This window comes from Motacilla alba, chromosome 7 (genome assembly GCF_015832195.1).
Source record: "Motacilla alba alba isolate MOTALB_02 chromosome 7, Motacilla_alba_V1.0_pri, whole genome shotgun sequence".
In the NCBI taxonomy this organism is placed as follows: Eukaryota; Metazoa; Chordata; class Aves; order Passeriformes; family Motacillidae; genus Motacilla; species Motacilla alba.
Genome location: NC_052022.1, coordinates 25,562,371 through 26,132,308, shown reverse-complemented (window position 1 = coordinate 26,132,308; position 569,938 = coordinate 25,562,371). Strand labels below are relative to the sequence as shown.

The window sequence follows — 569,938 nt, the reverse complement described above, 5'->3', positions numbered from 1 at the left end:
ACCTCCCTGGGCAGCCCATTTCAATATCTAGTCACTCTCTGTGAAGAACTACTCCCTGATGTCCAACCTAAACGACCCCAGGCTCAGCTTAAGACTGTGTCCTCTTGTCCTGTTGCTGGTTGCTTGGGAGAGAAACCGACCCTGATGTGGCTACACCTTCCATTCAGGCTGTGCTGAGAGTGAGAAGGTCCCCCCGAGCCTCCTTTTCTCCAGGCTAGACCCCCCCTCCCTCAGCCACTCCTCACAGGACTTGTGCTCCAGCCTCTTCACCAGCTCCATTGCCCTTCTCTGGACACGCTCCAGCACCTCAAAGCCTTTCCTGAATAGACAGGCCCAGAACTGGACACAGCATTCAAGGAGTGGCCTTATCTGCGCCCAGTACAGGGGGACAATCACTGTCCTGCTCCTGCTGGCCACACAATTCCAGATACAGGTCAGGATGCCACTGGCCTCCCTGGCCACCTGGGGACACTCCGGCTCATGCTCAGCAGCTATCGACCAGAGCCCCAGGTACTTTTCTGCTGAGCTGCTTTCCAGCCACTGTGCTGCAAAGAGTGGTGCTATATGGGTTTCTTGTGACCCAAGTGCAGGACCTGGCAGCACTTGGTCTTGTTGAACCTCATGCCACTTGTCTCACCATTGGTCCACCCTGCCCAGATTACTCTGCATAGCCTTCCAGCACTTCAGCAGATCAGCACTCTCACCTAGCTTGGTGTTGTCTGCTAATTTGCTAATGGTAGATTCAAGCCCTCACCCAGATCATCAATAGGGATATTGCATCAAACCGGGCCCTATGCTGTCCTTGGGGGACACCACTGGTGACTGGATCCCAGCTGGATGCAGCACCGTTCACCACCGCTTTCTGGGCCCACCCATCCAGCCAGTTGTTTGCCCAGTGAGGAGTGCACCTATCCACATCATGGGCTGCCAGCTCTTCCAGGAGTATGCCATGGGAGATGGTATCAAAGAACCAGGCATGTCCCCACAAACACATTGGTGCCATGGGGGGACCTGCTACCCCCAGCTTTGCAAGGCTGTATCCCTCCACAGGCACCCACTCCCTGTGTGCCCCTCTGTCGGGACCGCTGCCCAGGCCCCCTTCCTCAGCCCTCAATGTCACCCTAAGGCCCAACTACCTCTTCCCTTTGCAGGCGCCATATGGCAGGTGAGGTGCCATAGCCAAGCCATGCTGCCCTTCAATGCGCCTCGGCTTCCTGGTGTCCCTGCTGTGCCCGCCCCATGTGGTTCAGGTAATTCCTCTAAACTTTCCTCTGCTGCCTTGTTTTTACTCCAGCCTGAGACTCCCATCCTGCTGCCTGCCCTCTCTGGCCCTGTGGCCTGCCCTTGCAGCCCAAAACCAGGCACAGAGTGACTGCTGCTCCATCATGACACAATAGCCCCATGGGAAAACCCAGCCCTGAGCCACTGGCCCCACTGGTGCTGGAGGTGGCAGAGGTGAGGCCACCAGGCACCTAAGCTATCAAACCACTATATTTAGAGTAGCTGGGGGCAAGGTGGGGGTTTGCACACATGGCACCAACTCCCCGCCTTGCCACTTCTCAGAAGGGACAGAAGTTGGCAGCACAGGGCAGAGGACCAGCTATGTGTTTGTGCCTTGCCAAAGAGGAGCAGCCATGTGCTGTGGTCCTCAATCTCATCTGCAGCGCCAGTGTGATGTCTGTCGCTGGGGGTTTTAAATGCTGGATAGGTGAAATGTTTCTGGGAAAGATGTTTCAAACAGCTGCTGCCACCAGGGAGCAGGGAAAGAGCCAGTGATGCTCCAGCCAGGTGAGTCCATCCCTGTCTTCGGTTCACAAATCCAGCTGAATGCACTTAATCATACACTCTGAAGAATGGACTGGTCCAACTACAACCAGGTAAAAACTGTCTGTACTCAGAAAAGCTGCTTTTCATTTCCCAAGACCTCAAGATGGCACTACATAACAAGATTTGAAGATCCAAAGCCAATTCATTTTTGCAGCTGGTCTGGCACGACACTGCTTGCCAGGTACACTGCATGACATGGCACTGGTGTGCCATTTAGTTCAGTTCATTTCTTGTTTTCTCAAAAAGGTTGAACTAATTTTACTTATGCTGAGTTTCATCTAATTCCCCCCAAAATTGCAAGAGATGGTGCAAGGAGTGATAACAGCTGTACTTTGCCTTAGATTTTGTTGATTACAGTTATTCTAAAATAACCTGTTGATATTTAAAAACAAAAAAGGCATCTCAGGTTAAACAGCTAAAACATTGTTTCATTGCCTACACAAGCTATTGCTTGCGCCACAGGTCATTTTCTGCTTCTGCTGCACTTTTTCCCTCTGTCCTGCCTGCAGACAGGAGCTCCAAGGCTGCAGGACAGCATAGCCCTGGCTGCCACCAGTTTTTGCTCCAGCTGTTGTGGACCTCTGCTGTGCCTTTGGCTGATACCTGTTCCTGTCTGCAGTGTATGGCTGACATAACTTTTGGAAATTATTTTTCCTTTTCAGAGTCTGCTAGGATATGAAAATCTCCATGCACTAAATAGGTCTTTTACAACTCCTTTTGGAGCAGAATGTTTCTTCCACTTAAAGCTTTTAAAACAAGCTAGAAATCTAAACTCAGTGTTCTTGATTTGGTCCATTCATTGGCAGTGAATGAAAATGCTTCTCACTCCGAATCACCATTAGAAGTGAAAAAGGCTTGTCTTACTATCACATCCTTCTCATTTCACAGGATACTGAGGTAGAGGGTTCTTTTTGATAGTGTTCTGACATTTGAACTCTAGCCCATTGCTCAGTTTTAATATTTTAATGTGTGTTAAATAAAGTATCTTCTCTGCATTTTGTTAATCATATACAGATGCCAATTAAACTAGGTAATTAAAAATATGTTTTAATTCGTCTAAAACATGAACATTTTTACATTTTGCTAGAACTTCTGCATTTCCAGAAGTGATTCCAAGATCAAAGTATAAGGATTCAGCCTTTGTGCTCTTTTCAGTGGTAAAGTACATTGTGTGAGAAATTATTTATTATGAGCAGAAAAAATGTAGCCATCTGAGTGTCTCTTGTTTGACTCATGGATTTCTTTAACTGCTTTCTCATCCTTCTCTTTGCCCTTTATGTTAATGTTTGTATTTTATCAGCTTTTTTTGCTCACATAAGTTACAAAAATCACATACATTTTTCACCCATACATGTTTCCCAGAAACTGAATTGCTTGCCCCTGTGCAGCAAGCCTAAATAATCACAGCAACCAGAATTTAGGTGAATAAATTGGTAGTTGAAAGTAGAATAAAGTGTAATATCTCAGCGTAAGGCTCCCACCAGAAACCTGGGCAACACTCCTGAGCGATGAGAGTGCCGCTGGTGTTCCTCCAGACTAGGCAGAGCTGCCTTCATGCAGCTGCACAGCTCCTTGTGTGCCTCTGATCCCGCTGCCCCTTGGGGCAGATGGCACCCGGCTGACTCTGCCAGTCCTGCTCTCGCTCACAGCCCCTGGCAGCTCCTCAGCGCTTTTCTGAGAGTCTGTCAGCTCACTGAGGAGTTTGCACAGGGCATCTTGAGCAGTGGCTACTTCTCTGCCAGCCAGTGCAGGCTCCCCATGTAACAGCTCAAGAGAGCAATTGATGTCAAACAAATGCCTCCAATAGGCCAGATACCTGAAGGGTGTTAAGATTACACCCAGTGTTGTGTGTCTCCATCTCTTGCACCGTCACAGAGGCTTAAACCGTGGATGGATGTGAGCTGGATTCATGCTTGCTTCATACTGGCTCAGTGGCGGGGCTGTGTGGAGATCTCATGCACAGCTGCTCTGGAACCTTCTCACAGCTGTTTTGCACATTCCTCCTTCCCTTCTGAGCAAAACTGGGGCACTAAGCAAACTTGGAACTTCTTTGGGAGAGGGAACAAAAGTCTGAGTTGCAAAACCCCCTTCTCTCACTGACACTGACACCTTTCTTTCACGGATGCCTCTTGGGGAATCTGTAGAAAATAGGATAGGAACGATGTGCCAATTACCTACCAAGTCCAACAGGGAAAGGCTGACTTGGAGAGTGAATTGGAATGCTCAGCAGTTTTCTTCTTCATCAGCAAAAGTTTGCTTGACTATGAGTGAAACCCAGCAAGATTAATTACTTTTCTTTCAATTAAGCCTCAGAGGCAAATTCATTAGTTTTCAGCTTCCAGGTTGGTTACCCTGGGCAGCAGACTCCTTGCACGCAGCCTTGCAAGTGAGGGCACATGGCCCAGGGTGCATAGAGGCTAACGAGTGACATGGAGATCAAGAAAGGTTTGTGCTTGGCTGTGTGGTGTGGCAGAGTCACATTGCACACGATGTCGTCTGGAGCAGTCAGTGCTGCTGCACTGGTAGCATGACAGACAATAATTATTGTGGAAACACAGAAGCACATCCGTTTTTAGTCTACATACAGCTGTAAAGACAGCAACACAAAAGTATTTTTTGCAGGGGATCTTTGAGAGTGATTTATAACAAAATTATCTTTCGGTATCAGACACTCACTGACAATTGCTAGAGGTCCACTGTGCTCTGCCAGTGCAGAAACACAGAGTGTTTTGTACAAATATGACATTAAGCACAAGTAGTGCTGGCGAGGAAAGAAGGCAGAGAAGGTGAGGTGTGCTCTGGGGCTTTGCAGCTGCATACACTAATGGATATTCACCCAAGGAAATTGAGAGTATTTGCAAAAAATGAATGTGGAGGGTAACAGATACTACCTTAGACGGTAAAGCTTCCAGCACTTTTCATTATACAGAGTATTGCATTGCAATTTCCAGCCCATACAAACGGACCAACTGATTTTGAAACAGATGTAAGAGAAGGCAGGGTTGCATCCACACCCCTGTGATGGACATGGCCATTCAGTAGCACAGACAAAGCTCTGAACTGGTGCTGACTTTCTGAGGATGATGAAGATAATAAAGAGGTGTTCTGAAATCCAATGACAAAGGCATGCCAGTCCTTCCTTTCGGCCTCTGCTTCTGAGATAGATGGAGGCTTTACTCCAAGCTCTCCTACAGAGCAGTCTTCTATCATTTCATAGCCTCTCAGGATGAGCTAGAACTGCTTACTCATCAGGATATGGACAAAACCCTACAGGTTTAGTATCTGCCACAGAGAACAAGATTCACTGGACTCCCTGAGCACTTTATTACAGAACTAGGTCTAAATTCACAGTTAACTCAGGACAAAGTAACCGATAATAGAAATGGTTTTTCAACATCATACCACTTAAAGTTAACGATCTGCAGCTCAGGTCTGCCCTTACTGCTCTCGGACATTCATCATTACTAATGGTAATAAATCTTCCTGGCCAAATACAGGCTTTACAAGCAGGCAGATTGCATGCTCAATTAGCCCGAGGAAATTGGTCACTTTGCTTAACCTCTGCTGTTTGAAATATGGAGTCCCACTGCTGCACCCTCCTGCTGGAGCAGCATCACGTCTCTTCCACTGATGGAGCAGCTGGGGAGGGGAAGTCCTCTGCCCTGAGTGGGGGATTCAGCTGTTCCCCACCACACGTCTCCTTGTGTGGAGCAGAGGACCTGCCCAGCTCACAGGCTGCTGCAGCAGGGTTTGCCCGCTCTGACCAGCACAGCCATTACTCAGGGAGCTCTGAGTGCTTTGGTTACATTCTGTGCTAAATAACAGACCATTTCTGAATTACCAAATATCACCTCTCCCAGAAGCAGAGGCAATGTTTCAAGGGCAGGAGTGTGGGAACAGATAAGCACAAGCATCTTTTTGACACTTTGACAGTGTGCTGTGTTTTCTAAGGGTAGCTAGAAAAAGAAATGTGTCTTTCTGAGCACACTGCAGAAAGCCCAGCCCACTGTCGGAACTCTGTGCAGACTAGGAAAAAGTCTAGGCTCTCCAATCCATGAAAAATGCTGCCTGAATATTTTCTTCCCATTATAACTTCACTTTTCTCTGTCTTCCTCATTAAGCTGAATTTCTTCTCACTTTGCTTGAGGCCTGTTTAACGATTCCTCATTTTGGTTACTTTGTTCTGAGAATTTAGACCAGATTCTTCACACAATGTCTTCTCATTGCAGAGACATCCTAGCTTGTGTAACCCAGGCTTCTGAGGACCCCCACTCCTTATCCAAAGATAAATCATGATGTGTGTTCTCACTAAACCCCCTTATCACCAGGCTGCCTCCTTTGCCCTTATCTCTGTCCCCTCTGACTTAGCGAAGGCGTGACTTAGGCTCAGCACTGCAGGGCCAGCTTAGGTACAACCTGTTGGCCTCCCTCTTCTGCGCTGCTTTCCCTGCCTTAGGATCGACAGATGCTGGCCCTGCAGAAACGCGGTTGTTGTTGTTGTTGTTCTCCCATCTTATGGCAAGTCCCTCATGCGCCAGATGTCAGCAAAACTGCTTTGGGCTGAACCTCCAAAGGTCACATAAGCTTTAAAGAGCATCTTGTGTTTTCATGTGACAGATTGTCACACAGAAGGGAGAATTGCAATGAATTGGTGGCCAGGGAGGGGCTTAGACATGCTGTAAATACCTGGTACTTCTCCAAACAATGGTGACTGTTTTCTTGTCTGTTCAGCCCTTTTATCACATACTTCATGGCTTGTGGGCCTGGGTATGCTCAAAAAGTTTCTGTGGCTTCAAGAGCAAGCAAAAGCTATGGTTGGTATAATTAGCACTCAATAAGGTACCAGGCATGGCAAATATAATATGAATGGGTTACTGACCTGGCACTGCAGTGTACCTGGGACCCTGCATGCCATGCAGCAATTGCTCTCAGGAGGCCACATTGGCCCTACACACGAGGGAGAAGGAGTTGGGGCTTCTCAGTAACACACCAGTTGGAGAGCTTTTCCTTTCAAAGAAGAATGGGATCTCATCTGCTGCACATGGAGGAAAAGCTGCTGGTATGAGACACAGTGGAAGTGAAAGCCAAAAGAGAAACCAAACCAAACACAGTAAATTCTGGCAGGGTGAAAAGGGAACAGAAGGGGAAATTACGGAATAATTCCTGGAAATGCCCTCGGCTTTGGCCCTAAGTGCCTACATTTTAACTCAGAGATGGATGTTGAGACTAGTATATTCTATATCACTCTGATGTTAAATACCCCATTTCTATCTGCACAGCCTGCTGGTTTTGAACCTGTTCCTGCCATATAGAAAATATTACTTAGGCTAACGGCACAATTTGAAAAAAAATAAATCTTACCCCTCAAGAAGCTATCAAACACTAATTTGGTGAATAGTTGTAGTTCTGGAAGAAAGAGAAGAGCTGGTGTGTAGTGTTTGGTTTCAGTATCACTATCTCACAGTCTTGGTTAAACAAAAGTCCATGTACATTCAGGCAGCTCCATTTCTTAGCATGTCCACTTAGTATAAACTCAGGCTGCAGGATTTAGGAAAAGGAGGGAGAGGTTGTTTAAAAAAGAAAAAATATAGTGAAAACATTAAAAAAATAGTGCAGGTTGATCTGAAACAAAATGCAGGCAAAAAAGAGAGTGGGTGGAAAAAATAATGATTACCATTAGCCCTCTTTGGTCTCCATAACAGACGTGTGCTATTACTAATTTAGCTGACGAGAGAGCCACAATTTCTTTAAAACATGCCAGGACTCCAGTCTGTCTCTCAGCCTGTAATGTCCAAACAACAAATTGGGTCCCAGCTGGGATGTGTTTATCAGCTTAAAAAGAACTGATTTTCTCTTCCACAGTCAGAAGGAAAGCGTTGTCTGACAACATGAACCAAGATCAATGCTCTCCCCAAACACCCTGCAAATGGGGCAGTTTGGGCTATTGGATTGTCCAGATACTGATTCTGGCTCTGCAGCTTTAACTCTGCCCTGTTTCCTTCAGCCCATCACCATTGTCCATCCCCATCATCCATCCCACCAGCAGGGTCCATCATCACCTTTTATCCACCTCCCACATCTTCTGCAGAACTAATTATGCTTCAACCTCTCTGCCCAGAGGCACTGGCTTAAGTGAAAATGAGTCTAAGCTGCTTTGAATCAGAAACAGGCAAGCAGGAAGTCTTGGTCCAGATAACTGGGTTTAGCCTTTTTGTGTGTGTGTGCTTATTCTTGCCTTGATATTCTTGATTTTTATGGACTGCTAACTATTAAAGCACAGTGATTTGTACAATACTTCCATTAGCCTTGCTATTATGTGTGGGTGAGAATGAGATACTGTATCTAATCACAAGTATTTATTTATCCAATGATATAACATATTTACTTGTGTGGCTATATAACATACAATTTAATTTACTCTATGAAAATAGTGAGCCTTTCTTACTAGATTTGTGTCAAAGCATCTGAACATAAATTGGAATTCAAATAAAAAATCACATTACTTTAAAGTATTCTTATTTAACTATTGATAAAATAGCTCAGATGGGCACAGTGTAAATGACAGTAAAATTGGCATTTACAACAGCCCTATTAGACAAAAGGGAATTGGACTGAGAGAAGCAAATCGATTTTTTTTCTACTCTGTGCTTGAAGCAAAAACTGTGTAGAGAGGAATCTACTAATTTAGAAAATCTTAGTCAGTTAATTGGGGTACAAATGTTTGCTTTCTCCCTCTGTCTGTCCCTCTGGGGGTGATCTCCCTGGGGCGTAAGTGAGGGCTGTGGTGGGAAGTGGTCTCTAGCCCTCCCCAAGGACCCTGTCTGACCTGGTGTCCCCTCTTTGAGATGATGACCCTCAGTCCCACTGAAGTGACCCTCACATGCCACTGCTGGGAACACACTCAGCAGCATTTTCAGCACTGCCTGGGGGCTCCTGGTGCTGCACCTGCCTTGTCTGCTGCTCCCTGGCAGCCCCAGTGAGCTGCTGCTGAGAGCTGGGGAACAGCCCTGGGATATCTGCATTAAAATCTGCACCAGAAATCAGCACCCGAAAATCTCGAAAATCTCACCTCAATTTATATGCAAAGTATCTTTTTTTTTTTTTTTTTTTTTTTTTTTTTTTTTTTTTTTTTTGGATAGCCTCTGCTCATATCATACAGCTGTGGAAATGCTTGTTTTCTTCCCATTCTGCAGTTCCCCCAGACCCCAAGGGTACAAAGGTTTTGTGTTTCCAAGCCCCCAGCCACAACCAATGGCTTGCTGTGAGGTGCTCCATGGGTGTCCCCATGGGTTGTACCTGCTGCCTGACTGTGGGTGTGGAGCCATGGGATTCACAGCACCAGCCTGGCTGGGGAGCAGCGAGTGGGAGCTGGCTCTGCGTGCAGGAAAAGTGGAGGCTACTGACTGCAGATCCCCTTGGCAAGATAACTATTGATTGCCCCCATTTCCTCCTGCCTTAACTGGTAAGGTTTGATATAAATGAGTTGCCATGCAGAGCTATATACAAAAGGATATTATACAATGGGGAAAAGGCAGAGCCAAGCATTTGGCTGAGTTTAGGCTGTTCTGTGCCTTTCCAAGCACGATAAAATTAACAGAATTATCTCTGTGTGTGCTAGTGCTTGTAGAAGGCTAATGGTGTCAAAATGGCAAAAGAAAATGAGAACAGGTTTGGGAAGGCAGCAGAGTGTTATCTCTAGATGAGAAGATTTGTGGTTTAATTTGAATAGCTTCACCTTGTAAAGATTCTGCTCTGAATGGAGAGTAAGTCATTCTGGGAGAGGAGCTCTCCTGTCCATTTCTATCAGTAGGAAGAGAGTAAGAAGAACAGTGGGAAGGATGCTGCTGTATCTGGATGCAGTGCATGGAGAGCTGATGTTCCTTAGCAGGGAATATTTCCTCACTTTTATTTAGCTCTGGGGCATGGGTGATTTCTAGCCCTATGCCCATCATACCTGTCTCAATCTGCCAAAACATTTAGCTCTTTTGGGAACATAAGTACACAAGCAAAACCAATTTAAAGATCCAGTTTGTTTTAATTCATGGATGCTTTTAGCAGAGGAAGAACAAACTGGACACAACCTATTCAGGTTTCTTGCCTCAATTTGGAGTTTCTGCTGAACCGCATCTGGATGAGTCTTGATTTCTGCAAAATGGAAATGCAGTAGGATCTTTGTAGTTTGCAAAGCTGTAGTCAGGTCTGACCTTGCTCCTGATGTCTCCCACCACTGATTCCCATGGCGGACATAAGACCTGCCCTGAGTTACAGCAGTTTTTGTGTTTCTAAGCTCTGAATTTCATCCTCCTCTCATTCTCTGGGCTTGCCGCCACTGTCACTTTGGTCGTGGCTACATCAACTACCTGTCCAAGAAGAAGGTAGGATAAACATCCCAAAGATGCTTTTGTCTTCGAGGCTTGGCCACACTTATTGTAACTGTGATTTGAGAGGAATGGGAGGGATCATGAACTGCAGAGTGAGAAAACAATGCAACACTGTACCATTTCAGTGCCAAATTTCCATGAGTTGGCTGACACAAACATCTCAGCAAGGCAGAAGTGTGGGAGCCATGGGAACCTGAAAATGCAAGAGAAAGCATCTAACTACAGCACTGACTCCTAGTGAACAGAAACGAGCTGTTTCTGTAAGCACAGTGCCAAAGCTCTATTAGAGTGTGCCAACCACAGTCCACAAGGAATAACCTCAGGTTAAACAGCTGCACAGGCCAGATAACCTGGGGTTGGCTTCATCTGCAGAGAGCAGTGGGCTGGGTGCCAGTTACTTAAACAAGTTAAAATTTGGGTGATGGTGTCTGCTCTGTTAGGCAAGCCCACATGAACTACTCCAGGTCAGGCATCTCTAGGGAGGAAGTCTGTTTTTTCCCAGCACTGATTTCTTTGTGCAGGATTCCTGCTTGTTAAGGACATCTCACCTAGCATGGACTGCTATGGAGCCATGGGCCAATCAGTGCTCCAGAGAAGTATCTGCCATGCCTTCATTTGGAACAATAGCAAGCTGCCAAAAATCCTGATAACAACGTTCTTTGATTATTCCTTTTCCCATAATTTCTGTCATGTCATCTCTGTGGGGAGGTATCCCAGGTGATGGAAGGTTTGTAGGAAGAGGTGGTCTTTCTGATCTGAACAAAGAATACTTGGGCAGATTTTGGTGAAGCCTTCCTCCTGTGAAGGCTTTGGTGAAGCTGCTGTCCAGGGGTGGCTGCCAAGTAGTCTATGGGATACCAGCAGTTCCAAAACTCCTCCATCAGCTTTTGCCACAGCAGAGGGTCTAACAGAGGATATCACCTTTCCCTGCAGATCTAGTGTTGCTTTTGGGATGGAAGACTGGATTTGTGTGGCAAAGTCTTGGAAATGAGGGGCTACAAGGGTGACTTCTCTGAGAAGCTGCCAGAAGCTTCCCTTATGTCCAATGGAGACAATACCAGTTGGTTTACGATGGACGTACCTCTGGCCAAAGCTGTGCCCATCAGCAAAGCTGATGGTAGTGCCTCTGGGATTACATATTTAGTAGCTACAGAGACACAGGTGTTACTGCTACAGGGAAGAAAAACTACTACAGAAAAAGATTTGGTCAATTATTAGATTTTCCTGTGACTACCTGTAAGTAAAATCAAACTCTTGGAGTCCTGTTTAAGATGGGCTTAATGCAAGAAGTATTGGAGTGCCATGCCCAGAAGTATGTAGGATGACATAAGTATCTGGGGTTTGGAACACTACCATGAGAAGCTATATGTGTACCTTGAGTTATTCTGATAATTCTCTTTGAGTGTGCCACCCTGCTGGGACAACAGCATGATTTCTCTACCCAGCCTGAGACAGCTTCTGGGAGATCAAGATTGTTATTTTTTTTTCTCCTTTTAAATCTTTCTGAACAAGAACTTATGTGCAGCCTGAGCAAAAAGTCCTGAGGCTGCAAATAGCAGAGAAAGGAGCTATAATGACCATATATGTTTAATGGCAGGTTGTAAATGACTGCTGATGTTTCAGCTGGAGGTCTTCAGCAGTGGAAGACTTGATCTCAGAGTGGTAGCTGCCACCCATTATCTGCAATGAAACAAATAGGAAGACTTCTGTGTCCTTGCTTGATGCCTTTTTTATGTCCCAGGTTTGGAGATTTCCCTTGTTTCCGTGAAGCAGACTGTGCTGACAAAAAGGAGAATGGCTGGCAGCCGTCTTCAGTGTGGGAGTCATGCTGCTAGTGCAGCCTGCACGTTCTCAGACTGCTCTCTGGGGCCTGGATTCTGCTACCCTGCTCCCATTGCTGTCGGGAAAGACAGAGCCAAGCTCCTTCACCCTGTGGTCCTTCTTAATTCCTTGTGTGGACAGTCCTGTCCCAAGGGGATCACACTGGCCAACTGCTTCAACCGAACGTGGGTGCTGGTGATAGCATCTGCTGTAACCTTGGTCAGACCAGGTCATATCTGCTCCCTTTATCTGCCTTCCTATCTTTGACCTTCTCCACCTGGATTTGTGCTCATAAAGAAAACAGTAATTTCTCACTGTGTGTTTTTTTCCATGCACTCTGGGGAGTCACACAATTTCTAACCAAGTCAGGAAAAAGATGTAGTTCAGATCAGTCTAGATTGTTTAGCTGGTACAGACTCTCATGGAGTTATTTCACCCTTTCTAAAAATTCCATTTCTGTGCAATGCAACAGCAAAAAATTCTGTTTTGAAGAAAAAGCAAAATATTTTGATGCCTTGCTTTGTCACTGTGAATGCTTTATGAGAGTCACTCTTCTTGGGATTTCAGATTATTTATGTGTGGAGTGTTGATTTTGGGGTGGTGTGCATCCAGTGCAGCTCCCTGGCTGGGCAGCCAGTAACCACTCCTGTCAGCATCAAGTGCTGTTCCCGTGAGCAATCAGGAGAGGGGTCTGCCTGTGGGAGTTTTGGGGGGTGTGGGTTACCCAGCATGCTGCCCCTGCACAGCCCTGCTGCAATGCATTATCAGGGCAGAGCTGAAGATGGCAGCAGGAATTTGGTTTCTCTGCCTGTGTTTTGTCTCCTTGGGAAGCACAGCGCAGAGCTGCTGCAAATGGGGCTGTGATATAGGTTTAATGACATTGTTCCTGGGGTCACTGCAGAGAACCACGTGGGTTTGCAGTACACAGCTAGAAAAAGAAGAAAAAAAATTCAAGACAAATCTGCATGTGCCTGCAAGATGCCTTGCACACCCACAGGGCTGCTGGCCGAGGGGCTGGAGGCTGGTGGCTGGGGAGGGGGCATTGCCAGGGGAACTGGGGATTGGGGCTTTGCTTTCTCAACCAAGGGGAAATCACAGCATAAGATCTGTTTATATTATAGCAGTAGGCAAAGGAGGGATGCCTGGTGCTCTGCCAAGTTTGCAGTTGTGAGCACTTGACTGTCAAGCCAGCAAGAGAGAGGCCAAGGAAAACAGCAGGAACTTTATTCTACATCTTAATTTATTGATGCTTCCTTAATCCTCTCACAGACCTCATCTGTTTGAGAAATCAGGTTCATATGTCACCTGTAATGTCTCCTTCCAGACAAATAGCACCACAGCATCTGCAATTTTCATAAGTGTGTTGCACTTTGAAGACGAAGATACATGGGACACTTCAGCACAGATTGCTTTTAAGTGCTGCAGCATTTGCCTCATCAACATGAAGGTCTATTCACTGTACAGTGCATGCTGGTATTAGTTTCAAGTTGCTCAGATGCATCAAAAGCAGAAGAGCCCATTGCTCCAGGCAGGCACTGTCAGCTGATGCATTGCCCAAATCCTCACTTAGAAGGCAGAAATTGAGAGGAGGCCTCAAAAAAGGAAGGGGGAAAAAAAAGAAAAAAAGAAAAAAGAAAAATAAATAGCAACCCTGTAAACTTTACATAATTTCCTGGGTTTCATTCATTTTACTGTAATTTTACACATGTCTTCACATTAAGAGCTTATATTGTCAGAGGAGCACTCAGGATAAGTAATGTCACTCAACGAGTCACAAATGGAAGCCATGTCGGCTGGCATAGCAAAATGGATCTATAACTGGCTTTTTGTCCCTCAATTTGACATGATTTAATTCGATTTCTGTGATTTACGGCTGGGAGGAGGATGCTTGCTGTTCCCCCATTCCCTCCATGCACCCAGGCTTGATGTCTTCTCCTCTTCTGAATATCCTGGCTTTTGGAGGTAATGAGTGTCTGAAAGGGCAGTGCATGTGTTTCCAGCCTGAACCGATTTTTAAAGCAGAAACTGGGAGAGAGAATTTTTCTACCTGTCCTCGTTGACATCCCAGGATAACACGTATCACTCATGCCAGCCCTGAATTTGGAGATTATGGCAAAACTGCATTTGTAAGAAAAATGAATGAGGCATTTGGGGTGAGTTATGGACACCTGCAAGAATTTACCGCCACAGCACGGAGCTGCCGGTGACAGCAGTGGCACCCGGTGCCACTCCAGGCCACTGCTGCTTGGGAGCCTCCTCTGCGTGTTTATTTACTCACTTAGCTCTGACACAAAACCTGCCATGTTGGTGAGTTTCCATGGGCTTCAGTGGGATCAAAGCTGTCACATATAACAATAAACCCTCTGTAAAATCTCACAAGCTGCTACTTGGGCGAAGAAAGAACCATCGCTGATTTAGCAAGAGGTGTTGCATCCCAGCATCAAATACAATTAAATTCAAGATAATCATGCACATATAGCAGAGGGCCAACACATTCACCTTTGTGGACGCAGTGTGTTAAGGTCCCTGCAGCCAGCTGAGGCACTCCTGTTCTTGCTGCCGGTGCAGAAGCAACACCTTCGATAGACCACATGCATCTGAAAGCTGAGGCTCTTTGCAGCTCACCTCAGCTAGAGGCCACAGCATCAATGGATAAAATCCATTTGCTTTATCATCACCTCTTTCCCTGTGCCCCTGCTGGCCACTGCAATTTCCCGCCCCCTGGAGAGCAGCAGCGAGCTCCTGGCTCCAGGTCAGCACCAGCTGTGCCACAGCTGCTTGCAGGCTGTGTGTTGGTGTGGTGTGCAGGGCAGGGGCCAACCATGGGCACACAGGGGCTCTGCACTCACCTGGGCCCTGCGGTGTGCCACACACCCCTACACGTGTGCACACAGGTGCTCGCAAGCACTGCTGCTCCAAACTGACCCAAACTGACAGCACTGGCACGGTAAATCCCCGCTGCCAATCGAAAACCTCTCTTCCTGCTCACCACATGCAGTGCTCTCCCTCTCTTGTGCTGTGACAGGTGTGAGTATGAGCTACTGACCACCCGTGGGTCCCAGCAATGATGATTTTGGCACACAAGGAGGTCCTGGAGCTAATGGGGTGGAAAGCACCCCATGAAAGGAGAGGTGATTATCCCTCATCTTGCTCATCCCGCAGACACTCATGTCACTAGCTCTGTGAACAGCCCCAGGTAAGCTCCGTCCTGACCTTGCCAGTCAGGATTTTTGGAAGAAAACATGCAAAGCTACTGTTGTGCACCCTGTGCCCCGGCCACCCTCCAGGGCCCCACACTACACACCTGTAAAATCTGGGCAAAATTTACTGCTGGCTGTGCAGTAGTAGGACAGACAGACTCCTGCGATGACCCTGGTGGGTCATTCACGGCTTCCTGGTACCCTCTCTCCTTGCTGCATTATGCTTGAGTCATGAATATATGTATTAACTACAGAATAGTCTTAGGCAAACATTTATCTTGCAGAGCAATGGCTGTTGTTAAAGACACTGGGGATGGATGTCTAGGAAAACAAGCCCATTCAAGCATAGCTCTGGAAATGAGGACGTCCTCACAATAATTTTTTCCTTGGGTTAACAGTTTCCAAATAAGCAGGTGAAATGGTCTGAGGTGATTAAAGCAATAGAGAAGATTAGTTTTGTTATATGTAATCACCTTTGCTTCTCTTTTATGTGTGGAGTGATTTTCTCAGCAGGATGTGTTATCTATTTTAGGGAATGCTGGTCTTTTTGTTAAACCTTTTTTTTTTAATGTAAATCAGCTTTTTAATCTTTTTGTGTCAATTTGATAGACTGTAATAGCAAGTCTGTTTGGTAGTAGATTCCCCCCTTCCCCAAGCACTTCTTTGCCTTTAATTGCCTTAATTGTTCTAATTTGAATAAATCTGGGATCACACCTTGGCTTGTGGAAATTTCCTGCAGATCTATGGTGTTCTGCATGGAGCCACTCCTTCATATTTCTCTGTCAGTTCTCTTGAGTGGGATGGCAGGGGATGGGGGGAAGGTGGAAAATTCAGGTGATGCCTGATCTTGGCAATGAAAGGGTACAAGTGCTCCTCTAGGCTGGGCTACATCTTCATCTCAACCCTATTTCACTCCTTCTCCTACAGCGAGTGGAGACCTCATCCTACTCCCTGGCTGCCCCCATCTTCTCAAAGAGATGAAGTTTTGGGTTAAATTAGGCAAACCTCAAAACACATGGGCTTTTTTACTGTTGCAACTTCTTTCAGCAATATACGCAGTGCTGGGGCACTCATTTCTGCAGGATTTCCTCTCCCTGTGCCTCGGAGGAAGGCATGGATTTAAAGTGCTTATTTTAAGTGACACAAAGCAGGAGTGGCCTTTTTCAACACTGCTTAGCTCTGTTGCCCCCAACACTCTCCTCATTTTGGAGTGAGGATGCTCCTAGGGGACATGTTCCTGTCTGAACCCTGTGCTGCTCATTGCCTCAGGAAGCTGCAGACCTTGAGCTGTCGCTCCACTTTGGATCGCAGACAAAAAGAAGGGAAAGGTGTAACCTGGCATCCTTGTGCATTTCATCAGTGAGCTGAGATAATTTTACCCTGACAAAAATACATATGTCCATCAATCCCTAGACCTTGGTGGGGTATCCTCACTGAAAGATGCAACAAGGAGATAATGCCTCCATCAGTACGGGATCTGATCATGGTGGCGTGTGAGCTGATACAGCCTGTCAGGTACATGACAGGGTGGAGAAGAGCCTGAGAAATTATTTCTTATAGATCACTTGGAAAACAGTCCCCGGAGCAGCCCAGATGAGAAGCGCTCCCTTGGGAGCACTGGGAAATGAGTGTTCATCTGTCAGGGATGTCTTCAGGAGGTGGAGATGGCTCTGGGCCTCCTCCTGTGCTCCCTGGCCCAGACACGGGGACCTGGGGATGGCAATGGGTCCCTGCATGTGGGCTGTTGCCTGCACGGGAAGCTCCAAAATCAGTGAGGAGGTAGAGGGGCTTTATTTCCAGAGGAATTGTGCCCAGAAGGCACAGGGCAGCACAGAGGAGTCAGTCCTCCTTGCTCAGTCTGTCCCCATGACATCCAACCCGAAAGTTACCGGGACTGGGGGGAAGTGCTCTTTTGATTAAGCTGAAACAGGAGCACTCGCCAGCTGTGGGGTCACTGCCTGCTTGCATAGAGTAGTTGCATGTTATTGGGAAGTAAAGAAGGAAAATGCTCGATGATTACTGTGGAGAAAAAAAGGTTACAGTGAAAAAAGGAATTAAGGGAAAAGTAACAAGTTGACCATTATTAGGGAGGGAGATGCAAAGAGATAACGGGGGGAACAAACATCTAGTGCAGTATATTAGACTTGGGTGCGGATGTAAGTATAAAATGCTCCACAAGTCCTGTAATTGAGAAAATCCATCAAATGTCCTGACAGCTGTTCCAGCATTTCCACAAGCGATAAAACTTGAATTTATTTCACTTCTGGAAAGGGGGCAGTATCACCTTCTGGCGGCTCTAATGAAATGCCATAAAATTTGAGGAAAAACTGTGCTGTAAAGTAATAAAAAAGGGCAGTCGGCAGCGAGTTGTTTGCTGAAACACTGTCGTAGGGGATGTGGCGGGGCAGACCTGCTCCCACTGGTCACAGCACCCAGGCTGGGGGGATGCTCTGGGCCCTGGCCCCGTTCTCTGCAGCCACAGCGCTGGCAAGTGGCCATAGCAGAGCTGAGCATGGCTGGATCTTGGCCCTGGTCGGGAGGCACAGAGGTTACAAAATGAGCCTTAACTTGTGCCAAGCTCAGGCAGGGCTGCAGAGGAGCTGGGAGAGGCTTGTGTGGCACCCACCCACCTGGCCGGCCCCAACACCTGGGCCGATTCGGAGCAGAGGAGGGCTGCAGAGTGCAAGCACTGAGGAAATTGTCTTAATTTGTGTTTTTTATTAACTGAGTCATTTGGTGACAGGAGAGAAGGTCATTGCTGTTTACCTCCTATGGTAGCTGCTAGGCAATAATCTCGTTTTCCTATTTAATTCATTAATTGAAACAAAATTTGTAATACAATGTTTAAGTTATTTGAAGGCTCTTGAACTCTGTAATTTAACCCTAATTTGTTGGCAGGAGAACACACCTTTTGCATACATTTTTCTTTTTGGCTCACCATCATCTCTCACGTAATTGCTGAGATGGTTTTCTTCCATTGCCTAATTTCATGTAAATGCCGCAGGGACCTTGGGAGCCACTGTTACTACCCCCAGCTGGAAAATATTAGGGATCTAGGTGATATATTTAAACAAGAGTGGGAGGAGACATCTAAAAATAGAAGGGAAGGAAGAGAAGTGCTGGTTGTGCAGGGGGACCCATCTCCTCCTCACCACTGTCAGGGGTTGGGCACAGGGGTGACTGGTCACACCTTGTCTTCCCTGGGTGACACAAGGGAAAAGTGGCCAGGAAAGCAGAACAAGAGCCACCAGTTATGCTCCCACTTTAAGGTTAGTAATGTCAAGTCCTCCATGCAAGATGAAAAGCTTTGGATGAGGCCATAAGGATGACCTGGCTAACGCATCCTGGTCATTACGAGCAGTAAAGCACTGTCTACCACTGGTTTGTGTTCTGTGGAACCCTGTGCCCAGGCACCGTGCCATGGCCAATGCTGGGTTTCCACCAGCATCTCCCACTCTTGGACTACTCCTGTGGCTGATGGACCTTTTGGGGGGTAACTGGGACAACTGCATGGGATGAGAAGTCAGTACTTTGGTCAGACTGTGGTTCCCAGTAGCTCGGCTGGAGGATGAACTGTGGGAGTCGTGTGGGAGCAGGAGTCTGCTGGAGGGGGCCCAAGTTGAGGGAAGCATCTCATTGCCATTGTGCAGGAGGTGCAGCTGCTTGTGCTGTGCAGCACGCTGAGCACTTCACACCACAAACCCGAACATAAAGACAAAAAGGTGATCTGTGAAAGGATTATGAAATTCCTAAGCGGGCTTGTCCTTTCACACACACTGGTGTATATTGGCCAAATTGGAGAGGCTGAGCTCTGCTGATAACCTGTGTGCTTTATTCTGTGTCCTCAGCCCAAGTCCCTGCTTCTTACAGAGGTGTTGAAATGAGCAAGGGAATGATTGTCTTCAGCTCATCATAAGAATTCAGAGCCCTTTTCTCCCAGCAGGCTGCTCATGGTCTCTGTTCTCTTGCTTGGCACTGTGTGCAGTGGGAACCACAGGTGTCCTGTGGTGTCTGACCAGGTGGCACAGACATTTCCTAGACTGCTTGTTGAAAAGAGCTTTCTCCACCATGAGTACTCTGGGGCAGCCCAGGACTTCCAGTAGCAATTACCTGAGTGCTAGGGAGAGGATTTCCCAAAGCTTAGGTGGCTTAGAGGCAGATACTAAAATACCCTCTAGCGGGGCAGAGCGAACGCCTTTGAAGGGAACGGTGCTGGCACTGCACGGCGGGGAAACCCGGCTCCTGCCCAGCCGTGGGAAGGATCCTTCTGATTAACCCAAAGTCCAGATTTCTACATGAGAGTTCCCATGGCAACCAGGCTGCATAGATTAAATATTTAAAAATATGGAAGTGATTCTGGTGTGTGAGGCGCATGCAAGAGGTGTTTCTCTGTTCCATCCATGTGGATGAGTTGTGGCCCACACCGTTGTCCTGCAGCCCAGCCACTGCCATCTCACCTGGCAAGGCTTCTCCAGGCTGGGAGCAGCCATTCTGCCCATCATCCAGCCCATAAGCATCGCTGCCCACAGCCTCTGTGGGACAACCCCTCTCTCCAAATGATTTTCCACACCAAAAACTTCAGGACACGAAGCCGGCCCCTTTTGGCAGTTGCTCCCTCTGCTACCAGTGCTCTTTAGAAAAGAAAGATGAAAAATGCAATTTAAGTGCTGAACAAACCTTCCAGGCTTCTGCCCAGTGAGACATTATTTGTGGAGAACTTAAAAGTGGTTGCCAATAATTTGGGGTGGGAGGGGAGCAAAGCAAAGAGCACTGCTGATTTGCCTTCATTGTACAGCTGTTGGAAAGCACTTGCTAATAAAAAGCAAATCCTCTGTGGGAAGTGATCAGCTCAATGATATTTTGATGGAAGATTTCTAATCCACTAGAAAGGAGTAATCTGCTTTGACCTTGTTTTGTTTGTGACATACTGTTTCACACAAAGTGCATGGCTCAGGTGGCACTGGCCCTGCTCACTGCGCTAAGATTATTCTTCCAGCTCCAGCAGCACCCATCCTGTGTAAAACCAAAAAATACCAATCACAGCAACGCAGGATCTTCTCTGGGAGTTGCACATTTCAAGCTCTGTGTAGTCACGTCTTTTCCCACTAGTCAATGCTAATTTATTGATCCAGCAATTGAGTAATAGTGGCAATACTGCAGGAGGGCGGTGCCAGCATCGGGGCATCCGCAGGGAGGTACAGATGGCATCTCCAGAAACAGCAGAGGTTTAACGGCACCGCAATTCCAGCTCCCGTCTTTGGAAAAGAGATATCTCATCTCTGAAATGGCTGGAAAGTTAGGGAAGTTGAGTTTTTAATGGCACCCACCATACCTATATCCACTTTTAACATTTCAGCCTTGTCTCTAAGGTAAAGAAGAGTGAGGCTCATTAGAGCCCTTTTCCTAATTAGCTGCTGCAAACAGATTTTATTTTATAAATGCCTGAATGTAAAGTTATTTGTGTACCTAATTTCTTTTTTATGTTACATTTATTTTTAAGTGTTATTCACAAAGGCTTCACATTTATAATTCTTTCAGGGGCATTACAAACAGTGATGCACATTTATTACAACCCCTTAATTTGCTGCATTTTATTTCCATATGCTTTTGAATTGCTATTGAGCTTGTTTCATGCTCTTCCCATCGTTAAATTGTATTTTTTTATTGTACATAAATGGTAAATAATTGATACCTGCCATCTGGTGCTAATCATCCTGCCAGCCCTATGTCTCCACCCTGTCCTTTCATTCCTTGCTAGCCCTCCCCATCAGTTCTTCCCTTTCTTTCCCAATTTTCTCTGCATCTTCACCCCTTTGCTCCCTGGAGGTGCTTGAAGTGATGTGGTGCCAAGAAATGTGTTGCCCTTCATCTCTGCACAGTCTGAATACTCCTGACACCTTTCAGGGGAGGCAGTTTCCCTAGGGATACTCAATCTGCCATCCCTGCTTAAGCTCCCCTCATCCTCATGGTCTGTCCAGTCCCATCACCCAGGGATCACTGCAGACCCCTCAGCTGGAGCCACTCTGCCCCAGCAGCGCTGGGCTTTGCAGCGTACCTCCTGTGGTGCCCGTGTGCCTCCTTGCTTCCTTGCCAGCATTTCCTGCTGCATTAGACCCCCGAGAGATGAATGCTGAACTGCTGGGCTGGGTTTCTCTCAGTACAGACTGGGCTGGAAAAAAAGCAGCCAGACATTAGAGATTAATGGCAGCAAACCTCCAGTGCTGGTGGCTTCACAGAGAAGCAGCAAGCCAGAAGCCACGATGCTGTGACTACCTCCTGCCCTGTCACAAAGTTCCTCTGGCTCCTGAGATTGCTCAGCAGTGTTACATGGGCTATGTACTCCAAAAATCACATTTGCGAGTATCCAGTTGCCAAAGTAGGGAAAGCCCAGAGCTGCCTAAAACTAGAGAGTGCTTTCCATGAGCAAAGCCATTTCTTTGTCTTAGCCTGTATCTTTCTAGACATAAATAAAACCTCCTTGTAGGCAGATTCTTGGGATGGAGAATGTCTGTCTAAACCAAAAGCAAGGCTTCAAAATGGGGAATACTTGGGAAAATTAGGAGCCAGCATTACTACCAGCCCAGCCAATAACAACAGCTGGCGCTGTGCAGATATGTGACCATCCGTGCTGAGCTAATTGTTGATAAAATCCTAGGAGTTATAATTAGCCCCTGTGGGACTCCTCGTGCCACTAAAATGAAGCACATGCCTCCCTGTTTGCAGGGCAGAGCTGCAGGGCAGGGGGTGGCCCAGCACCCTCAGGGTACGGGGCGCAGCCTGGTGGTGCAGACTCTGCCGGGCAGGGCTGCCCCAGGAGAGGGAAGGCTGGGGCTGTGGGAGGGAATTGGGAATAAATAAACCCGCGCCTCCCACCTTTCCACATGATGGCCAAAACGGGCTGTTATAGGACAATCTCTCCCTTGCCAGAGCACAAGCCCTCCCGCGGCATCTACTGCTGCAGGACAAAGATTTTGGGGTGCTGTACCTGTGCGTCCTTCTGTCCATCCGCCTGTCCTGAGCACTGTGTGTCGGGCACAGGTGTGCAATGCTCCTCTGCTCTGTGCAGCATCCTGAGTGCAGGCGTGTAGCTCGCAGCCTCGGCACAGCCTCGGCCGTGTCGCCAGGGGCAGGGCAGAGGTGGCCTCGGTGCCCTGTTGGGGCAGGTACCCCTGGCGCTTCCGCCGGCCACGGGCTTTTTGCCTCTTCCTCTGCGCACCCGTGTGGAGCGGCCGGGATGATCCCCGCAGCCCCAAGCCCGTGTGTTGCCAGGGCTGCGGCAGCGCCAGCCCCGGGCACCGCGGGGGACGGGGCTCCGTGGCGGCACAGAGGGGCGGCAGAGGGGCCCTGGGCGGCGGGCAGGAGGTGCCAGGAGAGCAGCGGGAGGCGGCAGAAGGAAGGGAGCCACGCGGGGAAGTCTGTGCGAGCTCTCCGAAGGGGAGGGCGCTGCCAGCCGTGGGTCAGCGGCAGCAGCCTCTGTCATGATGGAAAACCGGCTGAAGGCTAAAGGCATCGCTCCTGAGGGACTGACGCCTGCAGTGTATTTAGTAAAGAACCAGGCTCCTTCCATACTGCCCGTATTTTAGTGCACAGGGAACAGCCCTACTCAATGTGCCTCGAGCAGCTAACACCCAGAGAGACACAGATGGGCTTTACTCTGTCCTGAAGCCTCCTTTTTGGCAATCTCACTTCACTGGGGGACCGATCAATCAATAATTAAAACATGGGGTAATTAAAATCTCATAAAAACCTTTTCTGAGTCTTCAAAGTGAAATATATTGGTTTTCCACTAGCTACACTGCTTGTCCTGATTTTGTGACATCCCCCACACGTGGTGATCAGACCGCAGTTTCTTGCTGCTATGGAAAGCAGGAGCTGACAGCCTCCAGGAGCACCAGTCACCCGTGGCTCCCCGCGGGGCCCTGATGCATTTCCAGCAGTGGTTGCATCATTTGCAGCGTGGCTTCGTGCAGTGCGGGGATGTGCTCATGTGTGTGGCATGCCAGCTTTTGTGTGGGAAACAGGGCTGTTTTAACTGCTCACATTTACTAGAAACTGCAAGCTCTGGGTCCCCATGCAGCTGAGTAAAGCCCCCACCAGACCTGAACAGAGTCACTGTGGGAGCACAAAGTGAAATCCCACCATGACAGAGGAAGACTGAAGACATTTTACTGCCAGGTAGAAGGTGACCATTCTAAGAGCTGAACTTGTAACATGGGTCTTTTTTTATGTGTTCATAAAGCTAGTGATGGCAGTTTTCCCACAGAAGACACAGACCTTTTCCAGGCATCTAAGGGTTAAAACACATCAAGCAGACTTTGAACCCTGAAAGAAAGCCCCTCTGCCCAGGGAGCTTTCCTGGGCGAATTCAGGCCTCTGACACACTCTGGCTAAATGGCATTCATTAGTTCAGAGGAATTTCTTTAGAGTAAAAAACCCTGTACTGGAGCCAGGTGCTACCAACGTGTGATTAATAGCAGTGGTGGGGTCTGTGCTCGTCAGCCGAGCAGGTGGGCATGGGGGGATAGAAAGCTCTTCCCAAATGTCTTTGGCACAAGCCTCAGCAGCTCTTTCTAAGCTTTTCCTGAAATGTAGCTCACTTGTGGGATTAAAAAATGCTGCTGCATCAATAGCTCTGCTCATGGGAGCAGGTGAGACGCGGCACTGACATTTCGAGGTTATCCAAGCGGGACAGCTCCTGACCGTAGCTTTGCCTGGATGCTGACGCTGGCTGCCAGGCCGCGTCCCCTGGATCCCCCAGGCACGCAGGGGAAGGAGCCGCAGGCTGGGGAATTGTCACCCCCCTCCAGCCAGCCGGCCACAAGGTCACTCCTGCGGGTCCGCCGGGAGAGGGTCCCTGGGGCCGCGTCCGTGCGCCCCGCAGCCTCCGCATCCCTGGGCCGCGGGAATCTGAAGAAATGGCTGTCATTGCCAGAGCTGCTGGTGCCCAGAGCTGGCACTGAGGCTGCTGCCGCGTCCAAATCCTCCCACGCCCCCGGCGAGGCTGCGAGGCTGGCACGGTACCCGGCGGCTTCGCGGCGCGCTCGCGGGGAGGGGGGACGTGCCGGCTCACGGGCCTGAATTTTCTCACTTGTGTCTGATGGGCTAATTATTATTGATTGACATTTTTGGAGTTTTTGGGGCACTTTGGGAAAGCGTAGAGTGTGGGAAGAGGAATATGTTGACAACTTTTTCACATAATCCTTTCCAGCCCCCTCATTTTTCAGTCAGCCATGGAACGCGTCCAAATATCTGGGATTTTAATGAAATTAAAAGCAAGCGGACCCAAAATCCCTTGAAAAATGCAACAAACCATACACAAATTTCTGTTTCCTTCCTCTCCAGCCCCCATACCACAAGGCTGGGATGGATATCCGAGGAGGTTTGGTGGTGATCTAGGGAGGCTGCCCTGGCCCTTTCTCCCAGCCCCACACCAGGGCAGCTGTCCTGGAGCCATGGCACTGCATGGCCACCCTACTCGGGTGATCTTGTGTGTTTGGTGAGAGCAGCTTCCCCTCCCTCCATGGTCTGCCACCGGGTCCTGTGATAAGGACTATACTATATTTATGTGACAGTCCTGCCCACACCAAGAACTGCATGGCATCCTCGATCATGTTCCAAGGGAAGGTCCAGCACCCCTGTGTGCTGAGCTGGCTTAAGCAACGTTTCAGGAGTTATAGCTGCTGGTGTGTATTTATCCTAAGCCCCGAGTGAAACCCCACCGGGAGCTGCACCTCGGCGCACACTGCTCAGGATCCCCAGAGGGCTTCGAGCGTGTTTGTCACAGGAAAAAAATATAGCTCTTGATATTAATAAGTAACAGTCTAGCTTAACTGAACTGAAGCAAGCAATTTGTACGGCATGTGCTGTAACAAAGCAGTTAAAGGTGGTTACAAGGGACGAGCAATCCCACACTGCGTGGCACGTGCAGCCTCCACCTCAGCTGCTGGAAGTGCGTCCGCACAGGTTCGGCCACCGCTGCGGGAGGCAACTCTCGTGTTGCACTGTGAACAATGAAAACAGTTGTGCAGTAAATACCTAACTGGCAAGCTGGATTTTAAACAAATTTTCCTCAGAAATGGCAACCCAAACTGCCTGCACGGCTGGGAGCATTGCTGCTTCCTCACTGCCGTGGCTGCTGGCGCCAGGCAGAGCCAGCATGGCGACGTCTCCAAAAGATGCTCCCGTTGCGTGCTAATACTGTGAAGGTACAATCCAGACACAGCTGGAGCTCTGGCTCCTACAAGATATTCAAACCTCAGCCTGCAAACACATACTCTTTCTATTTTCCCCGGGCAGCTTGCTTAGCCTTTAGGCTTCCTGGGTTTTGAATTGACTCTGCCTTTTGAGTGGGAGTTTTAAGAAAAAAACCCCAGCAGGTTGAAAGCAAAGGAGCTGGCTGTGCTGACTAACCTTTTTGATTTAAGGCAAATTTGGGGAATACTGAGGGGAGAAGCAAAGCCTGTGCTTTGTGAGCAGTGCAACAGCAGTGCAGCACGCGCTTAAAATGGATCCCGATACCTGCCGTCCTCAGCTCAACATTATTAATGTTATTTAACCTAAACAAGACCGGACAGGAGGATTTTCCCCCAGCATGGATTAGTGAGTCAGGAGAAAATCGAAATTCAGCAGAAATCCTCTTAGTCATTTTTATCGGGGGTAGAATTTCACATCTGAATCTCAGCTGCCAATTTGCATGGATAATCTCAGATTAGCTTTAGTCCATGGTTCATTTTTTTGTTTCTCCCCTAAATAAGCCCACTTTTGCAGTGACAAAGGAGGCAAGCAATTCTTTAGGAGAACGGCTGTGACATCTAAATAACAATGATAAAAAAGTCCATCTAAAACCGAGCAGCTCGGCACTTTTGGCTCCCCCCTCTTCGCTATGCATTATTCATGGTAGACAACAGGACCAAATGTGTATGCTCCCTGTGCAATTACCAGGAGAACATATTCAAAGACATATGCTAGTGCCTCTTAGTGAAAGGAGATGTGCAAGTACCCATTATTTACTAGGCACTGTTATAAAATCTGCAAGTTTGACTCCAAGGTTGCAGCTTAATTGACTCCCCCTGGTAGCTCTTGTCATCCATCTAATTCAAGCCATGTGAAAGCCTGGTTGTTGTTTTGTGTGTGTACAATACACTGGCTGCTTTGGCACATGCTGGTGGAAAAAATGTGGTTTGCATCAATTAACCTTTTTTATAGCAAGGAGAGTGGCTGAATGACAGGGCTTCTGAGAAGCGTGTAAAACTTCAGCGTGTCACTCACAGCAAATCGTCACCGAGGTCATCCATGTTATCATCATGGCTGCCTTTGGCCCCGCTCCCCCCAAGCACAGAAGCCTCGATAAGGATCATCTGCTTAGTTTATTGCCTTCTTGATCCAATAAATATATTTCCTGTGAGAAAACCCTTCTGTGGGATTTATTTAAATCAGCCTCCCCAAATTCATCTCTGCAAACTTCCTTCCTCTTCCTCCCACACTGTTTCTCTCTGTGTGCCGTAAGCTTTAAGGATCTCTGCACTGATTCCTTTCCATACCCCCTTCCCAGGCAAGCAGTAACCTCTGAGCGCATGGAAATAATTTTCCTCTAATCAGACATAGCAGTCCAGCTCCTTTTCATCCCACAGTGCATCCCCCGAAGATGCATGCCCCTTTAGAAATGGTGCGCTGAGGGCAGCAGGAATGCCCCAAAAAGGAAGGACAGCAGCTGAATAAAGTTTTGGGAAGGGACTACAATACTGTTCCTCACCCAGTCAATCAAACAGGAGAATCTGTATGGAAACCTTCGTCTTAATTCTGAATAGGAACAAATGCAAATAAATAGGTGTATTTTGGAGAATATGTGTGGAGTATGCACACTTTTTTTTAAGCAGTCCCGCTCTCTGCAGTGCTTTGGGAGGTGAAGCATCACTCGAGACCAGGAGGAGTGACACAGAGGTGATCTGGTGTTCTTTCCACACTAACCCTTCATGTAGACATGCTGCAGCACCACAAAAGGGAATTGACTTCACTGCAAATGAAGCAAGGCCTTAAGTGCTTTGTTGAACAGCAGCCGAGCTCTTTGGTAATGAACAACAGTGACAAAAGAAATAGAGAAGCAAGCCGTGATAGCCCAGTGTGGTTGCAGTGGAGTAGCTGTTCTGATGGCTGCTAGCGTGAGATGACATGTGAACACAATCTATCTCCACACGCTGCTGCAGCCTTTCACCAGAGGCTAGTTTAAAGACCTTGAAGACTTGGCAATTAATAGGACCTCTAATTGAAACAGAACAACGGTAGCATTTTAATTGCCATGCAGCTCCCCTCCAGAGCATCTTGGTCTAGTAGAAATTCAAGGTTTCCACAAGCAGGTTTAAAAGCAGGTTTTAAAAATCATACAGAAACCATGTCATGTGTGCTTTGCCTCAAGAGCCATTTGACTCCTTGGGGAAGGGATTAGTTACTCCACAACACCAGAGCCAGACACTGGGGTAGAAAAGACAAGTTGCTTCAGTGGGTGACATGTGCCCTGGAAACCTTCTTGCTGGAGGACACAGACACCAGCTGCAAGTACCAGACAATTTAAAATGCATTAAACCATGCGTTGGAGCACAAATTGGAGCTTCCTTTAAAAAAAAAACACTGGCTGATAGTGATTATCAGCTGGACAGGGAAAACTCATTGGTGTCAGTGTCATGCAAACTGGGATGGTGGTATTCTGATGGGGGAGCTGCAGAAGTTCAAGTCACATTAAAAAAAAACAAAAACAAAAACAAAACAACAGAACCAGAAGTCTGGATATTCCTTCTCATTACCTGGATCATCCTGTTGTTTGCTGGCATTGACACAGGGCTCTTCAAGGAAGGGACATTCATTCCTCCTATAGCTGGGAAGAGAAAACACTCCAGGTAGCACTTAGAATGGTAATAAACGGGATTGCAGCAGCAATCTCACCCCAGGGCAGAGTGTGGACAGGGAATCTTCAGAGAAGGAGGGAGATGCTGGAAGTGCTGGGAGCTCTGCCAGCTTCTCCTGTGGTGGGTGCCAGGGCCCGTGCTGGGCAGGAGCCACTGGCAAGTAGATGTTGTAATATATTAATATACTTTTATAATTCCTTTCATTTCCAAGAGCCCCGAGACACGCCACAGCAGATAATCCTGCTGATTAGCCAAATCAAAGCTTTGTGAGCAAACCCTGCACACTCTTTAGGGAGCTGTGCAACACGAAATCAATGTATTGAAAGAGCACTCTCCACAGCAAGTGCTGCTGATTCACAGCCCTCGTGTGCTTCCCACGTCAGGGTAAGTGACAGCCAAGGAATGGTCATGGTGTTGTTTTCCATTATTAATTGTATGCTGGTCCTGATCTGTTGAGACGTGAAAGACACCATCCCTTTCCCAGGGAGATGAGAACCAGTGCAGAGGGAAAATCAAGGCTAGGAGTGGAGGTTTCTACTGTGCATCTGTGGGAGACACCCGACCTAGGCTGAAGCAGCAAATGCATGTTAGGAACAAGTCTGCAAAAAATGGTGAGCAGGTGTCTGGCACGATGAGGAGAGGAAACACAGAACAACAGATGAAGAATAAAGGTCTTTCCTCTATCCAAAAGGTGTATGAGGACTCTAAAACCAGTCAAAGCCAAACCCCTTGCTGGGAGCTGGGCATTTGCCACTTGTTTTTCAGGAAACCCCAGTGTCAGGTGCTCCCGCCTTCAGCTGGTTCCCAGTGCTCGCTTCAAAACTTGATCTGGGTCCTCCCGGAGGGAAACAACTGTACTGGGGGGACCAGCACGCTGCAGGACCCCCAGCACAGGCCCCCTTTTCATCACACCTGGGGAGGCTACGCCAGAACCCTGTTTTCATCCCCCCCAGCCCTGGCAGCACGGAGGCAACCTGACGCTCCACTGCGGGAAGGACCTATTAGATAATTGACTGCCTCCCCTGCCAAGGCAGCAGGTAGTCTCCTGACAGAGGCTGTAACAGATATTAAACATACTGCTCTTGATCTCAGCAAAAAAAGGCCACTGGAGTAATTTTTTCTTTAACCCACTAAGTAAAAGCTTTCTAGCTCATCTTAATAGGTTTTATCTGATGAAAACTGTACATTCATCATGGAAAGGCTTTTCTTTTTTTTTCTTCCCCATTAAACTTTCGAAGAAATGTTTTAATTTTTTAAAGCTGTCATTGATTTTTTGTAAGCAAAAATGGACATGTTGAGACAGAAAAAAAAATCCATTCCATTGTAAGCCAATTTTCATTTAGAGGAGCATTTCAACATACAATTTCCAATTTGGTCTCGTCACATCCTCCTTGTCCTGCTGTTACACAGGTCAAAACACTACCAGAGATTGATAAAAGTGCAAAAATGTGAGCTTGTTTTAGCAGTAATTGGTACTTTTATACTTATTTCCTGACAGTTTTGTCTAGCTGCTTTCTTCTTTTTATTGTCAGCCCAAGAGAATAACACCCTCAGGTAGCTGCGTGTCCATGCCAGGCCCATGATGGGGAGATTCGTTTCTCTCCCATTTCTAAACAACCTCCTCAACCAGACAATGGAGTGTGACCTGCATTCAGGTGAGCAGACACCAGCACCACAGCACACCAGCACATGTGATGACCAGAAAGTAATTAATTTCTCTGTTAAAATCAATGCCCTTGCTGAAACACCGCCTGTCCCACACTCCCAAAAGCCTTGGTGCCTTTGGAAGCCTTGCTCTGCTCTCATTTCCCATCTGGGGCTGTGGAGGATGAAGAGTGGGGTGGGGGGCTTTGGGGTAGATGCCTGTTAGGGTCCTGCCCCCACTGTCTCAGAAGCACGAGGTCATGAGCATGGTGAACCTGGATAACATCTTCTGCTGGGCTTCCGAATATTGCAGCAGCCCCTTGGTGCGGGCGGTGCTGCCAGCGCTGTACCTTGGAGCCCTGTGCACCTTGTGGCCTCATTAGCCCCAAATTTATGTCCAGCCAGGGCTGTGAACAAGCCAATCTCCAGCAGCCAGGGCTTCCTGTTGCCAGCTCAGCACCTCTGCCTGCAGCCTCTGACATATTCGGCAGTCGCGCCCGTTTGGTACCAACTGAAGGCAAAGAGGGAAAAGGTGAAAGGCAAGGAAACGGCTCCCGCATTGTTCATCTCCAAAGGAGGGAGGGAAGCTGCTGCTACAGCCCGCAGGGGCACCATCTGTCGTGAGTCAGCAACCAGCCAGATTTACTGCCAATTGATTAAATTAACATTTGTTATAAGCCAGGGAAGGGAGGAAGGGGGGAAGAAATCCTCTTCACTGCTCTTGAATTATTTATGCCCTGGAAGCCTCCGTGCCATGCTCGGGGCAGGCAGCAGCGACATGAGCTGCAAGTCCCTGTGCAGAGGGACAGGCTGGGCTACTGCAGGTCCTCCTGACCTCTGACAAATTATAGCAACCCAGGGTGGTACGAGCTGTTCAGGAGGTGCCATTCCAGAGGGCGTTTTCCTCCCGTTGTTTTGGGCACAAGCTCTGTTTTCCCAGTAAGGGTGTGAGGGATAGTTGTCAGCGCTGCCACGCTCCTCATGCCTGCGCTGTCTTTGTGCACTGCTGCAAGAGCGAGGGCAGGTTTGTTCGGGCAGGACAGGCTGGGTGGCTTCACTCCACACCCCTTATCCTGGTAGGTGTGGGAGAAAAAAAAACAAGCTGAATTCCCACCAATTTGATGTGGTATTTTTTTTTCCTAGGTGCTGAGAGTGAATCTGGATAGAGTCAGCTGGGTGCTCTTGGGTCTCGCTGAAACAGAAACACATTGCCTGCGTGTGCAGCGCGTGGCTGGATTCAGGATAGGCTCCTGCTGCTCTGCAGGGGCTGTCTGGGCTTGCCATGTGCCTGGCCAGGAGGGGCAGAAAACGTGGCGGAACTGCTGAGAGATGAGTTACAGGAGCCGTGCCTGAGCGGTGGGACCTGCCAGGAGAAAACATCTGTGCAAACCTGGGCACACAGGCTGCCAAGCCAGCGAGGAGCAGGGACTGCAGCTCTTCTGTTCTTGCGGCTCACGGTGGGTTTCAGAGCCAGCCAGCCCCAACACAAGGCCATAGCCCTGACCATCCCTCTGCAGAGCTGGCAGCCAGCCTGAGTGAGAAATAAGGCAACTCCTGCCTTCCTCCCACAGACGAATATCCTCTGTGCAAACATAGCAAGGATGCGTTTTCTTTCTGTCAGCTGACCGTTGTACAGGGATGAAGGCCCTCGTGCCCCCACAGGGTGATGGGTGAGAAGTATGCTCCCCACAGGGACTGGGACACAGTGAGGACAGGGGAGCTGAGGAAGGAAAGGAAGAGTTGCCAAGGGGTGAAGGCAGCAACAGGGATGACCGTGGGAGCAGTGCCACCTCCTGTCCTCACCCAGCCTTCCTAAAGCCCAGTCACTGCCCGAGCCTTTGCAAGGTCTCACCCGACAGCCCATGCTGGCATGTGAGTTCTCCTTGATCCCCCAAGGTCCTGCACAGCCTCCCCAGATCTCCCAAGTCCCAGGCTGCCACACAACTCCCTGGCAGCAGCAGGGCAGCCAGTGTGCCTGTACCAGAGAATGAATTTAGGTATTTAAACTTCTTTTTACAGTCAGCCATCAAATATTCATAGTAACAAATAAACGAGGAGAGGAGGGGCAAGCCTATTGTAAAAGGGCTGAAAAGGGAAATAACTTTTTACAGCCAGCCCATTAAGTTATAAATCTGGATATGTCCAGGATTTATTTACGGCGCTCTCTGGATGGGAGCACGCCGAAGCCGCAGCTGCAAGTGAGGGCAGGAGGTGTGTGGTTTGTCCAGCCCTAGGATGAGACTCAGAGAGGGTGGTAGGAGGAGGGGAGGCCAAGGAGGAGAGGAGGCTGGTGTTGGGGGTACAGGCAGAAAGCAGTGAGGAAATAAGGAAAGGCATCCCTGCACAGCCTGCAAGGGGACATGGGGGTGCATGGCAGTGGAGGGGGTGGCTAAAGGGCAGATGTCCACTGATCTGGGGCTCCAGGCAGGTCCCTCCTCTCTCAGTGCCCTGCTTTCTCCAACTTCAGGACGGTACAGTCCTACCTGCTGGGATTTAAGCTGAGGGCTCTGGTTGCTACTGCAGCACAGATGAAGAAGGTAGAAAAAGCTGAGACGGGAGTGCAGGCCACCAAACGCTTTCCCACAGGTTCCTAAAGAGCCATTGCCCACGGACCATTTCCCACCACTGTCACCTGGGAGGGAAAAGACCTTTTTTCCCAATTCCTGCTGCAAGAAACAGCCCTTCTATCCTGGTTTGTAATGATGCATCTTGAAATATTGCAGGGAAAAAGCCATGCCCCCACCATGGGGGCACCAGTCGGTGCAGGAACCTTGCAACGAAGTGGGGGCTTTGCAAAGCTTATTTGTGCACAAGGACTTTCCCTCAGCCAGGCCACAGTTTCCCAACCCTCCAAGGCCCATGGCTGTAAAGGTCAGGGCATATCTCAGCGGTGCAGCGCATCCGGCACGGTGAGCAGCTGCCTGGACCCTGCTCCCCGTGGCCGCTGTGCGTTCCTGGACAATGTTGCTTCGTGAAGCTCCAGGTCCCAGGGAGCAGAGCCGGCAGGGAGAGTCGGAGGCATGCCAGGGGGAGGTCAATCCCTGATGAAGTTTCCAGTTATATTCTATTTTAATGTTGAGATCCTCCATTTGTTCAATTCTTAAAGGTGACCCACAAAGGAAACTACAATTTGGGCCTGTGCCCAGTGTTTGCTTGCCTGTGCTGAATAAAAAGACCTGGAAGTAGGTATTTTTATAAAGCTACTTTTTGGCATTAGCAATGTGGATCTTTGCTTTACCTCAATACCCTGGGGAGGCAAAAAGGCTCACCTATGGTGTGGTTACAGAAATGATAATGATGTGAGCTGAGCTGCTGTGACGTGACTGGAGCAGGCTGTTTGCTGTCCAGTGTTTCTGTTTGTTTTGTTATTAACATCACTTAATTTCAATGATCAGATGACATTTTGGAAAAAAATGTTGAAGCCTTTGTTGAAGCCTTAGCATCCTGTCTTCTCCTACAGTGCACTTTCCATGGGCTCATCCTCCATCTGTTTCAGCAAAATTTATCAACTGTCAGTTCCATCAGCTAAACCAGCAAATGGGAAACATCTTTAATAGCTTTTTCCCTCCAGGACTTTTGTCATACAGAGAAGATACCTACAAGACAGAAACCCAAATAAGAAAAACCCAGTCTCAGGCTCCAGGGCCCCTAGGGCTGTCCTGGTTGTGCAGGGCTCTTTGCTCTTCCATGAGCCACAGGCAAAGGAACGCACTGTCCTTCCATGAGCACAGCACAGCCACCTCCTGCACCTCATTTTGAGGCAGAATTTATGGCTGTTTTGCCATTGGAGACTGCTCATATGAAGCCTGTAGAACTTCAGGCTTTTGTCTTGATCTGTGTGTGTGTGTCCTCAGGAGCTGTATCCCTGTCACTCCTGCATGGACACCCCCAGTGCTCTCCTCTCACCTTTCTCTTATTTCCAGAGCCACTCTTAAGGGCTGGGATCACTTCTAGCCCGGGTATGTGCCTATACAGTTTACAGCAAAAGCACTTAGGGAATCTAATCACTCACAGAAACCCAGTTCCCATGGGGCTGACACCGCTCTTTGATGCATTGAGGTTTTCCTTGCCTTGGCCCCACCTTTTCCAGTCCTTGCCTCCGGGCCAAGGCTGCTGCCAGCCCCCGAGTGCCTGCCCTGGGCGGAGCATGCCAGGCTCGCTGGCAGGCGGGATGGGGGCACTGGTGCAGGGCTGGGGACGCGGCTGGGGACGCTGCTGCAGCCCTGCCTGTGCTGAGTCACACCCACCGGATGCTCCTGCGTATCCCTGCTGGAAAGGTACCAAGAGCATTAGCATTGCAAGCCCAATCTCTGCAAAATAAGACAGCCTGATCGTTGCAGTAGCTCCTGTTACAGCCCGTGGCTCCCTGCCCTGTGTCCTCCAGCCATCCGTCCTGGCCGGGTCAGGCAGCCTCCCTTTGGTGTGTGCTGCGTGCCTGATGTTCAAAGCAACATGCTTGGGTCTTCTCCAAAGAAAGCCTACAGACTTGCTCAGCTGCTGCCATAGCTTATTTACAGACTGCTGTTCTCCCTCCCATGCTCCAGCCCCCCAGCACGGTGATGGCTCCTGCCTGACTGCTCCATCCCGTGGTTCCGCCTGACTGCGGGCATCTCTACATCTGTGCAAGCACCAGACAGACACCAAAGAGGCTTCAGCAACACCAGAGAATGGGAGGTTGGCCTTTTGTCAGCCCATGCAAGCACAGGGGAGGCGGGGAGGGACTGGCCTGCGCCCCAGAAGGCTCACGGCCCACGAGCTCTCCTTTCCTTCAGCCACAGGCAAGTGATTTATGGCTCTGTGTCTCCGTTTCCTTGCCTGGGACCCAGACAAGCATCCCTCCCTCTCAAGGCTGCCGTGACGATGGCTGTGTTTAAAACCCGAGGTTCCCGGGCACTATAGCAACGTGGCCATACAAACACTTCGCGCTGAGCCACCCTTTGTTTGGCGTTTCTGGAGCTCTGCTGTGACTGATGAGCTCTCATCAGACCAAAACCATCTCGAGCAGGCTCTGCCGGGGCCAGGCTGCTCTTGACGTCAGTAGGTTTTGGACCCAGGCCCGTCTTTCAGAGGAGGAGCAGCCAAAGCTGCTTTTACATGGTGCTGCTTCTGCCGGCGGCAGAGAGGACGGAGCGGGCCGCAGGCCCACGCGGTCGCCATGGCAGATCCTCCAGGGATGGAGCTTGACCAAATCCTCTCACTTTAGCTGGCTGACCCTTCCCACCACCTTGCCCCCAAGACCCTGGGGCTCCTGGTGCGGGCAGCAGACCCGGCACAATCCCTGCCCCAAGAGCCCCAGCTGTTTCGTAGGCAGACACAGCTTTCTCTGCCCAGTTCCTCAAGCATCACCCATCAACCCTCTATGTTTTCCTTTCCAGCAATGTTTCCTGAGGGGACAAGGTTACTGCCACCAAACTCTGCTGACAGCTGGGGGACTGAAAAAATACAGGACGAGCTCTGCTTGGCATTCACACTGTGGGAGACAATGAAGAGACAAATTGCAAGGTGCCACGATCCCAAAGATGTCTCTAAGGCAATACTGCAAATGCCAAATAACCAGCAGTTCAGGCTGTTCCAGAGGGTCTTCCCTTCCTGTTGGGTACCTAAGCGTCTCCTTCTCAGTCTGAGTCCTTATTACAGCGTCAGAGACAAGGAGAAGGTCTGCAGACAGAAAGGGAAGCAATCTATTGCCCGTGGTGTCTCCTCCCCAGCTTGCCCTTCCCATGCCCTGGGGCTCCTGGCTCTGGCTCCTGCTCTCCAGTTTTTGGATCTACAAGGGGCCCTCTCTGGGCTCTCCACACCCCAAGGCTCCTGGGGCTACCAAGCCACCAGCAGCCACCATTTCTCTGGCTGCCAGAGAGACAGTGGGTGTCTAAGGGGGGTCCTGACTTACATGGCACAAAGGAAAGGGAAGGCAGGGGTGCCATGGAACACCTGCCAGGATTCATCCCAGACAGACGCACAGAGCTAGGCTTCAGGCTCCACATGTCCAGGACAGACGCACAGAGCCTTTGCTGATGCTCCAACCCCACTGCTCCAGGTGCTCTGGATGAACTGGTGTTTGCCAATGGTGGTGCTCCTCTGGGCACTGCTTCCTAGCACCTGCTGCCCAGGCTGCTGCCTTTGGCTCTGGGCCTGCCACGTGCCTGGGGTCCTGCTCCAGGCTGGGGTTGCTGGGCAGGATGGAGTGTAATTAACTGAAAATCTTCCTCCTCCCCGGATTTGTTCAGCTCCACTAGGTCTCCCTGCTGCTGTTTCCAGGCACTCCGTTTTCTCCTGGCTTCTGCCTGCTCACCTTCTACCATCCCAGGGCTGCTCTTTGAATCCACCAAAGCTGCTACATAGGTCTTACACTAATTTTAACAAAGGCTCTTGTTTACCCTGGGGATTTTGTTAGTGTCTCTGTCAAAGCTGCCTTTGAAAGCTTTGCTACTCATGCTCACTAATAATTTAGTGTTTGGCTTCTGCATGGCTTCCTACTGTTCTTCTGGCTCCACCAGTCTCCCTCCTGCTTCACTCATCTTTTTCCTCATGCAGGTTGGGAGCAGGAACCAGTTAATATTTGATTTCCCCTCTTGACTGCCATGTCTGGGAGGCATCAGGGGATCAGCACAGCCGTCGGAGGAGGGAGCAGCAGCCCCCCAGAGCTATTTTCAGCCCTCCCAGATGTCTGACTTTGCTGCCTTTGTGCCCCTTGATGCCTCCCTTGTCCCTCCCCACACCCACCCTCCCAAGGTCTGTTCTCCCTGTTGATAATCCATTATCTACATTTAATGCCTCACTAAAGTCCTCCCCTTTGTCTGATGGTGAAACCCTGACCAGATGTGAAGCCTCTTCTGTTACTAATGGCAAATCCTTTTGCAATAGCTGGTTAGAAAATGGGAAACCTTTTAACCAAAATAAAAATTGAATCACCAGGCTAATTTTCATTCTGTGGGTCTCATCAAGGAGCAGCGGTTTTTTTTGCATTATTTTTATCTTTTTACAGAAAATCACTTTTTAGAGCTGTGGCTCAGAAGATGGGCTTGTGTTTTCAGTGTGCACACCACTAGACTTTTCCTTTGTTGTGCTGGTGTAGATATTATTGCTCTCATGATCCACTCAGCTCTGGAAAAAAAACAAGAAAGGAAACGAGGTGAAAGAAAAAAAAAAAAGCCAATATGGGTTCAGACTTCAGAAAACTGAGGCTACCGGTAGCATTTCTAGAAACAAGACTGCCCTCTGTGCCTGCTGAGCACACCCAGATGGATGCACAGACAGGCTCAAGGAAGGGGGTGAAATGGGACTTAAAGGAAGGTCTCCAGTTAACCCTCAAACTGCGTTTTTATTTGGCATAATTTCCAGAGTCCTTCTGCAAAGCTGCTTGCTGCTATAAGGTGTTAGGCTGTGTCCCAGTGCCATGCAAATGGCCATTAGAATGCAGCAGTGGCAGGTGCTGCGCAGCGGCGGAGCTTTGCAGCACCAGCAGCAGAGCTGCAGGACCCACACAGCCCCCAAGAGCCCACGGACACAGCCCCACACAGAGGGCCAGCATCTGAATGGAGACCCCCAGGCTGGGGGGATTGCAGATAAAATGTCAGCACGTGACCCTTCCTGGCAGCCAGCACTAGCACGGCATTTTGGCCTTGCATTTGGGCCGCATGTGCTGGGACCTGCATTGGTTTTTGCTGAGACACGTGGTGAGAGGAGATCCTGGACCACGGAAAGCACGAGCACTGCCAGCAAGCTGGGAGAGAATTGTCCTCCTGACAAATGCTGATTCCCTTTACTGCACATGTGCCTAGCTATGATTTTCCTTCAGATGCAAGCACTCATTTTTGCATCTAGTTAGAAATGCACTGAGAAATGCCAGCCTGAAATCCTGGAATGTTTCATCTCTTGCTCAATGAACTGTCACCGAACAAAAAAAAAAAAAAAAAAAAAAAGTCACAAGGACATGCCTGCACTCCTCTGCACTCTTGTGGGTCTGCCCAGAGCCCAGAGCCAGGATTAGAGAGCTTCCCAAACTCACTTACAACATTGTTCCAGTTAAGAATTTTTGCTTTTAATTTCTGGATACAGTGGCACATCCTGTGAATTGTAAAGCTTGTGTACCAACAAAACTGTGTGTTAGATCTGTGGATCTGTTAGATCTGTGTCCTGTCACTTGGGATAAAGAAGTTGATGAACTCATCTGATGCCCCAAAGAGCTGAAACAATAAGCAAAATATGCACAGCATAGACACACAAGGAAAACCCACGCTGCCTGAGAGATTCAGTGGGAGCTGGTGCAACAAACATGCTTGGCTGTGACTGTGAAGATGTCCTGGGGCAAGAAGAGCAGGTACTAGGGAAAGCTGTGAGGAATGGTGAGAACAAGCTGGCAAAGGAGTCTGAAGAGAGAAGAGAAGGAGAGGTGCAGGACCACACACACCAGTAAAACCAGCCCTGGAGTTGTGAGTGAAGACATTTTTCCCCATGTGATTTTTCCCTGGCGCAAAGAAATATTTTTTTGTGAAGGTAGAGGTTGGCAGAAGAAGTGTTTCCTCCCACCATTGTTTGCCCTTTCCAAGGCCCAGAGCTTGCCAGCCACTGTCTCTTCTGTTCCCCACCATCACCAAGGAAAGACAGGCATACATAAAATGACTGACTTCAGTGAAGCCATGGTTCACTGAACCACCCAGCTAAAGGTGGTTTTGGCCCAGAAGGAAAAAAAACCCTGTAAGGAAAAAATCCTTGGTACTGGTGACAGCATCTTTGCTTGGCTTTTACCCTGAAGGTGAAAGCAGTGGCAGTGATAGGAACAACAGGACAGCCCTTCCCTGGCCTGCCATCCTTCAGTCCCCTCAGCACGGCCCGCAGCTGGCTGTGTTTTGCCTTTAACATCAGGGCTGGGGGATCCCAAAGGGTGAGATGGGCACTGCTGGCTGCAGGGTGTCAGCAGGAGAAGTTCTTTGTTCCCATTGCTTTTTGCATTCCCATGTTTGTTTTTTTTCTTTTTCCTGGAAACTTTTGCTGTTGAGATGCCCTCTCAGCGGGCAGGAGCAGAGCTATCCTGCACGCAACAGTGCCACCAGCACAAGGCACACACTGGGCATTGCTCCACCACTGCAGAGCGAAGAAAAGTAGGTCAGAAAAGTAGGTTCGACAGAGCCAAGGACCGGACTTGTCACCTCAGTTGCCATTGGGGTGGGAATTGAGAAGTGCGGGTGCCGGCCAGCGGGTGGAACAGGCAGCACCTGGGATGCCGGGCGGAGCGGGGAGCCCCTGCCCCTCCCGAAGCAGGGCACCGCACGCCGCCCCACTGCTGACCTGCCTCCAGCAAAGGCTGAACACCTCTGTGCTGCACTTGCCTGACTGATAATTGAAGCAAACTCCTGAGCCCGGAGAGAAGGTGCTAATTGCAAATACCTACCGCTTCCCTGGGAAGGAGTAGCAGGACAGCACTCTGCAGGCTGGTATGTCACTCCTCAAGGGAAGGGACTGCCACTGGTCACTGTCAGGGCCCCCAGTACTGAAGTGTGCCCCATTAGTGAGTCAGAAAATCACCCACCATGCTGCTGCCTGCTGCTTTAGAAGGTGTGCCCCTTTGTTTAACACACTTGCTAATGGATGTGCCGCAGTCACCACGTGTGTCTCTGTGACGCCCACTCCAAAGGTCCTCGGAACATTTGGGGACCCCAGTACACTGGGCTCTGGGATGGGACTGGGCCGTGCGGGTCAGGACAGCAGAGATGATTTCTTATCACCGGGACAGATGGGATGGTGCTAGCATACGGCAACTTCCTGAGAACAGAAGTTACCTGTGATAAACCCCACAAAAGGCAGAGAAGAATCAGGCCTTGTGATCTCCAAAGCAACTCAGCGCAGACACAAGGGTTGTATTTTGGCGAGCAGGGCCCTCCTGCCTGAGGTGGGGTGGGAGCAGCAGGCAGCCCAAGAAAGGCAGGTGCAGTCAGTGCCTACAGAAACCCCCGTCACACGCTGCCCCGCTCCCTGCAGCTGCCTGTGCAGCTTTTGGGGGTTCAACCCAGTGTGGCTCCCCCCTCGCTGCTGGCTGCTTGCTTTAGTGCCGGTCAGAGCGGCCGCCCTGCCTCGCTCCCAGCCGCGGCTCATCATTTATTGACAGGCTGGAGCCCCAGCAGCGTCCCGCTGGCCGTCACGCCGCAGGCGGCTGATGTGGGGTGGCTGGCCGGCCACCGAGAAGGATGACATCACTTTTGTGTTGGGAGCCAGGCACGCGGGGCCGGGGAAAAGGCTTAGCCCACTTATCTTCCGATGTACACCTACAATTTTCCCTTTCAATCTCCTTCCAATCTGGCTACTCCCACGTGAGTTACTAATATAGGACACGCAACGGGGCTTCTCCCTGCCTGGCCTATCCTCATCTATTTGACTAATTAGCTTGGTTTCGCTTGGGGGGGGGGGGGGGGGGTAGAGAGGGGGAGAAGAGATGAAAGGGAAGTCTTGTCCAAAATCCACCCTTCTGCTCCATCTTCCCCAACCCCTACACTGGTCAAGCTGAGCACAGCTCTGCTAATACTGTCCATCAGGACCCACTGCGGTGCTCAGTAGCTCTAATGCCATATATCCAGTGCCCTGCAAAACTGGGGGGGTACACTGGTCCCTTTGCACTCACCCTGCCAAAATACCTGCCCGCAGCAGCCCTGCAGGTGCTGGGGCGATACTGCCTCTGCTCTGGGGAAATTACAGCTCCCAGCTGGCCATCAAGGCAGGGTGGAAGGAGAGAGGGGCAAAGAACAGATGGGTAGCAATTTGTTTTCCTCCTACCCCTCCTGCAGCTTGTTCCTGAAGCAGGTCTGGGACAAACAAGAGGTCTCAGGGACATGTCCCCCTGGGAGGGTGTCCCTGACCTCCCAGCACTGCGTCTCATCAGCACCAAAACTACCTGGAGCTGGACCTGTGGCATCTGAGAAGCTTTATGAATTGTTCGGCAGGGAACGAGTGGTTAATTACCATGTGCCACTGCTGTTAACCTCTGCAAATAAGTCTAATTATCACAGATTAATGAACAGAGCGCAGGCACATCCGAGGAGCTGTCGCTGAGGGTCTTTCTGGGGCCACATTTCATTATTTTTCCGAATGCTGCTATCCTGTCTCCCACACTGCCCCCCCAGCCATGCATCCTACTGATGCTCCAGCTGGTCCCTGAGAGATGTGGCCCCACAACTCCTGCACTGCCACAGCACTGGAGAGATCCCAGGGGGTGTGCCAGGGGAGGCACAAAATCAGGGTCTGGGACAGCTGCCAGGGCTCATCTCACGGACATCAGCGTGGCCCTACAAGGGTGCATCAGGGCCATCTCCTTGCATGGTGTTATGGGGAGCCCCATGATGTTTGGGTTGTGCCTAGCCCCGAGGCCCTAGCTTTTGTGAGTAAATAATCAGATGAGATCCTCCTGTCGCATCTGGGAAAGAAAAAAAAAAACAAACAAACCAAAACAAAACCTAAAGCATGTCATTAGCTCTTGTGGTTGCAGGGAAGAGCTCAAGTGAATCTCCCAGGCTGAGAAAGCAGACAAAGGGAAAACAGATCGTGGTCATTGATTTTTGTTTCTAAAAGTCCACTCTGTCCCCACCGCTGCCTTACGAGAGCCTGTGGTTGGGAAGAGTGGGATCCTGGCACCTGCTGAGGGATGGGCAGCAGCGTGGGTAGAAGGCAGGGCACAGCTGTGGGACCAGGCTGAAGACGCCAGGAATGGCAGAAGGCTGGGGATGGTACATGATGTAGCCTCAAAGCGAGGAGCATTAATAAATGATCAGATTTTACGATCATGACAGGAAAGCTTACACTTCCAGCATTAAAATAAATAATGAAACATTTTTTTTTTTAGCTATTCTGGCTTATTTTCAGCACTTGCTGAATGGCTGATGCTTTCTTATGGTTGCTTACCCAGCACTCAGGAGCATCCTTTCAGATTTGGACCAATTAGCCCACACTCACTTTGACAAGCACTGCTACAACACAGGCACACGACTGCTGTACTGAGGCTCCCGTGCCAGCAAATCGATGGAGCCTTTTTTTGTTACCCTTGGGAAGTTGATAGCTCCATCTTTATGTGTCTGACACCAGGAAGCGTTTGCCAGTGGAGAAAGAGATCCACACCTGGGCACGTGCTGCCTTTGCAAGCAGCATCTTGCTGCCCCTGCAGAGGAGCCCCGCTGGCCTCGACCGTGTTGGGCTCAAACGTGTTCCATCACATCCCTCATGGCAGCTTCGCAGCTGAGCAGCACAAATGTGTCCCAGCTTCGACATACTGTCACGGGGAGGAAACCAGCAGATGCAAAGGAAGCTGAATGGGCAAATGAATGTTAAAATAATTGGAGCCACCATTTCAGACTTGATGAATATGTTGCTCAAATTACAGCTCTGCCTTGAAAACAAAACAAAACAGAAGCCCTGATGAATGTAACATTAATTTAATAATAGTGAAACTTGTAAATAATGTAACGCTCATTTAAATGGTTGCTCTTGCAATATCTCTTGAGAGGAGAGTAAGAGACTTTATAATGTTGGGGCTGGGATGACACATGTTCTGTAAAATGTGATGGTTTATTCATCAGCTCCCCCAAGAGCTGGCGGGGCAGTGGGGTCAAGAGGCACTCGCAGGCAGCCCCCAGCCCTGCCACTGGCCACGTTGGTGCCCCCTTCCTCCTTGCCAGTCCCTTGGGTTTCCCCAGCACTGTCCTTCCTTGTGCCTGGGCACTGGAGGCTTCTCCAGGGCTCCCTCATCCTGCTGCCTGTCTGCCCCCTCCCACAGACATCTGCGACGCCCGCACGTCTCAGACTTCTCTCCTCCCTTTGCCGAAGCATTTATTTAAATGTTTCTCTTATCCATCACCTTCAACTATGAGGCAGAACTAAATTCACAGAAAAGCAAAATATGCAGTTCACGGCCAAGTCAATAAACACCATCAAACCCAGAGAAAATCAAAGCAGAGATACCCAGTTCCACTCTTTGTCCCTTCAATTTTTTTTTAGTTGCCCTTTTTATTTCTCTTTTACTGCTGTAAGAGCCTATTACCAGCATCTACAACTTCCTTTCACCAAGGACCTCTGGGTTTTTCCTTGCCTGCTTCCTCTGCTTTATTTATTGACATATTCAATAATTTAGAGAAATCTTATTTTAAATGCACGGGGCAGAACTCACCCCCAGGTTTAAAAAACAAATCCTGTCACATTTGGCAAACAGCTGCACACAGAAGGCAGACATCAAACATAAATATATCCAAATATGTAAATTCAAAGAATCAATAGATATGGCATATTCTTTATTTTAATTTTTCATCCAGAAATAAAAGCTTATTGCTGTATTGATTTCCTTGCGGTAAGGATCATCCTACAAGACGTGATAAGCTTTCCTCCTGGATTGAAGGTCAGCCTGCTGCCATGAGGACTATTCTTACACGACCAAAAATGCTTGATCAAGAGCTGATTTGCAAGGCTGGGCTCTAACCTAGTGTGACCCAGTCTTCCTCCTCCTCCCCAGTGCAGGGGGCACCTCAGTGCCAGACAGGGGAAGCTCTTAGACATGGGGCCCTCAGTGTGAGCCCCATGGCACTCAGTGATCCCCCAGCAAACACCTGGGGCCTGAGCTGGTCACACAGGGGCTGAGCCTGCAGACTGGCACCACCATTCATGTGTCCCCCAGTCTATACTGATGCCACACACTAAATTTATTCTGCTCCAGTATGCTGCTTGGAAGGCTCCCTCTCCTCTTTTACAGCCTGTAGTACACTTTTTTTTCACCTCCCTGGTGCCCACCGTGTTACACAACCTCACAGCTGATCAGCGCTCTCCAGTCAACACCTGCCATCAAACTGCCCAGGTTTGTTTGTACGTAATTGAGAAATAAACATAAATGCGGCAGGATGATGAAGATATACACAGGTGGTGTCACCAGAAACAGGAAAAAAGAGCGAGCATTCAGTGCATTTGAGAGAGCAGCCCATGCTGCTTCGCACTGACTCACCCAGCATCCAGACCATGCCAAAGGCAAAGAGGCTGCCTTGCAAAACCACTGGGCTGTGCCTCTGGGATTTCTCTATGCATTATCATTTTCATCTTGCTGCTGTTGGCTATAAAATAAATGTGTACATCAATACAGCAGTGGAAAGCGAGCGTCTGTTTTGAAGAGATGTTGGCATTGTTTTATAAATGTCAGCAGCTGAACAGCAGTGGGCTCTGTCACCTGCTACTGCTTCTATCACTTCCCTTCTATTAAAAATACATATTGACAATAAAAGCTCTGGCTAAAAAAAAAGGGCCCTCCCTCTCCAGAAGAAAGACCTTACTCTGCTCTTCTTGGAAAATCTTTAAACATGTGCCCTGTGAAATGACCTTACACATCTTCTCCCCTCCTGTAATGCCATTGAAGTATCTCTTCTAAACCAGGCAGTAAAATGTGGGGCTCCTGTCAGTGGTTTAATAGCAGCGCTTCTCACAGCCGCAGCAGCAGCAAATGCCTGAGCTTTCTCCAATACTGTATTTTGTCCAGCCCGCCCTGCTCCTGGCCAGGCTGTGCCGTACCTGTCGGTGCACGCAGCCCCTGACCCTCCCCACAGGTGCTCTGTGCCACCGGGCACACACGGGGCTTGTGCCACAGGCAGCAGGGATGGACACGGCCTGGAGATGAATTATCACATGTGACCAAGGCACTGTGGATGGCATTGTTATTGTTTTACAATGATACTGGTTTAAATTTTTTTTTTCCTTTTTGATAGGTAGGTTAAGTTTTAATTGAAAATTATTTTCAAAAGCATTTATTTCCTTTCTAGTTAATACAGGAGAGGGAATTTAGAAAAGCACCCCATGAAAGCCACCGGGTTTCATTTCAGCAGTCCCTGCCTAAAATCTCACTATTTGAGTTTCTGTCCCTTCTTTACTATTTTCCTTCACCGGGAGTCTTGAGGAAAGAAGGCCAGCAATGTTCATAGCACACTGCCCACTGGGAAATCCAGACTGTCACACATCTCTCAGGTTCACAGTGGACACGCTGTAAAACACAATGGTCATGCCTGCAGTTTGCATCCCCTTACATCTCTGCATAGGGAACTGGAAAGCAGCAAGTCCCAATACCTTCACAGAAATCCCAAAGACAGTACTTTGTTCAGGAACTCGAGCACATGAACACTGCCATATAAATGTCAATCACCATGAATCCTACACACTGGCCATTTGTAAACTATCCGACTGCAAGTCAAATTGTTTTATGGTTAGAGGAGCGTTTAATATACTATCAACAGTTTAAAGTTAGCATTTCATACTCAGAGTGATTAATGGCACCATATTGTATTTCAATTACTACGAGATACTTGCCCGTAATAAACGATGACAATAATATTCACATTAAGTCAATAAAAAGCATCTCCAAAGTGTGATGTATACGTGCCGTTACCACAGCCCAGTGTGAAAGCATCATACAAGTCGCAACACTGATAACAGAAACCCCAGCACCCAAAGCCAGATGTCTGTGCCAGGCAGAGGCACTGCCCTCTCCCTCAGCAATCTGCACCACCCCCTCCATTGCTTCTGGGCACAACCTCATAAGCTCCAGCCTGGGAGCTGCTCAGATGGTTACTGCAAGCATGGACATCCTACAGTCACTTCCTAAGCACTGCTGCTGCTACACAACAGGTCACACCAAAGCCTTTCATCCTCTCTTTCTTCTTCCACGTGAAGCCTCATTAACTGAAGAGGGAAATGATTTTTTTTCTCTTTTTAACCTGCTTGCTTGCTTTTTAATTGCCAGCTCTGATTTGAGTGCCCAAGAGCACACTGACTGAAAACAGGCGATTTCCACAACCTCACACGAAGAATATAGCTCCCCATCATGAAGTGGAAAACTTAAAAAAAACCCCAAACTAAAACTAAAAAACCCCCACATTAACAAAAAACAAAAATAAAAAACCAACCAAACACTTCTCCCAAAAAAACCACCACCAACAAAAACCCCAAACCTCCCCAAAACCAAAGAAAATATTTAGTTTCAATAAACATTGAACTGTTTTGCCTTGGCATTTAAACTTAATTTTGTTTCATTTGACTAAAATAAAAAGACACTTGGCTTAGATGTCAAAACATGACAGCACATATAAAAGAATAGATATGATATTAAATAATAGCTAGAAAAAGATAACGATAAATTACTAACTGTTTTGTACAGTGTGTTTATAGTTAGCAAAAAATGTAGTAAAATGAGAAGGTGGGAGTAAAAATTTTTTTTCATCATGGAAATCAAAACAAGATATTTCACCAGTATCAAAACAAGAGAGAAACCCAAATAATTCACTTTGACTTTCCTGTGGAAAATTATGTCCAGACTGGCACATTCTCACAAAATGCTTCAATTAGAAAAAGCCCTGCCTGTTCTTCAGATGAAAATTTCCTTCTGCTGGGGACCTTTGCAGCCACTGCTGGTGAAGGGCTCGGGAGAACAGGTATCTGTCATCACACCTGGCACCTTTGTCCCTCCAATTAAGGGTTTGCATCCCCTGCCTGAGACCCACACAGTCTTTCCGCTCAGTGGAGACTTACCTCAACAGTCCCCCTGTTTCTAAGGTAAAATATCAGCAAGTTTGTCTCCCGCTCTGTAAAAAGCAAGGCTCACCCTTTGGTGTAACCCTAAGAAGCAGTGAGCAATGCACCAATAACAGTAGCATTTTGTAAAACTCTACAAGGAATTTAAAAAAAATAATAAAAAAAGACAAAGGCAAGTGACAAAGAGAAAAAAATTTTTTCTTTGTAGGTCAGCTTTAATGCACCTGGTATGAGGATTGCAGGAGTGAGAAAATCTCAGAGGGAGTCATTATCTGTAGATCACTGCCCGGGCAGACCCTAATGGCCTCTCCCAAGCTGTTAGAGGCAATTATTTCAATAAGCATTTGTCCTGCAATGAATGGCAAGACACATGGCAATGCCTGTCCAGCCTCCCTGCTGGTCTAGAGGGGAGGACACGGCCGCCGGCCGCGGGTCCCGAGGGCAGAGGAGCCCCTGGCCTCCTCAGGATGCCCTGGCCAGCGAGGACTGGGCCGGTGCCTGTTGCACAGGGGGGATCTCGCCTTGTGGGGCTTCCCCTGCAGCTGGACCCGGGGTGGCCGGTGTCCTTGTGAGACTGGGCAGCCGTAGCAGCCAGCCATGGGCACGTCCCTTCCGCAGGCCTGCTCTCCACCAACATGCTCTGCAAAGCACGGCTGAGCTGCCCCACACCCTGCACAGCCACAGCCCCACTCCACCGACTGTGCTGTTTTATTAATCCCTGACCTGAGGCTTTTACTGAGAAGGCCTGGCTAGAGCTCCCAGCACCGCCTCCTCGCGCTGCAGCAGCCAAGGTCTGCCCAGTCCTGCAAAGACACACGGGGTGACCATGTGGGCTAGGCTGGGGACCACAATTGCACTGAAACCCTCCCCCAGTGCCAGCTTCTCTGGGGGCTCGGGGAATCTTCACCCACTTTCCTACAGCCAGCAAGAGCTGAGTCTGGGGACAAGCACCGTGTCAGCCCTAAGGATCTACTCATCACAGCAACAGCAACGTCATTTTATTAACTGTTTACTCTGCTCTGAAGAAGAAAATAGCAGCTGCTTCAACAAGCCTCTATTAAGGGATTTCTTTCCAAAGACCTTCTTTATTTGTACTCCTAGACTTTTCTACCAGCTTGTCTAAAGCAGGAACAAAACATGCATGACAAATACACGGGCCATAAGCCCTGACACACACTCTGTCCAAGTCCAGTTTAAAGTGGAAATTACCGGTGGAAAACAAAGAAACCTCCATAGTTTATCAGTCCTAATCCCATTAATGCTAATAATACAGGTTACTAATAATAGTATGTAGCTCTCTTTGACACAAATCCAACTTGTACAGGTTACTGTACGGCTGAGAGAGATGGAAGCAGACAGAGCAGTAAAACACAAGTTGAGTCTCTAGGTCAAACCAGGCCGTGTCCTGATCACACCACCCCTTGCTTTTCAAGTTTCACATTATTAATTTCTTGAAACACATGTTCCTACTTAAGCCAATGGGAATTTTGCCATTGACTTCAAACAGACCCAGAGCAAGCTCCTGCAGCAGTTGCCCTTCTTAAGGAGAAGGGCTGTGCATCCCCAGTTTTGGCAAGGCATGAGCAATCCTGCTGGCTTATAAAATCCCACTTAACACCACAAGTGCTGGGTGAAAGTTTTTTCAGTAATACTCTGCTAACCTTCATCATGGCAACTTAATGAAAACCACTCCTGAATTTGGGCAGAATTCAGCAAACAGGTTAATAAAAATAATTTTAAAATGTATATAAGCATGTTGTAGTGACTCTGCCCAGAAAGGGATTTGCCAAGGCTTCTAAGGCCACTCTCTGCAGCAGAATTACATGCTTGAAAAACGCAAGAGGGCAGAGGTTCAGCCCCCACAGTTGGTCTCCCTGGGTGGCCCCTGGTGAACTGGAGGGTAGAGGAGCCAAAGAGTGGAAAGTTTGCAGCCAGTGCTTTTCCTTCTTACCCGAACAGGAGAGGGGTCATTTGCCACCAGAGTGGTGCTGACAGCAAGGGCATGGCAGCTTTGTATGTCACCCATCCAGGCCATGAAAGCCCTTGAGACACCCCTATCAAAAATTCAGTGATGTCTTTGTGTGTTAGCACAGAGAAAAAATGATGTCAGAGACTGAGGCAGCCACTGAGCTGGCTCACCTGCTTCCAAGAATCTGTAAGAGTTTCTGGAGAGACATGTCTCCCTCACCCGTTGCTCCTCCAAAGCTCTGTATCTCTGTCTCTCAACTCCTGGTTTTGGAAATCAGCAGGGATCCATCTGGCATGAAAGGCACCTGTCTTCTGCTTGGCAAAGCTCTGGAGGGAATGATGAGACCCAGCATCTCTATGCTTGGCCACCCACAAACCAGCTCTCAAGGCAGAGTGTTACAGAACAAGACTCAGATTTTCTTGGATACCACTTTATCACCTGTATAAACTCTTAATTTCTTTCCTCAGAACAAGTTCTCAGCTCAGCTTCTGCAGGCAACTTCCACTTTATAAAATAATTTCCCCCACTCCTTATAAAATCATCTCATAACATTCCCTGTGGCTTTACCAGTAAGAACAGTTACACACTGCCAGCCAGAATTGCTATGGGTACAAAGGGCAGGGATGACAAACTGCTGGACCCCTGCTGAGCACTGTCCCTGAAGAAAGGACAGGCCAACAGAGCTTCCTCAACTACCAAATCATGTCGGGCAGCCAGAAATGTTCTCCAGCCAGAGAGAGCTCAGAGGGAATCAGGTATGACAGTCACTGTGCATTAACCTGCAATTTGAGCGGATATGGGCTTCTTTCTGGGTTCTGACGATTGGTCACTCTGGACTCAGCTTCGTCTCGCTCATGTTTAACCTGCAAACTCTTGTGTTCTCCAACCAATGCCCCAGGAATACTGGAGTGCTCTTGGAGTTACTGCCTTTTTTCCAGCAGACAGGTATCTGTCTCATACAGCAATGCAGTATTCCACAGGCTGAATCAGTGTGAGATGATCTGTTAAGTGCTGCTCATGCTAAAGACAGAGCCATGTAGACCCTCAAGGGAAATCAAAGCCGAGAAACAAAGATTGTAATGGGAGAGAAGCCCAAAGACTGACTCTCCCTCTTGAACAATATCTGTTTTCCTTTCAGCAGTTCACAGTTGCCCAGCAGACAAGGACTGAGCCCCCAGGAGAGTTCATTTGTGAGGAAATTTTTTTTACAGGTTATGTGTTGCAAGACCCTGTTCAAAGGTCCCTCTTCAAGCAGGATGGGAGTGCAGAGAGGGAGAAGCCCTGAAGATGCAGCTGCTGTTGGGATGGGAAGAGGCTGCCCAAGGGAAAAGATGTTTCCGTCTTTTTTCACAATAGGAGTCTCCAGTGAGATGCTCTTTAGAGGGGGAAATGCTGTGGTAGCCAGGTGATGGTCCTGTGGCAGCAACTCATAAAGCAGAGCAGAGTTTGACTGCAGTGTCTTTGTGTGAATCCTGGCCACTGCTGTGCCAAGCTAGGTACTTTACTCTTCATGCACCTGTGTTGGGGAGCATGACAAGCTGGCCAGCAGGCGAGCAGCATGGGCTTGCTTCCCTGCCCGCCACCATTTCCTTATTAACGCACATATCCGCACTTGACTGTGAGAGCCACACCTTCAGCAGCTTCTCGTAGGAACAGGACTCAAGGGAAACCCCAAGAGGATGTGAAAACAGAACTGTGAGTCTTGCAGCTTCCAGCCAAAGACAGGCTTTGCTCTTAATGCATTGCATCTCCTTCCTCTGCAAAAAGTCTAGGGAGAAACCCCCAGTGATGCTGCTCTAAGCTTGTTTCCAGAGAACCTTCTTCTTCCCACAGGCCCCACATGTTGTGGGTGTTTTCTTCAGTGCCACAGGAGAGCTGTACACAGCAGGCCTCCTCTTGCTGTGTCTGCTACCTCTGCTGTGATTGCAGCTCTTTTTAACAGGGCTCTTGCTGGCTAAAGCCGAGTCAAACCAACATTGGTCCAGAGTAATATGTGTAATAACACAAGCCAGTCCCCAGTTACCATCTACCGAACCATGCCAACGTTTTCATGTATTATGGTAAGATTTCCTATAAACTACCAAAGTGTGACGCCCCCCATTCACTAGAAGGGCACCACTCAGAGATGCAGCACACAAGTGTGTCTGCTGACAGCTGCACAGCATCTCCCAAGGCTGCTCGGACCCCCAGCCCAGGCCACTCTCCAGCAGCACCGCTGCATGGCAACAGCAGCTCAGAAGGTCTGCAGAGTAGACATCCCACGTGGAAGCTGTAGGAGTCCAGCCTGAACTTGAGACTCAGAGGGCTTCTTTGCAGCTCATTATTATTTATTATTTGTACTGTAGAAGCACCTGAGATCTTACTAATATGATCAGAGACTGTTTATGTCAAGTGCTGAACACCAACAGAATAGCAATGATAACTGCCCTTGCCAAGAGGTTCAGAAACATACAGATCACTTTGGGCAGAAGGGAGGACTTGGAAGACAGCAGAGAAAATTGTTAGGTACAGTTGGGTTCTGAGCTCTTGGTGGGACACAAAGGAAATTGCATTTCCCACTGGTTCCACTGGGGTTGCACCTCTGCCTCTGGAAGCTTTTCTCCACCATCATACATACACAACCACAGTGCTCTTCTTCAGCATGGCTTTCTGTCCTGGATTTGAAAACTGGGAAACAGAGACTGATCCTAATTCAAACAGCCACAGCCATAAGGTAAAAATTATTACAAGAAATACAAAAACCCTAGAGCATGTGAACAAACCACAGCAGATGAAGACTCCTTCCCCACAGTGGAAACTCAATCCTGTTACATGCTGAGCATACTCATTGTCTTTTCAGGATAGGGAGTCAAAAAATCCATGACAGATCTGGATCAGACCTATTCAGCTATGATTTCTAAATTTCCCTTTAAGCATCAGGCAATTTTTTTTTTTTTGGGGGGGGGTGTATTTGTTTGTTTGTTTTGTTTTTTCTCAGCCCAGAGAACTCAGCTGGATAATGTTTCTGCTTCAGGATGGCATGTTGTGTTTTCCCATCAAGCATCTTCTGTGTCTGGTGAGTGATCAACTTGCAAAGTCCACTAAGACTTTTGGGTACCCCAAGCTATGATTTTGGGTTAGACCCATCCCATCTCTAATCCTGGAGAGTGCTCGTTAGCCACCCTGCAATTAAGCCCATAGCAATGTCCACAGCGCACTGATTTGAAAGAGAAGGTGCATGTTTTCCAGAAGGAGCAGAGGCACAGGAACCTGCTGTGTCATACTCTCGTGTCCCCTTTTGTTGCTGAACATCTGGGGAACAGCTTGTGACTCACTGGAAACCAGGAGGCACCTCCACCCACTCATGCCCAGCACAGAGATGCCACCACCCTGCTTCAGTGTGTCCCATCCAGGCAGAGTCAAGTGGCACTGACGGCTGCAAGCTACAGCCATGCTGCTCCTCAGCATGGAGACAGGAAGGGCAACAACCTCTGCTCCCTGTGTCTTGGGCTGCACCTGCCAGAAGAAACAATGAAATACTGAACAGCCCTCCACGTCACTGAGATGTTGCTGTGCAGGCATGGGGCCAACAGCACTGACCTTTCTCCAGGAATATGAGGTCTGAAGGAGATGAGAAGTTTGGAAGGAATGTGATATCCAGCTGGAGGAGGAACCGGGGATTTCTGGGGCCTACACAGACCAGTTTCACTGTAGGAATGGAAGTTGTCTCCCTTTTTGCTGCTTCATGCTTGTTTGGATTTTCTTTCTCATCAGATGTTGACATGGATACAGAGGCACAGACACACTGGAGTATCAGGAAGGGGTAATGCTGAACAGCAGGGTCACTTTGAGCTCTTCCACTGTGCCTCTGACAGCCACCTGGACATAAACCACCACCACAAACCCTCCGCTTCCCCGGTAGCAGCTTTCTGCATCTACTTCTGGAGAGGCTGAACTGCAAATCCAAGCATGCTCTGGTGCATTTGTCAGTACTTTTCCCCCTCTTTGATCTTTGCAAGGCTTTACAACCAGTGGCAACCTCAACCCTACCAACTTGCAGGCACAACCTCTTCCTCTCCAGGAGGGACACAGCCTGAAGAATCAATACCTCTGAACGACGCTGTCACAGGCTCTCAGCACAGCAAAGCTGTATATCATCTGAGATGAAGGAAAGGAAGAGATGCAGCTGGCAGCCTAAAGGCAAATGTGATGGTAGAAGAAACTGGTAGCCCTGACACCTGGGCCAATCTGTCCCTGAAGGAGGAAGTGCTTTAGCACTTCTGTTAACCATGCAGAAGGCCATAGGGTTTACAACTGCATCATGAGCTGTGTAGAGAGTAATTCAGTGTAGCTGTTGAAACATCATTGGTACCAAAGGAGGTGTATTCAGTGAAATGTTTACAGAATAAATTGATATATTCCCTGATTGCTTTATGGTGTCTTGTCTCTGCCCAAGCCAAAGCAAAGAAACACAAAATCAGCATCTGAAAGTCACCTGCAAATCAGCTTTCTCTGGTGGGTTCCCACTAAGCATCCCTCGCCATTGCTTCTGGGGCAGTGGGGACACAAATATCACAAGGGAAAGCAATCAGAGCAACCAAAATTGTGCTTCTGTGCACACCAGTGCCTTGCAGGGACACAGCAAAGTGCTGGGAGTGATTTTGCACTCCTTACTTGGAGAGGATAGAAAATGTTGCCAGAGGACCTATGGCAGACTGTGATAAATTCAAGCTTCTCAGAGAAAACAGTTAAGATACCTTTCCTCTTTCTCTTGAAGAGCAGAAGGAGCAGGGAAATATTTTCTTTCTTTCTTTTCTCTATGACTAACTGCTCTCATTGCCCCTTAATGTAAAAAATATAACCACTTCCCCTTTCCAGGTGCCAAAGAGCACCGGTGCTATAGCACAAACAGCCATACCACTTCCCTGCATCTTCCTGACATCTCAGCAAGTCACAGGAATGATGAAGTCTTCTCCTTGTGCAAGTTATTTTCTTTACCTGTTATGGGACAGATCTGTGCTCTGGCTGAAATGCCCGTCCTCACTCCCTGCAGGTCCAGCCTGCTACCTTTGCCTGAATTTTTGTGTAGTCCTCTATGCCCTTGAGCCCAGCTGTGTAGCAGTGGGGAGATATGGCTCCTCCTCCACATCTGATTGCGTTGCTCTCCGTGATGGGTGGCGTGGTGGGCCAGAGCAGGGAAAGTGGCGATCTGCCAGGAGAAAGGTCAGTACAGCCTGGGAAACCAGAGCTTGGCAGAAATCGCCCTCTGTTACCTCTGGGTTAGCACAGGTAGATGCCACCTCCGGTGCTGTGCTAACGGTTTTATACCCAGCGTACCACCTCATTCTTTTTTTGTCTAGGCATTTCTGCTTCTGCCAAGTGACAACCCCATTCTGCTTTCTCGACTGACCTCCAAAGCAGAGTATCTGAGACAATAAAAATGCAATGTCTGCCTGGAAACCACCCAGGCAAGCGGCCAGATCTGTAGCCCAGCTCTTCACCTCAAGGCTCACAGCCAAAATCCTGCCCTCAGACACAATTCCTCCTGAAGCCAGCCAGAGAAGCAGAGCATCATCTGCTCATCAGATCTGGCCACCAGTTACAGTGCAGCCTGGGCACAGTCTGGGCACTTTGCTGGTGTAAAGCAGCTGAGCTCCACAACCTCCTCCATGAGGGTGGAAAGCTGGCAGTTCCTACAGGGCATGCTTTCAGCAGAAAGTTCAGGACAAGACAGACAACTAGAAATATTTTAATTGATTGAAACGAGAGCTTCTCAGTGGCAAGCAGAGGTGACTATCAAGCAGAGAGGATTCCCGGGCTGCCTGTACATCAAGCTTTGCAGTAAACCAAAGCATGAGCAACCCATAGCTTCCAAAGGCCAAGCTAGAGGGGAGCTTGGATATCAGACCACTAACATTTCTACATATTAAATTTGTAGTTATGCTAAACAAGGTCAGAAATAAAGCACCAAAATGTTTTTCAGCTATGGGAATCACCAAATTCAAAGACAAAAAAGCTTAAGACATTTAGATATATAAGTAGCTGAGAGCACAAACCTTCACTGCTTTTGTCCTTTATTTCTCTGCATAGGTCAGAAAAGCCTCTGCATATGCATTCGGCCTTGTTCCGACAAGCTGTTAAGGATAAATGCTTACAGACAGCTTTTTCTGAAACAGGTATTTCTTGTGTAACCCTCTCAGTACAGGAGGGCGTTATGACACCCAAGTGCTGCTTCCTTCCACAGCTGACCACCTTTGTCAAGTTCTCTCCTCTACAGTCTCTAAAAGTTTTCCCTTCCCAAGGTGCCCAGGGAAGGTGTTGCTTTGCCAGATTGAGGCGTGCTTGGAATGGGTAACGATGGTCTGCAAGACCTCTCCAGCAGTGCTCACTGCACTAACCTTCCCTCTCATCTTCCCACTAACACATACATTTACACATTTATGGGTATATTTATGAGAAAGAGTAGTTTATTATTCATGTCCAGCCTCACACACAGCTCCTCTGCTGAGCTAAAGATTCCAGGAATGGTCCTGTTTGAGACAACCTATGGCTCCCCAGGTGAAGGCTGGGGATGGCATCATTTTCACAAGCAGCTCGCAGGAGACATTCAACTTCAAGGGAGCTGCCCCTGGACCATCCAGACCCGCAGCCTTAGGTCAGCACCTGAGCAACAGCTCCTGCAAGTCATCCTGCTGTTTCTTCAATGCAACCACAGAGTGTTTTTGTAGTGGCGAGACCATTTACTTGAGAAAATTGCCTATGTCCAGTTCTTTCCTGATTACTGCAGTTCTTCACCAAGGAAGGAAGCTTCATTTCCCCTTTTCCCCCTACATTTTGTCTCCCCACACTAGAGAGGTGCTTACTCTGCCTCATTCTTCACAGCACCTACAGGAACTTGGCATTGGTGCAGCCATTATCTGGGCTTTCTGTAGAGGTTTATTCTTACAAGCCTTCTTCAAATACAGTTTTCAAAATTGTTGACACGGACCCAGTTTTAGAAAATGCAATTTGTCTTCATTGCCAAGAAACAAAAACATACTATGAACTAGTCAGCACTGATGAATTCTGCGGCCTCATACTTTCACATCAGTCTGACTGGGACACCTGGGAAGAGCTGTGTCTGTGCTAGTGGCATTGCACCAATGAATACCAGCCGAGGCCTGGCCCTGGCACGCTCATCCAGGTGCAAAGGGAAAAGCGAGAAGAGGTATCTTAATCATGGCAAGGCAAGTGTGATGCAACTGCTGCACAAAGAGAGAGTTTAGCAATCCCTGGCAGCACTTGCTCGCCCTGGTACCCAGTCCAACTTACAGTGCTGACAACCCACCATCAAAGGGCACCAGAGGGACTTTCATCCTGCAGCCTGGTGGCCAGATACAACCCTGGCAATGCAACCCATGGGACCATAGGGCCCTGTGAATTTGAGAGCAACAAAGAGAACGTTTCTTCTATTACTGGAAGCCCCTCCCCACCCCCATCATCTTCAAATGAGCACTCAGTTCTGCAATCCTTCCAAAAGCAGAAATGCAACTGTGCCCGGTGCCAGAGTGATTTTGGGGAAGCTCTGCGCCACACTAACCATTTAAGGTCAAACAACTCATTAGCCAACCCAAACTAGCACTCAGAGAGGGCCCAGCTCACATCTGAGCCTGATTAAATGCCATGACAGATGCCTTAGTAAGCACACGTGCATTTCTGGGGACGGCCTGGCTGGATCAGCACTCAGAGGGCCAGGCTCCTGTGGACTGCCCACACAGGCACCGTGCACATGCTCCTGGTGCTGGCGGCTCCTGCTCGGGGTGTATCCCCACTCCTACTCCTTCCAACACCCTCATAAGCCGCACATCTTTCCCCGGCCACATCTGCGAGTGCTCCGGCCATCCTCAGCCCCACGAACTCGAGCACTGGAGGCTGGGGAGATGCAGAGGGGTGCACATGGTGCGGGAAAGACGGCGATGGGGGTGGAGTGGGGAAGAAAGAGACCGGCAGGCACCGCCTGCGGGACAGCCCCAGGCCGGGCCGCGGCTCGCCCGGCGACCGCAGCCTGAGCGCCAGCGCCCCACGCCACCCCTCAGCGCGCCGCGCACTGCCGCGCACTGCCACCACCACGCGCCTCGCCGCCCTCTTATATAGCGCCCTAAAAATAGCTCGCCGCGCGCCGCCTCGCGAGCCTCGGGGAAGGGGCGGGAGCAGCGCTCCCGGCCAATCGCCGCCGGTCCCGGCGCTCTGGCCCCGCCCCCCGCGCCCCTCGCGGCTCTGCCATTGGGCCACAGCGTCTTCAGGCGCGCGGCGGGCCCGCCCCTCCCGCCCCGGCGTTTACCCTACATGGTCACGCGCTGCCCGAGCGGGGCCGCGCGGCTGCGCGCGCGGGGGGGCCGGGCCCGGCAGGGCTCGCTGAGGGAGGGTGAGAGGGAAGCGGGGAGGGAAGCGGCGTGAGGGGGGGCGGGATGTGGGATGTGGTGTCCCGAAAATAAAGAGGGGAGGGGGCGGCGGGGAAGGCGGTCGCGAACGCGCATGGCCGCGGCGCGGGGCTGCGCGGAGCGCGGCGGGGACGTGCCCCGGTGCGGCGGCCGCGGGGTGCTCCGTGCGCGCCGGCGCCGCTCGTCCTCCTCGGCCCGGCCCCCGAACCTCGCCGTCCCTCTGCGCTGATCCTCTTTCTCTCTCTCTCTCTTTTTTTAAAGTGTGACTGAAACAAAACAAAGCCAAAGGGACGCTGGATCTATCATTGGTTGATTTTCCTCCTCCTTTTTTTTTTTATGACCAAAAACAACCCCCCACCCGAGCAAACAAACACACACAAAAGCAGAAAGAAAGGGTCTTGCTCAACAGCAGCATGGATGTCTTGGCTAGTTATAGTATATTCCAGGAACTCCAGCTTGTCCACGACACCGGCTACTTCTCAGCTTTGCCATCCTTGGAGGAAAACTGGCAGCAGGTGAATCATTTAAATTACTCCTGTAAATCTCTTAAGCGCAGACAGTCGATGCATTGAGGCTGCATTTCTGACTTTATTTTATTTTTGTTCTTTAATTCAGGGTTGGGTTTTTTTGGTGGTTATTTTTTTTTCTTTTTTTTTTTTTTTTTTTTCTTTTGCCGCGTGGGTAGACCTTTAAATCTCTGTATTTTTTACCGTGACAAACTGAGCAGTCCATTCAAATCTGTCTGCCTTCAGTCCTTTCTGAGCACACCCGACAGTACCTGAGATCCGGTGGCATTCTTTAGGGTTTTTGGTTTTTATGATGACTACTATTTATTTTATTTTTGACCTTAGATTTTTTTTTTTAAATTTTGCTTTGTTTTGTTCTTTTAAACAAGCCTACTCACTTCTAGCCAGTGCTGACAACTGGCAGCTGGTGAAAATGGAATAGATCATTCTTATTTTCAGGTAATTAGTATATGTCAATAAAAATCGTAGCTTAAGTCAGAGGTGGAGGGTGGGCAGGTGTGTGGAAGCACTAGTAAAAGCTTTAAGGCTAAGTTCAGTAACTAGGAATGTGACTTATTTTTCTTTTTTTTTTTTTTTTCCCTTTTTTTTTTTCCCTTGGAAGATGAGTAGAAACGCACACTTCTTGCTATCTTGAAACAATGACGCCTTAGGCTGGTTCCAGTAAACCAGTGTGTTTTGAGGCACTGTAGGGTTAATGTGCAGACAGAATAAAGAGAAAGATGGAAATCAATTATTATGAATGCATTAAAATGATGACTGGCAGCATGAATACAAGTAAGACCAAGGGGAAGAGTAGGTTACAGAGAAGAGCTGTATAAAACACACGATGAACCCAGTTGTTAACTGTAAATAGTTATCAGCTGGGATATTGAGGGTAAAGGAAAGACAGCATTTCTATTTACGACCAAATGTTGCGAGGTAGTCCTGTTTCTTGATGTGATTTTCTGGCAGAGGAGATAGACCAGGTGAAATTCTGGAAACCGGTGTCTCTTTAAAAGAAAAAAAAAAAATCTGCTGGTGGGTAGAAATAGTGGAGTGTGGCTGGGATGACATGTGGTGCTATTGCAGCGCACAGACCCGTGGCACTATCAGTGTGAGAATAATGAGCCACAGCATTTCACCTTGCCAGCCTTCACCTGAGTCTTGGCTAGTGTGAGGGTAGCCTGTCCGTTTTGGGATGTTCGTTTAATTTTTCCTTAGAAGTGTGTATGGGTGGAAATGTGGATGGCAGAGCTTCTGGGGAGTACTCGGGCTGTAGCATTGTCAGCCAGCTGGACCGGGGCTGGGTCTTCAGAGCTTTACCCGTAGTAAAATCATTTTGGCTTCAGCTTTGTATGTGTGTGCACACAAAGCAGAGGTTCATTGTCAGCTACAGGGTGAATACATTCGGGGTTTATTTTGCAAAATGACCGAACCAACTTTGCTTTATCCTCCAGGGGGGAGGGGATGCTTTTTGTTGTTAATATTCAGCGCACACATCCATGATGGTCACATCTGCTTTCCTTTTATATTTTTAACATGCTAATTAAACTGAAGAGGTTAATATAATTTAATTGAAAAATATTTCATAGGATCGTTGTTGGATCAGTTGCATATTACTAACAGTCCAAACAGTCCAAAGCGACATAGTGTGTTGACATAGCCAGCATGCTTCAGGCAGTGCTGAGAGTGATACTCTGTCTCCTTCTGCCTTCTTTTATGTGTGGAAGAGCAGCAGTTTGTTTTATACAGTAGCATGTACCTACCTACCCAATCCCAGTGTTACCATTGCAGAATTTAAAGTCATGCTCCTGGTTAAACCCCATTGATTCTCCACGTATGTTAAAAAGAGAAGCTGAAAATAATTTGCTACGCTTTCCCTTATTTCCTCTGAAATCCTGCAACCAGTGCCCAATGTTTCATAATGCATCCTGTATTTACGTTTGTTCCCCTGTTGCTGCCTGGGCTCCCCTTGCAAACAACAGGCAGCAAAACTGATGTGTCAGTGGTGGGAGCAGCTGAAGCTGGCTGTGCAGACACCGTGCTGTTACACAAGCTTGGCAGACCCACTGACACAGAGACCCCAATTTAATTCTTCTGAATCACTTGCAATGTAAGAAGTATTGGGGATTTACTTATTTTAGGCAAACTGTAGCAACTCTGAGATAAAGAATGTGTGTGTTTCTAAAGTGTCCTTTAAAACTACAGGCTATAGTTGAGACTCCGGGGAAGAGAGCTGACAAGGTAGTGACTGATTCCTATGGGATGTGTCAGAAGTGAGAAACAGCAGCTTTAATTTTGAGTAAAAACACTTGAACAAGTCCTGCCTCTGCTCCAATGGTGCTGCAGAAGCTCCAGGGCAGTGCTCCCAGCAGCAGAGCAGTGCCCCAGGAGATTACTTCGTTCTCTTAAAAAGACACGGGTTGAGGGGGAAAAATAGATGTGTGGGTTAAAAGCAAGCTTCTTTATCACATTGTGAGCTCCGTTTTTTGTGATTAGCAGCTACTAGTTTTTGACGTGCAGAGGTTAGTCAGTGCCAGGTCCTGCTCTGACAAGCTGTGCTTACTGTGATACCATGAAAGATACACCTGCCCCACTGAAAATCAGAGCACACCCTGGGGTGAAAGCGTTGACACAGTCCTGTGTTCCTTTTCTCCTGAGCCTGGAGAACAGTCTGGTGGCTGCTGGCTGAGGAATATACAGCTGGGCCAGCTGCTCGTATTTCGGATTGTGAAACACCCATTACTCACAGAGGGCACTGGCAGCACAGGCAGGTTGGTAAATGCTTGCACACAGTCAGCTGATCACCCGTTTCCCCTTCCCACTGCTAGAGGAACGTGAGCAAGTTTGGTATCTGTGCTTTTGACAATTAGTGTTGCAGTTGAATGAGTGCAACCCAGCAATATGTACAAAACAAACAGATTTTGTGTAGGAACAAATTGTCTCCTTTTGTGTAGGTTTCTGTTTTAGAAGGCAAAAATGCAAACAAAGAAACCCTTATTCCACCCTGGACATAGTTTGCATTGTGGAAGTAGAAATACCTGAAGTGAAAGCTGGAAATGAACCTGTGATGTGTTTGATGTTTTTTTTAAAACACATATTGGGAAGGGAGAGCTTGGTTTTTAGGCAACAAAAGCTGAGCTCCTCTCTGAGCTTTGGGTGTACTCCTTCAGGCAAAACACTTTTGAGGTGAGGAGGATTTTTCTTGGAGTGGGGTTGTCAGAATCTAACAAGTAATCAATAGCACAATTTCATCAGGAGAGAGAACTTTGTTTAGCTTTTCCAGCAGTGTTGAGCCTCCACGGCACTGAGGAGGGATTAAAGGAAGAGGTGGGCTGTGTGCATTGAGAAATGAGTCGTTTGCTCTAAGTCAGCTGGCTGGTACCTCGTGTTTCTGCCTGGTGCTTCATCCTGACTCTGACTGAACCGTCCTAGTTCTCTCTGTCCCTGCGAGCTGACTCTGCAGTTCAGGACCAGGGCGGGGGGAGATGTCAGCACCTGCGTGGCTGCTGCGCTGCTGCAGGAGGACCTCTGGCCACATATGCCATTGCTCTGGGGTGGCTGTCTCATGTGGCATCCCTGAGATTGGAACCAGACTGCTGGGAGAGGCAGCACGAGGCTGAAGAGCACCTCATTACTCTGCAGAGGAAGGAAGTGGGTAGGAGGCTGTTTTTGAAGGAGATAACTCTGAGGAGCATAGCCTGTGCAGCTGCACATGGTCCCACTTTGCGTGCCAGGCTGCAGAGAGGGGGAGAGCGGGGCTGAGAATTTGGAAGGGGTGGACATGGGGCTTCCCTCTGTTCTTCCTGCTGGGCCTTCACAATGTCATTTAGGGGATCATTGAAAGATCAGGGTGCAGAAGGCATCTTTTGTAATCACATACGCCTCTTCCTAGGGGTGACATTTTAGACATCCCTATTGTCCTTCTCCATAGGCCCCTTGGTGGACTCAGAACTCACTGTCCTATTGTGAAACAGGGGTCTGATCAGGACATTTTGGGGCTGTCTTCATATTCATGGGGAGCGTAGGGCAGTGTCTAGCATGACAGTTCCCATAATGTCAGAATATGGGAGCACAAAGAGCAGGTGGATGCACAGAGTCATCCCGTGTAGCTGATGCAGCTGTATAAAACCAGCAGGGCTTAGGTGCCAAACCCTGGTTTATTCTGGAGGAGATAGCCTTTCCCACGTGTCAGCAGGCAGCACGGGTCTAATTGGCTGGCAGAAGTGGAAATGGCATTATATTGTTTGCTGATAACCATTGCCTGATAACATTTCCTTTTGCCTTGGCTGACCCAGCTGCTCTCAGCTGCAGCAAACAATGATCCTTTCAAGAAAGATGCACATTTCCTGTAAAGCATAGGATCGAGGAAGCCTTTGTTTTTCTGTTGATCCTTTCATATAGCCTTCTTTGCCTGTTTCTAATCAGTTCTTCAAGCCTCAGTTTCCCTCTTTCTGAAGGGACTGACAACAGCAGTGCTAAGGCCTAGTGGTTTTTGTGGAGCTCAGAAGGCTGAGTTTTGACTCATCCTGGAAGAGGGCTTTGAGATCCCTGTGCTGTGTGAAAGCAGAATATCCCAGAGTGACTAATCTAGTAGAATTCTTATATCTTAATGCTGACTTTTGCGTGGCAGACGGGGTCATTTTCAGGCCTATAGGAAAAATTTCCACTCCTACTGGAAAGGAATAAATCACACTGAAGAACATTCCTGCCTCCCCATCGTCTCCATTGTTCCAGTTTAATGGCATAGTTGGCCACTATATAAACTAAACCATCTCTTTTAATATTGCTATTTCATCTTGGTTCCAGTCACAGTGTAACACATTTCTTAAGTGCTTATAGTACATCATGCCTCTTGGGAATAACTTTCAGAAATGGTTGACTTCCAAGAACAGCCACATGTGTAATGCAGTGTATTTCAGACTCTGAACGCCGCTCCATTTATACCTGCAGTCCCTCTGCTTGCTCCATGTGCTGAAAGCATGCTCCTGTCACCTTACAGAAAGAGATGAACAAAGAGAGGGAAGACAAACTTGAAACTGCTCTCTCTGTTGTTACGTGATTTCTTAATTATAGAATCTGTTGTCAAAAGTGATTATTTTTTGGCATTCTGAAAGCATAGAGTCCCGCCATCCACGTTACAGGTCTTAAAATAGCAGATTATGTGAATGACTTGTATCAAGTGATTTTGAAATGGGGTAAATACTTTTAAGCAATGCACAGTCATAATGTGGGTACTCAGCTAGAAAATATTTTTTCTTGCTTGTTTGGGATGCTTAAATCTATCCTTCCCCAAGCCTGTACATTTCTGTATGTCCTACTGAAGAGGCAGTGCATAAATTAGAAAAGGCTACATGAAAATCATGATGCATAGCTAGTCTGCAGTGTGGTACTTCCATGTAGAAATGGCAGAAGGTTTTCAGTTCCAGATAGTAATTTCATACTTAAGCTTTGCAGGGTTGAGGCAAATGGTACCTTCTGGATATTTTTGGGGGATTTTTTGAGGCTTTGTCAAATGATTCTCCACTGAGAAACATCCAGTGTGTCGTTTCTCCATTCTGAGTTAGGAAACATTATAGGGAAGCAAGAAGGAAGCTGCTTCTCTTTGATTGTAGCTGCATGGGAACGACCTTGATTGCAGTTGTCTTAATGAAACAAAGGGATTTTGCTCACTGACTGAGCAGTACTGCTGTTTAGTACATTAAGCAGTGAGTTAGTAGTACACCTCATCTCTTATCAAGTTTGTCACATTTTGCAGAGGGGAAGAAAAATTGTAGACTTTTGATCATCATGCTCAAAACCTCACTAAAAGTTACACCCAGGCATTGGTAATTGATGGTGGGTTTTTTTTGATGCTAAACCTGAATTTTTGTAGAATTTTTTTTAAATAAAGGTGTTTTCAAGAGTAGTGCTGAGTTCCTCTTTCTGCTTCCCTGGACTCTCAAGTGCCTCCTGTCCATTCCCTACATTTACAATGTCCCAACAGTTTCCAAACTCCTGGCAGCGCTCAGGAGCTGGGAGTGCTATTTTTTGGTGTCTTTTAGACTGACGTTGCAGGAATCGCTCACCTGAATTACTGAATTTCTTCTCCTCACATGTCCTTTTTTTGTACTATGGGTGCTTCTGCCTTGGTCAAAATTAGTGTGGATTCACTCAAACTGCAGAGTTAAGTGGATTCTGTAGCAAGCAAACAAAACAAACCTGCCAGGAAAAGAGCTTCCTCCCAACATTGCCACTGTGAGTTAAAAAATTGTGCCTGGTTCCCAAGACACTGAGATGGTCTTCAAAGTCACAGACCTTTTATTTTTTAATTTCATATTCTTTATACTTTTCTTTGCATTTGGGCCACTGAAGATTGGTTTTGTTGTCTTTTGTTATTAAAAAAATAAATCCCAAACAACCTGGGATTTCTGACTCTTACTTGATTCTGGCAACACTGAGAAAATGAAAGTAAGTGGCACTTATAGGTGTGTACATCAGAAAAAGCTTTGGTCACCAGGCTGTGTTTACCATTCCTGCTCTGGCAGCAGCTGGTGGGAAGAACTGCTTGGCTGCTCAGGTTGTTAGGCTGCCTGTGAGAGTAAGCTGCCTGTGAGTTCATGTTTCAGCCTTTATGCTCAAAGATAGTTAGACATCTTGGATTTAATCAGGACACCAAGCCTTTGCTTCTCAGTTCTTCAGTTACAAGATACGTTGGCTGCTCTTGTGTTCTGATCTGCTGCTCTGGGGATTCCTGTTTGGGTGTTTGGCGCTTAGGCACAGCAGCTGGGGCAGGGGAGGGTTGTGTGAGGCCATGGGGACGTGGGCTCCAGCCCCTCTGGAGCTGCGGGCCCAGATGCTGCCACACCAGCCGCAAGGACAGCTCCTGTGCAGAGAAGCCGTCGGTGGGCTGGAGTGTCACCTCTATGGAAAAATCAAAAGAAGATTCTGAAAGGTAAGCTTAAATGCCCCTTCCCAGAGGTCTGGGTTGTCTTTGTGACAACCTGTGCATGGCACTGATTTGATCCTTCTCAGGTCTTTAGTAGGGGTTGGAGTTGAGTGTAGGATGGTTGGGCAGAAGGCATTTAATTTTTTTTTCTTTTAAAGGTTTACTAGATCAGCTCTGATTTAGTACGCTGCTCTGAAGCTGATAATCCTTTTGAAGTAGGTACCTATCCACTCCCTGTTCCTTGCATGTGAAGGATCCTTTCCCATCCAAAGCATTTCCACTCAATGCAACTGTGTATTCATTACATGGGTTGCTTTTTGGAGAAGTGTTAAGAGCTGTGTAGTGTACTGAACAGTACACACCAAAGAGTCCCAGTTGTTTGTGCAGGGATGTTTATGTCATTCATGCTTGCTGAAGGCCCACCGACCATACTTAAATAAGTGTCATACTAGTTTTGAACGTGATGCTTACAGGCAGTGTGTCACGTGTCCTAATCCTCTTGTTATTTCCCAACATTGTGGACCTGAGTGCGAAGCTGGAGTTTAAATCATACATGGGGTCAACAGCTCATACTCTGCAAGGGATAGAGAAGTAGACAGTGACACAGGCAAGCTTGGGAGACGGTGTGATTTACGGGAAAGGATGCAAAGGAGAAGGACACTGGCTTGTGAGAGGCTCTTCTGAGACATTCCAATTAGAGTCTTGATTTACAAATCCTGCCCTTTAAACCTGTAGCCTCAGAAGGTCAGTTTTAAAGGGATGCTGACATAGGGTTGATGTTTGACCATGAAGGACCTTTGTAAGGTAGCATATTCTGACAGAAGCTGCAATCAATGGAAGTATCTCCACCTAGATAATCCAAAAAGCCCTGGAAACAGGGTTTGTGGTTTTTGGACAGGATAATCTGGCCCACCTTCTGCCTTTGCAGCTCTGTCACTGCAGCCTTCTGGTACCACTGAAGTGATTGGGAATCACAATGAAAATAAATGTTTATTTAGATTGTGCAGTGAGAAAAAAGGCATGTGGCAGGACAAGTAAATTAAATTAAAAAATGCTTTCACTACTAATAGGCTACTATGGTGTTAGGCATTTGGTTTTAATCCTGACTCTCAAGTGGGCAAAGTCCACTTCCATGCATAAGGAAAGTTCTTGGGTTTTGAACATTTGCAATTTCTGCTGACTTGCCTTGCTCCAGCCCAGGAGGGGAATCAGCATTGTGCTGAATTGCTTTGTGCTGGTGGGGGTGAAGTAGCGACTGCCTTTAATCGCCTGCCTTTGTTTTCCACCAGGATGGAAAACAAAGGTTCTAGTGATCAAAGGCCACGGTGAAAATTGTTCATTGGGTGGCAGAGTAGAAGGGGGTGAGAGGTACTCCTGTCTGCTTGCTTTTTACACCCAAAACACACATCACAGCACTTAGGTGTGAGACCCAGATTTGAGTCACTGCCTTGCTTGATTCAAGTGTGCTCTTACAGATTACATCTTGGATGTGTGACATTTCAGTGGATAACATGTTGACTCCAAAATTAATATATATTCCAATAAAAGATTGGGCAAAAATGTATTTCTTTTTTGAGAACGTTTGGTAGAAATCTTTCAATGAGTTGTACTTCCTAGAATTTCCTGAGGGCCTGGCACTTTTCAGTGTGAGAGACTATGTTTGGGTGACACCTTCCACTTTGTTGTCAATTTTAGCTTTTCATTTCAGGTCTTGCACCCCTAAAAGTTGACTAATTTTTCCCAGCTATTAGCAATTTGGTCAGTCAAAGGTATCCAGACTCTGTATCCTGTGACCGTTGCATCTTTGGAGGACTGCATCCCAGCATTATGTGATGCCGCGAGCAGTGTCTGGTTACTCGTGGTCTCTTACCTGGGTGCGCACCCTCTCTTCCTCAGGGCAAGGCGTGGCAAGGCCTGTTGATACACAAGATGCACAAAAGCAGTGCAGTCACACATGTTCCTTGTCTCCTGGCAGCCGCTGGTCCCTCCTCTCTCCTTTGCTCAGCTGCTGCTGGTGAGGTGCTGTGCCGGTTTGGAGTCAGTGCAGTCATCCTGCCTTGGCACCTCAGGCTCACTGCTGGATTCTGGATCTGAGGTGTCCCGCATCCCTGGGCGCAGGGTGGGCTGAGTGGCTCAGGGGCTTTGTTCTTTTCCTGTGGCTGTGCAGCGGTTTGAAGTGTGCCATGCCTTCAGAGCTTGCTGCCTGCTTCAAGCTGGTGAAAAGTACGAAATAATCTTGTTGGGGTTTTGTTTTTTCTTTTCTTTCTTTTGGCATTCCCTGTCAGCCTGGAAAATTTGTGCTGCTTTGAAGAAAACATTTTGCTCATCTGCAACCTACTACAGCTGCTGTGTGAGTAATTAAGTTTGGAAAGGGAGGAAGGCAGAGAGGAGAAGAAAGATGGGATCTAGTGTTTCATATGGAAAGCATCAGGCCAGAAGTGGCTTTGTTTCTGACACGTGGACGGTGGAGAGGCTGCATTTGCTGCACAGTGGAAAATCAGTGCCAGTGGAAAAAGCCTCCCTCATTAGTGTCTAGATCAGATGGGAATGAACTTCGGTGTATCTTGTTTTTATTTTAAAATTTGTCTACATTTTAAGATAATAAGGGAAAAGCAAAGAGCACTGGACTGATTTGAGAATACAGTCAGTTTGGGTAAAATACCTCTTTTCTGGCTCCACCTGATGCTGCTGTCCCAGTTCATTCTGATGGTGTCACAGTCCTCCCCTAATTGTTCATAAGCTATGCCAGCACCTCAGAGTGGTTGTGATCATCTGAAGGTTGCTGTACATCAGATCCTTACCAAGGTCCGTGATTCTTTTATTTGTTTTTGCATTTTGATCTCTCAGAGAAATGTTCAGTTTTGTTCATAGGCTTTCCTAGACAATAGAGGAAACTGGGAGCTTGGCTTTGGTGCTGAGAAAGGTGGTTCTGATATAAGCAGAAGTCTCTTGAGAGTTGAGGCTCTAAGAAACCTGTGAAAGAGCAGGGGTGTTCAAGTCAAACAGGGAGAGTAAGGCATGTTTCTGTCTGGTCAGACCAGAGGAAGAAAGCATTTAGAGTTTTGGAGGTCTCCAGTATCTTGGAGGACAAGGCAGACTGCTTTAAGTGGAAGAGCTTGTAAGGTTCTTTTCTTTCAGAATTGAGAATTTCAGGGTAAGTGGATGTCACCTGGAGAAGTTTCCTACTTTGGACTGCAGGGAAACAGTGTAGACTTCTCTTACTGGTACTTCTCTTACCTCTGCTGTGTTTTTAAAGCACAAAGAAAGATTCTTGTAGGCAGTGTTTGAAAACAGAAGGACCTGGTTTCACCTGAGGGGTTTTTTTAGAGTGAACAAGTTAGTTAAGGTCAGTGGGAGCTTTGGTGCTTGTTACATTGGTTACAGATTGAAACCTTCCAGACACAGGCTAAAATACCTGTCACCAGTGCCTCCTGGACGAAGTTGTGTGCTTAAACCCCCTCAGAATCTGGGGGTTTAAAAGGTAGTACGAGGGCCTTGGCACCACACTGCACTTCTAAGCTGGCTGCAAAGCTCATGCTTTCTCTTCAGGCAGCCTTGCTGTCTTGCTCACTCAAGACAGTTTTCTGTTTTCTGGGAGTGATTCCTTTATTAATCTTTCTTGGATGCCGGCAAATAAGTTTCAGGGTGCCCAGTTTAAATACTCTTTACTGACTGTGCTAGCTTGTCTTGGGCTTTCTGAGTTCTGGGGGTTTGTTTAAAACATGAATAAACCCCAGTGGTTTGAGGGAGTACGGAAGAATTCCAGTGTGGAGTTGCTTTCTGGTGTGAGAGACTTGGTAGACAGGTGACTGTCTGGGTGACTTCCCAGCATTGTTTCTGAGGGCTGAGAAGAATGCCAGTAGGTGCAGAGAGCTCTACAAAGGCTGCACTGGGATTTCTTTTTCTCGCATGAGAAGTGCACTTCTTACAAGAATACATTTGAGGGAGAGCATCTGAAGCAAGGCGTGGGTAGCCTCTTACTCCCAAATATCTCTAGTGTATGTGGTTCCAAGGCCTGAGTGCCTTAGCTGCACACTGAGTGGATGCTCTAAGTTGAAGGCTTCTCCTCACTGGGACTGTCTCATGTGAATTATTTCCTGCAGCGAGTGCTGCCATATACCATTCAGTCAGTTTTGTTTGAGCAAGCTGCATCTCTGGTCAGGTGATGTTCCAGTATGGTGTAAGATGGGAATTTCTGTCTCATTTCCATTTCTTTAAGTAGAAAAGGTCAAGAAGACCTTTGGCATTCAGTTGTGAATAGTTTTTCTCTTTGTAAATGGCAAGAATAGTATCCACATCACATTGGGGATTTCAGATCAGTCAGTGAGTACTGATCTGCCAAAGTTACAGTGAATTTACACTGGCCCAGTGTTCACAAAGTCACTTGACACCTTGCAGGAGAATAGATTATACAGATCCCAGATCTTGTCAGGATATGGACTGAATATCAGGATGTGGGCAGAAAACAGCACACCCATGTTAATGATTTGATTAAAACAATCTTGCTGCTCCATAGCTCTCATAAATGTATTTTCACTGGTGTTGGGGAGGAGATATTCTCAAGTGCTGTAATAAGAGAGTACATTTTTTAAAATATTGCACAACAGGCCACTAAGTTGTGCTGTAGCTATATTGACTTACTCTGTTTTATAGTGAGCATGGCCTTAGGCATCCTATAAATACCGTTTCTCCCCTGACCTTCAGCTAATAAATAATGGAAACTGTACAGAAAGAAATTTTCTTTCCATGAAGGAATGAGAGGTCCTGAGCTGCCCTCTATAAAACTGAAGGTGAAGCATGATTTGTGAAGAAAATGTGGGTGTGGGAGGGAACTAGAAAATGTCTCTAAGAGCTAAATGTGGCCTCCCCAGCAATGCAAGGTAGGATAATGTCTGGTGTAGGCACAGCTTCCCCCAAGACAGTCATACCCATCTGTGAAATGATGACAGGTGAGAGAAGTCACTTGAAAGTCTCAATGCATGGATAGAAGGAAGGTTCCCATTCTGATTTTTTCCCATCTGAAGGTTCCCAGACTTTCATATTTAACAGTAGAAACCAACCTGAAAGTGGTTATAAATGAGTGTTCAAGGGAGCTTTGTGCACTTCAGTGAACTATGTCATCCAGAGGTGAGACTAAATTACTTTTTTGACATTTAAATCCACTTCTGTACACTAGTCCTTTTTGAGGCCTTTTTGCTCTGTTTTAATGATGTCGAAATGCTGTAGTATAAAGGTGAGTCATGAAGGGTCCCTCTGTGTGCACACATGGGTGGCCAGACACGCTTCATTTTGAGAATCCATAATGTGTACTGTGTGTCAGGTTGGAAATGTGTCTTGGAGGAGAGACCAGGTTGGTGGAAGTGGAGTCTTCCTCCTCCTCTGGCTGGAATCCAGCGTGAGTCTGTGTCATGTTGTGTCATGTTATGTTATGTCATGTCATGGGGAAAAGGAAACATTCGCACTGCAGCTTGATCTCTAAGGTTAGAGAAGGGTCAGAGAAGACCATGTGCTCAGCAAGTGGGTTTTACTGGTGTATTTTGAAGGCAAATAAGATTCAAGAGCAGGGTGCACATGACGAAAAGCATTTTTGGTCTCTGTCTTCATCCAGCAGCAATAAACTGCATTTAAGCAGATCTCGCCCGCAAAAAACCAAGCAAATTCTGGAAATTGGCACTGTTAGATCATTAAATTCTGCCCAGGTAGCATTTCTTAATATATATGCCTCAGTGGTGTTTTCCAATGTCCTTTGAAATCCACCTGGTGTGAAGCCTTGTATTCCTTGGAAGCCTGTGCTTAAACCAAATTTATGGGAGGAATATCTAACAGACTGTTGTCCAAGTCCTCTCCCTGCCATATTCTCTCTGTTCTCCATGAGCAAGTCTGTTGCTTTGTTTGGATTCACTGTGTTTATAGTTGCACAAAGCTGTGATGCTTTTCACCATCTTCATCTACATCACCAATTTCATGGAATTTTTATCTAAATGTGAAATGAGACCCCGGCTCCTTGACTGGAGATTACAACTCTGACTGCAGAACAGATGTGATAAATAGTAATAAAGCTGCATGTCCCCTTGAGTTTTGTCATACTTTCCATCTCTCTGTTCCCTCCAGTTTTCCTGTGTATCAGATGCTTAGAATGTGTCCTCGAAGCTATATTGGTCTTCTCTGTGTCTTATCTGTTCTAGGACTCTTGTCAGCCTTACTGAATCTCTGCTTTGTGTTAGGTGTTCGTGTTGTGTTGCTGTTTCTTCCATAAATGCATTAATTTGTGTTTTTCCAAATTCAGTCTCAAGGATTTATTTCCCGCCACTATGTGGTTTTCTTTATAAACTGCCTGTTTCTGCTGGCATCACAGAAAAATGTAGCATTTCCTCCTTAAGCCCTTTTCCCTGCTTTTCTTCACAATCAGAACGTTTTATGAGTTTCCTTAGTTTTCCAATTTGTTTTTATTAATCATGTTTTCATAACAAGGACTGTGATCCATCAGAGTAAAGGCAAACAAAAAATTGATGCCAAATTTGTGTTTGTTTGTTTAATGAAACAGACTTTAAATGGGATGAAGTCAAATTGGTGTTGATGACTTGACTTGATGGTAGCTGGTTCTAAGTGCTGGCTTTTGAGAGTGAGTCGTGAAAGATCTCAGCATTTCAAAGAGCCTAAAAGCACAAATATAACTGTGGGGTGGTATTAGTATTGGGAAAAGCTGTTAGGGCTGCTGTGCATTGTTGACCTTTGTTTGGGAAAAAGTATCTGTGCTGGTTAGTTAGTTAAACACCACTGGCTTTGTGGTTGATGGATGTGAAACAGTGTTTAACCTGGACAGTAAAGGCCTCTTGAATTTGGGTGCCCACCCAGCACACCTCTACCCTTCTCTTCACAGAACGACAGGGTGGGTAAGGTTGGAAGGGACCACAGTCTGTCATCTGGTTTAATCCAGGGTCATCCTGGAGCCCACAGCACAGTGTCCAGGTGGCTCTTGAATATCTACAGTGAGGGAGACTCCACAACCTTGAGCTCCCTCAGCCTTTCCTCATAAGAGAGTTGCTCCAGTTCCTTGATCATCTTTGTTGCCATCCTCTGGACTGGCTCCAGGAGCTCTGTGTCTCTCTTGTGCTGAGGAGCCCAGAACTGGACCCAGCACTCCAGATGTGCCTCACCAGGGCTGAGCAGCGGGGCAGGATCACCTCCTGTGACCTGCTGGCAATGCTCTTCCTAATGCACCCCAGGATCCCACTGGCCTTCCTGGCCACAGGGGCTTCACTCAGGGGCTCAGGAACAGCTCATTGTCCACCAGGACCCCCAGGTCCTTTCCCACAGAGCTGCTCCAGCAGGCAGTCCCCAGCCTGTGTTGGTGCATGGGGTTGTTTCTCCCCAGATCCAGGACCTTGCCTTTGCTGAACTTCTGATTGTTCTTCACTGCCCACTTCTCCAGCCTGTCCAGGTCCTTCCAAGGGCTGCACAGCTCTTCAGAAAGGGAGTTACTCCAATGTGGGCAGGGAGAAGCCTGCCTGAAATGCTGTGTGGTCAATAGTGGGGTCCCACAGTTGTCCCTCTGGAGGGTCCCCTGACTCTGCCACTGTCCACTGTAGTGGCCTTGAGCAGTGTGGCTCCCTGCACTCTGGCCATGCACCTTAAAAGAGGGTTTGCCAAAGCCCCTCACATGAGGCAGAGGAGCCTTCCTGAGCCAGGGGAGGGATAGAAAGGGGACACATGAAGCTCAGCTGCTCTGGGCTGTGAAATGCTCTCTATTTGTTTGTCGGGACACCCTGGACTCTGGGCCTTCCTGCTGTGGTTGTCCACTGTGCTGCTTAACCATCCTTTGAATCAGCTTGGGCTGCTTACATGACAAAGAAATATTTTGCTGGTGTTTCAGAAGATGGGTGATTCCCTTTCTTCCCTGTGTGGAGGGAAGCTGCTGGCTCCATGCAGGGTATGCTAGGGTTATAACAAAACAGTGGGGCCTCGTCAAATAGCTGTGAGGCACACAGCTGGCTGCAGGCACCAGGGCTCTCTGGGTTCTTGCTTGGTTCTGCCTCTGTGAAAACTTTTCTCGGAAACTGTAGTCTACCTCCCCTTTTTTCTAAAAGCTGTGGGTATCTGTGAGGGATTTTTGTGTGGAACATAAGGACTGTAAAAAAACAGGTCCTAGGCCATGTGCCATTGCTAATGATTCTGCAGGCTAGTAAAAAGCCAAATATTTTAACAGAAATTGAGGCGTGAAAACAAAGGACCTGCTACAATGAGACATCACGTGGCACCATCCTTATGACTTGATCATGTGATTGCACTGGTCTGCATCCTGGGTGTATTTTTTCATCTAATGACTTCCTGAAAGAGTTGAATATACAGAACACTCACTGTCCTCCCAGATGCTAATCAGAACAAAAGTGGAAGTTCAGAAATACGAATGACAAAACTATGGGAAAGCAGTACTCTCTACCTAACTCTTACTTCAGTACCAGAACTGTGCTGGCAAGTTTGAGCAGTCTGTAGCAGCAAAAATCCGTAGCAGTACCCCAATAAGTCGGAGAACCTGACACCTACAGTCTTGGAAGTAAAACTTGCAAGTTGACTTTTTAAAGATCAAATTTTCCAAGAGCAATGACAGAGTTGTTTCAGCAGAGAAAAATACATGCCCTTTCATCCAAGACCTGGAGGTTTAGAGCATTCAGCTATCTGTTTGATTTGATGGTTGGGCTTTGAACAGATAGGATGCTTCACAGCCATTGTCCTCAGAAAGCAGAGAAGCTGTAGCATGCTGATTTTACAGGCTGGGAAACTGGGACACCCAAGCTCTCAGTTGTTGGAGAGACGAAGTCAAGAGCAGAGCTTGAAAAGGATACCAGCTCCCTGATCTCCATTTTAATTAAATTATTTCTGCAATTGTCTTCCCTGGCAGTTTGACTGGTGGAATGTGGTCTAGCAGAGGAATTTTTGGCTGCAAAGTTTACAGGAATATTTTTCTGGGCCAGATCCTTGCCCAGTGTAAATTAAGATGACTCCACTAGCTACGATTATGGCACCAGCTATTTACTCCTCCCTCTGAGAATCTGTCCCTGCTGTGCAGACAGTGGGCAGTGTCATATAAGTTGTTCTTTTTAATTTTAGTCTGTCTAGACACTTCTGCAGCACCCCTTTCTGGAAGAACTTTGTGCCAGTAGCTCTAAGCAGCACCACACTTCTCTGGTGAGAAACACTTACCAGACACAATGTGGAGGTGGTCTGGTGTGCTCAAACTCAGCATTTTTAACCTTCATGGTATAGAGTTTGGATTTGATGGTGTCAGTGTTTTTTGGTGGAGAGGTGGCAGAGGGAAAGAAAGGCAGGATTTCTTCCCAGTGAAGAGGGAGCGAGTCTGTTGTTTTCTGGTTTTGACAATGTGTTGTCCCAGATGAGTGCTGGAGAAAGGTGGCTGGTCCAGAGGCACCATTCCTGTGGTAGGGTTTTTTCCCCAGCAGTGGGTGACCCCTCTCTTTGTCGGTAGGAAGGTCTTTTTCATGGTTTTAAAGGCTATTTGCTGGCCTTTTGTTTATTATTAGTCAGTTCTTCCTCCCATGCCATTTCCTACCACTTAGCCTTTAGCTTCTCTGATACAGTTTGAGTCACCTGGCATATAGGGGTGGTACTTCTCTAGCTTTCTGCAGACTTGTCACCAGGCACACACAGGACCTAGTTTTTACAAAATTCTCAAATTTGTTGGCTGTGGTTAAGCAGGTGATAGGCTAGGACTGTTTTTCTTTGCCTTCTCATTCTCTTGTAATTCCCAAATTACCAGAATTGTGTTTCTCAAGAGCCAAACACAGAAAGGCCATGACTCTGGCTTGGGCTCAGGAGCAGCAGCAAGATATATGTGTATGTATCTATATATAGAGAGATATGCTTTTTTGCTACTAATACTTCTGGCTTGAATCCAAATGCACTGAATTGCTAATTCTCATAATAATTTAAAAATATTTGCTAACCATTAAGTCCTACCTTCTGTTGTTAACCACCTACATTTGTGTCTGTACCCAGCCCCCACAATGGAGGGTATTCATGGCTGCAGAAACAAAAGCCTGAAGATAGAGATCCTAAGTTGTTAAAAACAAAATTTCTTTTTGAGAAAACCATAAAGCACATACTACTTCTAGGATTCCACCCGAGCTTGATCAATACTAGTGAAGCAGAAAAGCAAAAAAAGCAGCTCCCAAAAAAGCAGCTTCCATGAAAATGGGTAAGAGATTCTTTGTGCAGGCTTAATGATTTTGAGAGAGACGTTTCCCCTGTGAATTGTTGTAGGAGTTTGCACCCCTTCCCCCACTCTCAGCAGAGGCAAGAACATATGACTGTCCTCATGTAAGGCAGTGCAGTGTTAATAATGCTGCTGTATTGATCAAATTGGGCTGCTTTGTCACCAGGGACATCTGGGAGGATTTATTCTGGCTCCTAAGGCTGTGCCTCTTAAAGTGCATTTTCCAGGCCTTTCACTAGGAAAAGAGTGTGCTGTGCTTGTTGTCTAAGCCTGCAGGAGCAACATTTTCAAAAGATTTCATGGTGTCCCATCATCCACTGCCTCTATCATTGCTTCTCACAGGGCTCCCACCTCACTCCCACTCACAGCTGGATGTGGCTCAAGTTCAAAATTGCATTGTGGCAAGATCCAGTTGTTTGCCCTTGGAGAGCCCCTGGAGGAGCAGCCACTGATTGCTGGAATGTGGATAAACATGGATGATGGGAACAGGAGAGGCTTCCTCTTTGCTTAGAAAGTGAGCAAAACCTCAGTAAAAAACAGCACAGAAGGGAAAACATGTGCAGGATGGTTTTATTTTCTCCTCCTGTGCCCTCAGCTGATATTCATGACCTTGTTAAAAAGATCAGACTGCTTCAGAGACTGCATGTGGTCATTTTTAAGTGTAGGGAGAAACCGAATGTGGCTTTTATTTTTCCATCTGATAAATTGCCAATTGCAGGTTTTACTTACAGAACACTCTTGAGTAGTCTGAGAAGAACACGATCACCTTGATATTATATTTATGAGTAAAAATGGTATGAGATAAAGAAAGCTCTTAGCTCACATGTAAAGAGGACTTTTAATGCAGTTTTTGCTTCCAGGAATGCATCATTACTCGTGGCAGAGAAGGGACACATTAGCCAGCTTGACAGGAGGACTGAAATGCCATGGGGTACTCAGGGGCTTGGAGGAGCAATTTGATATCATGCTTCTTTGACAAGTGTCGGGAGCTTGATGCTGGGTAGTGACGGGACATCTGCAGAGCAGGGAAGGGTTAGAGACACTTGAAATGGAGGAAATCCCTTGAAGCTGTAGTGACGGTCAGAGCGCCTCCAAGGTACTCTGAGCAGAGCCCATGTGTTCAGAATTGCTGCCATGGGTCCTGCAGGGGCTCAGAGTGACAACAGGTCACAAGGCGTGCCTGGAAAATTATCCTGAATGCATAGGCTGCCAGTAGTTCTGGCTATAGCTAAAGAAACACAGTTTGAGTGTGTTTCTCTCTCTCTCTCTCTGAGTTCCAGTTCCTGGACTGCAGGATCTGAAGCTGATCACTCCAGCAGCCTAGGCCACCACAAGGCTTTACCTGGAGCTCTAATATAATGCAGCAGCTTGGGAAGTGCAACTGCTTGGGAAACAGAGCTGTTTGGAGGTGAAGCAGCAGAGTACTCCCAGCAATGTTCCTGTGAAGCAAAGACTAAGCCTGTGGTCTCACATGTGGCTCCTCTCCCACCATAAAGGCTACCTTTGTATGTTTATAACCAAAATAAAATTGCAGTTCCTGAAAACTGTAATTTGTACTCGGAGGAACATAATGTTTATGTTTGCAATGGCAGGGATTGTACCAAAGCATGGGGACAGAGTTCTGCAGTGTTTGGGATGACAGGAGCTGGCTGCAGACTCCACCTGTGAGGGCTACTAAAAAACAGCTTTAATTAAACAGTGTTAATGATAAACAAAAAGCCAGGAAGCATTGGCTGTACCATTAGAGGACCCCTCTCCTGCAGCTGGAGAGAGGCTGTCCTTCCTCAGTTCCCACCCATCCCCTTCCTGCAAACCATGCCAAGGAACCTGGCTGTAGTCTTCCAAGCTGTGACATTGGAGACTTCCATCACATCTCAGAAAGACAATAGAGGGAAGGAGTGATATAAAGCCAACCCACAAAGGCAGGCTTATCTTGGGAGATGCTCTATGGACTTAAGTAGACTAGAAAAGGGAAACTGGGGAAAATAGGACACTTAAGGTAAACTTGCTACATTTTTTAAATGTCCAAGTTGGAAATATGCCAGATAACATGTCCACTGCTGGGCTTATAATGACTACAATATGTTTCCTCTTTTCCTTGTTGGTAAGTGGGTTTTGTTTGTTTCCTTTTTGGAGTGTGATGGGGGACTGCAGTTCTCTGCAATGCATTTTCAGTAGTGAGCTGGAGCTCTCTATGGTGGTTTAGTGGGTAATGCTGTAGTGCTGTGAACACAACATCTTCCAATTCCTGTCATCATCGTCTGGTCCTTTTCCTCTTAGGGAAAGATGCAATGCTGAGTTTCATTTGGTTTGCTCAAGGAGGATACTTAAGGATGGGGCTGGAAAGCTGAAAGCCATACAGGGAGCCTCTCAGCTGTGTGGGTGCGGGCAGAAGGGATGCCAAGAGCCTTGCCAGTGGAGAGATGCCTTCCTGTGGTATCATATCTGCAAGGTGTGCTGAGTGTTGTGCTCAGTGATGCGCCTGGAATTAATTTGGACCCTCCCATTTAATTTTAGGGGGAAAGTTGCCAACACAAACGAGTCAGGGTCTGGTGTCTTCCACAGTATTCTCCAATACATTTCCAAGGATATTTTTCTAGGAGAAACAGAAGATTTGAAAGAGAATCTGAAAAGGGACAGTGACTTGCCTTGACTATGAAGCTCCTGCCCAAGTAAAGAGTGTTGCTGAGGAAAGGCAGTATAAATAAAAAAGGAAAGAGTGCTGATAGGGGAAGAGAGGTTGAAAATTAGAGCCTCTCTGAGGTCCTGGAGGCAGACGGGTTTCTGAGAAGGGCTTAAACAGATCCTGTTCCATCCTTGTCTTTCCGGAAGAGTAGAGCTTTTCCTAACCTGTTCCTACTGATGCTTTGTCACAGCACCCAGCAGTGACAAAGGCTTTTGGGCCTTTCTGCATTGTAGTCTCTGTGGACTGCTGCAGCATGCAGGTCCTCTGAAATTATGTCATGATGGCTTATCATGCAGTGACAAAAGACAGGCTTGTGCATAGGAATATCTTGAATTAACCCTCGTGGTTTCTTGGATGCTGGGAAGTCATCCTATCTTCCAGGAATGCCAAAACATTGCATTCCTTCTAGACTATTTTTCTGCCTGCTTTGCTATTAATAACTTTGTCCTGAAATAGCACTTTCATATTGCAGCATATTAAAATCATAACAACTGGGTGGGTGTCCACAGTCAACAGACTGAAGCAAGTGAGCCAGTGTGCGAGCTGTGGTTGTGTCAATTGGCTCAGAGGTGAGCTGACTCTGAGCAGCTGGGGTCTGACCAGCTGAGCTTCCTCAAGTCAGCAAATGGCAGGGCCCTTGACAGGATCTCCAGGCTTCCCGGGCCATGTGCAGCCAGCACCGTCTGGCCTGCTGGGAGCTGACATGAGGCTGAGCTGTGATCCTTTCACGGGGAGTGAGCAGTGCCTCGTACAGTTCTGACAGCACACCTTGTGCTGGTAGTGATATCCACAAAAGGCTGTGCCAGATCCCCTCTCTTTTTTTGGATCTAATGCATTTTGGGGAGACAGATCTCAGAGGCCTGTGAGCAGCTGCCTGGGTTGCTGCTGAGCATTTGAGGCAATACTGGCAGGTTCCTAACCAGTGTGCTCTCACAGATTGCTGTTAAAGAGAACCATGCTGATTGTATCAGGGTGTGTAACAGCCTGAGTCCACTGCTTGTGAGATTTTGAGGCTGATCAAAATCCCTGGTGGCTAAGGGTTTTGCAATAAGAGCCTTGGCAGAGCAGCGTAGAAATGAAAAGCAATGGAAAAACACCTTTGACTGTAATGTAGTATCCTTTGGAAGGCACCAGGCTTTAAAGTGAGATGCACATTTACCTGCAATGGGACATTCAAGCATGGAGGCTGTTGTTTCTATGCACAGATATGAAAACTCTGGCCTAGAAGTGGCAGAAACTAGTTTGTGAATACCTCTTATAGAGGACCCAAACTTTAAAAAAGAGAGACAGAGACAAGAAACAAATCCAAGCATCAGGATGTCTGAGAGTTGTTGTTTTTAAATTCTTCCTATTTTTCCATTTAGGTCACACTGTCCCTAATAAAGTAGACAAGATTTGTAATAGAAAATAACCATCTCCAGCCATCAAAAAACATGTTAAATTCTTTTTAATGTAAGCCTCAGAGTTAAGTGGTGCTAATCAAGAGCAGCATTTCATGGATTTTGAGTGTTGGCAAGGTCCCAAGCTGATGTAAACAGGAACCATGAAATCGGGGCTGCTCTGTGCTGATTTACCCCAACTGAGAATCCGGTTGTGCTTCCCATCACTTTGTTTCTAGTCTGAATTTTTTTTTTTTTCTTGGTGCAACAGCAAAACTCAAGACTGTTGTCTTCTCTTTTCCTTGCCCAGATTGGCGTATTTATCACAGTAGCACACGCATCTTCTTGCTCTTGTAAGATAACAAATTGCCCAAATGATTAAAAGGAAATCAAAGAAAAAAAGCAGCAAATGGCTTTTTGTAAATGCACTTGGACAGATACTGTGCTCCCAATAAAGTCTTCAGGCAAACAGCCCACTGCTCCCCACATGGCTGGAGGCAGGCTTTGGTCCTATATGTTTATTATCATTTAGAAATGGTATAAATGCTCTTTTATTCTTTTTTGTTCTGCCCTTATTCTCCAACGCATTCCCCTTCTGCTTCCTGTTTCCCAGACAGGTCCCCACCTCTTCCTCCCCGCAGCCAAAAATAATACAAAAGGGAACATACAAAAGATTTTTTGAGCCCTGAGATGTGATAATGAATGGGCAGGGTAGACACAGTAGTCCCAGCACAAAAATGTTGATCACGCAAACTCAGTATGAGGAATTGCACGTTTGGGGTTAGGAATTCAGTGTTATGCATCCTCTTGTTAAATATATTTTTAGGTCAGAGCAGACGAGATGATTCACAACCCAGGACTCTTAGGAAATGTGTGTACACTGAGTGTATTGATCACATCTCTTCTGCAGGTTTGGTTTAATAAGCTCGTTGTGACAGACTGTGCTTATGAATATGCTGTTGCCTGAGAGTGCGTGAACGCAACTGCTGTGTGCGTTTGTGTCAGCTGTTGAGAAAGAAATGTTAAGATACCTCTGGATGTTAATAAAATGTCTCTAAAGAGTACATTTTTTCATTCATGAACCTGACCAGAGTAATTACAAGGAATCCAATTCTGCTGTGTAACCCCCTTGCAATACTTTCTAAGGATGAATCTTAATTGAGGATTGAGACCTAAAATATTGCTGTGCTTCGTACATTCCACAGTCGTCAGCATTTGCTCTTGCGTATCCATTTCCTGTGAGAAGTTTACCACACTCTGGGGCATGCTTTGAACCTGATCCTTTGATTTCAGTGGGAGCTAGGATTGACAATTCAAGGAACTAATTGTGCTTTTTTGCTGTTTATAATGCTGAACCAAAGCTGCTTCCAAACTGGATGACAACAGGTTAAATACAGGGTTGATGAAGTTTGGGGAAAAGTTTTGCAGTAAGGGCCACTAGCCAGCTCACTGAAAGCCATCCAAGGTTGTTATATAAATAAATGCTCTCTTCAGAAACATTTTGAAACATTCTTTATATATAATTTTTCAAATGGTCATTGTATGGCTACTTGCTGTCTTGACTGTATGGCAGCATGCAGGGTATGTGGTGGTGTGCCAGCACACATGGCTTTTATCATATTTTGATACTAGCACAATGGATTGCTCGCACTTTTGAATTCTTGATTTGGCTATCCTTAAACCTTTGCTGACATTGATGCTATTTTTTGTTGTTGTGACTGGTCGCTGATATTTTTTCTGTCTTTTTTAAACGGTCAAAAAAAACCCAACAAAAGCCCTCCAAAGCCCTGGTTCAGTGTTTGCAGATTTCTTTCATCCTTTTTTTTTTTCCTATCTAGATGCCTATCAAATTCAGCCATGCTTAGCTGCAGTCCTTTGTTCAGTATCTCATAACCAGTGCACTGGCATTCTCTATGCTTAAGGCCCAAATACCACAGATTTTTATTGAAAAAATTCAGCTTGTCTGTTCAAAAGCATATTAGTTAGATAAAAATGCATTTCATTATCACCAAGTTAGGGAACAAAGCCTCATTTTTACTCCTTGGTTAGAGTTATGGGTTCAGACTTTTTTCCTATTTGAGACATTTGTTACCTCCCATTTCTGCTGGTGAAAATTGGTAATTTCTGGTAAAGTTGATTTTGATATTTTGGTCTATAGAGTCTGATTAAAATCTTTTATAACCCTGGTTACATCATGCCCCAGAGCAACAGGAAAATGAGTCATGTTTATATGAAAGTAGTGATTCTGTCCTTTATATCCACATTTTTACTTTAAAATTATCTTTGCTGAATGCAGTTGAGGCTTCTGATTTCAGGATTTCTAACACTCTGAAGAAGTATAAGAGGAGAAGATCCAGGGACAAAGCCATCTGGGTCATGGTAGGAGAGTTTATTGAGAGTGCTGTTGTGCATGAATAGCAGTGAATGGGCTGGTTTGGCTACATACACTTCCTTAACGGTTCATTCTTTGGGCTGAGACCAAGAGGGAAAATGGGCACAGGCCATTATTGTGTTGAAGAAATTAGCAAACAGAGACTTCAGTCCTGTGTAGGCGAGTCAAGAATTAATAGACTTGTCCATTTCAGACTGGTGGCTGGTGTGACCCATTCAGACCGTGTTAGGGAGGACTGGCCTGATGCCTCAGGCGTATGTTGAAGTTATCACAGGAAAACAAGTCTTTGCATGTCATATGATCTTTCTTTGCTGGCTGTGCCTGGGCCTGCTTTTTGCACTTGGCAAAAGCCTGTTTGTTGAGCATCCAGTTAACTTGATTTCCTTAGTATATACAAGGGATTAGGAACATGCTTACAAATATGTACCGCAAGTTAGCTGTCAATAAGTATCTTATTGTTGTACCTGAAAAGTGGTTTTAGCTCTCTTTTTTTTCAATGAACTATACAACACGTAGGCAAGATGTGCTGACATGTGACTAGTTTTGTCTTAAAACCTTTGCAATAGAAATTATTTGCTATCGCCTGAAACTTTCTTACGTACTTTCATTTCAGGCTGCCGTTTTCCATTTTTCCCAAGTGTATTTTGCAAAACTACTTATTTTAATACTAAAACTATGTTTATTTTATTCTGTCCCCAATGTTAAGCTTCTGACGTGCTGCAGCTTTTTCATGACTAGCAACTGCCCAGTAAAAGTTGCCAAGAGGAAAAGCTGGAGGTTTTGGCAGCTGGGTGGGAACAGATGACAATCTTGGAATAGATGGGCAAGACTATTGGGCTTTGTTGTTGTTGTTCAGGAAGTAATGAAGTCCTTTGGCAGCAGGAAGAAGATCCATTGTTCAAATCTTGTGTTAGGGTTAAGGATAAAAAATAGCATGGCATTTCAGGGGAGGCAGGTAAGTTTTGAATCTTTTATTCCTCTTAACTTCAGGGCTGCCCCACAACATCCAGTTCAATTTCTGCCTGTGGTGTCAGCAATGCAAGTGTCGGTGTCGCTCAGAGCTTTTGCTGTTTTGGTACACAATGAAACACTGATACTGGTGCCCCTGGTGCCACTCTTTGCTCTGAGTGTGAGTGAACAGCGATGGCACTGACCTTACTGTTACTGTTTTGGGTTGTCTTCACTTGGAGACAGTTTCTCCTCCAGTGCAGTCTTGATATTTTCACTGTTTTTTACAGACAAGGCCCCCTTCTTTACATGCCAGTGGAAAGCAGTGGGGTCATGATGGAAGTTGAAATTTGACTTTCACTATTGCATGTCTAACTCTGTTTTGCTTGTGTAAATTACAAAGAGAATCCTTTCAAGTATTGTAAACAGACCTGGTAGATCAGACCTGCTTGTCAGCCACATTAGACATTTTCATTTTCTGTCACAGCCTGATCTAAGTATCCAACTTCCTAATTAGGTTTTGGATAGCTTCCAAGTTCAGTGCTTGATGTCCAATTATATCTGCAGTAAAATGGCACTTAGGAGTAACTAGCACTTCCAGATAGGAACTTCTGATGATCTGCTAGAAAAATTCAGAATCAAGACATTATAAAATACTTCAGCATCAATAAAACAGAGGAAGCCAATGAACATATTGATACAGTGCCTTCCCTGATGTTCTGTCCTCAAATTATTGTAAGTGTTTGGACTTTTTTTTTTTTACCCTTGACAGAACTTTAATGTTGCCATGTTGTCCTATCTTTACCTGTGAAAAGCACCCAGAAGTTTGAGTGCTTTAAAGACTTCACAACATGGGCAGGTGCTTCCCAAGTGACCTGTTATTTTTCAAAAGTGTGTATGTATGGGTGAAATTCCAATACATAACATGGCTGTCAGGCAAGACTAGTTTTTTGCATTTCATTGGAGCAAGTTTAGATTTATACCCTGAGAACTAGGAGTATATTTTGGTTCATCAGGTGGAATTAGGTTTTCCAGAGCCTAGATGCCAAACTTGTGTCCCTGTAAAGGCTCCTGGCCTGTCATTCTCCAAAGGGGAGATACATTGCCTTGAGGCTTGGCACATTGAGGATGGTGGCGATTCCAGCTAGAACCTTCCTTCTGGTTCCTCTCTGGAGGAACCAGATGAAATCAAACATCAGCATCATGAGTGGTGACTCCAGCTCCTTCATGTCTGGATTTTGAATGTTCTGGGTCAACTTTAACCTGGATAGCTGATAGACACCTTAAAATACAGACTCTGAACCAAATCAAGTATTTTTCTCAATTGACAAACGTACTGAGCACTGAATTTTCCTGGACCAGTGCACTGCAAACTCTGAAAGGACTAACAAGAAGTAGGTCCTTAGCAGGCATAGGACAGCTCTACAGTGGCTGTCTTGTACTGTGTGAAGGATCTGGTACTGCACATAGAAGTGTCATGGTGTGCAGTTTACATGTATTCTGCCACTACATGTGCCCCAGAGGACTTGGATGATAGTGTAATATGGGGAGCAAAGAGATGTTTTGAGGGAGGAAACACACAGCATTTCTTGCAGGTGATGGAAATGATCCTCTGCTGGGGAAGTGAGACTTTTTGCAGTTGTATCTGAAACTGAAAAATCAGACGAAGGCCTTGACAGGATTGTCCACATGCCAAACTGTTGTCCTTTTCCGTCTGGCTTACTTCAAGTATGTGGGGTCTCACAAAGTCACATCCTATTATTTGTCAGCCATGAATCATCATTTCTTTTAACTGGTTAAATTGAGGAGCAAGGTGTAAGGAGAATGACCCTCATTAATCAGGGTAGATGGGTTGAATTAGTGGGTCACACTTTTTTATCCCTAGCCAGTGGAACTGGCTTGACAGCCAACAGCAGTCTTATGGCTGTTCTTATTTTGTTCCTGAAGGGAGCCATTTTCTTCTTCCCTTTGCAATTTTTAAAGTCTTTATTGCTGTGCATTGTACAGGCACTGGATAACAAAGTTTAATACCCACCATGTTGCCTGCAGTGTAGCAACTAAAGGGTAGTGGGACTTCCTGGCACGTGTGGCATACTCCATCTGTTACACAAAGCTCCTTCTCTTGCACGAGTGCTGAGGAGAAGCTGGACGTCCAGCAGAACTTTGGTAAGAGCATGACAAGAGCAGCTCACTTCTGTCTGAGATATTCTTGAACTATTTTCCTACCAGGCTGGTAGTGGAAGTGGAGATCATAGGGATTTACCATCATCTGAACTCAGAGGTTCGGGTTTGTGTCTTTGTAGATAGTGGTCCTGCTCCACCCACAAAAAAAATCCAAAACAAAAAAACAACAAAAACCCCAGTAGTTTTTTATGTGTTCAGTGGTAAATAGCTTTGTAGGAATGAAGACCAAAGAACTTTTCTGCCCCTCCTGGTGGTCCCCCAGCCTGGAGTGGGGACCTTGGTGGCCTCAGCCTGACTGGTTTCTCTAGGTCAGTGTTCAAGACAAAGTGGTGGGCTCAGTTGGCCTAAAAATTGTCATGCCAGGGCAAGGAATGCAGAAAGCAGGCTGGTTTCTAAACCCTTCCTCAGCACTCCCTGGGAGATGGGGACCACAAGAAGAGAAGGTCGCATAAGGTACTTGGAATAAGCTGGGAAGTGCATATGGGTAAAGATTCTTTGTTTCTGCCACCAAAAAAAAGGTGCAGCAGCAGGTAGGGCCCTGGCAGGAGGTAAGGGAAGGGCTGTGGCCATAACCTCTCGCCAGGCTTTGTCTGCCATGCAGATTAGGTTCAGGGCTTTTCTGGCTCAGCAGTTGCTAGGCTCTTCCCTGCTATTGACTTGGTGGAGAGGCTGAGGGGGGGTGGGTGGGAGGGACTGCATTACATTGTTTCTTTGAGTTGTTTTTCTCCCCCCTTCTATGGGGAGATGGGCTTGATCCTCTGGTTTTGGATTTCAGAGGCAGAAGGCAAGACATGACCAGCTGGTGTCTTGAAATGGCACAGGTGCAGTGGCTGCGGGAGGGGGGAGCCAGGAATAATTACAGGTTTGTGAAGCATCAGGCTCTGCCTGAAAAGGGCTCATCGAGAAACTGCTCTTTATGGAAAATTAATGGTGAAGCTGGAAAAACTGTCAGGCCCACTATTGTTGTCATGGGGTAGTGATGCCTTAAAGGAGCAGCACCTCCTGCTCGCCTCCCCTCCATGGGCAGCCCAGAGCTGGCATGCAGCTTTCTGATCCCACAGCAATTGAAATTTCATGTCACTGTCATCAGATTTAATGGCCTTGAGTCCTTGTCTCTTCTCCCTGCTGCTGCCCTCCCCCTTTCCATCCCTAATTTGTGATTATGCTTGCTCTTTCCTTTGGAAGCCTTTTATTTATTTGGCCCCTAAACCTGTTTCTGCCCCATTGGATGAAGGCTAAGTGGACCAGAAAGCCCAAATTACATGATGTGAAGAATTCAAAAGCATTGCCTCTCCTGGTGGTGGGGGTTATTACTGAAAGACTATGTGGCATGTTGGAAAGCTTCTCCCAAAACCCATTAGGATTTATCTGGGGAGAGACCAGACTCCCAGCTAAAGCTGTTTCTAATAGTCCCAGAAATGCACCTTATAAAGAAAACAGAAAGGTCGCTAAGGCAAGTGCAATTGACTGTGTGTCCCATGCCCAGGCCTGTGTACAGACAGTCTCATACCTCTGAATATAACATACACGCTAAAGTATAGCATGTCTCACCTGCATATATTCTGTTCTGTTGCGTTTTGTCCATTCTTTACAGCTCAGATCTATAATCAGCTGTTATTTAAAAATGAAACAACAGTGTGGCAGATTTTGTGGTAAACTTGAAAATCATCCCACTACATTGTCTCTGCAACCAACATTGCTATTTTGTGGAAACTTTGAAAATAATAATCTCAAATTACCTGCCAGTTCCTAGAGAGCCATCAGTGGGGCCTCCTTACATTCCTGTTGAGGGACCTTTGTACTCAGAAGGCAGAAGTCTCTGACTATCCTCTGGTCATGTGAAGCTTTTATTTCTTGATCAGATGCTGGACTCTCCAGATTGAGATGTAGTTGGGTCATGAGCTCCCATAGATTAAATATTTTTTACTAAAACCCCTTTCTTAATATTGGTAGAAGTGTTCTCTGAGGAGTAATCTTTAGAGGTTTCTAAAATGTATTAGTTACAATGTCTCTTTCTCAAAGCCATATGAAATCACAGTGGTGGTATTAAACCAGCTATGCTTTCAAGCTGCAAGAAATGAAGAACAGTGCTAATAAACTCCATTAAAAGCTCCTGAAACTACAGCAAATGGTTCTCTATAAACAATAAAAGTTTTTAATGTTGGCTGTGGAGGACACTGGGGCAGTGCTTTGGTGGCTGAAGGCTTTATTGGGGCAAGCTCAGGACACTTCATAATAAGGCACATTCACGTAGGAGGTTTATCCCATCCTTGTGCTGATGATCACTGCTGTGAAGGTGCAGGAGCACATTTTTATGTGACAGCCTCTTTGACTGAAACTTCACCTACTTTTTAATAAAGGGGTGAGTGTGTGTTTGTGTGCAAGTCTGGCGTCCTGTACACAGGAAGCTCCATTTGACCAGGTGTGCTAAAACTCCCACTAAAACTGACAGTAGATAGTTGTTTTTTTTTCTGTCACCTTTCTTTCTCTCAGGCCCTTTAAACAAGCTGTGGTCTCACTGGAAGCTTTCCTACCTCCCATCTTAAAATGTCACACTTCAGAATTGTGTTGTTTAAGGAAGATTAGGCCCCAGCCAACTACACTGAGTTAAATTTGGAGAGAAAGTTAATGTTTGTGAAGGAAGAGGAAGCAGTTATTTTGAGAGGTGACTTTTTTGTTTGTACGTGCCAAATGATGAGTCTATTAGGATAATTTCATATGGAAGTGACAGATTATACTTTAAGCTGGGAAGTCCCTGGTGCCCATGGAACTTATGTACATACTTTAATGAAAATGTAGTGGATACTTTCTGGTTGTTGTATCTTCACTTCTAGTATAATACCTGCTACCATATGTGGGTATTCCCAGGCTATCTCTGAGCAGCCTCAAACAAGTGCCAAATCTTCACATCTCCCAGTGTGTGACTGTCTCACCAGAAGATGTTGGTGTTGATGAGTGCTGTCTTGGAATGTCTCTGGACCATGTTCTGCCCTCGGTGGCAGCTATGCTGTCATCTCTCTCTAACAGCAATTTCTCTCCCCCCGTCTCCCTTTCCCTTCTGCAGACATGCCTGGAGTTGGAGCGATACCTTCAGACTGAACCACGGAAGATCTCTGAGACCTTTGGTGAGGATTTGGACTGCTTCCTTCATGCCTCCTCAGCCCCAGATGCGGAGGACAATATACGACGGCTGGACCCCATCCTTTTACCGGTGGAGACGAGTACATGTGACAAAAGCGCCAACATGGACATTATCCTCTCCCATGACAAACTGCTGTCTGAGACGTGCCTCAGCTCGCAGTCCACCAGCTCTTCCACAGAAGGCTACACAGCCGTCAACCAGGCGCAGCTCAATGCAGTAACCTCATTAACCCCCCCTTCCTCTCCGGAGCTCAGCCGCCACCTCGTAAAAACCCCACAGACTCTCTCAGCGGTGGATGGCACAGTGACGTTGAAACTGGTAGCCAAGAAAACTTCACTCAGCTCTGTGAAAGTGGGTGTAGCAACAGCGACTGCGGGGACAATAAAAAGTGGGCAAAGTGACAGTGAGCAAGGAGGTACAGGGACAGAAGCATCCCCAGAAAACAAGAAGAGGGTTCATCGCTGTCAATTTAATGGGTGCCGGAAAGTTTATACAAAGAGCTCCCACTTAAAGGCTCACCAGAGGACTCATACAGGTACTTATGTAGGGTGCTTCTCTCATCTTGTCCTGCCACCTACCCGTAACCATCTCTTTTTATTCTCATTTAGAAAAGAAAAAAAAAAATCTCTTCTGAAAGTCCAAGCTTCTGTCTATGAAACAGAACAGTGGAAAATATGGTAGTCCAGCAAATGTACCATTGTTCAATAGAACAGAGGAGTTCACCATCTACCATTAAGCTGTTGGGGTTTCACATGTCTTATGGGGCTTGATGTAATTTTAGGATACCTAAGGGATGTAGATTCATGTTAAAACTATATGCATGTCACTTTGGGCACTCACTTCCCCAAGACAACTTTAAAAATGTAAAGTTTAATCAAGTGTTATTTTCTTCAAATAGAAAATAGCCTGGGTAGGTTTTTGGTGCCTTTTGTATTGGAGAAAGAGAAATGTGCTTCAGATCTTAAATATGTGGTTTAGGAATAATCTGTGCATGAGGCTGCGTGTGTATATGCAGACGTGTAGGCATGCAGAGGCACATACCCTTCAGATACTCATGATCTTGGGCTTCTCCAGTGCTAAAATATAGTGAGAACAAATAAAAGAATGACATGGAGTTTGAATGAAATAATGTGGGTAGAGAGGGAATAGGATGTATGGATAGATGTGAGGCTGTTATTTTGGGTAATATTTACAAACATTATATATCTATATCTATATATCTGTGTGTAAGCTGGTTGAAGCATACCAAATTGGCTTAGGCTGGCTGTTCAGGTTCCCTCCTGTCATTTCTTCATAGTCCCCAGCAGCTCTTCAGCTGGTATTCATTGGCATTAATAGCTATGCAGTTCACACACGTTGCTGCTTTGTTCTAAGCTTCACACGTGATGAGAGATGATAAATTCCCATTAGCACTGTCTTATCATGTGATTATTCTTGTTTCCAGAGGGATTGCTATAATCAGTTTTCTCAATTTTACTGTGAAATGTGTGGTCTCTTACAATAACTGCACATTTAGTTCACGATCTTATCATGCAGGCAGATTCCTAGAAGCAAGGTTGTTCTTGCAAGGTAGAAAATAACACGTTGGACCAACACAGTAAATCAGATAAATATGTGGGTTGTTAAGAGAGCTGCATCCATCACATACTAGGCAGCACTGTAAAAGTTACATGGTCTGAAGTATAAATCATATTAAGACATAAAAGGCATTGATCTTTTTATATGGGCTTTCTAGTGCTTTTACTGAGCATAGCTGCCTTGCCAGGAGTGACCTCACCTGTGATTCAGTGATTTGAAATCCAGTGAAAGTAGTACAATAATTTTAAAATCAGCATCAACATGGTCAGAATGTTGGTTCCTTGTAGCACTGATGCTGCTGTGAGGGCTTCTCCCTGCTGGGGCTGGCCAGTGGGACATTCCAGCCAGGGCCTTCCAGCAGATGATGGAGCTTCCATGAAAGCACAAATGAAGAGTGTGAGAGCTGTTGACCCAGTAATCTTGTCTGTTCAGATATGACCCCCGTGTTTGTTCTCAAGCTGGAAGTGATGGGTCTTACCCGGTTTTCCTGAGGTTAGTCAGGGATATGATAGTGTGGAAAGGGTGAACTTGTGAAGTTTTCCTGGTGTTGTCATGCAAATGGGGATATGGACAAGGAATCATGAGGAGCACTTACAAAAACTTCTAATCTCTCAGCACCTTTACCCTTTGGTGTCAAAATCTTGTAAGAGTTTGCATGCTTTTGAACCCCGCCTTAGGCCTGGTTGAATTTTCTGAGGCCAAAACCTTTCCCCACTAACATTACCATATGAAATCTTACATTTTACAATTAATTCACTATGAGAGACGTTTCTCACTGGCCCTGTGATCTTTCTGTTGAATAGCCTTGGATTGTACATGGTGCCATGACGTGCTGAGCCTGCCCGTCCACAGCAGTGCTTGATGTGGTGAGAAAGGCACGCCTGCCTTCACTGGCAGATAGGGAAGAACTTTATCAGATGATGAGACTGCAGCTGCCTGGGTGCAGAGCCCAGACCTCCCATTCCCAGCACTTCACCTGGTGGGATCAACTACTCCTCTGATCTTGCCAGTTAAACCATCAGTGGTTTAAACAGCCCCAAATTATGGGAGTGTTTCTGTTTCCATTCACCATGTCCTGAGCAGATAGCTTAGGTTAGAAAAGCAGGAAGGCAAAAAACAAGAGGGAATTCCAGCTTGGAATGATGATCTCTCCTGTGTTAACAGCTGTAAAACCACCCTGCCCCTTCCCATGTCCTAGCTGTGCACAGCTTTGTATAAAGCGTGATGAAAGACATGCAGCCTTGTTGTTAAAACACATCTTTGATGCAGAACCTGGGAGCAGGAAACCTGTCTCTCATTTTGTCTGTGGAAAGCAGGTGTCTAAATACCTATGAACATTTACATCCTGCGAGCAACCTGAGTAAATCAGGAAGCAGTGGCTTACCTAAACAGCTTATTTGAGTCTGGAGCACAAAGTCATTCAGACTACTTCATTCTGCTTGCATGCTCTGTTCCCTAAAAACACACTGACCGCTGGATGCCTTAAATGAGAGCTGGTACAATCAAGACATCTAATGTGTTCACACTCACCTCCTCAGTAGGGTTCCCCACAGGCAGCTCCTGCCTCTGGTAAAAACGTGGGACAGAGAGGAGTAGCTATGGATATTTAGGACTGAATTATAAATGTCAGGGCTGTGTCCTTTCCCATGCAGCCTTCAGGGCATGGGACAAGGAGCCCTTTTTTCCATGGGTGCTTTGTTTTTTTCATGCCTGAACTGAGTGTGCTGTGGGTTGCATATGCACCCAGCAGTGCCAATGGCTAGTAGCCACTTGGCTTAGTCAGTGGCTGAGCCAGAGGGTCTGAAATGATTGCAAGATATTTTCCTTTGGCTGGTGGCTGGTTAGTGTGTCATGCGAGAGCAGCCTGCCAGTGTGGGCTCCGTAGCACGGGTGTGAGCACCCGGCACACAAAGAGCTCCCAGTGCGGGGTTCACGGGCAGAGAGGCAGATGCGGGCTGGTCACTCAGCTTGCACGTGCAAAGTCCACTTGCTGGATCAAAGGGATTTACTGCAGTGCATGAAAACAAGAAGCCATGGGCTGGGGAGCGGGTGGGGGGGGAAGGCAGCGGAAGGAGGCTGCATTCCTTTCATTCATATGTAAGGCTGACCAGACAGACGCTGGCTGCTGTTCCTTGCTGCGTGATGAGCCAGGCTGGGCTGCAGGCAGTGCAGGCTGATAGCAGCTTGCTAGATTGGGAACAGTCCTCTCTTGGGGTTTTACTTTGCTGGGAAGCCCAGGGACCATCAAACCCCACATTTCATATTTCACTTGGTGCATCTTCTACGTTACTGTCCCACATCTCATCTGCAAGAGAATCAGGACAGCGCTATAAGGCCCATCAGTGGTTGAACTGGTTATAAAACCACCTTCTGGATGACCTTTGAAGAGGGAAAAACAATCATCTGTGTGGGAGAGAATTTAATCTGGAAGGGAAAGGGAAAAACATTGTCTGTATGGAAAGGGAAATGAAAATATTTGACTGAACTCAAAGCAAGCTAGGGCATCTAAAGTTAAGGGTGTGTAAAGGAGCTAAGAGCAGTGGTGGGACTGACTGTCAGAGTGCAGCAAAGAAGCCCCTTGGGGAAGAAATAGCAGCTGGGCCTGTGAACAGGAGGAAAAGGTGAGCTAGTGATTTGGGAAAACCACACTGCCAGTGGTGAGGGTGCAGTAAAAACATCTAAAGAAGGAGCAACCAGGACTGGCACGGTAATTCAACCCTAGCACATTCTCTCACAGTTATTCGTGGAGCAGACATCAGTGCAAACAATGGCATTTTCTCTCTTTTGAGAGAGGAAAAATTTCATCCTGCCTTCACACATGCATGGAGATGAATTGTCAATGTAATGGAGAGTGGAAAGGAAAGGAATTCCAATGAGCCAAACCCCATGTATAATCATCAGTACTTCCTAAATTAGAAAACAGGATATTGCTGTAGAGTGTCTGAATGCAAATAAGTCTAAGGGTGAGCTGGCCTGTGACCTATGGAAAGATTAGTCATGGGATGTGACTGTCTCCCAGATCAGAGACTGCTGGAGATTTCTATCTGCTGACAAAACCATTCATATCAGCCTTCCTTGCCGTAATTTGCAGGGAAAGGTATAAGATTGCGTGGATACTTTCTGACCGGGGATGATGCAGCACATAAAAACTGCCCAGGAAATTCTTAAGATTGGGACAGTGATAAAAAAAATTACCCTTGTAGGGTTCTGCTAGGATTTGCATTTTACAAGTATCAGAAGGTTTGCTTTTTTTTTTAATTTTTTTTCCCTTTATCCATCCAAAACCAGGATTGGAGACAACTGAAGCTCAAGCCTGAGAAACAACAGTTGGGCACCTCACATCTGTATTTAGGTTTCTAAGGGCTAAACAAGTGGGAAGTACCCATGTAAATAGATGTTACTATTCTACATGTGATCTTAAGATAGCACTTCTTCAAGTGGGGTTTGTTTCACATTGTCAGGACATCTTATTTTAAATTATACAGTTCTTTGATCCAAAATGCTGGGTGAGAGTAACTAAAACAAACAAATCCACCCTGCAGGAAAACAAAGTACTACGTTTGCAAGAAAAAGATGAGACATGAGATTAGAAAGAGCATTTACCAACAGAAGGTTTTTGAGATGGTGTATCAAATAATAGAGAAGAACTTTCACCAAGTGTTGGAGATGAAAGAGAAAATATGTGGAATCTGAAAATTATTGGAAGGGACAAAGTTGAGGAGAGTAGGCTGGATGATAGGAAAAGAGGATTAATACAAAGTAGAGGAATAACAGAAAAAATAAAGATCTGTGTCAGTGATAGCACATGAATTGTGCTGCATTGCTGTATTGTTTTAGGGTGGTAGCATCTGTGAACACAAAGCCAGTGAAGAGAAGGAAAAAGCAAGTAGCCAAGCACAGCACCAATTCTGCAGGATTCAAGACTGAATAATGACTTAGGGAAAAGCATTTGGGAGAACAGTATTGGTGACATAGGAGAAATTAAAGCCAAAGCCCAAGATGTTTTGTTGTACACAGACCCATGGCTTTGTGGTGAGTCTCCAGCTCTGTGTGCAGGACTGAAACCTGCCAAGGGGACATGGAGGGACATGGAGGATCCCGAAGGTCCAATGGCAGCAGCTGAAGCAACAGATGAACACACTGCTGGAAGTGAGAGCCAGGGAATTGGAGGAAGGGTATGTGAAAGACCTTCATTCAGGGCTGCATTTCTTGGGGAGTACAGTTGCTTAGCCAATTTGGAAAGATGTGGTTTTGTTGTGATGTTGGACTTTTAAAAAGGTTTTTTTTTTTGTGTAAAAACATAATAAGTCTTTATCAAAGCTGATTTAAAATAAGCCCAGCTTGATCCTGAACTCCCTATAACTTTCTGATCTTGATGCCTTTTAGCCATTTGGCAAGTTTGGAGGGGAGTGTTGTGATTTTGTTGTGGAGAGTCAGAGCCTCACTTCATTATTACAGCAAGAGCTTAGACTTAGGAAATTATCTTTGAGAACCACCCAGGCAGCAGGAGGATGGCTCCTGCCAAAAGCAGCCCTTGCCATTTAAAACACCAGTGGTGTTCATCCATAGCTTAGTTGTCAATACCTGATTTCTCAGTCCTGTGTTTCTGCTCCATCATTTGCCAAATCAATAGCATGGGACAGTCTTAGTGTTTGGGTTTAAAAGGTAAATAGGTGTTATTTGTTTGTTTGTTTGCCATGTGAGAAGACTTCTGGCACAAGGTAGACCTAGAAATTGGTATTTTCTGTCTGTTCAGTAGCTGCAGGAGGGCAAGTGCAGGTGCCTAGAAGTGTTATGGCAGTCTACCTTGGTAAGGCACAGGGAGCCTTCTTGAATTTGTAATTTGGTGTTTTCTTTATACCCATCCACCCACTCCTGAGCCCCTGTGACACCCAGCCAATGGGCAAATGATAGAGATCACAAAAAGAGACTCAAAGAAAAACCCACCAATTTGACTTCTGCTAATTTCCCTTTGTGTTGCTGCTGTCCCACACTGGATAGAATTGGCAAGTTAACAACGAGAAGCTATGATTTTCTTGTCCATTTGTCCAAAAGCACTGTCATTTCTAAAGTATTTGAGGTCACGCCAGGGATGAATTGGAGATGTGTCCTCAGAAATGCTGCTTTATGCTGAGGTGGACATGACTGGGAGACCTGAAGTGGTCTGGGCAGGAAAAGCCAAGTGTGCTACCTCTCATCTTAAAAGCAGGTGCTGGGTTAGAGGCTTTTCCTAAGCGCAGTGTGGGTGTTTGAGTCTGGGTCATATCTGGGCAGACAGTAGCAGCAGCCTGGACGGACCTCTCCTAATCCAGAGCCTGTCTTTCCTGTCTTTTCCATGTGGACGCAGTCCCACATACCAGCTGCAGCAGCTTGAAAGCAGGAGCAGATGAACTACAAGGCTTCATGGAAGCTGACCTAGGCACAGCAGAGGTGTCCATGTTTTTGCCAAGGGTGGTGGGGTCGCAAATAAAACCATGGGCACAATGGCATAAGCAGTGCCCACCTCATAGCAAAAACCAGCTGCAGGTAGGGAGACCAGCCTGATAGGGATAGGGAATATGGGATACCCATTCAGTCCCATTCATACCTCTGCGCTGCCAGTTGGTCTAGCCAGTCCCACAGAACATTTGACAGGAACAAGGCATTAATATTCCTTGGCTACAAGACATAGTTCATATTATTAGTTAATTAATTATTATTCAATCTTCTTTTGGTTAAATTATTTGTTCCTTTTGCACAGTCATCTTCTTTTGAGTTCTTCAATCAGTGCACCGTGAGTCGATGGTCATAATCTTCCTCTGCCAAAATTACCCTTTCCCTAATTTGATGAGTTGGCATTGGTTTTTTCCTTGTAACCTGGTCTTATCTTGTATTGTCAATTGTCTTTGGTTCCTTGATTTAGAAGAGCTCTTTCAAGTGGAGGTGGTAGAAAAGCCTCGTGGCCCTGCGTGGCAGGCTGGTTTTGGCCTGCACCCTGTAGAACAATTTGGACCACCTCAAGATGCTCTTTTCCCAGCAGTAGGTCCATACTGAAGATGAGGACATCCATCACCTTCCCTGTCCCTGAGGTTTCTTCACATTTCTCCAGATGTAGAAGGCAATACAAGCCATGCTGAGCAGCCCCACAGGTTGCCAGGCTGTACAGAGCAACCAGCTCATGTCAAGGGGCAAGGTGGTTCCAAAACTGGCACAAAGGATAGGGCAGGCTGGAGGCTGCACTCTCTGGGATAATGGGCGATTGCTTCAGTCACTCAGGGGCAATGTCCAGCCTCTCCCTGACCTGGTCCTGGCATTTGCAGAGGCCAGTGGTGCTGGTCCATTCAGCAGTCATGCTCTTGGCAACAACAGGCGGTTTCTTTGGACCCTCGGGAATGATGCTCATCCTGAACCTCACCCAGTCTTTGGGATTGCAAGGGTCTAGGCTGCTGGTCCGTTCTTTGACCGTACACGTGGTGGCAATGAATGACAGAGACAGCCTGTGGAGCAGCATGGTCAGGAAGACCACCAGGATGAGCCTCATTCTGGTCCTTTGCAAGGATGACATCTTGACACGTGAGCTGCTTTGGCGTGCCATGTTGGTCGGAGTTCAGGCTGTGATGTTCCGGCCTGCCCAGCCTCTATGTGCTTGCACGTGTTGGCAATGTGACATCATGGGCTGCTGTCACACAGGGCTCCGTGATGTCACAACGTGTTTTCTGCCTGGCTGGCAGGCAATGAAAGCCAAAATGGAGTTGGGAAGCACCTGGGTAGATGGACTTTGAAGCCTGTCCCACTGCTATGACTGCTGGCAGGCACTGAGCCCAGCAGGGGAGTGGCACTGTGTCCCACAGGATTTGCACTGTGAGCTGTGCTCATACTCCATCCAAGCTGCATTCAGTGCTGTGCCCCAGCTGGGCAGCCATGATATGTTTCCACACAAAATCTTCTTGAGGGCAAAGTGTCAACCCATGTTAAGAAAAAAGCCAAAATTTCATGCATTTTGACAAAAAAATCTTAAGCTCTTTTGAGCAGGGTCTTGGACAGACTGACCTGTAAGAGGAATAATAGATCATTCTCAACATACCATTACCTTTCACATGTGTTTAATCACCTTTTGCCACCACAATGTCAATTGGATACAGTCTACCATATAAAATTTCAAAGGGGCTTACTCCCTTCATAACACATGTAGTGATTCAGATTCTCACTAAAGCAATAGGTAACACATCTACACTCACCTTTGTGGCTTTGCCACCCAGCACCCCTTTCTGCACAGAACTGTAAATAAGTACCTCAACTCTGTGTGGATCAACTTCTTGCACAGTGGGTGAAGCCACCTGTTTCAGGACAATGACTGCAGAACCAAAATCTTTCCACTGCTCAGCTTTAGACACAATAAGAAGGCTTAATAAGAATCAAAGTCTTTAAAACACTGCAGGCCAGTTTGCAATCCCAGAAGTCCCCATTTGCAGATAAGCACACCAATGTTGTGTTAGGTAGATTTGTTCCTGAAGATGTCTGGCTTTCAAGACTCAGAACTGAAAATTGTGGCTGCAAAAACTGAATGCTGAAAAAACATTTGCAAGCATGCTAGCTAAGCTAATGATGATAAACATGAGTTTCAAGATTAAAGCTGATGCCCAGCTGAGTTCTGAAAGAAAGGTGTACTCAACTGTATGGCCGTGCACATTCAGAGGCTTAGTGGGGATTTATTCCTTCCTCCTGTACATCTGGACTCTCACCACACACAGAGAAGTCTTAATAGCTTAGTTAATATAAACTTCCATTTGTACATCTTGTTGGGTCACCTGTAAAGTTTGCAAAGCCTTTCCTTCTTCAGAGCGAAATTTTCCACATTTGGGTTTTTGCCAGTGCGGTTGTTGTTTGTTATTTTAGAAATCGGAGCATGCGTGCTGGAGAGAGACAGGGAGAAAAGAACTGTGCACAGTGTAACAAGTTTAGCTAAAAACTTGGCCCATGTAGTTGAAAATAATAGAAGACTTCTATCTGTGAATATCTGGGTAAAAATTAACTTGAATTGATTAATCTATGATCCGTTGTAAACTGACTTCCATATGAGTGATATTTTATCGTTAATTCTTTGTGAGACCAGTTGAAAAGGTGATTTTTTCCCTGGGCTTTATTTGGCTTTGAATGTGTGTTAGTAAACATGTTTCATACAGAAAACCTCTTTATTTTTTTATTTTTCTCCCTGAAGACACAGTGTCACCCAGCAGTGGAATGTTGTAATACATTTGTGTTCTCCTTTGGTTACTTACACTCATCTGGCAGCATGATACTCACTGCCTTGTGCTCTTGAGATTAGTCTGCTTGGTTCACCAAGGGCTGCCCAGCTGCACTGCCAAGGCCCTTCTACTGAGCCCTGCTCAGTGTGGAGCAGCTGGGTGCCCCCTTCGAGCTGTGCCCAAGGACAGAGAAAGCACCAGAAAGGGAGGCAGCTCCTTCAGCCCGTGCCTGCAAGCATGTAGGTAGCTCTGCTTTGGCACCAGGGCTGCCTTTAGTTAGAGAACTTGCCAGTGTATTCTTTAAACCCAAGCACATTATTTCCCATTTGCATCCATCCCCAAATCAGATTCAGTATCTGAGTGATTCAGATCCTGGATCTTTTTCCATTTTTGCTGTTGACAAAGGTGGGAAATCAGAAGGAATGTATGTTCTTTTCCCTTTGTGTTTTATTCCTGTGCTGTCTCTGCCAGTCTGCATCATTTTTTTTGGTCATCTTTTCTCCGATTTTCTAGTGACTAAAAGGAGAAGATGGTGAATGCTGAAAAACATCGGCACTGCAAAAGTTTGAACAAGCAAACTTCACATTCATTAGCAAAAATATGGAGCAAAACCATAAAAAATGTTAGCATCTGGAAAAGGGGAGTCTCTTCCTCCTAATTTTTTTTGGTCATTTCTCAACACAGTCCATGATACATGCATCTCATATTTTTCCTGGTCTGTTTGCCTTTACCTATAGTCTGGAATTTCTCAGAAACTCTTGACCTAAACTACATTTCCAAGGAACACATCTTTGATACACTGCTCTGGTTTATGTAAATATGCACCATGTCCCTAAAAGGCTATCTCATTGTCCATCCTCTAAGATACCTTACAAAAGGCAAAGGGAAGAGAACATGTTTCAGAATGCTGGGAAAATCTGATCCAGTGAGCTGCTGAATTTTTTTCCTTTTTCATCTGTTCCTTTTGCTGCTGCTACCTTGCTTTGCATCTTTGAGCTTGCAGAGCTCCGCAGAATCTGAAACTAGAAGCCCTTATTAGAGGACATTTTTAAAAATTTCTTGCTGCTCCTCTGGGGACCGAAGTAATGGCAGCTTGAAGCAGCAGAGAATGTGTAATTAGGGCAAACAGCGATGCCTCGCGTGATCGGGAGAAACAGGAGGAGAGGAGGGGAAGCGCAACAGCGCGGCGTGCACAGGCTGTTACTAGGAGACCCCGGCGCGAAATGCATGAGGTGCGGGGCGCTAATGGGCCGGCCCCGCCGCCTGGGTACCAGCCCGACCTGCTGCCCCGCTGCTTCTGCCCGCCCGTTGCCAAGCAACTCTTTTCCTTTTCCTTTTCCTTTTCCTTTTCCTTTTCCTTTTCCTTTTCCTTTTCCTTTTCCTTTTCCTTTTCCTTTTCCTTTTCCTTTTCCTTTTCCTTCTCCCCTTTCCTCTTCCCTTCCTTGTTTTTTCTTTTTTAAAATTGTCCTCCCCTTTCCCTTTCCCTTTCCCTTTCCCTTTACCCTTTACCCTTTACCCTTTCCCCTTTACCCTTTCCCTTTTCCCCTTTCCCCTTTCCCCTTCCCTTCCTTGTTTTTTCTTTTTTAAAATTGTCCTCCCCCTCCACACTCTCTTACTCTGGAGGTTTGATTGGGTAGTTTTGCCGCTGGTGTTGCTGCCGGGTGCTCCGGTGTCCCTGTCGTTCTGCTCCTGTCCCCAGGGCCCTGCCCAGGGGAGGATATGCTGGCAATTAATGGGGCACAAGCTGGGCTTGAGTGCTCAGGCTGGCACCAGCATCTGTGCCTCAGCCCTGCTCCCCACCATGGAGGAGCTTCCTTCAAAGGGGAGCTGTGGAGAGGGGTTTGAACGGGGAGCACATTGCAAAGGCTTTATCACTCTCAATGGGAGTCCTGCAGAGACCCAAAGAGATAAAGCCGGGCGTCCCTCCCCTCCTTCAGGGCTCAGTATGGAGGGCGAAGTGCGCTTGTTAAACACAGCCTCTTGAGTAGAAAATGGAATATTTCCATTTCTTTGAATGTTGCTACATGCTTTGCTTTTCTCTGCTTTTCAGCTAGGCAAGCGGGCTTTGTGGATGTGTGTTAGGTGCTTGTGTGTGTGTAAGACATAATGCTGCAAAAATTGGTTTCCTTTTGTGTCCTGAATGGCTACATGCTGAAGACTGCTGCTGGCTTGGTAGACGAGCCTTGGCAAGGCCCTTAGGAACTAATCCGGAGCTTTGAAGTTTGTAGAAAGACTGATTGGAGATTGCGTCTCCTTCTTAACCTCTTTTCCCCCATCTCTAATACAAATATGATCAGAGTCACCTCTCTATAAGGGCATTTCTGACCTTTTTGGATGAAAGGAGCTAGCTGTACATCATTCATGGAAATGTACTGCTTTTACACTTGATCATCCCTGCCCTTCTAAAAATAGGTACAACCTTCTCACATTGTGTATTTCACAATCCTGTCACATTCCTCCTCTGCCCCATACTGTCTTCTGCCAGCTTTTCTCTTGTGCTTTGTCACCCTTTCAAAGGCTTTTCCATTTTTCCAGCAGGTGGCAAAACTGAATAAAATGCCAATTTTAATTCTTCTTTCTCTTTTTTTTTGTGTAGAAAACATTGGCGGACCAGTTAAGCACTCACCATTGCCCCCTCCTTTGCATTCCTTTTAAATAATAAAAATATTAATTAGGCTTTCTATTCTCCAACAAAAATCAATTAGAAGTATATTGAGGAATGAAAGGCTCAGAAAAGTATCTGAAATTGATTTTTGTAATTAGTTTTACTGGTTGATGGGTTGCATGCACATACGCTTAGATATTAGCATTGATCTCCAGAGGATGTGTGTATTAAATAGCCTGCTCTTCCTTTTTGCTAAAGAAATGAACTTATTAATCTTAAAAAGAGGCTGATGTTGTTGTGCTCTGAACTGCGGCCGCTCACCAGCTTTTTTGTAACCTCACCAGCAGAGCAGCTGCCTGAGCCATGTGAAGGTAGAGTGCTGAATGTGGTGTGAAAGTGGGGAGCGAGTCTGGGGCAGCTCCTCTTCTGTGTCTCATATTTGACAAAGTGTGTATATGTAATGAGGGAAGACAGGCACTGGTGTTGAGGAGACCTGTCTTGTTAGATTTCATTTTTCAGTGGTCCTTAAACCCAAATGTCCTTCTGAGATATGTTTCTATTAAATCTCAGATAGCACTTTACATAGGAAGAGAGGGGTGACCAGTAACATTTTCTGTTGTGCCACGTGCTGTGTGCTGATGTTCAGCTAATTAGAAGAATTATGGCTTGGCTTCATTGGTATGCCATGTATGCAGCTTGTAAAGCTCTCAGGGACCCTTGGAGATGAAGAGTGCTACATAAATATAAAATATTGGTAAAGTGAAGTTCCACATTAGGCTTCTCATTGTGCTGAGGCAGACTTTCATCATAAACTGCAGAGCAGCTAGGAATGCCTGCCTGGCATTTCTCTGCAAGGTGCTCTGGGGGCTGCTTCTCCCCCAAAACCACACCAGCTTCTGGCACTTCTGAGCGACTCCTGTCTGCAGCAGCAGCGTCCCCACAGGCACTGGCCTCTGAAGGTTGCCTGGGTTCATCCTGCAGTGACACTGCCACTCCTGCAACAGCATGGTCTCACTCACCAGCCCAGGAGCAGTAGGTCCCAAAAGGATTTCTCAGGAAGGGTAGCAAGAAAAATCATTAAAACACTCTTAGGGTAGCAAGGAAAGTTATTAAAGCACTCTTAAAAAGCACTACTTGATTCTTCACACATATCAGACCCCCAGAGCTTCCTTATAGGAAAAATAATGCAAGAAATCTTGCATTTAATTCCTTTTTTCAATTGTAATTTTTCAGTTTGTCTAGTTCTCTGGGAACATCAATCTTGAAACAAGTGTAGCTGAAAGTGTTTTTCAAGACATACTTTTAGAAATTGAGACTTTTAGAAATAGTTTCATTTTAAATGGTTTTTAAATTACAGATTAGAAAAAGGAAGGAAATATTTGTGTTTCTTTCAGACAACTTTTTCTTGGATTTCGAAACTATATGTGAAAAATTCTCAGTGGATTATAACACATGCTAGTTTTCTCCTGTTGTGTTCTTAAACACACTTTCACATGCTAGCTTTGTGTAGCTGTGTAATATTAAGGAACTCTTCAAACATAGTGCAACTAATGTTTGCTTTGAATAGCCTTCAAAATATGCATATAGATAGAATTTGGGGGTTTCCCCTCAGTTTCTTTAAATATTTTTGGCTGAATCAAAAAGGAGTGTCAAGGGACAAAAGGAGTCCCATGACACTACCACATTTTAGCACGGAGAAGTACCAGCAAGGATTTTGACTATGATTCTCCTCTGAAGCTCACTGCAGGACTGGGAGCTTAAACTACTTGATTGTTTTACTAAGTGCCCTGCAGGAGAGTGCTGGGGAGAGTAAGGAAATAGATATAGATGGATAATCATAATATCTTTGCTTTCAATTCCATAAAGATACAGGGTGAAACTTGAGCCTAGTGAACATTTTTCCAATGACTTGGATGGAGCCAGGGTTTCACCCCATCACACTGGAACTCTGTGATCTTATTGTGCACATCCCTGAATCTGGAGAGTTTTCTTCTTAAAGTCCCTGCTGTTGAAATTCGAGGAATAGAGAGCGAATTTCTTCCTGTGCATTTCAAAATAAGTGTTCCTAGCCTGCAGGGCTGCAAAGAGAGGTTTAAAACCATGGCTCTAGGTTATCTACAAAGCAGAAGGCAAATGATGTCCGAATATTATTGTTTTCTTCTTTAAAATCTCATTATTTCTGTAGAAGAGCGTACTCACAACTTTTTAACCCTTGGGATTGGCAATAAATAATGCAGCTATAAGAAGTATATTGTGCCCATTATGTCCTGTAGTTTTGTGATTATGTCCTTAGCTGATCTTCAGTAGGTACCTCTGTGTCCTGTAACCTAATGTTTCTACTAATCACTCTGCTGAGACAGCCTCTCTGAGATGTCTTAGCAAACACTGCCTTACTTCTTGCACAAGAGAAATATGTCTGGGACCTAGAGGGTGCCTGTGGGATGTAGGTGGCAAGGACAGGGGGTCTCTGGATCTTGAGAAGAGACAAAGTCTCCATTGCTGTGTTTTGTGAGGAAATATTTGTTGTGAAGTTTTGTACAGGGTTTATAATTTAAATATGCGTTGGAGCAAAAACCTGATGTTCTCTGGTTTGTGGCTGGAGAGCAAAGATACAGGAGTGTGCAGCTGAGCTGCTTGCTTGGCCCCCTGCACCATCAAAGCAGAGAAATTCACCTCCAATTCCAGGCTGCCTGGGTATGATGTGTCACAGTCCACCCATGCCTTTGCCTCCCCATTAACTTGAAAAAGAATGCCATAGGTGGCAGTGTCAGATGTTGGCTTTCAATATCTAAAGCTGCATGAGACGAAACTCACCAAGAATTCCCGAGGCTGGAAAATGGAGGGAGAAGTTCTAAATTCTGGTGTGGTGGTCATTACAGAACCAGCCCAGCTATATCCATCATGTTTTGCTGGAAACCTAGCATGCGTTTGCCACAGGAGTGTAAATGGGATTATGTGCTTGGTTTTTCATACTTCCAAATGATGAATTTTTGGCTTTCAAGAGAAAGCTGTACCAATAATTTGTTTATTTTTGTAACTAGATGCCTAATATTTAGTCTTGCATTCATCTTAGTCACAAAAGGAATAGTGACCCGATTTCAGGGCTGCCAAAGTCTGATGGATTTTTTGTTATGACTTATGATTTTAGCTTCACTATTGCATGTTTCCCATAAATTTTCAAAGGTCTTTGTCCTCCAGTTACCAGATTGGACCAGGCTGGACGAAATAGAGGATGGAGGGCCAGACTGTACTGAAATGTGCTATGGGGGTACTTTAGAAGAGGAGCTCAGTTGGGTGAGGTGCCACAAACAGAAGTGGAACAGAGAGCCTACTCCCCAAGCATCCTAGTCTCAGAGTATAAAATGTGCTCTGGGAACGTGAAAAGGTTAAAATGAGGTATGGACCTCAGGACACAGCCACAGTGAAGAGAGGCTGCTTTACAGAAGTGTGCCATCATGATGGACTGAAACCCTAAAGTATATCTGAAGGGCTAATAGCATTTCTGTGGGACTGTTTGGTGATACAGCCCTCCCAGACCATTAGGTTTCAGGACATGGCTCAGTGCACAAGCAGGCATGTGCCGGCTGCTTCTCCAGGATCCTCACCAGGCAACTCAGATGTGTCTGATGTGAGTATTGCCTGGTGATCAAGTGACCTCTTTTGAGATGAGGCTTTGGTTCAGCATGGCCAGAGTGTAGATGTGGGGTTTTTTTCTGTCCCAGGAGCTGCTGTGTGAGTGCACAGCTGGCACGCTTCACCTGCGGCCTGGCTCCAGCCACAGGATGAGGCTGTGGCCAGCCAGAAATAACACCCTTCCAATGCACACAGTGTGGTGTTGGGTCCTGTGCACCCCCTGTCTCACTGCAGTTCTCCTTCACTGTGCTGCACTGCTCTCTGATGCACATGCTTCCCATGGAATCGACAAGTCTGTAAGCTTGGAATCACTGGGTAGTGTCTCTGACTACCAAGGGAAAAAGTAGAAACAACTGAAAGCCAGTATTCTATGTTGCTTACAGATTGTCCCTAAGCAAATGATGCATTTTTTTAACACAAGTGCTCATCTAGGAAAATTGCATAATTCACTGCTTGAATATATCTGCACTGCTTCCCAGGTACGTTTATGGATGTGTGGAATCTGAGCCAGCCCCATGGTGTGCAGTAAGTTCTGAACTGAAAGAACTGAGTATTTAACATGTTCCTAGCTATTGGCTTCTTTTTGGATGAGGATTGGCTCCTCCGTTGAGTGTGTTTGTATAAATGTGGATTTATGGATTTGTTCAGGGACTGCATAGATCCTTGTGTTAAATAAAGGTGACTTAAGGAGTAGAGCCTCCTTCCTGGGAGTGGCTTGCAGACACAAGTTTTGAATGCGGTTTTTAATTTGAAAAATTAGAAAAAAAGTCAGTGTGGCACAACTCCGTGATGTTCCTATTTTTAATTGGATTTGCAGCTCATAATTAATTTCTAAAAAAGAGGGAGATCCTGGCCCTGTAGAAGTGAGTAGGAGTTTTGCCATTGCCTTCAGCAGAAGAAGATTTCATCATCTATCTTTTTAGTCTCATTAATCCTTGAACAAGAGAAGAGCAGCCTAACACATGGAAAGGATCCTTCCCATTTTTCTTCTCTGCTATTGCCAGTAGTGAGGTAGGAGGACCCTCCCCCCTTTTTCATTCCCATGCTTTCTACATATGTGCACCTTGGCAAGATACACTTCCATTTCATCTTCTTGTAAGGTGAAAGCAGCCATTAAAGGAGCAGTTTGTTTTTAGTCTTCACATGCAGAGACAGGCAGGTCTCTGTTCTCCTTCCCTCTTGTGTTTTTGAGTAGCTGCAGGAGGGCAGGAAATCCAACTTATTGAGGTCTCTGGGTCAAGGAGCCGTCTGACATGGCTTTAAAGGTCACCGTGCTCCTTTGCATTTACCTTGTGCACTGGGAGCCTGGTATGGCAATGTGCAGTCTGGAGCACTGAGAGGTACTGTCTGACATTTTGCTGAACAGGGCTTGGGTTACAAAGGAAAAACAAAACTCAGCTCAGGGCTGTGCAAGGCCAAAGCTGGAACACTTGGGAGAGGAGCCCCTGCAGCAAGTAACAGGGATATGTGTCATTCTGTGGGTTCACCAGTAATCGTGCTTGGCTTTTCTGTCTCTTGTAACCTATATATAGCACTGTCTATTTTCAAAGCTCTTAACAAATTTTAACAAGGCAAACTCCACTTCAGTCCTAGTAGCCTGTATAGTTTCACAGAAAGCCCGGGATGCTTTTTCTTCACCCTTCTGCTCTGTAGATTACTGTATCCTTCAGACTGGCTGTACCTGCCAGATTTGGCTGAGCAGTCATCTTCTGCATTTGCTTTGCAGCGTGTGTGGCAAATGTGCTGCAAGGCAGTTTCCCTGTCTGGCTGTCTCCACTCTAAGGTAGGCACTAGAGAGCGTCAGAGAACCGAGGAACTGCATTATCATCCAGGCTTGTTTACTGACAGCTTTTTAAAATAATGCATGAAATGTTCAGACAAACTGGTGCTCCATCACAGGCAGAGGACTAGGCCTGAGAAATCCCTTTTTTTCTGAGGAGAGCAGATGTTGTTTGACAGGTAGGGTGAAAAGGGCCGGGGGAGACTGCTGCAACTGCAGCTCCAGTGCATGGGGCCAGCACTGGTGACAGTGTTTGAGGTACAGTTGAGTAACCGGCCCAGAAACATGACACCAACACCTTGCTCACTAAGAAGATTCTAACTTCTTATTTTCCTGAAGAAATCCTGTCCAAAGAATAAAGGAGCAAGAGGTGAGTCTGCAGAAATGACCACGCAGGCGCATTCCAAGTGAGATAGAGTTATTGTTGGCTCAGTCCCTTGTCCTGTTGGGCATTTTCCCATGGGGGACTGTGACTCACAGCAGGGACATCCAGGATGGCCTTTCTTCATTCAGGGACTGTGGGATAAATGGATAATTTGGTGTAGTCTTGCCAGTTGCTGCCCCTTTTTCACAGCTTCATCCCAATGAACCCTTTAATTGAACTACTGAGCCAAATAAACTTCTCAAAGGCCAATAAAATGGCTCAGCTACCATTGAGGTCTCAGCCCATTCTGCTGTTCTGTCTGGGGCAGATGACCACTGTGCAGCAGAGCTGCCAGTGCAACAAGAAGTCTGCAGAAACTCACAAACCAGAGAACAGCATTTTTTTCATGTTTTTTGCTGCCATTTTCTTTCCCTTTTCACTTTTCTTGCTCTTTTTGCCTCTCCAGTTCATCATCATGGTATACATAGGTCTCCCATATCCAGATCTCACTCTTCTACTTGCTGAATAGACACACCAAATATAGCAGTCTGTGTGTCTGCATTTCTGCTGTGGTCAGGTGATTGTTTCATGTGACCGGCCTAGAGGGGTCTTACAGATTGCAGCCTCAGTGTGGCCCATGGTGGGTTTTTTAAGATTACCTTCTTAGCAATTTTAAGAACAAATAAATAAGTAATAATCCACTTAGAAGCTTGGTAGAGAAAGTGATTTCGTGTCTGACTTTTATCTCGACTGCGTGGGGAAGAGTGGCATGGAGTTTCTGTAGGAGGAGATGCACTGGAGCATTTGTTGTGGTGGGGTTTGAATGCACACCAATGCACGTGCACTGAAAAGGAAAAGGGAGTCATGACTTGGGGTTCTTCATCGGAAGGTGTTAATGACTCCATAGATGTTACACCATGGCAGACTTTGATCTGCAGAGACTGAAGTGCATTAGAAGATAGTTAGATATGAGCATAGAATCATACAATATCCTGAGTTGGAAGGGACCCACAAGAATCATTGAGTCCAACTCCTACCAGCAGACTAGAATCTCTCCTGTCTTACCACTACACCATTTCACTGCCTGCAGTGGTTTTGTTAATATTTTGGGGCAGAATAACACCTGATGAAGGTGTAGTGCAAGAAGCCTGAAGGACCAGCCAATTCAAAGAAGTAAAAATGTATCCTCTCACGCTCGATGACCTGACAATTTCTTGGTCCCAGAAGTAGATTTTGTTGTCAGAAGCAAGTAAAAAAGGTGCAGTCCTTTGGGGCAGCAGGCATGAATGCTTAAGGGGGGGGAGCAGATGTGGGGCTGGCCACACAAGGGGTAAATAGAATTGGGGTAAAGCGTGTGATGCAGTAGTGGTGGTCACTCAGGAGTGGTGCACACCTGTACAGTGTTCAGCTGTTAGTACAGTCACTCAAGTGCCGCAGTCATCCATCTGGCAAGGTTAGAGTGAGCTGAAAAGCTGTTTGAAACTCAAGCTTCAGCTGCACAGCTGCTTAGACATTTGAGGACATTCTTAAGGCTTCTTCAAAGGCCAGTTGGCTGGTTTTATTAGAAACAAGATACAAGGTTGTGCGAGAATTTTAGCTGTGGGAAAATCTGGACTGGAGCTATCCCCAGTATACAAGCCCTGAGTTATTTGCATCTGCCGCTGACCATGAATTGTGTGAAGGGCTAACCGACTCGAATGGGTTAGAGGCAGGGTGGGAGGACACGGGGCTCTCAGGTTGAGTGCTCAGTAATGCTGCTGCCACGCTGACTGTTCTCTCCTCCCCTCTGCAGGTGAGAAGCCTTACAAGTGCTCGTGGGAAGGGTGCGAGTGGCGTTTTGCACGGAGCGACGAGCTCACGAGGCATTACAGAAAGCACACGGGTGCAAAGCCCTTTAAATGCAACCATTGTGACAGGTAATGCAGCTCCTAACGTGGTGTTCAAGAAACCTGTGGACTTTTGTGACTGGCATGGAGCTGCCAGCTCCCAGAGACGAGAGACCTGGCTCCCAGCAGAGGGGCCCCTTCTGTCCCACTGCCTGGATCCCTGTACCATGGATGGACCTTCTGCTCAGCTCCTGTCTTCTCTGCTTAGTGGCCTGGCAGGCTGGCAGATGGGGAATTCTTCCTAAGCAGTCTAATCTCACAGCACAGAACAAAATGTGGGACCAGGTGTAGGTCTGACTGAACCCTGCTGGTGTCTGTTGTGGGCACAGGATTCAGTTCATAGGGCAGGTCTTGTTAATACTCTTAAAGCAGAGAAGACGTCCAGAGGGCCTCAGACCATTTCAGTGATGGACCTCTCCACAAAGCATCTCCCCAGCTTTCTGTCTCCTGATCCTGTAAGCCTTCTGTGCTCACAAAGCTCCCTCTATTTGCTCTGCCTCAAGGACTACCCCAAGCACTACTGCTGGCTACCCACATTTTGGCAGGGTGGGCCTCACAAAAACATTGGACTATGGCAGGAGGAATGGGGAGCTGTGGCTGTTGTGCCTCAAGTGACCCAAATCTATAAGAAACCTCTAGGGATAAAGCATTCAATTTCTGTATGATCGTTGTCTTCTCTTAGCACTGACTCCAGAGCTCCTGAAGAAAAGACAACAAAGGGCACCATTCTCAAAAGCTCGGGAGTGATTTAGACACATATTTCTGTTCAAGTTCATGGGGTTGTTTTGTGTAAGATCCGTGATCTCTGCACATTCCTGCTAATTAGTGAATCTTTTCCTACAGTTTTAAATCTCGCTGTTGACATCTGTTTGAAGTGGGAGATACTCTGCACCTTCATTCTGTGAGGGCCCAGATTTGAAAGCCTGACAGGTGCGCAGGGCCGAGGTTCCTGAGGAGCCTGTCAGCAGCAGTGCTCTGCCACTCGGAAATGAGGTGTGAGCTGAGCAGCCAGCAGCTCCCTGGGAGAGCCGCCCTTCCAGCTCTCAACGCCGTTCGTTTCTGCAGCCCTCGCTGCTGTAGCTGCTTCAGTAAATACCGAGCTTCTCTGAAAAATCTGGTCATCCTTGCTCGGTGCTGAGTGTTTTTGAAAGCTGGGTTCTTTCAATTTAGAAACAAAACCAAAAGAACACCCTTCTCCACATCCCCAATCCCAATTGATAAGAAATCAGGGTGGAGCAAAAGCAATTACCCCTGTAATGACTCTTGACAGCACTGACAGGATCGAACAATGAGCACTTCTCCCCCACTCACCCCCCCGGCTGAAGATTGGCAGTGCCCTGGGTGAAACCTGGATCCACTATTGAGTAATCAAATAATGCGCTTGCATCTGAACATGTTATCCAGCTAATCCTATTTATATATATTTTTAAAAGAGGCTTAAGAAAATTACCCATCTTTTTAATGCAGCACTAAGGTTCTCGACTGTGATAAGGAAACGTTTTGTAATACAATAAAGCCTCTAGGAAGCCTGTGGGTACACCAGACCAACAGAGAATATGCGTGGAGAGAGGATGTGTGGGACATAAACAAGGGACCCCATCCTTTTATGGGAAGGAAATTTGATCATTTTCACATCCTGCCTTTCCAAGAGCTTCATCTCCTTAAGTGCTCTTCTGCCCTTGTCTCCCCTCTTCCCGTCCCCCTTCCCCCACGGAGGGCTTCCTCTTGGATTATCTTTTGTTTTATCCCTGGATCATCTTTTGTTTGCTCAGAATGAGGGACAGGATAAGCCAAGTAGGGACCTCTGCAGTTCTGCTTTTGTTTAAGCACTTCTGTGAATGAGAACAATTATATCCTCTGTTTTAAATGTAAGGCATTGCCTTTCTCTTTTCTTTCCTCGAGTGGCCCCACAAACACACACACGAATACACACATACACACAGCCCTAGGGTTTCTTTGTCAGGACAAACAATATTTTTAGCAGAGATCTAGAGAAATACAGCTGGTATTTTCGACTCCTTGGTCTTTTTCAGCCCTTTGTTAAGTGTTCGTTATTCTCCCTCCACATATCCCTTTCTACCTAGCTTTTCTCTTTGGCAACAATCTCAGTCACTGCAGCCAAGAGATGTATTCCTGTAATCATCTAATGCATTTTCTGCTCTTCTGCTGTAGATGAAGGAAAAACATTATTAATAAAATTCAGAGTGCTGAGGATTGTGTACTGTTAAACTCTATGCCCATACTGTGTGTGGTGATAGGAGGCAGATTTTCCCTTATTCCCCTAGTTAATTGTTGCAAGCCTTTAGAGTGACAGTGCCTGTTCTTTTGCCCCCCTCTGCCATATTACCGTCTTTCATTTTTTTTCTCATTCTCAGGCCTCTCTGCTACCACCTACTGCAGAGGTCACCTCAAGCAAGCACTGAAACATGAGCCTAAAACTGCCTTTAGCCATTTAGGCAGACTTTTAAAGATGAGCCAGGGTTCCAGCTGGAGAGCAGTTTCTCTGTATTTGAACTGCTACCCCTTATTGCACTCCATTATCGAGCTGTGGCCACTCTCAGGCATGCTGCCTTGTTAGGTTTTAAGGAGCTGATTGGAACTGTTTTAACAACACTGATGTAGCACAAATCCTATGCCTGTTGTTGGTCAGAGCTGAAGGCTGTATCCTGGCAAACAGAGCATGGAAGGGGTGATTCAGATAGCAGAGGGGGATGATATTCACACAGTCTGGCTGCAGTTCCCTTCCAAGACTGTTTTTAGATGTGCTTGTGTCTCTCACCTTCTGACCGATGTCAAAGGAGTATTCATGTCCTCTGTGTATAAGTAAATTTTATAACAAAAGAGATAAGATGAGATTTTCTTCTTCTGCTGTCCCTATCCCAACAACATGCAGCCCACAGATCACATTGCTAGTCATAGCTGGCAAGCTACCCCTGCTTTGAGTAACATCATATGTACTGCAAATGGTGTGTGGCTTTGTGGCAGCAGGAGAGAAAGGAGAATCGGCTAAAGTGGTGTGGAAAGCACCCCAGGAAAGTCTTTAGTGCCTTCCAGATGCCAGGGTTGTGCTGGTTGTTAGCATTCCCAGGAATTTTGCTCTTCAGAAATGCAGGCTAGGGTTGTTCCTCACACAATGCAAGCCCTCAGCACTTCAAGTGGAAGAGTTTGACAGGGTAGTGGCACTTGCTGATTCTGGATAAATAGGTGTTTAGGAGACAGCAGCTTAGTGCCAGACTGTTGGGATGCTTATTCCTTATCTGCATATGTGCACACGTACTCATGGTTTCCTTGTTGATAGCAAGCTAAGAGCGCACTTAGCTGGAATGAATACATCCCACAGTGGAAGATCCGCAGCTGGTAGGAAAGATGGCTGAGCAATAAATTCTCTCTCATTGTACTTACCTTCCCTTTTTCTCCTTCAGAGGCTTCAGTGCCAAGCAGCATTGTGTTGCTAAGGAGATACAGCAAAAAGAGAAAGGAAAGAATCATGTCTGGGAGCAGGGAATTTGTGTATCACACATCCCTGTATGAGTTTTATAATTAGAGTGTCTTATTCTAGCATAAACTGTTCTTTCTAGGAAGAGCTAGACTGAGGGGGGGATGATGGAGAAGGCTGTGATGGGCCCACCTCTGATGTGCAGAGCTGGTCTGGAACTGAAGGAGGTGTAGAGCCAGAGGTGCAGGGCAAAGTCTCGTGTCATGGGCAGGACTAGAGACTAGCAAGCCCCTGTTCCTTGATTTTTGAAGAGTAGTTTCCTTGGACAGCTTATCCTGTGGAGCCTCTTGCACTGCTGCCTCTAGTCCCAGAAAGAAAAAAACCAGAAGTGTGTTCGGTAATCAATAGGCTTTTTGACAGGGTGATTTAGCTGCAAAAATTTTGTACGGATTGTTTTACAGTTGAAAATAAATATCCACATCCACCAGCCTTACCAAGAGATAGAACTAAACAAATTAGTCAGCAGGAGAATGTGAAGAATAAGTATTGTACCACTTTATTAGCTATAAACTAGCAAATATGGCTCCATTTTATTACCTATAAAAATATTATGGGTGCTAATACGGTACTTACTGATGTGAAGCAATGTACTGAATCTATAATTTTAACAGATCTGGCTATGGTGTGACTCATCACACACTTTCCTGGGTTGCATCTGTAAAAGAGACAACTGGAGAGGAAAAGCTGTGCTTGGGTGGGGGTCTTATGACTAGTCCTAGACTGAAGTGCCAGCTGGTGCATGTCTTTTTGGCAGCCACTCAAGCTGTTGTTTTGTTTTGGCAGCTCTTGTAGCCAGAGCATACTGCTTTCTCAGTTTAAGACTGGTGAGAGAGACATTGGTCCAAGGAGGTATTTTGTCACTCTAGGGCTAGAAAATTCTAGCTGTGCAGAGCCTGCTGTTGCAAGCCCAGTGCCCATTGTCAGATTCACGTGTGCCTTGCTGTACCTGATGTAGGACCTTGGAGGAATGCCTCCTCCATCCTACTTTGAAGTCTCATTTTTGCCATTCTGAAGGTATTAAGTCCCTTGTAAGCCCTGCAAGTAGAGAAGAGATGACTTGAGCAGAGCTATGCTCATTGCTCGTTCACAGAAGATGAGTAAATGACTTTTCTTGTGGAAGTTGTCTTCTTTTAAGGTTTCTTTGTCTTAAAAATGTACCTCTTGATCACTCATCTCTGTGTGTAGATGCTGATTGATCACATGTGCAGTGGAATACTTCAGCAGGACAGAAAAGATCTAACTATTTAAAATAGTTTCATTTTATAGTTCTGCTCTTTCTCAGCCTTTCTCTGCTTAGAGTGTTAATTCTTTGGGTATTTAGATTGACTTTTTTTTAATCCATCATTATTGGCTTTTTGGGGGGCTTGTTCAGTTTGTTCTTCTGCTTCTTTCTGAAAACTACAAAACACTCAAATACTGCTTTTTTTAAAAATACACTCAGTGCCCATATATGAGCTGTCTTGATTCTTACAATAAGCCATTTGGATATTCTTCAGACCATTATTGGTGGCTGCTTTACACTCTAGTTCTGTGGAGCACTGAAAAGACATGCCAGGCAAATCAGTTCTGTAAGTAGCTTTTCCTAGTGTTCTTGGAGCCCACAGAACCAGTTCACTCTAAAGCCACAGGTATATGGGGGTTGGTGTGATATTTGTGGTAAATGTTTTTAAAATAAATAAGCCAGTGTCTTGTGGCTTAAAGTGGAAAGAAGGTAAGCCAGAATTTGCAAGGAACTTGAAAACCTCCTGGTTTTAAATGCTCAACTGAAGTTTCTAGTAGAAGTTTAATTTCTGAGTGTGTCTGAGTCCTGCCACTGTGACAGGCTCCATTTTAGAGCTGTGGGGTAGGCAGCCAGGACCACTGCCTGCTTCTCCTGTGGTTTGCTTTCCAGTGCCATACGTATCTTAAATGGCACTGTGATGGAGGGTATCATGGATTGGTGCTTTCAATCCCGAATCTAATGGGTATGGAGTCTATCTCATCAGGATCCAGCTACATGTTCAGAATGCCCAAACATTATGTTTTCTTATGAGACAGAAAAGTCTTTGTGGATAAAGAATAGAAGTTGAAAGCTCAAGTCCTGGCTTTCTGTTTTTTCCCCCTGGTTTTACCAACCACACCTGTGTGATTTACAGCTTCCTTGTCTTCTCTGTCTTTCAATTGTCACTCTTACAAAATAGGCATAATATCTTCTGTCAATATCCTTCAGGGAGATAATATTCATCAGAATCCACGTATTACCACCCAGATTCCCAGCTGAGAGGAAGGGAGAGATATGAAGCCCTATGGATTGTCAGCCTCCAAACTCTGAGCCAGAGTTCCTTCCAGTTTGGAGTTAGAAATGAGAATTCAGCTTTCAAAACTAGCATCATTCTTTGGTGCTTTTTGCAAGGAGTGGGCACTTGAGAAAGCTAGTATTTTTTTTAATGATGTTGCTGAATAAAACTGATTTGTTTTATTTATTTTTTTAATATGCAAACATATGCATACTAAATATTTGGTTTTATAGTACAGCTGCATAGATGAGCACTTTTCCCTGATACCTGACTCAGTGAAAGAAGTGAGAGGGAGAGGAACAGGGAGAGGATAAAAGCCATCTCTTTAGGTGCTGAAGAGCCAGGGTAGTTGCCTATCTGTGGTCACAGAGGTTGATCACACAGGCTTTGGTGGCGATCCATGGATAGCTCAAGGAATGTCTCTAAACTGGAATATGTATTTTCTCCTGTGCATAACAAGGAAGGAGCAGAAACCCTGTTTTCCAAAATCCTATACTTATTTCCTGCTTGCTTTATGTTACAGGTGTTTTTCCAGGTCGGATCACCTCGCCCTCCACATGAAGAGACATATCTAAATATCAGTCAGCTTGGTATGGATGCCATCTGGGTTAAGTGTTGTGAGATGAAAGTGGAACTCGAGTTACAACGTGCTACCTTACAGGAGAAGAGAACTTGATCCCGTGTAATCCTCTGTACAGGGACCACACGCTCACAGTGTCATGCTCCCAGTTACACTTCAATACCTACATCGGTTCTTTTATGCCTTGCCCCAGCTGGATGGGAGAAGATGCAGGCGAGGAAATGGTATAGAGGTGAAGTCAGTGAAAAAGAACAATTACTTACAGTACTTCAGCCCTCTTGGATTTGTTTCCTATTTTTGCCAGTGGAAATCAAAGGAGGCTTCCCTGCAGGTGGACGGCAGTAAGAGGGGCTTATCTAACTTGCTTCTGAGTGCAACTCAGTAGAAGAACATGTCGTCTTGAAGTTGCATATTTGTAGCACTAACTTTCTTTTTAAATCGATGGGGGGAAAACAATGACCTAGAAAACCAAATCCCAGTTTGGTAGCCAAAATTAACCTCTTGGTTTTTTTTGTTCTTTCTCTGAGAATTCCTAATTTTCAGTGCATCAGACTTCTCACAGACACTTTGACCTGTCTTGGTTTTGGTTCTTCTTCCCAGAACTGAGCTATTGAGATCCTTTTAAGTCAATACCAGTGGCCTTAATGGCAGTAGACTGTGGAGTGACACTTGTGACACAAACATCCTCTTTTTGGCCTGAGTTTATGTAGACTTCATGGAGGATTATATTTTTGTTGGTTGTTTTTATTTTAATTTTTTTTTTTTTTGGCTATTGCACAACATATGCACTAGGGACTCTGGAAGCTGCTGCCACGATGGCTAAGTAGCCAAGGGATAAACCCCTGAGATACAGCACCTAATATCTCTGTAAGCCTCACCTTATTGCCATAGCTAGGACTTCTTGTTTATTTTTGAACAAAAAACTTTAAAAGCTTGTTTGGAAGCTTAAACCTTTTTTCTCTTTTCTCCACAAACAAGTGATCTTCAGAACTCCTTGTCTTCACTTGGATATCAGTCTGGGACTGGCCACACAGGCATGACTACAGGATTCCTTCCACATCATGTGAGCAGATCAGCCACAACCCACAGTGATTTAGTGGTGAATTATGTTGCTTTTTCTTGCAGTTCTTCTATTAACCTATTTAAAACATTAGCCTTTTGTTTCTGTAAAGAGCACCTGCAGACGTTTTAATTTAAACCTGTTTGTTGAGCATCTTACACACACAAAAAAAAAAAAAAAAAACCCAAGCCAAAAATCCTACTCCAGTCTCTGAGTAGGAAATCAAGAACCTCTTCCAAGTACAATGGCTTCATTCAGCATTAGCCCGTTAAAGAAAATATCAAAGTCCTGCATTTCTGTTCATCAAGTTGATGCTGTAGGCCACTGCTATATGAAAAAATGTAACCATGTGAGCGGTGAAGGAAGGGATTGGATTTTACATACAGCAGTGAGGCATTTCCACATGATTGGTCCAAAGTATTACTAACCTAGAGGTCCATTTTGGCCCACGGTGTGAATCATCAAGGAGAAGTGGAGGTCTCATGCTCACCCTTCCGTCATATTGATAATTTGATTTCTTTGGCTCAAAGTGGATTAAAGTCTTCATTACAAAAGGAAAAAAAAAACCCTAAAAAATGTATTGCCATAACTTGTATTTGAACCTATTTGGCACTGGCCCTGACTCCAAAGACTGCATTTAGGACCATGAAAATGGCCTATGCAAGCAGGCAGGCGGTCATTAGGTTGTATATTTTGTATATTCTCGGACCATCCCTACAAGATGTGTCTAGAAATGAAACAAAATAGCGCGTGGTCCACAAATGGTTGCTGCTCTTTTATAATGTATTAGCCAGCTGCCCTTCTTTGACTGTTTTGACTCATTGACTGTTAAATATTTCCCTTAATTTATGTTTTGGGAGGTAAAATTGTACTATAAGGGGAAAAAAGAGCAAACAAGAAATCAATAGATGTTTTTAAGAGCCGTCACCGGGATCCTTGGCACTTGAATTCTCAGCATTTTGCAACCTTTGGTTCCAGTGAGAGATTGAATTTATTCAGAAGATGCTGGTTTTCCTCACAGTTTTCACAAAACACTGTGACTGTCAACTGAACACTTTGGGGACAGGGGGGAAATACGATGTCTGGCCCATATGGCATGAAATATGGACCAAAATCTAACCATCTTTTAGGGGCAATGATGTAATATTCATGATAAGAGCATGAGAGAGAGTGAAAGAAAGAAAGAAAGAGAGAGAGAAGAAAAAATTGAATTTATTCCAAAGATTTAAAACTAACTATACTCTATATGTGTATATATATATGCTTATATATATATATATGTATACATTTAAAAATTGCAGAGCACTGCTTGCTGACAATCTCGTATTTCTCTACTTCTGTATTTGCATACTTCTTATGGCCATTCCACCCAGCTGTTTCACTGGGACTGAGGGCCCTAGAATCCAATTTGTGTTGGAACAAATAGAGCATCCTGCCAGATCACAGAATCACAGAGTGTTCTGAGTTGTAAGGGACCCATAAGGATCATCAAGTCCAACTTCTGGCCCGGTGCAGGACATCCCAAGAATCCCACCATGTGCCTGAGAGTGTTGTCCAAATACTCCTTGAGCTCTGGCTGGCTTGGGGCTGTGACCACTTCCCTGGGGAGCCTTTTCCAGTGTCTGACCACCTTCTGGGTGAAGAACTTTTTCCTAATGTCCAGCCTGAATCTCCCCTGACACAGCTTCATCCCCTTCCCTTGGATCCTGTCACTGGTCACCAGAGAGCAGAGATTGGTGCTGCCCCTCTGCTGCCCCTCAGGAAGATGTCTAATGGGAACTGAAACCTCAGCTGTGTGAAACTGTAGAGCATCCAGTGAGTGCATTAGATAAAAAAAAGTGTAAGAGAATCCTAGAATTTCTTTACTGTAGTGTCCTAAAATTTATGCTCTCAAATTCTCCACTACAATATTCATTGGCTGTGAACCTGCATAAATATCCTCCTTTGCTGTCTGAACACACCTGCCTTTAGGCATGCTATCAGTAGTATACAAACCTTAATTGTTAAGTGATGGTTTAAACACCAGACTCTATTTAAATTGGAAAAAGTCAAGCAAGACTGTTTTTTAGTTCCAGTCGTCATTTACAGTCTTGTTGGCATCTTATTTAAATATACCAGAACAAGGGCCCCAAGGGAAAAAATGCTGAAATATGTCTTTACTTTGTTCAGAAGGCAGGCCTACATCTAAATCCTGGATTCAAATAGCCTAAAGAACATAGAAAAAAGGGGGGTAAAAGGCAGATTTCAAATTTCTCAGGCTTTGTAGCAGGTCTTGAACTCTGAAGCCAAAATTTGAGCTTTGAAACCACCTCTTATGTTTGAAAAGGGTGATATTTTTCGGCTGTGTATATGGTGTACCCAGTCAATCTCTTGACTTCAGTTTTTGGGTACTCATATGCAAGTGTCATAGTCATTACTAAAATTTTGAATCATAACTTTGGTGTTTTATAGAAGGAGTCTCCATTTTGGAAAGGCATAATTAGTGACACATTCCAGGATTGGTTTTTTTACAATGACAAGTTTTGTTTCTTTGCGGATATTTTAAGCTGTACACTTCAAACTTGTGTAGTCTGTTATAGTTAGTTCCTTTTTGGGCCTGTGTCTCCTTACTAAAGTTGTACAGTTGTTCTCTCTCTGTAACTTATGAGTAGACTCAGACTAAGGAGGAAAGGCTCTGTGTAAGGCTTCTTGAAAGCAAACCCATAAATTTGGTGACAGTTGAGGACAGTTATCCAGCTATAGAAAGGAGAAGCTTTACCTTGTTTCCTTCAATGTGAATTTTGTGCCTATTTGCAGAAGAGAAGCCATTATAAGAAAATCAGATAGTGGTTTCCAAGGTTATGGGACTATAGAATGAAAACAGATTGGCCTGAAAGTCTCACAAAATAGTGTACACAGAGGAAGCAACTAAAATAAATGTGAGTTTTTGTGATTAGCTAAATAATATTTTGGATCAGAACAGTCAGTCATAGAATCCTGCATGTGGAAAGGGGCCTTCAGAGGCCATCTTAGCCAACCTCCAACTTGAGCTGGTTGTTCATGGCAGTATCCAGCTGAGTTTTAAATATCCTCAAGAATGGAAATTCTGCAATCTCTCCATCCGAGCTGTTCCAATATTTAACCACTTTCATTGTAACAAAAAAAAAATAAAATCCAAAAATCTCTGTGTCAAGTAGGAATTTTTCATGTTCAAACCTGTTTTCAGGCCTCTTCCACTGTGCACCTCTAAGAAGAGTCTGGCTTCTTCTCTACAGTCTTGGTTAGGTATTTGGAGATAGCAATAAGATCTACACTTACCCTTCTCTTCCTAAGGCTGAATCATGTCTCTCAGCCCGTCTTCATCCATCGTGTGTTCCACTACCTTCGTGGTGAATCTCTGCTAGACTTGCTCCCATATGTCAATCATTTTCGTGACTGGGGAGACCAAGACAGAATATTCCAGGTCAAGATGTGCTTTGTATGTGACAGTATTGATAAAATATATTTATTCTGGATTTTTCCATTATCTGAGACAACTTAAAGTCAAGCTTCTATTTTGAAAACTGACTAATAAAAAATAATTTAGGAAGCACTGTTATAAATAGTTTTCTAATCAGATTTGCCAAATCCGTGCATAAAAATACGCTTATACAAATATACTTCTGTACCACCAGCTTGAGCCTTGGCTGGCAAAATTCGGTTTTTCTCGACATAATCATTGATGGTTCACTTTGAACTAAAAACTATGTTGTTTCATTTGTACTGTATCAAATATGAAGACACATGATGCTGTATTTTGGTCACTTCTTACACTAAAACAGTACTTCAGTACATCTTTGTTCTGTTTGGTTTTCCCCTTAGGAGATGAAGAGAAACATAAACTATCAGATATATTTTATAGAGACTGGTCTAAATGTGGATTGCAGAATCGAGAGTATTTTTCATTATCTCTGAGTTGTTCTTTTTCAGTAGCTAGTACTCAGTCTAGACAATTACATTACCTGGCTAAACCAGCAACTGAAGTAAAATTCTAGATTCTTTCAATGTCTTGGATGAGGCCCTGAGCAGTCTGATCTCACTAAACAAAGGGTTGAATGTTGGATTAGGTGACCTCCAGAAGTACCTTCCAATATTAATTTTTCTGTGTTTCTATGATTCATTTCATAGCTTTTACTTATTAAATATTTTTGGTTCTGTTTCTTGATAGGCTTGTGCTGATGAAACAGACTGTAGGGCAGATCTGTAGGTTTTTTCTCAAATTCTGAGAGTTTCATCCTTGTTAAACTTTATAAGGTTTCTCCATGAGGGAGACCTAGAGAGGAAGTAATCCTAAAAGAACCCAAACCCTTAGCAAACCAGTTCGAAGCAATATCATACCTTGATATGTCACAGCTGCAGGGACTAGCCAGATATTATTGAAACAAGTTTGCTCGACTGGAAGACCCATGTGATAGGTGAACATTTTTTTTCATTCATTCTTATTTTCCTCAGACTTTTTGAAATTGCTGTTTTTCTTGGGGTAGCACATTTTCACTTAATGCTTGGGAAGCACTGACCAAACACAGATGAGGAAGAAGAATCTGAATACAAGAGGATCCCTCATTCCTTGCTTTTGGAATTGTTTTAACTTCAGGCATAAAAAAGTAACTAATCACTAGGGTGTATAGCTCAAATGGAGTTGATCAATATGATTGTTGCAGTGACTGAGTATATCTTAGTTGTGACCTTTCTCATATCTACAGAATCAGGCTTTTCCCCTCATTTTTATCTGACCCTAGACAATTTGGGGTATCTAATATAAAGGTTTCTTCTCCTATTTAACACACTTTATTTGTCTGTATACAAAAGAGGTGGTAATTTGTACTTTTGGCAAAGCTGATGAAGTCCAACTTCCTTAAGTGTTTCCCTTCCTCTTCTCTTAATGTATGTCAAAATCTTTAAATTAAAAAAAAAGATGAAAATTTTGTAAATAATTTAATGTTACAAGGCCAGCACTCAGTGGATCAAGGGCTTTTACTCTTGATTTCATTCAGGACTTGGCACATTCTGTCATTCCATCCAGTAAGACTGTTTCTGAGCTTTCATATCCTGGGTAATGCTCTAACCCAGAACTTCTAAACTACTTTTTGCTGATTTCAGATAGAATTGCACTTGTAAACATATCTACATACTAAGAAAAAAAACCCAGTGCTTGACAATAACTATTTAACTTTGTCTTGAAAAAATAGAAATATTTTTCTCCCAACATTGACAAATCTTGCCTGTCTTTCATTAGCATTTAAACTACACCTTCATGAATGATCTTTTCCAGATCAAACTTGGATATTTTTCTTCCTTTTGTCACACTTGAGTCTCTATTTATTAATAGTTTAGGGATGACTACTGCAGTCTTTCTCCTCCACAGCTCTGCACAGGTTTCAGTGGCAAAATTTAGCATTGTAAGGAGTGTAGGATCTGGCCTACCAGGTATTAAAATCTGTGTTGTAAAGCTGAGAATTTCCTCCTCCCTTAGAAGAAGAAGTCTTGGGAATACTTGTGCTATATAAGTTATATATATAATGATATAGTTGTATATATAAATTATATACATAAAAATGTCGAGATGGGGAGTAGACTGCCTTTATCACCTCAAGAATGAGTTTCCCTTCCTGAAAACTTTCAAATGCAGGCGTCATTTTAGAAACAGGGTTTTATAGTTTTCCTTAATGCTTGTTGATGGCATTTTTGGTGTAATAATTGAAGTTGGAATCTGCAATTTTCAAAATGAAAGCTTTGATGACTTTTTTTTTTAAAGTGCTTTGGTCCTAACTTCTATATACTGCCAGAAAACAGGTTCTCCACCCTGTCTCTGTGTGGGTGTGGATGTACAGCAGTATACTGTATATACCTACACAGAAGAGCAAACTGAGCTACTGACTTACAGTTTGTAGTAGCCAACTGTGCCTATTGCTTTCATTTAAGGAGGGCACTTGCTGTTGCCACTGCATTTTAGGAATCATGTCAGCTTCTGTAGGAAAGTTTTCAACAGTGCTGGGAAATACATGTTGCTGTGTACTGTGAATGAGTAGGCTGCAAATTTGGGGATTGGGAGGGGAGGTGGGAAGGGAGGGGGATGAGGGTTTCGCATGTACACACTAAAGGGAACTAGAATGGACAGAAACATGGGAATTTTAGCCTTTATTGTTGGGCTCTCGGGGAAATGAAAAGCTAACATGCAGTCCCTGGAAGGCCTGGTGGCTGAAGGGCTGATCTTTATGTTTTGCAACGTATGTTTTACCCATCACTCTGTATTTAAATCCCCAGACCTGTCAGATTGTGGAAGTAGATCAAAACACTGGTTTAAACACTACTTTGTTACCAAGGCCATGTCTCTACCAGGGAAGCTGTCCTACATTCAAATCAATCTAGCTAAATCACTTTGTAGCTGCACCTGTTACGTGATTGCCTGGATCAAGCTTGCATTGGCATCCTATGCAGTTAAGCTGAAGTGTAAGAAATGCTTCAACTAGTTAAGATACCTCTCCAGGAAGGTTCTTGCACCAATTTAAGTACCTGGTTTTGAAATCACTGCATATAAACTGTAAGAGCTTTTCTCTTAGAAACAAGGCCTTAGTTTGGCATGTCTGCTCATCTAGTTGAAAAAATAATAATGCAGGCTGAGATTTTTTTTTTTTTTTTTTGCTTTTCAAAGTGACTTGTTTTCCGTTTTGTTCTTTGAAACTTTTCTTGCTCTCTACCACACATTAGATTTTTCTTTAGGGAATTTTTGTTTAACAACAAAAACAACAACAACAAAATGTATGAATGCTCCCTATTAAAAAAAAAAAAAAACCAAAAAAAAAAACAAAAACAAAAAAACAACATTGCTTGAAGGACTTTCATTTTGCACTATAATTTTTCTTTTACCAGATGTGTCTGACAAGTGCATTTCGGAGATGCCCTCGGTCACGTTCTCTCAGGCCTACTCTGGTATTTCTAATATATCACAGAAGTACCCAATCTTGTAGCCCTCAGTTCTGCCTTTTTTTGACATTTTATTTTTTTTAAGCTTTTTATATATATATATATATATATAAATATATTACTTTGTCAGTTTTTTTGCTGTACAAAAAGTCTTAAGATTTAAAAATATTATTTGTATTATATGATGGTGGTATGTTAATGTTACAAAATTATTAATGAAGAAAAAATTTATTTTTGTTACTGGTCTGTTTCATAATTCTTTTTTAAATTGGTATATTGTAAGATATCTATGCAAAAATGTTATGTGACGCATTTTTATTTAAGAATGTAATATGTGTAATAAACTGTAGAATGTGTTTGGCCCAACAGTGTTTAGTGTGCCTTGTGTATTATTTCTTTATGAAAACTTCTGTGAAGAGTGAAAGGGCTTTTGGAGTTAAGGCTATGGTCCTGTAAAAAGTTATTGACATAAAAATACAACTTCTAAGTGTGCTTTAGCCCATCAGAATAATATTTCTGGATTTAAGTAATTTATTTTTAATGTATTTTGTTACATTTCAAGTGTTGCTTATGTTCATGCTGTTTCACATGTTGCTTTTGGAAAAGATGCTCAGGAAGGAAGTTCTTGTTCTTAAAAGCTGACCGAATTTGGCTTGTAATCCTGCTTCTTTTGGAATCAGTGATTTCTGTTATTTGATAGTTTACACTTGTTGAAGATTTCAGCCAGTATTATTTTTGTAAAAGACACAGAGAACAGTTGTGTTTTATTTTCCATGCTTAGCTTTACAACATATGTCAGTCAGTGGTCAAAACAGGTCTAGACTGTGAGGCTCCTGCGAGCTTGTGCTGTGCTCTAGTCCGTGTGTCAGGCTGTCTCACAGGAGCGCAGCATTGTTCTCTTTCCCCGCCTCAGTCATTTAGTCTCCCTCGTTAATGTCTGCAAATTGCAAGCACAATTGAATCCACCTGGATGCTCAAGTACTAAAAACGTATTTAGGCAGTAAGACCAGTTATTTTGAGCGCAATTACTTTGCAGTGTCATGACATAAAATGAAATTACTTTTTCAAGACAGGCCAATATCCCTTTAGGTTTGTGCTGCCTTGTGCTCACACACTGCAGCAGCCTCAGTGGGCGTTGCGGCAGGACATTCTGTAGGGCCCATCTGATGCCAGCTGGCTGAGTTTCATTTCTCGGACAACATGCCTCACTTGCCCTGTTGGGGAACCTGCTAGGATTGTTTATGTCAGACAGACAGAGGGTAGGAGTCCCCTCCTGACATCTGCATTTAGAAGTCAGATGATCACTCTAGCCTGCCCATTTATACTCCCTCTGTAGCTAATGAAGAGAGACATATCCAGAAGTAACTCACTCCAGGGGATGAGTTGAAGGGGAAAGGAACTGGGGTGCTGTTAAACATTTCTGAAAAACCATATGGTCAAGTTGGAGCAGAGTGAAGAAGTGATGCCCATGGCTGCTTTGGTTGCTCAGGTTGTACCAGGTGTTTAATGATGGATGTAATTTGTAGTGTTTGGGTGTATGTTAAGAAAAAGCTCTTGAGCACTGAAAAAGGGCTCAGCACAGGTCCAAATTTTGGGCTTGTGTTACAAATGGTCAAAACTGGATCATGTTCTGTCTGCTTCAGTGTGACAGTGGCATCCTGGTGTCACAGAGTTTGAGTGATTGAGAAGTTGTCATATCTGAAAAAAATGGTCTCTGTTGTGCATCAATTCCTATGATGTAGGTATGAATGGCGTTGTGTTTGACAGAATTATTTCTGCAAATAGAATTTTCACATTATAACTTTTTTCCTTGTAAAGGCAAGGTCTAGGTTCCTTTACTTTCTCTCTTCCTTGAAAAATTCTGGAAGCTTTTAGCATCTCACCTACCTTGATCTGTCTGACAGTTGCATATGTCTGTACATCTAGACAAAAATACTTCTAGTGTAATTTAGTCCTTTGCTCTCCACCTGTGAGAGGAACATCCAAAGACCTTTTGAAGGGCAGCACAGCATGAAACCCAACTGGAGGGATGATTATCAATTACAGGTAAGCATTTAACCTGGTTGTGTTCCAGGAGGTTTCAGAAAATACGATGCTTTGCTACCAAACATGTCCTCTTTGAAGCAAATAAGTTATTAGTCTGGAGGAGTAGTTGTCAGACACTTCCCTGGGCTGGAGGCCAGGGAAAGGACTTAAAGTGAACGAACTCCTCCTCTCTGAAATTTTTCAGTCACACACCTTGGGCAATTCCTGCTGTTGGGTACAGAGTTTTCTGAGGAAAGAAAAATTCATTTACTTCTAGGGTTAAACTGTGTACGAGCCTTCTGTTGAGCTCATCTGATGCAAACTCACCATGTGCAAACCTAGCACGACTTTTCAGACATAGAGTCATAGAATAGGTCGGGCTGAAAGGGACCTTAAAGATCACCTGGTTCCAATCCCCCTGCCATGGGAGAAGATGTCACCCACTAGGTCATCTTACTCAGAGCCCCATCCAGCCTGTCTTGATCACTGCCAGGGATGGAGCATCCAGACCTCCCAGGGCAACCCGTTCAGTGCTTTACCACCTGCTGAGTAAAGATTTTCTTCCTAATACCTAATCTAAGTCTGCTCAATATTAGTTTAAACCATTACTGCTTGACCTGTCACTATCTGCCCATATGAAAAGTCCCACCATGCTTTTTATGAGCCCTGTTAAGGTACTAAAAGGCTGAAGTAGGGTCTCCCCCAAAGCCTTTGCTTTTCCATGCTGAACAACCCCAGCTCTCTCAGGTTTTTCTCCCTCTTTTTAAAACTTTTTTTTAATTATGATTTTTTTTATTTTTGGCTTTATTCACTTTTTTCTAATGAGTGTAAACAAGGAGAGAAGCCTTAAATATGAATGAAAGCAAAAGTTTGCCACCAGAATAATGTTGTTTTACCTCTTTTTACAAATATTTGTAATACTTCTGAGTTTAATTGGTTTTTTAAGAAGTCAGTTTTGATATGTAATGAACAGTTTTTCATTAACAGTTACTGACCACCTGGCTGGAAATCTTTCCAAAGGCCTAGTCACTGACTGAGAGCTCGAGCTCATCATGTGCCTCTGTGGTACTGAGAGCTAACAAAGGTCATTGGAACAATTACTTCCAAGGACCTTATGTGTCCATGGCTTGTCCATGGACTTCACTTTTCTGGAAATCTCTTGTCTGAAATCATAACAGCCGCATCTTCTTTTCACAGAGCCTTTCTCCTGTACCCCTGTGCATGGTTTCAATTTCATTACCTGCTTCTGTTCTGTCAGTTTAATGTTCGCTGATGAGAGGCAATAAAACTGAAGAAGACAAAGATGCTATAGCTAATTAGTCTTGAGGTTAAAATTCTTCAGGGCTTTGAATACTCTTCCAAACTCATTCAAATTTACCTTTATCTGCTGAATTTCTGCTGGGCTTTTTGGAGGTGCAGATTGAACAAAAGTACCTCAAAAAGGTAGAACAAGAACTCAGCTTGAGATTCCCAAGTAACATAGAGTGTGGGAACTGGGAAGCAGAGTCTCACTCCAAGCAAAAGTTTGCCTTCTGGTTTGAAGAGCTTATCTAGTGTTTCTAATTTACTGAGGTAATCAGGAGGCCCTTCTCCTCTCAGGATTTAGTCTAGCTGATGTCATGAAACCTAGGACTAGTACTAAGCCCACAAGTAAAGAGAAGTGTAGTTGAGTGACGATACCATTTTAAAAGTGTTTTGGAATATTAAGGAAATATCTTTGAGTAATGGGAACTTTTCCGCCCTTCAACAAAACCTTCTTACCCTTGCAAAATAAATACCTAAAATTCAGCAATGATAACCTTGGCCTTCTCCGGTGAATATTTTGGTCCCAAAAATAAATGTTACTTTCCTCCTCTTTCCTGTGACCCTGAAATAGTGTGGCTTGCTTATGGTGCAGGAGGAGCTGCTAGAAAGAAGATAATTTGGAATAGGAAGGAGGGCACAGCCCTCGCAATCAAAGAACAACACCCGATGCTCTGGGAAACAGTGAAAGCTGTAACCTAAATACGGTTCATGAGCTGTGGCACAGAACGGAAGGACTCAGCTACAGATCTTTGTCTCCGTGTAAAGTCACGTAAGGAGCACCCAGGCATCACCTCAAATACCCTGCAATCCCAAGTAATGGTAATTAATAAACCTTAACTGTCTCCATTCTGATTTTATTTTCTGATGCTTATCTTGCAAGCATTTCCCCAAATCGTCTCAGCCCACTCCTCATTTCCCTCCTTTTCCATGTGTTCATGCTGCCAGAGGACAGTTTCCCTTCCTAGCCCTGTGGAGAGCAGGGCGCACAGCAGGGCCCCTCAGGCGCCTCACAGCCGGGCCCCGCAGGGAGCCCTCAGAATGGCGCCTTTCTCCCCTCGGGTGTCCTGGCACAGCCGGCCTGTCCTGTCGGGCACCTTTTGGCATCGACTGCGGGGACCGGCCCTGCTTAGGACCTCAGCAAGTGGAAGTGGTGCCATCAGCAGCAGGAGCGCTGAGGTGGAAGGGAAGCACAGGATGACACGTCCTCCCATCAGGTGGGTCCTTTCCCGGTACATGGAAGCCATGCTACCCTCTGCACAGTGGTAGTCACCCCTGCACAGTGATTCTGTCACCCCTCTTCTGCCACCCCCTCCCTCACTCTTTTGGGGTCCCCCATTGCAAAGCTGTCCAGGCTTTCTGTAGAGCTGTGAGGGGGGTTATTTTCACCAAAGAATTATAAAATGCTGCTATGTTCTTCGTGGTGGGCGTTGCTATTACCTCCTTGTCTGCTTTTCTATCAGCATTCCTGATGCTGGGTGCCTGATCTCCTGAGCCATGGTATGGATTGAACTCAGCCACCTAGGCATCCACGAGTCACATTTTCATTAGTAAACTCAACACAGAGCCATAGTCTGGTTGTCACTACTGTTAAATTGTTGGTAAGGCCCTGTCAGACACCCCCCGCAGCCCTGCCTGGGTGGGACTGAGGGCCAGTGGGTGCTCAAAGGCAGAGACATGGGGCTGTTTTAGGAGATTGTGTGGGGAAAGATAAGAGATTTCAGTGGTGTGAGCTGTAAGCTGTGCTGAGCAGGCAGCCTCAGGAGGTTCCAGGAGTGTTTCTGTGTGCAATGAGCACACTCTGCCACGTGGCGCCATTTCCTCCAGCCGCTGCTCTCAGGCTCTCCTGATGGCCACAGCAGTCTGTGAGGGGAGCGCCAGGAGATCACAGGAACTGTGTCACTGTGACCAGGTATTGTACAGTATTGTGCAAAATTAACTGATCTGCAGTGTGAGAAGTAGCTGCCCTGCTTTCTGAATGCAGCCCCAACAGCTGGGCCACCTCAGCTTGGTGCCTCAGATGTCCAACATGGCACTTCCAGATTGCAGCTGTGCCGGCAGCAGCCGGGATGGCCGCCAGGCTGGGCAGGCCTCCTCCTTCCCCTGCCACTGCCTGCACTGAGTGTTACTGGCAGCAAGAACTAGTCACATGCTCCAGGAGGAAGCTGACCTGCAGCAGTGGGCAGCTGAAAGAAACATCCAGAGGCTGAGCAATTCTATTCAGCCCCTGAGCAAAAGACCAGTCCCTGGGGAAGTGCTGCCTGACAAACATAAGGAGGGCAGCTTTCTCTTTCACGTTAGTGGAGTCATGTTATAGAGGGATCAAGAGGAGAATGGGTCCCTAATTAATCAGAAATCACTGTCAGTGAATCACTGTGTCAAAAGGGTTTTGGCCAATTATCCTTCCCTCTTCAGAAGTACCCTACTTCCACATAAGGAAGAACTTTCTTGGAAGCTGCTTAAACAGATGAAAAGTAGTCAATAGCTCTGAGAAAATTGCTTATATTGTTTGTTTGGTGGTGTTTTTTGGTGTTTGTTGTTTTTTGTTTGTTTGTTTGGTTGGTTTGTTTGGTTTTTTGTTTTGTTTGTTTGGTAGAGAGCAGATATTTTTGGCTGTGTCTTTGAATCTCTATTGCCAGAAAAGACAAAAAGGTACCATGGTTATGTAACAGACTGTGAGTTAATACACTATGACCCACTTAAGAAAAAAAAGAGGGTATGTATGGAAGAGACTGTATGTGATGAATCTTTGGGAGTGCTTAAGGACATCAGTGCAAAATCCAAAGTCTCTTCTTTTGTTGAAGAATTGTAAGGGTGCAGGTGTTAAAGTTTGTGGTCCGTATATATTTAAGGAAAGAAAAAGGACATTAGGGTATTTAGGTAGTAGTTATCCAATCTGATTCCTATGGAAAGAGGGATTGTTTTCAAAGAGATGAAGATGTTAAGTTCTAATGTGGCTGAGTAGATAGATTTTTATGGATCATTCTTCAGGGCTGAATACAGAAAGAAATTTATTTTTCTGAAAAGTCCTCCCCAGCTTGTTGTCTGAGCTAAAGACTACTAAAGCTACTAGGCAGGTTCTTAACTTAAGTAGCACCTAAACTGCAGCCTTAATTCTCAGTGCTGAGTATGGAGCTCTTTTGATTCATACAGAACTTTTTGTATTTTGCCATAAACAAAAAAAAAGTTTGGTGTTTTTTTTAAAGACACCAACAGAACTGCTAAAATACAGCCAATGTAGTTTTAATACTTCTGTTGGCACTCATTCTTTTTGCCCCATAAGTAGCAGGCTCCTGCTGTGGTTCTGCTCTTCCACATAGTTCTGATTTTAATAACAGGAGGAGGTAAATAGAGAACATAACATTTTCTGAAGGGGACCAGTCCATGCCTCAGCATTACAAATGTAGCAAATTAACAGCCTTCTCCAAAAACTGCTCCCTTGTCTGATGGCAGCCCAAAGTGCTTTATTTGCTACAAAACCATAGTTTATGAGCAATGTGCTGGTCAGATGTTACATGTACATTCATTTCAGTGATGGTAGTAGCAATGGAGACATTTTCCAAGCTCTACACAGACTTTTTATTTCCTTTTCTTTTTTTTTTTAATGGATTATCAGTTCATCTCAAGTACTTATTTTTTCTTCATCTAGCTGTCCCCTGCCCCCTCCACACCCATTAAGCTGTGTGAAGTCTTTCCAAGGAGACCTAAAAGCATGTGATATCCTCTTGGATTCAGGTTTCATGAGGAATCTCAAGCTGAGAGAGGCCTCAGGATAGAGCCCTTACTGACAGGGGGATGGCAAGGCAGTCAGGATTGTGTAGGCGTGCAGAAGGAACCAGGCTTGCCCAATATGTTTTAAATGAAACTAATAAATACAGCCATTGAATGAACAGAGCTGATTGACATGGGGAGTTCCTGGTTCTCCCCTTCCATCTGCAGCCTTTTCAGTAGCAGAACAGAATAAAGAAGTTTAAAAGGAAATTGGGACATATATTTTCAAAGAAACGTTATACAGAACTGAAGCAAAATCCTGGATAAAAGAAAAATTGTTCTTTTGCTACAAAAAGCCCAGTACGGTTTGTTCCACGTTCTTTCCACAGAAAAGAGTCAAACCCTCTCTTGCAGTTTCCAGTGAGCCAATGGAAGGTTCAGTAATGGAATAACTGAAAAAAACTCAAAGTAGAAATTGTTTTTCATTATCATTTTCCCGACACGGAAAAAAAATGCTAGGAAAAATCAGCTGTCCCATTGCTTTAAAAAAAATTAAAAAAGGGGAAGAAAAGAAAATGAGCTTTTGAGCTTTGAAACGTCTTGATGATAAATAGGGGCATTTCCAAGGGAAAATGCAGCCCTTGTCTAATTATGGAAAGGGGTTTGTGGCCACACAGCTCTGATCTCATTGCAGCATGCAGGAGCAGGCAGCGAATTGTGTGCACTGAGTAGGATGTGGGTACTCATGTCTTTGGGTAAGAGAGTGCCTCCATTTCCACATATCTTCCCCCCATTAGCATCTTAACTGTGTATCCAGTTCTAAAAGGTGGGAACAGGGATGATGGATGACATGGAGGATAACTAAACTGAAATCACAGTGGTATGTTCTGAAGCAGGGAGCTAAGAAGAGGAGTTGTTTAAAAATAGGTAGATGGCCAAAAATAAGCAATATCAATGTCTGCATACCACAGGCTTAAAAATAATAGCAAGTGAAGGCAGAGTGTATGACCATGCAAGAACTTGATGTAATAGGTGTTCCTGAAGAACCAGGGAGTGGGAAAATACAAGGGAATGTTGTAACACTATAATCTCTGGAGTGAGGACATGTTAGGTCATGGAGTAGGAAGAAAGGTAGGAAGAGGACTCTGCAGGACTCCTATCTTCTACACAGATAAGATTTTTAGTAGATGAATAAAACCAGATAGTAGAATATTTATGTATTGATGGCTGACCAGAAACAACTGAAGTTAGTAGTAAATAAAAGGGACCACAGCATTACTGAGCAGCCTCCTCTGTGTAAGCAGCATGCCAAAGAGTAGCTTTCAAATATTCAAGTTCATAAAGGATTTTTTAATGAGAAGTACAAAATCAAATGGAGAAGCTAGTGAATAAGCTATAAAACTGCAAATAAGGATAGTCAGAGCCTTAGGCTGAGCAAGGAAGTTTTTCCTGAGTAACTTATAGTGGTCACAAATAACATTCAGTAGGTTTTAAACTCTAGATGAAACTCTAATGAGGGCTTCTCTACTTTCCCATGACGTACCCTCACTTTACATGGAAATTTTTTCTATGATATTCTTGTTTCTGCTAGTTCTCTTTTTATCTTCCTCACACAAAACTATTATGACAACAATCCAGCTGTTTTCTTGCTGCTGTGGGTATCTACAGAAGACTCCCACCTCACTCCTTGGGTGATAGACCAGAATGCCTTGATTAAACATCCTTGAGCTGCTTAATCTTATACCTTGCACATCCTGAAATGCATGGATTAGGTCTGGGAGGTGTAGAAGGCTACTTCACAAAGTATAAGGTCAAATATTGGACCAGTTCTTTGTAGGAACAGATGTCCAAATGTAATGCAAAAATTAAAAAAAAAAGGTCAAGCAAGACCCCAACTCTACTTATTCATAGTCCCAACAGCAATTATTTGTATTTGAAAAATTGTGGCCAGGGCCTGATGGACAATCTTATTCCATAACTAGGTTAATCTTGCTGGCTCTCCACTGAATCCCACAAATATCCAAATTAAACTGCAGTAGTTCAGAACAGATTTTCTGCAACTCTCACTTCTCATTCTGGATCCTAAATAAATAGGTGCATGGTGTGCATCACATCAAGTGGACAGCAAAGCTGATCTCTGAACAGTCAACAAGAAAAGTGTATTTCAGGGTCAAACTCACTGATGTTAATGTAAGATTTGTCTTAACAGTGAAAGTGGATCAGTGTCCACTCTGTTGTAATGCTGGTGCTATTGATTGACTAATCTAGCATGATGAAGTTTTTTTTAAAGTGCAAGAAAAGGAGTCAGGAAGAAAAGAATAGTAGTAGCTTGAAAGAACACTTGATTCATTAACCTCCCTTCCCCAGTTCTTACTTCTTCTCTTTGTTCTAGTGAACCATCTATTTAATCAGGGAGTGCTCATCAGATGAGTGGCTTTTGCAACACAGGCACTTAGTTCACTGCTTGTCAGAAATTTGGCTATCAAATCTTGATAGTCTTCAAGATTTATTCCTCCTATGGACAAACAAGCTGGAAACCTTGTGATAAAATGAATCTTCATGAGTAACCCTTATAAAAACATGAGATTATCTTTAAGGAAGTGACTAGATTCCTTTCAAGTACTGCAAGTGAAATACACCCAAACTGAATCATCCAGTTCATGAATTACATTTCTAGAATTTTGTTCCCTAGAAATCAGATCCAAAAAGCACCACTACAGCCAATGCTAGGGCTGGATCGTGTTTTTGTGGAGATCAGAATAATTGCATTGGCTTTACATGCAGGCTCTAAATGTCTGATTAAAAGATGAGAGTTTTCTATTCAAATATTTTAAAGGTATTGGCAGTATTTTCCACATTTGCAACATGTGGCAGCATTTTTGCCATGATCACAAACATTTGCAATTAGATGGGTATTCAAAAGACGTCCTAGAGACTTGGTAAGAATAAAGTTTTTAATGGCAGTTTTATTTCTTCTTTTCTTTTGTTTTACTTGCAGTTTTGGCAGCTTCTTGTTGCTAATTTGTGGTTTTCAGAAAGTTATGTATTTAATTTATAGAAGATAAGCAATCAATTAAAAAGCTGGGTTCAGTCTTATGTGTACTTAGTCCTCTGGCCTCCAGAGAATTTTTAATGTTTCAGAAATAAAAATTCCTGTTAAAAAGTTAGGAATATGCTGCTATTTTTATAACTTATTCCCCCACCATATAATTTAAATAATTTTCTCCTCCCCCACCCACCATGTTTTGGAAAGAAAACTTTGCACAGTTGCATTACATATGACAGGGAAAAAAAAAAGAAAAGAGGAAATGTTAATTGAAAAAAAAAAAGAAAAAAAGGAAAAAGAAAAAGAATGTACAACCACACAAGTATGGAACTGCAGAAGAGAAGATGTAATCTTCAGTTCCAGAAAAACTTTGTGGTGCTAAAGAGGTGATTAATTGTGCTTGAAGATAAGCACACACTTACATGCCTTGCAAAGTTGGGTTTTAGGAGGAAATTGTGTGCTGAGTAAAACATCCTGATCTTATTTCTTGAAATGTCTTTTTTTTTTTGAGATCGACTGTTCTGTCTGATGGGTGAATTGATAATCACAGGGCAAAATCGATCTAGGCTCTGGAGCAACTGATTACCAGCAAGTCAGCTGAAGTATATCCTGCACTGAGGACTAATTGATGGAGTTTTCCAGTTGCTAAGGGAACTGCTGGAGAAGACTGAAACCCAGTATGTGTATTTCAGACTATACTAGTACTGGGGCAGAAATTGGGAAGAGATTCTCATTCTTTATGTCCATCCATACTTGCAAATGTCGGGGTGCTAGAAAAAATATGTATGGATAGATTCTTATTTACATTCTAGCACCTTTGTATAGCTGGGTAGTGGAACCTTATGTAGAATTAAGGGAAAAAAGGGCACTGAATTAAAAAGAGGTAGAAGTAGCTTTTCTGTAAATGTGAATCTGACTGTAAGTATTAGGGGCTCCAGAGTGGAAGAATAGCATTGTTAGAAGATGACAGGGTGGAGAGGCTTAAATTGAGATACCTAATTGCTTTGCAGACATTAAGCATGCAAAAAAACAAGGCAAAAACTTGTTAGGATGGGTAAGACAGTCTGATACATAAAGACATTTACCTCTAGGTAAATCAGTAGTTCTCCTGTAATCAAGACATGGGTGTAAATTTGATCCTTGAGCAAGGTAGGACTCTGAGATAAGACTTCTCAAATAACTTCTCTTAGTATTGGAAGGATCGTGAGCTGCACCACTGCAGCACAAGAGGATAAAAGGAGAATACTTGGAAACTAATTAACAAGTTACCAGCTGAGAGGGTCTCATTATTTTGAAATGTAAATACTTTTGTTGATTAAATCTGGATCATTAGCTCTGGTCTTTCATAGAGGAAGTTTCATCAGAAGTGAAAAACAAGGACGCAAGGAACTTTGTGGTGTTATTTCAATATCTGTTCCTTTGGGAAATGTCCCAAGAATGTACAGAGCTGAACATACAGGCTTTAATATTTGAACTATCCTGTGTAACTGGAGCTGTGAGAGGCTCCTGCTCTCTTCACACTATGCACAAAGAAAAACATGACTTACACTGACCAGCAGCTACCAAACAGTTTAATGACAAGACAAATTCTTGTTTGGCAGGATCTTGGTAATGTTTCATATAAATGTAAGCTTTTGCAGAGCATACACAAAAGTTTCTGATCAGATCCTTACCATAGACTTTTGTCTACTTCAGGTGCTTGAAGTTCCTGTTCATGAAACCAAATTTCTGCACATGTAAAAAGACATATTGTGGATTTAAACACCTTCCCAGCTGACTTTCATGATAAAATTAATTTAAACACCTACTGAAAGGCATGATTTTTGTATGCAAGGTCAAACTATCCTGATTATAGAGCAGAGTAGAGGAAAAACATTGAAGTGAGCAAAACAACCATGAGTACCGAAGCTGTCTTTTCAAAACTTCTGGTGCTGTGCTGTGCATTTCTAGATCTATGTGTTCAACTTCTAAACAGCATATTCTCATCCTGTGTCAGGGAGCCAAGACCACAGTATTAGATTTTGCAATCCAGTTTTCCTCTGTCTTCCTTCTGAGTGCAGCAGGAGACCCCAGACATATTATTACCAAAAATGATAGTGAACTTCCATCTGCCTTGGGGCACTGTTTATATGAAATAGAGTTACCTATATATGGGGCAAAGTGAAGTATTATTGCACAGCTCTGCAGCTCAGTCACCCCATCAAATTACCATACTCTGGGTACTGCAACTTCATGCAAATAGTGAGCACTGTTTTTCATGAAGTTTGTGGTGAAGGCTTTGGGTAAGCTGACCAAACTTGCAATTACGGGCTTATCTCCAGCTCCACTATCACTAATTATTGCTCAGGTTCTGGATTTATCACATGACTAGCAGTTGTTTTCACTACAAAGTAAAATGTAATGAAAATAGCACAAAGTAGGCATACAAGGTGATTTTCGTCTGTGAGTTATTTAATACATCTCAAGTAGAGCATTATCCAAAATGTCTTATACCCTCTCAAGCAATGATAGCTCTAGAAAAAAAGCAAATATTGACGCTCCCATAATGTTTGCCCAGCAATCAGTGAGTGGTATATACATCATTCAGGATATCTTTGTTGCAGGCATCTATTAGGAAAATGGAGAACTGAATTTCTCCAATTAAGAGTGTATAATAAATGCTGACATAGAAGTTGTCACCCTGTGAATCTTTCTTCAGTTATGCATTTATCTTATTCTCAGTCAGTACTACTACCTCCTAGTATCCATACCTTCCATTTTAATGTTATCTCCCACACATGAGAGTAGATGTTTGTCACCCTAGGTCCACAAAGCATCTGCTGCTTCTGCCTCCAAAAATGATCAGAACCAGTTTTATCACAGGACATAGTCCTGCATCTGGGAAGATATTGAAAATATGCTGCCATGGAATGTTTCATCCTATTCCTTTTAATTGCATGGTGTCCTGATATAGACTTCATACACTTTGATTACATTACATCCATCTTCCTGAAAACATTTGTTTCCTTCTCGCTGCTTGACTGAGAGTAAGATTTGTCTTCTTGTGTACCAAAATGTTGAGATTTGAAAATAAAGGGCTGGAGTCTTGAGTAAATTCTCCTTTACCACTTTATGCTGCTGGGGAGGCAAGGGAGTCAGCAGCACTCTTCAGACAGTGAGGGGCTGGGTTTCCAGTTCTTTTGTGTCACTGGAGAACTCCAAGCAGTTACAGATGAGGGCTGTGAGCCCGTCATGTTCAGTGAATGAAAGCTGGTTCCAGTTGTTTGTATTTGCAGTGCACGGGGTTTAGAACCTCCCACAGGAGAGATTCAGCAACCACTCTAAGCAACTCCATCAAGGGCAGATTGTTAGCCTATTTCCTGTATGCTATTTTCTGATTTTGTTAGCATCCATAAATGTCTCAATACCCAGCATTTTTCCATTAAAACCTCTATAATTTTCCACTGCTTCTCCCAGGACAAATACTTGCTGTGGAAAGATGAATCTGACTGGCTTTTCTTTTAAGATTGTAGCCTTTTCCTTTCCTTCTTTTCTTACAGCTTCATTATTGTTTTTGGTATCTGAGTCACAAAAAGATGTTACACAAAGGGTATTTACAGCATAATGAGGTTCAATGGTATTGAGGTTCATTACCCTCACATTTAAGACTATTAGAGCAGAGAGGCTGTAGTGAAGCATTGTGTTTGCCATTTGCACAATGTTTCTGAAAAGCAAACAGCAGATTCTCTGGACACTTACTGGCTTCCTTTCTATCCTTGGAGCTCATCCTCATTGGCAATAGCGTCCAGTACTGCAGAATGGAGATTGATGGAATCACTCAGCACAGTGTCAAAAGTGCACGTCACCTCTGCTCTGACCATCGCCAAAGTTACCGAGAGAATGAGTCAGAAAGGAATTGAGCAAAAGATGTTGTCGGTACCATAGTGACCATGCAGTTGCTAAGGATGTGATTAGCACTCCGATTGCAGGAATGGGAGAGTTAATTGCTGTGTCCTCATTCCATTTCTCATGGGGAATACCTGTTTGCCAGTTCTACAAGACAAAAAAACCCTGCCTCTTGATTTTACAGCATCTGAAGCCAGCACCTGGTTGACCCTCAGCATTGCCATTATGAAACTGGAATATATGACTGTTATCCTCTGAGTACAGCACATGCCATGCTAACAATTGTCCTTTTACTCCATTTTTATTTGCTGTATTTCCCCCTCTCATGTGCAACATTCACTTACGTTCATTCCCCTCTGGAAGTTTGATAGCTTCTTTTCCTCCAAGTCTGAAATGCAGCTATTAAGCTGAAGAAGGTTCAGGGAAATGAACCAAAATGTCTAGTGGGAAGAAAAATGGCACAGTAAGGAAGGGATAAAAAAAATAAAAAGCTCAGTGTAATAGAGATTGATCACTCAATCTGTCCATGCCCTCAAATAAAACCGAGTGAATTTAACATGTTAGGTTACAGTTAAGAAGCTGAGTTGTTTATGTGGATAAAATATAGTTTCAGATTATCATGGGGCTCCATTCATTTTTTTTTTTGCATATGTGAGTCATTTAGGCAGTCCCTTTATGTGAGTGAAAATATGTTTATTTTCCCACTCCCTGCTGGTGTGTGTTCTATTAATATCAGACTAGTTGCAATAGATGGATACACTAGAAACTATTTGGTGTTGAGTTTTTCATGTCTCTTTTTCTCTTCTTTTCTCCTTCAGGAAGCTATTTTTATAGAACAGTTCAAAAACCTCCAGGCACTTTTCATACAAGTTTTCCTTAATTTTAAAATCAGGGCTTAAGCCCACAATAATAATCCACAAGGAAGCAGTAGCCTGTGTAAGGTCTGAGATGTTTTCCATCCCTTACAGACAAGGTGGAAGTGACACTGTATTTCCCCAGCTTCCTAAAACAAAGCAAAACTCAGAAGCGGCCACACTTCCAACTGCTTCTATTTGATTAAAATAAAGGGTAAAAAAGGTAGAAGCTGTCAAAAGAGATGCTAAAATTAATTTTAAAAGGAATGGTGTTGTGAGATACACAGCACATGTCCTCACTAAGGACATTTCTGGTAGCTGCTGCCATAGCTGTTGCCCTTTTCCTCATGGCAGAAGATAATGGAACACTGATCATTTATTTTCCTTTTTATGTTCCCCATAGCCTCTTGGAGTTGTTTTTCTTTCCTCTGCCCTTCCTATAGCTCTGTTTGGGTTTTTGTAAACTATGGACAGTCCAAGAAGGAATCTAGTGCCATGTCATGCTTGGTGCTGTACGTACAGACTACAATGAGGATGCTGAAGAACGTATTATCTAATGAACTGAGGCACAACAGGTTTACAAAGGAAATCAGGGAAGAAAATGGACGTGAAGTGTTCTCAGCTGAGGGAGGTAACTGACAGATAAGAGCTCAAAGTCCAGGAGCTGGAGCCAGAAGATCTGACTTTCAAATCTGACTCAGCTGTTCTTGCTTACATTAAAATGAGGGGGGAATTAAGGCAACCATACTTGAGGAAAACTCCCTCCCTGTGATGGGGGCAAGGGGGTTGTACTGTCAGTTCCAGGCAGTCATCTGTGGGCTCCTGAAGTCACATTGTGCTATTCCTGCTGCCTGTAGCGAAGCAGGATGGCAATGAAAATGAAATCTGCTTCACACCCTCCACCAGCATGACCTAGTTAGCTTGCAGCAGACATCAATCAGGATGTTTACCTCTGCCTGTGACTGAGCAATAAACCTGCTCTAGTGGCCCTGGCTCAGCTCTTGCTTTGCCCCCCATATGTCTCCCATTTGCAATGTGTCACACTCCTTGCGCTGCATACTGTCTAGGTTGCAAGGTATGTGCTATCTATAGGGAAGAGGAACTGTCTTTGTTTTAGAAGTCACTATACCTTTTATAGCACGGCCCTGACCTCTTGGTATTGGTCTTAAGAGCTACAGAAATAGAAATTAATACATAAATTCTCCCACCTAACAATAAAGGAAGGGAAGGCTGGTCATGACCCTATGGCTCCAACTGTAGGTTGTCACTCCACGATGGAGCACCTATTTTGAATGTAACCTCATCTGCTTTCTTCTTTTGGGAAAGTGCTTTTGCCTCTGTTTTCTCTTGATAATATATTTTGGTTCACATACAACCCATCTATGTCCTTGCCCCTGCCAATGGGAGGACAGTAATTTTGAAAGGGCATTAACAGTCTTATCATTTTGTCCATGCTTCAGATAGATCACTGGAAGTGCCAGCTCTTCCAAAGATACCACTGGATCATAAGCAAATGTTGTATAAAGGAGAAGAGTTACACTGGCTTAGGCAAACAGATAGGAAGACATGAACAAGCTTCCTGGAGAGGGAATCTCAAAAGACGAGTCACAGGGGGCTACAGATAGGAAGAATGCATTAGAAAAGAAATCAGGAAATTAAGAACAGCTATATTGGTGTCAGTCCTACTTTCCTGAAGTCCAAGGGAGATGTGTCAGCATCTACAAATAAGAGCAAGATCAAGGCATAAGAACTTCTCCCCTCATTGCCTGCCGCTTGCATTGGATATGCTGATATTATCTGCTTTCTCAGTCACTTCATTCAGCTAAGGAAATAATCATGGTAAAATGTGTCATATGCCTTCCCCAGGAACAAGTTCACAACATCTGAGTGTTTTTGATCTAGGACATAATTTTCCTCTGGTGTTACTAGTGAAATTGGTGGTATAACCTTATGAGTCATCTTGTACAGCAGAAGTTTTTGAACGTGTTCTGCTTCCTAATGCTGCATAACTTTTAATAAGTCTTTTTCCAAAGTCCTCAGGCCCTAGGAAGCCAATTTATAATACATCCTTTTTTAAATGCATGTGCCAGAAACCCACATTTTCAGCATGTCAAGAACAGGAGCCTGATGTTGAATTCTTAAACCTAAAATTAGAACCAGAGTTTTTAAGGGATTTTAAATCTAAAGAGCTTCAACCCATTATCAAGACATTACATATTTGGTCCTTTTAAAAAATGAGAAAATAACAAAAGACAGGGCTTGTAATGCAGGATTCATATTTTACCATGTGTGAAGTGTTATACAGCATTTTACACTGATTTCTCTTTAGAGCAATAGTCATGACTCTAGTCATCAGAAGCCTGGACCAGAATCCAGGAATTTTCAGGATCTCTTTTTGTTGACCAGAGCTCATGGCTGCAGTTTCACCTTCTATAAAGTGAGAAGGGAGGATAAAAAATGTAAGGAGAAAAAGGAAATTTATGACCAGTCTTAGAAAGCAGGTTGAGATCTCCTGATAAAAACATGGCAGAAAAGTTATTGTGGGGCTTTATAATCATACTGAACTAGAATATGTACTAAACAACCTCCCTGGGAAAAGAATTTGTTCTCATATTTATGTAGGGAAGTAAGTATAATTATTATAGAACTTCACAGTCCTAATGCATTGACAGGGAAATTGCTACTCCGTTTTATGACTGTCTTCCAACCAACCCTCTGCCACAGAAGTCAGTGCCCAGTTACATGATTCAGTTGGAGAAACTTCTATTACTTCTCCAAAGACACAAAAAATAAATATATACCTGACTTTTGGAGAGCAAACTGTATTTGTGCCTGAAAAATTACTTCCTTGGCAACTATTTATGCTAATACAGCATGTTCCTTCTGTGCAGGCAGATCCTAGAAGGCAAAAGCTTTCAGCATTTTTTGAGTTAGGATAGCAGTGGCAGGAGTGAACCTTGCTGGCTTTTGGTTTGTTTGGGTTTTGTTATGTTTTGGGTTTTTGTTTTGGTGTTTGTTTGTTTATTTTTGGTGGAGTTTTTTTGTGGTTTTGGTTTAAAATTTTGTTTTCTTGGTGGAGTTTTTTCATGACTAGCAGTCTCCTAAGCAACAAAATGGGTAGGAGGAAAAATAGCAACTAGGCTAATAACGAAAAGGGAAATCCTCGCCTGAGTCATTGTAGGAAAGGGAATCAGTTGTCCCCTTGAGTCTTGTGACACAGAAAAAGTCATTCAAATTATCATCCTGTCATCTGATGAAGATACTGCGTATGTGCTTAACAGATCTTCCTTATTGTAATATTCCCTCCCTGCCTTGCCTTCTGTTTGCTTTTTAAAAAGCTGTAGTTTAACAATCGAAGAGTGAGACAGTCTTTTCAGCAGGAGCTAAACTTGTAAAAACTGGGTTTTATTTCCAGATTGCCTTTACATTGGAAAAAAGCCCATCATTTCTACAGGCTTGCTTTTTCTTTTCAAACCACAAATGGGAGCAGAATCTGACTCTTCAGTCCTTTCCATACGGGCTGCTCCTGCATAGCTGATAGCTTCCTCATTTCTCACAGGCCTCATCTCAGATCTATCTAAAGGATGTGGTTTTTTAGGGCTGATACTTGCTTTATCTCTAAGCATTTATCCTCATGCTCTAAGCATATTCCTGCAAAACTGATACTTGTTACAGCGCTTTTCTACAGCACGCAATGGTCAGCTCTGAGCTAACACTTCCACAGGAAGCCACAGGGCAATGCATAAGGTCTTTCAGTTTGTCCATCTTCCCAAGGGATCAAAGAACTCTCAGAACAACCTTTGGCTGAACTCAGGTATGTCCAAAAACACACACCAATTTATGAAGGTGCCACCCTTACTCCAAATGCCCTGCAGGCTCTTTCCTATTTTTGAGGGCTTTCAGCACATACATTACTTTAATCAACATGCACTGTAAGTCATATGTTGATCTTGGCTCCTCTTCTGTATGACATTTTGCACAGTTTCTCAGTATTGGAGCTTCTTTTCTCATCATCCCCTTGTGGCTTTGTTAAGGCCTTTTCATGTTGGTAATGCAATTACCAGCTATGTCTAATAATCCTCATCATTTTTACAGAAAACAATAATACAACCAAGCAGAATTAATGAAGTCTAGTCTTCTCAGAAATTGTGTCCCTGCCCACACACAGTCTGTAACCCACTTCTCTTCAATTTCCATCAGAAGTGTGCCAAAAGGCACCCGCAATTTCCTCTGCTCTTCTCTTTAAGAGCGCCTCCCCAGCTCTTTTGAAACAAGTCCTAATTACCGACCTCAGTGTGCGCCCCCTTCCCTCTTAAAGGCACAAACATGGGGTTTGGGCTTCATGCAGCCACCTTTTCTTATGCAGCTTGCAAGAACTTCTTGCTTTTGTGACCTCTTTCACATTGCCAGTTTGGCTGAAAGCAGCCAGCTGGTTCACGAGTTATTAAGGAGAGGCTGAGAGATAGACAGTATGATCTCTCAGGCCTTATTTCTTGAGGAAAAGAGGATAAAAACAGAAGGTGATTAGAGTCTAAGTGTTATGTCTATGGCCCTGGGCTTTTAGAGGCATCTTTATACCACAGACCTGGTGATTTTGTCGAGTAGCTATTATGTGTACTCCTGCATATTATCTAATCATTACATTTTATCATCATCCACTAAGGACAATGGAAATGTTTTGGTATAATGGTTGATTTGTCTAGTTGGCTGTGAGAGACTGGGAATTGCACTAACCAAGGCAACAATTCTCTTCTTTTTAAAATGGCTTGGAAGTTTCCAGGGACCTTGTCTGACTCCTGATTCCCCTCCCTTACTGTTCCCTATCCTCTAAATTGGCACACATTGCCAAAAGTGTCTGCTGCCCAAGAAGTGGATGGCATGGCTTCCTGTAGGGCTGTCAACATAGCTCTTTTAATCAGTCAGGGATTTGTTGCTGAATGAAAGAAATCTCCCCCGGACATCTTTCAAGTGAATGGTTTCCACAGAATTCCCTTCCCAATTTGCCGTGGGAAAGTGGGTAAAAAAAGTTTTAGAAATCAAGCTGTGGACTCAAGTATGTTAGGGTTTACAGGGTCAGATCCAGCATTGCTAAGGCCAGGAGAAGTCTGGCTATGGACTCAATGAGTGCAGGATTAAGCCCATTGCCACTCAGCTACCATGGTGACAGAAACCTTAGAAATTTCTTAGACACTGTTAGTGTGCTGGACTAATTTCAAGCTTAAATTTGGAATAGTCAGTACAGCAAGTTTAGGATTGCCTTTTAAATAATAGTCAGCTATCTTTTTTTCTTGAACATATTAAACAATACTTATTTACAATATTTACATATTGGAGGTACATTGTGGTTTTACAAATTCTTGTCCTTTTCATCTAGAAAGAATGACTACTCAACAAAGAGGATGATTTCTTCTTAAGCAGCTTCTGTTTCCACTCCTGGTATAGAAAATGCTGTTGTTCTTTAGTGAAGAGTCCTCTGAGACACTCTGGCTTTCTGTGAGGTCAAAACTCCTCACCAGCTCACTGCAGCCTCCTCCTGACACAGCATCATAGTAATGCTCCTGGCGGGTTTCTCTCAAGTATTTGTGTGTTTTAAGCTGAGAAAGAGGTGGAATCAGTAATTCAAAGAATAGTATGGCATCATGTCAATGTTTGGGTTTAGTCCTGTAAGTAAAATCTGCTGCACTGCACATAGAAATCTAAAGCCTCTCCAAAAACAAGTGATCTTTAAGTAGGGTGTATTTCACTGGAATACCTGTTAAACATTCTATTAAATACTTTTAATGTTTTTTCTTTAGAAAAGCAGGATGAGAAATTTGCACTACAATACTGAAAATACTTTGTGGAAGAAATGGGATAGGCAGAAAATATTGATTAGCTCTAGGATGCTATGTATTTTCAGAGTAGATTTGAGTTTGGAAACAATTTATTTTCATTTGAAACCCTTTTTAATTTTAAAATTTGTGTCTCAGTGTCTCGGTTTGAATACAGGGCTGTGAGTAGGGCCCATTCTGTGCTCTGTGGTCCATCTTGCCAGACACCTTATGCACGTGGGATCTCTTTCCCTTCAGTTCACGTGTGCTTTGTTGAGTAGTCTCACTTTTTCTACTAAGAGTAACACTTCCAGTAGCTGTGTGGGCTTCACTGTATTGGAGGTACCAAAGTCCCATAAAAACAAAATTTTTGCTGTTTAAATAGAACCCAAAAATAGAACCTGCAGTAGGTGTTGTTATATTTGATGTACAGGATGGTAAAATAAGTGGTGTCTATCCCTGAAAGTTTACACCATGGGAAAGTGCCATGTTAGCTGATTCAGAAAATAAATAACTTGTTCTTTTCTGGTCACTTTTGCATCAACATAGATCCTCTAAGAAAACCTTCACCTGGACTGAAGAATAACATCAGTGGGACTGACAAGACTGCCCAATTTGAGTGATCCTACACCAGTAGGTGTAAAGTTAGAATAATCATTGTCTCAACAGCTAGCTTTGTTAGAGAACTCAAATGGAGTTCCTGATTTTCCTTGGCAGATAGTTGAATAACTCAATCTTCTGCTGATATTATAAAGAAAGCCTACAGTAGATAAATATCAGATTGCTAGGAGGCTGGACAAAACCCAGGTATTACTACTGAAAAAATCTTCATGATCCATCTTATCCATGCAGTCTAATGGAAGTGACAATTCCTGGAACTTACTCATTTTTAATCCATGGGACACTGTGTGTCACAAGATAATCAGTAGGTGAAGCCAGTGGCTGTCCTGGATCTTTGGAAGTCCATGAAATCCACAGAAGTAACTAAGACAAGCAAACCTTGCTGAATTAACAAAACAAGTATATAGATGAAAACGGTGTCTGCTGAACAGTCAGACACATTGGAAAAGGTTGAAAACTGAAGGGCAAGTGTACAACTCCACAGTTTAAGGAGAACACAGAGGAGGAAAGCTTGAGACTTTATTGACTCAAGTAGACAACCACACCCAGGAATGCATCCCAAAGAGCAATCTTGGGAGATAGTCTTCAATTTTCCATTTCTAACTTCTTTGATTCCACACATTTCCGTGTCCTTTAAATGGAATGGGACTCCTATCAATCTCTTGATCTGTTCTGCTGGCACACACAGTGACAGTCCTATTTGCAGATGATGCCATAAGGGTTTTACTGACTTTTTTCCCCTAAAGAAATGTATCCAAACTGCTTTTGGATTCACTGCTTCTCCACCTCATCATTCTGCTACTTCTTCTCGTTTCTTTGCTGATTACCTTGTGTGACTTCTCTCCCACTTGCAAGATATATGTTTTACTTTATAAAGTTTCTTATGCACTAAAAAAAACAAAACTAAGTCAAGCAGTTACCAGTGCTGGATGGTCTTGCCTTCCTCCAACTGGCATAGCCATCATGTAGTAGCCATCATGTTAACTTTCAGTATGGATTACTGTTATGGAATTTGTATTACCTGGGCTGTTTGCCCAGCATGTCCTTGATAACTCAAAAAGTCACAAGAAGTGAGTAATACTCTGGTCCTACTCAATAAGACACAGGATCATCATGATGGAGATGGCCTTAATGTTCAAGAATCCTTTAAATTTGGCACTCTATGTGAAAAAATGGTTTAGATTGCTTTCCATGAATAACTGCTAGTAAACTTTATTCTTCGTCTTGCTCTTCAAGACTGGTATTGATTGTCAGTTGCTTGGATGCTAAGAATATCCTTGGATAATATTTTGAGAGTTTAAGACACGAACAAGTTTCTGAAATGAATGGGGTTTTCTGGATAGCAGACAAAATACATCAGGATAGATTTTTCCATGCACAAGTAGCTTAATACCTGTCTCTGAGATGAGAGCAATGCCAAGTAATGGATTTTGGCTGTGCCGTCTTCTGCAATCATGTCCCCAGTCGAATTATAATCTTCTAGTGTGGGATGGTTTGTTATCTCTGTGTATGACCCTTTAATAATATTTCCTAGTCAACTGTTTGACACAGAGCTGGCTTTCCCAGATTTCCACATCTAGATAATGATGTGTTTTCACAATCACACTGTGACTGGTTCAGAACAATGTCACAAGTAACTGGTGAAGCAAACACCAACAAATTCACAAGCAATTCCGGTATCACAAGTGGTCAACCACAAGGGACATTGTTAATCCAAGTGAAGACTCATTTTTCAAGTGGAAGCTAAAACATAAGCTCCCACAAAACCTGAGTAAAAAAACCAATCTCTTTAATTTGTTATTAACTGGGTAGTTGAGGGGGAAAAAAAAAGTCCCAAGATGCAAATCTAAAGACTTTGCAGAAACAGTGACTAAAATAAGAAGATAAAATTTGGAGTAAAGCGGCCTTTTCATAGATTCATGCATTTATCTTTTGTGTTTAGAAACTAGGAACACAGACATAAACCACAAACATTTATTTTGCTAGGTGATGGCAGTGGATGGGGAATACTTGCTGCAGTCAGTTGATTGACCTGCCCTGGCACAAGCAGTAAATGACATAAAGGCCTGCACTGCAGTCTCAGGATGGGAACTTCTGTTATCTGTCTCTGGCAAATAGACTTCTACACCTAATTATCACAGAGTATGTTACCTATTTGTGTGTTCCTTGCTGTCTGGTTATTGCCTGTGCTCAGTATCTCCTTCATTAATTTTATCCTTCTTCCGCCCTGTGCCTCACTAATCAGAGATAAGTAACAATCATCAGTAATCCTTTTCCTCTTCAGAACTCTCCCAGGTAAAGCCGTATGGGTGTTTGAGAACAGGAAGTGTTTGCATTTTAAAAACAAGGACTGTCTTTTCTAGACACTCATGCAGAAGAAGCTGAAGCTAGGAAAATGGCATGATTAGTCTGTCTGTGACCTATCAATTTCCTCATTCCCACAGCTAAAGCCAGTGTACTTACATCTTTGTCATCACAATAAATATCCAACATTTCCACAAATGCTATCCCTCTTCTAGGGATTTTCTGTTGCAGTTGATACTACACAATCTTAACACCTCTCCCTAAATTATATTGGCTTCATTTGAGGCGTTCCCACACAACAGAGTTCAGCGGTGATGGGATATGCCTTAGGTCAGAGTACTGAGGTGAATGAAAAGGTGGGATGTTGACATTGCACTTACTCTTTCCGCTGGCCACTTCTGAGTAGTGCACTCATATTGTTTGCCAGCTTGCAGAAAGTAAGTGGGTTTTATGAATGCCTACCATGCACATAAACAGACCCTGTGAGATTTGGCAGGCAGGAGCAAGTGATGACAAGTTGTTATCAAATTATTCCTTTATATTTTATACCAACAAGAATCATACGGATTTGTTGGAAGACAGATACAAGAAATATAAAATGCATTCTAGACAACATCTTCATTAAGAATACTCAAGTTTACTAATCCTGATGCCCAATCATAACCCCTGGTAATTTTATCTTATTATTTGTCCCCTCTCAGCTTAGTAGTAATGAAAACAAAGCAGCCTTGGCCAGCCATTTATGAGGAAGGAATGGTTAAAACAGCATATGTCAATAAAGCAATGGGCTCTGCTGTTTTTGTGTATGATACAAGTGGACATCCCAGACATTCCCAGTCAAGGAAACCCAGCTCTAGATGAAGCCAAAAGAAGACATGGGCAATGAGATGAAGCTTATCAGGACCATGTGTGCATACAGCTTGTTGGCTAAAGGGAGCCCCAAACCAGCTCAGTATACTTTAATTTTCAGTCAGACCCAGACCTTTCTGTGTGAAGTAGGCCCCCAGACTATGTTTGGAAAATCGTCTGGAACATACTGAGAACATTCTGTGTTTCTGAGCAGGTTTGTTCTGGTTAAGACTCCTCCCAATTTTCATACGCAGTGTAAGATATTTAAGTCTAGGAGTTCTTCGCTTGGAATAGAATCTGCACGAAAGAATGATATTTGGAACATAAGCAGCTTATCAGGAAATAACAACTTGAATTGCAAATGCTTCCCCAGAAGGTGATTTTCCAGAGGTGTTTTCTGCCATCCTCTCAAAACTGTAGGTTTTTGCTCTTCTATCATGTGATGCTCTAAGAAATGAGGCTACACACATTCATTTAATAATATAGTTCCCTTGCGATATGTTCACTTTCCTTAATGAGGGCAGTGTTGCTAACTTGTTAGAGCCTGAGGACTGTATCAAATTAACATAGCATGGAGGAAAAATTAGTAGAGAGAGGAGCTCCTTGTGTGAAATGGAATGAGAGCACTGATGGTCCTTTTGTCAATCTTTATTTTTGTACTACAGACAAAATGTTAACAAGGATAATATAGAACACTATTACTCCTAACTGGGATGCCCTTGTTTTTTTTCAATAACCTGAATGACCAAAGGTAATTAAACCTTCGCAGCACAGATTATATAATAAAGCAGGCACAATAGAGGTGTTTAACTGTGAGAAAGAAAGGGAAGGAACATGGATCTTGGTAAAGTCACTGGGGAGAAATGACAATGAATAGATGGATTTTCTAGTTTTTCATGAAAAACACAGCTTTTTGTTTTGCATGTGGTTACATGAGTGAATCTAAAGTCCCACTACAGTCTCAGTAAAATAATGCTGTGCTTTTGCTAATATACAAGAAAGCATAATGCAGCTCTTTCCATAGTTCATCATAAACCAAAACATTCAAGGGCTGGAGAAGGCAACAAAGGAATGCAGGAGAGAGAAAGCCAGGATTAATGAAATATGAGGAGTTTCAGAAGAAACATCCACACTACATTTTTCTTTAAAATTTTCCTTTCAAAAACGTGGTTGGTAAAATACACTGTCACTGCAGTGATTTTTATCAGCCATACCTGTCACTCTTGTACAAGCTCAACAGATACACAGAGAAGTCAGCAGATTGGGAGGGTATGTAAAATATAGAGCCTGTATAAAATTTTAAACATCAGTTTGCTGCAGTTTTGGCCTTTTAGTGATTGTGCCTTGCTTGTGCAATGATAGCTCCTAAGAGCGGCTGTGAGCTCTCCTGCAGGATGTCTGTTCTGCAGTGGCACTGGGGGCAAGATACTGCTTCCACACTGTGTTCATTTGTGGCTTCCCTGTGCAAAGGGGATGGACAGCCAGGCATAATCAGCAGACATTCTTTTAGGTAATGATTATTGCCAATTTTTTTTTCTTTTCTGGCAAAGGCTTCCCTCTGCTTCTATAATTATTGAATGCTGGCGATGCTGGAGGTAAAATCCCCTCATATCCTTTTGCCTCAGTGCATGTTCAGGGGTATCTTCCCATGCCCGATGGATGTTATTACAGCAAGAAGAGCAAGTGAGGGACTGAGCCATTCCACAAAAGCCTGCTAATTAACTTTAGGACACATCTGGTTGTATCTTTTAGTGATAAACATTTCAATCAAAAGATGACACCCACAATCAGCAAAACTAGCTCACTTCATCTCTGGATCTAGGCATAGAAGCTGTGCAATGTCTCTGAAACCAGAAAAGAAGCCCTGATTGGCAGCATTTTTCTACCAGTGTAATCATGTGTTAGGTTTGGAAAGCATTTGGTGGCAACCCAGGCTTGGGTTGGCTTTGGCAAGGTCAGCATGTGGGCATTGTTTACCAGAGGGCACTGCCATCTGCTGCTGGTGGCAGCGGGGAGCTTCACTGCAGCTCGCCAGCAAATGGCTACAGAATGCTTGTGGTCAAACCTCACTTGCTTAAAGATAGCTCACAGTCATAGGCCAGATGGACTTGTTTGCTTTCTTACAGTTCCAAAGACAGAATATACAAATATAAAGACTTACAAGTCACATCCTAAACTAAACAGAAGTTTAGGGAATGCAGCTTCTGTGGGGAGAGGTGCTAATTAGTGACACCTGCTCCAGCACTCAGCAGCAGACAGGTCTTACTGTAAATGAGTGGTGGGTCTGGAAGGACAATGCTCTGGGGAACCTGCAGGAGTTAGGCAGATTTAGTTACACCAATTGGTAATAATCTGTGGATGATGAACACAGGAGCTAAGACTTGTCAACTAATAATACACACAAAATGACAATAGGATGTGCTTTGGAGAAATGACTGCAAGATTGTATCTTTTTTTTTTTTTTTTTTTAATGGTACCATAGTGAAGTGATACACGTCTTTCTCTTGGCAACATTGGAAGAGAAGTGGACAGGATTCTCTTCCCCAAAGCTGGAAATATTTTGTTGAAAAATCTCTGGATAGCACACTTTCAATTTTTAAACACAATCTTGACATTTGCTAAAAAAATCAGATGTTTCTTTTTTTTTTTCCTATTCCCTGGATTCTTCATTTTCTATCATGACAAAACCCCCCATCTGTTATCTGTAGTAGCCAAGCCTGGTGGATGTATTTCTGGAATGTGGGACTCCTGGATTCAAAAGCAGAGTACAGGTTAAAATAGGCCTTCGCTATTTCAGTGAATGCCCTGCACCCTCTGGTGTTGGCTGTAACAACACAGAAGCTCTTACCTTGGCATTCCCTTTTGACTGGCTCAATTGGAGAGTCCCTATTCAATGGGCTGAAATATTTCCTTTCCTCTGGCACTCCGCTGAGCTTCCAGTTTTGCATGAGGATCCCAGGCAAATCCCTGAAGGTTGCAGGCTCTCCCAAATGATGGAGAGCAGACAAGAGAACCTCCTTCTGTAGAGCCAGCCCCAAAAGATTAAGGTGGTTGGTAAGAGAGAAACCTCTTTGTAAATAGACTTTCTTTATGTACAATCTTTAATGAAATCCCTTTGGAGTCTAAATTAAGGGGGATAATTGTCACCACCAGTCAATTTTGGAAGTTGAGAATGCAAAAAACAAAAAAAATTCTCTGCTCTGCTCTGTAGGAATAGCACCCCATCCTTATCTTTTCCATTTTGCTTTCAAATTTTTGGAGCATCTGGGCACCTTCTATCTTCATTAATCTGACTGCATCTAAGTGACAGGGCCACACCTGTTCTCTGTCCCTACGTGCTTGCACCAATTCAGCTCTCCCGCTTGCTTCAGAGTGTTGTAGATGGTTTCCTGATCATGACCTTTCACCAGCTCTTGAGGCCCTGTATTTTCTAGCGAATCCCAATGTGGCAGATTAGGGAAGAAAAGTGGAGGACAAGGAAGCCATCCAATTTTCTGCAGTGGGATTTGTGGACTTTTAAGTCTCACAGGTATCCTGCTAAGGCCGGCAACACACAGAAGTCAGAGGGTTCAGGCAGTAAGGAATATTGTGACAGATCAGGACTGTGGCTGACAGAAGGGCTACACAGGCCCAGGTGAGCCCCTAAAAACATGCTATATAGAACCAGGTAGTAATAGTGCTCTGTCCCCATGGGCAGTTGTCATGACTTGATGTTTTAAGGTTGTTTAAAGACTAAGCAGAGCCAGCAAGTGAAGCTTGGGAAATTGCCACAGCTCTTTATATTTTCCTTCTTCCCAAAAACATAGCTATCAAACCACAAGTCCTCTTATTCTATGGGATGAGCCTTTATTGAAATACTTGACGTTTAATTCCTTTGCTGATGTAACTTTTTATTTTTGAGGGGACATTATATTTTTCATGTGAGTCTCTTACTGAGTTCTCTAAGCTGTTTTTAAGAAACAGACCATGTGAGTACAATACTCAGACAAAGGCTCAGGCCCCAGCTGCTGGAGGTCAGCACCACATCTCCATTTGTGAAGTACTTCTTATCAACATAGCCTATGATCGTTGTCACAGCCAACATAGTCTCCTCACACGTGGGCTGGATTTGATCAGCGGGGAGAAGGAATCCATGAGTGCCCGTGTCTCGCAGTTCAAATGTGTAGGAGAGCGGAATGCCAATCGTGTGGGCCCAGTCCCGTGAGGAGCCTGAGTTACTGTCTGTGAATTTAAAAATAGAGAGGAGATATTTGTATTAAGCATGGTTCTTTAAAATACTTCCTGTTAGAGTTAATACAAGTTTATACCAGTATCCCTGAACTAAGCGGTAACCATATATCACTGTGACATGGAGAACAGTTTCTAGGTGCTGTAATTCGTAGCTATACTAAAAGTATATGGAGTTTCCTAAGTGACACTGTTCTTCATAAGGTGGCACTGTACAATAACAAGAGATGAGTTTCAGGGATTCTGTGTTTTTAGCATTTTACTGTGACTAGTATGGGGTACAAGATGGATTGGACATCTATCTGTTCTTGTACTTCATTTCCTATGTGGATACTGACTAGAATTAATATATATATTTTTAAAAGCATAATTTGGGTCAAATCTGAAAATTTTCTGGCTTCCTTGCATCTTTGTTCATCTTCCTCATGGATTGTTTTTCTTACCTATTCAGTGTAAGTACAAACCCTGGCAAAATGCAGCCCTAGGCACAGGCAAGTTGCATTACACTTACACTGCATTGCTCATGCAGTCTGTGCCTCTGGGACTGGCACTTGGGGACTGGCAAAGACAGCCACTGGAATATGCAAACCACATGGGGTCTGGAGCCAACTGCTGAGTGTTCTCACTGACTAGCGTGACTTATTGCTTACTGGGAGAATATTGGGTTTACTAGGCAGTCTCTAGGGCCCTCAATCCTCTTTGTAAAGGCTGTCAACTCATATTAGCTATGATGTGTTTGTGATGCGGCCATCCAGTCTACTAGGAACAGGGATGAAACTGATATATTTCACACAGAATTGCAAGCAGCTGCCATATGATAATGTCTGATGAAGTAACTGTAGACCTGATTGGGATTTTAATTTTTGTTTGATTCCAGTGAAGACAAATAGGAGTTTTGCTGCTGACTTCAGCAGGGTCAGGATGATCTATCACCAATCTCTTTCTGTCTGCTGTGATGGATCTGTGAGGAATCCATGTAGGAACTAGCTTCTGATCAATGCTTTGCCCGTTCCTGCAGTCAGCTTTATAAAACTTACAGAGTTATCTTATATTCAAATGACTGCTGCTGACATGTTGCACCAAACCGGCCCTTTAAATATTACACAAAGTAGAAACTCAGCAAAACAGTACTTGCTGATGCGTGTGACACAACTCTTAGAAACACAGAGCAGTCAAAGGGAAACATTAAAAAACTTACATAAAATTAAAGCAGTTGATCCTACTTTGTAGCTGGTCCCATACTTTCCTGTCAATGTAGCAGCTGCTTCCTTTGCAACTTGCATCTGGAAATTCAAAATAGGAACAGCCTTGGCATCAGTGGCAGTACATTTGGCAATTATTTTGAGTGGACCAAAATTTTTTTCTCTTTCAGCTTTTCATTTACATATGATCAGCTTTAAGTTTTGATATTACTTCAGGTCTTTAGAGGAACCCATTAGAAACATTTGAACAAATTGTTCTTGATTCTTTTTAATGCATATTGTGTTAAAATTTTAAAGATTACTCTGCTACTAGGTAGAGATTCTATTTGCTCTACTGCAAAGCTACAGCCTGTATTTTGGAGAATTTAGAGTCTATGCTATATAACACACTGGTACTGACTACAGCAGTGATTGACCTCTTACTTATTTTATTTAGACTCTGTATCCCACCATCCTTAGAAACTGATCCATAGACAATATAAATGACTTCTTCAATGACTCATAAGAAATCCAAACCCAAATCCCTCATGCTCTCGACTAGTGCTTCATCTACTGGAATCTTCATAAATACGCACATAAGTGAACTTAAATCAGAACTCTCACAAACTGAGGGAAGAAATAACTAAGAAATAGGTACTTACTTTGCTCCTATTTTTCTGAGCATGTTTGGAATACCTTTTTTGGACACAATCACGATAACCATATGTGTATAATGTGCTGGCATCCTAAAGTTAAATTCATTCTTGTATGCAGTGAAAGTTGGTGCTCTTCTCCACTTACCTTGCTTTGCATTAACCCTATCTGTAGTAGTTCCGTTTTCCTGATTTAAGATGAAGAACTAGGGTTTCTGAGGCAAATAAACCTTACTGATGCTGAACAGAGAAGCAGTAACTCTGTTCAAGCCAAGTCCCTGAACAAACCCAGCTCCTCTGAAGGAAAGGCAAGAGTGCAAGTAAAGTTGCACCACGTGCTACTGCCTGTGTTTGCTCTCTACAAAGGTAGAAGATAAATGTTTTGCCCTACCAGTTCTTCATTGTTACTTGGAGGCTTAGTTGTGGAACCATATGGGGTGAGGATGAGCTGTCCGTAGGAGTGAATTGTTAAATAGCACAAAATGTCACTCTTCTTGCTTTTGATAAACTGAGCCACAGCTCTTGTCTCAGGCTCTGATTCCGGCCCAGATCCACAGAAGACATCACTGCTGCAGTTAAAGGATACACCAACACCTGGGGAGGAATACAAACACTGAATCGATGGAGAAATACAGAACACCAGTTCAGAAATTTACCTTGGAGTGTTAAGGCATGTGTTTATGTGGGCAGGGGACTAGACAGCTCAGTGGGACTTTAGCATTACACTCAGTAGGTAGCAACTAAAATTTGATGCAAGACTAAAATATTTATTGCACATTTACAGGATGGCTGCGACACTCTGACACCAGCACAGTGTACCACATGCCAGGGAAGCTTTGGAGGCTCCTTGAAATTCATGGCAAATGTAAACACTGGCTGTTAAGTGACTAACTCTTAACATTCCTGCCTAGAGCTGATGCTTGCTCCTGCAGTGAGTTAGAGGTATAGTTACATAAGAGAAATTTTCTGCTCACAAAAATAAGTGCTGGTTGAAAGTCAATGAGTTAATATTTTGACAAACCAGGATTTTATTTTTATATATGCCTTGATGACAAGGTGAATATTCCTTTCTTATAGGACTATATTTTATTTCAGAAACTAGTTATTACTCTTGCTTTACTTTTGTGTTCATGATCTAAAATACTTCAAACTTACTGCCCCAGGATGAATTGAAGTTTCGGTTCAGATCTGTGCCATAGCAGCTGCCATTCTTATATGGAGAACGGCTTTTCCTCCACAAACGATCCTGAAGAAAAGTAACTTCTGTTACACAATAAAAACTCAATGATCCATATGGCCCAGTGATTATATGGTGTAAATATCCCTTTTTATTTGACCTCCGCAGTCTAACTAACCCTGTTATTGCAAGAGTACAACTCGGTGTGCAAGGGTGATAAAGCTCAGTGACAGAACAATTCATTGACGACAGCCAGGCTGTCATAAGCCACAAATCTGTGTGCACCCTGAAATAAGCCTCCTGAACTTTTTTTTTTTTTAAAAGTATGCTTTTTCTGTAGTACTCAACTGCTTCTGTGCACTGTGGCCCTCCTAACCAAGGCATTGTGAGGGATAAGAGAGTACATTTCAGATTCAGGAAGATTGATTCTTTTTTGTCAGCTAATCTTGTTACTGCTCCCTGGTTCCCTGCTATACTCATGGCTATACAGGTTCTGTGCAGACCTCACTGCACTACCTGCATGAGCTTCCCAGCTGAATTACCTGTGCATCCATGTGCAGGGTTTGGTATGCCCCACACCTGCCAGGGAGCAAGGTGGGAGACAGCCCGATCCACATGGTGGTAGCCAAGGGCCATCCAAAGGTCCTGCATTAAAAGGTGCTTCAACAGGGCACTGGGGCCTAAAAGCATGGTGAGAGTGGCTGAAGACCAACATTTTGCATTATTCTCCCTATCAGAAAAGGAAGATTATTTGGGAGGGCACACCTCTTTCATAACCGAATAGTCTAATATTTGACCAATTCTCCTCCTGTGCCGTGCAAAGGTTCTAAGACCCATCTGCTACTTGACATCTTTTATGAAGAATGAATAACTCTTCCAGACATACTTAAATCCATCAACCAAGCCTTGAGCTGTTATCAAAGAAGTAATCCCATCCCCAGAAACCCAAAACCAATTGATCCTGTGGTTTTGTCTTCCCAAGTCTTGTGATGTTTGCTAGCAATATTTAGCTCATTATAAGTGATCACTGATTTACAAGAAGAAACTAAATCTCTCTGCCATGAGAGGATTTATATGAGTATCACTGTTTTCTGTTTAAGCATAATTGCTATGACCCTATCTAAAAGTAACAAAACATGCTGGGCACATCTAACTTTCAGTCTAGTTCCTGGATTTTCACTGCTTACTTCTTCCCAGGAATAGATGTAGCCATCAATATTGAGGACTGGCAAGACATAGAGATCCAAATTCTGCAGAAATCTGCTTATCTTTGGGTCAGTTTTGTAATTTTGAAGAATCTGAAAAGAAAACATACAGAGCACTGAGCAGAGAATTTGGTGGTAATCACTGCAAAGAGTGAGTTTAGAACTATCATCAGGTGATTACTCACTCCTGGATATCACCATGGTACCCAACTTCTACTTGATCCCCAGTGTGCCAGGTACTTTTTCTATACACATGGAACATTGCTACATCATAGATTATGATTTCTTTATTTCAGAAGGACTGTGACTCTTTGATAGAGAGAGGCTTGATCTAACAGCCATTGTGAGAAAAGGAGAGGTTGATGCCAAGTTTTGGAAAGCTTTGGGAACATTCAGGTGGAGGAACTGGCGCACTAATTAATACCGTCCCATATCTCAAACCGTGGTTTGGACTTTGGTCTCCCCTACCATGCATGAATTTTGCAAATCATATTTTAAGAGAAAAGCATAATACTTGGTACCACAATAGAAAAGATAACTGTAGCATCCAAAGTGATATGGTTTGCTTATTATATAAATGGAAGAGTAAGAACTCACTTCTTTCACAAACCACTGACAGAAGGCTGGAGAGATCCATTCTCTGGCATGAATTCCACAGTCCATCCAAATTATCTTTTTGGTTTTATTTGATGGTTGGCTGATCTAAGAGAATGTAAATGTGATAATTTTAAAACTGTTACATTACAATAAAATAGCTTAATGTAATACAGGAAAGTAAAAGCTGTGCCATGATATGCTGTTGAGCCATCTGAGATTATTATTATTATTATTACAGACATTTTTATGACAAGCTCTTTTTCCTTATAGCCCCATCCTTATAGCATTACAAGGCATGAGTTTTAAAGTGTCTGTTGAGCAAAAGTGTCAATAGAACAGTTAATAGAACCGTTTCCTTTTTTCCTTTTTCATTTGTATTCATCATTCACAAGAGTGGTTGCTCTTAGTTGAAGATTTTAAATTTTTTTGTTTTTAGGAGGGAAGTAACAAAAAGACAGGGTGTCTAATACTACTCAGTGATAGGAATAGATTAGGCAATAACTAACCCAGATATTAAGACTATGTTTTTTGCTAGTGTGTCCAATTAAAAAGTCATGGAATACTGCTAGCAGAAAGGCTGTCTGCTGTAAAAAGTAATAAAAAACAAAGACTAAAAGTCTTTATCCTCACACACAGCTGTTGCCAAGCTAGTTTCAGCTTGATTTGTATTTCTAAACAAGGCTTCAGTTAAATTTGTTGTTTTCAGTACATAATAGCAATAGCAAACTCATAATGATAGTGTCTGTTAAATGTGGCAAATCTTACCATAATGTAGAGGAGTAAAACCATCTCCTGTTACTTCAGTGGATTGGGATGAACCCTATCTTAGGAAACATCTGAATCCTGTCTTCTCCTGAGTACTTTTCTTTTTTTGTTAAGATATGTTTTATTATTGAGGGAAATTTCCTCCCTTACCTGTAGGTAATACATTGTTCGATTCTCAAATGTCTTCCCCAGGATGTGCTGAGTCACCAGCTCACTGTTGTTCTTCTGGATCTGAGTCATCCATTGGTAAATCTGAAATAGTTGCAAAGAATTCTTGTCCAAAGTGGGAGTTTCCTTCTCTTTCCCACTTCCGTTTCCAGATTAAAGCATTTTCTTTTGTTTAGACAAGGAACATTTTCCTCAGAGTTTATTTCAGCCTGTGGTGTCACTTACAGGCATGGAAGGTGTTTCACGTGCCTCTGTGCAAAGGCATGGCTGTATCTCACTGGGTGTTAAAAGGGAACATTGCTGCAATGCGACACAGATACTCCATTCTGGATCCCATTCCACATGCCCATCCTACTGGGCATCTTCCTGTGGAGTTCACCAGACATGAATCCACACCAATAACTCTTCAAAACACTATTACAGTCTCTTCCCTATCAGCCCTGATTCTCCACATCTGAGTCAACAGTAGTCATCCTCAATGGGTAGCTCAAGAAAACCTACGTGATGGTTGACTTGGTTCTCTCATTTTTATTATGCAGCTAGGAGAAAGAACTGCCACCATGAGCTGCTTTTGTCCAGGTTTGCCAACTGGTGTGTGAAACATGGCACTGAGGGGTCATCACTGCCCACCCCTAGGACATTGTTTTCTCCTGAAGTGCCAAAACCCTGCCCTTAAATCACTTCTTTCCACAGATCTCCCACTGTTCACCTCTTCTTCCCCACTGGGATTCCAGACACCACAATAGTCATTGCACTGCACAATTGCCTCAGCACCAAACAATCTGGGACTTAAATGAATAAATACTAAATAATAAAGAATGACAGGGTAGAAAGGTAGCAAACCAGCCAAATGAAACACAGAATATTATCTGCAAAACAGTGCAGCTGCTTCACACAGATAATTTATATTTTGTTCAGTGAAGAATTGCAGATTTAATAAAAATCAATGGCAAATCCATATTCAATTCAACCAAGCTAGGATTCTAGTCAAAGAGTAAGGACTAATTCTTTAAAGAAGAAAGTCAGAATGAGGTCCACTGACTTTAGCTAAGCTTCCTGCAAACACAGAATTGCCTTCTGTGGCATTTACAGAACAGAAAACAACAAAGTACACAAGCAGACTTAGGTTTTTCTTTACCTCTTCCATTGGATGGTATTCAGTGTAGACATAACCTCCTGAGACCTCTCTGTGGCTGCTCCTCTCCCTTGGCATGCTCTGATCCACAAGTTTCTGCACATCAGGTATTAGGACTCTGAAGTATGGGGAAAGGGAAGATAGAAGGAAAAATAATTCTGAACAGTTGCTGCAGAACTGTCATGGTGGGTTCATTGCTTACAAAAGGATTTAACCTCTTCCGTTGTGATTTGCCTGGCAAGATCATCCCCATCAGCATTATAGCTACTTTCATGTAAAGCAAAGTTCAACGTAATGAGATTTTCACAGGGTTTTAACAATACTAATTTTTACCAGATTTTTTAAGTTGTCAATTTTCTACCAAGAAAAAAAAAAGCTCAAGATTTTATTTTTTTCACCACTACTTTTTTTGAGCAAAATTCAAAAAATAACACCTTTGGGAAAAGGAAGGAAAAGAGAAAAATTTAAGATTAGATTTTAATGTATTTTATTGAGACATTTTGAATTTGCAACGATTTCACAGAAATATTCATTGCAATTTGCAAAAATCAGAACAATCTCCTTATTTCCTTCAAAGAGCCTTTTTTTTTTTTTTTGCTTTTTAGCTACAAAAATAGCTCAGAAACTAGTATAAGACAGGCATGATTCCATAATCCAGGGAGTCAATAAATCCTTTCCCTTGGCTCCAGTGGACTTTGGATGAGAGGCTGCTCTTTCTCACTGCAATCAGCCCCTTGTAAATGCTGCAAATCTGTGCTCATTGTAAACACTTGCGATAAGACAATTGCAAAGGTAGCTTCAACACTGTTGAACTCACATGCTGGAAGTGCTAACAGGCTTTTCTGCTGACAGTGGCACTTAGAAGCATTTCTGGGAACTGCATGTAAGGAACTTTTTAAACTTTCAGTCTGAGCTTTGATGTTTATTCAGATCTAAACTTCAAACTAAAATTCAGGCAGTGAAAATTTCCATGAAGTGAAACCACACACACACAAAATATCTTATCAGTGCTCTGGAAAATTCAAACCACAGAGTCTGACACAGTTGGAATATTGATGTCCTTATTATAGTTTGTCATTTATGTCTCTATCATTATATACCTGACTGCCATGTTACCTTTCCTGCATGCCAGCTGCCTTCTAAAGGGTGGTTCCTGCTTTGAATCTGTTACAGGAACTTTGACTCTATTACTGTTGTACTCATCTCAGCCTCTTTGCAATACATACCCAAAATTTTCATCATGACTAATAATTGCTCCTCTTTCTTTAGAACCCTATATAAGGTAGATACAGTTCTGGCCAAGGGAAAACAAAGTTGAGAGGCTAATTTCAGTTTAGTATTTAAATTTCCACTAGAATCAGTTGAAACCATTAAAAAATGAAGAGTCTTGACATAAAAAAGTGATTAAATATCTTCTAGAATGTTGTCTAAGTACTGAATATCTAAACCTCATACTAGATAATTTGTATTAGCTCCAACCTTGTATCTCTTCATCTTTGGTTGTCAGGGCATCACACTTACTAAAGGAACTTGTCACGCAAGATGCAAGATGTCAAGATCAGCTTTAACTCAAAACAACTTTGAAGTGACACCAATCCTCCTTAAACTCATCTTTGATTGGTAAATGTCAGTGTATGTCCATCTATAGGCCATTTGTCATCGGCCCTGAATGACTATAGAGTTTTTGATATTAAATACCACTAGATTAAATTGGCTACTGGTTACCTGAAAAAGCCAGTTCCAAAAGGGAACAGCTCTGTGTGAGGAATAGCTTTTATTTAATCCCATTTTCCTTTATAAACACTCTTTGTATCCGGATTAGGTCTTCTGGCTGTAAGCAAGGGAAGATGTGGCTGCATAGGTGTGATAAGACATTGTGGGGCATTTGCAGGTTGTGGCTCCCAGTTGTGTGCATAGTGCCCACCTGCCACTGGGATCTTTGTCCCAAGCTGGGATGTCTCTCTTTAGCTGGATGGTCCCAGGGAATTTTCACCAGCCTGGTGAAGGGGATGGGGGTAGAAAAATTAAGCTTTTGAAGAAAGTGGCTGAATATTCACTTTGAAAGATCTCCAAACCAGAGGGGTAACAAGAGACAGGAAAGGGAAGAGGAGAGCTAGACACTGTTTCCCAGAAGTGACACAAATTAAACCTTTGGGCTCTCCAGAAGTGGAAGGACCCTCCATTCAGATATCCATGCTTTCCAAGAGCAAAGCATGCTCTTGTAAGTAGTGGTTACACCAAGTTTGGCCTCTTGAGTTCAGACTGAAAAATTGAGTCATATAGCCAAGTGCCATCCTCTCAGTGACCACTGAGAAGGCCACAGCAGGAAACGAGACAGATTGGGCTGTCTCAGGTTCCTGCTCCAGATTCACAGTCCAGGCTAGGTGGAAGGTAAATGCATAGGGCAGAGGGAATGGGCTTTTAAAGGTTCATACAGCATCTCTTTGTTTGGCTGGTCAAGGTAAGTTGGAGGCATTTGGAACAAAGGTTGGGTCCTATTGCCAGTACTATCTGACTTTTTATCAGATAGGGCTTGGTCCTGTTCTGATAGCAAGGAAGATTATTAGAGCTGGCCTTCCCCATCAAGGTATTAGAGATTGTACCTGTAAGAGATCATATGCTGAGCTAAGCTGTCTTTCGCCTCCTGCACCAGAGGGGCTGGGATCCTTATGTGCAGGTCTTCCCCAGCCCTGATGTCTTCAGGCAGCAGGGGTTTCCACAAGTCCAGCTGCGCAGAGAAAAAAGAAATGCACAAATGAAGCTCTGTTTTCAGAATGAGAACTGTATTAGAGTAGTTGCATATCAACAAATGAAAGATTTCCTTCAAATTGTCCTGGTAACTCTCCAGTCATCTGTTCATAGAGCACACAGCACAGGCTTAGCGCTTTTATTGACTCAGGCACCACTGGTAAGGAGCACCGTTTTCACACAGCCATCCAAAGAAATGAACATTTTCATATAAATTCCTTCAGGCAGTAGAAGGGCAATTCCATACTACATTAAAACAAAAAAAAAAAAGTTAAATAAAGCTTTTTCTACTTTACTTTAACCTTCACTCCTATCATAAGCTACATGCATATCTGTTTCACAGCCCAAGACCGCACTCTGCTTGTTGGGCACATGTAGTTATTTTTACTTACCATGAAAGTACTGCAAAGAAGTTGAAGATGCTGAACTTGTTGAATTGTTTCTGGTACAACATGCAGAACCTGATCCCTGGAAATTCAGTAGAGAAACAAGACCAGTTTTAAGGTCTGTTAAAGTATCCATTATTTCAGAAGTCAAAAGGACATATTTTGTTATGTAGAAGGAAGACAGCATGTAACAGTGCTGTTCCAACAAAAACACCTCTAAATTATGAATTTGTGAAATGTCTTGGCTGCAAACAGGACTAAGTGACGTGACTTTCCTATTGCTAGAGCATTAGCCACTCTGCTTCCTCTCCAGTGGCAGTGTTGTATTCACCATACCAGCTTTGCAGAAGCCAACTGCTTGCATGAGGCCTCGTGTGTTTCTGCCTTTGCAGGACCAGAGCCAGAATGAGGGCATTGGTAATACATGAGAAACTGTTTATTTGATAAGGTGTCTCTTTTTCTCCCTCACATTCGGGATTTGTTCAATTATTCCAGATTAACTTTGTGCTTGGCCGGTCTATTTCAGCATGCAGAACCTTTTGATAGTCATGATGAATGAACATTGCTAAGAACTTAAGCTGTCCACAAACTGCTTTTCATGAGAATAGCCAATTTATTCCAAAACAGCAAACAATGTGGTCTCCAGAACTGCATATTCTTACTCAATTCACAAGAAATAAAAATTTCCAGTACAGAATCTATAATTTTATATTTCTAGAGAAGACTCACAGAATCCAGTGTCTTAGTATATGTTTTCATGAGATCCCATGAAACTTTTATATACTACAGGCTTCATCTGATAAAAATATTTAAAGTTTACAAAGAACAAATTAAAATGGATGGAAATGCAGAAAAAGAAAATCAGTACATTCTGTTAAAAATGCCCTGGCAAGTTTTTTGTATTTTTTTTTTTAGTGTTCATTCAGATAGCTTTCCAGGATTGACAGCAAGTGTGATGTTTCTAGTGGAAGGGTTTCAGAATGAGGGGTGGATGTTGATGACTACATTGCATTACTCAAAGGTGGGAGACCAGTTATCCACTACTGATGAGAACACAATAGAATGGGCAATACTAGAAACTTTCCTAGTTGCTAGCAACCAAAAACTGCTTCACAGTCTCTTGTGGTGACTTCAATGGAGTCTTTACCTGACAAGTATAAAAATCGAACATTTTACATTTTAAAGCTTTTGTAGCAGAAATTCTTGTTGCAAAAGTAAGCCATGGTCATTATAGTCACCAACATAATATGCTCTCATCATCTGAACTGCAACTGCCATCTTTGGTGCTTCCATGCAGGAATGTACAATTATCAGCATAATATACATACAAATAGAATTCACTACTCATTCACTTTACCCCCAGAGGAATAGAGGCATTTGTGGATTTTTTACATCTCTCTTGAACATATCACCTTTTCTGAGTGAGAACTTGATAGTTAAAACAGGCAGTTCACTACTGGTTTATGAGATGCCAATAGCCCCATATCTGTGGGGGAAAATGAGTACACTTGTATTGCTCGTAGGAATGGTATAACACTCATGTTATACAGATTGGTACAACAGTCATGATGTCTTTAATAAACCTTGTAGATGCAGGACAAACATCTTTGCTAGCAGAATAAACATCTCAGCTGCAGTTCAGAGTTTATTCTCTCTAAATGCCTAGGCTTGCTATGTTCTTTGTCTGTCAGGAAGGGAAACAATATCCTGTAATATCTTTCTATCCTCATTGACATTATGTCTTAATTACACCAAATCAGAGAAATTCCAGACAGTCAGATTGCTGCCAGATGGCCAGCTCTTATTTACTGATAAACCTTTCACAATAGCCAGTGTGGAGACAAACCATTTTTAATAGTAAATTAAGATTAGAAAGCATACATTTGTTTATGATTATGGACTAAGTTTCTCAGTAGAGAAGTGCAAAGTCAGCCCATGTGACCCCATGAGAATGACAGTTTTTAAAATTCTACAGTTAAGCTTGTTTAACAAATAAAGGAACTTTTCTCAGCACAAACTATGTCCTTGGATGCTCATAGATTAGATATTTCATTTCATTGTTAAACAGAGCAGAGGACAATGAAAATGGGCTTTACTAATAATTTGGTATTTGTGCAGGTGCTGCCCACCCAAAGTCACAATGACCATTCAATACCTGTTTTTAAATTCCATGCAAGTACTAGACCGGTTCAATTCTGGACAATAATTAGAAACAAAAATGAAAAATACATTACCAGGGATCTGCTGAATTCCATTCACTGAAATCAGGCTCTAACTGCATCTCTGATACAAATCTAAAGACTAAATATTATCCAGGGAAATAATACATTTGAAGTAGTGACTCTGTATGCTCTGCTAGGAGATTTTCCAGGAGAGCTGCTGAATGGGTACACTATGAGGGAACTTACTTGCTGTAGGTATTGCTTGATTCTCTGTCCTTTTCATGACTATATTCTAGGAATATAATTCATCTAGAGGTATTCAGCCCCTGGCTACTTTCTCAGTTTTCTTTAGAAAACTCCATGTATAAACTTACGTGTGAATAGGTGACCTCCACACTATGCTCATGCCCACCCTGCAAATCCCAGCTGCCACAATGGCAGCTACCAAGCTCCTTGAAAGTTGAGGGTGAATGAAACAAAAACAGTTTAGACAGGCAAAGAGAACAATTTTACATCACTCATTTTCTGAAGTGCAACTGAGAATGGAAAATAAAGCATAACTAGAGGTTTCATACTTTTCAAAACATTAATCAGTAGTAAAAAATGTGATAATCTCTTTCTCTGAACACCTTGGAGTGAAGATTGTCTGGAATAACTCCCTTAGCTTTTTTTTTTTTTTTTTTTTTTTTTTTTTTTTTTTTTTTTTTTTTTTTTTTTTTTGTAGTAGTAGTAGTAGTAGTAGTAGTAGTAGTAATTGTTACAGATTTCCAACAGGTCTTCACTGTCTTTTTCATATAACCTAATCTGTCTTTTATTAATAGATATAATTTTGCTCAGTCATACCCCTTGCTTTATACTCAGAAAAGGCATTTTACTGCTGCAGCATCTGGTTTCAAGTTCATTAAGAAAGAGGCTAAGCCAAATACATTTCAACTAATGGAAACAGGGCATCCTGAGATGCATTTGAGGGCTATTCTGTGGCTCCTACAGCTGTAGCTATGTCTTTTTTGGTTTGGATTAGATTCACTCATTCTTCATTTCCCATCTTCATGATTTCTTTCCCAATCTTACAAAGCTTACAGCTTAGTAACCCTGTGTGCAGTTTTCCAGCTCATAATTGTTATTATTATTCTTACACAGTTTCTGGGTCTTTCGCTGCATGCACAATTCTTCATGAAACCTGTTCACACTCACCTCTCATATTGCAATTTCAAGCTGAATTTTCCAGGAATTAGCATCCCCAGAGAAAAGATGATCCCAAGAGAAAGCCACATCTTTCTGCAAAGAAACCAGCACTGACAGTGCTGCACTAAAAAGGAGGAAGATAGATCTGGACTGAACACATGATTTATACAATTATAATATACAACTAGACTTATCCTGGGAATCAACCTGCCCTTTATGAATCATTAGCTTCACTTGTAGATGGTTCTAGATGAATAATTAACTTCATTTGTAAATAGTTCTACTTTTTCCTAATTTGTAAATGTCTCTTCCACACCCCAAAACACAAACACAATTAGCAAAATTCTTACTGAAACACTTTTTCTAAGAACTAAGAACATTTTACTTCATGTCACCTTTCTATCTCTGAGAGTGTTTTGTGACAGAATTAGTAGAATTTCGAGAAAGTGTTATCTGCAAGATCTACAGCACATCATGATGGTTAGCTTATAAAAATCATAGAGATGGGGAAGAACAGGTAGTAAAACAAGCTCTATCCTTACTCTCTTTCTTTTTGTGTTTGTGCCTTTATGGAACACTTCTGTGACCTCTTAAGTGCAGCTCTATCACTTACCTAACTTAAAAGAGGACATGAAAGAGCAACCGATGCTCCATAAAAGGAAATACTGGGACATCAGAGCCTCATCTAAAACACTTTCAGTTGGCCCAGATCAGTCTCTAGCCACAGACTTACAACTCTACACTGTCATAAAAAAGTGGTTTTGTTATATATTTTTTAAAAGTGGGTTGGTTACTATCAGAAATATTTAATTTCTTGTTTAGTTCACATGGCAAGTGTTAACATTTGTAGACTGCAGTTAGACATACAGCACAGTTCTTCATAAAGGATTTGTTTCCCTCATTCTCTCTCTTGGGTTAAAACTATCTTATGGTGATTTGATGAAGAAAACTGCATGGATTTGAGATACAGAGACTCCAGCAAGTCAGTTTGTGTACATATATAATGGACATGATACCATGCTGTAACTGTGGGATATTTATAGATTCTTCTCATCAAAGTAGGCATCCTCTTACATTTTTACAAATGCTGTTATCAAGGAAACAAGCAGCAGAACTGTCCCAGTACAAAAGAGGAACAGCTTAGCTCAAAAGTGTTTTTTCATAAAACCAGGCTGCAGGCAAGAAAAGAATATGCTCTTCTTCATAAATCACACCAGACCCTTTCTGTTTTATTGCAACCTTCTCAACAGCCTGAGCCTGAAAATGCTGAGTATTCTCTCCATGTAGATATCCAGCCCACAATGACTTCCAGAAGGGCTGAAAGTAGTCAAGTTTACAGCATTTGATGCAGCTTCATTTGAGGAGTCAGCAAAACAAATTCATGTTGGAATTTGAAATTCATATTAACACTCAGGACATCTGATTAGATAACCTTTGCTTTCGTTTCCTTTGTCTCCATCACTGCTATGAGGCAGACTAATGATTTTAAGACTTTTGCAGTGTTGTCTGTGCCCTTTTAACAGACCTGGCTTTGAACTGGGGTTCAGTCCCTTGACAGGGACTCAGAATCTAGGGGGAAAAAAATTATGGTAAGTGCTAAAATTCAACTCCAGCCCAAAGTTTCCACCTTCATGTTGAAAGCAGAAGCTATTTATTCTGTGGTGAAAACATCACTCCTATGATGCCAAATAGTTATGAGGATAGACAGAGATAGATAGATAGATAGATAGACAGATAGATAGATAGATAGATAGATAGATAGATAGATAGATAGATAGATATAGATGGATGATAGAGCCATCTCACTCAATGAATATAGAATTCTGAAGAAATGACAGTTGCTTGCTAGGTCTTTGATTCGGATTCTTTTGAAGTCTAGTTGATGTTCATGGGCTTTAGATGAAAGTCCTGTGCAAATAATTATGGACATTTCTCCAATTTAAGAAATGGACTTATTTTAGGGATTTCAGTAGATTTGTTTGCAAAAGACAATAGTTCATTTTCTGCTTGCGTTCAGCTGGCAAGCAGCACTTCTGAATTTAGAATAAAAGCCATTAGAGACATTATTCTGCCACCAATGCAAAAAAATATCTTGGGATGAACAGTAAACTTCAACAAGCCTATTGCCCTCTTGGGCATAAATAATGTGTCTCTCAGTAATAAAGTCTGTTCTTTGGTCAGGTTCTTACTGGCAGCTGCTTATCTTTCTAGCAAATGTGGGAGGCAGCTTAATCCATTCATTCCCTCCTTGAAAATAGTGGGTAAAAAGGCATGAGACTTTCTGGGGAGAGGAAGGGTCATGAATATGTGTCACAAACATGCCACATGTGGTGTCCTTTTTTCCAAACAAGTTTACTTTGCACATCTTCCATACATTCTTCTCAGAGCTTCAGAGCATTTTTTTTCAGAATCAGTTTAGCCTCTCAACTGCCCTGTTAGACAAGCAAATATTATTTCCAGTACTTAAAAGATTAAGAAAAAAGGGGGAAAAAAGTGACTCCCCAAGGTGACATAGGAACATTGCTGCAGAGCCAGGAATAGAATTCAGATCTCCTGACTCCCTGTCTGGTGCTTCCTTAAAAATATATGACCATCTGCTCTACTGCTGGAAGTATAGATACTATATGCTGACTCCAACAAGCTGGCTGCTAAGCCTGTTAGTTTATCCTCTTTTTATCCCATACTGATATCATCTCCAGCTAAGCTTTTGGCCTGAAGTCAAAGTGATTTCCAGTGTTTGAATGATTCGACCTGCTTGTTATTGTTTTAACCTTGCACCACACATATGCTCAGCTATTTGTGACTTATCTGCATACAGCCTGTGTAGCAACAGCCACAAGCTAGAACTGTTTTGTTTAAAGATTGCATACTGAAGCATACCACATGTTTTAAACAACTATCATATAGCAGGGATTTTGACCCTGGTAGCTTCCTGCACCCAGATTTCCTACTGACCTGCATGGTACTTTCAAGGACAAAGAGCTTGCTGAAAAGACAACAAAATGTACACACGTGTGTCTCCACAAACATCAGTTCATCATATTTAGCTTTCCCACTTCACAGTTAAATCCCACACTGAAACTAAAGACCTAACTAAACTAGATGGAATTCAACATCATCAACATTTTTTTTTAAATCATCGTTGGGATTCAGAGAAAATCATGCTCCATTTAATTTTCTTCTCTCTCTCATTGCTGCAGAAAACTCACTCTGTGTGTCCAAAAAAGAATCATCACTCAGTGGGGTCAAAACAGTAGCAGACTAGCATGCCTTAAATCCTAGACTTGTGCTCCACTGAAGAGGGGGGTAGATAATTCAGCTGTTTTACTGAAATATCCTCTGGTTATCACTGTAATTTTACTTGGGGGAAGCACACAATGAATTGACAGTTCTGTTTCCCATTGTATTGTCAGAGAAGATAGGATGTTCTATAGGTATTGTCTTTTTCTATGAGCATCAAAAGATTTCTGGTTTTATGGGAGCAATGTTCAAATAATTCCAATTCATTCTACAATTATATATATATATGTATATATATAATCTTTATATATATATATATTTTTTTTTTTTAAATTCTGTAGCATTTATGTATTCAGCAATATGTTGTGTGGTCTGCAATGGGAATCATTGTTCCCCTCAGTATTCCAAGCCTTCAGCTTCCACAGCTCTGTTATAGAAAGGTTTTACTGAAATTCTCTATTGTGATTAGACAGTGCTAAGTGTTCTCAAACCTCATTAGTTTCAGCAACAATCTTAGGATAAATGAGACTATACTGTAAACTACGCTTAGTTGCAACAATTTTGTTCCAGTCATCTTGCTGATATTTCCTTGTTCTCTCTCTGTCTCTGGTATTACAGTGAAAACACCCCATTAACCTTACATTTGGGACTTTAAAATAATCACAAACCAGGAAGAATTCCAGCCAACGTACACTAGATTAGAATGACATCACTAGTAAACCTTAAAATTAGTTCCATTAAGCCAACCTTCAATGTCCTGCAGATCATCAAGCCACATAGGATGCATAAGCTTTATGTTAGTGGAACTAATTTGACTATTGGCACATGATGTAGCAATTTCAAGAAATACACATTTACAGACGCTTTCGAGGATGTCACAATAGATTGTCCAGCATTTGTGTACATGCATACTCACATATTGGAGCACAACCATGAAAACCAGTGTGTTGTGTCAATGTGGGAAATTACACCTGCCTTTTCTCCACAAGTCCTGTGGTGCAGCTTTTAGACAGCTCTCCTATCAGAGAGGAGCTCCAAGTACCCATTAAGCAAGCAGCTCCTTACTGAAATGGATGACACCAAGCTGACAAAGCTTGTACTGCTCTAATTAGCCTGGCAGACCAAATTCCTTAGACACCATTTTCTTTGACCAGGAAAGAAAAATGTTAGTACTGAATTGTCTTTCCTTAACAATAGGTGGTCTGAATGGTTATTTTTACTTCATCCTTTAGACAGCAAAATATCACTGCTCTAAGGATCTTGACCTCTCACATACAGTCTGAATTCAAGATGATATTTACCATGTGTTACTCAAAGGTAAAAAACTCTTCCAGTTCTGATCTAGGGGTTAAGGGTGATCACGTTCACAAGGAGTTGTGCACAGAACCCTATAATCCTTATGTAAACATAATTCCTTTGGGAAATTATTCTGCATAAGGACCATGCAATTAAACTTTAAGAAGTATTAGCAGTGTTTTTCAGGTGCAATGGTAAATCGCTAAATCCCAAGTCCACACATACAAGGCTGGCTGCAGAATATTGTTCTTGCAGTTTGATCAAAGATTCAGTTTGCTCAAAGATTTTAATGTGCTTGGATCAACTGTCAGGAAAAATAGTTTGTTTTTTTTGTTTTTTACTCATCTTTTCCAGTCCTAAAATCTTTACTTTATAAGAATACCTTCTGATGACATGATTAGAACTCATGATTTCAAAGGTATTGCTCTAGGGGGAAAGAATTTGCTGAAGTGTTTGATCCTGTGTTGTTGTTCTGAGTGGGCAAGAATTAGGCAAAGATCCTCTATTTTGTGAAGAAACAAAACTTATTGTAAAGCTTTAGCTGTCAAAGTAATGCACTGTTTGTTTTAATTAGGCCTTTTTACAAAAGATATCATGTAACATTAAAAACCTGGCTTGTATTTTTAAATAAAATAATTATCTTTGTAGGTAAATAAATTAGTATTATATTATTTCTATTAGCAGAACTGTAAAGGACAGCACATAAGTCTCCATTATTGCTTAATGGTTAAGCAACAAGCTGACTGCACTGTATCCTAGAATAGCCAGGATTATTTTTAATGAGTTCTGCTACAAGCACTAAAATACTTTATGATTAGATGCGAATATGCTTGCATATGATTTCTTAAACACAAACAATACACAGTGTATAGTAAGTAATTAGCTTTTGCAGCTATAAAACATATTCATATTAACCTTTGTCCTTCATTCTATAAACAATGACAGACACTGAGCTTTCTGTGCAATGCCAGCACCACTGAGTGTAAATGTATTTTTCGTGTGCATGTAGCTATGTATGTGTGCCCATGCAAAGGGAGTAATGCTCCAGACCCTTCAACCACTGTGAGAAACTGTTAAAATGCCTATGATATCCTTGAAGAACCTCAGAGATCATTAATGAGGTCAATAGTGACAGAAGACCTCAAAGTGGATCTTGCCTGAGTGAAAGAAGTCCATTCTGCATAACTTACGGTCAGTAGAATTTTCAGCATAGTTTTGCAAGTGGGCCTTAAAGAATTCGTAAGCCACGTTTGAGGTGTGTATGGATGGGTGTGACATGCAGTAGAAACAGCTTGTATTTTGGTGAGTTACATTGTTAAAAATAGTTGCTGCTAATAGTATTGGAGTAAGGGACTGAGTAGTGCAGCTTTGAAGTGCTTGTGTGACACAACTGGGTAGATTTGGAGTAAGGCTGTTGACATGGCTTGCATTGGTCACAAGCTTTGGGGTTCTTCAGCAAAGGCAGCCAAGACTTTCTCCACTCTCAAGTCTGGACTGTTCTTTCTCTTTGTACGAGGAGTAGATCGGAAACATCAGCCAATTCTGCCTGGGAGAGCTTATAAATTCAAGCAACTAAACATGGGGGCATCCCCAATATACAGACATGGAACACAGACACCTGGTTGTGCTGGAACTGTGCCTCTGCTGCAAAACAAGGCATTCCTTACACTAACGAGATGGGTGCAGAACAGCAGGAATCTGGGTGTGCCCCAAGGACCTTCTGAGGGCCTTTCCTGTGAGAAGACAGAGAAGCAGCGGCAAGCAGGGAGCTGAAGTCAGATTCCCTAGGTCTCTGACTACTACCTTAGTGTCAGATAATTTTATCCCTGTTCAGAGAGAGTGGTTTTGATACCTTCATTGTTCTCTTTTCCCCCTTCAAATACTGAGTTATTAGGCTCAGCAAATGAATGTCAAACGTACAGTAGAAATTTTGGAAAGTTTTTCTTTATTCTGCATCAGCAGAAACCAAACCCACCTTCATCCTCCCCAGTACTATCTTTTGGGGGGATTACTGCCTCCTGAGAAGAAAGTCTTCTTGCTGACATCAGGGAGGCATTCACCATTTTGTACTGCTCCTTGAGTACAGACTGATACAGAGCAAATCTCCAAACACAATTTTTTTTTTTTTTGGTCTGCTTTACTTTTCATATCTCCATCATGTTCCTTACATTTATACAGAAGTGACCCAGACTGAAGATTTGTTTAGAAGTTGGCATGTCCCTGGGACAAATCATTTATTGGCACAATGAAGCATATTCTAAAGCAAGAAGTAGAAATGCATCATCTTTGCCCTCTTTCTGCCCCATACAATGCAGTGTGTGAGAGATGTAGGTTTCTTTTGTATTTTCTGGAGAGTTCTCTGTGTTGAGGAACTGCTGTTCCGATAAAGCTGGTTTCTAACTGCTGGGTAATCACAAAGGGAGCACCCAGTATTGGTCTTCAATATATGTATTTTTAAAGATTAAATAGTCTTTTATTATGTGAATGGCATTTCAAATGTGGGTTCCTCCACAACAGGCCATTGAATATTTCCTGAATCGTATCTCAACTGTGTCAGAACAAATCAAGACTCAGTGACAATTGTTGCTATTTACACCACTGTCTGTGCGGTCAGAGGCCAATTCACCAGCTGCTCCCTGCTGCAGAACCAGGAAATTGTGCTCACTTAACACTTGAAGTTTTTTGCTTTGAAGTTGTAGACCCACTCCCTCAGCTGGTGTATATTTGCTGTAGCACCCTGACTTTATTCAAACCAGCTGAGGAGCAACTCCCCCTTTTCCCACAGTCCCCACATACTTCCTCACCTTTCTAAACTGAGATTGAGTACAGGTGACATGTGCAGCAGAATCTGTACCATGAAAATCTAACAGAGTAATACAGAAGATTTCAGAAGTGCCCTTTGTGGATTGAACTGATAAGGATAAACTATGGCACCCACTCAAGAATCAGGAATGTTCAGTAAAAAATGCCCCTGTCTGTAAGCATGGATAGAGTCCTTTACCTATAGCAGTGAAAAGTGAAAAGAAATTCTCCTGTTTATAAAAAAAAATAAAAATCATCTTGCTTCATAAGGCAAGAGTTTATCTAGGTTTTAATAGGTGCCATGGCAACAATGTTACCGAGTGCTCATAGGAGCACTTTTGGAGAGAGGAAATAGGATGAAACAAAAACCTCATTGGTTATCTGTGGACACAATGACTTACTGCAGACAAATACAAATTCTCCTTCTTATTATTTCTGGGGGGCTATTTACAATTGCTACCACATTAATATATTGTCACTTTATACTGTTGTTGCCTAGAAATACTGAAAAAAGGGGGAAAACCTGCTACAACTAGAAGGACTGATTTTAAACACAGTTCAGAATCCATTGTATTTGCATCAGTTAAAAGAGATGAAGAACTACTAAAGCTGCTGTAGTTACTAGAGCAAAAAAACCCCAGTACCACAAGATTTACATGTTCAGTAAAACCTGCACTTAAATACCATAGTCCCTTTGAAATCATGCATGTCACAACCATCAGATAACTGTGGCTCTGGTTTTGTTCTGTAATAACTAATTTCAGTACATTTCACCTAGGAGTGAATGTTCCACCTTTTTTTGAGCTCTGCAAAACACCTGTAGTTCCATTTTAATTCCAATATTCTAGTGTCAGTGAAGGGATACTGAAACTGGAACCTTGTTCATGCAAGCTTACATGCACCAATATGTGTGTACAAAGACAATAGCTCAATATTGACAAATGGCAATATACAATAATACTGCAATGACCAGAAAAGGGGAGGGGGGAGGGGAGGAACCAATTAGAGGGAAGTCTTAGTACTTTCTTCACTTTTCCAATTAACCAGAGCCACATCTTTAGCTCTCTGCCTATACTCAACCTCTTGTCTATGCAGCAACTGTTGCAATACCTGAGAAACAGTCTTTAAATCAAGATTCAGTTTATTTAGATTCTGATTTCTTAACAAAAATCACACTCTTGCAATGAACTTTTAGTTCCTCTTTCCCAGTCACTTATGAATATCTTTATCATTTTGAGGCCAAGGTGGAAATTTTAAAGAGAGTTCCTGTATGTTTCTTGTGAAATACGTAGCCAGAATATTTAATACCCTGAGAAGGCTGGAGTTAGGGTTCAAAAGTAGTTTTAAACATGAAGAAATCCAAACTGGAGAGAACTACAGATCATCGGGGTCTGCAAATCCAGCTGTTTATGGAGAAAATTTGCTTTTCCAAACACTCACTGTTCTCATTTTGCATTACTTCATAAAATTAGTTTTATTTTTGCTCAGATCATACAAGTTTATTTTTTGTTAATGCAAGAACCTTCCTGACCTTTGCAGCCCACATTTTCTGCCTGTTTCTTGCTTTCATTTTAGATCTGTTCACACATCCTGCAATGCTTAACATGGATCCTTGGGCCTATGAAATTTGCTATATAACTTGCATTTGTAAATTTTTCTCTCAATGTTTTCTTATTGATTGTGTGATATATGACAATGATCTAACCTCGTCACCCTTTTGCACATATAGCCTTCTGATGACGTGAAGATTTCACAGGATGAACAGTATATGCATTATTCTCAAGGAAAAAAAACCAAACAGATAATCCAGGTTTATCATGGCATTTTACTGTTTTGTAATAAGACAAGATTTATGAATGAAACCATGTCTGACAGCAAGCAGCATGTAAAAACCAGGAATCATAGAAGGCAGCGTCTGTTTCTTTGAGATTGGCAAGACAAATACTGAAGTCCAGTATTTCATAGCTCAGAATGAAGGAAAGACATGCTTCTACTTCTCTGACTTCTTTGTGGCCCAGGAATAAAATACAGTGCCTTCCTATGAGAGTCTGGTAAAATAGATGGTTGCTTAGTGCAGCCGAGTCTCCCGTCTGTAAGTCATAGATATATAATTCCTCTAAGCCCTATACTTTCTTTAACAAGCTTTCAATTCATTGAACATCCTCCCCAGCTTCAGCAATTTAATTTACTTAATGAATTACTTATTTTTATTTCACATGGATTTGAGAACCTTGCCTTGCTGCAGATTCTCAAAATACCTTTAGTCAGTCAAACATCACAGCAAATGTCTGTGTTCCATCCATTCATAAGATACACCCATGGGCTGTATGAAATAAAGCCATATAGAGCTTCCTTGTTTCTCACTCCTCATTGAGAAACAATTCCCAGCCATTGCACTTACAAAGTGTTCCAAGTGCGAATAAAAGTTAGAAACACACATTCCTGAATCTGCAGGCAGACTGTAAAAATGGTACAGAAAAATGCAGCTTACATCTCCAGTTAGCCTCACTGGCAGGTCAGCTAAAATCATCCATTTTGTACCTGTTTGGCTTAAAAAGGGGATTTTGCACCTTTCACACCAAGCACTCCATGCAGTGACAAACCCTATAATTACAAACACAAAATAATTATTGTTGACCTTCATTGTGAGTTTCACACTAATTTTAATACTAATTCAGGAGAGGAGAATGGTATTCTAAATATAGACTGTAATGCACAGAACAGGGGATTAGATCTTCCTTACTACAGGAATTGGACACCTGAAAAACCTGGATTTATTTTCAGCAGACAAGCTTTTGAGCTTATGTAAAGAACCAAGAAACCCATAGCTCTGAAGTCTCTCACAGCAGCTACATACAGCTTGGAACTCTGAATCAGTGTAGATGACATAAATTATTGAGAAAGCATAGAGCAAGAAACTTAAGTACACAAGGTGATCCATATGGAACACTACTACACTTCCACACTGCTTGTATAAGTTTCTACCTACTCACAGGGAGTTTAAGAAAGAATATATAGTAATTAGCTAATTTAAGAACATGCTGTGCCATTTTGTGCCCACTGGTGGTTAGTTCTGTCCAAGCTGCTGGCACCCCTGCCTGTGTTCTGTCCCTGAATTTACACACCTGTGACTGAGGACCTGACTGAAAAGCTCAGAGCAGCTGAAGGAAGCAGCTCCCCAGCCCACCCAAGAGCCACGGCTGACACCACAGCATTGGTGTGCAGGTTTCCAGCTTGAACAGCACCAAGTACTGTCTCAAACACAGCTCTGTGTGCTACCTGGCCCTACAGCACAGAATATTTTAGACATACGGCAGTGCAGGCTGGGACCATGAGTCCAGCTCAGAACAACAGAATGGCACTGACCAGCCTGTTTCACAGACAGTGCTTCCTTAAAGCAGAAAATGACCTCTGCTCTGGCTGTTAAGTTTTACAATTGCCTCAAATCTGGTTTTCTGCATGTGCTGCATTTCAGAGACTGAAATGCTGAACAGCTCTCTGCTTTTTATGCCAGAGAGAGGGGACCATGCTGCTTTGGTTACACTGCTTCCTTCATAAATATGCACTATATTCTATCTACATGTTCCACAAGTTGGGCAGTGAAGTTTTCTAAGCGTATTGCTTCTTTCCACATTATCTCATTACTGTAATGCCTTTTGAATATAATCAATGTAGTACCTTACCCATGTGTCCACACTACTTCAGAAAGACAAAGAACAGTGCTTGTAGCTGAGCAAGTGAAGCAAGGGCTCCACGATTAGGTAGCACACAGTCACTGTAGCAAGGATGGCTGTTTCCCTGCTTCCCTTCATGCCCATGGGCCCATGACTGTGCTACAGCAAAACAGAGAATGAAGATCCCTGATTACAGGACAGAAACAAGCAAGCTGTTAGCAACTCGAGCAACCCCAGCAGAACAAAATGTGTTTTATCAGTTACATGTTATCAAGAACAGTAAAGATGTATCAGTTCTCTCTGCTCCTTCCTATCAAAGGTCCAAAGCTGCTTTGTGGTTCCCGAACTGCCGACATCATCAATTGCACCAATACATAGGTCTGTGGAGATGCATCACAGGATGTAACGAACAAATGTGAGTATTGCAACACCTCTATAAATAGTTGTGGAGATACTTATACCAGAAACAAAGAGAAGGAGTCAGCTTATAAAGACACAGCAGATCTATGTTCTTGCAGTGAAAAGCATCAAAATCTATTATGGTAGCAGTGAAGCAAAAAGCACACAGCAAACAGGACCATTACTGGCCTAAAGTTCTGAAAACTGAGCAAGAATGATTTGTTCAGAAAGTTTCCACATGACTGGATCTTTTAATATTCCACTTAGACTTAGTTATTTACTGATTCACTATGCATAGTTCTGCATAAAGATCTACATAGTTGAGAGGAAATCCTCTTGGTGCATAGTTGTAGGGCAGGTTGCAACAGCACTTGAAACAGTTAAAGTTACATCTTTTCCCAGGCCCAGCTCTAGAAAAGAGAGAAATTTTACTAGGGGCATGCAGCAGGGGAAGCAAAGTACAGATTAATCTAAGACACTGTAACAGCAATAGATGTCAGGGTGCTTTCTGGATCAATTATTTCCTTCCATTAAAGAAAATCAGCTCCCACCTCACAAAAGAAAGGCCCTACTATCAGCAGGCAGTGATCATTTCACAAACATTTCTTACTCAGTAATATGGTGGAGCAGGTAGTTGTATATAAAACTATTTATCTCTTCTGTTAAAATCCTTACAGAAATTACACAAGAAAAACAGAAATCAGGAGACCCAAAATTCTTAGTTTATTTTAATTATTATCCTGCACAGTTGTTTTAGGAAAAGAGAAAGCATCTTCTGAATAAATTTTTCTTTTCAAAAACTCAACTGCATCTTCATTTTTCATTTCCTGAAACTTCTTGTTCTGGACCTGTAATAAAGAAAAGGACAGGGTACATTATTTCTATTATCCAAACTACCCTGTCCTACAAACCAAGCGCTCAGCAATGAGAAGGCCACAGGAAGTTGTATTCTGAAAACAAGTCCACTTGAATAATCAAGTCTATAAAAATCAGGGAAATAAGCCAAAGACACATAGGTTTCTCAGGTACAAAGCATTCATGGCTCGATTTTTTTTTCCCCTCAACTAATAATTTACTGATAATGGTAAGTAGTAGCTTGTCTTTTGGAGTTCCTCTCTCTTTTCTCCCTAGTGACAGCACCACTACCCTCTGAAATTACTCACTAACTAGAAATGATACACAATTACCACTCTGGAGAAAGCCCACCATTCCTGGTGAACCTTCATGCCTTGTAGAACGAGGCCTGATCTAGCAAACACACTCATCAGTGTGCTGCTAACAGAAACAGAGACAGTAGCGGGGCTCTTCTCACCAGAATCACATGATAGCCCAGTTTATTTAGATGGCGCTTCTTCATTGCCAGCTTTCCCTGGGGGTGTGTTGTACCCAGACAGAAGGCAGACACAGGAGCAAACAGAAAAGCCAACCTGCAACCAAGGAAAGTAGGGAAGACTTCACTATACAAATGCAAAATAATAATTTATAAGACAATGATTCAATTATGTCTGTTAGCACAGTAGAATGTGTCATTCTGGTAGGCAAAAGCATCAGGACTGCACAAATTTCATTATCTTCTTCTTTCTTCAGGTTTAAGTAATTTAGACTCTTTTCTTTCATGAGCTTCACACAAGCACCAGCATCTACCCAAATACCTACAGCAGAATTAGGTACTTAGGTCTCCACTTCTCCCACAATGAGAAGGAAACAGATCATTCAACATTCTCCATTAATTTGACGGGTTCTGCATTTACTTTGATCCTTTGCTAATGATATTCATAATCAGTCACTTCCTGCCATAATAAACTGTTTGGAAGGGTGAGGAAAGCTGAATGCCTTGGAACACTGAGTTTCTGTTACACAATTCACTAGCTCTCCTTTTATCAAAAAGCAAACTGTACAAAATACATTGCTGTGCAGTGATCCAGCACATAATGTTAAGCATTACCCAATTCTGCTTAAGCATTACTTAAATTATATATGTCCTGCTTCAGTTACTGAGAGGTCAGTCTTCTAAACAAGACTAAATTAATCACCTAAAATGTGGATATCATGATCCTTTTTATTCAAATTATATTTCAGTAGCTGAATTAACTGACATATCACTGAGATGCAAATTTTTGAGACTTGAGAGAATAACTGAATGTTTAATTGGACAAATACTTTTAAAAATTGCTAAATTGCTACCTGCATTCATTACAAGAGTATCAGATCACTGTGATGTTTCTTGCCTCTTTCTCTGAAATGTTAAATGTTAGCCTCTGTTAGAAGGAGGTACTGAGCTGTATGAATTGTTGCTCTGCTCCAGCATGGCAACTTTTGGATATTCCAGTAAGCACAAATAACAACTGAGTCACCTACTTTGCTTTTGCAAATCAGTGAACCAAAGAAGTAACTGGACGGGATACATGCAAATAAAACTAGCATGCTAGAAAAAATATGCGGTAAAAAAAAAAACCACCTCTGAACACGTGAATCAGGATGATCATCTACTGCAGTTATGGGGAGCACCTTCCTTCTGTCTGAATCCATTGTGATTTCAAAATCTGAAAACAAAACAACAAAACATTTAACTCTGCAACAGGTTAAAATTAATGTTGTCGTTTGACCCCATTAATTGTTCAAATTGTTCTCAAATGAACAGCTCATTTGAAAAAGTTAATAGACAGCATCACTGGTCTGTTTCTAACTGCTGTTCTCTAATAATTGAATTATTACTGATAGCTTTCCCTGCTTGCAATGAATATGAAGCTTTAGCTTGCTCATCTCAAGAAAAAAATTAATTTGTTTCTGGAAACTGCAGATTTAAGCTTATGGAGGGAAATCATCATTTAAAGAAACTGCTCTTGATCACAGTCTGTCATGCCTACTTAATTTTCCCACAATCCAATTCCTCATTAGAAATATTTAGGAATACAATTATTACTGGTACAGAACTAGTAACTGGTAAGTACAGAACTAGTAACTGGTAAGCTGGGTGGCTGGAAAAAAAAAAAAAGGCAATATCAAGATGTAAAAGAAACCAAAAGAAGTCATATCCCATTTCATAAATGAAAGTAGAGCCTAAATCTTAGCCAGAACTCCAGACAAGAAAAAAGAGAACAAAAGAGAAGAAAAGAGAAAAAAAGACAGCTGCTGTTTGGCTCTGTTTCTAACATGATTTGGTACCAACATGTCAACCCTGTCAAAGCTGGACACATTGGATTTATGTACAATTAACATCTGCTTGCTGATGCCTGAAAAATAGTCCAAAGCAGCTTTGTAAACAAGAGAAATCATAAAAGTTTTAGTAAATTGACTTAAAAACTTTATTGGAATCATCATTAAAAGTAGATTCACCAATCAGTGACATCATTTGTTAAATTACTGTATCTTCAAAGTGTTAAACTTTTAATCACTTGCACCCTATTCAAATTTATTTCCAGCTCATCATTTTGGGGATAATAAATCCGTATTTAAAACGACAGTAATATAACTTCATACCAATATGATATCTGTATGGCAGCTGAACATTTTGCCGAAACATGTTCTCATCTCCCAGAAGTTCTATCAGTGCCTCCCGAGCCTTTCTGATATTAAGAGATACTAATGAGGACAAATTCTCAGTCAGCACAAAGGCAGGCTTTGTGAAAGAAGGGCTGTCAAGTTCCATACACGTTTTCACACAGCGAAGCATCACTGTATTTTGTTCCTTAAGATCATCTGAAAAAGGATACAAAAAACATTACATGCAGTATATTATCCCACAGAATTTTTCATTTCATTTATAGTCTGTTCTAGCACAGCAAAATCCACTTGACTACTCTTACTAGCTGTACAAAATTGTAACATGGAAACTAAATTCTCCTACAAACCATTCCAAGGACCTCATTGTAGCTCAGAGCACTCCAAATCCCACTTTTACTCATGACTCCAGGTCCTAAAGCCGGTTTGCAATGGTTAAGAATGCCTATATGTAAGTGCACACCTGCTGTTAAACTGTTGCCACCATGGGGCCACAGAAAATAAGCCTGATTCCCTAGAGCAGACCCAGATCACTCACATCACCATCACTACATTAGCTTTGTCTTGAGAACTTCAAATTTAATATTAATCATGCTTGTGTTCTTTAATTCCTAATCTGCTAACAGAATTACAACAATTACATACACAGGCAGACATCCTGTTTAAAAGAAGAACATGACAAAGTAAGGTCTGACCTGGCAGTATAAGCTCATCCTTGCTGTCCTTTTGCAGCAGTTCATCAAGCGCACGGTGGGGAAGATATCCTAAGATGCCAAGTGAATACACTGCCTTCAGCAGCTCTGTGTTGGAAATCTGAGGCAGGCACTTATTCAAGCAGCTATGAAGAGTCTCAAAAAACCTTTTCCAAAAGGACAAGAAAAGTATTTAAGTACACAAATAAGGCTACGTGAAGTACATATTTCTAACAAAAATACAACTTTGAAATCTTTATTATCTTGTATAATTGTATTTTGCCTTATCTAACATTAGTGTTTTATTCTTACTTTGAGGATACAGCTACCTATCAACAGATTTAGTAGCCTGGTCAGTCTAGAACCTGTTTAGTCTTCCAGTTAGAGAAAAAAAAATCATATTTAGAAAAAATTTGAAAAGACACAGCAATTTACCTTACAGATGAATGAAACAGGATTATGAGCTTTTTCACAAATAAAATTATATACTAGATGCCATACATTACTCTGTAATGAGCATGTAACATATTATCAGGCACTCTAAATGAAAACTTACAGATGCTTTTGGACTCTGGGAACATGGTTGAGTCGTGAATACACTCGAAGAACAATCAAAAGGTTTTTCAAGTTAAGGAAATCAGGGTCTTCTGTCACCTTCTCAGCAAAAATATCCAGCAACTCAGTAGGCTGAAAGCCTAGTGTCTCGCAGGCAGAGAGAAAATGGATAATCTAAAAGAAAAGATTTTATAAGTAAAAAAAACCCAGTGAAGTTGATCCTATCTGTTGATTTCATAGAAGATGTTTTTAATGAAAGCAAATTTTTCAAAACTTTTGTTTCTTTACTTATCAATAAATAGAACAGCATTTTTAAAATGTAACAGCTTCATCAGATTTGTATTCATAAAAATTTGTTCTCCAAAGATCAAGCACAAACATGAAGAAAGGTAAGACGGAAGCATGAATACTCTATTAGTACTGCTATAAATTATTTGGTCTCAAAAAATTTACCTGTCTTTTGTCATAGAGGTAGGCAGTAGAATTAACATAGTCTGCTAATGCTGAAAACAGTTTCACATTACGGTACTGGAGAGTGTGACAAGCTTCCAGAATGAGAATTAACTGCCGAAATGGAACATCATGGACATTTTCTGTAACAGAAGATCACTTGATGGACAAATGATAAAAAGCAACAGGAGCTTTTTAGGTTGGAGACATTGAGACATTGTAGGAACAGTTTGGTTAAGGGATGGAGGAGGATGAGAAAAATATGATAAGAAACTGTGGAAGACTGTGACTAGCTAGGCAAAGCTCAAGTGAGTTAAAACACATTAAGAAACTGAGAGACACAAGAAACCAAACTGAGCCAGAATCAAGGTACAATACATTAACCAGCAAAAGGGGATAAATTAACAAAAGTAAGAAGACTGTGTTCCCAGGATGTCTTCTGTTCCGGGATTTTTGATTTTCAGCATGCACCAAAAAAATGCTGAAGAAAGTCACTGCTCCCTCTGTGTATGCCACCTGGCCTGTGTGCTGAGTGTGGTGAAAGTCCTAGGGGAGAAGGCAGGATGTGCAATTAAACACTGTGTCCTAACATATATGAATGACCAGGACAAATAGAGACTGTACAAGCAGCCTCAATGCTTCTGGGTCATTTCTATTAAGAATGCTATTTTGCTACCTTCGTGCTTTTTGAGACACAAATTCTTATGTATTTTAAGCATGAATCAACACATCCTGACCACATACACTTAAGCAATGTATTGGAAAGGTATAGAGAGAGGTGAAAGCATTAGCTTTCATTTAAAATTTTTCTGGGATGCAGCGTGAGGCTATTAAGCAGTATTCAATAATTAAATCCAGAGATCAAGGAAATGCTATTTTCCCTTTAGTTTACCAACTAATCACACTAAGTCACCAATCCATCCTGTAAATTGCCAATTTCCAATTCAGATTTGTTAAAAAATTTCATTTGAAATCTCTTTTCCTTGCTAAAATTAAATTCTTTTTCTTAAATCCTGTGCACAGAAAAATTTAAATAAAAATATGTAATTCAGATAAATGTTAAGAAGGGCAGAGATGACAAGAGCTATTTGCTTTTATTATTGATCAGTAATTTTCTGTCCTGCTGCTTGTCAAATGGCTCCACATAACTATAATATCCTGCAAAACAAAGATGTTTCCTGAGTTTTAAAGGAAATCAGAAAAGGGAGATGAGACAATAATTAGGAAGAATTTGGTATAAGGAAGGGAAATTTAATTAACATATTTTTTTCTTACCCTGGATCTTTTTACTGCAGGAATTCAGGATTGGAAGGGAGCAATAATTCATTGCAGCAAGAGCGAAAAACATACGCAGCGCATTCAGAAAAGTCAAACCGTCTATTTCTCTCACAACTGCCATCTAAAGTGAACCACAGTTTATTAAATCCTTCATTCTTCAGGTACATTATCATTGCTTTCTGGTGAAGGCATTATCACCAAAACTTTCCCAAAGTCCTTAGTTCAGATTTATATGAAAGAAAAAGAAGCAAAAAACAGTAAAAGCATATAATAACTACTGTCAATTTCTTAATCCTCAATTATAGCAGGTCAAGTGCTCTAGAAATGTATCACTACACAAGTTTCCAGCAATTTGCCTTTATATGGTTATTTTAAAAGAAAAAAGCCTCAGTAAAGGTCATTTCCAATAGATTCCAATACAATGTGTGAATACACATTTTCTACCAACGCTTAAGAAAGAAGCAGAAATAAAACAGATACAGTTAACTTGAAAGTTCATAGTAGTCCAATTATGTGCACATGCACATTTTGCATGTGCGTGAAAACTCTAAGCCTCCAAAGTGATTCAACAGTATGTGAGTGGCCTCTATTTTATACAAACACCCAGCTACAAATGTGGACTGAGGCAGAGAGAGTCAGCTCTGATGCCAGAAAGGAGATTTCATTTATCAAAGTCATCATTAGCTTGATATAAATGACAGTAAAAATGAAACTACAAATTATAGTGACTATTGAAATACACTATTTTTACTGTATACATGTCACAGGTTAAATATAAAATGCATCTATAAGAAATTGCCCTGTAAAAAAATAGCATCCTGTGGGCTCAGAAAATTAAATGCTCCCTTTAGTTAACAAGTGCAAATGTTATTTTCCTTTCAGTTTTATGATGTTTCATGAATGCTATTAAAACCTCTGATGTCAGAGCCCTATAGTTATGTGATGAAAACACTAGCAGGCCCTGTTTGAAAGAAGGTTTCCAAAAGGGTTCTTTAATCAGGGGACAAAACCCAGTACACCCTGCCATAATACCTAGAGCCTGCCCCCAGCCATTGTACTTCCCAGGGGACCTACCACAGACACAGAAAAGCAAGACCATGAGCTTGGGGAGTTCTGGCATCTCACTCCACCAGTCCTCCTGCCCTGTACAGTTACTGGATGCAGCCCCATCACAGACCAGTTTTCTGTCACCTCATCTTCAGCCATAGGCTGGGCAAGGGAACCAGGAAACAGCCTGTAAGCACTTCTATGAAACACCATGTGGCCAACCCAAAGAGGTGAGGGCAATGCTGTTTTACTGCTTCAATTAGTTTTGTTACCAGCCTCCAAATATAAGTTCTTCCCAAGATATAGCTGGACTCTGATGCATATAGCAAATACAGTTACCTTTCTATTACATTTTCTCTTTCAGTGTCTGCAAAGAACCATACACAATTTATAAGCATGCAAGAGCACAGGCTTTATTGGAATAAAAATGAGCCTCAAACTAACTTTACCTCTAATTTCTTTTTCAGAAAAACTGGAGCATCTTTTCCCAGGCATTTCATCAGGTTTTGCAGAATAAAGATGTCTCTGATACTTGAAATGCGCTGCTCCACTAGTAACCTGATGGAGAAACACACACAAGAGCTCTCCTCATTTCAGCAGAAACAGGTAAGTACCCCCATTCTTCTTCACTGATGTAGCCCTCAAGTGAAAGCTTAATTCCTTGCTCCTCTCCCATCTTCCTTCTTTTGAAATGCTGACATAAGTCTCCATGACAGAGCTGCAGCACAGATATTTTACACATGGAAACAATTATAAATGTGTTCTTAGTGTTAATCCTGACAGATGAATTGCTGTTCCTAATACACTTAACAGCAGGGGCACCTGAGCAGACTGCACAAGTGACAGTGCAAATACGAGTGCTGTTAAGCCTCAAGGAATTAACAACGTTCTGCAGAAAAAAAAAATTGCATATTTTTATCTTAAAATCATCGATGTGCAGGCAAGCTCTGAAAATGACAGGAAACTCAGGAATGGACACAGACATCAACTGGATGCAAGTGAGGAATAAAACCCAACAAACAGTGCTGTGGGCTGAACAGGAGATAACATGGAGATCATCTGCTCAGGATGAAGGTGCACTCCTAGCACCTCCTCTTCTGGCTCAGTGGGTGGCATTGTAATTGTTAGGTCTGAACCACCCTTAAATATACCTGCACAGGTAAACATACCTACAAAAACATTAAGTGTCACTTTCTAAGGCAGTGCACTGGTCTGAAACTCACTCCTGCAAATGGGCCAGAGCTCCAGACATCTGGACAGAAAAGTGTAGACAGGACTCCTGCTTTCCACCAACTTTCAAGAACTGTGTACCTGCGCTTCCAGGAAAACCTGGTTTTTGGGTATCACACCCACTTTCTCAAAGCAGAACGTGATACAGGGTCAAAAGTACTAATCCATGACAAGTTTTGTGATAGCCCCAGTAAAATCAATCTCATGGGCATGAGCTGATTGGTTATACACACACATAAATCGCATGGGCCCAGAAAAAAAGCCAAAGAAGTTATTCTGATAAATCACTACACAGAGGGCTTGTTGGACACAACTAGTCTTCATCTGAATTTTCAGTTACTTAAACCACAAGAAAATATTTCCAGGCTGTTAAACAATGCTTTTCATCATGAAAAAATGAGACAGGTCCCTAAGTAAGATAGTCTCATTACCTCCTGTCTGCATATAGATGAAAAAGGGATAGATACATGAAGGGACTTGATCAAAATCACAAAAAAACTGCACTGGTGGAGCTGCAGTCAGAACACAACCCCCTGCTGACCAATCTAGCACCCTTTACCACTGGAAGCCCTCCTCCTTGAAACTGCAAAGACAGTGCCAAAATTCACTGTCTAACACAGCTCTTATCTCATGTGATCATTTAAATCCTAAAACCACAGAATGTACTTTATGTGCAGACATACCCTTGACGATTTCTAACAGACAAGCATTTCAACAACATTTAAATATGAAGGACACGTGAAAGATATATTTTTCTCACTGTAATCCAGCTTGAAGAGCGCTCACATTCTTGTCTTTATCCATCCCTGCTAAGGTAGTTGCCAAAACTGAGATACATCGGTTATCAAGTTGATTGAGCTTCTCCTGTTAAAAGTTTTGACAATGTCAGATTACTTCAAACCAGTAAAAGTTTCAGAAAAGAAAAACTGACCACTTTTAATCTGTAACTGCCATTTTCTTTTTCCCCTCGAAAGTCAATTTATATGCTTTATTTGTGCAGAACCCACAAGGTCTCACATCAGTCAAACTAAGTTGAGTTGAAAGAGGTAATGATTTTTGAGATTTCTCCTCTTTTAAATCTGAAATCAGGCAGTGGTTTCAAAAGTTAAGGAACTTAGAAGCACACACAAATGAATGATGGAAACTGTTTCCATGGAACATCAGACTAAACCAGGGATGTAATCCAGTTCTCTGTGATGGCGCACAGCTTCCACTGGTCATTCAGCCCAAATTTAGGAGAAGGATTTTCACACTTACTTGGCACACCCTGACCAAGGTCTGGACCAGGAGCGTGTTCTGTGGCACGCCGAGGCTCACCAGGGCGTGCAGGCTGAACACCAGGTCCCTGCGCGTCATCCTGCGCGCGTCACGCAGCAGCTGCTGGCACAGCCTCACGAAAGCCGGGTGCTCAAAGATCAGCTGCTTCTCGTAGCGCTGCTGCTCTTCCGACAGGTTCTTGAAGAGCCTCCAGGCCGTGGTTAGAGAGTTTGTGTAGTGCTTAATGGTAACAGCCGCCTCTGCAGCCAGGTCCAGCGCATCGCAAGGACAGGAGCATTTCTGGAGGCTGCTAAAGAACGGGTCACTATGATCCACTACATGCTTCGCTCCAAAGCTCCCAGAATGATGCGACTTTTCAACTTCCAAGGAGCTCTGGGAAGCCTTCTCACCCACCAAAGCTTCTGCACCTGTGCTATAAACATCAGTCTTTTGAGATACAAATCGAAGAGACGATCCATGCAGAGATGGCAAAATATTTAAAAGTAATTTCCTGAAGTTCACATTTCCTGAGGGATCCCTGTGTCTGCCAATCCATAAAACGTGTTTTCTTATTGTGGCTGAAGATTTGGGAGTGAGCATGGAACTGTACCTATGCACACATCTGACAGTATTTAACAAATAACTTATTTTATTATTCATTTCTGCTAACGCCTCATGAATAGATTTGAAATGCCAACTCAAAGTAAGGGGTCCGATGACATTCTACCAGTGGAAACAGCTCTGGAGAAACTGCACAAGATCACTCATCTGTAAAAACAATTGAAAATTATGGATTAGTTACCAGACTTTCAATTCCCACAGTTTCAACTGCCAAATCTGCACACTTTTCCAGGAAGGGAGAAGATCTGGTAAAAGATAAAATGGTTTGCAGAGTGGCTTTTATGTGGTCTGCTACAGTTCAGTCAAACATCTCAGCACAAGGACAGCCTGGGCATCAACTCTTGCTTCCTCCGTGCTGCTCTCCCTGCCAGCTCTGCCGGGAAGCAGAGTCTTTTCCTAAAGGACGTTTCCCCAGGCACGCGCGTCTCCCGACAGGGCTCTGGAGGGTCCCTGCAGACCTTCAGCAGCGGGTAACGGGATCCCACCCGCCAGCCTATCCCGGCCTGCCTGCCATCCCACGGGACAGCCGCCTTCCCGGCACACCCGCGGGCGCTGGCTCTCCCGGCGCCGGGGAGAAGCCGCTGGGTTTCCGGATCACTCCCCCTGGCCCTGGGAGCGCTGCCCAGCAGGGCGGGACAGTACACGGGGACAGAGGTCTTCCGGCGGCTCCGCAGCGGCTCGGAGCGCGCCGGAGGAACGGCGGGGATGGCGCGGGCCGGGCCGGGCCGGGTGTTCCGCGGCCGCGGTTACCTCGCACGCGCCCCGCCGCGACACCGGGCCCGGCGCGCCGCGAGCTCCCGGCGGGCCGCGCGAGACGGACGGCGCGGGCCGAGGGACAAACTGCCGCGGCGCGCGGCGCGTTGCTGAGCAACGCCAAAGCGACCGTTGGAGGGCGGCGCGCGCATGGCCAAGTTCGTGGTGGCGGGTGAGGGGGGACCCGGGAGCCGGGCGGGGCAGCCCCAGCGGCGGCGGCACCTGGGACCGGGAGCCGGGCGGGGCAGCCCCAGCGGCGGCGGCACCTGGGACCGGGAGCCGGGCGGGGCAGCTCGCCGTGCTTGCGGCAGTGGCCCCTGTCTGCGGGCTCACCCCCGTGCCGTCTTTGCGGCTCTCCGGGAGCCGTGTCCGCACGGCGCGCAGCCTCCAGGGGTCCCGGGTCAGCGCTCCCCCTCATCCCGTCGGTGAGGCGTCAGCATCTCTGCCGCTGTCCCCCCAGGAGTGGCCTTCTCGGCTCCTTGGGCGCTGGCTCGGGAGTCTTTTTCACCTGCAGAATTACTCTTCCTTAGCTGGCTCACATTAAACAATGTTTGGTCTTTTAAGCCCTTATCAGTGAATGACAAAATCATCCAATTGTGCTGTTGTTGCTATGTTTACAGGTAAGGCAAACTGCCCTTACTATGCCAAAGCTGAACTCCTGGCTGACTATCTCCAGACTAACTTGCCCAACTTCAGGGTTCACAAGATCACTCAGCACCCTGACAAGTGGGAGGTAAGGGATTGTAAGTCACGTCGCTGGTAGGTGCTCCAGTGCTCTACAAACCAAAAAATGTGCTTATCTGCAGTATGCTTCTTCTCTTGTATTAGTGGTTTGCTGTGTGGATGGAGGTGCTGCAGAAGCAGCTCTGGCTGTGAGAGCCAGCCAGAGGAAAGGTTACAATGTTTTGAGAAACTGACATCTCTGAGTTTCAGCACAGAAGATGGGCGCAAAGTGTGGACCAGCCTTAAGCTGTATTATGTCAATAAAAAGTTCAAGGTGGTTTTGCTTGCTTGCTTGGTTTTCTGGGGTATAAATGGCTGTTCAGCCTGTAAATCTTTTGCTCACTGTGATTACATATACCTTCAGAGTTCTTACTCATCAAGAGCCTTTGTGGCATTCAAGGGCTTTGAATTACAGTGGAAGTATGAAGTTAAATATCACATATTTGTTTCCAGTGTGGATGGGCCTGTCTGAGTACTTGTGCCATAGACATGCTGCTTATAAGGCTCTGAAAAAAACTGCAGTCTTACTCCAGGAGATAGACAGTACTGTAGTATATATTACCTCATGTATTTTGCTTTACACCTCCACCAAGTAACTTGAACAGTTAGGTGAAAAGCAGTTAACCTCTTGGCCTTACTTACCTTCCGTGGCTGAGTAAGACTCATCAGATTACTCACTGCTTCACAACATTGCTGTCTTCTGTACCACTAAGACGAGTAAGTGAAATCAAGACCTTGAGGTGTATCCCAGTGTATCACCATATACCTTGCTTTGTGTTATTCCCACATTTTGTACCCAGTGGTAATTAAATTCTGAAGCACCTTGTAATTATATATGGAGAGGAAATAGTAAGAATGCTTGTAGTTGTAATGTTTAAATGTTATCAAATGTGACGTATTAAAACATCTGGTGGGGATGTCATCAGCAGTGGCTTCGTGACATTTGTGAAACAAATGGATGGGAACACAGACAGTGTCCTATCATTTGGAGAGAATTGTTGGACCGTGGAGGGAAGGGTCAGCTTCTCGGAGGACTTAATGATTTTCTGGAATATGCTCAGGTAATAAGCTGCCTTTAATACTGTAAGCCCATGTTTTACAACATTGCTGTTTCTTTTTCCTCCTTCAAATGTAAAATAAAGCAATTGTTAATTGCTTTATTGGGTTTGGACTGCCATTTGCTTAGAGATCATCCTTTTTGTTCTTAGCAATATTATGGCATCACTTCAATGATGCTGAGCGAGGAAATGTTAAACATTGCTGAGGAGAATCTGCAGACATATCTTGAAATTGTGAAAGAGGATGAAGAGATTAAAAGTCTTATCAATCCTATGCAGATCTGGATTACCAGGTGAGAGTGAAGAGAGTATCTGTGAACTTTTACTCTGTTCGGGAGAATGCACTTTTTCCTATCACATGTAACAGGTGTAACCATCTGAAGTTAATCACAAATCCCTGTAATTTCATGATTTGACTTGGTTCTGCACCCTTACAATTAATATTTAACTTAGCAATTAGTATATAACTTAGAAATAATTTACAGTTTTGTTCTGTTTTACACCAGTTCAAATGAGCGTATGAACAGGCATCATTTAGACCTCAGATCAGTTTAGGGAAAAGCAAGTATTTACAAAATAAGCTGGAAATTTTATAGTGCAACTATCTTGCATTAAATGTTGTTGGAAATACTAGAGTAGGTAAAGAGCAGGTCTTTACTTATAGAAATTCCTGTATTTCTAGTAGTCCTAATAGAGCACCTTAAAAACTGTGGTTCTGTAAAGACATCAATTTTAAGTAGTGGCATTGAGTAAATGCACAGGATAGAGAAGCCTTCAAATGAAAGGCTTCAGAAATGAAAGGAGGACCCAACTCTTTTAATTCTTAATCTGTTAAAACGACAAAAAGACCAGTAAAGGATACAAGCTCATGGTATCTTTAAATGTAATCAAGTACAAAATAAACACCTTTGTGTTTGTGTAATGCTTCCAAACAAGCAGTGGTTCATTGTTAACTGTAACTCTTCTACACCCTCTCTTACCAGTGCATCAGTTCCAATCTGTTATCATCTGATCCCGCTATTGGCAAATGGAGAAGTGTTTGGGATGACCACAGAAATCAGTATCCATTTGCTTGACAGTGAGCAGTTTAAGGAAATGCTTCACAGTATTGTAATGGAAGCTGAAGACATGGCATTCCCACTTCTCCGCAGCATTTCAGAGCACACAAAAATAGATCAGGCTTTTATTGATGCTGATATTATCATTGTTCTTGATGATGTCCTCTTAAACCTTGAAGTCCAATCCCTTGAGAACTACATCAGAGAAGTGAGTGAGATCTGCCAAGTGTATGCTCCCTTGATTGAGAAGAATGCTAAGAGTGAGGTGAAAGTCATTTCATCAGGAAAAACCTTTGCAAACCTTAAGGCAACAATGTTAAGGACATATGGCCCATCCATTAGGCCTCAAAATATCATTGCCATTTCGACATGCTGGGAAAGTGCAGCTAAAGCCATGCTGGCCCGGAAGCTGAATATGAACATAACAGGTGAATGTTTATGTAGCATTTGGGGAATTCAGCGTCCCTTTGGGAGTATATATTTCGTTCCAGAACACAGTTGATGCAGAAATGCACAGTGGTGCACCCACTGAATTTCTTGGCTATACAGAATGTCGGAGTCTTTGCTTGCTCTGAGATGCAGCCCTGCCACTCTGGTGTGTATTTCATACTGGAAATATGCTGAGGAAGACAATTATTTTGCAGATTGGGAACAAGGACTTCAAGATTGCATTTGCACTCTGTAGTGCATTGTTGTTTTGGAGCTGTGAATAAACATGACAACATACTGCTGTGCAGATAATGAGAGTAAAGTAGAACTGTGTTGTAGTATTATTTTGAGGTTAATTAACTTTCATTTTCAGGTCAATTGTTAAAGCTTTGTTATATTTGCACAGTTCTGCACTGCATAGCAAAGGGTTCTCTGACAGTCTGCTCAGAATCAGGATTCTGTAAGTGTTGCATAGCTAGAACTGGTCATTGATGACAAGTCTAGATATTTTGGGGCCTAATAAAATAGAAAAGCAAGTTAATAGGCTGAATAGTCTATCAACAGGTTTTTGAGAAAATCCTTTTGCACCAAAGCAGGTAGGGGTTTTTTTAATGTTTGTTTTTACTGTTTATATATTTGTTTTTACTGAATTTTAAAAGGAAATTTGCAATATGATTTGTTACTGTTTTAAGTTAAATATCTACTAGATTTTGTCTATTATTTACAGTACCATAATATAAATTAAAGCTTCTTTTTCACCTTGTGATGAGGTTTCGTATGTTAGAGAGAACTTGGTTGCATTTTTCAGATCAACTAATTTCTGCTAGCAAGGCAGGGCACAGATTTGAGTAATTCATTTTGAAAAGGATTTATGAAGCCCATTTTTCTGAAAGTATTTGTCTCTTCACTGTCCTTTGTTTCAGGAGTTAAAGATGTGATTGTTTGGGGCAATATTACTGGGTCTAACTACATTGATTTGTCACATGCAAAACTTTATGGATATGACTGTGCTATTCGGGGCCCTCCTAATTTTCAACGTCCTTTGTTGAGTATGATTTATGATAGGTACAGTATAGATTTATTTCTTTCAAGTAAAATTAAATAAATGCTTTTAATCCATGTTTATCTGAATTGTGTAATAAAACATCAAGAAAGGTTTTGTTTTCAAGGTTTGTCTTTACTGATTGGCACTGTACATAAAGGAAAACACAAGTTGAGGTACTCCATCTGCAAAAGAAGTTGGGTAGTTCCTAGTGCAATGCATAGTTCTGACTCTCCTGCCAACTCTGTTTATAACTATATTTTTCCTACATTTTAAGTGGGCTTCTCTTATATCATGAGCAGTTTATAAGAAGTGATGGAAGTCCAGGTAGTGACTTAGATGTCTAGTTTGCATGAAGGAACTTGGAAGAAGTATTAAACAGATTTCTGAACCTGAATTACAGGGAATAGGCCTGAGCATACCAATGTTGTCAGTTTCCCAAAACAGATGATTTGGTAATATATGTGAAAAGGATAGCTAGATAGCTTCCTGTGGAAAGAACAGTAGGAGAGAAAGGGTGGGTGCAGTGAGAGGGCAGCAGATGTACACACACCCAGGCCTGGCTATCTGGAGCTCCCACTCTGGTCCAGACTTAGCATTTGCTGGAGAGCAGACATTTCTAGGCTTGTACTGAGCCTCACACAGATAGACTGGTTCATGGCTGGGTTCTTACAGAACATAGTAGTCTATAAATTACTTATAAAATATTAAATTACATATAAAATATGAATTACAATAATAATAGATGTTATGTCTTGAGCAAATGACCTAACTTTCATAGGGAAGTAGGACTTGGACCTTTTTAAGCTACTTTTTGTTAGACCTTTTTTTTCTCTGTCTGTAAAAATGCCTTGCTTTCAGCAGTGATGTTTGAGTAAGTTTTGACTATTTTCTTTCCTCAGGTTTAGTTCTTTTTTCTCTAAGAAGCTACTCTTCCTGCAGTCACCTTAGTTTTTCATGCCTTCTCTCTCCATTTTTTGTTGGTAGCGAATGGATCCATTCAGAACTCCTGTCGGCACAGAGCACGCTGAGTTCCCGGGTGTCCCGTTGCACAGGAATGTTACCTGCTCATGCGATAGCCACCGTACTGCGGTACTGGCACCACGGCTCTCCTTCTGAGGAGATCATTTCTGTGGGAATACTTAGTGAAGGTAAAGCTAGTTTTGCTTCACATGTTCTCTTGTAGCTTTGCCCTGCATATAATAGCTTTTCCCCATCTATAATATTTTTAATCAATATTTTTCATTTAATAAAATCTTGTAAAAAAAATCATGTGAGGCTAAGAGTTTGTTTCATCATAAGAACTTCCAAATCTAACAGAGCTTGTGATAATGTTCACTTTTTACAAGCATCTCTTAGGTTAATATTGGTTTTTTGCAGATGATCTCTTAGTGGTTTAGTTTAAATGCTTTTCTGATGTATGTGTTTTGTGCAAGAACTCTTTATAATTCTTAGAGCCTAGGCTATGAAAGTGTGTTCTTCTTGTGTAGTTATGTAAACCAAGAAGTGGAATATTTCACAGCAGCCATTTAACCCTTATGAAATAAATAATTTTTCCCTTTTTTAAGATGTGCAACTGATACACAATTGTGTTATTACAACACAGGAAAGACACCTGTTGGAGATGGTCCAGAGGAGGGCTGCACAAAATGATCACAGGGATGAACGCCTCTCTTATGAAAACCGGCTGAGAGAGTTGAGGCTGTTCAGCCTGGAAAAGAAAAGGCTCTGGAGAAACCTTATAGCACCTTCCAGTGCTTAAAAGTTCTTATAAGGAAGATGGGGACAAATGTTTTAGCAGGACCTGTTGCAATAGGACAAGGGGCAATGGATTTAAAGTGAAGGAGGGTCAATTTAGATTAGATATAATTAAGTTTTTTACAATGAATGTGATAAGACACTGGAACAGGCTGCCCAGGGAGGTGGGAGACACTTCAACCATGGGAACATTCAAGGTCAAGTTGGATGGGGCTCAGATACATTTGAAGATGTCCCTGCCCATGGCAGAAGGGTTGAACTAGAGACCTTTAAAGGTCCCTTGCAGACCAAACCCATCTGATGCTATGATTCATGCACATCTAAATACAGTACAGAGTTACAGTAAAAAGGACATTCTTTTTTGAACTGTAGATTGAAAAAGGCAGTCTCCACTTATAATGCGATCTTACAGCTGTAGACTTTTCAAAGTCTGTAGGACTTAATGTTGACACTGGTGAGGATGTAATCAGAAATAACATGTTTTGTCCTTTTTTCCCCCTCTTCTTCAGGTCAGTTTTGCATTCCTGAAGAAATTATCTTCTCTATGCCAGTGAGGTTCCAGAATGGTAACTGGGAAGTCATGACAGAATTAGAAATTAATGAAACAACACAAAAAGTTCTAGAACGCTTATCCCACGAGCTGGTTCAGGTGAGGGTTACTTGAGTTTCGTGTATGCCCATTCTGCCACCTATGGGCACATTGTGATACAATTTTGAGCACAGACCTTTAAGTGTTAGATGTACAAACTGCACACATGCACTTATACATGGTAAAGACTGGGTATTTATAAGTGTAAAGTAGTGTTTGTGTATTGAAATGAGCAGACAACTGTTCTGCCCAAAAGGAGATGATAAAATAAGTTTACCTATGTACGTGTTGAATTTGCACTCCAGTTCTGCAGGCTTTGTGCAAAACAGAAATGTTGCCTTTCATTTCATGTTTCTGCATTTGTTGATTTTGCTTATATGGTATTCAGAGTATTTCTATGCTAGAAGACATATCTTTTGTCATTTTTATGGCTGTGAATGAATGAAGGCCAGACCTTACTAGAATTAGGGATTTTTCAGAAAATACAAAATCACTGAGCAATATTTTCATAATGAACTTCTTGTCACATAGTGAGACAAAAAGAATTTATTTGTACTATTGAAATATTTAAAAAGACTGGTCCCAAACTCCACATTCCAGCTTTAACCAGGTTTTGTGATCTTCAGTCATAGTAGTAGCGTGTAAGAATTATTTTGTTTTAACATATTTAAAGTTTGTGCTAGAAATTAGAGCAGATTAAAAAAATGGATGGTATTAAAATATGCCTTTTCTTCCATTTAGGAAAAGCTCGTTGCACTAAAGGAAATAAATGAAATGCGTCCATATGAAGCAGAATAAAACACCACGTCTTCTCCCAAGTGTTTCTCTGCTGCTTTTCCTATTATTTTGCTTTTCAAGTTCTGTCTTCATTCATCAAAATAAGAACAGATGAACACTAAAGCATGTTTTAGTTTTGGTTTTTTCCCTTTTTTTTTTTTTTATTTTCAGGTTGTGAAATTCCTGCACTTTTCCAATGTTCTCACAATTTCTTTCTAATTTTCATTTTTTTCATTCTTTTCCCTAATTTGTTTTCTTTCTCCCTTCCTTCAGATTCTTTCCAGGACTTTTATATCAGTCTATTCTTTACTATGAGCTGTTTTTTGCCATTAAGGATGGGCTGAAGAATGGGGAAACTATTCCAAGTTAGATACCAGAGCCTCTACTGAGCAGAAAGCCTTTGGGTTATCCATGCTTGGTTTTTGGGAAAGGACTAAAGACATAGTAAGATATTCTTGATGAATGCAGAATTTAATTATTTGGCTAACCATGGTGTTGTTTAATCCAGACAGGGAGTTCCCAGTTAGATAAGAGTGTCCTTAGCTGTCTGCTCTCTTCTTGTATGGCACTGCTGTTCTGTAGAGCTGTCCCGTTCCTCTTGTGTCAGCATTCAGTGCTAAGCAGAGGTGTTCTCACTGCTAGCAGTGATGTGCTTAGTTGTGGCCTTCTCTTGTGACATCAGTATCAGGTGTTCAAGTACTCCCAAAGTGCCCTGCTTTATCTCCTTGCATGTGGAAGTATTTTAAGAGGCTAGCAAAAATAGCTCATGTTTTGCCCTTTTTTTTTGCCTTACCTACTGGGTCACTTTAGCTAGAGTTTTCTGGAGGAGAAAATGCTGGAAATTCCCATATTAAGTAAGGTTTCCATTGCCCAAAAGAGAAAACTAGAAAGAAAGTCTAAGCATTGCTGTAGCTTTTGCAGCATTTTACTCATTAAAAAAAAATCCAGGAAATCTCTAGGTGGAAAAAGATTTCAAAACCAGCATGAATGTAACATTTTTGACCTGTAGACCAAAGTAAAATTTCTACTGGTTTTAATGAGTCTAAGATTTCATTTGCATCTAACCACTTATTTCCTCAGACCAATAAACTATTGCAAGAACATAGTTTAATGCCTAGAATGTTCATATGAAAATTTTGAGGACTGTCACATACAGAGTAGAAGTTTTGTAATTCCAAATATTTTTTTCAGAGGTACCGAAACACAGTATTTTTGTAATAAAATATCTTCTTAGGCAAAATTGATTTTTAAACAAAAAAAAAAAAGTTTATACATCTCCTTAGTGACAAGTTCATCTTTGTTTCTATGTTTTTCTTATTTCTTTAATGAGTTTCAAGAGAATACTCATGTGTTTTAAGTCAAACATAATTAAATTCTTGTTTAAACAGAATTGTTGAGGAACCACCTTTACTTGCATCTTTGGTGTCTTAAATGATGAAGATTGTGTTAATGATGTTCCTGTATTTGCTGATTTTTTATCAGATATGTTTAAAACAAAATAGAAAGCTTCCTGTTCTTTGAATCGGTTACATATAGTTGCAATAAATTCAGTATTTCTGTTCAAATGGAGGTTCAAGCTCTGAATAGGGGTAGACTTCCTATATGAGGAAACTAAGAGAAGTTACTGGCTGATGAGGACAGGAGTGCGAGGGATGTCTCACTGGTCTTGGAGAGGAGCAAAGAAAGCTGGGGTATCACAAGGGGTCTGGAAGAATCTGGGGTTCCATGCAAAGTGTATATGGGAGAAGCAGCATTTAGAGGGACTGAGATATTATTGTAAGTATCTTCATGGAAGAGTTCACATGGAAATTGTAGAAGTGGGTGTTGTAAAAAGTCTTGAAGAGAAGGGTTAGGAACCATTCATTTCATGGGAACTAGTCTCCAGGGAATTAGGGTCCAGTAGTGTATGCACAGAAGATTGGCTGAGTTTCTGAGGAGAATCTGGAAGCAGATGTCTCAGGAGAAAATAGCAGGGAGGGATGCTACCAGTAGTCTCTACAAACTACCTGGTTTTTTCTATAATTCCTTTTCCAAGATAGAAAAGTTAGCTTCTCTAATGTGTATTTACATTTGGGCTTTCTCTATATAATAGTCTTTAGCAATCTTACTCTTTGAATTCTTTTATTCTGCCAGTGGAGATCAAACAACCTGCAGTTCCAGCACCAACACTGCACAGCTGTTAATGAGAGGGAAAATAACTCTTCCTGCAATTTATAAGTAGACTTACCTGACTTCTGAGTCACCATCTGAAAACCTCTCTTCTCAGAGACTGGGAGCAGGAAGAAAAAGCTGCTTGGGATGTCTCATGTATCCTAAATTATTCTAACTGGATTTGTTTAGTGGTGTGCAGGGAAATTCAAGTCTTTCCTCATGGAAGCATAAGTGAATGGAAAATATTTTTTTCCTAGCTTTTGTTTAGGAGAAAAAGAAAAAAAAATAGGAAAGCTAAAATATGGTAACATATTCAAAGTTGGTTACAGCTGTAAAACAGCAATTGACTTAGTTATCAGTAAGTTTGTGTTTTCTATAAGTAATTTTTTACACAAGTAAAAAATTTTTTCACAAGTCTCTAAGTCATGTTATGTATGCAGGGTATTCACGGTATTGATGACTCTACTACCTGGGTGTTATGGTAACTGTTGAAAAATTTATGAAAAGATCTTTAAGTTGTATGTGTCTTACAAATGTTATATATAGATTCGCCATAAACCCTAGCATTTGGATGTACTGAAGAGCTTTGTGGTCTGAACAATTCTAGTTCTAGGACATTACCACTAGGGCTTACTATTTTTCTTCTTTGTGTAGCTGCCCCAACTCTTTGTTACAGCACACTGTGCTTTCTGCATTACTGTGTCAGCTTCTACCTCATTTTCAGTCTCTATAGCAACAGTTTCTCAGCAACTGGGAGATGTTTAGTAAAGGCCTCTCAATTTAGAAATATTGCACTCCAACCATTAAAAAAAAAGAAAAGCTTTGAAACAAAGATCAAAGAAGTTTTATCTTTAATAATTCAGGATATTTATTACTAATTAATTAGTGTTCTCTGTTTTGACTGCTTAGACAATTACCTGATACTTTGATCTGGGCCTTTGCTAGGCATTTGTTGTGAGCAGCTGTAATTTAAAAAGGAAACCTTTAGAACTGTGTCTTGGAGTCAACTTTTAAGTGCTGTAAAAATACTGGACTTCTCTGATTGTGTCATCTGACTTCTGGACCTTCAGTAAGTAATGAGAGGAAGGTAAGCACAGCTGCTGTATTTAAGAAGAGACCATAATTTTGGCCTTTGAATAAAACATAGAATGTCTTTGCTATTCACAGGAAACAAATATAACTGTAGGTTCTTTTATGCATATTTAAGATGTTAATCAGATGTTGTCTGATTTCAAAAGAAAAGTCTCTGTGATCAAGTCGATTGATCTGCTGGGAGGTTTCTGCCTTACTTCATGTGGCTCATCTTTATCTGTACTTTAATTTAATTATGTAGCGTGCTTCAAAATGCATTTTACTTGCTAAAGTACATATTCTGAGAACTTGTATGTCAAACAAAGTACATATAAGTAATCAAGTGTTACTTTTCTTTCATATTCCACTAAGAGTAAAGAAAAAGGCTGCCCTTGTTCTGCACATAAGAGTATTCATGTCAATGGGACCAGGACTGTTAACTGTAACAATTTACTTTCTGAACATTTGTTCATAATTTTAATTTTTTTTGTTTGTATTTTTAAGTGTTGTTCACTATTAAAGCACACAAGTAACTGAAATATAACACATGGGCTGAAATAGTGTATCAATGGGCAAAGTTACTTCAGATTTCATGGGCAGCAGATACTGCTTCTGCTTTCACATTGTGTTCATGTGCTAACAGTGAAGTAGATTCTCTTTGTTTCACCCAGGGACTCCTACTGCAGTCAAGATCTGGACTGTCTGCAGAGTTTTGTATATGAAAATGTAGACTGTACATACATTATAATGTCTTCTGTAACTTTTTGGGAGGGTTCATAGATATGATGTAGTTGGTAAAACACAGAAACACATGGTTGACCGTGAGACTATGAATGCCCAGTACAGGACTATAGAGTGTTTTTCCATATGGGTAATTTAAATGTTAGACATTGTGTTGTACTGGACAGAGATCTGGTCATCTTACAGTAAGTATCAAGCACTCATATATTATGCGTGCTGTATAACTCAATAAGTCAGTGGATCTGTTCTTATTTGAGTGAGCAAATTCTAATGAATTCTAATTTAAATGAGTTTAACCTGGACATTTTAACATTCCTCCAGTCCACTTTCTTTATTTTATGTACCTCTGGTACAGAGAAAATAAAGGAGGCAAGCTGTGTATTGGTAAGTCTACCTTCTAGATTGCTACATGTAGCTTTCACCAAACACTTATGTTTAATTCATTGCTCTGTGTCTTCTGATTTCACTGATTTCCATACATGAACTTTTCTGTCAAGTTATGCAGAGGCTCCTACTACTGCAGCTGTTTTAGGAACAGTTGATCATATTTTCATATATATTACATATGAATATATATATCTATAGGCAAACTTATGTACCTGTGTAAATGCTGGGCAGAGCTGTAGTTTTGCAGAACCCTTAGTAAGAAAGAAAATAGAATAGTGGAAAAGAAACATAGTGGTATTTTTTCAAAGAAGGATTACAGTAAAAACTGTGGCATTGTAGTCTTGAATGAAAAGGCTATTAAAACAAATCTGTATGCCAGTATTTTAGGCATCTAAATTTAAGTTATGTCTGAAATTTAGGGACTGGAACACAAAGTTGCAGCTTTCACCAATTAAAGTGATGAGGAGCATATTTATGATAAACTCAATAATTTTAGATCATTGAATATTTATGCTTCATAAATGACCAGTATTCTGTCATGTTTATGAAATGATCAATGATTCTAACTGAAGAAATGTAAGAAGTGAACATTTGTTTAAGTTCAGATTTAACACTGAATTTTTTATTTAAGTTTTAAATAATTTCCAACTATTTAATTTTTATTTATTTTAGCAAACTTTCCCTTTGTTCTGCACAATAAGCCATATAGATGGCCTTTAGAATCTTGTGTGACTTAGATCCATTATACCTAGTGTTTTCCAACTGCAGTGTCAGCTGAAAGATAGTTACTACAGTTAATTCGTACTTATATTTCTGTGATTGGAAATATAATGTAGTTTAGAGCATTAGTGAAATAAATCCTGAGGGGAGGCATTCAGTTTCCATTATTACAGGGACATAACTACTTTTGCTTTCATAGTTGTTAATGTAAGTAGGTTCATGGTTAAGCTTCCTTTTCCACTTGCGTATCAGCTCAATAAGAAACCATGTCAGCTCAGCCTAAAACTTTGGTTTTGCTTGAAAATTTTAGAAAATACTTTTGAGTAATCACAATCAGTGAATCTGAGGAAGAGTCTGGGGTAGATATGCCCTCTGTGACCTGAAATTGTACACTATGGACCATGTAGTAATCCTGCATGTAAACACCGGGATCTTACTAGTGAAAGATCTCATTTCCTGTACTTAAAACTGTTTTGAGGATTGGTTTTGCCCTGCTGCAGTTTTGCAGTTACTTGAAATACTCCTATTTTGTGCTGAGCATAGAGCTTGCCATTTGCTGGCATTTCTCTGCATGTGGCACTAAAACTATTTTGTTTAATATAATTCTGTTTAATTTAATTTCTGAAATGCATCCAGTGAATTGTGCAGATTAAAAGGTTTAATTTGAATGGTTCAATATGTCTCTGTCTAGAATATATGGTTTTACACTTTGGTTTGTTTTGTTATAGAATGCCTAATGCCATCTGTTAATTTCAAATGGATCCAGACTTGCAGGGTAAGGATTTTTCTTATTTTCCCCCAACTTTTCTCAAAAGGCATTTCTGTGTCTTTTTGAACAGAAACTACTGAATTTTAATGAAATCATGCCACCTTGAGAATCTCTGTGCTGTAGCACGTAAATGACAAATTACACAGCTGTGATGTCCTACCTTTATTGTTGGATGTGTCCAGGCACCTTCCTTGCCACTCACTATCATATTGGCTTATGGAATGGTCAGGCACATAGGGCCATGATCCCTAATTTATAATAAATGCTATGGTTTTTTGCATACTTTGGAATAGGCATGCAGATGGCCATGCACTCCCTTTTTGTGTGCAAAATCTCAGTGGATACCTCATCTGCCACAGAGAAAATACCTCAAAATGCAGAATAGCAGGTAACCAGCTGAAGATGTCAGGAATCAGCACACTTCTATGTGTGTAGGAGCTCCTGTGTCAGCTTCTCAACAAGGGACATTTCTATTTCTTTAGGTGAAATTTGACCCACAGCAGATTATATGATTATAATGATTATATGCTGGTTTTCTGTCCAGAGAGGAAGCCCCTTTCCTATGCAAAACGAAGGATTTTAACGAACGTAAATAGCCTCTCATCAGTAAAAATTCTAAAATGATTTGCTATTTTACTTATGTGTCCTCACATGTGAATTCTGGAACTGTGCTTGACAGGCACAGAATGCCCTACTTTGAGGCCACATTTTGTTTGTAAGGGTGGACAAGAATTAAGTAGCAGATGGCTACTAAAACAGATTCCCTTCAATTTGAAAATCATCTTGTGCATGGAAGGTGTTTGAGTTGAATCATGTGTATATTTCTAGCATTTGTATTTGAGAATAAGCATTTGGAACTTAATCCATAGCCTAATGAAAACCGTGGGAGTTCTGTTGCTTTCAAAAGGGCTTTGGATCAGTTTATTGAGGAAAGAGAACCGATGATGCGTGGAAGTCAAAACTCATTTTTCACATTGTATGACATGCTACACTGCATCTCCAAATAATATCACAAAACATAGTATGACAAGAGCAGGTCTAAACAGATGGTATAGCAGTTATTGGCATCTTTCTATAGCTTAGGCAGCATCTGGGAACCAGAAGAGCCTATAATTTGCTGACTATTAATATTAATCTGGTGTATTTCTTGGAAACCCTTGCACACAGATTGGAACCTTTCCAGACTGAACAGGTGAAGTATTCTGTGAGTTATTTCTACTCATTTATACATATTTATTGCTTATCTTTAGCTGTAATCAACTGTGTGTAACTCTTTCTGAAGTACAGGGAGAAAAAGAGTCTCTGAGGACAGAATGATAACTGATTTGAAGCCCTTTCTAGTTTCTGAAGTTTAGTGAACAAGCCTTGTTTTTTGGTCTTGATGTTCTAGGTATGCGTAAAGTATTTGGTATAGGTCACAGTCTCTTACTTTCCACTCAGAAAAACATCCTTTATTGATATGAAAGAAATAAGCTGAAATCGTATAAGGGTATGGGAATCAGTCAAGCAGATTGAGTGGGTTTGCTAAACAGAGATGTCAAAAGTAATTTGCTCTGGTAAAGGGCTTGTCTTCTTCTGCAAGAGTCCCACATGTTGATCTTGACAGAAGATTTGTTGTTCAGTGCTTGAAACAATATGCATCCAAAACAATAACCCTGCTGTGCAAACTGACAAACTGTTCCTTGAAGAAGAGCATCTCTGATCGAAAAACCTATTTGTGTGAAGAAATATTATTTCATTACCATCTTGGCTAAAAGTTTGTGCAGTGCATAACCCTCATAGGCCTTGTTCTGATATATGAATGAACCTGATTCCCAAAGAAACAGATGTGCTCTCTATGTTAAATTCTGATTTTACAAGGGATCATGTTACTGTTTACAAGAGGACTGTTCACACCACAAACTTACTTTTAAAAAAATAAAATGTTTTCTTTTTGTTTTCTTTTTTTCCCCAAGATTTTCCTTCAGAGTGTTGATCAACTTGAAACTCCAAATTCGGTTGTTTTGATTTTTAGTTAGTTTTGAATGAACCACTCCATTGTAATGTGTGTTTGTTTTCTTTCAGAGGCCTTCAGTGATGTTGAGAACTCCGTATACAGAACAGCCCTAAAACTACGCTCAGTACAAAGTCTTTGCCAGTGTTAGTAGCCAAAGAGAACCCTATGCTTTTACAGGGAGGAGAATCTGTATAAAATTTGCATTGCTGTCACCATGAGTTACTATGCTACTTTGCTCTCTGATTTTCCACCTTGGAGTTTCAGAATGGATTATGAACACTTAACATCTAGATAGTGCTTCATATACAAATTGATTTTTTTTTCCTTTGAATGTCAATGGAAATACATGAGTGAAATTCTAAAATTACGCGGGAATCAAATTATTTTTACAATATGCAGCAATATTATGTAGACATCACTGACAATTATTAATCTATCTGTGTATATTATTATGGTCATGAAAAGTCAAATTCTAACATGTTTCTTAAGAGCTGATTTATTGGAAATAATCATGGCTTATTGAAAATGCATTGACTGGACTATAAGAATTATTGAGAGCAAAATAGAACATGATAGACCAGAAAACTCCTGGTTGGTATTCATTCTCCCTGTCTTTGAAGTGAGGGAGAATTCAGTGCAAGCAGAGAGTTGTACAACAAAGTACTGGTCACATAGCTCACTTTGAAATTACTGACTGTAAATTCCATATTGAGCTAAATTTCATGGAAATCTTGAATTTTTTTATTTGTGCTGAAAATGCGCAATATTGCAAGTGAGGCCTTCAGGGTAACACAGAGAAGGTGACTAGTTTGTTGGCCTTGGACATATTTCTTACATTTGGGGATGCTTTTCTATGAATACATTTAGTCTGGTCTCAGTCCTGATATGGTTTATCTGCCTGATGCTCTGTGTCAATGAGGAAGTCCCACAGGTACTGGTTTTCTTTTTATGTGGTGTATTGTTTTAGGCTTCATTTTACAAACCTGTCTTAGCTAGGCATTTCTGATAAAGAATAGTCATGCTTCCATTCATGAAAAGGCAGGGATCCTCATTCATTTCTTCCTTAATTTTCCCATAGTGGATTTAATTGACGTTTCTCTGATTCAGCACATCCTATCAAGTGAACAAAGCCAGAGGGAAGAGCAGATTTCTCTGAGCATGCAGCAAATCTCTAGAATGCTGAGGAAGCTGTTCCAAAGGGCAAGGTCAGAAAAACCAGGCCAGGTAGATGCAAGAGCTGCTGAATTCACATTGGGCCTGCTGATTGCCATGTATGACAGGTGAGAAGAAGAAGAAATGTAGATCCATTGTGAAGTACTGTAGAGTCAAAGAATGTGGTTTTGGACAGGACCTTAAAGATTATATAGCTCCCACCCAAAGTATTGCTAGACTAAGTCTGTTTCTACCACTCTCACACCACTTCTGTGTAAAACTCTCCCATTTTGATTTGTTTTGCTTTGTATAAAAACTAGGAGTAGTTCAGCAGTAGGAATATAAGGCACAAAACTGCATCAGAAACACAGTGCTCAAATGTTCCCAAAACTATCTGGAAATCCAGACTTTTGCAAGTCCATGCTGACTTTTTCTCTGAACAGCTTTACAGAGTAGCTTTTCTTCTGACTTCTGAAGTATTTTGATACACTCCTAAAAATGAATCCATATTTGCCTCTGGAGAACAGTACCCATGCACAGGTCAGGAATTTGCTAGCCACTTTTTGTTATTCATTTTCCTCAAGCTTAAAGAGTTCATCTACCAATTATGAAACAAAATTGATGTCTCATAACTATGCTGAGAAGCTTAGTGAATAGCAAAGTTTCTGAAAATATTAAGGAAACACCTCACAGAGTGTATTTTTCTTATGTGTTTTTGTAAATAATGAGTTAATTCACTAAAGCAGGATTGGTTTGTGATTGTATCAGATTTAAAAGACAAAGATTAAGTTTATTGTACAAGTTATTTACCACAGGTGAAATTTTTGCCTTCTACATCATAGCAAAGTTTTTACTGAAAGTAAAAGCAAGAGATGTAAGTGGTCGGCAGGACTTTTTCATTACTCATATGATCACTACTGCTTGAGGTCCCACTTTATCAAATTTTTTGTAAAAAATCAGTTAAGACTAAGAATAAATGCTGTATTAAGAAACAAAGCTGGAAACATCAAGAGTATTTTGTAATTTTTGTGTGCTGTAGGGAAATGATTTAGAAGAATCTTCTTTACAGTACTATCTTAGTCTTTTAGTCTGTTTTCTTAGGACTGTCTTAGGAGTGTCATTTTCTTTTTGCTGGTATTTCTTTTTTAAAAAAGAATTTCACAAGTTTCTTGACATGTATATAAGATAGAAAAAGCTTCTCACAATTTTCTAAACATGTTTTCTCTATAGAGTGCTATTCTCCACTATTAACACTGGAAAGTATTTAATAGAAGGAACACATAGGAATTTTCCATGTTTTTGTGGAATTTACTTAATAAGCTTACATAAACATCTTAAGGGTGTTTGATTGTGTACTTCAGCTCTAGTCTTGGAGTTTTTTCTTTGAAGTTTCTGGAAAAACAACAATTTCCCATGCAGTTCATACTTTGGAGTATGAATTGCAGCTTTACACTGTGTGGGTTTATCTAAAGACTCTTGAAGACAAATTAATGTAATGATATTTTGAATCTTTGCAAAAGTAATATCTTAAATATAGATTTCCAGGATTTCCTGGTTTATGGTTTCTGATTAATATCTGCATTGTCTTCACAAAAAAAATTAGTGTTTTTCATTAGGTCCCTATGTCACAAAATTTGGTTCTAAATTAATCTACATTATTTATTATCTAATGGTCAAATCTAAATGTCCTGCTCCTGCATACATCCTTTTGATTAAATTGAGTTTCAGTGCAATTAAATGTAATCAGCCCAAGAGAAGCTTAGTGCACATCTGGGGCCGCAGTGGAGCTGCCTGATGATATATGCAATACTTAGGTTGTATCCTTCATTCAGTACTGTATTTGGGAAGGCTTCCCACAATAAAAAGAGCAGATTTTTTTAGGACATACATTGTAAAAGTAAAATTACATTTTACTTGGAATGTGAAGTCTCTGAAGGAGATGTTTTCTTTTTGTTTTATGATTGCATGATATCTTGGAACAGTTAACTCTGCAGTTATGTTCGGTGACAATGGGTTCTAGACAAAAAATATCACTGAAATGTTACTTTGGTTACATTTATACATATAAAAGGATACTTGTTTGGAAGTTTTCTTTCTACATTCTACTATTCCATTCTTTAGATGTTTCAGTCTTTATATTCTAGGAATTAGAATACTGTAACTTATTTCATTTTCCTAGATCTGGAACAGGGTATGTCAAAACTAGATCTGCTGCAGCTGCCCTAATTTCCCTTTCAGGAGATACTCTACTGGCTAAATACAGAGGTGGGAAATGCATGATTTTATACACTATCTGAAATACTGAACACTGGGGAAAATTTCCATTATAATTTTTTTCATTTTAAAATAAAAGCTCTGCCATGAAAAAAGTAAATTACGTTGACTGCTTAGTTGTAGAGAAAGGCTGATGCAGAATAATGCTCTCCAATCAATATCTGTAGCCATCTTTGCAATAGAGAGCCTCAGAGGAGGTTATAGTGACATTCAAGTAGAGCTTCTATTTGCCTAGCAGAAAAGAACAGAAACCCCATGGTTTTAAGCTAGCAATTCACAATTTAAATAGAGCACTTCTTGTATAAACATATTTAAATATTTTTCCTAATGTTGTAAGAATGGGTTCATTGCTTTTTTTCCTTGCTTTCCTTCTCTTTCCCTTGCTGTGGGGAGAACTACGGTCACAGCAGTCACTGAGAGCCTGTTAGGTACAAAATATAGTGAAACTTTCTGGAGGGGTTTATTTGTTAGACTGCAATTACCATAACAGTTTGAAGATAGCTTGTAGACAGTTCAGGCTCTGCCAGGATTCCAGGTTTTTCTTCCTTGTTTTCAGCTTTTTTCCAGTTTTATGCTGTCCCTGATGGGAAGGAGATTACCCGTAGTGCCCTGAGAAGCCTTCTAACAGACTTAAATCAGGTAATGTCAGTGCAGTGCTGTTACTCAACAGATTTTGTAGGAGTGTGCTAACTTAGCAGAAGAAAACCCTTCATGGTTGATACCTTTAATGTTTGATTACCTTATGGGACTGAAGTTAATAGGACACTGTGGACATAGGGAGCTATCATGCAAAGTAGGTAAAAGAATCAAATTCTGTCCTTTTTCTCAAAATAACCTCTTTCATTAGTGAATGCCTCTGTGCATTTGTGTTGCCTGAGTTTACAGGTCCTGGAAACAGCTGAATACAATTGTTCCTAAAGCAACTCCAAACTTCAGGTGTCTGTACTCACTAGCATAGCTTGCAGTTGCAGCAAGTTGCCTCAGCAGTCCAGTATTTCCAGCTGAACTGGTGCTGAAAATGGGCTCTGAAAATGACCTCTGGGATTTAAACTCAGTGTGCTTCAGTAGTATAGTGTGGAAATATAGTATGTTTATCCATTACAGTAAATGAGTTGGAAATAAATCATTCTGACACACCCTGAACTGTGAAACTGCATACTGATGGCACGAATACGAACGGGCTTTCTTCAGAATAATGTGTAAAATGGCATTGCTATAGATACTTCACCATCTGTGTGCTGTCACCATCACAGCAGAGCATGATGGGAACATCTGTTTTTTATTGAGGTGTTTCTGAGCCTTTCTTCTTGATGTAGATCCCAGCCATTGTGGGAGAAGGCTGCACTCTGTCTTGTGTGGAAATTGCGATTCATGACTGTTTCCATGGGGTGAGTGAAATTCTGATGTCCTGGGAAATGATTCTGAATGTTGCTGATTGATTAAAATTTCAAGTGTACCACCACATAACATCCCCAAGTATCTACTTTTAAGAAGCAGGGCTGATCATCAGTCTCACAGTATGGGAGGATTTGTATCTATAGAAAAGATGCTCAGTAAGATACTACTGAGGACTCTTGCATTTATTCCAAAACCTTTGGAACCCAGTAACATTTTACATGAATGGAAAATTTATGCCAGCAAAATCCAACATCAGAGCTTTTATTGGAGATTGTAGATGAACCACCAGGTTTTTTCAAGTGAATGCATGAGCTTGAGACATGTATTTTTTCTAGGTTCTGAATGCAGCTATTGTTGAAGAAAAATTCCTGTCTTGGCTGAGATCAGAGCCTGCAGTTCTCCTGTGGCTCCCTACATGTTACAGATTATCAGCCACGGAAAGGGTTTCTCACCAAGCTAGATGCAGAGTCTGCAAAGTTTTCCCCATTACAGGCATCAGGTGTGTCAATTCTTTAGCATCCACACAATTAGTTCTTACCATTGTTTGCATACCTTACAGGCTGTAACTGGTATACTAAGTAACAAGCTTTGGATGTAATCTAATTTACCAGGAAAAGAGGGATAGAAAGAGCCACTGCAGTCTAATGCTCAAGCCTTCATCCTCCTTCTCTTTAGCTCACAAGCACAAACATGAAAACTGGCCAAAGGTAAACTGGAAGTCCAAAGGTAAAGTCAATTAAACCTGTATATCTCATTTCTTAGTTATTTTTCCTGTAACCAATTGTATTAACTGGCTCATTAAGTTTTCCATCTTACCATCTTGGTCATCTAAGAAATGTTATAAAATGGCATAATGGCATAAAAAGAACACTGTCCATTACCATCTGACCAGAATGCTCAGAAAAGCATTTTACTGTTACTATATTCTCACTAATTGTAAGCTTGCACATTTAGTTTCTTGCATTTTTAGTTTTTTGTTTATGCATCCTATGTCAATATGAAAGTTCCATGGAAGCAGCAAATAGAGGTAAGCTGGTGTGTAAGAAGCATATGAAGTTGTAACTGCATTCTGAAAAATGGGAAATGGTGCTAGAATAACAGTTTCTTCCATGGGCTGCATTTCAGCGCAGCAAATAAATAAGATCAAATAAGATCAAAACCACTGGTGGGTTTGGAGAAAAGTCCTCAACCATTTGGGCAAAATAACTTGAATTCAGAGAATGCTGAGGAGAGTCATTATTCTAACAAAGATGTTTCTTTGAATTTCAGAGCCCAGGGATCTGGGTTTCCAGTAATCAAGCTTACTTACTCCAAGTTCTTACTTGTGGGGAGGTAAAGAAATCTTTTGTTTTCCCTCACAGGTATCGCTGTTTAAAGTGCCTCAATTTTGACCTTTGCCAAGCCTGCTTTTTCACTGGCCGTCTCTGCAAACCACATAAGAGATCACATCCTGTTGTGGAACACCATGTGCAGGTAGAGTCCTATTGTACTGATTCATTATGCTGTTGAGATTCTTCATGGGGGCAAGTAGGCAGTGGATTCTTGAACTACAAGCATTTCAAAGTTATGTGTGTATAGCCATAATCATGACATATTAGCATCATTGGTTTGGGAACAGGGAGACAGGGAAAGGACAAAAGCAGGCTTCTAACTTTAGAATGAGTGTTCTGTTCTGAAATAACTCAATAGAGCTATGAAATATCCCAGTGCAAGTCTTCATCTTATGGAGTTTTATGGCAAATTTCTGTTAGCAGATAATCCTTAAACCTATGAAAAATCCCCTTAATGTCCCACTGTTCCTTTATCCCAGTCCAAATGCAGATTCATCCAGAAATTCATTAATCCTAAAGTTATACAAACTCCTGCATAAAATGTCTTTCTTTTTCTCTCTTTTCTGAATGTCTTCAGTTTTTCCACTTTATTGTAAACCTTTCTGACTCATTTGTCTCTGTCAGTTGAGGATACAGCACAAAGAGGCAACTAAGATCACATACCTGGACTCTGTTGCAGAGGCAACTTTTGCTGTCATCACACTAGTGGCAAAGTACAACACTGGGAATTTGTATTTGGAAGGCCATCTTCTCCTTTGAGCAGGAAATTCCAGATCCTGCACACAGCAGCAGATGGGCTTTTGGTGGATCTGTATAACAGTATCCTTCTGTTCCAGTAAATGGGCTGAAAAGCACTTAGGAAAGTTTCCCTAGAAACCTGTACTTCCTGTTCTCCTTCCCAATCCTCTGCAGTTAATGTGAAAGCTGCCTGGGCAGCCAGTGTCTGCACTAAAACAAGAGATTGTTAGACTGCTCTTGTTGTCACCCTTTGTCTGGAGTAGCATTAAACTCTTGCCACTTCATTGCCCTCTTCCTGAAAACTACCCTCTTGCTAACATCGTGAGAAATTCTGGATGCTCAATATCTGTATTAAAAATAACAGTTCAGTCCTCCAAACATTCTTCCTCATACTCCATCTGTGAGAAAGTAGGAAAATCAAATGTTAACTAAACTCCCCATTAAGAGATTTCTAAGTAGAGACCTTAAAATTAGTGTGAACGGAGAGTGAATGGGAATGTGTGTTTGTAGAAGCACCAGAAGGAAGGACAAGAGATAAACCAAGGCAGGAGATGTTGCAGCCTGGGTTGCAGCCACATTATTGCTGCAGAATTGCAATTGAATTACTGAATTTAGGTTTCCTTTATGAAGCCCTACTCCAACACAAACTCTGTAAATATTACTTTATAGGCCAAATATTACAATACAGGCTAAAATCTATACCAAAATTTAAAAGACAAGTTACTCACTATGACAGATACTATTTTTGTATCTGTTGTGTGGGACGTAAAATAATCAGCAGTAAATTGCTATCCCCATACCTTCTACTCTTAGCATATGCTGTCCTTGTCTGGGTAAGTTTTCCCACTCTCTTTATCAGGGATTGAGCTGCTGAGTGGGGGTTTGGAATATCAGCAGAGTTTTTCCTTACTGTGCTGACACCTTGTGGTAATGTTACTAGCACGTTGAGAAGCACTAGGAGGCATGTGGTGTGTTTTCTTTGTTTTCCTGTTCAGTCTGTCAGGGCTCAGCCTGTGTTCTGCAGCAGTCACCTGGGGCAGAATTGGCTACAGCTACTGAGTTTAGTTGTTGTACATGAGCCGGACACTCCTGTGATAAATTGATGTGTATTTTACTGTATTCTGTGAGAGGAGGATGTGAGCCATGGAAGACTATATCTACAAATGCTTTATACAAGTATAAAAGTATTTCTTCCTTAGATACTAGTCGTCAGAATTATTGTTGTGACTGTGAGCTTAATCATTGTAACTACCAAAATCCTGTGTTTAGGCATTTCCAGGCTGCCTGACTTTGATCCAGTCAGTATCTTGCCTAAAAGAATTGGAGCTGCTCTTGCCTGTGGTCCTGCAGTATTACCCACCTCAGCTCCCCTTCTAGGGCTCAGATAGCAGCCATGAGCCTCGTCAGACAATAAACAGATGGACCTTTGCTTTGGAATATGTCTGTTTCTGGGCAGCACCTGTTTGAAAAGTCACTTTCTTCTTTATTATCCCTCATTCCAATAGATGTCAGCAAAGGTGAATGCAAAGCACTTTCTCCACACCATCAGGAACAACCTGTGCCAAGAGCGCTGCAGAAGAAAAGAGGCTCAGAGAAGGACAGCTCTGGAGTCAGTGGAGAAGAGGCACTTCCCTGCTCACAAAAAGACTTAGTGAGTTTCGGTGTCAGGTGAATTTATGATCTCTGAATGTCAGGCTGTGGGATATTGCTTGATTATGTCCTTTGAGTAAGGGACTTTGTTATGACAGATACCATGTCATGATTTTTCCGTTAAAAATGGGAAGAATAACTGAGAAGTTGCTGCACATTGTTCTGTAGCTTAACTATGGTTACCATGCTGACAATCTAATGATCAGTTATCTTATAAAATGTAACAGGCTTGTATTTTGCTTCCCACCTTCCTTATGTTGTTTTTTTTTCACTGTGTTTCATTTCTTATACTCAGTCTAGGGCCAAGCATTGCAAATATTTACTACCTTTACAACTGCATGGGTTCTTAAGCACCTCCTCTGTTACAAATCCATTGGAAATTAACTGTGAATACTTTCCCCATGTGATCCACAGTTTATTCACTGGCAGGCATTCTACTCAAGTCCCACTAAATTGCAGACCTGTGAAATCACTCACAATAGAAAGTAGATGATCTCACCATTCCTCTTCTTTCAGACCAGTTGTTTTGTGTGCTTTGGTTAATATTTAGAGTCATTACTGTATTGCCACTCATCACAGTGGTTAATAATGGAAAAAAATAATGGAAATCAAGATTACTCTTTAATTCTGTGGGGGTTTGCTTACCTACTGCTTGGGTAGCAATGAGACAAAGAAGAATTTGAGGTTGCTGTTACAGGTGTCACTGAGGGGTTGATAAATGTCTAGGCTTTTCCTAGCATATGATGGACTGAACAGCAGGATGTTTTGCTTTTTTTTTTGTAGTTAAATTTCCTAATAGATTTAACTCTTGGCTAAAGGAAGCAAAAAAGAGAAGCAGCAAATTGCACTGAGAATAAATAGGTGGAAAGTAGAACCTGAGTTCTGAGTTGTTGAGATTCTGTTGGGAGAGTGGAATTTTTTTTCAGAAATTTCATTCTTTTAACCAAAATATTCCAGCAGGCATAGCTAAACTTTGCTTCTTGCTTAGTCAATAGCACATCTGTCTGTCTATTTACACTGCATTAGTTTTCTGCATTTGGATCTTCCTGGGTAGAAAAACCATGTGAGTCCTAATCCTTTCCCTACTCATTACTTCTCTGTTGGTATACAGCCCTCCTGTGGAATTCAGTGCTTCATCACTATCTGGTCCTGAAAATGTGTCTTTCCCAGTGAACAATTGTGTCCCAGAGTCACCCAGGTTCATACCTGAAAGCAGGACTGTAATGCAGAAGAGTGAGAATAACAAGAGGATGCCAGAGCAAGGCAAGACAATAGCTCAGGTGAGCAAAACATGAAGCAGTAATAGTGCTTAAGCTGTGAAGAAGACCTATCAAGTTAATTATCTAATTGCCTTCTAATTTCAATGAAAATGTAATGGGCAGCTTCACCTTTCTGTGAACTCCTTTAATTCCTCACTTACAGTGAAAAGTGTGGAATCTGAAAACTTAGTGAGGTTTGAATTTGTTATCTTCCCAAGATTAGTGACTAACTAACTCCTTGACTTTCATGACCTTCAGAAGCACCTGTAAGAATATTTGCTTTGGGGTTTTTTGAGATGTCATAGAGTAGCATGCTAAAGTCTAGATGAGTCTGTAGTCCTCTTGCTATTCTGACAGTATAAAAGGCCATCATGTCTTCCTACTGCAAGCAAATGTCAAAGAAAAATGCCTGAATTCTTATCAGACTCAGGCCATTTTTGTTACCATGGAAATAGCAATAGGACAGAATGGGCCCTCTTAGGATAAACCCAGAGCAGTGTCCACTCCAACTAAAATAGCTAATGCACAAAAGGTCTCTATTAATCCATTCCCAGCTTTCCTCCAAAGAAACAATGTTAAAGGAGTGGGTAGGACAGGGTAGCTAAAAAAGTACATAGCAATTTTTTGTTTCTATATTTTTTGAGAGGTTGGTAGTTCTCCACTTACTCAGAATACAGGAAACACTGGGTTGTGTTTAAACCAGTTTGTGTCATCCACTCATCTTGTTCTTCCCAGGAGCCAAGGGGTGCAGTAACACAATACTAGCCTCTGTATCAGGTCACTCCTTTGGCTGCTAATCCTGTGCTGCCCTTTGGAAGACCTGTCTTTCAGAACTCTGCTGCCCAGCTCAAGGTACAGTGCCAGCCAGCAGACATCTGCACGAGATGTCGTGGGCAGACATTGCTTAAACATAGAATTTTGATGGTTGGCATTTGTCATTTTAGAAAACAGCAGGACAGGACTTGCATCCCTGTGCTGGGATTCTGTCAGGTGCATTGCTCTCTTGTTTATTTTCTCTCTGGGCTGAGAATTCCTTTTGAGCAGTTTTGTACTGATTTCTAAGATCTTATATTGCAGATTATTTTAACTTTTTTTGAAAATATGTGGACGGTAATCCCAATGATTGCTTCTAATAGAATCTATGAGTATGGAGGTCCTGGATGATCCAGCTCTTAGTCTCATAATTTCCTGGCAGCACTGATTCCTGCCCAACTTATGCTTTAAAAGTAACTTAGCTGGAAAGTGTTTGTCCCCCTGACTTCTGGGCTACTGTTCTCTGCATGGTCCAGAGAATGCTACTTCCATTTAAAGACCAGGAGTTTCTCTTCTCTCTTTTACATACAGTCTCTCTCAACATCTCCTTGTCTCAAAGCAGCTGTGGGACTTGAGAGAAATTGTTCCCAAATCAGAATATTTCATTTTGCAGAAATCTGGAATATGGATTTTGTTCTAATTTCAAACAAATTCTCATACACTTAAATCTGTCACAGAACAAAGAATTTGTTCTATAGAATAAATTTTCCAGCCATTAGAAATACTTTAATGCATCAGTTAATTGTAATACATTAAATTAAAAAGGTTAACTAGTAAATCTGTAGATCCACCAGATCCAAAGTTTGCCATCCACTCCTATAATAAAACTTGGTTATAAAAGTGAAATGCTATTGCTGATAAAGTTATGAACAGATACTTCTTTTTGTTTTAGACAATAGCCTCTTTTGAAGCAGATGTGTTAAAAATGCAGGAATCCATTAAAATCATTCACAGTGACAGCAGGTAGGTAAATGCTGTAGTAAACTCACTGAAGACTGGTGGGCATTGCTGCTCCAGCTGGAGGGCTAGAAGACTTTTAGACTTTTAGGGCTTAGATGACTTTTCCATACTTTGGAGATTTTTAGATTGAAAAAAGTCCTATCAAATGAGGATGAATAATGAAAACTCAGCAACAAAAATTTTAGATTAAGCTCACTGGAAAAACAATGGCAAAGCAAAACATTTTTTGGTTTGCTTTCATCAGCATTTCTGCTGTTGCTAGTTTACATTTCTAAAAGGAATTTTTTGACAAAAAGATGTTCATCCATAAAAATGTCAGATGTTCATAAAAATGTCAGAATAGCATACTTTTTCAAATTTTTCTATGAATAAGGCTCAATCAAAACAAATTTCATAATTTGCATGAAGCTTTTAAATCAAAGTAGAATTTATTTCTAAAAAAATATGCTGTATACCAAATAGAGATTAATAGAATGAATACAATAACTCTGGAATAACAGTTTATCACAGAAGTCCCTTCTGATAGTCAAATCTTTGACACTGTAAAATATTAATTCCTAAATTAAAAATCTCTTGGGAGGCTTGTTTGCTTGGGTGACATGGCGGGGGGAAGTTGCTGTGTGAGCTGTGATGGTTACCTTTAACTTGCATTTTTGCCTTCCCCCCTTCATTTTTGTAGTTGTATATAAATGTGCTCTATATAACCATGCCTATGACCATTGAATATGATGGAATTACAGTGAAGTGTAGAATTCAATCCTGAATCTACTCTCCTTATTTCCTTCAGTATGTTCAGTTCCCTCTGTTCCTGTTCTGTTTCATTCCAAGTACAATTCCTGCTCCAAGTTCACAAAGGGCACTCCAAGATTAGAGCTAAACAATTTCAGTTTCATTGTGGGTCTGTTCTCACTTGGGAAAATAAAGAGAGATGGCAAAGAGAGATGGCAAAGATCTTCAGCTTTCTTTTAGATAAGCAATCGTTGAGAGGATATTTGGGATGCCTGCTCCTATAATGCTGCTCTGACCCAGAGCTTATCATGGACCTGGGTGAATGAATCACATTACTCATGGGAAGCTCTTTATTCTTGTTTGTGGACTGACTTCCAGCGTTCCCCTGTCTGTTCTCAGAACTGGACTCTGAGTTAGTGGAAGGAGGACAGCATTTTACAGTGAGGAGCCCTAAAATGTTGCTATAAGGGACCACTGTAGTATTAATTTTAATTTTAAATGGTCTGACTTACTGGCCCGTTCAGACAAATCTTGCATAGTTCAAGTGAAATTGATGGGGCTGTTGTCTCTAAGCCAAAGCATTACCACAAAAAAGTGGATCAGGTGAGCTTCTGAATGTAACTAAACATGGCAGATAACTGTTTCAGATCTGTGATATGAAGCAGTTGGTTTATTATTGTAGTGTTAGCAGACTTTACTGTCTGCACCTCAGCTGTGAGGAAAGCAAAATTATTTCTACCCTGACTTAGAGAAATCACAACTGGAACAGAATTATGGGTAGTATTTCTGTCATACTGTGCTCTGAGTAGGTAATTTCTAAATCTCTGTTGTACATGGGAGGGTGGCACTTCTGATGGCAAAAATCAGAGTGTTTTTTCAAGGACAAGTGGCCTGTGCAGAAGCTATTGGTATCATTAAAGAAACTGCAGAGAATACCACCAGCAAGAAGAAACTCTGTCAAAGGGGCAGAACCTGCTTTTACTACACTGTTGCCCAGGCATGAAATGGGAATCTTTTGCAGGTCAGGAAGTTGCTGTAAGTGGTTTGCTTCTATACAGAGGGACTCCTATTGTCTCTTTTGTTGCAGCCACCTTTGTGGGAAAGGTAAAACCCCAAGATGCAAGGTTCAGACATGGCCGCAGTTCTATTCAGCTCTCATATTTCCTCATCTGGGTTACTCATGTTCTTGCTAATTCCATGGATACAGTCCAGCTTCTGAAATATTGGCCTCTAACCCCAAAGCTGACAAGAATTTCCTGAACTAGTAAAGGGGATAAAGTTTGTGCTAAAGTATTTGCTCGTTTCCATGAATGCATATATTTGTGTATGTCTGGTCTAGCAAAAATCCCACCTTCCTGTATCTCTGGTAGGTACATGAAGAGGCAGATCAACAAATGGGAGGACAAAATGCAATTTCTTCATAACTGCCAGGAAGAAAAAAGCTGCAAAATAGAGGCAAAACTGCAAAGACTGAGAGTAAGCCATGAAAACCTGCAAATGATGCTGCAGCACATGAAGGAAGAAGTAAAGGTATAGTGGTAGATATATCAAGAATTGTCACAGCTATGAGCCTAACTAAACACTAACTACTGCTTTTCCTGTAGAGCAGCACTCTTAATACCATTTCATGCACTTTCTAATTGTATTTTCAGTCATCTTAGGTTCTTCTCTTCAGAGAAAGCAGATAAGGTCTTTGCAGTAGATATTTTCTTGTCATTCTGGGCATATCTGGCATCTTGCACAGATATCCATGTTAGCACATTGAAGTACTACTGCAATGAAAATAATGAATATTCCAATAAAAGTTTCCAACAGAAGTGTTAGATACTTCATTGCAGTCCGTTCTTCAGAGAAGAGTCAAAGTGCTGGCATTGAATAAATACAATATCGTTCCTAATTGCTGTCTTTTACTGGGATGTAATACAGACATCTTATAGAAAATATTTTATTTGTTTTCAATTATAGTGATTCTTATCATTACGATTATTTCTAAGATTCTTAAAAGGCCCTTGTTTCACTGGAAATGTTTACATATTTTCCCCCTACAGCTTTTTTGTAGCATTTTCTGCAATACTGTTTTAGTACTACTGACAAACTGAAATACCAATTATTTTTACAATGTATTTTCTGTGTTTTGTCTATTGTAGACCATGTTGCAGTCATCAGAGCATCCTTTTTCACAGTGTCATAATACAATGCCAAGAAATCCACATGTTCTGCTGGAAAGGAGAATGCAGAGTGAATTAAATCCTGCCCAAATAAGGCCTATTTCCAGAACATGTGCAGAATGGAAATCTTTGAATCCCCCAAACTCTGTAAATAGAATGCAGCTTTTACAGACACCTGAGATTCCCACTGCAGTGGACTTCATGTTCTCAGATGACCCGCTGGAGTCAGTGTCCCTGCAGAGTGACAAACCCTTTATGGGACAGCATAAACAAGCCAAAGAGAAACAAACATATCTTCCTAAACTGACAGAAAACTCTCTTGGTGGAATGGAGAATAAAGTTCTTATTCCCACTGCAATGCAGATACCACCTGATGAGAAGGAAGTGAGAGAGGAGTTGGAACTGCTAATGATGAAACTGAAGGATACATTGTCTCTCCAAACCCAACCAGGTAAAAGTTCTCCAGTCATCTTGTCACTGTCTTCTTACCTTCATCCCATTTATTCCATAATATTGTTCATAATCATGTAACCCTCAGAGGAAACTCAGAATCTTGCTTTAACCTTTGTAGTATTATTCTGTATAGTAAGGTAGAGCATATTCCAAACATGGCCCCTAATTTTGGACTGATTTGGAACCGGATGAGTCAAAGCTCCTAAGAGATAATGAGTCTTGGCAGTCAATTAAGGAGCAAACTTAAACTGGTGAAGGCATGAGAGGTTTTTGCTCTTGCCACTTCTGTGACACTCTAACTCTAGTCCTAGGAGACTTCTAGCAGTACAAAATCCCTTTGTCATCAAAGGTCTTACACAGCAGAGCTTTGTTCAACGTTCAGGATGCTTCACTTTCGATAATGAGGATGTAATATGGAATATGACAGAAAATGCTGTTGCCTCTAACAGAGTTATCTTAGAGATTCATTAAGAGTTTTCTAGTGCTCTGGCAGCATCCAAAAACTTGGAAATACTTAAATTTTTTTTTACTTTTCAGCCCAACAAAGTGCTTCAGACCAGGAGTTCTTCTCTACAGCTGAGCATGTTTGCAGGTCCTTTTCTGACCTCATCAACCAAGTAATTTCACCAGCTTGTAAATGATGGAAACTACCATTCTCCTTACAACTTCACTGAACTAATTGAGGTAATTGATGCCATGTCTCTTGAAAGAGACTCTTTAAAATATCTCAGATGTTGCCTGTAATAACACAGCATGACAGGTTTCTGCATTTACTGTCTTCACCTGGAACATTTTGGAGAGCTATATTCCTTTTCTGTTGGTGATTTCCAGCTCCCGTGCTCTGACTTCCTCAGCAGTGCAAACGATTGCCCATTTCTCTCTCTTTAGCTGTTGATATCCCATGGTCGAGTTACTTCCTTGGAATGGTGCTCTATTTCTTGTTGATGCCAGCAACAAGGAAAGCATTTTTTCCCTGTAATGTACAGAAGGATTTTAAAGACCTGAGAAATTGGATTTATTCAGTACCACTTCAGAGAGAAAAAAAAAATGCAGTCAATTATTTACTATCATTCTTTGGCAGGAGGTGCATAAAAATAGTTAATAACTATATTCGTATATGCTCAAAGCCAGTTATTGCTCAAGAAAATTTACATACTTTTAAGGATTTTAATTATGTCACTGAAATGATACCAGCTTTCCAAGAAAGAAAATAGTCGAGTTTTAACAAGATTTTTTTCTGTGATAACAAAGAAAATAAATTTCATTCGGGTGAAAACAAAACATCTTTGGAAGTTCTGGGAGAAAAGTTAGGTAAATTTTCTGAAGCTTTGTTTCATATCTAATCAAACAGAGTTTAGGCTGATGTGATTGAAAAGGCTAATGAAAAGCATAGGGCTTAAGAAAAGCTGCTTAGCAGAACTCCACAGAGATTTTCTCCATAGATTTTCCTTGTGTTGTATTTTTCAGAATGAGTTATAATCATCAGGATAAAGGGACTGTCTGACTCATTAGAGAGACTAGAAATCTTATTTTCTGTTGGTAGCACCTCAGCCATCTTCTTGAAAGACCTTACACTGTGGTAGTGAGATGAATGAACTTTCCTCATTCTTTCTGCTAGTTTTGGTCAAAGGAGAGCTGAATTACATGTACTGCAAACACTTGAGAATTTACAGCAAAAAAGAATGGTATGCTACTGGAAGGTAACAAGCGGTTTGTCCGTAGCAAAGGAAGTGTAAAGAGGGTGAAAAATTAAAAAAATAGATATTCCTGAACTACCATAAATTGTTTTCTCATGTCATTATGTAAAGACTTAAAGAATTGTTTTCCATGCTAAGGAGCAGTTGTTTAGCTCACAGATCCCTGTAAGATGAAGGGGACAAAATCACAAGGTCTTTATTTTGTTGTTATTCAGTTCAGCTGACAGTGAAGGAATTTCAGTAAGACATGTCCATCCCATCCTTCTTCTGACACACTCTCACTGAGAAACAGTGAGCCAGGAACAGCATCTGTAAAAACAATCCTAGCTCATGCAAAGAACTGCCATGAATTTGATAAGGAAAAGTGGTAGGAGGCAATATCCTGTCTTTAAACACAGTGACATTTTTTAATGTTCCTGTATAGCAGATCTACTTCCATCTCAAACTGAGAGCCCTTGGTTTTTTTTAATATAGAGACTCTTTTATCACTTGCAGGTTTACATGTAGTTACTTGCACCCTCTTTTTTATTTCAGCACAATTAATAACACAGATTGCCTCTTTACATCAGCAATTTCCAAATGTTCTTCATAGTGTGATCTATCCTAGAGATTGATCTATTTTGTCAGTCTTACCTCCGCATCCTTTCCTGCCCATTGCCTCAAAGGCTGAATTTTGCTACAGCCTATTAATTAAGAAGCTTACTGAAGCAGAGAAGTATTGTGAATTCATTTAAGCTAAATATCATCTTGGCCCATAGTGGAATTTCTCTCTGAAGGGAGGAAGAAAGCTGCCATCAGCCATTTCCTAAGGAATCCTGTTGTTGCAGGTGGGACCTATCTAAAGTGGAATCACTGACAGCTGCCCAAAGGACCCTGTGGAAATGCATCTCAGTTAAACAGGACCTGTTCAGATAATCTGTCTGGTTTCACATTTGCTAGAGCTTGGGAGTGTGTGGGAACAGGTAACATCTGCTCTACTCCAACACCAGTCCTCCTGGGCTGAGGCATCCAGCCCTTCACACTCTTTGTCAGGTGCTGGTCTTGGTAGCTGTAAGGGACTGTGAGTGAAGACTCTCTTATATTGATACAAAGTTGCACCAATAAGGCTTTTAGACTTATTACAATAATATAATTAATGAACAACATCAGTAGAGGAGAGAGCAGATCTGTAACAATGCTCCTGCTGCCCTCCCACGTGGCAGCAATGCACTCTCATAGGCTGTGGCTGCAACTGGGGGTCTGTTGCTGAGTACAATAAATTCTGTGTTCCCATGTTTATCCTGCTTTAGTGTTCTCTCCTCTCTTGAACATTTAAATGATTTACTGCATTCTTAACTTGAAGCACAAATTCAGTGCCATTGAAGCTGCTAACCCTCATACAGTTTTTTATTTGCTTCCTTAAGTCAGGATTTCCCTCAATGGGACTGTGGTTAAGATTTATATTGTTTGTGACAGTAACCATTTCAAGATTTCTTTACACATTTTGTGACTGAACCTATTTCTGCAAGCTGATGAACAACCAGGAAGCCCATTTTTCTGTGGGCATTTGAGAAAAGAAAAAACAAACCCACAAAATATTGCTACATGCTCAAGGAAGGAAACCACGTATGAACACCTATATGTAATAGTGAACACCTGGAAAGATTGAATTCATGGTTTCATCCAGCCAGTCTGTCAATGGAAATAATTTATATCATAAAAGCAATCAAATGTTACCTGCCATAAGTTGTTTTGCATTAGTTTAATGTCAAAATTGCCTACTAGCCTATCAGTAAGAGTCAGAATAAACTGATTTTTCTACAAAGAACTTGTAAACTAAAAAAGAAGCAAATTCAAGTTATGTATGAGGATTTTTGTGATTAAACATTTTCAGTGTGAAAGCAGAGGTGCTGATAAAATCTGTTAACCCTTTTACTGGAAAACTGAAAACATTCATGGAAAGTATTTTTCATGTAGAAATATGTACCATTGTTCTTCAGTAGGATGATGTCTCTGAGCAGGGGTTGCTCTATGCAAGTGTACAGCTCTGCTTACAACCAAACATCACCATCTCTTCTCTAATGGTCTTTTTCTGTTTTGGAGCCAGTGGAGGTTTTTTGACAACTTCCTTCTCTGCTTGTCTATATTTTATTGAAGGATCAGTTATTTCCTGTCTTGGCACCCAGAAGACAATAGTTTGAACAGATCACATGTATTACAAAAAGCCTGATATACACATAGATTAAAGTAGGCAACTGCTTATAAATCATGCAGTTTAGTAAGGAGACTTAATTCACAAGTGATTAAGTAAACTCATAAGTCCAAGTTAATCAGAGATGTAGCGCTTGAGGTTACATGCCTTCTTCCACTACTTAAATTGACATCAATGGGGATTAAAATACAAAAAATAAAGATAAATAGTTAAAAATTATCTACAAATCAAAATCTTAGACTAAATGTGTAATTTCCTCTTTTTTCCTAGCTCTCCAATGATTCTTCCAAGTAATATAGATCTACTCTTATGTATATGGATACTTATTAAATCTTCAAATGAGTCTTTCTTCTTCAGAACTGGTGACCTCTGAATATGAGAAAATGTCCCTGAAAAGTGACATAAAAATGCATATAAGTAAATAATTTCCAAACAGCAAAGAGCAGCTGAATACTCAGTTTCCCACATCCATGTTTCCTATGCCTTTAGCTGCTGCTGGTCCTATTTTATCAGCATTGCCCCCAAGCCTCTTGCTCTGATGATAGCCATATCCCTCTATTTGCATGTTACCTTTCAGTGTCAAGTCACTTTGATCTTTTCCCAGTATGGACCTTTTCCTTTAGTCTTCCTATAAAACTCTTTTTCTTGTAATTAGCAGAATCAAAGTGCTTAAGTCTGCTCAGAATCCTACTCCCCCACTGGCCTGTTACCAACCTCTCTGCACAGTGGGTGAGATCTCTCACACTGTCTAGTAGCACATTTGTTATTTCCTTGAGGAAGGAACTATGGGGTGTTTTCTTTGCAATGATCTCTAAAAGGCAGCTGGTTGGTTTTCTTTCTTTTAGATGTATTTGCCTTCTGAAAAAGTAACTGATTAACACAATACTTGTTTATTTACCAAACCACAATTGTACAACAGCCTTCACCCCACCACCCACCCTGACACCCTGCAGCGCTGGGACAAGAAATTATGTCTCTCTTGGGCCAGGTGCAAAGGCTGGTCTGAGCCTAATCACCTGCACCTGCGAGGGAGGTGTGCACAGCTGAGGCCACTGAGTGGTAAGGAGCAGTGGGACTGCTGGGTGAAAAGAGAAAGGAGAAAACAAGGAAAGAAAGAAAGGAGAAAAGTGGCAGAGCGTTTGTATCTGTAGTCGTAAGATGTTTCTAGGGAGGATATGTGATGTGGCTTTTTGAGGAGGATCTTCTTTCACAGCTGCTCTTCAGGAAGATTACCGTGAGTACAAAAGCTGTTTTCTTGATGGTTCTAAAGTCTTTTATTTTGCTTAGAGTTGTTATAACTGTAATATAACTACAATATTGTCGTAGATTGGAAATGCATTTATGAAACGTGCTTTTTCATGGTTTTTTAGGGAAAAGGGATGAGTTACTAAAGATAGCTTGGTCAGGTATCTGAAAAACTCTCCCTACTTGTCTCTACTTACAGCTGATTAAGAATTCTCTGCAGAATATCTAGGGAAGTTGAAATGCTGCTGGGTTAAGTATGATTTTAGGTTGATTGAGGCAGTTTGTCAGATTGCTAATATTCAGCTGTTCTGATTTTGTAGTCTTTTTCATGGGTTGTGTGGAGTTTAAGAGTATCTTCAGACTGTGAATACATTCAAAAGCCTGGAGGGACTAGACTGGTCCAGAAAACAGTGTTTGAATCTGTAAGTCTGGAACTGGGCTACTTCTCCTACTTCTTGGTGCACACTTGAAGAGAATTTTTCCCCAGGTGGACCAAGTGTGGGTAACTGTGAAAGTGCCTCTAAGATGTGACAAAGTAGAGTTTGTTTCTCCTTAGAAAAGTTCCTGATTCTCAATCTTCACATGTAGGATTTATCTATTAGTTCTGAAATGTAATGCTAATAATAACACCTTAACATCAGTAATTCTGTGCCAAGTTCAGATATCTGTCTTGCTTTTCCAATTCAGTGATATGTTTAAGGAGCAACAGAGAATGCAGGTTGCAGATTGCTCCTCATTCCTGATTTATGATCCTGTTTGCAAATAAAGCAACAAAACAAACCCCAAACATATTGAAATTTTAACTATTTAAGAGGAATAAGATAAAAAACTTGAGTACAAAGCAATAAAGTTACCAACTATTGCAAAAGTAACAGTATAAAACAAGAAAATTTTGCTTTATTTTTGGATTTCTGGAACAAGCCTACTGAAAGCTATTTATACCTGCTCATGTAGATGTGAAGTACACAAGGTAATTTAAGTGCTGTTAGTGCTGCTCCTGGGCTGAGGAAACAGGCATGTACCTCTATGAATAAGAAGTGCAAATTCTATTCCTTATCATTTGCTGTGCCATTTCTATCTGCAATTATTACTAATTGATTTCTACTTTCACTGGTGAAATAAGGCAGTCGGACCACAGGTTACAAAGATTAAAACAGCTGGCTTTGTTAAGAAACCGTGAGACTTGGATGAGAAGGTAGATAGCTCCTCTAAAAAAAAAAAAAATAGGCTGTCACTGCTATAAGCTGCCTCCGACAGACTGATGTTAATCGGCTCTACAGAGAAACCAGATTTACTGATTATAATTCACAAAACAAAGAGGGTGTGAATGCTTAGTAGTACTTTAAATCTCTTTGTATAAGAGTGAAGAATAGTCAGAATTTATCATAAAACCCTTGATTTGATTCTTCAAAATACATTGGACTGTTACTTTAATCTTGACTAGAACAAAAACTCTTTGTATAGGAAAATCACAGTGTGATACAGATATGTAGAGCCAGATGTAAGCAAAAGGCTAAGTGGGAGTTTAGACAGTGATATTCAAAGCTGCAATTCCAAACAAAAAATAATCTGTGGCTTTAACCTGGTGGGTTATCTCGGTTTTGGACAATACTACTGCCGTGTGTGTCTAAAGCTGGATTCTGTTTGTACCCGAAAGTGCGTCAGTCTGGTAAGAATTGAGCAACTTGTTGCCTGTGTGATGTCCAAGACCACTTGGAAACCAGAAGTAGGCTCTGTGCTGCATACCAACACAGTAAGGATCCAGTCAGGGCTCAGATTCTTTGCAGAGCAGGATAGGATCCAGTCCTTGCTTTTAAATTGCAGGTAGTGGTTGTTGGACACATGGATTAGAAACTGACCCTGTGTGAGTTTTTCAGTCTGAGGGAATTGATTCAAGCTCAACTTCTATCTCAAAGTTCAAGATACTGCCTGTAGGTAATAGGGTAAGGACCTCTCAGACCTTCCTATTCCAGATTCTAGCTTTCAATACTCAAAAATATTTAAGGCTGTGGGCAAGAGTGGGATGGTCCAATGGTGTATTATGGGTGCAAGAACCCTGAGTTCAAGTCCATTTTTTAGAGACCCTCTAGTGGGTACTTGCTCAGAGGGGCTCTTCATTATTCCATGAACATTCCCTCCAAACATCCTAATAACTAAGACACTGCTCCAGGAAGTGGAGATAAGGGTCTCCATCCATTGAAGTGTAAAGGCAGTTCTGCCTCTCACTGTGGGCTCATGCACTGCACTGTTGGTGATGGAAACAGCACTTCTACCTCTCCATCAAATTATAGCACCTACCTCTATCTGAAAGTGGATATTCTCCAGGCAAGGATATATCTGTTGGTAGCAGGATCAGAACTGAAGCCTTGGAAGAGACAGAGATTTGGGAAAAGCTATACTGTGTCTCCTTCTTGGGAATGAGGATGGTAATTGACAAGCATATGGAGAGTGGGCTGGGAACCTGGAGATTAGGAATTGCAGCACTTAGTGTCACAGGTATAGTGGTGTTCATCCTGCAGCTGTAGTTGTGTCTGAAAGCCTACATCCTCTAAGTCCTAGTTCTGTTTCCATTGTGTGTTGGGTAAAATGACCGGTATGGAAATGAAAAATAGCAAGTGACTGACTGCTAGGTGGTGAGTAGACACTCCTTTACCCTTCTGCTAAAAGGCTGCTGCTCTCCCCAACAGCACGGTGCAATGCATTCCTCTCAGAATGGAGAATTCAGAGCTAGCCTGTTCATAGCACAACTGTGGTAAAAATGCTCGTGTGGAAGAATATATTGATATATTCATTTGCTGAGCTGCCTTCTTTGTTTGAATCCTCCTGTATTACACTTTATGCTGCTTTTCCTACCCTATCAAACTGAAACGTAAAAGCTGTTGTTAGAGTTCAGGTTGTTTGGAGGTCAGTTTTTTTACTGAGATCACATTGAATATAAACACAGCTCTACATTGAACAAAAACACTGCTCTACACTCCCTACTGAGAGGAGTAGGGGGTTTTTGCACAGTACTGTCCTCTGTTTCTGTATTATTACCACATAGCACAACAGGCCTCAATCTCTTAACTTTCCCACTAGATTCTAATTGCTGCCCATGAGATGCATATTAAAGGAGTAGTGACCTTGGTTTCTCCCTGTGAACTGAGAATGTAGAGTAGCCATCTTCAGGCTTCTGGCAGCTTCTGACAGCTGCCTTCTCCCCAGCCCATGGGTTCTGGAGAGCACACAGTCCACATAGATATCCCAGAAGAGCTGAGCCAGGTCCCAGAACAAAGCCCCATGTTTCAAGTTCTCTGAGGATTTCAGAAAGATCATGAAGTCCCAAAAGCCACTGACAGAGTCAGAAATGCGAGGCTTCCTCATCTCCAGTAAAACAGCTGAGGAGGATTCCCAGCACTGGGGGTCTGCCCGCCCAAGAGCCAGTGGATCAATTTGACTATGGCAGAGGAAAGGTGTCACACAGAACACTGCCATGAGTAGGAGAGAGCAGGTGAGTCTCATGGTGCAGTGGATTCTTCCTCTGCTTCCAGGATCCATTATGTCACTGAAATATAAGAAAACCAAGAGAAGATGAAAAAAATCTCACTCTTAGATGCAGGAATAAAATCTTGTTACTTTGCATGATATGCAAAGCAGTTAAATACTGTTTCTCTGCTCCTTAAAGATTTGTGTATGCTTTTTGCATGTATATAAATACTAGAGGAGTGACAATGCTCTGTTTAGCAGAAGCATGCGTAAAAATTTTTAGTCATCCTCAGATCTGAATGATGAACTGTCTTTTCTGGAAGTACTTAATATTGAAAGCTTTTTGCCATTTTTGCTTTACAGATCCCAAATCTTTTTCAGTAAAAATCCATTCCTTTTTACATAATTTAAGTTTTTAGGATGTCTTGCTTTTCTCAAAATTTTTTGAGCCCTTTAAAGTAGTCTTCAGAATCACAAGCATTAGTGGACAGCAGGTGGGAAAATGTTGTTGGAAATGTGTTTTGATGGTTCTAATTATTGCAGGTTTCAGATTCATCCATTGACCAGGAGTGGTTTATGTGCTAAAGGGCAGAACAGTTCTGAAAAGAGGGTACAGCAAAGCCATCACATAGCAGCTGTATTGTACAACAGGTACCCATGCATGTAGAATCATAGAACAGTTCAGGTTGCAAGGCACCTTCAAAGGTCTCTAGTCCCACCCTTCTGCCATTGGCAGGAACATCTTCAACCACGTCAGATTGCCCAGAGTCCTGTCCAATATGACTTTGAACTGTTTTCAGAGATAGGACATCTTCCACCTCTCTGAACAGCCTGTTCCATTGTCTCACCATCCTCATTATAAAATATTTTTTTTCTTTATATCTAATCTAAATTGGTCCTCCTTCAGTTTGAAGCCATCACTCTTTGTCCTCTTGCAATAGGCCCTGCTAAAAAGCTTGTTCCCATCTTTCTTATAGGCCCTCTGTAAGTGCTGGAAGGCTGCAACAAGGTCTCCCTGGAGCCTGCTCTTCTCCAGCCCCAACTTTCTCAGCCCACCTTTTCAGGAGAGCTGCTTCACCCTCCTCATCCTTTTCATGGCCCTTTTCTGGACTTGCTCTGACAGGTCCATGTCTTTCCTGTGCTGAGATGTATTTGTGTATATTTAAAAGTACAGAAGTGTATTGCAGATCACTGAGAATTAACTGTTAAAACTGTGAAATTTGCTAAGTAGTATCAATAATGGATAGGTAGAAATTCTGAGAATGATTGTTTTGTGGGCAGAAAGGCCCAGTTGTCTCCATCAGATTTCCTTTCTAGTACATACTTCTCTGTTGTATTTTCTAACAAGCTTCTAGCCTTTCTGATATTGAACAAGTATGAGGGGTTGTTTTTATTGTCGCTCATGGCATATGGATAACTTCCCATTTGTGGAAATCAGCTACATCTGAGATCAGCATTTAGGATAAAATTCTGTTTAATGCATGTACTGATCTGCTGAGTATTCAAGCTTGTATGTTTTCAGTTTGGTTGTTGGGGGTGGGAAGCTATTTCTCTTAATTAGCTAGATAAGCAACTGGCTTTTTGTGTAGAAAGTCTCTTCTATGAGTGATCCTGAAGAAGTGTTTCTTTGCCATGTGAAGAAAAATGCCAAAGGCAGGATATTGATGTGCAGAGGGATTGTACATGAAAAGTAGCCCAGCCACAGCCTGTGTGTGAGACTAGGGAAGAATAGTCTGCTTTGTGAAATATATTTCCTTATAGAGCTGAAGGACTCTTCAGAGATTTCAGTCCTAGCAATGTTATTCTTACCTAGTCCCCTGTCTGGCTACCTGGTCAAGTTCTGGGAACATTTTTGAGACTATTCAGACTTTACTCCCCAGCTGCCTACAGTCACTTTTTAATCCGAGTTCAGGTGTTGTGAGAAGAGCTGGCTTGACAGCCCTGGACCTGAACATTGCATTTAAGGAACAAAAGAGGGACAGCTTGCTCTTCCCACACCGCCCTGCCTAGCGGATGTCACTTATGACAGTGGTGGTAGTAATAGGGCTGTCCTCCTGCTGCTTCCAAGATCCCCAAGAAACATCATTCTTCTGTACCCTACTCCACAAGGCAGGCTTTGATTGCTTTCTCAGAAGCAAGCAAAAAACATCCTGTGAGTCACTACTTCATTCTTGTTTGTGCATCAGAGCCCTTCCATTGGGCACAGACACCTGTGTGCCATGCAGTACGCACATATGTCTGTTTACTGAGACTTTTTCAAGGGGCATAGTTAACTTGATCAAGTTTCTGGTTTTCAAAGCAATTTAGCAGTCTCAAATATGACCATGAGGGTGTGGAGACAGACACAGGACAGTGGGTGGGGAGCCCCAACAGCAACAAATTGTTCAAACGAAGGAGTAATACTAAAAGAAGCTAATAATACTAAACAATAATACTAAAATCCTTTAAATGATGGTTCTGTGACTTTGACAGAGCCCATCTCATTTGTACAGGTTAAAACCTGAACTGGTTGCTTTACATTTTCTGCTCCCCAGCACCTATTCTAAACTTTCTAAGTTACAAAAATGGCTAAGACAAGGGTTCTGGATTTGTCAAAACAAGGGGACAGTCCTGGGCAAGGAGTTGGCATTAATATGAGAATCACTGCCCTTGAAAGTGTGATGTGCATGGCATTAGTAAGGGCCAGTAGCAAAGGCCACTATCCTTAAGGTCTGGTCAAACTCAGGCAGCACTGTGCTGTTAGTCTTCCACAAGTTTCAAGATTGTATTTTTTTAGATAGTTGAGAGCTAGAGGGGATGCCCAGGAAACAGCAGATTTCATTAATCTCTTACCTGTGCATGTGGTGAATGCTTCCATGCAATTCCTCCCCTAGACTCTCCAATCTCTTGGTGTTTCTGTCCATGCATTGAAGTTTGTGTGTGTGTGAGCGCTGTTTACACTTCCTGGTTCTGACTTTTCCCACCCTCCCCCCTATCCCTGCTTCTCCTTGCAGTGTAGTCTCCTGCTCCACTCCCCGGCATGGATAATGCCATACAATAATAATTTGAAAGGTAATTTGTTATTATCATCTAACTTGGAGCTCTCGTTACGGTAGTCTATCGGCCGTGCAGCTGCCGCAGCCGCTCCCGGCCCGGCTGCCCGCTGCGCTGCAGCATCCCCGGGCAGTCCCGCGCGGCTCCCGAGGCTCCGGGCAGCGCCCGACTCCGCTCCGCTCCCGTCCCGTCCCGTCCCGCCCCGCTCCGCTCCCGTCCCGCCCCGCCCCGGCGCCGCCCGCGGCTCTCGGCGCTTACCTCGGCGCGGCGGCCAGGGCAGGACTCTCCGAGCCCGCTGCCGCCGCCGCGCTCCTTAAGAAGCCGGAGCGGGCAGCCCCGCTTAGTTTCTACGTCAGGGCTCGAGAGCAGCCCCCACCCCCTGGGCCCGGCCGCTGCTGCCGGGCACCCGGAGCTCCCGCTTCTCTGTGCGGAGCTGTCCTTGCTGCAAGTCTGCTCCGCTTCTCCGTCCCGCCTGTCCTCTGTTTGCGGACCCCGGCCCTCCCGGGGCAGCCCGGTGGCCGTGCTGCCTCTGGCCGAGGGGAAGGGGCGCACAGTGGAGTGAAAGAGTAACAGACCTGGCAAAGCTGCGGCCCTCCCCTTGCTGCACCGGCGGGGGGCAGGAGGGGAAGAGTAGAAAGCAAGTCTGCCCTTGGAACTCATATTGCCCAGAGTTGGCTCAAACCTCAGGTATCTTGCTTTGTGTGCTTGGCTGTTGCGGATCCCTCCACCCCAGAGCAGGAATCTCTGTGGCACGACTAGAGCTATTTGCTGGCTGGGGCTCAGCCCATGTGCTGCAGCCCATGGAAGTTGAAGCAGAGACCCAGAGAAGAGCCACAGAAGGGCTCCACTTAAAGGCATTAGATGAAGTAGTTGGGCTGTGCTGCCCACTGCAGCTCAATTTACACAACTTTACCTTAAGAGCTAACTTGGAGGGCTGTACGTTCTCCAGCAGAAGGAGATGGTCTGGTTCCATTTTCCCTCCTGAGAACAATAATGTGGTCTACTGTTGTTGCATTTTCTCTCTGTGAGGTTCTCAGCTGGATTATGACTTCTGTGTAGCAGCTGGAAAACTTCCACGTGTTGGAGAAATTAGTTAAGCTAGTAGGGAAGTGAAAGGAAAGCATTGATGAAAAGGCTGCCTCCTTTTACGTGCAGAGTGGAGAGAAAAGCCTGAGCACAACTCTGCTACTGACAACTCTGCCTGTGCTCACTGTGCCTGCTGTGATCCCCTTGCATACAGAAAACATACTACTCAAAGAACTGGGGTTCTGTGACCATGCTGATAACCAGGGTTGGGCAGAACTTGCTTAACACCAGCTATTTGGAGCAATAGGCAGGTGAGACCATTCTTTTTTTCCTCGCTCTGTAGTCTCTAGGCCAAATCATCTAGCACCTTGCTGCATGTCTGAAGCCAGTGCAGCTGCACCAGTCCATACCAGCTGGGCAGCGAACTGTTTTTCCAAGGCTTTCACTGGCAACTCCCTTTTATCTCTGCACATGGAATCATAATCCCTTCTCCAGAAAGCAACTGTGTTTCAGTAGCATAAGGCTTATCTTCGTTGAAGACAGTGGGGCTGCACTGGTTCATGTCAGCTGGAAAGTTGTCTTGAGACTCTGATTTCTCTGAATGTTCATCAATGCCTTTATAATTTTGCATTCTTTCTGGGCATCCAGTCCATGTAAATGGAGAAGCAACTTCCTTTCCAAACCCTTGGTCTTGCGACATGCCTATGACAATAAACTCTGCTTTTCTTCTGATGCTTTATCTCCTCAATAAGCAATCCCTGTCAAAGTGTATTTTGTGTAAGTAATGCTACTGTTTAACAAAAGTGCAAGGAACCTTTTGGGGATGAGAGAACACTGGCTAGAACCCTTGTAAGTAGCTGTACTGTAGGACTTTGGCCATCTTGCAAATGTTCCATTTATTTGACTATACAAGTGTGAGTTTGGGAATGGCGGGAATAGTGGTCACCAGCTGCTGAAACAGACTTCAGGATGAAAGGAAGAGTGTAATACCTTGCAAGGGAGCCTTGCAACGTGGTGGAGGAAACCTCTCTTATGTAGGATCTCCAATATTTCTTCTCTGTGCTATGGAATACAGGCTATTCCAGTAGAGGGCTGAAATGATCCTTAAGGACCAGCTTTTGGTTTTATTTGTTTCTTTTTAAAATCTGCTCTGTACCTGATTCTGGAGCCATGTGCAATCTGGAGCCCCCTTGGCAAGTGGGTAGCCAGTGTACTTCTCCTTGCCTCTGTGTTTGGGGGTTGAACAAGGCAAAGGAGAGAAGGAAAGCGTGCAGGTAAGATCTGGGTGTTGTGAAGGCAGTTCCTGGGTAGAAAAAGCTCTGGGGCTGCTTGTGTTTATGGTTGGCCTGGCTGCAGGGGCCAGAGCTGAGCAAGATTAAAATGCCGCAGAAATGGTTTTTGCTGCTGTTTCTGTATCTGTGGTGTGTCACTCTAAGGACTGTCTCCCGTGTTGTTAAGGGTAGAGCCAAATGTAAAGGAAATGATAAAATGTTTCTTGTGAGTTGATAAATTTCTGTCAACTTGCAACCTTTGTGGATTCCTTGTTAAGAAATGAGTTTGCGCCCCTTCTGGGTTGCACTTTATCTGGCTTTGGATCAAGAACAACACTGGTTTCATTCCACTCAGAATCCTGGCATGCCCAAGGGTATTGAACCAAGGGCTCTCACAGAAATGAGAGTTGCTGCTCAAGGGAAATACTGCTACAGATAAAATAGTTGGCTCCACAAATACTTCCTGAGCCTACTACATTCTGCTCCCTCTGAACCAGAGCATTTATATTCTATTTCTGGGAAAGAGGTTTTTGATAATTAGATTGATCACCTCAGCCTCCTAGTGGAGAAGAAATGTACCAGGATTGGCCATCTCATTCAGTTCCACACACTCCCTCAGTCAAGCTTTCTGTGCCCTTATTAAGCTATCAATAATCTTTCTTTCATTGCAGCACATGATACATTCCCCTGGCAGCCAGTGTTCATATCTTCTGTGGGTCTCCATATCTTATGAATATAATTCACATGAGCTGTAGATCATATCCAGAGTCATTTGCAGAAGGATATTTTTTTCAAGAAAAGTTGATTATTTACTCACAGATGAGACAGAGATTATTTACTCATAGATGAGACAGAGGTTTCAGATCATGTAACACTACAGAAAGGATGCCATTTCTACCAGAAAAATATAGAAATAAAACAAAAGGTTAAATGATCAGGATAAAGGAATAAGGGATAAGTAAGTGGAGCAGGAGGCCATTTCACTGGTATTTGCATTTTGAATGGAGTAAAGGTATAAATAACTTGGCTTCCTTCCTGCATTTGCTCCCAGTAAAACTTCTGGTGGTTTAAAATTAACATTTAAGTTAATAGGCAGTGGCTTATGGTTCCTTGAGCTAGGTAAGCATTTACACATAAAAAAAGAGATTCAGCACTGAGGCTGAGACAGTAACATGTGATGGGATGCACAGCTTGCCTGTTACTTCCATAAGCAGCCACACCTGAAAGCAGCATTAAGCTTTTTAAAATGTCCCACATGAAGAAAGATGTCTGTTTTAGGCTTACTAAAAAAATAAAAAATGCTTTACAGACATATTCTTAGCTGAAAATTTGGGTTTTGCTGAATTGAGTTCCAAATTATTCCAGCCTTGTGTGAAACTTGGTTAAGTGATGGCAAAGGCAAAACTTGTGATTCTCGGAGTGGGGGATACCCAAAGGTCTGTTGGCTTTAAATCCATAGTACCTGGCAGAGGCTTGATTTTTCTTCAGAATCCATAAAGGCAGAGTGTGGAATCCTACTCCCATTTTTAACTTTTCCAGTTCTCTTTTAGGCAGATTAAACTGTCCTTAAAATTGGCTCCCTGACAAACATACCTAAGAGCTTCTTGGAAATAGAATTAAATACTTGATCCAAAGTCTGCAGCTATATTTTATTAATTTTTAAAATTATATGTAGAGAGCTTTGAGTATCTAAACCTGTTTATTTTAACTTTTGATGTCAAGTTGTCTTTTTTTTTTTTTTTTTTTGTGGATTGAATCTCTACTCCCAAAGTGTTTGATGACCCCACACTGCTCTAAACAACCTTCTAGGTCTATTCTCTGTTGAAATGGCCAGCAGGAAAGTCACTGGGTGCGATGCAACACTCAAGCAGTTCTAACCAGTGGGAAGCTGTAGTTCCCTAAATATACAATTCTTCAGTGCTGTACACTATTGCTGATGACCTGAAACATTTCCATGGAGCTGGCAGACAAGACATGGGACAGGGAGGAGACCAGAGTACTTCTGTGCCAGGAGCTGGAGCCCTGTGGCATGTCCCTGGCCTATGCTGGGAAGTGGCCTTCTGCTAGAAGGTTTGAGGAACTGCAGCTCCCCATTAGACTGGATTTGTCTCTCTGTAATAACGTGTCTCTCTCTCTATGCCTACCAACTGTTGGTGTGAGTGGCTCTGTCTCCAGTGCCATATTCAGAGGGTTTCCCCAAGAGTAAATTTAGGTGACATGTCAGAAGTGTGAACCGGCTTCATTGTTGAAGCCACCTATTTAAATTAATTTGAGGAAGAGGTAACACTTCTCCTGGCAAATGTATTTACACAAGCTTTGAAAAGACATGTGGAGCAAGTATTTTTACAGGTGCAAGCTAAGCAATGTTGGTTAAAAAATTAATACATATTTTTGAAAACATAATCTGGTGATTTGTGACACTATAAATGCAAATGACCTTTGTAAAGGATGTGACCACCTTTCTTTCTAGACTTAAGCATTCCAAGAAAATAAGAAAGAATCCCAAACTGATAGTATAGTACATTAAAAGTTAATTAGTGTCTTTTGGGCAAGTTGTCTCACATTAACCATTCAGTTAGAGAGCTTTTGATTAATTTTAATGGCACTCTGGGTGTTTATAGCCAGACAACTATTAGTTTTTGAATTAAGGGATTCATTGCCATTTGGGTGCTGGACTGACATCAACATGCTCCAGACTAAAGTCATTGGTTCTTCCTGACTCATCCCTCCTGCTTCCTTATGTTCCCACACACAATGGGGAAACCCTTCTCACCTTAAGCACTCCAGGCAGACAGGAGAGTCACCCTGGGTATGCCACAGCTAGTGGCATAAAAACTGCCACTAACATCCAAGAAAGCAAGGCTGTTACAGGATCAGTTTCTCCCAGGGAGTTACAGCCAAATCTTCTGGAGAAGAAAAGCACTTTCACAGTGCGTTCTTTCCTGAGGCTGAGCAGGGTTACAATGTGGAACCTCCTACCTTTTCTTTCTCTGAGAGTGTTTCTTTCCTGCAGCTCTTGGGAGAAAAGGGTGTTGGAGCACCTTTGCCTCAGGGCAGCTCCTGGGCTGTGCCAGTGGGCCACCAAGGAGGGGTGCCAGCCCTGCCACTGTCACACTCATCCCACAGCACAGACACTCCCCTGGCAGCCACGATCTCATGTGGGGAGCCTGCACATTCCCACTCAAAGTTGTTAGGGGAAAACAGCCTTCAAGAAGAAACTGGAGGAGGGGATAGCAAATTATTTAGTGCCAAGAAATAGGTCACAGGAAATTCTGGAGAGTAATGAGGATATTCTGTCTCATGTGGAAGGGAATTGGGGCATTTCATCTCTCCTCTGTTGCCTGCTCATTCTCAGACTGTTGGACTATCTGCTTTGCTCTGTGTTTTGCTGGTAGCTCCTGCTAGGGCTCTTTGGCACGTATAAATTACTTGCAACTCTTCAAACCACAGATGTGAAGCCTTATATAAATACACTGCTGCTGTTTCCAGAGGAGAAAGTTGGGGGGTTTTAATGTGCAAGATCTGTCACAAATAATTTACTGGTGGAGAAATCTGCGTTCTTGAATTATTTTCCTGAATGAAGTAGTACAAGCTCTGTCATTTAGAATATTTAGATGAGTAAAACCCATACATTATCAGTAAGGAACCATGTGATAGAGGCAGATAGAACATTGGTTGTTTTTTTTTCTTTTTTTAAATACAGTATATAGTTTTGGGTTTTTTTTAACAGGTCAGGCCACTCAGCCCATTTTTATTTCACATTCCCATTTATTTCACACTCCCATTTTTATTTCACAGATGTACCCTTTGAAACCTGTTCTCAAAGGAGATGCTACAAAGGTGATACTAGAGTGAATTTCTATGTAGTGAGTTTAATTTGGAACTTCTGAAAAGACTGTAGTGTAATTTAACAAGGTCCTTTATTTCCTATCCTATTACTGATTAGGCACAGCTAAAAAGCTGCATATTTCATGAAGATTTTAATTTTTTTGAATACCTGGGAAGGGGGTTCGTCTCAAACTTATCAGCCAACCAGCTCTGCCTAAAACCAGCGCTCCCTGGCCTAGGTGTAAAGGTCACCTTTGCGTACAACAGTTCCTGTCCTAGAGATCTTGTGTTTGAAGTGAAAATGCCCAGCCAAATCAGAGGAAGGAAAACTGAAGCAAAAATGGAATGAGACCTGATTCTTTTACCTACGTGCCCAGCCCTCTGATCCAACAGCACACAAAGAGGGTTCTGTAATGTAAGGCAATTGTTTCTTTCCTTCTGCAAATGAGGCGATTTTCAGTCTCGTGTTCAGGACCTCTTCATTACACAAAGCAGAAGTTAAAATCTTTAATTTCCTGAAGCTTTTCAGTGAATGCTGGAGGGCACTAGAATAGTTCTGTTTCTCGGAACTGCTTTCTCATTGCACAGAAATCCTGGTCAAGCAATCATTGTCTGTAAACTATGTTATTGTTAACAGTATCTGTAAGAGTAACTTCATAATGGAGCAAGTCTTGAAATAGCAATACAGAGTTCAGATGTACACGAAAGGAAATAGGGGAGAAGTGACTGACTCCAAAGGAAACAGGCTTGCTTGTGTACTTTGCCTCCATCTGATTTCATTGTTGTGCCACTCTCAGAGTGGGGCATGGTGACAAGGGAAAAGGTATAGGGAGGAAATGGATGGTCAGAATACGTAAAATCCCAACAAAAATAGATGAATGGAGTATGGAGGTTTAGACCGTGGTCCTTGTACTTACTTTTAAAAGTAACTTGAGCCTTCTCTTTGAAAGAACAGATTGAGACTGAATAACAAAACCATGAGCACAAAACCATGAGCTGCTGCAAGTTCTGTACATTTATTCTCTAATTTAACAGTTATTAGTGTGCTTTGGAGCAAACCAGACAGTTAGAAATCATGTTTTGGGAAGAGGTCCTGTTAGGGAGAGGAACGTCTCTGTTTACCTAAGCTGAAGAGAGGAGTGGAAGCTTCTTTGTGTGACTGCACTAAGGCTGAAAGTCAGGCTTTGCTCTAGACAGGTGGAGCTTTAGGTGTTCCCAACGCTGCTGCCACACAGCTTGGACCACTGACCAGAGGCAAACAGGAGTGTGTTGTGCTGGTAGGGTCTGGGCACTTCCTTCAGCTTGACAGCACGAGGTGTTGTTCAGCACAGCTCCCATCAAGGGTCCTTAGGACATTGTCAAAGCTGCAGCCTCACAGGAATATCAGCTGATGCTGCTGGTGCCATTTTCTTCTGTAACCCTTGGGTAGATTTGAGATATTCAGACATTTTTCATTCATGAGAATATCACCATCTCAGCTGGAGATAGGAAACCAGTCAAAAGCAGTTTGCCTGTGCTGGTTTTTGGCTGGACAGTGTCCAGATTAGACTGCAGGGAAGCTGCACGTTAGGTGTGGGGACACTTTCTGCACAAGAGGTAAAACCAAAGTTATAACCCACAGCACGTCACTGGTGTGTAATGTAAGGAGTGTGTCGTGCTCGTGCCTTTGTCACCAGTTAAATACAGCTGCAATAACCAGCCCTTCTCTCAGCTGCTCTGTGTAGTGCAGATGCAAACACTGCTTCACAGTCTCCAAAGGAAATTCAGAGCCTCCAGCAGCTGGACTGACAGCTGAGGAAATCTGTGAATGTATGATATACAGTGGTACAGCATTGTGCTTATAAAGTCTGACTGCTGGACTTGGACCATGTAAAATGCATTTAAGTCCCTCCATGCTTTGAGCTACCAGCTTTGATGGGGGAAATTCTTACACTGGCTCAGAAAGTGCCACACTAAGGCATGGCCTGTTACAGTATTAGTGGTAAAGATGAGGGCTATCCCATGACTTATTACAAAACCAAGCTTTTTTTTAGAAGAAAATTTTAATAAGAAAAAATCAACTGACACTTGATTATGGGTTTTCTACAAATTAGAGCATTCCTAATTACACTGCCCTGAGCAGTTTGTTGCTCAGCAATAACATGTTAAGTGGCTGGTGATGCTGGTCTGATGTGGAGTCCTTGTACTTATCTAGGGGTTGTGTCCCCTCTTGCATTACCTGTTCCCACTAAATTACTTATTCCACAAACCTACAACAATGTGCTTGCTGAGTTGTGAACAATAAATCACTGAACAGAATTATAGTGTGTGTAGCTTTAAGATAATGATTTTGTGACCTTTTGCTTTCAATTGTACTGGTTTGAGCATCTCTACTATTAAAATTCTTAATTACTTTTTTCTTATTTAAGCTTTCCGTGGACATTTAAACAGTCTCTGTGATATTACTGATGGATGATTCATGTTAAATTGACTTTTCAGCTCTTGTAGGTAGGAATCTATTGGAAGTACATTTAGAACAAAAGAGGCTTTTTTGGGTTTATACAATGTGGCTTGGTGTTGTGTTGGTTTTGTTCATGATAGTAAGTGCCCCAGCAAGATCAATCTTCAGTGTTTGTGCTTGAACTGAGAAAGTTTTCAAAAACAATTCTAAGATTTTTTTCTTGTGAAATCAAAAGCGGGTATGTATCTGTCTCTACATTGCTTTTCTATTCATATGCTGCAAAAGACTTAACTCCTATTTTAAGGAATGACTGTCTATTCTAATTATAGCCAAAATGTTGCATGTTTCTATTGAGTTTATGGATAAATCCTATATTTAAATGACAGGAAATAGATTTGGATAATAGTGGATCCATTAGTGAGAGTGTTTCCTCACTCTATCATTCTAAATGAGAAAGATGCTTTCTACAGAACCTTGGGAGATACTAACACAAAAGTATATTTTGTTTCCCTGTCTGGAGCTGGAGAAAGCAAAACAATATCAGTAGTCATCTGGTAACTGTGACATGCATGCATTTAACTTTCCCAGGCTGGCTTCACTAGAGTTAGTCTGGCAAAAAAAAGAAAAGGGAAATGGAGATTCATACTGTATTCCATTAAAGTGATGGCCACAGTATCTGCTTGTTACGATGTAATTATGTAAAGAATACTTCAAGGGCCTTATTTTGGACCTCTTGTAATTACATAATTCAGATTTTTGAGCTGGAAAAGGCTTCCCTCCACTAAAGCCTCCAGGTCTCACTGAACTCAGTGTAGCCAGCAGCTGGGACTGAAGCAGGCTGGGCCCATCCTGGGTGCAGAGGCACTGGTTCCATGCACGGCGCAAAGGCTGCGTGCAACATCCTCCCACAGACAGAGCCCCACTGTGAGATTTGACACAGTTTGGGATCTTCCATAGAAGAAAACTCCATTCAATTTCCACTACTACAACGGTGATGATTCTTTGAACACAGAAGTTAAATTAAACTGAGAGAATAAGTAAGAAAAAAAGAGATTGAAAATTAAAAACTACTCCATTCCATGTTCATGACATTTTTAATACTCATCTTGCTAAGATGCAGAACAAGGACTATTGAATTTCCATTCATTAGCAGCCAACAGGATATGAATGAGTATTAACTTCAAACAAAAACTTGATTTATAACAACATCAAGTTGTGCACTTAAAAAAATAATTACAAAACATTTTTAAAAGGAAGAGTAACAGTGGAAGCAGTAATGAATACAAAACATGACCGATTAGGCTTAAAACATAACTTCAAGTAGTCTATGGCATTTCCTCAGACATTTGTCTCATCTGTTTGTGCAATACCCATCTTTGCATAGTAAAGAAAAATTGGTTAGACTCCAGCCTTAAGTAATCTGTTTCTTGACCATGCACCTATACAGCTGTTAATTTGCCTGGCAGACTTCTCTTTTAGGAGTATCAGATCAAATCAGTGAGACCATGCAGCAGACTGGAATGAGCTATACAGTTACCACAGTTTTCTTGTCCAGCTGAATAGGAAAATAATGGAGCAACTGTAGAGTGGATGAAATGGAGGCAGAGTCAACCTGGTCTTCTTTTGGTGATGCTTTGCAATGAAAAGTTACTGCTAAATGGATATGCACTTCCCAAAGCACAGCGAGGGGGATGTACAAAATCAACACCTATCAAATCCAGTTTTTTAACTGTCTACCAGCAAAGGAAGCACTTCAGCCTGTACCTGTTCTGAGCTGTACTGTCACTTGTGCTGTGTACACACAGGGCAGAAAGTGTGTTCTTCGCATACACACAATGGCTGAGGACTGGAGCATAAATTCAGTCATGAAATCCTCATTGTTATGAAACTGCTGGTGTAAACAAAAAAGTTACTCCAGCACTGAACATATATACATAGTAGTTGGGGACCACTGTGGTCTGATTTAAAACATCACATCATACACTAACAATGTTGTTTGTGAAATGCTTCTCCAAGGTTTATTACACAGGTAGTTTATGTATATCCAGTTGACTTTTTACTTATTGTAATTTTTGATACCACTGGTGTTTCTGTTGTGAGTTATGCTTGCTTTGAAAGCAGAACCTGAAAAAAGTTCCCAATGACAGCATTTTTTAGAGAAACGTAATACGGTTGCAAGTATTTTTGGTTTGTCATCAGAGAAATGTCACTGATTCAATTCTGCTTAAAGCCAAGCAGGAAATTTTCAGAATAAGTTTTATAATTTCTATTAATGTCAACTACCTGTGTGTACAGCACCTTTAACTTATAATGTAGTAAGTGTAAATGTGATTATGTTAAAGCTGATTGAAAATATTTAATAACAACTGTGAATCAAAACTAATATATTGAAACTGTTGTATTGAACATTATCATAATAAGAAAAATAACTGAAACAAAGTTTTCTAACTTACAGGAAAATGTCTGCAGCATTTTTTTAATGTTTTGGCTCTTAAAGCTAACTTGGGAAATGGATTTCCTCTGAACAAAGATGCAGGAAGTAGTGTAACTGGGTTTCTGCTGTTACTAAACTACAACTTCTAAATTAGATCCAAAAGTCTTTAATTCTGAATATCAGACACAGCAATTAAATTTTCAGTTACTTCACTTACCAAATTATTTAAGTTTTAAGTCAAGGTTAAAAGGATGAGCCGGACTGTCCAGCTCTGTACTTTAAGGGAGCCCTAAACCAGACCTCTTCACAAACCTTTCTCAAGGCAGCTGCAGCCAGGTGAGCCTGGTTCCCAGGGCCACAGGACTGCTGCCCAGGGCTACTCTGTCAAAATCTGTGTTGGTGCAGAAGGTGTCTCTAAAAGTAATGACAACACACCCAAAATTACCTGGGATTTTGCACATATTGTGGTGGTAACTGGCTAGCAGTAGACAAGGATCAAAGTATTAATCTTGCATTAAACTTTGAAAAGTGACATGCATCAAAGACATACAGGGAGTGAGTTAAGGTCAGTCACCTTTGCAAGCTGCTTCGAGTGGATGGGCAGAAGGCAAGAGAGTAATAGCTCATTCCAAGCTTTAACATCTTTTGAGTATTTTAAGGCTTATTTAAGTTTTTATTTTACAGGATCTAGGCAGGAAAAAAGTACCTTTTCTTAAAAGAAAAAAAGAGCTTGGCACTTCTGTGATTAGTATGAGTGTGTGTTACTACATCATGGAAAATCTGTATAACAGCCAAAAGAAGTAATTCAGACTTATAGTCAATACATAGATATGCATTTGTACATTTTAATTGTTTTTGGTTTCAAGCATACAAACTTTAGATCACATCTGTTTGGTGTCAGAACTCCCTGCATCTGCATGCTGCTATCTGCCTTTTTTGAGCAAGCCCAGAACATCTGCTGTACAACATGCTACAGAAAAAAAGGGGAAGAAAAAAAAACCAAAACGAAACCCAACATCAAAAATAGATTTACATAAAGAATAGAACCTTTTTATATGGAAATTCTTTTCTCTCATATATATATATATTTATATATAATCTGTGAAAATGATACATCAAAATCTTATTTCCATATTTACACTTTTTCCTTCTTGGAAGAATTCCATCCATCATTGTCTAGCTTCCATACCCAAGAGGCTCCTGTCCAAGGTGGACAGTGAGCTCATGGAGCAGGGAACCCTCAAGTCCAGCAGCAGAATGCACTGCATGGCTGGAAAAGCTGTTGAAGCCTGGCACTGGCTTCCCAGGGCTGCAGATTCTGCTTGGGGTCAGCTTGCTAACTTGGTTTTATGTGAGCCATGCAGGTTTACCCTTTCAAAATTAGCTCCTCATGCCACTGGAGTTTGATAAGAAAAAGGAAGTCATGCGAACTCAAGTGAAGTTAGAGTGCCAGCAGGCTGGGAAAGAATCTTTTGTAACTCCAATATTTTGGAATAGTTCTCTTATTGCACTTGGTCTGAGTGTCTCATCCTTAATTTGAGAAAAGGAAAAAAACACCTGATTTTTTGAAGCAGTTTGCTTATACCACTTGTCAGTTAATGTTAACAAGAGAAAGGTGAATAGAGGAAGTATTTCCAACTTATCTGGACATCCCAACTTTGTGTTTATAGTTACTGTTCTCATGTTCTTCTGCACTGATTTAGTTCCTGTGTAGCTACAGCAAAGACATCATACCCAAAATCCAGTAGTGCAAGAAGCAGCTTTTTGAATGGCATTTCTTCAGATAGGACCTTGTTGAGTTGGATCGAACCTTCGTTTTTTGACATTTCTTCCAGGTTGCATCAAAAGGAGAAGGAGAGAGAAAAATGCAAGACATTAGTTAGGTATAACAGGAACAAAGCCATTGCTAAGGTCATAGTAAAGTAAAAGGCTCACACTGACAGTTTAACCAGGAACTTTTCCAAGGGGTAACTTAAGGAATTTGGTCACATGCTTTCTACAGCATGATACCAAGTACTGGTTTCCTTGTGCACTTTAAAGATCATGCTGGCACACAGAAATCAATTATTTCTGTAGTATTTAAAGTGGTGCTCTAAATTTGTAGAACTCTTCAGCTCCCAGTAACACGCGTGCACTAGGCCAAGAATACACACGTTTACCTAAAGAGAATGAGTCACAAGTGCCAGGAATGGCAACACTTCAGCCAGCAGAGGCTTGAGTTCTCAGAGCAAGTGCCCAGCTCTGGCTACACCAGAATTTACTGTATGGAATCCAGTGTGACAAAAGTGTGTGTGCCTTTGTGAGCTCTTACCACACTATTGACCATAAGTGCTGTGAATCTTAGTAAGGTGCAAAAGACGGCAGAGACATTGCATTCGAAGGAGACTGGACAGCTTTGTCAGTTGTGTGATTAGAACTAATGTTAACAGTGGGCAGCAAGCTGGTGACATCCAATCTCCTGCGATGTTGATGTCCTATGTCAAACAGCAAGACATTAGGAAGCAACAACAAAAGTTGGGTGCAACCTCCCCAGTATCTGGCTTTATGTGGGGCATCAAGCAAGGGGCTCATGCATTTAGTTTTACCATTGGGCATACACACAACTACCACCACCAAACCAACATGCAAAAAATACAGAACAGGAATTCATATATTCCCTAAAGCTACACCAACCCCTGGATTTTCAATCTTCTGCAGCCCTGCTAACCTCTACCACTGCTACAATATTTATTCCATACGTAAGATTTAACTGGTGGTTTGAGACTAATGCAAAGGCAACTTCTTTTTGAAAGGACTTCCAGAGGCTGGTAAATTCTTGGGAATCCTTGATTTTGGTTTTTTAGCTTGGATACCTGTGATTGGATTTGTGCAAGATGAATGCTTAAGAACTGCTAGTTTCTGAAAGATTATTGTATTCATCTTTCAGTCTTTTCCCCTCCAGGATTACTGTACTAATGCTCCTTTGGAATGAGGCTGCCCTTATGTCAGTATCTCAATTCCTCGTCCTCTAAACTACAGGTAAACTAGAGATGAGAAAAATAATTTTTAGGCCAACTTGCAAAACTGCCAGCTAGGAAGCATGAATATTACAGAACTTGGTTAAATGTGAGTTAAAGGCTGCTGTGTATCTGCTTCTCCTGCCAGTTTCAATGGGAAAAGGACAGGTCTGCTTCTCTTCTCCCCATCTCCTCCTTTTAAATACTGTCTAGCGTCCTTGAATTCAAGTACTACTGATAAACAAACTAATTAGTCAGTCCTTTTAAATCAACAATGCAGATGAAAAATCCAGGTGACATAACTTGTCCTTCCACTACATGGGAAGTACCATATTCCCATTTGAAGAGGACAAAACAGACACTGAATTACATTGTTACCTGAGCTTATTTTAATTAAAGAAAGGGACTTTTTATAAAGTCTTAGAACATGGTACAGAGGACAGAAGCTATGCTAGCTTCCAGTACAATCTAACTCTTTTGACTTTTATCTTATCTGCTCTTTTCTAACCTGATCTTCACTAGTGTAGTGTTCTAGTACAAACCTCATCATGCATTCTGTCCAAACCATATATTTATTTATTTCCTAGTTTTATTCAGCAGAAATACAGCCTTTGAGGAACGAGATACTGACCAAACCACTGCCTTTCTTCACTTAGGATATTCTGCTAACAATGTTGTATGAGGGAGAGAAACATGTGAAGAACTAAAATAAGAGCCTGAAATAGGGAACATGAGGTACAGTGTCAATAAGGAAACAGTACACACATGCAAAGCTTTAACAAGAGCTGCCATTGTAGCACTTCAGACGTGAGCAGGGAGGTGTTACCCTGCAGAAATTGAAATTCTGTTCTCATTACCTGACCTGCTTTAACAATTTCATCCTGAATTACCAAGCATTATAATACTAAAATGAAGACAATTAGTGGTCCAATTTAAATTGGCAAATAGAACAAGTCTCCCTCTTCCCCAAGAAAATTACAATAAAGGAGAGTAGGTGAGTAGCAAGTTCTGGATATTTCCACCCCTTCTAGCTTTGAGTTGCAGCAGTACAAGATTCCTTCTGCTACGCTCCGGTTAAATGGTAAGGGGACAGAAGTGTCCAGGGAAGGACACACACAAGAATGATGCTGCTTCCTAGTCCTTTGTTGGTTTATGTGGAAGTTCTTAGAACATCAACATCTTGGCATTTCAAGTTTTAATGACTCTTTAAATAATGAGGGTCAGCTTTTCTGTCTGTAATCCAACCAGAAAAAGGGTCTCAAACAGAAAGAAAAGAAAGAAAATTATAGGTTATTTTTAGTCAAAAAAGCACTCCATGCTACAGCACATCACTGCCTAACATGGTCATGTTTACAAAAAAAAAATCAGAAAAGAAAACACTGGCTTCAAAAAGGGCTGGATGTATTCAAGAAATGCCTTCCTGCAATCCGCTGCATTCTTTTGTGCAACTAACTAGGAACATGGTCATAGAGTATGTTACTTGCAAATGTGTGCCCCTGTGTGTTATCATGTTTATTGAAGATTTTATGCAAACCCAATATTTTAATCACTTCAACTAGCTAATGTTTTCATAGGCATTCCTAAAGCATGGTTCAAATGCTGAAGAAGAGCTTAAAAATTAACTTTTGTTACAAAACTGGTTAAAATAATCAAATTGGGGGGCTAAAAAAGCAACTTAAAATAAGACATTGACCTCCCATTTATTCCAGTAGTTTGGAGAAAAATTAGAAAATACCTCACATTTGATTCTAGCTGCTGTTTGTGCAGTGATGACTGGATTTTGGTCCACAATTCATGCTTGATGGAAATGCTGGTAAGGGACCAAAACCTCTTCCTCATGAAATTGCCACCAGCATTCCACTGCTTTAACATGTAGAAACCTTTGGGGTCTAAACACAACCACCCAGACCAGTTCAACTTCAGCATCTGCTACAGCTGGGTAAGTCTTTGGTTCCTCCATTAATCTTCTATTAAAGAAATAGAAAACCTTGCAGCTCTTTAGCTAAAAACAATTGCTGGAAATAGAATTGTGCCTACAATCAATTCTCTATCTTCTGCTTTTGTATTCTGCTATAACAAGCAGCAGCTTTTCATGTACATTTCCACATCACTCTTACTAGTATTAGCTCTTAGCAGGGTTTTGTTACCAAAATTGCTGTTAAAGTCAGTAACAAAAGCATTAATTAACTTGTATTACTGCAGCAGCTTAGCAGAAGTGAGTGAATATATGCAAGGAAAAAAAGTACAGGCCCCTGAGCTACTCCAATGGTAAAAATGTCCTTCCTATGTTAAACACTGTATACTGAAACCTTGCACAGACTTGCTGCACCAAAATCAAGTTCTTACTGCTGTACTTGAACAGATTTAAAAGTACTATACAAGGCTCAACTGTGTAAAATCTACTTCTTAACAAGGTTTCTACCCACAGCCTTTAAGCCACCTGAAATGTCTAATGAGATTCTATATTCTGTAAAATTGTCAGTTAATATTTTCTTTTCTATTCTGTCCACACATTACCTTGATTTTAAATTAACCTTGGATTAATTCTTGAAACTGGAAGTTGTTTGTTGAGCTGTTTTAACTTGTTTTTTCTCTGAACTTGCATGAAGGTTTCTTTAACACTTCCCCTCCAACCCCCACCCCCCACCTCAGTTCATGAACAAAGTTTGCTTAGTTGCAGCTTACGTTTGATATGGACTTGACACCACAGTACCGAATGTTCATATGAACATCTGATAACCTGTGAAACAGAAATCACATCTCCCAGTTTGTAAAGCATTAGCTACCTTCTCTCATAGTTGCAGAGACTAAATATATATCACTTGCTTAAAAAAAGGACAAGTTAAAATCCCTTCATTACCCTCATCTGTCCCTCCAGATCTATCTGAAGCCAAGTACTGGGGGGGGTCTATATGAGCTAGCCCTCTTTGTGTACAAGCTGAAAAGCCTCTTCTGTTCCCCTCTGGCCCCCAGAAGAAACATGCACTTCAAGCTGTGAGCTAGGCCAGGCCAGTGTATTTGAGGTTCTGCTACAGAATAAACAGTTGTATCTTGCTCCTGTGAGAGCAGGAGCTTCAGGGGCCATTTCCAGGGCAGATCCTCTATAGGCAGAACAAGCTTCTCCCTTTGGGCAAACAAATGACACCAGGGTGCAAAGCTGATCACTTGTGAGAGCAGTTTGAGAAGTGTGAAACATGAAGAATAAATAATCAGTTACATCCTGTATTGTTTTAGACAGGGAGGCATTGTCCTACTCCTCTCTTTCATGCAAGCTCTCAAGCTCTGTGTCTCTCAGAGGCAGGGGCTGCAGTGCTGATGGCAAAGGCCAAAGATGGTCAGGGCACAAGACAGCTTGAAAAGACTCAGAGGAAGAACTGACTAATTATTTTATATTTTCATTACATGTATTTTGTTTTCAGCAAACTAGCTTCTGCAATACAAACCTATCATCTAGGGATGCACACCCTGTTTCTGCAAAGTCTGTGAATTGCTAAGTAATGGACAAACGTCTCTTACTGTAGAAAACTCATCCAAAAGGGTAAGCAGACTTTTTTTTCCCCAATGGAATCTTGCTTGGTTAATTCCCATGGGCACCCTCCAAACAAGCACTAAGAGAAAAATGAGTCTGGCTGAGTCTTTCTGAGGACACCAACACTGACAGGCAGTGTAATAGGGAGTAATTGCCTTGTCCAGGAGAAAGGGCACAGCCGGATTTTCTGCTTTCAGCAGGCCTGAAAGAGATTTTGAAATATTTTCCTTCTATATGCATAGTTAATTGAGGCCAGCTGAAACTTCAAAAACATAGGAGTATAAACCAGAAGTAAAACATTTTCAGGTGACCTTTGAAAGTGAATTACAAGACCTTACCAATAGATATTACTTTGATAACTGCCTTAATCAATTAGGGAATAATTTTTTCTTCTCAACTTTGACATGAAATATGAATAGAGGCCATAGAAAATGTTATTTGAATTATTATTATTGTTACTACTATTTATTCTCCTTGACGAATTATGGCTTATTGTTGTATCATAGCTTAACCTTGATTCATGTTATTGAAAAGAAACAGCAACTTTAAATGCCATGAAAAATCACTTGTACTTAATTACTTCCATGATCTGTTAGGTTATAAACACTGCTTCTAAAAGGAGAACTCTTTTACCAAATACAGAGCATGCATGTGGGCAGAATGGACACTACAGAAAGGGTAGGAATTAAGTACCTTTGTACAAGACTTGCTGTTTGCTTTAAGAGAGTAGTCAAGTGGAATGACTAATCTGTTAGTCCTTATAGTTATAAACCACATCAAACTAGAACTGGGAGAGACATGCTTTCATCTTTCAGGAAACAGCTTAAGATTTCAAAATGGTCTCTCTAAACCTGAATTTGTCTTTTAAATTGTGTATCAATAATAAAAAAAAAATTAAAAATCAGTGACCACAAACAAGTTAGGTCTGCTATTCCATAGTTAACTATGTCAACACAGTTGTTCCTGAAAACAACTCTGCTCCTTCCACCACTGACCATTAGACATGTCTTGTTGTCAAAAAGTTGAGCAGTTTAAAGTACTACTACATTCAAAATAAGACATGTGTCTTTTGGGGGCTTTTTAACCAATGTAATCAGCTTCAATGCTACGGACTGCAGGTGAAAAAAGACCTTGTTCCTTAAGTGTTAATTTAATTTTCATGAATTCACCTAATTCTTTTATTGTTATTCAACTTTGCACCCTGATAACATTTGCTATTTTCAAATCCATCTCCTTCCCTTGTTTACTGCATGTATAATTTCTTGTTTAAAGCAGTCGGTTAGAGTCTGGGGGGTTAACTTGGAACTCTTGTAGCAGGAACTCAAAACTGAGTGATGTAAGCAAGAAATAGAAATGCCAGAGCCACCGAAGAGAAGACATGCGGCATTGCTTACTTAAAGCCCCATCCTGTCCCCCCAAGGACAATAGCTGCTACCAGGATGGCACCAGCGATGGAGCCTATTATAAGATTGGTGGCACTAGGACCTGTGATAAAGGATTAGGGTAAGACAGACATAAGAACCAATGACTTCATTCACATTATGTGAAGCATCTGAAGGGTAGTCAAACAATTCAGGGAATATAGACAGCACACAAGGTGATGCCTCTAGACAGTCTCAACAAGCCCAGCTTAACTTACTTTTCTTTAACAACAGGAACAAACAAAGCTGTTGGTCTCTGCATTGTGCTATGCTGACTTCTACCATAGATAAAAACCTAGCATTAGACAGTGAATTCCATTGTAACTTACTCCATTATCTGCTTCATGAACAGTCAGCTGAGGACACTAAGATAGTTGTGAATACTTCCTTAACTTGGAGGGAAAAGGATGAATGCTGTATGTTTTAAGACTACAGAAAATGAGAAATAAATAAAAAAAATCAAAAAGCCCTCTCTTTTTTCATGGAGCTCCTGAAAAGTGTAGATATTTTAATTTGAGCTAAGAGCATCTAGCACCACTTACTCATCAGAATCCAGACACCCTATGGTTACGTCAATGCTAAATTTACAATTGTTTGAAAAAAGCAAAGGATTATATAATAGGGAACAAAAGTTGAAATAAAAGTTTATTTCCACTAAGCTTTCCAAACATCAAAGCATCTCTTCATCATCCTCAAGAAGCTACTGAACAACAAAGTGGGGAAGGGTGGAGCAGAAAAAAGAGCAACAAAAAGAAGCAGCATAAAATATGTTTGTGCAATTTTCTGAAGAGGGCAAGAGAGCACCTAGATAAGATATTAATAATTGACCCTTAAGTGCTCTGTTTACACAGGACAGAGGTTTGAGTAACATTTGCTCTGTACAAAAACTTCCTATTGCAGTCTTTGATGTAAAACATTGCAAAATGAAAACAACTCAGCAGTTCTTCTGCAGTGTATCACACACTTTTTGTTTAACCATTTACATATTCAGGAATAGCCTTCAAAAACAGCTTTTACCCCTATCCCACTCTCCCCAAACCAGCACTTCTACACAGCAATTGAAATTTTCCCAATTAATTGTTCTGAGCTGAGTTTGGAAAACTTTCACACAGCTAATATAAGGAGGAAAGAAGAGCAGCCAGAGAGCAGCAAAGAAAGAGCAAGGGCAGCTGCAACAACTGAAAGTTTTAAGCTGTTATATTACAAAAACCTCCTGCCCAACCCCACACCCTGCAATAAAAACTTGCCCTAAGTTTTAAAATTTACTGCAGCCCCCTAACTTTATTGCCTCCACTACATCTTTTTCACCTGAGTGCTTCTGGAGATTCTGATTAGCTAAAAGAAAACCAAGTTTTAAAAATCGCTTCCTGCAGTTCCTACACAAAGAGTATTCAGGAACATGAATAAAATAGTTGGACTGAAGAAAAATATAACGAGCTTCATGATGAACAGTGCACAAATTTGACTACAAAAATCAAAAGGTAATTCTGCACAATTTGGAATAATCTATCTTGTTTGGACTTGAAGTTAAGTCACACCTGGCTCAAATTAACAGGCTTGAGCATGGTGGAGGGCAAGTGCCATCCTGCAGGCATTGTTGTTCCAATTAAGGCTTGCTTGTAACAGCAGCCTAATGAGCCACCATATCTGACTGAGATCTACTGCTTGCTCTGGATTTCACCAAGTGATCTCACAGAACAAAAGGCTGAAAACACAGCAAGTGATTTATCTGTAATAAACTTGCCTTGAAAATCTATAATAAATAAGCCTTGAAAAATTCTAAAGCAAATTTCTTCCTAGCCATAGAACACCATCTTCTCACAAAAAAGGTACAATGATTAACTGAAAAAACACAGTCATAAATTAGATAAAGATGTGCCAAATCAACACTTTTACATCCCTCTTCTCACTATATTCCCTGGTTGTTAATGCCCAGGGATGCGTATCCATTTCACAGAGCACATCTAATCACCAAACATCAGTTTATTCTTTAAATAAAGAAAATCAGTATTGGGTTTTTTTACTATAAATATTAAATAATTCAATCAATTTAAACAGAAGATGACAATATACTAAAAAATTAGGCTCAGGTAATAGAAAAGTATAAATATAAAAAAAAAAATCAAGCCTGTAGGATAGGTAATATGACTAAAGAGCAACCACTTATTTATGAGACTGGAGTACTCCAACTGTTGAATCCCAGTTTCAAAATACAGCAATCTAAGAGGATCACTGATGAGTCGTTTTAAGACAGACTGCGCACATAAAAGTTCTTAAAATGAGATTATTTTTATGTCTTATACCTTACTGTAAGGATCTATGCCTTATGTTTTATTAAGCATTACCAAATAAATTGTATTATTAATAAACTAGACTTTTGCTACCAGAAAAGGGATGTTTATGAAGAAAAATAAAAATCTGTATGTTTCAGTTCAATAAACCCCTCTAGTCATGGAACTCAGATGCTTGACAAACCAGAAGTAAGAAGAAGGTCTTAATACTCAGCACACTGTGGGATCATTTTCATCCAGACTATCACAAGAGGCAATACACCTTGGCAGGTTGTTCTTTCCACCAAACCACTGCTATAACCTGCAGACACAGATTTATCAGGAGGAATCTCCTGCAGATGACTGCCTGGCACACCATTTCCTGCAAGGACACTGCTCTGGCATGGCTATCATACCATCCCTGGCCATCTTTTAGGACCCTGATACAAATCCTACTGAAGGTGTTAAAGCAGAACACACCTGAAATTTCAGCAGACTTCAGACTATTCCCAAAATCTTCATCATCATCCAATAGATTCTACAAGAATGAATACACACCATTTGAAACTCTGCCAGTATTAGAAAAGGCAAGTTTACTGCAGACTGTCCTGCAGGTAACAACAGCTCTGGTGATCTGATGTCTTTTCTTGCCTGTTCCTTTGCCAGCCAAATCCTCTGGTTTAAGTTATCAAAGCTATGTGTCCACTTTGGTATGAAATCTACCACACCACTTTGTCCCCCATGATTCCTGAAATAAGTTCATAAATCATTAAGTAATTAAAGTTATTTCAGCACTTTGAACGAGCATTTACAATTTGCAAGTGAAGTGGTGAGGAAGGAGGAAGAAGGACAGGTCCTGGCATCAGGCTGTGATGCTCACACCCTCCCCTGCAGCCACGCAGGTAATGGCCAGCAGGGCATTAGGAACAGAGAGGGAATTTGCATTCCCTGCAGGCTTTCTATAAACCAACAAAAAGTAGCAGTGGCTTGCCTTGAATGCACGTTTGTATCTGAAGAAACCAGAAGACAGAAATATTGATGAGATGCAGGAAAAAAGAATGAATAGAAACAGAAAGAATGTGAGTGATAAAAGCAGAGGAGAGATGAAGAAAAGCTGGCATTGGTATAGAAGGATACAGGAGCAAGAACAAATGGTCAGGACACAGGTAAGAGCTGACTGGCTTGAGACAGCAGGTGAGGGAAGGGACAAACAGAAGAGAACAAGGCAGAATGTAAGCAAAAGGCAAGTGGTGCTCAACTTGTAGGTAAATTTTCTGCTCTGGAATCTGTCCCCCAAACCTCTACAACTTTCACAAGTCTTCAGTTTTTAGCAAACAGTTGTAAAAGCTACCAGTAAAACACAGATCTGATCTTTGTCAAGGAAATGACCTATTAGCTTGTTCCTTCTATTTGTTTTCTAATAATTGTCCTCTGAGAATGCAAAGGTCTCTACTCTTCTGAGAATCTTGGATCAGTTTCATGCATGGACAGGTTCCTAGGGCTGCAGACTCAGACATGAAGTGCCACCTCACTGCACTAGAACTGTGTGTGAATGCCTTTGCACTCAGCCTGACTGGAAATCACAGACTGTCCTGCTAGTGGGTCCCCCTTCAGAGAGGTGCCACTGTCACACGCCAGATGTCATATATAGTACCAGAAATATGGAGAAGCTGGAAATCTGAGAGCAGCAAAATAGCAGTCATATCATCTGTAGTTAGCACAGTGAATGCAGAATGAAGAACAGCTTTTACATGGGCCTTTTTATGTGTATATATATGAACACAAATTTATATAAATCATAGCCATTGTTAAAATTGAGGTACTGGGATAACACTTAGGATTACCATTTCCTAGAACTATGAAAAGACAATAAAAATTGCTCATATGTATTCTTTATACATGAATACTACACTCCAGCACTGTGCTGTCTTGAGGTAACAGAATCCTAGCAACAGAACCTTCACAAGCTTTACTGTAAAACTACCTGTCTGTATGACTATCATCAGCTTTCATCTGCCTAGCTTGATCATTAGACTGAAAGCCCTGCATGTAATAAAACAGTTCACATTACTTGGTCTATTTTGCAAAATAATCAAGAAATCCCTTTTTTTTCCCTCCTTTTCCTTTTTTTTTTTTTTTTTTTTTTTTTGGTAATTTGGTGTAATGGAAACATTTAAACATTTAATTTTATGGTGATAATGTAAAAATTCACAAACTTATTGTTTTATGCCCCACATTTCCCCAGACAGGAGAAGGTTCAACACTGCATGAGCAAACCACATGACACAGACACAGTCAAATCACAGACAAATACGGGCACCACAGGACAAAGCTAAGGGAACACAGAGGGCTCAGGTGCATACGGTTACCTCACACACTAAGGCACCAGACAGAGAACTCAAACTGAGAAAAGTGCTTACTCTATTCCCCACCCTGTGCCTCCAAAAATCACCCCCAAGGCCAGAATGGTCCCTGCCACTGCACCTATTAGCCTGTTAGCGGCCATGCTCACTGTGTGGAGGGAAAAGGGAAGAATTTTTCAGGAAATCATCATGTATATGTCTGAAATGAAAACATGACAAAATTCCTCAAAGGAATACCTTAGCATATAATCCACTGTTGGATAAACAATTAAAATCTCCTCACAAACCTTTGTTTACCAAATAGCATAGCTTTAAAAATTCTGAAATGAGCTCTATTTGGTTTTCTTTGAATGCTTGCAAATATTTCAATGAGAAGTTTTCCTGTAAATTCCTCTCAGCTTGTGATTCTATTATTTACTCTGAAAGGGAACATCCTCAACCTACTGCTTATTTAAAACAGCCAAAATATAAATAAACTGCCAATAAAAACACTTTCTTTTTGATTACCAGAAACTTACTGTATCCATAATATAATTAAGAAAATGAAAACTGTTTGGAAACAATTCCACCTCAGGAAAAAAAACAAAAACAACCAACTTTTAAAGTAATTCCTTTACAAATTAGTAATATTTTTCTTTGTTACTGCATTTATCAATAGGACTCTCTGTTTATCTATATGACCTAAAACAGGTAACACCTTTTAAAAGCAAAAACCTACCCTAGAAACATGCCTCAGGTAACACCCTAGAAATTTTGGTATGTTCAGATAATCTCTCAAGACATCGAGGCCTTACTTTTAATCCTTAAGGGAACACTTATGAGGAAAAAATTCTCTACACTCCTATGTTAGAGATTAAAACTCTTGTAGATTCATGAAGTCAAAATAGACCACAAGCAAAGAGCTGAATTCCCTGTCAAATGGGAACTTAGGGACAAAGATTTTATAGACTCCATGCTGAGTGAAATGTCTTTTAAAATATTTTAGGTTTTTTTATCCTGTTTCATAAATATATACACACACAAACACACACACATACACACTTGAGACATACGTTCTATATAAAAATAACCAAACAGTACTCCACTAGTCAAATAAAGGCCTAATTCTGGAAATTAAATTGCAAAGAAGAATCTCATGTGTATATGGAGTCTCACTGATTTCAAAACTGCTAACCAACACTCTAAAGTAATTCAGGTTTCTGCAGTAACCAAAAACTAACAGCAACAACTCTGTCTTCCCCAAACTGCTAAATGCTGTGTACATCTGCTAGTAGAGGATACAGTAGGTTGCTGAGTTTAGAGTAATTCAAGAGCCATGTGTTAATAGCAACATAATTAAGGACCACAAATTTTTTTATCCTGAAATAGAGAATGGAGCCAAAAAGCAATTGATGGACGGTGGAAAAGTCTGAAAAGTGCAGGAGAATAGCAGTCAATTGTGAATTATCACAACAATACATAAATAAATAGCAACACTCCCTAACTATACATGTTCTAATTGTAGCAAGAAAAATGCTTGGAGTTTTGGTGTGAAAAAGATTAAACCTGTTAGATGAATTTTCACATAATGAGTGTTTCACTTCATTCAACCTTATGGCTAAGGAAAACCAACTATTTTGGTTTCCTTGTCTTAGACTTGTAAACTGGCAGATGACATAGGGAGTAATAAGGGATAAAAACGTAATGGAAGCTACTCTTGCGTATGTTGGGTCGTTACAACAAAGGAAACTACTGCTCTACTCTTCTGAAATCTTCTCAGAAAGGAATTCCTCTATAAGCACACAGAAAGAGATCATAGTGTTCAGTCTCTTGAATTCATTTCTAGGTGATTCAACATCAGTAAATGACTGTAACACTGTAAGAAAAATAATCCATCTTTTGAGATCATTGATCCACCTTGAACAAAAGCACAGTCTGCCATTTTGCAGAGGACTCCACCGAAAAATGCAGTGTAAACTTTGCCTGTACCTGCTGGCAGAAATCCATGCACATACTATCCATTTAAGGCTTTTTCGCAGAATATTTCAACGGTCATGTATTAATTTTCACTAAGGTATCTCCATTCTGACCTGGATGAGGCAATCTGACTTACAGTCATTTATCAAAGACAAGTGTACCTTCTGTGTTACCCTTCCTACAGACCTGTTCACAGAGGAGGGAATAATTTCTTACCTACCAGCTTTGGAAATGAACCAAGTAAAATTTATATGCTCTCAGTGCCACAGCTGTACATCCTGCTCTCCTCATCCACACACGCAGAGAATTGAACAGCTCTGCAGTGCTGGTCTCCATAATTTTTTTAAGACTCTCTAAGCAGCATTCCACTGTCAGGAAGGTTTTTAGAGGAAATGGAATGATGAGTGGCTTGTAGGCAGAGCACAAACCAGGCAGCTCTACACTGAGCAGTGCTGGGACTGGGAGTCCAGGAAGCACCTGTACAGATTCCTTATACAAATCTGGACTCGTCTACAGTGTACACAACAGTAGCTTGTTTCAAGATGATCTCTTCAAACAGTTCTTGGCAAAGGTCTACTGGAACCATCTGCCAAGGGGTAACACAAAAAGGCACACAAGGCAGATGTAGAGCCATTCCAGAGGGACATACCAAAATCCTGTCCTTCCTGGAAACCTTGGTACTGTCAGAGTAATCAATTAGAGTCTCAGGACTACCGTTTTGAACAACTCTTATCTTTTCTCCATCTACCTTGCAAATGGAGCAGAAGAACCTGGAACTGGGAACTTTGTAAATGTGTAAGACTGGATAATTATAGTCTGATGTTGAACAGTGCCCTAATGACAGGAAAGACATTTTAAAAAATGGACAGCACAAGTCCAAAGATATTCTTTGGCAGAGGAGTCAGAGAGAAACTCAAATACTTTCCTTCCTCTTTGGAAAAACTTTTGGATTATTTCCTCAATACCTCCCCTTTGTATTTGTACTTCATTTGTAGTTGAAATACATACCAAGTACATAAGAACAAGCAACAATGATTGTAAGAATAATTAAGGTTTTCAAAAATCTTAATTTCTTTTTTCTTTCATTGCAATATGATTTCAAGGAATCTGATTTTACCAGGGACATTCCACTTTTCCCTTTTTTATGCCACAGCTCTCTGAATTAGTTGACTAAGAAAACTGAAAATCTCCAGTAAAATACAAATATTCAATTATCATATAAAAAAATAAGAGCTACATTAAGTCAGATTCCAATCACAACGAAAATGATCATTAAAAAACAGAGAATAAGGGACAAAGGAAAAAAACGTTACCTGTTGAAATCTTCCCCAAATTTAAGTTACAAAAATTAAAAGTTTTATCAATTCTCAAAGTAGAAAAATCTACTTCCTCTACATGAAGCAGAATTTTACTGTCTGGGTCTAAACACAGCTGTACAATAGTATTTGCTTTTTATATGCTGATTGTGCTACCATGTATCAACAGAAAAACATAAAAAAGAACATAAAAACTGAAACAAAACACAAACCCTTGGGTCCTTCATCCTTCTTGCCACCAGTATCCCTGACAGGATCATCAATGCTGCAGTCTGTCCCAGCCCAGGAGAAATTACAAATGCAAGTGGCTTCATTACTACAAACCTAGGAAAAAAAAATAAGTGGCAGCAGTTAATTTCCAACTACATTTTATTAACATGTCACACTGCATTTATTTAACATGTAATTAGACATTTAATTCAAGGCATAAAACTTACCTATTAATATATTGTAACAATAGCACTGAGTGTTTGGAATGACATAACACACCTGGAAGCTTGCCTCAACCCTCCTAATACTCTCACATGCTAGGAGGAGCAGAACTGGTTCTATCATCACTGGCACACACCTGCACAGGCTGTGAAAAATAACAGCAATTTAGCTAGACTAGTTAGATCTTCCCCAGCCAACTGTCTGGACTTTGAGCCTGGATGCCCAGAAGGGATACAAGCATTTGCCTTTGAAAGGTTCAGGACATGGTTACACTTTCCAACCTCTCATTTACAGCTTGCTCCCATGTAGAGCAAAGTTGATATATTTTCATTGGTTTTGTCAGCATTTTTCCTAAGCAGCAATGAGGAATGCTTGCCTGGCTTCTAAAAGAGAGGGAACAGTTCTTCCCCAGTTTCCATCTACCTGAATGACCTCTAAAAAAGAACTCAGCACTCTAAAATTGGCAGTATATTTATTGGATACAGAAAAACCTACCCAGTGGACAAAACCTAAACCACCAAATCAATAGTAAGAGTTAATATCTATAAACTTTCCATATGAAAAAGAACATGGAATGGTGCTGCTAGAAGAGGTTACTGTGGAAAAAAGCATGACACAAGAAACAGACAAAGGATGAAGTTTTGATTACAGGACTAGTAATGAAGTCAATCATTAGACAAACAGTTTATAATGTCTTTTGGACACTGGAACATAATGTGAAAAAAAAAAAAAACAGGAAACAACCTACCCACAAATGATTCTAAGTAACACATGTGATTTTTTAATTCAACTTTTATCATGCTCTGCTTTTAAGAAGCACTCACTGGAGAATCTTATCTAAGAACTTGAAGACAAACACATTTTATGGCAGGTTTGATCAACTGAATACCCTTTTAAAATTAGGAATTGTAATAATCCAAAACGAACAGGTAAGATAATTCACTCACCCTTCATGTCACTCTCAAGAAGTATCAAGATGATTTATAATCTCCAAGATACTTTACTTTCAAATTTTAAAATTTTTATTCTTGAGTTTGAACCTAACCTTCTACTTTGAAACACTCTATTTTATATTCAAGCACAGACAACAAGAAGAAATCATCCCTTCTTGTACAAAGTCTAGCCCTTTAGGCAAGTATTTGTCACAATGAATCCCACAGCAGAAAGGTTTTATTGGTTTTTAAAACAGTGATCAGTTCATCAAAACAGACCTAACATCTTAGACAAATGAAGTTGTGGGTAGAATAACAGAACATAATGTGCCTGAATGTAAAATGATACACTTTGGATCTGTTCAAGAACTGTTTGGAACTGTCCAAGAACTCCCTCTCTGCTGAGGACACAGAGTTTGGAATTTTAATTATTTAAGCCATGGGCTATAAATCTGTGAACACAAGACCAACTTCATAAAGGTGTTAGTGTGCAGGAAGAAGTTTAATTCAAGATGGCAAGTAGCTTGAAATATGGGTAGCACATTACAGAAGTTCTTCCAGTAACTAATGTCAAAGGTCTTTCTCGCTACTTACCAACCCAACTCTTTGGGTATAATTGCAGAACCCATTCGAGAACTTTCCTTTCTAAAATTTTTTTTATGCATCACAAAATGGCAGTCTTCCCCTGAATCCAACATTTGTGGTTTCAGATCAAAACGTCTTAGGAAGACTTTCAGGTGTTAGGATGAGGTAGAGCAGAGAGACCTGGGGAAGCTGAGCTGCTGACTCCCAGTACAGACTCACCCCATGACCAGAACAGACTTTTCCATTGGAACCAATGGGACAGCTGCTTATGTTCAAGGACTGAATTGGCAGGCACTTTTTGTCCAGACACATCATCTGAGGTCCACACGGAGCTCCATCCTCCACATAACCTAAGTCCGTATCATCATCTAAAAGAACATGAGCACCACTAGGAGAAATAAGTTTTAAGGCAGTATTAGTATTATGACTGGAATCTTTTGAAAGTATTAAAAACACTTTGGTGTAGACACTGAATGCCCCACACCTTTCTTTTATTCAGACAGACTGAACAAAACTGTAGAGTTTTTCTGTCTGTCCACATCAATGACAGTATTCCAGCTGTCAAAATAAAAATAAGTCTAGAGTAGGACTTAAATACTCAAGAAGGGCACCTTAGGCTTTGGGGATTTTTAGGTCTCTGACAGACCATTTTACTTTTTTTTTTTTTTTTTTTTTTCCAAATGCTGTGAAATACTATTGCTAGAAAAAATACTAAAAAACTAACTTCCCACGTGATTTAAATAAAAACACTAGTGGAATAATGGAAGAATTTAGAACCACTGTTCACTCAGGACCCAACTATGTAAAACAGTGCTCTTAGGGTGACAAAACTGCCATGTTGCCAATGTCTTCAAAATACAAACCCAATATTGTGCACAGGCCCAGCAGTGCAGGAGACCAAAACTCATTTATCTGTGCTTTAACTGAACTGTAGCTGAACATCTTACCTGGCCACAGCTCTGCATTTTCCTCCTTCTCAGCCTTCACTTCACTACAGCTGTTTCTTTGAGTATTTAACACTCAAAATTATTACATTTAAAATACAGGTCTTTGGCAATCACAGACTTTCTCCACCCCCAGTAAAACATAATGCTGAGCCTTAAGCTCTGACTGAAGTTCTGCTATTGGAGGGATCAAGGGAAAGATTCAGGAGTGTAACCCCCATTTCACCCTCTTCAAACTTGGAATATCAGGCTTCTTATGGTTTGAGGTTTTGTTTTTTTTTTTAATCAAAAGAAATGCCACTCAGAATAATGATTTTGCTGCAATTACCTAAAATTCACAGACTCTCATATTTATGCCTCTCTCAATTGGGTTTGACAGAGATAAATCATGCTGGAACACTACATTATCTTTTACCTGCAGTCCACTATGCGTCCTTGATGATAAAAAGAATTTGGGATAATTTCTCCTTGAACTTGACCAACTCGTGGAACTCTAGTAAGATTAGTACAGAGCAAAAAGCCACAGAAAACATCACTGGAAAAGGAAAACAAAAATCAAAATATTACTGGAATAATATGAGGTAAACTCAGAAAAAAGAAAGTCTGGCAATGGTGCTGCTGATCACAGTAATGTATTACCATAAGCCACATGACAGACTTTCATGTGCAAGACTTTCCAGTGCAAGCCTGGAAATAAAATATTGTTTTATTTAAATGACAGAAGGCAGAAACAAGTAAATGTTCATTCCAATGCACCAGTGAATGCTCACATAAGCAAAGAATGTATCTGTGCTTTAAGAACAATCCAGCACAAGCAAGAGGAGCCAAACTGCACAAAGCTTTGTCAAGTTAGGCTGAATTGCTTTTCTCTCTCTCTCAAGTTTGAAATCTTCGTTGCATTTTATTTCCCTTGCAGGACAACAGAACCATAACAATTTTTAGTGGGAAGTTGTGTGTGCCCAAGTTTTGGTAAAGAACCTGCCTTTTTAATGTTATTTTATAGCTGCATATATTTAAATATGTTTTACATAATATATACAACATATCTTTTATATCTTCAACAGAAGGATATTAACTAATACTGATTGTCCTAAGTCACAGAAGCAACTGAATGAATGCTGGAAATTGACTTTGTTAAAACTGAAAAAAACATAAATACCCCTTCAGCCAGATCATTGTCCTGCATCTCTCTACCAACAAAGAAAAGCTTTTATAGAAATGAGGGGTTTAACATACACATTAGAACACACTATCCTCATCTAAATTAAACAACTCCTTTCCTTATGATCCTGTCTGAAAACTAGTAATATAAAAAAAAATCCACTATACAAGCATCAAATAGTCAAAGAAGGAAAATGCTATTCCAAAACTGAAATTTGTACGTACATAATTAAAAATTACAAAACAGAAGTAAATCAGGAGAATTTTAAGTCTATCTACTAATGACCATTAACTTGAAAAGTAAATTTAATCAAATATTCAGCTAGTAATGATTGCATGGAAATTAATCAGGCCTTTTCTCTATAGCATCCAAATGTGAATAGTCCTCTCTGGTCAAAATAAAGGTTGGAATAAACTTGAAACAGCATAACCTGGTGTCAGTCCCAGAGCAAGTGAACAGAGTGTGTGTATTTGTAGCCTAATTTATCCCTGCCAAGGCTGAGGTGTTTTTATGTTATGAACTTGTGACTTTTTGCTGTCTTGTCCCTCAGCTACTCCGAAATAATTGAAGTCACAGTATATTCTTCTAAAAATCTAGAATTATTTACAAGTCTATTGCTGAGTTACTTATAGATTTGTCAGAGTGCAATTTTTTCAAGATGCAAACCTCATGAGGGAAAAGAGATTCAAAATAAGGCAAAACAAGCTGCTGAAACATGCATAAAAAAGTAGAAAAAGTAGACAATATTAAACCATTACCAATCTATTTAAATTACAAATAATCTCTACCAAACTGAACTTACTGTTTGCTGCACTGAATCCATCGGTCTCCATCCTTTCCACAGTTTCCTTTTGTTGTGCCTTCTGTATTGAGCTTTTCATAACAAAATTTGTCAGATCCTGAAGACTCTGTTGATGAAGAAAAAAGAAACATGCTTTTCAGTAGCAACATGACAGCTTTGAAACCTGCATAATTTATTGCAGCCGTTCTCTGTAATTTTTTTAATACAAAACATCAATTTAAATTCACATGTATGTGCACAGATGGTATTTTCCAGTGACTAAAAGGGAGAACAGGCTAAACTGAAATACCTACTGATATGATCAAAATTTGCTCTGAACATCTAAAAGTAGCCTCCATGGTGTCTGTATTATATTCTGCATATGAAATTTATCTGTGGTCTAATTTTGTTCACTTCATAACAGTTGCACATAGATTTCATCTAGCTGTTTTTCACTACAATTTTTCCTGATCTGCATTTCAGAGGATTTTATATAGGACATTTATGATAAGCATATATTCTGACATCAACTCAATGTTGATTTTATTCTATTTTTCAGATGTTCACAGGAAACCAAACTTGAACACAGTGTAATTTTTACTTATTTTTAGGAGTAAAAATCTGAACTAATAGGTTGTAAACCCATAATTATTTACTGATGAGCTCATTTGTTTTTTTCCAAAAATGAATCTAAAAAAAAGGAAAATGGAAAAGCACAACAATTATATAGAGGAAGATAAAATAATAAGGCAGAGTGGCCTCAGTGGCAGTTATGATTAGACAAAATGCACAAGAACACACCAAATGCCAGAGCACAGGATGTCCTGGTAGTTCTACTCTGCTGAATTGTCTCCAAGTCATTACACAGAACATTCAGCCCCTCTCTGCTGCAAGCAAAGCCCATTGCAATTGCAATTCTGTTTAACTCAACACCTCTGGACTTAAATCATACTATAAATATACATATATTTAAGTTCACACCCATGTACTAATTTTCCTGACTTGGAGGATAGTATAGGAAGGAGAGGCAAGGTGGAGCAGCTTTGGCATGAACCACTGATGGGATAATGGAACTGGTGACTGTCATTAAAGAAAAGCCCAAAACATTTGGTTTTGAACTATACCCAAAACATCCTCAACCCCCTCCCCCGAGCAGCACTTGCTGCCCTACCCAGATCTGCAGCCACATCATCAGTCTCACTGACATCACCCCCAGATGCAGAATTCCACTTGGCAATCAAGCCATTTTCCCACTGCAGTCTACTCACTCTACTGATCAGAAAGCTTTAACTTGTAGTGACAAGAAGAAAAAATAAAAACACAAAAAATCCAAAGCAAAGGCAGGAATGAACTAGAAACAAAATACATTTAAGGTAGTTAAAGTCAACCTACTAGATCCCCAGATATATTTGCACTGATTATCTCTTGTCTTGCATTCACCATTATAGCAACGACCCTAAACAAAATACAACATGTTAGAAATGAGAACTGAAAACAATTTCATCTCTTGCCCTCCCACAACAAATGTCTCATTTTCACCCTTCACATGCATGTTGGGATGTAGATTCCATGAATTTGGGTAGATGAAGTACACATTTTGGCCCAGATTCCCAAAGCTAGTTTGTGTCCAATACATACTGACATTTAAGCAGTTGCTTTATACCTTTACATAGTTGGAAAGAACTTACTTACATGGAGTGCAATAAAATATCTACATAGAAAATGTAGAGATACCAAGCAGATTTCACTCAAGGTAGAAATTATTACTATTAATAGAGTGCATAAAACACAAGCAACACTGATGTTTAAAGGATAAAGTTTAAGAAGAAATATGGAATACAGGATTTTAAAAAATCAACGCCAAAACAAAACAAGAATGTGTATTTGGTTAATTTCCATTTGCTGACGTGCAGGGATTTTAAAACATTGCATACCTGATTAGAATCACAGGCATACCCATCTTGTTTATGAAGATTTGGTGGACACTGAAAAAAATTAAGAATTTTTTTTTTGTCATGTGTACTGCAATAATACATCAAAGTATCACATACGGAATTTTCCTGCTTTTAAGAAAACTGGACAACATATAAAGGGTGTTGAAAACATAATTAGTGCAACAATCTTCACAGCTACAAAGAGAAATGAAAAAATTAACATCTTGAGCCATGAAATACAATGTTCAAGTTTAACTTCCTGCATATTCCAAGAAGAAATTAAGGAGGCGAGGCAAAATGAAAGCCAATGTGTTCAGTAAGAGGATATTTGGTAGCTAGTACTGGGGCCACATTTGGAACACTGCCACCACATGCACTTCAGTTCCACTACAACAGTGAGGAAGTACCTGGTCACAGCCTACCAGTCTATTGCTTATAGAGCTTCAGGGGGCTTAATGATCTTAATTGTTATCTTCCCTTGGCACTGGAAATTCTTTCGTACAAACAAATCGCTAGGTCCAGAAACCTCAGATTATTAAAGTAAGGACTTATTTTAAACCATTCTTACGGTTTTTCCTCATCTAAAAGGGATCTGTGAAAATTTGGAAAGAGAATGCTGCTGCACTGGACTGTGTTAGCCAATACTCTGAGGGCAGCTTGAGAAAGCCCTTCTCTCTCTCTTTAAGAATGCTCCCTCTACAGAGCAAAAGATTTATGATAAAATATTGGCAATAGCTACTTATCTATGTGTTGATGTCTTAGATGATAAAATAAAAGGAAATTATTGTTAATTTATTGGCATTTATAACTACAGCCAATGCCCAAAGAGATTGTGATTTGTCCTGAATCTCATTTCTTCAAGGCTAATAACTTGATGCAGTAGATGACTGCATCAGTTATGAAGTTCTTATAGAAGTAGAATAAATACATGAACATTCAATACTGAAAAGGAGTGTATGTCACCTAAACCATCAAAGTTGCTGTGAAAATGGAAAATGTACAGGATGTCGACTATTTAAAAGAAATCAAATTGAAACAACATTCTGGTTGCTGTTTATTCCCGTATTTTACATTAGCCAAATGTTTTCAGGATAAATGTGTAAGACCCGCAACTTTTAAAATTCTCATACATGTGCACACTCTTAGAAAACGTAACACACTTTAGAACAGTCTTACGAGGAGCAGTTGAGGGATCTGGGGTTGTTTAGCCTGGACAAGAGGAGGTTCAGAAGGGACCTTCTCACTCTCTACAACTCCCTGAAAGGAGATTGTAGAGATATAGAAGTCAGCCTCTTCTTCTCAGGCAACAAACAACAGGATGAGAGGAAATGGCTTTAAGTTGTGCTGGAGAAGTTTAGGCTGGATATTAGGAAAAACTTCTTCACCAAAAGGGTTGTCAAGCATTGGAACAGGCTGCCCAAAGACACAGGAAAATCACCATCCCTAGAGACATGTAAAAGACTGTAGATGTGGCATTTAGAGACATGATTTAGTGGTGCAGTTGGCAGTGCTGGGTTCATGGTGGCACTCAATCTAAAAGGTCTTTTCCAACCTCTATGTTTCTATACTCTTTTAGTTGTAATTTTCTACAATTATATTTTAAGCCATTTTATTTCATAAAATCTTAGGAGTTATTACCTTTGAGTACATTCACATTTGCAGTGTATTCTTATTATTTAAGTTATAGACAAGGCAAAGAGTAAAGAAGGATGTCTGACACAAATATTATACACAAAACCCCAAGACTTATAAAAACCAAATAAACCTAGAGAAGTCATCTTCTGAGTCCACTGAGATTATTGTTTTCATAAGTTTACAACAGTTTACACTCCATTATTACATCATCATTTTGGGCATATGACTGTGCAGTTTGTTAATACAATTTTCCTGTTAAATGAATACAAAAAAAAGAGTGCAAACAAACATCAACAGTGCAGGCAGAGAACGTTTCAGCACACATACCTGTCCAGAATCCCCAGTGCAGAACTCTGCAATGTCACACTCGTTCACTGCATATCGACAGTCGTAACCTCGTGGGAAAAACTAGAAGATTAAAAACATAGTTCAGCACTAAGAATACATCTACACAAGTTGCTTCTTTTCCTTCTACCTAAAACACACTCTGAACTTTAACAGGCTGCACATGACTGCCACAGACAACTGAAAAGAACAACTGATATATGGCAGCAACACTCACGAGACACGATGTATTACAGCAGGGTCCATCACTACAATGAGCTCCATTAGAAAGAGAGCACTTCTTACAACAGTCTGCGTAGCATTCCTGAAGGAAAAAATAAGCAAAAAGTTTCGTTTTCCATTTTAAACAAGTTTTTTTTCTTCACAACCTCTCCAACATCAAATTATTACATACCAGCGGACAAAAGATGCAGTTTAGCATTGATGATTTGAAATTATCAGCTGGAAGAAGCCTTTGCAATACTCGGATATAAAGGGAAAACAGTGACATACAATGCTATAGCAACACAGGCATTCACACCTTCTGAGGCCTGTGCCAAATTCATGCTGCTTAGTTCAATAGTATTCAATGCAGAAAAAAACCCCCAACCTAATTACAAGTGCAATCATATTTAAATACTAGAATGAAAACTCAAATCTAGAGGGCAGATTTTTGCAAAAACATTATTGGAGTATTTCTGCAATAGAGAAGAAAACAACGGTGTACTTGTTCTGTCTGAAAACAGGCACCGGTCTCCAAAGTACCAGTCAGGAGTCTCCCACTCCAGATATGCTATCCAGGAAGAGCAAAGAGGTATGCACTTCTCCAGTGCAACTGCAAAACTGCTGGGAAACAGCTGTATCTTGTCATTGGTGTAACGGGAACTGTTCAGAGGACACTGTCTTTGCACTCATTGTCATTTGAAAAAATGTTTTAACACAGGCTTTTAACAAAATTGTTCCCAAACAACAAGCAAAACAAATTCATTTACATAACTTTTCCCCCTTCTCTTACCAATCACTTAATTTATCTTAATCAATTTTATAAGGAAGACTTGTGGAGCAATATAGAACTCTACTTACCATTCGGAAACCACAATCACATTCTTCTCCTGCTTCTACATATCCATTTCCACACTCAGTGGCTTCAAAAAGCTGAAAGAAAAAAGCCCCCAGCCCAAAGTAAGAATAAAACTAATGTCAAGTGACTTCTGTGTCACACACAACCCATTTCTGCAACGCTACACAAATGTGCTGTCCCAGACAATGCAGTGCCATGCCTCAGTGAAGAAAAGGCAGCGTGGTTTTCAAATGCTGCTCATCAGAATTTTTCAGACATGAAAGGCAAACAGCTAAATCACAGGAATGCTGGTCCTCTTTAGGAGAATACTGATCTCAGAAAAGCATGATAAATAGAGACACACTACAATAATATTTAAGGGGATGACATTTGAACTTCATTCCTGTTCCATGGACTCCCAGTTTTTTGACAATTCCTTCAAGAAACCGGTCCACAATATCATTCTTGGGATTTGCTCAGGTACCCACACTTGCTCATGCAATGAGCTACTGTCTGTTCCTCCGCAATGTTTGTGCATGAAAATAATAAACAGGAAGAAATACTGCCAAAACCAAGTCTTATACGCCTTATTAGTAAGTTAAACACAACCACATACAAAGACTACTAAACAGCTAATCCTAGAAGCAGATACATACAATGCAGGTAAATTCTGCAGCTCAGGACGATGCAGATTCTATAGTGGTTTCACACATCATAATTTTGATTAAAGAAACTTTTCGGTCTTATCACAGAAATAATTCTGCAAGAAGCTTGTCTGTTTTCAATATAATTCTGCTTTAAAATCATATAAGAATATCAGGAATCACCAATTTAATTGGAATGTTAGCAGCAGAAACACATCCACTAGAGCATGGTTGAAATGAGGAGTTAGAAGTTAACAAGTTAAAATATAGATTCATCTAAGGGTGAAAGATGTGAGTGAACCTTGCTGCATGGGCTTAGTGGAAGTAAAGCTGTGGAGAGCCAGCAAGATATGAAACACAACATAAAATACAATACAAATTATATATAAACTTGTATGGAATTCTTCTTTGGTAGTTTTGGTTGGGGCAGGGGGGGAATCATAATGCCTAGTAAAAAAGAAATACAACATTTCACTTTTGTTGTATAAGCCACATAGATAATCAATAGCACCTACAATTCTGGGTGCCAGAAATAGTGCCAGAAAACAATAGTGAAGAAATATCCATATGCACTCTTCTTCACCAGTAAGGTTGACAGGATTAAAAAAAGCATTTAATTTTTTCCCCCCTCTGTAAGCTCCTGTCTCTACTACACTTTGGTGCAAACAGCAAGACCTTTTACTCTGAAACCAAAATTCATTTGTCTATCAAACAAGAAAATTATGGAACACAAGCAGGCACACACAAATTTCCTATGGCAATCAGGAACCATTTAATGTTCATATACATGTCAGAGCATAACTCAGGATATAATTTTTAAAATGGCATCATGGTGACTGCTTAACAATTCTGTTTTACTTACTAAAGGATTAAACACACAATTTTCTACCTTACCTCCTGACCTCTAAATAAAAGCATTCTAAACATTGTATGATTATTTTTCCCTCCCAAAGTACTTCAAAGCTGGGAAGCACTGGCACAGATTATATATAAAGATAATTTAACCATTTCCTCAATAATTCAACCATTTCCTCCTTCCTTTATTTTCCAAAATAAATCAGATTTTTATTCTGTCAAATTGAGTCAAATTGACAACTTCTTCACATTACTTTGCCTGACAACTGTCACTAAAAACTGAAGCTGTGTTTTTCTATTTTCCTACTCATTCCTTCGTGTAAAAATTCTTGTATTCTTATTCTATAAGCAAAGATTGCTACCCTGGGAAAAGATTCAAAATCACTTGAACAAGCAAAATTTTTTTTAGTTAATTGTGCAAGGCGATGGTCCACCAAAGGGTACAGCATGGTAAACAGAACAGCCTAATAGCCTCATGTGGTATTAAATTCTACAAGGACAGCAGTTTGACACTATGATTAAATAGAATATTAATGCTTTGGATTGCTCTTACTTGGCAAAAAGAGCCACACGGAATATTTTTATACTGCTCAGCTTTTCAAGGATGTCAGACTAACATTGTCTTAGAAAAAAATTATGACCTTGATAAGTTTTTAGGCAAAAAAGCAAGGTAGAGGGAAACAGCTATGAATGATAGTTTGCTAGATGTATATTTGAAATGAAATGAATCTAACGTTGAGATCAACCAAAAGTTACTACTGTCTATATGAAATCAGCTCTGGATTTCTATTTCCTGATGTGGTAACTGGCATTCTTTTGAACAACCTCAGACACAAAGTCCAAAAACTGAGTATAGGTGGAGCATACACTTCTGGACTTATTCTGCACTACTTCCAGCTTAATAAGTAGTGACATTTATCGTTATTTGAGTATCAAGAATTATGGAAATCAAGTTGCATTCCTCTCAATATTACTTTAAAACGCTAAGGGGCTGAACAGCTAATTACAACCTCAAGAAAATACCCACATAGATAACTGAATAAATTTGAGAACAGATGATGTCAGTGAAATTATAACATTTTCCTTACAATGTGTAGCAGATGTCCTGACTACCAACTTATTTATTACCTTTGTTGGCCTGTTAAAAAGACAGGCACCTCCCCCACGAAGTAAAAATTCTTTGTATTCTGCAATGCTGCATTTGGAGAATTTCCTGGAATGGTATACCCTAAAATGGCAAAGAATGAGGTGAGTAAATGCCTTGAAACACCACCAGCTACTGGAAAGGGGCAAAGGGGTCACAACCTTTTTTAAATACTGTAAATCCCAGTTTCTTACAACCACTGTGTGCAACAGTATGACAGCTCAGTCTTATTCTCAAATAATAAAATCAGAACAAAAGAAAAAATTTAAAACATTTTGCCTTTTTTATATTTCTACTTTATGTACAGTATATAAAACTGTAGGTTTTAAACTTCTTAACAAGGTAAACCTACATTATCATAGTAGCTGCTATTCACCCTTTCTATTGCATGCATAATCCAGTATCCTCTCAGGTTTTTTTTTTTAACACCTAAAAATGCTACAGCAAGATGTTTCACAGCTTAATACGGACTGGTAGAAGAATAATTTCATCCCATTTTCTTCTGTCATATTTGCTAATCTCATTTCATGTCTCCCTAGTTCTTACACTGGAAGAAAGAGTTATTATTTTTGCATAATGTTACAGACTTCTCTCATTTCCTCTACTCAATCTTTTTCCCAGACTATTGAAAATGTACTTTATTAGTAATTTCTCATTCAGAAATTGTCTGCTATGTTTATTAGTCATGTTTTGAGATCTGGGAATGAGATCTATTCACACTATGAAAGACTGGGGTAACCATGCCATAAGGAGGTTCACCATTCCTCTCCAAACACCTCACTGCCACTGAGCTATTTCCCACTGAATTATTCCATACAGAAGAAACATCTCCTGACACTGACGGAGTTAAGTGAAAAGGCTTTAAAGTGCAGCTAATTATTCACTTATTTCATTAGTCACTCCTTTGTCAGCTCCTACATGACCATCCTCTGCTCCTGGCTTTTGTTTACTGTTAACCTTTTTTACAGAAGAGGCTTATTCCACAGCCTCTTCTGATACTTCCATCCAAGACCAGTATTTGATGAGTTCCTTCCATATGAAGGAAGCCAGTGTCTATTCTGATCAATGCTTTACCTGGGATTCCAGAAGCAAATTTATGTAATGATTCTCTGCGGCACTCCTACAGTGGCTGACAATTACAAGTCTACAGGGAAGCCACAAAGTAACTCTACTGAAGAACCAATTTCCAAACACCATAAGAAGAAAGTAAGCTCCTTCTGTCTTATTTGTAACTAATTTTCTCCATGATTTTTGCAATCAAGCTTCCACAGTGAGCAAGACACGGACAGGAAGTGATTTACAAGACTCAAACCCCTATATTTCAGAAGTTATCCTTTTCTAATCAATTGCTTACAGTATGGAGAAAAGAATCTTTGGCAGTGTGTAAGGGTGGAGGGCAATGAAATTCCTCCCACATAGATGTGCTTTCCCTTCAGACTTCACTGACCATTTATTTACCTGAGGATTGAGTTCCAACTGTTTCTGGATTTTCACTTATTAGAACTAAAACACAGAGATAAAACTCAATGCATAAATATTTCTGTATAATGTAAAATATGAACTCATTCCAGACCCCTCAATTACTGATATTTATGACATACCCTGTTTCCTCCATGATGCAACCACCCCAGGATTCAGTGCAGTCACACTCTTCTCAGACAAGACCAAAATACAACAGAAAAGGAGAGAAGTTATAAATGTGCTTACAATAAATATAAAGTGCTATAAAAATGGAGCTTGACTAATTATACAAAGATATGATGGCTGCTTGGCTGTACAAACTTTAGCCCCAAAATGGAAACCAGCCCACTAGAAGACATACTAATACCTTAAATAAATATGACACATTCAAATTACCGTATCTGCAGGTTCTTAAGACTCAACACAAAATTTCAGGCACTACACAAACCTAAAAATAGTTGGCAAGGTTCTTGCCTCCATGCTCTCAAAACAGGCAGCACAAGGCTGTCTGCAGCACACATAATACCAATGATTTTAAACATTCACATTTTCTCCTCCCTAAAAATACAGAATACCCTGAAAGAGGATTGTCTCTGGACAGGCCAGGCTTTTTTCCTTTGGCATAAAATTATTAACAGTAATCTGTCAATCAGCCAATCAAACAGTCATTAGAAAAAGTAGTTGAATGAAAATGGATTTACAGTTTACTTACAGCTACAGCACATAAGTCAACAGTGACCAAATTCATAACATATAAACAAAAGATCAGCACCTTATGGTTGGTAAAACAGAAGCTGCAAACTGCCCATAAAAATGATCCACCTAAGATAGATGTACTGTAGTTACTACTGGAAATTCAGAGTTTCTCCATGGAAATTATTCAGAAATCATTTATGTGGTTATTTCTACTCTCCCCAGGTCTTTCATTAATCTTTCTCTATAAAAGGCATCCAAATAAGGACACTAAGCTACCATATCAGAAACCTCTATTTCTCAGTTAAAAAATATTCTGCTGTCCAAATTGTATGAACTCTGTTTTACCCGTAAAACAATTTGGTAGAAAATAGTTAAGCAATTTGCTAGTTTACACAATTCAAAAGCAATGCTTTACAAAACAATATTCCAAACATGGTTTCCCAACTCACAGATTTTTGAAGTGATTCCACAATAAAGTCAACACTATCATTCACATTTTTAAAGAGGAAACAAAGAGAGCAGGTAGCCAAACTCCTTACAAAATGCAAGTGAAAAACCAAACAATTTTCTTTAGCCGTGAAAAGGGGTTTGCAGCAGTTTTTGTACCAACACTCTACACATGCTAAGGTAACACAGATCTGGTCTGACTGTGAAGCAGCAAGATCACAAGTTGAGCAAATGTCACACTGGAATAGGTTACAACTCCTTACCATTTCTCCAATTGTAAATCAGGTATTTTGCATTTCAAGAAGTCAGCAATTGTTCTATTGGATTTACAGATTTCATGATGTTAGAAAATGAGTTCTAAATTAAATTAATGGTATTTTTACCAATATACCTTTGAATATTGGTTATGAATCTAATCTTGACAGAGAACATCACTGAGGTCATGCTAAAACATTGCTTATTCTGGTGAAGCTGAAATTTCACTACATATATTTCCAAAAGCAGCAATTCTTGTTCTATAGTTACAGCAATTTTGGTATTTCTTTCAAACACAATAAAGGAAGTGTTTGTATTTAGCTAAGGAAGACAAAAGACTCCATGTACATACTTGGTTTCCTGGCAGCTGGCTCCCATTGTATTCCAAGATTTTGAGCAAGGCTCTGTGCTAGTTCCTGTGCCATGGGCAAAGGGAGGCCATACTGCATTCCAAGAGAAGCACAATTATAAAAAAACAAAACCCATTAGTTATTGCAATGAACACTACACTGGCTCATTCTGCCTTACCACATATCTACTACTTCAACAAACCAGTGCAGTCAATCACAATTCTGTGTGCATACAAAGAAAATAAACTCAATAAAGTACATAACAGATAAAATATTCCTCTCCTAATCTCAGGCAATCTCTCCCCACTGATTAATCTAAAGAAAGAAGTTTATTTGATATATATGCAATACAGGTTTGTAATAGTAGGATTTAACCCATGTAAAAACAGAAGCATTTCATTATCAATTTAATGCTGCACTGAGGGAAAAAAATAACAATAATAATAAAAAAATCAATACACAGGGACAATTTGTTTTCTGATTTCAATGTTAAAAATTTTCAGGAAGAATTACATGCCATTGATACCTCAGAAGATCAAGTATCTTACAGTGGTAAGACAAAGATATTCAGTGCTGTGTTTCAAATACTCCTGAGATTTTTGGGTCTAAATTTCTGTTAAATATAATAAAAGTCAATTTAAGTTCTTTTTAAGAGAATAATGCAGACAGGAGAAATACCTTCTAAAAAGAAAGGCACTCTGAGCAGTAATTTGATGATGATCAAGAAGGCTGGCTGTGAGAATCCTAACTTTTTAATATGTAAATTATCTTTAAAGCCTGGCTACTGAAACATATGAACTCTTGAGATTATAATGTAGAGATTCTACTTTATTTCACTTTAGTCATGAAAAAAAAAAAATTACCTCATTCACTCCTACTCCTCTGGCCACAGAGCAAACACCTCCAAAGTAACTTAAGCTGCTCCTTTTGTAATGAAATGTCACATTCCTTACAAACAAATAAAAATGAAGAAACTATAACACGTTGACACTGGGCACCAAGAGCTTATTGAAAGAGCATACTCTCACACATTCTATGATAGATTGCATGTACATTCATCTATTTCTAGCATAAAAAGCAACCGCAAGTTAACAAACAGAATACCAACACTGAAAGAGTTGGTTTCATGCAAGCTTTGGCACAAATACTATTTTTCTCTTGTAGACTCAGAATCAGTCTTAACCCATAAAAAAACCAAGCACAGAAAGCTTGAGTGCCAAACTCCTAAGACAATACAGCGATAACGTTTCTTTAAAAAGTTCACAATATATTCCAATTTATGATCTGTCATGAAGGAATTCTGTTCTGAAATGTACCAGTACTGTGAACTTCAAAATTATTATCTTAATCCAAACCAATTTAAGTTTTAAATCCAAATGAAAATACTGAGAAATACACCTAAAGGGAAAGTAATTTAATACTGCTCTTTAACCTTGCCTCCTTTCATTTATTGTTAATAAGCCCCAAATAATTTAGTTAAGTAATGTAATCTAGAAGATGTAAGTTATTCAATAAAATGCCTATAAATGACTATGAATTACACCTATTTTAACTTCATAGTCATAACAATAAATCTACACAGCCTACAAACAACCTACAGTAATCCCGCATGATGTACGAATGACCTAACCTTGAAAACTGATGGGGTTTTTTTAAATGACAGGTTACCCCATACAGGTATGTATTTATTTTTCAGAACATTCTAACAGCCATCAGAACTTTCAGACTGCAGCTTAACTAAACACTTACAGCCAGGGGCTTTACAACAGACAGGACTGCAGGCACTTTTGGAAATGTTCTAGTTCATCTCTCCCCAGCTCCAAGGAGGCTCGGCTGGAGCATGCCATGTTCCACTAGCTTTGGAACATCTCCAAGCATGGGCACCCCACAGTCTCTCTGTGCAGCCTGTTCCAGCATCTGGCCAACTTCACAGTGAAAGGGTTTTTTTGTTCTATGTTTAAATCGAATTTCTTGTATTTCAGGTTGGATTTGATACCTTTCACCATGAAAAGAGCCTGTTGCTGGCAAACTCTTCAGCAGGTGACACAAAACATGCATGGAAGTCACGAAGCGTGCATGTCAGGAGCACCGTGCCTGTATTATGAAGAACAAAATCAGCATGGTATTGTGATGCCTGTATTAAGGAAATCTGGAGGAAATTCTTCATCCCCTATTTTTATCTTCTTCTGCAGAAGATGAACTACAGGAGAAAATTTATTCACCATGGAAGACATTAGTTACTCCATCCTCACAGTATGTCATGCTGCTGGGAAACGGCTTAAGATCTTTCCCTATGCTGCACAGGGGAACATACATTTCCTACTCTTTGCTACAATGCCAGGAAGTAAAATAATCCTTGCCCAAGGCTGAAGTCATGCCTAGTGATGCAAGTGGAATTTCCCTTCAAAATGCGTTGTGCCTCAGAACAATTCAATTCATTACAGCTCTAAAGATCTTCCATTAACAAGTCATCGCTGCAGCCACATGTGTGAACAAATTTACTAACTGGAACACTCTTGTGGCAACACATAATCCTGTCAGGTCTGCCCTCTCCTGATAATAACTGGAAAAGCAGCACATTACTACCTGCTCATCAGGTGTGTACCTGATTAGCAAAGCTAAGTGTCCTCAAGGGCTCATCTAAAGACACTTCACAGGTGACACTGTCTCCGGGTTGCAAAGACATTCAAATATCATTATAGATATCTATCCACATGACCATGGTATATACTACACCTATTAAAAACAGCTGTTAAATATCAATTAAGCTTCCTAAGGAAGGCAAATGTTGATTGATACAGAGAATACCAAGCAAAAAGAGTAAGAAAGAAGAGACAAGTAGAGAAAAGCAGCAGACAGCAAATACCACCCTAAGCCATTGCCCAGGGTACATACGAGAGCAGGTGCACAGCATCAGCGTGCTGCTTGATGTAGTGCTGCCGGTACTTGGAGAAGTCGTGAAGCATCTGCAGAGGGTCAGGGTGAATGTTAATGCGATCTCTGTCTGTCCAAGTCTCCACAGCAACGAGAACCACCCTGGTGTTCAGCTGCTCCTTGTATATCTGAGGGCAGAGACAGGACAGGCACAGGAGTAGAACACTGGGTCAAACATGCACAGTTAGCCAGTAAGAGTAAAGCGGAAGGACAAGAGGGATAAAGCAGGAGGAACACATGAGGAAACAGTTAGCTGGCAATACCTTGCATTTCCTAAGAGCTGATATTCTGATCCACTTAAATTTTATGTTTTAAAAGAAAAAAGAAACCAACCCTTGTTGGTTTTTTTTTTTTGAGCCACTCCATTTTCTTTAAAATACTCATGGCAAATAATTTTGCCACTGAGTTTTGCAGAAAACCTGTGCAAAAATCAGCAAGGAATAAATGTAAAGGTACAGTGGGTGATCTCAAAGAAAAAAAACTATCTCAAAGAGTAGCCAAAGACAATTTTCAAGTTGAGATTAAATAATTCTTAGTTTTCAAATAAATCCAAATTTTAATTAATGCTTGCTTTCTATTTATATAGTATGATCACTTAATTCTCACGTTGCATGAATGGAACTAAGGAAAAATACTGATTTTTCTATAAATTTTAATGTTACTGTAGCAATAGACAAGGAAACAATAATCAGGCATTAATAATAACAAAACAGTTTTAAAATATACATTTTAACATTGTGCATATTTGATTCTGACATAAAAATACTGCTGTCATTAGGTTCAGCTCAAAAAATGTCAAATTTTATTAACTAAGGTTATGCAGAATGTATAGATCTACAAAAGATGTATTCCTTATCTGCCCTGACCAGAAACCCAGTTTTGTATTCGGGCAGAATTATTCTTATTAAGATGTCAATGTAAAATATTCAGCTTATTAAAAAAAAAAAAAGAGAAATATAAAAACAAGAGATAGGAACCAGCTAAGCCTGGTTTTGTCCAAGACCTTTGAAGGAAAAGAGTATTAGCATGCTTCAATCTCAGGAAGACAGGCTGAGAGCATACATAGAAAATGGTTTACAACATGAACAAACCCCATGAAATTAAACTGTCTGAAATGACATAGGGGTGGATCAATAAAGACTACTTCTGTTTGCTGAGAGGAAAACTCTATTTCCTGAAGCAAACAGCAACAAAAGAATGGAAGAGGGGGCAGAGAACCTGAAGGCCTCTGAAGGCCATTATCCTATTCCCAACAATAAATCAGTGAGAAATACAATCTACCCCTTATGGACACAAGGGAATAACATGGCAGAAAATTCTGCTCTTTTTCATGCTGTATTTAAATAAAAAGCCATTAAGGTGTCATTTTGTAAGATCTCTACGAAGGGACTGAATTCAGCACAAGAACGAAGCTCGTGTTTCTGCATATACACAGATAAAAATGGAAAAACAGACATAATAGAGTGAGAAAAGATGGATGAAATAACTTTTGTTAAAATGCAGAAGAAAGAGAAAGAAATAATTATCAGATGAGGAAAAAATAAAGATGCCAGCTTTTCTTTGGGTATGTCCAATATGAATTGCAGAAATATTACAATTATTTACATTTTTAATCTGCTCTAGTAATTTTTCTTTAGGCTATTGGCATTTTCAGATCATTACAGAAAAATATTCCAAAACACTTCTGGCATTTCATGTATTATAAATATATTCACAAAAATTTTCAATATACATCCAGTAGACTTTATATGTAAGAACAAATGCTGCACTGTTTGCTCCGAGTCAAACTGTTGACAATGTTTTGCACTGATTCATATCACACAGTTCCACTGCTATCAATAACATCACATGGAAAAGGGACGCAGAGTCAGCATTTGGTAGCCTTTGTATTCATTCCTACCAGAAAATCTACCTGTTTTCACCACAGACAGAGCTCTGAAACATGTGTGATCATTATATGTGTATCAAAAACAGGAAAAAACCCAAAAATTAATTTTACCACAAATTTTACTTTTAGTTTATTTGCTGTATGCAAAATTGTTTTAAATTTAGCACAGATACAAGTATGGTACCTGTGTCAGCTCCACCCATTTGTAATGTAGTACAGTGGCATTTTGTTTGTTTTTAAGCTATAAATAGAGATTTATAAAGCAGATTATTTTACTCACACTTGCTTTTTCTTCCAATAGGTATATGTATCCCTTGTGAGCTATACCTGCAGTTTCAATCACTTGCAGTTAGATAGAAATATAAACTTGATTAAATCTCATTCTAAATTGGTGACAGATAATGAAATCACCCCTGCCAAAGGCAAACTCTGACAGTTGCAAGCTTTAAGGAAAATGCCACAGATAATCTGATAGTTTCTTATACATTCACCTCAGGCTATTCTTCTGCAGAGGAACTAGAAGTGCACTTTAAAGTGTAATTGAAATTTGGTATCTGAAAATGATAACATTTTTAATACAGTGCTAAAGTAGAAGCCAGTGAATCAGTTTTCAGAAGAAATATCTATACTTACAGCATCTACAAGGTTTACCACAGACTTTGCAAAATTGTTTGTGTATGCAGTTGAAGAACGGTGCCTTTTGAACTAAAAGAAGAGAAAGTAGAACACAGTGAGAACTTAAATATTTATTACTAATTCTTTACTTTTACAGCATGAAAGTAAAATTAATATTTTAAGAAAGAGTGAAGGGAAAACTCAAAAAACCTTTCAGATCACAGCCTATACCTCATATTCAAGAATCCCTGGAAGATAAAGGAAGCCATGTGTGTTATGCAGCCTTTCCTAACTGTAAAAGGTGCATTTAACCACAAGAAATACTACGTTTAGAATCAGAGTTCAAATGGTTGAGACAAAATTACAGGTAAACATGAACATAAACATGAGCTCAAAATTGAGAGGATGCTTAACCCATTAAAATTACTTAACCCAATGAGTTACATATCAGACTGTAGTAGCCACATTCCATCACTTTAATGATAAGACATGAAGATGAAGCATTTACCACTCATCCTGTGCACAGCTCTTTGTAAAGGCCTCCTTTTCTACCACAGCACAATACTTTTGTGACATGTAGCAGTAGTTATAGGAAAAAGCAAAATGGGAGAGGAAGCACATGGTAAAAGTAAATATGTGTTTGAACATGAAAACAGTTAAGCTGAACATCTTAAGTCCTTACTTCCCTTTTTTTTTTTTAATAGACCTAGATGAGCTGTATTAGAAGTTCCACTTCATAAGTCTGTGCATGTCATTACAATGGTTTCATGTCATTCCTCATGCTGCCTCATAGGCCCTTTCTGTTCCTAGTCAACTTTTTTAAAGATGCAGCTATGGTATCTGAACATGAATCCATATGACTTTCAAGAAACTGTAAAATTATAAACTAAGATTACATTACACAGTATGATTTGCAGACAGGAAAAATAGGTCTCTAAAATTTCACAGAAAATGAATGTGAAATTGCTTAGAACAGGGGAAAAAAGCCTTTATCAAAAACCTTACTAATTTCAACTACTGTTTAAAAGCAACAAGTCTCATTGCCTCACAGTGTTCCATGAAAGTGTCACTTATTCTCTCTAGGAAACACAGTACCTAAAAAGAGGCCTTGGAAGAAGAGACTCTTCTCTGAGCAACTGAGTAGCTGCTCTCAGGTACGGTGCTAGTAGGCGCCTAGGATGTACACTGAGAGGAGCATTATACCATGGATACTCCCCAGAGAACAATGACAATGGGGAAGGGGGAAAGGGTGGCTTTGGCTTTTTGTTTTGAGCCAATCTCAAAACTTTCCAGAAGTAGAAAGGTAAAATAATATGCTTTGAAAAACATTCTTGGTTTTCATGAAAGAATTAAAATGCTAAAATCAACAGCAATATGCCACATAATGCTGTTAAACACAGATCCTAAAAGAAATTAACCTAAAGCAGTAAAAAATGCAACAACCTCATTTAATGTGTTGAGATATCTTTACTGTTAGAGGAAAGGAAATGTTGTGAAAATACACAGTATTAATCATATAAAACAATGATCAAAGAGGTTTAAGATACTTCTTCCAATGAAGACCTTTGCTGCGGGGAAAACATGCCCTCTCCTGGTAAGCAGAAAACCTTGGAAGTATATTTAGTGAGCTCCTGGACTGGCAAGCTATGACTCCTAATTGTGAACACTTCCCCAAGTATATCCATTTTATTCTTTGAAAATAATTACTATCTGCTTCTAAGTCACTGATAACTATGAAGTAAAAAAATCTTGTGCTTCAAGTTCTAACAAATAAAGCTTTAGAGGAGACAACAGTGTCTGTAGTAAGTGTAGTGAGCACCTTCAAGCACGTCTGCAATACAAGAGGCCAGGGAACAGAGACAGACAGGAATATTTTCTCTTCATAAGGAACACCAAGCATAGACAAAATGGCCATAACTTCAGTTACTGTGCCCTACTGCTAAATAACCAACACCTGAACACTCTTAACAGTAGTTTCCTACCAGGTGGCTTTACGAATGAAAACAGCTCAAGAAATTTCTGTCCTACTTTTTCCACCTATTCAAATTCCCTCCACAGTGCTAAATTAACACAGATAAAATATAGGCTATGTTTGCCCAGACTACTTCTGTGATTTATTAGACAGGTGAGGGGAGAGTTTATTATTTGTCTATTCAGCATTGGAACAAGTATGAATTACTGCATCCTGTTCTGATATCTTCAATTTCTTGCTCTTAAATACCATCCTTTAGTGTTGACAACAGAGCCCACAACTCTATAAAGCACTGGGAAACTTGCAGCAGGTTGAGAGACATAAAAAGCTTTTTACTTGCAAATAAAACAAGTAAAAGCTATTATATCAGCAAAATTTGATTTAAAAAAAAGAATTCGTGCTTACAACAAATATCACTTAGTCTGACTTTTTCCAGTCATCCCTCAAGACAAAAAGGGGGAAAAATTAGGCTTTCCTCCCCCAATGCATTTTGGGTTTTTTTTAATGACAAACACTTTCTGAATCAAACAAACAACTTACCTTGCACTCCATTATCACTCCTGTTTATAAGTATGAAATAGCCACGAAGAACAATCAGAGTTTTGTCTACATGTTTTGCTGCATTAAAATTTAAATTAGTAAAACTACACTCAAAGTAACAAATTCTGACCTCCTTCTATATAACTTCAAAGATAGGATGTAATTTTAGAACATTTAGTGTGTTTGTTCTGGACAAAAATGTTTTATTGTTTTACCTTGCTAGTGATGGGCACATTAATTTGTTCATATGATACCAGATTATTCCAGATTCATTTGGAATATGTAATTGCCCCAGAAATTCTTAGGTAACATTCGTTTCATTAGCCTACAAACTGTCACCAAAAAGAAGATTACCACTGAATTGATATACTTACCATTTTATGGTCATTTACTATCATGAGCTCCAGATATTTCATTTCTTCAAAGACACCACGAGATAACTGATGAATTAAAGAAATTCTTTGAGAAATCATGAAGATGTAGTTCTTTTCAAAAACTGCAGCTGATTTTTATTATATATACATATAAACTATACACTGTTTAGGGTATGTAAACCAGTAAACAACTGGGTGAGCAATGCAAGTAGGGTAAAGGATCATAGCTCCAGTAACTTAAACACTGGCTGAAAATCTGAGCCACATCACTAGGAAAATTCAGGGTCTACTCTTTTCGCTTCAGTGCAGACATCACCACTGCTTTCCTCCTCCATACATGAGGAACTATTCACCACAGATTTAATGACAAAGGAAGTTATTAAAAACATAAGCACCCTAAAAAATATGGTGTGGATTGTGCAACTCAGTAAAGAAATTCAGAATAATCTCCTTTAACTCAATTATTCCCCTAACTGATACATATGCGTGTGAAGATCATGAGGACTGCCCACTTAGGTTTCCCAGTAACCCAGTTCTGGGTGTCCTCATTTGGATTTTTGATTTAATCATGCTACTTAATGAGCCAAGTGACAATAAAGTCAGATATCTATAAAGTAGCAAGAGTTCATTCAAATTATTCTTTATTCTCAAGCAGACAAAAAAATTAAAATTCTAAAGTCATTTCCATTACTAAATTTCAATTTAATTGATGCATAACATTGCTGCGACTTTCGAAAGTTTATCACCTTTCTTCCAAATTTTCTATTTTTGAAGAAAAGTCTTGCTTTCTCATTTGATAACTGTATTATGGGACAATATTAAGCTTCTAAAAATACTTGTTTCCTAAATTCTATATTCTCTTGACATTAAAAAATACAGAAATTAGTGAGTTTAGTTTTATAAATGGTCTTAACTCAGGGTTACACTTCTACTTACTGCTCTCTTTCTTCTCCTTCTCCTCAACCACTGCAGTTCAGACAGAAAAGGCCATTCAGAACTAGAGTCAGTCTCTGTAAAAATTACAATTTAAGAATTATTTTAAACTACATATGTACAGCGTCCAAACCAAAAGTAGATTAAGATCACAAAAATTAGAAACACCCTTGCTATTCAAAGGCTCATTTTTAAAAATATATAAGACATATCAAAACTCAAATGATTCAGAAATTTTAAAGCATGCACGGAAAGGTGAAGAAATTTTGACCTGGGCTTAGAATACACATTTTTTTCCATCTTATTGCCTCAGTAACATTATTATCACTGATTAAATTCAGTGATTTTCAGAGAAAAGCTAAATACAGGTCTGTGGATGAAAATCCTACAGCTACCCTTTGAAAAATCTATATTCCCTTGCAATAATTGTGAAAAAAGGCAAGTAAATATCCATTTTTCAAGATTTTCTAAATAATCAGCAATTTTATAAACACTGCTAGCCTAATACTCAAATTTTCCAAGTTATATATACAATTATTTCCAATATTTAAAAACTCATAAGCAAAAACATACCAAGGTCCCGCAACTGCTTAGAGGCTTGTGTTCCGTAAGTTCTTTGGATAATATGTGGCCTACTTTTACTTTCCTGAAAAGAAAAATATGCGAAATTTTCTTCTAATTAATAACATCAAATGAAAAATGTAGCACTTCTTTCAGTATTTATATTTTTAATTATGTTTTCCATAAAACTCAAGCAACTATAGTATCAATTTGGGGTAGTACTAATCTGAAGCAATCTATCTGCAATCCTGAGTGAATCATAGAGCCTCTCTGCTGCAGCAAATTGACCAGTCTACAAAAAAAGTGTCACAGATGTCTTTGAGATTACCTTCAAAAAGTCCTTTAAAAACCTTAGCATTAGAGAGCACAGATCCCTTATTCCAATAAATCAAACTAGAATGTCTGTATTTCGTTGAAATCTTTCTTCCACAGATGAAAAAACTATTTCTGACAAAAATCCTACCTAACTGCAGCAAATTGCAAGAAACCAATCAATATACTATCTTTAAGAGGATCCTTTCACCCCGTTTTATTGGTGTATTCCACACTCAAAAAGGACAAGATTTTTAATGCATATTTTCTTTAGAAATCTGACATATCAAATTATCACATTTGAGCATCTACTCTAGAAAACAACTCCTTTCCTCCATAACACCACCCTGCAGAGCCTGCCAAAACAAGTAATTTTTTTCAAAAGGTAGGTTGTTACTGTTCTGTAACTTCCATAAGAAACACACAGCACTGAAGGACAATACAGCATGTATTTGCTAGATTTTGGGGGGAAAGAGAGGGAGTTTTACATAGTATCTACTATAGTTAAGATTAATCAAGCTAAATAAAGTACATGCTTAAGCTGCGTTCAAGATATTTATCTCATGTACTGTAATTAAGAAATGAGCCTCTGAAAGCTCTCCACAGCTGTATTATTTCCAGTAGTTTTGAGAAAATTATGCATCACATCTGTTTTCTTATTTAGAGTTCAACTTGAAACCTTGAGTTGGCAAATGGTATCACACTTTTATAACCAGAACTTTTGCTCTACTTACAATTTTTACTGAAATACCACTCAGAGAGATATCCTGGTTTCCTTTGTTCATCCAAGCAAGAAAACAGTTTAGTCAAATTTTCTTCTTCCTTGTACAAATATAATCTCCACAAATTTACTGTGTCTGTGTTGTCAGTTTTTAGAATTGAAACCCTTATGAACATGTGCTACATCATACATACACAGCATGTACTGTTGTTCTGGGGAGACCGATTCTTTTAGATGTAGTATTTTCCCATGTCTCTGAAGTTTCATTTGCCGCCCAATAATTGACTGTCCAAATGATACTGAGGCCTCTGAATGCTGATCCAGTTTCTTGGACAGAATCAGCCAATGATTTTGCAGGTCTTTATTAAGACTTTAATTTCAGCTTTCCACTCACTATAATGTGTTGGTTCAGCAGCATTAGTTATTTGCCACATACTATACTGTCATATACATACTAGAGTGAGACAAGCTTGAGAACTGTGGCACAGCATCTGCAATATATCCTACAGACCAAGCAGGATACCAACCTTGAGAATTCTTTGTTGCAAAATCATTTCACTAAAAATCACTCAGAGGCTAGAAATATACCTAGTTTTACTACTGTCTGTGAAACTCTGTCAGCTGTATTAATAGCTAAAGTTTTAGAAACGGTTGTACACATGAAACATGAAATAAAAAAATTAAAAAAAGGCAAAATACTTGCATAAATGCAGTCCTATATGCTGATCCAGCATAATCTTGTATTTGAATATGGTGGATCACAACAATTTAAGCTATACAATGATCACTGACTTAAGACATACAAAGTTTAAGATACCCAGATGTAATTATCTATTTAATTATGCTTTTTGTGGAATCATGGCAGGCCAAGAGCAATCTGATTTAGAGAGGAATGTACAAATGAGTTTCAGAGATCCTTTCAATGAATTTATAAACACTGCAGTTCCAGTACTAGAGTAAACTGATAAACACTTTTTGACAGTCCATAACCATGTGCTATGGGAAACAGTTTTACTCGCCTGTTCCCAGCATCTAAATGATCAACAGTGAGTAGGAAACAAAGGATTAAAGAAAAGAAGAAAAAAATAGTAGATAAATCGTAATTACATAATTGCCACCTTAAAAAAATTCAAATCAAGTGTTTTAAAATACTTTTCATTTCCATATGAATGCATGAGACACATCACTTACTGATTTATTCTAATACTTTTATTTGGTATTCCTTGAGCACTCTCCTAAACCAAATAAATTAGACAAAAATAAACTTACTGCAGTGTGGGTCAGATCCATGGGTTCTATCAAGTATAAATAAGTATTATCTTCAAACATGCCACTAGAACATGGAGAAAAAGAAGTGATATTTAGGATTACAAGGCAATCGGTTTGACTCCAGGATATGAACTTTGATAAGACAAAACCAAACTTAGGGCTGAAAAACTGATCAATATTAAATATATGTTCATTACTACCACCTGTAGCTAAAGCCAAGACTGGGGGATGATTAAGATATCTGGCAAATTTCAATGGACTAACACTAAATGCAGTGGCAATGCAATGATAAAATACCAAAAGGGGTAAAGATTTGACCTTGGAAAAAGGAAGTCAAATGACACACTCTGAGCATGCAAAATATAATCAACAGCTGAGTTGCACTTAGCAGGAACTAATGCTAATTTCTCGCATTCTTTCCTTGTACAATCTAATAAAAAGATCCATTTTCTATGACAGAATTATATATGGCTACTGAGCATACAAACTGCTGAAATATAATTCTTGTTTATCCTTTACCATAATAAGCCATCTGGGGAAATATCTACCTGCACTTATTGTATTCAAAGGTTTCATGAGACAGCATCAAAACACTAATTCCAATGATAATAAGAAAAATTTCAAAACATAAAAAAAATTTTTGAGCCTGTAGTATTTCAGTTCCTTCTATATTAAGAGACAATATTCAAGAATAATAAAAAGTTATAGCCTTGTTTAAAAAATGAGAACTTACTGAAGTCCATTGCAAGTTGAAAGGGCAACTTTGGAATCCTTCACACCTCTGATATTTCCATGGTAGTAACAATGCTCTCCCCCCTAGTAATTTTTAAAAACAAACAAACACACACATAAAATTATCCTGCTTTAATGTCTGTTGCATAAAAACAATGCCAAAAACTCTAACAGTACCAATACACATTAACCTCATTTAGGTACTTGTCAGCTATAAGCTCAGGTAAACTAAAAATAACAAGTATTCTCAAAATTTTATTAAAAACCCTGAAGCGTGGTTGTCTCTTAGCCATTGTTTGAAAAAGCTACTATTCATCATGAAAATATTTCTAATTCTTGTGTCATGTCATCTGAACTCCAACATGCATATTAAACCCATTTTTTAGGTAATGATTATAACTCGAGACAGTACAAAAAATGTAAACGGTCTTTGTCTATGACAGCATTATTTCCATTTTGCATCTTATTTAATGAGTTATTGAGATTCTGATTTAAATTTCTTAAAGGTTATTGTATATAATTAAACCAAAGTACTTCACAGAAAGTAATCATTCTGTGTTTACCCTTCCATCAGTGAGAATGCATAAAACATACTTTTTAACAGCTAAATTTGATTATGTTTCTCACGCAAAGCTTTTCAATTTTTTTTTCTTTAAAGATTATCCCCTGAGTAAAGAAATTGCTGTTTGTTCTTCAGTCATTTTTGTAATTAACTATCTCTTTCTAGAAAATACAGTACTTTTAATTGAGATCTCACTTCTTTAGATCCACATCAGGAAACAAAACAACCTTTTACTTGGGCATAAAAAGTATTACAAGACACTGCAAAGGACCAAGACATAGTCCTTATTTGACCTCCTACACAAATTCTGTGGGGTTCTGGGGTCTTTTCATTATCTATAATGAAGCCTTTTACACATTAACGTGACCTCAGGAGCTCTATTATCGCTTCTAAATACAGCAATTCAGAAAACATCCCCTAGGAAGTTTGGATCAAGTTACTGCAGCATGCAAAGGTAGCCCATTTGCTGAGTCTGAAGTTCTAATATAATTTTCTAGTCAGATTCATGATTCAGCAACCGCAGTGCTCAATGCTGGTGCTGCAGCAGACAATTGCATGAGCTAGTCTAAATGCCAGAGGGAATTGTTTTCTTGCATCATTTAGCATTTTTGCCTATTCTGCAGAATATTGAGTCTTAATGGAACATCTTCCTTTGTATGTAACATGAAACTGTTTTTCTTCTTCAGTGGAAGAAAACAAAACAGCATATCTCAGTGATTACATTGCAATGGAATTGTTTAATTCTGCCCTAATCTGCTATTTATAATTTTATTTGAGATTCTCTACAGAAAGGGCAAAATAATAAACCAGACACCTAATACTTGGACAAACAGAGTCTGGACTTTCTAAAGACATGATTACAACCAGAATGCTTGCTTCCCTCCACTCTAAATACAGATCATTCATACATAGTAAGTTTGCAAGAAATATTTTGGCATTTCTACCAAATACAAAACAAGTAATTCCCTGCAAACATAGTTTATAACCTTCCTAGGAACATTCTAGTCCTCATTTTATTACTACAAACAAATGAAAAGACTGGTCTGGTTCCCTTAGGGCTGAACTACCTTGCAGAACTTCAGTCTGGCTTTGGATCAACAGCCTATGGCACTGAATTCAATTTGGGAGCTAGTCTGACAAAATGAATTGGATGTCTAGCAATATGCTGATTTTGTAATAACTCCAGAGGTGAGGGTTTCAGTTAAATCTTTCATTTTCTGTTTCATGACTGTATAATCCTTGCAAATAAAAGTCACTGGAAGACTTTTGAGTTTGTTTAAATGTCTTACATTACCATTATTCTTTCTCCTTGCACTTTGTGCTAAGGACACATAAATAGTTAACGAAGACTAATCTGGTGACTTCAACCCCTCCACCTCCTATATTTCACATGATGTAATTGTCCTCGCAGTAATGGATCATCTTCACTACTGCCACCTACAAATGCCTACTCCTCACCCCAAAACACAGCTTTTCTTTTTTGTAGAATTCCTCTTGTATTACCGAGATATCGGTACACTATGAGGTCACAGTTATGTTCCATGTTTGGAAAACGTGTGAAAAAATCTGAAGTTTATAGGTCTTGCAAAATATTTTTTCTCTCTTTTTTTTTTTTTTACATTTTATTGGCATTGTTCCCTCAGAATGACAATTTAAGAACACAATACCTTTGAAAATTTTGGTTTTCCATCTTCATAGTGGATCTCCACATAATTGGAAGATAACAAGTCACTGTCAAAGAAAGGATAAATAAAGATGAGAAAAATCTGAGTACTCTTTCTATTGCTATGGGTAGGTTTGAGGGCTTTTGTTAGCATTTTCAAAGCATTTTTATTTTCCTTGTACATTAGTTTCAAAAAAATCAAGCAGTTTGTATTCAGTAAATGGTTTGAAGGTAAGTCAGAGTGTGGTATACAAGGGAGAATTTCTTCCTGCAGTCTAATCCTCTGTATTTCAGCTTTACAATTAGACTACCAGCCTTCTAAATATGCAAAAACATACCCCTTGGCTTTAGAACTTTCCTTGCTGACAGTATATGTATTTTAGTTCATCACCATTTTCAAACAGCTTTTCCATTCTATCTTAAAGTGTAAATAGAGTGTATGTAAGGCTGAATAAATAAATACACCATTGTTATGAAGACAGGAGTGTATAATCACTTCCACAAGCTGCAAATACTCGGGTTTTTTTTCCAAAAGCAATAATGTTCCTTAAAAGAAAACGCACAATGCAGAACCCAAAACACACTCCATACTACCCTTTTCCCCACTTTCACTTTTTATTTTCAGATACCTTTCCCATTCTTACTTTCTTCCTAACTCTGGCAAGAAAAATTTCAGAAGCATAATAATTTTCTATCATGTGTCATTTACAGTTTTTCTTTTTTTTCTTAAACTAAGCTTAGCCAGCCTGTAAACATCCTGTAATAACCTCAGTGCCCCATTCACATCTCACCTGATTACAATCAGGGTTGCAGCATAATGCCCAGGGAGAGCAAAGCAATTAAAAACATTAACTGGCCCCACCAAATATGCAAGATAAACATTTTACTTAATATGATCCAGAATTCTTAGCATTTTTGAAGCCTCTAATGTACACTTGCAACTAAAAGAAAAATTTAAAAAATCATTAGAAGTTTGATACTGGTATATATATCAAAATAAAAATATCATTGCTACAAATAAAAAACACCATTATGAATGTCTGGTGTGGCAAAATAGCTCTGATGGGAATTCATGACTAAAAACAACCTATGATAATGGGTATCTCAAACTCAGATTAGGCTATTAGCAATCCTGATAACACTTTAACTCTGGGACTCCTGGCTCCTCAAATCAATTCTTCATGCCATATTTATCAGGCATTACACTCATTAGAGAGCGTCCTGCAGAAGTCAGTTACCAGTGGTTCTCTTAGAAGATCTTTCTCATGAAACTGACACAGCACACTCTGGGCCTGCAAAACCAATGCTAATAGCCATGAATAATTACTGAAGTCTAATAATTTGCCTTAAACATCACTGTGAAGGATTATTAAAAAAAAAAATTTAAAGTGCAGATTTAAAAATAAATTCAGTTGCATGGAATAATTTTAACTTTGTGTCATAGTAAGCTATAAATTTTCTGCAGAAAATACAAATGCTGTATAAATAGTGTAAGTACTCGGCTACAATGCAAATATTTATTTCTTCAACATGGCAAGATTGAAGCTTCTAAAAAGGCATACATATACAAAACAATTACAGTTTATCCTTTTATTCTTTGCATTTTTCATACTTGTTATGAAGCATAAAGACTACCATTCCCAGTAGGGGATGGTACAGGCAAGGCTACATGTAACTGACATAAGAAAACTGAAAACTGTAATTACAATACAAGTATTAAAAAAATTACTGAGAATGATTAAACACAAAGACCGTTTGGTTTCCTCAAACTAATTCCTGGATCAGCACTTCTCTACCTATTGCCAAATCAAGCTCACAGTTTCACACCTTCTTCTTTGCCCTCTTTCAGTAACCCTATATGACTCATCTCAGAACTTCTTTCTATGCTATCTAGAGCTTTTTGCATCTCATAAGACTTGCAGTAAGTGATCTCCCACTGTGTGTACTGACTGACAACTAACTATAGTTTAATTACAGCATTTCTCTCAGATTTATCTTATTTTGTGTGACATAAGAGCTGCTCAAAACTTCTGTAGTGTACCCTTTGCAGAATCTTTTCAGAGTTTAGTATTCTTTTCTTGAATTTTGCTTGAGCTTCTGTTGTAATCTAGTTGGTTCCTCATCTGCTAACCTTTTCCATTCTTTAGCCTCTCATTAGCTCCAAATGCCAAAGAATTCCCAGCTGGGTTTCGTCCAAATACAGTGTCCCACATGATGGGATTTCTAACATGGAATACTAATGATGAAAAACTCCTATATGTATATACACAAATAAAAGTACAAAGCAAGGGTGCAGAGAGTTTTCCAGTAGACTCTACACTTTTCTCATCTCTGATTTTCCAACATGTTTGGGGTCTGTGTGGCAAGATTTTGGTACTAGGGGGCGCTATGGAAGTGGCTCTCTGAGAAGCTGCTGGGAGCTTCCCCCCGTATCCAACAGAGCTGGTGCCAGCCAGCTCCAAGATGGACCTTTGGAATCTGCAGGACACAAGGCACACCAGTGAAATTCTCCATGCTGAACGAATTCCCTCCAAAGAAAATTAAGGCCTGCTGTTTGTGATATACTTCCCAAATGCCATGCTATAAACAAAATGCAACTTTAATTTGTGAAGCACCCTTTTGGCAAACATAACACAGTATCCGCCACTTGGATTTCACAAAATTGTTTCTCATGCAAGGCTGGACCAGAGTGTTTATCTCTAGTTTTTGGTCGTTATTATGCTTTTAAGCTTGCCACACATAGCCACCAAGGTCATGCAAGGGCATTTTTCCCTTAACATTTCCCTCAGGACAGCAAGAATTTTGAACATTCCATTATAAAAAAACTAGTCAGCTGTTCGTTTAACTGAATGCCTCCCCTTGGCAAGTACCTGATTTTTGTCAGGTACCTTGCATCACTTTGTCTCATTTCAAGTATCTGCCTACACTAGCAAAACATCCAAAAGAACACCTTGCTTGCAAACATTGAGAAAGACAGGAAGGGTAAGGAAATTTGTTCTACATTTTGCTAAAACTCTGGGAATAACAACAGATGTAAAAATATACATAGAACTACTGCAAATTTCCCCTACAAAACTTTTACCTGTTATTAATGCTTACCAATCCAACAAAAGACAAAGTATTAAAGGGGCGAAAAAAAAAGAATGCTTAACCAAAATAACTTCCAAACACTTTTTCCTACACAAAAGATATACACAGAAGAGCACTGTAATTTCACCAGGAGGTGTGATGGGGTTCTTTGTGTAAGTGACATCAAAAACAAAGGACTAGAATACAATGATTAAGAGCTCATGCAGAAGACCAATTTCCTGAGGAATGAGGCACAGAACTCATGCATAAACTAGGGGTCTCCACAGCACAAAATAACTCTTCTTCCTTCATTATCACTTACAGAATGCCTAAATTTACCTCTGAAAGGCAAACCTGAGTTTTATGAAATACATTTGCATCTCATCTACACTGGACTGTGTTTTGCCACCTTTGGTCCATTTTGAGCCATTCATATCTTGCTTAGGGCAGAAATGCATTCAGCACAGCAAATGTGATTTTCAGTATGACAAGCAGCAGAAACAGTACAAGCTTTAACTGAAATGAGTGTCAGTCATGATCACATCAAACAAAAGTCTGTTTAGGTAGTGGCACATTAGTATGAACCTTTACGATGAACACAAAGTTGCAACATATTGAATGAACTCATGACAAAATAAAAAATTTGTCTGCTGTGTCCTTTTCTACAGTTCCTTCCACCCTGCCTCATTTATCTCAGATAATTGTTCTTATTGAGCTGTCTTGCTCCCTGGCTCTTCTACCTGAGTTACACTGAGAAATGCAACATAAGCAGCAAAGGGATATGCCATTCCCTGTAGCTGCTGCCTTTTGAAGGCATAGAGCAGCTGCTAAAGCAAGCAGCAGATGCCTTCTGAAGAACTCACATCCACTTCCTTGGCATGTACTTCACTGCTGATGTTTTCATTAGCAGGAGAGCTGCAGAGTAAAAGCGGCTTACCTCAGCTGGCATCTAACTATCCTGATGAAGAGAATTGATTTGGGTAGGAAAAGGCTATGAAATTACCAAAAGATATCATATACAAGTAAGCAAATTACCTTTCTGCAGAAAATCAGAGTACAGCAAGAATTACCTTCTGTGCATACTTCTTCAATTATCTTTATACTAACCTATTACCAGGCAATACTTTATCAACTATTCTGAAACGTTTCAAGCTCAGTACCAGTGTCTGAGCAACTTAGTTTAGTTGAATTATTTAACAGAACACCCATGAGATGTTTTTGTCCATTTGACAGATACAGTTTAGTAGCACATCAAGATGGGAAAAACAAAGAGACCTTGCTGCAGTATTTTTTTAAGACAATCAAGGCACCATCATCTAATGCAATGCCCAGCCACAGCCTTGTTTATAATAACAGTTTCAATTATATTCACAAACTTTGTTGAAATTAAATTTCTATTGTTTATTTAAGAAATGCCATAAATACTCAAAGTTTGCTTCTGAAAAACTGTGACTAGCTTTCCCATTTTCATTTAAAATAGAATTAAATTTTATTTTAAAAAAGAATTATGTAAAAACCAAGAATCAAGTAGTTTCTCAAATAATTCAGTTATTGCCCTACTGTTTTTTAAATTAGGCTAATATTGTAACCTCCTCTGCGACCATTCTCCAGTTAATTCAGTCCCACAGAAACATACACCACAAAGAATAAACACCAATTATAAGGTTTAAACAATTAGATAAATTTGTCTGTTATGTTGGCTGTACTTCACAAAAGAAACTAACTTTCCACCACAGTCATCATATTTTAATGTCTCAAATTGTTAAGACATGTTGTGGTCAAATGCAGTGGGGTTGGGTTTTTTCAGTTCATGTCAAAGACACCAAATATGTTTTCAATGATATCTTCATGGAAAAGAAATCCATTTTCCTGGAAACAGAGTTTCCTGGAAAGATGGATCTCTACAGAGAAAAGAAGGAAAAGCTAAAAAATATAAGACTGATTTTGGTGATTTTTTTCCTCCCCTTCCCCAACAATCCTAAATTTTGAGGCAAGTTATCCACATGAAGGGAGAGAAATTTTTGTCTTTGGGTTTTCCCTCTGTTTCTGTCCATATCAATTAACTAATTTCCTATTCTTGGATGTGTCTCAGCCCCCACAGTCCCAGTGGGTGAAGGTTCCAGTACAGCCTCAGCCCCCTATGCTGGTGGAAACCTCTTTATCTAGAGGCTGGAACTAGACCATGGCTGCAAACTGCCAGAAAATACAGCCAACTTCCCTCCTCACTAAAAAGGCAGCAAGCAGACATTTTTAATTCATTGCCTTTGGTAGTACTGCTCTTTAATGTGTTTTAGTACTACACCAGAACATAAAGCCTGCTACCTTTAAATACGACATTAAGAGTTGCAAAAACTCTTCTCATTCAGCAGAAAAACAGCGACTTAAAAGCCTATTTACATGTTGCTGGAAATGAGATCATTAAAAACTAATTTTCTAGCACCTTGCAAACATTTGTTTGTGTAAATAATGCAGCAATATAAAATAAGAAACCGGTCCAATATACTAGGATCATTGATTACCCAAATACAATGTTACAACACTGCCATTTGAGGACAAAAGTGAACTTACTGAAATAAGTGAACAAAGGCTTTTTATATAAGTTGTGTTTTATGACAATGCTACATGCCACCCATTGCATAGGAAGTTTATTGAGTTCGGGCAGACAATCTTAGTTGAATTGTAAGTCTAACTTTTCAAATGGGATTGTTACCCCACTACCGCACCACAATCTTCCATTTTCATGCTAAGAGTATTAAACTAAAAACATTATTTAATCCATTACAGATTATAAAACTATTACTTTTTGCATCAAGTTATTTTCACAATCAACATATCTGCAATTATTATGCATCATCATAACTAGCATCACACAGAGAGCCTGCAACTGGTCAATATTTGAGTGTAGCAAGGGGCAAGATGTCTAAAATTTCAGAGTAACCCACCTTGCTAAGGAGTTCAAAAAGTGAGTTCTTTTTCCCTGAGTCTTCTTGTCAGAAAAAGCTACCAAAAATCACTCTTAAGATAACATTATATTTTGTCTGGTTTAGACTGTGTGAATCTGCAAAGTTGGATACCCTTTAAAGCTCCATACAAATCTTACTTATCTGCACACTGGATTCAAGGGCTTGAGGGGCTTGCATTTCTTTCAAGCTGTTTGTGCCATTGCATCATGGCAAGATGGAAAACAAAGTAAAATTTTCTAGTAACAAGCTCCATAAACTTTCAGACTGCCACCTCTTCTTCTTACAAAATCTCGACAGTTAGTAATGAAATTGAATATCCAATTTTCTTCACTTAATTGTCAAGTTATAGTATTTGCTGTGAAAAAAGAGCATCTGCAACACAGAAGGTAAGCAATCCGTTTCCAACAGTGATAAAGAAAACCAAAGATTAGAACCTGTTTGCATGTAACAACCATCGTCAATTTTAGCTTTAATTACTTGTAGAACATTCAAAAAAAAACCACAGGAACAAAACCAAAATGCACAGAACACATACAGTGTTGGTGGCATTAACTCAGCTTAGACAACTGATACAAATATTTATTCATCATACACAAGGGTATTCCCAATTCTTCTGCCTTTGCTTCTGACTAGACATTAGCAGCACCAGTATGCCAACTACAACCCAACATAGCAGCAAAATGCTGCTTTTTGCTGAACACCTGAAAATAACTGAAACACAAGAATGGGTCTTTTTCAAATCGTTGTCTATGGGTACTTACAATTTATGTTACAAGTTTTATGACTTACAGTTTTAGAGTATTACATCCAGTCAAAAACTAGCACAGGTTTTTAAAGACATTTTCTGGAGCAGAACCAGATAAAGAGTCAAACATTTATGAGCCAAAAACCGCTAAAGAAGCTAGGAGGAAACCTAATGTATAAAGAGGGAAGCAGTAGGGATATCAGTAAGGCATCCAAACACGTTAAATATAGGCGGCAAGAAGGCTCCTGATATCACAAGAGCAGAACTTCTTCAGCCAAGGTGCACACCAAGTTCATTCCCTCTCTCTTTTTGAAGTGATAGGCACTGCATTTCTTGATTGCTGAGAAAGCAGCCACAATTAGAAAATATCTGTACATTTACTTATGAACCGTTTGTTGTTAAAAATAAGCAAGGACAAACAGCAGGACTGGACAAGGGGTAACACTGCCAGGATATGGGGAATGTCAATGGGCTTGTGATTTTACTTGGCTAATAGCCATTCACCATGAGACTCAGACAGGAAATGGAATGAAACCCAAATCCTAATGAACAGGAGATAAGAGTTCTGGTCTTCATTACTGTCTCTGTCAGGCCACTGACCGACAGGCCATGGAAGAAGCCACTCAGGCATGGTCTTGAAGAGGTTCAGCCAGAAATTTAGAACAGATAAGAAGTGGTAAACAACATAATTTGTCTCCTGGGAAGGAACAAACTTATCTCAGCATGTCTGCCCAGACTTGTGGATATGTGCAATCATTTTTATGGAACATTCAGGGAATGTGCCAAGGGTAGAAAAGGTGAATCAGGACATAGCATGTTGAAAACAGAGAGGAGGAGGCCTAAAAATGAGTCACTAGTGTAAGCTGCAAGACAGTCGGCTTGTTTGGCACAGCCCTGCACCCGATCACTGCTGTCTGTCCTATGTTAAGTCCTACTTGTAATACTCCCTTTGTGATCTTGCTCTCTATTCTGCATAGGTGTGGTCTGCAAGGAAACTTGAGAGTCAGTCAACAGCTATAGGGACATCTGTATCTGGAAAGACTAAGGCTTAAGACAGTGACCACATAAAAGACCTCAAGCCTAGGCATCAATATTGAATGAACTTAGAGCCCGTGTTAACATTTGTGCCCGTGAATGCTATCCTGCCCCTGAATCAGGAGAGGGCCAGAGTACCTTTCACCAGCAAACTCTCAATTCTCATCGGCTGTGGAAGAACTTTACGAGCCTATTTTCTTCTTCTCCCAAGTGCTGTCAGCATGTTTAGACAGTGCCAGTAAAGGCAATATTTTTTCTTTGTCACTGTCTGCGTGACCAGCCATTCCCTACATACACTGCCATCTTGGGAATGTGTGCTCACACTCACTACTTGCTGGATATGCAGACAGGAGCAGCGGAAAGCAAGAGGAGGGATTCCCTGTAGCTTAGAGGGCACTAAATATTGGTTCCCTTCACAAGTATGTCGTGATTATCCATTGGAATTACTATGCACAGGTGCAACCCTCATAAAACAACATAGTCTTGCATTACACTATTATTTTTCCAGAGCCTAGAGAACATCCAGTTATCTTCAAGCTTTCTTTGTCCTTCAACTGTGTGAATTCCCAGCCTTCATACTAATTCATCTTTTGCCAGACACTTAAGACTTCACATAACATTTTGAAAGATAAAAATACAAGAGCAACCTAACTTCAAAATTATGCATGGATGAAGAAAAATGCTTCAGGTAACCTTTACAGCAAAAGATCTGATAATTAGCAGCCTAGAAGCCAAATAAACAAATATAAGTTCTAAAAATTTTCTAAAGCTGTAACTTGCTGCTTTTAAATGCTATTAGATTTAATAAGTTTGCGTCTTTATCCCTAACAAAGCTTCCCTTATATGACAGTTTAAGACCAAAAAAGACCTCATATGAACCTCAAGACCGGAGGAGTACTTTAAAAAACCAGTTTGCAATGGTTCCTGTAATTTTTTTTCTCCTTTTTTAAGCATGCTCAGTCTCAAGAGACATAGAAGGGGCAAATGCACTTTAGAGCATTACATGTTACCTGTCCAGTATTTAGTATGAATTTTACACTTCTACCTTATTCTTAAAATTTCAGCGGCCAAAAAAAGGTCATTACAATTTTTAGAAGATCATAGTTCCACACATTCAGCAGTGACATAAAAGTATGTGGGATATACACAACTAAACCATCGCTGCCCTGTATTACAAGTCAGTTTTTCTAGACCAAAGAATTAAGTAAATTTAAGTAAATTAAGTAAATTGCACCTTTCAGCACAGGCACACCATTAAGAGTCCCATCTCATTAGGAACTTCATGACTGTAGTGACAATAGCATGATTTCCAGATCACTAAAGATGAGCTATTCATTCAACTATTTACAGTATTTCTACACACTGACTTGAGCAACTAGAACATCTCATGATAATTCATCAATTAGTTTAAAAAAAAAGCACAAGAAAATCCACGCTTTGCAAACACTACCACTACCAGAATTTCTCCATCTATCACAATTTATTTTACCATGAACAATAAAATTTTCAGGGTATCTACCTTATGGGTGTCAGCAAGCATTACTGGTATCTTACATAATAATGTTAAATGTTGTTTTGCATCAATAAACTTGGATAACAGCATTTTTTTTTCAACAGATCTTGGAATATTACATGCTCTGACCTTAAACCATAAGATTATAAGAGCAGGAGTGAAAAAAACTTCAAATCATGCACTTACTTATTCAATGTGAGGTCAAGGATGAATTTAGAGCCAAAGGCCTCAATCTGGAAACTTGCCTGGGCCAGATGTACAGCCTGCAAACAGAAACACACAGTTGTCAAAATATTCACTGGTTCTTATATACAACAAATATGACTGTGAAAAACAAAGTTATGGAAAACATTCTTATTTTCATGAATCTCATGTGCATATGAAAACTTTTGCCCTTGTACCAAATTCCAATTCAAAAGGATTTTCCTTTTTAGAGGAAAGCAAATGGTACCTAGAAAGCATACTTTCAAATACACACTCATCCCTCACAAACAGAAAAGAAAAAAAAAAAAAAGAGAAAAAAGTTTCACACAAATGTCTGTATTTTGCCATAACCAGATGGCTATGTCGCATAAGCATAAGTAATGTAGTATACTGTTCTTTTAATTTAGCTATTGCAATCATTCCCTTTAAAAGGCTGAAATAATTAAAGCATTTGTAATACACACTTTCAAATATGAAAATCATAGCAAGGCTCATATTACACATTATGAAAAACTCCTTCAAAGAAATGCTTTCACAATTAATGGCTCTGTACTTGGCACTGTAGCTGAACTAGTATAAAGAATACTGATGCTGGTCATACAACAAATCAACAAATCATTAGCTTGTCTTGCATAGGGAGTTAAGTTTAACTTCAGGATATTCAGTTCTTGTCAGATAAATTGTATTCTTTATTTTTCTCTATACTGTAATAACTGTAGCCAAAGACATTTAAACATGCTTATCTGTTTTCTAGAAAAATAGGGAAATGATAAGAGATGATCCAAGAATTTCTTTTTGTGAAGAGCTGTTGCAGTAGGGTTGAAGAGATTAGATCTGAATTTCACAGGATCTTTCCCGATAATGTCCTAAAAAAATCATGCTTATTTATACACTAATTTGATACAGTATTAATAATTACACAAAGCTGGAATATTATGACTAAGCCCATTAGTCAAAAGACACTAAAACCCCCCATTTTTTATTGAACACCACAATTAACCCTCAGGTATGTCACAGAAAATATATCAAGTTCCAGCTAGTTTACAGCATAACCTAAATCGTATGAAGGTTAGCTTTTATGGCCCACAGTTCTGTTCTCTTTTGGAAATTTCTTCACAAAGGATAAGTTCTTTATGTTTCTTTTCCATTCTTGCACTACACAAAGCAGCATTGATTTTAATCTTCCTTCTCAGCAAAGTTATTAATCATCTTTCAGAAAATTCTTCAATTTAATTTTTAAGTGCTATTGTAACTAAAATCAGCTGTGACATTTCCTGCATTACTTTATCATTCTTTGCTGCCAGAATTATCATTTCCCTTTCAAAAGGGTCACAGAGCTTTGTTGTCGAGCTTCTTTTTTTAAAAATAAAAGTCATGTACAAATATTTTAAATACGTTTTAATGCCATTAAACAATCTTAGCTAAAGCCTGTTTTTGTTCATTAAAAATACAATTACTCTAAATGAGAAGTAAAAAAATAATATTCCTAGCTGATATCTAAAATCATATAGAAGCAAACCAGTACTTCCTCTCTGTTCTGTTTTTTTGGTAAATGTGTATTGTCCTCTCACCAGTTCACCAATTTGCTAACGCTGGCCTGGCAGATGGGAGTTAAAGCTGCTCTGAATCAGCAGAGCAAAACAGTTTAACTATAAACACAAACAGGTGGCGTGATCAGAAAGACTCTGCTGGCATATACATTTTAAGAAAAGGGAATGTCAGGTTAAATACATGCCTAGTAGGAGAGGCTTTTCAACCCCAAATCCACTTTTTTTTTTTTTACAAACGAAATAAAGGAACAAGTATCACAAAGAGCTTTCCAAGAACCTGTTCATGACAAAAACCTTATGTTTTAAAAACACACATGTATTAATTAATTCTTTTTCAAAAGCATGAAAACTTGTTACAGGAAAAGGACTGCAATTAGTTTTATGCCATAAAGATTCCACTTAAGAGTTAGACAAGCTACTGCTTTGAATCTCCTCCACATGCAACATTTACCTAAAAAGATGTGTCTTCATATATATGCCACAAACAAGATTTCAATGTCATATATCTGCAAAATTTACAAAAGCATGAACTATTCCATTAAGACCATTCTGAAACATGAGAAATCTCTCCCCAGGCATCAGCTACTGATTTCAGTGACAGCTAGATGGATGACTAGTCTGATCTGCTATAGCTCTCCTATTGTCCAACCAAGACTGTTCAATGATATCTGTGTATCACCCTTCAAGTTTCTAAGCCATGTATTCTTTACCTTTCTGCAATTTCAAATTATTAAAAGTAATTTTTACTCTTGGTCTGCAATATCATAAAACTCCTTCCTCTTGCAGAATTACATATAGCAACATTGCTATTTCTGTAAACAACTACTTCTGTGTATAAAAACACTACTCGCTATCTATTAGTGTGACTCATTAGCAGATGCAGCCTTCACACAAAAGCAATTGCTGCAAAGCAGCTGACACTAATTTGATGACCTGCAGCAGGGCATGTTCTCCACCAAACTCAGCTGAAACCATGGATTACAAAGAGATTTGAAAACCCTGCAGTTTAGCAAGAGCACTGTTTTGAATTCAGGTGAATGCAATACAATGCTGCTACAGCAAATACAGATTCTCTTAAGCCAGTTTAACAATAGAAAACCACTCCCAAAAGCCATAAACCAGCTGAAGGTAACAAGACTCAATATCCAATCCTAAAACATTATTTTCCTGCAATAAGTTAGCACAGGAAGCTACCAGTGAATTATCACCAGGAGTTTGAAGCATTACAACCATCATGTACCACAATGATAGCAGGAAGTATTTCAGAAAAGTATCTGCAATTCTGTTATCCACCTTATAATTTCACTGTGTTCTCTCATCAGCCACTGTGTAATACAAATACCTGAAGAATAATCTGAAATACAGTGTTCTTCTCACTGGCATAGAAATATAAATTCAAACAAGAATATAATGTTGATCAGCACATGTTTTGAAGAATATTTTTGCAGGAAAAATATTAAACATCATCCTCTTCTACAGCTTGTGCACATGCAAATGCTCACACCTGCAAAAGTATTCTTTATTTACACAAAGAGAAGACCAAGTTCCTTTGTCTGTGTTTGCTTATCATCTAAAAACCTCTGCAGAGGTTCCTGCTTTGACAGCTATAGCCTAGTCCAATGGCAAAGCTCCAAAATTATATAAAGTTTTTCTTCAGCAAAGACTTACTGATGATGTATAGCAATGTGGGTTGAAGAAAGGTCTGAGTCTCTCAAATTCTTCCTGTCCTCATACCATAATTTTAGGGGAAAAAAAAGTCTTTTTTTTCCCCGTTCTGGGAGCTCAAATTACTAGTACAGTCATTGTAATAAGAGATTCTCCATACTAGGGACATTCTAAGAGTGCTATAGCTGCTTATGCATAGTAGTAGTTCTCAGGGCTTTTTCCAAGCTAAAAATCCATATGTGTAAATAATTCCAGTTTCTTTCAAATCAGTCATTAGGTTACAGTATGTTTCAATATAAAAATGGCTGTAACAGGAATCTCAGTTCTACTGATCTATGTCACAACTTGAATCCTTTCATTGTTTTCATTATCACGTTTGGGGATCATTTGTCGATAATTCACTTTTTTTCAGACTTTCAGGAAATTTACAATTATCATCAAAAATAAACTACTACATTAGTTTTACTTTCTTCACAGTAAAACTATGTCCAATGCAATAATGTGTTATCCCTTCAAAAATACTAAGTTCTATCACAAGTCTTTAAACAGAAGTAACATCCTTATTTAACTGACTAAATGGTAGCTATGAGTCTTTTGCTATACTCATGCAGATACAACCTCCAAAGGACAAGCTCATTGCTTTTAGAAATCTATTTTTTCATACAATTCTGCTGACTAAAATAATGGCCAAAAGCTACCTCTGAATTTAAAAGCTGAGCAAGGGTTTTCATTACTCACATTATGGAAATAGAAATGTAAGTCAGATTTAGATGGATTTTACACCATCAAAACAGTTTTTTGCTCTAGACCTCCATTCTAATAATAGCCTTAGTTTTGTCACAAGTCAGTGTGACTTACTACATATTAGCTCATAATCCTGCTCTCAGCTTGTTGGTCTATCCTCAGACCCCGTACAGAAACCATTCCTTCTTCTAGCATTTGGTTACATTCCACTGTGTGGCACATCCACCAAAGCAACCTTCCACTACTCCCCGGAAATAAAGCATTTCATATTGAAACAGATCACATAAATGTCCCAGCAGCACATGAAAACTGATGTCTAAAACATATAGCATTTCAGAATCCTGTTGATAATTTGTCTCTGGACTTTAACAATAGAGGCATTACTTTGATGCACTTGAACCCCAAGCCTTGAAGACTGGTCTTTGAAAGAAAGGTTATGGGCATGTGAGAAAAGACCCAGGTCTGCTTCTGGAAGCAATCCTACTGTTGTGCATCTAAACCCCAGGGCCAGAACTCACCCTTCTGTAGTAACACTGGCCTCCAAAGCCATATCCCCCTCGAAGGATTTTTTTGTAAGACTCTACAAAGTAGTGCATCCCTATCTTGGGCCACTTTCCTGCAGTATCCAGCTTCCCACAAATGCTAGAAAATCCAGAAACTTCATTTATTTCTATTTTGGAACAAGGTATAACAAGTACAACCGTTGTGCTACCTAACACTTAAGAAATGAAACCTTTTATAGGTTATTGTGTGAAGCTCATGAGGGAACCCAGAAATAACATTAAAAAAAAAAGTATTTAAGAAGTTGTAGAAATAACATGACCAGCATTTCAGTTAAGACACAAAGATCTAGATCTAGTTGAAGTCGGCATAAGGAAAATCTCCTACTCTGAGAAACCAAAGACAGGAACACCAATTTCAATCCTCCTGTTATTTACTACTGAAGACACAGAGTCAAGATAAGCCTTTTGCATTAATAAAAATACGGTATAGAATAGAAAAAAAAAAAAGTACACACAATCTTCTACATTTCTACACTTCTACATTTACAAGTAGCGCAAACTGAAGCTGCACCACAGAAAGATGGGGGAAAAGAAAGAAAAGACAAAGCCAGCTGAAATACCACAAATATTCTTCAAGGAAAAAAAAAATACCTGCTTTTTTTTTCAATACTGCTTCCTTTTAAATGGAAAAGAATTGTTTTCCTTCATCCTAAGGATGCTTTCATTCTCAACTTTCACATGCTGCATACTAAAATTACATAGAGGATTAAGACAGCATTGTAGCTCAACCTTTAAAGCAAGGCAACACAGCAAAAATTATAGATAGCATCCATCTGGCAGGAGTATTTTCTTTATGTAAATGACAAACAGCTGACCTGATCAGAAACACCTGGAGTTCCACCCCATGAAAAATAGCTCAAAACAAATCAAACTTTTCTGGGGAAAGGGGAACATCTTCATAGTCAAAAGTACTCTTGCTTATTTTTTCCTCTTTAGGATCTGCAAAACAGTTTTTCTAACACCTCTCTCCTTCCCAAAATCACATTAACAGCTTAAAATTATGCATGAAGAGATGGCTTCTTTACAGCTCCTGAAAACTTCTGATTCAGAAACTCTCCAGCAGATAGTCAGCCTCTATATGAATCCAGTTTGAGTTATTTTCCACTCAAAGTTTGCTAAGGTCGCCCTAGTCTGTGGTTCTCCAGCAATCCTATTATGTTGAAACACCTTGCATTGCAGGATTTTTCCTTCTGCTGGCCACTGTAAGGACTTGCTCCTAGCCTGTTGTGACAAGTTGTGCCCCATGCAGTCTTCCTGCTAGCTCCTAAAAATCTTGTGTATGTAGCCTATGAAAATGTACCAAAGCAGTCATCCAGCTCAATAAAGAGATTAGCAGTTCCTTTAAAATACTACCTCCACCTGCAGAAGCTTAAGAAGACAGAACACAGGTGACTCAGACCTCTTCATCAATTTTATGGATTCCTGTGAGCTTCTTCAGTGTGTTTTTATAAATAGATGCACGTTTTTAAGCATTTTGCACTAAAAATAACTTCAGAAGAACTCAAAACCAGCTAGCCTTAATTTGACTATGAGGAAACAGGTACACAGAATTAAGAGTTTTCAAGCATCAAGTATTTAAAATCTGCTTTTTTAAGAGCACGAAGCTAAAGTAAAGTATATACTACAACTCTGCCCCCTTAGATCAATTTGTCAAAACTACGGTGAACATTTCTTTATTTTAGTAGTTATAAAAAGCTTTTTCCAAGAAGAAGGAACGCGAGAGGGTCTTGATCACAAACACCTTCTCAATATGATGACATTTCACCAAAAGGGGATAGAGAAAATCAGTGCTAAAAAAGTAACTTATTATTTATGGTTTCTTTATTCTCTGCTACACTGTTTTCTCTTCAGTGTTTAATTTCTACCAACATTTCATGAAGAACATTGCAGATCCTTACTTTTGGGACGTGATTTTTTTTTTAATATTTTAAATAATTTTACATAATTATATTTCTCCAACCCCTTTCTTCCCACATGCACAGCATTTCTTCTAGTCTCACCCTCTCCTTATAGTGACTCAGCATTTCTGAGGCATTCAGGCCTAATCCCACAAACTGGCCATATTACATTACTCTGACCACTGTACAGAAGTTCCACAGAAATGAGTCTACTGAATATTATCAATAGTCAGGGACTCTTTCCACATCATATGCCTATAAATGGCATATTAAGGTTGACAAGAAAATACAGGTTAAAATGTATAGTCCCAAGAACAGTAAAAGAAAAACAAAAGCATTTTTCCTCAACATTTTCCACTCTATACATATATAAGGCTATCTTAACTTTTTTCACATTATTTAAAAAAATCCTAAATACAGATGTCTTTCTTTACCTAACTATATTTTGGCTACTTCTCTTTTTTACCAATGTAAGAGACATCAAAATCTCACAAGTAGGACTTATTACCATATAGCATTTCTATTAATTTTGGGAAGGATAAAAGCCAGTATTGAAAAGAATCCTCACCCTAAGTCAAAACCAACCCCTGGGCACCTTTCACAATCAATTGCACTGTTTTGTTCATGGGTTGTTGTTTCGGTTGTTTTCCTTTTACACCTTCCAGACTTCCCCCTGCCCCAATTATTGCTCTACAGAGAAGATTATAGCAAATCTTAAACAGAAGAAAATAATATAATAACAAATATTTTAGCTGTTGTAAAGTAGATGAAAGGGCAAAGAATTATTTCATGCAAGGAAATGCACAAGATGCAAGTTGGGGATGAAGGTGTCAGGTACAATGACCAGAAGCAAGACGTACAGAAATCCATCCAGACAATGAGCATAATCAACTCTTTCCTTCAATTAAATATAAACAATAAATATAAAACAATCCAAATTTCATGCCAGAAGAATGAAGTCCAGGTAATGTCACTCTCCATGAAGGCCCAAGACTAAGGAAACCTGTGGGAAAAACTGCAGCATTAGCATTCCCTGTGCTTAAAAGGGACACAGTGAGTGGAAAGAAGATCCACTTTACACAACAGTCAGCAGCAAGCGTGCCCAAGGAAATCAATACCAATTCTGTCAGCACTGATTTCTGCAGAGCTTTGCTCCAACACGTAGGTACAAGGCAGGGCGTAGGAAGGAACAGCAACGTTCTCATGGGCAGTGCTGGGTAAGCGTAGAGATTGGTGGACATTGTCCCCAGTGGATTTAAAAAAAACCAACATACAGCAACATGGAGGAAGCATTATTCCCAAAAGCAAAAAAGCAAGTGTGCAAGCACATTTACATCTCCTTCTTCCCAAGAGGGGAACAGCAAGACCTTAGCATTTTAACTGTATTTAAAAGAGTGGAGTCACTTGAAAGAGTATTAGTTCTGAACGTAGTGTTCTCTTTAGTAGCTCTAGTTTCCAACAAAAAGCTTTTCTGTGCCAACCATAACATATTCATGTATTGAGATGCATCCAAAGGCACACACCAGTATCCATGTTCAATAAGCTAGGAAGCAACCTTTCTTCCTATTAAAACATAAAAATTATACAGGTACCTCAACCTTTTTTTTTTTTTCAAAGATTAATCAGTGCCTTCTTATTAATTCCACCTCTGAAATGGCACATAATCAATATCAACATAAGGACATATCACATGTATTAAATTCACTATCTAAAATTTCAAGAGAAATGCTATTCAATAGGCAGGAACTCCATTATAGCGAAGTCCTTCAGTAATATCATACACACTGACTTGCATTGTTGTCTCTTCCCTACCTCTTTATATTCAAACCATCTTTACCTCCACTTTGCCTTTTACCTTGTAGGAAGAAATTAATTTTTTAAATAAAGATTTATAAAAATAGGAGGAAATTAATTTAAAGGGTACCAAGTGATATAGTTTAGACAGGTTTATTTCCTTACAAAGTTATTCCCAAAACCAAAGTTTCTTCAATTCCATATAATTTCAGGGGAAAAAAAAAACCCCGAACAACTTACCAGCTGCATCCATACAAATTGTAATATTAGATCTTGCCACTAAAAATGAAGAACACAGGTACTGTTTGAGAAAAAATGGTAACATTTACAGTGGTCTTCACTGGCCATGCAGTGGCAGGAAATGAATGCTGCCTTTATTAGGTAGTGCACGGCACAATCAAAGCTAAGTAACTCATGCTGCAAGTTTAGGATTCCAAAGAAGCTCCCTATGCAGGTACTTCTGCAGTCTAGAGCTATTTTGGAAGAAACATTTTGTTGATGCTCGTGTACCAAAAGTGAAGACACCAGAATCTATGCGTACTAGTCAAGTCAGCTTCACCCAATCCTCATTTATTTTATCTACAGTTCAGTTTCTGAACCATTCTGAAATGCAAAATAATTATCTTTAGGTTAACACAAGGGAAATTACATTCTTCTTTAATTACATGTACTCCCTTAATTCCTAAAAAATGTGGTAGGGACCACCATTAAGTCTTGAATATCTACAGATTAAAACAAACACAGTTTCACATCACATATCACTGTTTTGAAAATTCTGCAGGTGAGCCTCTTTTCACCCTACCTTGTCATGTTTCTGCTGGTGCCTTGCCCTGGTATCCAGGATATGGTAAGGGGTCTCAGAGTCTCTGTTGATGTAATAGATAAGTCTTGAAGGCAGTGTGATTTCTTTCTGGATTGCATTGCTGTAGCTGTTATTTTTACTGTTACTGCTGTTACTCTGTTGAAATGTACTCTCTTCATCTGCCAGTACTTCCTCTATACCACTTGCTGTTTCATTCCAGTGCAGGCCTGGGGAAGAAAGATATGCCAGCCATAAATTCCATGGCAGAATGTGTTTATTTCCATGAAAAAGCTACATATTTGCTTGCAGTTTTCTAACATTCTACTAATCACTCAAGCAAAGAAAAAGATAGCTTACTCACTGAGCTACATTTGATTCATTTTTCACTCATAAAATAGTTTCAGAAATAAAATTATTTATTTATTTAATTGCATTAATCTATATCTTCATATGCAGTCATAGATTATAAATATTTTAACACCTCTCAACCTTCAGGAGGAAAAATCCCTCAACTTAATGGATATGCAGTTACCCCCTACCTCCTCTTGCATAGTTAAAATATTTCACAAAAAAAGAAAATCTACAAAAAGCTAAGAATACTCCCAGTGTTGCTAACATACACTGAATTCAGAGTCCATGTGCACTGAATGCTAAACTTCCTATTATGTAAAGGGAATTGATTTCTACTTCTTTTAACTTTGACAAGAGCCCTTTTCTGCAGTAGCAGCTTTTGAAAAGAAATCCTGTATCTTTCTTCATTAAAATTTCAAGACAGTCAATCAAGGCGATGTAACAACATAACAATATTACAAGGTAACGGCGATGTACCAACAATAATAACATGATGCACAGACAGACTGCATTCAGAGCATTCCACATGTCACCTACATGCAACCAAGAGCAAATAAAACACCAAAGCACGCACGAAAATCCGACCCCAAGCAGACAAATTAGCGGATCGCCGTCCACATGCACCGTGACACATCCAAAGCCCACCGGAGCTTTTTATGTCGCATCCCTCAGGGGCGTCTTTCAACGCACAGCATCCCTACCCAACACACTGCAGCACCGGCCCCGCACGTACCTCTCTTTGTGAGAGCAAGCAAGCCAACGAAATCTTAACTGAGCCCCGGGTCTACACACGCCGACACACACACGTACACAAAGCTGGGAGCGGGAAGGGAGGAAGGAATGGTTGAAGGGAAATGGATGTTGCCGGGGTTTATTGCGAGGCACGGGGACCAAGGGGCCGCAAACACCTCAGGCACCCGCACCCCCGCCATACCCACCGGCGGCCGCTGCAGCCGCGCGGGCCCGGGGCACAGAGGAGCCATGGAGGAGCAGGAGCAGCGAGACGAGGCGGCCGAGGAGCGGCAGGAGCGCGGGGCGGCCGCGGCCGCCGCAGCCAGGCCGCCGCAGGGAGTTGTTGCCGGGCGGCTTCATGGCTCATAGCGCCCCGGGGCGGGGGGGGCAGCGCGGCACAGCCCTCACGGCCGGCGGGCTGCGCCCGGGGGGCGCGGGCGGAGCGGCGCGGGCGGGTCCCCGCAGCGGCACCGCCCGTGCGGCTCCTGCCGCCGCCGCCGCCGCCGCGAGCGACACAGCGGCACCTCAGCGCGGGGGCGGGCGGGTCCCCGTAGCGGCACCGCCCGTGCGGCTCCTGCCGCCGCCGTGAGGGACACACCGGCACCGCCTCGACACCTCAACGCCAGCGCGGGCGGGTGGCGGCGCGCGCGCGCACCTCCCGCGCCCGCCCCCGCCCGCGCGGCCTCGCGCACGCGCGCTCGGGGCGGGCCGGGCCGGCGGGGCGGCGGCCGCTGTCCGATGTGCTGCCCGCGGGCTCCGGCGGGACGCGGCTCCCCCGGCGCCCCCGCGCCCCGCCTGGCTCGGGAGCCGCCGCCCGCCGTGCAGCCGACAGTGAGGTGCTGCCTGCCGGCGGGATGACCGCCGCCGGCTGCGCGCAGAGCTGCTCCGGGCCGGGTCCCGCGGCGTGGCGGGGCGCGGCCGAACGGGCTGAAGCGGCAGCTGGGAGCGGGTGCGCGACCGCCCGAGGCGTAGCGCACAGACCTCGCCCCTGCCGTGGGCACAGCTGCAAACACCTGGGTTTAGGAACTGTTTTAAACAACTTTCACGCAGAGTGATATTGATCAGCCCTGAGCAAAGTTCGGAGGAGTCTCCGGAGGCGCTGCCCGGCAGCAGGGGCAGCTTGCTCTCCTGAGAGCGGGGCCAGGCCGCTCTTGGCGCCCCGGGCAGCTCGGCACGGTGAGGCGTTTCAGAGCAGGCAGTCCCCAGCTGCTGCAGAGGGATGCATCAGTAGCCCCTGCTCCAAGTGTGGTGCGGAGCTTCAGGCTCCCCCCTCTCCTCCCTCCCAACGCCTCCGGCTAACAGCTCTGTTCGTGCAGCCCCCCTCTGAGCCCCGCTCATCCTTACTGACTGCAGCTAACTAACCCCTGCAATGAAAGGGGGTGGAGGGGAGAACCAAATGCTACCAAAAAAAGGTGTGACAGTTATTAAAAAGAAAATGGATATGCGTACAAAAAACCAAGAGGAGGACTGCCGGGAGGTGCATGGTGAGATTCTGGCCTGGTGTAAATCCACGCTGCGGTGCTGCGTTCAGCAGCAGCCTGGCAAACACAAGGACTGGTGCATTTCTGTGCAGTGAATAGTATCTCTCATAGTTCCAGTCCAGCATGCCTGGGGTGAACCACCAACATGAAGAATAGTTGCAAAGATAAAAATAACTTCAAAGAGATATGAGAAGATGAATCTGCTGTTTTTCAGGAGTCAGTAAACCTGAGTTCAGAGACAAGTTTATATATGGATTTCTTAGCAAACATTTTGCCCAGCAGACTTCTAATACCCAAGAACAGATACACTTTATTGTGCTGCAAGTCTTGCTGCTAAGGAAATAAAGATGTGGGGTTTTTTGGGGGGTTTTTTTGGTCTGGATATAGCTTTTTATTTGTCAGTTTGTGCTTCTAAGCTGAGTCTGCATACTACATGGATTTCCAGAAAGATAGGTAGTGTTCTGTTTCACATAATTTTCTCTACATTCCAGCCTGACTTCATTATCATTGTTAATTTAGAAAGATAATTTACAGATCATTACCATGCAAACTACTTTATAACAGTAGTGATATTAGTTTTTTAAACAATTAAATCTGAATTCTCATGCTAGTTATATAGATGCTGCTTGTGGAAACTCAAAATCTAGGTGTGTAGCACCAGACAAATACTTTGAAAAGACAGATCCATGGTATTGCCAGGGATAAAAAAAAATATAAAATGTGCCTTAGGATTTCACTGTTGTCTAGGTCTAATGAGAAAGCTATACGCATTTTCTACATAAAATGGTCTTCCTTAAATCTCACATTTCCTGGCATTTTCCATGCAGCCCACCCAGCCCAGCTGTTCCTCCTCATTAGATATCACTAGAATATTTCAAACAACATCAGCTCATGTTTCTCCCCATAAACATATAAACAGAACAAAGGATCAGTTATGTCAGGGCATTCAAATCTAAAATAAATACAATTTTAAAAAAATATTTTACTAGCAAAGAGATAAAGAGTAGAATGACCATGCAATTAAAAATAACTTTAGAAACTTTCACCACACACAAGAAACAAGTCTAGCAACAATGAACACTGGAAACATCTGTTCTCTGAAACTATTAGGTCCTGAATTTGCTGGCCAGAGTTTGAGGGTAGAAAATTATTTCCTTTTTGTACAAAGGTGGTCTAGGGCAAAGATTTTCTGAAGTTCTTTTAACTCATGTACAAGCCTCCAGCAAAAATAATCACCTGAAGAACCATCTAAAGCATGCATGCTTACTCTCCAAAGCCCTGATGGATATCCAGGCTGTGCCTCATAAACCTGCTAGAAACCTTCAGATGGTCATATGCAGTCCACAGAGCATAATCAGCTCAAGATGAAGTGTCCTACTACGAATGACAGCTGCTTTTTGTGTGTTGGGTTTTTTTTTTTAATTGCTTTCAACTTTGGAAGACGCTATAAAATAATCCCAGATATATTGCACTGCAGATGTCTGAAAACAAAATACCAGAAGCATGGATTATTGTAGCATCTGTATCCAGTGAAAGAAATTGAAACATCTAAGTCAGAAGCACACAGGAAACAGCTGACAGCTGGAGCTTCAAGACTGGCTGGGGAGCAAATGTGCACCATGCAAGGTATACACATACTTTCCATCAGGGTTTTAAATAGACTTTACATCATAACTTCACATGATTGCCCAGAGCTTTCCAATTCCTTCCTCCTTTTTCAGGGTGGGAGGCAGTGAGCACACATGATGAAATTTCATAGTGTCACGGTACAAATAAAAAAGGCTTCAAATAAAAAGCTGCCGATTATAATCTTGGCTGTTCATATTGATACTCAGGTGGAAGATGTTGGTCCAGACTCTGATAACCCAGCCATAAAAATAACAAACTTCCAACACAATCAAATGCCTTTTCTGGTGTCACCTGAAAAAAGCCACCATATCACTTGTCCTGGGAAAATCTCTATGTAAAATATGGGTTTAAAGTACTTGTTCCTTACAAAGCATAAATAATACTGATCTGCCTGAGTGAGCACAATAAGACAGTGACTTACTAGAAAATGAAGATAATTTCTAGATTTCAACAGTAGTTTTTTATCTAATATTTATTTTGAGAATCCATGTAACAAGTCCTGTAACAAATAAGAAAGTGGGATATTCCTGGATATTCCCCACAGAGAAAAACTGGTTTTCATTTTAACAGAAAGAGGTATATTTCTGCTGCAGAAGGAATATGAAGGAGACAAATTCAGGAGATGAAAACATGAGTGACTGATTTATCAAAAAGTCTTTGCAAGGATGCCATAAGAACATATCAAATTTACAACAGTGATGATCATTAGAGAGGAGTAAAGCACTAGCATAGTCTGTCACTTCAGCAATGACAGCGGATTCCAGCTGGGCAGCTCCACACTGACCCTGGCCAATGAAAGGAATAAATGCCATGGAGTGCAGGCGGCACAAACAGCACAGCAGAAGCAGATATTGCTGAACTCTGTCCCCAGAGAAGAGCAGTAGTCAGGTCTGATTCTGATTTACTCACATTACTGCCACACTAGCAGGCTCAGCTAGGGTCCTGCTGTGCTCTGTGCTGTACACACAGGACAAAAGGACAAAATGACCGACCCCTGTAAGGAGAAATTTCCTTTTTATTGCAATAGCAAATAGCCCAGCCAATGCTGTAAATAACAGAAGAAATCTAACAGCTCTAGGAGGGTACCAAGCATGCTGCAAGTCTAAAAAGTAGTAATTACACGGGGGACTTCGAACAATAGAACCTCATTAGCTGGCACGTAAGTAATGCACACAACCTGTAATCTGCATGCAAAAGAGGGTGGTAGCCATTCCCTATTTCTCAACAGGGGGTTAACAGTGAAGACAAAGCTGTACTGAAACTTCATGCCACCCGTATTTCCATACTTTGTATCATATGCAGTGTAAGTATGGATAATTTATGCTGAGAAGAAACCTGGTAATTGCAATGAACAATGCATTGCATTAGCATATCTGGCTTTAATCATTCATATTTGAATACTCACCAATTCTCCACGTTCAGCTATTCTTAAAGAGCTCTTCAGTAAGTAGAGTGAAAGAGAATATTGCCGTTAGAATTTTTTATAATTATATTACCATCTCTTGTTACACATCACACCACCTAACAATGCAGCAGCAATACAGCATTCGGTCAGAAAGATCAGTACTTTTCATTTATTCTGTTTATTTTAGCCTCTTTAAATACTTTTCAGTAACTGAGGGGGCAGGGATGCCTTAGGTGATACAATAATGTGAGAAACACAGAGCACTGACTCTAGATTGTTCAGAAGCAGACATCACTTTCCAAACTGTAGATCTAACAGAAATGGGTTTCCATTACCTTTCACTTTTCCATCTTTGTTTCAATCTCTTACACTTTCAAGGAAGAGCTTTCTCCTGCTACTTCCTAGTTCCACAGAGCCCTGAAAACAGTTTTCCCATCTATGTACAGTAGTGGAACTATGTACAATATTTGGCAAAAAACTATTTTAAACACAGTAATCCTATAGAATAAAATACAGTAAAAAAATGTCATTTTTCCCTCATAACTGTCACTCATTTATTGAGATCTGTGTGCACATCTTCATTAATAACTCCGCTCACCAGTGGTACTGCACAAATGAACTCTTTTGTGAGTACTGTATGTTCCAGCACTCCAGGGTAGAATATACACGGTAATTAGGATATCCTTGCCAGCCCTCTCCCCTTAACACTGTGAAATATTAATGTTAAGGTCAAGTGAAGAAAGTAAAATGATAAAATAATATATCTTACCAGTGTTCAGCAGGGAAGGAAAGGGAACACAGCTGTGCTGCAAATAGCAAATGGGTCAGAGGGTTTATTAATTGCCATTCAAATTGCATTCAGGTGAAACTTGAAATAAATAGTTTAATTCTGGATGCAGGAAAAATTATTTTGAATAAATGTGCTAGACTAATTTCAGGATTAATTCACTGTGTCCTCCTGTATAATTAACTAAACCTTCATAGCCAAAGGATTTTACAAGCTGTTTAGGAGGATTCCTCAGCAGCATTTAAGCAACTGCCTGTAAGAAATTGTACACAAGACACCGCTTGTGAGAGTTTATGCCATCAATGGAAATATTCCTATACTAAAAACTCCAATTATTCACCATATTGTCCAAATTAATATTGAGAGATTAAACAGCAACAGAAATATGCTGGTCAATGAGGCTACCTAGAACACTGTTCTGATACAGATATACTTAGCAAGAAAAACATATGCCACCAGCAGGGAAAAAAAAGGCTGCTCTTCTAATAAGCAAGCACTTCTAACTCTGGCTGTGACAGCAGCCTGCTTCTTGCTGGCTTGTTTCGCTCTTGTGAGGTAAAATGTAAAAATAGTGTCAAGAAAGTAAGATGGGGTGGCAGGGGAAATCTTACTTAGATATGTACTTTGATTTATATATCCTTCAAAAAAAAATACACAGAGTCTACATCCCAAGCGCTTGCCACGGCTGATCAAACATTTCCAAGTGGTAGGTTCTAAAAAAGCTAGATTGCAGCTATTCCAGTGCAGCTTTGTAAAGGGGAGGGATGATGTCATCACTCATTCCCTGACACACTTGTACAGGGGAGAAGGGGACTGCAGGGGATTTCTGGAATCATCAAGTCCAGCCCCCAGTTATTCTACTGCACAGTTCCTTCCATACACTGCCTTCAAGAGCAACTGGGGAGTTTGTCCTTCTACTACCACTGGAAGGCTGTTTCAGAAGCTCATGGTTAGAATCACTAAGCAAATCCTCTTCCTTCCCAGACTAAATTCATTCATGCCCAACAAAAACCCATTTTTTCTTGTGTCCCCCTTTTGTTCCTGAGGCAACACTAGCACTAATAGCTCATTCCCTCTACTGGTAGAAAGGACCAGGCTCTCAATGCTTACAGCATGTAAGCCCAAGTGGTAGGTAAAAATTTCATGAGACTGAAGTTGAAAATATCTTTTAGCACAGAGAGGCCCTGAAGAGTAAAGGTTGCATTAGCCTAAGAAGCAGAAGGAATATGGCCGTGCCAGTACAACACATGCTTGAGCTACTAAACCTCACTGGGAAACGGAACTGACTATCTATAGCTGCTACTGCTTGGAAGATGGTTCACTAGGTGTGGACACACAGAATTTAAAGGTGCTACAGTTGCTTTTCCAATGTTCACCCCAAAGCAGAAATATACTTCCTTCAATAATTGGCAGGTGCTGAGGTGCTGCTCAGGTACACAGTCTTGCATTCAAGAGAGACACCTGTGCTGCTGCTGCTGCTGTCATCACTGCTGTCATACAGCGCTGTAAAAGGTAGGTAAAAATGCTAAGAAGTGGCAATGTTCATCACAGGAGGAAAATCCTGGTGTTTCCAAAAAATGCAGCTCTATGAAACAAGCGGAAAAAAACCCAGAAACTGTTATATCCAATTAGGCATTCTGACTTTTCTTCATAGACAAATTTGGATCAGTTTCCCTGCTCTTTCCCTAATTAGGCATAGGGATGAATCAGACATGAAACATGCTACCCTAAAAGATTCCTATTTGATGCTGTATCTAGGCTTTGGCACTGATTCCCCTAAAGAGCCTAAAGCATTTAACCATCATTTCCCTAGGGAGATGGTCTGAATTTTTAAGAAAAAACAGTGCAAAGTATCATCAAATTGTTGCACTAAAGCCCTAGGGTGTCCCCAACACATACGAGTTACTAAAATATATTTTTTATCACAAAAATATCTTGCAGTGTTGGACATGGATCACAGACTGGTGTGTTATGATCCCCACACCAAAGATCTTCTAAACTAAGTTCCTTATAAGTTTCATATACAATCAAAGAAAGTCCTCTTTCAGCTTCACCCTGCCAGTCATTCTGGACCTATGGATTCCCAAATCTTAGAGGTTAGTCAGAGATTTGGTCTTTCTCATGACCCATCTCTCAAAGAGAGCATCAATGTAGTTGTTTTGTAACATTGTATCAAAATTATGGACAGATCCCAGTGAATGTTTTGCACAATTTCTGCTATTAATTTCCTGCTTCCTAAGGAAGCTCAAGTAAATTTTCAATCTCTCAAAGCACAGAAGCGATCATGACCCAACAATATTTTACTGCTTTACCAGACTCAAGCTGCTGGTGCCATAATGCAGCAGATAATTCAGGGACTTACTTCTTCTGCTTTGTCATCTTGGTACAAATGCAAATAAGATCCAAAAAGTCTTTCCCCAATGGAGTATGAACCCCTCAGGCTTCACGTGAATTTTCTGGACAAAAATCTCAGCCACAAATCTTTAGAGCACAAAAAAACCAAAGTCCTCACAACTGTGAAAGAGGGTACTCCTCTTTCACACCCACAGAAGCCACACACAGCCCTCCCATGTGGATTGTCATGTCAAGAACCCACACCTGGAGGATGTGAAATTATGTCCTTTACCCCGCTGCTTTCATTTTTCCTTTCACCCACATGAAGTCATACTTAGTCACCCTTCAAAGATCTTATTATTTCTCTATAAGCACATGTTCCCCATGGTTTTCTGGAATTGCTTATCGCACTAAGTTAACCACAAGTTTAAACACACATTATTATTTGTTGTTACTATGGAAATGTAGCATGTTTTTTAAGACACCCTTGGAAGTTAAAGCAGCACTATTTTATCCTGCATGGAGTATCTTTGTAGGATACATGATTGAAAAAGTGCTACTTTTCCTATACCACCCACTACCAAGAACAGGTTTATTATTCAAAACCTATAGCTCAAAACCAACTTTTTCTATTATTACTTATAAAACTGCTTCTTATGAAGAATTAATTAAGTTGCTTTTCTCTCTTAAATTCCACCGATATCTTATGGCTAAGAAATGCTCCAACATTACCTGCCTTTCAGTTTCTCATCTCTTCATCCCATTTTTTACATGTGGACACCAGCAGCCCCATAGATAAAGAAGAAGGTTGCTTCTTTTTTCAAGGTTGTTGCCTTGAGAAACCAAAGGCTTCAATGCACAATGATGCCAGAACAATTTCTTGATGCAGATGAGCACAAGGGACATGGCACAGCTGTCTGTGCACACAGGTGCAGCTACTGCTGCAGGAATCACCAAAAGCAGTCCATACCCATAATTCAGGTTTAGTTGCACCATCTACAGCATCACAGATAAGAAATTTCACATAAATGCTCAAAAAACCATAGGAATGCATTAACTTGCAGCAGAAAATGTTTGCTTACTGCAAGTAGCTCCAGGAAATTAGCTGTTCCTATTTGTAGCTGAAAAGGACCAGTTGGCTGATAATCAAAACATTGCAAACATCAAGTACCTAAACAAAAACCAAAATTAAAAAAAAAATCATCTGACTGCTGACGAAATTGGATTTCACACATAATAGTATTCCTATATCAAATGCATACACAAAACTTGGATCATAGGGCTGCAAAATAAAGTATTTACTCAGAGAAACTCGAGTTATCCTTTTTTATTTCAGTGTTTTTTTATTTTTATTACAGTGGAACTTTATTATTTTTATTACTGCATGTGGAGCTTGGATTGCAAAAGGATGTCTTGAATAAACTAATATGCTTCAGCTGGCAGAGCTTGGTGGATTGGAGCATTACACAGCAGGGGAACATGCCCTAAGGTACAAAGCAGATAAACTACACAGTCTAAAGGACAGTCTGACCTCTGCTGGCCAAAGGCATTTCAAGGCCCTTCTCACTGGACACTGTTTTCCTGCCATTTTTGGGTTTTTAAAAAACATTATTTCAGCCCCATCTCAAAATTTATGGTGCTCTCCAATATAGTTGCATAATCCATGAAACCTCCATTTACCAAAGAGATCCTGCTGAGCACAAAATATCTCTCTTTGCTTATTCTGCTTAGGGATAAATTGACTTTTCTTGTAGAAGAGAAAACTACTTTTAAACAGCCTTTACCATCCATTGATTCAGGCTCTGTTTAAGCAATACAACAGTATATCCCAACATTATACCACCTACAAACTCTAAGAGGGAAATAACAGTAGATGAATGGATGCAGACAAGGAGCATCACTGCAATAAAATAATAAAACAATTCCTAGTTCACAACCAATGTGATCAGAATTATAGTATTTCTTTTGCATTATTTTGCTAAGTATCAATTATAAGAAACCCGTGCAATTCAATTTCTGCTTCAGGAAGTCTGGCCTCTCAATAGTTCCATTCAAAATGTCAGCCTGTTTAATGCTAGCTAAATGACCTTAATTTCTTCAGCCTAATTGTTTTAAACCTGACTTTACCTATCTACACTGCAGCCCAGCACCCAGACCAGTGTAAAAGAGCACAGGTTACCTCCTGGGAGGTACCACACCTGAAACCTCCCTCTCTCTGCTTTTCAAGTGAATTTAGTTATTTCTATTTTGAGAACAGCCCTTACAGATATGGGCATATGGTAACAGCCCTCAGTCTGGGCTTAGATAAGATACAAATAGTCTTCCAGTAACATTTAAATGCAGGTTTCTGGAACCCTTTTTTGGTCACAGACAAATGTGTTAAGGCAATCAGTTATAAAGTCAAAACTAGAATCTGTTCTGGAAGCACTAATGTGCTTATCCAGTCAGGGTAGAAAATGTTATTTGGCTGATATGAGCTGTCATGCAGCTGAACTGAGAGCTCAGATTTAAAATATTCATAATCATAATCCTAGCAATTTTATCATCCCCTCCCCTCTCCAAGAGAGCAATGAAGAAACAGCCTTACATTTCCAGAGGTAACTGTTTAACAGAGGGAACATCTTTTGTTGCCAAGCCTGAGTCATCCCTACAGACTCATTTCTTGAAGAAGCGTGCACATAGAACTGACAGCTGATCACAAGCCATCTTCCAACTTCCATAAAATCTTATCGGTTTTAAAGCAACCTAGTAAAATTAAGACACAGTAACCTTTTCTTTATAGTGGCAAACATTAATAAAACTCTCTGTTACTGTGGTTATGAAGAGGGAAGACTTCTTTATTCATAAAACTAGGTCACTGAGGAAATAATGTGCTCACATAGCAGGGGTGTGCAGATAGCATATTTGCCAGTTTGTTTCCACAGCCTGGACTGCCCCATTTGCCTCTCAGCTGCTCCCAGTGCAGTTCTGGCACTGGGCCTTGCAGGGCTCCCAGCAGCAGTGACACTGGCCAGGAGCGATGACCCCAAGCCTGAGAGCTAGCCCAGACATTGCTGTGAGCAGAAATGAGGTCTTGATGGGCAAGTGAAAAGAGTCAGCACAGAAGCTTTAGTCAGCACAGAAGCTTTAGAGTATTAAAATGGTAAATAGCAGGTGGTAACAACTTCAACTTCTAAAAAGCACAGATATCGGATAAATAACAATCTTCCTTTGGGGTTTCTTTTGGCTGATGCCACCATACCAGCCAGACCATGTCAGTATTGCCCACGTAAACTGTGAGCAGGGTGATTCTCCCAGCTGGCCTATTTCCACAGAGGAGCTTCAGATGCTGGGTTGACAAGTGCCATCAGCCTCCTGGGGACAGGCCAAGGGGGGCTGTTTTGGTAAGAATCAGTTTAGCAGAGTAAGTTCCTGGGTAAAAGAGTCTGAGGATGCTAAACACCACACCCAAGACCTGCATGGTTTGGGTCTGAAGATCTTTGCTGGAAATACAAAAAGACAATGGAGGCCCTTGGGTGATTGGCTCCCTCCCACCAGCTCAGAGGGCTCCCCACCACACACTCACAGGCAGGTACATGGTACACTGAGCTCCTTCTCTGGCCCATGGCCATCTTCAGGCTCTTTTTGGAGGAAATCTCACCACCAGTGAAGATGTCAGTCAGCACCTCTCTGAATTTCCCTGCTCCTGGCCAGATCAGGCAGGAGCAGCCCCACAGCAGAATTGCTGTTGCAGCCAGGTCACCTTTCACATTCACTGCCATGCTGAGTGCTGGAGCAGGAGCAGATAAGGGCTCAGTAAAAGCAGGAGTTGGGCAAGGACAGCCAGGTCTCAGCGGGTGCTAGGGCAAGTGCTGTCTCCTTTTGTCTTTTTCATCCCTTGGCTTCCTGTCATGTTGCTGCTGGAAATGAGGCAGCTGCGAACACAGACCTTGGATCAGCAGTAGGGGTGCCTTCCCTATTTGTACAGCTCTGGAAGGACCTGAGCTCTCTGGGTTACTTTCATGGTGGAATGTCTCAGGTTTCATTGAGTGATTTTCCCATGCCGGGCAAGCAGTTTTTTCTGACCTCTTTCTGGCTCCTTTGCTGCAATGCTTCACTGTCAATTCAATGAAACTCCAAATAATGAGACAAGAAGTGCCAAATGCTCATCTGGTAACCCTCCTACCACATTTTTCACAGGTCTCAGATGGCTGTGTTAGGAGGAGATAGAGATATCCTTGGCTGTGTTAGGAGGAGACAGAGATATCCTTTGCTGCGTCTCCTGAAAACCGATTCTGTTTTGATGAAAGCAGTTGTAATCTCTTCCCACTTATCCTGCCAAACCCAAGCTCCACCCAGCATGAATCCTTGGTATGATTTGCATTAGGCTGCCAGCAAGGCCTCTTTCTTTTCCAACTGATATTTAGAGATAGTAGAGATTTCTTAATTTATTTTTTTTCCACAGTAAAGATGTCCTCAAGGAATTTACATGGCGATCTTTCCATTATGTTCTCCAGCAGACATTCCTACCCCAATAAGAAAGGCAGCTGACTATCTAGAAGGCTCTTTGCTCAAGGCACATAGTAATTAGCATTCCTTGTGCCAGGAGGGAGAGGATTAGACTCTCTCCAGCCATCTGCTGAATATGCCTTGCCAATGTCAGAAGAGCATTTTGCTATACAAACAGCACAAAGCATATATTCATACACAATTTTGAAATTTAGTAATTTTCCATGGAAAATAAAATCTGGTTTTGCACAGTGCAAAGAGGAAAAGTGGAAATACAACACAGCACAATAAGACACTGAAAGAGATGTTATTGAATCTTAAATTTTAATTTTGGGCACACTGACACTAGTTTAAAATGGCCATGTAATGCAAGTTCTCAAGAGATTTCACAAATCACCTTCATGACATCCATACTTGTTCAGCATACTTTCATAATTAACCTTTTGAATAGGAAAATTGGATCAGGCATGTGAAATGTAAAACAGGGACTTCTAAATTTATTTGGAAAAAGTAATGTGGTAGGGCCTTGGAGGAAGAGACACCCACGTTCTCTCAACACTAAATTGTTACACTGTCCTTCACCAAAATACTTTCCGTTACAACAGAAAAGTTGCACTCTGCAGAAAGGTAATTGCATTTTCTGGTGATTTTGATATATTCTTGCATTATAATTCATTGCAGTTTGGAGCAAACACAGACCTGTTTTGTTTTCAGTTGCCTACCAAAGATGTAGCTCCATCATCTCTGGAAGAGCCTATGTCTTTCCTGTCCAGAAGCTGAGCTGCTCAGGATCTGGCAGACATCATTACAGAGACTTCTTCATGCCTGACCACACTCCACTAGCCCAGGATTAGGAATTTATGGATAACAGGTACATTGGTATCCTCCAGGTAAATCATGGAGAACTTGGGAGTAAGGACTTCCAAACATTTAGTTGACAGTAATGCACTTAGCTATGCCCCTACTGCTGGACTTTTCTTTTGCCAGGCCTTCAAGCAAAACAAGATCTCAGTACTTCTCTACCTGCATCCTCTATTTCAAGGGATAGAAAAAGCAGAAGAGAAAGAAGATTACATACAGCCTACTGCCAACCCATGTCTTGTGTCAGGGCAGAAAATACTTATCAGTAAATTAAGATTTAAATACCAGTTTCCCCCTTGCTTCAATATTCACAGCCTACTAGCCATATCCTGAAATGTAATAAAAACTTACCAAGAGCTGCTGAACAGTCTCAACAACCACTGGTTTCAGAAGCAGAATATCAAATACACTGCAAACACCAAACCTGAATGGGGGTTTATGCCTAAAAAGAATGTTTTCTATCTCTATTTTTTGTAATTCCTTTAAAATCAGTACAACAGCTCTGTTAGGCTTCATAAGCCTTGTCACAAGTACAAGCCTTCACATTGGCACATTTTAAAAATAACTAGTGAGTAAGATCCTGCTCTCATTTCTATAAAAACTCCCCTACCAATGATAAAAACTGGTTAATAATTTAACAAAGTAATCCAAGTGTTCTAAAAGTGGCACAGAGCTGTTTATATTTAAAAGAAAATGCTTAGTTATAGGAGATTAATCTGTGAGAGGAGTCTATTATTTAATGCAGAAAACCCTCCCAGAACAATTTGCACAGACTCCTAACATCACCTACCCATATGGGTAACTACAGTCTACTGGCTCCTCATGCTGTCCTACCCTCACGTTCAGAGAATGGCTCTGCAGAGAAAAAAGCTGGCTGCTTTCAGACTGAAATATTATCCACAGGCCTTAGTGTAGTTCAGCCTATGTAATCTAGATCTAAATTCCACAACTTTACCAGGCCCCTACAAAGTAGTAAGAAAAGCTGAGTCCTTCCAGTACTGATATATTGATCTATAAATCAGAAAGAATTGGAGGTTTGTGTTTCTTTTGTGGATTTGGGAAGATTGCTTAATCCCACATGATGAAGGATCTCCATTTATGTTGAATGCCATTTTTATTGATATTCTTTCAGGTTCCCTAGGGCCTGATCCTCATAAAAATCAAGCAAATACTTGGACCAGCATCCAGACCATTACAAACTTCTAGCATTACTCAGCATGCATTTTGATTTGAAACTGAAGCAGGTCAAAACTAGTGAGCACATTTTAAATGTTTCTCTCGAGCATTTTACCTTACATAAACATGCATAATACTGGTTTCTTAGTAAGAAATACTTTCAAAATAAACAACAGATTGGAAATTATGGAAGATGGAAAAAATAAATATGAATAATTTTATTAGTGCCTCTGCACATTCTTCCTGATTCATCTTACAGGTAAAGTGTAAAAATATTTTAAATGTTTTTGACAGATATCTATATTCCAAAATTTAATAATTTAACAGGTTTTTTTTTTTTTTGTTTTGACTTTTTCAATATATGATTTTTTATTTTTCAAACAAGTTCAAATATTATAGGCAAATCTATTTATATGGAATACTGAGCTTCTGGATTGCTGGAAGTGAAGCCTGAAAGAAAAAAATTACAGTTTCAAGGCATTTTCTAATTTGGTTTATAAATAGATCGCTTTGACATGCCACTCACAAAAACTAAGCTATAGTTAGCTTGCCTGGAGCAGCTGCACAGCTGGGAGGAGAACATAGGCTGGCAGCCCGGCTGTGCAGTCCCCTGTGTTGTGATACATACTATCAAAGCACCAGTTAAGAACACAGGAAGAATTAGCATTTCGGCTGGAGGCAGAGAGATAGGAAGTGGTCTGTGATTCTACACCATCCAACATGTAAGCCACTTAAGGCAAGCTAAATAGATCCATAATGGGAAGCAGCAGGTAAGAAACTAAAACAACTCAATTTCCTGGGCTAGGCAGGTAGATTCACGGTGAAATTACTGTGTGCTACAGTTGTAAAGCTTTTCCTCTACTGATAACTATGTATCAAAATAATTCATATATTTAAGTAACGTGAACAAATATTCTTGGAGTAGGAATAGTGGACTGGATACCTCAGGGAATGGCACATCATGCCTGGGACCTGACCCAGGCTCCTGGCTGGCACTGAAGGTCCTTGCGTTGACACCAGGTGATTCCAGCCCAACCACACGGATGAATATTCTGCTATAGCTGCTGCGCTCTGGCTCTGAATCAGCACAAAATGTTACAGATTTCAGACACAGCTCAGAAGTAGGTCCCCTTGAACTGACAGAAGCTTGCTGAACACAGAACTTAGCTCTTAGATGATCTGGGCTGTAATTTACTGGATTAATGTCCTGTTGCCCTCTCTCAACTGGAACAGATACAGCAACACTAAAGTTTCTTTTGTATTTATTAAATTCACATATTCAAACTGCAAAATTAAGATCCACATCCAAATTTTCCAAAATCTCAGTTACTTCCACATAATTTGCTTCAAATCCATCCTTCAATTAGATTCTTCCTAGCTGACAAATAAGCCCAGTACATGCACAAATATGAATGCATAAAACCTTGACATCACATAGTGAATGCCAGCAAAAAGCTCTTTCATACTATACACAACAAAATTTTTTAATCAAGAAGAGTGTTTCCAGCCTCTTAGTACTTCTTCCAACATTAATTTTCAGTGTTGTAGATGTGTATTTTGCAATTGCAAGAGGAATTCTATGTGCCTTAAGTGACATAATACCAAGAGGCTGAAAAAGAGCAAGTATCCTCCTACAGCCCTACAAAAATGACATCTGAGATGCTCCATGATCTTTGCTGGCTTCAAGTCCATTAATTTAATGATTTACTTTAAATAAAAATAAAAACTACCACAACCTTTCCTCAACCAAGCAGCCACGCTTAGCAGACAAATACCTTTGTAATTCATCGTTTAGAAGGAAATTTTTTCTTCCTCGAAAGTACAAAGCCGAGACTGTGATACAAATGGTAGTCCTTTTCACTTCTAAGTGTTAAAAACATGAAAATGAAAGTTAAAATACAGTCAACTTGTGCTTGAATTCTACTACTCAGTCCTTTCAAATCCACTTAGAGGGTGAGAATCTTGACTGTCAAGACATTGCTAAAAGCACAAAGTAGCTCTTTAAAACAGTGCTGAAGAAAGAGAAAGGACAAAAAGAACTCAAACCCACCACAATTTAAGTATTTCACATAAAATTTCAGAGTGAGTTGCAGACTCATGCTTTCCCCACCTCTTCAGATGTAATTAAAGAATTACTAAGTTTTATGCAAACTGATCATGGGGAGCTCAGATTTTCAAATCAGTTTTTGACAAATGTTAATTATTTCCTCCTAAAAACTTAAGAGAAATAAGTATTTTAACAAAGAAAAGATACAGCACTCTCATTCTATCTCAGACGGACTAAGAGAAAGAATTTAGACTGATGACAGAGACATGCCACAGTATTCAAACAAAGAGAAAATGAAAACAAAATGCCCTCTTAAAGAGAAATCTGAGCATAAGAGGAGGGACAAATATTGCAAGCTCTCACACTCGGTATGTTTGCAACATCATCTGATATCTGACACAAATATATCAAGGTTTTGTTCACAGCAAACTTAGGAGAGAGTGCAGTGACAAAATGTGCTAATCTAATGTTACTATTCTAGCTGTTCTACAAGATTTTTTTTTAATCTGCATACCCATATTTTTACAGAGTTGACATCCCTTACCCTTAATAAAGGAGATAAACTGACAAAGTGATAAAAGCCTGGGTTTCTGCACAATGCCACTAGCCTGCTTTGGAGAAAGCAATGGCAGCACAAGTCAGCTCTTTTAACTCCTGTTCCTCCAGCCCTCCTCATTAAAAGCTATTTAATTATCAGCAGTGGAAAACCAAACAGAAGCTCTTTATGAACACAGGCAAGAAATGCCATTAAAAAAGAAAGAAGCAAAACAAACAATAAGAAACTTATAGTGTAAAAAAGCTGTAACAAAATAAGCCACAGCAAGTTACCCTGAATGGCATGTTTGTAAAATATTTACCAAACCAAATTAATACTAAGCCAGTTAGAGCAAAATCTTGGACTCAGTTTAAACCAATACAGAAGTCTCAATCAAGAGCAAATAGAGCTAAAAGCAAACAGGGAAAAAAAGGCATTGAGAGAGCATACATAAGAAGTGTAGAGACTTGTAACAAAATTATAATTGTAGCACATGAAGTTTTAGATTTTCAGTCAGCAAACCCATATAACTTCAAATATTCAAGAGAATAAAGGAAACATCTAGTGGGGAAAGAGGAAAAAAAAAAACCAAAAATGCAAACAACCCAACTCCTGCAGGTTAAAAACAAGGATTGAACTTTAGAAAGTTGGCTTAGAGAACTCAATTTGCTGCAGAAGCCAGGTAAACCCAGGAAAACCAAACCTCACATAGGCTCTCACTGGCACCTTCACCTTTATGAGCTGGGCTCCCCACTTGAAGAAAATCTCCCCTGGAACAGCTGGGGAAGGGTGTCAGTGCCAGCTGTTCCCCTCAGCCCCTGTGGACAGTGCCAGCACACCAAGGGACACGTGGCACGAGCACTGGTCCAGCTGCCATCCAGGGAACAAACGTCCAGAGCTTGGGGAAAGGACAAGACCTAGTGAGCACAAACTGAAACACGTCTGTTTAAACACAGAGATAAAAACCTTTTTGACTATGAGGGTGTGGGTGGCCAGGTGCTGGAACTGGTTGCCCAGAAAGGCTGTGGAACATCCGTGCTTAGAAATGCTCAGAATCCGTGGGATGTGGCTGGCCCTGAGCAGCCTGCTCCAGCTGAGCCTGCTGGGAGCAGGGGATTGGAGCAGATGGTCACCAGAGGTGCCTGCCAACCTCAGCCCTTCCTGCGCTTCTGTCAGCTATGGGGAGATGGTGGGAATGCAAGGCTTGCCAAAATAGAAGTCAGAATTTTGTTGTTTCCCCACACCTGCACTAGAATGTGAGTCTTATAGGGAAAACTGGTTGAAAATGGTTTCAACTAATTTTTTCCTGTGAATTAAAAATGGTTGTTTTCCGACACACTGTAGAGCTCAATGAAATAAAGGTAAAGAGGAGAGCTGGCCCACTGGCTGCATAGGGAGCTCGAGAAGGATGGGGTGGGCAATAAAACAAGACAGAAGGACGAGGGCCAGACACAGATCCTTGGCTCCCCTTTACAGCTTCCATGAAAAGGCAAAGGTAGTTATGAAGGCATAAGCAGTGACTACATAATTACATAAAACCATCTTCGTGATACAGCCGAATGACACTCATCACACCCTAATCTGAGAAAATAAAGATGGAGAACTCTGCATTGCAGATGAATTCTTATTTTAAAATGGTGGAGTGTGAGGGAAGAAAACAGAAATTTGCTAAGCACAGAAAAAGTTAATAGTCTCTGTATAATTGGAAATGAAAATATGTAAAATACTGTTTCATTAGTGCTCTCCTTTGAGCTCTAAAAATAAAAATTATTGTGCTTATCAATGACAAATACACATTTATATTCACAAAAATATAAATGTATCCATGCATTTTTAAAAATAAATTTAACACTAATGCCTAAAATAAGAATAATACAGAAGATAATTCTTGATATTAAACACTTAAGAGTTCTTTACATCCACAGAAAATGCTGCATGAACAGTAACTAATTGTGGTAGGTAAAAATATGCTGACTTTGACTCCATTATTACCCTGACTCCAGATTCAATCAGAACTAGAGTGTGTTGGCAATAACTCAGGAAATTAACAATTTGCTAGAACAGATTGAAAAATTAAAGTACTAGATGCATTTAGAAATCTATAAAATAACTGTCACCAAAAAGTCAGTATGTTTATTTTTAATAATATGTAGATTGCAGCTAATGCCAATAAAATTAAATGTGTTTCTATCACTATTTGGGCAACTGATTTATCACTCATCATTAGACCCAAATTTTAATAAAGCTTCTTTTGGCATGTGGAGAAATCTGCTGGTAGCCATGTACTGCCTTACAAGTTTTCTCTTTAGCCTTCAAAAGGATGTACGTGCACAACCTTTGTTATAAACATTTCTCCCCTCTTACCAGTGGCTGAAAGCATGAAACAAGCAGCAGTAAGGAGAAGTATTATCCATGCATTAAGCAAATAAAAGTAACATACCAGAAGAGTGAGTGATAGATTCTGAGCTGCACTACTACGGTAGATGAATTTTGACAACAGTTTACCAAGGTTCAGATAAAATAAACATCAAAAAAACCAAACCAAACCCCCCCAAAGCTGACTACTGATCTAGTTCCAATCTAAAATATGTATTTAAGTCTTACGCATCACTTCTACCTCCCTCTTCATCTTAAAATTTCAGCGTAAGAAAAATCAAGACACACACATGCTTTGCATCCACAGCTTCATCTTCTCTGTTCATTCTTACAGACAATCTCCAGGCCAGCACAGTATTTAAGCTCTCTACATGAGCTAGCAAGGGTGTATTTTGATTCTGCAACTTTTTTGTGAAATATTAATCATAACTCAGTAAGCTATAACCAGCATTTTCAGATGCACCATGGCCAACATTAATGCAGTATGGCATAGCAATTATGAGAAGCTGACCAGCTTTAAAACATTAAAGTACAATTATATTTGAGCATGTGTGATACTGAGAAACCTGTTTATGAACCCCAGTATTTGGGAAAAGCTGTTTTTCAGTTTTCCTTAAGAAAAAGACAAAAAAGAACCTAAGTTTAGAAATGCTGAAACTGTTATATCACAAACTGCAATAACGATGTGTTCGTACGTTTAATGAAAAATGCTTCTGCACTCCAAGAAATAATTATGACTTCCAGAACCATCAAAACACAATAATTATAACGCTAATTACTCCAGTGAATCCCAAGCCAACTAAAACTGTGCTATTAATTCCATCATAACTCTCAAACACACCAATTTGGACTGGATCTCCCTTCTACACTTTATAAGCATATTGTTAATTGCTTTTATTTCCCATGAAAAAGCAATCACCTGACTTAAACTTTAGTTATAGTATCATGCTTGTAACTCCATGTTTAGATGGCTGAACAATTATTTCTTTTGTTAATCACTATTTGATAGCACAGTATTAACTTCATTCAGCCAACTACATAATACATGGATATTTTCAAGTATGGACTGAAAACTGCAAAGCGAGTCCTGACATTTTATGACTTACTAAAGCCTCAGGAAACCACATGCCTCTGCTTCTCAGCCATTTACTGATCTGACACATCTCTGTGTGTTGCTCCTGTAAAAAAATCACACTGGTTTAAACAGGCACTGCTACAAACAGCAAATGACTACCAAATTTATAGAACAAGGTATTATACTGTTCAAGGCATTCCAGTAATCTGTTTATCATACTCTTAAAGTATTGTTGCACACAGTTTTGAAGAGAGTTCTACCTGCATTAATTTGGTCTATGATTACAGGTGCCAAATTGTTTTGCATGAAGTAGAAAGCTGCTTAAGACTATGATACTTCCAGCCCCTGCCCTCATATAGTAAGTGCACATTCTCAAAAAACTCTTAATGAGTAAGTGCTGCAGGCATCTGGCTTGCCATGTGGTTAGAGCTTCTTTGCTCCATGCTGCCAAAATGAAGTTAAGATATTTTAAATGTATCTGTCATCTTTTCAATGCCATCCTAGGGTGTCATTGCTTCAGCTGGCACAGAATAGAATGAATCTTGGCTTCACTGAGTCAAGATATCACACCACTGTGAACAGTTGTTTAAATTATGACTGTCTGCTTTCATAGTAGTAGTTTATTTCATAGCATTCTGTTGTGTTCTTTCCACAAAAAAAAAATTATAGCAAATAGCTTCAAGGTAAATTCCACTTCAAGAATAAAGAAACTCCAAAAGCACATATTCAGTCTTTATTTTATTAAAACAAAATTTGTTCCGCTGAAGGAATGAATTAATTTATAACTGCAAAACAAACAAGGAACATAACCTTTGCTTCTGGGCATGCTCAGAACTATGCTATTACAAATTTTTCTGAAAAGTATCAGGAATGCTGTAATTCAGCAGGTAAAACATTAAAGGCAAAGATTCAGTGACTTTAGCTACATTAGTGAAAGAGATACCTTTTACTTTTCCTATCTGTCCCCAAAACACCAAAAGCTGAAAACCTCTTATTTCCAGTATGAATTCAGATTACTTTGTTCTCAGGCAGAGTGACCCCAAGGGAAGAAGAAAGGAAGACCGGCAATGGAATCAAGAATCATCATCCCACTCCTGCTTCACACTATTCAGTGACGTAAAACAGATTCACAAGCATAGGAGCACCTCTGCCAACCTGCCCTCTGCACTTCAGACTGGGACAACATCCTTTTATGTCACCTGTCACTGATTTACTTCCAAACAGAACATACTGCCCTGAAATTTAGCTCTTTACAACAAAAAAAAAAGAAATCCAAATACATGACTGAGAAAAACAATGGAAACAACAAATCTGAAATAAAATGAGCAGAAGATACAGAGAAAGAACATCCAGCCACAGGACTGGATGAGTCTGTAGTATCACTGTAGCCTTACAAAACCACTTCGTGTCAAATGACCACAGACAAAAGAGATAGAGAAGCAGATAAAAATTACAACATCACACAAAATTATTGCAAATTACATTATCAATAATAACAACAACATGAAAACCACAAAACACATTCTCATTTGGGCACAAATTCAGGATGAAACTCAAACCACAATTTCAGATGAAGCCATAGGCTCATTATAAACAGAAATAACCTCATTTATCGGAGTCCCAGAGAGGGGTACTTTCATAACACAATTACCAGAACATTGGATACACACCTGTCAGAAAGAATGAGAGCAAAAAACCTATCAGAAAATTAACTGAAGAACTGCGAGGTGCAAGTGTCAGATGTCTAAAGGTTTGGGGGATTGCTGTTTTATGTTTGGTTAGCACCTGGCACAATGTGACAGGGTCACACCCATGGTTCACAATCCTAATGAATGATAAAAATCTATCTGCTTAGAATAAGACTGTTTTGAAAGGCTGAATGAGTACTTTACGTGGGGAGAGACTTTTTAAAAATTATGAAATGTATAATAAAAACTGCAAACTTACAGGTAAAAATTGCATATGTACTGAAGAAGAAATGGTAACATTTTTCTCAACTATTAAAGAAGGTACTGGTTCTAACTGCTGCCAATTTAATTCAAAAAGCATTACTTTATTCCTCTCTACTCAAGCTCTTTTCTTGCTTCTCTTTTTTAAGACATGCAAACATACTGACAAAACATCTTTGTCCACTAACATTAAAAGAACCCAATTCCGCCCCACAAACCCCCCCCCCCCAAAAAAAAAAAAAAAAGCCAAAACAAAACAACAACAAAAGGAAAAAAGAAACACAAACTAAAATAGAAACAAGAAATATCACCCAAAAACAACCAAGCCGCCCACCACTTTGGGAGAGAAAGTATTTCAGTTCTCAAGTTTGCCATTGCTGTAGGCTTCACAACCATGTTTTGAAGTATTGGCCCTGCTGCTAATGAAGCAACTTTCTATCCAATAAGGACAGAAACTGCATTACTTATCTAACAGGAAAGTGCTTGCCTATTTCTCAAGACCCCAGAATTTTCTCCTTCTTGCACATGATATTGACTATCTTTGCAATATTTTGTTTTGCAAATATGTTCATAATTCTCATTGCAAAGCAGTTTCTGCTTTTACTTCTCGTATCACAGTCTTTCCTCTTTTTCCTAGTGGTCATCGAGCATGCACAGAAGAGGTTTCTGAACATTCAGAAGCGAGGCACAGATTAATATCCAAGCCTACAGTAAACCTTATTTTGAAAAGGTCAACCACATAAATGCTTCCAGACTTGTACCTCAAGTCTTATTCTTCTAATAAATTCCTACATACTTTTTTTCATTTTTCTTTTTTTTTTTTTAAGGAAAATATATCAGTACTTACACTCTTAATTAAATATAACATTTTTCTTCTAAAAATCCCACCCTGATAAGAGGGTCTATTACCAAAAACAAAAGACATTACAGTCTAAAAATATTAGTAATTTTATAGTCCTCAACACATCTTTATTACTCAAGATTTCAAGGAAAAGTTGTGCACTGGGATAAGACAAATGTACAATGAATGAGTATGAAGAACAGTATTTTGACTCTAAACAAATATACACTAGTGTTCTTAAAGTACAATGTGCATTAAAACTTATTCACACACAAAATAAGTCATGCTCTTCACGTGTGAAATACTGTGGAAAATAAGATGGAAGAAGTTAGATACGAAAACATTCTTGTATCATAAAAATATGTTAGAATGGGACTTATCTATAGTTAAAGCTTTGCTTTAAAACAAACTTTATTTAAAAATCTTCTTTTGCTTTATCTAAAAATTAGCCTTTCTATAAAAACCATTCCTTTAAAACTTTGCTTTAAAAACATCAGTTTTATATTAGACAAAATATTAAATTATACAGGCACAATTAGTTGAGGGCTATAAAAATTTATATTACAGCCCTTCATTTTCCAGTGACTTGCAATACAGTCATAAGATTCTGTGTCTACTGACAAACATAGGAAAATTCATCCAAAGAAATCAACTTTTATATAAAAAAATAAAATAAATTAAAACAAAACAAATAAACAAATCTGCCAGACCATATCTGACTTGTAAAGGAACTTACTTTCCAGCTGACACATGCACATCTTTTATTTATCCTAGGAAATATGCATATACATTAAAAACATCCTCAAAATATTCTCTGAACATGTGGTTTATGATGACAGCTTTTATATTTCCTTCAGACACTGTATATTAAAATAAACCATTTCCAAGTCCACCTTTATCTCAGCCCAAATCTGTGACCCTTGACACTTCAGAAAAAAGTGAATCAAGAATAGTTTTGTTTTCCGGGGGGAAAATGCACAGATCTGTTCAATACCAGAGACAGCAAGCTCTGCTCTTTTCCATGTTTTTCTTGTGTTCTAAAATGTATTGTACCTCTAGAGAATTTATGAAGACCTTCAAGGTAAAATAGATTATATAATATATCAAATTGAAGATTTGAAAACCAAAGCCTGGATTATGATGTTTAACTGTATGCTCAATTTACTGTAAATGAACCATTAATCTTAGGTTTTAAAGCACAGAAACATCCGTGAGGCTGGCTTTATGTCTCCTAACCACATCAAATAAACTGTCATCATAACAGCTATTAAAAAAAGAAAGAAAACTAAGCTAAAACACCATGGGTTCAGGGTTTTTTTGCCACAAAACCATAGTAGATGGAACATCAGTGGCCAAACTTGAATCTCTGTGGAATATAATTTTTATTCAACCGGGTTTTTAACCAAATCTTTGAACTCTAATACATTTAGAGGGATGCTGTGTTAGGTTTATTTAAATATTTTACTGAAAATTTAGAAAGAAAGTTTGAATTCTAGTCCATAAAAATTTAACCAACACTACACCAAATGAAGCCAGAAAAGCACAGAACCCCAAACTCAAGGCTGACATTCTGAAACAACTTGCTGCTATTTGTTTGCATTATAACTTTTCCATCCCCCTCATGAAGGGATGTGAAATTCACCTACAAACTTGATCAACAAGCAATTAAAAACAAAAAAGCCCCCAACCATAACCCTATCTGTCTTTTAGAATTCAAGATTTCACTTCAGCTACCACCATTTGAACAGTCCCCTAAGGAGACATATTTTCTTACCGGCATGATCCATTATTGCTTGATGAGAGCCCACAGTGACTTTCAGTCAAAAAAAAAAATAAAAAAAGCTTTGGACATGATTTCAGGAACAAAGAAATCAAAACAAAAATGTATAAAATTATATTTCATTTCAAGAAAGCATTGAATTTATCTGAATTGTATCATACTGTGTTAATTTTAATGCCACTCCACAGGCAAGTATATATTATGTGTTGAAGAAGGTGCAAATATACACAAATACAAAATACATACACAGAATTCAGCCCTGATTGATGTATTTTCATTAAATTTCTAGCATGGCAACCGAGTCATCTTCTGCACTTTAGAATTATGTGAAAAAATTAAAATAGGCACAATTAATTAACACTGCTTCTAAATTACCTTATCATAGTGCACTGTTACGCACTGATAATACCATAATAACAATATGATACCATTCAAGGTCATTTTGCTGATGTACAGGTGAAGACTAGTAAATATGATTAGAAGTGCTTTTAAATCAAACCCACAACTTCTGCAGCTTTACACAGTAGAACAGTGCAATACATTGTGTCCCCATATTCCAGGAACAAGAGCTGAGTTTACAGTCGTATTTATTTCACATTAGACTGGCTTTGCGCTTTCCGGAGCTCTAGCACTTCAGCTGCATTGTCTATGGCCTCCTTTTTTTCTCCTTCCTTCTTCCAGGTGCTGGCTATAAAAAAAAGAAGAAAAAAGTTCTTTTGGTAGCTAGCTCTCACCTGGTAGAACAAGACAGTTTCGAAGTAATGGTACAGCAGAAGTTCTTCTAGAGGGCCGGTTCACAGTGCCAGGATGACCCCGATCTCCACTTACTTCCCAGCTCCTGACCTTGGAGGAAGCTTGCTCTGGTTTCTTGGGAAAAGATTCTGATGTGACTTTCTGCCTTTTTTCAGGAATCCCTGTTACAACTGTTGAGTTCAGAAAGGCCCTTTTTGGTTTCCTTCTCACCTTTAATTTTTTAGCATCAGGCTTTTCTTTCTTAGGGTGCTTTCCCACTGTAGTTTTCCTTGTCTGGCACCTATGGATGGAGAAAGCAGATTTCTGGGCACAAGGCTGAAGTTGTCTTCTCATCCCCTCTTTCTGCTGTTTTTTAGTTCTGGACATTTGTTTGCCTGCGGTTACTCTGTTTCCTCTCCTTGCAAGAGTACATCTGACAGACTTAGATCCTGCAGCCTTTCTGGAAAAAACTGGTTCTTTGTTAGTGCCTTCTTTTCTCTTCCATATTGCTTTTGGAGTCTCCCTCTCTGACCACTCACTCCTGATGGAGGTCAGAGGAGTTTTGGTAATTCTATTAAATGGAATTAATCTATAATCTCCTTCTATCACAGAGTTCAAAGGTGAAATGATTAGGTGTTTAAAAGAGTTCTCAGATACAAGACAATCTGTTTTTTCTGTGGCAACAGACGGTCCATCTGCCTTTTGACTTGAGGCTGCATCATTCCCTTTATCTCGATCAGGCAGGAAAGATGCTGAAGAAGAACTACAGAAGTCTGACCAATTGAGTGACTTTGATGGCGTGCTTTCTCTCTGTTTCTCAGCTAGTTTCTTCATGTTTGCATCAAAGCTGAGACTTCTGAAAAGCTGTCGAACATGAGAGGGCTTTTTGGCCTTTTCTCCAACTGCACTCTTTGGAGGCGTTTTCAGAATTCGATTTGTCAGTGGGTCATAATATTTGAGAGAACACTGTTTGTATTTATATCTTACAGAGTCCTTGCTATCTGTGGAGTGATGATTTTTCCTCATTTTGGGAATATCTATAGGCTTACCTTTGGACTGTTTTACCTCTGGGCATGAGAGTACATACACCACTGTCTTGGGCTGTACAGGACTCATGATCTTGCTGTAAGAGTCTGGAAGTTTAAGGGCACATAGTCTAGTTTTCATGTTTGGAGTCTTTTCATTCTCCAGACATGCAATGCTTGCTTTCTGATCAGCTGGATCTGACTCCCTTCTAGACATTTTCCTTTTTGCTACAGGGTAGTTCAGCAGACTTGTTTGGGTGCCATGGCTGACTTTAACCACCTGACACCTTGAAGCCAGGCGCCATGTCCTTTTCCTAGGCATTTTTACAATTTGTGGGTTGCATAGTGTATCTGAGGCTAAAGACGGGTTATCAAAATCAGAGCCACCACTTAAAGCATCATTAAATTCTGGCAGTGCTTTAACTGGTGCACTTTCTGTTCTATTACCCTCAATAATATTGATCCTTTTTTCATCCTTCTGCTTTTTTTTCTTCATTCTCTTCCCTGTACAATTGGCTGAGGATTCACTGTTAAAGTAGCAGCGAAAACGACCTTCCCTGAAATCACGCACAAGTTCTTCAATTTTGATATCATCTTCATACATTATTTGAGACCAAGTTTTTCCCACAAAAGAAGGAGGCACGTGAGGCAGGGCTGGAAGAACTGGTTCGTCGGTATGAACTACAACATCCTTTTTCACTGCTTCTATTTTCTCTAATGACTCAGTTTTTAAAACAGAAGAGAGCTGTGTTCCATAGTCTTTATCTTGCAAACATACTTGGACCTCTTTCAGGAATTCTATATCTTTTATAGCTGCCTTGGGTAAATCTGTTCCTACCTGTATTGGTGCATCACAGTCAAAACTCATTTCAGAGCCCTCTAAATTAGTATGGTCCAGAAGCGATGAAAAAGGTACACTGGGATTATTCTCTTTTTTGAAATTAATTTCTTCAGATGTAGTTTCATGGCAGTATTTCACAATTACATCTTCAATAGTTTCATCCACTGAACGTTCATCACCTCTATTTGTCTTTATGTTTTTGCATCTTGCTAGCTGTGGGGATGTCCCAAGATCTAGGGAGCTGCTGATACCCACAGTATCCCTGAGATGGAGATCAGACACCAAAGTTTCATCCTGAGTTCGTAAACTATCTCGCTTTGAGAGAGATTGACCTGAGGTAATAAAGGAAGAATTGCTGTGGCTGCGTGTAGGATTCTGATGAGAAACTGAAGGGCGTTTTGGGTGAACCAGTGCTGGAGCAGGATTCAAGCGTGGGTTCAATAATACATCCCTACTGCAGACCTCCATTGCTCTTTCATCACATCCTCTACGCAGAAACAGATTTGATGCTGCCAAATCCCTAAAATTTTTTCCTGTTTTAGGATTAACAGAGGAACTGTGGCTTGTAGGACTGAGAGAAAACTGCTGAGGTACAGGGCTCACAGCTGTAGACTGACCTTCATGGCTATGATCTGCAATTCGAGCATGTTTCAGATTTACCCATTTCTTATCACTACAAATGCCAACAGACTGCTGGGATATTCCTGGAACACGTTCCTGGCCTCTTTGAAGTTTTTGAAAACCTGCTTGGGTAACAAAAGTTTTCTTTGTGCCCTCACGAGACAGGCATGGAACAGAAGAGCCTATTTCACGAATGGACTCCTGGTCTTTGCTGGAAATCTCCTGTTTCTCACTATTCCTCTTTTTCTGTATCTCTTCTGAGGACTGGCAAGAAATCCTAGGAGCCTCCAGAGTGACGGGGAATGGCATGTCATCATAGGTTGGTCTAAAGAGGAGGAGAGAAAAAAACAGCTTAGATAAGTAAAACTGTAAATATGCTTAAATTTTTTCAAACAACAGCAGTGTGGGGGTTTTTTAAGAGTCATTACCTAGACTGCATCACTTCTAATGAACAAACTGAAATTACTATTTCTGTTGCTCTATCTCTCTCAGAGATATTCTTTTTTTTTTTAAATATGGAGGGGAAAATGCTCCACAAAGCTAAAGATAACAACTTGGGCATTAGTCTAGCTCCCTCTTTATGCAATCATCAATTAAGAAAGGCCAAAGATAGATTACAATAATTTCATAAATACAACACAGCAGAAAAAATAAAGATATTTCCTTTGTTTGAAGTGGTAAGCCTATAAAGAGGTGATTTCACTGGCCATACTATCATTACTTAAAATTGAGCTTTTGTAGAGAAATGGAACATAATAATAGGACACAGTATAATACCATTGTTGAGTATAAATGCCCTTTTCCCTACAAAATATGGCTGCCTGATAGGAACTCTGCACATGTGGCCAAGGAATTCCATGTTTACTGTTTTTCACAGACATACCACAGCTTCTGACTCATTTCTGCAAGAAGCCAAGTTAGGATTGTTCAGCCTTGCTGTGACAACAGATTTTTATATATTCTGTAACTGGCAGTTCTGTCTTTAAGACTGCCTCAAACACAAGGGTTTGTGTCTTCCAGAATTAACACAGCTGACAGATATGGACTATTTTTCCTATGCAATACAGGAACCCATAAGGCTTTAATGTATAGCAGCCAGGCACATCCAATGAAAACAATTTTTAAAATATGTAAATATAACTGAAGAAGACAATATTTTGTTTCACTCAAAAATTATAACCGTCTTGTGACACTCAAACGGATGCTGACTTTAATACATGGCAGACATCAGTAACAGAAGTATTGTAAACAAATTTTATAAACAATAATTTCCTTGGTTATACAACTACGACTACATACAGCTAAGGGATATAGGACTGAGTAAGCAAGAGAAATCTCATATAACAAAACATTAAAAAAGAACTATTACTACATGAATACGAAGTAATCAAATACATCAGATGATCAAACAAAGGCTATCATCTGAAATGCTGCTTTGCCCTTGCATGAATTCTCGGTCACCTAAGCTCTGAAAGATAACCTAAAGGGAATGCCAGATGAAACAGAATTAGTATTTTAACTTCCTAACTTCAGAGTTCTTCCATCTTTGTATGAAACATCTTTGCATCCTGGCACCTGGAGCTTGCTGAAAGACTGAATTTGAAACTAAATAGATTTTCATATAGAGAAACTATAGCAAACTCCTAGGTCTCTAGGTCAGTTAACAGCCTACAAGCACTTCTCCAAAATTACTTTTAAGCAAATGTCCCTGGGGGAAGATAACGGAATGACAGTTTTATATAATTAGGAACTTTTGACAGTTTTGCTACAAATTACCCCCTTAAGTAGAATGAAGATTTACTTCCTAAAATGCTCAATACTATTTCCTTAGGTAAAAAACTTACATACCAAGTGTTTGGAGGAAGGAATGATTTGGTGGTTTGTGGGTGTTTGGTTTTGTTTTGTTTTTTTACTGGGGGAGAACAACAATATCCTTTGAAATGCAGTCTAAGGCAAAGCTCTGATGAATTTTTCCTTTTTCCACAAAACTACTAGGTATACTGGTTCTGTAAAACAAATCAAGTCTTACAAATATTTCCATAACCTTTTAAAATTACACATAAAGATAGCTTGTATGAATTCAGTTAACAGTAAAAACAGGTATTTTAAGAACTGTGTGAAACTGTATATAAATCCAAGTGTTTTAACATGACAAAGAAGAGACTCAAAATCTTACCTCGAGTGTCAGTTAAGACCATGACTTTCTTTTCAGAGCAGGGCCACAGCATGAATCTATTCATGCTTTCTTTTCCATCTTTTTCTTCCTCCAAACTCTGTCTAGATTTGGGATTACTGTTCCCCCTTCTTCCTCCAACTTAATCTAGATTTTGTATATTATTTTTCTCATTCTATTCCTTCTACCAACAACTTAGAGGAACATGGGTAGATTGTCTTTCCTTGTTAGTAGGTTTTGTTCACCAAAGCAACAACCTTGAATTAGTGACACCTCCAGAGAAACCTGTCTTAAACTGAATCCTATATTTTCTCCACAGCAAAAAATGCAGAATGTTCTCCATAGTGCAATAAAATCTATTTATTTAAGATGGGAGGACAATTTATTTACTTGTAGTGATACGTACATCATGTCCTGAGCTAGTCTGGCATAGACATGTATATTAGCTAGTTCTGGCACATCTCTGATAATACCAATGAGTGCTCTCAGACAAAACACTCTTCTGCTTGTTTGTCAAGACATATAGCAGAGTTGTATATTGAGAAACACTGTACTGTACTGGGATCAAACTGAGATTTTTGTCTGCCTTTCAAAACATAACAAATGATGTTTAATTGATTTGCCTTCTTCTACAGAGAAAAATTTAACACACTGATCCTTTTATCACTCTTGAAACATGCACATGACAAAAAAGAGAACACTTTTCAAAATTTGAGCATTAATGAATTGGCCAATTAATGTAATTTAAATATTAATCGAACAGATTAACTGCAAGGATAATGAAAAAATAAACATGTAAGTACTTACCTGACATAATTAACAAACCAAAATTATGAACTCTTTCGAAACATACATAAAATATACTGCTAAATATATACAGAATTATAATATTTAGAATAAAACATAAAAAGCTCAAATTTTAAGAAAAATGCATTTTGTAAATGCATGTGAGATTGTACAGTCTGCCACTGTAAGTGCTGATCTACATATTCCTTCTTTTTCAGGTCTTCACATTTAAATGCTATCAGTGGTGTTGTTTCAAATCCCTAAGTAGTGAAGTTTTGTCTTCATATAAACAGCAATTGTCCCCATTGAGCAAGTTTCACCTCAAATGAGCCAAATTTACTGCTCAGCAGTAGAACAAATACAGGAATTTGTAACACATGCATTCCACTAACAGATATTAAAATAAAAATCCTTCTGTATTATACCTGCTGTCATGGTATCTGTGGGGATGATGCTGCAAAACATCTTGAAGGAAACGCTCCATCAAGCTACTGGCACCCGTACGATTCCTACAGTATGTTGTAAAATGTCTGTGCTGGGAGCTGAAAATGTGCTAGGGAAAGATGCAACAGATGATTAGTCTAGTACTACTGCTAACACACAGGCCTATTCCTAAAAATTCCTTCCCAGGTTAAACATTACACCATTGCTATGAAAGTATTTAAATAAAAAGAAAAATCTTCTTTTACTATTTTAAAATCTTAATTGAGATTTTTAAGTATGTTTAGGCAGTCTCAAATAATACTAAAATGTATTGAAGCATCTTTCTGAGCTGGAACTTAAATTAGTGGTTCTGGTAGCTGCTGACAAATCTCGTCTAACTAGTACAAATACTCTCACAAATCTCACAGCTGCTCACAAGTCTCTTAACCAGAACAAATAGTATAAATGTATCTATAAATTACTTATAAAATTCTTGAACTTCATATGAGCAAACATCCTATAATTCACACAAATTAACAAGAATTTTCTTAAGTGTAGAAGATTAAATAGGCTTCTACTTTCTAATTTAAAAAGTCTATAAGACAGGAGACCGACATAAGAACTGAAAATGGTTGATCAAACATCTCCAGCCTTGATATCTAACATATTACTATAACCCTAATGCTTTAAAATATATAGAGATCTCAAGATTAAAGACACTGAGAAAACCATAATGGACGCAATTCAGAGCTATGTGGTGCTTCAGAAAAGCAGACTGCAGCAGCTGTGCCACTCCATCAACACCTTTTACAACAAGTAACAAATAAGCAAGGTATCTTCCTCAGGGCACATATTGTGCAATTCACAAACTGCTCATTTTTTACTCAGTACTGGTTGTTTGGTGTAGAAAGTGGTATTTATGAGTTGATAAAGCGTTAGGTACTCCTTGCTATCTGCTGCCAAATTATGCAGAAGCTGTCTCACCTGTTCCAGATTACTGTAGTGTACATGGCAACAGTTGCAGTATCCTTGTCTATTTTGCACGGTGGATGCTCCAGGCCGAAGATGTTCTTGTCCTCTTCTGTGTAAACTGAAAGAAGCAGGTAATATTGTGAAGACATGTTGGGTTGGTTAATCCATGTCCTTAGCATGGAAATTCTAAATACCTATCTTACTACAGAGATGGGAAAAACTTGAATATAAATGTTTCTATTTTAGAATTGTAATGGTGAGACTATGTATTTTAAAGTATTCTCAAGCAAATTTCACTAAAGAACTTTTTCCTTAAATGCAGAACAACGGATAACAGCTTGAAGGCACAGTTAGCTGAAATCTGAAAATAATTGCCTCTAAAGAAAAAGGCAGAGTCATCTTTTCATTTGTCTGCTTGTTAGTATTTCAAAATAAAAGACTAAAAACTTGACATCCTCACAGTATTTTGGGGCACTACAACGTGCCTTCCCCACAGTTTTTACCAGTACATGGGTGTAAGATAGAAAGGACCTCCAATCGTACACCTAATCCATTTTGTGTCACTGTCATCCATTACACAAGGTAATAGACAGGCTGAAAAGGAGAATCTTCCCATTTTACTTTGGTAAGCAGTAAGATGGATGCCAGTTAGATCATCACCAAACTTACCTGCTACTGCTGTCCTGTCGTGGAGAGCCCTCAACACCATGTCTTTGGATTCCTACAGAAAAACAAAAACAACAGCCAAGAAATACACCAACCAAACACACATGTAAAAAACACAAAACCAACAGAGTATCAAGGAGATGGAGTTTTACCTGCACCTAGCTACTTCTCTTACATTGCATTTGTCAAAACTACTATTTTAAAGGAAGATAAAAGGTTTAGTAAGTTCAACAAAGCATGAAGAGATCCTTTTGTCCACAAAGTTCATCCAACAACTTCATTAAATAAGGTTTACTCTTTCATAGCTGAGGTGAGTGAGTTTTTCTACTGATTTGTCTGGGTTCAAGACTAGGCAATCTACATTGGTACTGCAACATCCATGATTACTGAGATAAAATGTGAAGTGTCTCAAACAGCTTACAACAGGACAAGAAAATTACACCTACATGGAAACTTTGTGGATGATTCAGAAGTCACTCCTTCCATCTAAGTTCCATAAGGAAATTTAAGAAATCAAAGTAAGCAATTGAAGTACAAAATGAACTAATACTTCTATTGATAGTATTTTAATGTAACTGCAAGGAAAACTACTTTGCACTTTTTCTACTTCTTACCTTGTGCTGAAGAAGCAGAAGCTTCATCAGATCGTCTGATTCTCTCAAACATCTGTAAGTAAAAAAATTTTAAAGTCAGTCCATCCTCATACTCACTGTATCCTGAAGCTCCTCCTTCAGTCCAAGCTACAAGCTCTTTAAAAGCTCTAAACTGTTTCAGCTATAGACCCATACCTGATTTAAATGAAGCTGCATTCTAAAAAGAAACTTCTGCTTTACTAAGTTACCCTAATATTACATTTAGCAATATGTTTTAGCTTTGATAGAAGGGGTTAAATTTTAATTAATGAAATCAAATACTATACTTACGAGCACAGCCAACACTCTGTTTTATTAAGCAGTAGCCTTGTCAAATTAATTTAATTACTTAATTTCCTAAGTTGCCTTAACAATTAAGACAAGAGATATACGTAAGAAAATCCATATGAGACCTATACCACACAAAGTAATTATCTGGGCTGGAAAAGTATTACTCAAAATTATTACTCAAAATCTGCATTGAGTAATAATTACTTATTACTCAAATCTGCAAACCAATTTTGAATCTCACAATTTTTAATAAAAATATGACTGCAGCAACAAGCAGTTACATGCTTTAGGGTGTCCAAACACAAAGGACTTCCAGGTGTCACACAGGCCTTTTATGCTATGGAATGTAAACATTAAATCAGCTTTCTAGTACCTACCTTAGAGTCACCAGCCTTCCTCATCCACCAAAGCTGACTCCAGACTAGCAAGCAATAAATGTCAAACAGGAGGCCATTTGCAGTGCAGGACACTTCTCTCATCCCATCTGGCAACATGGAAGTTAAAGAGCCTTTTAAAATAACATTAATAATGCATGTTTTCCGTGCCCTAAGGCATGTAAATTTTTCTGTACCATTTTGCAAACAGTTGAACTAATGGATAAATCTTTTTGAAGTCTGCAACACATCTTTTTTCATATGGAAGTAATTTTTACAGTCTTTCCTATATAAATGTTAACCATTCGTTCTGGAATAACTTTGTTTCTTCTTTCTTCCTCATGGGCCCTGTGTTGTAAACACTATTGTCATTTCCCAGACTATGCACTGCTCATGATAAAATACTTGAGCTGTTATAGCAGTTATGGTCAGAAGGAATATCTTAATAGCTCAACTTTAAACAGCCCCTCACCCCCCAGAACAACACAATCCACCAAAACACCAAACTCCTTCTACTTCCCATTGTGTTGCTATTTATGTAATAATATTAAAAAACAAAATAAACAAGAAACCCCAGCTGCTCCTATAAATGTTTTCATATTGCTGCTGAGAAAAGCTTTTTTGACGGATCAACTGATCTCAGTTGTCCTGTTCTATTTCCTATACACTGCCAGGATCTGAAAGTGAAGGAAAACCACAGAAAACAATCCCTCATGAGTAATGCCTTCTGTAAAATCACTTGTTCTACCTGCTTGAAGTCAACTTCCTACTAGTTTTAAGTCTCACTGTACACATACAATCTTACGATAAAGCTGAAAGTGTGGCAAGAGTGTAGCAACCACAGAGGAGGCAACCCCAGGGGTGAGGCAGTCAGAGAGTTCCACAGCCAGCAGGGGACACCACAACCTTCATCCCCATCCACTGCCCCCACAGGAGATTAAAGCACCTCCATACCAACGCTTAGTTTCATCTCAAAGATGCTGAGGAGTGGTAACTGCAGCATGTTGGAGGATGGAGGAAAATCTATTGTCTTAGAGGAATTTCTTAGAGGAAAACCTATTCTCTTTATAGCAGTGTTTTGAAAAACCACTAGTGTACAGGATATACAGCTTGCTTACCATCTGAAGCCAAGCTTAACCCACAAGCTAACAATGTTAAGGAAATCTGCTACGTAGATGCCTTATTGATGTTGCCAAAATCTGGACTGCCTGAGATCCTTATTTTTTTAAAACAGGGACTACAGCTATAAATCTACAAAGGATTTTTCAGATGTCCAAGGAAAGACTGCATAATTCTGCCTTAGTTAAGATATTTACAGCGGGACCTATCTTAAACTGTTGGATTAAGAATAAATAAATAATATCTGTTCAAGATAAAGCTTAAACGTTTTACAACCAAAAACTCCTTTAAATTTTAACAAATGTATAAACAACCAATTACATACAGAAATATCTGATTTTGTAAAATTCTAACCAAGCTATTTTAGCAGCTGTCTCTAAAACCAACGCTTAGTTTTGGCTTCATTGAATTACTCTGTATACAGCAGGCAGAGAATGAAAATTTTCAATCATATTTAACAATGCAACCAAAAGGTATGAAACGTACACATTAAAATTGAAAAAAGTAATAATTTAAAAAAAAAATCAGTGGTGCATTGTGATAGTATCTGAGTATCAAAGGCATCAGATCAACTCTCCAGACAGTGTCACCCTTGCACCGCAATAAGTAAAATAAAAAGGGTCAAAAGGCAATAAAAACTGCTCCTCGAAATACGCCTTATAAACACCTCAGCCGCCCCTTCATCTGCGAGCAACTGCAGATGGGCAGGCAGGGGGAGAACACGCCCTCCCCTAAACAGAGGCACTTGCCTTCCCCTTCCCACAGCACTACCCTAAACAGGGAGGCGGCAGCTCCTCTCAGGAGCGGCCTCTGCCCCGTGGCCTCACCGCAAGGCGCGGGTCCCGTCCCGTCCCGGCTGCACCGAGCCCGCGGTGCCCGCCTCGCCTGGCCTCGCCCCGTCTCCCGCCGGGCCCCGCCGCCCGGGGCGGAGCCGCAGGGCCGGCCGGCAGCCGAGAGAGCAGGGCCGGCCGTGCCCGGGGAGCTCCGCCCGCCCCGCCGGAGCCGGCACCCGCGGCCGGGCGCTGAGGGGGCGCTGAGGGGGCCGCTCGCTCGTCCGCCCGCTCCCGATCCCCTGCTGCCGGCGCCGGCTCACCTCCATCATTCCCCGCTCGCTCTTCAGTGCCGCCCTGGGGTCAAGGGACGCCATCCTCTGCTTCCTGCTCCGGGTCGGCGGGCCGCGCCCCGCGAAGGGAATGGCGGGAGCTGCGGTTCCCGGGCCGCTGGTCCCGGCCCGGCTCGGGCGCCTCCTTCCCTCGGCGCCGCGCTCCGCCCGCCCGGGATCCCGGCCCGCACCCGCCATGCGGCCGGGCTGTGGGGAGCTGGCTGAGCGCGGCTCGCACGGAGCCCAGAGCCTCGCTGCCTACAGCGCAGACGCTGCAAAACTGCCCCAGAACTCCTCGGGGTGGCGTCTTTGTGTCTGCCCCGGCCGGTGGGTTTGGTTACAGGAAAGCAACCTCTTAGTTCCATTTCAACAACTGTACTAGTCATTTTCTCCTTCAAAACACACTGTTTCATGTACTTGAAAGTAAACTAAAGCGTTACCTTATTATTTTATTTTGTTATATTTTGTTTTATTTTCGGCCATTCAAAGTAGCTTGCTTTTCATGGTGTGGCTTGTTCAAGTAGGTTTTATCAGAACGTTTAAGTCTGAGTTTATCAGAGTTAATGCTAGAGCTGCTTCGCTTATAAGTGGGCTCAAGAATGTGACCTTATCTCAGGTTCTCTTATTTTCATTTATAGGGTTTTGAACGTTTACCTCATCTCCTGTGGGAAACCAGCCATTGCATATTTCTCTCATTATGCTGAAGCAGCAGGGTGTTTTAAGTAATCCAGGCAGACACAAAGTCAACACAACACCCTTATGTGTGAAGACAGGTGCAGATACAGGCTTGGATTGTGCAATGGAGGGAATACAATCCCGAATGCACTGCAAAACAGAAAATTTAAAGAGGTTGCTGTAAGAAGGCACTGCTGTGTGGCTATGTGATTATGAAACCATGGCTTAGAAATGTCCACCCACGCTGAGCAAGTAATTCAATACAAATTTCACATGACAGAAGAGTAGGAGAAGGCCTCTCTTTAGGAAAGCTGAATTTAGTTGCTGTTGGATTCTTTTGAAACATGCATGCCTATGAATATATTTTTCTTGCTGAAAAATAAATATTTATTACAAAACAAAAGTTGCCTGATGATATTTTGTTGCCTAGTACGATACACAACTTGGGAAAACTGGAACTTTCAGCTGAGAGCATTTGCACGCATGGAAGGCTCAGGCACGTGCCCAAATTATTGCACGTCAGCAGAGCTTCATTGTTTAAACATGTGGCAGACACATATGTAGACGTTATCTTAGGCTAAAATACTTTACTTTTATGGTGGTTTATGGCAGGATTAGTGAGTTACTGTGGCTCTGCTAACTCCATAGCATATTGAAACAAAGGAAGCTTGGTTACATAGCTGAGGCACTGAAGTTTCTTTTCCAGAATGGCTCATGTGAAACAGAAGCCCTTTTTAGCCATGAGAAATCTATGCAGTCTGTCTTATAATGTCATACAACATGTCCTCAGAATATTCCTGAATATTTTTGCAAGATAGAATGAAACATTCTATCTCTTGGACTGTCACTGAAAAGATACCAGAATTTAGGCTTGTGTTGCCAAGTGTTTCTTAGCTTTCAACTCTTTTCTGTATTTGTGAGCTAGAGGTTGCGCCTTGATTCAAATTCATGTAAGGTATTGAGAGAGATTACTGTCCTTCAATCTCCTCTTCCCCACTAGGGAACTACTCCTCACATATGAGCATGAACATTGAGTAGGGCTGACAAACTTCCTTCCCCTTAAAAAATTATACTTTCTCTTGAAGTAAGCATCAGACTTTTTTTTCTCTTTGCTGGTGTCTTTTCTCATGTAGTCAGACTTTAAAAACTGCCCCATGCCTTTCACTGCATTGCTTTCTACATTTATTTGTTGTAGTTTTCACTTTGGTTATCCAAATGTAAGTCAAGGTTGTACCTGTGAAATCATTAAGACAAATTAATAAAGACAGACTCTTTCCTAAGGAGTGTCAAATTGCTTCCAACAGCTGGGTTCAGATTGGAAAAGACAGAATGTGATGAAAGAAAATCAAGCTTGGTAAAACTAGCTGGCAGGAAATTCTTGGCTAGGTTTTTAGTTTGTTGCATATGTACTTTATGCATTCTGATGTTATAAGCCTAATTTATCTTAAATCGTTCTTTTGGTAAAGTTCTTCAAAGGATCTGAGCTAAGTGTTGACTGACAGACAGATGAAGGTCTGGGGCTTGAGCCATGCAGAAGTTACTTTTGCCAAATGTTCCCAAAGATTAGTTGCTGGTTTTAGCCTGGGTAATAACAAGGCAGACTATGTGTGTGATTTTAGAGAACTTCACATTCTGAGTAACCTTGGGGAAGAAGTATCTTTCCAGCTTTACAGTCGAGCAGCTGTTCCATAGTGCCTGGCACTGTATTAAAACCTTTAAATCCTAAGAAGTAATTGTAGTCTTTCTCTGAGAAATCTGATGTTGGCCACTGGCCGATATCAGGTGTGAGACTTACAGAACAATTATCTGGTCCTCTACGGTATTCTAATTTTCCACTTTATTATGAATTCTGCGATATTTAATACAATTTTTCAAAGTAAAAGGAAATAATTCCTCATGAGTGTAAAAGGCAAGGATAATCTCTTCACAAAACAGAGCTTCTTGTTTTCTTTGCTCTGCTTTTCTCAAACAGTTTGCTGGGGTTGACAGATTACTATCATACATTGATTCTTCTCTATTACAAGTATTTTTCTCATTTTTGAATGAAAAACATATGTTTAAAAAAATAATATTTGATCTTTTATTTGCTTGGATATGGCACTGAAACGAAATAAAAACCAAAACAAATTTTTTCTGTTTTTTTTGAAGGAGGCAAATTTACTATGGGCATTCTGCTTGCTTTCTCATTATCTAAAACTAAACTTTGCTTTTTGTTTTGTATTCAAAGTTTTTTAGTTTTAGCATAAGAGCTTTATCTGAGCTAATAATAAAGACATCCTCAATATGCAGGTTATTAGCTTAACTCCAAAACTTAAAAGATACTATAAAGGCTGTTAGTTTTGCTTCTCTTTTTTTTCAGAATAACCTTCTTAAGATTAAAAGTTTGAAACTTAAATTTTCTTTTTAATTGCTTAATTGTTTAGTCAACCACAAAGCTTGACACTTGTGTAATAATTGAAACATGATTGGATAGTGGCCAAGAAAAAAATTTGAGATATCGTTTAGAAGCTTTAAAAGACAACTTTAAAAAATAATTTTTGAAATGCATGGGCTGATAATTTTCTCCTAAAAATATTATTTTACTTTCTTGTAATCAGGTCCTAAATTTTTAAAAGGTGACTTGAAATACAAAACAGTTTGACTCTTTTTTCCAGTATCTTATTAGAAGAAAATCCTCCTCTAGTCTATTTTTATTGTTATTTGGAGGCCATGCTGCTGCTTTCACAGGCTTGCCTGGTCAGTTTGTGGGTTCTATACACTTTTTTGCACTAAAATTGCTCTCTATATTTTATTTCTGTGTACATGTACAGAATACAGAGATTTTTATTATGATAGTGCTGAGAAAAATTCTAGGATGCACTGATCCCTGAGGGTTTTGTTACTGCTGTTAGGACTGCTGTTGCTGTTCGTTTGCTGGTGGGTTGTCCAGAAGGAACAGCTGAGGAGACCACTCTGAAAGGATTGCTTTAAACAGTATGGCTACAAAATGTATCCAAATCCAGTGCTTTCAGAAGGTTTCTGTATGATGGGCTTCTAATCATCTTCCATTAGACTTCAAATCCATACCTTAACTTTGTAGCAATTGTTTTGAATCTCTCCATCAGCTTAAATTAACTTGGTTTTAGAGTGTTCTGTGCTAAAAGAAAATGCAAAGAAAATAAATCAGCAGTTGAGAAGTTTGAATGCTGAAGAGGATTCTGTTTTCAGAGAACATGTTTTCATCATAAAATGCTGAAGAGTTTACTGTTACAGTAATTTCTGTTTTCAGTTAATGATCAGTCAGTTAATCTTTTCAAAATAACTCTGCCTGATTTTTTATGGTGGTGACATAAAGGAAGGGTCTAGGTCAGTAATTAGGCTTGGAGTTGCCTGTAGGTGCCTGCTCATGAATTGCAGGATATTCTTTGGCCTTCAAGTTGTGCATGGAGTTTTTTAATAACTTCAATAACAGCTGTTCCTTGGAATTTCTCTATTCTGGTTTTCCACTTGTTTCATATTTGCTTCCAAATATAACACCAATTTAAAAATTTTCTGATTGATGTAGTCAGATTGACCCTTGAGAATTGCAAGATTTTCTCAAGTATTATTGTTGATTACCAAAGTGCTTGGAAAAATATGATAATTTCTGACATGTATGTGCTGGAAGATGCGATGGAAAGTCATAAAATGACTCCATTTCCTCCATGCTGAAGGGGACTCTGTGTCCTGAGAGCCTTCAGCTATGAAGGGAACAGAAACACCCGAGGTTGTTGTGCTAACCACAGTCGGATAACATGATGGAATACACTTATACTCAGAACTAAATTAATCTTGTCTGCATAGCACAATGTTTGCCTTAGCCTGTTTTAAACCATCCATTTTATTAACAGATAAGGTAACAAATGAATGTGGCATTTTAAATCAGATGCCAATGTGAGTGTCTTGAAATATTTTAAATAAGTATAGTAGATGACTAATACTCCCTTATAGTCTACCTCACATTTTGTCATAGTAGGAACTCAAGGCATTTTTGCATAAGTAAATATTAATTCCCATTACTCCAGAAGGCAATAATGTCTTTCTGATACAAAGAGATAATTTTCTCAAAGCTGCTTGGAAGGTTATTAATTCTGTTTATCAAGAGTTTTCAAGCTCCCGGAAGTTTCAAACCAGCTTTTACCCCTTGTAGTATTCTGAATGAAACATTTATACACATCCATTTTAATGGAACTTTTCTGATTTTAAATAGATGCATATGAATTTAAGGTAATCTGGAATGTTTCTGCATCTTCCTTGTCTGTTGTGCATTCTTTAGGAGTTGAGGAGTTCCAAATATATATTATTATGTTGAGTCACTGGATGTTCTGCAGTTTAAGGTGGGGTCAAAATGTATTACCCAGGAAGTTAAGTAAGTGTTATTTTTCTCTGCTCAGGCTGTTCTAAATAATGTAAAACTTATTTAATGTTCCCACAATAAACCACATAAGATATTCTCTTACATCTGAGAAAAGGTGGACTCTCTACTTTGCTTTACCATGGGAATAATTTAAAGAAAGTTTTCTTTATCCTATTCAGGAAGCAAGCAGAAAGTTAAACAAGAGAAGTCCTGGATTTTTTCCCCTAATTTTAGGCTAGGAATGCTGGTATGCAAAAACATTAGCCTTTGAAAAAAGTCTCTCTTATAGTTGCAAAACACAGAGGTTTTCATAGAAAAATTTTAAAAGGGGGAAAAAGAACTTTTAAACAAAAAGCCTTTCATTTGATTTGTGTTTCTTCAGCATTTCACATACTATTACTTTGGGTCAGAGTTTAGCCTCTTTCTTTTTCTGATCTATTCTATGTTGTTAGATTGTCTGTGTTTCTATACTGAAGTAATTGGAGTTCAGTTTCTGGTTTGCACACAAGGTTCATACAATTAGTGTAACTTCCCGCTGCCTAGTCTCTCGACCTGAAATGCAGAAGTGGTTGTTCCTTTCTTCACAAGCTTCTCTTCTCTTCTCTTAAAAGAAGGGAGCCTATTTGTCTTTAAAATACAAGTAGCAACTTAAATATCCTTTACATAAAAGCCAAGTCCAATCTCACGGACTTAGCATTTTGTGTAAAGAATATGGACGTCCAATTCATGTAAATTCCATATTGAAGTTCATGCTAAGTGTTGAATTTAGGTCATATAGTCTTCTTTAAAAATAGATTGCAAAGTAAGGAGGATTGCAAATTAACCTTTATGTGTCTTGATAGAGCTTAAGAATCAGAACTAGAATGGACAGATAAATACTGGGGGGGTTAGCCTGTGTCTTTGCTTAGATTGATATCCTATGCCTCATCCCCATAGCCCACTAATGATTTATTAGAGATGGTGTTATTTTTGTTTTTATTGAAGGCCAAGAAAGAGTGAAGGTTGACTTATACACTAAGCCCTTAAATAGCAAAGTGTTTTTCAGAGCACCTAATAATTTGCTTTACCTCTATCACAAGTAGCAGGTTTATAGGGATTTATCAGCTCCCAACTCATTAGGGGCTGAGAACTGGGTAGGATTGAGAAGCAAAACTGTTATCAGAGAGGACAAATGCAGAGCAGTAGGCAGAAACTTGCATTGGTTCTCCCTATCTCACATTCGTTTCTATGGATAAATAACTTAAGTCCTTGTGGAGTCAAGGTAATTTGTTTCACAAAACATGTTTGCATCCACTGAACAGAAAAATACTCTGACAAATGTAGCTGACTATAAAAAGCAACTTTAAAAATACAAATGAATATGTATTGAAACCACCAAACCAGGAGCATCTCAGAACATCCTCAGAACATCTATAGGTGATTGAGTTTGGTTTAGATTTGATTTGCATCAGCTTTGCACTTGGTGGTCAGGAACCATTCCTCATTTCAAGGAACTACTGTCCAATTTAAAACCTTAGCATGTTCATAATTCTTAAGGAATGTCAGTGGCTGATCAAGTATTGTAAAGAGTAACCAGCAGGCTCTACAATTCCACATGTGCACAGGTGTTTCTCTTAGTTCCGATTTTGAGCATTATTGGTGCAAAACAACAACTTTGCTTGATCACATGTGAGTCCTGTATAGGCACCCTGACTATTAGCATATATTTTCAGGGACCTGCCCAAATTTTGTATCAACACTCAGTTTTGCTCTGCTTCTTTTTCAGGGAAATTGAATCCTTTTCAGTTTCCCTGTCCCCATTTTGTTTGTGTTTAAGACCAGCTGTGTGTCAGTGATCGTGGTAGCCAAGAGCAATAGGCTAGTTGTAGAATAGTGAGTGACAGGAACTGATGATTGTTTCCTTCATGCAAATCTGCTTGCTTTTTGCATTGTTATTCATCATAATAGTCTTCAGCAGCTTGGCTGTGAATTGTTAATAGCTGACTGCAGAATGTGAAACAGAAGCACCTCTTGGGTCAGGAGTTTTGCCCGTTGTAGCACCATCCTACTTGAACTGTGGATTTGGGGGTTTAATGCAAAGACACGTTATATAAAAGGTGGAAACTGAGTCTTTGCACTTTAAATGGAAAATAAGATCTCTGTTGTAAGCATAGTTGCAAACAATTATGCTGGGACTTGCATGCTGAGTGGATAACAGGGGGTGGGACACCACCCCTAAGAGGGGTAGTTAAAGTTCATCCCTCTGCTTTGGGTTTCTTTGAACCCAGACTGGTTAGGCTTTGGGCAGATTTTGAGACATCTGACTCAATCCAAGGTGCAGTAAATTTTGGCTCCACTCCTCAGACCTGACTACAGAGATAACTCTAGTTCCAGGTAATTTCTGTGAGGTAAAAAAGAGCAAATTGGTTAATCCGTACAACCAGCACTGAAGATATGAAAATATTTTGTGAAATACGTAGTGAAAGAACTGTAGTTTGCATGGCCTTATTTTTGTGTCTCTAATCTCTGTAGATCTCTCTGAAATATTTTTTCCAAACGCTGACATTCCTTTCCATGGGAGGAGACAGCACTTTGGCTAAAATGGAAAAATACTGTTGTTGACTTGGCTGGTTAGCTTTTCAATTAATATAATCTTTAGCACTCAATGACATATATTAGAAGTTTGGTTGTCAAGACACACTCTGAAAATTCCATGGATTTCAAGTGTTATCTGAGTGGCAGGTATATTCTCTTATGTTATTGTCATATGATTTAGAACTTGAATACCTGTGGTCTGAAAGTTATGTAGAAAATAATTCCTACTTACTTGTGGAAAATGAGAAAAAATGCACATATAAAAGCAAAATCTATGGAGGAAAAAGGCTATTTCTAATGGTATTTTTTTCCCAGGTATCATATAGAAATACATTATATAATAATGTTTTACATACATTTTATAGTAACATATAATACATACATCACATAAGTATATACTATAATAAATTATTCTCTAATATTCATTATTTCATAGGTGTAACCCTCTGCTGACTGTGTTTGCAGGAGTTACATGAAGTGCTGCAGCTTGAACTGGTAGGTACATACATTTACAGACAGATGTATAGCCATATATGCTTATGTGTTTTGACTAAAGTAATGAGGAAAGATTTTGCCTTCTGCAGAATTATTGAACTTCCTCAATGTGTTATACATGAAACTCTTTCAGATCGTTCATGTCAGCATAGAAAGAAGTGTGGACCTGCCTAAATGAGCCAAACCTTCCTTCCTTTGTTCAAATGTGTCGCTGGAGAATTTTGTCACAGTTGCTGACTCTGGTGTATAGTGGGTAGCTAAGCCACAAGTAAACATTACAGCTTTACCTAAAGGATAGGCATGAATAGCCATTAGTTTCGCAGGAAGGAAGGAAATTACCCTTTTCCTGATTGTCAGGCAGTTAAACGTGGTCTTTCCAGAGTGGATTTTAGTCGATGAGCTATTCAAACAGTGAGGACAAAGGAACAGTGAAGAATTACTTTTCTAAAAAAATAAAAAGACTTAACTGTAAACAGCAGTAAGTAGTTGCTTTCTTGTGTTGTTCAGCCTAAATTAACCCTGAGAAAAACTAAATATCTTTTGTTTGATCTAATTTGCAAATTCGTGGTTTGTATAATTTAACTGAATTAAGGAACATTGATGGAATGTTGATTAGTGCTGAGATTATCTGCACACACTAATAGGTAACTTGATAAGATCCGGTGGTCCCAGGGTATAATTGTCAGAACTATCAGGCAGTTGTTGGCAATCCAGATAAATTAAAAGTTACTTTTGGTTTTTTTTATTGCTTTGGAATTTGTGCTTTGGTTAATACCAGGAAAGCATTTCTGGAAGGTTTTCCCCTGTATATTTTTTCCCATACATCCTGTGCTTTTGTTTTGTTTTATAAGGTTTAAAAGCCCCCAAAGAATCAGAAGTGCTTTTAAAATTAACTTGCTTTTCAATAGACCCAGTTTATTCACTGCTGGACGACCCAATGTCTATTATCTGTATGCAAATCCTCTCCTTTGTTCTTTTTCTATCAGGTAAAAAGTAGTATTTCCCTGCTTTGCAAGATCCAGGTGCACTGTATGCTCATGAATGCACGTACCTCTTCAGAGCTCTCTGGCATATTGGCTTTGATAACTTACCTAGTTGAAAAAGCATAAATAACACGGCAAAATGCAAATATGACTTCCAAATAGAGAAGAGGACATGAAAGTAAACAAGGTATTCTTTTTTATTCGCTAATTTTCTTCCAAGCATGTAACTTTCACAAAACTATCTACAAAGATTACACTCAAATGATGTCAGTGGTTAATGGGTTGCAAAAAAGTGTATATTAAAAAGCCATGTAATTTGTGACTCACCATTCCAGTTTCACTGTGTCTGAGCATAGAAAGAACTAAAACAATAAAAGATTTAGAGCCTAAGCTTACATTCTTTAGGGGTTTAAGATTGCCACTTGGTTTATCAAAACTGTAGATGACTAAAATGCTGTAGCTAGATGTAAACAGAAAACAAGCAGAACTAAACCCTTTCTGATTGAATGCCATTTTGTCTGTAAAAATCTGTTTTCTTTTTTTTTCTTCTCCCAGGTATCTTACTGTGCTGGTTATACTGTGCAAGTTGGATAATTTCTCATCAAAGCAAAAGTCCTTTTCAATGGAAAAGGAGAAAATGTAGGTAGGACAGAGAGGTAGAAAATTATTTTAAATGCAGTAATCTGCTATTCTTGGGAAAAAATCGAATTTCCTATGAAATTAGGAATTCATTCATCCAATTCATTCTAACTTCCTCTGCAAAGTGATTTCTGAGCCCTTAGCCTTTGATATTTCATATTTGATGCAGTGGTAAGGAAGGGTGAGGAAAATTGTTCTGTGGGGTTTAATCCTTCCTTGATTCTCAAGGACGGAAGAGCTGAGGTATCAACACCAATATGTGTTAGAGTAGTCACAAACCTGTTTTAATTTATGATGAAGGGCCTTAGGGACAATCCTTTACTACCCCAAACTGGAAGAATCTTTTGCACTCTCCACAATGCTCCCTTCACTGAGAAGGTGAAGAGCGTTTGGCCAATTGTGATTGTTTTCTGGGGATTTTATCTTTTTTGTGGATCAAGTCTGGGGGTTATCTACCTCTTAATTTCCTCTTTTGTCCTGCTGAAATAGTTCTGAGCAAACCTTGAATTAACTGCCTTACAATAATTAGATTTGGCAAAATACCTAGAGAGACACAGACTCATGTGCCATGACAGGTGAAAAAACCCTCAGCATATCTGCTGTCCAACAGTGCCTGTGTTTACCCTATCCCAGTATTTACAAAAGAAGATAACTACTATTAAAAGAGCTTTCCTTAGTGAAGATTCACCCATCAGTAACTAGAGAAAACAGGAAATCTTTAAAATACAAGAAATAAACAAGTGAGGCGCTTTCCTCAGGCAACCCCCTCTGTTTGCTTCCATATATTCCCAGCAATCCTGCTCCCCTGTCCTTTCCTTGTGGTCCAGGGGCTCTGTGCATAATCCCCATCCTCCTTGCATGGAGTCAGAGGCTTTCCCACTCATGTACAATGTACATGTAAAACTTTAGTATACATGTGTAACTTTCAGTGTTCAAAGTTGTATTGGCAGAACAAGAACTGTCATGGAGGAAAGACAAAGAAGACTAGTTTTGCTAGAAGGAGTTTTTGGTTCCTGTTAAGACAATCTGTGGTCTGTGAACCTAAAGAAGGTTGCTTAAGAGCTGATAGCCTTGCTAACCAGATGCTGAAATCCCAGTTTAGCTGATCTCACTAAGCACTTCACTCTTCCATGGGTTTTTTTGTTTGTTTGTTTTGGTTTGGTTTGGTTTCTTTTGTTTGCTTGTTTGGTTGGTTTTTTGGTTTTTTTTTTGATGCTTGGTTGGTTTGTTGGATATTTTTCTTTCTAATTTTTCACTGGAATCAATAGATATAATATCTGGGAAATCTGGCCTTTACTTGATCCAATCAGTGTTGAACATGTTACATGTTTTGCATTAGTGACAGCGGAGTACCACTATTAAATAACTGTTTCCACTGGCAGGGTAGACTGGCAGATGCTTAGCTGATTTGAAATGGTATGATTAGTGTGGTACCATCAGAGTCAAGTAAGCTGTGGTAGGTAGATACTAGGGGAATAATATTTCCATTTTACTGACTGAGAAATTGAGCAACATGGAGATCATGAGGCCGGGCCACAAAACCTCATCAGTCTCTTTACAGAACTGGGAGTCAGGCCCAGTCACCCCAAAATTCAGTTCAAATTCCTGGCCAGTGTTACACTATCTGACAAAGAGAGTCACTAATTAGTGTTTTGAAGATCTTACTTCTCTCTTACTTACAAAAGGAGATTAATCTACTTATCCTGAATACCGAATGAAAGTGTTGCACTGTACAGTTACAAAATGATGCTTTCAGTGTGACTTTTTAACCATCTTTCAGCTCATTCAACATTATTTTCTATAAACCAGAGTGCTTACAAAGAAATACTGTTCAACCTCTCCTCTGCAGAACAAAAAGCAGCCCACAACTGTAAGGTCTCTTTCCATTCATCAGCCACCACATCTGTTGCTTGCTTGGACACTGACCAAAATGATTCATTCAAATGTCTAACATTTATTTTTGGTGAAATACTGGGATTATACAGCGTGGCAATATTTCAAAAATGGGTCTAGAAAACCAAGGGAAGTTGGAAACAACTTCCTCAGCTGAAAACAAACACGGCGTTATATCATTCTGCAGCTTTATTAGAGGGAAGGCAGTGGCCAAGTGAAGCAGCTGGAATCACACTGAAGTGACTCTGAACTCTGCAGATCATTTCATTCTTCCTTCTGCTACAGAGCTCAGATCCCTGATTTACAGTGCCTTTTGTTTCAAAGAACTAAGCAAGGTAGGTCAAACTCTTATATTTAAGATCTTTCTCTTCCTTCCCTTCTAAATAGTGCGTCTCAGCTGCAACAACACTTGCAGGCAAATGTTGTAAGGTGGAATAGCATATACTGGCTAAAAGAGCTTCTTGGAAGAAAGAATGTGATACTCATTTACTTCAAAGGTTACTTTGAACCACCCCAGCACCAAGAAAAGGTATGAAAATGTGTGGGAATTTAATTTTTAATTACTTTTGAATATGTTAATACACACTCCAAGGAGTTTTACCCTGTCAGCAAATGGTAAGTGACCCTGACTTAAATCTCTCTCCCCTCTGTGTTCCCTAGTGTGTTGGGTTTAATTTTTTTATTTGCTCAGGGATAGTGTGTCTTCTATAGCTATAGCAATTTCCAATATGATTAATTAAAAATACATCAGTTTTGATCTGAGCAGATTCTAGAACAGAAACTGGAAATAATTTCAATTTAAATAGCAGATTAACAGAATACTTGGGAAGAATTGCAGTTCTGCAGAATTAAATAAGGTTTCTGTGACCTCAGCTGGACAGTGTGTGTGTTTTCCCTAACCATTGTGGAATAAGGTAGGATATGGACCTAGCTTTCAGTAAGTGTATTGGAAGTGACAATAAGATTTGAAGCCTCGTATGCTACCACACAATGAGAGAGGACTAGGTTCCACCTGCTTTTCACACTTAGTGATAACAGTGTCATTGTCACCTGTTGCCTTTCTAGATGTGATCTTGCAAGCCAAACAATATCCCAGATCTGTTTTTGTGGACTTAGAAAACGTGTATACATTGAACTTTGTCTGTGAATTAAAACACATTTGATTTCTGGCTAAATAAAATCGTCTCACTGAATAATATAAAATGCTTACTACTTCATAGCTAAGGAGAAGAGAGTGACTAGGGTATGTCAAGGTAAAGTAGTTTGTCAGAGCAGATTTGTAGAAACTGATTTCAGGATTAACTTATGATAGTTTAGCTTACTTTCACAATCATAATGTTATTGTTCTGCCTCAGAACTGGGAAATGAAAATATTTTGATAATCCAATTTAATTTTGTTTGATGTCACTGCAACTTCTGGCCAAATTTAAAGCATTATCAGCAACTTATGCCAGGAAGACAGGATAGAGGTCCTATCAACTTTACTTCAATCTTAGGGATTTTTTATGTGCCATAAGTGAGTCCACTTATCTTGAACTGAGAATCTCTTTGACTGTGGCACAGTGGAAGTTATTTGACTCTGGAGAATGAATTTATGGTTTGGATTCTCTAATTGCCTTTGTGGAAAAGTCAGGGAAGCTCTGTCTAAGGATTCCTAGGCAGGATCTGAGTACAGTTTTTTACTGCATGGGTGAGGGCAAAGGAAAAGTGTTGATCAAATTAATGCAGTTTCTATGTCCTGTGCATTATACATTCTTTCTTTTAATTTTAAGAATTTCTTTTTCTGCTGACAACCAAATGAGCAGCTTCTGAAATGCTTCAATTTTTGTTCATTTCTGATAGATTGATCCAAGAGGAAAACTTTGATCTGTTTCCTAATAAATCCAGTTGCCTTAAAGAATTTTCTTCTCCTCGTGTTTTTTAACAGACACCTAAAGTTTGTGATCTGTTATTCAATATTAATTTTGTATTAATAACTCTGCTATTCCAAGCCCTAAGCAGCAGCTAGGTTTCCAGGGGATTGTAATCTATTGAATGGTCTTATTATTTGCTTATTTATTTATTTTGTCTTCTGGAATGTGCCAGCAGTTCAGCTGTCTCTCTTACTATGATGGCTGCTTGTCTGGCTAATTTGCACTCATTATTTCTGATAATGGTTTAATTTGTGTTCATTCAGTCTGAAGCTAGCAGTTTCACCACAGTGCTGGGCTCTGTTGTGGCTGGCTTTGCACAAGAGAGCTGACTGTGAGGAGCAGTTCCTTGTGGTCTCTTAGCAGAAGAAAGGGATTGCTATGACTGGGGTAGGCAGTGTCCAAGAGACATTGCTCCTGGAAGGGAGATGTCATTATATGGACATGAGCCCTCTCACAATTGCTTTTACTTATTACACAGTGCTTAGGACTCCTGAGACAAAAAGAAATAGTTGTGTGTCCTCCCGCAAAGGTAGCATATTCCAGGGGAGCTCAGCTACTTCTGTACTCTTTCTATCTTCAGTATGTTCCAGGGGTTGAGGGCCTTAAAGCAGGAGCAAAAATCCACATATTAGCCCATGGTTGCTTTTTTCCAAAAGGAATTTCTGCTGGCTTGTTGGTCCTACTTCTCTTCCTCTACCCAGGCTCTCTTGTCCCTTTTTGATACTTCTGGAAGGATGTATTTCAAGAATCAAAAGGCACAGATATGAAGAACCAGCATCTTTTCCCTCTATCCACTCAAGATATTTGCCTTTTTATTCATTTGGCAAGTTATTCTGCTCCCAACTTTACCTTCAAGTTTAGTGTTTGGCTTTGGGCAAGATATGCCTCTTCCTTTCCCTGCTCTTGTATGTGTTTGTTCTGTTTAATTATAAACAAAGCAGGAATTGTCTTTCATTACATGCTATAGTGCCTAGATTCTGTGAGGCTTTGATCTCAAGGACTAGAGCCTTTGGGTAGGTACTTTCCCAACATAAAATACTTGCTTCTTTCAGCAAGTGTGAGCCTGGCAGACAAGTTTTGTTCCCTTCTGAGGCCTTCTAGAAGAGACAGAGAAAGTGATTTGTAGTAAGTCCTGTACAGTCAATGTATTGCCACTTTCTACACTCCCATCTCTTCTTTCTGGTGATGCCCTTTTAATGAGTTTCAGCCCCACATCATTTTAATGAGATATTTTGGGTATGTTAAGAACCATTGCCTGTTTAAGAAACCTGAGTAATGTTAACTGAGGGTGTTGTACCATATCTGGCAGAGTCAAGTGAGAAGTGATTTGTAAAGGTAATATGGGAAGCCTGTAAAACCAGTATTTCCAAGCTCCTCATTTAACACCTTAATCATAGGTGCCATCCATTTCTATCAGTGCTGGGGAGTGTTCCCAATAACATGTTAGGGAAATGGATAAATATCCAGTCCTCCTGAAACTGTGTTTAACAATATGAATTTTTCAGTTTTGCAGAAATAAAGACAGTATTATAGACTTGATCCTAAAGTTAAAAAAAAGAGTTGGCTTTGTTTGAATAGGAAAATTAGAATAACACTGATACAGGAGTAGGTACCTTTAATTTACTGTACACAGTGATCCTAGTATCTATCCTAGAGCTGTGAGGACATAATAAAGTATGTTATCCAAAATATTCCGGATAAAATATGTACTAGTAATATTTTGGAATTGGATGTTCTGATATATCCATGCAAGAGTGTGTGTCAAGAGTAATATAAGCGTAGCAATATTACATTTATGCTAGAAGAAATGGCTGAGTAATATAAATGAGGGGTAGAATAAACCTAGGAAAACAGAGATCAATTTAGAGGGCAGTACACAACCAAGCATACTGTAATAAGCAACTAGGAAATTAATCTGTGAAAATGAATAGGATGTAAGAAGGCATATTAGAGGAATGAGCTGGGGTTCTCTGGGGTTATTTCTCAACTCTTCTTTTTAAAAGGACAGTAAATATAGCAGATTGTAACCTTTTTAAAAATCTGTTATTCAGTAGATATTTTGTATCTTGCTGGAGAGAGTGTTACTTTGGATTTTTTCTGTAATGACCTGTTGTTACTCTGCAATGCCTTTTGAATGGCTGTTGTCTAACACATGTTTAATTGGCCTTAATTAGTCTGCCGAAACTGCAGAAAAAAAAATCTCTGCATCTGCTCTGTATCCTCTACTCTCACTTTACCATTTTTTGTTTGGAGGGAGTTGTGGTTAAAGCATGTGTTTGTTGAAACAGTGCAACCATTTAAAAAACATGCTCAGAGCTGCATGATCATGTAACGATCACATGAATGCTGGTCAAAATATTCTTTCATCACAAATACGTGAAACAGTTGCAAAGTAAAAATTCCAAGTAATTTTTGCATGAAAACCTTAAAAAGCCATAATTAATTAGAAACGCGAGCATTCCTTATCCCATCAGTCCAGTCACTGCGAAGCTGAAGCACTTAAATTTTTTTAATCAGGTATCTCTGTTGCTCTAGGTATGTAGTTATTATGGTGGCTTTTAGCCAAAGAAAACCCTGCTGGCATTTGAGGAGGATTAGAAAACACGTGAAGCTTCCATGGAACAGCACTTGATCAGTGTGTTAGCTCACAGCCAGTAGGATTCATGGAGTGCCTGCTGGCTCTGAGGTGTGTCCTGGGGCTGCTGAGACACAGCAGTGAGGATGGCAAGCAAAGGGTGAAAATCCAGGCTGCTTTTCTCTTCTGGGCAGAGAAAACAGAGCAGGAGCAGTAAGGGCTGCCCAGGTAAGTGCTGCCTTCCTCCACCACAATGAGCATGATGGCACAGAAGGGAGCCTCCCTGCAGGAAGGGAAAGGTCTCCCAGAGGTGAAGCTGTGGTTTCTGCACTTCACCATGAGAGAAGGGACAGTGCTAAGTTTGAGAAGGGAGGATAGGGCTGTGGTTGAACCACTAGGCAGGAGCTCTAGATTTAGCACTTGGTTTGATCAGAGGCTTCCTGTAGGTCATTCTCAGCATTCTACAGTAAACCAGACTGATGATACTTCTCACTTGAACCTCATTTCAGTAAGGGTTGTGAATACTGAAGCATTATGACAGGTTATGTAAATACTTTGGCAGTGCTGACACATACAATACATCAGGCAATTTTTAAATCTCAAGTGTCACTGTTTAGCTAAATGTCTATTTTTTTTTTTTGTAAGAATATTAGATTTTTTCCTCTAAAAATGGTGCTACTTTTAAGTATTTCACAGATATGACCAGTCATTTTCCTGACTCTGATGTACAAATTTTGTGGTTATGTGATTTGCAGTGGCTACAGCAACTCCTTACATTCCGAAGAAATATAAAAAAAAATATATTCTTACTTTTAGCTGTATTAGGAGAAGGGAATAAGAGCAGAAACAAGTGCTAACTATGGAGTTATCAAGTGTCCTCCCCTTCACCAGTGGATATCCTGGGGACATCTGGGTTTCTTTGTCATTTTTGGGAATGGAAGACTTGGTGCTTAGGATCAGCTTGAAAATAAATCAGTTTTGATGATATGCAGTTGCTGGTTGCAGATGTTTATCGGGTCTCTGATTGTGGAAATGGGACACTGCTCAATTGCAGCCATTGTCTAGAAGATATTTTATATTCAGGCCAGAACTACTGTGATACTTTTCCTACTACAGCAGCCTTACTTAGATATAAAGTTGGAATTTCCATTTTTTGTTTTAACATTTCTGTGTTGGCAAAACTGCTGATCTGAAATTGTAGATTTACCAATATTAACTGAGTCTGTGCTATCTGAGTTTGTTAATCCTGTAGCAGTCACTTTGTGTGAAGTGTTATCAGGCTATTATCTGGTCAAAGGACTTCAATACCACAGATGAGGTGGTGTGTTATGACTAACAGGGTCGTGTTTGGCCTTGCTTGAAGAAAGTTAGTTTTGGCCTAAGTTCTAGGACCTGTCTAGCTAGTACATTGCAAATACATTTCTAACACTTCTTTGCTGAGAGACATAATGGAGAATGATTGTTGTTTGCATTCCTTTCTTATCTGCTAGAACAAGTACATCCATATTGTGGCTCAAAAACATTTCCAGTCACATGTCGTATCTGTTGTGACCCATTCTTGAATTCAGGATGACATATGAAGTAACCAGGGTACCATATATCTAATCACCATTAAAAGGATAGTCAAAAGACATTTTTTTTGTGTACATGTCTGTGAAAGAGAAAACATGCACAAGCCTTGTGTATACCAGCTTAAAATGCTCCTTACTTAGGAGCTTTGTCTGCAGGGCCAACTTTAGGCTTAATGTGTGGCGTAGCTCTGATTTAATTTTGTAGTATGAGTGTATCAGGCACCTCCTGCTATAGGAATGTTTCTGCATAAAGGCAAGTGGTTATCTTGGCTTTGTCCTTTTGAGGGAGAAATGTGAATCTATGACAGTCTGTAATTTCATCAGTATTCCTTGTGTGTTTTCAAATCTATCCTGTGGCTTTGTAAAATGCTTGCCAGAAGTACATGTGTACCTCTAATGAATTTGCTCGGCCTTCTGAGTTTTGAACTTTGCAGATAAACTACCAGGTGGATTTCATGTTTATGTTTTTGAAGCTAGATAAATTCAAAATTTGTCACCTCAAAAGTCCCAAGAAAAAAATTATGAGGGCTTGCAACTGAATTCAATACCTGGATAAACTTGCTGCCACAATATGACAAGCAGGCTCTAAGTGACATTTTGTGAAATTAGTTGTTCTCCACCTTTTGACTCTAGCAAATGACAGAAGTTGAAGTGACGCAATCAAATGAGCTTTCCTTTAGCCACAGATAATACACATGGAATGTGATGTGCTCACAATTGTTCAAAAAGACATTGATAGGAGGGTTTGTGTAATGTCTTTTCTCTATGAACTGAACTCTTGAGACAGCCAACCCTCCAAACCATAATTTTCCTAGTAAGTCAGGACCCATTACTGTGACCTCTGAAACCAATTTAGCTGGCCAAAGGCTCTAACACTGTTTGTCACACTGAAAAAAATAGATTTGGGGACTACCACTCAAATATTTGTGTTAACTTTTAACTAACATAGACAATGAATAAACTCTTCCCTTTGACCTAACATAGACAATGAATAAACTCTTCCCTTTGACCTTTCTGTAAAATTCAAAAGTAATGAGGACCAAATGTGTGAGAGAGAAAGAGGTTGTATGGGCTGAGCTCGAATTTGTGGTAAAGACTGCCAGTGTAATTAAGTTAGGTCCTAACTTGTGTGGTGCCCAGGGAACTTTGAACCCCCAGGAGGACTTTGCTTCAAGTGAAGTGGACAGAAATTGCAACTTTTTTTGTTTGTTTTCTTCTATTTTAAACTGAAAGCCCAATGTAATTTAATTCCAAAGCCATTGCACTGACCTCAGGGCTGAGGTGTGGAGGGGTCAAACGACTTCCCCTGGCCAAACAGGATGCTTGTGGCATAGCCATGGATAGGTTCCAAAGTACTGTGCCATGTCATAACTCTAAGGCCATTCTTAGTGTGACAAGAGCTGTTCTATTTTAGGCAGATCCAATCATTTGTCCAAGTTGTCATTATGGCTTAGCTATAATAGTGGCAGAGGACACAAACTCTAGGTACTTTTAGTAGAAAGCTGTGAATATGTCAACTGAGATCCAAGTCTGTAATTCCCTGCTGAAATTCAGAGAAAGACTGTTATGCAACACGTGGTGAAGTCTCTTCCTAGCAGTTCTGTGGCTTTGTATTTTAGAAATATTTCCTGATGATCTGTATTTCTTGGTAAATCTTCTTTCTGTCCCAAGATCTAAAAGTGCCAAGAGCCATCCTGTTATAGTCTTATAAAGTCATTTAGAAATTAACTTCTGTTTTACAGAAGAGGACAGGAAATGAAACCTCCTGGTCAACTATTTTCTTAATTAAGCAACTGAATCAAGGAGGCTCAGTTTTCAGAGCTGCTTGTGGCTCAGCAAACAGGAATGGACTCGTCAAACAGCTGCTGAGCATACACTTTACACAGGGTGTTTACTATTTAAAATAAAATTTTAAAAAAAGGACAGGATGAAACCTAAACTTGGTTATATTAATCCATACGCAATAGGACACTGTTCTGTAACCTGTGGCTGTTCCCAAGGCTTATTGGCAGGCCTCTAACCACATTTTCCTGTTTATTGAAAAATGTTTTCCATGCACTGGCTCCCCAGACCGGCAGACACTGAGCCAGTGAACTGCACCAAACTTCCCTTACCCTTTCTACCAGTTGCCTTAAAGCCAAGCAGAAACTGCTGTCTGGAAGTATTGTTTTCTCTATTGAGCCTCAGTTTGCAAACACATTCATGAGAATTTTCCAGCTTGGAAAGTGAGCCATTTGTCAAAGATCATACAGGAAATTAGTGACAGAATAAGCAATACAATTACATTTCTTCACAAGACCTAGACTTGAACTGCAAGACAGTTTTGACTCTGGAAATTTATTAATTTCAGAGTAATGTATTAAGTGATAATGTGTTTCAGGACCACAGAGAAACATCCCTGCTGAATTATGGTTAATGAAAACAATCTGTGTCCTCATTGATGTAACCCAGTGTAACTCCACTGACAATCACCTACTGCTTATCTTTTTCAGGACAGGACTTAACACCACTAGTCCTGCTATAGAAGTGCTTCATATATGTCAATGTCAGAAGTAAAAGTTTCTGGGCTTTGCAAATGTAATTGGCAGTCTTTGCTGAGCCCTAGCCATAGAGTCTAATTTCAGTGTCTGTGCAGTGGGAGCTGCTTTTTTACTCCCACTGTTAAAGAAGACTCCCTGCATTGAAGACTAGAGTTAGAGAGGAGGAAAACTATAAGCCTGGAAAAATAATTGCATTCTAAAGGTGTGCTCTTTCATTGAAGTTTTAAACTACAGGAGGCTTGGGAAATATTTGGCATTTATTTGGGTATGTGTTTTTTCTCCTGCGATGCATCATCTTTAAAATGCTAAATATAAAATTAACATTGTTGGGCAGTAGGCAAATGTTTGTCATTGCCATTATAGTTGGAAATTTTTTTGTTTAGTTGCATAAATTTGATTTGAAGGTATAGTTTTTTGTATAGGCAAACCCACTTAAAAATCCAGTTGTTAACCTTACTGTCCTCTGAAACTGTCCAAATATAATGTTCCAGATGTTAATGGTACTGCTCCATGTTTATACTCTTCTCTCAGCAGCTGTTAAGCTGTTTGAAAAAATTACTCAGATGGGTGGTAGTGGTATTTGATGCAGAATCCACCCCCAAGGGGCATGTAATTACATAAATGCAGCCAAATAAGTATCATTTATCAGGACAGCAAACCAACTAACATTCCTTCAGCCTGATGTAAATCACAAATGCTATCATAGCCTCTTGACAGAACAGGCTGTGCTGACTCTTACTACATATTTTTTTAATCAAGAGATATAAATTACACAACCTTTTTTCCCCTTCCCTGTCTATCCGTCTACAAATGAGAAGTCTAATCCTGCTAATGCGTGTGCACATGCGTAGCTTCACTGCTGTGAGTAATCCTTTCAAACTGGGTGAGCTACTTTTTGGAGGAAAGGTAAGTACAGGAATACAAGTTTGCAGATGTGGTTGTGCAGGCAGTGTGCTCTGGAGACCCCCCTCCTGTAGTCCCCAGCGTGCTGTAATTAATGGCATTACAGGAATGCAGGGCTCAGTTCCAGAAGCGCGGGCTGAATTTTGGTTTAGGAATGGAGACAGCGCTCTCAAATTCAGCAGTAGAGATAAATCATAGTACAGCTAATTGACTGCTCTCAGGCACAGGTCTTCAGTGCAGCTGAGCCCAGCCAAACTATTCAGCTTTAACTGATGACAGAGTTTTGCAGAATAGTTGTTTTGATCATTGCAGAGACTTTTGTCTGACTGTGGCTACCTGTGATGTGCTGCAGCTTTGTCTATACTGCAAACTAAACACAGTGAAATAATACTGTGAAATAACTTCTGACTGCTTTTCCCTCTGTTGTTCAAACTCTTGTTTCCTGTCTGTTTTCCCATTAATTTCTTTTTTCCCCTCTGTTTTGGTTTATATTCCACTTTCCTCCCCCTCACCTTCCCTCCTACCCACAGAAAGAATTTCTATGTGAAAAAATCATGTTGCACTTGCATGTTCCAGAAGCTTTTGCAAGAGAAGAAAACGGAGAAAATTCTATAATTCTGTCTTAAAAAAGGACACACAAATATTTTCATTTATAGTTCTTACAGTGTGTTTTTTGTTCATGGGAAGCTTTACTTTCTTTCATCTATTACCAGTTTCTCAGCTCACCAGTGGAAGAGCACCATAGTGTGTATTATCCCTGCAATATGTTCTATATATTTCTTTCTCTACATTCTTTGCTGTATTAAGGAAATCCAAGATGTTAAATGGGCCTAAAAGTCATAATTTCTTGATACAAAGACATACATGAAAGAGATGAATAAACCCATGAACTTTTAGTTGCTGGAGAAATTGCTGTCTGTCATTTTGTTAACTATAATTTGAGGCAGGGTGGTGGGTGAAATTTTATAGAAGATGGCTTCCTGGCATTTTAAGTGATTTTTTTTTCCCCCTACATAGATGTCTAATGCTCCTCTGACTTTAGACGGATATAATCCATGAAACTTGCTTCACATGGGAACAGAGCAGTAAAGTATGAAACCTGACCAGAAAAGAACAGCACAATCATACTTCAATAAAACTTTGTGTCTGGTCTCCTAGAAATTTATCAGTGATACTGTGCTCAGTGCTGTCTGTTAAGAAATTAATGTAAGGAAAACATATAAGTTATTGAAGATTTCAAGTTCTGTTTTGATTTGAACATTTCTTGAAATGCCAGTGACCAAATTTCTTCAGGAGTTTTGTGCTAGGAACTGACAGATAAAAGGTGACAGATATGCCAAACTAAGGCAATGTTTTTGGTTTATGACCAAAAACATGAAAGAATTGCAGTTTACAATTTACAGTGCAGTAAAACATTTCTCCTTTTGACCATTTCATTTTTTTTCTTCCCCAGAAAGCCACTCTGCAATATGACATTTGAAGATTTTGAGAACTACTCTTATTTCTACGATCTGTCTGAGGAAGATGAGTCACCCCAGTCCTCCCTCAGCATTGCCCATATTATTTCCCTTTTCTTTTACAGTGTGGCATTTCTGCTGGGAGTGCCAGGTAATGCCATTGTCATCTGGTTTATGGGCTTTAAGTGGGATAAATCTGTTTCCACACTCTGGTTCCTGAATCTGGCCATTGCAGATTTCATTTTTGTTCTCTTCCTGCCCCTCTATATTACATATGTGGCAATGGGCTTCCACTGGCCTTTTGGGAAGTGGCTCTGCAAAATGAACTCATTCATTGCACTGCTTAATATGTTTGCCAGTGTTTTCTTCCTGACATTCATCAGCCTTGACCGCTACATCCGCCTTGTCCACCCCGTCTTTTCCTACAAGTACAGGACTGTGAAGAACACCCTCCTTCTGAGTGGGCTCATTTGGATGTCAGCTGCAATTATTGGCGGCCCTGCCTTATACTTTAGAGACACAGCTACAGTTCTCAACAATGTCACCATTTGCTACAACAACTTCCACGTGCATGACAGAGAACTTATTTTGCTGACACATCACATTCTCATTTGGGTGAGGCTTGCATTCGGTTACCTCTTTCCTTTAGTGACCATGGTTATTTGCTACTCACTGCTAATTGTCAAAGTAAAGAGGAGAACTGTATTGACTTCTAGCAGGCTTTTCTGGACCATCACTGCTGTAGTTGTAGCTTTTTTTGTCTGCTGGACACCATATCATATATTCAGCATTGTGGAGCTGTCTGCTCACCATGATGAAAACCTGCATGACTTACTGCAGGATGGCATTCCCCTCTCCACTGGCCTTGGTTTCATCAACAGTTGCCTCAACCCAATCCTCTACGTTCTGATTAGCAAAAAGTTCCAAGCCCAAGTGAAGAGCACAGTGTCTGAGGTGCTGAAGCTGGCCCTGTGGGAGGTGAGCCGCTCGGGCACGGTCAGCGAGCAGCTGTGGAGCTCAGACAACGCGCCCGTGCGCTGCTGTGAAACTGCCCAGTGACTGCTCGTGCCAGCAGCCCTCCCCAAAGGGGCTGACAGGACACTTAGTGTCAAGTGTTCTTGACTTCACATCTGCCAGTCAGATGTGCATCTTTGCATAGACGGTTTTCTGTAAACAGCTGGCTTCATTGCACTTGCTGCTCTAATGGAAAGGTTTTTAAGGGACACATGATTTGGATGTGTGCCCTTGCAATGCACATACAGCCTGAACTGAAAGTTATCAGCATAGATGGAATTACTCTAACTGGGCTTTTGCTGAGGGATGTTGTTGTGATCCTGTTGGTTTGCTGTGGTTCCATACCTCATTGATATAAAAAGAACACACAATAAAAATATTCCTCCTTGCCATTGCTGATACAACTCTTAATTGAGGCATCCTCATCCAAGAGGCTGTGGCCGTACATCACTGGGTCATGAATCTCCTGATTGCCTACTACTGCCCCAAGGAGGAATCCTCTGGCTACATCCCACCTAAATGAAGCTATCAGTGACTTCACTCTGCAGCTGGAGAAGAATCCCAAGATGGAGAACACTGAATTGCTGCCTTCTATTGTCAAAAAAAAAAAAAAAGGAAATAAAACCTGTCTTCTCCCAGTGCTCTTTATCTTATACTCAAAACTAAGACAGGAGACCCTGTGTTTTGGGGTCGCTTACTGTGTTTTAGCAACAGCTGGGTACAAAATACTGAGCAGATGTTTCATATAGGTATTAGGCTCATTCAAAATGTGCAAATAATTAGTAAAAATATTTCTTACAGCTTCTGTGCCACACTTCTTTTGCTATGTTTAAAATTTTAGTCCCACAGAGATTTACAACTAGTGATTGTTCTTTATTACTCTTCTAAGCAAAGGTAAAGAATGATATAACATTTTCTTTGCCTTAATGTCAAGCTTAAAAAATGGGTGGAGTGAATTCATCAGTATTCTGTTACAAGTCTGTAGCCAAATTTGGACTTCTTTTCCAAATAAGAGGCAAGACAGTTCATCCAGGAAACAGAGTCCACTCCCATAAGAAAGATAAAGTAGTCCCAGTTATGCTGTATTCTGTTCCAGCTTGTTGCTTGCTGCAGAATCACACATGCACCAATGCAAATATATATATGCTATGTGGAGTGAACCAATTTCTGATGCAATACCACTTAATTAAAAAGTTGAATGTGGCACAAAACTCTACTGAAAGTAAAAGCATAGAGCTTTGGATAAATTTGAACTGGTTTTTGCTAGTTATTGGCCTAGGCATTTAGAATAAACCCACCTTTCAGATAATTTATCTAATTATTATGGCCTTCCAACACAGTAGCATTTATGTTATAATTGAGGCCTTATATGTAAATAGATTTGCTTTTGTATAAAATATATATATATTCATGAGCACATCCAATATTGGTAGCTGCACAACTAGAAACAGCCTGACTGTGGTCTGTAACTATTTCTTTGGGCTCTGGTTTCAGAGTCTGAGAGTCAGGCAGGACCAGTGGAATTTCAGTGTATTTCCCTTTGGATTGAAAAGCTGGTAAGCAGCATTCTTCCTTTGAGTCATTTGCTGCCTGGGACATAGTTGCTCATCATAATATTTTGGCATCCTGCTGCTGTATGTGCCTAAATCAAACATTTTGCAGTTTTTCTTCACATGTTCTCTGACATCTTTCTAAGAATGATGTACTCTCCTGGCTGTAGTCCAAGCGAAGTAATAAAATTTTCTTGTTTCCAAAGAGCACGTTCATTTGCTTTTCTTAGCAGCAATGTGTGGTGACTGGCTTTTCTTATAACAGCTCCTTCCCAAAGATTTTGGAAGGTGAAATCAAGCCCTGGCCCTTTCTACTGTGGGATTTAAGGTTCATGTCAGGTTTCTTCAGCTGGGTGCACACACATGTTCCTATGTACAGCACAGAGACTGATTTTCAAATGGGGGAGCATATATGTCCCATCTTGCATAAAGGATCAGAAAGTGTGGCCTGAAACAGACAGAGGATAGAACTGAATAAAGCCAAAATCAGCCTTGATCTATGGCATCAGGTGAATGAACAATTGTGCAGTGTAACTGCTACCGTTCACACCAAGATCAGTTACAGAATTATCTCAATCATTTCTTCAAGAGTAATGCAAGATGTCTAAACCAAACAGATAATGCTCTAAGTTTCTGTTTCCAAAGAGTCTCCAAAACAATACCAACACTTCTATGCTGCTTGGACTGAGGAATGCTCATTTGACTCACCACAATGGAAAAAAATGGCCAGAAAAAGGAAAGGAACCTGTATCATCATGCAAAGAGATACTACAGAAATAGCTATTGACACATTTCATAATGGACAGGTTCTAGTTACTTTTATCTTCTTCCTGGACAGTTTGTATTTCTGAAGGTTTTTATGTAGATTAGTTTTGTTCAAACTGTTTTCCCAGTATTCCTGTATAGAACATATTGAAGTTATGGCATTTTCTACTGATCCCTCTGTTAAGGGGTACACTTGGGATACTTTCCTCATTTATTCCAGGATGCTGATTTTTCACAGGCACAACGACACAATAATATACCAGCACATACCCAAACACCACCCAAAAACACCTAACATGAATATATTTCTGGATTGAGCAGAATACTCTTGCTGACATACCTGCCTATTTTTTCACTGGGAACATTGTGCTCTCCAGGCGTTTTTTGTTTCTTTTGTTTCCATGCAACTTTCTTTTTAATATCAGGAAAAGAGCCCTGCCAAAACCCAACACACACAAGAAATCTCAAGAACCAGAGTTTGTGTGTGCATGCTTCGCATAAACTTAGGACACACAAATCCAGTCTGGCAGGTCACATGGATGACTCAGTGCTGCATTTTAACTGTTACCATCTATAAATCAAACCATTATATCCACTTAGGGCTTTAATTTGAAAGCCAAGAAAAGAGTATCAAGGTAAGCAGCACCTTGAATGGAGGTCATAAAAAGTGATGGCCAATATAATAAAACCTATATTTTTGAGGCAGAATTTTTAATAACTTGCTTGTCTGATAGGGTGCTTGCCAATTTCTTACTTTTAACAGCACCATGACGGAATTGGTAAAAACTAAGCTACAAGATTTAGCAGAAGCAACAGCTAGAGAATTGCCACAGAAAGGGTACTGTTTAGGAATTAAGTTTGTGGAAGGTGGCAAGTGAGCCTGTAACAATACTCACTTTCAGATCTTTAACCATGCTTTAAGCCTCTAGCAGGCAGATTTTTTTTTCTGAGACAAATTACAAACAAAGCTCTTACATAATCTGAAGTTGGCAGACCTTTAAACAAGGAGAAAGAGGACTTGCTGTGCCAGATAGCCACACAGATGCTCTGTGAAAAAAACAACAAAAAGAGTTACTTAAGATGCAGCTGTCAGACTCTGACAGCGGGCATCCTCATCTCAGAGTGACCAATGTGGCACATAAAAAGGATTCCATTTTATGGTCACAATAAATCCTGTCAGTTCAATGCAAGGCATAGAATTACAAATTTGTTTAGAAGCTTCACAACGTTGACAGCTTCTACATTTGTATCATTCCTATAGACAGTTTTTGGGATTTATTCCCACTGGTTCTTCAATCGCTAAAAGAAATGTCAAAATCAATCTAGAAACCAATCTGGAGCTAAACAGACAGCTCAAACTGCTGTTAATTTCACTACTTTTTATATCCTTTAATATGTTTGCATTATCAGCTACTTTGTTCTTGTTTAAGTGACGAGCAGGAGTCAAGTTTACGGTGTAGGTCAGCGAGCCCCTGCAGTGGCCGCAGCCCGGGCCCAGCTCCCGGTGCCGCAGCCGGGCACCGCCGGGCTCGCAGCGCCCCCCGGAGGCACCGCCCGCGCCTCGCGCGGCAGCGGCTCCTCGGCATCAGTTGCTGCTTTAATTAAGACACAAAACTGGACAGAATTTCATCGCAAATGTTTCCAAGCCTCAGAAGGGGAGGGAAAAAAAAAGTTAAATCATGGAACAGAGAAAGCACCAGGATAGTCTCAGGCGTTATCGTTAGAGCACTGCAAGTCACTTTGAACTTAGTTTCGTCTCCCTCTCTCGCTGAGTTTTAGCTGTCAGCAAAGGCTGTGGTATATTTGGTTAGTCACCACCCTTACTAAACAAAAGGGATTTATACTGTTCACCCACAAAAACATGCACTTTGACTGAGCTCTGCTTCTTTCCCTTAAAACCATCCCTCCCTCCAGAGGAATCCCAGACATTTCCAAAGAAGCAATTTCCTCCACAGATGGAGGAAAAAGCATTTCAGTATTTTAAAGCCATGGTCATGTTAACTCTGAACTCATGCTCCTGGGTACTACAGTGAGGTGTCAAGAGCAACCCTGAAAGTCAGTTTTGGCTTCTACTTTACCCATTAAGAAAACCTTACATTTGTGAGCTGGATTGCCCGAAGATTCTGAAACAAGCACAGACACTGCACATTTTTTTGCAACAACATTTATTCTAGGTATATCAAGACTTAAATCTTATTGAAAGCAGCTACATCCATTGATTGTACATAATCTTCAAAAGCTGTTATTCTCTCTTCCAGCATATCTGTTCCAACTTTATCATCTTCAACAACACACTGGATCTGGAGCTTTTTGATACCATAGCCAACAGGCACTAGTTTGGCTGCAAAATAAAAAAAAAGCATTTAGTACCCCTTTATTGGTAGAATCTGTTAGAAACACAGATCACATCTAAGAGTGACCTGACCAAAGCATATAAAAACAGCCTTATAAAAAGATTATGGACCATCTAATTAACCATCCAGCATTCATTACAAGAGATTGAAAAAGCTTCTTCCTGTGGACCTCCACCCCTTTCCCAAACCAGTGATGTGGGTGGGTAAAGGTGTTAGTTTGCTGCACCAGGAATTGTACAGAGAGATGCAGGAGAGCAGAGTTTAAGTCCTATCGCTTTTAAAAGCTGTATTTGAATCTTAACCAGCCACTACACTAATACACCTTTTCTGACCATGCAGACACTGCAGTGCTGCAGTTCCCCCACTACAGCTACCTACATTTCACAGATCAGCAGTGCCCGCACGTCCCACTACTCATAAGCTATCCCAAGGGCCTGCACTCTCCCTGCTCTGCAAGCTCCCCGTACTTACAAGACCCCCAGACCAAGCCATCTGCTTGAATGCTCCGAACACACTCCTCCAGTTTGGCCATGTCTGTCTCATCATCCCATGGTTTCACATCAAGCAAGATTGATGACTTGGCAACAACAGCTGGTTCTGAGGGAAGAAAATCACCATGAAAAGATAGGCATCTTCCAAAAACTCTTGAATATACTTGAAACTGGTTTTACGAGAGCAACTTATCCATTTTCATGAACAACAACCTACTCGCACTGCTGCGACAGCCTCTGGTACCAATGTACATTTCTGAAGTACTGCAGCTGTGTACATCCCAAGGTTCAATATGTAGATACATTATGTACACACAGATTTAAGTAGAAGACAATGTTTGTTACATAGGAAGTCCTTCTCAGAACATCTGAGAAGGAGCCTAATGCTGTGTAACAGTTTATTTTCCACAGAGGGAATACTGCAACTGCTACAGTTCTGAACAGTTCCAGACCAGTAGCTGTGGAGTAACTCGTGTACTGCAGCAGTTTCTCTAAACTTTTATCTCCATTTATGTAGAAAGCCCAGTCTCTGGAAAGAACAAGCAGGAGTGTATGAACCAGAACAAAAAGCATGTTAACATTTCTATTTGCTAGGGGAGGGCTGAGCTCACTAGCAATCCAAGTGAAGCCAATTACTCCTGTCTCATTCCAGTCAGGCTGATCTATTATTACAGTTAATTAGTCTTTTTAGCCATCCTATCCAAATGCACGAAAATTTACTCAAGCATAAAGATTAGAAAGCTCTCAGCACACATACTCTTAGACTTCTTTGATTCATACTGGGCCAGACGTTCTTCCCTCAGTTTCTTTGCCTCTTCACTTTCCTGAAAGAGAAATTTGCAGTTACAGAAAAGCATCAAACCTCCGGATCTCCAAAGCACTACTAAACTGACTGGCATCTACTCAGATAAAAACAAATCATCACACCTGTCAGCCGAAAGATGGTGATTTTTTGTTTTACTCATCATGTTACCAGTCAAAGTGGGACAGTTCACCCCACTCCAGCCCATTATTTTCTAACTTTTGAGTTTTTACCTTCCAAGCTTTCTTTTTCTGCAAAGATAGCTACACTTGAGAACTACAAGGTCAGAAATATAAATAACTTCAACTAGGTCAAGGTGAAAACCTGCATACCTGTGGTTATTTCTAAAAAGCAATAAGCAATAATAATAGTACAAAAAGGTCACAAGTACCTCCTCATCATCAGATCCAAAGAGGTCAATGTCATCATCATCTTTGCTATCTGTGGCCGCACCTGTGGTGTCCTCAACATCAGCAGGACCGTATTTTCCCAAAGCCTTCTTTACTCCTGGCAAGCTGAAAGAAAAAATGCAGGTATTAAGAACCTCCTCAAACATCAATACAATCACTGCCAGTTTATCAATGCACTTACAAATGCATTTATAATGAAAAACTTGTGATACAAAAGAGTAAAAATCTAATTCTGTAACTTGAAATCAGAACCTTATAAAAGACAGCCCCCAATGCTCCTGACATGCCAGCAAAGTAATCTGTGAATATGGGATTTGCTGTAGCTCATCAAAGCTGGTATGATCATGCCCAACTAAGTGCATGGATAGAAAAAGCTTTATTATTGGAATCCTTTATCTGCACTACATTCTGCCTAGGAGAAATTACCAACTACTTGTTCATGCTTCCCTAGAACTACCTTCACTTGTTTAAAACATAGTAAGTTACTGACAACACATTACTACAAGATAACTGCTATTTTCCTATGTTTTAGTGAACACTTTACCCTAAACCCTCACTCTTAACTAGACAAAGGACCAGAACTCCTAGAATTTACCTTCTCTTGCAGCTCATATAGACCTGTTCTCTTACAACAGCCTCATAATTGTATTGCTAATGTGAATGGCTGTTACCGAAGCCGTAAAACCAGCTTTTGACTTCAGGAACTCTAAACAGTTTCCAGATGCTCTGTGAAACCACTTCAGAATTTCAGTCCCGTTTAGCATTACAAACGCTTCAGAAATGTACTGGGGACTGAGCCACCCATGTTTGGAAGTGCTTCCTTCGAGGAGGACTGAGGCTCAGAGGAAGCAGTGTAGCAGTACTGACCCTGCCTATGCTGTACCTTTTCAGAGAGGCCTGCAGTCTCCACGGATGTCAATACAGCACCTTGCACGAACACGTAAAACCACTAAAAGAAAAAACAGATACTATTTCCTTACATATCTCCTTTGCTTTCCATGTCCTTTGATACTGCAAATCATTAGTTTTGTCCTCCGTACTGACAAAAGAGATTTGCCCTGTTTCTGGAACTGTCTGTGCTCCAACAACTCAAAAAGCCACATGGTGCCCCTGGAAGCCAGTAATGCTCAAACTCCAAGAAACAAATGCAACAATTTGTAGGCTAGTTCAAAAAGATATTCCAGCTTTGGTGTTTTACCATACCTTGCCTTTTGCTTTTCATACGACTTAATGTGATTGTACCACCGGAGAGCATGGAACAATTCTGCAGGCGGCGGGGCAGCGATCGCTTCGAAGACTGCTATGTCAGCCTGCGAAGGAACGTACCTGCGGGGAACGAGCCACATTATCTCCCTTGCTCGAGGCACACAGGAACACGTGGAGCAGCGGCGGCCGCCGAGCAGCGCGGCCCGTGCGGCTGCCGGGGTGACTCGGGGCCCTCCCGCGCCCCCACCGCTCGGCTCCGCCAGGCCCGACTCACGTTCCTCACACCCCGGGCCCCCCCCGCCGCCTCTCACCCCTCGATGTAGCTCTTGTCGGCCAGGAAGTCATTGAGGACGCGGAGGCCCGCGGCGGACTTCAGGTCCCCGAAGCCCATGGCGGCGGCGCGGCTCACACGCTGCGCCCGCCCCGACCGCCACCGCCGCGGGAAAGGGCCTCGCCGCGCCTGCGCCGGCCTTATATAGCGCCGGTATCCCTCCGCGACACCGCACGCAGCTGTATTCCTCCGCGAGGGCGAACCGGGAGGTAGCTCCTCACGGGTGGACTGCTGCAGCGCTGGGCGGGCAGCGGACGGGACTCCAGAGGTGCGGGAAAGCGTCGAAGTAATAAAAGTGAGGCTGACTATAAACCCTAGGAAGGTTTGCGGCGTCACGTGGGCTTTGTAACATCGCACTGTCGCCACGCCCCGCCCTGCTGGCAAAGCGGAAGTTTCCGGAGTTGAGCGAAGAAAGAGGCGGAAAGGGACGGAAACTGCCGAGGGAGGACAGTGTGTGCGACGGTGGCCGAAAAGGCTGCGGGCTAGCGGCGGAAATTACGCGTGCCATCGTTCGCCTATAGCTTGCCGGAAATACCCGAAGCGGTTCGCTCCGGAGGTTGCCGAGCGCGGACTGCCCTCTACGGAGATTGCCGAAGAAGGCTCCGGAGATAGCCGAAGCAGGCTGAGGTCAGCGGCGGAAAGGCCCGAGGCCGCCGCCGCAGAGGCCGAGGCGGAGCGCAGCCGTCCCGCGGCGCCGCCGCCCGTCCCGCGCCAGGTAACGGCGGTGCCGCCGCGGGCGGCTCGGGGGGCGCGGGTGCCGCTGCTCCGGCGCCTCCGCCGCCGCCGCTCCCGGTGTCCTTGACGGGCCGGGCGGCGGGCCGGGGGCTGCCCGGCGGGCGGCGGCGCCTCCAAGGTGACCCCCGCGCCGGGTAGCGCTGTCGCCCGCCGTGCCCTCGGCCCCGGGTACGGCGACACTGGGCCCGCCGCCGCCGAGCTGCGCCGTCCGGGCCGTGGGGGAGCGGGAGCGGGGCCGGCGCTCCGCTGCAGGCGGAGAGGCCGCTCAGTGACATCCCTGTGTGTGATGTGTAGATTGGTAGAGAATCTTATCTTGCGTTTGGAGGAGGTAACTCGCTGTCCCATGACTGTACTGTACATACGTGCTCCTTTGCATCTGGTGTAGAAGTTTTTACTCTGCCGCTTTAAAACTCGCCAGCAAACATTTGAACCGATAACAACAGTGCTGTTTTCTCTCTTACCAAAGCACCATGCTTCGACTGCTTGCTGTCCCCAGGACCTTAGCTGGGGTCACCCAGTCCTCCAGAGTATGTGGTAAGTGTCTGTAGTTTGTATCTGGGTCTCTGGTGCTAGGTGTATATGCAGTTTGTTTATTGAAGGGCACACATGCATACTTGCATTGCAGGCTAAGGGGTTCTGTGTTGTGCTGTTGGTAGAATTGGGATTCTATCAGCACTCTATAAAGAAAATCAGGAGTGGGGAGTCTGATGGTTTCCATCTAGCAGTAAGTGAAAGTTGTTTTTTTGGTTTTTTTCTGTGTCCTTCAGGGCGTACAACTGCAACAGCAGCCAGCAACCAAATAGAGGTGTTTGTGGATGGCCATCCTGTATTGGTGAACCCCGGAACCACTGTCCTGCAGGTGTGGGGAATAGCATTCTTAATTTTCTGGGACTTCTCATCTCACTGCTTGGCAGCATTTTCTGTTCCATACAGCAAAAAGCTGCCTGTCTTTACATTGTTTCTTGCAATTCTTTAGGGGTATTTTGAGTGACTGTGATGCAATTTCAAGTAACGGAAATCCTTGGAGGAATTTAGTATTTGAAAAAGAAAAATATGCCATGGTTGCTTGAAAGAAGATGCACGCAGCATCAATCCCAGCTGCAAAACTTTATTCAATGCAATAACAGAGTTCAATAAATTCTGGTTGAACTTCTGTCTCTGAACACTACGTGACCTTGTAGTCTTTCAGAACCTGTACATTTTGTATCTTATTACAGTGTGTCTTGGGGGATTTGTCTCCTTTTAGTTATTAGTTGTTAGGATTCAGAGTGCTCATCTTTAGCTGCTTTTATTATTCTTGGTGTGGGAAAAATGGGAACCTGGATCCCCCAGCCTGTACTGAGCGTTGTTACTTTTCAGGCTAAAATTTCAAGTAAAGCTTTATTTAAGAAGCCATGAAATGAAGATGTGGTCCAATGGGTTAGAACGTTAAAATACACAATGCAGTGGTATTTCTGCTGGCAGGCATAGCTATAATGCTGCAGCATAGATCCCATTAGCTGTGGGGGTTTTATGCAGGAAAGGCTGTCTTCATCTGGTCTCTGTAAATCTGTTAGCTCTGTCCTCCTGTCTCTCCCTCTGTCATGTTGTCTTTTGAGTTTGGGGTCTGTTGAAGATTGACTGTGCTGGAGTACCTTTATCCAGAGTATCTGTGTTGTTGGATTATCATTATGCTCGTGGTGCTCTTTTTATGTTTTTCAATTTTTATTTTGATGCCCTTTTCTGTAGAGTGTGTTCTTTAAAAAGTTACTTGTATTGCTAGTGCCCTGTTGCAGAAAATTCTTTCTAGTATTGGAGGAAAGAATGAAAGAGAGGTCAGTTTTCATTTCCTCAATCACTTAGAAAGTTTAGAAAAACTATATTTGTAATTGATACCGTGACTTTTTTTTGCTTTGTCACAATTTTTTATTTATGGTCACTTCTTACGATGAAAGGTCAAGTGCACTCTGTTCTTGAGCACTGACAGTGTCACTCTTTGAAAAGCTGTGTAGTGTTTTCTGAGGTGGAACAGAAGAGTCTAACAAAGATTTAATTTTCCTTTGATTTCTTGTTTTTTGATAGGCCTGTGAAAAGGCTGGAGTTCAGATACCTCGTTTTTGTTACCATGATCGTCTCTCTGTGGCTGGAAACTGTAGGATGTGTCTTGTGGAAATAGAGAAAGCTCCAAAGGTATTGTTTGTGTTTCATAGGAATTGCAATATGGAATATGCAATATAGAATTCAATAGGAATTTTTTGCTGTGCTTGGGCCTAGTTTAAGTCTTGTAAATAATTGTTGTTATTCTCTTGGACATGAGCATTTGATAGCTGTGTGTTTGCTGTTAGATGCATTTTATGCTTTGTAGTTCAAGCTTCAGCCACACATTTTCAGCTGAAACGACATAAACAATAAACTTCAGATGCTGTATGAATTTAGTTGTAGGATTAGTACATGCAGGTTCATTTTAAGTAAAGATTACAGTCAGTAGTTTATATTTTATTGATATCTGTTGTGAAATAGTTGATTTCTGGAGTGAACACTGTCTTCAGCAGTACTAAGAAACCTGTGCACATTCTTTTGGAGCTCAGTCTTGGATAACACATTTATACTCACACATAAAATTTTTTAGCTCAGCCCAACTTCAATTCCATAGTTTGAGCTTTGTGTCTCTGGACATGTTGGGTTATCACTAGAGGTGGAAGTCATGATGTGATTGAAAAGTAAGAGGGATTTGTTTACAGAGCAGGAGCAGGAGTTTTTGTTACTTTTGCAGTAATCTTGAGAAGAATTTTATTCCAAGACTTTATACAGGCTTCGTGCAAATAAATGTCTCGTAAATGATTCATACTCTGAATTTCAGTTCTAGAGGTTTTCTAGATTTCTGCTGAAGCTTTTTCATTTGCCTTGTGTCTGTTACAACTGACATAATTAATGCTGCAACTGCTTGAATGTGGGCTGGAAATTGTAGAATTTTATATTTTGAATAAATCATAACTAATTTTACCTTTTTATATCGCAGATTATTAATAAATATGGCTTCTAGTGACTTTATCAATTACATTCTTTTTTTTTTCCTTGCAGACCTCTTCATTTTTATTTATTTATAACAGATACCTATGTTAGAACTGAGGGGGGAGGAGGTGGGGTTTGTGCCCATGCTGAGAAGAAATACATTGTGTTCATGCTTGCTTTTTATGGTGATTGCAGCCAGTTGCTGCTTGTGCCATGCCAGTTATGAAGGGCTGGAATATACTGACAAACTCTGAGAAGTCCAGGAAAGCAAGGTACCTTTCTTTTAGCCTCCTTTGACTGATTAGTTGTACAATCTGCTAAATGATGTTAAGGTGACATTAACTTCGTTCTCTGAACCTAACAGAGAGGGTGTAATGGAGTTTCTGCTGGCAAATCACCCGCTGGACTGTCCTATCTGTGATCAGGGTGGAGAATGTGATCTACAGGTACAACATCCAATTAAATTGTGTAGACTTATGTATAATGCTCTTGTCTTAGGTGAAGTTGTGCTTTCCAGCAGCCTGGATATGTGTGTGTTCCGTTGTCTGTTATAGGACCAGTCAATGATGTTTGGCAGTGATAGGAGCAGATTTAGAGAGAGCAAACGTGCTGTGGAGGACAAGAACATTGGCCCCTTAGTCAAAACCATCATGACTCGGTGTATACAGTGCACTCGATGCATCAGGTAAAGTCTTTTACTTTCGCTCAGGAGAGTACTAAGCAGGCATATTTGTGTCAGTTTGTTGCTAGTGAAAGAAACCCCATGAGGGGTAGTCAGTTTTTTAAAAATTTATTTTCTGATTGTACTTAAAAATTTGATTTCTGTTAGTGATTGATAGCTGGTTTCCTGGAGCTACCAGACAGGAAATAGAGAAAGATGGCCAATGCATGAAAGTGAAATCAGAGTTCTGCAGGGCAGAACTGGTCCCATGGTGTTGGTGCCAGAATGGATATGTGACTTCCTCAGCCTCAGTTGTAAGATTATTTATTTTTGATAGCCTCTGGTAGCTATATTTATGTTGTTCTGTAGCCCTGAGATGCTGTACTGGCCAACTTGAGCCAGATGGAAAAGAGTGCTATGTACCCAGCTAGTTCTAGAAGGAAACTGTTACTTGGGACTAATCTTGGACTCAGTGTAATACAGTGAGCATTGAACTGCTGTGCTTTTTGATATACCTCCCCCTAGCTTTGGTAGCCCTTTCTGAATGAAATTCTGCAGATGGTCCTGTATGTGATGGTGCTGACTAATGCACCTAAACAATTGTTTTCTTCTTTCAGGTGTATGAAATAATGTTTTATCTTAAGAAAATGAGATGAGGGCTGAAAAATGTTCTGTGTTGCAGTTGTACATGCCAGACGTGTTTCTCCTTCTTTGTGCTCCTACCAGGTTTGCTAGTGAGGTTGCAGGGGTAGATGACTTGGGAACAACCGGAAGAGGAAATGATATGCAAGTTGGTACTTATGTTGAGAAAATGTTTATGTCTGAGTTATCAGGAAATATTATTGACATCTGCCCAGTTGGTGCTCTTACCTCCAAGCCATATGCCTTTACTGCGCGCCCATGGGAGACAAGGTAGGTGTCTTAACTCCTGCTGAAGACACAGCTTTCTCTGTTTGTTGTACACTTACCTTGGAATATGTCCATCTGTGATACCAAGGGTTTTCTCTGGTTTTTATTTTCTGCGGTTTTGTTTTAGACTTTTCCATAGACTGAATATAACACAAATTTTGTTACTTACAGCTTATTTAAGAAAAGGAAAAATGTTATAGTTTGCAGACTGTTCTTCCCTTAATTTTACCCTAAAATGTTTTGGACTTGTAGGTTGTGCTGATTGCTTAGTAAAAGATGCGTATATAGGAAAATACAAACTCATTAACTCACTAATTGTTGAGGATATTATTTAAAATATCTTGTGCAACTAAGCTGTTCAGCCTCAGAGCAGATCTCTGTAGGATTCTCTTAAGTAGTTGTTTAACCCTAAACAAGACCTAAAACATATTCAGGAGACAGAATCACAGAACGTTAAGGATTGGAGTGGACCTTGAAGATCATTTTGTCACAACCACCCCTGCCGTGGGTAGGGACGCCTCTCACTAGATCAGATTGCTCAAGACTTTATCCAGCCTGCCTCGAACATAGGAGCATGCTGGTTTGACCATTCCAGTGATATTCAAAAGGCCCAAGAGCTGTTGTAGGTAGTCAGGAGGAGCAGGGGACGGCGGGGAAGGTGTCTCCGTCTCCGCAGCGATGGGCTCTCCGGGAAGGTGGAGGCTGTAATTACCGGCCGTGTCCGCTGGAAGGCGCCCGAAGCACGGGGCCGGCAGCGGTGCTGAGCGGAGGCACCGGGTCGGTCTCTCCGCCATCAATTTCGTCCCATCGTAAACCAGTGGCACACTGTGACTGAATTACATCCTTAACCCACCTTCAAGAGGTGATAAACAGCAAACAAGGAACACATCCAGACAGCAAGGTGTTACATAACACAGCCCTGAGAACGTGTGCAGCAACTCCGAGACCAGCACCTGTTAAACTAACACAATGAGCGCTTACAACAAATTTGTTTTTATATGCTCTGGTCAGATCTGTTGTTACTTCAACTCTTCATGCACCACACTGGATGCTTTAAAAGACTGTTGTGATTAACTCAGCAGGCAGCTAAATACCACATGGCCAGTTGCTCATTTCAGCCCCTCATGTGGCATAGGAGAGAGAAAATTGGGGAGGGGAAATGTAAAATTTGTGGGCTGAAATAAAGACAGTTTAATAGGACAGAAGAAGAAAATTACACTAATGATAAAAGAACTAGAGTGTACAAAGCAAATGATGCACACTGCAATTGCCCAGCAGCAGCCCCCAGCCAGCTTTCCCCTTCAGTCGCATGCTGAGCTTGCTGCTGTGTGGTGCAGAACATCCCTTTGGCCCACTGGGGTCAGCTGTCCTGCCTGTGTCCCCACAGATTCTTATGCCCCCCAGCCTCCTTGCTGGTGGGACTGGGTGAGAAGCTGAAAAGTCCTTGATATGGTGTAAATGTTGCTTAGCAACAACTAGAACATCCCTGTGTTATCACAGTACTCTCACCCTAAATCCAAAATACATCTCTATACCAGTTACTAGGAAGAAAATTGTCTCTATTCAGGCCAAAAATAAGACACTGGCTGCTTATATATGAAAGTCTGAAAGTGGCCTGTTTGTTCTTCTTAACAGGAAGGTAGAGTCAATTGATGTTCTTGATGCAGTTGGAAGCAACATTGTAGTGAGCACGAGAACTGGAGAAGTGATGAGAATTTTGCCAAGGCTGCATGAAGATATCAATGAGGAATGGATATCTGACAAAACCAGGTGGGTGGATGTGTTTGTACCCACATGTTTATGCATGCATGAAAGGCACAGTTTGGAGAACCAGAAATGTGCACAGTAGCACCAACTTTGGTATTCAGCTGGTAGTATTGTAAAGCTACAGTGAAGAAGAATAATTGTAAAATATGTTTTTTAATTCTATAATTGAAGTTGCTGAGTTTTCTAATGTCCTGATTTTTGTTAACATTTTTCCCAGTAACTTTTATTTCTATTACTGATCGTTTTCTGAATTTTTGAGAAGAAAAAGTTAAACTTTCAGGGGAAATATTTCTTGGTCTTCTCTTTTCTAAAAGCCTGCAATTAGAAAACTCACTCACAGAATTATACACAATTATCATTGTCTTTGCTCTTTAATGATATTTTTGGTGTTCACTTAGGTTTGCTTATGATGGTCTGAAGCGTCAGAGACTTACTCAGCCAATGGTCAAAAATGAGAAAGGAGTATTTGTTTATACCTCATGGGAGGATGTATTACCTCGTGTTGCTGGTGTGGTAAGAGCAGTTTTCAATCTAAGTAATCTAAAATTAATTTCTAAAACTGGATGTATTACAAATATTAATATCAAATTAATTAGATTTAAAATGATTTTTTTTTCTTTAAGGTTAGAGGGGAATCGTTGTGTTTCCACTTAAAATATCTTATTTTGACTAATAGTTCCTGTTTCATGGATTGGACCTTTTAAAGAACTTTTTCTTATCATGATTTCATTTGGAGCATTGGGAGAGAAATTACTTTTATTTAAATACGAAAGTAAACTGTTCTCCAGAAATTTAGGAGGAAGCAATTTTCCCAGATACTCTGACCTACCTGAAGACATCTTTAAATTTATTTAAACTGTGCTATCACCACTTTTGCCATCAAAGACATTAAGTCTGTATTACTTATATCTGAATTGTGCTTTCCTCAGTGCTTTCTCTGTGTGGTGATTGATTCTGCAGCTCAAATGAAGTGCTGCATGACTGCTCTGGATTTTGATTAAAAATTTTATGTGGATGAAGTAGAATTGAATAACTGTAATTGAACTTTCCTCGAGGATGTTTTTGCCCATGGTACAGTTGCAGGGTTTGTTACAAAAGCTATTTCTTCTCAGATAATAGCTTTAAGTTTACTTAAACACACTAGAGCTTGTGTTATGGAAGTTTGTATTCTGTCTGCACTGTGGCTTCGTTAAAATAAGAGCATTCACCAACCTTCCTCTCACCACACCAATTAGCTACATCTGAGTGATAAACTCAAGTGACAGAGACCTGCATAGAATGCAGAGAGCTCTTCTTTGCTTATCATGAGTTCTGAAGGAGCTGGAGCTGCTGCCTGGCAGGAATCAGCCATCACTGATCAGTTTGTGCTATTCCAGGCCAGCAGTAGCACTGTTGGCTTTGGTATGCCCTAATATAACAAATACTTACCTGGGCTAAATGAGAATTTATTTCAGCTGTTTCTTTTGTTTATGCTTCCTTTCTCTGCAGCTCCAGTCAGTGGAAGGTAAGGACATAGCAGCAGTTGTAGGAGGGCTGGTGGATGCAGAAGCACTAATAGCTCTGAAAGACCTACTGAACAGACTGAATTGTGATACACTCTGCACTGAAGAGATCTTTCCTACTGCTGGAGCTGGGTAAGAGGACAGGCAATGTCTGTCTATAATTAGTATGTTAATAAACTCTCCAGTCTAGTATGTTAATAAACTCTCCAGTATTCTGAAATTAGCAGGAATAACAGTCGGTAATGCATTAGCAGGATTTATTTGAATTTACAGTCCTCACATGTAGAGAGGATTTATAGATTTATTATAATTTATGGATTGTCAGTTGATTTGTAGTCTCTACTCCAGCAAGGGTTGCACACTTACCCCATGTTGTGCTGAATGTACGGCTGCTGCACTTTGAGTCAGTCACTGAAAGCCAGTTACACTCTGTTGTGAGCTGGATAAGTTAGTCTATTTCTGTTTGTGGTGTGAAGACTTTAGTACATTTATGATTAGTAATTTGGATTGAGAAATCTCTTCTTTGTCTTTCTTTTCCTGAGATGAAAATGTATTTTGAGCATTTACAGTCTTTACCATTGCTTCTTTCCTACCCTTTACTGAATTCTTATCCTCTTTCTTCTATCTTTTTGTTATAGCACAGATTTACGCTCTAACTACCTGCTGAACACCAAGATTGCTGGGGTGGAGGAGGCAGATGTCCTCCTTCTGGTTGGCACCAATCCACGCTTTGAGGCACCGCTTTTTAATGCTAGAATTCGAAAGAGGTTGGTATTCCTTGGTGGTGAATAAGCACGTGAATCCATCTGGATTTGATACGCTGCTCGGTTGGAGCTGCAGGCAGTAACTTGAGAGCATTCATTCAGATGGGATCATTGGATTTAGTTCACCTTTTAGTAAAGGGAATGGTGATTTATGTGTTGGAAAAAGGGTAGTACCCTGTAGTGTAGAGCTAGTTCATTCTCACTTTGACATTTTACATTAAGTTCATCTACTCAGACATTTATTCCTTTGTTACATTACACAGACACTTCAGATTTTCTGTTCTACAGAAGTCTGCTAAGTCATATTCCTTCAAGATTTATTTTCAGCATCAGTTTATTGCTTTTTGTACTGTAACAAATCAGATGTCCTGAGTTCAGAAGCCGTCATTCCAGTTTAACATTTTCTTTGCCAGGTTTTGTGGCTTTCCCAAACTTTTGAACATAGCTAATTCAATTTTAGTAAGATATGTCAGTATGAGGCAAATGAGGTCTATAAAAGCCCTGTGCTTCTTAATGCTGGGATCTTTGAACATACATGATTTTAAACAGTAATGGCATTGAAATTTTGGAAGGAGAAAATGCAGTAAAACTTTTGAGTGTGTATTTTCATTTATTTTTATAAGTCTGTGCCATGAGAAGCTGCAAAAAAGAAAAATTTCCAACCAGCTAAATTTTTCTGTGTTTATCTAAGAAATAAGTGGATTTCTAAAACTGAATTGGCAGAAGCTTGGGGGGAGGAGAGAACTGAGTTATGAACTTGTCACATAAGGTGTGATGCTATACTGTTTCTGGAATATATCTAGAGAAATAATCCTTATAAAAAGCCTAGAGGCTTGCTTAACAGCCAGAGTAACGCTAAACTGCATCTTACCAAAACAATGAGTGCCATTTAAATTCCTTTGCAATCCTGTTTTAAGTTACTGCTAAATTCTAATTAGTGGCTTTGGTTGGGTAAAACTCTGTATTTCTTTAATTTTTATAAAATGTCTGTTGTATTTTCAGCTGGCTTCACAATGACTTGCAAGTGGCCCTTGTTGGCTCTCCGGTGAATTTGACCTACAGATATGAACATCTGGGAGAGTCCCCACAGATACTTCAGGACATTGCTTCTGGCAAGCATGCCTACTCCAAGGTACACAGAACTTAAAGAGTGTGACTGTTAAATTCCACAGATTATTATTGAGTAATAATCTGAATTCTCCAGGGACAGATTTGAAGAAAAGTACCATCTTGTAGATGGGGTTATTTGCTTTTAATCAAATGCAGAGTTGAAGTAATGATTAGTGTGCACCAAGTATGTGTAAACTGTGTAATATGCTCAGGTGTGTAAAACTTTGCAGTGCAGGAAACTCCTGGAATATTTCTTGACATAAAATAGGCTGTTCCAGGTGCTGCTGTTTCCACTTAAACGTGTGGTTACTGAGCATACAGTTGTGTACTGACAAGGTAGATTCCTGCATACAGCAGTTTCTCTTGGCTTTATCTCTAGATGAAACAATGACTATTTTGGAACCGTAGGTTTACATGGAACACTTATTGAGAAATTTGGGGATTTATTACATTATCTGTCCCAAGAATTGTTGTTGTAACTGTGGAATGAATTTCTGATTGTTGGCTTGCACAGGTCCTTGACAATGCCAAAAAGCCAATGGTGGTGGTGGGCAGTGCAGCCCTGCAGCGCGGTGACGGAGCTGCCATCCACGCTGCTGTTTCCACCATTGCACAGAATGCCAGGGCCAAGAGCGGTGCTGGTGATGATTGGAAAGTCATGAACATCCTACACAGGTTTGCTTAAAAACTTTTTTTGGGAGCAGCTTGCTTGCACATAGGGCTACACAGGTTACCACAATGTCTGTATACAGATGGCTTTGTGTACACGTAAGCAGCCTTTTGGGTTAAAACCTGTAGGGAATATAAAAACCAGAAATACAAGCTAGCAAAAACTTGTTAATAAAAATGGGTTCCTTGACCTGGCTCTCCATGAGTTTTTATTAATTTATGATACTCAAATGTAGAATTTAAGGTTTTGATTTAGACATAGAATACAAGAAGGCTTAATAACATCTACCACAGTAGGATGCACAGCAGACCCAGACAGTGTCGCTTGCTAAATCTAGAGTAAGAAAAACACAATGGCAAGAGTATTTAAATAATATTGTTTGTTTGGTTTTTTTTAATATTCCTTTTACTGTGCAGCTTCTCAACTGAATAGTTAATAGAAATGCTTTGAAGATTTCCATTTGAGAGCTTTTAATCTTAGCTATTCAGTTTGTCAGGATATTACTCCTTTTAATAGACAAGCTTCTCTTTGAACAGTCCTTCACCACTCCCTTTCTAAAATTCTGTCAAATTGACCATCTCTGTAAAGGAAAAATTATTTCACCAAATGTAATGGCTCTCAATTCTGGAGACTCAAAAAATTTCTTCTGCCAAAAGCAGCCTTACTGATGTAAAAATAGTATAGTTAGAGTAGGGCTTGGGCCTCTGAAGGAAACTTGAATATAACATTCTGTTGCTGAAACTGAAATATTTAGCACCAAAATAATGATGAGTTAAAGAACACTCATGATACAAGTATGGTTTGGCAGTCTTTCATATTGACTTCCATGCTTATGATGCACCATCCGTTCAACCTTAAGTGTAAAAAGCAACGTAACTTATTGAAATCTCTTCGTCTGACTGTGTCAGACAAAATGAGTTACATTGGAAGATCTGTACTCTAGAGAGAATCTTTTTTTTTTTAAATAAGACTGGCACCTGATTATGGAGGATTATGCGAAACTGTTGCTTTGGAAAAGGAAGACTGCCAGAAAATGGAATTAATTCATTTTTATAATTAATTCTTATAAAAGTATTTTTATGTGTGAATAAATGAATAGTGATGAAATAGTGGCCTTAAGTCTTTGATGATTTTGAGTAGCTGATGGCCCCAGTCTTTCATGTTCCACATGAGTGCCCTAAATTAAAGGCCTGATGAGTTTAATTCATAGCTGAAATGTCATCTGGAGCATCAAGCTTCACCAGTGAGCTGCCTGCCACTAGGTCCCGACTTTCAATATCTGCCTTTATTTTTGCTATCCCATCTTAAATAGGTGAGATTCCCTGTGAAAACTTTAAATGGTGTCAGGTTGTCAAAGTGCAAAACTAACTCAATTCTCTGTTAAAAATTTCAGCTGCCTTTGAGCTTCATGTTTGTCTTGTTACTATTAGGAACCTCTTATATTCCTTCAAAATATTTAGTCAGAAAAAGAAGTTAGATCTGTTCTGATGGGAGAGGGAGAATTCTGAAATTACTTAAAGTCATGATGTATTTGTTCCTACAGGGTTGCAAGCCAAGTCGCTGCTTTGGACCTGGGTTTCAAACCAGGAGTGGAGGCAATTAGGAAAAGTGCTCCCAAAGTATTGTATCTCTTGGGAGCAGATGCGGGTTGTATAACACGTCAAGACTTGCCAGAATACTGTTTTATCATCTATCAAGGTAATTAGTAGATGTAAATTAAGAAATGTTACTATCTTAATAGTTGGAGAAAAAGCGTAAACAGTGGCATAAAACTCTTTGAGGAATTTTAGCCTGTTTTCTGCCAGGGAAAGGGAACTTCTAACACATAACTGAGATACTGGTTACCTATTTCTTAGGTAAAGATGGGAAACTATTGATGACTAATAAGGGAATATAAACCAGTATAGGGCTTCTGAAACATAGCTTTAGACGTAGCAGACAAAACAGCGTTAGTTTCCAGCTGTTGTATCATACCAAATAGATGATCTTATGTTAATCTAAGAATCCTTGTTCCAAGAACTTCCCAAATCTGAGTGACTACAGAGACTGAAGTACCATTTACTCCTGCTTGTAGTCCATTTGTTCTCCCCAGAGTATTAGCCAAGTAAGACCTCAGAGCAGCCAGGCTCATGGGCTTCAGATTACTGGCTAAGCAAAACTTTAAAAATTCTTTCTTTCTGGGAACACACAAATTCTGTCTTAGTTAAGCATTTCTTTTTATTTTGGCTTACTTCTGTCTCATGGTTGTGTACTGTTTCCTCTTTCCATGTATTTAGGGCATCATGGGGATGTGGGAGCTCCCATGGCTGATATTATTCTCCCAGGAGCAGCATATACAGAGAAAGCAGCCACATATGTGAATACTGAAGGACGGGCCCAGCAGACAAGAGTAGCAGTAACACCTCCTGGGATGGCTAGGGAAGACTGGAAAATTATTAGAGCTGTCTCTGAGGTACTGATGCTGTTATAAGTTGCTTCTAATAGAAGTATACTGAGAGGTTAAGTTCCTTTATGTAAACATTTTCCAATGTAAAAAAAGGTAGATTTTCAGGAAAACACATAGTTTTAAGAAGTAATATTCTGTATTGAATCCTAGGTTAATTCTGTGAGTTAAATCATACTGTTTCCCTTCTGAAGATAGTTCTAATGTTGCAGTTTCTATATGCTGTCGGAATGCACAATGGGTGAAGCTTTGCAAATTTTGCAGGTCTTTTTGAAGTGCTTTAGAGGAAGCTGGTGGGAGCATGCAGTTTCTTGCTTTTTAGAAAGAAAACAGCATAGACTCTGAGACCAGGATCTGGTATCATTAGATGAGGTCAAATATGTGCTCACTACTTAGAGGGAACAAGATGCATTGATAATTGCGTCAACTTTTATCTCATTTGATGGTAAGCTAAGGAAAATGCAAGTATGGAAGGAAATGAGTACTTCCTTTTGTTATTATCCTTTGCATAGCAAACAGGACAGCCTGGTTTTAAACAGGGAGAAGTGTTGGCTATGTAGGCATCAGAGGTCCAACAGAACACTGACTTGGCTTCAGTTTGTGCATTCTAACTGCCTGTGTTTTCAGGAGTGTAGACTTTTCCTTATTTTACTTTAGAGATGTTAATGGATTGGTAATTTAAACCACTCTGAGTTAAATCCCTAGACTTGATGGCATTTCTTTCTGTCAATCTCTCAGTTGGCTGGTTTGACCTTGCCTTATGAGAACCTCGATCAAATACGGAAGCGTTTAGAAGAAGTATCACCCAATCTGGTTCGATACGATGATGTGGAAGAAGCAAACTACTTCATCCAGGCAAATGAGTTGGCAAAGGTAAGCAAAACTGAAGCACCTTGGCGTGATTCAGTGCTGTTATATAGCATAATGCCTTTTTGAAAAATCTTTATCTGTAATACAAGAAGCATTTTTTGACCTACACTGAATGCACTGAAAGCAGAATTTACTAAACAAATGCTTTGGTAACAAGCTCCTATTATTCAGGTGACTTTCTTTTCTTTTCTTACCACAGTTAGCAAAGCAACAGCTTCTTGCTGATCCTCTCGTTCCACCTCAGCTCACAATAAAAGACTTCTATATGACAGGTATGTATAGTGTAGTCTTTCCATTCTGAAATCAGAACATTTTACTTCGCTTTACAGTAAGGTTCTTATGATTCGTTTAAAGCTTTCCACTAAGATACATAGAATTTGAGTCTTGAAGAAACAAAATTTTTCAGTAAAATTATTTGGAATTTACTTAAAGCACAGACTGTATTTTCAACTAAGTGATTTTATTTATCCTCTTTGTATCCAGTCTTGTAATAAATTTATTTTGTATTGTGTCTGTGCACTGACAAGTTTGAATTTATTTTTTTTTACAGATTCCATCAGTAGAGCATCGCAGACAATGGCCAAGTGTGTGAAAGCTGTTGTTGAAGGTGCCCATGCAGTAGAAGAGCCATCCATCTGCTAGAGACTAATCAGACTTCCACCATCTTCTTCTAGGTTTTTGTTGCAGTTAACTGCTGTGACTGATACATTTTTTCCAAAATCTATTTGACAGGCTGTTGTATTTTTTTTTTTTCTTCCTTCATTCACATTTTCATTGCTTCAAATAGCCCCATCATACTATAGGACTGTTGTGTCTGAGGGAACATGCAGCACTCAACTTACTGTACCCAGAGGCAGGGTACATGATGATTGTATACAAATAAATTATAAATACCAAGCCACTCCATTACCTGTGTAATTCATGTTGCTCGTGCTTCTTCCATGAAAAGAATTCAGTAAGCAGCTCAGTAAATCTTGATTTTCTAGGAAAGGGTTTACATGGCAGAAATACTAGATTGTAACTTCCTTCCAGAGTATCCAGGTATGTTAATATTAAACCCTGGTCAGAATGTGAACATGCTATTTTTGTAATGTGACTTTTAAAGCAAGTTGTCCCTCATACCTGGTTTACATCAATGTTCAGACCTATCTCTGCTCTGGATACTTGTGTGTTTCTTCATTTAGTTTCAGTTGAGACTACTCTTGGAGGAAATACAAATCATTTTGATGTTGTGGGGAAAAAAAACAGCCTTCACACAGCTTCCTCATACTGAACTGCTTTAAAAATTAGCAGAAAGACTAAAGGCCTTTATACCAGTTCAAATACAGAAAAAATTCTCAGAATAGTTTCTCTGTGCATTGATCTTTATATAGCAAAGTGGGGGAAGGGATTGTGTGTGGTATTTTTTGGTTGGGTGGTTGGAAGTTTTTTATGTTCTAGAATAACTTCAGAACAGTGACTCTCTCCTCTGTATTATGCTGGTTTATGCAAATTTGGAAGAAGGCTAACTTCCTTTTCAACTGGCTACTAAAGTTCAGTGTAATTCTTCCAGGAATTGCGAAAATGGGAACAGTATCATAAAGTCATCATTTCCAGTTGTATTATTTGAAAAAAAAGGTGTTAATTTTGCATGAGGAAAACCTGCACTTTACAGTGTAGAATAATACTGAGTGTATGGGGCGTTGCTGTAGAAGTCTTAGTTTTATAAAATTCCTTTTTTCTTCCATGCTTAAAATTTTTCAGTAACAAACACGTAACTTTTTAAAACATTGTTTTCCTTTTGCCCAGGAAGAAGACTCTCCCTAGTTAACTTGGTATATCAGTGTCCTCACATGAGTTAAGCGTTCAGTGTTGCACTTGGTTTTACTCAGCCTGCCATCTCCAGTTACCAACAGGGACAGGGTCAGTTCTCGTGATGGTACAGAAAAGGGTAACTGTTCATTTTACTGAGATACTGCTATGCATGTTAGCGAGGCAGCAAGGGAGACTGCAGTCTGGTTTTAATGTGGCAGTTCACAGGACCAAGTACAGCATGAAACCTTCCTCCTGTCCTTGTAGAATGTTACTTCTTTAGCAGGAGCAGAGGTTTATTGGCACATAGCAAAAGAAAAATGTGTGTGACATATGCCAAAAATAGGAAGAAAGGGTGTAGCTGAATCCTGTATTCAAAAAAACATTTGGTTCTCAGGCTCCTAAGATGAAAACCTTTTTTTCACCTTCCACCCTGCGCCCTGATGTTGTACAAACACAGAGGAGTAACTTCAGCTGTGCAACAAGTCAGTTCTCACTTCAGAATTTATAAAGGTTCAAAAGCTTTAGATTTTTTTCCCTTAAATGTTGTAGCATTACTTTGGGAGCTCTGGCATGCTTTTTGGTTTTTTGACAGCTTTATGTCCTTCAATTACTATGTATAATAGATTCTTGTTTCTGTTCAAAAACTGTTCAGCCCTTATCAAGAAAGGGAAGAAGGGGAAGAAGTACATGTGGTGCTCTCTGTCTTGTTTCTACTCTCTTTCCCACCTAACTAGTCAAGTACAGAATTTGTCAGCCAAACTTGGTAATAGCAACAAGGCTCTCTATAAATTTGACTGTTGGAAACTAGATAGGAAAGAGAAATCTAAATTAGCATTCTTAATCACTGAGTTTAGAGTGTAGCCCACCCCTTATCCCTTCTGTTTGCTCTGGTGGCTGGACAGTTGGTGCACATGAGGATTTTTACCCAGCTTATGACAAAAGCATAATAGGGGTCTGCAAAGGCAGGGAAGCGACGTAGGCTAGGCAAAATATTTGAACAAAAATAACAGAAACAGGGCTATTCTAACAACTTACCTCTGTTTATTTAAGAGAAAAAGTTTACAGTCAGTGCTGCTACTTGCTGGTCCTGAAGCTGCAAGCTCAGGTTAGAGAATTATGAAAAAGCGGTGATGAAGAGCTGGGATGGTGGGAGATAAACACGCTGTGAGTATTGTTCCTGGTGGTTATGGTAAGGGCTGACCAGCCAGGTGCTAACACTGCCTGAGCGTCAGTGTGCTGATGCAGCTCACTCCACATGCGAGGCTGGTGGGTGCCTTTATCCCGACTCTGCTGGGGTGGGCAGGGGCTTTATTACGCTTTGTTTTGGAGCCGAGCGCAGCCCCGGAGGAGCTGCAAATCCTGCAATTCCCCGAGTGCAGCCCTGCTTCCACCTGGTGGCCAACTGGCAGAACTTCTCAGCGGGTGCATCGCCGGTTCCGTTCAAGTGCAGTAACCTTCATCTCGCCTGCTCCTGTGCACTCCTGTGCCTGTACAGCCTGCCAAGGAACAGGAATGTGGCTGGGAAGAGATGGATGGGGTTAATCATTAAGTATCCTCCTCTCTGAGCACAGCCTAGTGTAAGTAAGGCTCTTGTGTGCAAACTATTAACCACAAACATGACTTTGATTAAACCTTGCCTTTTGGTAGTCTTGTCTTCAGCAGGTGGATGTGAGCAGTAGAGAAGGCAAAGGGTGTGTTAATTCAAGGTAGGACCATACTGTGCAGTTACACTTTCAAGCAAGTTTAGGCCAGGTGCATTCAGATTAAAGAGAAACTATAACTGCAGACAGATTTAAGCATCTAAGTGTAAAGCTGTGACTTCAAACCAAACAAAAACAACAAAAACCAACCAAACAAAAAAACCTAAAAAACAAAAAACCAAACCCTGTTCAATAGCCACCTTACTGAAAGCACCAGCATCCCATGGGTGCATCCCTGTAGTTCCAAAGGGAGAGAGCTCAAAACCCTGGGCAGTGTAGTGAGCTACTTCACTAAAAAGAAACATAACAGAGTTCAAGTCAAACAGGCACGTCCTCAGCAATACTCTGAAATGTCCAGCAAAATTAGGCCAGTCATAAAAACAGCTGGAACTGACTTTACTTATTTAATGTATTTTGAAGCATAGCTCAAGGCAGAAAAGAAGGTGTCTGTAGCATTTCCCCAAGAAGTACAAGATTTTGGATCAGTGCCTCTTCTGAGGCTGATGAGAGTCCTGCAAGACAATCTGCTACATGCTTGATTGGGAGATATGCTGTATTTTAATGTTTAAACCAACAGAAAAATAGCTCAGGGTCATAGCTCTAAAGGAAAAGCAGCGTGGCAGACTGGCATCAGCCTTAATCCAGCGGGGAAAGGTAATATAACTTCATCTCTGTCCCCACAACCCTGCTCCTCATAAAATACTCCAAACAATGGCTAAGCCAAAATATCCTCTCCCAAAACAAGACAGTCTCTTAATAATTTGTTGTGTTGTCCTTCGAATATGCAGTAAGATGAAATCACCTTTAGTGCTGAAGGGTTGGAAGATGACTCTCTCAAAGCACTGACAGGACAAACAGAAAGCAAGAGAAGCAAATAGAAGAGGACTTTGTGGTGACTACCAAAATGGAAAAAAGTAATAAGTAAATGGGGAATTCTGGCGAGTGGCTAAAAGCTAAGGACTTTCCTGACAACAGCAGTAAGTTTTTTATAAGGAGTACAAGAACCCCACAAAATGTCAAAATGTGTAAGTTCCCCTAGAATTACCTAAGAAGTTTTAAAATTCCTATTAAAAACAACAAAAAAACCCCAAAGCCAAAGTAACACACAATTTTCAATTCATTAATAGATGTTAATAGATTATTATTTTTCATAAAATGCCAAATGGGCACAAGTACTTTTGTGAACAAAATACTGAAGTTTACAGAGAGTCACAGGGAAAAGTTAGTTCAGAAATGAACACCAAATCCTTCACTATGTGTGTGGGCTTACACAAGTCATGGTCCTTCCTGTTGTGTAAGGTTTTATCCAAAAGACATTTTACAGTAACACATATTAGTTGATGGAATGTCGTCAGTGAATGAATGATGTCAGTACCCAGGTTACTCCAACTCTCCATAGCTCAGGACCACAGAAAAATGGCACAGAGAGACATAAATAACATATATAAAGCCTTGTAATTCAAACAAAATGAGTGATTCCATAATCAGCAAAGCCTGCTATGCTAAACACTGTTAATAATTATGTTTTCCTCCAGCTACATGTACACGTCTATTCACAGTGCCTAACGCTGAGAAGCCTACTGAGATTTAGAGGCATAAGAGGTAATAGAGACATATTCTCACTCAACCAATGCTGAATTTTGAATATAATTAACTAATATGTCAAAGAAATTGTTTTATTTCTTCTTGTCATCATATGTACACGTGTGTTTCTGTTTGAAATGAATCAGAGATGAGAACCATGTATCAAAAAGAAACATACTAAGAGCAAAAAACTTTGTGTGTAACAAAAAACTTTCAAAATCCACTGGAATCCCATGACCCTAGACACTAATTAGGCCTTATGCTTTGATGTTAGGTCAGCTCCAACTATTTTGGAAAAATCCTTCCTGCATGCCCTTTAATTATCAATTATCCATCACAGGATATCCCACACCTTTGTTGGAAGAGACTATTGATTTGGTCCAGAGCAGGAATTCTCATCTTTCCATCCTGCAGTGGTGACCAAGACCCTCTGCAATCTGAATGTAAATGAGTAACTGGACTAATAGCAGAGAGGACTGGTGATAAAGTGTGGAGCTTCTCGACCACTACAATTACAGTTAATGAAATATCAACAGACAGAAGCAGATAGTAAAAATACAATAGTATGCTTTGAATTAACAGAGGGCTTCCCAGTAAAATGGGATGGTATTGGAGCATTCTGCTGGGACAGCTTATTCCATTAACTTGTCCTTTATTTAAAGAGGTCTCCACAGATGCCCAACATACTCTGCACAACCTTCCCACAATTAACAGTCTTACTGTTTTGTCTTTGCTGAGCTTTAGGAAGACAATACCATTTATTTAATGCAGATTAAAATACACATTGATAATGAAGAACAGATTAGTGAAGTCTTAGTTAATTACTATTTTCAGTACAGTTCACTATCAATTAATTATATTATCATGTAATAGCTAGCATACATCTGTTCCCAATTGGTTAAATACTTCTGCAGCTATACTCCCACTGAAACCCACAGCAAAATTCCCATTGCTGAAAAAAGCTTTAATGAAGCCCCTAACACTCAGGAAAACAAGGTTAGTCATGTGTACATTGTGTTGCTTTGCTAGCGTTTGGGGCTTTAAACAAAGTAAAGCAAAGTTACTCTGTTGTATATAGGGCTTGTCCTATAGTTTAAGCTCTGCATCTGCCACACAGGAATGCACTTAAGCACGGGTTTGAAGGAGTTTAGCAGCTGGTTTAAGAAGTTCAATTTATGCCATAACTTGGGTCTCTTTCCTAGAGAAAAATCCTCAGCTCATGGACAGTGTTTTTAACATAAGGACTCAGTGGTTTGGAAAAGTGGCAAAAAGCATGCTGGTTATCAAATACATACAACTGCAGCAGAGTAACTGAAACCCAGATACACAAGAGACAGCCATTGCTATAAAATTTTCATGTTAAATAACTGTTGAAAAATAAGAATAAGCATTTTTCAAAAATGTCAATATGCTGGGATTTAATGGTTAGCTTTACCCCACAACTTGCCACTATTACACAAACTAATACCACATTGCAGCTGCTCAAGACATTGCTTAGGAGAATGTATCATAACTTTGGGTTTTATTTAATTTCTCACCCTTTTCAGTCTTTAAATGCCTAAAGACATGATCTTCTATACAAATGTGGCTCTTCAGATAAGAAAATCTTGAATTAACAGCTATACACTTAGAGTTGTTCTTCCCCTTTGCAACATTCACTTGCATTTTAAATAAATTGCTAATCCCTTTAGCAAGCATTTGAAGACACTGGAACTGTCTCCTCAGTATGTGTCTTTCAAGAAATAATACCAAGATGCCGACATTGTAACACTATTTGTGGAGAACCGGAGAGTCTTCATCACATGCACAGAGTCTAAGTCATGCTCCAGAAATTCCTGAGGTCTGCACTCGGGGTGCATACGACCTTGGGAGAGAGTCAAGGTTCATTTCTTGATGCAGCCTCCTCCAGTAACTGGTGTACAAGCTAAAGCACCTATTTCAGTGCTTTATTAGACTCACAAAGCTTATTCATTGCATCACTGCCCTGTCTCACTACTAACACAAGTGAGACACATCAGCACAGAATGCCTCATTAGCCAGAACCTGTGATTTACAGAACATTAATGTTCTCTGACCACTCTGTGCTCAAGTGTACAATAAGTTTACTGGATGGAGCAGTTGGTCCAGGGATGAGGCTGATTTAAATCAAGGCAGACAGACCCGTTCTGAAGAATGGAAGTTCCAGAATACAATTCTGAATGTTGTACAGGGGACCTTTCGTGCTTTGGGTTTACACATTGTCCTTGTACAGAAATTTCAGAGTCCAATTTGTTCTCCAGTGTAATTTCAGAGCACTGCTCTACCCATCAAAGTAATGTATGTCCCAACCTAAGAGTCTTGTCCATAAAGATAAGCAAATATTTTTAAAAAATAATTTCATTCTACATTACTAAAGCTAGCAGACTGCTCCTTTACATTGTTACCGAATAACATTTTATTTTCAGCAAAATAATTAAAATAATATTTGCATCTCTTAGTAAGTGAGTGAAAAGCAAGTTACTCTCAGGTAAATGAAGTTTTGTTAAATAAATTTATCCATCCATGAACTAAAAATTTTCAATTTCTCTGTTGAATGATTACACAATAGTCCACACAACCAAGATCTGGCAATTTTTTCCTCTTTACTTTGTCCTCCTTAAAAAGATTGAAATAATTTTTTTGTACAAGATACTAGAAGTATTTCATTCCAAGTTTTCCTGTTCCAAACTTCCAGATTCAAAATGTTTCTCATTTTGCTTCGCATTAAGCTTCTGGCTTCACAATTAAAACACATCAAATAGATCTTAGGATGTCACCAAAATGTGTAATGCTACGCAAGTTTAAATTTAGGCAGGCAAGGAAGTAATCTGATTAAAGTCAGTATCTGCAAAGTCAAATACATAAGCTCAAGAAAAGGTTTAATATTGTTTCTGTGCTCAGCTTCTCAAGTGCATTCACAGCCATTTCTCTAAAATGTTGAATTACCTGCATCCCATTTAAAAAATACAGTTCCAAGATACTAAGTGTGCTGTACAGATATTCTTAAGAGTACCACAGAGAAATGCGGCATAGATTACTTGTTCATGGGGTGTCTCTCTTCCTAAAACACAAAAAAATCTAAGTAGCCCAATGAAGAGAACTTGAACTCTAGTTGAATTATGCTGAACTACTGAATTATGCTGAAAGTAGCCATTCTCTTGTTTAACACAATGGTTAATACAAGAAATCACTTTGTACAGAAACTTGAATTTGGTACTTGTGCAAAATCCTACCGGCTTGGTAGGAGTTTTATGCAAGAAACTACAATGATCCTTCAAGCACTTCTGAATTAGCGAGTGTTAGTAAGGCCTGCAAGAATTCCAAAACTGGGGTCAGAGAACTTGGCCCTTTATCTATCTATTTAGAATAAAGGAAAGGAAATACTTATGCTGCATTTGTTGAATTCCTAAATAAATTAAGATAATTTATTTGCAGTATTTCAAAGGGTTTGCAGTTTTTCAATCATCCTATACCTGACCAACGTTTGTAATCCCTGTCATTCCTGGAATGAATTTCAGGTATAGGATATAAAAGTAATTTTTGCTGAAACAGCTTACAAAGAGAATAACCATACTTCATGTTCTGAAGCATACAATAATGACTGGTAAAATGATGAAGGACCCTAATTATTGCATTACTTCTATACAAAATACAAACTCTTTTGAAATACAATATAGGAGCAACATATTTGGGTTTTTTTGTTGTTGTTTTCTAACATCAGCAGAACTATCCATTTAACAGATTAATAACTGAAAAACAGAAAAAACCTCAAATAACAGAAAAACACCTCCCATGCAACAATTCCATTGAACGCAACACTCCAGATTATTAAAAATGAGCTAGACTAAGCATAATCTAAAAAACTCTGCTAAACAAAAACAGTTTGACACAAAGACCAGCTGACTTGTAATTATACTTTAATTGAAACCTATTTATCTAAATGAAAAGCCCACTATGAACACACGAACTACACTCACCATGCAGGCTGGGCAAACTCAAAGTATGTTTCGGAATGCGGATGTACCTAAAATACGGGATTTTTTTTTTTTTTTTAAAAGATTACAAGAACTGAACTAAACCCATATATTTCAGATATGGCAGGGGAGAGGAAGAGGTCGATAATATACTAAGTAATTCAGTACTTCATCCCCATGACCTTAGTCTGACTGCAGTTCATTTACTCTATACCACCTGAATAATTTTTACAATGGAAAAAACATAATGTATAGCTCATTAGTTTCCTAATTATTTCCTCTTCCTTCGGGACAAATAAAAAGGCATCTTTGCAGTTCATCTCTGAATAGGGCTGTGCATAATACTACTTCAAGAAACATTATCACTGATCTGCTGAATACAGTACTCAGTGTCTTCACCTACAGATACACCACAGCATCTGGCACTGTTTTGACAGCATTTACTATATTTTTTACAATCTAATAAAGGAATCTGCAACAAAAAAAGTAATATTAATTTATATTACAAGACACTGTAGTATAAATGTATAGCATTTCTCAACTATAAGTTAGGAATAATATTCATAAATATCAAGAACAAAGCCCCTAAATCAAAACAGTAACTTAAAAAGAACCGAAACAGATTTTTAGAAGGCTGCAAAGTGCTTTGAAAATATTAAGAACAAAATTCAACTGTTGCCCCCAAAATTTCTTGCCATGAGTTCTGTTTTTTCACATCCCATCCTGAAGGGCAGACAATGCTAAATTTATGACAGCACAATTTTTCAGATATCTATCATGGGTTCCTCTCACTCACATTAAATCCCAGATCGTTTCTCTACATAGCCTACTCTAGAAAGAAATAAAAAAGTAAAAATTTTAAAAATACCGGTTTTTTTAATACCTACCTGTATATCCAATTTTATTTACAATGCCTTGAGAGAGAGAAAGACGTTATGGTACAGTTACACCAAACTATCCGACATCAATCTCAGCTGTTTACTAAGACTAAGAATACAAAAAAAAAGTTACACAAACTTTCACAATTACACACTAATTTTTATAACCATCACAAAATGACAAAAAAGTAATCAACTTTAAAATAAAGAAAAAAATTACATAGCTTTAAGAACAACGAAGTTACTAAAAATATATTTTTTACCGTACCTCCTTTAATTTTTTTTCCAGAGTTGATCTTTACAGATTATTAAAAAAAAATTCTTCAGCCACGAGCCTTTGTATTTTATTTTTATTAAAAAAAAGTCACACAAATGATAAAATATTTTGTTTTGGCCGTTTGTCTCCCTCCTCCAAATTGACACTTTAAAAAACCTTCTGTACTTTTTTTTCCCCCCTCTCTCCCTCGCTACTACCTCCAAGATGGTAGGAAAGTTGTTGTTTTGGAGGGCAGAGGAGCCGCTCTCTGATGTTATGTCCTCTCAGTGCCTGTAGTGGTGCTATAGGAGGCTGCTGGCTCTCTTCTTGAGCAGCCCCAGCAGCCCTGCCTTCTTTGCTGGAGAATATATTCAGGGATTCCCCTTAATAATCACCTACCCTCTGAGCACTTTGTAGTTTTAAAATAATAAAAGAGCCCCCAAAGCTTCCTCTCCACAAAAAGCAGGATCTTCTCAGAGACAGGGGGGCAGCAGCTCCTCAGCACAGAGCCCGAGCACATTCCCAGTCCCTCTGCTGGGGAGGAAACTCTGATCTGTCAGCCCAACAGAGGGAAAGGGGGGAGAGGAGAGAGAGGAGGGAAAAAAAAGCAGCTGGAAAGGTAAGCCAGGCCCGGCCTGCATCCCCGGGCTCGCGTAGCGCGGCAGGCGGTGCGGAGGGTGCAGGGCGGGCGGGGAGGCGGGCTACGCGAGGCCGGGGATCGGTCGGAGCGGCGTAGGCCGCAGTAGGGGGTGCGGGGAGCCAGGGGGGTTTTTGAAGCTTTCGGGCGCCGGGAGGAGCGCCGGAGGGGGGTGAGACGGCCACCGGGGCACAGCGGGAGGGTCGGGGCGCGGCGCCTTTGCCCAGGAGGTGAAGGGCGGCGGGGGAGAACGGGGGCGGGGGGGCGCTAGGCCTCGGCGCAGCGCGGCCCGGCCGCTCCGCTCCCCGCCCCGCCGGGCCCCCCGCGCCGGGCCCCGGGCCCAGAGCGGGCCGAGCCCCGCCGCTGCCGGGGCCGGGCGGCTGGGGGGAAGCGGTGGGGGCGCCGCGGCTGGGGCCGCTCTTCCCCCCAAAGAACCCCCCCCCCCCCACCCCCCGCCCCCCGCGCGGGGCGAGAGGGCCGCGGGACGGGGGGACGGGGGCGGCATTAATTTGCCGAAATGACTTTTAATGAGCGGTGCCGGGGTGTGGGGGCACCCCCTCCCCCAGCCCGGTGCGGGGCCGCCGCGGCGGAGGCGGTGCCGGTCCCGCGGGGCTGCGCCGGCCGCGGCCTGGAAAGTTTCGCAGCGTTTTTGGGGTGCTTTACCCCCACAACGCCGCTGCCGGCCACCCCCCGCCCGCGGCCGTGGGGACGGTGCCGGCGGGGCGGGGGCACCTCGGAATGCGGCCGCAGGTTCCCCCCCGCCGGTCCCGTACCCCGTCTTTCCCCCGTCGGTGACCCCCTTCGGCCGGGCCGGCGGCGGGTGGATTCGCCGCACAACTTTTTGGGAGGTAGTGGCGGGCGGTTTTGGGGGTGCGGGGAAGCCCTCGGAGTGTCCCCCCCCGCCCCCTAAGCTGCCGGCACGTGCGGCCCCGGGCCGGCCCCCGGAGCAGGGGACGAGGGGCAGGGGCGGGGGGCTGCCCTGGCAGCGGCACATGCCGAGGCCGGCGGCTGCCTGAGCCCGGGCCGGGAGCGGGCCGGGGTCCCTCGGCCACCCCACTGTCCCGGGACCCGTTAGCGGGACAGGAGCCACAGCCCACTGGCACCTCAGCCCGGGGAGGGGATCGCCTCGGTAGCCCCTGCACGGCAAGGGCTGTGTCTGGCTCCCTCTCATGTCCTTGTGGGCTGGGGTCCCGCTGGGCTGGGGGGTCTCTGTGAGGTGCTGCTGCCCTCCAGGACTGAAAATGAAAGGATCCTTTTTTTCAGGGAAAAGAACGTCTGGTAGTTGTGAAGTGAGTGCACTGGAAGACCCACCATCACACTTCATCCCGCACAGGTGAAATAGCTGCGGTTTCTAATGCGGGAGGTGGCACGTTTCGGTCAAATATTCCTTAATGTATCTTTTAGGTCAAAATTGTAATGGCTTTATACAAGTGACCTCAAATGAATTTTGGAAGCGACGGTGACACTCACCTTTTAAAGCCTTATACCATCTGATTAAAATACATAGAGTTAGTTCTAACTTTGTTACTCAACAATGTGCAATGCAGGTTTATTTTAAGGCCTTTCAGTTTTTGAGGGTTGGGAAACTTAAAAATAAAATTGACAAAATTAGGGCAATGCATTGTTCCCCTGTAGACAGGTGCCCTTCCCTATGGGCTCACCTGTAGTGGCAGTATTCCATGCTCAGGCCATACCCACCAGGTACCACTGCTGATGGCTGAACTGGAGTGCTCGTGTATGAAGCTGTCACTTACAAACTGGTGACATGCAGTCTTTTGCATGAACTGTTTGTAATATATACAAAAATCACGCAAGTTTTATTAATTGCAAAGATAAATTATTTACAGAAAGCAACACAAAATGTACTGAGGGTTATTTTGATGTTCAGTATTTTTGTGATGAGTGATTGAATTTGTGGTCCTACAGAACTGCATGTACCATGTTACCATGGTATGGTAAAGCATCAGGAGGTACAAATTTATTTTAAGACCACACTGAAACTCCAATAGCTTATACCTGCTGAAGGGCTCCTCTGTGAGGAGCTCTATTGGTTTGTTTATTAAGTATTCCTACTGAAGCAAGAATGATACTGTATTGTGAGAAAATAAGTTTATTTGTCTTTGTAGTATTGTAGGACTAAAAATAAGACAAAGGTATTTTGTTTAACCTCATCTGGAAAGGCAGGCTATGTGTTATTTGAATAAATAAAAGACTTGGACCTTTTTTTTCCCCAAGTACAGATGCAAGGTGTGTTATGGTATGTTTAATCTCTACTTTATCTCAGGATATTGCTTTTGGTATTTTGAGGTAATGTTTTTAAAGTACATTTCTGCCGTGTTGCAATGTCACAAAGGGTCCATTTGTTGCTGTATCTGAAGGCCACCTCTTTGCAGCCCTGCTCATCCTGGCAAAACCCAGGCCTGTTTATAACTACATTGAAATAACTGTGCGTGACAACCTCCCTGTGAGGATGTGATAGCAGGACTGGGGCTTGGAGACCTTCTGCTCAAATAGGGAAATCCTTGTTCAAAAGACTTTCAAGATACAGAACCCGTCTTGAACCTTAGGAAATTACTTTATTGAAATGTGTAGGAATGTACACTTGGCAGTAGTTACAAATTTTCCTACATAGGTTCTTTTTTATTTAGAAATCCTCTGAAATTTATAAAATTTGTAGAGTCTTAAATGTTTGTTGTTTTTTAGGGTCTGTGCTGTCTTTGCCAGGCTTTCTCTAAGATACTATGAAGTATAGATGAGTGAATCAGCTGAAATTAAAATTCCTGCTTAAGTTCATGTAGTGTAGGAGAACAAAAAGAACCTCTTCAGTTTATGAGCAAAAACTTCTTACTTTCCTCCTCATAGTTATGTTTTCTGCTCTTGATTGTAACCAATTACAAGTCTGTAAGTTCTCTAGCTGTTGCTATTATTAGGAATAATGCTTAAGTTTAATTCTGTATTTATTGTGTTATATTCTAAAACATAATCTGTTTTATCTGTGTTGCCTAAAACATTCTGCTGCTTTTCTGTTAATATATTGGACATCCTTATGCAATGTAAACTGCCTTTTGCCAGAACTGAAATAATAAGCTTTCTAAAAAGGCAGAATGAGGGCAATATTGCTTCTTTCTTCCTAGGTAGATCTTAACATATGGAAAAAAAGTAGTCCAAAATACGATTCCAGGTGGTAACTAAAAATATCTTGTAAGATCTTAACATGTTGAATGCCTTGATCTGTCAGGGTACTTGCATGTGTGTTGCAGTACCTTCCTGAGCAAGTGTTCAGAGGCCTTCCTGAGTAAGAACTGTACTCTAGTTAATGAAAGTGTTCTGTACAGGAACTCTTGTAGCTGACTTTGGTTGCTTCCCAGTGTCCTCTGTCTCAATTTGACAAAAAGACTCTTGTTTCCACAATTACAGCATTCTTAGTTTGGTAGCTGGCTGGTACTAAGCCAGACTTACGGTTAGATCACAGCATAGGGACAGAATTCACAACTTTGTGGTGTTGATGTTGATCACGATTAGATGTGGTACAGCTTCTCTTGATAGAACAAAACATTTCAAAGAGAGGTATTAGTTGCTATGAAATAGAGAAAATGAATGTTTTGGATTCATACTTAGAAGTATACTTTTTACTAACACTGATTGAAAAGTTTTGCTATAAAATAGCTTTAAGTGCCTGTCTTTTTGTCATGAACTTTATGGCTTCTGTTCATCTTGGAGTGGATGAAATTCCATGTTTCCAAACATCTTGCACTCGGCGTGTTTGCTCAGTTTCAGGAAATGGGTCTGACAGTGACAGGTACTTGTTCTTTCTTGGTCAAGAGGAAATGACAAAACTACTATTTATGTTATTTGTGCTTGTGGACAAGCTGAGATTCTTTTAGATCCGTGTTCTACTTCTGGCCCCAACCTGATGGTTTTGGGAACCTACGGAGATGATTGTACCTTGTCTGTGAGATGTCATGAACACACCAAGCAGTTTAACATGAAATTTAGGCTAGTATTAGCAAATGCAAACAACACAGTAAAGACCTCTGTAGTTGTGGATTTTGTTTGGCTGCAGTGTGTGAAGCTCTGAGCTCAGTCCTCTTAATTATACATCTTTTAACCACCAGCATATAATTGCCTTGCAATTTACAATGCATTTGGGGATTCCATTGCCTAAAAGGGTCTTACGTACATTGAATGTCAAGTTCTGAGCATATGTTTAAGAATGTATCAACCCACATGATTTAAAATACTCTAGTATTTTCAGCACAGCATTTGTGCAAAATTACTGATCTGAGTTTTGAGGCTCTAGTGCTTTGGGCTTTCTGTTAGTGAGTAAGCCATTGCCTTCCCTGTAGACTACTCATGATGTCAGGTACCAGATTTCTGTATGACATAATGCTGCTACTTGCGTATGGTTATAGTAAAGATCATCCTCCAAAGTTTGCTGCTACACTGTTTTCCAGCCTCTCTGAAGGACTGTTTAACTCTTTTGGAAGAGGGTATGTGGAGTGCAAAGCTACAGCTGTGTTGTCTTTGGAGCTGATGTGCACTGCAAGGGAGCTGATTATGCCCGTTCTGAAAAGCCAGTAGTAGAAGCAAGTTGGAAGCTGGCTTCTTCCAGTGGGTGATAGTAGGTGTTGGCAGTTGGACAGGTGTGTTCCTGTGTGTACTGAAATCTTTCATTTCTCTTTTTGTAGTCACTGTGCAAACCACCTTCAGTTATCTTACGGACAACCAGTGGCTGCACTCAGCAGGACAAATAGCTCTGCTCTTAAGTGCTAATGTCTCAGAGTGTGACTTTGCTCTGTGTCCTGCCTGTCCTTGCTGTAAAGCCTTGCTGGGGTGCTAAGTTTGTTACTCTTCTTCACATGTCCAGATAGGACTTTAGCCAGAGGGAGGAGATTTTCTTCCAGTCAGCTGCTCAAGAATAAAAAATGGGACAAGGGGAGAAGTGAATGTGTTGTGAAGTTACAAATATTAATGATAACCTCATAAGAATGGGAAAAATACCCTGCTGGGTCAGATTAGCTTGGATCCAACCTAATGTTCTGTCTAGGGAGGTAGGAATAAGTGATGCTACTTAGGAAGGGCGTTAAAGCCCAGACACTTTTTTGTGCTTTCTTCTCTTACTCCTCCACCACCCATATTTGTAAAAATGGTCATGCTACTGAGTGCATCACTTATGTCCCCGTTGTCCATGAACTTCTCTATTGCCTTTTTGAACCTGATGGTACTGTCTGCTTCCATAGTCTCATGTGTCTGCAAGCTCCAGCAATTCACTGCCTGTGAGTAGTAAAAATGAAGAAATACTTCTTTGATATGTTTTGAGTCAGTCTCTTACTAACTTCATCAAGTACCCCTAGTTGCAATATTTTGTGATCTGGTATGGCTGCTCTGTATTTACCTTATTCCCTATCATGATTTTTTAAACCTCAGTCATGTTTTTTATCATTTGGCAAGGGCATGCATTTTTGGATTCCCTTCTGTTCTTTGCCCTGTTCTTTCTTACTAGCTCAAAATCTTTTATTTAGAATTGGTTGTTTAAGGAAAATCTAGGTTCCTCAAGAAGCAGCTTCTGGTTTCTCATTCTTCACAGGTTGTGGCTAAAGTTAGTTTGAGCACATACAGGCATAATTTTTTTTCCTGTTGAACCTTCCTACATCTTCAATGTAGAATATATATGCAAAACCGAAAACAGCTTCCAGAAAGTTTTGTATCCTGATATTTTTATAGTGAAGTACAGCTGCTTAAGCATTTGCTTTTTCCAGGGGAAGTCCATGTTTCCGTCATCTCTTACTGAATCCTGTGGGACAAAAATAATTTCTCCCCCACCCACTATTTAGCTAAGTGTAGTTTCAGTTCTCCTCAGATAAGTGACATGTGCCTATTCCATGCTTGTGCTGCTTTTTACGTAGCAGCAAAAAGCTCTGATAAGAACTCCTGTAAATTGGTAAAAATAAAATGCTGCATCAGATGAAATCAGAAGGAAGAGATTTAAGTGTCTTTGTTATTTTTATATATATATATTTATAAAAACACACACACACACACACACATACACACACACACACACACACACACACACATACACACACACACACACACACTCTCTCTCTCTTATATGGGATGCCATGGAAGTAAAAAAAAAAGCTCTTTTTAGATTAAGTCCAACTTCATTCTCTGTTCCTGGCAATGTATCCACATAGTGACATGTCTTTTGGGGAGTCTGTTTAAGAATCTACCAATAAAGATATAATTGCAAGTTTGAGAAAATTGCTCTCTTGTTTTTTTTAATATAACATTGGTTGGCTACCATGTTGGTTGGCTTTCTTGTTCCTTGCACTAATTGATTACTGTCAGGATTTTTAACATGGCTATATTTGCATGAGCTTCTCTTAGTGTATATATAGACCCAAAACCTCACGTTCATGCTCGTTGGTTTCCCTGGGGATTATTGTCACTATTTTTGTGTGAGTGTTTCAAATGGCATTGTCCTTGTGCTCTGTATCTCTCAGACAAGTGAGAAGTGAAATACTATGCCTGCCTTGACACAGTCACGTTAAATGCAAAAATAAGACTTAATTATGAGTTAAATCCAAAAATAAGACTGTGGCCACAAGAATAAATCTAGGATTAGTGGCTGGGAACTGTGGAGCAGTTTCCTTACAGAAGCTTAGCAGAGGCACTCAAGGTATGCATTTCTCACTGTTTACTTTGGAACCATCCTAAGGAACTCTTTCTTTGGTCTATTGCTTGCTAACCTTCAGAAAAGAAGTACAGCTGGGTTGTACAAAAGAGGAGAAAGTTAGTGATCCATCAGAAACTCTGCAAAGCATGATAGTAGTAGCTTAAAGGAAGGTGATAAATAAACCAGAGGAAAATAGAGAGCAACATGTGGGTCACCCCAGCTGCAAGATACACTTGATCTTTCAAGTTTTATGTCCAGTCCAGTATGCCACCTAATCCAAGCTTAGATAAGCTGAGAGAAGCAGACTCTGCAGCCAAAGGCTTTCTGTCAGTGTTGTGTGTGTGAGATGCAAGTAGTTGAGACTCATTTGATTACTTTTGCTGCCACAGTAATACAGGAGTCCATCTCTCAAGCATATGGGATACAAACACTGACCACAACTCCTGGATGGGTCGTTGTGTTCCCATGGGATTTATGTGTTTCCTTCATGTTGTTGCTGAATAATACTGAAAGGTATGTCAGTATCTGCCTGAGCCAAGGTGACCAAAAGGAATATTTGATCCTGAACATGCTTCAAAAAGAGTCTTTTTGAAGCAAACAGTCAAACAGTCAACAGTGAACTTTCTTGTTCTTAAGACTGACATGTTGTTGTGGAAAGTCATACTCCAGTGATTGGTTGGTTTCAAGTATATGTGTGTGTATATATATATATATATATATATATATATATATATATATATATATATATATATATATATAGTGCCTTGAGAAAAGTTGGGGGGGTAACTGAAATTGGACTAGGTGACTCTGCATATGTTGTGTCTCTGATGTAAGCAAAGCTTGAGGCTTCTGCCTCTGGGGCTGGCTGCTTCCTTGTGTGCGTGGAAAGGGAAAATGTGTATCAAGAGGAAATACAAAGTTACTGTTGTTGTCAAATGATTGTTCAGGTGGCTTGCAATAGTTACCTTCTGTAGCACCTGTCTCCTTTCGTATGCTCTGTATGCTGTACGTGTGCATGTACAGGTGTTCCAAGAATTTTAAGTGTGTTTTTAAATCTTTTAGTACTCTTCTGCATCTACAGCTTTCTGCATCTATAGCTAGATATATGCTAATGAAGGCCAGATTTATGTTGTTTACTCTGTGGGATAGGGTGTTTTGTTTTGCCCTAGTGACTAAAAATTGTTTTTCTAGATCCCCAGTGCTGTAGTGCTTTGTCATTTTCTTATGGTACTTTTTTTACAGCAGAAAGTGGAGGCTTATACTTTTACAAGAGGAAAGTGCATCTTTCCTGTGAAGTCTGTGTAGGTTTCCTCCTTGCAATTCTGCTCTTGCCATTTTGGGTCTTGGGAACAAGTAATTTCATTGAGGTGCTAATCTTCAAATTTGTCACATGCCTCTAATTTATTATATATTTCCTGACTATCACCTCTATGAATATTCCTTTCCTTGGTGTATAACACATATGAAACTGAACTGGGTACTGAATGAATACACAGTGCTCAAGAGTTCATTCCAGTGCTTCAGGATGACCTTTCTGAATAAAAGCTACCCTTTGCAGGTTAAATTTACTGTATCACAGTAGGTGCAGAATGTATGTACTGTTAATTTTTTTGAAACTACTTTGGGATGGTTTGGGGGGTTTGTTTGTTTTTTTTTAAAGAGATGATTGCTAAAGACCTCCATAATGTTGGGAACTGAAAAAAGTACCTTATGGCTGCATGGATTTGCACTGTAGGAACCTGCTTCAGGAATTGTAGGAACCACTGTAGGATCCCAGCCTCTTGCTGAATTGACATTTCAGCCCTTCTGGCATTCATGGGAGTACTGACTGGTATTAATGCCTGCTTTTCCCTAAAATAAGTACAGTGAGGTAAGATAAACTTTGGAGAACCATGGTGACCTCAGGAAGGACTGCATACGGATGCTTGCAGAAATTGTAAGCAGCTACAAAATCTGAAAGACTGGTCATCAGGTGTGGTAAAGAAAGCTTTTCTTAAATAATGCTTTGTTGCAGTGACTGGCAAAGTAATTTTGCAGAACAAAGACAGTCTTTGGTGGTTTGTAAACAAAGATACCTTGAGGTAAACCCTCTGCAATCAAATGGGTTAATCATCTTTCAACTTGTTTTATGAAAGCAACTGATCTAATCTGCCACTTAACCTTTCTCAACTTGTAACTTCTAATCACTTTCTGGTAGATGATTGAAGTTCTGTTAAAGTGATTTAAGTGTGGTAGCAGTAGAATTTTCTTTCCCCCAGTAATTTCTTTAATGTTTCCCAAGGATCTGTGACTACTGATTGAAAACTGTTGTGCTGTTGTTTTATTGCATGCTAGCTGAACCACAGGCTTGGTGACTACGTGTGCCTGTTTACTTACTGTAGTAATATCTATTTTATTCTGACTGACAGTGACCCTTTTGATATTTTCCTTAGACAATCTGCTTCATCTTGGTTCATCATCATTCCAAGATAGTGGTGTCCTTGGGGCTCTCTCTTAACACTGACATGGTACAGAAGATTTAAAATCAGGTATTGTTTTGGATCCTTCTTTCCGGTCAGAATGAAACACACAACCTAGAACTGAATGCAGTTTTGATTCCGTTATGTGATTTGTCTCAATATTTTGGTTCTTTCAGCTGATGTTCACAAGGAATAGAGTCACGTGATGTATGAAGGCAAACACATACACTTCTCTGAGGTTGACAATAAGCCCTTGTGCTCATATAGCCCCAAACTGTGCAAGCAGAGGCGACTTAACGGCTACGCCTTCTGTATCAGACACGTTCTGGAGGACAAGACTGCCCCCTTCAAGCAATGTGAATATGTGGCCAAGTACAACAGCCAACGCTGCACCAACCCCATCCCCAAGTCTGAGGACCGTAGGTGAGTTGTGCTTTCCTGTCTGCAAAGTGGGAAGCGGCTGGGATGTTTTATTTAAGTTCCTGCCTGGTTTCAGGATGAGGGAGGAACTGGTCTGCGTGAATTGTATTCCAGGATGTTCCTTTGAGAATTTTGTTTTAAGACTTTATTTTATTTTCTGTGGGAATCAAGTACTCAGCGAGAGGGCAGTGACTTAATCCTGAGGAAGTTTATGGGAGAATTCACTGCTTTTCACAAATTCACTATAAACTGTGGATCAAACCTGCTTCACAATATCAGCTGTTCTAACTCATTTACTTTGTCACTCACTGTACATGCTCTTCGAAAGGCCTGCTTGTTTAGCCAGCAGTGCCAAAAGCACACTTCCATCTGCTTTTTCAGAACAAGTAGTTGAAAATGCTTATATTCTGGACACAGGGGGCAGTGACATGTAGGGATGAATCCAGAATTACAATTCAGTGTTGGTGATTTGGTACTGATTTGTAGTGTTGTTTTACTGGAATAAAATAAATATTACTTGATAACAGATGAGCCAGCTGGGAAAGTGCCCCATACTGCTTTTCTTCTTTGCTTCCCTTATTTCTCTCCCCCTCCCTGCCCAAATGAAGATGCCCAGAGTGCCCAGGTGTTAAATTCCTTGCAAAATATAGTCCTTGAACATGTTGAGAGCTGGGAATTAAAAGCAGATTTCCTGAATTGCAGCCCATACTGTAACCACAAGGGCATTCTTCCTTGCTCTTTAAGACTTCCTGAACACTAGTCTCGTTGGTGCTGCTGGGGCTGAAATAGCAGGATTTGTCTAATCTTGTCTGCCATCTATATATGACTTTATTTTTCAGAGCTGTCATTGCAGGTTTTGCCAGTAACGCAGTGTTTAATTATTGTGTTTGTTAACTATCTGAGGCTTGTTCTTGTAGAAATGTTTTTTTAAACTTAAAATATGAATAAAATATGCCAAAAAAATCAAGCCACTATTCACTGACCTTTCACATTATTAGCTGCCATTCACTAACCTTTTGCATTATTAGCGGTGTTCCCACTGTGCCCTACATATAACTTCCTTCTCAGCTCACAGCTCCCTCTCTTGTCTGAAACAACAGTTTCAGACTGTGCTCTAAATTAACTTGCACTTCACCTGCCATTTCAGCTGAGGAGACTGATGAAGTGAGAAAAAAACATGAATGTTTGTCAAAAGCTGTAGGGCAAATGCTCAAATGGCACAAGATGAATAACTTTAAGCTGTAATTTGGCAGTCAGTGAGTGTTTCTTTGCTACTGTACAATTGAGGCTCTTTGGAAAGAAGCTCACAGAAATGATCATAGAAGTTGTTAGCACAAATGGTATGCTGTAATTTCAGATGCAAGAGCTGACTGAGAGAGTTCCTGTTTACCAGGGGTCATACTGAAAAACAATAGAAGTAATAGTACTTAATGACACTTTTTTATGTCTCGTATGTTCCCATGGAATTTGTGATTTTTCTTTACACCTTGAATTGAGTTCACACTTTGTTCTTTTTGATTTTTCTCAAGTTAAAGTGAAGTGTGGTCATGACATCTGGTGTATGTTATATTAGAATAATTCAATTGCACGTCGAGTGTCACATTACAGTACTTGAAGAGGACAGCAGGTGTCTGAAAGAGAAAATAAACTTTTAATTTCAAATGAGAGGATGTGATACTTAAAAGAGTATTTTAAAAGACTGTTTCTTGGGGCAGAGTTTAATTTTAACAATAACATTTAATGAATGCTAGTGATAAGACTGTGGCTGTTCTAAACTTTTTTTTTTCTGGCAGGCAAACCTGTATCTGTTTCTTAGAAGACTTTTTTCACACTCCGTTCAATATAAAGCTGTTTGGATTGTCTGAGTTCTTCACTCATAGCTTTTCATTTTCTGTGTACAGAATTACTGTCAGATGGTCATTTTGTCACAGTTTTAGACATGGAACTGTACAGGATCAGAAGCAGGCTGTATGATGCTCTGACAGCTATCTTCTGTTACACTTTTTGAGATTTTTAGAAAAAAGTATTTCAAGAAGATGCATGTGTTATATGCCAAAAGCTTCATAGTCTGTCCGCAGATAATTAAGAAGAATTATCACTTGACCCCAGACAAATGAGATGCTACCAGCCACAAAGATGGTTAATATGATGCCATATTATTAAATTTCTTATTAACTATTAACATTCTACAAATTAAATCTATTTATAGGTGTGACTTCATTGCCTTATTTGAAGTCTGATTTTTCTATTCACTATCTATTTTTTAGAGAATATATATATGTGGGATGATACACACATGGGTTTTAGATCTCTGTTTTCTCTGAATACATCTCCTACTTCTTTCTTAACCAGATAAACATAATGATAATGAAATGCAACTTGATTTCTAAATATAGGTTTACTACAATGTAGTTGAGTTAAACACTATTTTGTCTCTAATTCTCCTCACTTAAGAGAATCTTTAAATTCTTTGATAACATACAAGCTGCTCCCCAGTTTGTTTGGGTCTTCTTTTAAGTAAGTGATGGAAATTGATACCAAACTGGGGTGTACTAAGAAGCAGAATGCATTTGTAGGTAGAAAACCTCGCTGTCTGAATTCTTGCCTTCCCAGTGGATGCAGGAAACAGTCCAGCTGAAGTCTTCAGAGCCCATCACATTTTGTGTGCTTCATGTTATGATAATTTTAATGGATATCAACCCACCATATTTGTGGACTTAATTTCACATTACCTGCACAGAATAAGTGCCTTTGGTGCTGAATGAGGAAGGGGAAAACACCTTTATTAGATACTTACTGTGATACTGTCAGCTGAGCATAATTCACAGACAAGTTATAGCAGTGACAAACCGAGCCTCTAAGACAGGCTTGTTGGAGTTGGCTCTTGTAGGGCAGCTTGACCCTAATGGGTTTTGTGCTCAGAGCTGTGTGAAAAGCACTGTGCTACTTGCAGTTTTGATTCCTGTCTTCCCAGTAATCTGACTTCCGTGGAGCTTGCACTACTACTGCAGCACGGCGTGAAGTCAGAGCCACTTTAGGCCAGGGCTGACTAAAAAGCCATCCTGGAATGTGCAGGATGGGGAAATGTGGGTGCATGCCCCCCTGGCTGTGTGCAGGGCTAGCAAGAGCATGACATGGTCAAGGCTGAAGTGGTGCTAATGAGAGCTATGCCTAGCCAAAACTGCTTGTGTGCAGTCTTCTTTACCCGCAGAAGACTGAACTGCTCTTCCTGGTTTCTTCTTGCTCCTGTTAGTCCAAGGTGTAACAGCCTTGGTTATACTGGAAGACGGGGAGTTGACAGAGCCTAAAGCACAGAGCCAAGTCAGTGTGTACTGGAGTCTGAATGTTGTAGCCTGGCATCTGTGGGTTTGTGTCCAGTGGAGCCAGTTGGCTCTCAGTGATGCAGTATGGTCAGCTGTAAGAGCCAAAGTTTTATTCTCTGCCATATAAAAATGATTCTGTTTGAGTTAAATGAACAAGACAAACCCTTACTAGCCTAAAACTCAGAGAATTTTAGCAAGCTTATTACCTTTCCACAGACTTATTCACCTTTTCTATTTCTTACTATTTTTGCAATGAAAACAGACTATGCAGTTCTACCTTCTCACATCACCACAAGCACAATATGACAGTAATTTAAGTTCTAGACAATATAAGGGAAGCATTTGTGTTGAGCAGAACACTTGTTTTATTGGCATAAGAGGGAAAAAAAATTCCCTTGTGTTTGTTTAGTCTGTTTACTGGTTTTTTTCTTCTGCCATACTAAAAGTGCTGTGGTAACTGTTCAAACAACATATTTAAAAAGGGCTTAATTTTAAATATGGAAACAGTGCTTGTTTACTTTAAGGGAAGCTTTGTTGAGCCCTCATTATATAATTTTATTTTTAGAAGTGCATCTCTCAGTATGAATTTACAGTATTCCAGTGTGTTCTAATAAGGACTGCACAAGTTGTTGGCTTTTAGCGGGCCTCATCTAGGTTTATTTTTTACTTACAACATAATGTAATGAAGAAATTATTTAGGCAATAATAAGTAGCAGTGCTTTTCAGCCTTTTCTGATTTGTGAAACCTTAGGAGTGTGGGTCTCGGAAGAAGCTACATATATGGAGAACATTAAAGAGCATATATGAATTTCCTTCCTCTTTTTTCCCTTTTAAGGACCCTTTAGAGCTATTCACACACTGTTTCTTTAGAAATGGGTCGACAAGTTAAAAGTGACTAAATTGAAGTGCTCAACCTTGTTGGGGGGGTATTTTGAGCTTTTCTGACATTTTTGGCTCAATGAAGACCAGAATAATATAATTTTAACCTATTTTTTTCAACAAAACTTACTGTTCTCAGATTCATTCTGATCCGATTTTAAAGAATACCTTCATGGTATTCTATTCATTATTTTGTCCATAATTACCTTGATGCAGACATGACTCTTTCCTTGTATCTTTGGTCATCCGTAAGCTGTAAGTTACAGATGGGATTCTGCAAGGGCAGATTTGGTTGTTGGTGGATTCTACAGAGGCAGGAGTGCCTGCCTGTGGCATACAGGAAAAGGATCACATCATGGTTCCTAAATTTCTGTCACATACTGATTCCAATCAAACAAAAGTTAATTGCTTACTTTTTTGTATGTCATCTGTGGCATAAATTGTAATTATTTTTACTTTCATGACAGAGTATCAAAGACCTTGATTTCTTTTTTTTTAATAGCATGACTTTGAAAGTTTTTCATATTAGAAGAACTTGAAATCCGTGCTTTTGGATTGTATATATACATATTTCTGGCATCATGTAAATGCTTTCTAGCCACAGAGAGTTTGTTTTAAGAGAGATTTTTATTGAAGAATATTCAGCTAATCCTCTGGCTTTAAAATTCATCATGTTAAACTACTAAAACAGAATTTAAGTATTTATGCTACGTGTTCAATAAGTGGAAGTAGTGATCTTTCATAGCAGATAGATATGTACTGAGATTGTCCTTATAAGAAACTGCTCCCTACTACAGTGGAATTAATAATAATAATAATAATAATAATAATAATAATAATAATAATAATGTGTGCATTGATTAAAATGTTAACTACTTCCACTGAAAGAATGGGCAAATGAAAGGAAGTAGTCTTCAGTGTACTTTTTCTTAGGAGCTTTTGAACTGATCAGTTAGTGGCTTGCGTTTTTGCTGCTTTTATGTATCACTGTCCATTTGTTTGGTTCACTTTGGATTTTGACTGTTTACCCTATTAGAGAGTTAAGATTTTGATTGACTGTATGTGATTTTCCTATTAATAATGAATGAAGAATCTTAAGATATAAGATTAGAAATAGTTGCTTGTGTAAGTTGTTACCCTGCTGGTTTGGGAGCACCACAGTTATCTGTTGTATTAGAAATTGTGTACAATTCTTATAAAACCTGTTCTGCTTCAGTTTATATTTGCTTGAAATGTGTCTCTGAGTTTCTCCTAAGTGATGTCTTCAGAGTTTACTTACAGAAGTTTGGTTAATAACTGACTACTTTTACTTTTCAAAGGTACTGCAACAGCCACCTGCAGGTACTTGGCTTTATACCGAAAAAGGAGAGGAAGAAAAAGAATGATCCCATAGAGGAGGTAAAGGTCAGGCATCAGATGGATGCTATGGCCTTCGGTCTGACAGTGCCCACCCTGGCCTTGAAGATGCCCAATGGACTGGATGGGATGTCCCTCTCCCCTCCAGGGGCAAGGCTTCCTCTCCACTACCTGGAGGCAGAATTAGAAGACCCCTTTGCTTTCAATGAGGAGGATGATGACCTAAAGAAAGGGGCAACAGTGAAGAAAAAGTTGCAGAGCAAGTTGGCTCACAACCGGCAGCGCCAGAGAGAGACAGAGATTTTAAAAGTTCGCCAAGAGCACTTTAGCCCCATTCCTGCACCTTTGCAGCAGCAGCCTCTGCAGCAGCAGCACTCCCATCTGCCACCTTCATCAGCTTCGTTAAAGCCGACAGGGCTACCGCAGGGCATAGTCTGCAAGTCACCTCAACCTCTGAACACCAGCCTACCAATGCAGGGAGTGGCACCCACCACACACACTATAGCACAAGCGCGGCAGTTGTCTAACAAGAGACCTCTGCCTCTCCTGCCACCCGCCAGGGCTCCTGTCACGGACCCGCCAAGGACTGACCGGGTCCTCATGAAAGCCACAGCCTTCTCTCCGCACTCGTCCTGCATGAGCCGGCTCCAGAGACTGGTGAAACTGTGCACTCGAAAGCAGCAGCTGGACACTGATCTGTTTCCTCACTTAGGTGAGTAGGTCATAGATGCACTGCAGCCATATTTTTTAACCTGAAACCAAAAGACTGAATGGGAATGTCTTCCTAGCCCTGTCCTGAATTCCTGTGCGGGCCTTACAAAATAACCCAGAGCTAGGTAATCTCTTGGCATTTTCTTTAGCCCTGTTGTCTATGAAGGGAATGCCTGGACCCATCATAAATGGTTTATGGCATTTTAGTTGTTTATTCTTCTTACTGTTCTGTTAACCATTGAGAAACCAAACTGAGGTGTAGAAAACATTGTTTGGGTTATAGAGGCCTCGTGTAGAAGATTTGCAACTTGAGTAGTAAATGTGACACTAGCGGTACCTACATGAGTGGACAAAGATTGAAACATTAGGTGTGTGATAAGTGCACGTGACATAATCAATATAAGTAAAAGTTTGGCAGTTTGGCCCATCAGTCTCTGCATATTTGAAATTCCAGTTGCCTTAATTGGAAAATTGGAACACATGAGAATTTTTCTTGGCTGGGCCCTATTTATGTATAGAATATGGATGAACATAAGGAAAAGACCACTTCAGGAGAGCAGCATTGTTACAGAAGATAATTGGAAGAGTGAAGTCTTGTCTGCATACTGTGCAGAAATAGTCTTCCCCTTACATATAATGATCAAAAGCTGCCTGTGAAAACATAAGCGAATATAACCAACCATTGGTGCTATGGTAGTAGTCTCTGTAAGCTTTGAAAAGGCAACTGACCTTATGGCTGATTTGTCTCATTATGAATATAGACCTAGGCACACCTATCTGTCCTATTTATCTTCCTCACCCTCCCAAGTTACTTTTCAACTTAGTTTTAGATTGTAGCTTTCTAGCAAGTAAAATACTGGCAGGGAAAAGGAAATGTGAGTCTGTGTGATATAAGTAGGAACACCATTTATGATGTTTAAAACAAAAAAAGGCTTCAGATAAACCTGGACATTCCCTATATAATGTCTTATTTAATTGCAAACATCTGTAATTTTTGCAATTTCAATTAACTTTTTCTTAATTTGCTGTTAAGATCTGCCCTTTGGCACTCATGGGATAGTTTGACTGTTTGTTCAGGAGATAATTAGCATCCCGTAGCATGTCTCCAAAGGAAAGTGTTCTTCAGAGAATAGCTTTGATGGTCCTGTATATAGTGCAGGTCTTTAGAGGAATGGCAACTCTAGAGGCATTTCTGAGTGTCACACAGACCTCAACAGCTTAGAAAGTGACCTGTGTTTTGAAAGTCTGTAGAAAGATCCCTTTCTGTGCTCAACGTACTACATTCTCAACTGGTGAAGAGAATATGTGCTCCTTAGTCCTTATCTTTTATCCTTAAAAAGAGGCATAGTAAAGCTAAAAAACAGTTAGACCTATATATATACAGTTAGGCAGGTGCATAACTATGTGGATGCATTCAAAACAGTTCATATTTGGCAAAGTAAAAGAATTTACATATTAATTATGTGAGAATGGAAAAATTATTTGTTATTTATTCATTATAAGCCTAAATATTAAAGACTAGGTATGCCAGATCAGAGAATTTCAGGATTTCTTTTCTATATTTGAGCAGCACTAGAGATGACTGCACAGAATCTTTCAAAAGATTAAGCCAGTTTTATGTGTACCAACATCAGAGCCATGTAATTGGATATTAATGTAACTGCAGTCTTCAGTGTCAGTACAGTTAACTCTGGATCAGATTTTATTCCTTCCTTTTTGCAGTGCCCAGGAGAAGCAAAACAACTCAATTCCTGATTTTGTTTTTAAACTTTGGGTTTAAACAGTTTGTTATGTGTTTGTCAATTGTGGACATCTTTATGGAATGATTAAGTTGTTTTTTCATTCCTTTATGGAAGAGACAACAGGAAAAAGAAACATTAAAGTTGAAAGTATAGTTCTGGCATTTTATCAGATGTCTTAAGTATCTTAATTTAGTTGAAATATATGTCTTAAAAATAAAAACAAAAAAAAAATTAGGATGCTGAAGTCCCTGAATTTTGGGTTTCTGATATCTGTGGTTTATGTTAAAGGGCTGATTCTATGTGATGAAGGTTACCTGATGATTGTATTCCAAGCTTATGTGTGTGAGTGTGTGTGTCTCTAACTCTGAAAGTGCTTGACCAAGTACTGATGCATTTCCCAGATTCAAGGCATCTGACTTCAGAATCATCTCAGATATAGTTGTTTAGTTTAATTTTAGCAAAAATGAAATGCTCCTTAACTCTATCAATTTTCAAGGAGCACAAAAGAAAATGAAAACGCAAATAATACTAGCTTGTAAATACAGGAATGGGATTTTATCCCACCTGCTGTAAGAAAGTGACAAGAATTTCACTGGATGTGGGAGAGATAATAGGAAAAAAACCCAAAAGATGAAGTTCTAGATAAAATGTTCCACCTGAGAACTTACTGGCCACTTTCTGGCCAAACTGAGGCTGCTGGAGCACACTATAAGTTGATCATAGTGCATCATCATGAAGTGAAAACATGCTGCTTGGTGAAAGTGCTGTAGTGTTTGTATCTCTCCCTTTAGCTCTTTCCTCCCGCTAATATGTGCATTTGGCAGGCAATTACAGAGACTGAGCAGAGGAACATCCTGGGTAGCTGTGTATCTATCTCTGTCCCTGCTGCCATGTCTTACAGTTTTCATATTCTTCTATGTTTTGGCACATAGAAGAGGTCAGAGTATAAACAGAAATGAAATTGGCCTATTTAGATCATATAGTATTAAAATTTACCAAGTAGTCAGTTCTTCATGACAGGGACTTTTCTCTTACCTTGCACTTGGTTATGAAAACTAGTATTTTTCTGTGGGTAAGATAGTTGGTGATTTTTCTTGCACTGTTTATGAATAAAGAAACCAATAAGGATTTTAAAAGGAAAACTCAGTTATGATAAAAATCAGTGCATGCTATTTGCACACTGTAATGGAGCTGTTACTGTAGCTTTTCCTGTATAATTGGGAATATTGCATAATTTAATCAAACATAATTATGCTTGCAACTATACTATACATTCATCTTTTGTGCCAAAGGTTGCTCAGAGGCTTATATGAGGTGGATGCTCTTTTCATCCAGTTTCCATGTTTTCAATTCCCTTAGGGCTGGATTGGTCTGAAGACAGTGGAGAAGAGTTGGAGGATTCAGAGCATACCTCCCCTTACCAGGTTGCGTGGTCTATCCGAGAAAGCCTCGGCTATGAGAGACCTGAGTGAGTATGATTCTTTAGTATTCATGCTGGCCTTGATGGAATAAATCATGTAAATGTGAGCTTCACTTCAAGTGGAGTCAGTGGAACCTAAGCACTTGTTCAAGTGTTCTGCTGAAACAAAGGATTGTTTGAACTCATTTGTTTGTAAGAGCTGTGGAACAGCTTGTCGCCTTCTGTCCCAGTTTCCAGCTAACTTAGAGACCTTTGTGCAGTCTGTTATCAGAAGGATGCATCAGGAAAGGATTTAAGCTTGTTTGCCTGAATTTAATTGAGTTTAGTAGGATTTATTCATGAACTTGTGTGCTTTGATGATTGGAGGTCCTAAATTAGAATCAAATGGGGTTGCTATTGGTTTCTTGTCTTTCCTACTGGTTGTTAATAACTTAGTCAGTAAACTTGCTACATTTTACTCATTAATTCTTGAAATAGTTATGCAAGCTATTGTTTTAATGTGCATTTTGAAAGGCCAAGGTATTTCTTTTCATAATTAAGTTTTGAATAAACCTCTGTCAGTACTTGTAAGCATTGGAAGGAAGCATGGGACTTGTGAGCATGGGATCAAAAGGACAAACAGAGCAGGAATTAGCTGCTGGTGCAGAAAGGCTCATGATGGCCTCTATATACTGCTAAGTCACAAATCTAAACTCTAAAAGCAGGATATGATAATATAGGTCTACTAATATAAATTTGAAGGTGCACAGTTAAAACAAAGCATCCCAGGTATTGTTACAATACTGTTGTATGTTATTAACAAAGAAATTGGGGTCTCACTAGAATTTGGTTATAGTTTCTGTAACATGACTCTCATTCAATGTGCAACTGGACTTTTTGATTCTACAACTTCTCCTTATTTTTTTTAGTTTTTAACTGTCACACTTAGAATAATGGTGTTAATGAAACCTTATTTTGTTGTTACATTCTGAAAATTCTGAAACTTACTAGAATTTTCTGCTATCTAAAGACTGTCCTCAAGGTGAACCACAAAGCTGTATCTCTCTCATCAGGACACACACCAGGATGCTAAGTATTAAGAGCCTTCAGTGGGTCAAAGCTATTAAGCAGAGTGTAGACTCCACTTTTTTAAAATAAAGGAGTCTTATTTTATTGTGAGTGACTGTCGTTTTTTAGGGCATCAGCAGTTTTAAAATAAGCTTTCACAAACATTACTTCTAACTTAAAAGGCAAGTTTTAAATAAAATATTCTGGGAAATTGTGTACAGACTTTCAGACTTCTAAATCATACATAATTTTTCACAGCAGATATATCTATTAAATAACTTCCCTTACACTCTTCTCTCTTTGACATTTGATTTGATTCTTCCATAGATCCCTATTTTTTTGTCAACTTATAAAGGTCATCTCTGTGTGTTTTGTCTTCTATTTGTCTTAACTTCCTTTGGATTCTTCCTACTCTTTTCACATACTGAGAGAAAATAATACCTTATCTTGACATTTTCTTTTCCATTCTAGCATTCTGTGCACCGCAGTTAAATGCTGTCTTAACTGTCCATGATGGATAAATTTTTGAATGCAACTGGCTGCTTTTGTACTTCCATCAGCCTGCTCAGTGTTAGCTCTTCAACAACCGTACTAATTTTGATCATGGATAAGCAGTCACTTGATGCCAGCCTTCTAAAACTTGAGTTCCTATTCTGCAAACTTCTCTAGTGGTTTTTATTACCTGAAATGTTTCACTTTGACACTTCTGCAGTGTGGTCTGCCTGCTGCTGAAGATGAATTAGCTCAGGCTCTTTCTGGGGAGATTTGATTTGTCAAAATGACTGTCTTTCTAATCTAGTGGTACAGACTGGTGCCTCCTAAAGTCAGCTCTGAATTCTGGGGACTTACTTTACCAGAAAACCAATGGAGATTATTTCCCAAAAATTTTTGGTTTTGAAATCACATACCTAAATTTAGGGGACTTAGTTGCTGGTTTTCATAGTAAAATTAAAGCTCTTTTTTCTGTTTATTTGTATCTGAGCTTGTGGTCCCCAACAGCATTGCATTCTGTCTTTTTCCTTTTGACTGCATGGAAGACAGTGAGAGGAATGCTTCTCAGAATAGACTATTGAAAGAAAGGGAATAGTTAATTTCTGATTTACTGGGCAGCTGGTTCTCAGCATTTCTGCTTGTGTGATTGTGGGAGAAACCTCTGTTGAACTTCTTGTGTGATACTCTAGCTGCTCTTGAACTCCCAAAAATTCACCAGATTTGTTTAAAATTAATGTCTTAACAGTGTTGTGGTTTTGGCTGGGATAGTGCTAATTTTCTCCTTAGCAGCTGGCACAGAGCTGTGTTTTGGGTTCGGTAGGAGAACAGTGTTGATAACGCTCTGATGGTTTGGCTGTTGCTAAGTAGTGCTAGCCGTGTTGAGGATACTTCAGTTCCCTGTGCTCTGCCAGAGAGGGGTGCACAAGAAGCCAGGAGAGAGCACAGCTGGGACAGGTGACCCCAGCTGGCCAAGGGGATACTCCACAGCCTAGAACATTGTGGCCAGGATATAAACTGGGGGGAGCCGATCGCTGCTTGAGGTCGGCTTGACTATCACTTAGAGGGTGGTGAGCAACTGTATAGGGCATCACTTGTTTTTCTTGGGATTTATTTTTCTTTTTTATTATCCATTACAATAAATAGTAGTAGTATATTTTGCTTTGTTTTCATTAGTAAGCTGTTCTTAGCTCAACCCACAAGGTGGTTTTTTTTTCGATTCTCCTGCCTATCCCACGGGTGGGAGCAGGGAGAGTGAGCATGCAGGGAGAGGGAGCAGGCAGCACTGTGATGCTTAGTTCCTGGGTGAGGTTAAACCATAAGAACAATAGTACATCTTTTGGTTCACTTGCCTTCTGGCCTTTTAATCTCTAAAATTCATACTGTTGCAATCATCTGTGGAAACGCAGGCCAAATGTTTGCTTTTATTATTCTGTGCTTTAATTTTGAAAAATTGTGTTCCTGTGGTCCCAGGAGTTCGGGACACAGTGCTTCAAGGCAGGCACAAATGTTTTAGTTCCAATAGTGCAGGAGTTGGCAGTGGGCACGGTGCAGGCTGGGTGCTGGCAGAGAAGGTTGCTGGGGTGGGAGGAATCCCTTATGGGAGCAGCAATTTGGAGAGAAAGCAGGGGCTGTTCTCTGCTGCAGATTACTGAAGCTTCCCCCTAGATTATTTGACTACTGAGTTGGTATCTTAGAAAGTGCTGGAAAACAAATGACTTTATAACAAAGTATTTTTTTGCTTCATACTCTGAAATATAGATAAAGCAAATGTTTCAAGTAGCAAGTTGAAAAAGGAGTGTGAGTCCCTCCTCACACCAACTCCCTCAAAGGATTAAATATCAACACTGTGTTGTCAAAAGTTGGATTTAATAACTCCCAATAAGTAGAATAACTAAAAGAAGGGAAGATTTTTCAAAATGCTCTATAAGGAGGGATTTTGAAGTATAGTTGCTGGGTTGTTTCAGAATAGAGAGCATGTTCTCCTCATTCCCTGGTGGTGCCTGGCTGCTCACCCTTTTGCTCTTCCTTTCTGCTGCTTCGTGCTGGCTTTGTTTTCTTCAGGAACACTCAGCAATAATCCCCCTGATGTTTCCACATGACAGTCTGAAAGGGAAGGGTTGGGAGAAAGCATTTTGGATTATCAAATGTTTTGTGTGCACTTTCAGAATTCTTTGTAAAAATGAAATGCCACACGTTGAACTTCAGAAGTTCTGTATGCAGCTTAGGAGAATAAACTAAATAGAATTTGGCAAACTTGTTTATGAAAGAACAACAATAAAAGTATCTTTCATTTTCATGCCTACTGAAGAAAAAAGGTTTTATTTTGATATTTTTAGGTTTCTTTGAACCTATAAATGTTTTGGCTAATCTTACTGGCCTGGGAACAAAGTTCTGAACAGTCTTTTAGAAACTGGCTTTTAGAAATTTTGGCTCAAAATAAGCCCTTGCCCACTGCAGGCATGATTTCTTTCTATACCTTTGATATATGTCTTCATCTATTTTTAAGAAAGATTTCATAAACTGAAGATCAAAAATATTTTAGCATACAATGTCATTTTTTCTGGCTCTTTCAATGTGAGAGAAGTAAAAAGTCTCAAATACAGAGAAATGTGCGTTAAAAAACACTCTTTCCACACGAAAGAAACTTCTTTCCTCTAAGGAATACTCCTGGTATTCGTAAAGTTAATTTTTAACCATATTTGAAATTAAATCAGTAACTTTGTTTAAAAGTCTTGGCCCAGAGCAGTAGTGAAATATCTAAGATAGTAAACCTACCAATAAATATATATGCTATCTATGTTTTCCTCTTTTAGTAATACATTGGAAAAGGAAAATCTATATTAAATAGCCCACAATCAATTTTTTATAAACAGATGGTTTTCCCCAGTAAGCATTCTTTCCTAAGAGATCTTAAAAGTGTATTTTCTTTTAATTTTCAGTGTAAAAATATTCTAAACATTGCATATGTTAAATATTTTTAACATAGGTTGTATTTGCTGCTAAGCATGTAATTGCAAAGGTTAATTACCTGTAATTTATGCTTCTAAGAAATAAGCTGTAATCTGTTTTAACAAACAAAATACATAGTATGGTTGACCTTACATGAAACTTCACAAAAACATGCATTTGTTTCAAATGCAGTGTTTGCTGCTGCAGTTTTCGTGGGAAGCCTTAGTGTGGGGATGGCGCAGTGTCTTCCATTTGGCCTGTGTGTGAATAGAGTCAGAGTTTCCAGAAAAGAAAGTAGGTCTTCACCATACTGCCTTTCAGGGACAGATCTGCTGTCTGCTTTTCTGGATCTTCCTTTATTTAGTAAATATCATGGCCGGTATTTCACATCTCTTGTGTCTCAGTGGTGGCCTCCTTTGCTGTGTGCAGGTTTGGGTGTCAGCTCATTCAGCCCCACAGGCTCTGAACATTGCCAGCTTTTGATTTGCTTCATTTGTTTGTATTTCTCTTCTCTTCCCTGCGCTTTTTTTTTGTGTTGCAGATAGGAAAGTTGGCAAAAAGTTTCTCTGTTCTATAGGAAAAAAAATTAGAGGCGAAACTCAACAGAGTCTACTTAGATTCAGCACATGTATTTTGTTGCTCCATGAAAAAACAACTTCATTCTGCAAATTAGTCCTTGTTGTGGAGAACTTCTGGGAAGCTTCATGGACCTTGTTTTAACAAGTTGCAGTGATGATTTTCTGTTTCATGACTTCTACTTCATTTAACTGAATGTGTTGACATGGTTTGATGGTCTTGTTGATATGTGCCTGGACATTCAGAGAGCCAAGATAAATGGCGAAGGGCTTTCTTAAGTCAACATAGAGTTGGATTAGTCCTTCTTCCGGTCATTGCTTAGCCCTGGTTTGATCTTCCCCTCAGTATCTTTGAGTTAAATGTGAATTTCTTCTCTGTTATTGTACTGTAACTCAACGGCAACTCTGCAGCAAGGGGAAATCAGTATCAGCTGTTAGCTGTGTTAGTGTGTATTTTGGTTTAAAAAGGAATATACTGCCTGACAGAGTAAAAGGAACTGGAAGAAATCAACATTTTAGGTACTTGTTAGAATTTGATCATCTTCTCCAGCATGATCATTCCTCAATAAATTTCCACTACACAATTCCCCACCCTTGTCTTCTCCATTAATTGCACTTTGATTTAAACATTGGTCTCATTTGCTGAGACATTTACAGTAAATAAAGGTTAACAGTATAGATTTCTTTTTGAACAGCAGGCTCTAGACATTTAAATGTGTCAGACATGATGATAAATTGATGTAATCTCTAATAATGACATACTAAGAAGGGCAAATACCTGTAGAATTTAAAAGTGATCCTGCTCTTGCTGTTTCTCAAGCAACACTGCCTGATTTCAGCATTTGGATGTTTGTGTGGCTAGAAGATGGATTCCAATTTAACAATTCTATTAGAATGACAAATTAGCTTAGTGGAGGACAAAAAGTGTTATCTTAAAGCATATTTGTTTTTATTTTCCCTTCTTCAGGTCCGATGATGACAATGCAGATGACAGGAGTTCCAGGGTGACCAGACTTTGCACTTACTTTCAGCAGAAATACAAGCACCTCTGCCGCCTGGAGCGGGCAGAATCCCGCCAGAAGAAATGCCGGCACACGCTGCGGAAAGCCTTGCTGCAGGCGGCCAGCAGAGAGCCCGAGCGCGCGGGGCAGCTCCTGCAGGAACTCCGGAGAGCTGCGTGTGCTTGTACCAGGTTAGACCTGCCCTGGGACTGCAGGAGCCCGGGGCTGGGCAGGGTGGACATGGGCTGAGCATCCTGCAGCTGAAACGATGAGCTCTGAAATAGGTGGTCACGCACAAGGCAGGAAAGACGTGACGCATAAATGCCTGTCGGTGGAGTAAAATAAACGTGGCATACAGAGTTTTCCATGAAGACAGGCCTTCTCCAGCTTTATGTTGTAAAACGTGGATGGTTTGTTCAGCAGTTTCTGGGCCCAAATATCTGGTCCTTTACTGTGCCAGTAGAAGGTGTGCAATCTGGTCTGTAGTTCACGGCTCCAATTCAGATTTTGTTTTTCAGATAGCTTTTTTGAAAAGTCTGTACCTCCTCTTAATTATCTTCCCAGTAAACCAAATTTAAGCTCATGCTTTTTGTTAGATTTAACTCAATCTAACATTAAATACAACTTGGCAACAAAATACATTACTTCTAACAACTTTGAAGGTTATCTTCTGTGGGAATTCTTTCTAGATAATGTCAACAGCCCTCCAGCTCTCAGCATACGGAGAGTTGGTTGATTCATATTCGTGCAGGAACAGACTAAGTCTGAGTCCTGGTGTTACATTTGGGGTATCAGAAGCATCCTTTTGCTGTTGGGGTTTTGCTTTACAGGATGTGTGACTGTGGGGTGTAGTGGGTAGTATGAGATGCAGATTGGAGCTAGGTATTGAGAGTGTATTGGGTTTAATGGGATGCTTTTGTTCCTGGACAGTGGGATGTGGTTCATGACAGTTGAAGGGTTCATTGTTAGGGAGGTGGACTGATTCTGAAGAACTGCTCTGAAGTGTAATGTAGAAGTCCATTACTAGTTTACAAAGTTGTGTATAAATTTCTCCAAACTTAAATACTACAGCAAAAGTTCACCTGAACTGACAAGCTCTTGCTGGGTTTTTTTTTCCTATTATTTTTCCCTTTTATTAAGCAAAAAAAGTTATATTATTTTGGGTAGACCAGCAAAGCCAGGTATGCCTGTCATCACTGCTCTGGTCAATTTAAGTAACCACAGAGTCTCTTCAGATTCAAAATTTTTCACAGGAGTAATACTGCTAACAAAAACTTTGCTCAGTCAAAGTGCAGTTGATGACAGAAATGGCTGAAGGAAAACAGTCAGGCTACAGACAACTTTTTGTCAACCTAGAAAACAACGTGTACAGAGGTGCAAGTCAGCCCTGGAGTCGCCAGCTTTATCTCCATGAAGGTGACACATGCCTGGAGAGCAGGCTAACCCTGAGCGAGCTGTGTAACGCTTCAGTGCTCGTCCACACTGCTGTCTGGCGCCTGCTTGCAGCTCAGGCTCAAAGCACAGAGGCTGTGCTGGGGAAGCGCCCAGCTCCGGGCACCTGCTGGTGGATTGGGCTGTAGCACGTTGATGAAGGAGAGCTTTTATCCATGTTGAGCACGCTCAGGCTCTGCCACTCCAGAGCTCAGTCTAAGTTTGTCTGAGCACATGCTTGCATGTAAGCTCTGGGGATGCTCGGCATGTTTTGATTTATGAACAGGCTTGGAAGTGCACTTGACTCCCATCTAGGCATACCCAGTACATTGAATTCTAAAGACTGACCTCATTTTGAGGGTCACCTGTGTTGACACTCACCTACTGCTGCCCTTTCTGTTGCAAGGTGTTGTAATATTTACATGGTAGTAGCACATAGCACCTCTCATTACAATTAAGGCCCTGTGAAATAAGAAATAATCCTGTTACTACAGTCACACCTTCACCTGTCATTGACATCTATTCTGTGTCCCTGTGTAGAGCTTGGTAGTGGTGTGCACCCATCCGGATCATGACACACACACGTGTGTTACAATTTTTCATCCTACTGTGCTACATTCAGTACAATAATTGTGTTAAGCAGCCACAGGAGCTGGGGGTTTGTCTGTAAAGTCTTTTATGCTTTCTTTTCAGCACAAGCCAAGCAAGGCAGAGAGATGCAGAACCAACAACCTGCAGTGGGACTTCGAAGGGAGAGCAGTGCACTAACAAGGCCCTTCCATTCACCAGGCACTGTTTTCAGCGTATCCTCTTAACTCTGTTTGGGAGTTGCATTCAGGCGTGGAAGCTGTTCTGTTTTAGGAGGTTTTTTGTTTGTTTGTTAGATTTTTGCATGATAACTAAGTTTTCACAAAGAAATACCTATCTGTTAGTATGTCATCATACTAACAAAAGCAACTCCTTTGCTTTTCATTTGGCTGTGTGATTTAGGTCTGTAGACACTGAGGATAAGTGGTCTGCTGCTGGTATTTGTAATAGGAACATCATTTTACTTTGTGAGCTGTATTTAGTGTGGGCAAGAAACCTTTACAAAATGATCATCTTTCACAATGACTTGGTGCAAACCATGTGACTTTCAGCCTCCTGGCTTTCATACAGCTCTTGGTAGGTTCCAATAGACCACCTTCCTGTGCCAGTTTTGTGGAAAAAGGTTTTTATACATAGTATAAATAGAGGGCTTACACTGACGAGAAAGATGGAAATCATACTTTGCATTGTTTAAAGAAACAGAATAGAAGGAGTCACAGAACCTCTTAGTCCAGATGAGGAAGGGTTCCCTGTGCTTGGAATTTCAAACAAAGCCTGGAAAGAATGTTGAAAGTCAATGGCTGAAGAACTCAGAAAGAAGAGAGCACAACAGATGTGAGTTTTGGTTCTGAAGACTATAAAAAGGCAGACTTATGACCTGTAAAACTTAAAAATTCTGCAGACTTTGGTTTTTTTTGGTTTTTTTTTTGTTTTTGTTTTTAGCTGAAGAATTGTTTGGGCTTTTTTGGGGACTCCTTTTGTTGGAACTTTTGGTTTTGGTATTAAGTGACTAGTGCTGATGTACTCAGCTGCTGTCAGACTGCAGCACCTTTCCAATCTTTTTGTTTTGCAAATGCCTTATTTTTATTGTTCGATTTTTTTGCAGGCCACTTAAAAGCAGTTTGCAGAGCAGTTCAAAACCTCTATGAGAGATCACCATGGCATACAGCTGCTTTTGGGATTTGCCTCATGGTTCTGATAGGATTTTTTTGTTCGGGTAGTTTTTAATTTTAAGTGGTCATGCTTGTTGCTGTGTGTAGAGCAGGATAGTCAAGACTAGTGATTTTGCATGTATGCCCATTTTTTCTCTCTGCATTTTCTTCTCTAAAATGAAGAGGTTCTTGGTTCTGAGCCATCCATCCAAGTCTACTGTCTGGATTGTTCTGCAGATTTTTCATTTTCTTTGTCCTTTTTTTTTGTTTTAACATTTTATAAACATACATAGTGATGTTGAGGTCTGAGAACTGTTCAAGATGGAAGGAGTGCTTCTAGTGTTGTTTGAAAAAAGACACAATGAAATATCTGTTTGATTTGCTATAAGTCTGGAAACATTTTTACTCCTGCTAAGGATTTTTCTGAAGGAAATCTCAGCAAGCTTACGTTTGGATTTACTTGACCTTTCTGTCTGCTTGCACATCTTTTTTTTCAGAGGAGCAGGAAGGATCTTGAAACTTCTTTGTCTGTACTCTAAAGATAAATGCCAAGAATGTACCTTAAAAGACTGAATTAAGAAATACTCTTTCTTTAATGTTTCAGTATGGATTGTCATTAGTCTGTAAGGAAATAGTCCTGTTGACTACACTGTTCCAACTGCTACTATTGATCTATTGATTAAGGCTCCAGGAAAAGGCTTCTTTTTGCTAAGAACTCATTAGTGAAATGGCTGCTTTTCTAAAACTATCTCAGTATATAATAAAATCCTTAGAGATTCTGCATGAATGCAGTTTTTTCACTTTAAAAGTTGGGTTTGAGCCTTACCTAGCTTTGAACTTGAATAGCAAGTTTAAGGCACTCATTAAAAATAGTATCTATGGACAGATAGAGTTGAAGGCTCTGATTTTTATCAGATTGATAAATCAAAGGGCGTTCCTCCACCACTGTCTTGTGTTATTCCTGATGCAGAAATGCACAGATATCTTATTGAACCGTTCTCAGCAGCTCTTCTCGAGTTGCACAGCCAAGTTTGCAGATGGTCAACAGTGCTCTGTGCCAGTTTTTGACATTACACATCAGACACCTCTGTGCGAAGAACATGCCAAAAAAATGGTAAGTACAGTAAGTACAAAGCCATCATTCTATTTATTTGTGTATTGGGATGATCAGGAGTTTTAACCCCAGTCTTCCTATGAAGTCTTCCTTGACAACTAGCAAGTTCATGAACTTAAGAGCTTGTTTGCTATTACTTTTCTTAAAAGGGTAAGACCTGACAAACATTCCCGATTAGTATAAAATATGTTGTGAAAACCTTTTATGTAGTTTTGAGGATATAATAAAGTATACATGGGAATATTCTTCACTGGAGGAAATTTGATTGCTGTCTTAAATTGAGAAATAGAAGATCATTGTGAGAGGTCCTGTGGTCATTTTATTTGGGGTCACTCCTGGTCCTTGGATCTGAATGTAATGTGAGTGTGGTATTAAGAACACTGCATCTTAAACAGTCTCAGTACACAGGGCCCAAAGTACTTTCTAAAGGTAAGGTAGAGAGCAATTACAAGGATGCAAATAATGGGTTTGCTACTTTATTTACCTTTTAGTAACTATTAGAATTTATCTCTAACTTCCTTCAGGGATCCATGGATCCCAGAGAAAAAGCAGTGGCCTACCTCAAGCTGAGAGAATGGAGAAATGAAGTTGATGTCCTCTGCTCTTCTTTTTATGACACCAATCTTCCAGAACAAAACCTTTAGGATAATTCACAAATCCACTTCTGTCCTGCCCCTCCTTCAAGGCTTCTTGTCCTACCTTCAATTAGGTGTAAAACTGCCTTTTTTTTCTTTTTTTTTTTTTTTTTTGTTAGGTTATTAAAAGTCTTTTGTTACTGTTTTTGCCCAGCCTTTCAAATAATTGTGAATTATAGAGTTTTTTGGATTAAAATGTGAGGGTTTGTGCTACACAGATCTGTATGGGGTTTCCCCCTTTTCTAGGCAATCTTCAGTATCTTCCCTCAAGGTTTACCTCTGTAACAAATATAATCCTCTGCCATACCCAGTATGATGGCAACTGAAGACTGATGATGGTTTGATTTATTTTTAAATGTGTCAGTGATTGCTGTTCAGAAGCAATGAGGCCATAATTGTTTACCCACATCCTAATTCAGCAGAATTAATTTTATTTCCTTGGTGCTGTCCCTCTGTTATGTCAGCAGGCACTTGGGGATTGTGGCTTCAGCTGCTGCACATTATCCACATTAACAACACCTCACACCAGCCTTTTGTCTTTTAATACTTACAGGAGTGCTGCTAAAGGTTACAGTTTTGCACTTTTTAGTTAGGGTCTGCTATGATAATTTTTAAAGTGACACTGCACAGTCTCCAGTTTACAGTATCTCATAATTTGGTCTATGTTATTTTTGCCATTGGGGTCAATGAGGAAGGAAACAGCTCAATTTTTGAAACTGTGTCTGGGTGTAAGCTAACAATCCCTCTTGCATTACATTCCACAAGTCTGTGGAATGACCAGGGTGAAAAAAGCTAGGGAAGTACTGCTTGTTCTTAATATGCTCCCATTGGTATTGTTTTGCTCCCAAAGGATAATTTCTTGAGAGGGGACAGCTCCCGTAAAGTTCAGCACCAGCAGCAGAGGAAACCCAGGAAAAAAACGAAGCCACCTGCACTTACCAAAAAACACAAGAAGAAGAGAAGGCGAGGCCCCCGCCGGCCCCAGAAACCCATTCCTCCTGCAGTGCCCCAAGGGAACCTCACCATGCCTGCCAGTGTCTCACTGCCAGTAGAGATACCCCACATACGGTCAGTGCTGTTCCTGCCCAGTTTCCCACCGCTGGTCTGAGCATTGCCAATGAGCTCTGTACAAAGCTGCCAAGCAGCATCTGGAGCAGGGCTAAAAATTGCATCTCCACGTGACTGTTGAAAAAAACCTTTAGAGTGGGTCATTTTGGATTTGAGCAATGATTTGGTTTGATGGGTAAAATATCTTGCTCCTGGTGTTGCCTCTTATGTAGTTAATGAGTGGCCCAAGTGTAAGCTTCCTAAAGAAACTACCTAAAAGCATTTTTTTCCTAGATAATGGAGGAAAAAATGTGTGGGGAAGCATCCGTTGTAGATGGATATGCACTGATAGTTGTCCTTTGGAGCAAGCAGAGTTGAACACCAGGGACTAATGTTCCTTTCTGTTCAGGAGCCCCTCCACACCAGAGCTCAGTGCCGATGAGCTGCCTGATGATATCGCCAATGAAATCACAGACATTCCACATGACTTGGAATTGAATCAGGAGGACTTCTCTGATGTCCTGCCACGGCTGCCTGATGACTTGCAAGATTTTGATTTCTTTGAAGGTACCATTTTATTTTATGCTAGCATGAACACAGTCAGTGAACTGAAGAAGTGAGTGTTTCTAAACTGCATTTTGCGGAGTTGCTTGCTTTCCTACAGAGGTAATAAATTCTAGAGAAGGAAGTGTGCATTTGCTCTATTGTTTGTGAGCTCTGAAGTAAAGCAGACTTTAAGAAGGCTGTATGCATAGTTCTCTGCTTGCTCATGTAATTACTGCTCTGAAAATCATAATTGGTTTAGTATTTTAATAATTCATTTTACATTTTTACTGCCTGTCAGTGTTACAGCTTAATCTAAAGAGTGTTCTCAGTAATGGCATCTTTCTGCCATCGAGTGGGGCTGGAATCACAGTCAATGTTGGCCTTTGATAAAAAAGGAAGAGAGTGAGAATAAAATCTTTAAATACATTTTTGAAACTAGCTTTTGATCAGAAATATGCTTGAATTTCTACATTCTAAAGCTCAGTACCTATAACTTATAACAAAGAAATTAGAACAGCCTGGAGTTGGGTACGTGATTTCTTCGGTCATTTTCTGATATAACGTGACATCAGACTGTGTTTGAATTGAAATTAACCTGAATTATACTGTCTGTGTAAATTTTAGGCCCAGGCTATAATGTGGTAAGTAGAAAGAGGGATTGTGGACCATGTGTTATTGCAGCATTGAAGATCTTACTTAAGCCTTTTTACTTTAAAGTCTAGGAAGTTTAAGAGGCATCTCCTACTATAGTATGTGGAAGAGGAGGGGAAGAGGGGGATTTCCATTGAAGAGGAAGGTGTAATTTCATGGTTTTCTTACCTTGCTTGGCTAGTGAAGACTGATGAATGATACTTTCGGTGTACTGTAAGCCATGCTGGAAGGTTATCATACCATGCAACTCTGTACTGAACTGCCTGTACATCTTCAGATGTACAGACATCCTTTGAGTGCCAGGGCCAGGCTCACCTGCAGCAGTGCACTAACTGGTGGTGTCCCTGTTTCTGCAGGTAAAAATGGAGATCTTCTTCCTACCACAGAAGAGGCTGAAGAACTGGAACGGGCCCTACAGGCTGTAACTTCTCTTGAGTGCCTGAGTACCATTGGAGTACTTACACAGACAGATGGTGTGCCAGTTCAGGAGCTGTCAGATAGAGCGATAGGGGTGTTCTCTACAGGTGCTGGAGCTCCAGGAATGCAGTCCTTGAGTCGAGAGGTTAACACGGATCTGGGGGAGCTGTTGAATGGGCGTATAGTACATGATAATTTCTCCGGTCTGGAGCTGGATGAGAACTTGCTCCGTTCTGCTACCTTGTCCAACCCACCTACGCCCCTGGCAGGGCAGATCCAGGGGCAGTTCTCAGCCCCAGCCAACGTTGGCCTTACTTCTGCCACTCTGATAAGCCAGAGTGGCCTTGGGGAGAGAGCCTTCCCGGGACAGTTTCATGGACTTCATGATGGCAGCCATGCCTCCCAGAGGCCCCACCCTGCCCAGCTGCTGAGCAAGGCAGATGACCTGATCACCTCACGACAGCAATACAGCAGTGACCATTCACACTCCTCACCCCATGGAAGCCATTATGATAGTGAGCATGTGCCGTCTCCCTACAGTGACCATATCACATCCCCTCACACCACATCCTTTTCTGGTGATAACTTGGCAGCTACCTTCTCAGCAGAGATGCCCATGATGGCACAGCACTTGCTCCCAACGCAGCTGGATGTGCCACTTAGCGGGGTGGTCAACCCCAGAACTCACTGGGGAAATCTTCCTGTCAATCTTGGGGACCCCTCTCCGTTTAGCAACCTTCTTGGTGCAGATGGACACCTCCTGTCCACCTCCCTGTCCACACCACCTACCACCTCGCACTCAGAGACCACACAGCCTGCCTTCGCCACTGTGACCCCCAACAGCTCCAGTGTGCTTCCGGGGTTACCGCAGACCAGTTTCAGTGGCATGGGTCCTGCCTCCGCTGAACTCATGGGCTCCACCTCCCCTAAACAACAGCTCCCTCAGTTCAGCGCAGCCTTTGGGCACCAGCTGAGCTCCCACAGTGGCATTCCCAAGGACCTGCAGCCCAGCCACAGCTCCATAGCTCCTCCCACGGGCTTCGCAGTGACCGGTGCCACCGCTACCAGTACCAATAACGCATCCGCGCCCTTCACCACCTCCAACTGAGCTTGTCTGCCTGGCTCCCTGCAGGTAGATGGGGGACCTGTGTTTTCTATCTTTCCTTTTTTCCTTTCTCTTTATTTTGTCTGTCTTCTCTTCCCTTTTTTTTAAGAGGGGGTTGAGAAGAAAACCCCTGCTTCAGTACTGACCAGGGTTAGCCCTCTGTGAACCTTGCTGTAGCATTCACATGTGCTCGTTAGGCACCGGTGCTCATTTATTGCAGGGAGGTTCACTGTTCCCCAATAATTCCTTAAGGATACAGCACAGTTACTGGATGTAAATGATCTTAGCAGTAAGACCTAGAAATGGCAAGATACCTCAGATCACTGATGCATGTTACTGTTCCCTAGGGTTCAGATCAGTGCTTGCCATCCCATTAGCATCTGGTAGAAGGTTTTCCAGTGGGCAGAAGTCTCTTGTTTATTTTTTTTTAAATTTACTCTTTTTCCAAAGGTAGCATTTGGCATTGAAAACTTGGCTGCACACATTGATTTGAGAGTTGTGCACTGAAGTCCTAAATCAAGATCACAGTTCAAGGATGAGTTTGGCAGTTTCTTGTTGACCTCCTCTGTGTGTGTGTGTGTGTGTGTGTTTGGGGTGCAGGGAGCAGCGATTCCTTTTCTTCTTTTGGTGAAGAAGTAGTTGTCCCCTTCCAGAACTGGTCACTGTTCTTACTGCATGCTGATTTTTGGATTTTTTTTATTATCACAATTTGTAATTCATTGAGTAGCAAAGAGATCAGTTGACTGGTTGCCCATAAATTTAAAGGCTGTTATGAAGTTAGCCCAGGAAAACAAAAAGAAACAGAAGGATTGAAATACAGATCATGGATTAGAGAAGATTCCTATGAGAAATTTCCTTCCTTGCTGAATTACTGTGGCCTTGTAGCATTGATGATTTGCCTTTTCAAGTGTGTCTTTGTCCAGAACTCTTCGCCTGACAGGCTGACAGGAATTTCCCAGCTGAAACAGGAAGAATTAGGTTGGTTTTCTGCCCGTCCACACAAGTCTAGGTCAGACCCATTGTAAGTTTCAAATAGATGCATTTCTCACAATATGTCTAACTAGTGAGACTTTCTTGGACAGTTTTTAATCCCCTGAGAGCCATATAGTTTTTCCAACACTTGTAGGGTTTGATGCTCTGTTTGGGAAGCTGAATGTATGTAAGGAACTAGCAGGTACCTATCAGCAGTCATGGCTAACCAAAAGAGAAATCACTAATGCAATATAGGTAACAATTCCTTCTGTCTGCAGGATGGTTTTGTTTGTGCTGATCACCTGCTAATGACAGTATTCACTCTTTGGTAGTAATTGCAATTCCTAAAGAAAGGAGTCAGCTAGGTTTTAGATTTCTTAAAATAATAATTTTTAAATTTTGTTCTTTAAACCAAGAGGTAATAGCAGCAGAAATTCTGAGGTGTTTACTTGCATGTCCTTATCAAGAAGGAATTTGCTTATGACTCTCTAGGGCTCAAACTTGCTACTGTCCTCTGACTTTGACTGTAAAAGTAGCTCCTGTTTAATTCAAGTCTCTACTCTTCTTGGTTTGTTTCAGAGATGCAGATGAGAGAAAATAGAAAATTCTACATTTCAGTCTTGTACTGCAGACAATGGATTTTATTCTACCTGGGTGAATTCTAGTCTATTTCAGGAAATTAAGAGAACCAAGCACATATAATAGGAAGGCCTAATAAACTTTCTGAGCAACGGATCACTGAATGAAGTTTAGTTGCTGTAGAAATTCATTTTGTTAGCAGTCAGGCACACCCCACAATATCTGACCCAAACCTCTCCTTCCATCTTCCTAAGGAACAGAGTTTAAATGGGATAGGTCTTGTGTCTTCTTACTATTGTAGCAATCATATTATCCCTCTTTTCTTGAATGATCTGTCCTCTTTAAATATAAAAGAGTATGGATGATGCATATGTCTTTTTCTGAAATTGCAGGTGTATGTGGGTGGAAGAAACAAAAATTATTTTCATGCTTCTGTTGTTATGAAGTCATTATTTCATACTTGGTAAAATAGATCTTAATAATATAAACCGAATATTTTAAGTGGTGATTTAAATATGTTTGTAACACTTAAATGTTTTTAAATCACATAAAAAGATTAATTGAAGCCTATGAAATCCTGCTTGTGATTGTCCTGCTGATTGAGGAATGCCCAGTGATATTGTGAATGAGGCAAATCTGACAAGGCTTTTATTTATTTTTATATTATGTTACCCATACTTTGTTGAGGAGACAACTGTTTGATTTGCAGATGATTTTTGTTGTGTTCATATACCTTCTTCAATGTGCTGGGATGTCTGACTGAAAAAAAGTGGAGAACTAGTATACCAAATGGTTAATTCCTTAATCTGCTTGTGTATTCATGTAATTTTAGAGGGTGTTAATTTCTATGTATTGGTTTCAGGGCTTTGGTCTTGAAATGGTTCTTGTGCCCATCAAACTTCTAATGAAGCTGCAGCTAGTGCAGAGTGTATTTGCCCCACACCATATTTCTCTTTCTTAGCAAATGCTGGGGGGGTGAAGAGAGGGTAATAGGAACTGAGAGCCGAGTTCTGCTCGGTTGCGTTGGTATAAATTACAGAGGAGCTTTCCAGTCTAAGGTCATGGTGAGTTTGTACTGGTCTAACTCAGAACAGAACCCAGCTCCTAATCTGTGCATTGATTTAGACAGGGAATTTCAAAAGCTCTCGGAGCGATGGAGGTCCATGATTACCATTTGAAATCAATGGCCTTTATGTATCTGTGTTTCTTTAAAGTAGCTTGGGACATCAAGTCTCTTGCCCCGCTTAGATTTCAATTTTTGTGTATCGCTTAACGACTCTTCCCTGAAAACTGACTGAGTTACATTTTTCCATGAGCAAACTAAGTTTGCAATAAAGCTGCACTTTCAAAAATAAACTTCAGTTTGTATACAATTGAAATAGGAATCTCCCTGTCCTGTCTGCCACAGTGTTCTGAAACGGGCCACCACTCTTGCCTTTTCCTGGTTCACCTCTCATTCTTTCACTACCACCGATTTCATGGTTTCATGGCTGCCAAGCAGTTACGGGTCTTGATCTTAGCTTTACAAGGTGGATCATTTCAGGTGGGTTTCTACACCCACACTACATGCTGACTTCAGTGCATCAGTGTCTTACTGTTGGATGCAAGAGATCTCATTGAGAGGTATGTGTAGTCAGAGATATTTCACACCTCTTCCTCGGGGAAATCCTGCTGGCCTGGTTAAGGTGGTCCTTGAGGCTTTTATTTACGTGGTTCCCGAGTAGATTCCATGCTGCCTCACAAATGTTTTGAGAATCAGCTCTTACAGCAATTAGCATTCTTGTCACCCCTTCACCAAAGAGCCAGTGTAGCAATTTCAGATGCTCAATACCTGTTGTGCCCTTTATGTGTTGACAAATGGAATAATGCGAGTTGAACCTAAAAATTAATTCCTTCTTATAAGATTGGAGTTTTAAAGAATGAAAAAAAGTTAGACATAATTTACATAATTTTGGCAATAATAGCACCTCAGTCTCTGTACAAAAGTACTTAACACAAGGTGAATTTTGACAATGTACAGAGGCTTATCAGGAATAGCTTCACGCTCTCCTGGTGCATAAGGCACTCTCTAAGACATGCTTTGACGATTTCTTTCACCTAGGAAGACCTTACACCAGCTTTGAGGGGAACCATATGCACTTAGATACCTCAAAGTTGATTTGTTCTTTGGCTTCATAATTATGATACAAGAACTCTGTCTCCTCCTGCCTTCCAGTTCCTCCAGGTTCTTGCTTAGATCCCTTCTCATTAGTAGCATGCTTCTATGTATGGCTGAGCATAAAGGCACTAAATTGATAAAACTGAGAGGTAGCACAGTTGCAGGTCTGCCTCAGGCACTGTGGGGAAAATGGCAACAGCTAGATTTCCAACTGAAAATGGGGATTTGCAGTTCTCGTTTGGAAAGCACTGAAAGCCCTGAGAAGCTTATTGCCTGCTAGGCAAAAGTCAGAAAAAATAAATTGTCAAAGAGGAATTGTACCTAATAGCAAAGAGAAGCCAAGGGAAGTGGCCTTTTTTTTTTTAATTAAAGGAAGATGAGTATTGAAAAATTAGGATATTCTGTTATGAGCTGTCACTGGCTTTAGGGGCATGGCCAAGGCAAAAGACCTAGGACTGAACCTGCAAACCCATAGCCAAATTCAGTTTGAAGCTTCGTCTTGCTGTAACCACATCTAAATGCATTCTGGGTTAGAATCTGCTTGCCAAGAGGGTCCTGCAAAGGTGTACCGTAGACAGTGGGCAGTCTTCTTCCCTGAGAAGCTGGCCCTGGTGGCTACTTATGCTGCTTCTGAGCTCCAGCTGCTCCCTGAGCTCCTGCAGCCTCCTTGCTGCTGCGTATCCCTGTAGGCATTGTCAGGCCTCCACAGGTATTTCTCCCTGTCTTTGTGCTGCAGTGAGCTAAATCCACTCATGAATTCTCCAACAGTATGAGCCATTGGGCAGAGAAGAGGGAAATATTTTTAGAAGAGCAGCTACCTGCAGTTAACCTTTCAAGGCTTGCAGGACAGTGGTAGGAAGTGCTTTCAGCTGACAAACAATAGAAAAGTTACCTGCAGTGACCTTTGGCAGTGAGACATTTGTGTGGCTGTCCAGGCACCTTCCCTGGTGGAACTGAGGTATTTTTCCTTTTGTATTTCTACATGTGAAGGATTCTCTGTGCAGACCTCTTGCAAAGTCCAGTAGTGGCAGAAATAGTAACCGAAGGAAGAGTTTGTGGCTAGTGTGCTGTCTGGATCTTTAGGTCTTTCTCACCTTCTGACCACGAGGTCTTTCTTATCTTCTGGGTAACGTTTAATGATGGGGATTTGTGGGCGACTTCTCGTACCTCCTTTATTTCCTTCCACTCCACATTCTTCATCATTCTTGCATCTATTTTCCCATTCTCAGACACTTCTCCAATGTAAGTTATGCCAGCTGGTAAGTCTTCTGTGGTTCTGAGCAAATCTGACTGTAAGATGAACAGGAGGAGAGATTTCTGCAATTCATAACATATATTTGGATGCTAGAATGACAGTGCAATAGATCAAAGTATTTTTCAGATCAGTGAGTAGGGAGATGTTTCACAGCATGCTAATATGTCATGAACTAGATGCTGAGGGTACAACATTGATCATGGGAGTGCACATGCTAGCAGTGAATATAGAGGCATTTTAGCAAGACTTTACCTTCTGAGAAGTTCCTCTTCATTTGAGATGTGTATCAGTAGAAAGTCACAAATTAAAATTTAAATTACTCTTTCTTAATACACTCAAGCCCAAATACAAGTAAGGAGGGTTGGTGACAAAAATCTATATTTGTGTTCCCTAAACTTCAACTTGGACTTCAGGAGAGGTCTGGTCATAAGAGACCTTACCTCTGATCAGTTAAAGTTTCAATCTTGTCTTTAAAACTAGACAAAAGCAGTGTTGTTGAGAAAAAAATGTTTGGGGAAGGAGAAGGAGTTAGAAAAGATGCATCTTAAAACAATTTTCTCACTTGTGTCTTCAGCCTCTTTAAAAAAGAAAAGTGGTAGTGACTATTTTCCCTTTGCTGTTGGTACTTCTTATGGTTGTTGAGTTCTTTGCTTTCCCCTGTTTTATTCTGCTCCTTCTGTAGCTACTGTGGAATGAAGTAATGTAGTGGAAGCATGAAAGGACAAAGTGAGTATGGCTGTAAGTTGAGAGCAATAATTGGAAAAGGCTTCCTTTATTTGTCTCCTTGAAGTAAGTGTTGGCACCTTTTCAGTCTACTCTAGATCGTAGAATTCGGTCTGAAAGTGAAGAGGGTGAAACATGGGCTTTTGACCATAAAACTGTACTTGCTGCAGAAAAATGCATTCTTCCTCCTCTTCCTCTCGCTAGTCCCCCAAACACACACACAGTGAGATGTCCAGAGTTACCCATGTGTCGACCACATAGGCATGTTGAGCTTGGTCCAGTGATGCTAATGTTTAACCTGCTTTCTCGTTGTCAGCTGGTGCCCACGGAGATGAACTCTGGATAGGTAACGTTCCCAGATATCCTCTGGAAAACTTTAACTTTGGTGCAGATTGCTCTGATGTAGCTAACTGCGGTGGCATTGGCTTCTACCTTGGAGTGGACTGATTTACCCTGAAATGACTCTCTAACCTGCATCTTAAACAGTGTAGTTGGTTCTGGTGCAAATAGATTCATTCTGAAGTGATGGACATTTTGATTCTCATGCAAAATAGCTACATCCTACCAGAAGGGGTTGAACCAGTTTCTCTGAACAGTGATGACCTTCACTGTACAGTTTTGGGTATGTCTCAGGGATTCCTTGTGGAAATAAGGGCAGTTAACAAAAAAAGAAAAAAAAGAAAAAAAAAAGAAAAAAAGAAAAAAAAAAAGAAAAAAGTTAATAGTTTTAAAAGTAAATAATAATTTAAGTAGAGCGTCACCTAAGTGAGAGCGCAAGAAGGAGAAATCTTTGTTCAGTTTTATAGTCAACAGTGTCTGGCTTACGGACTCTTTCTCTTCTCGGGGCTCTCATCTCAAGTTCAACATACAGAATCTTTTTCATCACGCTCAGCTTTAAACTTTTTATTTAAAGATACCCTTCCCCAATGAGCTTTCAGAATACTTATTGTAGATTTTAAGAGAAATGGTATATTAATTTATGCTATTAACATCACCTCATAAATTATAAGTTTTATACTAAAGCTGTATTGAGTGTAATGAATTATGTTGCATATGTGTTTTTAATAGCTATAAAATTATATACAAGCTTTTTTGGAAAAACAAACTAGTGAAGCACCTTTTTACACTGGATCTTTGCCGTGTCAAGGTGTACAGCTATTCTTTGCTACCTTGCAGATATCTATATCTATATATAGATATATATATAAATAAAATAAAATGGTATCCTGTATCAACAAGTATAGAACTCTTTTTAACCCTTATATTACTGTTCCTATAACTCTTTTTAAATTTTGAGTGTTACATTCTGCAATAATTTATCCGTGGTTTGTACCTATGATTAGAAATTTAGTTACAGGGTAAATAGATCAAATTTAAAAATCCAACTGCTGTAGCTGGGAGTTGTGAACCAAGTTTGTAAGACCTTTTCTTTTTTTAAATGTATTTATTTCCAGTTAGCTCTGTGAGTTGGAATTTGAAAAGTTGGAACATTAGGAATCTACAGTGTCTTATTCAGGAATTTTCCCTTCCTTTCCTCACAAAGGAATTCCCACTGTGACTTATAAATAGAATTAGACTGCTTGTGTGCATGTATGTATTATATATACACACAAAAAATATGCATTGGGGGGGGATGTATGTGTGATACGAATGTGTATATTGTATGTAGGTCATAGTTTTGTAAAGAGAAAAGTAGTCAAGAGGTGATGGAATGTATTGTAGAAATGTGATTATTTAGTAGGGGGTTGTTATGTCCTCACTGTTATATAAATAACTGAAACTCTCTACTATATAATCTTCTGTTATAAGGCTAACTCTGATATCATGTCAATTTTACTGTTTTTCAAATGAGTTGATTTGAGCCCTGTTTAAAATGCCATGAAAATACCAAGCTCCCAAAGACAGCCTTTAAATAAAACAAATGGGGGAGGAGGAGTGATGGAAGAAAGGAGTTTTTCAGGACAAACTGAATGAGAAGGTTTGCATTCAGTGGGATGGAGAGGCATGAGAATTGCTGTATCTTTGCAAATTAATGCCTGAATCTCCTATGGTCTGACTTGGAAAATGTTGTCAATCAGCGTTCTTGTGTTTTCCAATTAGATTGTAAGGGGTACTGTTTGTGCAGTGGTCTCCATTCCATAAAAGGATCTTGTCTTCAAAGTAGATTTTTTTTTCTCTTCTGAGGGTATTTGTGTGTATCAATTTTGCCCCAAAATTTCTGTTGTGGGATTGCAGAACAAAATATGCATTCAGTCAAGGGAGTTTCATTTAGGCTGTGAAATTCTGAATTTGATTGTGACCACATACCTTTTTTCATAATTGGAGAAGAAAGATTTCTTTATGGGAGCTCTCAGTTGAAATTGTGAGACGTCAGAAACATTCTTCAGACTGGCTTACTCTTCATATTGTTCTATTTAGGCTGGAGAAAGTAACCTAATTGTTATTTATTCATACAGTATCACTTTTATGATGATCCTGGTGACTTTAAAAACCTTTTTAGAAGAACAGAGCTTCTAGTATTGAACAGAAATTTGACATTTTTTGCAATTTTTTTTTATTCCACTCCATATCATGATGCTCCCCCAGGCATCCCTCTCCCTTTCCTTCTCTCCACAATTTGTTTCTGGCATGTATGCATATAGGCAAAAGGGTAGGGAGGTGGAAGTTGTCAGAGGCCTTTTCTTCTGCTTATTTGGTGGTAATGGGAATTAGGAGCATAAATCTTTATGCCTTTTTGGAGGAGAATAGACCCATTTTTGTGTACAGAGAGGTATATCTGTATATGAGATAACGGTAGCATTTTGCTGAATGTGGACTTGCCCTCATGATGTACAATACATATGTATGAATGCAATCAATCTAAATCTATATATACATGTATACAGATTGATAGGTGGAATATACCTTGTATCACACACCTGTACATTACCTGTAACATGAGTGAGTGTGTGAGCTAAAGAGAGGGACTGTCCACATATGTGTGACAGGTAAGCACTTGTGCCAGACAAGTTGTTTTAAATTCTTCCGAGGGGTCTGGATGACTCAGAGACTGATCTGAGCTTGGCCACCATTGGTTTGTGTTACCTCAGCCCTCGCAGTGGAGTTTCCTTTCTGTGTCTCTGCTTTTGTTTTATATTTAGTTTTGTTGAGGCCTCTTGCAAAATGCCAACTTCTTCTGCTTCTCTGCTCCATTGCCTCCATTCCAGCTCCTCCTTGTCCCTGCATCTCTGCAGTTTCTCTTGCTCGCAGCAATCAGCTTTAATGGCCCAATTCAGCTCTGCTTATGCATGAGGGAAATTCTCTTGGACTGGAGTGGTAGCTGAATTGGGCCCTGAGCATCTGCTTGAACTTACGCAAACTTCCCCAGCTTCAATTGTGATTCAGTAGGACTGTGATTGATTTGCAGATGAATACCAACTTTTCATGGAACCTGATGCAGAGCTTCCTAGCATATTAAAAGGTTAACCCAGCATTATAGTTAAATGGTCAAAGTGAGAAAACTGCACCCACCAAATACAACCTTCCAATTTTCAACCCTAGGGAGAAAAAAGCAGTTTAATTTGTATTTCCCATAACACAGGAAGTAAGCAGAAGGCAGCCCTGTGCTCTGTTCTGAGCAACGGGGTTGTCATCAAACAAATCAAAAGAAACACAGTTTGTTACACTTTACCATAAAACAGATTTTAAAATGGAGTGCAGAGTTGACCATTAACATGCTAGCACTTTGCATCTAGTTGTGTATTGGGTAATATTGCTTATGCAAGTAAATGATGGGCTTAAGTTTCTGGCTAAATGGAGCTTCTATCCTTTTAGCAGAAAGCAGCTGTCAGCAACCTGCTCAGTCACATTGAAGTGCTGTGTATCTTAGGCTTCAGTTTCAGAGGAGAATGCTGCTCCAGCTCTGTCATCGAGCCATACTGGATTCCATGTTTTCAATATGGCTATGACACAATTTTTCTTGGCCACAATTCAGCCATGGAATTTTGTCTTCCTTGCATTTCTGTTAGAAAAAGGTAACTGGTGTACTGTTCCATCTGAGCTTTCATGCAGTCACACATGACTTCTCTGATGCATATGTTGGGGCGTGTGTATGGGTATGTCTGTGTACTGCGTGTGGACAATGTAGATTGATGCGCACACGCCTATTATGCTATTTCAGTTTATGTATGTGGAGAATGTACCTGTTGGTTATCTCCTGATATATACTCATGCATACCTATATTAAATATGTATATAGAGTATAGATGTCCTGCATATACATGTGTATATGTTACAAAACTTGGTTGGCAATTTTTTCCCTCAGTTTTTTTGTTTGTTTTTTTTTTTGCAAATTGCTGTCCCTTATTACTTATTTTCACTGAAGCTGCATTATATAGAAGAAATGGAGAAATGTGTTATCAAAGTTTTATTTTAAAAAGGAGACTTTTAATTATCTAAAGCCATTTGTAATTGTCTTCTGAATTTTTACTAGAAGGGTTGTTATTTTAAAAAGGAAAAGAAAAAAAAGGAAACAAAAAAACAAAAGCAAGCGACAAGCCCTTATTCCTACCCTCGTTTAGGTGAAAGAAATGGAAACACAAGTTTCTAAGTATTTATTTCCTTCAGGTGTTTCTGAGGCATACAGTAATTACATTCTGCCCCATCCCCCTTTTGTCCAATTATAATAAATGATTCATGATTTTCTTTTCCCCTCATTAATTTCGTAAATCATTGTTCACCTCCTACATTCAATAGTACTGATATCACTAAGGAGATTTCATGTCCTTCTGTCCTTTTTAGGAGAAATACCAGTGCATCACTATTGTGTTTCATTTTAACATACTTTGTGGAGGATGGATGTTTTTATTGAAGATGTCTGTAACCCGTCTAACTTATTTAATGTGAGAAGCCTTCATTGGAACCTATCGTCTGTTTGTTTCCAACAAGTTCAAGTTTCTGCAACTGTTTTTTCACCAACATGTTAAATAATTCCCTTCTTACCTTTATGCCTGAGGTTTTAAAATTTGGGTTTGTTTTTTTGGGATTTTTTCCCCTCAAATTCCCAAAAATATTTATCTGCAAGTGGAGCAAAACAGATGTCAGAAGCTCAACCAATATCCTTTTTGCAGTTCAGGGCAAATATATTTATCCTAGACTTAATAAAAGAAGGTGGCAAATGGACAATCTGAAGTGCTTAGAGGGAATGCTCTCTCTTTTTAAGGCTGTCTCCGAGAAGTTTGTGTTTGGTGTCATTTTAAAGGTAGCTTGATCATGCTTTGATATCAGAAACAGCCTTGTAACAAAGAGCCTCATACAGTTGTTCGGTCACTAGAGTTTAAAATGTAAACAAGTTGCAGTGGGAAAGCAAAGGTGAGGCAGTGTATTTTGAACCAGTGAATTGTAGCTTGCAAATGTACCTGATTTTGAAGTAACTGCATGGTAGCAAGGATTAGCAGTCTCTTACACCCCTTCCTTCTTCCCTCTCATATCTGACACATGTGTTCAGCATACCATACATTGGGAAAAATAAGCAACTTCCTCCAGCAACGCTAATCCACTTAATGACTGCTTAAAGGGAACATACAAACGGGCACTGCCGCGTCCCGTCTCATGGTATTAGCTGGAAGCCTGGCTAATACGCACAAACAGCCCAGCCCAGCTTGCTTCTGAGGATGTGTTGCTTTGGGAGAGTGTGGTGCGGGGAGGTGCCCCAGAAGAAGGGCTCCTTCCTTCAGGGTCCCTGGCAGCAATGGCAACTCGCACCACGTCTAGTGCTGGAGGCTCATGGACAGCATTCCAGGGGCGGGGAGGAAAGCTTGTGTTTGTACTTTCCCTTTAAATAGGAAAGGTTGGCTCACATGTTCCTCATACTTCTCAATGAATGTACTGTATTACCATTTAAAAAAAAAATCAATTCAATGATAATAGATTGGTCTCCTTTTGTTATCTGGTCCTTGTTTAATTTGTTTAAGGGTTTTTGTATACAAAAGTTTACATTTTTATGTATATTTTTCTTGTGTAAAAACTGATGTAATATGTGTATAAAACACTGTATGTATTATCTGTATATAGTGTGACAAAATGATTTTCTTTCTTTCTTTTGGATGTATTAATAAATCTTGCTGTGAAGTAGCTGTGTTTACTATGATGAAACCCTCTTCTCCAAGCCATTTTGCCAAGTCCAAGATGTATGGATATTGCCCAGGATAAAATCTACTCCATTAAGTGATTTTTTTTCCTTTTAAAACATATCGTAAGTACAGTTATTAAACTGTCCTTTGCTTAGATTGCTGTAGAGTCTGAGTCGGCTCTTGCTTATTCTCTGTTGCTTTCTAATGACATTAGCTAATTAGTTTTGCTGACAACCTGGGGTCTTCAGTCTCAGTCCTGGTTCTAATTATAGTGCTTTCTAGCTCTGGATCACCGGTCTGGAGACCAGATCCTCTTCATCCTGTGTTCCAGTTTGAGGAACTATAATTTAAGGGGTATAGAATAGAATTTTCTCATGTATGTTGTTATGTTTTCTGAGATTTAAAAAATATATACTTGCTTCATCAACAAAACTGGTTAAGTTGGAGTTTGGTGTTATTTGGTGATTAGCATGTGGATGAGAAATGATGTTCCTTTGGAGCTCTGCTCAGGTCTCAGGCAGGCTTGCCAGGCCAAGGCATGGATATGACCTACACTGGGAATTGCCGCCACCTTGTTGGGACACAGCTGCTGTTTGTGCCACCCTGCTGCAGCTGATGCCAGCAGGGCTGCCTTGGCTGGCACTGCCCTTCCAGTGCCAGGGTTGAGCTCCCAGAGTGGCTTTTCCAAAGTAGCTTGAAGGATGTCCTCTCTTTAGGCAGAACTACCCCTTGGACACTTCGCAGTAAGTAGATGGATGGTGCATCTCCCAAAAGACTCTGTGAAGTCTTTTGCCTCTGCTTTCTGACATGAGGGTTTGTGCTTCCAGTGGGGTTTGCTTTGCTTGTCTCCATCTCCAGTGTGTTTGAGGTTGTGACCTGTGGGAGAGTAGCTATGTCCTTGGTGAGGCCATCTCCCAGGTTCTGTTTTTCATTAGCGGCCTCAATACTGACCTGGTCATCAGAATAACAACTAACAGAGATTGATGAGAGAGAGATTCAGTAATTTGACTTCTCTTAATGAACAGTGGCCCAGCTATTCTAGACAGCATCATTAGGGCAGCATTTCACAGTACCTGCTTGTAATTCAGGCTGAGGGGTAAGTAGTGTCAGTGAATGGTGTAGTCTTTCATGCCAACATGTGCTGCAAAGGCTTCATGGCAAAGATGAAACTGCTCTGATACCTCATGTTCCTGAGAGATGGGAGTACACTGGAAGTGTCGCATCCAGACCTTTATCAAGACGGAGTGATGACAGAAAAGAACAGATGCTTAAAGCCAACTAAAGAAGAGTACAGCAGTGTAAGTTCAGCGCAATATGGCTCAAGAAAATCTACCCCAACCTTGTCCTTTTTAGGGAATTCTCAAGGTTATGGGCCTGAGGCAATTGGACACTCCAGGGGTAAGAGAGATGAGGCAGTTCTGGTCTGTTACTGATGCAATTCTGGCTGTACATGTTGGTATTACAAAGCTGATCCTTCAAAATGCTCCATCTCAAGTAGCACTCAAGATGGCAAGAGGAGGAATTGACTCTTATGGAGAAAATACTTGTTTAAAGTCTGCTTTTAAGAAAACAGCAACAGTGAGTTGCTGTTTAGTGTAAGATTTGAGGCTGTAATGAGGACTAAGAAGGTGGAAGTTAGGAAAATGGGGGCTCTTCACTGGGGATGACTCCCTGGCAAAAGCAGATCTGTCCACTCTGGTCCTGAGCAGGACATTCCCCAGCGTGATGAGAGACTTGATGAGAGATGGATTGAGACTCCTCTGCTGACTAAGGCAGAGGCTGACTGACCTGTGGCTTTTTTCCCCCCACTGTTTTCATGAACAACACAGAAATGCTGCTCTTAGAAAATGATTGCATGACTCTCTGAAACTTTACAAAAGCAACTGGTCATTGTTCTAGTGCCCCATTTCAAAACAAAAATAGGTTTTGTTTGAAGTATCAATTCAGGAAGAATGTGGTACATTTCTCTTTGTATTTTAATAGTCCTCTCAGGCTCCAACAGTAGCTTTTTAATAGCTGGCAATTATTTTCCCAGGAAAGCTCATTTAGTTTGTACTTGAAAAGCAAGTGACATTTTGTTACAAGAGCAAATGTTGCTCGGGTATTTGGTGAAGCAATTGGAAGGAGAAACCTTCATTTAATTTGGGAGCTGGCTTCCTGCAGAAGTGAAGACAACCTCTCTCCCACTATAGTTACAGGCAATTGTCCTATCTGCAGGAAAGAAGGGGGGCTATCTTCTACAGTATCCCCTGGACCCTATACCCCAAGCACAGGGCTGGTACTCTGCAGCTTTCAGGTCTGAACTAGAGATACAGGATGCTTGTTTTAAGGGGCTAGAGGTGGATATCATATTTGCTGGTATGGGGTTGTTATTGCTAATTTATAAATTATAGAAGGTGCCAGTGAAGAGTCTTGGTGCCACTGAATCTAGGGAAAAAATTGAAGTATTGTGCTAGAAATGTCCCTGAAGGCAAAGTATCTTTGTTTTTCAGGTGAATTCTTGTATTTCTGTGCGGGAACAGTGGCACAGAAGTTCTGTGCCTACATCCCATACTTCCCTTGATAGATGTCATTAGGACCAAGGAACTCAGGTCTTGTTCACCACCCAAATCTCATTTGTGATGGCAAACATGCCCTCCATGGTGTAGAGGAGAGTCCTGCAATGTAAACTCAGTCTGGCTTTGTTTCTGCTCAGCTTGTGCACCAGTTTCAGGTTCATGCCTGTTCAAAGTGTTTACTTTCATACTGTGCAACTCTGGTGGAAAAACCCTCTTGTAATCAACCAGCCCCGGGGAACTCCTGCAAATCTGATTTGTGGGGCCCTGTTGTGGTGCCTGCCAGGCAACTGACGCTGGCTGGGCAGCTGCTGCAGCCCTAAATGCTGGCACAATTAGCTGTGCTTCTCACAGCTCCCGTGGGTTCAGCAAGCCCATGTTTCCTGGGAGGGTGTCATGGACTTCAAACTTCCAGCTTCCCCATTGCAACTGTGCTGGATGTAGTGATGGCCCTTTGCAACAGAAGAGAAAGTGCTCTGGTGACAGGGGAGGGAAGGGTCTCCCAGCTGCAGACCAGTGCCATGAGCCTGTGCTGTGACCCAGGGAGGGCAAAGGCTTGTGTCAGGAGCACAGCTGGCATCTGATAGGGCACCCTCCTGTCTGTCTAGTCCTGTGTCAGAGCATCTGCAACATAACAGCACACAGCTCATGCTAAAAAGAACTTCACAGATGAAAAAAAATCCTGTTTTTTCTAGGGTTTTAAGTGTGTTGAAACCTCTCTTCTCAAGCTGCAGCTTTCTTGCACCAAGATTTTGCATGTGCTGAGAGTGGCAGCTCTCGGGAAGGAATGCATTGGGTCTAAACTCCAGTGGAACGGGTAGCAACAACTCTTCCTCAGCCACCTTGTGCCAAAGCATCAGCAAGAACAGAGAGGCTGATTTATGTCAGATCTGGGCCAGTACTCTGCCAAGGTTTGATTTCAAGCTGTGACTCTCAGTTATAATACTGCCACATTGGCAGAGCTGGCCCACATTTGTGCCAGTGGAATTTGTGCAGAACCAGACCTAGAATTGTTCACAGAATTTCCCAAAGTGACTGTTGTTGCCATTTCTGCATGGGACATGTGGTACATGGTTACAGCTTCCCTGTATCTCTCCCTTGTGGTTGAGTTCCAGGGGCATTAAAAGTTCTTTCAACCAGATTTGGGCAGGTCTTAAAGATAACCTTTGTTGGATTTTATTTTCCATTTGCTAGGGGAAAATGTTCTTTGCCATCACCCCATTAAGAAGAACCCAGCTAGATGGCTAGAGAAGTTTAAGGGGTGATTCTTTAAGTGCCCAGAAGGATATGGATGGGTGAAATCCAAGACACACGGGGTTCTTCTCTGCATGTTCCTGTTGCCTGTGGCTGCAGACATTTAAACTTGCTGCCTGAATCAAGAGACAAGTATTAGCATCAGCAGAGGATACCTCCTTCAATGTGCATTCTTCTATAATGTGTGCTCTCAGCAATATGCATACATTTGCTATGGTTGCTTTAGTAAAAGAGCTTTTATAGTCCAGTTGAGTGTTTAAGTCAGTAAAACCACTTGACTTATTTCTGAGAGCATGTGATTATTGGGTTTTTGTTGGGTTTGGTTTTTTTTTTCTTTTTTTCCCCCCAACCAGTTTAATGCCTTGTTTAACCCTGCAGAATTTAATTTTTCTGTTTACCAATGTTTGCTCAGTGGAGGCAGCCAGTTTCCTCTGTTAATAATCTCATTTTTTTTCTCTTCTCCCTTGGGTCCTACTGTTTAATATAGCTTTTAGGTTGTTTTTTTCTCCTCCTTTTTTTTTCCCCAGTGTTTTGCTCCTTCTATACAATGTTTCTGTCTTGTCGTCTCCATCTCCTTTCCCCTCAGACTGCAACTAAAATTGTTGCTGAAGAGATTCTTGTAAGCAAAATTAGATTCCTAGAACTCAGAACTGTTCCCTGTCAAACCTTATCCTCTTCACTCGTCTCTTTTATCTCTACCAGCTCTGCCCAGGTATGAGACCTTGCTTGGCAGAGCTATTCCTAATATCCCTAATTATGGAATTAGAATCAGGAAAGGTCTCAGCTGGCCCTTTCAAAGGTGATGGGGATGAGGATGTTGACAAACAATCTCAGAAAAATTCAGTAAAGCTTCTGTGATATTTTGCTTGTCCTGGTAAGCTGGCTGTCTGTAGCAAATTTTCTGTGATGACATTCCAGAAAGATGATGTCTTTATCAGACACCATTTCCCATTAAAAATGCTTTAAAGGCTACCAGTCCTGCTCATTCTGGTTTGCTGTGATGTTGGCTACTTTCACACAGCTCTGTGCTATGGGAAGCAAAGTGTTTCACCGAGGTCGTGCTGTGTATCTTTGAGTATGTCCCTGGCTTTGGGCACACTTTGCCCACAGGCAGCACTGATGCCATCTGCCTTTGCCCGGTGACAGAGAACAGGGCTGCTGGGTGGCATCTTAAATCTCAATTAATTGAATACTTGCAGGCACTCTTTTCCTTTATTTCACCCCAGTAACACAGGATATTTATCCACATGCTTTCTATCTGTCTCTTCCTGCTTCTTGCTGGATTTTATGCTCTTAACCAATGCCAAAAGCCCCATCAGGCTGGTCTAAGCTGAGTATAAATGAGACAAACAATGCACAGGTCTTCTCATGACTCTAAATATAATCTAAACTGTAAAGAAAATGATGGAGGATATAAGCAGAAAAGAGCCAGTGACTCAGTGTAACTCAATCTGTTCAGAATCAGTGAGTGACACAAAAAGCCTCTCTTTCAGCTATCTTTCCATTCTGGTGTCTGCATGCACTTTGGAAGTCCATCTCAGAGGCTGCCTGTTGTCCCATGCACCTCAGCATCCCTGTGACACCTGGCAGCACAGCTGGCTTCACCATCACCTTACGTACTCTCTGCTCCACATCTGCCTCCTTGTCTTTGTTCTGTTTTTGTGCCGCTCAGTGACTGTCTCTGATGGACACACTGCAGATTTTGCTGCCTTAGATCCCACCTTATCCCAGTGGATCCAACTCCTGCTCGCAGATCTCTCCTGTCCAAAGCTGCAGTTTGCAGTCCATGCTGTGACAGACAGTTATTTTTAATTCTCTTGCTGCCTTATCAAACCCCCAGCCCACACCACTTACCCTGTCCTATATGGGTGGCCATCCTGGTGTGAGACTTCCTGTCTGGAAAACTGGTGAGTTTTAAGCATCATGTCCCATCTGTTGTTACACTCTGGTCCTGTAATTGAAATGTAGCCTGTGGTGCAAAATTCTTAAAATACATCAGAACTGTAAAAGAAACTCCTTTTTACTTTGGTCATCTCTAATGCCATTAGAAAAATCATCCATATACTTCACAATTCAGCCTTGTTTTTCCTCTGCCTCTTGTTTTTCCATCAGCTGTTTGGGACTTGATTTGCAGTGGAAGATGGTGTTCAACAGAAGGGGTGCACTAATGACAGCAAACAGCTTCAACCTCTTGTACTTGGAGTATTAAGTTTTATGGCTTTCCCAATGCTGTAAAACCAACACAGGCCATTTTATTTTTCATTTTGGACATAATTCTGTTTATTTTTCTTGCAAGGTTTTATACTAAGATAAGCATTCTCAGAGGTTTTTGTTTACTCTGGGAAAATGGCTTGGCAAAGGAAAATATTACTGTGCAAGGCTCACAATGTGAAATTGCTTATTGGCTGTAATTTTAATGTGAAAGATGCCAGACTGCTAACAATCAAGAATTAAGTTTCCTCCATTTGTTTTCAAACAGGTAATTTGCTAATTATTTACCTAGGGATTGTTCCTTGCTAATGGTCTATCTGAGCACATGGCATCCTTCTAATAATCCTACTGTCACGATCTGTGCAGAAGAGAAATGCTGTTCTTCAGGGTGGAGGTGCAGAATGAAGACAGTGACCCTCTCCTCTGCAGTCACCCCAACAGTGTGTGATGGAGCAGAGCCCTGGTGTCTTGAAGGATGTAATCTGATGTTAGCAGTGCTATCTGCAGAGGTGTGTTTGCCCCAGCTGCAGGGCAGGGCCTGAGGATCAGTGCCTGCTGAGTTGCTCTCCAGGTGGGAGCAGCCTGCTTGTGCCCACAAAGAACATGCAGTGGTGGAAGAGTGCGGAGTGCTGTCAGCACAGACTCAGTACTGTGTACTGTACTGTACTCAGTACAGACTCAGCTAAGGCAGGACTGTAGGATATTCTTGTTTGAGATTCAGGCTGAATGAGCCTTGCTGACAGGGGCTCTCCTGCTTAATCCTTCTATGCCCTGAACTACACCCAAATGGAGCTGAGTCCTCCAGACCAGACCTGTGCCAGCCAGCCAGGGCTGTTTGAAGGGCCCTCAGAAGCGTGGTCCCAGCAAGTGTGTGGGTAGTGCTGCACATGGTGCTGGGCCCTGGAAGAAGCAAATAATGAGAAGCCAGGTGGATGGCCATGGGCTGGGCAAAGATGCTGCAGTTTGCCACAGAGGAAGACTAGACCTGCTTGGTCCATCATCTTCAGTTTTGCATTCCTGATTTCATTTCATTGCCCAAACTCTGTAAGGAGCATTGTAAGAAGTTTTTATAAATATAAGTATAGCCTGAGTTTTAAATAATCAAGCCAAGGTAGCTTCTGTCCTGTGCTGGGTTTATTCCAGAGTGGCCACTACAGAGCTGTCAGGAAGCACCTGGTGGCAATGACAGTGACAGTATGTGTGTGACCTGTAGAGCTGGGGATGCTGACAAGCACAACAGGGGCTCACAGTTCCAATTGTTCTTTTCAAACCAAGAAATTACATCCTGCAGTGTGTGGCACAGTGTGTGCAAAAGCTCACATGTGAGCAGAATCAATGCTCCCCAGGTGATGTGAGATAAGGGAGAGCATGGGGAAGTGGAATATCTTTATTGCTTTTTTCAAGGGGAGAGTCTTTTTCACTTTTCATTTCCTCTTGCATTTCCTTTCTGTATTTGAGCTTTAACATTAGATTTGAGTCTGTCTTTATAGCATTCAGGTGAAGGCTTACATATTTCATCAGGATTGTCTCTCTTGTTTTCAGGACTGAAAATCCCAAACAATATGAAGCAGTCACAGCCGTGTACACATCTGGAGTCTTTTCATCTGCTCCAAAGAGGCACTTTCCTTCATTCCTATTCACTCTCACTACCTAATTTCCTAAAGAGGCTGCAGCTCTTCAATGCCTGAGTATGTATGTCAAAATGTCTCACTAGGCTCTTCCACTATGTGAAACAGTATATCCCATTGCCAGAGCTGAGGAAATACATTTCCTTCATTTTAACTCATTACTCTTTAAGAAATAGTTTTTCTTCAATTATCCTGAAACCTAGATTTTGACAGCTCCAGACTCACTGAGTGAAGCTCCTGCATCTCTGCAAACACCTTTTTTCTTAAGACTTCTCTATCACCTGTCATGTCCTTCCCAAGGGAGGACCTTTTATTTGGGACTTTTCTTATGTCTGCCACTGGAGGCTGGGTGTCAGCACACAACACTGATTGTGAGGTTTGAAAATACACCTGGTTTACAGGCCCCTTTCTGAAAGGTAATTGTGTGCCTTTGCAGGCTCATGGCAATCTCCACAGGTGAGCTTGTACTACCTGTCCTATGCTAATGTAACTTCTATGGCCAAGTTTTATGAAAGGAGTCATCACTTGCATTGTCTGGAATAGCATCTTAAAGGAAGCATTAGCAAAGATAAACTACCAGGAACACTGCTCAGCACTTTCTAAGCTGAGAGTCACTTCACCTATCTGCAGGAAAACCCACAGATTATCTTGCTGTTAGGAGAGCTTTCACTTATGACCAAATACAGGTGAGACCAAACTTCAGTGTTTGAACACTGTTCTTCCTCCTCTTCACTATTATTGAGCAGAGGAGGAAGATGGGCTTCCCCTTTCCCATCCTTCATGCTCCTGAGCCTCCTCCATGTTAGCAGCTGGAGGAGCCAGCACAGCCCTCGCTATGCTGGCTTGCTCAGAAACTCTTCCCCAGTGCTTTGTGGTGTCTTATGAGGCTCAGGTCCACGGGGAGAGTGGCCCCATGCTGAGACACTTGGTCATCCCATGGCTAAACCAGAAACATCCCATGCTCCTGCACATGCTTCTTGATGCTGTAGGCTGCTAATCGCACCTTCCTACCTCTTGGGAATATCTTGAAGAGGAAGCATGTGACTGTGAGCTGTTGCCATGCCATACGAAATACTAGACCAACACAAGGGACTATTTATACTTAATGAAATTTGAATCCTAGACCTTACTAAACCCATTTTTTTCCCCAAAACTGCTTCACTTCACCTGCACAAAAATCATGACTGCCATCCATCCCACCTCTCCTAGGGGCTGTCCTGATGCAGCCAGTCATCCGTCTGCTGCAGAAATCTTACTTGCAAGCTGAGTGATCCTCCTTGTTTTCAGTTTCCATTGGCTCCAGGTGAATGCCAGCACATGACTACCCCAGCCTCCCTTGGGAAGTAAGAGGATCCTGGCTCTTTCTTTTCACCATATCCCACCAAGAATTGCATCTTTTATGGTAAAGTTTCCACTTCCTTAACCAGCCCTTTGCTGGTGACACTGGGTAAGATGCATTAATTTGCTGGAAACTTGCAGACAATGTTGATGCTACTCCTTTCCTAACCACTGCTCTGAACATGTATTTCATTTTCAGGTGTAATGAACCTCTCTAAGCTTTTCCTTGTCTCATCTTCCAGTCTGAACATTTTTTAGCAGTTACCCATGACGGTCTGATGGGAAAGAAGCTTTACTAGAAGAGTGTATCACTTGCTGATTATTTTTTTTCTCTTTTGTGATGAAAAAGCACCTGTTGAGTATTTATCACCTCGGCTCTTCTTCAGGAAAGAGAACAGACTGGCTGGCAGCAGCTTCAGCACTAACAGGCTGTCAGGTAAGTGGGTCTCATGGTCCTTTTAGGGACACAACAACTGTGCCTGCCTGGCTCTACAGGTGACAACAGCTGCCCTGTCCTGCTGGGATGGCTCTTCTGTGGGCTTCATCAGCTTGCCTGAGTTTGATTCTGGGTTTTGTAGCTGTTTTGTCACTGATTTTAAGGCAGCCTCAAAACTGCAGGTGTGCTTTCCTGTTGACAACTCTCTTGCCTCCAGTTAACACCAGACACCAAACTGTGGGGAAAATTAATGGCACCTGCAAATTCTGTGCACTTAAATACTGAGATGCTTCATTTGCAAGTACAATGAGGTATTTTGGTGTCTGAGGCCCGTGCCTCATGTATCTGCATATCTTAAGCATGTAAACAGCTGGAATGTGCTCCGCAGACCTGCTGGGCTGGCAGGCAGGCAGGCTGGTGTGGCTGTGCACAGCATGGTGGGGACAGCTCCTCAGCATGTCCAGCAGTGTGCATGTGATAGTGGTGATCCCTGCGAAAACAGCAGCCCCTGCTCTCCCCCCGTCCTCCAGTGGCTTTGGGAACAGCTCTCTATGGTTCTCTTCAGCACAGCTGATTATAGCTGAGGACTCAAGATCACCTTGAGCCTCGTTCCAGGGTACCCGAGCCCAGTTGAGACCCTGTACCAGAGCCAGAAGGGGAGATTTAGGCCCAGGGGACCTGCCTGGTCCTTGCTGAGCCCAGAACAGCCTTGGTCACTTTTGAAGAGGATCCATGTGCCCTCAGCCAAGGGTGCCATTTTCCAGAGCCCACCAGGGCTGGGCTTTGGGCTGGGCTTTGCCAAAGGGCAGTGTGTGCGTGGTATGCAAGCAGTTAAACCAAGCAGGAATGTGCTTTGCACTTCCTCTCTGTTGTTTCCCTCCAGCTAATCTCAAGTCATTTTGAAAGCTCATATTTTGATCTCACTGTACATAGAAAACATAACAGCATCCCAACAGCACACAGGAAGGCCATTGCTGTGCTCTCTGTCAGCACACACGGCTTTCTGTCATGTCCTGGGGCTCGGGTCAGCAGGCAGAGCTCTCCTACAATGCTGCCAGGCTGGCAGGAGCTCTGGCAACTCCAACACCCTCACAGCCCACCCAGTGGGATGTCATGCTGGGGGAATATGGGTGGAGTTGCTCCCTGGACCTTTGTGCCCCTCAGAGACAGGCAGTGACAGCAGGAGCTTCAGCAGCGGGCTGGGGCAGGGGTGCACGGCTGGCCAAGGCAGCAGGTTGTTGAAGCCTTGCCCACGGCATCCCCGAGATAGTGCCCGTGGGGCTGCTGGGGTGAGGCCCAGGGAGCCTTCCTGGGGAAATAGAAACATTGTTCTTAGGAAACAGAATTATATTGTAGTCACCTCAGCTGCCAGGTTGCTTTGTGGGTGGGTGGCACGGCTCAGGGTACTGGCCTATCTCTTGGGCTCTCTGCTGCCCAGCCAGGAGCCAGAAGTCTCAGGGACACGTAGAGTACAAAACATGGCAAATCTTAATTTTAAATCTAACATCCAATACCTGTCTTGCAGGAGCAGCTGCTTGATCCCAAATCTCCCCTGCCCTCCATCCCACAGGGGTACAGTGCAGCTCCTCCTGCATCGGAGGCTGGCTGGCTCCTGAGCAGATCAGCCCTGTGCCTGGCCAGGGGATGCCAGCTGCCCTCCTTCGCCCGCTCGCATCTCCTCACCTCCCACAGAGGGCTGAGGCTGCCACCTCCTCATAGTCCAGCTGTGGGCAGTGCTGTGCAAGGCTGCCATTCACAGCTTCAGCTCGTCCCTTGCACTGGATGAGAACGAAATGTGTTTCCAAAGCTGAGTTGCTGAAGAAACACCAGGCTGAGCATGCAGGTGGGACAGGCAGAGCTGCTGTAGGGGCGGTTGCTTCGCAGGACAGACGGACGATGTGAAGCCATTAGACAGGCAGGTGAGCTGTGTCAAATAGAGCAGAACTGCCTGCAAATGCAAAGAAATCAAGGTTGTCAGGGAAAGCAGGAATAGAGAAGGGATAAAGAACTCAGCATTAACCTCCTCTTGGGAAGAGTGTCAGGGTAATAACTTGCCAGGGCTTTGATTTCTGGTGAATGCCTACAATGTAAGTGATTTTTTCACTGCTGGTGGAAGATTTTGTTGGGGGTAAAGAGACAGAGGAAGCAGCCCACGCTCATTGGCTCTCTCCAGATGAGGAATTGTTTGATAATGTGGTATCTCTGCTTTCTGAGCGGGGAGAGCTCATGGACTGCTCTGCACAGGCAATTCAGTCCAGCTGGCAGCATGCAGGGTTCTTTATTACTGTTTCTTATGATTATTGTAATTTTTGTTATTATGATTACTGTTATCTGTTATTACAGACACCTGCCAAGACACACATGCCATTTTTTCTGCCTTCCTAAACACCAGTACCTAGTTTGTTAGCTGTGAATCTGTGGGCACATATTTGAGCGAGCTTCCCCTGCCACAGTGCCAAAGTGGGGGCTTTCAGAGGGGATTTCTCAGAATGAACTGAGCCAGGTGTGCGTGCACATCCATAAAGCAGACTGTCATTTTTTACCTGTCCTGTCCTGCCCTTTCCTCCATAAGGCAATGTCCAGACCACATAAAATTAAGCTTCAATACATGGAGAAATATGTTTCTCCATACACTTTTATATGCCTAAGAGTTGGCGTCTCACCGGGCTGCAGGCTGTGTTCTTGAGTCAAGTTCTTGATACATCCTGGGAAAGCCAGAACAAAAAGACTTTAAATTGGTGATGTTTTCAGGTGCAGAAAAGCTGACTCAGACCATTTGGTGTCCTGGGTATGGACTTCTGCCCTGGAGCGTCAAATGCAATTTGGGAATCTGGCGCCCAACGCTATTCCTATAGAGAGTCAGAGCCAACCCTGCTGCAACAGGTGGGCAGCCTGGGACAGGCAGGAGCATTGCTGGCAAAGCTTTTGCAGACCCTGATTTACAATTTATTCTGGTTTTTCTGGCAGAAGAGGTGGGTGATGTCTGGACTCATTTGATTGGCCAGGTGGAAGCAGCCAGCCACGGTGTCGGCAGTGCCTGAGATCCGTGTGCCAGCACAGCACAGCACAGGACACCACAGCACCCTGCTGGCTTGGCCATCAGCCCTCCCTGAACCTTTCCAGGTGCAGGTGGCACCAGCTCTGAAACACAGCAGGCACGATGGCAGGGGCACTGCGAGACCACGGAAAGCCTAGGTCGTTGATGAGGCTGTTAGCACTCTTTCAGTCCTTTAATGTCCAAGTCCTTAGGAGAAGACACTGGCTTAATCTCAGCTCAACTGGAAAAATGCCGATGATTGGAAATGTCATCAGCTGCCTGTGGGCCAGGCTGGCCCTGAGCTGATAAGGAGCAACACAAAATAAAAATGTCAACACAAAACTGGAGAAACACAGAGGGTGGTTGCAGCTCTTCTCCATCCTGTAGGAAGCAGGGCCCCTGTGTTACCAGTCCTTCTAGGAGCTGAACTTTCCCTAAAGCCTCAGTGACCAATTCCGGTCTTCCTTTCGAAAGGGAAAGGTGGCTGCTCTCAATGCTGCAGAGAAAAAACTGAACTCTTACCCCATTGACTTAAATAAAGGGGGTAAGTTAACTTCTGTTGCTTTCTTTAATTTTTTTAGGGCAAATGTCATGATGTTCTGCGCTACAAACTTGTTTTCTTTAAGCACTGGTAAATGGTGGGGGAAGGGGACCGAGCCAGAAGGAGGGCTGATCCACCTCCCTCTCATATGGGGTATGAGCTTCAAGCACCACCTGGATACTAGGTTTGGGCAGCAGCTCCTCTCACCCCATGCCAAGTGTGCTCTCAGGACTCCACGGGAACACCAAATCCTGCATCCTTCAGGCAAAAGTAAAGCCAGAAGTGACTATCTAACCTTCTTACTTTGCTGGGAGGGACCTGTTAATTTCCTATGGAGAATGGGATGCAAAAGCTCAGACCTTGTGACTTCTGGAGCAGAGCAGTGTCTGAAAATGTCACCTAGGCCTTGAATCTGTCTGCATCCCTTCTCCAAGTTTACAGAGAAAATAAAATCTAAAAAGTCTAGGGAACTATACATGAACAGCCAGCAGATTATAAATAACTTACTCATAAAAGCAACCTGTGAACTTTTCCATGAGTGTTTTAGTGAGAAATCTTTGAGAGAAAAAGCCAGAGAGAAGAGAGGCAAAGAGCAATTTAGAAAGCCTGCAGCTGGTATCAGTGCTGGCCTTATGTCACTAAAGCACTGGGGTTTAGAAAGGAGGGGAAGATGCAAACATTCCTCACCCCACTGAAGTCCTTGGCTAAACTCTGACCCTGGGATGTGCTTGCTCTGCCGCAGGTACAGCAGTCATCTGGGTTGATGTTATCATACCTCGCAACACCAACCCCGGTGCAGCTCTGCCCGGGAAGGCCCCGGGGATGCAGTGTTGCATCGTGTGCGTGTGCCCGGGGTGGTATTTGTAGATGGTCCTTTGGAACCCATTCCTTCTGGGGCCCCCTGTGCCGGCACAGCCCCTTGCCACCGCAAACCACTCTCCCCAGCCAGTTCCCCGCTCCTTTCGGCAGCACGGGCTCTCTTCTCCTGTCATTACGGGCTCATCTTAGAGAGTAACCCCCCGAACCTCTGCAGGGACACGGGCCTGGTGGGCAGCCGAGCGGTGGCGGGGGCTCTGGGCGAGGGCTGGCAGCCTCCGGCGGCAGCGGTGTCCCCTCCCCGGCAGCGCGGGGCTCTACAGACGGGCCCGGCCTGGCCCCTGCCGGCCCCGCTAGATGGAGCTCGGGGCTCACGCACCGAGCAGGCCCCGCGCTGTGCCCGCCGTGCCCGGCCCCAGAGCCCGCGGGGCCCCGCCGGGGGCGGCCCCAGAGCCGGAGGGGCCCGGCCGGTGGCATCCCCAGAGCCCGCGGGGCCCCGCCGGTGGCAGCCCCAGAGCCCGAGGGGCTCAGCCGTGCCGGCTCCAGAGCCCGAGGGCCCCCGCCCGCCCCGCGGCCCGGCCCGACCCGAGGCTGCGCCCTGCGCTCTCCTGCTGAAGCTGGACAGTCCCTGCGCCGCCGAGCTGGAAATGTCAGTGTGGGGCTCGGGGGAGGCAGCCACGGAGGCGTGGGCAGAAAGACGGGTGTTGGGACAGCAGGGGGAATGATGCGGTGGTGAAGGTCAGCGTGACAAATGTCATGCTCGCTGTCAGCCACCGCCACGTGCCTTTGAAGCGCTGTGGCAGTGATGGGCTTTAAGGAGAGATCCGCCGGCGCAGGGAAAGGTGGCCTGGCAGGCACTGAGCTCCTGATGTGCAGATGTAGGAGAGAAGAAAAAAGCTTTGCTGAAACGCTTGCTTTTTGAATGGATAATTTAATCAGTGACACTAAGTCCTTCCAATTATTTCTTTCCATGGGTACTTCCTATTTATTAATTTACTTCATATAAATCCATCAAGCAGTTGCCACACAGCGAGTAAACAAAAGCACCCCAGAGTTTTGCTGGGAAGGCATAAAAAGTAATCGAAGAGGTTAATTATCACTGTTAATTAATTGCTTAACAGATTTGGCTGTGCACAGCATCTCCCGGTGCCCTTGGAAAGTCAGGGCCATGCGGCTGGGGTGATGGCACCAGCAGGGGCACCAGGCAGGGTGCCATTGGCAGGGCACTCACGGAGGGATGATGGTCGGGTATCAGAGTATCCAGTATGGGACGAGGAAGTTTTGTGGAAGCCTCAGGACACCAAGGGTGTGTCCATCAGCATATTTCCTTGCCTTCCAGAGTAATTTGCTTAATTAAATCAGCTTTGGCTTCCTGCTCAATTAAGCAGCTCCTTTGGTGGGGCAATGGGGCTGGAGCTGTTGCCAGGGGTTGCCTTGGGACAGAAGGAGGTTCAGAGGTTGGAAAACTCTCTCTGAAGGGAGCCATGAAGGAAGTTTAACCTAATTTAGCATAACAAAGGAAAGGTTAAGAGGTGACTGGATCATCATCTCCAAGTAGTTATTTAGAAATAAGCCTTCTGGGACCAGAGTGCCGTTTAATTTGGAGGACAAAAGCATAACAATATACAATGCCTGAAAGATGAAGACAGGTGAAAACGAGGTGCCTCCCTTGTTAATGCTTAAGATTTCCTACTAATGTATTTGGAAGAATGGAAGAGTTTCCATCCTTCAGTATCTTCAAATCCAGACTGAAGATCTCTCTAAGAGACAAGCCTGGGGTCAGACAAAAATTATGGGCTTGTGTTTCTGTGGCCTGTGTCTTGCAGGAGTTCACATGAAATTATTTTATCTGATCCTTTAGCCTTCAGATCTATACATCTCCCTGCAATAACTAGCATTGCCACAAACGTGCTAATTCCATCTGGCTGTTTGCAGATGACCATAACGTGACACATTTTGTGTCTGCCTCTCCCCAAAATGTGGTTCCGATGTACATCCAGGGCCTCTGTGCCAGTGCAGACTGCAAAGCCCCCTGTGAGCCCCCTTTCCCTCAAATGGATTTCAGTGATGCAGCATTTTGCTGTGCTGGTTTTCTGTCCAGGGATGGCTGAAAACTTGTTGCTGCACAGTCTGGTTAAAACATATTTTGTGGTCCAGGCTCTTCTGTCTGCTGAGGACTACTAAGGTATGCAGTATCCCCTCATCTGCAGAGGCTGTATGACTTTATTTCTGCTGAGCACTGGCTACTCTGAAAAGTGACTGTCACTGAAATAGTGGGAACAAATACCCGCTTTTACAGAAAATGCTACAGTTTGGGAGAAGAAGACCTCTTCCCCCAGAAAAGTTCAGGTTTCTGCTCCATGAGTCCCAGTTTGCCTGATGAGGACATGAAAAATCTCTCGGCTTCCAAATCCACCTGATTTAAGACAGCTGCATGGTTGGAGTTTCTTCTCCTCGGAGTCCTTGAGTTGCTCAGCTGAGAGTTGTGTTAATGCTGGGCTTTGAATTTGCTGTTTCTCCCTGAATGGCTATGCTCTGTTGCCCAACCGTGCGGTAGTTCCTCGGCTGATGTAAATCAGTTGAGCTCCACTGCCTTTGCTCCTCTGTCACATACCCCAGCTGACTGCGTCTCCTACAGCCTGGCGCCCCAAGGCAGCCACCTCAGCAGCCTCACTTGCCCCCAGGGGCTGTGCAAAGGAAGGTGAGGTTTAGCTGGAGTTCCAATTAAAGCCCAGATGGCTGAGGCAGAATTTCGGTGGAGCGGTGCTGTTGTAATCTTTGTCCTAGGGCCAGGGCTGGACGCTCCTCTCTCCCACTTTTTAAACAGGCGGGTGAAGTGTTCCTCTCCATGAGCCCCTTGGTGCTGTGGAGCGTTCGACCCAGTGAACATCGCTGTGAGCAATACAAAGGAAGGCAGCGTCCCCGCACTAGGACCTTGACTTCAGCAGGCTTCCTGGTGGATTCAAACTTCCAGCATGACTCAGGGTATTGCAGTGAATCTTTAAGATAATATCTTTTGCTTGCCAACATGCAGGCTGGCTGCCAAAGGTGGGGGAGGAGATTTGTTATGAGTCTTTTGTATGTGCTCATAGTAAATAGATACATGCCAAATTGATTACACTTGCCTTTCTATTTCTCCACTAGGAATTGAAGGAAAGGAAGAAGTAGTCCCCTGTGGTCTGCCCCAAACCACTGCCTCATACACTTGTTTCTCAGGCGCCTGTAGCTGGCCACTGCTGCTGCTGCAGCCAGCACACACCCCAGAAACAACGGCATTGGGATCCAGATTTTGCAGCATGGGTTGAGATCCCGGATCTGCTGGGCAGGATGCTCTCCCATTCCGTGTTGGGATGCTCTCCCACTCCCAAACGTGCTGCCAGGTGAGAGAGTGCTGGTGTCCCTGGTGACAGGTGAAGGGAACCAGGATGCAGCAAGGCCAAGTGACTTGGGGTGCTGCTGGGGTGCTGCTGCCTGGGGTCTGAGCTGCCCATGGCAGGGACACCCTACCTGGCTCAGCCCCCATTCTGCAGAGCTGAGCAGCATGCTGGGCCAGCTTAGCCCCACCTCGTGCCCTTGGTCCTTGCCTACTTGCAAAACCCCAGGACAGCATCAGTTTTTGATCTAGTCTCTCACTGCCAAACCATTAATTTTTTCCAGTTTAAATGCTCAATACAATGGCCCTATTTTGAAGTCTGCCAGCTGAGCTGCCTCTGAGCTGCTTAGGACTATCATTTCCAACTGTTCTCTGGCAAGATGATTTCTCCAATGATTTAAAAAAATAATCAAAGTTCTAAACACATCTGTGGCTGCCTATATCTCTGGGAGCAGGGAAAATTAGCTCAGAGGCCATCAGGTGCTTTCTGAAATGGAAGTCTTCTCCCGCAGACGACACAACTCCTGGCGGTGGAAAGACCAGCCACTAATGTGGCTCTTGCTGAGATTTCTGGCACCAGTGTTTTGTGGCTGAGTGAAAAGAGCAGCCTAAAACCACCTGATTTAGGCAGTTATTCTAAATCAGCTGTGGGTTCTCTTCATACACACCATCCAGCTGTGCTGATGCATTGGCAGGCTGACCTGGTAAGGATTTCTGTAGTGTTAGTGAGTGGTTTTACTTAAATGCTTCTCTATTCCTATTAGTTCTTCCTAGACTGCAGTATTGGTCCTCCACCCTTTCCTAGCAAAGCTGGCAGAGGAGGCAGCAACACAAACTTTTGCTTCCATGGCAGAGACCAGCTAAGACAGAGAACACATTTGGAACCTTCTCTTTAACATACCAATGAGGTTCTACTTGTGTACTGCAGCTGAAGCTCTGTTCCCATCATCTCTAGGAAAAGTTGATTAGGTCCAGTGGATTGCTGACTTCTTTTATGAAGAAGCTGTAAAAAGTTTTTTTCTTTTGCTAGTGCTTTTCTCCAGGGAGCTGTTGGCAGAGAGAGAGAGGCGAGTGTCTCAGCAATAATACATTTCAAAGTTATTATGCCAGCAGAAAAGAAACACAAGGGTTTGAACTTGGTAATATATATTTTTTATGACAGGACAGAACTCTAAAGGGGCCCTCCTGCTGTGCAGACCTCCCTGGGTTTGCAGGGCTCCTGGCTGGCTGCGCTGTGGGGTGGCAGCGGCTGCAACTGCAATCCTATTTCAGGCCTAATCCTGGGGGAGGTTTCTGCCACTGAGCTGGCTCCCACGCTGGCTGGGGAAGATGGTGATTTGGATGGAACTTGTCTGTCCCTTGGGCATGTCCCTTCTGACGGTGGAGAGACAGGGGCCCTTCTACCTACACCTACCAGTCATGGTGGCACTTTCAGGTAGCGAGGAGTGCCACTGAGCCCGAACATTTGTGCTGCTGTGGTAATGGCAGTGCTTTCACATAGGAAATGAGTGTTTTGTCATCTGAGACCTCTTCTTTTTGTAATGATTAACCTTTTGCTAATGATTTGATATAATATTGGGCGACATTGAGTGCTGCGATATTGATGTTTAATGTGTTCCAAAGCAAGGGCTCAGGAAGCAATAAAGATTTACTGCAGCTAATGTGTGAGGGCTGGGTTGTCCCTGGGCCCTGCACTCACTGATGGCCTGTTTGCCGTGGTGTGGCAGCATCGTCTAACAGAAGCTGAATTTCTGGCTAGTAATTTAATGAAAGCTTTGCTGTATTTCCAATTACTGGAAAAAGCCATGATTCCATTCTGGTATGTGTTACAAAATCAGCCCTTCATACTGGAAGGAGCCAGGGGAGAGCACCTCATATCTCTCTTTTGGCTCTGATCAGTCTTACAACAAAGCCTGTCTCCCCATAACATGTTGGGCCATACAGAGGTGCTGCCCATGAGTCTGGGAGGCAGCTCCTAAATGGAGGAGAGTGGCAGAGGCAGAGCACCTAACTGGGGCATCCGCCCAGCCCCAGGACTCTCCATGCCCCACACATGGCTGAGGTAGATGGAGCTGGCACAGGCTGACACCACAAATAAGATGGCGTGGGAGGAAAACTTGGAAGGACAAATTACTGTGAGTATTGATTCCCCTGACTGCTTGCAGAGGGATTTCATTTAGCAACACTGCCAATGACATTATGTGCAGCATCTTGTCCATGGCTGGTTCAGTGGCATTAAGAGAATTACTTTGGCCTAATGAATAGGAATAAGAATATTTCAACCTTCTCCCTGGAAAGTAATGGTGGATCATCAAGTGTGCAGCCAAGTTCAGGTCTAGTCACTTGCCAAGTGAATGCAAATGACAGGTTATTTTATTTAATGGATGCCATGGTGTGTTGGCCAAAACTGTTGTCTCTTTTCTTTGTAGATTGGTTTTCCTCCCCCCTCTCTTCTAAATCAGACTTTGTCTCTGCTCCTGATTGGGCTTTTTTTTTTTTTTCCAAGCAGAAGACATTTTTGCTGACTCTTGCACTGAAATCTGTCTGTAGATTGCACCAAAACTCCTCTATCAGCTGTATTTTATGCTGTGCTAAGGGAAGAGGCAGAAGCTGGTGTGCTGGTAGTGGTCACTGCCAGCCTACAGTGGGCCACAGCTCCCTGTCTCCTTCCAGCTCAGAACCAGTGAGATGTTCCTTTGGTGTCACTGCTGCCCCATCACTGGGACCACGGGGACATTGTGGAGTCCCACACTCTGACACTGGGCCATTTGCTGGCATGGTGGCCTGGGTGCACTGGGCTGGGGTGCGCTTGGGTTTGTGCAGAGCACTTGCTCTAGCGGCGCTCCAGCACCTCTGCTGCCAGCTGCCATTCGGCCAGCTGCCCCACAGCCACTGCCCTCCAAGGCCTTCCTCCTCTGGCACGGCTCATGGAAGTGCTGCTTGCCTCAGCTGCTGTTGTTGTCAAGAGGTTTGCAGGGGTGGAAGTTCCTGTGAATGGCCAGCCCCTGATCTGCTGCACGCTCACTCAGCCCAAGAGCCAGGCGGGTGCTCTGAGCTGCAGCGTCTGGGCGCTGCTAAAGCATGGCTGCATCCCCAGCACAGAGTCCAGCCAGCCAAGGCCAGGGATCTGCACATGGGGACTCCCATTCCATCAGGGCCTGGATTCAGACCTACACATACAGTGACTCTTTGAACACAGGATGTGCCTCACCACAGCTCACAAATTAGATCAGCATGAGACAAAATATCATCACAAATGAATATTTTCAGATGGGATGTGATGTTTTGCTTCATACAACAGTGAGGATTTGCAATGGCCAAGGGTGTACCTACTGTGTAGGTACACGGTTTGTGGTAATTGGGAGTGGGGCTGAGCCTCAGCCGCAGTGGGCTACAGCTGTGAAAAGCAGGTGAGCATCATTGAAAGCCATGAGCCATGGAGTGCCCAGGTGCACTGAGCAACCACCAAAGGGAACAGAGGGCACACAGGTACCATGCATGAATGATGAGGATATCAAAGGTTGGGCTAAAGAACAAGAAGGGTAGACGTTTGCAGTCTTCTGAAGTGATATGATGTTACTCTGTATGGGTAAATGCTTAAAGCCTTCTGAAATTGTATGATGATACTCTGTGTATTGTGGCAGTCTCGACTGTGACAAGTGGGCTTTTTCCCTCTTCTTTTGTAAAAAAAAACCCCAACCAAACAACAACAACAACAAAAAAAAAAAACAAACAGAAAAGTGTTTGCAAAGTAAACTCTGACATTTCAGCTACAGACTAGTCACCTTTCAAGCGAAATGGCTGTTAGTGCTCACTGGCAGTTAATCCTTGCATGGAGATTTTTGCTTAAAGGGCTGGAGGGAGGTGGGGTTTTTACTTATTTGTTCAGATTCAGGGTTCTATCCTAATTAATTTTTTAGTTGACAGGTTTCTGCTTTGTTTCTCCAAGTGTTTTGATGTATGAGCAGAGATGTCGCACGGGATGTGTGTTTGCAAAAGAGGCTGATGGGAAAGATCAAAAGTGATTTGTTTTGTTTGCAGAGAAAGAGGCTCCAGATCTGTGAAACAGAGCAGGGAGTGTCTGAAGGCCCTAGACACCAGCATTTTCAAGCTGAAAATGCGGCTCTAAGCTGGTGACCAAAGCCCTGCTGACCTTGCAGAAGCTACGATTTCATGTCAGATGTCTGTCACATCCTGCTACCCCCTCCCAACCTGCTCTGAACAAAGTAACTCAGCACAGACTTGGGGATGAGCCCAAGGGCTTCTCCATCTCCAAGTCTGAGCACAGCAGGGACTCCTGAGCAATTTAGGAATGAGCTGGGATGGGAGAAATGCTAAACAGGTCTCTGACCATTTGCAAATAAGCTGCAAAATCATGCTCACAATAGGGCTGCAGAGCTGCCTTTTGGCTGGAACCATGCCTGGAAAATGTATTTCCCAAGTGGGGACTTCAGCCATTACAAATCCCTGACTGATGTGGTTGAGGAACATGGCAAACACATGACCCATTACCATGATCCGCCAGGCTGCATCCTGCTAATGCGCTTGTTTAACCCTCTCCAGCACGACCCAGAAGCTTCTGCCTCCGAGTGTCTCCAGTGTCAGCCCTTCCTGGTGCAAACCCCCATCCCCACAGGCACAGGCAGATGGGAGCTCCCTGGAGGAGAGCTGGCCTGGCTGCTGGGAAAGCGGAGTGGAGAGCATGGGAACAGGCGAGGAGCTGGCTGCACTGCTCCCACGGAGCCTGGGAGTGAGTGCTTGCTGTGAGGGCTCATTAGGGCAGTGGTTTCAATGCCGTGTAGGGTGGGACAGGGGATTGTCATCTCTTTCCTGACACCTGACTTCTTCTGAAAACTGTCAGTTCCCCTGGTTCTCGTTCTTCTGCCTGGTTTGCTTGCAGCCTTTGTCCTTCATGGCAAGCTGTTGCCAGGATGGATGGCTTTGGTGTGGGGTCTATGATGGGATGGATGGAGGTAGGATGGTAGTCCTACTTGGGCTCCATAGCAAAACCATAAAGCATAGCTTTATGGGTATAGTGTCACGCTTTTGGGGACCCTTAAGGGCATGGGCACCATGTGAGGAGCTCCCTGTCCCACCCTGAATTTTGCTAAGCATGTTCACGTACATAGGCAGACAGTGAGCTGCCATTGTCCTTCACAAGCTGTTCTAACTTGTCTCTAACAGGGCTCCAAGAGCACAGTTTGCCTGGAATGATTGTCATCCACAGCAGCATTGTGGCTGGGCCTGAAGTTGGAGCCAGCTGAGGCACTTGGCTGAGATGCACGGACGTGGAGCTGGGTGCTCACACCTTTCCAAAGAGCTGCGGCACTGTGTCCTGATGTTGGCATAGGCTGGCATTATGCTTGATGAATTCAGAGGATGTTTTTACACAGTTGTGTCTGGGAAGGATTGAAGAGGGTTTCTTCATCTTTTTAAACAATAGGTAACAGCAAAATCCATCCCCTGCCTCTTTTAAAGGCAGCTCCTTTTCCTGATGGTTTGATAGATATAATGAGATTCTCAAACTCGTAAATCTGCTGCGACTTTATTGCCCGCATCTGTTGGAGATGATGTGAAGAGAACTTCATACAGAGAGGACTCTTGAAAGGTTACAAAGGGAACCAGCAGACTTCAGAAAATCTTCATCTAGAGAAAACAGCCAAGAAAACCCATGCAGAAGAAAACACTTGAGCTGGATGAATAGGTGTCAGGGATGAATGGAAGTGACACTGGCAAAGGGGCACCTTGTTGTGAAAGCAAACTGAAGCTAGTCCCCCGTGTGGGGCAGCTCTGGTGCAGGAGCCAGCCTGTGGCTGCTGTGCACAGCCCCCAGCCCAGCAAGGGGTCCTGTGCAGGGTGGCTATTTCTCAGCTGGGACAGCTTGCTCAATGTGGCCATGGCCAGGAGAGTGGAAGGAAAATGAGATGTCCCAGCCTGTGCCTTGCCCCAGGACGAGTGGTCAGGGAGCTGTGATTGCCAGGCAGGGGACTGCAAATAGTGAAAATGGGCTGGAGATGGTACCAGATGGTGCAGCCTGCTCCCAGAGCACAAGCTGTCGCGCAAGGTCATGTCTGTAGTGTGATGCAACAATGTCCTCATGATGTCATAATGCAAGCTGGCAGCTATTTTAGTGGCAGAGAGTTAGACTTAAACCTTTCTCTTCCCATTGTAAGGGGCAAGATGTGTTTACTGGTTTTCCTGCCCCAGGTAGCCCCTGCTCCTGCACCCTTGCTGAGACAAGAAAGCAATCCCGAAAGCAGAACTGCAAGTGAAGAGAGAGCAGATGACATCTTTAAGCTGTGATCATTGAAGAATATTAACTGCTCTTGGGCTTTCTGACTGCCAAAAAGTGATGCTTGAGCAATGTGGCGCCAGGAATCCTGAAGTCACTTTTGTAGCATTGGAAAATGCAGCTGCTTTGGGATTTCAGCCCAAGACGGCTGTTATTATCCACTGTGCAGAATGAAGCTTCTGTTGGGAGCTTTTACAAAGGCCATCAGTCTTCCCAAATAGTGGTTGTTTTTATCACCTGGCAGTAATGATACTCTCTGGTCCCTTTAATATCTGAGTGTGTTCCCAAAGTGAGACCAGGAAACTCATTTAGGGCTTGCCCCCTCCAAGGGAAACAGCTTACAATTTTCTGCCAGGTAGCCCTACCGTTGTGAGAATGGGCACGGCTCACCTAATAAAAACCTTGCTGACAGACACGACCTCCTGGAGGTTTATCTGAGTCGTTTGCTGTGGAGCAGAGCAACATATATCAGGGCTGAAATAGGTGCCAAGCAGCAATCCTAATGCACGCCGTGGCTGCTGTAATTGATTCGCAGGCAGGACAAATACCCGGTGGAGAGTGCAAGGGGCCCTGCCTACTCTCCCAGCTAAAATGTTATAACGCTGTGTGAAATCGTATTGCTGAAGCCTGTGGCTAAAATCCATCTTGTGGGCTGGCTGGCTGTAAAGCTGCATCATCCAAAATATCCCCTTTCCTGCACGCACTGGCTGGGGCACTTGGGCTCCAGTTCAGAAGGAAACATATTAAAAAATGGATCAAAATATTAAACATATTAAAAAATGGATCAAAAGTTATGACTTTTGCCAATAATATGTGTGCAGCATTGCATGTGCATTGGCTTCCATTTTTTGCCTATGCTGTTTTATTGTTCCTTCAGGTAAATGTTGAAGGAAGAAAGGCTTAAAACTTGAGGAAGCCACTTAAAACCACGGGGAGTTGTGAATTTTAGCCATGGCTAAAGTTGATGAGAATGGCTTATTGTGGTGGTGGCTCTAGGAACATCCCAAATTCCTCACACTAGGAAACAGCCTTAAATTTTGTTGATTGTCTCGCATCTACTACATAAATGTGGGGCCAGCTGTGGTAGTGCCTTGCCATTGCTCAGCTGGGGAACTTGGTGGGAGGTGTCCCTGGAGGGGTGTGAAGTGTCACTGGACACCCCTAAGCAGTCTCCCCAAAAATACAGGCTGGCTGGGGGAGCAGGCAGCAGAGACAAGCTGCCTTCTCCTGCGAGCTGCTTCATTTCATCAGCTGCACAGGGCTGCTTCACCACACATCCCCCCCAGCATGGGATCAGGTGGAATTAGAGATTTGATCCTTGGGAAGGGCTGGGGGAATGTCTTACAGTGCAAAACTGGAGGAGCTCAGCTTGTTTAGCTTATTAAAAAGAAGATTAAGAGGTGACTTAATTGTGCTGTGTGAGGTACCTTCATGGGGAGAGAAAGGCAGGTATTAAAAGGCTGTTTAATCTAGAGGAGAAAGGCATCGCGAGAGCCCGCGCCTGGAAGCTGAAGCCAGACAAATTCAAATTGTGAATCAAACAGACCTTTTAAAAAGCGAATGTTAATAAAGATTAAACTACCCAGGAGAGCCGTGCATTCCTTTGCCTTTGATATATTTGGATGCAGACAGGACACGTTTCTGCCCTGTACACTTGAGCCAAGCAGGAGTTACCGGGTTTGGTAGGGAGTAATTGAATGCCAGACCCGGCCCTGCATCAGGGAAGGTCAGGTGAGATGATCTAATGGTCTCTGCTGGCCATCAGTGCTCCCATGCCTGCAGGCTGTGATTTGTGTGCTTGTGTCCAGGCAGCTGGCAGGGACACGGCTCTACCAAGAAAAATCAGTGGAGAAACACGAGGAACGTGGCACTGTGTCAGAAGGGACAAGAAGACAAGTGAAGACTGATGTGTTTGTGCAGAGTTAGAATACTAGAAAGGAAAGGCTTTTAGCCAGAAAAAGGCTTTTTATGAAAAAAAGAGATTATTTCCGGACATTAGCAGACATGTAAATTTTCTGTGCTTAGCTACCCCCAGTTTTCCACACAATTCATTAAAAAAAAAACCACCCCTCAAGTTTTATGTTGACCAGAAAATAAGGCATCGCTATAAAAGCCTCATTTGGGGAAAAACAAAGGCAAGTTATATCCCAATTTCATGTAAGTACATGAAATGATGTACAGTGAAACGATACCTGAAAACCTCAGAGAGGCCCAGGAGTGGCTCAGAACCACTGCTCACTTGGCAATGCTGGAGTATGTTGTGAATTAATTTTTCTCTTTGTTTTTATGAGCCACTCCTCAGGGCTGGCAGTTGAGTATGGATGCAGAGAGGAGCTGCTGTGGGGTGTCCCTCATCATTTTTAATAATACTGGGATTCAGAACAGCATATTTCCTACTCTGTGCCCTGAGTCCCTGTCCCAACCCTGGGGATGGCCTGCCCAGAACAGGATTCTGAGATGCAGCACAGAAGTGTGGAGTGATGCACTGGGTCTCAGCTGCTCCCAAGCTAAGTGATGGGCTCCTGCAGCAAAGGATGGAGCCCAAGAGAGGATCTTGCAGAGAAGTTGTTGTTCAAGGTGCTTTTCATAATATTTAAAAAATGTGTTTGCTTCCTCTTGCAAATGTTCAAACATCTTTTAAGTGTCTGTGGTGCCAAGCTGCTTCTCGCCCTGTTTTAAGAGAAATAAAGAAAAGGAGCCACAAAAAGCGCAGCGAGCCCAAAGTTAACAGCGAGCAGACCGAAACTAAATTAACACCAGCAAGATTTCAGCTGCCCCTCCGAAATATTGTGTCTCACGGCAAAGGGTCTGCGAAAAGATGGGAGAACAGATTGCTTTAGCGCATCTTCATGGTGTCTCTGCGGCACAGATGAAGCTCAGGCTGGGTCCCCTTCCCCTTGCCAAGCCTGCAGTGGGGACTCACAGCCCCCAAAAGTGGACATTCAGAGGTGCAGGCTCCACAGTGCCATGAACACCCATGGGGATGCAACTCGGGACGCTGGAGCCAGAGAGTTTAGAGAGCCATCACCTACAAAACCATAGTGTGAGCCCAAAAAAGAAGCAGCGAAGAGAAGGCAAGGGACAGGGAAGGAGAGCCTGGCCCTTCTCCACTGCCATAAATTGGAGGCGAGAGAATGGGAGCGTTGGTGGTTGGCCATGGTGTCACAGCTCCGTGTGGATTACATTGGCCAGCTTTAGTGATGAAAATAGGCAGCCAGCAGTGAGTTCCTCTTTGTAACAGAAAATAGTCAAAACAGCTTGAAAACTATTCATAATGAGAGCTCTGAGAACAGCCAATGCTACACACACAGAGTGAATACTGTCATTAAGCACTCTTTGGATGACAGTCCCAGCAGTTCATTATCCCCCATCACTGCTTGGGGAGGGTGGTGGAGGAGAGAGAGGGGTGAGCTTTTTTTTAAATGATCCTTTTTTTCTTTTTTCTAAATCAATCTCCACTGTAAAGCAGAGCACCAAAGGAGCAGTATAAAGGCAGCATCCTGCCTCGCCAGTGACCTCTGAGGCTGGAGTGTGGGGCTCTTGCAAAAACCAGTGCCACCAAAACAATCCCAGCCTTGATTTTATTTAATTTGCTAATGGATTGTATTTATCCTTTCTTTCTTTTTTTTTTTTTTTTAAGATTGGTTGTATCTTCTTCCTCTGAAAGTGCAAACAAAAGTTTACTCTTAAGACCCTAGCTAACATTTCTGACTCAGATATTAGGCAGTGTGTTCAGCAGATGTGAGCTCCAGCCTCAGCACCCATTCACCACGAATGATGCAGCAGCTGCTGGAAGCCTCCTTCTCCATGTGAGGACACTCACCTGCAGGTTGTGACTTCTTTGTGTGGATGCAGATGGGTGTCCTGGGCTGTGTCTCTGAAGCCCCTCCACGTGGAGACTGTGGGACAGGGGGACAGCCAGGAGGAACAGGTCTCCCTGCCCTTGTCCTGCAGTGGGCCAAATCCTGTAGTTCCCTGTGCTTAGGGAAGAGGTGCAGAATTCTGGGCTGGGTACGGGCAAAGGAATGGCAGTGCTGTCCATGTTTGCAGGCCAAGCCAAAGTGTATCCTGCCTGGCCTAAATGGGGATGTCAGCTGGAGGTGGTTTATAACTAGCTTATAGTTAGCAGCTTGTTTGAAGAAGAAGTGTTTGTTTCTGTCAGGGACAGTGTTACAATGCACATTGGGTCTCCTAACCAGAGGTTTTTAGGATGCGAATATCCTTGCCTGCCCGGAGGAAAACTCTGTGCCCTTGCTTGGTCAGAGGAGCCCAGTACCCTATTACTGCCATCCAAATTCATCAGGGCATCCCTTGGCATCAGGAGGAACACTTGTTAAAACTTGTGCTAATATTTCCCCAGCCTGCAAAGTCACCTGGGCAGCTGTGATGAGTCACTGTGGCTGTGTGTGGCTCCCTGCACTTCATCAGCATTATCTTTCCTTCATCTCCAGTATCTGAGGAAAGCATCAAACCTTATTCCTGAATCAGAATGCTGAATCTCTTCAATTCCAGCAACATTGCTGTGTTCACAACCTTGTCATCATCCTGAGGCTGATAACCTCAGGCAGAGGTGTTAATTTTATAAGTCATTGAGCAATGTCCTGTTTGTGACACTGGATATCCAGAAATACAAGATTACAGCAGTCCTTCCCATCCTCCCAAATCACCCACCAAACCCTCCACCATTCCACACAGCTTCACTGTCCTCCTCAGCCCTTGAAATAGATCCTGATTTAGAGCTGCTCAGCTGCAGGTCCCATTACAGCCCCCTGCTCATATGCTGTGGTCTGGCATCGTTGCATGGCAGGGACTGCAGATCACTACTGGAATGGTTTTATCCCAGAGCAGAACACTGCTTGTTCCCAAGCGTGGCACTGCTCTGTTTTAATGAGCTTTGGACATGGCACTGTCAGCAGAGCCCTGGCTGTTTGATGATGGCCACTGGGGATAATTAATCCAGTGTGTGCCCAGAGCCCCGTGCCTGCCTGTGGCCCCAGCTGGGGCAATGCCAACAGCATGGATGAGCTGTGGCTGAGATGTGAAACTGCCTTAAAGGGGCCTCTTACCCATCTCTTCCTCTTAAATTGAGGCTAACATTGTTTCTAAGCTCATAGTCTAACTTCTTCCTTTGGAAAAAAAGAAAAAAAGACTATTTTTGAAAAACAATTTCAAGTGGGACTCTGTGACTCACTCCGTAATGCTCCCAGGCCCAGACTGGGATGTTCCTTGTTGATACCTGTGTCTATACCGGGCCTCCACAGAGCTGGTGGGAACAAGGGTGGGGCTCCTCATCCCAGGGAAGTGGGCTGATGTGCTTTGCACCATCCCCTTCCCTAAATCCCCAAGGCACACAGCTCCATAGGGGTACCTGGGGAAGGGTTAACTGCTGCTGCCTTTGCCTTTGGCCACTTCAGCATGTTTCCTCTATGTTTGTCCCAGCCCTTTGGAGTGTGCTGCTGCTGCAGCTGGAAGGAACTGCTTGAATGGCACTGAGTACTTGTGTATTTGAAGTTCAGCAAAGCAAGAGTTACTGAGATGGCTTTCCCTTTCCAGGAAGAAAGCCAGAACTGGAACTGGCTTTTTCTTCCTTCTTCTTTCCTCTAAACCAAAACAAACAGACGTTTTTAGCTGCTTCAGCAGGTAATCACTGCCTGTGTGTCAGAAAGAGCCATGGAAAACTCCCTTTGCTTCATAAAACTGAGGTGGCACATTTGTCACCCTCCTGGACACAACTGGCCTGCCACGTGTTGGCAGGGAAGCGGCACCTTCCCGGCACTGGGATTTTCTTGCAGTGGCAGCAATAGGCAGTGATAACAGGACAGCCTGTGGCAGGAAGTGGCACAGCTTCCCTGCCTATCCCCATCCTCATCCTGCCCAGGCTGGGAGGCCTCAGATGTGCTTTTGGCACAGGGTGTTTAGGCAGGGTCAGCACCACCTGGGAAAGCACCCCCAGAAGGCTCCAGGCCAGGCTCCCGTCACCTCCTGTGTGGGTGCAAGGGAGGGATGTGGTGAGCACAGGTTTGGGTGCCGCAAGCCCCATCTCCTTGGCTGAAACGGTGTGTGTCACCCATAGGCAGCGCCAGGCCTGGTTTTCTATGTGTTTGCAGAATGTCTCCTCATCCAACAAAATAAATAAATGGATAAATAAGAATTGCTGGGCGAGATGTGGTGGCAGGGTGCCAGTCCCAGAACAGCCAATTCATTTTCAATTCTCATTAATTTGGACTGACCTTTGCTCACATTTCCACCATGAGCACGTTCAAAACAAGGCAGACATTTAACTCTGTTTTGGGCAACGCTACTCTAATGTGGCTTTTTTTTTGCATAGCTCTCTCTTTTATGGTAAGCAAATGTACTGCCAACTTTTCTCTTGCTATGTACACCAGCGAAGGGAACCAGATGCTTTGTGTTTTCCTCCGAAATGTATCTGAATGTTGTTTTTTGTTTAGTGTTTCGGAGGGAGGGCTGGCTTACAGACAGCATTTCATAAATCCAGTCCTCACTGCACACTGTTTCCCAACTTACAGCGGGTCCTGGCTGTGGCTCCTGGCTGGATTTGCGGTCTCTCCTCACAAAGTGTGGCAGCAGCCCCTGAGGCGCTGAGGGGCTGATTCCCAGCTGTCCCACTCAGTGGGGCATGGCTGCCTCTGGGGGAGACCCCACTGGAGGGGTCCCCAGTGAGGTGTGGTGAAGGGTGTGGGGCTGGGCAGGCTGGGTGTGGGGCTGGCCACTGACTTCTTGCACAATAGACCGTCCAGAACCTGGCCCCATGCAATGGCCATGGCTCTGGAGGAAGCTCTGAGATCAGCCTGGAGACACATCCCGGGGGAAAAAAATCTCCAGTTCAGGAATGGGGTTTGCTGCTTGTGGGGAGCAGGATGTGGGGATTGGCCTGGTGAGTGCTGCTCTGCCTCTGGAAATGGAGGGGTTTCACTCCTGGAGACACTGGGGCCACATGGGGCTGCCTGTGCCCACCCGTCTTTGCCGGGGGGCTCAGAGCTGGTGTTCTGCATGGTGGGACCTGCTCCTCCTCCTGTCCGTGCAGACCTGAGCTATTGAAGCCATCCCAAGAAATTCTTGCTGTGCAAGAAAATCATGCAGTACTGGGCAAGATTGTCAAAAATACCTATGCCACCAGGACACTTCTGGCCATTTTAAATAATTTCTCTCCTCTACCTCCATCAGTACTTCTGCTGCTATTTTTATAATCACTCTTCTGCTTTCAACTCCTTATCTTCTTTAGCTTTCCCTCTGCTTTTCACACTTCATGCCCTAAAATCTTTTCATCACCTTTTTTTTTTTTTTTTCCTTTTTTTGGGTCTGATTGGGCTTTATTTCTTCTCCTCCACCAGATTTATGTGAATTGTCAAGTCCAGCAGCCGTTTGTCTCTGCCTGATGACAGACTTGCATCCCACCCCCCTCCGAAATCAGATTCATGGCTGTTCTTTAAGGCCCTTTAATATTTTAATGCTTTGACTATAAATTCCATTTTCTCTAAGCTTCAATCCTTCTGCGGGCCTTCCCGCGGAGGGTCGGGGTGGCCCCCCCGCTCTCCGCCGTGATTTGCGGCGTGTCACAGGCGGCGTTTGCCATGGCTTTGCTCCACGCACGGGAGAGGAGGGCAGGGGAGGGGAGCGTAGCAGGAATTCGCTTTTCCTTAAGCTCAAACGATTCTTCAAACCTTGACAGGAATTGACTTTTTTTTTTTTTTTTTTTTCTTTCAAGACATGATTTGTTGTGGGCTTGTTGTGCTTTTTATTAAAATGCTCTCGTGGAGCGCTTAGAAAGGTTGGCTTTGCACAGCCTCAGCTTCCTTCTTTAATAAATGCAGCCTCGGCTTACAGTTTTTCCCTCTGATGTGTCAGCTGGGGGACTCACTCTCCATCTCAAATACACCCAGACTGCTTAAATCATCCTTATTTCTCTCAGAGGGAAGAGAGACTTTTGGTCTCTGAAACTTTTCACACCCTAAGTTAATAAAACTTCTCAGCTGAAAGGGATGGATGTGACACTGTGCTGAGGATTTCATGGCCGAGTGCTGGATTATTGCTGTGGTGTAAAAGGCTCCCCAGCCTTGGTAAGCACATTGAATGTCTTCGTAAAATATGAGGTTGAAATGCATTTGGCAACGGCTGTGTTGCTCAACGCAGCCCATCACCGAGGTGTCCTGTGCCTCTGCTGAAGCCACTGTGCTGGGGAGTGTGCTTCCCGGGCTGCAAAGAGAGCTGGGCTGGTGGCCAGAGCAGAGTTACTCTGTATAAACCTGAGAGACCAGGAGGGCAAAAACAATTTTGACAGTCTCTGTAGAGAAATCAAGTCTGGTATTAAGCATGAGATTGGCAGCTGATCCAAAGGGTGGCAAAGCAGCCCTGCACTGCGCCAGGAGGGACCTGATAGGAAATTATCAGCAACATCTGGGGCAGCTATTTCCTCTAGGTTTGTAAACATTTAACCAAGGAAATGTTAGCAAAATCTATTGCAGCAGACAGTCCTGAGCCACCAGCATGGGCTGGCTCACCCTGCAGCCCTCCACCCCCTGCTGCAGCACAGGGAAGCAGAGCTGTATTTCTTCTGTTGATTTTTGGCACCCGGGCCAAGGCGGGGGTACAGCTGCTGGGTGTTTAATGCAGTGCTTTCCATTTCAGATATTAGTAGTGCAACTGAGTTATGACACAGGAGCTGAGAGAGGAGTCATTCCCTCTCAACACATTAAGGATTAGTTATTTTCCCATTAAACTGCTTTAGACACGGTGAGTTTGTTGCCTCAAATGGGTCACTGCACGTAACAGGAGTTGATGGGAAAGCCTAGTTCTACCTGATCAGTGGGAGTGATGACCCCGACCTATTGAATTCAATGCAAATTTTGCTACAGATGTGTACAGACCAAAACTCAGTGTAACCTTCTGTATTTACAGCACAGGGCTCTACCGAGCAGCCACAGTAAAGATGAAAGGACACAGCAGGGACACAGCAGTGGTGGCACTGGCTGCAGTCAGGTCCCCAGTGCTCACCAGGAGTCAGCACCTCGGGGTTCACCAACACCTTTTATGGCCAGGTGGGTTTGTCCATTTGGGGTGTAAAGAGGGAAGATGTGAGCTATTTCAGTGCAGCTATTGAACAGAGCCATCCAGCTTTCATGGGAAGGGGCCTTTGGGAACTTCCCAATGGAGAGAATGTGTCTTTGTGGGTATTTGTCATCAGGGTTCAGGGGGCCTGGTAATTATGAGGCAATGGACAGGCTCCCTGTGGTCCCTTCAGGGAGGAGGTGGAGCACCAGCCTCCCTGAGTCAGCCTGCCAGAGTCACTGTCCACTGCAAAGCTGGCACCAGGTTTTGCTCAGTCCTGTTGGATGGCTGGTGATAGTGCCAGGCTCCAGGAGACAGAGGCGTTCTTCAGAGAGAGACAGAAGAGAGTGAGACAACGGGAGGCTCTACTTGCACCTGCCTGCAATTAATTAATTACGAATCCACTCATTAGCTCAGCCCCATGGCTCCCCTTACTGCCAAGCCCCCAGCTGTCCAGAGAGCAACTCATTATTTGAAAAGATTTCCCATTAAATCCAAAAGAAAAGGAATATTTGAAAGAAGAAGGGGCAAGAGAAACAGCAAGGGTGCACACACGATTGCAATCAGCTCTAGAGGATGTGCAGGAGTGGCTGGATCCCCACCTTGGAGCAGCCCGAGAATGATGAAATCGATTTCATTAGCCTGCTCAGCCCCTGATTACTCTTGTGCCAGGTGAAACACCCCCCATGGCACCCCACAGGCTGGTCTCTGCTTGCAGTGGGTACCTTTGTGTGCATGGCAAATGCACCAGGACACTCCAGGTCCCACCCCATCCTGCTGGCTCTGCAGCAGCCCCATCCCTGTGAAATCCCAGCTTGTGCGGAAAAAAAACACCTGAAGATTTACATTTCCTGAAGTGGGTACCTGCCTCCCCTTGGTGCCCAGGCAGCAGCTTCAGCCCGGCTCACAGGCTTTTAACCTCAGCCAGAGCACGCATCTGCTTTGCCCGCCGTGTTTCCATTACCTGCTCTCTGCTCCCTGCGTTAGCGGAGGCTCCCCTCCAACTGCAGTGATTTACAGGCGGTGTTACGGCAGGACAGGTCTGACACTGATTGAGTCGCTTATCTGCCGTCTCCGTCCTGCTCCCTGACAGCCTCTCCCCCAGGTATCAATCTGCACATCAGTTCTTTATTCCTAGGTGAGAGGAGAGCTGTCAAGGTTGCAGCTACACCGTCATCTTCATCTAAGCTGCCAGCCACCCTTCATCGCTTAAAGACCCTCTTTAACACACAAACGCTTTGGGAGGGGGTCACCGTGTTGGAGATGGCAGCAAAATTTCATTTGCTCTCAAGGTGCTCAGAGCTTGATGGATTGGCTCTCATTTGTCAGGGTGCCCATAAATAAACAAGAGTTTCCAAGCTGTAGGTTCAGCCCCACAGCTTCTCTTTTCTGCAGCCCTGCAGTGGCTCCTGGCTGCCTGCCTCTCACAGGGAGCCCCTGTGAGACATGAGGCTCCCCCGGGCTGGGCTGCCACCAGGGTGGTGTGACAGAGCAGAGGGAGCGTGGAGAAGACAAGTCTGTGGAGCCAGGCCTGGCATTGGGGTTTGCCAGGAGTCCCCACTGTCTTTGTGATGAACAGGGCTGAAGCTGAACTGCAGAACACCACCCCATCCCAGTCACTGCCCACTTCAGCAGGCTCATAGAATCAGGACGGGGACACGCTGGCATACCAGCACCTGTACCCTGAGGTGGACAAACTGTGACAGCTGGCCCCCACCAGTGCACTTTAGTTCTAAATCCTTTTTCTAAATGATTTTTAGTCTAAAACTGCACTGGTGAGAGTGATCCTCTCTGGGATCACTGCCAGCATTGGGCCATGGCACAGGGTGACAGGAAAGGACCTGCATCCACTTTGGGGTTTGCTCTCAGATGCTGCTTTTGGGCCAGAGCAGCTTCCAGCCACCCCCAGCTCTGATGGGAGATGCTGTGTGTGTGTGCCCTGGATGTGTGTTAAAACCTCATGTCATCTTGGTATGCCACGCACCCTGGGGTAATCCAAAGGGATAAGCTGTGCAGAGCAAAGGAGAGCAGTGGGCATGGCCCTGTGTGCCTCAAGTTGCACCTTATTTTGCTGGGGTTTCTGCTACCCACAGCCCTCTTCAGTTTGGTTGCTGCTCTTTCATGAATAAAAAAGCCACTGAAACATAATCTCTACCATAATGTTTATTAAATAGTAATTTTAAAAGGTTTTTATACAAATCATATAAACACAGTTTTTGTTTTGTTTGTTTGTAACACCGAAGAATCACAGTAAAAGCTCTTTAAGTCCGTAAGTCCTGGCTCAGCCAGTAAATGGTCAAATACCTTGAACTGCAAACCTTGGAGAATTTCCATTTCTGCATATAATTTCTTAATGGTTTAATTCCCATGCTCACCTCCGGCACCTTCCCACAAAATGAAGTCACCCAGAACTACAGCCCGCCCATTAGCAACATGTCCTGCCATGGGAAGCGTGTGGAGGCAACAGCCCATTTAAGCAAAGGCATTAATGCCGATTTTTTCTTTCTTTTCTGAATTTCACAGAGGGAATTGCAATCAGCAAACCGAATCTATTTGCAGAGGAGGATGCAATGAATTGAATGCACTGATGACCTTTCCCCCCTCCCTGTTGAAGTTACAATCAAACACAGTTTTCCGTAGAACAGTAAAGCACCCGGCAGAGGTAAGTGAGGTATTGGCTGTGCAGCATGATCGGCCTTCTCTCGCCTGGCGAGCTCACGCGTGGGCCCTGCCCCAGCTGCCAGGAGCCAGCGGGACACATGGGCTGGGCGCTTCGCTGGGCCCGAGCCACGGCAGTGCCAAGGTCAGCAGTACTCCCCTGCCCCAGATCAAGAGATACATTAACACGAGTCAGTCCCACGGAATAAGTCACATACACGATACATACAGAGAATTCACGTGCGTGTGCAAACACACTATTTCTGAATATATCTATATATGAACTCTTCTCTCTGTACGCCTACTAGACACCATAACATCACCTTTTTAATTATATATTTTCACCTATTGTTTGCCTAAGTTGGCTTTTCTACTGTATGGTCCTTTTCCATTCATCCTTCCCCTCTCTGGTGATTTGAAGGGAATGAAATCATTGAGCAGCAGCAATCCAGCTTTGAAATGGTCTGGTACATTTCCTCTCACTGCTTCTGTTTCTTTTGTACAGTAAAATAACACCCCTGTGGAATTTGTCTGCGAAAAACGCCAAAAGAAATAAGGTGATTCGAAAGGAGAATCAGAGACACGTTTACTGCTGTTTTTGTCGGGTGCACAGTGTGAATTAAAGAAATGAAGACCTTTGTGTGCGCATCTCTGCGTGTGCGTACGAGCCGCAGAGGTGCTGATGACGCAGCTGCTGTATCTGCTCCCCCAGCACATGTGCACCTTCCTCACAGCAGAGAAGGCGTTTTTTCCCTAAAATCTTACTGTCTGAGGGAGCTCTTCATGAAACAGTAGACAAATGCTCCTATTCCCACAGTACCAAGGAGCAGCTGTGGCACTGCTCATGTGTCCGTGCTCATCTCCTCTCCAGATGTTGCTTGTGTCCCCAAACACCTGGACTCCTGCACGACGTGTTTGTGGGGCTGGGCAAACTGAGCTTCACAACACATCGCATCTTTGTCAATAGCAGTTGGTGAGGAAAATAATGCCATCCCAAATCCAAAGTACTTGCCAGGTAAAATGTAAAAATCAGGACATGCCAGGTATTATCAAAGAGCCCCTAGAAAAGCAAACCCAGTGTGACAGAAAGGTTTCTAATTTATGTATGTGCTAGCTGATAGAGGTGATCCACCTGTACTGAACTGGAAATGAAGGCGTTGCTTTGGGGTCCAGCATTTCAACTTTTTTCTCCATTCAGTTATTTTCATAACCCTCCTATCCCACAGCACAGTGGAAATGGAGAGGTATCAGCTGCCACACAATGTAGCCAGACCATTTGAAAGTAGAAGGACCAGATTTCTGCTGGGCTCTAACCAGCAGAGAGTGGTGAAGAAGAGCATTTTGTGGGGAAGGATGAAGGCCTCACTTGCTATTTGCTACAGCACTGATCATCAGCTGGAGGAAAAATACTTCTAAGGCACTTGTTCAAAGTAAAAAAAAAAACAACAAACGGCTCACAGATAGAACTTGGGGGTTTTGCTACTGATCAGGAGCAGCGCAGCTTTGCTCCAAAGGGGACATGGTGGTAGCTGTTTGGTCCAGCGGTGCTGATGGCACCAGCTCACACCCCCCAGCTCCAGGGACAAGGGGAGCATCAGGAAGGTGAGGGGGTACCATGGCCAGGCTCCCCAGGGCTGTGGGCATGGCTCCAGCCTCCTTCCCTGTTCACTTTCCCTTCCTGGCACTTTGGAGAGACCTCAGCACTGTACCTCAAGTCAAACCCCAAGTGAAGCCCCCTTCCCAAAGCCATTGCCTAAGCGCCAGCAACCTGACAGGCTCTATATTTCATTTGCTGCAATTTTCTCATTATAGCAAAAAGAAAAATGGCAGGCTCAAGAGGGGTGGGAGATTCAAATAAAGGCCTTCCTGATGAAAGCCTCCACTGTCGCAATCAAAGATATGGATTTAATAAATGGCTCTTATTCACAAATCACTTTAAGGCTCTTCAGCTTTTCTCAAAGAGGTGCTTCTACACATAGGGCTTCCCTTCTATTTTCTTTCTTAATGATTTCAAGAAAGCACTGTTGTTACTGTTGACAGTAAAGCCAGTATCCCACCTTTCCCCTGCTACCAGGAGAAGGAAAGTTGAAGCTAACAACATGCTTCCATTTTCAGGACTGCAAACTGCAGCTTCCTGTTCTTAGTGTGAAGTGCACAAATCCCTACAATGATATCTGGACGGAGTCTAAAATAGACAGGGGCTCCGTATGTGTGTGTGTTATTTCTAAAGAAATCCCTCAGCCTTCTCAGCAACTTACAGAGAAAGGAGGTGGGAAATAACAATCAACATTTAGTTTCTCACATCCAAAAGGTAAACCAGACTCCCTTACCACATCCCAGCCACTCACAATCAGCAGAAAATGAAGATGAACCAACAAACAAGGGGCTCGGTCCCCCCTCGCCTGGCACAGTCTGGTTTGCAGGAAAGCCACTCGGTCCTGGTGGAGTGTGACCCGGCAGCAAGACCTGGTGGCAGGAGTAGTGCCTCCCTTCACTCCTGCTCCCCTCATTCCCTGTTATGGCATTCAGTTCCCATAGAAAACAGCAAAAAAGTACCCCCCTGCCAGCCCACCTCACCGGGCACAATGCCAAGGGTGATCCCCAGGCACCCATCAGGCCTCCGAGCAGCACTTCTGGTGGTTCATCTTCACCTTGTGCTTGATGCCGTCGTACAGTTCGAAGTTGTAGTTCTCCAGCGTGGTGGAGCTCCGCGAGGACAGCCCGGCGTACGAGCACGTGCAGTAGAGGAGCAGACCAGCGCAGATGGCGCCAAGGAGGACACCGAGGGAGCTCATTGCTATAATGGTTACCAGGATAGGATCCAGAGTGTATAGCCAGCTTTTCTCTTTGTCCAGCTTTGGGGTTCCTGGAGAGTTAGTAGAGAACAGTGTGTCGTTCCTATCCGATCCAAAGTAATCTGCAGTGGAATGGGCACTTATTATCCAGGGATTGCTTTTTATTCCCCCTCACCTTTATACATTTCCTACGTGGAGTTGTGATGGCTTTATGAGAGTTAAAGTATATATAGGGGACTATCTCAGCAGGGTTCACCAACCCAGGTCTAGAAATCATGTGAAGCAACAAACTACCAAAAAAGTTAGGCACCCTGATTCACTTCTAGTCATCAGACTATTGACATAGCGTGCAAGCATTCTACACTCACCGAAACTCTGGCCCTTCCAGTGCCACTAGGTTCAAAACTATGGAATCAATCTGTCACAGGTCTCAGACTTAATCTTCTTCCTTTTCAAGTCAAAATGCCATGCAAGCAGCAATTAATGTTTAAAAGATCAGTTTCACTTGTCCTAACACAAATACAATACATTGACTTTGCAAAGTTGCTGGCTGTTGGAAAACAAGAAGAGAAAACCAATGCCTTTGAATGCTAAGCCATCACTTCAATGTATGTTCTCAAGTGTGTTCTAGCTCCTAACACCACTAAAGCTGAGGTCTGTGAGTAATCTGAGCATCTGATACTGAAACACAAGCTGCCACAGCTGAATTCTCCATATGCATATGGACAATGTCCATGTCCATGTTCATTTGCATACCAACCTGGATCGTCGTTGTCTTCAAAGTCTTGCTCAGAGCTTGGGAAGTCATCCTCCATTCTCGGGAAGTTCACTAGAACAACAAAATGGGAAGCACTGCTTGTTAAAACAGGCCTTCTGGCAGCATCATTGTCACTGGTCGCTGGACTGTGAGACCAGCCAGAAGAAAGTAATTGTTAAACTACTACAAGGCTCTTCCTTGAGCAAGGAGGAGGAACTCATTATCTTCTTCCCTTGGCCAAAGTCAATGAAGACTCTTGCACACTTGAGAGAAGAGGACCTTCACTCTATGTCACATTTCATAAACAGCAGATCACCAGCTTTTAAGAAGGAAAGAGAGTGAACAAAAAGCAAAGAAATCAGACGCCTGGAATAGCACTAAAATATTGTCATTGGTGCCTCCATAATGGCCATAATTCACTATTAACATGCTCATGGGTATTACCCTTACACCTTTGAGTAGGATCTTAGTGCCTGTCATTACTTGGATCCATTTGGCACACACTCTACTTTTCTTCTTTTCCCATATGTCTGACTGGATATAGAGCTTCAATGACCCAGTTCCTCTTTGGGTTTCAGATAAATTCACAGTAATTTGAGGAATTTATGTATCTTCATTATATGTTTTAATACAAAAGCTGGTTGAAATAGAGAGAGAGGCAAATGGCCTTATAGAGGCCCTTATGTTAATATTTCCCTGATCCAAATTCCTTTTAGTGGTGACATCTCTTTCTATTGTTCAGCACAGACCAAGGACTAGTAACCAAATGCACATATTATAATCTGAGCAGAAGTAAGTTATTTTCCTGTGCAGTCTTCCTATCATTTTCTCTGCGTACAGTTACCATGGCTCTTTTCCACTTTTCCAAAAGAAAATGTCTTTTCATTTCAATCTGTGAAGAGTTTTCAAAGCTGACTGTAACTTGGGGTACTCAACCGAGAAGGTGTCTTGAAATGATCAGGAATGCAAAAAATCAGGGACTAGCAAGCGATAGAAGTCACACCTTGGAAGTAGTTGTGATTGGAACCAAGATTACTTTATACCTCGTGCCAAAACGGCAAGAAGAGTTTAAAGAGGTTACTTACAAACAACCAAAACTAAAGATTGTAACTTGTACCTAAAAAACCACATGCAAAGAAATTATTCAAAACCTTATAAAAGAATATTTCTGCATATTTGCATGGGCATTTAGGATTTGAAAAGGCTTCCTGAATTGTCAAATACACTTTTTTGTTATCCCAGACAACTGTGTCAGGCAATCCATGCCAGTGACATTTCAAGGTTCACTTCCAGAGCGGATCTCTGCTGAAAGCCATGCTGCCCCAACACCACCCGACCCCTGACGGCAGCGATCCTCTGCTCGTATTAATGACACCTTCTCATTCCTCTGGCAGAATTTTATCTGCACCCAAAGAATGAAGGGGTTTCTTTGAATTTGCAAGTGAACCTGGCAACAGGAAGGCTCACAGCCCAACACCTGCCCCTCCTGCTGATGAGTTCTGCATTGAGTGAGTCAGTTAAGCTGACTCAAGGCTGCTGGTACCTTGTCGAAGAAACACAGGTGCACACTGCCTTCTGTAAATCCTCACTTTGGCGGGGAGTTCACATGATTTCTCAACAATTCTCGAACTGACAGGCCCAGATGGCAACATCTTAGGGCTGGGAGAACTGCCTGAGGGCCTCTTGCAAACATTTAGATCCAAACATGTGGAAAAATAACTTGCAAAGCACTTCACACGTGGAGACGTCTGAACTGCTAGTCACCCACTGGAAGACAAGCAGTGAGATTTGCCATCCGTGTCACCCACACAACCCTAGAGAAACTGTATGTTGTTTAAAACTGTATGAGCAGAGGTCAAAAATTAGATGACAGTTTGCCCAAAGAGTCCATGTGTGGAGAAAGGCTTTTGGAAGTCATTTGACATTCCATATTGTAGCTGCTCTAAATTTTGTGTGAGAACAAGCTAGCAATTTGATCCTTTTGTAATTTCCCAGGGTAGCCTTGAGGGAAAAGCCAGAAATAAAAAAAGTATTGGTTAATCAACACTTTCAAAAGAACACCAGTTCTTCCAGCCTGAAAGGAAGGAGCACTGGGAAAACTTGAAAAGAGAGAACATTTATACAAAAAGCCCAGCCTAGAATCTGTTTACTCTTCTAGTGATTTGCTCAATTCCCCATGCTAATACAACTCTTAAGTCCTGCTTAAATGATATCTTCCTACTTGCCTATTTTCCTTCCTCCTCAGGCCCTCATTCTTCTGTTCCCCACATGCCATTTCATTGCTATTTGATTGTATGTTATCATGCAGGGCTCTACACCCTCCGGAAAGCTTTAGAAAAATGTAATTCGAAGTTTCTTTTTCCATACTGGGGCTTCTCGAGTCATTAACTGAATCAGCTCAGGCTGTGTGGGTGTCTGTGGGAATTGAAGCTGGTGGTCTCAGTTCAGTTCCTAGTGGAGATGATTTAGAATCCAGCCTGTCACAGAATCTAGCCTGCTGTTTGTCATCAGTTAGGTTCCTTTGGGACAAGTCCCAGCAATACAGTGACAAGTGGAGCAGGCCACAGAAGGCAACTCCCTTAGAAAGAGGTCCCCAGAAAAGCCCTGCGAGCTTGTGGGCAGAATGGGAGAAACATACATCACTCTGTGTTGTGGAAAGCTGCTTCCTTAAAGGGTAAATTTCAGGCACAACTTACCTTGCATTTTAAAAGGGAAAAAAATATTCTGGAGAAAGGTAGTGAAGAAAGTTAGGGGAAAACTGTAATTAAATATGAGGAAAGATTTCTCCTGAGTGAAAGGCCATTTTTAAAGCTCATGTGCCAAATGATAGCTGTGAGCACCTAGCCAGTCCTGGCCAAAAGATGATATTAGCAATGATTTTGGAAACAGCCGGATGCCAAGAAAGGCTGTTATCTGTTGGATCTGAGAGCACTGCCAGCTAAAAGGCTAATTTATGGGACCTGGAGAAAGAAAGATAAAATTCTAATCAGACAAGGGCTGATTTAATACCATGTTTGTATGAACTCACATGGAAGGAGAGAAGGAGAGAATTAGTATTTCCAGATATTAAAGAGTTTTGGTGTACATCTGCTTTAAAACAGTAGCAGGGGTGGGAGAGATTGTGCCAGGGCGGATGAGAGGGGCAGGAGAGCAGACAAGGTTCTCTGGTGTCCCACCACAGACATGCACATGCCCAAGGCAGCTCGCCTCTCCAAAGCTGAGCTCAGCATGTCTTACGGCCTGGCACGTACTTCCCACCATCACAGGGGCTCGATGCCAGCTTTCCTGCACGGGCTTACCAGCAGCACCACCACCTCTGGCAAAGACCTCCACACCAAGCCAAGAACTATTGCTTTGGAGACAACATCCAGCCCTGATTGCTGGAACCTGGACACATTCTTCCAAGGCAAATGACAACTGTGAAGAAAAAAACTGTTGTTTCTTTCCAGCCTAAATTTGTCTGGTTTATGTCCGGGCACCAGGTGCTGCCTCCTGCCAGGTCGCTGAGAGGAGCTCAATCACCCTGGGTCAGTGCTCTATCACCTGGCGGCTCTCTCTACACACAGGCATTTGCAGATTATCTGTGGTGTCTCTTGAAGTCTTTCTGGCTGAACAAAATGAGCCTCTCAGCAGGAGGTGCCTTTCCCAAACAATATATCAAACTTGCAGTAATTTCCAGATCTTATTGTTGCCTGCCTAGAGCCACTCTGGCACAGGATAGCCCGGCCTGCAGAGCACCCAGGATGCACTCCCACCATCCCTGCACTAGCGCTCCCCACTTTCTGCAGGGATCCACAAGCTCTGGGGCTGAAAGCCATGCACCTGGTGATGGGTGCTTTGTGAGCTCTGCTCCTTACAGTCTTTCATTCCCAGTAATATCTGTGGCTGTGCCTGCTGGGACAAAAAAAGCAGAGTGTGTAGGAGGAAGAAAAACAAATTGCTGGTTTTGGGGAAATAAGCAGCACATGATTGTTTCCCCACTGTGGAAAGGACTCGAGGGTGGCCAGCTACATGCTCACCCCTCTCTCCTGCTGCTACAACATCTCTCTTGGCCAGTGCTATCCTGCCCAGTGAATGGAGTGTAGGAGGTACACTGCTGCTCTGCTGCCAAACAAGTGCCTGTGAGGGTCTGAAACATTAAATGCAGCCAAAGCTAGGAAAACGGGGTCAGAAATTGACATTTCCCAGTCTTGGCATAACAAGACAGAGCCCCAGCTCTCATCCTTGCTTTTCTCTCTTTGCTCATTCCCAGTCCTTTTCTCTCCACGGCAATAGTGTGACTCCAACACACATCATTTTGTTTTGACACAGCGGAGCAGCCGCCGTGGCCTCGCCTTGACACCGCTCTGCTTGGCGACGGCGCAGCGCTGCTCCTCTGGCTGGGAGCCCCGGGGGCTGGGGGTGACACCTCCCACCCTCGGCAAATGGAGAAGCACTTCTCAAAGCAGCAGCACAGGCTCCAAGCAGAAACACTCCTTCTGAATCCCCCATTGCTCTATTTCCAGCTGAAAATCCACCTCACTTCTCTTTTTCCCACTCCTCCAGAAACACAGGACTACTTTAGTTTACAGAAGGGATAAATCCCTGCCAAATTTCAAATTAAAACAGTGCTTTGGCTACAGTTGAGCATTAAAGAAAGCAAACAAGCTGCCACTCCCTGGCCCAGCCTCCCTCTGCAGTGCAGGAGCCGCTGGACTTTATTCTCAGATTGCCTTGGGGCTGTCCTGGTGGTGGCCAACTGTGCACACCTCAGACCGCCACAGAACCATTGCCAAACTGGGGGGCATGGATGATCTCTTGCAATCCTTGGCCTTCCCATATGAAGATAAGGGGGGAAAGTATGGCTGGACAGCTGAAGACCCCCCACCAAAAGCACTTGGAGACATGGAGCCAGGCTGGGCATTTGGTGTGGAGGTGGCCATGGGCAGGCAGCTATTTCCACCCCTGGTGCTGCCTTCCAGCATGTGGCACCTGGCCCTGCTGCACATATGGCAGGTGGCCAAGGTGGCTACCCAAAATGAGTACCCTGCCAAACCCTCCCTGCAGCAGACGCATCTCCTGTTGCAGCCTGACCCTTTCTCCAGCCCTGCTTTTGCACCTCTCCTCAGCAGTGGCACCAGGCCAAGGAAACAGTGGTGGTGGCATGTGTGTGTACGGCGTGGCTGTCGCATTACACAGTGTAATCCTCTCCGTCTCCCCCTCTCAGCTCTGGACAAGCCGGGTAAGGAGCTGACACGCAGGTCCTGTGCTCCGTGCTGAGCTCACCTACCCCAAACCAAGCAGCTCCTCGGCGAAGGGCGGCGCTGGCCCCCGCTGCCACCACGCGAGGGATTGGAGCTGGGGAAGAAGCAGGCAGCTCTGTGGCGTCCTGGTATGTTTATCACCCTCCCCATTGTTGCTGTTTGTTTTTACAGTGCAGTGGCTAACGACACAATGCCTCAAACTGGCAGTCACGCCTGCAGTCTCTGCTAAGAGCTGCCAGAGCCTCTGATGGAGGAGCTGTGGAGGAAAGCCAAGCGGCTGTCCAAGCTCGCCTCGGGGTCTCGCCTGCTGTCTGCATGCCTCACTCTGCCACCCTGACACGGGCTAAGTGGGGGCTGGCCCTGGTAAAGTCAGCAGGTTTCCACAGGGTTTTTAGAGAGACAAAAATCCAAACGCAGCCCCACGCACAGCCTGGTTTCTACCTTGTTCCCTTGCGCGCGGCAGCAGAGGCGTTTCCACCAGGTCAGAAAAAGCCAACCTCGCCTCCACAGCCCGGGGGCAAGCAGCTCTGGGGACCCTGAGCCAAGTGCCATCCTGCAGGTGCCTGCCCTGGCAGGAGGCTGACACAACTGTGCGGCCGGTCCCTCGGCTGGTGACTGAGCTCTGCAGCCTGCTCCTGCCCGATCAGCCATCTCAGGCACGCTGACATTGCCAAGGCACAGCGCCGCCTTTCCCACGGCCCCCTTTGCTTTGCCAGGTCAGTGCTCCCTCTCTCACATCCCCGTTAGGCACTGGCTTTGCCCCACTGCTTACAGAGAGTGCCCATGGACCCCCTTCTGCTCCTGCAGCACAACACCAACTGTAGAGATAAGATAAAAAGATTGACACCATCACAGCACATACCACCAGAGCGCCACGCCCAAAGCCTCCCCATGACACACAGGACACAATGCTGTTCCCTGAAAAATAGAGCTCCCCCCTGCTCCCCAAAAAAGTTTTCCTCTTTTTTTTTTAAGTAGACACTTGAATGCCCGAAGTTACTGGCAGAAGAGTTTGCATCAAAATCACACTAAGCTGTATTTATTTCCTTAAACAAAGCATGCTAATTTTAGCTGCTTTCTTCCCTAGGATGTGCTGCAGCCTGAGCAGCACCCAAGTCTCCGGCCAATCTGTCTGTGGCGCACGTACGGAATAATTAATCCTGAACGACTTCTCCCTTTTCGTCTGTTTACTTAACAGAATTTTTTTCTTCCTTGTTGGGAAGCCATCAGTCAGTCTCTCCCTCCCTGTTTTTCACATGTGCATATTTGTTTTGAATTTTGCTTGAACAGTCGCTGAAGTGTACAAAATGCAAATTACAAGTGTAATTTGCTTTGCTGTACAATTACAGAAAAAAAAAAAAGCTCTCTCCCAAAATGCAGCACGGGTCCTCAGCTTTGCTTGTGTTTGAATAGCCAGTGTGAGGGATCACATTCAAATTATTTTTTTGTTGATGGCCTGAATTCCTAGTAAAGTCAGGAAGTTTCATTGCAAAGCTGAGCTTTATGCCAGGGTAGAGAATATGAGAGAAGGAAAATAAAGAGGGAAGGAAAAACCTCTCAAACTTGCAGCAAAATATATTTCACATGAAATGTGATGCTGCTGACTCTGCTGAAGGGGTGAAGGGTGCACTTAGGGAAGATGGGAAGCAGAACTGCTGCAGCAGAGGTCCCTGTTACAAGTTGGCCGGACTGAGGTGGACGGAAAGCAGGGGACCTACACCTGTCCAAACACTCGCATACAGGTCCCCTGCACAGTCTGACACACAGAAACAGGGACTGCACAGAAGAGGAAAGGAAAGTGTTGCTGGTTTCATTATTAATTTTGCTAATGGCTTACCCATTTTTTGCTGAGCTCAGGGGGAGGGCATGTGGCTCAGCTGAGCTGGCAGCCAGGCCAGCCCCAGAGGCCCTGGAAAGTCGGATGTCCTGTCTCCAGGGGCCCCAGCTGGAGAAATTCTGTGTAATCACACTGAGCAATTTAGCACTTAGGCAATGCTGGTGAAATCCCCAAACAATCCCAAGAGTCAGTCCAGCCTCCCAAAACTCCCATAAGGACTGGTACAAATGTAATGGATCTAAAAGCTGCTATTAATGGCCCGATCCTGAGAGCAGCGAGGCAGGAAGCCCACAGCATCTGGGCTGCTGGGAGCTGGGTCTGCACACAGCAGGAACTGCAGCTTCACTTGGATAAAAGGAATAGCCGTGATGCTCTGAAGAGTTTTGGAATTCTGCTTTGCTTCAACCAACAGCATTCTCATTAGCAAAGAAAGAAGAAAGAAAAACCCCAGATATTCGTATAAAAATATCATCATTTTATTACATTCCACACAATACATCTTCAAAGAATTTCAAATTTCCACAAGATATTTTTCACACACAGGCAACTGGGCAATGCTGGGGATGTCAGGGCTCAAGGAGCAGGGCAGAAGTGGGAGTAAAAATCACGAAGTGACTTTCTGTTTTGTCTTTGGTGATTTTGGTTTAAAAGACAGGGTGCCACATTCTCCTCTCTGACACACCAATGCACACTTGCTAAGTCTGTGGGGGTGAACGTGGTCAAAGTGAAATCATCTGAATTAGGGAGACTGAACTGACTTTGGAAACGGGACAATATCATCTGCTGACATGGCTTGGGCTGACCTGAAAGTAAGCACATGCCAGTATTTCACATCTGTTTTAATTTGCAGCTGACTGAGGGGGGATAGGAATCCACATCCCAAACCAGATGCACTGCAACACCAGTGCTGTGTGATGAGGAGGCTTATGGTGAAAGCACCCTGGCCCTGGAAGCCCCTCTCCAGGGACCTTTCAATGGCACTCTCTTCCAGGTGGCAGGAGCTCCCTGGGTCCATTCTGGCCCCTTGGGACAGGCATGTCCCTGCTGCTCTCAAAAACCTTGTGGGAGCCAGGCCCAGGTGCAGCGGCGCCATGAGCACCCACCACCCCTAATGTGCCCACCACGGCACATCACCCTGGGCTTTTCTGCACTCCTTGCTTGTTTCAGACACTTGCTGCTGCAGCTGAGAGGATCCCACTGAAATCTGCTGTGAAACCAGCACGGGGAACTGAAACTGGCTGCACGAATTAAGGCAAGGAGGGGGATAGACTGACACCCCCATCGACACACATCCCCTGCAGATAGGGCTATGCTGCAACAGGGGCCAATACCACTTCAGCACAGTTTGTATTTTAATTTTTTTTCCCAGACCAAAAGGCAGCTCCAGACTGCAGAGAAGTTAACAGAGCTGCTCATCTTGATTCATTTTATGCAACATTAATGGGCAAAGGAGGGATGGGCACTAGCAAGTTTAGAAGGGGGGAGGGAATCTGATCACTCATCACAGATGGACACAAACAAGATGGAGAACCTTGCTCACTGGAGGTACTTTTTTTGCCTGCAAACATATTAGGGTTAAAAATTCAAACCACTTTTGCATGTCATCATTCAGTAATTTATATAAGGCATTTCCACTACAATATGCTGGGCCATTCAACAGCGGAGGCGTGTGGAGGCTCCTCCTTGCCTCCCCAGTTAAAGCAGCAGCAATAGCTGGGCCCCCCAGGCGCACTGGCTGGGCTTGGCTTGCTAGATGTTACTGGTGCTCTAAGAAGCAGAACATTAGCAAACGCAAAACTGACATTCTAGAAAGTCAACGGGCAATTTTTATGATTCAGCAGCTATGGATTGGGCAGAAGGAAAGAAATCAAACCAGAAAAGGGAACTATACTTCTCCCTTGAACATTTCTAGCAGAAAGACAAGGAGGATCCCTCTCCCCTTTCCCCGTGTAAAAGCAAAACCATCAGCACCCAGAGTGAGGATACTTATTAAATAAATAAACCTTCAATTCTCAAGAAACTACAGTATTTAGCATTCACTAAGACCTGCTGAAGTCTATGTGTTACCCTAAGGCTGGCTTTAACAGATACAAACAAAACATTCATTATGAGCTTCTCTGATATAAGGCAACTTTAAATAGATTCACTTGCAGGTGGGAGAAGAGGAGGGCTTCCCCTCCCTCTTCCAAACAATGGCTGTGTTATCATGTTGGCTGCAGAAAGAATAAAATGGAGAGATCTTGCTTTTTCAATGTCTATGGACCTCTCTGGATTCTTCTAGCCATCTGAGGCGGACATTCCTACTGTCCAGCCTGGCCTTTTCTCAATTTGCACCCAAGATATTAACACTATCAAACAAGAAACCCAGCCAAAGCTAGATAAGGCAACAAAAAAGCATTGCTCTCTTCCCCAGGTAAACAAATCAGAGCATTCACCATAAACACGTCCCAGACCTTCCAGAGAGGAGGTGGGAAGGAGGGAAAATTAACAACAACAACAAAAACAAAAATAAAAGCATTCCCTGTGCAAGTAGAAGCAACAACAAGCAAATTAAAAAGGGGCTGTTTCTAAATATACATTCAGTCAGTCAGGCACACACAGTCCCATGCACACTCACACAACGCAGGTTTAGCACATGCGCACGAGCCTCACACACGAGCTTCCAGGCTCACCATCAGGTTCCCTTGCAGTTTGCCTACTGGGAGGAGAAAAAAACCCCAAAACCCAAAGAAGCTGACCAACAACAACAAAAAATACTCCCCAAACAAACACAACAAAACAAAATAAACCCCCACCTGACACCCCAAGTATCCTTGAAAAGTAATAGAAAGGGAGCGTTCACTTTTGAAGTGAAGGGGCGGTGTGTCTCTTCTGGCGATCCAAGATGCAGCATTAGTTTAGAGTTTGTAAAAGATTTGGGGAGGGCTGGGGGACGGAGAAGGGATGGAGATATCTAAGAGTTCACACGTATGCTAGGTAAGGAAAAAAGTGCAAAACTGAGGCAACGTATTTGAAGTCTTAGTTTCTGTCTGTCTGTCTGTCTGTTTTGTGTTTTGTTTGCTTTCTCGTTCCTGTTCGGCTCTCAGCAGCGCAAGCTGGGGTCTTGCTCTAGTTTTATGGTTAGAGTGGGCTCCACGGCCACAGGGGCCCCGTTGGCATAGTGGGAGGTTTTGTAGGTGATGGAGTGATCACTCTTCTTGGCCGCATAGCGGAACCGGTGGTAGTGGAGCACAAGGGCCAGCGCGACGGAGACCAGCACCACAACAGCACCTCCGGCGGCAATAACGTAATACCAGTAGGCTGGGATGGGCTGCACTGACACCGTGTCCACTGTGGGCTCGGTCCCTGGCAGGAGGGTTGCCCCTGGGGAGGAGACACAGAACAGGGTTGCTAGGTGGGAGGCATGCAGACGCACAGAAAGAAACACACATGCTTTCAAGAGTACAGCACGGAGCAACACGAGGTCCCACAGCCGCCTCCACATACAGGGCGTGCTCCTAGGGGAGGGCACAGCCTGGCATTTGCTGAGCCCACATTTTCAAGGGCCTTTCCCTTCCCTTTTAATTAATCAGGCTGCCTGGAACGCAATACAAATTCCATATGCACTATTATTACTGTTATTTCTGGCATCAATGAGTGTTTTTTTCCCTTCTTTATTTTGGCCATCTCCAGATCAGCCACCTGGTTTTGTCTCCACATAGCAGATGTTGTCAAGCAGTGACAAAACACATCACGTTCGTAATTGGAAGTAAAGCATAATCTCAGATGGCCGAGGAAGTTACCACAGGAGACCGGGAAAGAGATTACAGTGAGAGGCATTTGTCATTTTTACTGCAAAGACAGAGAAGAAGCTCTCTGTCTGAAAGTGCTCTGCACACAGGTCTAGTCTCACTAGGTATCCCATTGACAGACCTACACATATTTCCTTACTACTTCTTGAAGCAAGAAGGGATGGTTATAATTATTTACAGGGCGTGGGCTGCAAATTCAACCCAATATTCAGACAAGAAACTCATGCTCTCTGCAGCTTCAGCAAGCCAGAACTATGAATTCATGCTGATAAAGCAACACACCTCGGGAGGGCTGGAAAAGCACCTGGCTCCCTTGAACTCACAGGCAGGCAGTGCCCAGACTCAGCCCAGCCACCCTTCCTACTCTTGCAGCTGTGGCGCGTTGCAGGGCACGGCTGTGGGGCTGCTGTCCCCGGCCAGGTCACTCGGGGACAGCCTGCACACGCGTGTAGCTCAGGCGGGCCGCACCGCTCCGGGCGCGCCCACGGCAGGAGAGCTCTTCACTGCTGCTCCTGCACACGCTGCACTCGTGGGGGCGAGCTGCAAATAACTCGGGAGGGATATAATTTTGCACCACGGTTATTTACCTGTTACTTCAAGGGGGCTGGAGTCCCCAGGGAATTCTCAGGAGGGTTTGCTCTGCTGCTGGACCCCCTTCCAGTGCTCACCCTCTCCTCCTGCCCCTGGCTGGCTAGTGAGGGGCAGCCCCCTGACTCGGTGCTGGCTAGCAGAACTTTGAGGGCTCCTGGTTTGGTGTCAGCACATTGTTGAGCTCTGTGCTAACCAAACTCCAGCTTGGTTTCCTGAGCAGGCATGGAGGACACCAAGGGGAAAATACAAAACAGTGCAGGATGCACTCAGCTTTGCCAACAGCAAGGGCATCTTGCAGCACAGCCTCTGCCCTCCCCTACAAACACTGCCACACAGCAGAGTCACTGGCTGGAAAAATGGGATGGTGATGGCTTTGCTGCTAGTGGCACAGGAGATGAGGCAAAATGATGGTTCCTCTGCCACTCACAAGGCTTTTCTCCTGTCCCCATTCCTCAAAAACTGGGCACAGGGACTAAAACCCTAAGAATGAACAGTGGACCCAGATGAATAGCTACAACAACAAAAAAACCCCAACAAAACAACAACTCAAAAACTAGGAAAAAACCACACAAGCAAGACAAACCCTGCTTTTATAGAGCAGGAGGCTGGGAACCACCCACATATTTGTCATTGTAGGCAAGAAACTCGGATGTCTCAGGAGAAGCCTAACTGCCAGATATGCTGCTCTCAACCTGTCTCAGCCCAGCTGCCCCTTGCCATCAGGAATGGGGGTGGCCCTGTCCCTCCTGCCTCCCAACAGTGCCTGCAGAAGGGGCATACAGGGTGGGCTGTGTGTTGAGCATGGCAAAGGTAGGGAGCAGGCAGCCCTCTGACCTCCTTCCCTAACTCCTCTGGCCATGCTAGTTTGGGGAATGAAAGCAGCACATCCCCGTGCCTCCCCGAGCAGCTGATGCCCCTCACCTGTCTGCATGGGGGTGGCAGTGTGGGACGTCCCACAGGGGCTGCTGCCAGCTCCCTGTGAGGCTGAGCATGTTCAATGCTGCCTTTAGCCTCACTGATAACCCCCCACTGTCTCGCTCCACAGATCCAGCTGGCTGAGCTGGCCCAGACCCGAATGTGACCCACCACCATCCCCAATGGATCAGCAACACCTCTCCTGTGCCTGACAGCATGGGAGTGCTGGGCTGACCCCCAGGGAAATCGCGGGGTTGCTTGCTGTATAGAGGCCACTTGTGTTTACACTTGGTGACAGTCTCTGCTTACATAGCACCTTGTTTCTGTGAGAGATTTACAAACAAACAGCCTCTCACACCACTGATATGCACCAGGTCCCATAGTGGAAGCTGGGATGGGGAGAGGGGCAGGTGTCAGGGGTGACAACAGCTCCTGCGTCTCAAGAGAGCGGGAGGAAGGCTTCCTCCTGATGGCTGTACATTGCCCAGTGGAAGGCTGAGCGTACAAAGGGTGGGTCTGGCCAGAGAGCAGCATGTGCCATAGTGCCCAGCCTGCAGCCCCTTCCCTGTGCATCTCTGCCTGCCTGGGGATGGGAGGGAAGCAGTATGATGTACTGCAGATGATCCTGCTTGTGGGAAAGATCCTTTGGGGAACTCAAGATGGCTGCAGCTTCAGGACAGCCGCTGCTTGGCCCTGACCCACTCCAGATGTCCCAGCCAGGGCTTCAAGCATGAGGGTGGTGCAGAGCCCTTCCTCAACCCCCATTTCCGCATCGCATGGTTCTGCTGAGGAGATAGCAGAAGTCTGGAGAGTTCATTTAGCAACTGAAGTCATTAAGGAATCACACTCAGTTGTCTCTAAGCCCTAATGAAGCCAATTCCCAACATTAATGATTGTTCTTCCTTACATTGCCAGACACTAAATATAGCTGCCCATCCACTCAACACACAGAGCTGATGTTATCTGCTCTGTTTTTACTGGCTCTGCCGCTCTCTGGAAGTTTTCTGTTATATCAGTGGAAAAGTTCACTGCTCAGGGAGATGGAAAAAAAAATCCATCTTCTTAACTTAATAATTTTTCCACTCCCCTTTGCCTTCTGCCACACACACACTTGCCCTTCCTCATTTATTCACTAGTGCTCTCGTCTTAATAAAGAGCTGCCTCCTGCTGTTGCTGTCAAGTTTGTGGCTGCTGTGTTTATGGCACAGCTTGGAATACCAGTCAGTGAAAACCTGATTTAATCCCTACAGGGTGGATATTTTATGTGGTTGTACTGCTGGTTCTCACGCCTCCAACCTGGCCAGGTACTGCCCCATTCTCTTTTCAATAGGGAACATTCTATAGGGACTAGTTCTGGAGTTTTGCACTGAGAATCAAAACCCAAAGAAGGAAAAGCAATAGTCATCTGGGGAAAAAAAAGGAGAAAATCCTTTCCAGAAAGCTGCCTGGAGGGTTGCCTGCCTTGCTCTGCCACTGCCGTGTCACAGCTCATATTCCTTCCTGAAATCACTGACATTAACTGCTGTGGACAAGCAACATAGCTGGACTTTTCATAGATGACACAGATGAAAGTAAGTATTACACTCATCTAATCCGAATGCCACAAAACCAGTGTCAGACTCAACCCCATAACTGCTATCTGTCATTGCTCCAGGGAGGTATCTCTATCTTGATTTTAGGATACCGGCAGGGAGAGAATCCACCAGTCCCAAAGGCAAAGTCTCCCCATGGTTTTTCTCCATGCATCATTTGGAATATATATCTTATTTTTCACCTGGTATTTATCTCATTCCTTGCTTCCAGACACTTGTTGTACCCTTTCTACAGGTGGAATGTATCAATGCTCAAATGCAGTACAGTTGAAGCACCACTTTCCTGGTCCTGTAAGGTCCCGACCCACAAGGTGAAACATATTCCACTTACACAAATTCTCTTATTATTTGCTTTGTGATCCTGGAGCCTGCAAGGTTCATATTTTCAGCTTTGCTCCCAAAGCCAGGAGAGGAAGGATTTGCTATTATTTTTAATGGCATCTGACTTTTTCAGTTCATCATGTAATTGCAGGAGTGGGGGCTATAGAACATCTCAGTAATTCATGCATAGTTTTTTTCTCTCCAGCTCCATTTTTTTCTCCAGCCAGGGACTCCTTTCCCTCATTTTACCCTCTCCTTCTTTTGGGCATCTGTCTCTCCTTCATTTTAATTATCCTGTAATTGCCTCCAATCTTCATCTTCACTTCTCCATCTTTTCCCTCTGCCCTTTACTTTTTCCCACATCACTCCATCCCTCTGTGCCATCTATTCCTGCCTGTCATCCAGGGGAACCGTTTCAACCTTTTGCTGCAATTGCAATTGCTCCCCTGTTATGGCCAATGCTAGGATGTCCTTGAGGGAGCCAGGAATGGGCAGGAGCTGTCAGAACAAGCTGGCAACTTCCAGGGGGAAGGGGACGTGTGCCTGTAACAGCATCTGCCTGTGGTGCAGGGACCTCACTGTTTCTCCCCAGCCAGTGTGCCCTGAGGAATACAATGGGGAAGTGGAGGCACTCAGGCAGCAGGGCAGGGGCAAAGGGGAAGACAAGCAATATGAATTAACAGGACTTTAGGGTAGACTTTAGAATAGAATGTGAGGACCCAGAGAGAGGTTCAAACTGTAACAAGTCTAAAAAGACAAAAGACGGTGTCTGCAAAATAGATACCAGACCAGGCCTAGGAGAATGTAGAGCAGTGTTGGAAGTCATGAATGGTGAGGCTTTGACTGTCACCTGAGAATATCGCAGCAGCTTTTCAGTAACACCACAAGCCTGAATATCAGATAAATAAGCCTATAAACAGGCAGAACTGAATTCCTAGTTGTTACAGTATGGGTGTGACTGTAAAACATGGTGTTAGACCCTGCACTTGTCCCTCACATTGGTAACCCTCCACAGCCTGAATCCCCAGGGACAGAGTCGTGACTTCAGTCTCAGTGCCTACTTTGCCATTGCTGCCGCAGCTCCCAATGCACCTACCCAGGAGAAACAGCTCTGCCCACATGGGAATGCAGCTGCTTCGAGGGTAGAGTCCAGCCATATCTTACAGTTCACCAGCATAGTACAGACATCATGCCCCAGTGAAAGCAAAGAGCATGTTGATTCAATTGACAAAACAACTCTCAAAATTAAGGGGAGCTCCAAGTTTGCTCTTTATCACAACACAACCTCCAGACATATTCCTGAAGAGGCAGGCAAGAAAACAAAATCCAAATTTAAAAAACACATAAACCCCTCAGAGTAAACTAATGTCTGCAAAAGTAGATAGTTTTTCCCACCCCAGAACAAGACAAACAACACCCCCATGAAAAGAGAGAGGCAGTTCCTTGGAGTTCCTCACCTTTTCTCCTACCCTGCAGGTTTGATCAGAGAAGTGTTTGTTTCTATTCTCCAGGCTAGTATTAAGCTGTTAAATGTACCATTTTCACCCTGTTTTCCTTTTATTCACTGTCACCTTCAGAGCTTCTCATGGCAGTTTGCTCTCTCACTTATACCTCCCAACTCCCTTCCCCTTCCAAGCAGACTCAGCCTGCCCTCCTTTGCCAACACTGAACACCGCCACTGCCGGAGCATCTGTGGACTAGAGAACCACCTTCCCTTACAGCAATGTGAATTACTGCCACCAGATTTCACTTTTAACTGGCTACTCTTTTTTTTTTTTTCATTTAAGTCAGTTGAAAACTACTCTTTACTCTTCAGCCTTCTCAGGCTTAGTTGCTCTTCAGGAGCTAAGTGCTTCTCATGATGGCAGGTTTCCTAACGCTATTCAGTCCCAAGACGGGGGACTTGCCTGCTTGCCTGTTCCCTGTCACCTAGCAGAAGTCAGAGGATGCCATCTCCTGCTGCTGTGGTGGGGGAGGTTTAGTACACACTTGCCATTTCAGTGCTCAGAACATTTGCTGTTTGTACAAGCGCACACATTGCTTTCCTTCGATGAAAAAGCCCATGCCAGCAGAACAAAACCACCAAGAGAAATGCAGTTTTACCTGGAAAGTAGGAGTTCTCACCTGGGAAAGCTGTGATGGGTTCTGCAGAGGAAAAACAAAAGCTCGTATTAGAGAGAGGAGTATTACACACCAAGCCCCCAGTTCACATCCCCGTTGATTTGCAGTGGCTGAGCGAACCAGGCTATGCCCCACAGGAGCCACTTGCTGGGAACAGCACGGGAAGCCAGCCAACCTCAGCCAGGACTGCGAGAAACCTGGCCTCAGGTGGGGACCAAACAGACACAGAAAGCTTTGACTCAAACACACTTCAGAGAAAAATATGTTTGAGGTTGAGGGTCATTTGGATTCATTTGGATTCAGCCTGGCTGGCCTGAGTCATCCAATGACAAAGCCTCACCTGGCCCAGTGATGAAGCCCTGAAACCCCCTAAATTTCCAAAACTGGTTTTGGTTTCTGGCTCAACTCTGGCACTGTTTCTCACATGGGAACTGTGTTAATTCTGGGCAGTGATGCTCTGCTCCTCTCTATCTCACAGTGACAAGAAACAAAGGCAAGTGATAATTTTCCTTCTTTCAAGATACTTTGAAGATGTAATCTATTACAAATTACTGGATCTGAAAAGCAATAATCGGTACTTACTACTGATTACTTTCTTGCAGAAGTAATAGACTTCCGATTATTTTTAGATTACTTCTGCATTATGCCTGTGAGTCACAGAAGCAGACTCTGGCTCTACTGAGTACTATGAAATCATCATTCGGGTTCAAAATGCGAATGACACATTTATCAAAGGAAAAATTATTGTGACTTATTAGCATTCTTTCATGCTTAAAAGGAATCAGATTACTTCCAAGGATTATATTTAAAAAACAGTAGCCTGTGCTGGAGTCAGCTATTCTCATGGCTCTGAAAGAAAGAGAGCAGCAGGGTATTGCTACCATTTCATTATTATTTTGGTGAAACTGGAAATGACCCAAGTTATGTTAAAGTTTGCAGTGAGAACCCTTTGCTGGAAATGATCTGTAACAAACAATCCTTATGGGTTTTAAGATCCACGATCCACATTCAACTTCCTAGACTGGGTAAAATAATTTTGTGTAGAAGTTAGGTGTGTTTTTTGCTGAAAATGCTTGAAACTTCGTAATTTATTAATGCTTTTGCTTTTAAAATATAAAGCTTTAGGTTCATGAGGCCCAAGATACAATAAGACTGGAGCTAGGTGAATTGCTGAGCTCCAAAGAAGTTAGATAGGAAATACTATTAGTGTTAATCATGGGTCTTGCTTCTCTTTAATGCCATAGAAGGCAAGAGATTAAAACACCACTGTCAAGCCTTAAATACCGGGAATTTGACATCTGAAGTATTAGCTCCTTTGACAGATGGGAGACCAGCAGAGTTCAAAGCATCAAAGAAACGGGGACTGACGGCGCTTAAGAGCCTCTCTGGGGCAGTCTTAGTCCTCTGTTTCATTATCAGTGCTGGTTTCTGCACCATCTTTACCCTCACCTGCCTGCATAGGGGAGCAAGCAATCAAAGCAGCTCTTCCCAAGCATGGTGCTTCCTCTCCTGAGAAACACCCCTTGGGAGAGAGTGTTTGTCCTGCTCAGGTTAGGAGGCACTGGGATCCTCCTTTGGCAGGGGTGAGGAGAGCGGCTTTACTGAATGGGGCCTTTCAAAGCCCAAAAGGGAGAGAGGATCTTCTCTGCTTTTTGCATTGGCTTCAGGATGGGTCAGACACTTCCTAGTGAAACACATGCTTCTCCCAGGACATGCACAAGAGCAGGACCTCGCTGCTCTGGGCAGCTCTCAGCGCAGATCCCACTAATTAAATACTGCTGGTGCCATGCTCAACTGGGATACCTCTAAATACACACCCCAAGCAAGACGGCAGCCAGCGCCATCAGTGTGATTGCATGGATATGCCAGCTAGAGGAAAAGTGCAGGGCAATGGCTCCACCTGCAAACTGCTGAAACACACGTTTTTGTTCCTTTTTTTTCCCCCAAGTCCTTTCTGTTTTTACCTGGCTTTTGGCCTGGTTTGGGAAATGGTGAATTCTAGGGCAAAAATTTCTTTTGTTATTCTGTTAACATTGCTGTAAAACCTCTCTGCAGTTTTTTTTTTTTTCTTATTAGAGAAGACTCCTTTTGAACTCGTTGGCCCCTCTAAGTGTGTAATACTGACTGACAGCTGGCTTCTTTTGTTCAGCACTTTCCTTTCAAATTTGGTGTATGTCCTTATCACATAGAATAGTCCTCAGTAACCCTCAGCTGCTCTTTCAGCTTTGCGTGGCAGAGACATGTGCTTCCTTCTCCTCACACCAACGCAGGCAGAGCCCTGTCCCCCAGAGGCTCAGTCGCCCTCGTTTTTTTCATGGGCAGTCAAAGTCCCAGCTGAGATCCAGAAACTCCTGCTAACTCAGCCAGGGGAGGTGTGGCCCACTGACAGCTTGCAAGCCAAGGCTCTCCAGCCTGAGCTGCCCCCTCCCTCCCTGCCCCCATGGCGGGATGCAGCACGTACCCATGCAGTTCTCCAGCGGGATGTCGGTGCCTAGCCGGATGTCATCCAGGGCCAGCTCTCCCGAGTGGCCATTGCGGATAAGCCCCTCAAACACGATCTGTGGGAAATTGGGACAGAAATGTCAATGCTAAGTTGGGTGCTTCCCAGCTTAGAACCACCTACGGAGAGTGGCTGCTGCTCCCAGAGGAAAGGGTGGGAAATTGCTCTGGGCTTTCTCTACAGACCTGTCGATCACCTGACACTAGTCCTGCTTCCTTGCCTGCCTCTGCCAGCCATTTCCCAGGGAAAGCCGCTGTGCATGGACAGGTTCAACAGAGAGATCTTTGCCTGGCCTGGCAGCTCTTGGCTTGCAATTTTTTCAGGTAAATGCCTCTCATAAGGAATAAAGATTCAGTGAACCCCCCAGCCCTTGCACAGATGGTGCAAGTGACATAACTCTGAGTTACTGCAGCAGCAGCTTTGGCCCATGGTATGAACTGAGCTATAATCACAAAAAGGAAGGCAAGGACACAAAATGCACAGCTACATTAACTGTAAAGTGCTGTTCCCATCAACATTACATAAGAAGTATTGAAATGTCAGAGGATAAGGGTCAGCTTATTCCTACTTAATCACAGAGAAAATATATTTACAATAATAAGTAGAGTTGTTAGCTCTAAGAACTGCTGAGTGGAGACACTTGCAATATTTACATAATGACGCCATTATTCAGCATGCTGGTATATTCACGTTTAGCACACAAAGTAGTCAGCCAGTGCCCATCATTCTTATCTGTAGGCATATTGTGTTTTCTGGTATTTTATTAAAAAGCTAAACCCATACAAACAAAGTAGTCAGGCAGCTCCGGTGCAAAGCTTTTGCTTTATATCCCCCTGCCTACTCTGAAGGCATTGGAATAGGCTGCCAAGTGAAGTGCTGGAATTACCATCCCTGGAAGTGTTCAGAAGGCATGTGGATGTGGCACTTGTGGATATGGTTTAGTGCTGCACATGATGATGCTGGCCTAATGATTGGACTTGGTGATCCTGGTGGCCTTTTCCAACCCTAGTGATACTAGGATTCCAAGAGTCCAAATAATTTCTCTAGGGTTATGTACTTCACAAACCTCCTCTCCCTATATTAGGCAGCCCCTTTCACCTAAGGTGCCTGGGTTTCATGCCTGCCTGCAAGGACACTTCCCTGAAGGGCTGAGCATCTGACTGCACAGGCAATGGAATGTCTTGGCTGTGGGTCCCAAGCTTGGGCTGTCAACCCATGTGGGAGGCAGCAGTTTGGAGGGGTCAGTGGCCTGACAGCAGCAGCTCCCTGGGTCAGGGTCAGAGCTGGGAGTGGGCTGGAGCAAGGCTCCCCCCCAGGGTGGTCGCAAAATTGCTGCCTCACGCCTGGGAGTCCATATTTCCTTGTGCCTTGGAGGGTGCTGGATGCTGTGCTGATGCTCATTAACAAGTGACAACAGTAGCGCTGTCTCCCTGGCAAATGGCACGCTGCCTGGAAGGGACAACAGTGTCAAAGACACTCCTGGAAGCAGCAGCCTCTCCATGGGGTGCTGGTACAGCTGTGCCAGAGGGGCTCAGGTGGCTGTGGCAAGGCAGCACAGTTCCCTTCCTCCCTCCAGCTCATCCCTTCTCTTCCATTGATCTCTGAGAATGGGACAGGGCCATGATTCTACAGCACCAAGCCCTCTGATCTAGGCTAAAGTATATCAGAGAACAGGATTCACAAACGAGCCTGCGTTCCCTCTTCCTTCTCCTATGTCAACACTTGCAGCTGAGGCTGGAGAATGGCTGTTTGCTGCCCAACCTTAAGAGCTGGCTGTGCTCCCTCCCAGCTTCCCACTTCTCCTAGCTGCTGTGTTTGCTCCCTGGAGCTGCACATCTGCCTCTGGTCAGACTATCAGATGACCTTCAGTTGGAGGGGGAAGAAATGCACGAAAAAAATGAAGGAAAAAAAAAAGAAGAAAAAAAAGAAAATAATAATATTTGCAAAATGGGAGATCTGACAAATATGAAAGGCAACAGACTGAACAAAGGCCCAAGTCTGTGCAGAAGACAGGCACTCTCAGAATAACAAACAGTGTAGCTTAGTTACTATGGTAACTTGAGAAACACAATGAAAACAGCCACATTTCCCAATGATGAGTGGGCCTGGGCCCTGAAACACTGAAATCAAGATGCTGGAGAAGTCTACCTGGTCCAGCACACCTTCTGCAAGCATCTTACCCGGTACTCCATGTCGTAGCTTGGCAAAATGATGCGGCCTTCCCTCCACTCCTCCCCTTGGTCCTCCATGATGACCCACAGTGCCTTGTGCTCCTGGCTGGCTTCCCGCCAGACCCGCAGCATCACCCCATTGCTGCCCCATGCCTGGTACTGGAAAACCATGCAGACAGCACTCTGGGGCAAATAGATGGTGGGGCTGATGAGCCGGGCTCGCTGGACTTCCCGCCTTCCGCTGCTTTGCAGTTGTAGGTAATTCTTGACATCTGTTCAGAGAGAAAAACACCATTCCATTATTTTCTGCTGCCACTGGCAACAAGTGTCTCATCTACTGCCAAGTGCTGAGTGGAGTGCTGCATGGCAGTGCAGCTCCATGACTGCAAAAGTGGGGTCTCACACCAGCACCCTTTGTGTGCTCATCCAGCTGAGCCACTGCTGTACCCTGTGCAGCCCAGGCAGGGCATCGAGTTGCACACTTCCCTCACCAGCCACCACCCTCTCCCTGGGTAGGAAACCAACAGCAGAAAGTGGTTAAGAAAGAGACTGACATAATTAGAAGAAGTTAAAAAGCTGGAGCAAGTTATTGTCAGAGGAAGTGATGCCATGATAATTGCATTGGCAGGGGGTATGTGTGTTTATTCTACTGGGAGCTTCCTCAGTGAACAAGCCTGAGGTGGGTTTTTCTAAATGCCAGTGCTGAAAACTCAGCTTGTTTTGAGGATATGCACAACAAAATGAAACTGGCTCTCAGTTTTGCTGTAATGCAGCAAAACAGCCTCTAAAGCACAGCACAGAGGAAGAACATGGACCCAATGTGTGAAGCATGCATAGGTGACAACTGGGTGGTTGCAAACTTGAAGGTAGCTGAATACATACAACAGAGGATTCACTTGCTCTAATATTACATTTAAATTGTGTCACATTTTTTGTCAGTCCTCAGGGAGGAGAGATTTGATACATTTGATATCCCAGGAGAAGTTCAAGGCTGAGGCTGGAACTGGAGATATTTGATCTGAATACCAATCGCAGCAAAAGCACATGGATACAAATCCCAAGGCACGCCTGACTTTATCTGGAATCAGTGGTTTCCAGCCCTCTCTGATGAAAAGCCTCCTCAAGGAGTTTCCCATTTGCAGCTTGGATGTCTGAAGTCCCTTAGTGCACACGGAAAGCCAAGCGTGTCGCTGAAGTGATCTTGTCCCTCCATCATGACCAATGTCAGGACAGAGTCCCTTGGGTGGCTCCAGCTGCAGAGCAAGGTGACCCAGACAGGCCAGCTACAAATTCTGCTAGATTTTGCATTTTGCTCAACAGAGGGATGTGCATGCTTGTTCTTGCTACACAGTGGGCAAGTGCCACTTGTGCTTCATGCCAGCATGTGTCAGCCCAGGCACAAGAGGATTATGTCTGCCCCAGAACTACACTGAAGGGTTTTTTAGTTCCTTCCCCCACATCTTAGCCTGCTGTGCCTGATGGGCCAAGCTCTGAGCAGCTGCTTGGCCTTGCCTACCCTGCTCCCTCTATGGCTTCTGTGCCCACAGCAGTGGCAAGAGCAGCGTCTGTACTCAGAATGTTTGCAGAGTGCGCCTAAAACACCTCCAAAACTTAAACCAGAGTGACCTGAACTTGGAATCCATGGAAAGATAGGCCCCAACAGAAAACAGCAGCTGACATCACTGCTGCTCAGCAGTCAAGTGACATCACAGCCCAAGGGAGATCTATCAACAGTGCTGGCCCTGCTGCAAGATTGTCAGTGCCAGCAAGCAGAAACCAACCACTGTGAGCTGTGCAGCCTTCTAAAATAAATTTAGGACAAGATAATAGGAATATTTGCCATCATTCTTCTCCTACCATGTGTGTTCAAAGTACTTCAAAAGCATATCCACTCCTATGAACTTTCACTGATTTTGCTGTATGAAGGACAAATCTGTTCCCAACTGGCCACATAAAGAAACAGCAACATTTTAGCAAAATTTTTCAGCACCTGTGAAATGTCCCTGGGCCACTTGGCACTTTATGCCAACAAACAGTAGCAGAAAAAAAGGATGAAAGCGTGTTTGCCCACTCCTGCTTGAGTGAATCACTTGAAAAAGTACCATGCCGTTTTCTAATGGAGGAGTGTTCTTGTGATTTACCTCAGAGTGGTAGTAGTGGAGGAGGAGATGTGGGAGATAAACAAGTGGAGGAATTAAAAAAAAGAACAAGCTGTACTCCATGCCTAAGGAGTGATAAGGCATAATAAGTCATCAAGGTCTCCTGAATTAAAATCCTCTTTTTGTAATTCACTATAAGCCTCTTCAAATAAAAAAGCAGCAACAAGAAAAGAACAGCAGCAACAAACAAGGGAGCAAATCAGACTGCAGTCATACACTTATCTCACAGCTGAAATGGTCTCACAGGCAAATCTTAAGTAAAAGCACTAGCCAGGTTCAAGAATGATCAAATCCAGATCCTCAAAGTTCAGGACCAACCTTTGGTGCCAGTATCTAAGCAGCCTGCCTGAGTGTAGGGTTTTGAGCCATCCTTGGATCTACCCCTAGCCCACAGCTGACTAGAGGGGACTGACTATTCTAATTGAGCAGCTGGACACCTCCCATTATCCACACCCCAAAAGCCAGTGGTGTCCAGTGTGGCTGCCTTGCCACTTCAGCAGAAGAGCCTGTGTGCCTTTGAGTCACATCCCAGGATTGACACTGACCTTCTGTTTGTTCCCATTCCTATCAAACTGTGCAACCAAAGAAACTCCTAAACTGCAGCCAAAACTAATGCTCCCCTCAGCAACACAGGGTCTTTCAGAGACTTGGAACCCTCCATCTCCTGTGCTCCCTGCCCACTTCTTGCTGGGGCCCAGAGAGCTCTCCAGGACCTACTGTCAGTCCCAATGAGGCTCAGTCTTTGGGTAGTGATTCCAATTGCTCCCCTGCAAATAGCAATGGCTTTGGGGACCATGCCCTCTTGCTCGTGGTACCAGTACTAGTTTCTGGAATGGAAAGCCGAGTGCAGGCAGGCATGACTTTCTATGTCAATTGAAGATGAAATGGATCACTCTAATGTCTAGTTGGACCTTTGGAAAAGCCCTACAAATTTGCTGAGACTGACTGAATAAGGGCACTATGGAGCTAATTGTTGGAATAGCATGTGGAAGCCTGGTGGTTCCAGTAGTCACTCTGTTTGATACAGTAAATGGAAGCTTTTGGCACAGAAAGCATCTGAAAGGCTAATTTCCCCTATTAAAACACTTGAAGGGAGCTTTGCAATGATGAGCTGATCAATTCTTCCAGGATCAGAAATGCATTTTAATCTCTTTCCCAGAACTTTGCTTTGCAGTCTCTGTTCCTAACACGATAGCTACATCCTCCACAAACTGACACTGCTAGTTCAAAGCACCGGCTCAAAAAAGGCAGGAAAACCCACTCAGGCATTTTACCTCTGTTTTGCAACTGATGCTACAGAGTAAATCTCATGGACGATTTATGGGATCATCTGGATGTAAGGGAGCCAGTAATGTGAACATGGAACCACCCCAGCCAGATGATGGCAGAGCCCCCCCCTCGTGTGTGCATGGCAGTGAGTCCTGGATAAATCACCAGCTGGGCTCTGCAAACCAACCATCTGGGCAACGTGGTTTTCTCTTGGCACACCTGCCCCCTCCTGCTAGGAAGCCATCTGAGAGGACATTAGGGGCAATGGGGGATGAAGCCTCACAGTTTGGGTCAGACTGCAAGCACAAGCCACAGCAGCCACCCCCTCTGCAAGGTCAGCCTGCCTTGTGCTTGGGTCCTGCACATCTCACACCGTCTCTCAAGGAAAGCACCTTCCCTCCTGGATCTCAGCAGCACACCTGGAGGTGTTCCACTAAAACATGTTGGGCAGCATGTACAAAAGCAATTATTGATATTTCAGATTCCCTCTGCTTTTCCCCCTCACTGGATATTGTTGAGTTACAGCTGCTGCTTCCATGGAGGAGCCACATGAATTGCCTTCACTTACATCCCTCCAAAGGTCGCTGCATTCTCCTTTGTTGCACGGTGTGCTTTAGCTGGCAGCATGGCAGCCCAGTGGCAGCCACCTCTTGTCTGTCAAATCCCAGAGGTGACCACACTGCTGTGGGCACTGTCTGCTCCTTGCACAGCCCCAAATGCCACCCCAACCACACTGTGTCATGGCCAAGTGGACATCCCAGTGAGCCATGATCCTGCTGTTCTTCTGGGGCATGTGAGGTGGAAGTTGCATCAGCTCTTGCCATTCCTGGGGAGCAGATCAGCTCGGATGCTCTCATGACTGCAGGGTGGTCTGGTAGCAAGGGAATGGCAGCTGTATGAATATGCACATTGAAATTGGATAGTTATCATATTTTAAAATTTTTTGGCAAATCATGCAAATTCACCTCAAAAGGCTGCCACTATAATTTCATGACAGGCCTCTCCTCAATGACAGACTTTCATTTAGGATGGGAAGTCAATCCTCCATAAAACTAATATTTATATTAACTAGATCACTGCATCTACTGGAAAATCCCCTCAGTTTTGATTATGTGTTAATTAGCCTGCCAAGTCCTTGCCATTTCAGTCTCTAAATCAGCCCATCAAAAGGCATAAAACCCCACACTTACCCAGAAGCAGGCTCTCAGCCTGCTCTCCAGAGCCCTTCTAATGGACCCGCCATTACATCCTCTCAATTAAGCCTCACGCCCTCAACAGCACAGTGCAACTGTGAGTCCTGTTACCTTCCAGGGAGTGCAGGGAGGGCACAGTGTCCCTGACAAATCAAATGCCAATTAGAGCCCGACACTTACGCTACGTGAGCTGCCAGCCACCAAAACTTGTCCTTTGGCAGCGTGGCGGGCACCCTGCCTGCCCTGCATGAAAGGTGTGCACAGCCCCACCAGCCCAGCTGTGCCTGCACAACTGCAGACCTGAGCAGGCTGGTGCTGCACCGCGCAGGCTGCACGCACTCGCTTTCCCCAGCCCTGCTCCGTGACTCGCTGCTGCGAAGCCATGGGGTGGTACACACGCTAAGGTTTGAGAGATGGTGTCTTGCTTTGCAGAGAGCATTCCAGCCTGCTTTTTTAAGCAAGAATGTCACTGGTGTTTGGGTCCAAAAAGCGACTGAGGCAAGCAGCGAGCCCCAGAGAAATAGTTTCTTCTCCTCTGCCTCCAGCCCAGCTCAAGCAAGCAGAAGCTTTGCTGGGACAGACCATGGCCATACCTCCTTCTCTCATGAAAGACAGTAGGGGCATATGGGCAGCCAGAGCCTGGCCCTAGCCTGCAGCCAGGGAACTCACACAGCAGCTGACACTCAGCAAACCTCTTGTGATTGGGGTGCTGGGGTGCCCCAGCTCTGCCATGCTGTGGGCAGCCAGGGCATGAAGGACTTTCTAGCATTTGCTGTCCTCACTGTGCAAATGAGAGTCAGGAGAGACACGTACAGCTTTGCTGAGAGGCAATCTGCACCACACATGAGGGGAGCGAAGAGAGACAGAGATGGATATATGGTCTCCTTCCCACAGTGTGCAGCTGCTCACTCATTGCACAGAAATGCTTGACTTTCATACCACCCCGCATGTAAAACTCCTTCCTACTTCAAAGGACACAGGATTGACCCTTGAGGTCAAACTGTGTCCCCAAGGCACAAGCCCTGAGACTCTCATGAGGGTAAGTGCAGACCCACTTCAGTTCAGCCCTGCCCTGTTAACACCATGAAAACCTTTCTGCTGGTTTGGACACAGTAGAATCAAGACCTTCCGGCAGCAGTTCTCATGGATTGCAGGAAAAATATGAAACTTTCCCTTTTAAAGATCCCATGGGAAAAACACAGGAATGGTAAGGGGTCACCATCAGCTTAAAAACAGCTTAACATTTGTTTCTCTTAAAAAATAAGCTCTTACGAAACTTCAGAGCACTATAAACACTCCTCTGCTGAAAACACTTTGAAACAAATAAACCTTTCCCTGCAGTGCCTGCAACCCAAGTGAGCAGCATTCCTGACCCTCAAAGCCAGCGAGGCCACGGCCCACAAGAGAAGCTCTCAGTGGGTTTTGCAACCCAGCCCAAGAGCTGTGTGGTCAGGAGAGCTGCAAGGTTAAAAGTGCTTCCTTTTCAGTGCACACGTACAGCTGCCAACATCCGAGCAATACAGGGCTCACGATGCTGCCGGGGCTCTGACCCTGATGCTGTGTTCAACTGAAGGAGAAGCAATACACGGTAAAGCTGCAGATCCCACGGCACTCTTCTAGAAGCACAAGATATTTGCTTAAGCACTGCAAGAAAAGGGAAGGGGGAAAAATGGGCAAAACACGGAGATTCCAGCTCTTCAGTTCTGGCTTATTAGTGTAGCATCACTGAGAGCAATACAATCACATTGACCAGCTAAGCATACAACCCATAATCTTTAGACCCTTCAGGATCAAGACCCCAGTGAAATTCAAAGATGGTGAAAAGTTGAGGTGCCCAAGTTATTAACCCAGATTTATTTTCAGGTCTTAAGACCTTTATCTTGACACCAAAGGCATGTTGCCATTGCGTGCAGCAGGAGGAGGGATGAAATCTCATTGAAACCTGAACTTGTTGCTCCGTGAAGCTTGCTAGGTGCAGCTAAGGGGAATCTTTCTACAGATGGAAAGCATCTGAAAGTCCATAGAGGGAAAAATCCTGACAATCTCTTATGGGGGAATGGAAAAGGGAGCCAATGCAACTTTCTAGGCTTGCAAAGGGCAGGTAGCAGTTGGAACCATGCTGGGCTTCTGCTGAGCTGGGCACTTTGGGTCCACTTTCACCAATGAGGTCCCCAAACGTGTAATGGGAGCCTGCAGGAGAGGACGTGGAGTTAATCCATGGTGCGAAGAGCCCAAGGAACACAGGGCTAAAAAAAGAAATGCAGAGCTGCCTGAAAGAGTATCTTGGAAATAAAAATAGTGGAATGAGAGCAGTGGGTGTCTTGTCAGTCTTGAGAAGTTCTCTGTGCCAAAGACAAGGAGGAATTGCATGCAGCGCATAAAATGAAATTGGGAGATATCTGAGGAATTCAGGCCTGTCTCTCAGCAGACTTTTCTAATCAAGTGCCTCACAGAGGATATTTCACCATGGTCATTTCCTTTCCTCTCTCTTATACAGACTGAGCCAGGGCTCTTCCTTTCATTATTATTTTTTCCTTTTTAATTTTAATTTTTGTTTTGCCATTTTCAAAAGAAGTAAAAACACATTCCACATAGCTCTTAAAGGCACAGCACACTTTCTTGCTACTGTGGAGCAGCCATGGCCTCTAGCCTGGGCCAGCACCTTTAAATCAGAGCCAATTGGGCTCCAGAAGCCTTGAGTTCTCCTTAACTTTTGTCCTGCCTCTAACCAAGCACAGCTGCTCTCCTTCACCCAACTGCTCACCCCAGGGTGGGGAATTCACAAGCAAAGACCACCCTGAACAACGGCTTTTCATTCCTTGCTCCCTGGAGCCTGAGTGTGAATTTTCTAACGAGAAACAAAGTGCTGGAGGGAGCACGAGGGAAGGGCACGGGAAGAATGGGGGAGTGTGAACCAAACAATGCTTTGATTCTGTCCCCACCAAGGAGCTGGCATTGCCTCTTTTTCATGTTTCTCCAGTTGCCTTTAAAAGCTCCTTGGGGAGGAAAAAAGCAAATAGTTGCTTCTTTTTGTGTCATGTCTTCTTAATTTTTAAGAGCAGGACCAAATTGAGGCATAGCAGTGATGCCTTTGAATTCCAGCTCCTCTGCAGCCCTGTGGTGGGGGGGCAAGGCAGCAGAAGCCCACAGATGCCAGGATGGCACACCCTTGCCTGAACCAGCCAGGAGGCAGATCCATGGTAGTGCCAATGCTGATCCCTCACCCTGTGCTGGTGTTTGCTGCTGGCTTCTCCCACTGCTATGGGTAAGTCCCTCCAGCCCCCTGGAGCCACCTCCTCCTCCTCCTCCTCTGCCCACACAGCCCATGACTTGCAGGGCAGTGCTGGAGTTCCTGCCTGCACCCCCTCAGTGCTTCAGTGCCTGACTCTGCACAGCACCCTAAGGGAGAGCTCTCCACACTGGCCCAAAAACAGACCACTGAACTCAGTAGGACAACATTCCCCAGCCCCAACTGTGAAACTATGCAATTCATAACAGAAAAAGGAGAAAGAGCAGAAGAAGGGTAAAAAGAAGGGCTGCATGCTGCTATCTAAGGCAGCACCAGCCTCTCCTGGGCTACAACAGAATCTTCTAAGAAACTATGGCCAACTAATTGTAGAGAGACTCAGGGGAGAGGAAATGAAATGAAAAATTGAGTCTGAGTTATAAAAATAAGTAATTTTTATCCTACTTGCCGGAGACTTATATTAATTAAACATTATTACAGTGAATGAGATGGGGAGGGTTATTAAGTCTGGGGCTGGCTGTAAGTGTTCTCTCCTGTTGCCTGAGGCTCCACTGAGCTCCAGATATTAATCTTCTGAAGCACTCAATTGCTGAAGAGATAAACACTTGAAATATGAAAATATTTTTCTCCATAGCAGACACTGTATCCCTATGTCACGCCAAAGAATTTTTTGGATGTCCATATGTGCTGCACTTACAGCATTACCGTGTCTCTTAGAAAAAAGCTAAGCACCTCAGGAGCTGAAGAGAGAAATGATGTGTGCATTTGTGTGGGGGTGATTTGTGTGTGGAGATGTAGCAGATTCTCCTCTTCCCATATGTTTCTGGAATACATATTTTCCTCTTTAGCACTGCCTACCAGGTGTTGGCTGCACGGCTTTCCAACTGGCTGGCGGCACTGCCAATCTGGCCAGCGACTCTGCCAGGTGGCTAACAGGTTCGCCTGAATGTTTGCATTCTGAGATTCAACCTCACCCAGGGGAGGGCGAGGAGGGGCCCACATCATGCACAGGGCCCTGGGCATGGGACTCGGAGACACTGGAATCACCAGGCATCCCGGCAGAGCCCAGGACAGTTAAGATCAGCCAGCTCGCCTGCAGGAGCCTTGACTTTCACAAGCAATGACTGAGAGTGAAGCGGTGCTACGGTGACACAGCCGACTGTTATAAGGAAATTGGCAAATGGTCTTCGTGCCAACCGTGCCACAAAGTCAATGAGGGATAAGGAAAGCGCGCTAGTCCTGGCGTGAGTTCCAAGATGTGAAGCTGAAGAATTTGATCTATCAACTGCATTGCCAGAGGCAGGCTCCCTTGCAACCCATGCCAGCACATCTCAGTGAGGTCCTCCATAAATTAGGCTCAGTCACACTCATGCAAATCTTCTGCTTCCAAAGCACGAAGGGAAAAAGAGCAAAAGTCAAACAGCAAGAAGCTGGCATTTCCAGCACTCTTAGGGCTTAGCTCATCCTTCACTTGGAGGAGACTGAAATCCAGCCTCTGCAAGCCCAGAGTGCAGAGGAGCTGAAGACTATAGGCAGTCTGAGAAACATATGGGAAAGGAAGAAATGCACTCTGGGGAAAAAGCACTGGATCCTACAGAGGATATTTGGATCAGGTCATGGAACAAAGCCTGGGTTAGCCTTCACAGTCCCATGGGATTCAAAGCCCAGTGTCTGATTCAAGTCTGTCTCAAGAGGACAGTTAGTGTAATTCAGTGCCAGTGGTCACAGTCCTATAAATAAGTCATGAACCATACAGTAAAGCATCTGAAAGTTTCCGTAAAAGAAGTTCAGCTCTGCACAGCCCTTGCAACTCATGATAGCTGTGCAATATTCATTCATACTGTTCACATGGAGAAAGCCCCATCAGCTCTCTCTTCCCTGCTTTGGTTGGTATTAATCATCTTACCAGGCACAGTGTCAGGGCTTGGTTCAGAGTTGCCAATCCAGGTGCCTGTAGGCTGAAAAGACCACGTATAGCCAGTTGCTGAGTCGTGTGACCAACCACAAAGGTCTTCAGGAAGATCAAAGTTGCAGTTGAAGTTCGCAGGGAGTTGGAAATCTTACAAAAAGAAATAGAAGCAAAATAAAGTTAGATTAAAAAATGACCTACCCATGAAGGGTTGCTATTAAAAAAACAACCCAAAACTAACATAGCTGGCAAGCCACCAAAACTGAAGAAAGCATGAAATCTCACTCACACTGATGCTTTTAACCTATCTCACATTTCTTCAGCTCCAAGGATCAGCCTTAAGTTCTGCATCATCAAAATGTTCACACCACGTCCTGTGGCTAATCCACCAAACTAAGCAAATATAAAACCAAGAACCAAATGCTTCCAGACTCTAATCAGCACCTTCTCTTCCTCCCCTGAGTGGTCAATATTAAATGCCTTTTTAAATGTCAGGAAAGAGTCCTTCCTGAGTGCCCCATGCTCAGAAGTTCCTGCCTGGCTCCAAAAGGAGAATCTCAAGTGCTCCAGAAACCCAGCTCCTGAGTGACAGACCTAGCCACTTGCACCAGACGGGAGCTGTCTGTCATCCTGGAGAGCTGTCACTCACTGCTTCCTACCTTCTCGTGAAAATGTTACCAGGGAAAATGTGGGGCTACCATGAGCTCAGGCTTTTGGATTCTGAGTGAAAGAAGCCAGCCTCTATTTCTAGCTCTGCTATGGACTCACCACATGGTTGTTGGGCAAGTCCTTTAACTTTCCATCTTGAAACACGAGCAGAGTTAATTCCCCTGTGACAACAGCTTTGAAAGCTCTGGAGAGCTTTTCTGCAGACTGTGGGCAGGCGGGCACATGCCAGGGACTGCATGTGGCAGTGAGGCAGCTGCTGGCTCCTTTGGTTGAGGGAATCAGTCACGTGGCATGGAGGCTGCAGAAATGGGCTGAATCCATACCAAGCACTCAGTGGACATGCATATCTGAGCCTAATTATAGGCCAGGATTTTCCTGAGCAAAGAGGAAGTTTTAAATCACAGCGCCCTCAAAGTGAGCAATAGCCAGAAGGAGGTGAGTGACTCAAGTGATAGGCATCAGGAGAACTTCACTGCAAGGGGCAGCGGGCTTTTTTTACATGCTCCCACTCCAAAATAAAACAATGTAGATCATGGATCCTTTTATTCCAATCTAATCTCATACCCTGGAGAGCAGCATTGTTTCTGTTTGGCTGTCATAAATCTGATTGTCCAGAGAAATGCATTCATTGTTTTATGGAGTATGAGAATGAAAATTGTTGCTAAATCTGAGGGAAGCTGACAGGGAGGCTGGTTCCACGCTCCACGGCATACTCTGCTTGCTCTCTTGCCCTGGATTGCACCCAGGAATTGTATTCTTGCAGAGACTGTTACTGGCCTAAATTTCCTCTCAACACTTTCCCAAGTGCCTCAATGGTTGCAGGGTTGCACAGGCTTACCACTAAGGCAAAGCAATGAGAATCAGGCCCTTTGAGCTACTTCTACAACTTACATTTCTAGAACTGAAGTACAGCAGAACCCCCATGGGAGGTGTGAAAAAGCCAATTAATGTTGGTTTATACATTTTTTTATTTTAAAACCCATTAATTTTTTTATCTGGGACTGAAAGCTGAAGTGACAGAAGTCCTAGGAGATATCTCAGAGGATAGTTTTTCCTTCTGAGATTCTTGTTGAAGTCCTCGTGTACATGCTCCAGTGCTGAGGCCCAGGCTCTGCTGTTGCACCCAGGGGAATGCATTTCCTGAACATTGCACTGTACAACTAACCTTGCACAGCTCTGTCAAGCCCTCTCCTCTTCATCTGGGCATTTCACAACCTTTAGATGCTCACATTCCCCTTGCAAGAAGCAGAAGAATATGATGTCTGCTTTTACAGATAGGGATTTGAGGCAGAGAAGATTAGCCCTCCCCCAGCACTGGCCCTTAACAAGCACAGCGTGGAGTCTAAACTAACATTCAGCTTCTTCCATGGTCAGAAGTAGTCAAGTGCTACTGTTACCAAACCATTTCACGTACATCTGACAGCCATCTAAGACTGGGTAGATGAAATTCTGCGTGGGGTTATTGTTCCTCTCTCTCTACTGCCCACACAAGGAGCCCAGACTGTCCTCTTAAATTTTAAGCTGCTGATATCAGCGAGGATGATTCTTAAGCAGATAAGTGTTCAGGACATCAATCTTCGATACATGTTGTGATTTACTTCCCAGTTGTGACTTCTACAAAAGGAGCCCTACATACCAGGCAGTCTGAATCACCTTCTGAGTTTATGACTTCCAGCCAAGAGGTAATCTGGAATGGAGATGGTTCCAAACAGGGCACTAAATTAGTTTCTTCAGGTCATGTATGGAAGCTGGGAGACCAGCTCTTCATTTCTTCTACCCCAGGGACCGAATTAGTTGCTATCTCTTGCTCTTCCATCCTTCCTTGATAGAACTTATCAGATTTTGGCAGATTTGTTTATGGGTTGGTTTTGTTGTTTTTTTTTTAATCCTGGCCTATCACTAATAATATTACTCTAAGCTTTCCAGGAATCAGCCCCATGTATTGGCACTAATGGGAAGATAAGAGTATTTTCCTAGCTCTTAACCCATCAGTTATTGAGATAAAGATGTGCTGCTCTGATACACACCGTCCTCTTCTCCACAGCTGTCACCACAGTCAGTTGCTTCTGCATCAGTTGGGTAGGGAGTGGTGGTCTCTTCACTCTTCAAAGTGGGCACCAGCGTCTCTGCAGTGGGCCTGACATCTGAAAAAATGGAGTAGAGAAGCTGTTTGCAACAGACAGAACAAGAAGCCCAGATAGTAGAAAAAAAGGCAAAAATCTTTTTCTTCATGTTCTTATAATGGCAGGAAGAGATAGAACAAGTATGCCATGAGATTTCCACGTGTTACAAATGTCAGCATGGTTTGAACTTCAAGTGAACTGTCTTTCCATATGGGAGTTCTATGGAATTGGAATTCCCACTGAACAAGCCTCTTCTCTAAACATCCACACTACTTTTTCTCTTAATTTTTTAATCTACAATCTACATGGGTAGTTGGAAATCCACTTAGCTGTCATTACTGGATAAGTGAGATCACAGGCAGAACATCTTTTTCTTTCATAAAGGCATATGACACGTTGAAAAAACACACACAACATTCCCACCAATTGTGCCAATTTATAAAACAAGTCACTCAAACCCACAAATGATGTAACCGCAAACGGACCCAGAGGATCCCCTAGTGAGCTCTGGCTCACTGCAGAAAGCATCTGGTTTCACACTCCAGGCTCCTGACTACGCTTTCAAAGGGTCTCTGTCCAATTTCCCTTTCTCTAATGTGGCCCATGTGTAAAAACCTCCAAGCAGGTGTCAGGGGAAATTTAAGCAAGAAAGGGAAGGATATTAAGATCAACAGTAAATGACATTAGGTTCCAGCAAACTCTCCTTTTATGGGTGCATTAAGTGGAGTACAGCAGACTTGATTCTTTCCACTTTTAGAAAGAGGCAGCTTTGCTCAGTTATGTGTGATTGCGTTTCTTTGTCGGCACCCTTCAGGATATCATTTAATAAAGCCAGAAGCAGGAGGAAATGGCTAAATACATTGAATATTTTCCATAGGCTCCTTTATGCTCTTTTATTTTCCTGTTATTAAACATGTTGTACATAAACTCTCTGGGTTTCTTTACTTTTTTTTTCCCCAATGACTGTCTTTTGTTCAGGATAAAATACCAAATAGCCTCAAAGTCTTTTAATTTGTAACTTCAAATTTGTTACAACCCCATAAAACTCCAAATGCAACCAAGAAGCAAATTGCAAGCAGCCAGGCACAGAAAAATGTCATAAAAAAAGAAAAAAAAAAAAGCAGCAGGTGAAAGCAACATATCGAAAGCTGGAACTTATTTAGAGTGGGTACCTTGTTTTAGGTTGTTGTTCTTGTATATCAAGATTTATAGCTGAAATGTGACAATGTGGAAGGACCTTGAAAGCAAGTCCCATATGGGACACAGATGCTGAGCGGATGTAAATCAACAGTGTTGCATTACCCTGGACTAGCCGCAGAAATATATCTTGAAAAATCAGTTACCATGGTAGAGCTGCAACACGATGGTTACAAGAGATAATGAAAATAACAGGCAGGACAGCGTCATGTGTGAAATAGAAAGTGAAAAAGAGAGGTCTTGCTTGCTTGCTTTCTCCCTCCTGCCTGGCCCTGCAAGTGTCTGTTCAACTGGTGGTAACTGCTAATCAAAATGCAAAGTCACTGAGCAATTGAAAACAGATGTTTGGAACTTCAAAGGATAGAAACCCAGCTGCTAGTGAACATTCATCATTCTCCACTCTTCAGAGGAAAAACTTTGGCAGGTCTTTGAAAGAAGCCAATTGCTGACTGCCTGCTTCCCAATTTTTGAGTTAGTAGCCAGCTAGTTTGTGAGCCCAGTTGGAGCTGTTACCTGTTTAACTCAGTAATTAAGATGGTTGCTACTGATGAGAAATAGAAACACCTGGGCAGGATGAACATGGGCTTAGAACCTCTCTTGAAAATATTTTTAATCATCTTGTTTTAATCCATTTCTTAATCTTGTTCCCAAGCAAGTGCAATTGCCTGGGTTTTTGCAGCCACTTTTGTAACACGCCTGGGTCCTCCCAGCAAAGGAGGACTCTTTCTGGGGATTGTCAAGGCCTGCTGCATGTAGCCAGCCTGGATTACGCATGCAGATAATGCCATGGGCTATCTCTGCTCCCCAGGTTGCATCAGGGATATAAATGCTTTTTATAACATGGTGAATCCACAAGATTACCAGCACTGCTCGATTACAAAGCTGAATGCCTGTAGGTTAATAAACCTAGGGATATTTATGACCTGGCAGTTGAGTTTTAAACATTACAATGTGCAAATTATTACCCAGACTGGGAAATAACCATAAAGTACCTTGCCTGAAAAAAAACATGTGCTGTTGCTACTGATATTGAAAATGAGCATGGACACACATGTAAAAGAAAATTTGGGCCAAAAATAGCACAAAGCATTAAAGATGACAAATCCCTCACTCTCTAAGCTGGAGGAGTGCAGTGGAAGGGCTGGCATGCACATGGCTGGAGGCCCTGTGTGACTTTATGGCAGTGATGTGGTGCTGTGATGCACCATCCAGCAACAATCTGCAGAGATCTGGCAGCTGGAGACTCCTGGGAGCTGCAGGAAGCAGCAATGTGGGAGCTGCCTGACCATGTCTGAACAAATCCCTCACCTCCTGCTTCTTGCACCTGCTTCTCCCACAACATCCTAAGACATCATCAAATTTAAATTAAGATCTAATCCGATTTAAAGTTTAGATAATTTACAATGGATTGCCAGTCCAGGGGGATATTACCATTGACTTCAAAAGTGAAAAATTATCATTATTAGTAGTGTGTACATGTGCTGTGTGATTCGCTGTTAAGTGTCTGCAATGCATCTTGCGGCACGTCACAGGAGGAAATGCTAGTAAAGACTGCACAAGAGGGTAAAAAAAGCCCTGTGTCTTGTAAGCTTCCTAGAATGGGAATTCTTACAAGAAAATGCCTTCTACAGATGTGTTTATAAAATGGAAATCATACCTCTTTATCACTGACATCTGGACTCCAGATTCGTATGTAAGCAGATTATTAAAAATAAAAGATTAAAAAAGAGGATAACTAGCTGCTGGCACTGCAAAGTTAGCATCAGACCGAATGACCCTTCGGGTACATTTTTTGCTTTTGGGGATAAACTATAGAGAAATCAATCACCACTGAAACTCAGAGGGTCAGAGGCACAACCTCTACTGATCCCAGTAAGTGTGTGAAGTCAGTTTCCATCTCTGTATTAAAAATGGTGGCTGAAAGACATACCACATGTGGACAACAGGTGGGTAAAAGTGAGCAAGTTTCCTGGGTCTTGGGGATGTTTGTAGAGATGTCACAGAGTTAACTTCCCAACCTTGTCTGCAAAAAGGTTTCCACATTAGGTTCAGTGAGAAAGGGACTGTTGTTTATACACCAAAGCCTTGTTGTGGCAGCTCAGGATATGAAGTATTGGTCACTGCAACTCTGCTTCTTCTCCTACTTTTTGTCTTATTATTTGGACTAAAAAGCCCAAATGTCCTCTAACGTAAGAGACTGCGAAAGACTGCACAATGTCCAGGTAAAAGATCTGAAAGGAGTGTGAAGGGAGTTGAGGACAAATTCTGCATGGGGCTCTGTGTGAAAGCTTGGAGTCCAAACATTGCTGCTACATCCTGCATCGAGGCCAGTTCTTTTAAAGGCGGAAATAAAAAGGTGGGGCCAAGCCACCATACAGGCGCTGTCTTCATGCCTGCAGTCTCCCTGCCGCAGCACGGCCGAGGTAGGACAGCAGGAAATAACCTGAAGTTTGCACCTTGCTGGTGTAGAGCCTGCCCCAGAGCGGCCAGTGGGCAGAGGTGTAGGGGTTCCTACCTGTCCAGTCACAGCCCAGCACCTCCAGGCGCATTCCTATGCCCGCTGGGGACCACCTCTCTGGGTGCACTCGGACGTACTGGGCAGGAACAGGGTCAAACCTCCGGACTTCGGGGATGTCATAGTGGATGTTGCCTTCAAAAAGCTACAGAGAGAAAGAGAGAGAGAAAGAAAAGGAAAGAGATGTGTGCATTGTGAGCATTTCATATGCTCTCAACCAGACTTGATATTTTGTGTCTGGCAGAATGTGGCCACAGCCTGAAGTAGTTTAGCTGCCTGACCCCAGGCCATTGAGCCCAGCTGAGCAGAAATTGGGCTGTTCCTTGGTTTCAAGAGGACCAGCCAGGCTATTTCTGAGAAACTTGCACAATCACTCCTGGCCTCTGCTCAGAATCCAGGGGTTAGATTCTGATCCAAGCCATGCAGGGGAAGCCTAGGGAATATCCACTAATTTCACATATAAATGAGATCAGATTTGTCCTTTGGAAAATAAAGAAGCTACTGCATGTTCTAGGATGGTGTAAATGCTTGGTTTTTCTCTCAGTCCAAGTACTGCTGTTTTTCAGCTTACATGACAAACTAAAGTCTGTGGGGAATAAACAGAGAGCTAAAGATAGCATCAGCCCTCACTTGAAGGATTAGGAAAAATTAAAACTTACCCAAATTTTAGGCAGAGGAGTATGCATAAAAACAGAACAGGCAGTAGCAGATAATTTATTTATTCCTCAAGCCCCCCCATAGCACTAAGCAGAAAGATTATGGGGAACTCCAATGATAAAGAAAAAAATATGGGGAATTTCAGGGTCACACCAGTGTGGCAAAGGGACTTCAGATGTAGAAAATTTCCTAAAGAGAAGCTGTGATTCATCTTCCTCTTTCAGAGGTGCACACAACAACAGCAACACCTTTCCCCTTAAAATATGCAGCTAGTTTGTGTAAAACATAATTGTTTTACACAAAACATAATAAAACACACCATCTCTCGGACTCTGACCTGCAGGAGCTGGGAGAAGCAGCAGGTGATGTCCACATCCCCATGCCTGGGACACAATAGAAAATGAAATCGCCATCCCTGGGGAAGGGTGGAACTTATGGCCACTAGTACAGATTTGGAGCAGCACCAAGGGACACGGCCTGAGATTTCATGGTGACAAGTCCAAGCTCCCAAGGTCTCTGTGGGAGTGGACAGCGAGCTTCCCAAGACCCCCTCAGGGAGACTGAAGCTAGTCAGAAAAATATCCTCTTTCGCAGCTGCTCCAGGCAGTGCCTACCTTGGCTTGCATTGTTTTGGAGTCCTGGATGAAGTCCCAGTCCTTTCCATTCATGCTGTAGGCCACCTTAAACTTCTTCACAAAGGAACGGGACTCGGTGGTGGTCACACTGTCCCCTCCACGAGCCCCCTGAATGATGACGCCTCTGATATTCTTCGGGACACCAAGGTCCACCTGCAGCCACTCCTCCCCAGGCTGGGCTTGGGGCACACGGGGAAACCAGCCCGAGCGGCTGCTCACCAGGCGGGCCATGCTGGGAGACCAGTCATAGCCTCTGATGGAAGAGGCAGAGATCTGTGAGTCAGGAATGAGGCCAGAAAGCATTCCCAGCAAGTTGGAGCAGGGTGAATCTGCAGGGAAGGAAAGGCCATGAACAGTCAAGGTAATCGAAGGGAAATGCTCGTGGTTCTCCTCACAGCATTAAGCTCTGGACACTAAACCACCATCAAAGGGCATTTCCCCCTCCCTCCAGGAGCTGGAGGCCTGTCCCTCCAAGCGCATCCCTTGCGATGGATGCCTCCATGCTAGTCACAGTGTCACCATTCCCCCCTCAAGCAGCCTTGAAGTGGCAAGGGACAGCACCCTGGGACAGGCTGTTGGAGGGACAGTGAGGAGCACTGAAGCCAGGGCGAGGAGAGGACCCTCACCAGTGATGCGGCAGCCATACAGTTCCAGCCTCAGGGCGATGCCGTTGTGCCAGGTCTGGGGACGGATGCGCACGAAGCGTGTGAGCACTGGGCTGTGGATCTTGTTGAGAACCACCTCTGTGGCATCCTCATTGGCCTGAAATGTCTGCAAGGGAAGGAAGGCACAAATGTACATTTGAACACATTGTTACATCCTCACCAGATAAGCAGTCAAAATAATCTCAGCAGGGAAAATCAAGGAAAGGTTTTCTGGTCAGGGCCAGCCTCCAACCAGGGCAAGCACCAGAAGCCAGCAGGGACATGTGAGCTGCTCACATGTCACAGGACAGCATGGTGGATGGATTCCCCTACCAGACAGGGGGGCCAGGAGTTTTCTGCCTGACTGCCTCTCACAGCGCTTCGAGGCACCTCAGACTATCAGGTCTCAGCTGCTTCAAGCTTGCCCCCAGACCTAGATCTGCTCCAGCACGAATTTCAAGATGCCCCTAAACAAGCTGACATCCTGATGCATCCTTACACTGAGCTCCACCCGGAAACATCACGTGCAAGCAGTGGTGCGAGCAGGAAGGATGCACCTCTGCCTGGGGTGACAAGCTGCTGCCTCAGCCAGCCCCTTGCCTTTGCCTCTCCTGTGCACATGCAGCCTGTCACATGGAGACAGCTTTTCAGGAGTTTATGATCCCACATGGTATGAAAAGGCTGCTGCCTTACCAGATGGCCATAATCAATAACTACCAGATGGATGTTAGATCCACCTCTTCTGTCCATTTTTTTTAATAGGCTGGACAAGGATTGGATACATGTGTTTCTGTTTTAGGCTGCAAAGCCATAGTGGGAAAGAAAAAGAAGGGAAAGAGGAAATACCCAAGGGGGGGATAATTTTCAACCCTTTCTCTGCCCCAGCATAAAGCACTAGAGATCACTGACCAAGGCTGCAGGCATTGTCTGCTTTCACTCCAAGCACTTCAGAACAGGGCTAGACTATCCTCCCATCTCAGCTAGGAGCCACATCCACACTGAGATGCTGGCTGGGTTCTTCTGCAAGCTCCCACCATGTGTATGTGTACTAAGCACAAGAGTTCCCAGTAAGTTTATCTCAGGAAAGCAGGAGAGTGTAATCTCTGGCACCAGTCTCCTGTGGGAGGCAAGAGTCAAACAATTGAGGACAGAAGAAGGGGTGACGCGGTGTCCTGGCCCCTTGCCTTGAATAGCAGCTAGGAAGCATTTTGTGAGCCTCCTGCAGCTCTAGGCTTGAAGATGGCACATGTTACTTCTCTTCTCCCAGGATCCAGCACGGCAGGGTGTGCAGAGGGTGTTTACAGGGCTGTTCACAGCAGCCCAGCTAGCTCTGGGCTGCCCCTGCACATTGCCATCCACTCCTTCAGCAGTGGATGGAGCAGCCACTCCACAGAGGGAATCAGTTGCAAATCTGGCTGGTAATTGGGATGAGGGGTTGATGTGAACTTGAGCAGAAATGCTAATCTAGAGAATATATATCATGCTGCTACCGTTTAGCAACACAGCATGGTTTATGTGTTTTTAATATCCTATTTTATCCTGTCTGACCTCACTTCCCATCTTTTTCCTTGCTCAGCAGACACCAAATACCCTTTTTTCCAGCAGGAGGGCTATAAGAAGAGTGGTTACTGTGGAACACTCTCCAGGCATATGTGTGTGTGTGTGCATGTGTGTGTGTGTGTGTCTTGTAAACCTGCGGGCACAGACACACAGACACACACACAAACAATTTAAAAGGATATATTTCCACAGCACAGCAGAGCCTTCAGCTTTATGCCAACACAGAAGCTGACACACAACACCTTATCTCTGAACCTAACACCGGAGGACAGGAAATGTTTATCTGAGCCAGTGCAACTATTTTAGCATAAGGAGCAGCATGTCAGGTCAGACCAAAGGTCTCTCTGTCCCAGAGGACGGCTCCTAATGGTGGCCCCGGCAAATGTCCAAGGGCAGCAAGTCCAGTCTTCTCCTGGCAACCTCTGTTTGCTTCCCACCGTCAGCAGTGTGAAGACTCCATGAGCCAAAGGTTGCATATGGACCAGCATGTTTAACAGTCACTGACGAGGTTTGCTGCTCTTTTTGATTTAACATGTTTCAAGTTTTGTTCTTTTTTAGCTCACTTCACACATACAAGCATCAGGGGCCAGAATCCAAATTTACACCAGCATAATTTGTTGCTGACTTCTGCACAGTCAAGCTTGACAGAAAGCAGAAGCAGGACTGAGCCCAAAAACTTTATCACTACTATAGGCATCGCTGAAAACATCTCTTAGATGACCTTGGTCTCAACTATTTGCTTCCAAGAAGAGCCATTTCAATTCTGCTTTAGATTAAGAAATCAGCAACTTACTCAGGCTAGATCACATTCAACAAGCTATGAACTCTGAATCTGGGCCATGACACTCCAGACTGCCAGCTTGTGAGGTCAGAATTGGCCCCTGACTTGCAGCTCTGCTATCAGCTGCACTGGTAGGATCTGTTCCATGTAACCTTGCTTCCCAACAGCCCCAACTGATCATGGGAAGTCATCACTTCGCACCCTGTTCAGCGTAACACAAATGGGCCGCTTTCAGAGGGCATGTGCTTGGTGCTGTTAGAGACCTGAGGTACTCCCATACGCCTGCTCTTTCAGCCTCCTTCCCAAGTGGAAATGCATTGTGAGCCTGCAGGCCCTGATGCTGCTGACCAGGGTCTGAGCCTGACCATCTGGTTTCCCTGTACTGAAAATCCTGACCCCAGAGCTCCAGCACACTGTGGAGAGAGGCCCATTGACTTCAACAGGCTCTACATCCTGCCTCAAATTAGCACTCACAGCATAGGAAGAACTAGCAAGAAAATGTGTGAAATTGGGAGTGCCAAGAAAGCAAAGATTTCTTCCCTCTCTACCAAAATAGAACATTGCTATTCCTCCCGTCCTATCTGCTTCCCATCCCACTCAGCACATATTTTGAGCCAAGTCTTTGAATGGTGTAAATCAACATATCACCATTGAAGTATAAGAAGTCACAGTAATTTACACCAGCAGAAAAAAAAATACCTGGCTGTGATCTAGGGAGATAGATAGATAAATAGATATACACTCAGCGGAGAGCACACATGCGTATGCTCATGAACACACACTGAAGGGTGATGGAGCCAGAAGACAAATGGGAAAACCATTAACAAATTAAAAGCACTTTCCAAGAAACAGTCAAGGGAACTCTCTTTCACTGCTGCATCAAAGAGCTGCCCATCTTCTCCTCATACACTGTATGTTTACTTCCGTTTTAGTCCAGACAGCAGGTCTGCATGTGAAATTAAATTGATAATCAATGAGAGCTGACCTGCTTAATTAATTTGCTGCAGAAAGCAAGCGGTAAGGGAGAGGCTGTAAAAGTAGGGGACATAATGTCTAGGCTAGAGGAGGACTGCAAAAGTTTTCCGTGTGCATACACATGCAGGCTCCACAGCAGCATTTACAAGTTGCATTTCTGACATGTTGGAACCATCATAGGGCGATGGGGGGGATTGCTGAAGCTACATTAGTTCCAGCGGATATGGGAATTGTGCCGTTGGCAGCTTGGAGTGAAGGACAGGGAGACAAAAAGTGCCATGAAGTTGAAATGGCAGTGAGTCAGGGAGGGGGTAAGAGATAACCTCTCTTCTGCTTTATTTATTATGCTGCTTGGCCACTATGCAATTTCTTGGGGTGCTGAAGAAAGTGGCTGAGGGAGGAAGACGAGAAGGCCAAGGACGACAGCAGCCCTGCCTTCATCCATACGTATGTGTCTCTTTGGACCCACTAGATTTACTGCAGGATTATGTTACTCCTGTGGAGACAGAGCTCTGGAACAGAGCATGCTAACAGGATTAGGGCTTCAGGATTTAGACAGAGAAGCATGAAGGAGAAAAGTAGGGGAGATTATTTTCCTTGTCAGATAGGGAAGGCATAAAATGGGGCATGTTTGATGGTGGGAGGATTCTGGCTCAAGTGGAGGGTGGATAGTTCTGGATTTATTAAATCCAGGAACAAGGAGTTAAAAGAAAAATGATACTTGGCAACACTTAACAAAGCACTGTGTCTGGGCAAGGCAGTGTGCTGGGCTGGGCTTGCCAGCTCCGTGTCTTTGAGAGGCTCCACTCAGATTTGGGAGTCATCAGGGACACGAGGAGTGGTAATATGTTAGCCTGCAAAGGAGATATCGGGCCCAGAAATACAAAGCTGCAGCCTTGCTAGGAAATCCAGGGCTGTAATTCTCCCCAGGTACTGCACCAAGGGTGAATGCACAAGTCTGCCTTTGGCAAAGCCTGATGTCTTTGTCCTGCCTGTGAAAGCAGCAGAAGCAGGCTGGGACCTGGATGATTCTGGGCAAATCCTCTGCACCGTGATGGCTCTGCGCAGAAACACTTGTGGCCCTCTGGCTCATTGCGCCAGCTTTTCCTGAGTTTTCCAGATAAAAAGCCACAGAAATGAAAGCTTTTCTCTCCTTCCTCAGGTGAGTAAATACAGGAGACCTAAGAACTTAAAAGACAGAGGAACACTCTTAAAGGAAGGCACAAGGGTCTCCAAAGTCATCCTCAATATTCACTGCCAGCACCAAAAACCTCTGATGTTCCCAGCTCCAATGTACAGCTGAGATACTGTTTCTTGCATCAATTCAATCTTTGTGCAGCTAACACCTGAAATGCCACTCAGGAAAGTTAACTAATAACAAGCACAAAACCATCAAAATTAATAAGAAATGAAAAATACACATCAGCTGGATCTTGCTGCCGTTTCTCATCCACTGACTTCTACAGATTCTGAAACCCAATGTTTCAGTTGCATTTTACACAGAGAGCAATGGAGGCAGTGAGAGCAGCACTCATCATGGCCCAAACCCATTCCAAATCCTGAAATCCATCCCCAGTCCCTTGCCACACTAGATGATTCCTATGAGCTCATCCCTGGAGTTACTAAGATGGAGCGGCTCACACCACATGGGAGCTGGAACCCAAGATGCTACAAAGAAGGAAGAGGATCAGAATGGATGAGAACTTGGTTTTCGGATAAAATTCTCATAGTTGAGCTTGTCCAAAGAAAATTGACAAAAAATAAAAGGTCAGATCCTGCCACGTGAAGAAAATGGCCAAAAACAAAAGGTCAAATCCTGCCAGGTGCTCTTTTCCTTCCTTGGGTTCAAGAAGAGTTGTTGTTTTCTAAAGACATTTGCAAATCATTAGATAAGATCTCGGCACGAACACCAGGGCTGATGCCTGGAAGATAACCTCAAACCTCAGAGGCCATTGGCTTGGCCCCAGGTCACAGGAGGTGGATGAAAACAGGGAGGGCAAGAGCCAGACCAGCTTTTCTGCAGCAGGGTTGTTTTGGCCCTATCCCCTGGTAGGGGCACACTGGTGAGGATGGCTCGTGGTGGTGGCCATTCTTCTCCCTGTCTCCCCTCTCAGAGACACACAGAAAGACCGAGCAGCCCCTCTGGCCAGGTTGCTGGGTTAGCCTCCCACCCTGGCTCCATGCCTCAGAGAAAGACACAGCACCAGCCCCTGGACAGGGAGATGTCTGGGCCAGGCTTTGTGGGGACTGGGCTGCCAGGAAGGGGTAAAGCCTGGCAGGGATGGGGTGGGAAGGGCAGGGAGTGAGTGTGGAGCTCCCACTGCCTCCCCATCCCAGAAACATAGCAGTGCTCTGCACGGAAACAGCCCAGCCAGCCCTGTCTGCTGTGAGCGCATATTAATCACATTTTCCGCTGCTCCATCCTGCCTTTCCCGTTTCCCTTGCTGCTGAGTGCCAGCAGCTGGGAACTCAAAGGTGAGCCATCACATTTGCAGGGAAACACCCTGGCCCCACTGTCATCTGAAACACTGGAGGGAAGGGAAGCAGGGGGCAAAAGAGAAGCGGTGAGAGCTTCCTATCCTCTGCAGGGAGCATCATTCCCTCCCCACCCCTCCTGCACTCGCTGGTTTTCTCTTGCATTAGCTTCCCGATGAAGATGTGAACGTTAGCTGACCCGCCTATACGTGGCAGAGCACTGCTTTTGGCCCACAGAGCTGGCAGAAATTCCAAGCAGTGTTTGGTACACCCCATATGCCTATGTGTGCATGTGCATACATACATGTGTATGTGCAGATATATGTATGTGCATATACATGTGTCTATATATATATGTATCTATCTGCATGTATATAGAGAGTCCCTGTCTGTCCACACCTTCCCCTCCCTCCCTGCTCCTCATGGCACCAAATCAAGCTGCGGCAGACTTGATGAATCTCTTTGGCATGGATTGCTCCAGCGCTGCAGCCCGGGCTGCACTGAACTCTGCACCGATGCAGGGAGGGAGCTGCACCTTGAGCACAGACATCTGGGGGCTTGCTTAACACAGGAAAAGCAGGATTCGTGTGGGCACAGAATGTAGGACCAGTGCCCCCCGGCACCAGGTCTGTGAGCAAGTGGCCTTGCCCTGCCCTCACTGTAGCTCAGCAGCTGGCAGCCAGTTGTTTGGCGGGGCAGGAAAGCAGTCATCCGGATGCAAGGGGTAGGCGAGCCACCAAAAAGCAATTACTTATCCTCCAGCCTTGGGAGGTGTCTGCTACATTAAGGCCAGAATGTGGGAATGAATAGATACTGGAATAGAGGAGTAAAAAAGAAGAGGTTTGATTTTTTCCACTTCTTTAATGAAAAGAGAAAACAGAGTAGAAAAAAGCTGACAGAAATCAAGGGCCAAGTCCTGAAATGGTGACAATTCAGATGGTTGTAGGATTGTTTTGGATTGACAGCAGCCAGGCTTTAGGGTCTTGCCGGAGCAATGCAAATTGGCTTAGCAGCACTGAAACCAGTCATGCTGTCCTGCTCCACCCTGGCTGAGGATGCAGTGTCTAATGCCCAGGACTGCAAGGATGGGATATTTATTCTCCTCTGCTAACTAAAACCATCCTCCAGGCCAGACTTCTGCTCCAGATAAGACTTGAAAAGGTATGTTTACTGCCGGTGGTTATTTGGAACACTGAGCTGTGTATATAGCTCATCTCTCTGTCCAGCATGATGAGTATATCCTGCCTGACTCAGCTTACAGAAAAGGTCCCAATGAGTCCCCAAACTCACCTGGGGTGAGGAGAGATGGCCCCGGTTCACAAAAAGGTCTGCTGTGACCAGCGGGTCCTGGGAGAGCACAGAGGCTCCACACCACTGCATGGGCACTGTGTTAGGGCTGTGCATGAGCTCTGCCATGAGCTACTATCCTGGAGCCAGTGCACCCGAGATCTGGGGGAGGTCAGCTGAGGACTCCCCTGTGTGATGCTGGACTGCCCTGTGCCTCCATTTCCCTACTTCTAAAATAGGACTAACACTCCCTCACTGGAACATGAGGAGCTTAAATACTCCAAATATTTCAGGTATGAGACCCTGATAGGTACCTCTGCGCAGTGAGGACTCATTCTGGGAAGCAGAGGGAATTTGAACCTAAGACACACTTGTGGGGAAGAGGAAATCACACAGCCCGGAAGGGAAGGAAATGTCTGGATGAATCCTGGACAAGGCAGGCTACTGCATTTCGTGCCAGCAGCACCAGTGCCAGCAAAGGGAAGGGACAGCTAATTTAATAGAAGTGCTGAGCAATCAAAAATGACTGGGACATGTGTGTGGGGGGAGGTGTGTGGGACCCCAGCCAGAGTTCACACACTCTATGGCACATCAGCAGGAAGGACCTGAACACAGCAGCAGTGCTGGACCGTGCCCCAGAAGAGCAGGGAAGCACTTCCCTGAGGCATTCTTAACCAGGGAACAACTACATGACCAAAGCAATAGACAGAAAAACCAGCCTGGCACCATGGCTACCTTAACCCTCCTCTCTATACACTTCCCATGCAGACCACTCCAAGTTTATCTTTCCTGGCCACACACCAGCATCCATATGGTGTGAAACAGATGAACATCCATATTTACCCTCCTTCCTCCTCGCTCCACCTCTGTGGGTGTCCCAGAAACACAGCAAGAACATGCACAGCTCCCAGGGCTCAATGCACCCATTCTGACCATGCCTGCTTAGCGCAGATCTCACAGCTCTGGCAGCCTGAATTGTTTCTCATTATTTATTGCTCTTTTTGTTCTCTGGGATGGTGCAATTGCCTCTTAGGATTTGTGCCCTTTCATTTCCAGGCCTCAGTAACTCCTGAACTACAGTTTCATGTGGTTTTGTGATTGTTAACCCAGCATGCAGACGGGTCTACGACCACAAAAGCTCAATGAATCTTATATGGCAAAACACAGGCTGTGAAAACATTTTCTCCTTCATTTGCAGTCAAAGAACATACTCTCACCACCACGAAAGATGCAGCAGCAGCCAGGTTTTCCAAGGAATAGTGTTTCCTCATTGCTGCGCAGAGGAGAAAGGACTATTTCTGCTCAGAGCATCATCAGTCTTTTCACCGTCATCAGAAAAATGGTCCCTCACAGATTAAACCCTCCGAACCTGCAAAATCTGTGTTCCCTTCCCTTTTGTTGGCTGCAAAACTCACCAAGGTGCAGGCAGAAGAGCCAAAAATGACTTTACCTTGTGGTTTTTCCCATGTCGGTACATCATCCAGTCCTCCCCATTGGTGCTGACCTCCAGCTTGTAGGTACGGACATAGTAGCCCTTCTGGGTTTCTCTTGAGATGGCACCCTGTGTGGCAATGGCTGTGAGCACAGTCAGGAACTGGAGATCCACCTTGCCAGGGGAAAAAGGGACAAGAAAGAGAGTGGTGACCACCTGAGAGTTCAGAGTGGCTAATTAGTTTGTGTCTCTGTCTCTGAAAAATTAAAAGGTGCAAATTCATCCTGTCTCACTCTCTGTGGGTGCACAGTTCAACATCCACAACCCTTCCCAGGGCTGATTTCAGCAGGATAGAGCCCTGGGACAAGATCTTGATGTCTGTTTATATAGGACCATCACAAAGCTTTCTTCCTGCCTCAGACCAAGCAATAGGATCTGCACAGAAGCGCACATCCATTAAAGCAGGACAGAGACTGACTTTTTCCATGTAAAATAAAAGCATAATATCCAATTAGCAAGTGCTACAGCTCTTGGTTTTGCCTTGCTGGTTTTTTTTCTGTTTGCTTTACAACATGGGTTGAGAAAGGTCAGCAGAGCTGGCTTAGTAGCCCTGCCATGAATGAAGAATGAGACGTCTGCTAGAGGCAATGACATTCACCACCTCCTGCTCGTAGTGCCCTTTAGCAAGCAGCGTCTCCGGGCGATGTGACACAGCCAGAAGCTGTGTGCGGACACACTGTGGCTCTAACCAGCTCCCAGGGAAAGCCTTTGCTCTGTCAGCTCCCCGCCTGACATCAGCCCGCTCACGCTCCCTGCATCACTGATGAGATAAATATTATTCTAGTTGTTTTTCTATGCACCCCCTGGAGACTTTGGTCCTCAGGCCAGTGGCGGAGTCAGTGGCCCTTGTAAGTGGCAGAGGTCTCTCAGTCTCTGTCAGTCTGATGGAAAGTCCATCAAGGTTTGGGCAGAAAGGAGGGGCTGGGAGAGAGACAGCGGATGGAGTCAGTCCTTGTGCGGGCAAGCTAATGGGAGAGCCAGCCTGCTGCATTTCACCGAGGCACTGCAGCTCCCCTGCTGCTTGCTCCCCATGAGCCACAGAGGCAATAAAAAATTCAACAACTCCTATGGTCAAAGGTCATTTTAACAGCATGACACTCCATTTGGTGGGGGAAGAGGAGAGGGAGCTGGAAAGGTACCTGGAGGTACTCTTTGTTGCTGTCTACATTGGGGGTCCAGCCGTTGTCATCACTGTTGAGCCGGCTCTGCTGAGGGGTCCATCGCCCATCTGAGTAGGTGGAGGAGGCACTGATCTGCATGTTGGAGATCCTGCCAGACTCCATCCCCAGAGGCACATTGCACTGAAAGTCTAGAGCACACACACATACACGGAGATTGGTTTACTCTCAGTACTTCACCCCTAAGCGAAAGGCAGCCCTGAACTATCTCTCCAGCTAACCCTGAGCAAAGTTGCCTGTCTGGAAAGATGAACAAATCTGCACCATCTTGCAGGTTGTGTGTGTTGACAGATGGCACTGAAAAAATATAGATAGGGCAGCTTTGTGTTTGCATGGCCCTCTGAACATTAATACAGTCTGGATCTTTCTCTCTTCTTTCTATCTTCTTCAGCTTTGCTCAGTTTTGACACAATTCTGTCCCTTCCCTCCCTCCACCTCCACCAAGATGTTCCAAGGACCCTTGCTGCAAAGCTCCCATTTTGAAGGCTGTAGGTGAAATCTAAGCACTGACAAGGTAAGGAATACAGACAGACACATTAGGAGAGTGCTTACTGTTGCCAGCAGGAACATCAAGGATTGAAATGGGCAGTTCTAAAGGTTTTGTGTGCATGTGAGGGCAGGGATGCACGTGTGTATGTGTCTGTGTCTATCTGCATGCACTGTATGTGGTATTAGGTCCATAGGGATTAACCAGACAAGATTATGAAAGACACTGCTATGCTTTTCTTTGGATCTCTTCACTTCTAAGACTTTAGAAGTCATAATCAGCTCAGTTTTATGGCATCTACTTTATAGCAGTTGTCCTGTAAAAACAATAGCAAAGAAAACAGTGATAGAAAACACTGCATGGGTCCAAGCGTGCTGCTGCTGTAAACCAATGGGGCTCCACCAAACTGCCTGGGTTTTTTAATGTGGTCAAGTCAACCTTGGATGGAAATGATGGGCCAAGTTAGGATGGCAGTGCTATTATTAAAGTTTCAATTTATACCACCATAAATGAAAACAGGCCCGGAACTTTAACAAAGGCTCTGGTGCTTGATTTCTCAAGCTTTGTGTTCAACATCTTATTTGCAAATCCAGAACAGAAAAGGGATTAAAGAACAGATCAACTGAGTGTGGCAATAGGTAATGGTGAAGAGCTCATGCTTGTCTGTAACTCTCAGAGTCTCAGCAGACTATCCCTTACTCAATCACAGAGTAAGAGATTGCAACCCTGCTGCCCTGGTGCTGCACAACCCCTACTCTACCCTGCTCTCTGTCATGGGCTTTCAGTTGCAGGTCAGGGACTCCCTCTCTTTCTCTGGGACTAAGGGGTGTCCTGAAGGCTTCTTCTGTTGAATCAGAGGTTCACTGTGAACAGAGGTCAAGAACAGTAACTCTGAGGCAAAAATACCATGGGAAAACAAATGGAACCTTTCCTTGCCTGCAAGTGTTATAATAAAAAATCAAAATGCTCTTCATTCTCAAAACACACAATTTATTTCCTCACTCCATATCAATTTACCTCCCTTATTAAGGGTTATAAACCAAAATTTGGCTTGAAATTCTTAGAGCTTTAAGCAATCTTTAATTAGACAGCCAAGAAATTCCAATTTGTGGTTTGGGACTGTGAATTTCTGGAAAACTAGAGAGAGAGAGAGAGAGAGAGAGAGAGAGGGCATATTTTTCCCTGTGCTTTAATGAATCTGCTGCACATGCTGGGCTGAAGTCTTCCCCTAAATCCTTTGGGCTCAGCACATACATGAAGGATTCTAACCCAAAAGGTATTGAGAAGACTTCACAAGCAAGTGAAAAGTCAAGAAAAGGTCAGAAAGTTAAATTCTTACTTGAAACCTTACTTCTATGAAAAAAGAGAACAGACCCAAGTGAAACTGCTGTCTGCACTGCTGGTGGAGAACCAGTCCCTGGACACACTTCTACCTGCTTTACTCTCATGTATGCCAAATGAAAGATGGGAACACAGGGGACGCAACTAAGTCATACACACACATTTCCAACTTACTTTCTGGGACTTCCTGATGGATCAAGTAGTACTGAGCAGAGAAACCATCCTTAGCCACTGCCAGGTCCGTGTGGAAGGTGAGGGAGAGGACGCCGGTGGTCGAGCGGATGTCCGATGGCATATTAATGCCACAATACCTGCCTATCAAGGGGCCAACTGCAAAAGAAAGAGCAGTGAAGGTAATGCCTGCTTTTTCACTGGCCTCCTGGATCACCAGCTCATTGCTGGTCAGGATAAAAAAGATAGGCTTCAGGGATGGGCTATTTTTTATATCCATTGGCCTGGTGCCATGCAGTGCAGAAATATCCACTGCAGCAGGCATTGCTCTGCAATTGCTGGGAAATGCTCCAAAATGCTCTGTTTCTCGGTTTTGCTATAAGGTAGGGAGGTCCTCCCATCATTGCATGAACCCACTGCCCTTCCCTGAGGGAGAACTACTGGTGTTTGGAGTGTCCCATGGGGCTTTCCAGATCAGTGGTTACAACAGAGCGGTAGTTTGTGGTTTAATGAATGCATCCTTCTGCAGGCGCACTGTCCCCAAGCGGGCCATGGTGCGCCCTAATGGCAGGTTGCAGGCTGCAGCCACCTTTGAGGTTAGGCATCCTTGGTGTTCAGACACAGACTGCACAATTCTGGGGCTTTGTGAGACATGGGGAAGGGCCAAGGAAAGCAGTGCAGCACCCCGTGGCTTACCCTGAGGGATGCCATCCCAGATGTCTAGCCAGTCGTACTTGCAGTCTCCTTCCCCTGACTGCAGTGGGTCATGCTCGAGGTCAAAAAGCAGAAAGTGGAGGAGGATTTCTGTCTTTGGCTTGGCTATGATAGTGAAGATGCAGTCCAGGTTGTGTGGATACTTGTCAGGGAAACCTGGAGACTCAATAGTGCCGTTGGAGGCAGTGAAGTTTCTGGAGCAGTCCTCGGAGCCTGTAGGAGCAGGAAAAACCCAGAGCCTTAGCAACAATGAAGCTTAATGCCAACAACTTGGCACTGTGAAAACCCCATTCTGAGTTAATATGGTTGTGTATTTACTTCTGGAAATGTCCTGCAGCTCAGGAGCTGTGGGAATTACTGCAAGAAGAGAGAAGGTGATTTTCAAAGCTTTCTACAGGTGGAGAGACAAGATCCATGAGGTCCTGTGGTGGACAACAAGGTTCAAAATCCCTTAGACAGCTTTGCAGACATAATCTGTACACCACTGCTGATCCTCCTGACAATTACCTCAAAACCAGGACTAGAAGAGCGATCCTCTCCAAAGCCATTGCTGTGATTTGGCAGGCCAGCAACGTGCCACATCCCTCACACCGGTGGTGGTGGACAGGGAGGCCACACCAAGCTGGCCTATCTTCCCCAGCTGGCACTTTCCACTCTAACCCATCCTCTAAATTGACCTGGCAGACCTGTGTGCTGTTCCAGAGCCTGCAGAGAGACCAGCTGGCACACAGGGAGCCTCCATCCACAGTAGTCATGACACAGGCGCTACCTGCAGCCATGCAGGCAAGGCAACACAGTGACCCCAGGTCTGGTGGAGGAGCCCCGTTTGGGGAAGAAGCTGCCTGGGATGGGGCAAAGAGGAGTAATGGGATGTATTCATTTTGGAAAGGCTGTTCTCATGGGCCAGTCTCCTGCAAACTCCAGCCTTCCAGCACAGATATCTGTGCCTCAGTTTCCTTTTAAGAAAATCCCTAAGCACAAATATTTACACAGTGTAAGGGGCTGTGGGAAGGTGCCAATGTTTCCACTGTTTACTGCAAACCCTTGGGAAGTGCACAGTTAGCCTGCAGCCCCCACTCCTGCCCCCAAGACCCACACAAGGGACACGGGCCAGCTCCAGCATACGTCTCCAACCCGTGGCCACATTAAGAGTGGGGATAACAGAGGCCATGGCAGGGGGATCTCTGCTGAGAGCAGGAACAGAGCCCCCTTTTTCACAGAATGAACCATGCACACCAGAAATGCAAGTTATTTCTATCCTTAAGGAAGACCTTTGCATGGTGGGGAAGACAGACAATGTTGCCTCTTATTTATTGCTGACCTCAGCACTGGCCTCGGCTGCAGCCAGGCCAGCTCAGTGCCCCCTCTCATACAGCCAAGGTGCCTCGGGGTGGTTGGGGAAAGGGGAATTTGTGTCATATTCATACCACGGTGACTTTGAAACCCTTGCCAGGACAATAGGCAACAGAAATCTGCTGCCTGGAGCTATCAGAGGAGAAAGGGGGTGTTAGAGAGGCTGCTGGCCACTGCTGCAACCTGGCACTAGCATTCACAAAGGTTTCTGCTTCACTTTTACTGGGACAATCTCCTTCTCCTCACAAACCCTCTTGCTCCAGCTCTTCCAGGCAGCACCAGCCTCCTCAGGACTAATGGCAGACTTGTTATTCAATTCAGCATTAACAGAGTCAGGCCAGAGCCTGCAGTAATAGCAGGATCTTGCACTGCATTATGCAGTGCCTGGCTGGAGAGCTACTCAGGAGAGGCTCTTAATTGACTACCTAATGAAGCAGCCAGCTTTTCTGGTGTGAACCTGTGGGGTAAAATGCAGAGGCAAAAAAAGAAAAAAAAAAAAAAAGCCAAACACAAATCACAGCATAATGCCATGAACGGGGATAAGGGTGTATTTCATTCCAAACAACCTGAAAGACGAACAGATAAATAGTGAAAATAACACAAGTTCCAAGCTAGGGAGAAAATCAGAGGCTAAACCCAGAGTCAGGGACTGTCCTCTAGCGACAGGCAAGACGTAACTATGTCACCACATTAGACAACAGCTTCCTCCTGTGGGGTTCTTATCGCATTTGGCATCTTTGTCTACAGTTTGGCTAATAGCAGCAAACACAATGATCAGCTTTTTATAAGGAAGCTGCAGATAATCAACGGGAGTCATGCTGACTTCTGCAGCACAGGCCAGCCTGAGTGGAGACTTTGATGCCCAGCGCTGGAGAGCTCAGGCCAGCCCTGCGAAACTGACTCACAAAGGGAGCAGCAGGGAGGCTGGACCAGCTCTTGTCAGCCCACAGCCTGCTGACTGATACCCATCAGGGGATTCAAAGACTGGTATGTGGTTGTTTGTATGCAGATTGCTTCTCTCTCACACTGTGATAAGGGAAATTTAGCACAAGGTGGGGAAATAAATGCTCCATTGAAAAGAGTTGGTTTTTTAGGTCACCTTTAAGACAGAAGGAATCTGCAGCCACCGCTGCCTTTACTGATGTGGACAATGACAATCTGATGACCTTTAAAGCTGGTGACATCCTTGCTGGTTACCCTGACAGCTCAGATGGAAACTTGGCCCGTGCCTGCCTGCCTGTCAACAAAAGGCAGGGTTTGCTTGTACTGCAGGAGCCCTGCCCACTGCCCTCTCTGGAGCCCTGGCAGGGACTGGGGTCGGGCAGATGTGGGCTGGGAGTGCTCCCGGATCACAGGCTCATCCACACTCCTGTGCCAGAACCTGCCTTGCCAGGCTTGATTTCGTGGGCTGTGGCTGTAAGAAAGCGTGGCTGTATCTGGAGAGGATGGCTGCCTGCAGGGGTGGGGATGGCAAAAGCAGCCCCAGCACCACTTCAGCTCCAGCCTCTATCCAATACCTGCTCTCCTCCAGATCAACCCTTGATTTCTCTCCCTCCCTCCCAGTAATAACTTCTCCTTTCCTCATAGATTTGGTCTCTTACTGGCTCCCAACCAGACTGACAGGGTCCCTGTCTGCCACCCCTTCCCACAACATGGCCAGGCCACCTCAGCCAGCTGGACCAGCCCACACTGCCTCGTGCCCTGAGTCAGGGCATGGATGCAGTGTGAGGTCAGGCACAACGCAGCACAGCCTGCTGGGCTCACAGGAGGTGTGAGTACGGAGAGAGAGGCAAGGGGGGCTGAGGTGGGTCTTCTCATCTGCGTTCTTTGCCATCCTCACTGATGGCAACTGGCCTTAGCAAACCCCAATACCTGGCTGAATCACTAAACTTTCAGGACTAATCTGCATCCTAACCATAAACTAACGGTGGTGGTGAGCTGGCTGCTCAGCAGCTCAATGGCCAGTTATGCAGCCCAGGCAACCACCAGCAACAGCACTTTCCACATCCATCTGAACCTTCACACATGTCCTGTCCTCATTGATTCACAATGAATTTAGGGAGTCTCATTCTCTTGCAGAAAAGCCTCCACATTCACATCTACCTATGGCCAGGTTATGGGCTACCTGTGCACCTCTGCCTGCTGCACAGCTGGCCCAGGGCCCCACTGCCTGTGCTCCCCATCTTTTCTTTAGAGATGCTGGATAAGCAACCCTATTGTCCTCCTTTTTGGTTCTTCTCATGGCACAAACATTTTTTTTTGGTGCTGGATGCAATGATTGAAAGCCACATGTGTTGTCTTCTAACACATCACCAAAGGACTGCGGGCACAGGGCAGGCGTCCACACAAAACACTCTCCTGACCCCTCAGCATGTAGGCACACCTCTCTCACATGCACACAGAGCAGAGGCTATTTTTTCAAGCCTTTCTTCCCAGACACAAAATTCTGGCAAATATTTAGACAGAAACACTATTAAAAGGGCTTTGAGCAGATTTTTCTTTCCTCAATAGTAGTTAAGTATTAAATAGAATTATGAACACTTCCTCTTATATCAGCCTGGAAAGGGTGCTGCCTTGGACTTTGACAGCATTGCTGACAGCAATGACTTGAAGACTAGAGCTCCCCAATTACAAACCCCACATCCATGGAGAGAAAACACAGCATCACCGATCAACCCTGAATCACAACTCCACAGGAGGGGGAGCTCCACGCACTTCTAACAGAGGGACAATCCCCTTTTAGCCCTAACAAGCTCCACACATGCCAGGGAGTAAAGATATATGTTTCTAGTCCTCGAATACAAGAGAGCATTTAAGGAGGAATTCTTATTTAATTGCCACCCTGTGATCCAAAAATGCATGTCATGTGCCACTAACATCTTTACCGTCTTGGAAATGTGATGCACAGACTTGCTTCAATTTTTAAAAAAAGTCCTTTATCTCTGGAAAATATGCTAGAAATCACATTGAAAATGTGGTCAAAGGCATCTCCAGATGAAGACAATTGTGTCAAACAGTCTGGGAGACAGGCAATGACTCAGACACTCACCTGTCTTGTAGATCTCATAACGCAGAGAGAAGCCGGCACCTTGCCGTGCGTAGTCTGAGGTGAACTTGATATAGAGAGAGGGGCCAGAAGAGATGATGGTAGGAGGTGCAATGTTCCCACAGTGCTTGCCCAGCAGGTCTGCCGCTTCGCTGTCCCCATCACGGATCTCGATGTAGTCATACCTGCGGAGGCAGGTGAAATGGCAGGGAAACCATCTGTCAGGGAGATGCTTCAGGATGCCAGGCACAAACGAAAACCACCCTCAGTATCTGCATATTTCACAGAACGTCTTCCAGACAGATACCTGGGGCTCTCTTATTCACAGCACACCACACCACAGACCCCAAACCACTTTTTCTCTTTTTTCTGACTATGTTTAGGTTCTTTCCTCTGCTGTCATTCACATAATTAATTTGTTGCACATACATCAGCTTCACCATCACAGCCAATATGCAAAATTTAGGACACGCTTTACCTCCATTTCCACAAAACTCCTTTGGCATGGGAGAAGCTCAGACGCAACTCTCCTGGGGCTGCTCTCCTCCCCTGAGCTCTCTTCTGAAGTGCCATTGTGCTGTTTGGCAGAGCTCACTTTATTCCAGTATCCATGTGAGATTTGGCCAAGTACGTACCAAGTGAGACTGTCAGTGTTCAATCCATGTGAGCAGGTAGCTCTTTTGTGCACTGACACCACATTGGTCCTTTAGCAAGCATGGCAAGTAAACTCACTTAGCACTTGGACATTAATATTAATCCTCTTTAATTAAGTGCTAATAAAGATTTTCTGTGGATGAGAAGTTTTGTGTAAGAGCTGGGTACCCACACTCATTATTGCTGATCCTGTACACCCTGTCACTGCAACCTGCCTTTGCTAAACCCCACTTGAAGCTGTTCCTACCGGCCCGGGTATCTGACTGGTCTGGGGGAGGAATGCATAGGGTTAGAAGAGTTGCCTCCTGGTGCAGAGACAAAAGCCTTTTGCAAAGCTTGGCTGGAAGGTGAAACTGCCACAGATCCCTTCATATTTTCTAGGCCATGAGTAGGCAAGGTAGTAGTATCAGGCTCTGTGTGCTGTGAAGAAACAAACAGCTTTTACGTGTACATCTTGTTCTTCAGCTGCTTTCTAACACCCACGTTCTCCCGCCCCTCTCCTCTGTGGCCAGCACGCTGCTATTTACAGAAACTGACCATCTCTCTAGGACTGTTTATTTGCTTTGTATCAACCTGTTTGAACAACATGCTACAGCTCTTCTTAAGGGACCAGGGAGGAAAAAAGCATTTCCAGGCTGCCAGGAATCTGCCTTTCTTCTTTGTCACAAGATCTTCTGTTTGAGAATGGAGAGTTGAAAGAAGAAGTAGCTTGCTGGATACAGAATGATCCTCATGTGACTCATTCCCGTTCTGTAAAGCACATATTGGAGAGCAACAGCCTCAAAACAAACTTACAGGGACTTAGTGTGCTCCTCCACAAAGAAAGATGGCCCAGACAGCTTTGGTTTCACTCCTTTCTGGGATTAAATCAGGCTGAGAGCCAGAAGCAAAATGCCTGCAGATAAAATCCTGTCTACGCTGGACTGAGCACTCAACTAGCTGCAATTGCCCAGCCTTTAACTTCGTTACAAACTCAATTGGCTTGGCCAAAGTGAAATCCAAGTGGTCTTGAGAAGTGGCACTTGAAGAGGAAGAGCATTTGGCTTATGAAGATCTGCTCCCCCTGCTCTCTCCCCAGCTCAGCCTTGCCCCTATCACCTTGTGACCCCTTATTACCCTGACACCAGTCAGCAGCACCCTGCATGACCCCACTAATGTCCATCATGTGTAAATTCATCCTACCATCTCTCCAGGGAGGAGGAACATAGAAGGCAGTGTTAGTGCTTCTTTTAAGTAGAATTTTTTCCTCCTTGTTTGTCTATTTGTTTAAAGTAGTACTAAGCAAACAGCGAGGACATTTTGTTCTCTAAATAACTACTTGCTTTCAGCGTGCTTGCAGCCCTTCCACATCTGAAATGCACATCTGTGCTGCAGAACTACTGGCTACTAGTGAAACTGTGAGTATGTGGCAAAAATTAATTTGGCAAAAACATGAATGTTGGCAAAACACGGTTAATGGAGTGGACTGTAAAAGCTGCCATTTTCATGCGCGGGCAGAGGTTAGCTGCATCCCAGGGAATCACATCTGTTTGTGCCCTCGTGGGGTTGTACCTCGCCAACACAGTACACGGCTTCAGCTGCTTGACTGCAATGATCACAGCTTCTGCTGTGGCCAGCACAACAAATATCCTAGTGCTGTCCACATGGCTCCTCAAGCCACCCAGGTCTGTAGGAGCCCTGGAATTTCAGAAGCAAGTTCTGGACCAAGAAACTTTTGCTTATTGAATGGGTGACAGACTTCCAATAATACATACAATTAGGGAATATTGCAATCTGCTCATGGGCAATCTGCAAATGGAAAATTAAAAGAATGAATCTAGTAAGTAAATCATCAGGAAATATTTGCCTCTTTAAATTAAGCACTATTCGGCTTCATTCAAGCATCTAACTTAGCTTTCTCACTCTGGACCTAATCCTGAATAAATCAAATGTTAAAAACAACTGAAAAAAAACCTTTAAGAGAAGGTCAGGAAATAATTTTTTGCCAAATGTAGAATTAATAGAAATGTGTAAGAATTTTCTTCCCTAGTCAAAAAATCTTGGCCTAAGTCCTCTGCTCTGCATGAGGCAAAACCTTTTCTTTGGGTCATATAAACAGAGTGTGAATTGGGGAAGTATTACACTTGGGAGAAAGCACCAGCCCACATGAGCAGGAGCCTCTACTTCCTCTCCATCACAGCAATTAAGCTTTAGGCTTTCAAAATGAAACACCAAAGACAGCCAATCAAAACTGTTAAACTTCCAAACTTCAGCAAGAATGCCAGCTAATCCCCACCACAGATTCTTTTGGAACCATGCACTTTAGTCATGTCCATGCCTTGGCCCTCCATCAAACAAACTGATAAACCCCATTCTCTTCATTCTGGGTCACTGGACAAGTTACAATCCAGTTTGGCCAAACCTTCGCTCCTGTTAATCTTAAGTATGGTTTCTATACTTTCATCTTCCCTTATGAAAAATAAGAAGAAAAACTGGAAGAAAACCCAACCATGCTTTCTACTCTAACCAATTCATTTTCAGATAACTATGGCCTAGGGCACAGCTGGGTAGGACACATTTATGCTGCAATGGTGTTCAAACTGTCTCAGACAGTGCCCAGCAATTTGCATTTCACTCATATAACCAAATCCGTTGTTTCAGTCAACATGCACAAACTTTCTTGTGGGCTGACCTCTCTGGCACTACCTCCACTGGGAAAGCTGCCATCTCCAAGCGCATTTCATGGCCACCTCTCCACACCTAGGCATCGCTCCAACGAGCCAAGCATAAACATGTGAGGGCAGGGTGCAGCCTCTGTAACCCACAAGTATAACAGATTGATTAACCAACTCTTCTTCTGCAGGGAAGGTGACCACAGTTGGCTGCTCCTCCGATGGCACAATGGCAAGATATTCTGAGCTGCCATTTGAGTGAGAATGCCAGTGAGTTGGTTTGAAACCACCTCAAACTGCTTTTCACCAAGGAGTTTTGAGGCTGGGAGGCAACGCTGAGGTGCTTTTAACTGCCCAGACAATGGAGGCTGAGAAAAGGGAAATAAAGGGCTTAAATGGTCCTCTTGAAGTTAACAGAATTAAATGAAAAATGTACAATGCTTACACATATTGCTGCATTTTTGTTACATATTTTTTAGTAGAAAGTGCTTTGCTGATATTAGGAGAGCTTTTATAAACTAATTATAAAGCACTTCTACAGCCTGTATTATTCATGCTTGTTTGCTTGCTTTTTTCTCCAGTCAACCTCTCTGCTTCCCAGGCTTTCCTTTCTCTTCTTCCCAAGTCGCTTTGCTGCTGGCTTCCCAAATGAGGTGCAACAAAGGCAAACAAGCCCCAGCTGTAGCGATTATGAGAAGACCTCCAGCTTTTCAGTCCTTTTCTGCTGCAAAATAGGCAATCTGCTACCCTGACCATTGAGCTGTGCTCCATTATCCCCTAGGGCCAGGGCAGACCTCCCAGGCGCCCACCCAGGCACTGCTGAGCTTCAGAAATGCTACAACCCGTCTGGGGAGCATCACCAGAAAGCCTGTGACATTCTTTTGGGTGCTCCTCTCCAAAGGGACACTCAACACAAACAGTTTAGTGACCCATACTGCTGAACACAAAATTAACAACCCCTTTGATCTTCATCCCCAGGTCCCATGAGATGCTGAGTCCTTCCCCCTGAAACATGCTTCAGGGGCATTACAGGGACATCAGCTTAGCATAGGGAGAAACATGAATAACAAATTATTCATATGTTCACTGCCATATCACTAGTCCTCTGAATACATAAACTTATTCAAGCCTTGCTTCAAAGCCTAGGGAGGACTGGTCAAGCTCTGACCTAGCTGGCAGCTTTCTCTGTCTCTCTCTAGAGCTATGATTTGAAGTAGGTGAGGACTTGCACTCAGCAAAGCCCCGTTTCTAGTGCTTGCCAGGACTGGAGAGAGAGGCAAGACTCTAACCTGAACCTCCCCAATGTTTAATTTGGAGCTATTATTTATAGGCGTTTCCATGGGGCTCATGACTGCAGCTGGCAAACAGTAATGATGGGATTCTCACGAGACCCTGGGAGGTAGGAAGGCAGAGAGGAGCAGTGGCTGCCCCAAGGTCACACAGGAAGTTTGCAGCACGGCCAAGAATAGAAGCCAGTCTTGACTGGAGAGATTATATTCTATTGGAGAAATCTGGCCTAGATAGACAGGGAGACAAATAGGTACAGACTGCATGCCAACAACCCTAAATTTGGGAATGCCCAGGGCTGACTTGAGCCTTCAAGACCTCTGATCTGCTTGAACCATATGTCACTGTGTCTTCAATGCATCTGCTGAGGAGAGGTAGAGAAACTGCAATTCTAGAGAAATTCAGCAGGTGTTAATATTCTGCAGGTAGCTGGGGAAGGCCTGTGCTTAGCCACAATGGCAGCTAATAAGTGCAATTGTTCCCCCTTTGAAAAGGTGGTGGGAGGTTTATTTCTCAGAAATTCTTATAAAAAGCATGCATTTTTTTGAACATTCTTTAAGAACAGACCGTTTCTTAGAAACTAAATAGCAGTGGTAGTATAGAGATAGTTAAGAAATGGTGAACCAGCATCTCTGTGCTTGTTGTGCAATCAAGAGGTGGCTAGAATTAATGTCCATTGTGTGCTAGCTGGCTTAGTAGATTTTTCTGTGTCACCACCCATCTTCATGCTCTTGTGTACATCACCTTCCAACCAAATCCTTATTTCATGGGTGGTTACATTGTGAAACACAAAAAAACTTTTCTGTGATGTTTACACAATCTTGAGCAACTGCAGGACATGCCTTTCAAAGGTTAAACTGTTCCAGAAGCTACTGAGGACTTTTTAATTATTTTTTTTACGGCCATGATAGCAGAGGCAAGCACAACTGTTGTCTGATGAAACAAGAGCAATGAAGTTTGATCTTAGCTGCCAGCCCTTAATCAGAGTAATTAATTATAAATACAGCAGATGAATTGGATTCTCCTTTGACTTGAACTGGTTTTACACATGTGTAACTCATCATTTTAAGGGTAATCACTCCTAATTTATCCTGGTGTGAGAAGAGAATCAGTCCTCATAGACACAGGCTCTGATATGGATTTGTGCACAGAACTAAAAAGCCTGTACCACATCTAGGTTTAGCCAGCTAAACGTCCTCTACTCTCAGTGGAAGCAGATTTCTCACACCCAGCTTGGATTGGGATTAATTGTTCTTCTGCACTGACAACAGAAGTACTTTAAATCACTCTTACTGACTAGACCTGGGCTTTGGGTGTCTGAACAATGCAGAGATGAATCTGATCTCAGTCTGAACCTTTTGGGGCCATTTTTGTCTATGCTGAGGCAAAAGATGCTCACAGAGCTTGCCCTTGTTTTGCCCTTATGGAAATAACTGACTCTGGCAACTACAGAGAGAAATGGGCTATAATTGCTCTGTATCTGAAGGGATTTCACTGGATTTCAGTGACTAAAATGACAAAAATCCAATGGCAGCAGGCAGAGAGCTAGGCTGGTGTGGGGGGAGTGGGGGGTGATGGTACAGGCAAAACTGCTTAGGATTTCTCAGAAGTTTGTTTTGAATTTGTTGTATCCAATTACGTCTTGTGTAATCACAGTATTGTGGGGGCTTGTAATCATTCTACGGTGCTTTGGATTATTTTCTTATCTCCTCAAAAAATCTGACCAGCATTTCTGAAAAATGAAAAAAAATCCAGTTATCCAGTTAAAGGGAAAGAAAAAAAAAATAAAAAAGGAGGAAAGAGGGAGAGAAAAAGAAAAATAGAGAAGGAAAGAAAATAACCCTATTAGATTGGGAAACTTCTTCAAAAATGCCTTGAAGACAAAAAAAAAAAAAAAAAGGAAACTATAAAGAGCCTCTATTTTTCGGATTGTTGTTTTCACCCCCTTTAAGCACAGTTGATGGGAAGAGGCTTTCAGCAGTTACTGCTAACTTATGCGGGGGCTGAGGGGGGGAAGGCAGCCAAAATACTTCGTGCGAAGGGAGGAATAAAACCTAACTGCAAAGTGCTCCTGAGGCAAGTTCTGATTCAGGAGGGAATTTCAGCTCCTAGCATGCTGCTGCCCTCCCTTGAGACAGGAGAGCAAAGGCTCCCCCGCGCTTTGCCGCTCAGCCCCGGGCTGCCTCCCTCAAGCTGTGTTGCCGGATCAGTGCTTGGAGTGGAGAGCTGCTCTCATCTGGGGCATGTCTGGAAAACCGACCGTTATATAAGAAAAGAGATGTGCTAATGTGCACTTAGGGGGTTTTCTGCAGGCTGTTGTTCAGGAGTTACACATGGCTGTTTAATTTTATTTCTGCCTCCAAAACCATCTCTATAAATTCCTCACTCTTCTATTTTTAGCTACGGGGGTCTTTTGTTGCAAGATGTCTTTGGTGTTCATTGGTGAAGGGAGAATCATGGTGAAATCAGGAATAAAATACATAAAGCATGCTCAGAATAAGCCCCCTTTCCATGGCATTCTGCCTTCTGTTGCTGCTCTAAGGGAACTGAAGCAACTCACAACCCTTTCATACCCCAAAACGCAGGACACTTGAGAAAATGCATTTGCACTTTTCTCCTTCTGCTACAATCCATCTGTGGAAAAAATTAGACTCTGGTTTCTATGTCATTTTACTGTCACCACTCACAGGCACTTGATCACTAACAGAAAGAAAAAAATAAATATAATAAAAGATAACAACCACAAAAGGAAAATTTACTGCCGAGAAGCAGCAGAGCAGGCAGAAGGCAAGGGCAAATGCTCACTTTGATCTCTTTGCAGTAGGGGTGATTTCCCTTTTCTGATGGGATCCTGTGCCTGACAGTCCAAGCAATAGGTGGAGATGAGCTTAGGTCAGGCTGTCCAAGTTCTAGGGTGCTGATGAGGATTAGGGAACACTCACATGGCCTGCTGTGCCAGCCCTAGTCCCCGAGAAGTGAGTGATGACCCATCACATCTTACTGGTGCAGCATCGTCATTGCCTTAGACACAGCATGCAGTGAAAAGCAAAAGGAAAGAGTAAAAACTGGGATCAGATGGGGATCAGAGCTTGGTAGCTGGGCTTTCCACTATCACTCATTTGCACTGGCTTTTTTTTCAGCACAAAACTGAAATAAACACCTCGTTAAGCACCAATTGTATAAAGGAGGTTGTAAGAACAGAGCCCTGACCAGCCCACCCTCACCCTCCTGGCTGTCTACATCTCTCATTAATGATGGATGGTCACCCTGGGACTGGCCCACCATAGCATGACTTTCTGACCCCGCATTTTCTCAGACACAGCCTGTTCACAGCCCAGATCCTGCCTTAGCTGATGCACAAGTGAGTAAAGCTTTGCTGCCAAGACTGGCCTGCAGCCTTCACTATTTGGGCATTCCCACAATTTGGCTGTGCCAACTTGTAGTAAGAGCTGTTTCTGGGGCAAACAGCGCACCAAACCCGCCTGGTCCCTCCTTGCTTACTGCATAGCACAGCATCTCCTACCCTCTTCTCTCCTCACAGTATGGGCGTTGCAGCTCAATAGCCATCTGAACCAAACGGTGCCAGGTCTGAGCACAGTCAGTGCCTGAGTGAGGGTGAGTGCTGTGCCACGCACGTGCCACACCTTGCTGTGCATTGGCAGCAGCAGTGACCTTCCACATGGTTCTCTTTGACAGCAGTGACTATCTGGGGATGTGGGAGAAATTAGCTGCTGGCAGGGGCTGGTTGGTACATGAACTCAGCCCAGCCCAGGACAGCAGGTCAGAGAGGCAGCCACATCAAGATAGAAGAGGGAGACAGAGGCAAGGGAATGGGATGCTGCATGAGGCTGGTAGGTACCTTTTGTCCTTAAGGTGCTCTGGCAGCAGAGGGATGGGACTGTCCCTGTTTCTCCTACAAACAAGGACCCTGATGCTGCTTTGTTCAGAAAGATTTTCTTTCAAGCAACCCTTGTGTCACCCTCCCGTTCAGCCGTGGCAGTGTGTCTGCTTTGTCCTGCCAGCTCAGCCATGGAGTGTTTACAAGCCTCCCTCACCCTTCCAGGCTCTGGTTCAGCTCCATTGACACTGAAGGCAACAGACTCCTCTCTTGGCGTGTGATGAATCAATTACTTCCTCTGACACTCTATTACTATAGCCCTTACATCTCCAGATTGCAGATGAAAAGACAGGCTGAGAAGGGGGACAGGGAAGGGGAGAGGTCTCCTGAGGTCTCCTTCAATTGAGTTGTTGGACATCTGAAGAAATCCCCATCTGCCATATTTAAAAACAGAGAGATGTTTTGCTCCGGAATGGCAGAAAAATCAGAGGGTTTTCATGAAAGAAAACCTAAAAAATCAAATGGGTCAAAAAACTTCAACAAGATGCAGTGAGCACAGATCAATGGTGAGTCAGTCCCCTCAGCTGATGGAGATCCCAGACCTTGTTCCCACCCATGATTAACAGCCAAACAGTGGTATTACCAAAGAGACTGTCATTACACCTTCCTTCTCACTGCAAAATAACAATGTAAATGAAACCTCACACCAACACTCACAGAAGAGGAAGGAAGCTGAGCACATGCCTCAAACTCTCATGCTGCCGGTGGAGGGGGGGGGGGCACTTCTCCTTGTTGGCCATCCATCAACAACCCCAGCTCTGAGGTTTCCCTGGAGGTTTCTAACACGTGGAGCACTTCCCATGCAAACACCCTGCATGCAGCATGGCCTCAGCAGGCACGGGGCTGAGAACAGGGGCTCTCCCATCACCAGTGGATGAGTACTGCCTGTCTCAGTACAGGAAAAGCAGAACTCCGCCTCAAAAGATTCCTCACACAGTATCTTCGGTACTGCTGCAAGAAGGTGGGGGCAGGCACATAACACGAGCAGCCACCCTCTTACTTTCTGTGCCATTTGTAACAGAATGAAGTCTTGGCAGAGGATTTCTGCTGTCAGACCCCACTGCTTCAGGCTCTGCTTCTAGGAATTCATTAAACAATAATATTTCTATGTCTGACCCAGTGTTACTTTAAAACCACACCATACTGCTGTACTGTGGTTGCTCACTAAGGCTGCATGTAGATCTCAAGAATTCCTTGGGATTAGCAGTGGGGTGGGGTGAGAAACCAACAGAAAATCCCTAGGTTATTCACTCTTTCTAATGATCTACTGATCTACTCACTAAGCCAGCATAAGGAAGGCTTTCTATGGTGTGTTTGAACTAATATATCAAAGACAGTTGCTTAAAACATCCTAGCTGTGATTAGTGGACCATGACTGCTATTAACTTATAAGGAATTCCAGGATCACCAGACTGTGGTTTGCAACATATTATTATGGTGCCATTCAATGGTGGTGTGCAGCCGCTTGATTTAAAGGAAACGGAGAACTTGCCTCAGACTAAAACTTAACCTCCCCCAATTCCTTCATATATGTTCTATGCCGAGTTCTGGCGAAAAGCAACCACAAATTTCTTCTGTTTTTCAGTCTGCTCTTTGCAGTCTGTTCTTTTTATTTTGCATTCATATTTAATTGCAGAATTCACACCCAGCCAGAAAAGACTGAGAATAAACTGGTCGTCTCCTGCTGCACTCTGACCTACTCCTGTGTGATGCTGCTGCTCAGCAGCCTTTGGAAGGGAGCGTGCTTTGCACTGTTGCTATCTAGACTGGGTTTTATGCCTGCAGATGCCCAGATCTTGTTTTCTTTATAACACAGAGAATTTTAAGTGATTCACCAAGGCAGGAACAATAAATCAATAGCAGGGAAGGGGAAGAACCCAAATCTCACAACTCCCAGAACTGATAGCTGCTGGGGAGTCTGCTAGTCCCTTGTTAGAGCCTGACAATAGGGATTATATCCATTAAAAAGGCTGCTAGTAGCTAAGTCAAACAGTTACTCATTAAAAGGCTAAACTAGTTCCTATGTAAATCAAGGTAAAATCTCACATTTCCTTTACTGAGCTTTGCATCTAGTCCTTAATAAAAAAATGGACTTTTTTTTTTTTTTTTTAATATCAGTCTAGAACTCCCCTTACACTCACTGAACCTTCTAAGTCCTGCATCCAGACAACAAACCCATGGTGTAGAAGAGCATTGCTAAGCCCTCTGTACAACACAAAAAAAAAGGTGACCAAGACTCACAGAGCCACAGACATTTATTTAGGCTTCTGAGACCTGTTTGGGATGAGCTTCTGTGAAGGATGTCACTTGGTGTCACATTGTGGGCTGGAGCACTGTTGCAAAGATAGTCAAGGGCCTCAGGCTCTGCTGAAAGCAGGAGCACCTCAGCACTGTGGTTATCAGGCATTCCAGTGGGATTACTCTACTCCTATCCTACTGCCTCTGTGCTGAGCAGGGCCTGCAAAGATGCAAAGGATTTACAGCTGGAGTGTACAGTTCTTGCTCCAAAAAAGGCACGTTTCTAACACTTTTAGATGAATTCTGAACCCACTTAATCAGGAGTCACCACAGCCAGCTCTGTGCTGGCTCCCTCTCCAGATGCTGGGAGGTCCTGTTCCTTCCCTCGCTGGACAGAGAGGCTGACTAAGAAGCGAGTACACCACTGAGACTACCAGTTCCTCCTCAACAGCAGGAAGGGGGGGGAGAGATCCCTGTCTCTAATCCTATTGTTCCCAGTGTCACCAGCCGGCCCTCAATTTGTCATCATGCCAACAGGAAGCAAGGTGCAAAACGAGATTTGACTCCTATGCACCGGATGTTAGTGAACTGGCGGGTTATAGGAGACCCCATGAGAGTGTATTTGGGGCCACCACCTTCTGCAGAGCCTGGACTGGACTGGGCCTGTCCCTTCTGGAAAAGGCTCTGGGGCATAGAGGAGCACAGCCACAGAGCAAACAGAGATGGGAAGCAGAGAAGAGGGATGTGATCAACCTTGAGCTGTTAACTCATGTGGCTGGTCTCACCAGCACAGCTAAGCCATTCACTGATGTTCCATTTTGGAAAATGATCCAGGCTTGATGGGAATTATGAACCATATAGCAGATGCTGGATGGAGTTAAAAACCAGTAGAATCTCATTTGAAGACAAGATGAGCTGCAGTGTCAAGTTACCCAGACTGAATAATTTCCTGTACGTTAGAAATGTTGCTTCTGGCTACCCATGCCACAAATGTATGAGCAAGCAAATGCCTTCCTTAACATCTCATCTTTGACTTCCCTTCACTGCAAAGTTAAAGCTCGACTCCCCCAGTACTTCAGGAGATGCAGTCACTTCCCCTCGAATCCTAGCAAAGAACCCCTCCAACCCTGGCATTCTCTAGTGCTCCAAATGTATTTCTCTTTTCTAAGCATTTTGCCAATCACAGATGAACTGCATTGTTTCTAAAATGTTTGCTAATAAGCTACTTATGCATACTTTTCAAAGCATTGACTAATTAGCTGTCCATGATTGCTGCCTTGTCTACTCTTAACCCTCACTGATGGAAGGATGGCTTCTCCCAGTATTACGCTCTTGTTTGAAGGAGATGGCAAGAGAGGCAGGCTGAATGCCGCAGCCCCCAGCTGCCTGCCTGGCTGTGGGTACTGGGTCTGGACGCAGCTCTGCCTGCCGCATCAGCTCAAAGGAATTTGAGCCAGTGTCTCTGTAGCTCTCTAGGAAGAATGCAGAGCTGTTTTGTTCCAGTGCCCAGCTTTTTGGCTGCTCAGGAGATGGCCATGGTACCACAAGAGGCCTTCAGTGGCTGTCCAAGCTGCATGTCTCACCCTTTGTGCTGTGGCGTGTTGCTGCCAGTGTCCCCTGGCCAGCAGTGCTCTGTGAGACGGGCACTAGGAGCGTGCTGTCTCCCTGGCCAAAACTTGGTTCACTCTGGCCTTCAAGCTGGAAGCAGACCTGTCACCTCCTGCCATGCCTGTCCTGTATCCAGCACACATCAGGATGATTCAACTCTCTTGGCACCATTAGGGCACTTATGAGGTCACAGTGACCACTGCATAAATTTCCTCATGATAGTGGCCCCAGTTCCTGTTTCTTGAAACCTTCTGGACATGACAGTGGGACCCAAAGTCAGAAGGAAGAGCCTGACTGCAGCTCAATTTCCAGTTTGCCATCTCCAGCCTATTTTGGGAGTCCCCGGCCCTCCTGTCTCCATAAACTTTAGCCAGAGTTTGGCATGTGCCACCAGAGGGGGCTGCGAGACACGGCAGCGGTCCCCTAACTCCTTCCCAGACAGGGATCCCACCGCCGACTGCAACCCAGTTGCAGCGTGTGCTGGAAACGGCTGCAGAAAAATCCACTGGCCGTGGTCTGACTACCAGTCGGGATTTTTTAAAACAGTGTTCCTCTGGAGCAGATGTTATGACTCAGCTGGAAGGTCTTCTGCTGGCAGAGGAAGCACGAACATGTCCACTGCAGCCTGGAGGGAGTGTGCCTCTGCTGCGTGTGCATGGCCCAGCCTAACTCTCTGGTAGGGTCAGCTGAGTGTGGCTGGGGGTGGCAGAGTCACTATCCAAACGCAGGATGGAGCTTTTAGTGGTCCAAGGAGAAGACCAGCGGCGGGAGGGTGGCACAAACAGAAAAGGTGGTTGGTCATAAATACAATGACTCATGCATAGCTGAGGTTTTGGACTTGGATTTTCCAAGCAAGCAGAGCAGACAGAATAGCAAAATAGCAGTTAAGAAGGAGTGGACAGCTTAGCTGCATGACTGCAAAAGCTGGGGTATAGCTGTCCCTGTTGCCCACCTATTGCAAATGGTTCAGGTCACTCCTGGGATCCCAGATAAACCCCAGAATGCACAAGACTGCCCAGCAACCCCCATATTACACAGAAGTGGAAATATTTCACCACAGCAGCAGCCTGCTCTTTTCCACTGGCTGCCACTTCCCTGTTCATTGAACAGATACCAATGACGTGGGGTGCAGTACCTGAGCTACAGCTGCACTCACAGCACAGATGGGAACAAACAGCCAAGCACTGGAATGATCATTTCCGAATAGCTCGGCAAATCTTTTATCAGAGCATCAAACTTCCCTTTTGGCTCTGGCATTACTGCTGTAACCCCACAGCTGCAGGACAGCACAAACAATGGCCCCAGCCCCTGTCACAGCATGCCCACCTTCCCTGCCAGAGGGATCTCTGCTGGTGCACAACAGCCACAACAGCAGGAGAAGGCCAATTTTCTTAACCTAGCACACTCCCAAAGCAAGACACTTCCTCAGAGCACAGACACAGCACTCAGAGAGAGATGTTCTGGGGCTTCAATTACACCAAATTACTCCTTTCACGATGGTGGTGATAGAGTGCAGTTACTTAATGCAGCTGGACACAGCTGAAAACTAAAAGCCCAGATGTGCCTCCACAAAACAATAGCAACAAGCAGCACTGAGCAGCCACCTCTGTCTGCCACCTTGGGCATCCATCCCTGGGCTGATGCTTCCACCCTCCAGGCTGCCAAAGCTGTTCTCTGCAGGCAGCTCTTGCTCTGGCATCTAGGCAGCATCACCTTCATAGGCCCCTTCCAGCCAGTTGCTGGCCAAGGGGAAATCCCTGACCTTTCCTCAGAGGTCCCCAGGGTGCCAGGCACAGTACAAAACACAGGAGGAAATGCCTCCTGTCCCAAAGGGAAATCCAAAGCAGATACAAGGAAGGCCAGAAGGGACACAGCAAAACTAAAAAGACTTTTGGAGATATTTTTGTAGGCTTTCAAATGGGTTTTAGGAATGTAAATGTTATGCTTTATGAGGGAGAAACTTTAGCCTAATAAGGTAAAATGAAATGTTGAAAGAAGAAGCAACAGAGGAAGGGGTTATGGTGTTTACCTCTGGCAGCTGGAAGCACAGACTAGCCCCACTGTTGCTCCAATAGCTGCCAGGTAGCGACACCAGAGCGGAGGACCTTGTCTGCCCAGAGAGTGAGTGTCTCCATAGAGTCCACCTGCCTGTCACCTAGATGTGAATATGCTCTATAGTAATGATGAGATGTCAAAAGGAGGGCTCTGCCCTGAGACTTTGTATTTGATGCTGATCTCCTGCTCCTGTTAAGGTTCACACCTGCAGCTGCAATGAGGTCTTTGCTTCTTCATAAAAAACCCACTGACACTCAGATGAGATTTATCTCTACATGGTGACCTATTATGAATGTATTGCAATGTAATGTACTGATGCCCAAGCTTTACACAGTGTCCATATTTACCTCCTCCTGGTCAGTCACTTAAAATAATCTCACTCCTATCCATTCCTTTCAGGCCATGTTTATCATGCACTGTTATGCTTCCTATCAAGTGCTGTCCATGAAGCTCTCTCAAACCCACTCCTATTCAGTGCTGGCCTGAGAGAGCAGGCACCCTAAGTCAGCTTGGCTCTCAGCTCACATCTGTGGCCAGCAGAAGCTCAAGTGCAAATGGATAAATTGTATTTCCCTTTAAGAAAAGCTCCCTTGTGCATGTACACACAGAAAGGGAAATAGTGAGGCCACACAGCAGCCACTCAGAAGATTGCCACAGTAATGCAAAAAGCAGCAAAGGGATAACCAACACCCCCAGAGCTCAGGCAGTCCTACTGAACCCACCAGCTGCAGCTTGGGACCAGACAATGCTCTCTCACAGGCAGCAAAACATGGCAAAATTTGCACAAGATGCTCAGAGCTAAAACTGGCATCTTCCTATAGGTGGAGGAAAAGCCTGGTGCCCATGGGGATTTCAGCTCTCTGACCAACCTGTTTTTGCTTGCCTGAGACCTTGAAGAGGCAGAAGCTGGAGTCCCTCTGGCCCAGTTTGATCCCTGCCCTGCACACAACACTGTCCTGGCCAGTACATATAGCACACTCTTCAGACTGCCAATATGGGCCTATACAGCTTTTATTACTGTGAATTTGGGGCAACTGTATTAGCTATGAGGAGGCTGTGCAGTTCAGCCTATGCAAGCAGCAATAAATTTGATAGCAACTATCATTCTCACCTCCACTGCAAGGCCTTGTTTTGTTCATCTATTCCCACTTTAAGCCTTTCTGTACCTTCTCCCTTCTTTATACACAAGCCTGATCCTGCAAAGCGCTAAACACCTTGCACACACAGTGACTTCAGGGAGAGTTCATGGTGTTCAAAGCCTTATTAGCCCAGACTTTATCTGTAGGGGGTGACAAGATCCCCAATGACATCAATCAGCACACCTTCATTAGAGTTAGAGCAGCTATGCTGATTTATGATAGCTGAGGATCCAGCTCTGCACTTCATAACCTTCAGTACATCATCAAACCCATGCTGAATTCTTTGTTCTCTGCAGGACTGATTCTGCAGCCCCATAAATGCTTTCCATGTTCCTTTGTCCTTTCTTACAAACAGAATTTCCCTCTCCATATGCAACCCTCTTTTAATCAGGACCAGTGTATCGAGTAGGACTGCTATGTCAGGCCTGTTGTAGGAGACCCCAAGCTCCTTCACACTCAAGCATCCTGTAGCAGGCTGTGGATTCCAGATGAAACCCACAGGTTTCTATGTCTGCTGAGACCATGTTATTAACTCAGCCTTTTATGGCGCCCTTTGATGCCTTTAATTATTCTTTACTAGTTGTTAATTGTTTTACCCAGACACCTAGTTTTTGGGTCCTTTCTTAGAAGAAAAAGGGAATAAAAGGCAAAAAACCCTATCTCCTCAGTTTACCAAACACAGCAGAAAAAGCACTATGGGAAGTCAGATCCAGCCCAAACAGCTCAGACCACCACAGCTCCAGCCTCACATGGCCCGAATCTGGGTCTCCAGCCACAGGGCACTCTGCCATACCTCTGTCTAGTTACACAGCAGGAAATTGCTCTGCTCTCCCAGCATGGTTTAAAGGAAGAGTGAGGCTACTTCAACACAGAAAAACCAGTGGCCTTTTAACCTTTTAACCAGTTGGATTTTGCTTTCAGGCCAAGTTAAGAGCTACAGGTTTATTGCAGAGTAGGCTCATCCTATGTGTCCAAAGCAGCATCTTACAACCTCACAGGCAACCCTTGCTCTGGAAAGGCAAGGAGATGCAGCACTGTGGGGGCTCAGAGCGATGCTTGATTTCAAGTGGAAGGAAGTACAAGAGCCATACCACTAGGCAAAAGCAGGAAGAGGAGGTAACTATGTACTAGAGAGGTAGAGGAAGGCTCATACTTGCAGTCGTGTTTTTCGATTTCGAAGTGAGGGTTGAAGTTGAGGATAATCTTCTGGTTGGATTCAGGGGTGTAGATGACCCATTCACAGTTCTGATGGGAGGGGTAGTCATTGGGGTACCCTGGTGAGGTGATGTACCCAGCATCCTTGGAGTTCAGGCGACCCCCGCATGGCTGAGCTGCAGAGACATAGAAGGGAACAAGGCATTGAAAGACGTTCTGGGCATCAGGTGTGCACAGCAGGTCTCCCTGGGACACTGATAGGAGTGGTCTGATAAAGACCATTCTCCAGGCCATTGACATCCCTTTGGTACTCTAATATTGATTTAAATCTCTGGGCAAGGAGAATTATTCTGCAGAACAAACATACTCCTTTCCCCTCCGCCTCCTGCCACACTTACATACCACATTTCACACAGACCAGAAAAGAGAAATGAATGCTCTTGCCAAGGCAATTACAGAGCCATAAAGTAAGAGACAGATTGATATCAGATCATCTGTAGCTGCCTCATTTTATCCCTTCTTTTGCCTCCTTTGCAAGCTGTTCTGTGTCAGTCTCCCACAGCTGCCTCAGGAGACACCAGAATTTAGACACTACAAATTCAATCCAGCTGCAGGAGGGCAGAAAGCTGTGCTGTTTCCAGGGAAGGAAACTGAGGCATGTCAGGGATGCTGGTGAGCCCAGACCCACCCACACTGTGTAGCAGAACTAAGGACAGCACCTGTCCTTCCTGGCCCCAGCCTGCAACCCCATGAAAGCCCCTCTTCGTTTGCTGTGCTCTCCCTCCCCAACCTGCCTGCCCCAGCAAACACATCTCAGCAGGCTTGCAAGCTAACCCATCCACTGGAGCTGCAGACACAGATAATCAGCAGCAGTGGTTTTGTGGGACTAGCCCGCAAATGGCTGGCAATGGCTGCGTGGTAAGCAGAGGAAGCTCTCTGAGCTTTGGGCTAGAACAGGCCCTAGAGGGTGATTTTGTAATAAAAAAAAAACCAAAACATTTAATCTCATGAATGCTGCAAATCAAATTTATTATTGCATTACTTGCTGGGAGGAAAATCTGCATCACGGGGTCACTTGATAATGCACTACAAATCCCAAAGTCCCTTTCTCCATGGGGCCCCCACTGTGTGTCCTTCTTTCCCTACTCCCCTGCCACCCCGTTGTATCAGCACACAGGCCCACAAGCTGCAACAGCTGCCCCCAGAAGACATTATTGCCCCTTCATACCCAGCAAAACACACAAAACCCACCAAAATGGGCAAAACCCAACAAAACCCTAAGTCCCTCCATAGGGCAGGCTGACAGGCATATGGGGATATCCTGGGCTCACACTGTGGAAAGTTCTCCTCCCTGACAATAAGCAGTGGGGTACAATGTGGGACACAAACTCTTATGGGATGTTCCCACTGTCAGGTTAGCCCCACAGACCCGGAGGACCCTGGACATGCAGGAGGGTGCGACTGGGTTTTCCCAAGACCCACATTTGCACTCCCTGAGATGGAGGCTGCAGCACAACCCACACCCTCAAGGGAGCCAAGGCACAGAGAAGCATCACCCTTGATATAGGAGGGTACCCACACATCCCAGCAGCTCCATGAGCAAAGGGTGTGTTCCACGGTGTTCCCCACTGCCTTGGTCCCTCCACAGCAGAACTCACTGCAAAGTCCCAGGACCACCCAGGAGAAGCAAAGCAGTGCAGATTGTGTGGCCTCAGCCTCTTGCTGTGGGTCTGGCTCTGTTCCTCTGCCATAGGGTTTGCCAGGTCCCAGGGGTGTCCCCTGCCAGGCTGTCAAAATTCCACCACCTCTCGGTAGGGACGTCCCAGCCTGCATTCAAACTGCCCTCTTGCCAGAGCCAAGGCGAGCAGCAGGAGTCAGGCAGGACCCTCAGCAGTAACGCTTCCTGGAAAAAAAGCACTTTGAATAAACAACCTGCTGCCTGCATGCTGCCTGCAGAAAATGCACGTGTCCTGTGCAAAAACAAGGGCAACAGGAGGGCCCTTCATGGGCCAGCAAGGCTTCCTTTGCTGTGAAAAACACTCAGTTTCTCCCATATTTTTCATGCCCTCTAACACATTCATTCTTCAAAATAACTTTCTTCGCACACACCCAAAGGCAGATCTGCAGCCTTCCCTTTTTCTTAAAATAATCCTGTAAGTATCCTGAAAAATACGAGGGGAAAAAACGCAGCACTGCCATGAAGAGCTGAGAATACCAAAAAACATCTGGTTTTGTTCCACAGGAGAGATTGCTCAACACACAAACATTTACAAACCTACATTCTTGCACAAATATCTTCTCTCAGGAAGGCATATTTGCCCACACATGTGTTTATGTGGGTTTGGAGGGAGGGAGAGACAGAGACATTCACGTGGAAAGAAGAAATTCACGGACTTGTTGACATCAATGTACAAATAGACGTGTAATTCACACTTCACTCATGTACGCACTTTCACACCTTCTCATAAAAATTCACACCTCGTTTGCACACATGTCCACCCCCTCCAGCAAAGAAAAATATTCAAGCTGCAGATTATTTTTCTTGGAAAGGGCAAAGTCTCCAAACAATGAAAATACAGTCAATCCTTCCACACCTTGTGATTCCCTCCCCGTCTCTCCAGCTTTCACACACATGCTACCCGCTAGGCTGATACCACCAACATCACCCACCACTCAGAAGCTGCTAGCCCCTTACTCATGCCAGATACCGTGAACACCCTGTGAGCCCTTGCAACTCAACCAGTTGGAGGGGAACTGTCATGTGAATAGAGATGTCAGCTCTTACCCAACAAACGAACTCAGGAGCAGAAACACAGTTCTAACCCCGACCTTGAAACTTCTCCTTTGCCCTGCAAGGCCATCGCAGTTCAGTGGGACTGAGCTAAAGAAAATCCTAGTCTTGATACTAATTTCAGGTCAGCTTGGTGCCCAAATTAGACTGTTGGTGCCAGTGAGGACAGCCTGAGTGAGAGGGGCTGGAGCCCAGCTCCCTGCAGCTGAGACCTCTCCAGCAAAACGGGACAAGCAGGTGAACCTCCCAAGTAAACACGAGCACCAGCCACATTCCCCTCAGGTGTTCAGATATCACCAGGAAAATGTCACCATCTTCCTGGAACATTGAAAGCCTCCCACCTGCAGGAAAGCTTATTTGTGTCTCTCAAAGAAACATATTTTGTCCTCTCATTCATTCCCACCCAAGAAGTCCACAGAAATGAAGGGGGCTACTTCATTACAGCACTGTCTTGCCCACATGGTGTGCAATAGCATACCAGGAACTCAAGGCTTCTTAGAGTTTTCTGAAGAGGCAAAATTACTTTAATATCTATGTAATTGTTCTGTTGGGCTTCTTCTCTTTTGACTCACAGGTATCTAGCAGGTACCTGCAATGAGAACAAAAATATCTGTCACCATGCCCACTGATGGGCATAGGATTTGACTCAGTAAGTAGAGGTTCAAACTTCTATGTAAATGGATTCTTACAAATTGATGCATTGCATCCATGCAAAAGAAAATTAGTGGCATGGCTACTGCTCAGTCTGTATGCTTTGGAAGCAAGACGTGTTCCATAGCTAATGGGCTTCAGCAGCTTTTGCCAGCCCTGAATTCACTTAATAAAATTAAAATTAAATTCTGAAGTACAACCCAAGTCTGCCAGGTGCATGGGACGTCCCGTTGCTCAGTAAGCAAAATGCAGGCATTCAAAGCAAACTGCTGGGGCCCCTGCCAGTCCACATAGTGGAGGGGCCAGTGGAGTGCTGTGCCAACAACAAGGCCACAGGAGAGCAGCAGGGCTCCTCAAGGGAAGTTAGAGAAGTCAATATTCCTTGGCAGTGTCGGAGTAGACTATGGTCAGGTTGAGAAATCTGCAGACCCCTCTTTTCATTAAGGCTCACCATAACACAAATTATCCCTGCAACCTCCTCCATGCAGGGCCACCTCAACAGGGGACCTCCACCAGAGGATGATAACCAAGCCACAGGGATAGGAAAAGAAGACCTGGAGAAGGTCATGAGGTGCAAAATTCTGCAAATGCTGCATTGTACAGTGCGCAACTCCAAAGTTTCCCATGGAGATGGGTATCAGCAGCTGAGCTCCTCACTCTTTACAAGGCAAACATCTCTTTCTGTGCCCTGACCTGCTGGAGACACCCAGCCTGATGAAGTTTCTTCCTGCCTCCCCCAGGTCACAACAAGCAATCATCACTCAGAGTACCCAAAAGTAACAGCCAAGTCCCAAGAACCTTCACCCATACTTGGGGTTTTTCAGCTCTGCAGCTCATCAGGCACATGCTGAAACCTTAGGCCGGGAGCAGGGCATTCTCCTACTTGAATTTCCTGCCGATTAAACCCCTCTGGATTTCCCTCACCCCAGGAGAGCAGGGCTTGCTGTTATTGTTGGACCTTCCACACAGAAACTAAAGCCAACTCTGCCTGTAACAAAAATAATCATCACCAGAGAGGCCCGTCTCACAACAAACATACATACTACAGCCTCTCAGAGCTTGTAGTGTCCAGCACAAAACTACCATGTGTTTTGACCTGCTGAGGTCAGTTTACTTTTGGGATAGCTTTCAAGGCTGCACACAAAAATTAGGGTGTTCTAGATGCCTTACAAGCAGCAGCAGCATCACTGTCTGTGCTGCTTGAAAAGAGCAGCCTTTGAGGACAGCAAAGGAACAAGGGAGGGAGACGTGGGCGTTCTACAGCAGGCAGATGCACTGCCTAGCCTTGTCATTTCTCTTCCTGGCATGAGGCCCTCCAGCCCAACTTCACACTCTCGTTCAACCACTGCAGAAGATTCCCATGTTCCATTCAGCACTGATTCAGTACTGTCCCAGGATTCAGCACTGACCAGAGGAGATTTGCCCTGTCAACCCCCTGACAGCACAGCAAAATACAGGTGCTGGCATACATGACCCGCTTCTCTAAGAGCTGCTGAACTTGGCTCGAGCCCTTGTGCAGGAAACCCATGTTTCAGTTCTGTTCATCACACAGCTCTTCAGAGTGTTTCAAGGTCTATGCGTGTCCAAGCACTTTGCCAAACCCTGGTATGGAGGAGAAAAACAGATCTCTTCCGCCAAGGATTCATTACCATTAATGTTCATCCTGCCTCCTTTCCTGAGCTCTGACCCTGGCTGGGCACAGCTAACACGGTAGGGGATCTCACCCCAAACCACAGAGCACAACTTTTGCAGGAAACACAAAATATGAACTCTCAGACTTAAATCATACAGTTTACCCATTGGCCAAGGAGAGAGACATAGTGCAGAGGAAGCTAATAAGATTAGATGTTTTATCCCCAGTAGCATAGATCATTTTAGCAGAAGCGTGTTTGCTTTGGATTGCAAGATAAAGCTTCAAAGGCTTCCTGAACAAATTAATGGACAAACACACCCAAACAACACAAGGCTCTTACATGCACATTTCATTCCGGAGCACTACCCACATCCACATCTTGGGATTTCACACAATCAGGGAGAGTCCCCTGAACATTTAATTGAGGAATTTTACCAGTTTAAGTAAAATTTCACTTAAAAGTAGAGACACAGCGAAGTAGAATTTAAAGACTGCTTTTGTGATTTGAGCTAGGATTGTGTTCAATTCAAAGTGTCTCAAGCCTGTCATGAGACAAGCTCATAAAACACTGTCTGGGCTTAAGCAAGAAAGGAACGCGCCAATCCATCAGTTGAGGAATGCAGCCATTTGACTGCTTCCTAAGGCAACTGGGAAGGGATGCAATATATTCATTTTATAGCACTGGACAGCACTGAAAGGGGAACACCAGAAAGCTCAGCAAATGGAAGATTTTAGCTCTGAACCTTTGCAAAAAAAGAGATAATAACCTTTGCAAAAAAATATATAATTTCAAATTATTTTTAAATAAGAAGGGAATGTTGGAGGGATGAAGAGAGAGAAGATTTGGAGACTTCTGATAATTGCACTTCTTTTCCCCATGTTAATCCACAAAATAATTAAGTAGAAACCTTGAAATAGAGACCTACTCAAGCTTCACCATGGAAAATGAGAGGGCCAAATCCTGCATGCAAATCCAGGTAATTTGCTTTGAAATCACTGGAGTTCAGCTGATTTCTACTCCTGGGGTTCTGGATAGCCACCTTCCAGGGGCTGCCATTGCTCTGTACCACTTGAGCCAGTGACAGCTCTGACCTTTAAATATCCATCCTGTCCAACCTCTCTCTTATATCTTTGATGAGATTTTATATCCTGTTTATCCACCTTTACTATCTTCATTATTTGTCGTCTTATATCAGAGGCAAACGCGATTCCAATAGGGTAACCAACTTAATAGTGATAGTCTTTCTATAGAGACATGTACACTCAATTCTCCCAGTTTGCCTGTGAATGTAATCTGTGGGCCTGGAATTACAACTCCTGGCTGCTCCAGTAATCATCCCGGGGAGCATGCCAGCGTGTGTGTACACATGCAAAGGAGGCAGATAACTGCATTTTGGACTTGGAGAAATCATGCCTGCCTCTCTGTTAGGCTCCCAGGGGCTTGAAATCTCATGGTAACACACTGCCATCTCCCAGGAATACGTGGCAGCTTTAGGAGACCTTCAAGCTGCAGGTTAGGCAGTTTCTGAGTAAAACCCCCCAATACTGCAGGCGGGGAAACAGAAGCTGGAACCTTCCTGCATGGCAGCCTGCCACCCTACCTATAGGCTACATGAGGAAAAAATATGATGTTGAAAATTTGCTGAGCCACCCCCATTAATGCTGTCAATAACAAACTCATTCAAGGGCCATGGAGACAAGAGATGTTTCTAGTTGTACACATGGAAAAAAGATTCCCCTAGGATTCCTCTCTAAAGAGCTTCAGTCTTGATGAAAGGTGTTCAATGCCTCTGAAATACTAATTAGTATTATTATTACAAAACTTCCAACAAGAAAAAAAAGCTTATCTCATCTCTCATCTCCCCCACACCCTCCCAGCTTCCTCACACCTTTTGAACTCATCTGTCAGGGTCCATTCTGAAACAGAATCCTTTTTTCCCTATCAGGCAGTGGCAGTTTACCCCTGACTCACTCCCACAGCAGCTGGCAGAGCCTCTCAATATCACAACACCCCCGGCTTGGCCCTCCCTCCCAGAGGCCCTGCTGGAGCCTCAGAGCACAATGCAGTGCCTTGGCTGCAAAGAGCCCCACCGATGGGACAGAGGAGAAGCAGCCTCTTCTGAGCCACTCAGAGACCCCCGCCATGGGTCCCCCCATGCATGCTGCCGAGCACTAGTGGCTTCAGCCTTTGGTGCTGGTCGTGAGGCTCAGCAGCAGCTGCATTTGAGCACGCTGTCAAAATTATTGCACATTCTGGTGAGCGTCTTAAACACATTGTTACCTGCTGAGCACATATTCAGCAAACACAAGGGGAGGAAAGCAGCAGCGAGCTTGGGGTGTGCATGAGGGTAAAAGTTGTCAAGGGGCTCTGGGTTTGTGAGAGACGGCGCAGAGAAGGGATGGATGCAGAAGTGTGCGTGTGGGACAGCAGCAAGGCTGGTGACTATGTGTGTAAGAGGAAAGGTAGAGATCTGTGTGCCTGAGAAGAGAGAGGAGGAATCAGGGAGGTTATAAGTGTATGTGTGTGTGTCTACATGCAGAAGGGGTTTTCCTCCTTCCTCTTTCTGCATGCATCCCTTCCAAACAAGGGGGTTTCAAAGAAGCCTTTCAATAAAATGTAAGCAGAATAAAAGGAGAGCATCCTTTTTGCTTCACCATCTTCCTAGAAGGGACATAGAAAAGGGCAAGTGTTCAAGCCCTACACAGACAGCATTTCACAGCGACTGGGTGACCCACCAGAACAGCTGGGCAGATGTCTTGCCTTGATCTCAAATGAACAGGGAGAAATGAGGGCAGGTTTCAAAGACCTGGAGCCCAGTATTTTATCTCTGGAGCCCATTTTCTTTGGCTCATCAAGTATGAAGACAGGGGAAGACGCAGTCAGACAGAAAGTCCTTACAGCTATCCACCCCTGCAAGTTATACTTCAGGCTATTTTGCATGCCAACCTGTTGCTTGTACCCCTTTTCCCAAACTGCTGGGGAAGAGGGCACCTCACCAAAGCTGTAGCTGGAGCCCCAGCCTTCCAGCATTACTCTAGCTGTCCTCCCTGATTCATGGGCACTGCTTGCACATAGAAAGGGTTACAGATCCAAGTTGTGATTTCGAGTGTTTGGCCCCGTGCCTGCTGACCTCGTGCTGACGAACCTCTCCTCCGTGTCTGAGTTTGTGTCTTTTCACTGCACAGGCATCAAGCCTGGCTCAGGATCCGGCCTTCCGAGATTTCGCTTTGGCTCAGGCAGGGAGCAGGCTGACCCTTTGATTCCGAGTGTGATTAAACCCATGCTACTGTAGCGCTAAGCCGTGTGCAACACTGTTAGCAACAGCCCTGATTTATGTTGTTGCTAGTATTGCGGTTTCCACCAGGGTGTAGACAGGGATTTCGAAAATAGCCCAGCTACCTCTTTGTCTGTGTGTGTGTATTATAATTAGAAATGTGTCAAAGGGCTGTTACAGAGTGAGGATGGAGCTGGAAATGTTCACACCCCACTTCTGCCCCCACCCCTTGCTGACACCATCAGCCCCAGCTTGGGTGTGTGCAGGCACATCAGCTCTCCGCACTTCCCGGATTAGACAACTGTATTCCCAAGGCTCCATGGGGGCACGGTGGTGGTGACTTCACTACACAATGGAGAACAAGTTTAACAGCTTCCAGTTTGCTCTCAGGTTGCTGCAATCTGCCCCCACCACCGTGGCTAAATGACAACTTTTTTCTATTTCGATTTCAGATAGGATCATGGGTCTCAGATGTAGACAATTTATTTTCCTAGCACAGCTGGTCTGTCAGAGGTCATATAATTTGGCAGCAATCCCAGTGCTTAAAAATTAATTTTTCCTTATTAATACAACTGGGGGCCCCACAGGATAGGATCCCAGCCTTATCTGAACCTGACAGCTTCCAAAACCCCATGAAGGATGCTTTCTCCTCTCAAGCTATCTGCAGTGCAAGGCCACCATGTCCTGGTGCCTGGCGGACTGGAGGTTTCTGCTAGGAAACCAACCCACCCGCCTGCCAGGACGGGAAGTGCTGCCTTCTCCAGCCCAGCAAAGTGGGGTGCTTTCTCTTTTAACCTTCTAAAGCCACACACAAGGTACCAAACACAAAGAAGATACTGGGAAGGAAGATTGGGGGGGGGGGGGGGGGTGAGGCAGAAGGAGCAGGGCAGGGAGATGGGAAGCGCTTCCACGGAGCCTTCTGGGACCAATATGCATGCCTGTCACTCCAGACACCACACACCATGATTTTCTGTAGCAGTAAAACTAGGAAAACAAAATGCAGCATCCTAAACTCGGTCAGAGCCCCCCACCAAGCTTGTATCAGTGGTTTTCAGTGATGCTCTGACAACTATCTGATTCCTAGTCTAAAAAAGCTTTTGTTTCCAGTAAGAGCTGAGTTAACAGCACACAGGCATAAGGCACTACACTGAGAGCTTGTGTGGGTGTGTGTGTGCATGTTTGTATGTGTGGCCGTGCACTTGCTTGGCAGCAATTTGTTTTGGTCCCACTCCCCACCTTGCTACATCTCCTAAGTCACTACTAAAAATAATAGCTTTTAAGTAAACTATTTGGAAAGCTTCAGAGTGAGCTTTGCTCAGAGCTGCATAAACATCATCTGAACGGCTCAGTACTTGGGTCACTCAAATCTGTTACTTTCTTACTTCATTGCTTTTTACGGGAAAATGAAAAACACACAGCCATCGAACCTTCAGATTTATCTTCACGGGTCTCCCACCCACTCTCCTCCATGGTTATCTCAGGGTTTGCTTGGCTACATACAAATTGGCAGCTGCACTGTTTATCTCTTACTGTAGAAATATTGCATGAGGTTTTTTTTTTTCATGTGGATTATCATATTATTGTCTATTAAAAACGTCTCCCCTCTCTACTAACCTCCCTTAGGGAACCTAAAGAGGGACTTCCATAATGGGGGAAGGCTTTCAGATGCACCAGACTGAAACATAAATCCATCTACCTCTGGCATGTTTCCCTTACTAGGCTGGCTAATTTACTGAAGCTGAGTGTAGCCTGATCGAGGTTTGCATCCCATTACCCCGTACCTTTGCTCGCTGTGCTGGCAATAAAGTCATTTGACCGGATTTGCAGCCACACATCATCATCTCGGCAAACCACCGCTGGTGTCGGCCACAGAGAGACAACTTCCTTGCTGGTTCCAACACCATGTGATGCTCTGCTTAGCCGGGAAAACCCCGCATTCAAATAAACACTGCTTACAGCGCCTGAATGGCCTGAGAGACCCGGTGTGCTCAAACCTCTTCCTAGTTAATAGTCCTGATGCCGAGCTCACTCCAGGATAGAAGGAGGTGAACACATGGACACAGGCGCACACTCGGGCTCAGCGGCCACAGGGATCACAACCAGACTGGCCAGCGCATCTTCGGGAGCCAGCCTCAGGTTACAACCCGATCTGCCACAGCACAAAACCTACTCCAGCAGATCAGACACTGCTTCTGCAACAGGGTTCATCTGAAAAGACTGTAGCACTCCGTAAGGGCCTCCCAGGACACTGCCCTTTCTCTTCAACCCATCAAGTGCCTATTCGCTTTCCTGCTTGAACAAAAGATGGGATTTTTTTTTCTTTCCTTTATAACAGTAAGGAAGGAGGTGATGCCAACCGGCAGCTGAATGTTTATCGGCAATGTCTGTGCTTCGCACTGCAAAAGAGAGGGATTTTCTCAGGCAGCAGAGATTCTCTCACTTCCCCTTTTCCTTTTCAAGGGGAAGCTGGGTGGCCACACAGCTCCGGGGCAGGAGAAGGCAGAATGCACTCTGCCATCATCTACCGCTGCTCGGGTCAGACCGCAGCTCAGGGCCCTGAGCCATGTCCCGAGGCCCCGACTAACGGGAAGGCAAACCCACAGCTCAGCAGCTGCTGGCTTGGCACTACCGTCCTGCCAGGCAGCTCCTGAGCACAGAAGGAGCCCCGAGAGAGCACTGGACAGCAAATCCTTTTCCTCCAGAGACTATTCCAAATAGGGACCCTGTTGCCCCCACTAGCGAGAATCAAACCCAGTGGCCGGGGAGCATTAGGGCCCAGCGTCAGCCTGCCCCACGCCTTTCTCCACGCCGAAACAACGCAAGGATGAGTTTCATCCCTGCACCTCCTGATAGTCCAGCCTAGCCCGTCAGCGAGGAACAGAAAAACACACTCGCGTCCCAATACGTGCCATGAACCCGCCTCGTCCCGGGACAGCCCGGCGTTTGCAAAGCGCGTACAGGTCCCGCACGTACCGCGGGCAGACTTTCCTGAGGATGCCGCCTCCGCCGCTAAGATTCGCCCGCTCCCAGCTCTGCACGGCCCCTGCTGCCTGCTCCCGCCCGACAATTTTAATTTCTCATCTAAAGTTTCCCGAGGTTGCAACCGGCGCGGGCCCGCGGACATTTGGATGCGGGTGTTCGACATGTGGCTGGTCCCTACCGCTTCCCCTCCCTTCCCCGCAGCTCCCCAAAAAAACAGCACGCAACTTTCCAGTTGTGGCTCCATCCCCTGGCCCCTTCACGCCGGGCGCTGGGAGCCGCGCGGCTGCAGCCGCTACGCTCCTTGCCGGGGGTGCGCCATCCCCGCCCCGCCACACGCACGAGCCCCTCCAATACCCGTGCTGCGAAAGCTGCGTGGCGCGGCCGATCGCTCATGCATTCCCTAAATTTATTCCCACGCAAAACATCTATGCTTGAGACCGGGACCGCGCCCGGGAACGCGAAAGTTGGGCGGACGGGGACATGCCCCGTTCCTGAGGGCGCCTTACCTGTCTCCGCTGTGCCTCCAGAGCCGGGCAAGCACAGCCCTAGAAATCCCCAGGCGAGAAGAAACGTATCCATCCTCCGGAACAAATTATAAAAAAAAAACCCGAAACCCGCAACGCAAGACCCGAGGCTCCGGGGCCGAGCTTCGCCTCCCTACCCCGGGCGCGCCGCGCCCCGTGTGGGCGCCCCACTCGCGACCAGCTCCGGCGCGGCTCAGCGAGGGGCGGCGGCGTTCCCCGCACCGGGGCTGCGGGGCGGGCGGTGCCGGCAGAACGCCTGTCCCCTAGGGCGACCCGCGGGGCCGGCGCCTCGGCATCCCCCGGGGCGCGGCGGCGGTGGCGGTGGCGGTGGTGCGGGCTGGGGCGCCGTCTGCGCCTCCTCTCCCTCCCCGCCGGCGCCTCGCAGCCTTTTCAGGCAGGGCGGCATGTGGCTGTCAGCGCCGAGCGCCGGCGCCGCCCCCCGCGCCCCCCCGGCCGCCCGCGCACCGCCCCGCGCACCGCGCCGCCCCCGCGCCCCGCCCCGCCCGCCCCGCCCGTGGGCAGCGCGGCCGCCCCGCGGCGCGGGGGCCGGGGCAGCGCGGGGCGCGGAGCGGCACCGCGGAGCCGGGCGCGTCCCAGCCGCGCTGCCGTGCCGCGGGTGCCGGCCGGCCCTCGCCCCGGCGCTGAGGGCCCCGCAGAGCGGGCAGGAACCAAACCCGATGGCAGTAACGGCAAAAGAGTCGGCTGTGTGAAGGGAGACACCCTGAAATTGTCGGATGGGGGAGCATCAGGACAAGGATTGTCCCTGCTCGTGGGCTTCCGCCGCTGCCGGCCGAGACCCAGAAGCGCCGAGCCTCGACCAGAGCAGCCTGCGAGAGCGGAGAGCGGCAGCGGGAAGCACACGCTGCCTCGCTCCTGGCACCCACGGTGCGGTGCAAAGGCTTCTGCAAGGGACAAATGCAAACCCCCTGCCCGACTGCACCACAGTTGACTTCCACGCTACAAACCCGTTTTCTCCGAGAGGCTCTTTAAAAACACAAACCGAGAGCAGCATTCACATAGTCATCCCAGCAGTGCTCCTAAAGTTTGTTCGCCTTTGCCTTGTGAGGATGGGGAGTCTCTGTCCGAGCTGGAACTGCTGGGACCGTGCGTTTACTTGTTGCTTATATTCACAGACCACAACAAGCTTAAAAGCTGGCATCTGGCAAACTGGGGCTAATTCACACCTCCATCCTCTTTGAGAGGTGAAATTTCAAAGCAAGTGAAATGAGCCTTAAAACCCTGCGCCAAAAAGTTATTTAAAAACAATTACTTTATGTTGCTGATGAGTCCCTAGATTTTAGATTCCAACTTCCAAATAAACAGTAGACAAAACTATTAAAGCTATGTTACCTCAGTTTTTTAAAGTTGGTAATTAGTGAAAAGATACTGGCATGTGGCAGAAGTGAGATACATCATTGTGTGGGTGAGAGGGAAAGTAAGAACATTTCACTGGTATTCATTTAGGGTGATGAAACTAATTATTTTGTACTCTGCTGTCTATCAGTTACGAGTAGCATTACCAGCTCACGTCAATGAAATCATGATGCCAACCTGTTTAAGCACATTCACACAACACAAACGCTTAGAGTTCCTCTGAGGCCAGTGGAAGTTCATTGACAGCAACAGATTTGGCCTGACAGATAGATCTGATATTTCAGCCGTTACCCTGAGGGCTGTAGCATCCTTCTACCTTCTGTGTGTTTTGATACCTGATTTTGCATCTTCTGTGGCTCAAATGTGCTCCAAAACCCACTGAAGTCAATGCAAAGCCAGTGGCAACAGAGTCTGCTGTCTTATTTATTGTATTTTGATGTGGAATTATGCAACTATTATTTACTACTCGCTTATAGTTAGACTACTATCAAGCTAGCGAAGTGTGATTTTTTTGCGTGTATAAATAGCCCTTGCAAAACATAACACAGATATCAGAGCGTAATATAAACCCACAGCATGAATCATTCCTTTCTTAAGACATGCATGGAAAGGGAAGAGGTTACCAAGCCCTAATCAGAGACAGCCCCATCTCACGTACCATATGGCACAGGGGCAATTTTTCTTCCATTATGTTCCGTTTTCCCTGGTTAAGGTCAATAGAAGAGGGCAAACAAAACCTTGAACTGATAACAGCTCTGATCTGTTACTGAATGAAGAGAAGATAACCCTAGGAAAGAAAGCGGTGATGGGAAATGAAGTTACCTGCTGCTCCACAGAGGTTTCTCTCAGCTGCTTTTCAACTGCTCTCCACTAATCCAGCCCTGTGTTTAGAGTCGGATCTCAAGTCTCCTCTCCCCGACATGCCACTGTCAGGAAAAGAGAGGCGCAACCAAAGAACCAGGCA

At 42.5% G+C, this 569,938-nt stretch overlaps 13 protein-coding genes, 1 long non-coding RNA gene and 2 other non-coding genes across 54 annotated transcripts; 7 read left to right on the top strand and 9 right to left on the bottom strand.

Annotated features, from left to right (window-relative positions):
* Positions 1-56,578: 56,578 nt before the first annotated feature.
* Positions 56,579-122,363, top strand: KLF7 (Kruppel like factor 7). 3 transcript variants are annotated; one of them, XM_038142399.1, is made up of 5 exons: positions 56,579-56,660; positions 56,938-57,191; positions 86,995-87,607; positions 107,050-107,173; positions 113,439-122,362. In XM_038142399.1, the coding sequence occupies exons 2-5, from the start codon at positions 57,090-57,092 to the stop codon at positions 113,488-113,490; spliced, it is 891 nt and encodes a 296-aa protein (XP_037998327.1). In that variant the 5' UTR covers positions 56,579-56,660; positions 56,938-57,089; the 3' UTR covers positions 113,491-122,362. The 3 variants fall into 3 exon arrangements, 2 of the variants coding, with proteins under 2 accessions (XP_037998327.1, XP_037998326.1); XR_005257556.1 differs by lacking the exon at positions 56,579-56,660 and having other exon boundaries at positions 56,712-57,191; positions 113,439-114,362; positions 114,474-122,363; XM_038142398.1 differs by lacking the exon at positions 56,579-56,660 and having other exon boundaries at positions 56,712-57,191.
* Positions 122,364-149,856: 27,493 nt separating this feature from the next.
* Positions 149,857-163,582, bottom strand: CPO (carboxypeptidase O). Its single transcript, XM_038143085.1, has 11 exons — positions 163,503-163,582; positions 160,153-160,228; positions 159,616-159,740; positions 157,016-157,130; positions 155,860-155,961; positions 154,945-155,049; positions 154,330-154,440; positions 153,121-153,211; positions 152,357-152,559; positions 151,330-151,414; positions 149,857-150,125 (listed from the first exon to the last, which is right to left on the bottom strand). The coding sequence occupies exons 1-11, from the start codon at positions 163,580-163,582 to the stop codon at positions 149,857-149,859; spliced, it is 1,362 nt and encodes a 453-aa protein (XP_037999013.1).
* Positions 163,583-175,617: 12,035 nt separating this feature from the next.
* On the bottom strand, positions 175,618-186,340 carry FASTKD2 (FAST kinase domains 2). 3 transcript variants are annotated; one of them, XM_038142914.1, is made up of 12 exons: positions 186,286-186,340; positions 184,915-185,682; positions 184,418-184,521; positions 182,877-182,985; positions 181,378-181,501; positions 180,106-180,245; positions 179,654-179,826; positions 179,101-179,264; positions 178,385-178,603; positions 177,363-177,447; positions 176,217-176,331; positions 175,618-175,752 (listed from the first exon to the last, which is right to left on the bottom strand). In XM_038142914.1, the coding sequence occupies exons 2-12, from the start codon at positions 185,572-185,574 to the stop codon at positions 175,633-175,635; spliced, it is 2,013 nt and encodes a 670-aa protein (XP_037998842.1). In that variant the 5' UTR covers positions 185,575-185,682; positions 186,286-186,340; the 3' UTR covers positions 175,618-175,632. The 3 variants fall into 3 exon arrangements, with proteins under 3 accessions (XP_037998842.1, XP_037998841.1, XP_037998843.1); XM_038142913.1 differs by having other exon boundaries at positions 185,994-186,309; XM_038142915.1 differs by having other exon boundaries at positions 186,043-186,309.
* On the top strand, positions 186,322-202,698 carry MDH1B (malate dehydrogenase 1B). 8 transcript variants are annotated; one of them, XM_038142924.1, is made up of 9 exons: positions 186,322-186,446; positions 186,909-187,021; positions 187,941-188,072; positions 188,220-188,362; positions 189,053-189,555; positions 190,480-190,621; positions 191,586-191,749; positions 192,866-193,005; positions 193,687-202,698. In XM_038142924.1, exons 4-9 carry the CDS (start codon positions 188,241-188,243, stop codon positions 193,741-193,743), a joined length of 1,128 nt encoding a protein of 375 aa, XP_037998852.1. In that variant the 5' UTR covers positions 186,322-186,446; positions 186,909-187,021; positions 187,941-188,072; positions 188,220-188,240; the 3' UTR covers positions 193,744-202,698. The 8 variants fall into 8 exon arrangements, with proteins under 8 accessions (XP_037998852.1, XP_037998851.1, XP_037998850.1 ...); XM_038142923.1 differs by having other exon boundaries at positions 187,938-188,072; XM_038142922.1 differs by having other exon boundaries at positions 186,329-186,460.
* On the top strand, positions 199,438-219,894 carry DYTN (dystrotelin). 4 transcript variants are annotated; one of them, XM_038142917.1, is made up of 14 exons: positions 199,438-199,567; positions 201,626-201,700; positions 202,636-202,837; positions 204,889-204,974; positions 205,540-205,622; positions 206,300-206,371; positions 206,717-206,880; positions 207,743-207,854; positions 209,956-210,101; positions 211,212-211,380; positions 213,065-213,135; positions 215,232-215,391; positions 216,009-216,480; positions 217,020-218,667. In XM_038142917.1, exons 1-14 carry the CDS (start codon positions 199,549-199,551, stop codon positions 217,121-217,123), a joined length of 1,935 nt encoding a protein of 644 aa, XP_037998845.1. In that variant the 5' UTR covers positions 199,438-199,548; the 3' UTR covers positions 217,124-218,667. The 4 variants fall into 4 exon arrangements, with proteins under 4 accessions (XP_037998845.1, XP_037998846.1, XP_037998847.1 ...); XM_038142918.1 differs by having other exon boundaries at positions 199,505-199,567; positions 202,665-202,837; XM_038142919.1 differs by lacking the exon at positions 199,438-199,567 and adding an exon at positions 219,007-219,894 and having other exon boundaries at positions 201,554-201,700; positions 216,393-216,480; positions 217,020-217,166.
* Positions 219,895-220,057: 163 nt separating this feature from the next.
* Positions 220,058-237,626, bottom strand: FAM237A (family with sequence similarity 237 member A). The gene is made up of 3 exons (XM_038142264.1): positions 227,913-237,626; positions 224,738-225,159; positions 220,058-220,759 (listed from the first exon to the last, which is right to left on the bottom strand). Exons 1-3 carry the CDS (start codon positions 227,981-227,983, stop codon positions 220,611-220,613), a joined length of 642 nt encoding a protein of 213 aa, XP_037998192.1. The 5' UTR covers positions 227,984-237,626; the 3' UTR covers positions 220,058-220,610.
* Positions 237,627-239,937: 2,311 nt separating this feature from the next.
* ADAM23 (ADAM metallopeptidase domain 23) lies at positions 239,938-305,941 on the bottom strand. 8 transcript variants are annotated; one of them, XM_038142255.1, is made up of 27 exons: positions 305,515-305,941; positions 304,226-304,452; positions 295,192-295,268; positions 285,685-285,748; positions 283,457-283,539; positions 282,724-282,787; positions 280,434-280,506; positions 279,864-279,937; positions 278,928-278,993; positions 276,060-276,131; positions 273,500-273,666; positions 271,468-271,552; positions 270,607-270,697; positions 268,997-269,045; positions 267,380-267,479; positions 264,776-264,847; positions 263,931-264,017; positions 263,696-263,776; positions 261,734-261,784; positions 261,192-261,255; positions 259,821-259,926; positions 258,272-258,391; positions 257,132-257,300; positions 255,176-255,287; positions 247,032-247,122; positions 244,794-244,848; positions 239,938-240,940 (listed from the first exon to the last, which is right to left on the bottom strand). In XM_038142255.1, the coding sequence occupies exons 1-27, from the start codon at positions 305,666-305,668 to the stop codon at positions 240,827-240,829; spliced, it is 2,568 nt and encodes an 855-aa protein (XP_037998183.1). In that variant the 5' UTR covers positions 305,669-305,941; the 3' UTR covers positions 239,938-240,826. The 8 variants fall into 8 exon arrangements, with proteins under 8 accessions (XP_037998183.1, XP_037998186.1, XP_037998185.1 ...); XM_038142256.1 differs by lacking the exon at positions 239,938-240,940 and adding an exon at positions 240,947-242,824; XM_038142258.1 differs by lacking the exon at positions 244,794-244,848.
* Positions 305,942-327,702: 21,761 nt separating this feature from the next.
* ZDBF2 (zinc finger DBF-type containing 2) lies at positions 327,703-341,813 on the bottom strand. Its single transcript, XM_038143310.1, has 7 exons — positions 341,555-341,813; positions 339,612-339,718; positions 338,926-338,977; positions 338,315-338,366; positions 337,658-337,763; positions 336,676-336,803; positions 327,703-333,616 (listed from the first exon to the last, which is right to left on the bottom strand). Exons 2-7 carry the CDS (start codon positions 339,711-339,713, stop codon positions 330,796-330,798), a joined length of 3,261 nt encoding a protein of 1,086 aa, XP_037999238.1. The 5' UTR covers positions 339,714-339,718; positions 341,555-341,813; the 3' UTR covers positions 327,703-330,795.
* Positions 341,814-350,291: 8,478 nt separating this feature from the next.
* GPR1 (G protein-coupled receptor 1) lies at positions 350,292-367,193 on the top strand. 6 transcript variants are annotated; one of them, XM_038143628.1, is made up of 5 exons: positions 350,292-350,426; positions 350,935-351,118; positions 351,487-351,570; positions 353,851-353,992; positions 364,419-367,193. In XM_038143628.1, exon 5 carries the CDS (start codon positions 364,435-364,437, stop codon positions 365,479-365,481), a length of 1,047 nt encoding a protein of 348 aa, XP_037999556.1. In that variant the 5' UTR covers positions 350,292-350,426; positions 350,935-351,118; positions 351,487-351,570; positions 353,851-353,992; positions 364,419-364,434; the 3' UTR covers positions 365,482-367,193. The 6 variants fall into 6 exon arrangements, with proteins under 6 accessions (XP_037999556.1, XP_037999554.1, XP_037999557.1 ...); XM_038143626.1 differs by lacking the exon at positions 353,851-353,992 and adding an exon at positions 353,651-353,798; XM_038143629.1 differs by having other exon boundaries at positions 351,487-351,574.
* A 2,706-nt stretch (positions 367,194-369,899) lies between these two features.
* EEF1B2 (eukaryotic translation elongation factor 1 beta 2) lies at positions 369,900-373,676 on the bottom strand. Its single transcript, XM_038143632.1, has 6 exons — positions 373,326-373,676; positions 373,012-373,134; positions 371,790-371,913; positions 371,354-371,420; positions 370,577-370,702; positions 369,900-370,092 (listed from the first exon to the last, which is right to left on the bottom strand). Exons 1-6 carry the CDS (start codon positions 373,403-373,405, stop codon positions 369,938-369,940), a joined length of 675 nt encoding a protein of 224 aa, XP_037999560.1. The 5' UTR covers positions 373,406-373,676; the 3' UTR covers positions 369,900-369,937.
* LOC119703592 lies at positions 370,929-371,062 on the bottom strand. Its single transcript, XR_005257670.1, has one exon. It is a non-coding gene; the product is annotated as a small nucleolar RNA SNORA41 (small nucleolar RNA).
* On the bottom strand, positions 371,493-371,572 carry LOC119703589. The gene has a single exon (XR_005257667.1). It is a non-coding gene; the product is annotated as a small nucleolar RNA SNORD51 (small nucleolar RNA).
* A 147-nt stretch (positions 373,677-373,823) lies between the features above and the next one.
* NDUFS1 (NADH:ubiquinone oxidoreductase core subunit S1) lies at positions 373,824-388,685 on the top strand. 3 transcript variants are annotated; one of them, XM_038143622.1, is made up of 19 exons: positions 373,824-374,060; positions 374,547-374,614; positions 374,848-374,939; positions 376,142-376,249; positions 377,267-377,343; positions 377,436-377,517; positions 377,626-377,756; positions 378,459-378,644; positions 380,277-380,411; positions 380,807-380,921; positions 381,897-382,042; positions 382,549-382,677; positions 383,677-383,806; positions 384,299-384,459; positions 385,998-386,152; positions 386,731-386,906; positions 387,636-387,770; positions 387,967-388,039; positions 388,318-388,673. In XM_038143622.1, exons 2-19 carry the CDS (start codon positions 374,551-374,553, stop codon positions 388,407-388,409), a joined length of 2,187 nt encoding a protein of 728 aa, XP_037999550.1. In that variant the 5' UTR covers positions 373,824-374,060; positions 374,547-374,550; the 3' UTR covers positions 388,410-388,673. The 3 variants fall into 3 exon arrangements, with proteins under 3 accessions (XP_037999550.1, XP_037999551.1, XP_037999552.1); XM_038143623.1 differs by lacking the exon at positions 373,824-374,060 and adding an exon at positions 374,128-374,408 and having other exon boundaries at positions 388,318-388,685; XM_038143624.1 differs by lacking the exon at positions 373,824-374,060 and adding an exon at positions 374,128-374,429 and having other exon boundaries at positions 388,318-388,685.
* Positions 388,686-397,983: 9,298 nt separating this feature from the next.
* Positions 397,984-444,575, top strand: INO80D (INO80 complex subunit D). 6 transcript variants are annotated; one of them, XR_005257661.1, is made up of 13 exons: positions 397,984-398,590; positions 399,872-399,941; positions 407,720-407,815; positions 407,923-408,169; positions 413,688-414,436; positions 417,537-417,645; positions 423,628-423,852; positions 425,786-425,895; positions 427,812-427,945; positions 429,431-429,648; positions 430,037-430,194; positions 431,181-442,046; positions 442,813-444,142. XR_005257661.1 is itself a non-coding variant. In XM_038143619.1 (13 exons), exons 4-12 carry the CDS (start codon positions 407,952-407,954, stop codon positions 432,347-432,349), a joined length of 3,090 nt encoding a protein of 1,029 aa, XP_037999547.1. In that variant the 5' UTR covers positions 397,984-398,590; positions 399,872-399,941; positions 407,720-407,815; positions 407,923-407,951; the 3' UTR covers positions 432,350-432,373; positions 442,813-444,575. The 6 variants fall into 6 exon arrangements, 5 of the variants coding, with proteins under 5 accessions (XP_037999547.1, XP_037999546.1, XP_037999545.1 ...); XM_038143619.1 differs by having other exon boundaries at positions 431,181-432,373; positions 442,813-444,575; XM_038143618.1 differs by having other exon boundaries at positions 431,181-432,373; positions 441,847-444,575.
* A 13,823-nt stretch (positions 444,576-458,398) lies between these two features.
* On the top strand, positions 458,399-468,345 carry LOC119703562. The gene is made up of 3 exons (XR_005257657.1): positions 458,399-458,608; positions 461,104-461,339; positions 466,517-468,345. It is a non-coding gene; the product is annotated as an uncharacterized LOC119703562 (long non-coding RNA).
* A 10,493-nt stretch (positions 468,346-478,838) lies between these two features.
* On the bottom strand, positions 478,839-568,037 carry NRP2 (neuropilin 2). 6 transcript variants are annotated; one of them, XM_038142166.1, is made up of 17 exons: positions 567,583-568,037; positions 555,743-555,920; positions 539,063-539,244; positions 534,643-534,873; positions 533,950-534,105; positions 531,909-532,078; positions 530,728-530,883; positions 522,182-522,326; positions 521,535-521,884; positions 520,264-520,408; positions 516,456-516,572; positions 513,757-513,909; positions 503,992-504,254; positions 501,773-501,869; positions 499,294-499,335; positions 482,904-482,972; positions 478,839-482,265 (listed from the first exon to the last, which is right to left on the bottom strand). In XM_038142166.1, the coding sequence occupies exons 1-17, from the start codon at positions 567,653-567,655 to the stop codon at positions 481,961-481,963; spliced, it is 2,832 nt and encodes a 943-aa protein (XP_037998094.1). In that variant the 5' UTR covers positions 567,656-568,037; the 3' UTR covers positions 478,839-481,960. The 6 variants fall into 6 exon arrangements, with proteins under 6 accessions (XP_037998094.1, XP_037998096.1, XP_037998095.1 ...); XM_038142168.1 differs by having other exon boundaries at positions 478,839-482,214; positions 567,583-568,036; XM_038142167.1 differs by having other exon boundaries at positions 499,315-499,335; positions 567,583-568,036.
* Between the last annotated feature and the right edge of the window lie 1,901 nt (positions 568,038-569,938).

What these genes read in the sequence shown, in the direction of transcription:
- KLF7 (XM_038142399.1), top strand. Translation starts at nt 57,090, where the DNA reads ATGGATGTCTTGGCTAGTTATAGTATATTCCAGGAACTCCAGCTTGTC. An exon ending in TGGAGGAAAACTGGCAGCAG is followed by an intron (nt 57,192 to 86,994) that starts GTGAATCATTTA and finishes TCCCTTCTGCAG; the next exon opens with ACATGCCTGGAGTTGGAGCG. An exon ending in TCACCAGAGGACTCATACAG is followed by an intron (nt 87,608 to 107,049) that starts GTACTTATGTAG and finishes TCCCCTCTGCAG; the next exon opens with GTGAGAAGCCTTACAAGTGC.
- CPO (XM_038143085.1), bottom strand. Translation starts at nt 163,582, where the DNA reads ATGTGGCTTTCTCTTGGGATCATCTTTTCTCTGGGGATGCTAATTCCT. An exon ending in GTCAGTGGTTTGTGAAAGAA is followed by an intron (nt 154,441 to 154,944) that starts GTGAGTTCTTAC and finishes TTTTCTTTTCAG; the next exon opens with ATTCTTCAAAATTACAAAAC. An exon ending in CTTCAATTCATCCTGGGGCA is followed by an intron (nt 152,560 to 153,120) that starts GTAAGTTTGAAG and finishes ATTCCTCCCCAG; the next exon opens with GTGTTGGTGTATCCTTTAAC.
- FASTKD2 (XM_038142914.1), bottom strand. Translation starts at nt 185,574, where the DNA reads ATGAATAATAAAATAAGTTATTTGTTAAATACTGTCAGATGTGTGCAT. An exon ending in CCTGATTCACGTGTTCAGAG is followed by an intron (nt 176,332 to 177,362) that starts GTGGTTTTTTTT and finishes CCTTGGTTGCAG; the next exon opens with GTTGGCTTTTCTGTTTGCTC. An exon ending in TGGGCTATCATGTGATTCTG is followed by an intron (nt 175,753 to 176,216) that starts GTGAGAAGAGCC and finishes TCTTTATTACAG; the next exon opens with GTCCAGAACAAGAAGTTTCA.
- MDH1B (XM_038142920.1), top strand. Translation starts at nt 186,866, where the DNA reads ATGACAAAATCATCCAATTGTGCTGTTGTTGCTATGTTTACAGGTAAG. An exon ending in AGCACCCTGACAAGTGGGAG is followed by an intron (nt 187,022 to 187,937) that starts GTAAGGGATTGT and finishes GGATGTCATCAG; the next exon opens with CAGTGGCTTCGTGACATTTG. An exon ending in TATCCCACGAGCTGGTTCAG is followed by an intron (nt 193,006 to 193,686) that starts GTGAGGGTTACT and finishes TCTTCCATTTAG; the next exon opens with GAAAAGCTCGTTGCACTAAA.
- DYTN (XM_038142916.1), top strand. Translation starts at nt 201,586, where the DNA reads ATGAACCACTCCATTGTAATGTGTGTTTGTTTTCTTTCAGAGGCCTTC. An exon ending in TTCCCCATTACAGGCATCAG is followed by an intron (nt 206,881 to 207,742) that starts GTGTGTCAATTC and finishes TTTCCCTCACAG; the next exon opens with GTATCGCTGTTTAAAGTGCC. An exon ending in AAGGCAAGACAATAGCTCAG is followed by an intron (nt 211,381 to 213,064) that starts GTGAGCAAAACA and finishes TTTTTGTTTTAG; the next exon opens with ACAATAGCCTCTTTTGAAGC.
- FAM237A (XM_038142264.1), bottom strand. Translation starts at nt 227,983, where the DNA reads ATGGACAGAAACACCAAGAGATTGGAGAGTCTAGGGGAGGAATTGCAT. An exon ending in AGCATTCACCACATGCACAG is followed by an intron (nt 225,160 to 227,912) that starts GTAAGAGATTAA and finishes CTTATATTTCAG; the next exon opens with TGACATAATGGATCCTGGAA. An exon ending in GTTCACAGGGAGAAACCAAG is followed by an intron (nt 220,760 to 224,737) that starts GTCACTACTCCT and finishes GTCACTTTTCAG; the next exon opens with GGACATTTTCTCATATTCAG.
- ADAM23 (XM_038142255.1), bottom strand. Translation starts at nt 305,668, where the DNA reads ATGAAGCCGCCCGGCAACAACTCCCTGCGGCGGCCTGGCTGCGGCGGC. An exon ending in GAAAACCAAAATTTTCAAAG is followed by an intron (nt 283,540 to 285,684) that starts GTATTGTGTTCT and finishes AAAAATTACTAG; the next exon opens with GGGGGAGAGCATTGTTACTA. An exon ending in TGGATCTGACCCACACTGCA is followed by an intron (nt 280,507 to 282,723) that starts GTAAGTTTATTT and finishes TTTTCTTTTCAG; the next exon opens with GAAAGTAAAAGTAGGCCACA.
- ZDBF2 (XM_038143310.1), bottom strand. Translation starts at nt 339,713, where the DNA reads ATGAGAGAAGTGTCCTGCACTGCAAATGGCCTCCTGTTTGACATTTAT. An exon ending in GGAAGGCTGGTGACTCTAAG is followed by an intron (nt 338,978 to 339,611) that starts GTAGGTACTAGA and finishes TTTTACTTACAG; the next exon opens with ATGTTTGAGAGAATCAGACG. An exon ending in ACTACAGTAATCTGGAACAG is followed by an intron (nt 336,804 to 337,657) that starts GTGAGACAGCTT and finishes ATCTTTCCCTAG; the next exon opens with CACATTTTCAGCTCCCAGCA.
- GPR1 (XM_038143628.1), top strand. Translation starts at nt 364,435, where the DNA reads ATGACATTTGAAGATTTTGAGAACTACTCTTATTTCTACGATCTGTCT.
- EEF1B2 (XM_038143632.1), bottom strand. Translation starts at nt 373,405, where the DNA reads ATGGGCTTCGGGGACCTGAAGTCCGCCGCGGGCCTCCGCGTCCTCAAT. An exon ending in TATGAAAAGCAAAAGGCAAG is followed by an intron (nt 371,914 to 373,011) that starts GTATGGTAAAAC and finishes TTTTTCTTTCAG; the next exon opens with CTTGCCAGGAGTAAAGAAGG. An exon ending in TGAATCAAAGAAGTCTAAGA is followed by an intron (nt 370,703 to 371,353) that starts GTATGTGTGCTG and finishes TTCTTCCCTCAG; the next exon opens with AACCAGCTGTTGTTGCCAAG.
- NDUFS1 (XM_038143623.1), top strand. Translation starts at nt 374,551, where the DNA reads ATGCTTCGACTGCTTGCTGTCCCCAGGACCTTAGCTGGGGTCACCCAG. An exon ending in GCGCGCCCATGGGAGACAAG is followed by an intron (nt 378,645 to 380,276) that starts GTAGGTGTCTTA and finishes TCTTCTTAACAG; the next exon opens with GAAGGTAGAGTCAATTGATG. An exon ending in AGGCAAATGAGTTGGCAAAG is followed by an intron (nt 387,771 to 387,966) that starts GTAAGCAAAACT and finishes TTCTTACCACAG; the next exon opens with TTAGCAAAGCAACAGCTTCT.
- INO80D (XM_038143619.1), top strand. Translation starts at nt 407,952, where the DNA reads ATGTATGAAGGCAAACACATACACTTCTCTGAGGTTGACAATAAGCCC. An exon ending in CACCAGGCACTGTTTTCAGC is followed by an intron (nt 425,896 to 427,811) that starts GTATCCTCTTAA and finishes AGAAATGCACAG; the next exon opens with ATATCTTATTGAACCGTTCT. An exon ending in GTAGAGATACCCCACATACG is followed by an intron (nt 429,649 to 430,036) that starts GTCAGTGCTGTT and finishes CTTTCTGTTCAG; the next exon opens with GAGCCCCTCCACACCAGAGC.
- NRP2 (XM_038142166.1), bottom strand. Translation starts at nt 567,655, where the DNA reads ATGGATACGTTTCTTCTCGCCTGGGGATTTCTAGGGCTGTGCTTGCCC. An exon ending in CCAAAACAATGCAAGCCAAG is followed by an intron (nt 520,409 to 521,534) that starts GTAGGCACTGCC and finishes TTCTCTCTGTAG; the next exon opens with CTTTTTGAAGGCAACATCCA. An exon ending in TGAAGACAACGACGATCCAG is followed by an intron (nt 482,266 to 482,903) that starts GTTGGTATGCAA and finishes ATTCCACTGCAG; the next exon opens with ATTACTTTGGATCGGATAGG.